Source organism: Pseudorca crassidens, chromosome 2, assembly GCF_039906515.1.
Source record: "Pseudorca crassidens isolate mPseCra1 chromosome 2, mPseCra1.hap1, whole genome shotgun sequence".
Lineage (NCBI taxonomy): Eukaryota > Metazoa > Chordata > Mammalia > Artiodactyla > Delphinidae > Pseudorca > Pseudorca crassidens.
This window is the reverse complement of record NC_090297.1, coordinates 103,491,128-104,067,843: the sequence shown is the minus strand read 5'-3', so window position 1 is coordinate 104,067,843 and position 576,716 is coordinate 103,491,128. Positions and strand designations below refer to the sequence as shown.

The 576,716-nt window shown below is 39.2% G+C and overlaps 3 protein-coding genes across 7 annotated transcripts; 2 read left to right on the top strand and 1 right to left on the bottom strand.

Moving 5' to 3' along the window:
• Positions 1-171,041: 171,041 nt before the first annotated feature.
• On the top strand, positions 171,042-389,514 carry SPAG17 (sperm associated antigen 17). Its single transcript, XM_067710299.1, has 48 exons — positions 171,042-171,122; positions 197,396-197,536; positions 198,142-198,225; positions 226,844-226,975; positions 240,111-240,297; positions 241,801-241,995; positions 243,733-243,914; positions 248,002-248,163; positions 249,360-249,462; positions 249,657-249,769; positions 254,728-254,865; positions 254,954-255,067; positions 255,658-255,808; positions 259,231-259,458; positions 259,554-259,769; positions 266,940-267,001; positions 267,560-267,673; positions 275,264-275,418; positions 287,445-287,626; positions 289,200-289,291; positions 297,652-297,888; positions 299,402-299,513; positions 301,642-301,797; positions 303,139-303,252; positions 310,533-310,708; positions 312,661-312,778; positions 316,268-316,446; positions 317,033-317,192; positions 322,021-322,238; positions 326,196-326,340; positions 327,999-328,153; positions 343,385-343,573; positions 345,451-345,596; positions 345,701-345,831; positions 347,605-347,732; positions 353,040-353,222; positions 354,186-354,299; positions 354,837-354,882; positions 357,049-357,148; positions 357,367-357,414; positions 360,013-360,112; positions 360,838-360,940; positions 366,075-366,206; positions 374,064-374,200; positions 381,578-381,762; positions 383,741-383,801; positions 386,405-386,549; positions 389,233-389,514. Exons 1-48 carry the CDS (start codon positions 171,042-171,044, stop codon positions 389,367-389,369), a joined length of 6,687 nt encoding a protein of 2,228 aa, XP_067566400.1. The 3' UTR covers positions 389,370-389,514.
• A 708-nt stretch (positions 389,515-390,222) lies between these two features.
• Positions 390,223-430,844, bottom strand: WDR3 (WD repeat domain 3). Of its 2 annotated transcripts, none has more exons than XM_067727425.1 (27): positions 430,710-430,844; positions 427,024-427,231; positions 425,804-426,013; positions 423,390-423,508; positions 421,681-421,759; positions 420,401-420,496; positions 419,036-419,149; positions 418,779-418,880; positions 417,780-417,877; positions 416,738-416,845; positions 415,986-416,216; positions 413,125-413,218; positions 410,604-410,705; positions 409,264-409,349; positions 408,965-409,100; positions 408,186-408,242; positions 407,069-407,169; positions 406,733-406,844; positions 406,452-406,586; positions 406,115-406,165; positions 405,523-405,588; positions 398,526-398,618; positions 397,997-398,044; positions 397,286-397,329; positions 395,522-395,650; positions 394,038-394,131; positions 390,223-393,744 (listed from the first exon to the last, which is right to left on the bottom strand). In XM_067727425.1, the coding sequence occupies exons 2-27, from the start codon at positions 427,192-427,194 to the stop codon at positions 393,589-393,591; spliced, it is 2,832 nt and encodes a 943-aa protein (XP_067583526.1). In that variant the 5' UTR covers positions 427,195-427,231; positions 430,710-430,844; the 3' UTR covers positions 390,223-393,588. The 2 variants fall into 2 exon arrangements, with proteins under 2 accessions (XP_067583526.1, XP_067583527.1); XM_067727426.1 differs by lacking the exon at positions 430,710-430,844 and adding an exon at positions 430,375-430,663.
• Positions 430,845-430,869: 25 nt separating this feature from the next.
• GDAP2 (ganglioside induced differentiation associated protein 2) lies at positions 430,870-501,993 on the top strand. Of its 4 annotated transcripts, none has more exons than XR_010941027.1 (15): positions 430,870-431,042; positions 439,776-440,018; positions 440,958-441,097; positions 458,961-459,114; positions 459,525-459,613; positions 465,428-465,504; positions 471,819-471,978; positions 473,960-474,116; positions 481,863-481,939; positions 482,702-482,778; positions 485,596-485,735; positions 486,134-486,188; positions 493,635-493,663; positions 496,980-497,123; positions 501,529-501,571. XR_010941027.1 is itself a non-coding variant. In XM_067727429.1 (15 exons), the coding sequence occupies exons 2-14, from the start codon at positions 439,843-439,845 to the stop codon at positions 497,108-497,110; spliced, it is 1,425 nt and encodes a 474-aa protein (XP_067583530.1). In that variant the 5' UTR covers positions 430,870-431,042; positions 439,776-439,842; the 3' UTR covers positions 497,111-497,123; positions 501,529-501,993. The 4 variants fall into 4 exon arrangements, 3 of the variants coding, with proteins under 3 accessions (XP_067583530.1, XP_067583531.1, XP_067583528.1); XM_067727429.1 differs by having other exon boundaries at positions 497,017-497,123; positions 501,529-501,993; XM_067727427.1 differs by lacking the exon at positions 493,635-493,663 and having other exon boundaries at positions 430,872-431,042; positions 501,529-501,993.
• The last annotated feature ends 74,723 nt before the right edge of the window (positions 501,994-576,716 follow it).

Below are 576,716 nucleotides of genomic sequence, written 5' to 3'. Positions count from 1 at the left end.
TCTTCTATTATCATATCATTCTTATTCTTCAGACAGCATACCTGTGCTAGATGAGGATAGTTCTATAAATGGAACCAGGTACATCAATGAACACATTCCCATTTGCATCAACCAGATGGTTTGAGGAAGACACCTGCCTCCATCTTTCCACATTATGTGGGGGTGTGGGAAGGATGACTCTGAAAAGGTCAAGGGAAGGTTGCAGCAAAGATGGTTTCTTTTGAACTGATGTCTAGTCTTTGTTCTCACCCTAATTGTTCAGGCTAAAAATACCAGAGCTTAAATTGAGAGTATAAAAATATGAAATGTGAATTATTATTCCCATTTGTTTATAAACTAACGGAGGGAGCGATCACATCCCTGTCTTCCTTTCAGCTTTACTGCTGTGGTAGGTTGTTGTTATTATAAATACTGTTTTCCCATGTGTAAGGATGATATATCCTTTCCCTGTTGGTGTTAGGCTTAGTTATGTTGCTTGCTCTGGCCACTTAAATATGAGCAGAAGTGATGTGTGCCATTTCTGAGAAAAAAAGTGTAAGAGCTATAACACAATATTCTCTTTTCTTTCTACCACGACTAGGAATGTCCCTGAAAAATATCATTCCTTCAGCCTGTGTCCTAGGCAGAAGATGGGTGGAGCATAGCTATAGATGGTCTACAATGGATATAGTTTGAGCAAAAACAAATGGTTGCTATAAGTCAGTGAGATTTGGGGGTTGTTTGTCATCACAACATAATTCAGTCTATATTACCTGACCAAACTGACCTCTCTGAGCTTGTTCTAAACTTAGGTATAATTATATCAACCTCCAAGGGAATGCATAACACTCATAGACATTGAAGCCCCATTTCAAAAGCTACTGAGAATGGTCCTGCTACTCATGTGAATGGCAATATCTGTAGCATTTAAGAGTACTTAAAAAGTTTTCTGCTTTGGGGCTGAACAGCATGTGACTGGTATGATTTCTAGATACACCACAAGTTCCTGTGCCAATAAATTTTCTTCTTTCATGTATTCTAAATTGATTTGTCCAATCTAGGTTCCCAGGGAGTAGTCCTACCCCCACAGTTTATCAATGTCTGGCAGCAAAGGGAGAAAGTTGAGGTATCAAAAATCGGAACCAGAATGTGAGTAGGGACACCATGGAGTTAGCCTGGGTTGGAATAAGTTACAAAATTTTCCAGAAATATTGTACCTTGTGGATAAAGGATAATTACAGAATCAGATACAGGCCAGATACCAAGAAGTGGGAATGGAATACTTGAAATGTAGAGCAGGAATAGCAAATAAGTAAAGCAAACACGTTTCTGTTATGTTTCCATCACTGGCCTAAATCCGAAGGAGATTCAATGAAATAAAAACATAGTTCTGAAAACTGGAGAAGTTCACTATCTGCTTAGGGAGATGAGTAAACCAAACTGTTAAAAACGTGTTATTAAATATATACACATACAGAGAAATACTTACGTCAAGGCTACAGGATGAAGATTTTTCACAAACTCAGTACACTCTGGGTGACACTGAGCATCATATCAAGAAAGAGAAATTTTCCATCCTCCAGGTGGAAAATTCTTCTTCGTGATTCTTTCCAGTTTCCTCCCAAGGGTAACAATTATCCTGGCTTCTAATAGCATTTGTTTTGCTTGGTTTTAATCTATGAATGGAATCCTACAATATGTATTATTTCATGTTTGGTTTCTTTGGTTCAGTGTTATGTTAGTAAGCATCATTTATATTGTCCAAAATAGTTGTAGAGTGTTCATTCTCATTGCTGTATAGTAACCCATTTTGTAAAGATACCACACTGATGTATTAAATCTACTGTTGGTGAGTATTTGGTAGTTTTCTCTGTGGGGCTATTACAAATAATGTTGATGTGATAATTCTAGTATATGTCTTTGGTTAACATATATATGTATTTATATTGTATAAATGCCTAGGATTACAATCACTGCGCCATAGGTGTTGGTAGTGGTTATGTGGAATCTCCCTGTGTTGAGAACTGTAAGGCCACATCTGAGTTTAGAAAAAATGATAAGATTATCAGTATCTTCCATGGGCAAGGGACAGAGGTGGTATGCATGCCAGGTATTTGGCATTCCCAGTGTTGGACAACAGCTGAATCAGTTTATCAAACAAGTGGTGTCAGGTATAAAGTTAAGGAACAAGACACAGGAAGCAATTCTGAAAGTCATGGAACAAAAGCCACCAAAAAAAGTGGTGAGTCTGTCTTCCCCAATTCTCCCTTAGTTCTTTCTTTTCTTTTGTTTAGTGCAGATGGGCTGTGTGGATGTTTTGAGAGACTGACAGTAATGGGACATGTCTATTAGTGTAACCCACATTTCTTCAAGTGACATCAGCCTGGGTGACGTGGAGTACAGGATATCAATGAAGAGGACAGCTGGGATAGGAGTTGAAAGTGGCTAGGTGTGAGTGTATGTTTTAAACTAAAGGGTACTAATATTAAAAGTAGAGCATAATACATAATATAAAAACAATAGAGAAAATCAACAAAACAAAAGGGTTTTCTTTAAAAAGATCAACAAAATTGGCAGATACTTAGCTAAATTGACCCAGAAAAAAAAAGAAACAAATTACTAAAATCAGGAATGAAAGAAGGGACATCGCGACCAGCCTTAAAGATTGAAAAGGATTATAATGGTGTACTATGAATAAATGTATGCCAATGAACTAGATAACTTAGAAGAAATGGAAAATTCTTAGAAGAACACACATTACCAAAACTGACTCAAGAAGAAATAGAAAATGTGAACAGATCTATAAAAAATGAAGATATTTAATTAGTAATTTTAAAACTTCCCAGAAGGAAGAGCCCAGGCCCATATTCATTTTGCTGGTGAATTCTATCAGACATTCAAAGAAGAATTAATACAACTGTTCATAAATTCTTAGAAAAACAGAAGAGGAGGGAATACTTCCTAACTCATTTTATGAGGTCAGTATTGCCCTGATACTAAAAATATGCAAAGATATAATGAGAACATAAAATTGTAGACAGATATCCCTTATGAATATGGGTTCAATTATCTCCAACAAAATACTAGCAAACCAAATCTAGCATCATTCAAAAAGGACTATACACCACGATTTATTCCAGGAATACAAAAATCAGTGACATACATCATATTGATGGAAAAAAAGATGAAAACCACATGGTCACCTCAATAGATGCAGACAAAGCCTTTGACAAAAGACAGCACCCTCCTTGTAAAATCACTCAGAAAAGTAGGGGTAGAAGGGAACTTCTTCACCCATAAAGGGCCTCTATGAAAGATACACAACAAAGATCAGGAACAAGAGAAGTCTGCTCTTACCACTTCTATTCAACATTGTACTGGAGATTCTAGTCAGGGTAATCAGGTAAGAAAAAGAAATGAAAGGTGTCTATACTGGAAAGGAAAAAATAAAACCATCTCTGTAGATGATGTGATCATAAATGGAAAAAATCCTAAGGAATTCACTAAAAAAACTTTTATAACTAAGAAACATGTCCAGCAAGATTGCAAGATACTGGATCATTATACAAAAGTCTATTGTATTTCCATACAGAAGGAATAAACAATTCAAAAATGAAATTAATGAGACAATTCCATTTATAATAGCATCAAAAGGAAGAAAATACTTAGTAAATTTAAGGAAAGAAGTTCAAGACTTGTACTAAAAACTACAAAACATCATTGAAGAAAGTTCAAAGATCTAAATAAATTGAAAGACATCCTGTGTCCATGGATTAGAAGATCTAATAATGTTAAAATGGCAGTGCTCCTAAAATTGACCTGCATAATTCAGTATGATGTCTGTAAAAAATCTCAGCTTTCCTATCTGAAGAAATTGGTAAACTCATCCCAGAATTCACATGGAAATTCAAGGCACCCAGAATAGCCAAAATGGAAAAAGGAGAACAAAGTTGGAGGATGCACACTTTATGATTTCAAAACTTGTGTATAGCTACAGGACTCAGGACAGTGTGGTACTGGCATAAAGATAGATGATATGTAGATCAATGGAATGGATCGAAAGTACAGAAATAAACCCTTCTGTTTATAAGTGATTAATTTTCAACAAGGGTACCAAAACAATCCAGTGAGGAAAGAATAATCTTTTCAACAAATATTGGTGAGACAACTAGATTTCTACATGCAAAAGAATGAAGTTGGACCCCTTCTTGGCAAATATAGAATTAACTCAAAATGGATCATAGACATAAATGTTAGCATTAAAACTATAAAACTCTTGGAGGAAAATATAAGAATAAATCTCTATGACCTTGAATGTTAAATGACACCAAAAGCATAAGTGACAAAAGAAAAAATAGGTAAATTCAACCTGTCAAAATTGAAAACTTATGCAAATCATACCATCAAGAACATGAAAAGACAACTCACAGAATGGGAGAAAATATTTGGAACTTACATATCTGATAAAGGACTGATATCTAGAATGTGTAAAGAATTCTTATAATTCAGTAATAAAAAGACAAGTAACCCAATTAAAAAGTGGGCAATGGATTTGAATAAGCATCTAAGCAAAGAAGACATGAAAGAATGCTCATTAGCTATTAAGGAAAGACAAATTAAAGTGACAGTGATACTACCTCACACACATTAAGATAACTGTCATCACAAAGATAATAGTAATGTCTTGTCTTGAGGAGATATAGAGAAATTAGAACCCTCACACCTTGATGGTGTGAATGTAAAGTGAGAGAAGCTGTTCCTTAAAATGTTAAACAGAGTTACCAAATGATTCAGCAATTTGACTACATCCAAAATTGAAAACATATGTCCACACAGAAACTTGAGTGTTCACAACAGCATTATTTGTAATAGCCAAAAAGTAGAAAAAAACTTAAATATCCATCACCTGATGAATGGATAAATAAAATGTGGTTATATCCATACAATGAAATATTATTTGACTATGAAAAAGGAATGAAGTACTGATATATGCTACAGCATGGGTGACCCTTGAAAACATTATGCTAATTTAAAGAAGCCTGTGACAAAAAGCCATATATTATATGGTTCAATTTATATGAAATGTCCAGAATAAGCAAATCTATTGAGATGGGAGATTAGTAGTTGCCTAGGGTTGGGATTGCAGGGTGGGTGGGAAATGGGGAGTGACTGCTAATGGATTGAGGGGTGTTTTTTAGGATGAAGACAGTGTTCTAAACTTAGATTATGGTGGTGTTTGCACAACTTTCCAAATATCCTAAAACTATTAATTTACATGGGTAAATTTTACAGTAGGTGAATTATATCTCAATAATTCAGTTTTTTAAAAATGAAGCATAATTATGACGATGATTTTAAAAGCTGTTTACGCAGAGGAGAAACAAAAGTGCAATCACAGATTAAAGTGGAAGCAAGTGCATTTTGTGTTAGAAACAGTTCATCTGATTTAATCGGGTCACGTTTCCAACTCACAGTACATCACGGGTTTTTGGTAAGGAGAGGCGAGACATATATAGAACAAGGTACATAGTTTTTTGCTGAGTGCAAATCTAATCTTTGTACTCAGGATTTCTGAAAGTCTTAAAGAGCTATCAAAGTTATTTAAAAAAAAAAAAAAAAACCTTTTCATAAATAAGCTGTTTGCTGCCCAATCTGCCAAGGCTGCCTCTCTCCAGATGGCAGGCAGCAGGCTGGGCTGGGCTGATTCTACAGCCTTTATGAAGGCCCTTCTCTCTGCCCTTCACCACCTACACATCTTCCAAGAGCTTCCTGCTGCTATGGCCCCAGAGCAAAGTCTCTATTTACGTCAGCCAGGCCCCAACCAGCTTCCCAGTTTGGGCAGTCTGGGTTACACTTGGATCTTAATTGGAGAGAGGTTGCAGGAAACCAGGAAAAAGTCTTCATTGTGGGCCTGTATTTCGAGAAGATGCTGAAGTTGAAAGCAGCTGGATGAAAATATCAATGTTTCCACACTACCCTAAGCAGAAACCTTTCCATTCCCTAAGCTCCTCTCATTTTTTTCCCTTTTCTCTTTCATATTTTGGCCTGAGATACCTTGTTAATTTTTAAAGATTAACAGGCCATTTAGCACAAGAAGAGTGTGGAGCAGGTCACAGATGAATAAATTAATACCAAAACTTCACACTAAGATGAAAATCAAAGCTCTCTGTTTTATTGCTTAAAGTATCTGAGTGCTGGGCAGGAGGAAATTGGTATCTCATTAAAAAAATGAGAAAGTGAGGTACAGAGGAAACTGAAAGCTCGTTAAAAGTGGTGGAAAAGCTGTCTTAATTATACCTTTCCATTTGCTAACAAGAGGACATTTGTTATGAGTTCAGGAGACTTTATCCCAAGCAAAATAAACAGAGTTAACAACATTATTTTTGTCTTTTTAGCCAGTGGTGGCTCTGGAATCCTGTTTCAAAATAAAGGTTTCACTGCGGGAAGTCAATTAGATCAGAGAATGCTGGCAAAGGGTCAACTGCTTTCGCTTTCAAAGATTGATTTGAGAGCTGCTACCCAACCTTTCACCTTGCCCCCATGTAAGGGGGAAGGTGGGCAAGGTTTCCTTATTAGTGCAAGAATCTGTGTCTGGAGAGGCATTTGAAGGCCATGCTGAGAGTCCTTCAGTCAGAAACAGTTACTGAAAGTGTACTGCCCCTGTAAAGCATCAGTTTTCTCTTTTGGAAAATGGAGATACTAACGACTTTGTGGTTGTGGTGATTAAATAAGATGTTACATGAGAAAACACCTCCAAGGAACTTTAATAATAATGGCTACAACTTATTGATGATTACTGTGAGTCTAGTACATCATCTTACTTAATTTTTACAATAAACATATGTAGTGCTATGGTCTCTGCTCTATGAGTGGAAAAAAGTTGGAAAGGTTATATGATTTATTTATTTATTTATTTATTTTTTCGGTACGTGGGCCTCTCACCGCTGTGGCTCTCCCGTTGCGGAGCACAGGCTCCGGACGCGCAGGCCCAGTGGCCATGGCTTATGGGCCCAGCCGCTCCGCGGCATGTGGGATCCTCGCGGACCGGGGCATGAACCGTGTCCCCTGCATCGTCAGGTGGACTCCCAACCACTGCGCCACCAGGGAAGCGCAGGTTATATGATTTTATACAAGGTCATCCAGTAGTGATAGAGTGGGATTTGAATCCAAGTCTCTTTTACAATTTCTCGTGGAAGGTCATGAATCAGATATGGCTTCTGACTTCAAGGCCCATAGAGGAATAGAAACACACTTCAATAATGAAGCAGAGTATGATTAATGGCCAAAAGGATTTAATGTGCTGAGGGAATTTAAAGAAAAGAGAGATCACTTTTGGTTGGAGAGTTATGCCAAGAGGCAGTAGCATAATGTCCAAGAGTATATACAGAATACTTGGTTCAAATCCCAGATTCCTTAATTTCTAAGATGTGTAACATTGTACATATATTTTCTCTAAACTGACTTCACCTATAACATGAGCATTGAAATACTATTTCCCTTTTAGGTTGCAGTGAGGGTTGAAAAAAAATTATGTCTATTAAACACTTAGTGCCTGGTGAATAGTTTTTTAAAATTTGGGGAGTATTTCATACAAGAGGTAGTAGATGAAAAGTTCTGAAGGACAACAGTTTCAAATCTGTTGAGTTTCAACAGAGACATGTAAGTTTGGAAGAATGTCTGAAGTATCCCCATTATTAAATATGCTGGAGTAGAATTGTTATTTTACATATTGAATTTATTTAAGAATCCATTGGAAGTATACCATTTTCTAAGTATGTTGAGCATAAGAACTGATTACAGGTTGGAGTAGTGGTGTAGTAGTTTGCATCAGATTAACCTTCCTGCCAATAACAATGATAAACTCTGCACAAAATATAAAAATCAACTGTTATAAAGCACTGGAGAGTGACCAGAGGTAATCAAAAACTGAAAGGACTTTGACACTTGACTGAAGGGGACTACACTGGGTGAGATTCATATTTATAAGGCTTTTCTTCTAAGGGTAACTCCAAATCTATGTGATGCTAAGGAGAAAGAGCTCAAACAGGAGGCTGCGTCTTAAGTGACCTGAGGAGACAGAGAACAGAAAAGAAATCTGAAAACTAATATGCCACAGCGGGAGGATCCCCCAAATCTACAAATCAACTCTCCTCAAACCCTGACTGACTCCTGAATTGTGCTTGCTTAAGGAAAGAGTACAAGGGAAAAAACAACAGCTTTAAGGCTGATGGTGCTGAGCAGAGATTTCAGCCTTTCCAGTGCAGGGGAGACCAAGGTTTAGAGTTTAAGTCCAGCTAGAGAGGCTTGGACTTTCCATTGAAACCACAGAATGACCATTCTTTAGGCATAACGATTATGTCTCATGACTAAAATACTGACCTTAAGGCTAAGGGAAAAACCTTATAAAGACCAATCTTTGTGAAGTCTAAAATCAAGCCATCACAAAATAAAAGTGATCCACCGGTAGTTTAACTGACTTGTAGAACAAAGTAAACTGAATTAGGAAAAATAACTGAACCCAATCTGGACAATGTGGAGGTCTTTCTTTAGGGCTTCTTTGCTTTATGTTCTTTATTAACTCTTCCTGTATTAATACATTTGGTTTTATTCTATCATTCCTTCTTGACTTCTTAAGTTGTATGTTAGCCCATTACTTTTCAGTGTTTTTTATTTTTGAATATAAGCATTAACATTAAAGCTATAAATTTCTCTCTAAATACTGCTTTAGCTGTATTCCAGAATTTTTCATATGTAGTATTGTAATTTACCTTTACTTCTACTTATTTTCTAAATTCTATTATATCTTTGCCAACCTAGCTGTTATTTAGAAGTGGGTTATTACATTTTTTTTCTTTTTGTCACTGATTTTTAACTTATTTGAATTAGTGGTTACAGTGTGAGGTCTATATTATACTCATTCTTGGAAATTATTGAGACTTGCTTTATGGACTAAAATAATGGTCAGTTTTTAAAAAACAGTCTATGTGTGCTTTAAAAAGTGGAAAATCTCCTTAGATTTATATAGAAAATCCAACAGTATTTCACCTATTATTCTAGGGTGGGTGGATAACAAACTGAGGGCCCATGATTTTAAAACTCAACAGTTTATAATTTTACAAAATTACATAGTATTGAGTTTTAAATCATAGTTGCTGTTACATTATACCAACCAATGTGATCCTTAGTTAGCAAGTTAGACAGGCAGAAAAGTGGTAAAGAGGCAGACACCCTGGCCTGGTGGTCCCTTAAGACAGGATAATGAAAGAGCCAGAAATTTGTGATATGGATGACAGGGATAAAGGTGCAGTGGACACTTGTCTGTAGCACTACCCTGAGGTCTGACCTTCATGTACCTTTTATAATCAGTGCTTAGCTCCTCTTCTTAAGAGGGTTTTCCTCATAATTCTACATGTCAGGACTTCCAGCAACTCTCCAGTGCATCTAAAATCCTGATGACAGCAATTAATGTATTCCATTACATCCATGTTTTGCATATAGTTGTTTTTTGTCTGAAATCCACCAAGTTCAAGAGTCAGAAAACTATTGCCTTCTCACAGGCCCCCTGCCTCATCTTTCCTCTCAATCCCCTTCCTCCTTTGTCTGGAGTAACTTTCACTTAATGATTAGTAACTTTACTCAATTCATCAGCACTGATCAGAATTACATCAGTCTCTTGGGTATTCAACAAAAATCTGACCTGGTAGAAAACAGCCTGCTAAAGGAAATTCACAATCTGAAGAGTGGATAAAGAGACAAAAAGGATAGGAAAAAGGACAAATTGAAGGTTGAGGCTGAGGCATAGGAAAACCTTTGGAAGAAGAAACTTCAGATCAGTTCCAGTTTATTGTCACAGTATGAAATGAAACTTTTAACACCAAAGGATGTGATTCAGAGCTAGTTGTCAAAGAAAAAAATGTGCTTATTCATTACACAGAGGTCATATTCTTGTTGTTGTTTTTAACCTATCCTTTGCCCTTAGTTGTTGCTGAAAAGGTTTTTCTTCTATGAGCCAATGACTCATTTATACATTTTTTTCTATAGCATTTTTTTTAACCATGGATTAAATTACACCTCCAGAGACATAGACAGCCTAAGAGTGGAGAGAAATCTCATTGCTTTATGGGAATAACTATTACCTGTGGAACTAAGGGCTGGAAAAACAGTAAGATGTGATATCTTTCCCAGGTTGGGAACCTTGAGATATCAGGAAAGTTGAGGAGAATGAAAGTTCAGCATCATCAAACAGATTCCATTCAGCTGGCATTCAGCTTTTCAAGTAGCCTGCAATATAGGGAACCATATAGGATGTAGGGAAGCAGAAACTTTTCCATTTCCTTGGGGCTCCAAGTCCACAGAGTATACTTAATCTATGTCTTTGACCACTATTTCTAATGGGTCTTTTACCCAATGGGATTGAACTGTGTTCGTGTTCATCTCTGTTCTTTCGACACTAAAGTGTCCATTGTCATGGTTACTGACTTGACTAGAGATGTTGTCTCCCCTGTGTTCAGAATGCCAGTGTGTGTTCTGGGTACAAGGTGGTAATGAAAAGGCCCTGGCTATCAATTTATCAAGTTATATCCTGTCACCCAGCAAAAAACAGAACCCCAAGGGAATGAGAAGCTGGGCTGTTAAGCAATGGTGAGGACCAGAAGAGGTGTGTGGTATGGGTGCCAGAACAAAGAACAGGATGGAGAGGTGCTGTAGGTGTGGGAGCAGGTGGTAGCTCTGAGAAAGATGTAGCAGCCTGTTATGGCTTGGGCTTAGGAGAGGTTTAAGTTAGGTTTAGGAGGGCAGCATGGGAGGCACACTTTGATGCTTTCTTAAAAGGTCACTTAAAATGTGGTCAGTGGAAAGAGCTTTATAGAATTTTGTTTCAGTCCCAATTTCCTCATTTAGTGGGCTTGTGATGTTAAGGATTTCTGTAGAACTCTCAATTTTCACATGTGTAAATAGGGAGAATAAAATCTACTCAGCCTACCTCACAGGGTTGTCTTGAGAGTTCACTAAGATTGTGTAAAGGGGCTTTGGACACTGAAAATTCATGTACAAGAGGACCATACTTTTGGACAGTTTATTGCCTCAGCCTTTGTTCCTTTTTAAAAAGGTCTCTTTGAGAGGGAAATGGTTGTATCTCTGGAGCATTATGGAGTAGGAAATAATTGACAGAGAATGGTGAGACAATAAAAAGATGCAAGCAAGAAATGAAAAGAAAAAGCACTCAGCGCTAGTTCTATGTCCTTCTATGTTAATAACTGAAACAGTCATTTTCTGTTGCCTTCCTTTTAGTAGGCAGTATGTCTAAATGAAGCACAGTCAGTGGGGAGAAATAGATCCTGTGATTTATTTATTTATTTATTTATTTTTGGCTGCATTGGGTCTTTGTTCCTGTACGTGGGCTTTCTCTAGTTGCAGTGAGCAGGAGCTACTTTTCGTTGCGGTGCATGGGCTTCTCATTGCAGTAGCTTCTCTTGTTGCGGAGCACAGGCTCTAGGCACGCAGGCTTCAGTAGTTGTGGCACCTGGGCTCAGTAGTTGTGGCTCACGGGCTCTAGAGTTCAGGCTCAGTAGTTGTGGCTCATGCACTTAGTTGCCCCGTGGCAATGTGAGATCTTCCCAGACCAGGGCTCGAACCCGTGTCCCCTGCATTTGCAGGCGGCATCTTAACCACTGCACCACCAGCGAAGCCCAATCGTGTAATTTAAATATTTATTCCTCACTGAAGAAAAGAGACAACTATTCTTGGAAAGTATGTGAGGTTTGAAATAATTCTTTGTAAGAGAGAAACTCCCCAATCATTTCAGTTTTATGTAAACTGTATCACAACAATAAATACTTAAAAAGAGAATTAATACAGGAGACTTCAACTGTATGTATACCTTTAAAATTCAAAACAAAGATTTAAATCAAATATAGCAAAATGTTAAGATTTTAGAAAGTTTATAGGTGAGTTTACCTACCAACTGTATGCTTGAAATGTCTCAACCCAAAAATTATAATTAAAAGACAAAGAAAATAGAACAATTATAAAATTTTACAGTTTCATAGAGGGGAAAATTAAAAAATAAGAATTATTAATCCAAAAAATAAGAAAGGAGGGAAAAGGGAACACAATTTATGAAGCTAGTAGAAAACAAATTGTAAGGTATAGACTGAAACCCAAATATATCAGTAATTACATCAAGTGCAAAGAGTCCAAATATTTCCTAATAAAATATGATTATGAGGCTGAACTTAAAATAAAAACTATATGTTCTGTATAAAACATACCTTTAAAATGACAATACAGAAGGGTTAAAAGTAAAAGAATGGAAAATACAAACACATAAACACTAACCAAAGGAATGATTGCAATAAACAGACAAATAGATTTTATTTTTTATTTTAGGGTAAGAAGATAGAAATAAAGCACATTTCATGATGATTAAACAGTTAATTCATCGGTAACACACATACACATGTGTGTGTGTGTGTGTGTGTGTGTATATATATATATATATATATATATATATAGCCTAACTGTCATAGCCTCGAAAAAAATAGAAAGCAAATGTTGAAAAAACAAAAAAGAAGAAATAGTAAACCTGCAATCATGTAGGAGATTTGTTTACATTGTTTTTACGAAGTTATGATTAGCATCTGGTAAAATGTACAATCTTAAATTGTGAGTTTAAGTATTTACACGTGCATATACCCATGTAACCCACTCCCCTATCAAAGGTGGAATATTTCAGTCACTTCAGAAAGTTCACCCCTGTCACACTCTGTCAAGTCTGACTTGCCAGGGGCAATCACTGTTCAGATTTCTTTTACCGTGTGTTAATTTTTTCTTCTAGTTTCCTGTAAATGGAATCACACCAGTACATATCAGTATGTACTCTTTGTCTTCTTCAGCACATAATTTTGAGATTCAGCCATTTTGGTCTACGTGCCAGTCCTTTGTTTTTTATTGCTGAGTAGTATTACATTAAATGAATATACCACAGTTTGCTTATATAGTCTCTCCATAATGGACATTTGGGCTGTTTTCAGTTGGCTATTATGAATAAAGCTGCTATGACATTTTCATACAAGACTTTTTGTGGTTATGTGTTTTCATTTCACTTGGATAAATATTTAGAAGTGTAATTGCTGAGTCATAGGGTAGGTATATGCTTTGCTATATAAGAAACCGCCCAATCTTTTTTCAAAGTGATAGTACCATTGTCCCATTGCCTTCAGTAATGTGTAAGAGTTCTTTTTCTACAGACTCTCCAATATTTGGTGTTGTAAATATTTTCTCATTTTAGCCCTACTAGGAGCCTATGGTAATATTTCATTTAGGATTTAATTTTCATTTCTCTATTGACTAATGATGAGCATATTTTTTACATGTTTGTTGGCTATTTCTATCTCTTTTTGTGAAGTGCCTGTTGAAATATTTTACCCATTTTAATGGGTTGTCTTATATTATTGAAAAAAGGCCTTTATAATATATGTATTGAAACATTTTTTCCTGGTTTGTGGCTTGCCTGTTATTTTTCTTAATGGTGAATTTTGATGAGCAAAAGTTTTGAATTTTGAAGAGGTCCTGTTTATTAATTTTGTTTCTTCTACAGTTAGTACTAAGACCAATCTAAGAAAGTTTTGCCAAGACAAAAGTCTTTTGAAGATATTTTCCAATATTTTTTCTATATGCTTTATAGTTGTGGTTTTTATCTTTAGGGCAATGATATATCTTGAATAAATTTTTTGTGTGGTATAAAAAAAAGGGGTTGAGTTGTTTTTTTTTATGGATATCCTATTTCAGTGACAGTTGTTGAAATGTCTTTCCTTTCCCCACTGCATTGCTTTGTTGACTATGACAAAATCATAGGCCATATAATTGTAGGTCTTTATCTAGACTCTCCATTGTGTTTCACTAACCAATTTGTCTATCTTTGTATTAATAAAATTATTGTCATTTTATTGAAAACTTAAAGACAGGTAGTGTAGGCCCTCCAGTTTTGTTCTTGTTTTGTATTACTTTGGCTAGTCTAGATCATTTGTATAAATGTTGGAATTAGCTTGGACATTTTTACAGAAAAGATAGCTGGGATTTTTATTGGTATTGGATTGAAGCTATAGATCATTTGGAGAAATAGAAATCTGAATAATATTTAACCTTTTGATACATGAACATGACATATTTGTTCACTAATATAGATCCTCTTTAATTTTTCTCAATACATTTTTATGAATAGATTTTGCATATATTTTGTTAATTTATCATAAACATTTTATGACTTTTAACATACTGTAAATGATACTGTTTTTTACTACATATTCCAAGTTTTTATTAATATTATAGGAAAAAAACTATTTGTTATTGACCTTATATCTTGTGATCCTGTTAAATTCACTCATTAGTTCCAGTAGCTTTTTTCATAGATTCCTGAGAATTTTCTATGTACCTGATTATCTCATCTGTAAATATAGTTTTACTTCTTTCTTTCCATTTTGTTTGCCTTTTATTTATTTATTTTTTCATCTAGTTGTACTGGCTAGGAACTCTAATTAAGTTTTGCATAGAGGTAGAGAGCAGACCTTCTTGCCTTTTTCCCAATATTAGAGGGAAAATGCTCAGTCTTTCATCATTAAATGTAACATTGGCTATAGATTTTTTTATAGATGCTATCTACCATTGTTGAGCGATATTTCATCTATTACAAGTCTGGGTGTTGAATCCTTTCAGATGTTTTTCCCCACATCTATTAGGAAGATCATATGGTTTTTCTCTTTTATTCTGATAAATCTTACTTCGTCATGTTACATTGTTTTTTATATTTTGCTGGATTTGGTTTGCTAATGTTCTGTTAAGATTTTTGAGTGTATATTAATGAATCATATTAGTTTTAATATTTTTGTTTGGTTGTGGAAAGAGAGTAATGCTGAACTGAATGAGTAATGAATTATTAGGAAGTGTCCCCTCCTCTCCTACTTTATGAAAGTAATGGTAGAATTAGGTTATTTCTTAAATAAATGTTGAGAGAATTCACCAGTTAAGCTTGTGTGTGTGTGTGTGTGTGTGTGTTTAATTATGAAGGTGTTTCATTATGAATTCAATTTTTAGTAGTTACAAGGCTATTAAGGTTTTCTGTTTCTTCTCTTTTAGTATTGATTATTTACATTTTAAGGAATTTGTCATTCTCTTTAAGTTGTCAACTGTATTGGCATATAATTATTTATATAATATTCCTTTATTGTATTTTTCAACCCTTTCTAATATTGGTAGTTTGTATCTTCTTTCTCTTTCTCTTTTTGTGAACAGCCTAGCTAATTTATCAATTTTATTGACCTTTACAAGGTGGGTTTTTTCCATTAATTTTCTCTGTTGTTTGTCCATCTTTAATGCCATGAATGTCCACTGATATCTTTTTATTTCCTTCCATTTATAATGAGTTTAATTTGCTTTTATTTTTCCTTCTTTAGAGAGAAGTTTATTTTAAAATATTTTCTCTTTTCTTTATACAAGTATTTAAAATTGTAAAATTTCCCTCAATGCAACTTGCATTGCACAAGTTTTGATATGTTGTATTTTAATTATCCTTCAGATTGAAACATTTTCTAATTTCCCTCATTAGTTTTTATTTTAGCTCTTCAGTTATCTTGAAATGTGTTGCTTAATGTTTGGCCATTTTCCAGATAATTTTACTGTTATTGATTTGTGATTTCATATCATTGTTGTCAGAAAACATACTCTACATAGTTTCACTTGTTTTGAATTTATTGAGATTTGACCTAGAATACAATCTAACCTTGGTTCATGTTCCACTGGCACTTTAAAATAATGTTTTTTCTGCATTTTGTGGTCTAAAGTTTTATAACTATCAAATGTGGTTGGTAGTAATGTTTAAATCTTCTACATCCTTATTAAATTTTGTCTTTTTGTCTATCAATTACTTAGGAAATAGAGCTAAAATCATCAAATGTAATTGTGGATTTGTCTATTTCTACCTTTGGTTTCATCAGTTTTTGCTGCACGCATTTTGAAGCTCTGTAATTAGTTGTACATACATGTAGGTTTATTACATATTTTTGATGAATTGACTCTTCTCATTATGAAAATTTCCTCTTTCCTTCTGATAATTCTCCTTTGCCTGAAATCTACTTTGTCTCATATTACTATAGCCACTCCAGCTTTCTGGTGATTAGCATTTGCATAGTGTATATTTTCTCTTTCTTTTACTTTTAAAGCATGTGTGTCTTTTTTACTTAAAGTGCAGCTTTTATAAATAGCAGGTAGGTGGGTCTTGTTTGTTTATTCAGTCTAACGATTTCTGCCCTTTTGTTGGAGTGTTTAGTTCACATACATTGGATATCATTATTTATATTGTTTAGTTTAGGTTTACTAGTTTTACTGTATGTCTTTTATTTCTCTTATTTTTTCTTTATTCCTTTCCTCTATTTTCTTGCCTTTTTTTCATTAATGGAGCAGTCATTACTCTGTACCATTTTATATCTTATATTGGCTTTTTCATTATACCTCTTTTTTATTTGTAATGTTTGATCTAAGATTTACTATCTGTACCTTTATTTAATAGCAGTTTATTTTGAATTAATATTATATCATTTCACATAGAAAGTAAGAACTTATAATAGTATATATTTTGCTCCCTTCCCACCTTTGTGTACAATTGCTGTCATGCATCTTCTATATTTATATAAACTCTAGAATATATTATTATTATTGCTTTAATGCGTCAGTTATCTTTGAAAGCAGTTCAAGGAGAAACATAAAGTTATTCTAGACTTACTTACATGTTTACCTTCTGGGAAATTTTCATGTTGTGTGTAAATTCGAGTTACCATTTACTACCATTGGCTTCTCCCTAAAGAACTTCCTGTAATATTTATTACAGTGTAGGCCTGCTGACCACAAACTCTTTTAGAATTTACTTGTCTGAGTATGTCTTTGTTCCACCTTAATTTTTGAAGAATTTTTTCACTGCTTATGGAATTCTGGGGTTTTAACTGTTTTAAAGATGTCTTCTCACTCCCTTTTGGCTTTCATTGTTTCTTTTGAGAATGTAGCAGTAGTTCCTATTATTGTTCTCCTGTTTTTAAAGTGTTTTTTTTGAAGGGAATGGATGCTTTTAGTATTTTCCTGTTGTTTTTTAGCAACTTAATTATGATGGGCCTACATGTGATATTCCTTGCATTTCTGCTGCTTGGGAAATACCAGATTTCTTAGACTTGTGAGCTTATAGTTCTCATGAAATTTGAAAAACATTCAGCCATTATTTACTTCAATATTTTTTGCCCCAAACTCTCCTCTTCTGTTCTCACCAGAATGACTAAAATTTTCAGTTGTAGAATAACTGAATATCTCTTTTATTAATGGTAAGAATGTAAATTGGTACAACCATGTTGGAAAACTGGTTTTCATTATCTACTAAAGTTGATACACATACCTAATTATACAAAAATTACATTCCTAGATATATACCCAAGACTGTGTCCATATATATACACCAAAAGACATATGAAGAGTGTAAAATCACAAATTTGGAAATAAATAAGTGTAATATAATCAATTATTATATACAATCGTTACCATTACATCTAGCACTGAAAATAAACTATCTGCTACATGCAATAACATAGACAAAGATCACAAACATGATGTCGAGCCAAAGATACCAAAGAGAAAAGAATTCATACAGTATGAGTTTATTTATATAAAATATTAAAATAGGCAAAACCAACCTATGATGTTAGAAATCAGGATAGCGGTTTTCCTTTGGCGAGGAGGACAGTGAATGAAGCAGGCATGAGACAACTTTCTGGGTGTGTTCACTTCGTGAAAATTCTTTGAGCTATACCTGTTTCTGTATATTCCTATATGTTTCTGTATGTATATTGCAATGCAATTTTCTATATGTATGTTACAGATCAATAGGAAGGTTAATAAAAAAAATCTAAAAATTAAAACTAACAAGTTAAAAAAATGATTAATTTTTGCTAGTAAGCTTTGGAAATAAAAATCATACAATTTAAAACAGGTATTAAATTATTATAATGCATAGTTTGGGCTTTTCTTCACAAGTTTTTTTCATTTAGTCTGTTTTTCTTTTGTAATGTGGAAAAGAAACAAAGACAAATATTTGTTTCATTTAGGTACCAGATTCTAGAGTGATGAGACTCAATAAAACGTGCTCAACTTTACACTTTGTTTCCTCTCTGCATGTTCTGTAGTAAGCTTCTCCAATTCTCCAACTCCAGAACATTTTCTCTTTTTTTTTTGCGGTACGTGGGCCTCTCACTGTTGTGGCCTCTCCTGTTGCGGAGCACAGGCTCCAGACATGCAGGCTCAGCAGCCATGGCTCACGGGCCTAGTCGCTCCGCAGCATGTGGGATCTTCCCAGACCAGGGCACGAACCCATGTCCCCTGCATTGGCAGGTGGACTCTCAACCACTGCGCCACCAGGGAAGCCCAATTTTCTATTTTTTGAACACAGATGTAAGTAGAATTTTTTTATGCTGGGGAAAGATCCAGGCAGAAGCTCTTCAGATGGTTGGAATGCAGAAGCAAAGCTCTTTCTCTCCCTCCTCCTCACCCTCCCCCACCATATGTTTCAGAAGAGCCAAGGAGGAATTTGCTGTTGACTATGGAGAGAGGATCTGAAGGAAAGGGAGAGAAGTTTTACATTTGGTGAATCAAGTGTATGGATAATGAAGATCTTTGGGGGAGGATAAACTAATGAATTTTGGACTTTTTAAGTATCCACTTTAAATCTGTGCTCAAAATTAATTCTTAAGTGTATTCAAACTATTTCATTCTGGATGATGTATGAATCACTTTAGAGAAAGCATAATAGAGAAAGTTTCTACATAAATTGGAAATTGAGGGCAGACATTTTTGTTCAAGAGAAAATAAAATTGAGAATGAGAGTGAAAGACTATTGCTTCTGGCCTTCTGAGCAGAAAAGAGAACTAGAAAAGAACATGCTCACACTTTCTCTCACTGGGAGTTTCTCCTGGTTAGCTGAGAAAGAGGGAAAATGGACAGAGAAAGAAAACAAGAACACTAAGGAATCCCAGGGCTAAGCATGAAACAGTGCAGATGAGACACCTGTCACTAGTGATCCAAAAGCTAACTGCTCTTGAATAATTAAAAGGAATTTTGATCCAAACCCATCCAAGCTAATCTAAAGTTCCTAAGCTATAACACACCACAGAAGAGCTGAGACAAGTATTTTACTCGTCTGTTGTTAGAGCTTTGGAATACCAGTTAATTTATTCCCTCAGCCCTTAAATCAGTTGATAATAAACATAAAACACATGATGATCAAAGTATCAGCTCTAAAACTGGAAGTAAGTGCCCAATAACTCCTACAGGACAAGGTTCCCAGGTAACCCTCACTTGGAAAACAAAGGTGGGTCCTCAGGGCCAAGTAGCTTCCTTCTACTTCCCCAGTTTAGACCTTGGGACTTATCTTGGCACGTGTGAGTCCATTTCTCCAGGAAGATTGTAGACCTGTGTTACAAACTCAGTCACAAGAAGAATTCAGATTGAGAGAGAGCTCAGGCCTCCAGGCAAATGTCTAATGGGTGCTTAAGCAAGGAGACCGAAGAGAGGCCACCTCCCTTCTTGTCTGCTGAGTTCTCTGGGAAGCAGCCAGTGAGCTGAGCTAGGAGTAAAAAAGGTTTATGAGGAAGTAACACTTACGAAAGTAAAAGAAGGAGGCAGCATTGGGTGAGGAAATTGTCAGACCTCAATACAAACCTGACAAAAGTCTCTGCCAGCCCAACAGAGGGACCTAGAGCAAAGACTGACCATTAGAGAAGTGCCACTTCGGACAGAAAAGGCTAAGCCCTTGTACTACGAGCTTGTTCGGTCATTGTCTGGGTGACTGTTTTGTCCTTCGCTCAAGACTTAGGCAGATCCTAAAGAAGTTAAGAGCTGGAAGCTATCAGCTACCATACTCCTGGAAGCTGGTGGTACTTTCTCCAAGGAGGATCTGGGCAGCTTATCTCCATGTCTGCTACAATCCACACCCTGTGCTATCCAGATCCACTTCTCTATACATACATAGGGAGCAGCAGCTCCTTCAGGGCTCTGAGAGGAAACTCAGAAGAGAGAGGTCAGCAGAACAAACTAAAGCCCCCATTGCTGCAGTTAGTCTTGGGGCTGCAACTAGCACTTGTTTCCCTCTTCCACTCTCCATTCAAATTCCCCTTACTCTCAACTGCCACCTCTGCTTTCTTGGTGGCATGACCAAATCCTTCATTCTGAGGGCTCTGAGCCTCTGGTAACCATATCTTCCTCAGACTGCATTACTGCACTCATCTAATCACAGTTGCAGTTGAGCATAGGAGTACCAGAAGGCACCCAACTGGGTCACCTGAGCTTCACACATATTTCATTCCTCCCTGTCCCCATTGTGTAACAACAACCCTACTTTCTGTTGCTGATTGGGACCAGTTATCCTTAAGAAGATGGTGATTCCTCTTGCTTCCTGGTCTCTGAACACAAGGATCCCAAAGCATATACATAGCAGCTGTAGTTTGAACCTCCTTTGGAGACCAAAACATTTGGTCCTGCAGAGCCCAGGGTTACAGGGGTAGGAAGCACAAGGTGGCTTATTAGGTGATGGTAAGTGATTCATAGACCCATGTGTACTTCCTACTGGAGGAAAAGCACCATACAAAAGACTCTGATTTAATGCGTATTCTGCATCGTGAAGAATGGTACCCCATCTCTCAGGGTATTAGGTCTGACCTGGCCATCAGCAACGTCTTTAGTAGGCCATTCCACTGCTCTATCAGGCTGGCAGTTTCTAGGTGGTGCAGTATGTGAAAAGACCGGTAGAACTGCGGTCGCAGGCCCATATCAACCCCTCCTTCAGTGGAAGGTGTATTCCTTGATCAGATGAGATATTGTGTGGGATTCCATGCCTGAAGACCAGGCATTGTATAAGTCCCACATAGTGGTATTGGTTGAGCCAACCAAACTCAGACCTAGAATAGACATCTATTCTTGCTGGCCCTTTTAGGACAGAAGGAGCCTGATTTTTCTCTGCTGAATTTGATGGTCTTTTTCCTGGCCTACTACTTGAAACTATTATTTTAGTGCCAGCCTGTCTTGAAGTGGCTGGTTGGTCTCTTCAAGATATAGGGACATTTTGAGGTCTCAGTATTGGTCTATGTTGCTGGCAAGGTGGGAGTTTAGAGGCAGATATAACTAAATGGGCCTTGTAAGTGGGTGTTCACATTGACTCAAGTGTTGCCTTCATCTTTGCTACCATGGACACTTGGTTTGTGTGCTCATCATGCCAGCACTAGGGAGGCAGCTAGCAAAATCTGTCTAATATTAGCTGGCCAAATAGTTTTGTCTACTTCATTATTTAGAGGCTCTTCCATTATGGAAGCTCTCTGGTGGGTGTTAACACAGGATAAAATGATCTTCGCACTCGTGTTCACTCTCATATTTCCATCCATATGCTTCTACCTCAAGCCTCCTTGTTTTGATGTTCCAGTCTTTCTCCCTTCAGGTCCCAGAGCAGCTAGCTGATCAGGCCATTCACCACTGCTGGTTAGTCCATACATATTCTAACTTAGGAACACTTTTCCTTCCACCAACTGCATCATCTATAGCTCAGTCTCTTGAGCAGATTTCCTTGCCACTATCTCTCAAACCACCCCCAGGTGAAGCTGTAGTGCAGCTGTCATTGAGTTTTGTCTTTTACCCCTGTTTCAAGTCATCCATCCATTAACCAAGCTCAGGCTTTTTCCTCCTCCTCCTTCAGCCATAGGTGAGAGCTGAGAGGGGCAATGGTATACCTGTGGTAAGTAAAAAAGTGAAGGTCTGGGATTCTTGCTCATGTAGGTTGCTTGTGTTCTCTAGTCATTCTCAAGCTCAGTCTAGGACGCACCATCTCTATCTTAGGATCTATTGCTGCTGGGCTTGCCCAGTTTCTCTTTACTGAATTTGACAACCTTGATTCTGACCTCTGATTTGAAAAAGGCTATTATCTTGGTGTATACTTTTCTGGTTCTTCTTTGGTTTTTTTGGCTTTTTTTCCTCTTGACTCCTTCATTGCCACCTATTCCTGTTCCCACACCTTAAATGCTGGTACTTCACAGGTATTTACCCTTGTCCCACCAGTCCCCTCATTCCTCACATCTGCTCTTAGTGGTTTCTCAGGGCTGGAGGTATTACATAAAACATGAGCTTGGAATAAAAGTGGACTTTAAGCTTAAGCTATACTATTTAATAGCTGTTTGACTTTATGTAGGAGATTGGACCCCTCTGAACCTGAATGTAACTATTTTGTTGGTAATAATCATCTGGGTCAACATTTGCAAAGCGCTTCACATGAGGTTTGCCACAAAATAAGTACTCTTTGATGGCAACTATTCATTACAGCTATTTAACTACTATCATGCCTATAATCATAGCCTAGACCTTTGCTTTAAATCTTAATATCCATTTGGATGTCTGGATGTCCCATAGACAGTCAATCTCAATGTGTCCGTGTTTGAACTCATCATCGTCCTACCTAAATATGCTACTTCTTCTATATTCTCTCTTTTGGTCCTTCCACCATCCAGCCAATCATGAAGCTAGTTAGAAATCTTAACCTCTATCTTCTCCATCATCCCAATCTAATCAATTATTTTTACTTTCTAAATATTTATCAAATCTCTCTGTTTCTCCAGAGAAGAAAAATACTGGTGGAGGTACAGTTTTAAACTTTCCCACTAAAGGAAATTTAGGATCTTCTTAAAAAATATTTTTCTGGTTAGCTCAGGTTGTCAAGGAGAAAGTAGTGTTTTCTCTCCAGTCCCCACTCTGCTGGTCATGATATATACGTATCATGAAAACATACACACACATACACACACACACATAAGAAGACTTATATGATCTCACAGAGATTGAGAGATGGGCTCATATCATTATGTTCTCCTCTGTGTCCTTCACTGGTCTCTGATGTTAGCTGGTTGATCATGTCTTGAATCTGGGCCTCTTGTGCTGGCATTTTCTGAGGTGCAACTGGTTGACTCTAACTTTTAGAGCATGATGCTAGGCTCTGCAGTTCTGACCACAGCCTTGGATATAATAAGGTTCCTCTCATGGTGGCCCACTCACTCATTCCACCCTCAGCCTCTTCTAATTTGGGGGATACCTCTAAAGGCCTAGGAATTGCAGCAGACTTCCCTACACTATGCTTAATTGTACAGGGCCCTTTGAAGCTGTCCTCTGGTTTACCCACTTGGACACCTTTCTCACACATTTCTGAGCCACTCTCTGGGCGCCATCATTTTTCTCTGTACTGTTATGCTAAATACAGCTCTTTGCCACAGGGCTTACAAAATACTCTCTGCCTGTACCCTGGGAAGTGTAAAAACTAAGCCATCCTCCCTCTGTCAAATTCTGAGATGTCCCCCCAAATTTATTTGAATGTTTTCCCCACAGTGTCCTCCATTATGGTTCAGCTGTGCAGGGAGTGGTTTAACAAGTGAGAATTCTGACTCTTGCTTCTTCCTGTCTCTTCTCTTGCCAGCCTCTACTGGAAAAAAATTTCCTTCCTCTCTATATTATTGATAATGGAAAAAATCAGCATTCCAGCTTCTCAGATTCATTTTTTAACTATACAGGTAACTTTTGAAATTGAGAACTTCTTTGTTCTCAAAACCTGACTCTCAAGATTATACATTCCCCATGGCTAAGAATCAGCCTTGAGACTGAGAGCAGAAGGATGGCCTATTTCTATTTGCTTCTCTGCTTTAACAGTCTGCTTCTGTCTGGAAAAGGAATTAACCACATTCAATAAAGTGAAAAGATAAAAATCACATTAATAATTGCAATATTGTGATTATAAGAATATTGTGATTTATAAGAATTTATGAGAAATACCAGATGACCAAAATATATTTCCCCTGTGTATTTGGTCTTCCTCCACAGTTTCAGGTTTCCAGCTCCCCAAATTCTTGGAATTTGCTAAACTTTGAAAGTGATAAAGATGTTTTGTTATGCTAATGAGGTGACTTTTGGAAAGCATCCAGGGACCGGGGCTGCTTGCCAGTGGAGCAAACCACTTGTCTAGAGAGTTAAAACTTTCAGTCCAATCAGCTGACCTCCAAGGAGAAAAGAGGGGCTACAGGTTGAATCAGTCACAAGTGGCCAATGATTTAATCAATCATGCCTATGTAATGAAGCCTCCATAAAAACTCAAAATGATAAGATCCAGAGAACTTCCAGGTTAGTGCACACGTGGAGATTTGAGAAGAGTGGCTCACCTGGAGAGGGCATGGAAGCTCTGCCCCCCTTTCCCCATACCTTGCCCTGTGCATCTCTTCCGTCTGGCTGTTTCTGAGTTATATCCCTTTATCATAAGTCATTAATCTAGTAAGTAAAATATTTTCTGAGTTCTGTGAGCCACTGTACCAAATTAATTGAACCCAAGGAGGAGGTCATGGGAACTTCTGATTTATAGCCAGTTGGTCGGAAGTATAGATCACAACTTGGACTTGCAATTGGCATCCTAAGTTGGAGGGGGTTGTTGGCACCTCCACTCTGTAGCCAGTTGATCAGAAGCACAGGTCACCACATGGGCTTGTGACTGGTATCTGAAGTTGGATGGTGGAGGGGATGGGGGGGTGAAGGGGGCCCACAGAGGACAGTCTTGTGTGACTGGACCTGTGGAATCTGGGTTATTATCTCTGGGTAGAGAGTGTCAGAATTGAGTTGAATTCTCAGACACTGTGCTGGTTTCTGAGAATTGCTTTTGGGTGTGAGGGGAACCCCCTCCCCAACATTGGAAATTGAGTCTCAGAACACCATTTGCTAGATATTTACTATTGCTAGATATTTACTAGCAATTGCTAGATATTTACTATTTTCCTCATATGATATATTCTTCATTCTTCTCTGCCCTGTATTATGCCCCAGAAGAGTAACTTTATATTCTGCCGTGAGCTCCCTTGCCTTTTGTCTTCAGGTTGGGAGTCAGTCAGTGGGAGGCATAAGTAAGAAATCAGAGGTTGGAGGTGAATTAAGGCAAGGTTTTTTTTTCCCATCTCCCCAACTACCTCTACCAAAGGCCACAGCTCCTGTCCAGCAGCCCTATTGCACAATCACAGCTTATTCTTACCATTCTAGTAACTTCTCCCTCCTTTTGTGTCTTCAGACCTAGGGATGGTGACATTCTGATCTCCTGCTACCTCTCCAGTGATAACACCATCCCTTGTTTGTTTCCCTTAACTTCTTAAAAAATAATCCTTAATTAAAGTTTCTTCAATTGTCCCATCAAGTATGCCATTTACTTTTCTTAGGACCATTACTGATAAACCCATTATATCTGTATGATTTTGTATCTGCATGACATACTTTTTTCAATTAGATTAGAACTCCTTAAAGTCAGGGATTCTAATTCTTAAAATTATCTTTTATCCTTTTCCTCTACTACAAAACACAATACTCTGTATACAGGGATGAGCATGAAATGCTTTCTGAAATTCTTCATTTAACCATTGAGCTGTTATGTGCTGGATGTTTTTGTATGTACTGTGGATACCATGATGAACAAGATGGAATGGTTCTTGTCCTTATGTAGTCTATACTCTCCTGACTCTAACAATTTCCCCATTGTAGGTTGCAATTTTTTTTTTTTTGGCGGTACGTGGGCCTCTCACTGTTGTGGCCTCTCCCGTTGCGGAGCACAGGCTCCAGAAGCGCAGGCTCAGCGGCCATGGCTCACGGGCCCAGCCACTCTGCGGCATGTGGGATCCTCCCGGACCGGGGCATGAACCCGTGTCTCCTGCATCGGCAGGCGGACTCTCAACCACTGAGCCACCAGGGAAGCCCAGGTTGCAATTTTTAATGAACAAAGCGAGTAGTAGTTATTGACTACCCTGGTCACATCCCTTTCAAGCGCATCTGTCCTACCCACATCCCAGGTGGCTAGGATAAGACAGAGCCACGTTTAAGCTGAAATTTGAGGACCCAAAAGCTGTGAATAAGCAGTGCAAGTATAATGAGAGATCAGAGTATAGAAATAAATAGGCATAGAAAGAAATATGGATGTCATGATGAATTGCGAGACCGTTTTGTCTTAGTACTGATTAGATCGCCTATAAAGCCTTACTCTACTGCAGTTCCTCTTCTTAGCTTCTCAGGAGTTCTTTGTTGAAGTCTTACAAGAAAACCTTTGCTTGGAACAGTTTGAACAGCTCCCAGTTCTTTAAAGCCAAATGAGGCTGAAGACGCATACTCCCATGGAAAGGAGGGAAAGGGAAGTAAAAGTGCTCTTAGGCTTGAGTTTGGTAGTGCTGCTGCTAATGGCATCACTAAAGCACATGGGGGAGCAAGCTGGACCAATGAACGGACTGCTTTGCTTTCCTTACTGTGTCCAGAATACTGCACTGCTTCTCAAGCGGGGCTTTTAGGCAATCCTGCTTCATGGACCATAGCCCTACAGCTTGTTTTTCTTTCCCTGACCCTCATACTCCACACCCCCTCTCATCAGTAATTTTGTTTTTCTAGATGATGAGAAACTGCCAGATGGATCACTTGCTTTGCTTGATCCCTGGATCATTCGTACACCTGCTGCTCCTGCTGGTCCTTGCCACTGGGATTCCACTGTCTAAGAGGACTGCCAAGGTACATTTGTCATAGCATGGCTCATTATCATACAAACTAAAGGCAGGTCTATGTCCTAAAACATAAGTATTGAAATTGCCTATAAGAGTCCTGTTAAGCTAAAAAACATCATTGGAAACTGTCTGCAACATCTCATTATTTAAAAAGAAAATTTATAAAGTTTATAATAATCTACTGGTTGCCTTTTTTCCACAATTCTCCAGTCTCATTGCTGAGCAATCATTTTTGCAGTCTCAGTCTGGGTCCCTTTTCTGGAGCCAGCCTTGTCAAGGGTAGGGAGAGAGTAAGTGAGCTCAAGAAATTCAGCCCTACATAAACCTTGCATTTCCTGCTCTGACCTTACAGTTTAGTTCTAGCAACTAGACTCCTGCTTTGCTCTGAGAACCAGTACCCACCACATCCTACTGATCCAGGGGCAGGTAGTTACGCACAGGACTCACTTCTGGCTTTGCTGCCATGTGCCCTTGGGGATGTTTGAGAGACTGCTTATAATCCCTTTATATATATTTTTTAAAAATCTTTTGTCTCTGCACCCTTTGTCTCACTTGAGTCTAAGAATAGTCTCATTGAAATCAACTGTTTTACATTCAAAATCCATTTTCAATGGACCTAGGACTTGAACAAAGCTCTCATTAACTCCAGAGTCAATGCTTTTAATTTTTAAGCAACATGTGTTTTCTGTTTTAACTTAAACCTATTCTGGAATGTGTGGAAATAAAGATTAATATAAAGAAGATCTAAATCACCCAATGATAAGCTTTTCTGATATTTCAGAATTTTTGATCTACATAGTTTTTTACATTGTTGATGTCATTCTATAACAGAACTTTGTAACCTGAAAATTTGCATTCAATGAATTTGGAAGATTTTTTGGTTCTGTTTTGTTTTTTTTACATTGTCACATGTTGATTTTGATCCTTATATTAAATTGGTCCCAAGACTGTGCAATAAAGAAAGGAAGGAAGGAAGAAAGGAAGGGAAAGAGGAAGGGAGGGAAGGAGGCAGGCAGGCAGTAGAATCCCCCACGTATAATAGAAAGGAAATATCAGGGCAGGATATTCCTGAGCCGGGTTTCTTGAGCCAGGCATTATAGACCAAAGTGAAATTTGTAGGTAGGCCCACAGAAAACAAAACATTACAGTGGTTCCCTAGGCCCGCGTGGTTTAGAAACTGTCTAATTCCCTCCTTAAGCTATGTAAAATTCTAATACCTCTTTCACAGTAGTCAGTGCAGGGAAAGATCTGTAGTACAACCCCAGTGGCTACTCTGAGACAGTATGTAGTATGGTGCATGAAACAACTAAATAAAGCAAAGCACTTCTCCTGAGCAAGCATGCTCACGATAGGGAAGCCTACACCCAAGAACAGTAGCACTGTTCTTTTTCATCAGCCTCACCTATGTGCAGCGCCAACCTAAAAGTTAGGTGAGAGGAGGAGCCACCTTTGTGGTTTGATTGGAAGGGTCCTCAAACTGCCGCCAATCCCAAGGCTAAAAGTCCCCACATCCTTTGTCCCAGAATTCCCATTCTTTTGGATTAAATAACTTTGTCATGATACAAATATATCATTTGAGTAAACCGTTACTCATTTTGAGCTACCAGTTTGGATTAATGCCTAATGCATGATGAAGATCTAATTCATCACAACAGGGCAGGTCTCTTAGCTCTAAGACCAGGGTCTGGGCATCAGAAGTGGAAGAAGAGATGGAAGCGACCAGAGTGTGGGTACTGCTGGGAGGTTCTGCTGGGAAGCCTGGGCGCCACGTACACACTGGGTACCCGGGAGAGCTGGAAGAGCATGGGGAGCACTGACACTGAGAACAGCCTTCACCATTGTGAATCGTGAGAAATAAAGACATAGCTCGCGGACCTGTGAAGAGCTAAGCTGTTCCGTGCTTAGAAAAACTAATTTAGTAAATATGCATCCTCCACATCATAACAGTTCCACCTGCGGGTGAAACGGAGCGCTTTCACTGGGAGCAGCAGAAGGTGCAGCAATGCCCCAGGGCCCAGACTACTGGGCAGAGGCCCTTTCTGTTGGGAGAAAGAGTCACATTCCCCTGTTATTTGTGACAGCTTCAGGACCCACAGGCTGCTTGCAGTGTGCAAACTGCATAATTCAGCATGAAGGTTGCCAACAATTTTTGGCCTGCGCTTTTTAACTGGTTTTCATTTAGCAACGATTTCCACTTTTCTAGGATACTTCGTGTTTTGATAATGAAAAATTAGGTGACCTTTAGTCAACTTGGCAAAAGAGAGGGTGGGTGACAGCAGTCCAGAATAGTAATTACAGGGCTTACTATTCCCATTAAAAATCCCAGAGCAGCCATCAGCAGTTCATTCTCACGTAGTTTGAAAGAGAGAACGTTTTGTTCTTGAGAAATGACAGTCCATACTCATCAAGTCATTAAGCTATGCAACCATTTGTGAATTTGGAAACAAGGCTTCTGATGTTGACAAAGGGAGCAGCATTGCCCACTGAGTGAATTGAGGACAAAAACTGGGGTTTAATCCCCACACGTGTGCTACACAGCTTCCACCACAATTTTTCACAGGATATATGAATATCAGGTACAACTGCCATGTAATCAAGTATATGAATAAACAGTAAATTGACTCACCGTAGCTCATTACATCTATGACAAAACCGTAACCTTCTTAGGACAGACAGTGGTACCCAAGCCTCCTACCCATCACACTTCTAACAGAAAATGTGTACCAGCCTTTTGGGGAAGTGGCCTCCCGGGATTTATAAGGATTTATTCATTGACCTAGCAGAAGTTTCCACCAGACAACAGAATTTTCACAGGCTGAAAATGTGGCTGCTCTACCCTTGCAATGGACCTTCCAGCCCAAAGCAATGACCAAGACAGGGTACCCCCCACTCTATGGTATGGGCCTGATCTGGATCCAGGAGGAAATGTTCAGCCATTTTTCAGCATTTGTTCCTCCAGACTCCAATGAGGACTCCAATGGTCCTCACCCTTTGCATTTGGTGCAGCAGATGTACAACGGCTGTAAAGGCCGGTTCTCAGCTCAAGTGAGAATGTGGGGGCCACCAGAAAGGACAGCACAGCTTTTGCTCCCTTACACACATCTGCCAGAAATGGACTTTTTGGCACTTGGCATTTTCTGTTCTCTACATTCAATATGTGTAATTCCGACTCAGACCTCTTTGTCCTATACTTTGGTCCATTCTCGTGGCAGTTTCACTTTAAAGAAAAACACAAAGCAGAGGCTTTTAAGTTCATTTTACAACTTTTATTTATAATCTAGTATTCTCAACTGCTTTGAAAAGATGTATGAAGTTTTTTGATCACGTGATGAAGCAAGTATTACTAAAAGACTGTGCATCTATCAAGTCCCATATTCTTAGCAGATAGCGTAGACTTGAACCATATAGTAGCATTCAGAAAATTATTTTAATGAATGCATCATTAACATGACCTAGATATAAGGTGGTGAACTAAAATTAGCTTGAGTGTGTAGGAGGCTATGCTACTGTGACAGTTACTGGCAGAAAACAAATACTTCTGGTTCTCCCTTTGAGCACATAGAAGATTTTAACTAGTAAAATACGAGTAGAATAATGTTACTTCTGGGGAGGGTTTTTAAGAGCTCGGTGCAGTATTCCATCTCCCATGGGTGAAAGCAATACTCCAGAGAGAAGTTGTTCCATCCTTCTTGAACTGATGCAAAGAGCTCTAGCCAACACGTGACAGATGTGTTGTCAGAAAGAGAAATAAACCTTTGTCATTTTAAGTCATTGGGATTTTGGAGTTGTCACTGAAGTATAATCTATCTTGTCCCGACTGATATAGCTACTTAAATTCTATTTTGCGGGTATGAGTATAGAACAGATGAGAGAAAGAGGTAGAGCTTCTGGGTTTGGATTTTTGTTGGAATCTTAAAGACAGTGTACTTTCAATAAAGGACACATGGTGGTCTACCCACCCCCTTGTTGGCTCAGCAGCCAACTGAGAGAATCTTTTAAGCTAAGCTGGCTGTGGCAGTGACAGAGGAGAAGTGATTTAGCAGGACTTATTATTTCCTTGTGTCATTGTTTTGGTCTGATACCAAGTCGCTACATATGTGGCAGAGAAAGGACAATGTGTTGGATTGTACTAAATGTTGGATCACCCTAAATATATTTTATTATGAGAAAAGCACTATCATTTATAGCATCAAAAATACTTACTGAGAATTTTGTAAAAGAGAATGAAATGATTTTAATTGTTTTGTGGAAAGTGGTTAGTGCTAATTTTAAAGGTTCATATACCACAGAATCGTATAAAAAAGAAAATAGTAATTACTTAAAACTGGAGATAGCCTTGCTCATATTTTAGTGAGCATCTCTTCTAAGCATCTCTCTATGCATATATACAAATAGGCACACATGTTTTATATAAATGGGAATATACTATTAAAGTCACATCCATTTAATTGGATCTAATATGCACAGTTCTAAGAACTGAGATGCAGGTATAAGCAACCCCTGTCCTAAAGCTTACTAAGTGTGAAGATAGATATTCAACAAGACTTTCCAAGAGAAGTTAGTGTTGTCGTATGGAAAGTCCAGGGTGCTATGCATATTGCAAGGAATTTAACTTAGCCTGAGGAGGAAGGAATGACTTCCTGAGGAAGTGATTTTTATAAAATGATTTTTATTTTACTGTACAGCATGTCAAATAACTCTACATTATCATTTTCAGTGGTGGCATAATATTTCATTGTATGAAATTATGTATGTATTATAAATTATTTGCAAAACTTTATCAGTAGACATTCAGTTTGTCTCCTCTTTTTACTCTCTTATATACAGTGCTACAATGGAAGTTCTTTTGTATGCATTTTTTTGCCCTTACTTACATTTCTTTAGGATAAAGAAAGAGAAATGAGGTCATTGGATCAGAAGTTATAAAGGTTTTATAGTTATGTTTTATATGTATGTACAACATTATATATGTATTATTATTAAGTTATATAAATATATACATTACATATGCATATAATTGTGTATACATATCATAGACATCAAATATAGATATTGCTATACTGCCTATAGAAGTGTACCAGTTTATATTCTCATTATCAATGCTTAGGAGTTACAAGTCCCCAAATCCTGGGAAACTCAAGAAATGTAAATCATTAAATCATTTTGTAAACTTTGCCAATATTATAGGTGGGAAAACTTTTGTTTTGTTTGCATTTCCTTAATCACCATGAGGCTAACATTGGATGTAGTGAACAGGATATAGATTCCATAATTAGACACCTGTAAGCCAGAGGGTTGGAGATAACCTCACATAAATTCAGGAGCCTTCAGCATTAATAGAAGTTAATTAATGAAGTTTTTAGGGGTGCAATGGTAAGGGACATGCTGAGATATCCTCGTTACGGTAGAGTACAAATTACTGCATCTTGAACCCTCCATCACTAAGAAAGAGGCACAGTGTTTGGTAGTCCTCTTTCAAATTGGAATGTAGCATATATCATACTTGGGAATAATGTTTTAATCCATTTATCAGGTGACTCAGAAGGGTGTTAGTCTTGAGTACACCCCAGAACACGAAAGGCTCCACAACAGGTTTGCTTGCAGGTTGGGCCATATGACCCAGCAGAGACAACAGTGCTAGAGGTATTTAAGGTGGTTAGGGTACTGGGTTAAGGATGCTGTGTGGAGCCTCCAGCAATTTGCACTAGGAGATATTCAGGGCAGACTCCTAGAATTCTAAAACAAATCATGTCCCTGCGACAGACATTATCCACCATTTGATAAACAGCTATGGGCCCTAGTAGAGACTGAGAGCCTGACCACAGGATAGCAAGTGGCTATGTGACCTGAACTTTTTGCCATGGCCTACGTATTTTCAGATCCACCAAGTTAGTGAAGAGAAAGCAGCAGCAATCCATTGAACAAAGGAAACAGAACATCCAACACTGGGCCTGAGAGGGTCGAGCAGGTGCAAGTAAAGTGTATGAACAAATGGTTCAACACTCCCAGGGGCCCATGGACTCTTCTCCCTCAACTGCTGGGCTTGCATGGTGATGCAGATCTCTACAACCAATTGAAAAAGGAGGGAAAATCTCAGGCTCACAGATGACTTAGCATAATAGCAAAAATGAACTACTTTCACACTACAGCTGCACTCTGGGAAGTCTCTCAAAAATAGTGGTGAAGAGAAATCCCCCAATGTGCAAAACTTCAAGGTCGATTTTGGTGGTTTAATTTGTGTGGAAGGAAAAGTGGCCTGAGATAGAGAGCCTTTATGGATTCTTGAGGTGTGACAAGGTGTTTCAGTGGTTGGTCCAGAGTCTGGAAGGAGCAAAATATTTAAAATGTATGACAAAGAACTCTGGGGAAGAGGCATGTGATTGGGCTTTTGGGAGTAGACATAGGAGGCAGTAGTTCTCCTAGGATAAGTCCTAAAGGTTTGTGGAGCTAAAGAAGAGAATATCTGCTCTCAGCAGCCTTTCTCAACAATGAGGCTTTTGGCACTGACCTGAATTTTCCTGTTGACTCAGGACTGACTGATTGAGAAGGGATGCGGCAGGCATTCTCTCAAAGCAGCACTGCAGAGAGGAAAGAAGGGATTTGAAGTATTCCCCAGTGCTCATTTTGCCTCTTCCCAGGGCTTCTGCCACCAGGGCAATCTCCCCAGGGATTTCTTTCTAACCATTTTAAGTTAGTTCCTAAAATCCACCTCTCTCATGGTTTCTGTGATTTCTATAGGATCGATTTAGAAATGAAGAACAGAGATTTTTCTAGTTCACTATCTACCTGAATCACTGCTTTCAGCTTCCTCAACAATGGGATTGGGGTGAAACAAAGTGCATAGAAAAAAAGAAATGTTGGAGCAAACAGAGAAAACAAAGGAAGCTAGGAGGGCTATGGGGAAAAGAAAAGGATGCTGAAAGAAGAGAGAAACTACGTATATAGTTCCAGGACTTTTCATATATTTGTGGTTCAAGTTCAAGTCATTGCCTGACTTCATTGGAACAAATTAGTTCCGTTTTCCCAAACCCAGTCTCCATGGTCATATGAATGACAAGTAATCACCGGATCATTTCTTCCACAACCACTGGGGCATTCATCTTGAAATCCTAGGCTAGACTCAGAAATGTGTGAAATAGTGGGGGAGGGGAGGTTCTCTGCACAATTTCAAGGTCTGAGATTTCCCAGAAGGTACAGTAAATATATTCTTTCTATTATTCCCATGACTTGAAACTGATATTTTTAGGTTTTTTTTTTTTTGATAAAGTAGAGCCCTGGTTGTTGTCATAACATTAGATATTTCAAATATTTTGCTTTTCTCTTTTTCCTTCCCTATATGTAGTCATGGGAGGCTCACACCAGGCAAGTATTTTGATTTCACTGTCAGTGTGTAGGATTTCACTGTTGTCATTACTGTATTTATCACATTCCTCCCGGTTATGGGCCATTAGCATTCCACCAAAAAATATAAATTCTGAAATGCAAGGTAATTCAGTGGGCTAGATATCCTACAAGGCCCTATCCCCATCCCAGCACACATGGGAGGCCTTTCCCATCTGGCCATATCTAGCAGCTGAAATTCACCCCTGGGGCTTCCCACTCCTGTCAATCACTGCATCCTGCTGTGAACACCATGCAGCCATTCCTCTCACACTGGCTGTTAGACTGGCAGAACAAGTAACTACATGGGCTCATGTCCACACTGCTAAGGCCCATGACATTCCTGGAGATAGCAATGAATCAATGCACGTCACCACTACAGCATCTCTGTTCTGCCCAGAGTCCTTCGTCCCAGAGGGTTCCCAAATATTTTGCAAGCTGATACTTTGTCCAAACTGTGCATAAGCCTCTTGCTTCATCCACCACTGGAACCCATGCACAGCACCATGGTGGTGGAATGCAGCAGCTGTTCTGCAGCCGCACCACAATCCCATGGACCTCAGTTTGGGACAGGAAGCCAAGAGGAATACCATATCCAATTGAAAGGACAGGAGGGAATTTCAGGAGGTAAAATTCACTAAGCCAAACTTGGAAGCTGGCCAGGACACCTGGCTAACACCCTTCCTCTCCCCAGAAAGCTTGGGTCCTTGTGACCACCAACAGCCTGACACTAAGCTCCACTGGCACCCAGACACCAAGAAATGTCCTCCTGAGACTAACACTAAACTCTAAATAACATGAGGGAGTAACAGTAAAATATTGCAAAAACTAAGGGCCACTCATCTCACACCTGCTGAGTTTAGCTAATGTCACCATAGAAGGAACAGAAACATCACTGAGGTACAGTGGAAGTATGAAAAATGACCCGAGTGTCTAGTCTTACTGCCTTCATGACATTAGAGAGACACCCCCAAATAAGGAGGTATCCAGTGTTTGGAGCTGAGGATGTGGGTCATAGCCAGAAAAGTGGTTTGGGGCCGTAATGTCAACTTTGAAGACTCTGTTTAAGTGAGGTATAAGTAATTCACCAAGCCAGTGATTTTACCCCAGAGCAGTGAGATAAGTCTTTACAGGTTATCTGTTTTAAGAAGCATTTACGGACTTCCCTGGTGGCGCACTGGTTAAGAATCCGCCTGCCAATGCAGGGGACACGGGTTCGAGCCCTAGTCCAGGAAGATCCCACATGCTGTGGAGCCACTAAGCCCGTGCACCGCCACTGCTGAGCCTGCGCTCTAGAGCCTGTAAGCCACAACTACTGAGCCCACATGCTGCAACTACTGAAGCCCATGCACCTAGAGCCAGCGTTCTGGAACAAGAGAAGCCACCGCAATGAGAAGCACGTGCACTGCAACGAAGAGTAGCCCCTGCTTGCTGCAACTATAGAAAGCCCGCATGCAGCAACAAAGACCCAATGCAGCCAAAACTAAATAATTTTTTAAAAAGAAGCATTTAATTAAACAACAGTAAAATCACTAAACAACAACTGTTCCTCCTCACCACCACCACCACCACTACCACCACCACTACTACTATAATAATAATGATGATGATGATAATGGTGATAATACTTAACAATATTACCATGTGTGAGGTTCTTTATCAAACACTTCACATGAATTCTCATGTAGTTCTCCCATTAATTCTGTAAGATAAGTACTGTCATTATCCCCATTTTACACATGAGTAAACTGAAGAACAAAGAAGTTAAGTAATTTGTCCCGGATCACACAGACAGTAAGTGGTGGCATCAGGATATGACCTCAGACAGTCCAACCACTATGCATGCTGTCACTATACCCTGTACTGTTCTCCCCTCACCAACCTATATTGATTTTTAAAAAAAGAGCCAGGAGACATCACAAGAGTCATACCCTCTGTGGCCCCAGAGAGGCATCATATACAGAATGCAAAAGATAAAACCAATTTTAATTGAGAACTTATAGGGTCACTTATTCCTGCCACAGGCATTTGTTGAATGTCCACAAAGTACCTGATGCTGTGCTAGAGATAATAGGGAATAAGATAGACAAGGCTTTGGGTTTGTTAGCACTTAGAGGTTAGAGGACATCCATAATAGTCCCCACATCCTTCAGCAACTTTCTTCTGAGGTGCTTTTGATGCAAACTTACCGTAATACCTAAAAAGCAACTTCTAGAATGGAGTTTACAACTCTGTTTTGAATTGTCTACTCAGTTATTTACTTGGGAACCATAGTTACTTTTATCAAAATCAAATCTCTTTTTAATGTACCTATATGTAATGCCTAAAATAACTTTTCTTTGAGGGAAATAAAAAGTAACATGAGAAAGTACTTGAAGAGCATTTACTGACTTAAATGGGAACACTATAATTTATATAGAAGTGTACATAATTTGCATGATGGGTTTATTACCTCTTCCAAATGACATTTACCTTTTGTGATGATTAATTTTATATGTCAGCTTGGCTATGCCATGGTACCCAGATATTTGGTCAAACATTATTCTAGATGTCTGTGAAAGTATTTTTAGATTATATTAACATTTAAGTCAGTAGCCTTTGCATAAAGTGATTGCCCTCTATAATATGGGAAGGCCTCATTCAATTGGTTGGAAGCCTTCATAGAAAAAGACTGAACTCCCCCAAGGAAGAAGGAAGTTTGCCAGCACACTGCCTGTGGACTTGAACTACAATATTAACTTTTCCCTGCGTCTTCAGTCTGCTGGCCTACCTTGTGTGTTTTAGACTTGCCAGCCTCTACAATGATGTAAGCCAGTTTCTTAAAATAAATCTCTTTGTCTTTCTCTATATATATCTCTGTCTCTGCCTTTCTGTCTCCAGCTATTATCTCTGTCTCTCTCCCTGTCTCTCTCTCTCTACACACACACACACACACACACACACACACACACACACACACACACACACACACACAACTACCGGTTATGTTTCTCTGGAGAGGCCTAACTCAGACACATTTTAGCAGCTACTAACTGTCCTCCTCCCTTCCATCTCTCCCCCAAAAAGACTTTGTGTGAGAATTTCAGGCAACAGAGCAAGCTAAACAAGGACACATCTTCAGCATCTTCAATTAAGAGGCCTTACTGAATGACTATTAAATGATTTAATTTAGGCTACTGCATAATTTTGTCAAATCAGCCTTGAAGTACTCTGAGGCTAGGTAGAAGGCAGAAGGCAGTGTGGGAAACAACTGATAGACCACTAGTTTAAGCAAGTCCCAAGGTGAATGGAAATATTAAGTCCTATTTCCAGGCTGCAAGAGTGTATGAGGCAGGTCCAAATATCAGTGAGCAGCTGGACTGTAGAATTGGGAGATGGGGAATGGGTTGGATATCAGGCTATAATGTGAACTTTGAAGGTACCATGAGGTGAAGCAGGCTGGAAGAAGTCTCAAGTCTAGGCCAAGAGCTGGCTTTGCCAGGTGAACTGGGAAGGCCTCGGTCTCTGGGTACATGAAGATAAGACCTTCTTCTACTGGCTTCTTTTATTTCTAGCCAGTGGTTCTTAAACCACTGAACTCCTGGGTTCAGGTTCTGAGTAGGTAAATGATGCTATTTATTGAGATGGGGAGCACCGGGGGAGAAACGGTTTGAAGGAAAACACGAAAATGCTGTTTTGAACATGTCATTTTGAAATACCCATTAGAAGTGAAAATATCAAACAGCAAATGTATACTTGTTTGAGCTCAGGAAAGAGGTCAAGGCTGGAGGTATATGAAATTAGAAATCCTTAGTTTACAGTTGTCAATCAAATTAGTGGGATTGGACATTATCACCTAAGGTTCTCAACATGAGCTGCACATTAAAATGCTCTGAAGATGCTTGAAGAACTGTTGTTGCCCTGGGGCCCATCCAGAGTCAAGAAATCAGAATCTCAGATCTAAAGCACTATTTCCATTATGTGTTATTTAAGTTCTCTCTGTGATTCTAATTAGCAACCATGGTTAAGGACCACCGAATAAGCATGGAAAAGGAAGGCAGTAGGTCCAAATATGTTTGAAACAAGGGGGACAGCCTTGTAAGAATTAGGGTAGAGATTCTCAAAGTGAAAATTTGAAATTTTGTTTATGATTATTCAAAGACACTAACAAACTCAGATAATATTTAAGAAATGGAAAGTACTTTCTTCCCAGACTTTTCTGTGCACTCTTTTACCTCACCATTCTCCAACGCCTGTTTCTCCCATGGCTCTGCCCTCTACCCTCTTCTGTTCACACTCTACAGACAACCCCTGGCACGGGCATCCACCTTGTTTTAGCCTGGTTTCTCACCGCCTTCTCCAGATACACATTTTCAGCCTCAGACATAGCGAGTTACTTGTAGTCCTCCAGCGATGCCCTGCCTCTGGCACATCTCTTAAGCCTTGTCAAGTAGTTTCCTCTGCCAGAATGGCCTCCTACCTTTCTACCTCTAGCCAAGCTCTGTTCAGGCTTCGTGATCGGCTCCTGTATGGAGCATTCTGGACTCTTCCAAGGGCCTCCTTCTCCTAACTTGCCATCATACATTTTAAGGCTCTCCATCAAATAATTACCCTTTATCATGTATATTATTACTTTATCTATTATTTTTCTCTTAAAGAGGGCCTCCAAATTAAATAAGCTTCAGTCCCCACAAAACCTGACAGGGGCCATATCTTTTTCATCTTCATGCCTAAATAAGCTAGCATGGTGTCTTGTACATATTAGATGCTTAATACATATTTGTTGAGTGTTAAATGAATTTCATTTTATTGGAAGAGAGAACTCAGTATGGCCTAGTAAAAACATGGGCTTTGGAACTAGAGAAATATGATTTTGGGTCAGGGCTCTGCCACTCCCTAACTATGTGATTTTGAGAACTAATGTTAGCCTTACTTATAAAATGAGGCTAACAATAGTACTTAACTCATAGGCATACTCTTGGCAATACTCTTAGCATTCTGAGCTACATATTTAAGACTCCAAAAATATTAGAATTTCTTTATATTGTAAAAGGATCAACCAAATAACTAAATATTTTATATCAAATGTCTAGATTTGTAAGGTGGCTTTAATTATCATAATGCAATATTTCTAATTAAAAGTGAGAGTGCTTTGTTTTTTCACCTTTGTACACGTTGTTTAGAAAGTACTCACATAGTAGGGCTGTGGATTTCTCAGTGTTTTATGACAATTAATCCCGAAGATAGAACTTTGCCTTTTCTTTAACATGAAAATTTAATAAATACTAACTGGTGATAGTGGTATACTTAGAAATTAATAGAAAATTATGGGTAAAAACTCAATCCATAGGGGCTTTTCCTGTATCAATCAAGCCATGCTCTGTGTCTCAAATGGGTAACTGTATTTAGTAGCAATTAGAATTTGTTCTGTCATTAACTGAGTTTGTTCCATTTCTACCACAAATAATATTTCAGTGAAATACATGCTCAAAGAAATTACTTTCCCTACACCTAGCAGCTTTACTTGACTAACACGTACAGAACTGATAATCGGCTACCTAAGACTCCAAAGACAGACTTCATAGAGGAACTGAGTAGAACAGAGCTTCCAACCATTTCTAGTTATGAGTTACAGGTGTGCTGACACTTAATTACCATTTTCTATGTGTGTCTTGATATGAAGAGCAGTGAGAAGTGCTTGTGTAGATAGAGACCTAATCTACCATGAGTTAGTGGCTAGTTTTCACAGTTCTATCCAGTCTGTTTTGGCCCCTTGGAGTACCTGCTGCCAAGCTGTGTGTGAATGGTTGACCTCAATGGGAATCTGGCTTTTTTAGCTTCTGAACTAGTCCTATTTATCTCTATGTGGCCAGCTCTGTCTCTTGCATTCCTGCTTTCATCTTCTAGATCCATTCATTGCTATCAAACCAGTTTTTCTTGAATGCTGCATCTTTAAATATTGAGCTCTTGGTACCCCATCCCTGGCTGAATTACACAGTTTAGACATCCTGTATTTGTCCTGCAAGAAATAACTTGGGTCATAGTTAGTCTTCAAGGAAGAATCCAAGAAACTTTCCTTCTCACATCATTCATCCATTTTTTTTGTCGTACCAGAAATCAGAACAATGAAGAATCTTATTTTAGGATTCACTCCATGTATATGATTTCCTTACATTCCCCATATGTCCAGTAATTTATTCCACAAGTATATTTTGAATCATCATGTGTCAAGGTCAGGCACTGTGTAAGACTCTTAGTACAAAAATGAATAACATCATGTTTCTGCCCTGAGAAATGTTTAAATTACTGAAGATATAGACATGTACACACACACACATATATATACATATATATATACACACACACACATTATATATATTTTATATATATATATATACACACACATATTAAAAACACTATGTTGCAATGGAAAAATAGACACTTGAGTAACTGATGCTAATTATTTCCCTCAAGGTCTTCATAAGCTAAGGGTGTCTTTTTTTTTTTTATAAATTTATTTATTTGGCTGTGCTGGGTCTTCATTGCTGCACGCAATGAAGTGTGAGAAAGCCCACACTTTCTCTAGTTGCGGCGAGCGAGGGCTACTCTTTGTTGCAGTGCTCAGGCTTCTCATTGCGGTGGTTTCTCTTGTTGTGGAGCACAGACCCTAGGTGCACGGGCTTCAGTTGTGGCACATGGGCCCAGTAGTTGTGGCCTGCAGGCTCTAGAGCGCAGACTCAGTAGTTGTGGCGCACGGACTTAGTTGCTCTGTTGCATGTAGGATCTTCCCAGACCAGGGATCAAACCTGTGTCCCCTGCATTGGCAGGTGGATTCTTAACCACTGCACCACCAGGGAAGTCCCTCTTCTATTACCTTCTTAAACCAATTTCCTAAATTACAGCCTCTGTTAGATACTGCTGGAGTGGTGTCTGCTTTTCTGACTGGACAATAGGAGAATTAACACGAGAGAGAATCAGTACAAAGGAGAATGTACAAGAATTAATGACCATGGATTTGGAGGTAAAGGAGATGGTGGTAATGAGGACAGCTCTGACACTTTGAAGTTGTGAGACTAAGAAAAATAATACCAGCATATACTCACTCACTGAGAGTTAAAATGTGCCAGGAACCATTCTAAATGCTTTACATATAGTAACTCATTTAATCCTTACAACAACTCTATGAGGTAGAAACTTAATGTTAGATAAGTTACAGATCAGAAGAACCAAGGCCTAGAGAGTTTAAGTAATTTATCCACAGTCACAAATTTATAGATGACAGAGAGCTTAGCAGCCAATAACCTAGAGAGTGGAGGAGAAGGATGAGACAATGAGCTCTTATCTGGGCATGTGGTGTACAAGGTACTTGCCAAACATACAAGTCTAGGTGTTCTGTAGTTGTAAATATAGTCTGTATTTTAAGAGACAGATTAAAGCTGGAGGTGTACGTCATTGTTGTATAACTATATGTTGAAGCTATAGAATGTCAGGTGGAAAGAAATGGAAAAAAAAGAAAAGGTTTAAAACTTTAGAAGTGAATGTTATTGTATAAATGAGGTAGATGAATTGGCCCATTCTCTCGAATACAGAGTCTACGGACAAAATGAGTGCCGGTAATGTGCTTCCCAAATTACCATGCTACGCTGCTATGATATAATCCCCAAATTTCCCTGTTGCACCACTAACTTGTCACCACTTAATAAATTAGAATGGGAGTTTCTTGGCAGCACTGACTGTATATATTTCAAATAGTCAGTCAAACAACAAGTATTTACTAAGCTCTTGGTAAATGGCTAGCTATATATTAGGTCCTGTATGGGGATTTAAGAGAAACCCAAGATACTCTCTCTTCCCTGAAGTACTTCACACAAACAGATTTGTCAAATATTCTGTATGTCTATCCTATGACTTCATTGGAAGCACTACACACACTGAGAAGCTTGGTCAATATTCAGAGAACAAGTTTTTAATGACAAGGGGGTGACTGGAAATTTTTTCACATTTAAAAGCATCTCAGTTTGATAATTTAGGGCACTTTAAAGATGTCTAAAATTTCCCATACAGTTCTTATGTATGGAACTTCTTTGTTGCAAAAGGATGTAAGTCATAAGATGAGGTCATACATTTAATTTCTTTTGAGGATTCCCCACATTAAGCCTATGGGATAAATCCTAAGAATACAAAAAGGGGTAAATCTTAGTCCCCTGAAAATGACACAGAATAAAAGTAATGATTATAAAACAGTGTATTAAGGGCTACAGTGGGGCTGTTCATTGGCTGCTGCCAGAGGAGCTCAAAAAAGCACCTAACTCAGCCTGGGAGGGGATATCAGGATTTGCCTACAAGAGAAGATGAAGCTGGAGTTCCTACAAGAGAAGATGGAGCTGGAGCTAAGTCTTAGGAGACAAGTCAGAATTAACTAGAAAAGGGGTAAGGCATCCTGGACAAAAGTAAACATACTCGACAGCATGGAGGTGTCAGAGTGCTTGGGACATTCAGGGGTTATAAGTCAGAAGAGCCAGAAAGAAAGGAGAGTGAGCAGATGCCATACATGGTAAGTCTGGAAAGTTACAGAGAGATCAGAGCTGAAGGGCCGTGTTAGTCATACGCAGGGGCTTATCCTTAATTACCCCACAGCAGTGAGAGGAGCCCCTGAGGACTTTAATTAGGGAAATGAAATGATTACAGTTACTTCTAAATAAAATCAAATCAGTGGTATATGGAGAATGTATTTGCTGGTGGTTGTGAGGGGTGAGGCAGAGTGGACTGTGGGGCTGAGGCAGCGCTTAGAAGGCTGTTGCAGAAACCCATGCAGGAAATTATGAGGGTAACTAATGTCTTTCTCAAGTCGGCCAAGAAGCCTATTCACAATGACCTTTGGTTGGGATCTGTAAACAGAAGGAATTTATTTTCCCTGTCTTTCTTTTTTAATGATTATTATTTAATGTAGGTTCTAACCCTTCCTGGAACAGTTCGCTAAGACCCCCGGAAAGAGGCAGACATTAAAATTACGCTGAGTAAGATGGAAATTGGGGCTGTAAAAACTCCACCGCAGCCACCTGGAAACAGAAAATGTTAGGTTTGTGAGTCCTGGCAGGTTTCATGGGAAGGAACCCTGTACTTTCAGTAAAAAAGAAGGACCATGAGCTGGATTCTTTTGATTTGGAGTTTTCAATTTTGAACTTAAAGTGAGATGAGTTAGGAGAGTATGGAAAGGGTCAACACGTGTCTTTTCTAATTCTAGGAATATAAACTTTAAACCTCCTTTGTACTCAGTAAAAGCAATGAATGGTAATGGAGTTGGGGAGAAATTTTCAAAGCCAATGGTGTTGAGATGTAATTTTTGAAAAGGTAAACTCATGACTTTCAGGCTAATATAAAATGAACATATGTCAAAGATTTTATTTAACTCATTAGTTAATGAGGGAACCAGTAAGATCCTAAAATTGGTCTTAAGCTTGTTTGAGAATCTGAGTATATATAGGCAGTTTAATAGATTGATGGGTTAGATGCAAAACTAGTTAATGTCCAACCGGTCTATAAACCTTTTAGTTGTGTGTTCTGCCAGTCAGTAATTATTTGTATCTCTACTGGGCAAACATTTTCGTGGGTAACACTTGCTCCTAAAGAGTTGTAAAATAGACAATCAATAGAAAGTCACACCCAGCACTTTCCTGAAAGAATATCCTGTAATTAGAGGCCTGTCTCCAATTGTTAAGATAATTTTTCTGACAATAGTGCTTTTGGTGAGAATTCAACTTTATGTCCAGTATGCAGGAAACTACCAAGGATAACAAACTCAGATTTGGACATAAAAATAACATGATAACACCAGAAGAAAAATGGGTTAAGCATATGAACTGACAAGTCAAAAAAGAAGAAATAAAAATGACAAATAAACATACTAAAAATGTTCACTCTCACAAGGATTTTTAAGAAATGCTAGTTAAAAGAATAAGGTATCAGGCTTCCCTGGTGGCACAGTGGTTGAGAGTCCGCCTGCTGATGCAGGGGACACGGGTTCATGCCCGGGTCCGGGAAGATGCCACATGCCGCGAAGCGGCTGGGCCCGTGAGCCATGGCCCCTGAGCCTGTGCATCTGGAGCCTGTGCTCCGCAACGGGAGAGGCCACGACAGTGAGAGGCCCGCGTACCGCAAAAAAAAAAAAAAAAAAAAAGAATAAGGTATCAGCTTCCCATAACAAGTTAATAAAAGCAAGCTCAGATGATGATATCCAGTGTTAGCAATGCTATAGGGAAATAAACACTTCCATAATTAGCATATGGGAGTATAAACTGAGAGCAGCTCTCTGCCTCATATTCCAGTCCTTAGGGCCCTTGTCCATTGTATTGTACTTCATGTCCCTGCTTAAGAGCAGAAAAATGGCAAGGACAAAACCCAGGGAAACTCACTTCTGCCCTAGAACCATTGTACTACTCCCAAGTCTGGTAAGGTAGAATGGTCCCCAGAGCATCCACAGTTGGCTTCCAATAAAGAAAAATCTTCCAGCTGTACCACTCCCGGTAGGGACCCACTGTTGAAAATGACCACAGAAGGGAGAAGATGTGCCATGCCTTGGAATCAGGAGGCTAGTACTGTTGACTACTCCCCTCCCATCACATCTCTCTCTCTCCCCCTCTATCTCTTTCTCATTCACACACACACACACACACACACACACACACACACACACACACACACGAGTCACACTCCCCTAACAAGTCTTGTCTAGCTAAAAAACAGATCTGGTAAACTCAGTCACATGATGTTTCCTGACTCTTGGTGTTACTACTTGCAAAGGTGTTTGCATTTCCAAAGAAAATTTCTACTTAATCTGTATTTGGGCAATATGTACCCCAAATCTGTGCAGATAGAATTCCAAACTTTCTTTGGATGGGGAAGAAAAAAATCAGACTGACAGAGGACATAAACGCTTTGAAGGGGCGAAGCACATAAGTGATGTATTTTCAGAAAATATGGGGTACGGTTGAGGAGTGCAAAATACTGAAATCTTGTCTTTGCAGTGCTTTACTCCTTAGTTCTGGCAGATAATAATCTTTACCTGGCCAAATTGTGACAGAAATTGATATCACAGGCAAACACAATGCGTTAAGCATAGCACTAGGGAGGAACATACTATCTCCCATTATCATGTTTAGTAATGAGAATACCCAGTTGAATAAGACATGGTCCTTTGAACTCAGAATGCTGTGAAATCTAAAAGTATCAGTGAATCTAAATAATAATAGTAAGAAACATAACAAAGATAACATTTGTTAAGCACTTACTATGTTCTGGATACTGTTGTAAATAATTTACAAATATGAACCCATTCCTAGCTTGAACCAAAGACAAACAATACTGTAAAACATAAACTATTACTATTCGTATTTTACAGTAGAGAAAACTGAAATGAAGAAATCTTAAGTAACTTGCCCAAGGTCATCACACAACTGGTAAATGGCAACACATTCTATCATTAATAGAAATCTATTTTTAATTCTATATATCTGTCTTACTATCTGAGTATCTATACCTAGTCCAATAGGTGAAGGGAGGTATTCCAGACTGGGTGATGCAAGGAAATTTGCAGATGACAGTGCTACAGTAACGGTGATAGACTTGTTAATTCAGACAGAAGCATTTCTGCTTCATTCTGTCTTCTCACCCAGATGCTTGGTGCAGATGTGTTGCATTGCTGTGTTTATTTTTATCTTGCCCTTTGCCAAAAACTGTAGTCTGGGGGTGAGTACTTCTGGCTGGAGTGACACTGCCCAGGGTTACCCTTTGCAAGAAGACTCCTGACATCACCTCTGAGCTGCCTCTGTACTTCTGCCACTCCAGGCATAGCTGAAGAGTACAGACACCACCAGTCTTGCGACCAGCCTCTCGGGAGGCAGCATCTGAAAAGTGTGATCCAGTGGTTGGCAAACCTCCCAGGAACATCCCAGCAGATTCTCCACCAATAAATTGTGGCCCTCTGACAAGTCAGATGATTGCCAGACTGGCTAGGAGTGGGGAGAGACAGATATTGTTTATTGTTTCAGACTGGAAAAGGGGAAACTCTGATTCATGGGCCATCAGGCTTTGGGAAGAGAGGACCAGTTGTGGCGGTTGATGTTTCCTGGCGTTCTGTAGTTGTAAATTGTTCTATTACTAGAATTGGGAATCTCTTTAAACAACACACACACACAACTAGTCATGTGGATTTCTACTGACTCCAAAATCCAGAACCTGGAAGAACAATTTGCACAAGGTGGGCATTGAGCATTGAAGCTTGTTTCTCTTCTAGCAAAAAAAAATAATAATAAGTTTTTTAGAGGTAGCTTGCTGCAGGTTCTTCAAGAGAATAGCCAGCTTAGCCTGTGAATGTTTTCATTCTTAAAAGTGTTGACAGTGAAGATACAAGTGAAAGGAAGAGACAGAGAGAGAAATGTGTTTTCATGGTGATCAGTATAAAAGTGATTACATTACTTTCATAGTATTTAAACAAATTCAAGGTTAATTTTTCTATGATGATAATGTTCTTTAGTTGGCCTTATCCACCAGGCACTGAAGGAGGTGAGAGATAATTAAGACACCAGAGATTCTTGTGGAACAGGAAAAAAGAAATTCCAACCTGGATACTGGAGTAGCGTAAAGAAAGATTTTAAACTCTTTATAAATCATCAAGGAGAAAAGAGAAGATCATCCATCTTGATGATTTAGACATTCATTAGCATCAGATTTTCTCTCCAGATATACCCCAAGGTTTATATTTTGCAATTCCAAGTCTCCTATTGCCTGTTTGCTTGTCTGTTTCTTACCTTCTAGGCTTTTTTTCTCATTTCCCTATCGAAACTGTTACTCTACAAAGTTGAAGAATCTCATACTTTACTTCTACCAAAGTATTTCTCCCTTTATTTATGATTAAATAATTACCTCCCTGAAGTTTCTTTTCTCTGCATTTTCTGTGAACTTGCCAGGAAGAAGAAGCATTGGCTTTCCCTAAGCTTAGTATCTGATGAATTCACCTCAATTTAAAACAAAGTGACCATGATGACTCATTTTTTTTCATTCTTTGTATTCATACCTCCACTGAAAGAATAGACATTGTGTTACCATGTAATATAAAGCTTTAAGCTACTTTGTATATGCAAGAAATGCAACTGATGATGATGGTGAAGATTCTTAAATAGCTTATCAAAATCAATAAAATCTAAGACCAACATCTCTTATCTATCAACATTAGCACTTAGCATCACTTCCAAAAACCAAAAATTTTACATTGAATGTCCTATTTTCTGGAGTTAGAGAGCAAAGTTCTGATTAATCAGATGTACTGGTTAAAGCAAATTGCATTATACAACATGTGAATCACTGATTTTCAGGAAATTGCAATACAGCCAAATATTCTTAATACCAAAACTATATTGAAATTTTTATTTTTTATTTGTTATGGCAGAGGTAATTGGGGATCTTGTGGTATCTCAAAGTCATTATTATGAATTTTAGTTACCATCCTGCTGAGTAGTAGATAGAGCACCATCATGTCAGTCAGAAGACCAGAGTTCTAGACCTAAGTTGGCCAACTAACAATTCTCCTCTGGGCTTTCAGTTCCTGAGCTGTAAAATTATATGATCAGACTAGATGATCCCTTAGGTCCACTCTAGCTCTAACAGTCTATGTGCATGTTATCACATACTGGGAAAAGTAATTGTTAACCTATTTCCAACTAATGGAATGCGTATTACCTAGATAACCCCAAAGATCATAACATATGTAATCTCTTAAAATATAAATCATTAACAATAATAGTTTTTAAAAAATCTAGGTACTTGAAGCCGAAATGCTTTGAAAATTGCTTTGAATCAAAGACTGTGTTTGAATGATATCCAGACTTCTATTTGAAGAAAAAGTAAATTCTGTTCAACATCTAGTATTTACATACACAGTTGAAAATTAGATTTACTAGAATCCAAGGAAAACTGGATTGTTGAAGCATATTAATGAGAGATGCTGTTATGATGATCCCTGGAAAAGTAGGTCAGTCTAGACATCCATTCATATCAGTTATGATGTTGAGCAAAAGACTGAAACACTTCAAACCTGAAAAGAACCTTAGGGATCACCAAGCCCAGCCCTGACTTTAACAGATTTTGGTGGCTGAAGTCTAGAAATATGTAGCTTTAATTCATTTTATTTAATAAACACATACATAGAAAGCTTCATTCTAGTGCTTTACAAATTCTAAACATTCTTATAGCAACCCTATGCACAGATACTACTATTACCTCCATTGTACAGATGAGAAAACTAAGGCACAGAAAGGTTAAGCGACTTGCCCAAGATCACACGGCTAGTAAGTTGGCAAAGCCAGAATTTGAATATAATACTAGAGTTTTGCTTATGATCATGAGTAATGCATTTTGACAGAGAGAAAATAAAGTGTCTGCAGTAGCTTTCCAATATACTTTAAAGTTAAGAGGTTGTGAAAATATCTTAAGGTCTCTGGTGGCCATGACCTTTTTTTTGCCATTGAGGTATAGTTGATTTACAATATTATATTAATTTCAGTTGTACAACATAATGATTCAAATTTTTTATAGATTGTACTCCATTTAAAGAGATTATAAAATATTGACTATATTCCCTGTGATGTACAATATATCCTTGTAGCTTATGTATTTTATACATAGTAATTTGCACCTCCACCCCTACCCCTATCTTGCCCTTCCTCCCTTCCCTCTCTCCATTGGTAACCGCTAGTTCTCTATATCAGTGAGTCTGCTTCTGTTGTGTTATATTCATTCTTTTGTTTTATTTTTTAAGCTTCACATATAAGTGATAACACACAGTATTTGTCTTTCTCTGTCTTACTTATTTCACTAAGCATAATACCTTTCAGGTTCATCCATGTGCTTGCAAATGACAACATTTCATTCTATTTTATGGCTGAGTAGTATTCCATTGTATATATAAACCACATCTTTATCCATTCATCTGTTTATGGACACTTAGGTTGCTTTTATATCTTGGCTAATGTAAATAATGCTGCTAGGAACATTGGGGTGCATGCATCTTTTCAAATTAATGTTTTTGTTTTCTTTAGATATCTACCCAGGAGTGGAATTGCCAGATCATATGTAGTTTTATTTTCAGCTTTTTGAGGAACCTACGTAATGTCTTCCATCATGGCTGCACCAATTTACATTCCCACAAATTGTATACAAGAGTTCCCTTTTCTTCCCATCCTTGCCAACATTTGTTATTTGTGGTCTTTTTGATGATAGCACAGGTGTGAGGTGACATCTCCTTGTGGTTTTGATTTGCATTTCTCTGATTAAAGATGTTAAGCATCTTTTATATACAGATATAGCTATCTGTATATCTTCTTTGGAAAAAAGTCTATTCAGGTTTTCTGCCCATTTTTTAATCGGGTTGTCCGTTCGTTTTTTTGTTTTGATGTTGAGTTGTATGAGCTGTTTATATTTTGGATATTAACCCCTTATTGGTCATATTATTTGCAAATATTTTCTCCCATTCAGTAGGTTGTCTTTTTGTTTTTCCAGTGGTCTCCTTTGCTGTGCAAAAGCTTTTAAGTTTAATTAGGTCCCATTTATTGTTTTTGCTTTTGTTTCCTTTGCCTTACGAGACAGATCCAAAAATATATTGCTATGAGTTATGTCAAAACAGTGTTGTGCCTATGTTTTCTTCTAGGAATTTTATGGTTTCTGGTCTTACATTTAGGTTTTTAATCCATTTTAAGTTTATTTTTGTATATGGTGTGAGAAAATGTTTTAAGACCTTTGCTGGGGAGTAAACAACAGACATTGGCTGATTGAGTGTATGCATTTACTGTTAACCAAAAGACAGAGTGGGTAGGTAAAATGAGTACTTCCATTTTCAACATTGTGTATTGAAAAAGAGAGACTAATTGCAATGACACAAAAGATAATTTAAAACAATAGGAAAAACAATAAGAAAGAATGGTTCTAGCAGGGTCAGAAACAGAAGTATAGACGTTAATGTAATTCTTTCCTAGAAAGTGATTTTTAAATCCCAGACTTGGTCTGTATAAGAAACAGCACAGAAAATAAGGGCAAAAGTGATATAAATTTACATTGGAAAGGGAGCTGGGTGATAAAAGAGTCACAGAGTACCTTGCAGCTCTGCCCTTTCTTATAAGGGTGGGCGCTTATACAAGCCACCTGAGCTGTCTGGACCTCTGTTTTCACAGCTATGTACTCTGAGGACAATGGTATTTAACTTACTCCTATCAGACATAGTATAAAGCTTTAACTCTCATCTGTAAATGGCATCAGAAGTAATTTATAAAGTGTCCAGCTCATTGACATTTACTTGATCAATAAAAGTTGTACACAAATATGAGATGATAATTACAATAACAGAATTATTGAACTTTTTCTCAAATAAGATTAACAAAGACTCTTTTTCTATTTTGGATGCCACTTATGGTAATAATCCTAATCATGTCAACATTTTGTGAAAGGATGCTGTCCAATCTCTCACCCTCAAACACACCTTCACCAAGCCATTCTTTTCTTTCCCCAACACTGATAAAGTCATTTGAATGCTAAACTGCTAAGTTCAGGACAAATAATCATATACTTTTGTGACTGTGCTATTGAAAGTTATTGTCCAAAGAGCCTGAATTTTCTGGCATACTAATTTATTCTCTTAGCATATTTGTATGATGCTTTATAATGTAAAAAAGAGAATTTTTGAATATATGATTCCATTTTAGTAACACAAGAAAATAGATATAATAGATACAATATAATAAAATAGATATAATAGATATAATCCACTCTGTTTTACCTTTGAAGAATGTAATGTCCATAGAGATTAACTGAATTGTCCAGACTTCTCATCAGTCAGGCAGACTCCCACATCAAACTCATCGAATTCCTCCCTCCCCAAATACAGCAAGGACAACTAAATACAGTCAAGAAATGAAAATCCCCAGTTGCCAGAAAGGATGAGAACATTTCTTGATTTTCTTAAATCAAAAAGGTGGTACAAATGCTGAGGGGCTCAGGGGAAATTCACAAAGAAATGCAAGGAGGAGGAGAGTTCAGGAGTCTGGCCCAGGGAGGGAATGAGCAGCAGGGAAGTTTAGAATCCAGTTAGAACCATAAGTAGAAAATATATGAGAACTGGAAACCCAGGCTTATATAGTATGGTGAGCATGAGGTTCATGGAACCACATGGCTAAATTTATCCAAAAATGAGAAGTTAACTTGAAACTGGAGTGAGTCCAGGGATATCATAGGGCTCCTGCAGAATAGTTTATAGAAGCATTCCCACATCCCCAGACACACCAAACTCCAATAGAAAGCATTTTGTGCCAAAAGATGATGTTATTGTAAATCTTGTGGTTAAACAAACTAGCATTCAGGAGAGACAACAGACACTTACTACAAGAGGGGAAGTCTGTACACCAAAAACTAGAGATAGGGACTTCCCTGGTGGCACAGTGGTTAAGAATCCACCTGCCAATGTAGGGGACATGGGTTCAGTCCCTGGTCCAGGAAGATCCCACATTCCGTGGAGCATCTAAGCCCGTGTGCCACAACTACTGAGCCCACATGCAACAGTTACTGAAGCCTGCACACCTAGAGCTTGTGCTCTGCAACAAGGAGAAGCCACCACAATGAGAAGCCCACACACTGCCACGAAGGGTAGGCCCCACTCGCTGCAACTAGAGAAAGACCGCACGCAGCAACAAAGACCCAACGCGGCCAAAACTAAATAAAATAAAATAAATAAATTTATTAAAAAAAAAACTAGAGATAATACAACAATCTGAAGGGAGCTATAAGTACATCTAAAATGGTCACAGATATAAAGGAATGAATGCAACAAAGTAGAAACAGTATTTTAAAAAGAAAGAAAGAAAAACTTAATTTGAGAAATAAGTAAATAGATTTCTATAAATAGGAAATATAGTCATTGATATGAAAAGCTGAATGTGTGGCTGAAATAACAATTTGATGCAGCTAAAGATAAAATTGGTGCTTTAAAAAGCAAATCTAGGGCTTCCCTCATGGCGCAGTGGCTAAGAATCCGCCCGCCAATGTAGGGGACACAGGTTCGAGCCCTGGTCTGGGAAGATCCCACATGCCGCGGAGCAACTAAGCCCCTGCGCCACAACTACTGAGCCTGTGCTCTAGAGCCCACGAGCCACAACTACTGAGCCTGTGTGTTGCAACTACTGAAGCCCACGTGCCTAGAGCCCATGCTCTGCAACAAGAGAAGCCACTGCAATGAGAAGCCTGCGCACCGCATCGCAGAGTAGCCCCCACTTGCCGCAACTAGAGAAAGCCTGTGCACAGCAACGAGGACCCAGTGCAGCCAAAAATAAATAAATTAATTAATTTAAAAAAAAAAGCAAATCTAAGGGCATCACACAGAAAATCAGCAGGGAAAGAATAATGGGATAGAAAATATAAAGGAGAAATTAAGAGAAAAAGAAGAAAGAGAAGAATTAAAATTTTGTTTCGTTTATTCAAGTTCCACAAGGAAACAAGAGAAAGAATAAAGAGCAAACTTGGAAAAGACAATGAATATGATTTTCCAGAATTAAAGAAAGATGTGATTCCATAGATTGAAGAAGCACACTGAGTTTTCTTTTTTTTTGTAATTTATTTTTTTCTCAGTTTCTCCTTTTTTTTTCACAAACACACTGTAGTTTATTTTTACAAGAGATAAATACACTGACACCAAGCATTGTAAATGGATGACCACAACAAAAGCAACAATGATTGCAATTACCAAACACGAAACACACTAATACTATGTCATAATATTGACATTCAGTCCAGTAATCCTCTGCTATTAACAGCTCCTTTACTTTGCACTGAAAATTGACTTGTATTTTTTTGGCTCTGAGTCCTTGTGAGATTTTTTTTTTTTAATTCAAACAGAAAGTCACAAAAATTATAATCATCCTCATCAGTTCACTCAGTCCCATGTAATTAATTTTTTTTCATCTTGATCTTTTGTTAGCACTTTTATGAATTCATCAGTTTTCCATTAGAGTTCTGAAAATACTTATTCATTCAGTTCAGCAGTAAAGTAAGTTACGAGAAACCTGTACTTGTCAGAGTCTTTTGCATGAATTCCTTGAAGATGAAACCCTTTTATAGGAACATTTTTGCAAAAGCATCAGAGTACACACAGAACTGTCTGTAAATGACAAAAGACTCAAAAATGACCATGGTTAATGATTTGATGAAAGTTCATAATAATACAATTGACAAGGAAATTTAGTTATTTCTGAGATATACATTTTAAAGTAATAACTAGAATTATGACTTATAACATTAAACCAGAACATATAAGATTTTTAGACATTTCATGTAGTGTCTGAAACATTTATATTAACATATTTCCATACAAATAACCCAAAGAAAGTTTAGTATTAGTTGCTCTTTTGGTTTGTTTGTTTTTTTATACTGCAGGTTCTTATTAGTCATCAGGTTTATACACATCAGTGTGTACATATCAATCCCGATCGCCCAATTCAGCACACCACCATCCCCACCCCACCGCAGTTTTCCCCCTTGGTGTCCATATGTTTGTTCTCTACATCTGTGTCTCAACTTCTGCCCTGCAAACCGGTTCATCTGTACCATTTTTCTAGGTTCCTCATACATGCGTTAATATACAATATTTGTTTTTCTCTTTCTGACTTACTTCACTCTGAATGACAGTCTCTAGATCCATCCGTGTCTCAACAAATGACTCAATTTCATTCCTTTTTATGGCTGAGTAATATTCCATTTTATATATGTACCACAACTTCCTTATCCATTCGTCTGTCGATGGGCATTTAGGTTGCTTCCATGACCTGGCTATTGTAAATAGTGCTGTAACGAGCATTGGGGTGCATGTGTCTTTTTGAATTATGGCTTTCTCTGGGTATATGACCAGTAGTGGGATTGCTGGGTCATATGGTAATTCTATTTTTAGTTTTTTAAGGAAGCTTCATACTGTTCTCCATAGTGGCTGTATCAATTTACATTCCCACCAACAGTGCAAGAGGGTTCCCTTTTCTCCACACCCTCTCCAGCATTTGTTGTTTGTAGATTTTCTGATGATGCCCATTCTAACTGGTGTGAGGTGATACCTCATTGTAGTTTTGATTTGCATTTCTCTAATAATTAGTGATGTTGAGCAGCTTTTCATGGGCTTCTTGGCCATCTGTATGTCTAATTTGGAGAAATGTCTATTTAGGTCTTCTGCCCATTATTGGATTGGGTTGTTTGTTTCTTTAATATTGAGCTGCATGAGCTGTTTATATATTTTGGAGATTAATCCTTTGTCCGTTGATTCGTTTGCAAATATTTTCTCCCATTCTGAGGGTTGTTTATGGTTTCCTTTGCTGTGCAAAAGCTTTGAAGTTACATTAGGTCCCATTTGTTTATTTTTGTTTTTATTTCCATTACTCTAGGAGGTGGATCAAAAAAGATCTTGCTGTGATTTATGTCAAAGAGTGTTCTTCCTATGTTTTCCTCTAAGAATTTTATAGTGTCTGGTCTTACATTTAGGTCTCGAATCCATTTTGAGTTTATTTTTGTGTATGATGTTAGGGAGTGTTCTAATTTCATTCTTTTACATATAGCTGTCCAGTTTTCCCAGCACCACTTATTGAGGAGACTGTCTTTTCTCCATTGTATATCTTTGCCTCCTTTGTCATAGATTAGTTGACCATAGGTGCGTGGGTTTATCTCTGGGCTTTCTATCTTGTTCCATTGATCTGTGTTTCTGTTTTTGTGCCAGTACCATATTGTCTTGATTACTGTAGCTTGTAGTATAGTCTGAAGTCAGGGATTCTGATTCCTCCAGCTCCGTTTTTTTCCCTCAAGACTGCTTTGGCTATTCGGGGTCTTTTGTGTCTCCATACAAATTTTAAGATGATTTGTTCGAGTTCCGTAAAAAATGCCATTGGTAATTTGATAGGGGTTGCATTGAATCTGTAGATTGCTTTGGGTAGTGTAGTCATTTTCACAATATTGATTCTTCCAATCCAAGAACATGGTATATCTCTACATCTGTTGGTATCATCTTTAATTTCTTTCATCAGTGTCTTATAGTTTTTCTGCATACAGGTCTTTTGTCTCCCTAGGTAGGTTTATACCTAGGTATTTTATTCTTATTGTTGCAATGGTAAATGAGAGTGTTTCCATAATTTCTCTTTCAGATTTTTCATCATTAGTGTATAGGAATGCAAGAGATTTCTGTTCATTAATTTAGTATCCTGCAACTTTACCAAATTAATTGATTAGCTTTAGTAGTTTTCTGGTGGCATTTTTAGGATTCTCTATGTATAGTATCATGTCATCTGCAAACAGTGACAGTTTTACTTCTTCTTTTCCAATTTGTATTCCTTTTATTTCTTTCTCTTCTCTGATTGCTGTGGGTAGGACTTCCAAAACTATGTTGAATAATAGTGGTGAGAGTGGACATCCTTGTCTTGTTCCTGATCTTAGAGGGAATGCTTTCAGTTTTTCACCATTGAGAACGATGTTTGCTGTGGGTTTGTCATATATGGCCTTTATTATGTTGAGGTAGGTTCCCTCTATGCCCACTTTCTGGAGAGTTTTGATCATAAATGGGTGTTGAATTTTGTCAAAAGCTTTTTCTGAATCTATTGAGATGATCATATGGTTTTTATTCTTCAATTTGTTAATATGGTGTATCACATTGATTCATTTGCATATATTGAAGAATCCTTGTGTCCCTGGATAAATCCCACTTGATCGCGGAGTATGATCCTTTTAATGTGTTGTTGGATTCTGTTTGCTAGTATTTTGTTGAGGATTTTTGCATCTATATTCATCAGTGATATTGGTCTGTAATTTTCTTTTTTTGTAGTATCTTTGTCTGGTTTTGATATCAGGGTGATGGTGGCCTCATAGAATGAGTTAGAATAGAATGAGGAAGGGAGTATTGAGGAAGCCCATTATTGGATTGGGTTGAGGAAGAATGAGGAATGGGAAGAATGAGGAGAATGAGGAAGGGAGTATTCCTTCCTCTGCAATTTTTTGGAAGACTTTGAGAGGGATGGGTGTTAGCTCTTCTCTGAATGTTTGATAGAATTCACCTGTGAAGCCATCTGGTCCTGGACTTTTGTTTGTTGGAAGAGTTTTAATCACAGTTTCAATTTCATTACTTGTGATTGGTCTGTTCATATTTTCTGTTTCTTCCTGGTTCAGTCTTGGAAGCTTATAGCTTTCTAAGAATTTGTCCATTTCTTCCAGGTTGTCCATTTTATTGGCATAGAGTTGCTTGTAGTAGTCTCTTAGGATGCTTTGTGTTTCTGCGGTGTCTCTTGTAACTTCTCCTTTTTCATTTCTAATTTTATTGATTTGAGTCCTCTCCCTCTTTTTCTTGATGAGTGTGGCTAATGGTTTATCAATTTTGTTTATCTTCTCAAGGAACCAGCTTTTAGTTTTATTGATCTTTGCTATTGTTTTCTTTGTTTCTATTTCATTTATTTCTGCTCTGAGTTTTATGATTTCTTTCCTTCTGCTAACTTTGGATTTTGTTTGTTCTTCTTTCTCTAGTTCCTTTAGGTATAAAGTTAGATTGTTTACGTGGGATTTTTCTTGTTCCTTGAGGTAGGCTTGTATAGCTATAAACTTCCCTCTTAGAACTGCTTTTGCCACATCCCATAGGTTTTGGATCGTCGTGTTTTCATTGTCATTTGTCTCTAGGTAGTCTTTAATTTCCTCTTTGATTTCTTCAGTGATCTCTTGGTTATTTAGTAACGTATTGTTTAGCCTCCTTATGTTTGTGTTTTTTACATTTTTTTTCCCTGTAATTCATTTCTAATCTCATAGCTTTGTGGTCAGAAAAGATGCTTGATATGATTTCAATTTTCTTAAATTTATGGAGGCTTGATTTGTGACCCAAGATGTGATCTATTCTGGAGAATGTTCCGTGCGCACTTGAGAAGAAAATGTTATCTGCTGTTTTTGGATGGAATGTCCTATAAATATCAATTAAATCTATCTGGTCTATTGTGCCATTTAAAGCTTTTGTTTCCTTATTTATTTTCATTTTGCATGATCTGTCCATTGGTGTAAGTGAGGTGTTAACGTCCCCCACTATTATTGTGTTACTGTCAATTTCCTCTTTTATAGCTGTTAGCAGTTGCCTTATGTATTGAGATGCTCCTATGTTGGGTGCATATATATTTATAATTGTTATATCTTCTTGGATTGATCCATTGATCATTATATGGTGTCCTTCCTTGTCTCTTGTAACATTCTTTATTTTAAACTCTGTTTTATCTGGTATGAGTATAGCTACTCCAGCTTTCTTTTGGTTTCCATTGGCATGGAATATCTTTTTCCATCCCCTCACTCTCAGTCTGTATGTGTCCCTAGGTCTGAAGTGGGTCTCTTGTAGACAGCATATAGATGGGTTTTGTTTTTGTATCCATTCAGCAAGCCTGCACACTGAGTTTCGAGCAGGATAAATAACGATAAATCCACATCAAAACCCTCAAAAATCTATCAGAGATAAACAACAGGTTACTTACAAAGGAATGGCATCAGAGGGACAGCAGAATTCTCATCAACGGCAGCACATGTAAGTTTAAAGTGGAATAAGTATCTCAAAGGGGCTGAGAAAGAGTAAATTCACCAAGAATTCTATAAGCAGCTGAAACATCCTTAAAGAATGAGCAGAATAATGACATTTTCAGACATAAAAAGACTGCAGTTATTATTCCCAGATCTGTGCTAAGAGAATTATAAAAGGATATACTTTAACAAAATGAAAATTTAATGTGGAAAGAAAGAATAGAAAAAATGTACAAGTAAGCAAGAAATAGCTAACCATGCTGTTAAGTCTAAATATTTGGTATCTGTTCTCAAAATTATAATGACCAATGGTGATTAGGTCCAAATCAATTTGGCATTAAAATTCTAGGCAGTAATAATATGAGTTAAACTGTCCTAAAGTTCTTCTGTTGTTTAAAAACACACATAAAGATATTGGTTAACTTTAATTATGCATGTTTAAAAATGTAAAGGCATGAATATACTATGTATATATATCCAGTATATTGTTGCTAGACATTTAGGTTGTTTCCAGTTTGGGGATGTTATGAATGATATTACTATGAATATTCTTGTGCATCTATTTGGATGCACATGGGATACTATATGGCAGTGGAAATGAATGAAATACATTTCACATCGTAGATTAATCCCACAAGAAAGAATATATACTCTATTATCTCATTTTTTAAAAAGTGCTAAAACTATCAAAACTAACTCACTGGTTTTTTGGAAGTTACAGGTGGTTACCTTTGAGCAGGAAGGAAGGGGTAGTGCCTTGGAGGGGCACCCAGGACTTCTGGGGCATAAGGAATATTCTATTTCTTGATGATAGTTACTTGACTATTACATGGCTGTATTCATTTTATGATACTTCATTTCATTGTATAATTATGACATGCATTTTTCTGTATGTGTACTCTAGTTCAATAAAAAGTAGTTTATTTTTTAATATAAGTTTACCACCAAAATAATATAAATAAATTGTATAATTTTTCAACCCAGTAAAAGAGGAAAAGGAATAAAAAATGACTAAACAACAGAAAGCAGAGAGGAAGAAACAGGATATAAAAAAAATAGGATGGAAAAAAAGACAAAATACTATGGCAGAAATAGTTCAAATAGATCAAGAATCACAAAAATGTGAATGGAATTACACAGCCACTAAAAGACAAAAATTATGAAATTGACTTTAAGAAACTAAATATTATTTACAAGAAACATAGTTAAGATGCATAGAATGGTTCAAAATGAAAGCTGTTCATAAGATATATATTTGTTCTCTGTTGCTGCTGATGACAAATTACCACAAATTTAGTGGCTGAAAGGAAAACGACTTTATTATCTAACAGTTCTGTAGATTAAAAGTTCAACATGGGTCTTAGCTAAAATCAAGGCATAGACAGGGCTACATTCCTTTCTGGAGGCTCCTTGCATTTTCCAACTTCTAGAGGCTACCCACATTCCTTGGGTTATGACCCTCCCTCCCCATCGTCAAAGACAAGAACACTGGTTGAGTCCTTCTCTCATCCTATCATTCTGACTTGACTTCTGTCATTACATCTCTTTCTCTGACTCTCTTCCTTGGCCTCCCACTTCTACATTTAAGGATCATTGTGATTACATTACCCAGTATACTCTCACTATTTTAAGGTCATTTAATTAGCAGTCTTAATTCCATCTGCTACCTTAATTTCTCTTTGACTTGTAGTATGACATATTCACAGGTTTCAGGGATTAGGACAGGGACATCTCTGGGAGATTGTTTTTCCTACCACAGATATATTTGGCTGATAGTCACCAAAGAAAGCAGGTATAGTGATAGTTATTACTATCTGGCATAATAGTATGTAAGTCAAAATATATTTTTAGGGAAAAGGGAGAAACTGCATTATGATAAAATCTACCAAAAAGGTATACAATGTGATTGGTCCAATAAGAATTAAACCCAGGACTTGGACTCAAGTTCTGTGTCTGCTGGTCCAGTGTTCCTACTAACAAAAATCTCTAAAGAACACAGACCAAGACAAGGTTGTACTTGAAGCCCACTTGAGGCAAGTACTGGTAAATTTCTTGCCCCAAATGCAAATAATAATTACGACCTAGACCACGGGGCTGTTGTAAGAAATACCTTAGGATTGAGGCACACACACTGCAGCTATCATATAAATGTTAAATAAAAATAATATTTCCTGTATCCTCACTAGGGTTGGGCAAATCCAGATGTATATTGTACTTTTCACATATTTCAAAATATTTTCAAATCTTTTGGTTTGGGTTCAATAAAAACCTCAAGTACATTTTGCCAAGTGCTTTTTCCATTAATTATTCAATCCATTTGTATTTCAAGGGAAATTCAGTCCACATGTTTCTAATTCATTTAGCACTAACTCATCAAAATATTGTTTCTCTCAGTGCCGTTTTCTGTCCAAAAGGCTTTTCAAGCCCTCTCCTCCTTTTCTTTATTTCTGAGAAACAAAAAGATATAGTTTTCCAAGGGCAAATCGTAGTAAACTACCAAAAGATTTACTAAACATTGCAGCTAGAATTCTTTGAATTTCAGAGTCCTCTGTCAATCTACCCTGGTCTGTGTCACCTCTCTCAGCTATTCCCTGGTTTCCATGCCTTTTTCTCTCCTTTGATCAGGTTCTTCTTTGTTCATATTGACCCACCACAGATTTCAGGTTATCTATCACTGAAGTCCATAGGCCTCCAGACACCTTAATCCTCTTGGTGAACCCCTCCCTTTTAATGAAAACCTTCCAAGGCTGGGGCCAGTGAAATAATGGGTTCATACTGCCTTCCAAAATATCCTCATGGGATCTGTGGCAAACCTTAAAAAGATACATTTTAAAAATCTGATCTTTTTGAGTGCATACTTTGTGTGTATGTCTGTGTGATATCTTATGTGCATACTTTGTGTGTGTGTATGTCTCTGTGATATCTTATGTGCGATTAATGTTGTCTTAACTCAACAGTGCCTAAAGGGTGAGGAACTTGATACTATGTTCATTGTGAGTGCTCCAAAAACATCAAGAGCTCTGCTTAAGAGTGAGTTCCCACATTGCTTGTGGAGCCTTCTTACCAAAGAGGTTTAACCTGGATCTAATCATAAGGAGATTGTGGAGCATTCTACAAGACAACTTCTCTGGACTCTTCAAATATGTGAATGTTATGAAAGACAAATAAAAGCTATCAGGAAATTCTTCTAGATTAAAGGAAATTAAAGAGACAGTACAACTAAATGCAGTATGTTACAGTTGACTGAATTCTAGAATTGAGAAAGATATCTATAGGGACATTCTGAGACAGTTACAGAAATTTCATTATGTTACATTTCTTGGGTGTGACGTGGTTATAAAGAAGTGTTCATATTCATATGTTTATACACACATTTGTGTATATATGGAGAGAGTAGTTATAGCAAAATGTTTTCCTTGGTAGATCCATATACACGTACCCACACATATATACACCCACAACTATACATAAACACACCCAGATAACCCCACGCAGAGGAAATGTGAAGGAGACTCCTCTCTACAAAGTTGTCCATCTCAAACCAAAAGTTCTTTTTTAAAAAAATGCTCCTTTTTAAAAAAATGAAGTAGAGTTGATTTATAATATTGTGTTAGTTACAGGTATACAACAGAGTGATTCAGTTATATATATATTTTCAGATCCTTCTCCATTATAGGTTATTACAAGATATTTAATATAGTTCCTTGTGCTATACAGTAAATCTTCGTTGTTTATCTGTCTTCTATATAGTAGTGTGTATCTGTTAATCCCATATTCCTAACCATAAGTTTGTTTTCTATGTCTATGAGTCTGTTTCTGTTTTGTAAATAAATTCATTTGTATTATATGAGTCCACATATAAGTGATATCATATAGTATTTCTCTTTTTTCCATCTGACCTACTTCACTTAGTATGATATTCTCTAGGTTCATCCATGTTGCTGCAGATGGCATTATTTCATTCTTTTTATGGCTGAGTAATATTCCATGGTGCCCGTATGTGTGTGTATGTGTGTGTATGTATGTGTATATATATATGTATATATATATACACATACACACACACATATATATACACACACTACATCTTTATCCATTCATCTGTCGGTGGACATATTTAGGTTGCTTCCATGTCTTGGCTATTGTAAATAGTGCTGCTATGAACATTGGGGTGCATGTACCTTTTCTAATTAGAGCTTTCATCTTTTCCAGATATATGCCCAGGAGTAGGATTGCTGGATCATATGGTAACTATTTTTAGTTTTTTAAGGAACCTCTATACTGTTTTCCATAGTGGCTGTACCAGTTTACATTCCCACCAACAGTGTAGGAGGGTTCCCTTTTCTCCACGCCCTCTCCAGCATTTATTATTTGTAGACTTTTTGATGATGGCTATTCTGACTGGTATGAGGTGATACCTCGTTGTGGTTTTAATTGGCATTACTCCAATAAATAGCAATGTTGAACATCTTTTTTCATGTGCCTATTGGCCATCTATTTGTCTTCTTTGGAGAAATGCCTATTTAGGTCATCTGCCCATTTTTTGATTGGGTTGTTTGTTTTTTTGATATTGAGTTGTATGAGCTGTTTGTATATTTTGGAAATTAACCCTTTGTCAGTCGCATCAGTTGTAAATATTTCCTTCCAGTCCATTGGTGTCTTTTCATTTTGTTTATGGTTTCCTTTGCTGTGCAAAAGCTTTTAAGTTTGAGTAGGTCCCATTAGTTTATTTTTGTTTGACCTTTTTTTTAAATATAAACATTTAGATCTTTGAGGTTGACTGTTTCACCACATTATGCCAAGTTTAATATGCATAAATGTTATTGATAATTTTACAAATGCGTATTCTTGCTGTGTGTACAGCAGGAATTCTCAGTGGTTAATGGAGTGATGGGCTTTCAAAAGACTAAGGATCACCTGAAAACATGTGTACATACATTTTTCCTGGTAGAGGATACATAATTTTGATCAGATGTACAAAGGAAACTTTAAGAGACTTTTAACTGCTTTAAGAAGTATCTAATTGAGTATTTTGTTTATTAAGAGAAAGCTCAGACAAACCTCTAATTTGTCATTGCTGATAATGCCTGTGGCATTTTATACCATGAAATTCACAGTAGCTAGTAGAAGTTCGTCAGTAAAATTAAAGTCTCTTCACCAGCTACACACATTAAGTGTCAACATGCATAGAGACTGCTCTTTGAGAAGCTCAACACATTGGTAAGATATTGATATTTAAATAATCACTTTACAAGCTAGAAAAAGGAAAGAATGATAGTGGAAAGTTGAGTGGCCAAGCAGTGGCTGGGCTTGTACATTTTAAAGATTGCAGCACGCAGCCCCCCAGAGTATGAAAGGAGAACTGACTGTGCCTTCCAATTAGAACAGAATTAACCTCAGCAGTGTGACTTTTGTTTTGGAAGGGGATTTGGGACATCCCTGGTTTACGGGACAAAATTGTATGCCAGGTGGTCCTAGTTAGGTGAGAGACTTTATGTAAAAATAACCCTTCTTTGGCTTTATTCAACACAGTAAAACCACTAAGACATTTTCCCATATGAAGTATTTCTGTAGGCACATTCAAAATGTTAATCCCCATTTTTATATGCACTTTTCATGACTCCTAAGAAGTTTACCAGGTTGCGAAATTTGCAAAAACTGGTCCCTCGACAAACTCATGGGATGCTTTTTACCATAACAGGTTTGTTTTGTTTTCATGTGAGTCCAAAGTACTTTCATAACATCTCTCACTATGGCATCACGAATAGGATCAAATATTGTTATCCTAACCTTACAAATGAAGGCAAGGGTCTCACAGTGACTTTTAAAGGCTCTCAAATTCTGAGTTATTACTATACCTTCGTTTGCCTGGGGTGAACAATCTAGAATTTTATCCACGCTGAAAATTCTTTGTAATACAAATTTCTATTAATGAAAGTAAATAATAAGTTTTATGCTACGAATACAAAATCATACAATACATATTATACATATAGATGTATATGTGAATATATCTGTGATACAATACTCGACCTTCAGTGCAGTCATCTGAGGTCCTGAGCATTTCTGAAGTGTCTGCAGAATCTTCACTGAAAGATAAAAGCCATGATCAGAAGAGCTTAACTTTCACAGAGCTTAGTGGAGTGAAAAAATTCAGACTGGATTTGAATTCTGACGTCATCTTTATTATTTCTGTGACCTCGAGAAAAGTTATTTAGTCTCTCTGAGCTTTATCTGTTTCCTTACTGTGTTTTTATGAGGACTAAGGGAGACATCTTTTGATTGCTCTTACTCAATTAGATTATTCAATTAATCCTTTTCCCAGCATGCCTCAGAGTAGCATTCACTTACATCCTGGCCATTTAAACTAGAAATATATATTGATACTTTCTTTTCTATTTCAAATGCCAATATCTATACGAGTATATATGGGTATTTTAGGCACAGCAGAAAGAATGAAACTACAGCTTTTGTCCATGTCCTATACCACATTGGTAAAAGTGTCAGGAAACAGTACATATGATTAATGCTGCTGAAATAGGCAGGAAATTATTCAGGTGGATTCAATCAACTCAGCCAAACATCTAGGTAGCTTATTAAAATTTAGACGAAAGTCTGCAGGCACTTAATACATAACGATGACTCTAGGCCTAAATTAAGAGTGCTGCCCACCCCCATGCACACCAGCCCCTACAACTTACTGCCTAGAAGCAGCCACTCTTCTTACAGCTGAGTTATTGACGTGTTTTTCAGCATTTTTTCCCTCTCTGAAAGTAAGACACATGACCTTTCTAAGCCCTAACCCAAAGCCCTTACTGAGATGCTGTGCCCTTGAGTTTGTCCTTGAGGTTGTCTCTTACCAAAGAAAAGCAATGTGAAATTGACATGTTGTGCTGCTGCACTCAGCTAGACCCTCAGACCTGTGAGCTCTTCCACACTGACCAGGATGCTGAAGATAAAGAGTCACAACATGGAATTAATGCGGCTGGAAAATGATAGTTTTCCAGACAAAGGATCCCGCATCTGGCTCACTGCAGTGAAACTACACCTTGGATATTTAAAGCAGTCATTTGAGATAACACAAGTTAAAGTGCTTTTTCAAAGTTAAACTTACTGTGGTTACCATTATTGCAGCAATAGGTATGGTCTCTTCCTTTCCCACTCTATAGGATCACTTCACCTAGGTTTAGGAGAGGCAGGTCTCCTCTCCTGCCCAACCCCAGCCTGAAATTCCCTTAGTTACCACAAAGGGGTTCACTGCTTTTAAAATGAGTTCAGAAAGAAGGCTTAAAGTGGCAGTAAAACCTCTGTCTCAAGTCCCATTTCTGTGATTTACCTGCCATAGGGCCTTAATAATAATAATAAAACAACCTGTCTGTAGAAAGCACCTGCCATTCAAAGAGGAACAAATAAGTCTGTGGCAGAGAGGGCTTTTGAGAATTCCAGAGGACTGAAGGTGTTAACTAGAAAATTAAATACAAGAATAATAGTAACAACAATAATGGACACGCCCAGAGCAGATCTAATGACACAGCTACTGTGGATTCTGTGTAGCAACAGAGTCTGTGTGAGAAGGTGATCACAGCCTGGTGCTCTGGGAAAATGCAATAGAGTTCTAGCCCCAGTTCTTGCATTTTTTATCAGCTAGGTGCTCTTAGGCAAGTTATTAGAACACCCTAGGACTCTATTCACACTAGTTCAGGGTTTCCCAGAGTGTGTTTCTTGGAGCATATTCTATAAGTTCTGCTCCCCTACCCCCACTTGCTCCCCTACCCCCACTTTGCTCCCCTACTCCCACTTACTTTGCTCCCCCACCCCCACTTACTTTGCTCTCCTAGACCCCTACTCCCACTTACTTTGCTTCCCAACCCCCACTTATTTTGATCTCCTAGCCCCCTACCCACACTTACTTAGCTCTCCTACCCCGTACCCCCACTTACTTTGCTCCCCCACCCCCACTTACTTTGCTCCCCCACCCCCACTTTGGTTCCCCACCCCCACTTACTTTGCTCCCCAACACCCACTTACATTGCTCTCCTAGCCCCCTACCTCCACTTACTTTGCTCTCGTAGCCCCTTACCCCCATTTATTTGCTCGCCCACCCCCACATGTTTTGCTCCCCTACCCTCACTTACTTTGCTCTCCTAGCCCCCTACTCCCACTGACTTTGCTCCCAGACCCCCACTTACTTTGCTCCCCCACGCCCACTTACTTTCCTCCCCCACCCAAACTTACTTTGCTCTCCTGGCCACCTACTCCCACTTAACTTTGCTCCCCCACCAACACTTACATTGCTCCCCCACCCCCACTTAATTTGATATCAGAGCCCCCTACCCACACTTACTTTGCTCTCCTAGCCCAGTACCCCCACGTACTTTGCACCCCCACCCCACTTACTTGCTCACCCACCCCCACTTACTTTGCTCCTCCAACCCCACTTACTTTACTCCCCCACCCCCACTTACTTTGCTACCCCACCCCCACTTACTTTGCTCCCCCACACCCACTTACTTTACTCCCCCACACCCACTTACTTTGCTTTCCTAGCCCCCTATTCCGACTTACTTTGCTCCCCCATCCCCACTTATTTCGCTCCCCTACCCTCACTTACTTTGCTTCTCTAGCCCCCTATTCCCACTTTTGTTGCGCCCCCACCCCCACTTACTTTGCTCTCCTAGCACCCTACTCTCACTAACTTTGCTCCCCTACCCCCACTTACATTGCTCTCCTAGCCCCCTAAAGCCACTTACTTTGTTCTCTTAGCCATCTACCCCTACTTACTTTGCTCTGTCAACACCACTTATTTTTCTCCCCTACCCTCACTTACTTTGATCTCCTAGCCCCCTACTCCCATGTATTTTGCTCCCCCACCCCCACTTACTTTGCTCATCCACCTCCACTTACTTTGCCCCCCCACCCCCACTTACTTTGCTCTCCTAGCCCCCTACCCCCACTTACTTTGCTCCCCCACCCCCACTTTCTTTGCTCCCCTAACCCCAATTACTTTGCTCTCCTAGCCCCCTACTGCCACTTACTTGGCTCTCCTATCCCCCTATTCCTACTTTCTTTCCTCCCCCACCCCCACTTACTTTCCTCCCCAACCCCACTTACTTTGCTACCCCACCCCCACTTACTTTGATCCCCCACTCCACTTATTTTGCTCCCCCACCCCCACTTACTTTGCTTTCCTAGCCCCCTACTCCCACTTACTTTGCTTCCCTACTCCCACTTACTTTGCTCTCCTAACCGCCTACCCTCACTTAATTTGCTCTCCCACCCCCACTTACTTTGCTCCCCTACCCTCACTTACTTTGCTCTCCTAGTCCCTACTCCCACTTACTTTACTCCCCTACCCCCACTTACTGTGCTCTCCTAGCCCCCTACCCCCACTTTGCTCTTTTAGCCCCCTACTCCCAATTACTTTGCTCTCCTACCTCAACTTACTTTGCTCTCCTATCCCCCTACTCCCACTTACTTTGCTCCCCCAACACCACTTATTTTTCTCCCCTACCCTCACTTACTTTGCTACTCCACCCTACTTACTTTGCTCTCCTAGCCCCCTACTCCCACATACTTTACTCCACCACCCCCATTTACTTTGCTCCCCCACCCCTACTAAATTTGGTTCACTACTCTCACTTACTTTGCTCTCCTAGCCCCCTACTCCTACTTAATTTTCTCCCCTAACCCGACTTACTTTTCTCTCCTATCACCCTACCCCCACTTACTTTGCTTCTCCACCCCCACTTACTTTGCTGTCCTAACCCCTTCTCCCACTTACTTTGCTCCCCTAGCCCCACTTACTTTGCTCACCTAGCCCCCTACCTCCACTTACTTTCCTCTCCTAGCCCCCTACTCCCATTTACTTTGCTCCCCCACCACCACTAACTTTGCTTCCCTACCCTCACTTAATTTGCTCTTCTAGGCCCCTACTCCCACTTACTTTGCTCCCCCACACCCACTTTCTTTGCTCTCTCACCCCCACTTACTTTGCTCACCTACCCCCACTTACTTTGGGCTCCCACCACACTTACTATGCTCTCCTAGCCCCCTACCTCCACTTACTTTGCTCTCCTATCCCCCTATTCCCACTTACTTTGCTCCCCCACCCCCACTTACTTTACTCCCCCACCCCCACTTACTTTGATCCCCCAACCCCACTTGCTTTGCTCTCCTAGCCCCCTACTCCCACTTACTTTGCTCTCCTAACCACCTACCCTCACTTAATTGCTCTCCTAGCCCCTACTCGCACTTACTTTTCTCCCCTACCCCCACTTACTGTGCACTCCTAGCCCCGACCCCACTGACTTTGCGCCCCCACACCACTTATTTTGCTCCCTTACCCTCACTTACTTTGCTCCCCTACCCCCACTTACTTTGCTCTTTTAGCCCCCTACTCCCATTTACTTTGCTCTACTACCTCCACTTACTTTACTCTCCTATCCTCCTACTCCCACTTACTTTTTTCCCCTACCTCCACTTAGTTTGCTCTCCTAGCCCCCTACTGCCACTTACTTTGATCCCCCACCCCCACTTTCTTTGCTTCGGCACCCCCACTTACTTTGCTCCCCCACCCCCACTTACTTTGCTACCACACCCCACTTACTTTGATTCCCCACCCCCACTTACTTTGCTCCCCTACCCCCAATTACTTTGCTCTCCTAGCCCCCACCTCCACTTAATTTGCTCTCCCATCCCCCTATTCCCACTTACTTAGCTCCCCCACCCTCACTTACTTTGCTCCCCCAGCCCCACTTACTTTGCTCCCCCACCCCCACTTACTTTGCTCTCCTAACCACCTACCCTCACTTACTTTCTCTCCCACCCCTGCTTACTTTGCTCCCCTACCCTCACTTACTTTGCTCTCCTAGGCCCTACTCCCACTTACTTTGCTCCCCAACCCCCACTTACTGTGCTCCTAGCTCCCTACCGCCACTTACTTTGCTCCCCCAGCCCCACTTATTTTGCTCCACTACCCTCACTTACTTTGCTCCCCTAGTCCCCTACTTCAGCTTACTTTGCTCCCCTACCCCCACTTAGTTTACTCTTTTAGCCCACTACTCCCAATTACTTTGCTCTCATACCTCCACTTACTTTGTTCTCCTATCCCCCTATTCCCACTTACTTTGCTCCCCCACTGCCACTTACTTTGCTCCCCCACCCCAACTTAATTTGCTCCCCAACCCCCACTTACTTTGCTCCCCCACCCCCACTTACTTTGCTCCACCACCCCCTTTCTTTGCTCCCCCCACCCCAACTTAATTTGCTCCCCAACCCCCACTTACTTTGCTCCCCCACCACTTATTTTCTCCCCCACCCCCACTTACTTTGCCCTCCTTGCCCCCTACTCCCACGTACTTTGCTCCCCCACCACTTATTTTGCTCCGCTACCCTCACTTACTTTGCTCTCCTAGCCCCTACTCCCACTTACTTTTCTCCCCAACCCCCAACTTACTGTGCTCTCCTAGCCCCCTACCCCCACTTACTTTGCTCCCCCACACCCACTTACTTTGCTCCCCCACTCCCACTTAATTTGCTCCCCCACCCCCACTTACTTTGCACCCCCACCCCCACTTACTTTGCTCTCCTAGCCCCCTACTCCCACTTACATTTCTCCCCCACCCCCACTTACTTTGCTCCCCCACCCCCTTACTTTGCTCCCTGTCACCCACTTATTTTTCTCCCCCATCCCCACTTAATTTGCTCCCCCACCCCAACTTTGCTCCCTCACACCCACTTACTTTGCTCCCCCACCCCAAGTTAATTTGCTCCCTAGCCCAACTTTCTTTGCACCCCACCCCCTCTTACTTTGCTCTCCTAGGCCCTACTCCCACATACTTTGCTCCCCCACCCCCACTTACTTTGCTCCCACACCCCCCTAACTTTGCTCCCCTACCCTCACTTACTTTGCACTCCTCGCCCCTGACTCACACTTACTTTTCTCCCCTACCCCGACTTACTTTGCTCTCCTAGCCCCCACCCCCACTTACTTTGCTCCCCTACCTCCACTTTGCTCTAGTACACTCACTTACTTTGCTCTCCTAGCTCCCTACTCCCATTTACTTTTCTCCCCTACCCCCACTTTGCTCTCCTAGCCCCCTACTCTCACTTACTTTGCTCCCCCAGCCCCACTTTCTTTGCTTCCGCACCCCCACTTACTTTGCCCCCTATCCCCACTTACTTTGCTCCCCCACCCCCACTTACTTTGCTCCCACACCCCCACTTACTTTGCTCTCTTAGCCCTCTACTCCCACTTACTTTGCTCCCCTACGCCCACTTACTTTGCTCTCCTAGCCCCCTACCCCCACTTACTTTGCTCACCCACCTCCACTTATTTTGCTCACCTACCCTCACTTACGTTGCTCTCCTAGCCCCCTACTCCCACTTACTTTGCTCTCCCACCCCTACTTACTTTGCTCTGCCACCCCTACTTAACTTTGCTCCCCCAGCGCACTTACTTTGCTCCCCCACCCCCCACTTGCTTTGCTCTTTTACTCCCCCTTACTTTTCCCCTAACCCCCTAGTCCCACTTACTTTGCTCCCCTACCCCCTGTACCCCCACTTACTTTGGTCTCCTACCCCCACTTACTTTGCTCTCCTCCCGCTACTTACTTTGCTCTCCTCCCGCCACTTACTTTGCTCTCCTACCGCCACTTACTTTGCTCCCCCACACCCACTTACTTTGCTCCCCTACCCCCACTTACTTTGCTCCTCCACCCCCACTTACTTGGCTCCCCCACACCCACTTACTCTGCTCTCCTACCTGGGCTTACTTTGCTCTCCTACTGCCCCTTACTTTGCTCCTCTACTCCCAGTTACTTTGCTCTCCTACCCCCACTTACTTTGCTCCCCTACCCCCACTTACTCTGCTCTCCTACCTGGGCTTACTTTGCTCTCCTACTGCCCCTTACTTTGCTCCCCTACTCCCAGTTACTTTGCTCTCCTACCCCCACTTACTTTGCTCCCCCACCCCCACTTACTTTGCTCCCCCACCCCCACTTACTTTTCTCCCCTACCCCCACTTACTTTGCTCCCCCACCCCCACTTACTTTGCCCTGCCACTCCCACTTACTTTGCTCCCCTACCCCCACTTACTTTGCTCCCCTAACCCCACTTACTCCCACCTTCACAAAATGAGCAATCTGCAGCGAAATCCATTCAAAGACAGACACTATTGAAGAAATTTGCCTTGTAAACATCCAAGAGGGATATTTATTGTTCAACATTTTCTAAAATTATTTTCCCACCCTAGTATTTTCTGAACAGGAAAGTAAAAAGTAGTTAACCAGCAGCATACCAATATCTGAAGTGACGCTTTTTAAACTGGGTTTATTGTAGCATTATTGGGTTGCCAGATATACTGAAAGCAGAAAATGCGCAGTTTCAGCTGACTACATTAGTTATTTTCTCCTTGGTTAATAGCAAGTTCTATTTCTCCAAGCTGCCTTTTGGCTTCAGAGGGCTTCCTGAGTCATTCACCAATTGTCTGGGTTAAAAATAGGACCGTGTCATGTGGGCGGGATCACCAACAGCAACATGACCTTATTTAACATTACAGGCTTGCCTCAGAAGCTTCTTTCTCCTAGATTTCTTTGAATAGTCCACCAAGATCTAGATATTAATCTGGGTGGTACATATATGTCATTTTCAAGTAAGGCAGGAAAAGACCTTCCAAAAGAGAAAACAAGCAAACAAAAACAAAAAAACAAAAAATGTGTGAAAAACCTCTCCTGATACAAGTCCTATAGAAAATGGTGAAGGGAAGAAATAGGGTTGTCTGGGGAATTTTTTCATGTTAATTCATTTTTTTGTTTTGTTTTGTTTTTAAACTCGAAGGAGTTTGTATAACAAAAACCAAGTGCCATTGTTTCAAAAAATAGTGTGGTGGTCCCTGAGGGATGGAGGAAGGCGGCTTGTACTCGGCTGGCTTATCTAGATTCCTGCCTCAATTTTCCTACTGGCTCATTGGGTGACTGTGATCCAATCACCTACTTTAGTGTGTGTTTGTTAATATGTATATATTTTAATTTTAAAGTATGAAAGTACCACAAATAACCTGTAAATTTTAGGAAAGAGAAGAAAGAATAACTCATAATATCACCATATAAACACTGGCGGTACTTTTGTGCACAGGCCTCCAGTCTGTTATAAATATGCTTCTTATTTATGTAGTTGTAATTCTAAAGTATATAAAAAATGTTCATTTAACTTATTTCATTTATATTATAAGTTTTTCCCATGATGGGACCAAACTTCACATCAATTTTTAATGGCCATGTAAAATTTTATCAATTTATTTACTTTTCCTTTATTGCAGGACTTTCAGTTACTTCAAATTTATCAATTACTCTGCAATAAACATCTTTGTGCAGTTATCTTTTATTTTCAAATTTCAGATAATTTTTAAGATACATTCACAGGCATGAAATCACTGAGTCAAATGAAATGAACTATTTAGGGGTCTTGATATAAAATACTGAACTGCTCTTCAGAATGGTTGGGTCATTGTGATCTCATCACAGTGTTAATAGCCTTAGATCTTAACATTAAAAAAATGTTTTTACTATCTTAAAAGTATCTTTATTTTCATTTGCATTTCTTTAATTACCAATAAGGACATACTGACTTTAGAAATCAGACTGTAATCCTCTTACTGAAAAAAAATGCAGTTCTCTGATAATACCTGCTTTCTCCTTAACACTATTTTAATAATTTGCAAGTTGTTAGACTCATTGCTCTAACCCTCAGGTCAAAGTCAGGCCTCAAGTTACAGGGCAATCAATCAAGGAAAGTGCCACTCTAGGCTTCCAGCCCTGCCCCCTGCCAGAACAGAAGCAGAAATTGCTCTTTTCAGAGATTGCCCTGAGATCCCAGCTAGGCATTATGCAGCTAATGTTGAGTGTCTCTCTCTACCCTTGTTACAACACTTAAGTTCTACGTGCTAAATATTCATGGGACACCTAATTGGGGCTAGATAATGTGATAGGTCCTATAGATTCAAAAATGAATGAGAAACAGGCTTGCTGAGCAAGTTTAAACCTAGCACAGTGGTTCTGGAACCTGGCTGATCATAGAATCATCTGGGCAACTTTCAGAAAAAGAAGATTCCTGGATTCACCTCAGACCTACCAGATCAGAGGTTTCAGGCTTCTGTATTTCCAGTAAGCCACCTGAAGTAAGCCAGGCTCAGTTACCGTGGCCTAGAGTCTGCTTCTTGGTAATATTCTCAGGATGACAAAGTTATAAAGCAATAATATAAATAAGCAGTTGTCTGTGGGGAGATATGTGAAGTGAAGAAGGGGAATCCTAACCCTGGGGGAATGAGTGACCCCATCAGAACAAAGAGCAAACTGCACAGAGCCTATCAACTCTTACCTTCAAAAACAGTCCTTTCAAGCCAAAGGTGATATTTATTTTGCTGTAGTAAAAGGAGCCCTTTTGGCTGGATTATTAGAATTGCCTGCCTTTAATTTCTTCCCTCCCCCTACAATCCAGCCTCCATGTCACTAGAGTAATCCCTTAAAACACAGACATGCTCCCCATTGTCAACCAAATAACGCCCCCCACCTTCTTAACATGACAATCTAGGTCCTTTATCAGCTCTCCCAGACTACCTTTCTGTCTCACAGTGATGAAATCAGTTGGAATATTATTGGGTAAGTTTTCATTTCCAAACTGTGCACCCTACATTCCAGCCCCTCAGTTCAACTCTCAGTTTCTAAAGGTGCCCAGTGTGCCCTCATCACCTTGCACACCGCTGATAATGCGTCCTTGCTACCTGGAATGCCCCCTCCCCATATCTAGTCCAGCTCAAATCTTATCTCTCTCCGAAGTCAAGTACCTCTATACAATACCCCCTTTAATTTGACCTGCCACTGTTAGCTATCATTTATTGAGTATTTGCTCTGTGCTATGTACTCTACTAGAAGTTTACACATACAGTTTCACAAATATACCATAAGTTAGGTACGCCCATTTGTCAGATAAGGCAAATAAAGCTCAGAAAAATTAAATACAGTATGTAAGTTAGGTAATAAGGGACAGAGCATGGAACCAAAACCAAATCTAATAACAAAGCCTAAAGTATAATATTTCCTCTTTGACACCTCAACCCCCTCAGACCTCCCATTGCTTGTTATTTCTTTGAGAATCATCACTTTTTGCCTGTGTTACAGCTAATTCTAAATGACTTGGGCTCTGTCTCTGGGGAGCAGTTTCTCAAGGGTAGGGATCCTAACAGGTGATTAGTGCTTAGTATTCCCTAGAATGCTTAAGCTGTGTATTTCAGTAAATTCTTAGTGAATGTGTATAAAAACCAAATGAAAATAGTTGTAGTCTCACTGATGAATTTTTGCTATGAAATAGACTAATTTTCTGTAGAATCTCATTATTGTATATCTAGTTGTTAGACTGACTCAGACATTCTAGATATATTTGCCCTTAAAATATACGAAGCCAGAGGGCAAAGTTTGACACCAGGCAGCTCGCAAGCGGTTGTTAGTCTTATCCCTTAACATTATAAACTCACAGGATTAGCACTTAAAATGTCATGCATTTAAAGCACTTTAATACTTTTTAAAAAGAGGCCTTGGCTATGATACCACATATGTTATGGTTAATAAATAGGAAAATAACTATGTAAATATTCACACGTGAATATTATCTGCTATGAACACTGGAATGAAACTTAATAAAATAAATCATGTTCTCTCTCCTAAATTAAGGACCCATATGTCATCCTCTGTACGTCAAATGTGCCTTGAAGGTGCAAGAAGATAGAATCCCGGGGCATTTCAGAGTCATCTCATTCTCAAAGTGGCCCCTTATTCTGTATTCTCCATAGTGTAATGCTTTCCAATGCTTTAAAATTTTGTGTCGTGTGTCTCTGAACCATAAACATTACTTTGCTTTTGTAAGAAAGTGACTAAGAGGGTCTGTTTTTTAAAAATCCAGTTCTCAGAGTCAAAGAAAATTCCATCATTTCTTATGAAGGGAATACTGTTGGGGCCAAGAAGGGGTTAACCCTGAGTCATTCTCCTCCAACCTCTTCTCTCAGCCTTACAGATACCATACAGCTGTTGAAAAGTGTCTGTCAACAAAACTATTACTGTCTTTCCTGGGATCAACACTATATCCTGGACCCTCAAGGTCAGCAGAGCTGCCTTCAGAGCGAGGAGAGGCGACAAGCAGAAAGCTTGCAAAACCAGTGAAATCCCAGGCGACACTGGCAGGTGGAGGACTTTCCCCAACTGCTGCGAATTCTAGAGGGAAAGGTAGGGCTCAAAGTGTAGAGGCTGTCCAACAAGGTAAAGACATATTTCCACCCTGAAACCTTTTCTGGAACAGCCTTAAGTCCTTCATCTCCCTTTCTCCCTTCTCACCCCACCTCATGCTTCCATTCACCGTCAGGAAAAAGTTGTTGCAAGGAGCAAATGACTAGGCATAATATAATAAAAATATTGGCTAATGCTTAAAAAGCAGCTACTATATATCTGCTGCTATGTTAGGCCCTTTCTGTATATCACCTTCATGAAAAAGACAAAAATACCCGGCAAGGTAGAATCTGTCATTTTACAGGTGAGGAATCAAGTTAGGAGAGGTTAAGTAACTCACTTAAAGTTGTTGAACTAGTAGATGGTGGAGTCAGAGTTTGAACCAAATTTGAACTTTAAGTCTGTGCATTTAATGAACGAGTGTGCTTCCTGCCTTCCTTTAATTCTCTTCCACTGAAGGAGGAGAGACTGTCCTAGAGAGGATCTAACACAGGCAACCCCAGTCTCCCGGGACTTCTCATGTGACAGATTTATATTGCCAGAAAGTCATCATCAAGAGTCATGGTATGACTGCTGGTGGAGTATAAATTATACAATCTTTCTGAAAGGCAGTCTCTCGATAGTCACCGAAATCCTGAAAAATGTGACACACTCTGACTTCACAGTTTAAATTAAATAAATAAGCATATTCACAAAAATGTAGGCAGAGGTATTCATTGATGCTATCTATAATATCAGAAATTAGGGGAAAAAACCCTTCTGGTAAAAATCAGAATCTTGGTTAAATTATGAAATACATTGGAATACTATAGATCCATGAAAAACAAAATTATGGAATAAATAGATTGACATGGAAATACATTCATGATTAAAATATTTACAAATAGCATTTAAATATGATTCTATTTAAATGCATATATGTATATTACATATTTATATTAAAATTAGATACCAAGCTAATAGCAAAAACTGGCTGGGTGTAGAATTTATGACTATAGAATCATAAAATCTTGTGGTTGGAAGGACTCTTAGAAGTGTTTTATTCCAGAAGTGCCTATCCCAACATGCCTGACAGATAATACCCAGCATCTGATCCTGGGCTTCTACTGTCAGGGAGCTCATTAACACCTCCTTTACCCAATTTCAGTGAATCTTTGTACAGCATGTGTAGTTTAAAAACTCTTCTGTCTGCACAGCACAGACCTATGTCAAATTGCTTTAGTAGAAACAGGAGGGGGCAAATTTGATCGTTAGAAGTGATTCATTGCTATGAAGCTATTTTCTTCCATAAATTTCTCTTCAGGGGAAATATGTTATGTAAATCCAACTAAGTAAAGCTTATAAAATAATTTGAGCTTTTGCCAATCACCAGCAATAACAGCTCCAACATCTGTAAGCAGCATCAGAATCTGTAACTAGTTCTGATAAGTGCCTCCAAAAGGTTTTATTTGTATATGTTAGTGGTACTTCTGGAAAATTCTGCCAGTGAAAGCCAGGCTCCACAGGAAAAACAGAATGCAAAAATGAGAAACTTACTGTATTGTATGTAAAACCAAGAGCTAAGCTAGGTCCTCAGGGTATGCTTGAATGTTCTTGAATTTCCTAACTTTTCGCGGCTTGCATTCTGTGCATCAGCAAACTCTGTAGCAGAGTGTTAGCCGAAGTCAAGAGGTTTTTCTGAAACTGGACATCCATGTGATGAGACAGAGAATTATTTAATTTGGAATACCAAGTTAGCCATAGAAAGAGTGAGAGTGTATGTGTGCGTGTGTGTGTGTGTGTTGGAGAGCGTTGGTACATGTAATTCATTCACTTATCCATTTACTCATCCATCCATCTCTGTGCCAGGCATTTAAATAGATGCTAAGCAATAGGGCACAAGACCAACAGTTCCTTACTGCATGGAGGTTCCAATATAGCCCAATAACTGCTATGATAGCAAAGACCCAAAGGATGGAATGATACATCAGGGAGAAAAAAGGAGGATATGAGTATTCCAGGAAGAGGGAAGAGTATATGTAAAGAATCAGCAACCTGAAGTAACAGTTGAATAGCTAGAAGTTTAGTCTTGCTGCAGAGAGAAACTAGCCAGCTAAGCAAAGATCAGATCATGAAATTTCTTTTAGGGCGAGCTTGATGTCTGGATTTTATGTTCAAGCAAGGAGAATTACCTGGCAAAACAGTGCTTATAGCATAGTGGTTAAGAGCCTCAATTTTATTTTATTTTATTTTATTTTATTTTTTTAATATGTAACCATTGCTTTAAATTACTCAATGTTGTACCCCGGTAATGCACAGTTGAAGAGCTTCAATTTTAAAATTGATTCCTGGGTTTGAAAACTATCTCCAGCTTTACTCTTACCTTGAACCACGTGAAACTGCCAATATTCAAGTACTCTTGACTTCAAAGTGGCAGTTTCATAGGGTTCAACGTAATAAAAAATAGAAGAATCAGTTCTTATCTCTGAAGTATTCAGCTGAAGCCTGCTGAGGTCTCATTCATTACCACAGGGAGTGAGACAGCCCATCAGGGGTCTTGCCAGAGGCCCCTCAGGTCTGCTGACTCCTGTGAGAAATGACACCTGCCTTAGCTGGCAGCACAGGGCAGGCCATGCCCAAGGGAAGCACCAGTCTTCAGCTTGCACTCAGTGTCCTCAAGCCCAGCTCCCCTACAGGGCCTGGCCCTGCTTCTCCTTTCCCTGGTTTTGGTCAGAAAATGTATCATCTGAGGGCCGGCTGCTTGCATCATCCCTCAGCTATCTGAGGATGCGGGAGGGATTCCTGGCAAACCAGGCGCTGTGCACATGCAGTCGTCTCTTTCTCTTTCTCCTGCTCATTTGCTCCCTTTCTTTGGCTCAGGAATCTGCCTCCTCTGGTAAGGCAGGGATGAGCTTTCTGAATTGTGTTTATTTGTTGGCACTCGGGTGTGAAAGCGCTCCCCGTCAACTGCATATTAATCTTGTCAGCAGTTTGTATCTGTTTTCCTCTGCCTCTCTCCCCTGGCCTAATTTATGGCTTTCCTTTGCCTTTCTTCCTATTGTCACAGTGACAGGGAGTGCTCTGTTACGGGTGCTCAGGCCTCGGACAGGAGGAAGGCCTGTCCTTATAAGATGAGCTACAGAGTGACACAAAATCCTGCAATTTGTGTGGCAGGGATAAATTTAGACCAGGCCTTCCCTCATTTAATGATGTCCTACCACATGCTCCATGCTGTGCTTAGTGTAGTCGGCAAAGAGAAGAACTAGGAAAACTGGTCCCTGGCCTCTAGTGGAGAAGGCACATGGGGTGGCAGGCAGGCAGTGCGGCCAGCATGTATATTTTCATTGCTCAGATAGTGATAGCAGACTTGAGAATTCAGACAAAAATGTGTTTAAATCCCAGTTCAGACACTTTCCTTTTGTGTGACTATCTGTGTGTCCATTTGTAATGAACATGTTAATTATCCTTCTTTAAACCTCAGTTTCCTCATCTCTAAAATCAGTGAAATAATATCTACTCCGTAGAGCAGTTATGTGATTTACATGATAGAGTGAGCCTTAGCTCCCATTATAATGGCAATACTAAGCGTTCAACTTATGACATATATTTTTATGTATTATTACTTAAAAGGAGAAGGGAGGAAGAGGAAGAAGAAATTCATGAAATGGTGAACTTACACGATTAGGTTAGAGTTCTAATAACATTGTTTTTGAAGCCCTGCCAGTTAACCTTGAGCCTTATGTTAGTATTGAGTTTCTTATATAATTAGATCCTTAGTAACAAACTGTGTGTTTGAAATCTCCATAAACCTAAAGCCGGTCCATCTCGTCCTGGCACTGCCCCTGGAATAAGGCCAGGGCTCAAATATTTAGTGTGTCTAAATCCTCAGGTGCTGTCTTTGAAGACTGTATATCCTGAACTGTAGTTTCTTTATACTGTTAAGTGGCTAAAACAAGCTGTCATGTGCTAAATCTCATTCCATGCATGAATCATTGCTGCTCTTATCATCAAGATCAACCCACGGCCATTTTTCTAGTCCTCTTCTATGGCAGAGTTCATAGTCACAGCCCTGAATTAGACTCAGCCTGACACGCTGAGTGCTTTGGTTTTATTGCGGAAAGTGTCACCCAATGTGGTACAGAATAAAACCTCACCACACAGCCTTTCCCTCAATGGGACCCAAGATCCTTCCAGAAAACTGGTGTTGCATTTTCCCCCCCACCCCCAGGTAGCAATTCCAAGCTGAGGTTTATGATTCCTCTGTGGAATTTTCCCTTACCTCAGTGTTTTTGTGAAATTCTTAGAGACCGTAGAAATTCTGATACTCCTTGAATTCTGACACTTCTTAATTTAAAAAGTTAAAAAAAAAAAGTTAAAAGCAAACGCAATAGATCCTCTTCCACATTTGTGTACAGTGGTGGACAGACAGAATGAGACAGACAGCTAAGCTGGGCATAGCATGCCTCCCTCTCTGGCAGGTCTCAGTTCAGATGTATTTTGGTCAAGGAAGGCTTCGCTGACCAAATTTGTCCCCCTGAGCACCCTCTGGTTTCCTGATCATATCAGTTACCACACTATATCTTAATTCCTCGTTTGTCTCTTTCTCACAATGGCAGCAGGGACCATGCTTGTTGTGTTCATTATTTCCTGCTGTTCCCTAGCATGGTGCCTCGCTTTAGGTGTATATTTTTTGAAGAAAGGAAGAGGGAGAAAAGGATGCAGTATTGCTGGATCCACAGTGATCTGGCCTAGATAAACACAAAGCCAACTTCTTCAAATTCTGGACTGGAATGCTAACACCAAGTGATGGTTCCTTGTGTGTCAGAGAAGCAGTGGCATCAAAGGGTCTGAGCGTGGGCTCTGCTGGACATGAAGTGAAGGACTTTTGAAGTTTGTTTGTTGTACCTTTAGCGTTAATCTTAGGTTGCTCCTAACTTACATATGAGCTTTTCTGTTGTCCTGAGACTAGAAGTCTCATTTTACCTTCTAGCCAAAATTTTAGTCTCAAAAATTACTATTATTTTTTGATCCAGTTTCCACTTGTGGCTAGGACTCAGTTATGACAGAGACAAGTAAGAACTAAGATAGATCATTTTTTGGATGTGTTGGATAGAAACATTTGAGAAATAAAACAGTGCCCGGGAAATAGGTGCAATTTAGAAACACTCAGACTCAAAAGTACATCTATATCTCTCTCTCACTCATATGCACGCGCACACACACACACACACACACACACACACACACACACAAAGTGGCAAATTAGAAGCTGAAAGGCATCACAGGAAGGAGAGAGCCAGACATCTAGTTTCAAATTTACTAATTTTGTGCCTCTGGCAAGTTACTTGATCATACTGTGTCTCAATTCATCATCTATAAAATTGGGGTAATAATGCCTATCCAATAGGATTGTGGAGAAGATTAAAAATAATATCTGTAAAGCACCTCACACATAGTAGGCACTCAATAAAAGACAATGATGATGAAGTCTCTGGCACTTACAGGGGAAGAGTGGAGGGGACACCAGCTTCCCTGGGAAACCCAAACCCCTGCAGCTTACAGGAAAATCCTAGGCTGGATTCCTGGGATGGTATCATGCAAACACCATGGAGACAGCTGATTGCATGACTTAGCACTGATTTATGGAACTTGCAGGCTGTCCAGGACCTGAGGGCTATCTCCAGTCCAGGGCATACCTGGCTGAGAGTGTTGGTGGAAGCTTCTCTGTACGGTGACATTTCAGAAAGTAGATCAGCTCTGAATGCTCCTTATTAAGTGGTAATTCAAACATCCCCAGGGAGTTCTCAGCTCCAACTGGATACTTTGATCTACTCCATTTTGTCAACCTGTATATTAAAAACTGGTGGCTTTTATCATCATACCTAGCCTAGGATGCAGTAACACTTTCTCCTTCAGATCCTTGACTCCAGGGATTGTTGGCCTGCCAAGTCTCTGAGCCATTAAGAGAGACAGTCTCTGTCCTTTTCCTCCTCTCAGCTGAGGTCTGTAGAGTCCTCAGGTAGTTGCATCCTATTCCTGAGATCCTCTCTCTCAACTTCATATGCCCTCCAGGAGCAATCTGTCAGGCTCCGTTGATTTTAATCTATCCCGCCAAATGTCTATCTGTATAAACATTTGGAAAGTTGAAATCAGAATGTATGTACCTATTTGAATCCTACTGTTTTCATGTAATATAGTAAACATCTCTATCTTTAAAAAATTTTTTTGGTAGATTTTATTTTATTTTATTTTTTTTTTTGTGGTACGTGGGCCTCTCACTGTTGTGGCCTCTCCCGTTGGGGAGCACAGGCTCCGGACGCACAGGCTCAGCGGCCATGGCTCACGGGCCCAGCCGTTCCACGGCATGTGGGATCTTCCCGGACCGGGGCACGAACCCGTGTCCCCTGCATCGGCAGGCGGACTCTCAACCACTGCGCCACCAGGGAAGCCCCTTGGTAGATTTTATTTTTATGGCAGCATAATATTTCATCCCATGAAGGATCAAAATCTACTCAATGTTTCTCTACTACTGTATATCTAGGTTGTCTCTCCCCCCCTTTTTTTCCTCTAATGTGCTTAACAAAATGGTAACTTCACCTAGAAGGAGTAAAGGGGGAAAACTCATGAGGGTATCTGTGCAGTCAAGGGGCCTATCTCTGGCCAAGGCTTCGAGTCTCACTTGATCCCAGCTTTGCCAGATGACTCCCTAAAAGAATGTGCCCCCTAGATGTCTGATCAGAGGAAACAACTACTTGGACTAGAAAGAAGACTGTGTTGTGCAGCATTTCTTTCTGCCTGGAGAGTCTGATGAGAAAAGCAAAGGAGGCATCTCTCATTCAGGTGTCCAAGTGATGAAAGCACTAAGACCTTTCACCAGTGACTGCAGGACTCACCCCTAGTTCTAACCAGCTCCATCTCTTTATACACATTGAACATACCATTCCTATTCTTTCTCTCTGTGCCTTAGTTCATGCTATTCTTCTCTGTCAGGAGTACCTTTCCTCTACTCTCTACCTATCCATACTTCAGGTTCCAACCTGCTTTCCATTTAACTCCTTGAGTCTGTTTTCTACTGTGTTAGTCATCACCAAGATCTTGCTTCTCTGAACTCTTACTAAAAGCAGAAAATCAAAATTTGTACTCAATTGTCCTAGGCAGTCGTCATGTAGAACTATCTTCCCTCTCTACCTAGATCACAAGCACCTTAAGATAAAGAAGCTCACCTTAATTTTTAAAAACCCCACAGCTACTGTAGTCTGATATCATAACTGGGCACTTGACAGGTTGCAAAGACCAAGTGTACTGGTGTGTCTGAAGATGTGTGAGACCAAGCATGTATTAATCCAGGGACATAAAAATGGGAAGCCAATTCCCGGGAGAGAAGGAAATCAGAAGGAAGAGGAGAGGTGGAGGCTCTGCAAGGCTTCGCATGCAGGGGAGACATAGGTGAGCAGGGGTCAACAGGTGAACAGACAGGTGCTATTAGAGAGGTTTGGTAACAGGTGGCAGGGAACTGAGGAAATAAGTACACTAATCATTTCTGTGGTCACGGCCAGTAGGAGGGATCAGGATGTCAGACCCTGGAGACCTGTTGAATAAGGGCAGCATGTGGCCAGGTTGAGATTGAGTCCAGAAACTACCTAAGAAATACCCTGGCTTACTTGGGGGCAGTCACTCAGCAGAAGCTTTTAAAGATCTCTTTTTCTTATTTAATGCTAAAAGAGAGACCTACTAAAGCAAGTTCTAGTATGCGCTTTCATCCCAAGCCAGATTTGTCTCAAGTATGGAGCAAAGTCTCATCTACAGATAAATCCTAAGTAGGAAAAGTTACCTTTAGAGAATTGTCATGGAGGGGAGGCAGACAAAACCATTGTTGCTATTCATATACTAGGTACTCAGTAAATAATTATTGCCTGATTAGCAAAAAAAAGATTTTGGTGGTTTTTTTTTAATTAATTAATTTATTTTTGTCTGTGTTGGGTCTTCGTTGCTGTGCGCGGGCTTTCCCTAGTTGCGGCGAGCGGGGGCTACTCTTCATTGTGGTGCGCGGGTTTCTCATCGTGGTGGCTTCTCTTGTTGCGGAGCACAGGCTCTAGGCACAGGGATTTCAGTAGTTGTGGCGTGTGGGCTCAGTAGTTGTGGCTCGTGGGCTCTAAAGCACAGGCTCAGTAGCTGTGGTGCACGGGCTTAGCTGCTCTGCAGCCTGTGGGACCTTCCCGGACCAGGGCACGAACCTGTGTCCCCTGCATTGGCAGGCTGATTCTTAACCACTGCACCATCAGGGAAGTCCAGTTTTGGTGTTTTTTCTTTGTAGTTGTGGTTGTTATTTACATGATGATGATGACTATTTTTCTAGAGCCTTGAAATCATGACGGAGGGGACAGTTAAGGAAGGAGGCAGCGGAAAGGATGGTAAAAGAATAAAAATCCTTAAGTAGAGCTAAAACCGCTGGCTCCAATTGCCTTCCTGCTGGCAAGCCTAGACAACCACAGCAAGTAAGGAATTACAGAGACAGGAGAATGGCAGGTTGACTTTTGAGATCTCCCAAGAGATTCTAGCTATCTGAATAAGGATCCTAAAATAATGTTGGCATAACTTGCAAGATCTGAGACAGTCGTGTCAGGCTTCTGTCCCCCAGCCCAGTATTTCTAGGCTGACCACAAAGTCTCTGCAGAGAACAAAAAGGTCATGAAATAAACACTGATGTGTAAGTACCAAGCAGGGAAGGATTTCTCCAGGAAGACAACTGATTTTACAAAAACTCTTTGAATGCACTAAGTTTACCTCCCTGTTATATAAAAATCAAGGGTGATTTGATGAAGTGAAGAGACCCCCAAAATTAAAATTATTAAATAAATAAGTCAAGCAAGCTCGAGTCAGCTGGTGTGATTTGCTACCACTGGGGAAGTCCAAGTCAGACACTGTACTAGAACTTGAAAACAACGGGGTCATTTAAAGACCATTCCTTGCATTCATCTCAGGTCAAAAGAGGATAAAGATCAGAGTAATCAGGGCTGAAGTTTCAGGACATGATGTGATTACGATGGTGTTCACTCTGTCATGTACAGCCTTCCCAGCTGGCATGGAGCATTTTGAAATTCCCTCCCCCGGGCATGTGGAACCTTTGCCACATGAGAGATTGGTGGGGACATCCCCACTGCATGACCTGTTACTCTGTGTTCTCATAAAATCAGGATGGATTTCAACAGGCCCCTTCCCCTCAGCGGAAGGAAAGCCTCGCCCAGCCACTACAGGGGCTGCAAGGTACTGAAGGGTGCAAAATGGAGGTCTGATGTGTAGTTTAGAATAGTCTCCTACCAAATTCCTTAAACAAATTAGGACTGGTTCTGGCCCGGATCTCTCTCTGCCAGGAGCAGTAGAAAGAGACAATAAAAAAAACCTAGCCTGCTAATCCTCCCCAGAACTGCCCAAGACTACTTTGGGCTGGGGACACACACGCTCAGCCTTCAGAGATGCATATGGGTGCACTTTGTTAATCCCCATCACTGTGTGTCAGGGATAACTGATCTATGACTAAAAATAGTGTGAGGACAGCAATACCAGCCATTTGGGGCTGAACTGAGGACACAGTGGAAAACTTGACGGCAGCACAGTAGAACCTTCCTGGCCCAAGGCCACAGGCTCAAGGGCAAGAGCTCTGGGCTCATCTGCTGGGGAAGCTTGATTGACAGGCTCAGCCCCCAAGAGTGAGTTTCAGTGGTTGTAATCTTCTCACATTATTGGGCACCTTCTGAGTGCAGGACAAAGTGCTAAGAATGGGGGATGTAATGGTAGAAGACATGGTTCTTCTCTGGAAAATGCTTACAACTGAGTGATATTTAAGAAGGGAGGGTAGAATAAAACAAAAACAATTCTGCTTCACTTCAGTGACTTCAGTCTGAAACTGTCTCCAGCACCACACTAACCAAGGAAGAAATTGAGACTGTAAGAGCAGAGGTTCAAGCCCATTCTTGGTCCGGGTATGATTCGTTGGGTGGAGCGAGAAGGAGAGAGGTAGAGAGAGGCCTTAAGGTCACATTTACCAATTTGTTCCAAGTAGTTGCATGTAGTTAGTATCAAGTGTTAATGGTAATGCTTTCTGTATCCTAAGGAAATATATGCCTCCAAACATTAACTTTTTAAATTATAGAATCACTGAATCTCAGGATTTTTCCCCCACATAATTAATGCATGCTTACTATAAGCCAGACACCATGCAAAGAACCTTTTTTTTTTTGTTGTTCTGGTACACAGGCCTCTCACTGTTGTGGCCTCTCCCGTTGCGGAGCACAGGCTCCGGACGTGCAAGCTCAGCGGCCATGGCTCATGGGTCCAGCTGCTCCGTGGCATGTGGGATCCTCCCGGACCGGGGCACGAACCCGTGTCCCCTGCATCGCCAGGCGGCCTCTCAACCACTGCGCCACCAGGGAAGCCCGCAAAGAACCTTTTTAAAGATTACCATAAACACTTGTTATAGTCATCTTGTCTAAAGTGTATTTAATAGAAGAGTAGTTCTGAGGAAAATTGCTAGGTATTCTCAAGAAAGCCACATGCTATATGCCATTTAGGGTGGCAGTTGTCAACCATAACACAAGGTCTCATCAGGACAGTCTTTGTCTCCTTCAGAGTGCCAGACATTATTGATAGTGACCAAGGCATTCATTTCACTTCTTAGCAGACACGATGCTGCATTCTTGAAGGAAGCATTCAGTGGAACTTTCATCATCTCTTTTACTGACTTCAAGCCACAGGCTTCGTAGAGTAGGCTAATAGCTTACTTAAAGAAGTTCAAATTCAATTAACTGAAAAACGGCACTTTTCGGTCACCAAATATCAGGGGTGAATTGTAATAAAGAGTGTGACTCCATTTTGTAATGTTGGACTGCTGACAGTGTTTAAGCCTCACTCACACCTCTCCGCCTGTATCCGACTCCTGGACAAGTGGATAAGAAAGCCAGGTGCTTCCTCCTTTGGCACCAGTGGGAGATTCAAGCCAGGCTAGCCCCTGCCTGAACGCAGGAACCCTTATCTGGGGTCCCACCCTACAACCATCCACTGTACTTACGAGAGTTTACCCATGGAAAGCACTTAACACAGCTCCTGGCACATATTAAGCGCTCTGTATTTATTAGTCATCACTCCTATTGTGATTGCTGTCATCCTTGTTGATGGTATCATCACCAGAGAAAAGGACTGGAAATCCCCCCTGCCTGTGGCTTGCACTTCAGCCCTGTCCTGGAAAGAACCCAGAGTGATTTACATTCCCAACCTCCAGTTTCCCTAAAGATGAATCCCTTATATTAATTAGTTGTGGTTGGTTAGTCATTCTTCTTGGGGACAAATTCCTAAACTTCTTGGAAACAAGGTCCTAACTCCATGTCAGGCCCCCTGTGAAACTTTTCCTAATTTGCTCATGTACAGTTCATCACCAGCACCGCTTCCAATTTGTCCTATGTCCCCACTTGATTTGTGGCCAATCAGGGGCGTTTGCCACACTGTACTGGAGTCTTACTGTACTTGTCTGTTGTTCCTACCAACCTGTGAGCTTCTTATGGGCAGGAACTGTGCTGGCTCATCTTTGTAAGCCCTTTCTTTCACTGTAAAAGAAAGCAAAGAAACAAAAAATTTTATTTTTATGCATGTTGAAACTGAAAGTTTTAAAACATGTGAATATATATATATATTCATCAGAAGTTGTTAACTCAGTTGGAGTTCGGAGAAGGTCAGGGCTAGAGATACACATTTAAGGGTCATTTGTACATACTGATATTTGAAATGGTGAGAGTGGATAAGGTGAGATTTTACGGAGAGAAGAGGAGGAGGGCAATGAAACAAACTTGGGGAATTTGTACTTTTAAAATTCTTGCCCTTTATCTCCACCGTAGAGCCAGTTGCTCTTTCCTCCTATTTCCAACAGGTTCAATCCTCCTCTAAGCTCTGGGACCAATTTTGGCCTTAGGGAAATTTAAGGAGCTCTGGATCTTTTCTAAGCTTTCATTCACCTCTGCAGTTATTCCAGGATATAAACCAGGCCTGAGAAGTGGGTCTCTGCCTTGTTCATCATGGCTTCATCCTATGATAATCTTCCCAGAATCTCAGTTCTAGTCTATCATGGCCATGAGGTACACATCAGTCACGATAAGTGTGTGGGGTTGAGATAAGAGTGACTAAATGAGACGAAGGATAGATTGGTGATCCAAAAAATAAAGAAAATCTTAGCATGATATCAAACCTTTATACATGAATCAAAAGCAAGGTCATGGATATAGAAAACAATGGCTGATATCAGTTCCTGAGTTATCACAACAGAAGGAACAATGTGCAAGTGTAAGGGCACATGGGAGCTCGCAAAGTCAAGAGCCAACAGAATTTACCAGTATTAATAAAAACCTGAGAAACCAAGCATTCTTATCCCCTACTAGAGGAAGTACATCTTGGTATCAACCATCTTGGAGGACAATTGGGAAATATATTTCAAAAGCTTTAAAGAAAAGATACATATGGATTCCTTGATCCTGTTGTTCTACATCCAACCATTTAATCCACAGAAATAAAGAAACTTCAGCATGTATACTGAATTTATAGAAATGATGACAAGATAAGATGGAGAGGAAAGTGCAGCCTCCCCATTAATAAGCTTCCAGAATTATATGCACATGTAAATTATGACTCTGAGGCTAAAGTTTTGTTAAAATCTTGGTAAACAACTGTTGGAGTTATGTAGAAGAAACTCCCATCAATCTGTGTAGAGAAATAATCCCCAAGTAGGGAAAGCCTAGTTGGTTGACCATTCAGCCTTTTCTTTTATGCTTCCTATTTCATGTGGAGGCATGAAGAGCTTTGAGGTGGGTGTTGACAGCTTTGATAGAAGCAGAGGTCTTTAGGGTCCAGTTGCTTTTGAATGTCCAGAAACTAATGGATTGACCTTCTAAAAAGATCAAATCAAGCCCTGGCTGACCCACCCAATTCAAGCATCAGGTGACTGAAATAGCCAGACCTTAAACTATATCTTAGCCATCTCACCAGTAAACTTAGATCATCCAGCCGTTCATTGCTCTGCAGTTGCCCATCACAGAGGCTTTGTAAAACGATGCAATTTACTCATCTGGGGTCAATTAAATCATGGCACACCATATGTGTAGTGGTAGGTTGTTTCCCAGTAATCAATGATACATACTAAAAATCCAGTTTACCTGCTGTGCTTCTAAAATATTAAGAGGCACAAAAGAGCCTAGATGATCAGTTTGACATACATGTTTCCTGGAGAAAGGCAGAATTTTAAAGATCTGAATAATGTCAAATTGTACTTGCCTGTCATCAAAATTGGTCCCAGAGAAAGACACATCAGAATGTGTCAGCACTCCATGTAAGAAGACTGCCAGCTGCCCAGAATGAAGAGAGAGGATGAAAATTTCTCTAAGAATAGTGCTTTACACCTTCTTTGGTGTTTCCATCTGGAAAATCTCAAGATATTTGACTAATTTGATTATATATCTGTAATTATGTTTTGCTAGTTTCCTTAGAAAGAAGGAAATGAACATTTATTCAGTGCTTGTCTATGCCAGACACGGTGGTAGCTATTTGATAAACGTAACAGGATGGTAGAATGGAGCTTGGTGCTGAGACACCAAGAAACAATTAATTCCAGTTTGCACCATTGGCAAAGGAGATGTCAAAAACTCTTATAGGACTCAATCACTCACCCACATCAAGGATATAGAAGGTCAAGAGGTACATATTTGAAGAGATTTTCTTTGGAGGGAGCAGTACTGTGTGTCTCCTACCATGCCCCTCCAAGGGAGAGAGGGATGAGAGTACCACCTCCTAAACCCAAATCCAGAGAGAGGAATTTTGAAGAGACCAATTCAAGATCTTAATAAATTCCTATGAACTTTGGGGGACATAATGGTTTGATGTTTGAGCCACATCTGAAAACTATAAACAAGCAGAGGCTGGCTGAAACAGAGTAGGGGACTGAGGTATGGGAACTGAATATACTCCCAGAGTCAGGGCAAAGGCTTTGTGTATTTCCTGTGAACCAGCTGTTTGGAGAGAACTTCTTGGAGGGACAAGAGGACCTGAGCAGCAGGGAAGCTGGAGGTAGACTCCTGGATGCCTAGAGGTTATGCAAGAAGTCAAGTATTGGCGCATGGGAGAAGTTTAGGTGAGAGAACCCCGGTGACAGCTGAGGGTGCGGTCACCAGAGCCCAGAAGCATCCAGGAAAGGAAGAATCATTTAAATATCTACCAGGTCCAGAGACTGCTGATTCTAGACCACCCCAGACTTCCTATTTTCCTTACCTCTGCCTTCTCCCCCGCTGCTCTAACCCTGCGGAAATCAGAAGCACTGATTAGAAAAGAAGAAGACTCCATGAGGAAAGAGAAAAGTAGCCAATTGTACCTTCTTTCCAGGACTGACTGCACACTTCCTGCTCAAAGAGGCACTAGATGCAGAAGAGCAGAAGCATCAAGTTTAAAATTTAGCTTTATTACATGAAACTACATTTTTTAATACCTGAATTGAAATTATATTTGTGACATGAAACGATGTAGCACATATATTACCTGAGAGCAACTGGAGAAGTAATGGGATATGACAGGGTGAACGGCCTCCCAAAGATGTTCGCATCCTAATCCCTAGAAGCTGTGAATCCATTTCCTTAAGTGGCAGGAGGGACTTTGGAGATTCGATTAAGTTAAAAATCTTGATATGGGGAGATTATCCTGGAGTTTCCAGGTTGGCCCAGTGTCATCCCAAGGGTCCTTATAAGAGAGAGGTAGGAGGGTCACAGACACAGGAGGCAATGTGATTGCGGAAGCAGAGGGACAGAGAGAGAGAGATCAGAAGATGCCACACTGCTGGCTTTGAAGACAGAGCATGGGACCAGGAGCCAAGGAATTAGGCAGCCTCTGGAAGCTAGAAAAAGTGGGGAAACAGATTTTCCTGCAGGGCTTCCAGAAGGAGCACAGGCCTGCTGACCCGCGAGGACATCTAACCTCCAGAACTATAGGATAATAAATGTGTGTTGTTTTAAACCACCAAGTCTGAGGTAATTTATTACAGCAGCAATAACAGACTAATACATGGGATATGTTCAAGTTTTCATAGATGGGCAGGGGGAGAACTTGCCTCACTGATTAAAATTAAAGGGACAGGAGGAAACAAGGGGCAAAGGGGTTGCTTTATGACTTTGTATACTTTGTTATCTTGATTAATATGCACAATAACTTTATGCTTAGCAATTATAATCCCCATTTTAAATGAAGAAACTGAACATCAGAGGTTAAGAAACTTGCCGAAGGTGAAACGGTAGGCAAGTGAGGCCCAAATAGGGAAAGAGTCTGGGCTACAGGTGACAGGCCAGTTGGTACAAGGCTTCTCGTCTACCCGACTGCAAAGCCTGTGCCTTCTTCATTGCACTACACCATCTTTTGTGTTTATTATTCTCATTTTGAGATGGGTCATAAACTGGAACACCTTTCATACGTTTTGTGTCCCCTACATGTATGAGCTCCCCCCACCCCGGGGATTCAATGCCAGGTTCATCCTAATTAGCCTCCCTAACACTCTTGAGCTGATGGTGTTCCAAGTCTAACTCTAGTTCTGACCTCTTATGACTAGACTGCATTTGCCAAGATGCTTCCCTGATTCAATCTCCTTGAAAAGAATCTTGTCATTTAGGAGTCAGGTCATCATCTGGACCTGCTTCTCTCTTGACTTCTAATTTCTCTTAACATTACTACCATTTTCCCAATCTTCCAGACTGAAAAGTTAGGACTTACCTTAGGCTTGTCTGTTTATCTCATTCTTTAACCCCATGGCTGTCACAGGTGATATATTCTATCCAGAATGAAACTCAGAGAGAAAAAGATTGAAAAAATGAACAGAATATCAGTGATCTGTAGGATGACTTCAGATGGCTATATATATATATATATATATATATATATATATATATGATTTGAAACCATGGGAATGATGGCTATGTTCATGATCTTGACTGCAGTGATGGTTTCATGGATATACACATATACCAAAACTTTTAAAATTAACCATTTTAAATATGCGCAGTATATTACGTCAAGTATACCTCAGTAAAGCTTAAAAATGAAGAAAAGAATATATTCAAGGGTATTCAGTCCCTCTATCTTCTTTCCCTGCCCTATAGTCCCACCCTCAGGCACCTCCTGCTCTAGGATTGACAGCCCACTCTGAGTTGTTGCTCTTTTCTCAGACTTTTTCATTGCAGAGGATCCCTTTAATATGTCCTAGCTCCCTCCAGCTACATCCAGGGACTTGGGCAGGAGCAAATTAAACATTCTTCAGCACGCGGCTACGAGTACAGAATAAAAATCGATCAAAATATCTTCCCAGAAGTTTCCAAAAGCTGTTATGAATTACTATAAACACTGTAAATAGTTTTTAAAAGTCAAATCTAGAATTAGCAATTCTGTGAATTAGCCATTTGGCAAATTGGTTTTCAGGGAATTGTCCTTTGGTAAATTGACATTGAGCTGCCTGACATCAACATCTTTCCTTTATCGAGGGAACCAGATGGACCAAAAAGAGTATTATTCTTACATAAAGTACAATAAGAATCAGTGTGTCCTTTCTAGAGGACAAACTGTACATTTACAAAGGAGAAAATATATAATTGTTTGCAACATTCACTTGCTTAGAAATTATGCTTCTTGATTTTTAGGGTTTCTGTCTTTAAAGTTTTGACTGGAGAGCCAAAGTACAGAAACTCACAATTCAGTGGAATGATATTAGAGTTCTGGCCAGAGCTAAACGAAAGACATTAAAATATATTTATCATTATGACCAGAACTGGTCAAGAAGATGAAAAGAATGAAGAATTCAAATACACATCAAATAAATTAATTGAAAACAGTCTGGGTGAGATTTTTGGAATTCTGTCTACCTAAATCAGGTGATAAACTTAAATATGGTTACAGAACTAGAGAGAAGGCTAATTTGAACCTAGGGACACAAGATATGAAACTGAGCCCATCTAAGGATATAGACTTGAAGTCTTGTTGAGTTAGGGGACATAAAGGAGGCCCAGTAGCCCATCAGTGCCTGTGGTAGTATCATTTTTTTTTTTCAAATGGGTACTGAAAAGCTAATGGAAAAATCACTCTTTGATAATTAAATATCAATGCTTGTGGTAGTGTCATCTTACACATCATAGTACAGAGGTCCTATGTCCTCACCTCATTTTTCTGCTTAAAAAATAACTGTAACTTGGTATTTTCATCCAATCATGACTAATCTCCCAAGATGGCAAAATGATGTCCTGTAGTTTGTTCATGGTCACCTGTGGCACCAGTAGACTTGTCCTAGATATTTACAACCCCAAGTCCCATATGCTTCTCTTGAATCTGACCCAATATTGAAACTTCAGGTTGTTTAAGATAGAAAAACTGTTCCTCATCATAGTGAAAGTGCCTTTTCAATCCTGGGAATTATTAGAATTTAATGTAGAAATGATGAAGTAAATCAACACATACTATTAATATTTTGTTATGTTTATGAATACTATGATATGTGTTTATTATTTAAAGTCTTAATGTTCAAGAAAATCTGACACATTAGTCAAACAAAAATCTAATTACATGACAAAGTAGTAGCACTTTTAATAATAACTCTTCATACTGCTTAGACAGTTTGCAAATGCAAACACAAGCTTTGTTTAACTTTTCACAGAATGGGAGATTAAAGATGAATTAAACCACACTACTGCTTTATTCTTCTGCCAGGAGATTTTTGGGTCTTATACAGCTAGCAACATAGTAAATCTAATTGAAGAAGTAATTACAGACTGAGAAAATGTCATACAATTGTCATTGACAATGGAACAATCAGGTGAAGCAATTTAGGAGTCACAAACATAAGACGTTTTATTCACACCCTTCAACAGGGTGTTCAGACAGAAATGACAGCACGGCATAATGTAACAGAATCCCAGACTGACCAAGAAAGACAGTGGGTCACTGTTATCAGCTAATTGATTTGATAAGTATCTTATAATATTAAAAATGTTGAAATAAAATTAAAGCACAAGTTTAGAAGTCTGTTCTTCAACACCGCCACAAGCCTGAACTTCATAATTTGTAAATGACAGTACTTACGTAGCAGAACTTAGCAAAAACAAAGATTGCTTAAAGAAAGTAGTTTGTGGGAGCCTGCTGCAAAGTCATTGACTGATGTGCCTTGAGTGTTCAGTATTTCTTCTTTCATGAATCCTGTGGTAAAGAGCCCCCTATCACTCAACTCAGCTATGATTTTAACACTTATATGCATGCCAAGAAAGCAGGTATAGATGAAAAGGCAGAGCCATGAGGTTATCTTGAAATCTAGTTATTCAGCTCCATTGCTACAATAATAGATCAAAAGAAAAAAATCTTAAGTAATCGGGGAAAGCAGTGATTACAGAAGTATTAGAAAGAAAATGAAAAACAAGAACAATTTAAGTCTACTTCTGAAAATATTCAGGAAGTATCTTCAAGCAGTGCACAAAGCTTCAGTTGGGAATTGCTTCAGCAAGTCTGTGTTCTAATCATGGGCCAAATCTTCAAGTTCAGGAGTTAAAGAAAAGGTAAATTTTCATTTTAGTTACTATTAGAAAGATAGAAAATATTTCTAACGTGAGCTTGCCAAACAATATTTTGCTTTTCCAACTGACCTTAGTTAATAGTGGGTACCTATATAATGTCACAAGTGAGCAGTATTACCTCGGGAGTAATCTAACAGCAAAAGTCTCCAAAAATAGGTTGTTCTTACATTATGTCAAACTTTTTATGTTTTTAAACATCTTTATTGGAGTATAATTGCTTCACAGTAGTGTGTTAGTTTCTGCTTTAGAACAAGTGAATCAGCTATACATATACATATATCCCCATATCTCCTCCTTCTTGTGTCTCCCTCCCACCCTCCCTATCCCACCCCTGTATGTAGTCACAAAGCACCGAGCTGATCTCCCTGTGCTATACGGATGCTTCTCACTAGCTATCTATTTTACATTTGGTAGTGTATATATGTCCATGCCACTCTCTCATGTCATCCCAGCTTACCCTTCCCCCAACCCCGTGTCCTCAAGTCCATTCTCTACATATGTGTCTTTATTCCTGTCCTGTCCCTAGGTTCTTCAGAACCTTTTTTTTTTTTTTTAGATTCCATATATATGTGTTAGCATACAGTATTTGTTTTTCTCTTTCTGACTTACTTCACTCTGTATGACAGACTCCAGGTCCATCCACCTCACTACAAATAACTCAATTTCTTTTCTTTTCATGGCTGAGTAATATTCCATTGTATATATGTGCCACATCTTCTTTATCCTTTCATCTGTTGATGGACACTTAGGTTGCTTCCATGTCCTGGCTATTGTAAATAGAGCTGCAATGAACATTGTGGTACATGACTCTTTTTGAATTATGGTTTTCTCAGGGTATATAATATATATATATATATATATATATATATATATATATATAGTCTAGGTTGAAGTCTTTCTCCCTCTCTCATGCTGCTAATAAGACTTAGGGGAAGAAGTCTCCCCTTTTAGTTTCAAGGATGGGTCTGATGGGTCTTAGAGAAATCCCAAGCCCTTGCCAGTAATTGATTCAGAAATGAATATATTACCTAATTCTAGCCAATGAGGTGTGAGGCGGGATTTGCTGAAAGTTTGGGGAAATATTTTTCTTCTGTCTTAAAAGAAAGCCAATGAGGCCTTTCTTTCTCTTCCACTAGATGTGAAAAGGAAAGTAGACTCAGTTGCTACCAGCAGCCATTCCATTGCCATGAAAGAAACTAGACTTAAGGTGAAACTGACATGACCAGTAGTTCAGCAGAAGAGAATGCTCAGAATTCTTGATGGCCTCATTGAGCCATTGGACAAACCAACTGAGAAATCTGCACTGTATTTGCTCTTCCATTTATGTGAGCTAATGTATTTCCTTAATAATATACAGATATTAATGTACTTGTGGTTGAACACATTCTAATTGATATAAATCCATTATTGTTGGTTGATCAGAATGAAACTTTGGACTAAGTCCCTTCATTGACTCCTATACACTAAAAAAAAGTGAAGTTATCAGCAAGACATCCTAATCAAAAGTTTATCTGATGTCTTCTCTAGTTTTAGCAGGATGAGATCTAGCAGACAACTGGATTAATGACATCTGCCATCAGTATTTTATCTTGGCTTTGCCAATTAGATGATCTTATTCAATACAGCAAATTAGTCCCTCGGTCAGGGTGATAGGCTTGGCCTAAACATGCTTTGAATTTGAGAAGTTTACTTTATCTTCACCTGGTGAAACCATTGTTTGCACTACAAGTTGTTGTGCAAGTTGTTGTGGCTCTGACTGCAAGTTGTTGTGGCTCTGACTCCAGAGATGTCTGTGTGTAGCTTCAGTAGTTATATGAAGTGATACTGACTTATCAACTTTCAGATCCAAAAACATTATGTCTTTTCTTATAATACATGCAAAATCAGCTTTTACTTTCTGATTAGCTTTGAAGCAAAAATAGCTCTATGATTGAAAGAATTTTTCATTCTTTTGTCTCTTTTCCTCTGCTTTTCTTTTTTCTCCCTCTAGTTGTTTCACAAAGCCAATAGTTACTGATATTGTACTGTGCATCAGACATTCACTGGCTGAAGTAAATTCAACCATGAATGAGACCCATAACCTACCCTCAGAGTTCTCATGCCTAGAGGAGTGTCAGGCATGCCAGGAGAAAAGCACAGTGAGAGGGTGTAAGCCATGTGCTGCAGAGGAGAAGGGAGCAAGTCATTCTTCTGGATCCCATGGGAAGACTTTCCATAAGTCCCTAAACTCCTGCTTTAAGGTAGGCTTTTTTTTTTTTTTAACATCTTTATTGGGGTATAATTGCTTTACAATGGTGTGTTAGTTTCTGCTTTATAACAAAGTGAATCAGTTATACATATACATATGTTCCCATATCTCTTCCCTCTTGCGTCTCCCTCCCTCCCACCCTCCCTATCCCACCCCTCCAGGCGGTCACAAAGCACCGAGCCAATATCCCTGTGCCATGCGGCTCCTTCCCACTAGCTATCTACCTTACGTTTGTTAGTGTGTATATGTCCATGACTCTCTTTCGCCCTGTCACAGCTTACCCTTCCCCCTCCCCATATCCTCAAGTCCATTCTCTAGTAGGTCTGTGTCTTTATTCCTGTCTTACCCCTATGTTCTTCATGACATTTTTTTTTCTTAAATTCCATATATATGTGTTAGCATACGGTATTTGTCTTTTTCTTTCTGACTTACTTCACTCTGTATGACAGACTCTAGGTCTATCCACCTCATTAGGTAGGCTTTTTTTTTCTTTTCGACTGAGGGTTTACTTAAATATTGTCCATCTTCCCACACCAATTCATTTTGCAATTAGACAGGCTCAAAAATGACTCCTGCAAAAATGACATGAACACATAATAAGGATTGTGATTCTGTCTTGAGAAAGAACTTCCTTCCTCTCTTGGCCTTCTTCCAGGGACTGGGTGTGTGGGGTTCGGTAAGAAAGTAGAAAGTGGTCTGAGAACTCTGAAACTATGAATCCTTAGTGTTCCTGAGCCAGTCTCATAGAAGTGTACCTCTCTGCTTTATGGACATGACCATGTCCTTTTTTCTTTTTTTCTTTTTTTTTTTGCGGTACACGGGCCTCTCACTGTTGTGGCCTCTCCTGTTGCGGAGCACAGGCTCCAGACGCGCAGGCTCAGCAGCCATGGCTCACAGGCCTAGCCGCTCCATGGCACGAGGGATCTTCCCGGACCAGGGTACGAACCCGCGTCCCCTGCATCGGCAGGCAGACTGTCAACCACTGCACCACCAGGGAAGCCCCTCTTTTTTTCTTTTTTTATATATCTATTTATTATTTTTGGCTGTGTTGGGTCTTCATTGCTGTGCGCAGGCTTTCTCTAGTTGTGGCGAGCTACTCTTCGTTGTGGTGTGTGGGCTTCTCATTGCAGTGGCTTCTTTTGTTGCAGAGTGTGGGCTCTAGGCGTGTGGGCTTCAGTAATTGTGGAGCACAGGGTCTAGAGCGCAGGCTCAGTAGTTGTGGCGCACAGGCTTAGTTGCTCTGCAGCATGTGGGATCTTCCCGGACCAGGGCTCGAACCCGTGTCCTCTTCATTGGCAGGTGGATTCTTAACCACTGTGCCACCAGGCAAGCCGCCTTTTTTCTTTTTTCATCTTGAAGATGAAAACTATGAGAGACCAGTTCATCCTCTCAATACAGGCAAAGCCAGTGTCTGATTTTCTTCTGCCCTATTCTCAAAGTTGCATCCACTGAAATAAAGACACAGAGTCTTGATTTCTGCTTTATACAAAAGTGCATGAACATTAATTACTCCTCCTGGCAGAATCTTATTCTGACAGTCATAATGGAGAGATGATTCTTGTTGTAATAGGGACCATATATCTTGTGCTAGTAAATGGCCTGGCCTCCAAAATTCTTTGAGCTTTAACATTAACTAATTCTTACTTGCTCCTTTAAAATGAGTCCTATGCTTTGGAACACTGCTTTACTCTCTATTACATGTGCCTGTCCTTAACTGCAGGAACATTTCTCTAGTTGCCTTACCCAGGAGTGAGTAGTGTCCCCAACACATGTGCTTTGCTAGCCAGCAATGTTGGTGCCCACTTCACATAACAGGATACATTGCTCACTCTGGGAAGATGAGAAAATCTGGTGATCAAGCAAAAGCAGGTGTTATAGTAAGCAGGAAGGGGTGATCATGGGGTGCAAATTGCCCTGATGAGTACAGAAGACCAGATTGATAAGGGGCTGTGGATGCTGGAGAGGGTATCATTATAGTTTCTGACCTCCTGGGACTAAGATAGCCTTCTGAACTGATAAGAAAAGCAGGAATTTCCCTAAGTGCATAGAGCAGGAGAGAAGAAAAAAGAACGCAGCTAACATTAATGAGTCCCGCACTATGTGACAAGCCTAGTGTTAGACATTTTATATATTTATTCATCTTCAAGGGCTCCAAGGGCTTCAAAATGCCTCCTAGCTAGTGACTGGCAGAACTAGGAATCGGCCCAGAATCATCTGACACCAAACTTACCTCTAAATTGGTCTTCCTAAAGTGCACCTCTCTGCGTGTTTATCCTTTTCCTGAACCTCAGGCAGCCATGTTTATCCAGACCCCGCAAGTGTAAAATTGATGACATAATCATGCGATGGTGTCTATGGGACTGTTACAGGAGGATTAGGCTATTATCAACAAATCGGGGACTAGTATTGTTTTATCAGCATGGGAGTGTTTTCAATTAATTTGTAATTAAATAAAGGAAGCAATTTACTGACTCTTGGAGGAGTCAGGGCTGGGGAAGGCTTATCTCATCAGTCTCAGCTGTGCATTCCTCTTGCACCGGCTCATTGTTTAGATCACAGCAGTGATACATGATCTGACCTATAGGAGTAATTCAATAAAACATCAATATTTTCCTTCCTTTAACCCATGGTGCTGTGACTGGAGAAACCTGCCTGGAATGGCCTCCACCGTAAGCTCATCAGGAGCTATACCTTTGGCTTTACTGTTCGCTCAGCTATTCCTGCCAAAGAGCCTGCCCATGTCAGAAATGACCAGGTTAGTTTTGTCTAGGTGGAAAACAGGTGGACTTCATGGATTCAAACATGTTTTAAAGGTCTTTGCATCTAGATTTTCTAGGCACTATGTTGGCCTCTTTACAACTATGGTCTGATATAATCCCTTTTGAACCATCTTGCAAAGTAGGCACTGTTAATCGCAGTTTATTGGATGAGCAAATTGAGGTTAGCTGGTGGCTGAGTCAGGAACAGTACCTAGTTCCACGTATTCTCAGGGCCCAGAACTTTTCCACCTACACTGCTCAGGCCAGGCTTATGCAGAACATGAAAAGTGAAAAAGTGGCTGGTCCTCCCACACAGCCAGAGGATATTTCTTCATAGGCTTTTCTTTTATTCCTAGTTTCTTACTCATCATCCAGGTATCTGCAGGACTTGGCACAGATGTTTCAGTAAATATATGCTAAAAAATAATTATTATAATAACAATAGCAACAAGAACAATAAATACAGACTTTATTGCTTAGTAGGTGTTAGGGACTCTTCTAAATGCTTAACTCATTACAGCCTCATATGAGCTAGATGCTATGAGCTAGATGCCTATTATCATGCATGTGTCACAGGTGAAGAGACATACTGACAAAGGAGTTAATTTACCTAAGGTTACACTCTTACTTGTGATGGAATAGGATCTCAAAACCAGGAAGAGGGGCTTCCCTGGTGGCGCAGTGGTTGAGAGTCCGCCTGCCGATGCAGGGGACGCGGGTTCGTGCCCCGGTCCGGGAGGATCCCACATGCCGCGGAGCGGCTGGGCCCGTGAGCCATGGCCGCTGAGCCTGTGCGTCCGGAGCCTGTGCTCCGCAGCGGGAGAGGCCACAGCGGTGAGAGGCCCGCATACCGCAAAAAAAAAAAAGAAAAAAACCCAGGAAGATCTCAATTGTCTATAGTAAAGTAGGATATTAGTAGAAAGTATTAAAATGTATCATTACATTTATTATTTATCTAAAAGGTATTATATTTATTACTTTTATTATTTTTGACATTGGCATCTACAATTCCAACATGTAAAGGTTTTTCCCCACACCAAACAATTTTCCGATACCAGCTGGGTGTCCCAGACAATTTTCCAATACCAGCGGGGTGTCCCGCAGTTAATCTCACATTTAACACTATCTACCTGGAGATAGTGTAAGATCCCACAGGTTAAGGGCTCAGTCCTACGAGACCGCTGCTTGCCCCCCACTTCAGGTGCCAATCATAATCCAGGTTATGAGCTGTGCTTCTGACCTACCTGCTCTAGTTTGGAGGTTCCAACAGCCCCCTCCTGGGGTTCGAGTAATGTGCTAAAGTGGCTCACAGAACTCAGAGAAACATTGTATTTACTAGATTATCAGTTTATTATAAAAGAATATAGCTCAGGAACAGCCAGATGGAAGAGATGCACAGAGCAAGGTGTAGGGAAAGAGCACCAGGCTTCCATGCCCTCTCCTAGAGCGCTGCCTCAGTCCCCAGATCTCCACGTGTTCACCAACCTGGAGGATCTCAGAACACTGTCTTTGTGGGGCTTTATGGCGACTCTGTTGCATAGGCATGATTGATCAAATCACTGGCCATGGGTGATTTAACTCCATCTTCAGCCCCTTTCCCTGGGGCAGAATCTGAGAATAAAGAGTCCAGGTCTACCAAATCCATCCCAACTTACTTTAATAAAATAATAACGTCATTGAAATAAAGAAAAATCTAGAATAAATGCTAACCCAGATAGATGCTAAAGAACAGGTGTCACCTGGGACTGTCCCAGGCAAACCAGGATGCATAATCACATTCCCTTTAAGGCCCCTTCCAAGCCCCAGTGACTCCAATCTGATGATAACTCAGCGTCAAACAACTGCTCACCTCACTGTAATTTTAAGAACTGACGTCTACAGTTGCTGAGTCTTCCTTACTAGTAGCCAACTTCCATTTGTTCTTTCAATATTTATTAAGCACTTGATAAGTAAGAGAGACAGAGCTATTTTCTTGCCTTCAAGAAACTCATAGCAGAGCAGGAAAATCAGGAAAGAAAGCCAACAGTTAGAGTATAATTCACTGGGTCTCATCACCATTTTTTAATAGGTCTCTTCCATATATATATATATACATACCTATGATGTTTGTAAGACCTAGCATAGTACCTGGTATCTGGTAGTCATTCAGTAATATTAACTTAAGAAATGAATGAACAAAGTGCTATGATAGAGGTAAACCTGGGTGACATAGATTACATGGACAGGCATCTAACTGAGATAAGAGATGAGAGAAAACTTCTCAAGGAAGGAAAAGGTGAGCTGAACTTGAATGTCAAGGAGGACCCAGCATGCTGGGTAGGACAAAAAAGGGCCTTCTTCGCATGGGAGAAAATGTATGTAAATGAGTAGACATGGGAAACAGCAGATGCTTGGGGAACTTCAAGTTGTTCTGAAGGATCGGGGGTCAGGGTGGAGGCATGGCAAGAAATGAGGCTGTGGGAAGGGCCAGCTAAAGTTTAGGAATATGGATCACTCTTAGTCGTGAAAAAATCAGGGTTGCTTTAGGACAGTACTCAGAGGTTGAAACTGCCTTTCTGAGGATCTAAAGCTTCAGTTACACCTAAGATTCCCTGGTCCTGCAGAACAGTGATGCAATCGAGAGAAGAATCCAGAATCAACCTGGCTATTAACTCTTGGAAAGAAAAGGATCAGTCCCTTCCCAAGTGCAGTGGTAGTAAACCTTTTATAGGAGCTCAAGGCCACATTCATCTCAGCACTGCTATTGCATTTGGATCAGGGATAATGGAGGGCCTGCTTCACAGTTCTCAGCCTCTATCTGTGAAAAAAGAAAGAGTTGAAGTAATTAAGTGATTTATTAAATTTAAAAGTAATAAAAATTTATCTGAGTTCTTTAGATTTTCCCCCAACATATTCCCTGCATAAATGCCTTGATTTTCCAGTTTACTTTGGGAAAATCCATCCCTTCCAAGGAAGAAAGTTTGGCGGCTGGCGAGCAACTAGCTTCATTGGTGATTACAAGCAATGGGAATTATTTGCAAGTTTGTGTGAAAGTGTACATGGGGGTGGAAGAGATGCGGAGGAGGTAGCATAAGGCAGAGACTGACAACATCTGTCTTTTTGACAATACCTTTGTTCACACTTTTTCACATTTCTCTGAAATATCACTAGCATGTTCTCCTAGTGTTATCTCTTGCTTAGACTATTATGGCAGTTCCCTTATTAGAATTTCCATCTCTAGTGTCTAACCATCATTATGGGGTTAATTCCCATAAAGCCCAATCCCATTACCAGTCCCACTTTCAGCCTCATCCCCTATCATCTTTTATCTTCACCCAACTTCCACCCAGCCAGACTGACCTGAATTACTGTTCTCCAAACATACCCTGCACTTAAACACTTCCATAGCTTTGCTCTTACGGTTCTGCCTCTACGGTCCAAATTTTGCCCACTACAGGATGCAGTTAAAACTCTTTGAAAGTTTCTCTGATCTCTTAGCTAAAAGTTACCCTTCCCTCTTCTCAACTCCTGTAAGCAGTTTACTTATGCTTTTTTGGCTCTTAACACTTTCACCTTATTTAGAGCTATTTATGTATCGGGCTTATTTTGCTTACCTTGAAGTCTGTATATCACCCACGTTTGTATTTCTTTGACTTCCTATCACGATGCCAGACTCATGGTGGGAAGCCAGTTAGTGATGAGCCCAAGGTGTCTGGAGACTTCCCTATGCCAAAGAGGTGTTTAAAGCTGATGGCATTTCTCAGCAGAGGTAGTCAAGCTACGGTGCCTCTTTCTCCTCAGCTCGTGGCTTATGTGGTACTCAAGTTCCCAGCTGGGGACACCTGTGCCAGTTGGGACCAGCTGAGCATCTAGCTACATCCATGGAATGAAAACACCCAGGTGGGGGTGTAGCTAGATGCTCAGCTGGTATTTCTTCTTAGCTCAAAATCCTCCAGTGGTTTCCAACCTCACTCAGAGTAAAAGTCCTTACAGTTACCTCCAAGGCCCCTGTCGTCTGGCCCTGCATCTCTCTGGCCTCATTTCTCACCACTCTGCCTCCCTCACTCTCTCCCAGTCACAGAGGCCAGGCCAGGCACACTGTGCTTCCTGTTCCCTCTTTCTGCTTGAATAGAGGAAGTGGGCTTTGCTAATAAGAATGAGATTCTTAGATGTGGAACATCATGTGAGTGTCTGAGAAAGCCATGAGAAGGTATCAAGTCAAAGCCTTACCCCAGACACAGCTGTATGGCCACGGGGGCATTAACTGAGTTTCTCAACTGCCCCTGCTGGACTGTGAGCTTTCTAACACTGATACTCTGGTCCAGTGCTTTTGTCCACCATTACCCTCCTCTTCTCAGTTTATGTACAACACAAGAGCTCACAAATGTTTGTTAGGGAAGTAATGATGTTATTACTACATAGAGACTGCCCTGTTCTGTCATAGTGTAACTACCTTTTAATAAAAGCATTTCCTAATTTTATTCTGGATTCAGTCATTTGGAGACTACTGAATGTGGTTCAGAGTATAACAGCCCCTGTCAATTTATTTGCACTACACCAAGATGGTACCCTTTTCCTCTATGTGATGAGAATGTACCTCTGTCTGGAGCAAAGGCCACCCACAGTGTATTGTTGAAGCTGTAGTTCTGGGTACCCAGATAAATTTAAGGGACTCAGCACTAACCAGAATGATGGCTACATTGACTAGAGGTGTTTAAGAAACAGCTGTTATAAGACTTCCCTCCTTACCTGTCAAGTTTGAATTGCATTGACTTTCTGGTTCCACTGATGAGAGCTAAGATTTTGACTGAGACACCTTCATTTTTTGATATCAGATGCACAAAGACCACAGCTTTGCTAGATTTCAGTATATTGTGCTGGCCCCTTGAAACATTTACTCCTGGCTGACATCATTGAGTATTAGCTCTAGCAAGCTTTGCTGGGCTAAAGTTGTAAGGTGCAGGAGAAAACCACTGGTCTGTTCAGCAGTTCCTTATCACATGCATATGCTGCCGATCACCAGATTTGTATCAAGCCCAGACTCTGCTGTTGTGTTTCAGCATTCTTAAGGACATTGTTGTCTGTATTATGCAGGATACTTCTCTATAGAAGGCACAGAGTAAAATTTCTTAGGGCACAGGGAGAGAGGTGCTCCTCTTGAGCACTGATTTGTTCTTAGTAGACCCTGTGACTCCTGTAATTGATTATCTTTCCCTCTTTTATTTTTTCTGACTTCTAGGAAGCTCAGAGTCAGATTTGCAGCAAATATACAGGATCTTATGGCCTTCATGTTCTCTATTAATCACTTTCTATGTTAATCATTAGCCATCTGCTTGTTCTACATCGCTTTTTCTTTTTAATTAATTTTCTCACTTTAAAAACTACCTTTTTATAATCTTCCTAAATTTCTTCTAGAATAGGGCAGAGTTTAAAAAGTAATGATCCTTTACTGTAACAGGTGTTCCCACTGTGCTTATCACAACACCAGACGCTATCTGCAGAGAATCCAGAAAATCCAAGGGCCTAGAGATGTAGGGTGTCTCTTACTGAGGGAACAAAGAAACAAGACCAAAGCACTTCTGCAGACTATAGCTAATAAGTGGTACAAATGCCCAGAAGCCCACCCAGAAGCCTGAGAAATGTGGGTAGACTTCCCAGGATTACAACTACTTAAGGCAAAGTTAGTAGTAAGACAAGCACCTCCTCTATTCAAGGAGAAAGAGGGAACAGGAAGCACAGTGTGCCTGGCCTGGCCTCTGTGACTGGGAGAGAGTGAGGGAGGCAGAGTGGTGAGAAATGAGGCCAGAGAGATGCAGGGCCAGATGACAGGAGCCTTGGAGGTAACTGTAAGGACTTTTACTCTGAGTGAGGTTGGAAACCACCAGAGGGTTTTCAGCTAAGGAGAAATACCTGAATTTACTGAATTTACATCCTTACTAAAGGATGCATCTGTGGCATCTGAGGCTACTGTTTTGAGGATTCACTGTAGTGAGGTAAGGGCAGGATCAAGGTGGTTGGGAATGATTTGGGATAATTCTGGTGAGACTTGGGAGAGGTCAGGGTGGCCGTGGTAAGGTACAGTGAGAAGGAAGAGTGCACAGGATTGGGGCACAGAAATGATCAGAATTGAGCTTCAAGAAAATTGATCTGGTAGTAGAGATGGATGAAGGAATGTATTGATAGTAGGAAGACATTGGAAGTCCTGAGACAGTATTTCTCAAAGGTGGGCCACAAACCGCCTACATTTGAATCACCTGCAGAGCTTGTTAAAATACAGATTCTTGAGTCCCTGACCAGATCTACAGAATTAAAATCTTGCAGGAACCTTTGTGAGGTCTTCACTAGGTTATTCTTTTGAACACCAGAGTTTGGGAACTACAAAGAATCGAAGTCCTTAAAATTGAAAATCAACAGAATTTCAAGTCCAAAGAGAATAGATGAATGAGAATCAGAGGATCTTTTTTCCTTTAAAATAATATTACTTATTACCAATGCTAGAATCTACCATTTTGGTACATGTACTACGAGTTAGATGCAGTCCTAAATAATTTAACCACATGTCAGGGAAAAACTGTTTCTAGGAAAGTGTTTTGCAAGCAGCATTACCACGCCCACTTCCATCCCTCCCATGGAAGATGAGTGGACCCTAAGAAGAGTCCTTAGCTTGCAGCATACCATGGGTATGGAGCTGCCTATTAGAAACTGAGATGGTATGGCAGTACTCTGTATAAGAAAAGGATGGAGAGGAAACCTGGAACAGTCCAGGGTAAGGCTGGAGCCTTGGCTGAGAGTGGGAGCCAGGGAGAAGGGAAGAGGTAGATGCTGGCCCCGAGGAGGAATGGAGAGAGAGGAAAGAGGAAGTGACAGAGGCCCAGAGGGGACTCTTGGGAACTGACTGAGATGTTTAAACAGGATTTTATGAAGCTTTGTCAGACAGTCTCTTTCCCACCACCTCCCCTATCAAGTCTTTACGGATATTATCTATTGGATCTGTTTTGGGGCAGTGCTGTGATGTGCCCGGTTCTGCTGTGAGGGGGCAGAGACTAAGAACAGAGGCTACCCAGTCACCTCCAGCTTTTTTTTTGTTTTGTTTTGTTTTGTTTTTGTGGTACGCGGGCCTCTCACTATTGTGGCCTCTCCCATTGCGGAGCACAGGCTCTGGACGCGCAGGCTCAGCGGCCATGGCTCACGGGCCCAGCCGCTCTGCGGCATGTGGGATCTTCCCAGACCGGGGCATGAACCCGTGTCCCCTGCATCGGCGGGCAGACTCTCAACCACTGCACCACCAGGGAAGCCCTCCAGTTTGCAACCTCATCAACTCATTCAAGCTAACAGCAATGTCACAGAGGTTGTCTACTTTGCCACCCAAGACTGTCCTGCTCGCCTCAGTCTCCCACGTGAACCCCTTCTGGCTTTTACAGAATCTGTGTGGTAATTTATCGTCTCGGTGTTTTCCAGGCAGAGAATCTGGAATTAGATTCACCCACAGCAGCTGCTGATTTATCACAGGATCTATTAGAGTCTCGTCCAAATGTTGATGTTCCTGACATGAAGCCTTTTAATTCAAAATTGGCTCAGCTGGAAAATTAGGTTAAGGGTTTTTACAGCCACAGTACAAGGCAGAAATTTTACTCTTTTTTATAAACCCAAGGCGATAGTGGTACAAACCACAATTCAAAGAAGTTTCAACTCTGGGCCAGACAGTGTTACATTGTACCTGGAGAAAGGCTAAAAGGTGGGAGGCAAGTTCAGTATTTTTACCCGGAGAGTCACCACTGGGGCCTCAAGAATGGCTGCTGGGAGCTATAAAGAAACTACAGATGTGTGGGAGCCTCAGCAAAGCTCAGGTGAGAAAAGGGGGCAACCCCCCCACTACCACCGCAAAGAGGGAGCATGGGCATTTGCTTCTCCACTCTGCCCTCAGAGCCGGGATCATTGCTGCTGATTAACTGCCTGCCAGATCAAACTTTCCGTCATTAGGTGGTCTGGGTACCTGTCAGAGCCCCTGACCTATATACAGTGCTGTGTAAAAGTTTCAGAGCCCTCACCTTGTGCCGGAGCCCTGCCAGGAGGGGCTGAGTGGTAGTGGCTGCTGCTGCGAGGAGCAGTTAACTGTGGTGGAGTGTGGCAGTACTCAAGTTTCTATTTGTCGTCAAAAAGTCAGGCCTCTGATGTGAGGATGAGCTCGGAAGTGAGACAGACGCTAGGGTGGAAGCCGTCTTCACCTGGCCAGTGAGCCCCACCCCCCCACCTTTGTGGCGTGCCGCCAGACTCCGGGCAGTCAGCAGCTCGGGGGAGGGGAGCCTCGGCAAAGCACAGTCTCCCTGTGTTTAGTGCTTGAAGAGAAACACAAACAAACTGGAACACATTCGGGAAGAACATCAGACCTCATGATGGGAGGGGCAGAGGTGGCTGGAGAAGAGAAGTCTTGATTGAAATTTCAGGACAAATAGGTGGTCAGGGGTAAAGGATGAGACAAATTATTTCAGATATCAATGATGTAAAAAAGACAGCGTGACTTGTCCTGGGGCTTCAAGGAGGAAGTCAGCGTTCGGGAAATGGAAGCCACAGAGAGGTAGATTCTTGGGAAAATTAAAAATAATAATAACGCCATTCCCTGTCTCTAGAACTACCTTGATACCCCTCAACACATGTGCCAAATGGGGAGCAGCTTGAAGCATTAGATGGGGATTTTCCTTAAAAGACCTTTAAAGTCCCTCAAATCTATAATCCTAGACTCAGGTCTAGTCTTCAAATGTTTTCTACCTTTTATGTGAAACTGTCTAAGCGTCACTCTAGTCATTTGATCAATTAAGATAGTAAAACTCTTTTCACTGGAATATTGAGAGAATGTAAAATCTTTCAGAATGACAATGTCTAAATGCAAAATATGTGTTTTTCATTTAATTATATTAAGGGACAAGTTAGGCAACTTATGCAAACTAAAAGAATTGGGTAGTATGGACATCTAGAAGTATTTACCACAATTCTACAGCCAAGGAAGATTCAAGTTCCTGATTCTTTCTCCCTTGAATTTTTTTTTGCATCTGGATTTGTTTATGCTGGGATAGATGCCCACTTCCTAACCCACAGTTCTTCATGGTAACAAGCCCATCACATCCACACGGGACAAACGACTTCATCCCAACCTAGACAGACTAATGAGTCAGAGGTTCTTTTCACACACGGTTGAGTCTACCAGAAGCTACCATCCTCTACAGAATACACATAGTCAAGCTGTATCTTTATTTATTGAAGCATTAAGATGAAAATGTTGACTCTAGGGAGAATCACTCATTATCCAGAAGTATCCACACTTGCCAGATATCTGGATTTGGTGGATAAACATCTGAGTGGTTCCACTGAATTTTTCTTTTTCATTTGGATGTTTTAGTACCATATAGACCCAGCTTCAGTCAAAACTTGGAGAAAAAAACTTGGCAGAAAAAAACCAGAATGACTTAATGCTAGCATAACAGTCTAAAAAAATGAGTATTTTTCACTTATGATTGTCATGACGTGAGAAGACACTGGGGAAAAAAAATTTTCTAAGTAAGTCAGTGAGTAATGACCAGACAACAGAAAATAGTGAACTAAATTCTTATACCTCTTGCACAATTCAGGCAAATGATTGATAAGTTAGGAAGCCAAAAAATGGTTCAAAGTAAGATGAATTGTAAATAATTTTGGTGGGTATTTGAAATCCTCAATGCACAAAGATTAGCAGAAAATCATAAACTACAATGTGAGGCATGAAAAAGTGTATGGAAGAAACCACTTATAATATTTTGAAGGCTAATGAAGAATGGAAAAGAATCCCAGGAATTTTTCTAAAAATAAATACTATTAAACCAAGCTAGGAAAGGCGGAAAGGGATTTTGAACATTATTATTCACTAGAACATGGCTCTTCAACTGTTGAGGATGGATAAGCCCCACCCCTCTTCAGGCCCCTTAGAGGCTCCTAGAAAGGGAGAGGGCATAAGTGCATGCACCGTGAATGCATCTTGGGGCGAATGAGAAGATGGGAACCTTAAGTGCTGGTTTCTCTCATATCCTGCCCTGCCAATGGCACATTTAAATTCTCTGGGCCAGTTTCTTCATCCATAAAATGGGGGTATTGGATAATATTATTTTAATAATACCATCCAACTACAAGATGTTAAAATCCATAAGAACTGAGCAACTGTTAGATAAAGAAGCAGCATTTAGAATTTTTAACTGCATTTGCGAAGTGATGTTTCTGACTAAAAGGCAAAGGCAGCCTTGGATCTGAGTGTGAGAACAGGCATTTAGCTGTGAGGTAATAGGTAAAAAACATGGGAGAAAGTATTAGACCCAGTGTTTTTTAAAAAAGATTAATAGAACATGCAAATGGTACCAGACTAGAAGAAGGAGACCCCAGTGTGGGCAGGCACTGAACACATGAATGATATTAAGAGATTATCGAAATACGGGTAGAAAAAAGTAAAATGGGATTCAACTTTGAAAAATGCAAAGTAATGCATTTGGGAGCAAGCAACCAGAAACACATGAGTTTGCAATGTTTTGTGGCGACCAGATTAACTCGAGACAGAATCATCGTGCTAGTGAATAGAAGATGGGTGATCTCTCTACCCCAAGAGGAGGCCACACTTGGAATTCTGAGTTCAGGTCTCTCTCTTTGAAAGTAAAGGATGAGAAAGAAAAATGAAGAGGTCAGGAAAGTGCAAAACTAATAATTAGGCAATTAAAGGCGGTTGATTTAAAATGAAGATTTAAAAATTTCACAGAATGGGCTGGCTGGTATCGGGCTCTGATAGGAAAATAAATCCTGGTGGATCTCAGTTTATAAACTTTCATGGAATCAGGGAATATTAGAGAAGGAGGGGGGTCTTAGAAACCTACTCCATCCCTCCCATGTTTTACAAATGAAGCCAACTCAGATAGTTCAAAAAAGGGTGTAGTTGATTAAAGTGATTGCTCAAGCAATAGAAGTAAATTTGAAAACTCAGGAGCTCATGGTTATTGGGCCCTTAACCTGGCCATTTCTGAATGTGGTGTCACTTTTGATATCTTCTTATCTTTGAGCATAAATTCATTCTTTGTTCTGGTGCCTTTCCCCCAGGTCCCTCTCCCTGGTCTTCCTTTCTGTAATGAGTACCCTCCCCTGGCCCATGTTTCTACCTATAATACGTACTTCTTCTTCCCTCACAGAGGAGATCTGGAGTCACCTCCACCTCCAGATACAGATACAGATACAGATACAGATATGGTATTTCACCATATCTCTCCACTAAAGGAGGGTTCCATGGTGAAATAAATGGGAAATATTTAGTTAAACAAAAGTAACTTGCATTCTCTTACTGTCCTTTGTCTCATGAATCTCAAGGCTGGGGATCGAGCAATTTGATTTCAGAACTCTTTTCTCAGGAGGCATCTTCAGGGAGTCATGTTTTGTGGAAAATTCTTTGAGATATGTTGAGCTTCTAGACCAGGCGATCATGCCACCCCTTCTTGTAGTGATGTAAATAGCCAGTGCTTACTGTGTGTCAGACACTGTTGCAATGTTTTATATGTATTAACTCACTTAATTCTCACAACCCCATAAGGTACAATTATTATTCCCATTTTACAGATGAGAAAAAAATTTGAGATACAGAGGTTAAGAAATTTGCCCACCATCAAACATCTAAGTGGCAGAAGCAGAATTCAATCCCAGACCTGACTCCAGTGTCCTGTACATGCAGCTAAAACCCCACTGCCTGTAATTGTAATCCCATGTTGACTTCTGGGTGCTACAGAATGAGTCCAAGTTCTTACAGCATGCAAACCATTTAACTGTTTGAAAACAACTAACATTCTTTCTGAGGCCTCTCTTCTCTGAATCTTCCAATTCTTCAACCATTCTTCAAATGATGAGGTCTAAAAGTCTTTTACCTTCTTGATGATTGGCCTCTGGACCACCTCTGTGATTCTGTGTCATCATTCAGTTTATGCCTCAGAACAGCCAGCCTGATGTGGTTCCACCACCACCAGGAACAGCAAACTATCGTCTCTCTCTAGAAACACATTTGATTTGGGGAGTTTTATTTGTGTGTTTATTTGGGGTATCCATACTGTGCCAGTGGCCCATGTTTAGCTAAATAATAACTAAACTTCTGCAAAGCATGGTTTGGGGAATATTTCATGAGATCCTTTTATAAGTGGCAGAAACAATTAATAAGGAAAGACTACCCTCAACTAAAACTGTCTCCACTTAGGCAAGTCTGCAAGTATCACATCGGCCTCACACGGGGCTTTTCCTAAACCTCACATTTTCACAGTTAGGACCCTTCATTGACCAACTGGAAGCTGCAGCCAGCTTTTCAGGAGGGAATCATGAGGAGGTTCCAGTGACAGCATAGGAAGTGTGCCTTAGTAAGAGGAACTTCTTTTAGTAATGTTTCCATTGACTTAATATTAAATGCAGTGTGGGAAAGAAGAGGAGAGAAGGGAAGAAGGGATTTTTTAAGTTATGAATTAAATTATACAGATACAGAGAGATTTGTTCACAGCCAAATGGACACTTGGTAATGTAGCTCTCTCATTCCCTTAGAATTGCTTAGTTCAGAAGAGCAGACCATGAGGGGGTCCATCACCTGGATGGAGTGGTCAGGCCTCACTTGAATGGGAATTTCCTCACTTGACAGATGGGGATTGAGTGTCTGTTAGCTAACATTTTTCCTCTAATTACTAATTATACCAGAGAAAGGGGCTTTATGACCAGAGTCCTGGAAATGTGAAATTTGATCAGTAGAGATTTGCAGTAAAGATGGAAGATTGACATGTGACGTCAGACAGCTGGCAAGGAGGCCCATCAGGCCAGGAGGTCAGCAGCTGCTCACAGCGGATTTGATAGGGTTGGGGGAGAACCCAGGAAGGGGGGATCAGAAAAAGATCTGGGAGAGGAGAGATAAGGAGAACCATGTTAACAATTTTGCTTCCCTCTCCTCCTCTTTCTGTCATTTCAGATAAGAACATATTAATCTTCTGAGAGCAAGGCTGTAGCCAACAGGTGGCAAGGCCCATTCCTGCACAGAAGGCAGCTGCTGGGAGCGAGAAAGGATGCCAGGAAAAGAGCTTCAGGTGGGAATCGCACAGAGCAATTAACCCTCACCCTGAAACACGCCCCACTCCACTTGCACCACTCACGAAGGAGACCACAACCCCGAAGGTCATACACTCAGGACATTCCCTAGAGCAGTGATGCTCAAAGGATCATCCAGGAACCAGCTTCATTGGAATCCCCTGACCTTCTGGTTAACAATGCAGATGCCTGCACCCCATTCATATACAGAGAATCTGAATCTCTGTAGGTGGGAGAGTCCACCTCCCCAGTCACTTTCTCTCACATCATCCCATGTATTGTCTTCTTTGCACATAAATGATGATCTGAAGTGGTATCATCCATTTGTTTCCTGTCTTCCCCATGATAGGAGATGTTCCAAAGAAGCAGGGTCTCCCTGCTCAGAGCAGTAACCTAGCACATAGCAGGGGCTTCATAAATGTTTATTGGGTGAGTGAATAGGTGAATTGAAGGGAGATGGGGAGAAAGAAAGGAGGTTTAGAATGCCTGCCCTGGTGAAGAAGCCAAACTGAGCCTAACTCCTATGCTCTGAGATCCTCAGGCAGTATGAGTGAGGGTGGCAGCCAAGGGACAGGGAGGTTGCTCCCCACTGGGGTTAAAACAACAATGGAACAATGACTGAGGCTCTTACACGAGCAATGGGCCCTACTGAGCTTTACACACAACAGCCTCGTGCAGGGAAACACCTCCCCACAGCTAAGCATATGTTCCCCACCAGCCCCAAGACAGAGTGTGGACCGCCCCTTTGCACCTTTATTTCAGAAGAGCCCTCAATGCACACCTGTCATTATTCTTAAATTGTCCCTACGACATCGATAGGAGGATAGCATTGCCACCCTTAATTTGTGAGGCACAGAAATAAATGCCCTAAAAGTAATGACAAGGTGCCGTAGGTCACAAAACAGTCAGAAAGGGGAAAAAGAAAGAAAGAAACTGAAAACCTGATTTCCCTGCCTCATAAACCAACGGTATGTCTCAATCCAGCTGCTTCCTACATTTTCTCTGATGCTTATTCTTGAAGCCACTGTGGTTTTTGCAGTAGGTAGGAAGGGGAGACATTAGCACTACACCATGTTGAGTAATGCACATTGTACTTAATCTACTTGTGACCCTTTTATTCCCACTTTTATACAATAAAGTTAATATTGATAATACTGTCTACGAAGATGACTAGAGTACTCCCCAATATAGCGTATTAAATGTAACACCTTTTTTATATATGCTTTCTTAGAACCATGTTCTATTAAATCAGTCTTTAAAATCCCCACTCCTGTATAATAACCATAGTCTTCTTTTGGTTTGAGAATCTTACATATATTGTGAAGTTAGAGAATCACAGCTCTGAAAAATCATGTAATCTAAGTCCTCTCCTCCTTATCACGTCTTAAATAAGGAAGCAGAAGCCCAGGGATTTCACATGGCATGGGGTGCAATATGGGCAGCATTCCCATTTCTTGCATGCTAGACTTTTCGTGGGAACCCCAGTGCTTAGCATAGCTTTGAGTACCATGGCAGGGTCCAGCTGGCATTACCTGATATTTGCTCTTTTCACTATTGACTGATGAGACACAAAATCCCTATGACACTGAGGCTTTGGATGGCCTTAATAACGTCTGCATGTTCTTTTGCCACTACACCGATGTGCCTTTGATCCTCAGGGAAGCTACACACACACAGAGGCAATGAGTGTCATGGCAGCTGTAAGCTCATGAGGGCTATATGGGGACTTTTACTGGGTAGAGTGTTTAGAGCTAACTGAACAGCTAAGAGTGCTTCTAGAAAGCTGTGTAAGAAAGGCCTCCCACTGTAATGGTGGGAGAAGGAGGTCCCAGCCTCGCTCCTGGGAGGGAGGTGCTCACCCCTTCGGCACTGCACTGGGTCTCCCACAGCAGCTCTGAGAGCCATCATCGCCACAAGCTGTGTCAGTCCCAGCGTCAGTGTGAGCCAGGAGAGGATGAAGAAGCCGGCTGTGAGCAGTCTTCACTCACTTGCCAAGGGAAAAAAGATTAACAAGCATTTCCTGACACGGGGCAGAGAAGCCTTCCGAAGTTCCAGAGACTCACGTGGCATCATTTTTCTGGTGGGGCTGGAGTGCTTTGGCCTTCATGGAGGAGTTGGACTCCCAAGTCTTCTGTGTTTTATGTATATGCTGTCAATATATTTCTGAGAGGCAAGCAGAATCAAAGACTATCATCCCTTTTCAGGGATAGAGCAGGAGTGTGTCTTTCCCCCTTCTCCATGCAGGGAATTCCTCATCCCTCAAAATTCAGCTAACTGGTGATACCTCTTGGACATCTTGTCAGACTTCCCTGCTTAGTCTCCCGGAAGCAGTGAGTCTCCTTCCTTTGTGCTCCTGCAGTACCCTGCATACACCTCGGTGACAGTCCTGGACCGTGGGGCTCTAATTATTGACATTGAAGTCAACTTCCACAGTAGACTGTGCTCTCCTCTCCAGAGCAGGGGGCAGGTTTTCTTTATCTTTGTAGACCCTTCCCCTCCCCACCTACCTACACTCTAACCCACCCCAAGTCCAGTTTTAAAGATTGGCACGTCAAAGATACTAAAAGAACAGAAAAGAGAAAACACAAGGAGGAAAGTTAAGTGGCTTACCCAAAGTCACACAGCAATTCAGCATCAGAGTTATGACATTTAGCGCAGTACTCAATTCTAAACTAGGCTGTCATCATGCTTATTTGATTGTCCACAAAGAGTGATGCATGTTTTTAAGAATAATTTTACTGCTAGAGAAATGAAGAACATGCAACCCAGGCCAGTTAATTCTTAAGTATGATTAGACAGTGGCTTACAGGCTGCATCTATGTCTTATATCAGGATCATTTTCAGGTCTAATGGAAATTACATGGTGGCTTTAGCTTCACAGGGAAGGAACTCCAAGCTAATCAGCCTTGGGAATGCCACCATCTGAGATGCCAAGGCAAAAACAAAAGAATGCAATCGATTAAGAGTCTCCCTTCAGGAACGTTCCAAGGCTACAGGCTGCTGACATGAGATTGGACTGGAATGCTAGCCACAGGCTTAGTTGCTTTGCAAAAGGCCACAGCTGTTGCTGTGGGGAAAAGCAGGGTAAAATCCTGTTTTCTTACTTTCAGCTTTCTGCTGACCTTGTTAGAGATTGTTTCTGAGCTGCCTGGTGCCCATGCCTATCCCAAATGGTCCCTTCTCTAGTGCCCTGTGTCTTGTCTTTGCTTCTCATTATATTCCCAGCCCTTAACAAAGTGCCTGGAATATGGTCATTGCTCAAGAAATACCTGTTTGACTAATTAACTAAAGCACCAAAGCTAGAGCATTAATAGGCAGTGGTAGTTCTCTGGGACACGAGAGAGATGCCCCTTCACTTTTTCAACCAAGCTTTCCTTTGGCCCTTTCGCTAGAATATAGGAACGTGAAGAAAAGAGAAGTAGCGTGAAAAACATTCTAATTTTGTCCAGCCTGTGACTATGTCTACTCAAATTTTCCCATTCATATTCCATGACCAAATCAGCTGTTCGGGGCCTGTTTCCTTGTTGCTGTTTTTTCTTCTATAATGACAACCAATTTCTGAGTAATTGATGACTCGCCATACCTCTGCAACCTCTTCTGGCCTTTGAAATGGCTAAAATGACCTAACGCCTAGCAGAAGAGTGGCACGAATAGGCTTTGCGAGAAGCTGGGCCCGTGGGGTAAGATCTAGAGGGTTATTGGCTTAAGTGGTCTTAGGCAGTGCCTGTGATTGGAAAATGAAAGGAAACAGAATCCCCTCAGAATCAAGAATAGCTAGGCCTGGCCTTAAAATAAATAGACTAAGGAAGCATGGGAGGCAATGGCTTAATGCGCAAACCTGTTCTCCTCTTTTATTTCACTTACGTTTCCAAACATTTGTCTCTGCCTCCCCTCTGTAGCCTTAGACCCTAACATGTTTTTAAGACGTTAAGCAATGTAGATTTGTCCACTTTTTTTTATCTTTAGAGAAGAAATGCGCTTTTTGTATGTATTTCATAAATTTTGGCAATGAAAAAGGCCAGGGAGTTAACCCCCTGACTGACCACCGTCAGTCTTTCTTATTAGTGTCTACAAATTAGACCCACTTACTTTCCAAAGTCAAAGCCTTAGGGTTGCCCATGCTTTTTTGTGAACACTTGAGTGACTACAGCCAAGGGGTTACTTTATTCCTAGGAATATGTTTAGGTTCTTTCCATGTTCTATAGATTGTTTTCTCTTGGTTTGTGAACTTTGGATCATTTGAAACTTATATGCTTCAGACCATTTACACTCAACTCATAGGTCACTCCATAAGGTCCAGTTGATGTCCACCAAGCATTTTAGGGAGAGTGATTTGCCTTTTGCCCAGGGTATGCCCACCAGAATACCGGAAGGTTTGAAACACAAAGCACAAACAAAACTTTTGCAGGAGAGAGCAAAATTTCTCTCCTGCTTTGCCTACTCTCTTCCCCTCCTCCACACTTGCAGCAGTAACTTAGAGTCATGAGTTATTTTGTGCCATCTACTTCCAAGCTAAAATATGGGTGTGAGGGCTTCCCTGGTGGCACAGTGGTTGAGAGTCCGCCTGCCGACGCAAGGGACACGGGTTCGTGCCCTGGTCCGGGAAGATCCCACATGCCGCGGAGCGGCTGGGCCTGTGAGCCATGGCCGCTGAGCCTGCGCGTCCGGAGCCTGTGCTCCGCAACGGGAGAGGCCACAACAGTGAGAGACCCGTGTACCGCGAAAAAAATAATAATAAAATAAAATAAAATATGGGTGTGATATTTTAGCCTTGAAGCCGCCATTCAGAACCCAGAGCGAAGACTCAGCTATAGGTGGTGTGTATCTACCAGGTGTTCTGAGACAGCATCTGCTCCTTGCCTAGGGCCAGTGTCTTTCAGAGTGAGGAGAAAAACAGCCCAGGGGAGTGAAGTTGAAATTGATTGAAGTAAATTACTCCTAAAGCCTTGATTCTCCCCTCCTTTGAAGGCAGTGGTAAATTTGGTTTCCTTAATCCAGGTGGTCCTCATATGTCCTAAATTAAACATAGTGAGAATGGGTTTTTCGCAACAATTCTACCCTGTCTAATCTACCTGGGTTGCAGTCCCTGTGTTGTGTTTCACCCAGTGGAATCGACAGGGGCAAGCAAGCCTGCAATGTTGAAGTACAATTTCTTTCTCCTTGTTGGAAATAGGCCAAGATTGTGAATGTTAATCACCCAATTCTTGTAAAAGGTACCAGGGAGCCTTTACTAAGCACAAATGGCCGGAGCCTCCGTTTTACACTTCATCTGTGAGGCTTTGTCAGAGGGAGGTGGAAGTTCGAAACTAATATTTATACAGTACCCCAAGCTAGAAGTAGAAAGTCAGAGCCCTGCAGTTGTTGATCTCAGAGACTTGAAACTTGATGAAAGACAGGATTTGAGTAATGGTTTTCCATTGCTTTTGAGGTCAAGTCTAAAAATCAAACATTTCAGAGAGCAAATGCCTGCCTTTAAATGTCTTCCCTGCCTAACTCCATCCTCTTTGCTCTCATGCTGCTGCTACCCCAGGATTTGGAGTTCCCATCTGGGCTTCTGTCTTGGGAGTACAGTCTTTCTTGTCCTTCCACCTCCTGCCTACCTTGAACACATTGATGGCAACATGAGCCTAGGACTTCTAACTTCTTAGGTTACTTTATAGTAGGTGGGAAAATTATAGGGGTACAACCTCTACAGACAAACAGAATGAGTATAGATTGTAACTTTGTTCTGCTTAGTTGTGTTTCTCTAACAAGTAGCTTAAGCTTGTGAACTTACATTTCATTGTCTACAAAATGTATCTAAGCCATACATCATATAATTATTATGAGGATCAATTGACAAAAAGTTAATGATGGACTTTGTAAATTATAAAGTATTGTATGAATGTAAGCTATGTATTATTGTAGCAATTTATTACGATTATTTATTATGCAGAGGGATTCTTGGAGGGTATATTTTTAAGGAGTATATCCCTTTTCTCCAAGTTTCTATTGTTATTATGTCCAAGAAAAGATTAGGAACCATTACAGTTCCTGCAGCATTCAGAAGAACCAGGTGAATGTAAAATATTCTTGTATTGTTGGTGAAGTGATGGTGAAAACATTATTTACGCATTATGATAAAAATATTAAATGTTTTTTATTTACAAGGAAAAGATGACCCCAAATTACAAATTTTTAAAGTGGCAGAAATCTTTTAACAACAAAGAATAATCAAAGTCATCAAATATATTCTTTATGCACCAGAGTATTATCCTACTCTATAGAGTTTTAAATAGGAATTCAGAAGATTAGGTACTATTAATGTTTAAAAAAGAAGTGTATTACACCCTAAGGATTTTTTCCTTTTAACTGAAGATTTATTGAGGTATAATTGATGTACAAAAAACCCTGTACATATTTAATATATACAATTTGATGAGTTTGGACATAGGCATACAGCTTTGGAAAGTAAATGGTCACTAGATGAGATTTAAATTTGGTTTTTCAATAAAAAGACAATAACAGTCACTAATGGTGATTAGTCATAAGGTTAGTCCTGGGCTCCTTGTCACTAATATTTATGACATATGTACAGAAGGTTCATTTCTTCTCTAAAGATGAAGTGGACAAGTCCATAGTGATTTTTATCTCCATCAACAGTAGTTTTTGAGAAATCCCTTAGAAAATATCTACTTTCCTCTGTAAGTATTTTGCTCCCTTATTTAGTAATTTCTTCTTTTTTTTATGAATCCCCTAACTTGAAATGTTCTTGCAGGTCACTTTGCAGTGTGTTTTCACCAAGCCTACAAAAATGACATTCGCTAATTTTATTTTGGCCTTGCCTACATTCACCTGTGCCACACCCTTCTGCTGCTGCTACTACTACTACTACTAGGAATTTCTGCTTCTCTGTCCAGTTTTTTATTTTAATTGCAAATCTAATAAAAGTGAGCATCTATTTACAAAACATTCCCTATAATTATAGATTCATAGTAAAGCAAATCCAGGAAGAGCTAGAAAGTAGTGTAGAAAGCTTTGAGCATTGAGATGAAGCATAGGAGACATTACTGTTACATTTCCTCTTCACTATAGACTGAATAAAGGTCTAAAGATTTCAGCTGTTTCCTGAATATCATTAGACTTGGTCTGATTTCTGCATCAACATGAGCCTTTAGATTCCTTGTCATTTAAGTCAGTGTTAAATGTATAGGAGTTTGGCCATAAAGAAGGAGTTTGGCCCTTTATATTTCAAAATAATTTTTCTACCAAAGTTGGGGAGTGCATCAGGGCCTATTTTCCCAAGCACAAAATTCTCAGCAATCATTAACTAAGGGAAATGAGCATTCAGGAAATGTTTCTTCTTTTTATAAAATTATCTGAAATAAAGATACCAAAATTATTTTCATAAATATCTCTTTTTTTTAATTCAGTCAACAAATACGTACATTAAAAGTTAGATGATGATGGGTCCTATGAAGACAGAGCAGAGTAGAGAGGGAGAGATAGAGATAGAGAGAGAGGGAGAGAAGAGAGAGAGAGGAACAATTTTAGACACAGAGTACAGGCAAGGTCTCTCTTCTAAGGAGACAACTGAAAAATAAAGACCTGAAAGACAAGAGAGAAAGAGTTATGAAGATAATCAGCAAAAGAGCATTAAAGGGAGATGAAATGGCTCCTGCAAAGGCCCTTCAGCAAGAGGGTTTGTGGCATGTTGTAGGAACAGAGAGAGCCCATGCGAAGGGAACAGAACAGGCAAGGGCAGCCTGGGAGACAGGGCATCAGAAGAGGTATCAAGGAGCCAGATCGCATCACACCTTTAGGTTGTGGTAGAGATTTTGGATCTTCTCTGAGTGAGATGAGATGCTAGTTAAGGATTTGCCAGGCCATGGGGGGAGATGGACTGACAAGTTTTAAAAGTACCACTTTGGTTATAGACCTGATCATTAGGGACAAGGATGGAAGCAAGGTAAGCTGCAGAAGACAACCTCACTAGTCCAAGGGATAGAAGATGATGGCTTGGACCAGAGGAGATGCTGTGGAGGTGCTGAGGTGTTGTTGGATTCCAGGTATTTTTGAAGGAAGAACCTTCAGGAAATTGCTTTGAATTGGATGTGATATGATTGAGAGAGAGGAGATAAGCATGACTCCACGGTTTTTCCCTGAGAAACAGGAACAACATTTATGAGATGAGGAAGAATATAGAAGGAGCAAGGTTGGAAGGCAGTTTAAGAGTTCTGTTTTGAGCCAGTCAAGTTCAAAACGTGATGGACATCCAAATAGAGAAGTCTATAGTTCAGGGAAGAGTCTGAGTTAAAGTTACAAGTTTGGGAGTCATCAGCATAGAAATGACTTTTGAAGCTAAGACACTTCAAGCTAAGACAGGATGATATTTTACTTAAGAGTTGAGTGTAGTCAGAAAAGACATCGAAGAGAATTCCCTGGCAGTCCAGTGGCTAGGACTTGGTGCTTTCACTTCCTTGGACCCAGGTTTGATCCCTGGTTGGGGAACTAAGATCCCACAAGCCGTGTAGCACAGCCAAAAAAAAAGACAAGACATCTAAGGACTGAGCCCTGGAAACCATAACATAAAAAGAGGTAGCAAAAATCAGGAGAAACAGGCAAAAATACAGAAAAGAAGTACTAGACAGCGAACAGAATAACCAGACCAGAAAAAAATTGTACCAGAAGCCAAGAGAATTCTTTCAAAAGTAATCATGTCAGATTTACTGATAAGCGAGAAAGATGAGGATTGAGAAGAGCCCACTTGTTTTGGCAAGGTGAGGTCATAGCTGAACTTGGAAGAGGCTGTTTTGGTAGAGTGATGGGGTTGAAAGCCCAACTAGAGTTGGTTGAGAGGAGTCCAAGAGGATAATAAATGGACGCAGTGAATAAGGACAACTCTTTTGAGGAGTTTTCCTGTAAAGGAGCAGAGCTGGAAGGCAGTGTGAGGCCAAGGCAGGGTTTTGTTTTGTTTTCGACAATGGAGTACAGTATTTAGCTTGTTTGTGATGTGAATAGTTTAGTAGAAAGGAAAAAGTAGATGATACAGAAACACAAAGGATTTCAGGAGAGGTGCTATATTAGTTTGCCAGGGCTGCCATAACAAAGTATCACAGACTGGGTGGTTGACAACAGAAATTTATTGTCTCAGTTCTGGAGGCTAGAAGTCTGAAATCAAGGTGTTGGTAAGATTTGTTTCTGCTGAAGACCTCTCTTCTTGGCTTGTAGAGGCTGTTTTCTATTGTCTTCACATGATCTTCCCTTTGTTCCTGTCTGTGTCCTAATCTTCTCTTATAAGGACACCAGTCTTATTGGATTGGGTTCCACCCATATGACATCACTTAACCTTAATTACCTCTTTAAAGACCTTATGTCCAAATACAGTCATATTCTGAGGTACTGGGGGTTAGGACTTCAACATCTGAACTTTGGAGGGACACAATTCAGCCCATAACAGATGCCCTTGGGTAGATGAGAGGGGATGGGCTGAAGTGCATATATAGAAGGTTTTAGCATATCCATAAAAAGAGGCTGGAAGGAAGAAAGCATGGGAACAGATATACAGAGTTTCCTTGGTTTAGTGTTTTCTTCATGAAATAAGAAGCCAGGTAATGGCCAAGAGGAAAGTTAGAGGAGATGTTGGAGGTTTAAGAAGAATGGAAAAGAGGTAAAGCAGTCATCTAGGAGAGTGGTGGAGTGACTGGCAAAGGGAAATAGAGTAGACTTGGGGGGCAGCACCAGGACCCACCTGAACTAAGTTGCCATGGCTTAAATGTGAGCTCCATCCATGAGACTGAGAGCTTTTTTCTCCTGTTATGTTCAGCTTCCTGGGAATGATATGGAGTAGAGATTTTAGCTTAATTAATGTTGCGGTTTTGCTAGATGAGTATGGTGATGGGAGAGAGGAATGAAAGGGCTGAGTTTGTGTACAAGGTCGTGATTATGATGATGAGCTATGGAATCAAAGTTGGGAGGAAAAAGAGGAGATAAGGAAGGATGACTGATAGTGTAAACAGAGTAGGATCCATAGGCTTGTAGCTTTCTGTGGAGTTGGGGAACTATTGGAGACAGGAGACTAGATAGAGCGAGTTTAAAGGGTAGGAAATGCTAGTCATGGAGAGGAACGCTTGAAATGAGATCTAGAGTAGCTGCAGTTCTTGGTCATGACTAAACTGGGGTAGAACTCCAGAATGAGAGTAGAACTAAGAATGAGTGGTTTAGTAAGAGTAGGAGGAGCCAAAGAACAGATCCTTCAGGGCGTTCATCACCCCCAGGGATTTGAAAACGTCATGAATATATTACAGGAATTGTTTTACAGAGTGGGGTATCAGCAAGGTGCGGAAATATTCAAGGGATACAGGGGAGAGGCCTAGAGGTCTGTAGCTGACTGCAGCAAGAAAGAGCAGTAGACTGTAGAGCCTGAGAGCATGACAATAATCTGGGCAGGGAAGAGGGTAGAGGGGGGCAGGAGAATAGTCTGGAGGAGACTATGAAGGCCAGTGAATGAAGAGTAAGGGGAACACCTCAAGCACTCCAAGTACAGGAAGGAAACAGGCACTGCCTGAGAGGGCTATAGAGAGAGTACCCTCAGGGAAGAGCCAGGTTTGGATTAAGATTAGAGCAGGAAAGAGTTGAGGATTGGAGGTTTTTGCTGAAGACAGTGAGTTCCGGGTGAATGTGTCAGGGGTTGAAGAAATCTGTGCAAATGGGTCAGTTTAGGGGAAGAGAGTCTGGTGACAAGGAATGACCTGGAAGTCTTGGACACCCCATCTGACTGAGATACTGGGGTATGGGGAGGGAAGACAGAAATCCTGACAGTCTCTAATACCAAGGTCAGGGATGCTGTGTTTGGGGTGGAGTGTGGGTCCAGCTGTTCAGGGCCTAGAGAACCATGGTGGAGGAGGTGGGCGGGGACAGGGAATGTTTATCCGAATCCTTAGGGAATCAAATAAACACACTAACAGTGAGCGTAGGTAACAGCTCCAAAGAGTGTCGGCTAAGTATGCGTATAGGTGTGACCGTATGGTGGTGAGGATAATTTTTAATGCGCCTGTTTGATTAATCATATTTCATGGCCATTCTTTGTCTGAGGTTCATGTAAGCATTATGATAACCTATCAAGAAATTATATCCAGAACAGGCCTATGGGCATTTAGGATGATGCAGGGGAAAGAACATTGGATTTGTAGTGAAAGGTACCTGAGCTCAAGGTCAGGTTTTGCCTCTTTCCACCTGTGGGGCAGAGGACAGGAAATTTAAACACTCTGAGCGCCAGCCTACTCTTCTGGAAAATGGAGTTAATAATATCGTAACAGGGTAGTTGTGAGGGCTAAATTACACAATGGGTTCAAAATGCTGAGCATTAAGTAGTATTACTAAATGATGTTATGAAACAAAATCATAGATGGATGAACTTTCAACTGAGAGATGGATAATACTAGTTGAGAGGTTAAATCTCACTTTGCCCAGCCTAGGAACCCATTGCTAAGCTGTCACTCTGTCCCTCAGCTGGGAGACCTCCAAGACTAGCTGGATCGGCTTCCATCCAGTAGAGGGCAGTCATGAGGGGCACATGTTAGGTACCATGGGATTTATGAAGAGGAGAATTTAAGCTGCTCTTCTGCAGCATCTTCCAAGAGAGGTCCCCTCTAAGAACTGACTTTTCTCTAGACTTCTTGTTATGTGCAGTAATGAACATTCGAATTGGTTTTTTTAAAGACAGCATCAATCAGGTGCTTCCCTGCAGTTGAATTCCTCGAGTGGGACCACCTTAGTAAGCTGTTGTGCACGTGCATGCATGTGTGTGCTTGTACGTGTCCATGTGAAACACACAACTACTACTCAAGTAGCTCTGACAGTCCTTGGAACTCAGAAATCAGCGTGTCCCTCTAGGAAGTATTTCTCAGGGAAATGGGCGTGAGGAATGCTGAAAATTTAACCTTTGCCTCACCTTAAATGATCAGCAACGCATAGAGTGTTACTTCTGTATAGAATTGGTTTGGGAACAATTGTGATCCACCTTTTTGATACTCCGCTTGATGTTTTTCTCCTACAGCTGAGAACCGGGGATTCCAAGCACCGGGGGGAGAGGGGAAACTTCGATTCACCTCCAACATTGTTCTCTAGAACAGGCCTCTCTTAGCGTAGCTACATCCTGCAAACCTCCCCAGAATCCAACACCTCTCCCCCAAAAAGGCAAAAAATGCAGTGATTTAGGTGCTTATTTTGTGTTCTTGGATATCCTGGTAAAATAAATTCATTGAAAGCAGAAGAGACTTATTAGTGTTTTTGAAACCCCTACATGAAATGCTTAACAAGTATTTCTACAATGTGATCCACTGTAAAATGTTGGTCTATCAATAGGGAATCCATTCTGGTCTTATCTCCCTAAAGAAAGCAATGGAAATCTATCGAGCCAAAAATGAACCAAGCCAAGTGTTAATTCCTCACAAACCCTTGGCTCCTGTAGATTCCAGAACCTGCCATTGACCAACTTTGACAATTAAGCTTTCCCAGTGGAGGCTTCAGAAACACTAGTGAGTCTCTTTTGCTTTCAGTGAGTTTATATTTCAGCAGAAAATCCAAGAGCACAAAATAAGCATCTAAATCACTGCATTTTTGTCTTATTTTTTGGTGGGGAGGGCAACGTCAGATGCGGGGGAATTTTGCTGGATGTAGCCTTGATTGGCCTTGAGCCATGGACGGTTAAGAGAACTGCAGGTATGTATTCAAACAGATATTTGATTAATGTTTATTAATTTCCCAAGTTTAATAACACACACTCACACATACAAATATACAATGAATACACATGCTTTTTATGTCCTCAGACCCTGGGAAACAGATTGCTGTAATGTGATCAGTCAGCCGTAGTTGCTTTGTGAACACAAACTACCACACTTCACAAGAACTCACTGAACATATCTAAAAGTGTCAGAACTGAGACTCACAGCTAGGAGACTTGACTGTTTAGCCACCAGTAAAGACAGCTCATCTCTGCCCCACACTCACCCTACCCCATGCCATGTCCCTGGAAGGTGCTGTGAATCTCAGGCAAATGTCCATGTCAGCAGCTCTCTGTGGAGCCTGCTGTCTGTCTGAACAAGGGGTAGAAATTCTAACCTCTTCTTCCCAACAGTCCAACCCTATCCCTCATCACAACCGGTATGGGGCTGCCCCCTGGAGGTTTAAGAAAGCCTGTTCCCTTAAAGGCAGGCCAGAGAGGCATTACAGATATTGAATCTGGAAGAGATCATCTGACCCCTCACATAGAATAGAGCAGCTTCAACATTGGGAATCAAGTGGCACAGATGCAATCATTTTCGGAGATCCCTCCCAGCAATGCAAGACAGTGGGATTCACAGTAAATTTCTCATCAGGGAACTTACTGTAGCTTTTGAAACTGGGAAAAAGGGCTTTAAGTTTATCTATTAGTATCCAGATGGTTCAGGAAGATAATTCATGTCTTGACGGCACTTACTGTATATCTACTGCAGACAAGACAGTGAGCTTGGCATTATCCATTAGTCGTTTGCTTCCTGATCACTATAACTAACCTGTTAATCCCAAGATACCTAAATTCAGGAAATAAATTATCCAGAGTAGCTGCTCAACTTTCTGGTGCTATGAAAATGATTATGTTTAAAAGCAGGAATCCTCTGGCCTCTTTATTATCTGGCAAATGCAAGTAAACAGGCCATGCTTTTTGTATCTCTGCATAATCAGTTTCAGTCAACTGGTTCCCCCAAACTATACACAGTGAAGTCAAACAGCTCATGCTGAATATGGGCACTTGTTGAATATGTAGGAATGAGTGTATGAGGCTGAGAGAGTAACTAGTGATGAGCATGGACCACCCTGAGTTATCTCACTGCATGTGAAAATCTGTGCAATTTGGCGGGGAGCATGTGGAAACTCTCCTCATTACACCTCCCTGCTATTGATAGAAATAGGAATCAATTAAATGTGACACAAAGAGATGATCACACTATGTTATTAATTAGGAGAAAAGCAGGTCACAAAGCCATCTGATAATATTTGAGAAAGTAAAAATACGTGTCTAAGCCTAGAAAAGCTGTTTTGTTGGGATATTAGTGATTGTCTCTAGCTGGAAGGATAACGATAGATTTTTGTTTTCTCTGAGAAAACCAATTAAAGAAAAAGAAAAGGAAAAGAAAGTACAACACTACTGGAATCCTAGGAGGCAGATTCCAGTTCTTCTCAATTGGTGAGTTTGAAATCAAAACAAGCATTAAAGCAAGGGGTAAAAAAGGAAGTGCTGGCCTGTAACTGGTGCATGTAAGATTTTTGCTCCCCTACAGAGAAAAAAAATGATTAAAGAGTTGTTATCATTTCTTTTCTAAGCAGCGAGCATACTCTTGAAGCAGTTTTGAAATAGCTGAAATGCTTTCTTAAGATATAAATTGCTGGACTCTATTTCATATTGACTACGCTGAAAGTTGTCCAGACTCCTTTGAATAAGAGATTTAAGGATGAGGGCCATACCACTTTCAGAGGGAGATTTCCCTTCTCAGTGGAGCTAAGCAGTGTTTCTAAAATATCTGGCTGGATCTTAAAAGTCATTCATGACAGGTGATAATTGATTACATATTGAGTTTTGCCAGAAACTCTAATGTCATTGGCATATAGAGACACAGCATTACCACAGTGTGTATGTGCAGAGAACTGGAACACAAATAGAGGGCTTCATAAATTAAATTTAATGTTTCGTAGCTCCTCTTTAACTAAACAAAGTAGGTGTGGAAATTATTTTAAGTTAAAATTTATTTCTGTGCAAAATAAAAACCAGCCTCTGGGTGTATGTGCGGGACAGGAAAGCAGAATTTAAGATCATATGTAGCCCTAATTGAACATTAAAAAAAAAAAAGATATTTTCATATCATAAGGACAAACTCAGATTTTGAAATTTCAAATAGGTCCTGTTCCTTTGATCACTGCTAATGTGCCTGAAGAGAGAAGAAATTGAAGGTAGATGAGGAAACTCAATGACTAAGAGTGAAATTAAACCCTCACATTTAAGACATTTGTGATTTGTTTAAAATTTCTGAAATTGCATTCTACCCCATAGAGCAAAAAGTGACAAACCAAGTGACCATGGGTCAAATTAGGCCCAGACTAGCTTTATTTGGCTTACACAGTACATTTTGTTTTATTTTGCACTTGTTTTGCTGTAGTTATGGTTGTTACTATTTTTAAGACATTTTAAATGTCCTTACAAGGGTCATACATTATATCAGTTTATCCACAGGCTAGCTTTTGTCATACCAGGCAGGTTAACAAATTTATAGTAACTGGTTTATATGTACATTTTAATTTGTTTTGTTTTATTTTGGTTTTGCTTTGATCTCTATTCCAGAGCAGTTTATTTTTTAAAATGCAAGTCTCCAGTCATTAGAGGCTGTGAAATCTATTCAGTGGGTCTGGGATCAGCATTGTTTTCCACAAACTAGAATAGATAGAAATTAGCAGTGCATCACAATATAAAGGTAAGCATATTTTATAAAACGTCCACCTTGTGTGCATACCTGTGTGTGCACGTGTATATGAGTGTGCATGCATGAACATGCATAGACTATATGTACAAATTTAAAATGCACTTCTTGTGGTGGTAGTCCAAAAAGTGTGGAAAGCACTGCTCTAGAGAGTATCTCAGAAGGATTAAGGTCTTCCTTAAGTTTATATTGAAATTACACATTCCATAAACATATACATATAATTTATTTCACATACTATATCCGTTCCATAAATGCAGATTATATTCGTTTGACAAATATTTATTTTCTGCTACTGTATGTGTCAAGAATTTTTCAAATTCCTCTGCCTTCAAGGAACTTACATGCATAATGTTGAGTATACATGCTTAAAATATTTGATTACCTAAAGAATCCTTTAGGTCTTTTCTCTTTCCCAGTCCAGGCTCAACCCACTTCCTGTTCACCTTGCCCATCAATTCTTTCTTGACCACCCTGGATGAAAATGAAGAATTAAATCTCTTGCTGCCTGCCTAGGCCACCCATTTGGCACTTACTATATAGGATCTTGTGGCATTTCTTCTGTTGTTTTATTAAGTGACATTTTAATGTTGTAGATGAACACAAAAAACCCGCGGTATGGACACTATTTTCCTTCCCTTCCTGGGAAGATCCTTAACTGCATTGCTTGGCTGTTGATCCCTAACTGTGCTGAGCACAGTCACAACGGAACTTAAAAAGCAGAGAGATGCTATGGGTCACGCTACATAAATAAGAAAAACATTATTATACCCTAAGAACAGAAGGAAAGATCCAGAAAGTGGGAAAAAGAGGGTGAGAAAGAGGGGCTGGTGATGAATTAAATAGGAGAGCCAGCTGGTCTAGAGTCTGATAGAGATAAGTAAAGGAGATTTTAGGAAGTTTTCTGAATTTAAAAAACTCTCCTTTGCTACCTGTTCAAGAAATCTTCAGTAGAAGCCTCCTGCTATATTTCAGTGTTTTTTTTTTTATAATAAGAGTAACCACGTCTTTTTTTTTTATAAATTTGTTTATGTTATTTATTTAGTTTTGGCTGCATTGGGTCTTCTTTGCTGCGCGTGGGCTTTCTATAGTTGGAGTGAGTGGGGGCTACTCTTCGTTGCTGTGCACGGGCTTCTCATTGCAGTGGCTTCTCTTGTTGCTGAGCACAGGCTCTAGGCACGTGGGCTTCAGTAGTTGCAGCACGCAGGCTCAGTAGTTGTGGCGCACGGGCTTAGTTGTCCCGCGGCATGTGGGATCTTCGCGGACCAGGGATTGAACTCGTGTCCCCTGCATTGGCAGGCGGATTCTCAACCACTGCGCCACAAGGGAAGCCCTATTTCAGTGTTTTATGGAGTCTTTGTGGCACTTAGGGATATTGCACTGTGCCTCTGGGCACCCAAGTTTATTTGGATTACAACTATATTATCTAATACTTCCTAGGACTGTGCTTAGCCTTCACAGTCAGATTGTGACATTGAAGGAGTTTTAGACTCTACTGCTAACTCCATGACACTGAACTTGCCAGATTCACCTTTGAAGGCCTGGCTTTTATCTTTCCTCTGCAGTGAAGACTCAGTGCATTTGAAGGTAATTTTCCACCTATCCAAAGTTCAGGGTTTGCACCTTTTGTCACCTTTGAAATCATCAGAAGAAAGACATCACACCTTGTACTTGGTGCATAACTTGCTTATGAAGATTTCAGAAAGAATCTATAAAAGTCAATAAGATAGTAGAGAAACTACTCACAACAGTGGGCACACTACCCTTTCCTCTCTGCAGTATGTCAAAGAAAACTAATATATTTGGATTTTCCATCAATAAATCTGAAGTCCTGTTATTATTCTGTCCAATTTTCTGACCTCAGACTTGAAGGTCTTTAACTCTGTCTTACATGACATCAGACAGAATCACTCTGGGCATAAGGCCATTCCACTGCTTCCTGAATTAAAAAGTGGCATGTTGCATGATCATTCTCACTCTGTGATCCCACGGATACATAGTTGTGTGTACACAATAGCATTAAATGTGTCAGTTAATCACCACGTGTAACCTATCAATTCAGGAACAGTAATCTATCCAGCATGTGCAGTGCTGTGTGAGAAAATCTCAGAGAGATGCTCTTATTTCCACATTTAAGGAAACCATTTTCCTGTACACAGAACCAGACATTTGGTATTTCTGTGTCTTAAATGTATTTTCTATTGATGCCCTTTATCAATCTGAGCACTAACTACATACACTGTAATCATTTATTGTTTAAATAAGATTTCTTGCTTTGAGGATATATTTTATATGAGCTGACACCTCTGGACCATTAATTTCCATTTCTGTAAGTTGTTTATATTATGCAGGACTAGTCAGTCACTAAGATAATAACGAGCTTTTCTTTGATGTCCCTCAATCTTCACATCTGCTTCAGTTCCTCTACCAGATGTTCTTATTTATTTATATTCTTTGCTTAAGTTTTTGAGATATTTCTGCTCTGGGGAAAGACATATTAGTACAATAAACTATATTACACAGAATGTTAAAATAGTGTGCTCACCAGAATTGAACATAACAAAAAAAGTGATATGTTCTATAATTTCTTAAAACGTACTTATAACGAGTTCGTAAATCCTTTCTTATTTCATATTCTAAGTCTTAGTAGTCTTGAAGTATCCACTGGCACAATGCAAAGTAACCTTTTTAAAATTGTTTCATTCCTGCAAATTGTCTAATATAATCAAACCAATTGTATCTCTCTGTGATCATTTAGTGCCTGTAACTACAGTCCTCCCTCTGTATCCAGAGAGATTTGTTCCAAGACCCCCCACGGATACCAAAACTCTCAGATGCTCAAGTCAGTGTTATAAAATGTCATGTTTGTATATAACCTACCCACACCCTCCCGTATACTTTAAATCCTCCCTCGATTACTTATGATACCTAATACAGTGTAAATGTTAGGTAAATAGAGCTGATGTGGAGTAAATCCAAGTTTTGTTTTTTGGGAACTTTCTGGACTTTTCCAAATATTTTTGATCCAAAGTTGGTTGAATCCGTGGATATGATACCTTAAGATATGGAGAGCAGACTGTGTATCTGAATTACCTCTAAAATTATTTCCATGGCAAAATTGTTCATATGTATTGAACTCTCACTCTGACAGGTGTCAACTACAAATTGGCATTTTCCATTGGCACTTGCCAGCTACCTCTACAAGGATTAAATCATATGCTGCTGCAGCTGCTGACTTTCAACACCCCCTGAAAGGAGTTCAGGGTGGACGACAGAAATGAGGCATCCTGTGCTCTGAGAAAAACTGGCAGAACAGGTCTGCAGATAGATATTTTCAGGAGCCGATTTTATGAGCCAAATTCTTGTATCTTCTCATATCTAGAAAAGCACTAAAATCCTTCATGGTGAGGTCCTCTCCCCGTGACTAGCAGTTACCTGCACGAGACTAGCAGAAAACTTCTGTAAAAATAAGTGCTGATTGCATATATTCCCCTTCACCAAAATCACATATATACTGACCTTCCCCCCTGCCTCTTTGGAGCAGTTTCTCAGAGCTATCTGGGGTGCTGTCTCCCGGGCTGCAGTCCTCATTTTGCACCGGATAAAACTTAACTCGCAACTCTCACATTGTGCATTCTTTTTAAGTCAACACAGGCATATGCACAATACTTTACAGACCTCCCTTTAAATCCTCACAGCAACCTCGGGAGTTAATTGTCACTATAATGCCCATCTTACAGATGAGGAAACTGAGGCTCCATGAGGTTGTATACTTGGTAAATGACAGAACAAGGGATCAAGGTTAGAACTGCTTAGCTCTCTCCTAACTTCTGTGCTACACCACGTTAATATCAAGCAGAACGATTTCATCTATAAATCAGATATATGTTAATAGACACAATTGATCAGAAAATAAATACCTCGCCACATGTCCATGTAGGAACTTACTTTAGGTTAATTTGTAGAATTTCAAGTAGAGGGAGGCCAGTTGAAGGAGCCCTGGATAGGAGCTGAGACTGGTTCCCCCAGGGCCATGTTTCTTTAGGGACAAAGTAGTGCATCTTCCTGGGGAGCATTATTTTTTCCTCAATGATAAGTAGTTTAAAACAATACTTTTTATTAAAACAAACATGAGTATATTATGGAATGAATCAAAAAAATTCCATTGAAGTTTTAAATTAAAAGTGAGATTTACCCTTTCTGGGAGAATTGCCCCAAGTCCCCTGAGAGTCAGGCATGTCCTCTCTTCTGCATTCAGGGTATATATACTCACAGTGCTAGGAGCAGGGAGCCCTGGCAAAGTCTGGAGCAGGTTCTGGGGGGCATTTCATTCTGGCAACAGTTCGGAAGATGGATGTGAAAGAAGCAAGGTGAGAGGGAGGGGAAAATTTAGAAAGCCCGATAATAAGGGCAAAACACAGGTAAAGGATAAGAAGCAACACACTCAGGCATTTCTCACACACACACACACACACATACACACACACACGCACACACACACAGCCTGCAAAATGAAGATGTATAAGTGATTTAAAGGGCATGGGTCCAAATATCTCCCTCCACTTCCCCTTCCCAACCACTCTGTCTTCAAGTTAAATGTTGGCCACATCTGCATACACTTGGCCTGGTTTGCTCATTCAACCTGCCTTACCCAGCAGAGCCCCTCCAGCCATGACCCTGACTAAACATTTTCACACTCTGGGCAGTTTGCCATGGTCATTTGGTCACAGCCAATTATGTTTCTGGGCAAGTCCTGAAGAAGTCTGAGATGTCTGCATAATGGTGCTCTATATAGTCCGATGGACACATGTTTGGAGAAAGAGAGTTTCATGGTGGGAAGGAATGTTTAATTTTTTTCTCCTTTTCAGCTGAAGAGTGTTGTTTCAGGATGTAGCGACTTCCATTGGTGAGAGAGATTTATTACTTACTTCCTGGAGAGAGCAATTTTCTCTCAAGTGTGAACATTTCGACGGGGACATCCAAAAAAGTCACTAATTTTGTGCTTTTGCAACTTAGATTAGAGGGAAAGAGAAATTTAAATCTTCCCAATTTCCCCCCTCTCCTCAGGAGTGAGCAGTGCTGTGCTCTCCAGAACCACAAGGCAGAGAGGGAACCCGTGTTCCTTCTTTGCAAGGAGACCACAGAATCACCAGCTGCAGCTAACTATCTCTGTATCCACAAACTAACACAAATTTCTTAGTGGCTTTGGAAATCCATTGCAGCAAGGGAAGAGCAACACAACTGCTTATGTATTCTGTCCTTTCTCACATCCCAATGATGGCTCTGAAGATGTGCTTTTATCGATATTTTGTAAATTTACTGAAGGGTGGCAAGGAGGTCTCAATACCCGTGAGGCCTTATTTTCTCACTACCTTCCTCCATGGGCAATTTCATCCATTCCCATTGTTCTCCTTATCACTTATGAGCAAATGACTGACCAATCAATATTCACACCCATGTCTTTCTGCTGAGTGCCAACCCATACAGCAACCACCTAACCTCCTAATCTCCCCTCAGATGTCAAACCCCACGAGTCAAAGTCCGAGCTCATCACCTTCCCTCTCAACCCAGTTCATTCTGGTGTGCTCCATATCTCAGTGGCCAGCACCATTTTCCACTCACTTTCTCAAACCAGGAACTCTGAGCATCCTATTTCTCTCCCTTTCTCGACACACAGCTTGTTCAATCAGTCGTCAGTTCCCGGTGGTTCTTACTTGTAAGCACCTCTAGAAGCTGCTTGGTTTACTTCTCTCCATCCCCACCTCCACCACCGTCCAATTGGTCTGTCTGCCCCCAGTCTTTTTCCCTATCTAATTCTCCATCCTTGTTTCCCACTGCTGCCAAAGAGAATATTCTCAAAAGCATGCCTAGTCATATTAACCCTTTTTTAAAAATTCCCTGATGGATATCTGTTAACCTAAGAAGAAAGTTCAAATGCCTTAACATATTCTATCAATACAAGATACTTCATGGGCTGGCCCTGTTTACCTCTCATCTTTCACGTCTATAACTCTTACATCTATGACTCTACTCCCAAATCCAGACACACTAAGGCATTTGCAGTTTCCTATATTTCTCTCTTGCCCCTAAGCCTTTGCACACGCTGTTCTCTTTGCCTGGAACAGCTTCTAATGGCTAAACTCAAGCACACTGTCACATTTCATACTCAGGGCGTGGGATTAAGAGTACACGTGCATGACCCCAAGAGTGGGCACCTGCTTCAATTTTACACCATAGGTGACTTTCTTGCCTCACCCTAGTTCCAGCCCTACGTACACTTAATGTCACTTTCTTCCTCATCCTATTACCTTCTTTCCTCAAAATGGATTAGGTGCCTCTCCTGTTTTCTCCATTTGCATCCACCATTCCCCCCTACTGTAACATTTATTCTGCTATATTGTAATTGCTTTTTGCTCGTTTTTCTTCCGCATTAAGCTGTGAGTGCTTTGAGAGCAGGGACCTTGTATAACTTTCCTTGTCATAGCGCTTGACAATAGTAGGCAATTAATGTGCTTTACATAAATGAATATACTTTCAGCCCTGTATGTCTTTGATATGACAGCATACCTATAGATTCAAAGAAAATTTCACTTGAGAGGGACCCCATAAATCATCAGGTTGAACCCCTCATTTTACAAATGAAGAAGTTGAGGTCAAGAAACTTAGGGTAAGACTGTTTCTCAGAATGATATAAGCTGGAAAAGTATTCTTCTATTTTATTTTTAGCAGATATGAGTTGTCAGTGAAGTGAAGCATAAGCTATTCACCAATGACATTTAGTATTCAAGCCAAATAATGTAATATGGTGCTCAAAATGATTTTATAACTCCTTATAAAATAAATCAAGTTTTCATGAGATATTTTTCTTAAGTCAGTAAGTTAGCCTCCCTGCTCCAAACCACCCACATTTCACAGTTGAACAACTGGGAAAATGCTAGAAAGAATAAGTAGAAATGCAGCTAGAAAGAAGAGTGTTTACTAATTTGCGATACTATGTAACTTACTAAGCAAGACCTTTCCCTCAACTTCTGAAGAAGAGGGGAAGTATGGCGTTGCCAATCTCTTGAACATCTCCTCTATAAAGTTCTTAGAACCATGAACAGTGTAAGAAGTGGGGATTGTCATGAGTGGGCAGTCAAGGCAAGGAGTTTCTTTAGGTGGTACTTATTTCTGTACCTGAAATTTTAGGTAATATATTAAGGAATTAAATTCTTCATACTTGGAGCGCTCCAGCAGTTATGCTAAATATCATTTAACAAAATGATAATTCATTAGGCTTTGAGATTTAATATCAAACTCCAAACAAATCAAACCTGAATCTGTTTGCTTTATATTCATGAAGAAGGATAGTGGTGAGAAAGCAGAAAGAAATATTCAATACATGGAAAGTGTATTTTTTAAAAAAAGAAAAACAGAATGCTGGAGAAATAATAATGCTAAATTGAGAAGCTTCTCCAGGGTACATGCCAGCACTTAGCAAAGCCATAATAAAAACTTCTTTATCAGCTGCTTCACTTGAAAGTCTGAAAGGCACAGGATCCTGCTGTGTGTTGTCAATGAACGGTAAAAGATGATTTTGGCGTTTCTACCCTGTGCAAAGATAACTGTTGAAATAAAATGAGCTTAGAATTTTATGCTGACATAAACCTTATTTTACCACTTATCATATGATGTGGAGAAAACCATATCTAGCAGGCCGTCTCTCTACCAAATTTTCCCTTTACAGAAAATGTGAAACAATTAAGGACTTGAGGGGGTTCTTATTTACTGAAGATCTCCCTGTCCCATTTCCTACTCCCACCTTGAATCTCTCTGTAGAGACTTGAAACCAGTGGTGTGCTGGTAAATGTTTAACAGCCAGTTTGTCAGGGGAGAAAAATGCCATGATTTGTAGCATTTGCCAATTTCTGGGTTGTAAATACTCCCACCACGGCCCATTACAAGTCACCAAGGTCACAGATTGCACAGTTGGGAAAAGATGTGGGCACAGTCAGCTTTTCAAAGCCGGTGGGAGGCAGCTCCAGTGCACCACTGCTTGAAACCCTGGGGCTGCCCGATCTGAAGAGAAGTCTTCTGTGTCGTTCCTGCCAGAGCAGATCTTCAGGCCCTCCTCGCTTCCAACCCCAATTCCTCTATATTAGCCATGATTAGCGAGGTTATGCTACACAACAAATTAGCCCTGAACCCTCAGTGGCTTAAAACAGCAAAGGTTTATGTTTCATTCATGATGCCTGTCCAGCATGGGTCCACTGCAGGAGGGTACTCTGCTTATCAGAATTCCTCAGGTTCCAGACTGATAGGGCTTCATCTGGACAATGCTGGTGTCAGTGAAGGAGGGTCTGGAGATGTGTACTTGGGCCTTCACCATCTCAGCTCACGTTTCATTAGTCAGAACTAGTCTCACAGCTCCACCTATATGCAAGGGATTTGGCAAGTGTGAGGAAGCGGATGGAATGTTAGTGAGTACCACAGTCTCATCACAACCATGATGGTTTCGGTAGGCATCAGTGTTTCTTGATGGTTCAGGGCATACCAGAGTCAGGGGACCCAGCAGGGTTAAGGAGAAATAAAGGACCCGATCCTTTATTGCCTTGAGGAAATCAGAAGCTCAACAAGAATCTTCAAACAACCTTTTTTTTTTTTTTACTGTTAATAAATACTAATGTGCCAAACCAATAGTTCTGTGACCAGGAAGGAGACTTATAACTCAACAAAATCCCCAGGTAGGTTTTGCTCGGTCCTCTTTGCCACACTTGAGAGATGTGGCAAGTTGTTATGAATTTGCTTGTCTAAACAATAAACTAGCAATTTGAGGTTTTTCTGCAAAGTCTAAAGCCCATATCCAGGAGCACAGAGCATTCCTGGGAGGAGGCGGGTCTTCAGAGTCCAAGTCCCCTGGAGACAGGGAACGTCTAAGACTGTGGGGACTCCCAGGGACTCTTGCCTAAGACCGCAGCATTTCATTCTGCTTCAACAGATGTAGATTTTGTGCCCAGGGAGAACTAGGTGTGGAGGCTTCCCCCAGGGCTTCTGCAGAGGGGAGGGCATCAGGTTCCTCGAATCTCCCACTCCTTCCTGGATCTGTATTAGCTGATTAGACGCAAGATCACTTTAAACACCTCTCTTCTGAAAGCAAATAGCTATGCGTCTAGGGCTGGGAAAATACACTGAAATGGGTACCAGAAGAATGTGATTTCAACCCTAACTCAGCCCCTAGTTAATTACCAGAGCTGAACAAGTTTCTTCATCTCTTGCATCTCCATTTCCTCATCCACACATTGGAGGAGTAGGACTGGAACTACAGTGCTCACACTTGCTTTGTGAAGCCTTCCGGGCTGATCTGCACAGGGGAGAGAAGCTTGTGGGCAAGGCCCCAGGACCCCATTCTACTTCCAACCAGAGCAGATATGAATATATATATATATATATATATATATATATATTTTTTTTTTTTTTTTTTTTTTTTTTTTCGGTACGCGGGCCTCTCATTGTTGCGGCCTCTCCCGCACAGGCTCCGGACCCGCAGGCCCAGCGGCCGTGGGTCACGGGCTCAGCCGCTCCGCGGCACGTGAGATCTTCCCGGACCGGGGCACAAACCCGTGTCCCCTGCATCGGCAGGCGGACTCTAAACCACTGCGCCACCAGGGAAGCTCATGACTATATTTTTAATGTATTAGATTTGTGAGCAGATCTTTGGTTTGTTTGGTTTTCTTCCAGAGAGGTACCATCACTTCATAAGAGTTCTTAAAGACATATCTAATACTTTTTTTTTTTTTTTTTTTAACGTTTCAAAGCCACTGGACTCATCTGACTACCTGAGAGAGCTGGAGAAAGTGACATAGACAGATGACACTTCTGTCCCCAGAGGTAAGGCTGCCTGATGGTCCGCATGGCACTCTGCTAGGACGCTTCCCTCCCTCAGATTGTTGGCCAGACTTCTCTAACTGCCGCCTCTCCCTCTCACTTGCCGGCACGTTTCAAAAAGCTCAGACTAAGTAAGCAATATATGCAGAGTAGTCGGGAGTTAAGACTTCCCTGAAATGAGGTAAAAGATGCAACCTGCTCAGAGAGCATGTGGTTTGGTGTATTTCCAGAGAGTATTAAATTATACAAGAATTTTCACTCATCTTCATCTTGGAGGTCACAACATGACTCTCCTCTAATGAATTCTTTATATTGGCAGCTCTTCCGTTTTTCTCCCTTCCTCCCCTGGTTACTCACTCCCACCTCTACCCTCCTCCCCACCTTGCCATGAGCAGCCCTCTCTCCTTTAGTCTCCGTGCGGGAACATGTGGTAATACTTTTCCTTGATGTAGGCCTTGACTTTGGTCTACACCCGTGTAGGCCTTCAAGGAGTGGCTCAGCGGGCCGCTAGGTGAGATTGCGCTCTGTGCACACACTTGCTTACCTCCCTGGCAGGCCAACCACTGCCTCTCCTCCTTCCCCTGGCTGCAGGAACCTCCAGATGGTGCTCCCAATATGCTGGTTTACGAGTCAAGGTACCGGTGATGTGAGATCCCACCTCAGGGTGTCCTTCCTCATGAAGCAGAGGGTTAATTTACAAAAGCCTGCAGCTTCAGAAGAAAGAACAAAGAGACACAGAGAGTGAGAGAGAGAAAAAAAGAGAGGAGAGAAATCATTTGTACTGGGAACTTTTTAATGGCAAGCACTATCCTACTTTAATATGAGGGTGATTTTGTTTCTAGTTCATAAGTGAGAACACTGAGGCTCAGAGAAGTCAAGTGAGGTACCCAAGGTCACAGAACCAGGAAGTGGCAGAACCAAGATGTAAAGACAGATTCTTATTTCAAGTCCAGCATTCTCTCTGATTTATCAAGCCCTTTTTTTTGTTTTTGAAGCTATCCACCATATTAGAAGTATAAACCCAGGCACTATACTATGTGCCCTATGGACATTCTCTCATTTTTTACAGTCGCCCAACAAGGTAGGTTTTAATATCGTTAGCTTGAAGATATACAAGCCTCATTATAGAAATGAGGCTCATGAAGGTTACAGTGCCCAAGATCACACAGCCAAACACAGAAATGATTCGGATGCTTTCTGCCCAAAATCTATCTGTTACTTTCCATGACTTTCCAGGATAAAGAGCGCCTCAGAACTTCCCATGCTTTCAGAACACAAGCGAATCCTCATCTTAACACACCAGGCCCATCATGGTCTGGCTCCTGCCCACCTTTCTTACTGCTCCTCCGTTGACGCCAATCTCCCATACCATATGGAGCTCTTTTCAGTTCCTCAAGCCAGTGTCTCAGCCCTGTGTGCATCATATGTGCTGTTCACTCTTCCCATCTTCATCTACTTTTACCTTCCTACAACTCAGTTTGCGGCCCCTTTTCTGGGAAGCACCCTGCCCCCACGTGTCCCACCACCAACCCCCTCATCACAAAATCAGGTTTAATTACCAGTCCTCTTGTTCTTGCAATACCTGATGAATATCTAAACCAAAGCACTGAGCACACCATCATGGAATTGTCTGTTGAGGTAAGCATCACCACCATCAGACCCTATATCCCCCTTGAAGATACACAACGTATTTTATATACCTTTGTATTCCCAAAGTTTACCATAATACCTAAAACAAAGCAGAGCTCAGAAAGTTTGTTGAATAAGTGAAAGAATGAGAAAAGTAGAAGGGAAGGGGAGGGGAGGGGAGAGGAGAGAAGGACTGAAGGGAATAAAGGGAGAGGGTAATAAGGACTGAGCTCAGATCTTTCTGATTCCAAAGCAGACAAGACTTCTACCATCCCATACTCAACCCAAGATGCTCCCCACTGTATCAAAGATGTGACTGTGCTCTCATTCTCCCTTTTTTTTAAAAAACTAAATTGAAGTATAGTTGATTTACAATATTATGTGAGTCCTTTCTCTTTTTTACTCAGGCACTGAGAGCCTCATTCTCTGCTATAGCTGCCACCTGGCTCTGCTTATGACACCAAATAGCTCCCTGCTAGGATTCTTCAGAGTTCTCCATAAGACTTCTCTCCTCTGTATATTTGTCTTTCTCAATAGCTAATATCTACTCCATAAATGCTGTGAGTAGGCACTGGTCTAAGCACTTTATGTGGATTAATTTTAACCCTCAGAACAACCTCATGGGATTGGCATAATTATTACCTCTGCTTAACATATGGGGAAACTGAGGCAGGAGAGGCTGACTTGCCCAAGGCCATACGTATATTAAGTGGTAGAGCTGGGATTTGAACCAAAGCAGCGTAACTCTTAAGAATGTGCTTTATTTTAAGATCTACTGCTTCACACACACATAAACTTGAGATCAGATTGTACAAACTATGTCAGTAACTTGCTTTTTCATAGTTAATAATATACCTAGAAAAGTTTTCATGTAATTTAATACTCTTCTGAAACATCATTTTAATAGGTGCATAATATTTCATCATGTTTATGAGCCACTATTAATGAATTAATCAATTTCCTATTGGCAGAAATTTAGATTATTTTCCAACCTACTATAAACACACTGTGATGAACATCATAACTGAATTTTTGTTTACAGCTTAGAATTGAAATCACTTGGCCAAAAGGTAAGAAATTTACACATATCCATCATCCACACCCTCCAGTGTAGCTCAAACATAAATGGACTGTACAGTAGATTCCCCCTCATCCGTGGTTTTGATTTCCATGCTTTCAGTTACCTGCAGTCAACTGAGGTCCGAAAATAGTAAATGGAAATTTCCAGAAATAAATAATCGATAAATTTTAAATTGTGTGCTGTTCTGAGTAGCGTGATGAAATCTCACACACTTCCTGCTGGGGTGTGAACCATCCTTTTGTCTCGTGTATCCCACCCCTTAGTCACCATCTTGGTTATCAGATCGACTATCCTGTATAGCAGTGTTTGTGTTCAAATCACCCTTATTTTATTTAATGAAAACCCCAAAGCACTAGAGTTGTGATGCCAGCAACTTGGATTTGCCAAAGAGAAGCTGTAAAGTGCTTCCTTTAAGTAAAAAGGTAAAAGTTCTTGACTTTAAAAGGGAGAGAAAAAAAAATCATATGATGTGGTTGCTTAAGGTTAGTTAAGCTTGAGGTTAGTTAAGATGGTAAAGGCATTAAATTTGTACAAAAAGGTATTTTGAGAGAGAGAGACCATATGCACATAACTTTTATTTCAATATATTGATATAATTGTTCTATTTTATTATTAGTTACTGTTGTTAATCTCTTACTGTGCCTAATTTATAAATTAAACATCATAGGTGTGGATGTCTAGGGAAAAACATAGTATATATAGGGTTTGGTACTATTCGTGGTTTCAGGCATCCACTTGGGGTCTTTGAACGTATCCCCCCATGGATAACAAAGGACTGCTGTATCTCAGTTGTTGATCATTAGAGATATTAAGTAGAACAGCTTGCCCTCTAGGGCTTTTCTGCCAAGCTCTTCTCTATTCTTAGACCTGATCATAATAAATGGAGGGAAGAAAAAAAACATCCTAAGCCAGGCATGTGCTGTTGTCAAAGATTGTCCAGATACTTCTCCTTGGACCAGTGCCACCGCCTACTGCTCAGGTGCACGCCTCCCTCAGCCTTTCTCCTCTATCAATGCCACATCAGAATGAGTTATCATTTGCAGTTCAGCAGTTGGTCTCATCAACATGGGGCCCCTTCCCATTTGGAATTCCTACCAAAGGAATGACACCTGGGAGTGGGAGGTGCAGAAAGGTCCTGGAGGGAGAGGTATAAGGGGGATCCCTATAAGCTAACCTGTCCATTAACCTACATAGCATCTCCTTGGAGAATTCAGGGGAGGGGATAAGCAAAGCCACTCTTTAGAAGGTGGTGAACCTCACTTAGGATAGGGAGACCATGTAAAATAATCCAAGTGAGAAAAAAATAGAGATAAATGGAAAAGTATGTCTTAAGTGCTTATTAAAATAGTGACAATAGCTGGAGAATCCTCTGTATGCTAATTAAAGTGAAGAAGAAAGAAATTTAGAAAATAACACATTAAGAAGGACCTTGAGAAATAACACAGGAAATACAGATGAGGTGACTGGTATCCTATGAGTTTTCTGTCAAACCATTTTGTCATGAACCTCCTCATCTGGGCACCACACGAGGAATGATGAGTAATTCTCTGACACATTCATTCAAGGATGTTTTATTGAGCCCCTAAAACTAACTAATGTTTACCAAGCACTTTATAGTTTATAAAGCTCTGTTCATACACATTTATCACATCTTATCCTCAAACAATCATGTGGAGCAATTATTACTGTTACTTAATATTTGTGAGTAAACTGAAGCTAACAAACTGAATTAGCTTACCCAGAAGCATACACTGTGGTGGTTAATTTTATGTGTCAATCTGACTGGGTCATGGAATGCCCAGATGTTTGGTTAAACGTTATTTCTAGATCTGTCTGTTCCTGTGTTTCTAGAAGAGACTAGCATTTAAATCAGCGGATGAAATAAAGCAGATTGCCCTCGCCAATGTGGGGTGGGGCGGCATTATCCAACCTGTTGAGGGCTTGAACAGAACAAAGAGACAGAGGAAGGGAGAATTTGTGCTCTTGGCTCCACTGTGTGAGTGGGGACATCAGTCCTCTCCTGCCCTCAGGCTCAAACTTACACCTTACATTTGTTCTACTCGTTCTCAGACCTTCGGGTTAGACTGGAGCTACACGTGGCAGATTGGGGGATTTCTCAGCCTCCAGAATTGTGAGAGCCAATTCCTTAGAATAAATCTCTTTTATATATATATATATATATATATATATATATATATAAAATATATGTATACATATATATTCATCAAATATATATGCTATATATATAAATCTGTATTTGTTGTGCTCTTTTTAAAGTCCTTAATGTGAGATATATATATATATATATATACACATATGTTCTGTTTCTGTGGAGAACCCTGACCAATACACATAGCTAGAGCTGGAATTTGAATACAGGCCTCTTGACTCCAAATCATCTGGTACCTACTCAGTGCAAGACCCTGCCAGCAAGGCAGAGATGAAAGTGCAAAGCTCGTAGAGAGAGTGCATGAAAGTCCAGTGGGGAGGAAACTATCTTTTCTGTGCTTGAGACAAAGGCCTCCAGTAATCAATAACAGACAGTGAGTCCCGAATTCCACTGTGTGTCTAACACTGACCTAGGCACAGTGGAAACTAAAAGAAATAGAATATGTCTGGGGGATCCTTTGCCTATTAAGAGACATAAAACAGTTATTGAAATGAAGTTGTTAGTGTTGGCTGGAAGAATTAATGACACTTTCCTAAAGGAGGCAAGGCTTGATCTAAGAAAAACTTACAGCAGAGAAGGGATCATTTCAGTGGTGGGTCATAATGAGTAAAGACATGGAAATAATAACTAGCCGTGATTTTGTGGGTAGATGAGGAAGAGGGTGGGGAAAACTAGTCAAAGATAAGTTTAATTAGAATATAGTGTTTATATTAAAAAGAAGAAGAAAAAGTGGGTGAGTAGAATGAGACCAGGTTATAGAGGAAGACTTAGAAAGCAAACAAAATCCATCCCTTTAACAAAGATTTACTGAGTGCCTTCTATGTGCTAAGCCCCAGGGATAAATAAAAATGAATAAATCATCGTGTCTTCTCATCAAAAGTTATCTGCTCCCAGTCTTGGGAACTTGGATTCCACACTGTAGGCAAGAGAGAGTTATTAAAGGTCCTTGAGTGGAGAGTAACCAAGATGGTGGAGTAGAAGGATGTGCTGTCACTCCCTCTTGCGAGAACACTAGAATCACAACTAGCTGCTGGACAATCATTGACAGGAAGACACTGGAACTGACCAAAAAAGATACCCCACATCCAAAGACAAAGGAGAAGCCACAATGAGATGGTAGGAGGGGCGCAACCACAGTAAAATCAAATCCCATAACTGGTGGGTGGGTGACTCACAGACTGGCAAACACTTATATCACAGAAGTCCACCCACTGGAGTGAAGGTTCTGAGCACCACATCAGGCTTCCCAACCTGGGGATCTGGCAACGGGTGGAGGAATTCCTAGAGAATCAGACTTTGAAGCCTAGTGGGAATTGATTGCAGGACTTCGACAGGACTGGGGGGAAACAGAGACTCCACTCTTGGAGGGCACACACAAAGTACTGTGGGCATCGGGACCCAGGGGAAAGAGCAGTGACCCTGGGGGAGACTGAACCAGACCTACCTGCTATTGTTGGAGGGTCTCCTGCAGAGGCAGTGGGTGGCTCTCTTTCACCGTGGGGACAAGGACACTGGCAGCAGAAGTTCTGGGAAGTACTCCTTGGCGTAAGCCCTACCAGAGTCTGTCAGTAGTCCCACCAAAGAGCCCACGTAGCCTCCAGTGTTGGGTTGCCTCAGGCCAAACAACCAACAGGGAGGGAACCCAGCCCCACCCATCAACAGTCAAGTGGATTAAAGTTTTATTGAGCTCTGCCCACCAGAGCAACAGTCAGCTTTACCCACCACCAGTCCTTCCCATCAAGCCTCTTAGATAGCCTTATCCACCAGAGGGCAAACAGCAGAAGCAAGAACTACAATCCTGCAGCCTGTGGAACAAAAACCACATTCACAGAAAGATAGACAAGATGAAAAGGCAGAGGGCTATGTACCAGATGAAGGGACAAGATAAAACCCCAGAAACACAACTAAATGAAGTGGAGATAGGCAACCTTCCAGAAAAACAATTCAGACTAATGATAGTGAAGATGATCTGGGACCTCAGAAAAAGAATGGAGGCAAAGATCGAGAAGCTGCAAGAAATTTTAACAAAGACCTAGAAGAATTAAAGAACAAACAAACAGAGATGAACAATACAATAACTGAAATGAAAAATACACTAGAAGGAATCAACAGCAGAATAACTGAGGCAGAAGAACGGATAAGTGACCTGGAAGACAGAATGGTGGAATTCACTCCTGTGGAAAAGACTAAAGAAAAAAGAATGAAAAGAAATGAAGACAGCCTAAGAGACCTCTGGGACAACATTAAACGCAACAACATTTGCATTATAGGGGTCCCAAAAGGAGAAGAGAGAGAGAAAGGACCCAAGAAAATATTTGAAGAGATTATAGTTGAAAACTTCCCTAACATGGGAAAGGAAATAGCCACCCAAGTCCAGGAAGCACAGCGAGTCCCATACAGGATAAACCCAAGGAGAAACACCCTAAGATACATAGTAATCAAATTGGCAAAAATTAAAGACAAAGAAAAATTATTGAAAGCAGCAAGGGAAAAATGACAAATAACATACAAGGGAACTCCCATAAGGTTAACAGCTGATTTCTCAGCAGAAACTCAACAAGCCAGAAGGGAGTGGCATGATATACTTAAAGTGAAGAAAGGGAAGAACCTACAACCAAGATTACTCTAACTGGCAAGGATCTCATTCAGATTCAATGGAGAAATCAAAAGCTTTACAGGCAAGCAAAAGCTAAAAGAATTCAGCACCACCAAACCAGCTCTACAACAAATGCTAAAGGAACTTCTCTAAGTGGGAAACACAAGAGAAGAATAGGATCTACAAAAACAAACCCAAAACAATTAAGAAAATGGTCATAGGAGCATACATATAGATAATTACCTTAAACGTGAATGGATTAAATGCTCCAACCAAAAGACACAGGCTCACTGAATGGATACAAAAACAAGACCCATATATATGCTGTGTAAAAAAGATCCACTTTAGACCTACGGACACATACAGACTGAAAGTGAGGGGATGGAAAAAGATATTCCATGCAAATGGAAATCAAAAGAAATCTGGAGTAGCTATACTCATATCAGGTAAAATAGACTTTAAAATAAAGAATGTTACAAGAGACAAGGAAGGACACTACATAATGATCAAGGGATCAATCCAAGAAGAAGATATAACAATTATAAATATATAATCACCCGACATAGGAGCACCTCAATACATAAGGCAACTGCTAACAGCTATAAAAGAGGAAATCGACAGTAACACAATAATAGTGGGGGACTTTAACACCTCACTTACTCCAATGCACAGATCATGCAAAATGAAAATAAATAAGGAAACAGAAGCCTTAAATGACACAATAGAGGGGCTTCTCTGGTGGCACAGTGGTTGGGAGTCCGCCTGCCGATGCAGGGGACACGGGTTCATGCCCCGGTCTGGGAAGATCCCACATGCTGCGGAGCGGCTGGGCCCGTGAGCCATGGCTGCTGAGCCTGCGCGTCCAGAGCCTGTGCTCCGCAGTGGGAGAGGCCACAACAGCGAGAGGCCCGCGTGCCATGAAAAAAAAAAAAAATGACACAATAGACCATATAGATTTAATTGCTATTTATAGGACATTCTATCCAAAAACAGCAGAGTACACTTTCTTCTCAAGTGCGCACGGAACACTCTCCAGGATAGATCACATCTTGGGTCACAAATCAAGCCTCAGTAAAGTTAAGAAAATTGAAATCATATCAAGCATCTTTTCTGACCACAACACTGTGAGATTAGAAATGAATTACAGGGAAAAAAACGTAAAAAACACAAACACATGGAGGCTAAACAATACGTTACTAAATAACCAAGAGATCACTGAAGAAATCAAAGAGGAAATAAAAAAATACCTAGAGAAAAATGACAATGAAAACACGATGATCCAAAACCTATGGGATGCAGCAAAAGCAGTTCTGAGGGGGAAACTTATAGCTATACAAGCCTACCTCAAGGAACAAGAAAAATCCCAAGTAAACAATCTAACTTTACACCTAAAGGAACTAGAGAAAGAAGAACAAACAAAACCCAAAGTTAGCAGAAGGAAAGAAATCATAAAACTCAGAGCAGAAATAAATGAAATAGAAACAAAGAAAACAATAGCAAAGATCAATAAAACTAAAAGCTGGTTCCTTGAGAAGATAAACAAAATTGATAAACCATTAGCCACACTCATCAAGAAAAAGAGGGAGAGGACTCAAATCAATAAAATTAGAAATGAAAAAGGAGAAGTTACAAGAGACACCGCAGAAACACAAAGCATCCTAAGAGACTACTACAAGCAACTCTATGCCAATAAAATGTACAACCTGGAAGAAATGGACAAATTCTTAGAAAGCTATAAGCCTCCAAGACTGAACCAGGAAGAAACAGAAAATATGAACAGACCAATCACAAGTAATGAAATTGAAACTGTGATTAAAACTCTTCCAACAAACAGAAGTCCAGGACCAAATGGCTTCACAGGTGAATTCTATCAAACATTCAGAGAAGAGCTAACACTCATCCTTCTCAAAGTCTTTCAAAAAATTGCAGAGGAAGGAACACTCCCAAACTCATTCTATGAGGCCATCATCACACTGATACCAAAACCAGACAAAGATACTACAAAAAAAGAAAATTACAGGCCAGTATCACTGATGAATATAGATGCAAAAATCCTCAACAAAATACTAGCAAACAGAATCCAACAACACATTAAAAGGATCATACACCACAATCAAGTGGGATTTAACCCAGGGATGCAAGGATTCTTCAATATACGCAAATCAATCAATGTGATGCAACCATATTAACAAATTGAAGAATAAAAATCATATGATCATCTCAATAGATGCCGAAAAAGCTTTTGACAAAATTCAACACCCATTTATGATCAAAACTCTCCAGAAAGTGGGCATAGAGGGAACCTACCTCAACATAATAAAGGCCATATATGAAAAACCCACAGCAAACATCGTTCTCAATGGTGAAAAACTGAAAGCATTTCCTCTAAGATCAGGAACGAGACAAGAATGTCCACTCTCACCACTATTATTCAACATAGTTTTGGAACTCCTAGCCACGACAATCAGAGAAGAAAAAGAAATAAAAGGAATACAAATTGGAGAAGAAGAAGTAAAACTGTCACTGTTTGCAGATGACATGATACTATACATAGAGAATCCTAAAAATGCCACCAGAAAACTACTAGAGCTAATCAATGAATTTGGTAAAGTAACAGGATACAAAATTAATGCACAGAAATCTCTTGCATTCCTATACACTAATGATGAAAAATCTGAAAGAGAAATTATGGAAACACTCCCATTTACCATTGCAACAAAAAGAATAAAGTACCTAGGAATAAACCTACCTAGGGAGACAAAAGACCTGTATGCAGAAAACTATAAGACACTGATGAAAGAAATTAAAGGTGACACCAACAGATGGAGAGATATACCATGTTTTTTTTTGGAAGAATGGATATTGTGAAAATGCCTATACTACCCAAAGCAATCTACAGATTCAATGAAATTCCTATCAAATTACCAATGGCATTTTTTTACGGAAGTAGAACAAATCATCTTAAAATTTGTATGGAGACACAAAAGACCCCGAATAGCCAATGCAGTCTTGAGGGAAAAAAATGGAGCTGGAGGAATCAGACTCCCTGACTTCAGACTCTACTACAAAGTAACAGTAATCAAGACAATATGGTACTGGCACAAAAACAGAAACATAGATCAATGTAACAAGATAGAAAGCCCAGAGATAAACCCACACACCTATGGTCAACTAATCTATGGCAAAGGAGGCAGAGATATACAATGGAGAAAAGACAGTCTCCTCAATAAGTGGTGCTGGGAAAACTGGACAGCTACATGTAAAAGAATGAAATTAGAACACTCCCTAACACCATACACAAAAATAAACTCAAAATGGATTAAAGACCTAAATGTAAGGCCAGACACTATCAAACTCTTAGAGGAAAACATAGGCAGAACACTCTTTGACATAAATCACAGCAAGATCTTTTTTGACCCACCTCCTAGAGTAATGGAAATAAAAATAAAAATAAACAAATGGGACCTAATGAAACTTCAAAGCTTTTGCACAGCAAAGGAAACCATAAACAAGACGAAAAGACAACCCTCAGAATGGGAGAAAATATTTGCAAACGAATCAACAGACAAAGGATTAATCTCCAAAATATATAAACAGCTCATGCAGCTCAATATTAAAGAAACAAACAACCCAATCCAATAATGGGCAGAAGACCTAAATAGACATTTCTCCAAAGTAGACATACAGATGGCCAAGAAGCCCATGAAAAGCTGCTCAACATCACTAATTATTAGAGAAATGCAAATCAAAACTACAATGAGGTATCACCTCACACCAGTTAGAATGGGCATCATCAGAAAATCTACAAACAACAAATGCTGGAGAGGTTGTTGCACTGTTGGTGGGAATGTAAATTGATACGGCCACTATGGAGAACAGTATGGAGGATCCTTAAAAAACTAAAAATAGAACTACCATATGATCCAGCAATCCCACTACTGGGCATATACCCTTAGAAAACCATAATTCAAAAAGACACATGCACCCCAATATTCATTGCAGCACTATTTACAATAACCAGGTCATGGAAGCAACCTAAATGCCCATCGACAGACGAATGGATAAAGAAGTTGTGGTACATATGTACAATGGATTATTACTCAGCCATAAAAAGGAACGAAATTGAGTCATTTGTAGAGACGTGGATTGGTCTAGAGACTGTCATACAGAGTGAAGTAAGTCAGAAAGAGAAAAACAAATATCGTATATTAACGCATGTATGAGGAACCTAGAAAAGTGGTACAGATGAACCGGTTTTCAGGGCAGAAGTTGAGACACAGATCTAGAGAACAAACGTATGGACACCAAGGGGGGAAAACTGCGGTGGGGTAGGGATGGTGGTGTGCTGAATTGGGCGATTGGGATTGACATGTATACACTGATTTGTATAAGATTGATGACTAATAAGAACCTGCAGTATAAAACAAACAAGCAAAAAACAAGTAATACTAAACTTTCTTTGGGTTATTTGTATGAAAATATGTTAATATAAATGTTTCAGACATTACATGAAATTTCTAAAAATCTTAAAAAAAAAAAAAGGTCCTTGAGTGAAGTAGTGACAAAATAAAAAATTATCTCCACATAGCTATAATCTCTTAAGCAGCAGACAGAGAAGAAATGAGAGGACAAGAGAATTGTTACAGACCCACCCATCGTGGCAGTGTGGTTATTAGGATAGTACATAGGGCAAGTTACAGGTAGTATTTTCAAAGAAATCTGTATAAAAGAGTTCTCGTGTGAGTGACAGGAACTAGCTTTCATGGAAAGAATCCAATGGGTAAGGAGATAAAGAGGGCTAGAATAAGGGGCAGAGATGCCAAAGGGAGAGGAAGGATGCCAATGTGAGAGGAAAGCATCATCACCTGGACAAGGTGAGAACCCAGGAATGGGAAACAGGGTAGAAATCCAAATAACAGGATCAGGGCACAGTGGCAGAGTTCAGGACTAGAAACAAGGCAAAAGCTTGATGATTGAATCAGAGGACACAATCAGTCTGGGCCCAGAAGCATGACTGCCTGTCCCTTGACATGGGTCAGGACTGAGCCTATGGATGGAGATGAGACTGATTTGTTGAAAAACCGAAATAGGTTCAAGACCCAGGAGTCAAACCGATCATGATTCACATCTCTGAAATTTTCTAAGGAGAGCCTCTGTAATCTGGCTTAATACTGGCTACCAACCTTATATCCTGCACATCTTTATTTTAACACACTCTTGATTCCAATCTTGTTGGTCTTGTTGCTGTAGCCCCCCAACCCACCCCACCTGACCAACATAACACATACACACACACACACACAGCACAGACTTTTCCTTTTTGATGTTTTGCCTGTGCCCACTCTCTCACCTATAATGTTCTCTCTCTTCATCCAGGTGCTTTCCAGCTCTTGTCTGAAATTGCGAGGTTTTAGGGTTCCTTGCTGTGAGTCAGTGGACAGCTTCACCTGCTCCTTCCATTGACTAGTTTCTTTATTGTCATAGCATGGAAAACATTTCACAGGCCTGAAAGTCGCTGACTCATTTGGTTACTTCCACTTGGATTTTGTTTCTAAGGGAAGTTCATTCTGAATTTCAACTTGGGAGATTTGGAAAATACCCACCCATTCCTTCTCCTTTCCTGGGCTGAAGAAGGGAGAGGACCCTTTCTGTTTCCTAACATTAAGACAACATCAGCAGCAGAAAAATAAGTTAAAGATTCCAGTGGGTGAGAGGTCAAGAAAGGAGATATAATTAATATGCAAGGTTTCTATCTAATATTACAGATGAAGCAGAGGCATTAGTGGCCAGAATAGAATAATAGGGAAAACAGCCATGGGTGTTTTATATGAGTGAGTTGGTTTTTGTTTATCAGAGACCATCAGCACAAAGATATTATAAGTTACTGGTAACATCTATTTTATAAGGCCAATAATAATAATAATGAAAATGAAATCCATAATGGCTACCATTTATTGATGTTTATATGTGCCAATCATTGTGCTAGCATTGATTTTACAGGGACTTCTTATGCTCTGTTGTTGGAACCATCAAGTACATGACATGAGTCTTTGTGGGAATAATTACAGGAGCAAGAATCGGTAATTTTGTCTCGTTTTCGGTGATTGTATCCCTCTGCCACCACAAAAAGTCTTCTCGTTGTAACTATCAACCATGATCAGAATTATGATTTTAATCAGAATCATGGTGACAATATGTAATGCATGGGGAGGGGATGATTAACTCTTGATTTCAGAGGCACAACATTCTAGATTGGATATTTGAGCTGAATGTAAGTATTTGGAATTTCTGCAAAGTTTCAGCACCTGTATTTATTTCAGCTTGAATTCCAATCAGCAAGGATTAAGTTGTGTAAAGTACATGTCATCTTTTCAGACAAATGCCTATCTTAAGTTTCCAACGAGAATGAAAAAGATAAGTACAATAAAAACAAAATTCTACTTCATGTAAATCTGATAACATTCTGAATTTTAACTTAGGAGGTTTGGAAAATATCTACCCCTTCTCCTTTCCTGGGCTGCTAAATAGAATTTAATTAGTATAAAACTATTCTTATTATACTTGTGATTTTCAAGTTGATTATTTTCAGAACAGATCCTTTTGCATCAGCATTTCCATGGGCATTGGAAATGTAACTCATTGAGAAAAGTCATATTTTTTCTTTAAAGCAGTTTGACAGGAAGTTACATATAAAGTTCTTCCATTATTCCATATTGTCCCTGGATAGAAATGTGAGGGGAGTTACAATTATAAACAATTATAAAGAGGCTCTGAATCTCAGAGCCAAAATTGCTTTCCCTTTAAAGAACCAAAGAAAATCCAAACAAACTCCCCAGACGTCTCTCCATCTGGCTACCACAACTAGTCTTTCTGTTGAAAACCTAAGCCCCGTACCTTCTTCCTCTTGTTCTTTGTGCTTTCCTCTTCTGCCCCGTCCCACTTCAAAATGCTCAAGAAATGCAATTCACAGAGCCGTTATACTGCCAGCAGCCCACTCCATCTGTTTCCATCCATAAAGCCCCTCCTTAATATTTCTTAGTGCATTGTTCATTTCCCAAGGGCAATATAGGGCCTTGTACACCAGGAAAAAGGAGTAAATGTAGGGTGTGGTTCCATTCAAATCTGCATTTTATATCTATGCTGTTCCCCCAGTAAGTGATTTTGTACAGTTTGCTGCCTATTAATGTGTGACCTTTGACTAGAGGATTTCCTATGCTCTGCATATGTGCTCAGTATTCCTCTCATGTGGTAGACAATGCCTTTGATTGCAATGACATTTATTCCATGCTTGGAAGATTTATTCCGTCTCACTCTCAGAAGATCCTTCTGTTGCATTTTTGGCTTACACTAGTTTTCAACGTCTTTGTGGGGGGATTAGGGTAAAGGACATTACCTTTGGCTCTTCCTGAGAACATTTGAATGGTCATATTTTTTAGAGATTTTAGCACCTCACATAGGCTCTCTCCTTTATATTCAAGTGTTTCTATCACTGAACAGGTTTTGTTCATTTTTGGTACGTATAAGCAAAAAATAAATATCAATTTCAGGAAAATAAATTCTTAAAACTTGTTCCCATAAAGAATGTTCTTCCTAAAAGGTACAAATACTACTGAGGCTGCATATGTTGAAGCAGAATTGCCAGACGTCCACCAACTGATCAGACAGGAGTTCTTGACTGCGGGGATAATTTAAGAAGAAAGAGGTTACCTGTTGCGCTTTCATTTTGAAAGCTGCCTTGTCTAGAATAGACATTATTTGAAAATGGGTTATAATACTTCTGACAGTATGATACACTAAGTACAGTGAACAACCTTCTCCTTACAAAAAACTTTAAAATTCTGACTAAAGTTGTACTTTAAAATATATTAAAGTATACTATTGAGCTGATAAGAATGTAAGAGAAATCCTCAGAGGCCAAAAACAAAGTATCTGTAAAAACAGGAAACTGGGAAGGTAAGGAAGCACCAGAGTGACCATGCGCTTCCATTCTGACAATCCCGTGAGGAGTGGAAGGACTAGAGAGAATGCCTAGGGCTTACTCGAGGTGGGCCATTGAATAGTAGGCCCCCACATAAAGCTGAAACTGCAAGGGAGTACAGCTTTGCTGAAATAGTCCAAATGTGTGCATATATAAAGTCCACTCCCGAGAGGGTGACAGCAAAGAAACTTGCTTGTCCTAGCCTTGGCAGAGGGTGAAAACGAAATCTCTCTGAAACTTTAAAACTGCAAGCCCACCCTCAAAGCTTTGTAGTTTTGTAATCTGCAAAATTTTAAATTTAGAAATAGCATACACATGCTTATGAGAGAAAGATATCTCCAATCCAGGCCTCAAATATTTCAGTAATATGTACTCAAAGAAAGTAATAATAATAAAATGCCCAAAGCAGCAATGCTCCACGAGTGACAAAAGATGTATTCAGAGACACTTACTACTTCAAATGGTAGAATTATCAGGTAAGAATATAAAATAAGCATGCTTACTATGTTAAAAGAAATAAAAGAGTATTAAATAGATCAAGGAATAAATAAGACACTCAAATTACCAGGCACATTTAAAAAAAATTCACATAGATTTTTTATGAAAAAAATTGCATATTTTTTTTTATTTTCATAAAAATGAAATATTAAGCAGCAAGTTAGACATGGATGAAGAGAAAATTAGTGTAATACAAGATAAATCTGAATGAATTACAGAAAATTTAGTATAGGCATACCTTGTTTTATTGCACTTTGCTTAATTATGCTTCTCAGATACTATGTATTTTACAAATTGAAGGTTTGTGTCAACCCTGTGTTGAGCAAGTCTGTCGGCACCATTTTTCCAACAGCATTTTTTCACTTCCTGTCTCTGTGTCACATTTTGGTAATTCTCACAATATTTCAAACTTTTTTATTATCATTATAAGTTTTTGGTGATCTGTGATCAATGATCTTTGATGCTACTATTGCAAAAAATTACAAATTGCTGAAGATTCAGATGATGGTTAGCATTTTTAGCAATGAAGTATTTTTTTTTAATTTTTATTGGAGTATAGTTGATTTACAATGTTGTGTTGGTTTCTGGCGTACAGCAAAGTGAACCAGTTATACATATACATATATATCCACTCTTCTTTAGATGCTTTTCCCACATAGGCCATTACAGAGTATTGAGTAGTTCCCTGTGCTATACAGTAGGTCCTTATTAGTTATCTATTTTATATATAGTAGTGTGTATATGTCAATCCCGGTCTCCCAATTTATCCTTTCCCCCCAGTGACCAGAAGTTTGGTTCCTACATCTGTGATTCTATTTCTTCCTTAAATAAGTTTATTTGTACCATTTTTTAAGATTCCACATATAAGTGATACCATATTATATTTGTTTTCCTCTGACTTACTTCACTCAATATGACAATCTCTAGGTCCATCCATATTGCTGCAAATGGCATTATTTCATTCTTTTTATGGCTGAGTAATATTCCATTGTATATGTGTACCACATCTTCTTTATCCATTCCTCTGTCAATGAACATTTAGGTAACTTCCATGTCCTGGCTATTGTGAATAGTGCTGCAATGAACACTGGGGTGCATGTATCCTTTCGAATTATGGTTTTCTCTGGATATATGCCCAGGAGTGGGATTGCTGGATCATATGGTAGCTCTATTTTTAATTAAGGTATGTACATTGTTTTTTAGACATAATGCTACTGCACACTTACTAGATTACAGTATAGTGTGAATACAACTTTGACATCCACTGGGAAGTTTTAAAATTCATATGACTTCCTTATTGCAATATTTGCTTTATTGCAGTAGTATGGAACTGAACCCTCAATATCTCTGAGGTATGCCTGCAAAGAGAAACAGAGATATGGAAAATATAAGACAAGTAATAAATGTAAGGATAGAGTAAGAAGATCAAACATACATCTTGGAATTTCAAATGAAAACAATAGGAAAAATGGATGAGAGGAAATATGTGAAGACATACTTGCTGAGAAAATTTCCATAATTTATTAAAGATATTAATTGACAGATTCAGGAAGCAGAATGAATCCCAAGCAGGATAAATAAAAAGCAGTCATTACTAGATATATCATAATGACACTGTAGAAAATCAAAGATGAGGAGAAGATCCTGATAAAACCAGAGAGGGCATAACAGCAACACAAAGAAACAACAAATAATCTTATTGCTGACTTGTCAGTAACCATGGAAACCAGAAAACTGGAGAATAATTACTTCAACATTCTGAAAGGAAGTTATCATCAGCTTAGAATCATATGCCAAATGCAATTATCTTCTAAGAATTTAGTAACGAATACTTTTTCATACACATAAAATCTATTTTATCTCAAACAGATTATCATTAAAATAAATTATAAGGGGTGAACTGCACAAAGAAGGGAAAATAGAAGAGGAAAGATCTGAATTAAAAGAAGAAATGATGGGCAAAGAATAACCCAAATAGTGGATAAATCTAAGTATCTAAGCAAACAAACATTGACGATCTTGTTAAGGAGGGGACAAAATGGAATGAAATACTACCCAACAGCAGTGTATAAATGACAAAGGGTTGATGAAATTTAAAGTGGTCTAAAGCCCTTGTTTTGTTTGGGAGGAGACTTTGATAATTCAAGTATGCATGTTAAAATTTCTAAGGTGACCTTTAAAAGAATAGAAATGGAGTGTATAACTTGCATACTAGTAGAGGGTGAAAATGAAGCAATCAAGAAAAGCCTCAGCAAATAAACATAATAATAAAATGTCAAGAAAGGAGGAAAAAAACTACAGATAGCTAGAAAAGCAGAACAAAGAGAAGTACAAAATAATATGGTAGAAATAAACCTAAATAAATTGTTGATAATAATCAGTGTATATGCTCTAAAATTAGACAGAGACTTCTGGACTGAATTTCTTAAATGATTATTTGCTATTAATCAAAAAGAATACAAAAAGCTTGAAAAGGATGAAAATAGGTGAACCAGGCAAAAACTATCCAAATGAAAGTTTGATTAGCCTTAGTAACATAAAAAATAATAGACTTTAAGGCAAAAATCATTCTGCAAAAGCAACAGAATCACTACATAATGATAAAAGTTTTATATCACTACTAACTAGTGATATGACAATATCACTAATATGAAAATAATAATAAGGCATAATAATTCTAAACATGTATGAGTCAAATGACATAATGTATATAAAGCAAAATTTGATAAAACTTCAAGGATTAATTTAAGGAGAGAGATTTTACCTTTTAAGGAGAGATTTTACTTTTAAGGAGAGAGATTTTAACACCTTTCTAAATAATTGATATATATATATATTTTACATCTTTATTGGAGTATAATTGCTTTACAATGGTGTGTTAGTTTCTGCTTTATAACAAAGTGAATCAGTTATACATATACATATGTATATCTCTTCCCTCTTGCATCTCCCTCCCTCCCACCCTCCCTATCCCACCCCTCCAGGCGGTCACAAAGCACCTGAGCTGATCTCCCTGTGCTATGTGGCTACTTCCCACTAGCTATCTATTTTACATTTGGTATTGTATAAATGTCCATGTCCCTCTCTCACTTTGTCACAGTTTACCCTTCCCCCTCCCCATATCCTCAAACCAGGCAAAAATATCAGCAGGAATTTTGAAAAAAAATGAAAATACAAGCTCAGTCTTACCTTTACACAGGACATTGCTTCCACCAATTGAGGAATACTCAATTTTAAGTACACATAAAACATTGACAAAAATAAAACACAGATTTGGCCATTAAGTGTATGTCAATAATTTCAAAGATAAATATCATTTAGAACAAATTAATCTTTATACAATTAAGTTAAAAACAAATATTAAAAAGTTCATACATTTGGAAACATAAAATCACATTTCTAATAACTTACAGGTCAAAAAGAAATGACAATTAGAAGATATAACAGTAGTAAAATACTAATCAAAACTTGTGATATAAAGCTAAAATAGCACTTGGATGGAAATATGAGGGCTTAAATTATTAGTAAATAGAAAAGGTTAAATTAATGTACTACACACTCAACTTTATAAATTTGATAACATCAACTACAACATAGAAAATAGAGGAAATAACAAAGAGCAGAAAATAATAAAAAAGAAAATACAATAGAAAGAATAAAAAATCTCAGAGTTGTTCTTCGAAAAGACTAATAAAATTGGCAAACCTCTGGAAAGATTACTCAAGACAAAAGCGAGCAAGCATACATATACAACCTTCAGAATGAAGGAAGAGATATAATTACATTCTTTCAGTGATAAAAATAATGGAGAATATTATAACAACTTTATACCATTAATTTTATTTATATTGAGTTTTGTTTTTTATGTTAGAGGGGAAAATATGATTTTTTTTCATTTTTTAAACATTTTTTTAATGCAAACAACATAATCTTAACTGATAGATAACAACTAGAATGTAAGTTCCTTTAAAGCAGAGGTCTTTTACATTTTGTTTAAAGCCTAAGATATAGGCAGGCCCATAATAGAGGCTAAAGAATATTTTTAAATCTGAACCCCTGAATCTAACTCTTTTCTTTGTATAGTGTTTGAATAACTCTCCTGTCTACCTCTTCTTCTCTTTTCTTCTTTTCCTACATAATTTCCCAAATTATTTACTGTATTGTCTTTTTGTTTATTCTTCCACCAATCTTTGTTCCTAAAATTTACCACTGTAGTTATCTTGTCCCTTCTTATTTAGATGATAGCCTTCCCAAATGAGAAATGATCAAAATATAAATCCAAAGGACATGAAAATTCTTCATTGTTATTTTCTTTCAAATTTGTTTTAAATAGAGACCAGGCTGATGGGCCGCTGTATCATACTTTTTTTTAAATTTTAATTTTATTGGAGTTTAGTTGATTTTGATTTTGTGTTAGTTTCAGATGTACAGCAAAGTGCTTCAGTTATACATATACGTATATTCATTCTTTTTTTAGATTCTTTTCTCATATATAAGTTATCACAGAGTAATGAGTAGAGTTCCCTGTGCTATACAGTAAGCCCTTGTTTGTTATCTATCTTATATATAGTAGTGTGTGTATGTTCATCCCAAACTCCTAATTTGTCTCTCCCCTCCATGTTTCCCCTTTGGTAACCATAAGTTTGTTCTTGATATCTGTAAGTCTGTTTCTGTTTTGTAAATAAGTTCATTTGTATCTTTTTAAATTAGACTCCACATGAGTGATATCATATATTTGTCTTTGTCTGATTTACGTCACTTACTATAATAATCTCTAGGTCCATCCAAGTTGCTGCAAATAGCATTATTTCATTCTTTTTTATGGCTGAGTGATAGTCCATTGTATATATGTACCACATCTTTATCCATTCCTCTGACGATGGACATTTAGGTTGCTTCTATGTCTTGGTTATCAAAAATAGTGCTGCAATGAACACTGGGGTGCATGTATACTTTTGAATTTTGGCTTTCTCTGGATATATACCCAGGAGTGGGATTGCTGGATCACATGGTAGCTCTATATTCATTTTTTGAGGGGACCTCCATAGTGGTTTTACCAATTTATGTTCCCACAGACAATGTAGGAGGGTTCCCTTTTCTCCACATCCTCTCCAGCATTCATTGTTTGTAGACTTCTGATGATGGCTATTCTGACCTGTGTGAGGTGACACCTCATTGTAGTTTTGACTTGCATTTCTCTGATAATCAGTGATGTTGAGCATCTTTTCATGTACTTTTTGGCCGTCTGTATGTTTTCTTTGGAGAAATATCTATTTAGATTTTCTAACCATTTTTTGATTGGGTTGTTTATTTTTTTGACATAGAGCTGCATGAGTTGTACATATATTTTGGAGATTAATCCCTTGTTGGTTGCTTCATTTGCAAATATTTTCTCCCATTCTGTGGGTGGTCTTTTCGTTTTGTTTATGGTTTCCTGTGCTGTGAAGAAGCTTTTAAGTTTAAGTAGGTCCCATTTGTTTATTTTTGTTTTCATTACTCTAGGAGGTGGATCAAAAAAGATCTTGCTGTGATTTATGTCAAAGAGCGTTCTGTCTATGTTTTCCTCTAAGAGTTTTATGGTGTCTGGCCTTACATTTAGGTCTTTGATCTATTTTGAGTTAATTTTTGTATATGGTGTTAGAGAATGTTATAATTTCTTTCTTTTACATTTAGCTATCCTGTTTTCCCAGCACCACTTATTGAAGAGACTGTCTTTTCTCCATTGTATATTCTTGCCTCCTTTGTCGTAGATTAATTGACTGTAGGTGTGTGAGCTTATTCCTGGGCTTTCTATCCTGTTCCATTGATCTATATTTCTGTTTTTGCACCAGTACCATATTATTATTATTATTATTAATTTTTGCAGTACACAGGCCTCTCACTGTTGTGGCCTCTCCCGTTGCGGAGCACAGGCTCCAGACGCGCAGGCTCAGCGACCACGGCTCATGGGCCCAGCCGCTCTGCAGCATGTGGGATCTTCCCGGACCAGGGCATGAACCCGTGTCCCCTGCATCAGCAGGTGGACTCTCAACCACTGTGCCCAGTGGTACTGGGAAGCCCAGTACCATACTATTTTGATTACTGTAGTTTTGTACTATAGTCTGAAGTCAGGGAGCCTGATTCCTCCAGCTCCTGTTTCTTTTTCCTCAGGATTCCTTTGGCTATTCAGGGTCTTTTATGTTTCCATATAAATTGTGAAATTTTTTGTTCTAGTTCTGTGAAAACTGCCATTGGTAATTTGATAGGGATTGCATTGAATCTGTAGACTGCCTTGGGTATTATTGTCACTTTGACAATATTGATTCTTCCAATCCAAGAACATGGTATATCTTTCCATCTGATTTTGCCATCTTTGGTTTCTTCCATCAGTGTTTTATAGTTTTCAGAGTAGAGGTCTTTTGTCTCCTTAGGTAAGTTTATTCCTAGGTATTTTATTCTTTTTGATGCGATGGTGAATGGAATTGTTTCCTTAATTTCTCTTTCTTTTTTTTCATTTAAAAAAAAATTTTATTTGGGTATAATTCATTTATAATGTTGTGTTAGTTTCAGGTGTACAGCAAAGTGAATCTGTTATACAAATACATATATCCACTCTTTTTAGATTCTTTTCCCATACAGGCCTTACAGAGTATTGAGTAGAGTTTCCTGTGCTATACAGTAGATCCTTATTAGTTATCTATTTTATATATAATAGTGTATATGTATCAATACCAATCTTCCAATTTATCCTTTCCCCCATCTTTACTCCCTAGTAAACATAAGTTTATTTTCTACATATGTAACTCTATTTCAGTTTTGTAGATAAGCTCATTTGTAGCCTTTTTTTAGATTCCACATTTAAGTGATATCACATGATATTTGTCTTTTTCTGACTTACCTCACTTGGTATGACAATCTCTAGGTCCATCCATGCTGCTGCAAATGGCATTAGTTCATTCTTTTTTATGGCTGAGTGATAGTCCATTGTATATATATATACCACATTTTCTTTATCCATTCCTCTGATGATGGACATTTAGGTTGCTTCCATGTCCTGGCTATTGTGAATAGTGCTGCAGTGAACATTGGGGTGCATGTATCTTTTTGAATTATGGTTTTCTCCAGATATATGCCCAGGAGTGGGATTGCTGGTTCATATGGTAGCTCTATTTTCATTTTTTGAAGGAACCTGCATACTGTTCTCCATAGTGGTTGTACCAGTTTGTATTCCCAACAACAATGTAGGAGGGTTCCCTTTTCTCCACACCCTCTCCAGCATTTATTGTTTGTAGGTTTTTTGATGATGGCCATTCTGACTGGTATGAGGTGATATCTCATTGTAGTTTTGACTTGCATTTCTCTAATAATTAGTGACGTTGAGTATCTTTTCATGTGCTTTTTGGCCATCTGTATATTTTCTTTGGAAAACTGTCTTTTTAGATTTTCTGCCCATTTTTTGATTGGGTTGTTTGTCTTTTTGACATAGAGCTGCATGAGCTGTTTGTATATTTTGGAGATTAATCCCTTGTCAGTTGATTCATTTGCAAATATTTTCTCCCATTCTGAGGGTTTCCTTTTCATTTTGTTTATGGTTTCCTTTGCTGTGCAAAAGCTTTGAAGTTTAATTAGGTCCCATTTGTTTATTTTTGTTTTTATTTTCATTAATCTAGGAGGTAGATCCAAAAAGATCTTTCTGCGATTTATGTCAGAGAGTGACCTCACTATATTTTCCTGTAAAAGTTTTCTAGTATCTGGCCTTACATTTAGGTCTTTAATCCACTTCTTTTTAAGTTATGGCTTTTTTCTTTCTTTCTTTTTGGCTATGTTGGGTCTTTGTTGCTGCACACGGGCTTTCTCTAATTGTGGTGAGCAGGGGCTACTCTTTGTTGTGGTGTGCAGGCTTCTCATTGTGGTGGCTTCTCTTGTTGTGGAGCCTGGGCTCTAGGCACATGGGCTTCAGTAGTGTGGCTTACAGGCTCTAGAGTGCAGGCTCAGTAGTTGTGGTGCATGGGCTTAGTTGCTCCATGGCATATATAATCTTCCCGGACCAGGGATCGAAACTGTGTCCCCTGCATTGGCAGGTAGATTCTTATCCACTGTGCCACCAGGGAAGCCCTTTAATCCATTTTGAGTTTATTTTTTTGTATGGTGTTAGAGAGTGTTCTAATTTCATTCTTTTACATGTAGCTGTCCAGTTTTCCCAGCACCACTTATTGAAGAGGCTGTCTTTTCTCCATTGTAATTCTTGCCTCCTTTGCCATAGATTAGGTGACCATAAGTGTGTGGGTTTATCTCTGGACTTACTGTCTTATTCCATTGATCTATATTTCTTTTTTTGTGCCAGTACCATACTGTTTTGATTGCTGTAGCTTTGTAGTATAGTCTGAAGTCAGGGAGCCTGATTCCTCCAGCTCCATTTTTCTTTCTCAAGGTTGCTTTGGCTATTCTTGGTCTTTTGTGTTTCCATACAAATTGTAAAATTTTTGTTCTAATTCTGTGAAAAATGCTATTGGTCATTTGATAGAGTTTGCATTGAATCTGTAGATTGCTTTGGGTAGTATATTCATTGTCACAATATTGATTCTTCCAATCCAAGAACATGGTATATCTTTCCAACTGTTTGTGTCATCTTTGATTTTTTTCATCAATAATTTATAGTTTTCTGAGTACAGGTCTTTTGCCTCCTTAGGCAGGTTTATTCCTAGGTATTTTATTCTTTCTGTTACAATGGTAAATGGGACTGTTTCTTTAATCTCTCTTTCTGATCTTTTGTTGTCAGTGTATAGGAATGCAAGAGATTTCTATGTATTAATTTTGTATCCTGCAACTTTACCAGATTCACTGATGAGCTCTCATAGTTTTCTGGTAGCATCTTTGGGATTTTCTATGTATATTATCATGTCATCTGCAAACAGTGACAGTTTTACTTCTTTTCCAATTTGTATTCATTTTATTTCTTTTTCTTCTCTGATTGCTGTGGCTAGGACTTCCAAAACTATGTTGAATAAAAGTGGTGACAATGGACATCCTTATATCATTAATTCTAAAACAAAAGAAATGAAAACATTTTTAGGAAAGTATAACTGGCTAAAACTAGCTCAAGAATAACTAGAAAACCTAAATAATGTTAAAACCATTAAGGAAATCAAATCAGTAGTTGAATAATTTTTAACAACAAAAAATTTAAATCACTGGGCCTATATAATTTTGTAGGTGATCTCTTCTAAATAATCCAGGAATTGTTCATTCCAGTCTTATATAAACTCCATCGGCAGATGGAAAAAAGAATATATGGCATGGTCCATTTTACAAGCTAGTATAAATTTGTTATCCAAACGAAACTATGACAGTATGAGAAAGAAAATTACAAGTGAGTTTCCTTCATGGACAGAGATAATCTTAGTTTCCCTCAAGTGGTGAGAAGGATCGGGTTGAATTTAACATAAAAGAAAATATTTACTAAGTGTAAGAATATATAAAAATGTCATTGAACTTTTTTCAGTAAGCAGCAAAGAAAGGCACTAAAGTCAGTGGCCCTATAGTGTTTTGCATGAATAGAGATCATCTATCTGCCCAGTAGAATAGCTTGTGCCCTGCAATTTCTCACAGAAATACATGACCATTTGGGGCCTCCTCTGTGAAGCATCCCATACAAGTTCATACATGTCAGTAGCAATCATAAGATACCACTATAGACAAAACACCTTAGCAATAACCTTATCTTCTTCAAGGAATTCTGTAGTCAAAAATGAGATGTGAAAGAGCTTTGGAATGGAAGTAGTAATATGCTTATATTATAGTCTCTTTTTTCCTGGAGTGTGTTTTATGAGAGATGAAAAATTGCAGAGGACAAAGAGTTGGAAGAGAAATGAGGGTAGAGAGGGAAATAGGTGAATAGAAAGTAGTACAGTCTTGGAAGTGGGGGAATGAAATATGGTGGGAAAAATAGAGAGATGTGAAAATAGACTATTATGAGTGATGTCAATCCTTGGTAGTACCAAAGAACTAAAGTAAATATTTAAGCTGTCACCTGAATTCTAAGCCACATGAGAGTGGGGATAGTATCCACCATACTTTCTATTCCTCAGTCCTGAGCATAAGGCCTGGCATCTAATAGGCACTCAGCAAAATCTGTTGAATGAATGAATAGCTAATAAAATATTAGCAGGCTAGAAGGAACTGTGTGGTATTGGATTAGAGTGGTAAACATCAGTATGAACTCACGTTTACCTTAATAGAGACACATATGTATATATAGAAATAATTGTGTGTATGTGTATATACATGTGCTATTTCTTAATTCTTTCTACTGAGAGAGCCTAGAAACAAAACACACTCCAGTAGCAAAGAGCATGCCCAGTGCCCAGATCTGGGTTTTTAATGCAATTCTCCAATATAAGGAACTAGGGCTCTTTGGAGAAATGGCTGATTCTAGGGCTGGGGCAGGAATATGCAACATGAGTCTGGAGCATCTTGTAATGCCAGGAAGTAAGGAAGTGCTCAAAGGAAAAAGGAAAACAATGAGGGGGCATATCAAGGAGACCCAGGAGCCAAATGAAAGTACTCCCAACAGCCAAAGCTGGAACAACTGAGTTAAGTGCCAAAATAAATAATGTAGTATTGGATTGTAACCCAAAGGATAAAATAAATATTTATGATTCTTACTGATGTAAATAAATGATTGATTGATTGATTGAATAAAATAAATGAGAGTAGAAATTTTCTGATACAGAAGAATTTCAAACATTTATGTAGATACTGCCCCCCTCAGGGAGGTAGAACATAACTCCCCAGATTTTAAATGTGGGCTGGGACTGCACATAGCGACTTCCTTGCAAAGAATATAGTGTGGAAAGTTGGGGGAGGGGACACTTTATGGTGGAGATCTAGATTAACATCCTCAATGATAAGGCATGTTGAGAGTAGGTACTCTTGATGTGATGTGATTCTCATGAATGGTACCTTATGTCTTCAGTCTTTCTCCCAAATCCCATGACTCCTGCCTAAGTATCAATATAAGAAAAACATCATACAAACCAAAATCCAGGGACATTCTGCAAAACATTTTACAACCCCAAATTGTCAAATCATCAAAAACAAGGAAAGTTTGAGAAATTGTCACAGTTTAGAGGAGCCTAAGGAAACACGATATCTCAATGGACTGCAGCCTCCTGGATGGGATCCTGCAACAGAAAAAGGACATTAGGTTAAAAGTCATTAGTTAATAATAGCATATCAATATTGATTTATTAGTTGTGACAAATTTAACATGCTAATTTAAGATGTAGGGAAAACTGGGTGTGAGGTATATGGGTACAATGTGCACTAGCTTTGCAACTTTTCTGTGAATCTAAAACTATTGTAAAATAAAAAGTTTATTTGAAAAATATTAGCTAGCATATATTGAGGGCACAGTATATGCCATGAACTGTACTAAGCAGTTATATCTACTAACTATTTTAATCTTCACAACAACTCTGTAGTGCAAACATGATTATCCCCATTTCAAAAAGAAACTGAAGCAAAGAAGGGTTAAGTGATTTGGTCAAGGTTGTCACACAGCCAGCAGAGGGTGAACCAGGAGAAAGAATTTTGTCCTGTCAGTACAAGATGATCTCTGGAAGTGCCTCTTGGCACACGATTTGATTCTCTGATTTTTAATAAGCCTTTGTTGTATTGAGGAAGGAGTCTATGGCAAGTCAGAAAGCTAATATGGAGGAGTTTGGGAAACTATGATAATAAATAAATAGGGTTTCAGACTTCTACCAGAGTGAAGTGGGAGGGAGAAGAGAGTATGGGCATACATGTGAGTAACTTAAGCTTTATATAGGGACTTCCCTGGTGGCACAGTGGTTAAGAGTCCGCCTGCCAATGCAGGGGACACGGGTACAAGCCCTGGTCCAGGAAGATCCCACATGCCGTGGAGCAGCTAAGCCCGTGTGTCACAACTACTGGGCTTGCGCTCTAGAGCCCACGAGCCACAACTACTGAGCCCTCGTGCCGCAACGAAGAGTAGCCCCCACTCACCGCAACTAGAGAAAGCCCACGCAGCAACGAAGACCCAACGCAGCCAAAAATAAATAAATTTTTTTTAAAAAAAGCTTTGTATAAACAATTTCAATAAAATGAGGAATTTACTTAGCAGGATAAATTGGCAATGGTTATTACCCAAAAGTATAGTAGGGAAAAATGGCCACACTCTAAAGGATTAAGACAGCTGGCTCGGATGGCGTGCATACTGTTAGGCAAAAATAATCATAAAAGTTTTAAAATGTGGATGATTGACAAATTCTATAACTTGATTGTGAACAAAAATAGAAGCTTAGAGTTTAATAGCCAGCCTAAGCGGGGGGGGGGGGGGGGTTGGGGGGGAGGGAAACTATGGGAGCATAAAGAAGGCACTGCTATGCACAAAAGAAAAAGTGTAACAATCAAAGCATAACAAAGAATGAGGTTTTGTTTAATATAGCAGAGAGTTGAAATATAAGAGTCAATGAAACCATTATTTTGGTAGGTGAAGTTAGAAATGGTTGGCTCCCGTAAAGGAAATAGTGGAAGAACTGAATAGATTCATTTAGAAATGGAGTGAAGCAGAGAAAGCAACTCCTAATATGACCTTTAAAAGCAATATTTGTTCTGCTGATTGACTTGTGCATCGGCTGAAATTATTTTATTTTTGAATGAGTATTTTCTTATAGTCTTCCTTTTCTTCCTAATATCTGACTTCAAATGTTTTCTTTTTCCTCATATTCTTTCCTTATATCCACTTACATCAGCCATAAGATGGAGGTTTCATTGGAAGTTTTCTGAGAATATGTATTTGGAAGGGGACAGAAATTGAGTGTAAGACCTTTTCCTAACATCTGGGAATCCTTCCTCCTTTTTTAGACTGACATTTTCACAAAACATAGTTAAAGTAGATTTCACTAAGATGGTGTTTTTTCTATTAAATTCTTACTAGAAAGAATCTTTAGGTTTCAATGAAATCCCCTCTTAAATTTCTTAAAAACATAAAAGATGTCAGTGTGGTAAATATTTCTTTATACTTCACATAGAAGCCAATACTAATCGATATCAAAAAAGGTCAAAAAAATGCACACAATAAAAACTGTGTATTGATATGATTTTTAAAGAACGCTCTGCATATAAAACCGTAGGAAATGTAACTTTTAAAATAATGCACTCTCAAATATTAATGTATTAGGGTTCTTCAGAGAAACAACCAATAGGAGATCTATATCTATATCTATATCTATAGATAAAGAGGTAGATAGATATTAAAAAATGAGACTTTGGCTCGTGAGATTTTAGAGGCTGAGAAGTCCCTTTATCTGCTCTCTGAAATCTGGAAGCCCAGGCAAGCCAGTGGTGGGCAGTTTCATTCCAAAGCCAAAGGCCTGAGAACCAGGAGCACTGACATTTGAGGGCAGAAGATGGATGTCCCAGCTCAGGCAAAGAGATTTGTCTTTCATCTGCTTTTTGTCCTTTTCAGGCCCTCAGTCAACTGGATGATGCTCACAGAATTGGTGAGGGCAATCTTCTTTACTCAGTCTACCGATTCAAATGCTAATCTCTTCCAGAAATAGTCTGACAGACACAGCCAGAAATAGTATTTTACCAGCTATCTGGGCATCCCTTAGCCCAGTCAAGTTGACATATGAACAACCACCACAATTAGTTTGATCCAAGAACAGTAAGAAAAATTACCTGCATAGGAATCACATTCAAATGAACACTGATACTATTTTCTTTTTTTATATTGAAGTATAGTTGACATACAATTTCAGGTGTACTACATAGTGATTTAACATGTGCATACGTTATAAAATGATCACCATGGTAAGTCTAGTAACCATCTGTCCCCAGACAAAATTATTACAATGTTATTGACCATATTCCTTATGCTGTATATTATATCCCTGTGGCTTATTTTATAACTGGAGGTTTATACCTCTTAATCACTCCTTCACCTGTTTCACCCCCCTCACCTTCCTCCTCTCTGGCAACCACCTATTTATTCTCTGTATCCATGAATGTGTTTTTGTTTTGTTTTTTTAGACTCCGTACATAAGTGATATCATAAGGTATTTGTCTTTCTCTGACTTATTTCACTTAGCATAATACCCTCTAGATCCATCCATGTTGTTGCAGATAGCAAGATCTTACTTTTTATGTCTGAGTAATATTCCATTGTATCTACCACATCTTCTTTATCCATTCGTCTATCAGTGGACTTTTCCAAAGACTTCGAAGTAAAGCAGCCAACCACCACTGACCTCTTTGTTCCTACATCCAGCAGGCATTTTTCAGACTTTCTTACCTGGCTTCTCAGTAGCAGTCAGGACTACTGGGCACTCCCTCATTCTGGAAATACCCCCAGCCTTTGGCTCCAGTGACTCGAGCCCCACTGGGATTCCTTCCTTCCTCTCTGGCCACACCTCCACTCCCAGGCCATCCTCTTCCTCACAGCCACTGACCGTTGGACACCTAAAGCTTAGCCTTAGGCTTTGCTCCCCTGCTCACTGGGTGGTCTCTCCAGGCGGGCTCATCCACTCAGGCTCGATTGCTACAGATAAGTAAATGACTCGCCCATGTCTACCCCTGCTCTGAGTACCAGGCCCACATATCCAGTTACCTGCTTTACATGTTTGGATGTCTCAGGTGTATACAAACTGAATTTCTCTAAAAACCAGAGTCCTAATTTCCTCAGCAGCCCACTCCCAGACCCTTTTCTTCTTCTGGTATTCCCTATCCCTATAAATAAAAACACCAATCAACCAGTGAAATAAAATGATATTTAATCAGAGAAATTCATATTCTTTCATAGAGATGGGTATGTTGTAAAATACCACATTGGGAGGGCAGAAGAAACCTAAGCAAGCACACGAAAAGTCATTGAATAAACAAATGATCTATGAGTTTGAAGTATGAGAGGAAATGAAGCAACTTCATCCCACTGAACAGGACCCCTTTTCTCAGTAAGTGGAGCAGCATGGTGCCTACAGATAGTCTTAATTTGGGTGCGTTTGACAGCAGGATGTTACACAAAAGTTGGAAGCCAGCAAAAGCAAGATTTTAATTCATGGAAACAAGGAGTGGCATGTATAAGATTGAAAAAAGCAACTCTGCATAGTTGCATTTAAGATGTACAAGATCATAGTCAGAGACAAACTTCCTTGGAAATCATTCAGACGTCTCCCTAGTGGTACCCTGCATTTTTTTAGGAAGGCTGAGAGAGAGTGTCAAGCTGGAAAAGAGAAAGATAGAAGCTGAGGAAGGAGGGGCAGCAGATACCACTGTTTGTCTACACCACCATATATAATTCTCCCAGCTCCTCATAACCCCACGACAAATCATCTTTTCTCCCTAAAAGATTGCTCCATGGTCCGGCATGATACACTTTGGTATAGGTTCCCCTCAAACATAGATTTGGAACTTTGTCCACAATTTTAAAAAGTTATTATTTAAAATAGTGCAAATGTATAAGTAACAGACATCTGATAAAACATTAAAAATCAAACATTTAGCTAAGCATTTAGAGAAATGACTTACCATGAGTTATGGATTTTGAAATAGTCCCCAAAGGATTTTTAGCAAATCCCTTCACTGAAGACATTTAAAATTAGATTCAAAGAAAAACTTGAGTGAGAGAATACTCGAGTAAAAACTCCCACACTAACAAATATGAAACAGATGAATTGTAGCTTTTCCTATTTTTTCATATATACAACTGTTATTTATCTGATTCATTAAAACGTAGATTGATATTCTAAATGCTTGGCCACAAATTACATAAAATAACATAAAAATTAAATCAGCAGCACTTCATTATGGTTCCAGAGATGTATAGTTATATGACAAGACATTCAAGGCCAAAACGGTAAACTTTGAATATTGCTTTTATCATTGACAGAAACAGGGTTCCTAGGAAGTTCCTCGTTATAAAGTGATCTACTCCCAGGCTTCCCACAATTCACTGGGGATTATGAACTGCAAGCACTGCAACTGATTTTAATTGCCACAATGATGCATAAGGAGAGATGTGATATCTGGAGTAACTGGCTTCGAAACAATGAGGAGCTTTAAAGATTAAAGTCAACACTTTAAATTGCACTCAGGACGGAATAGGAAGCTAATGCTGACCATTGAAAGGAGGTGTAATATTCTCCATATGTTTTGGACCTTGTAGTTGAACGAGATCAAGCCCTCTGCATCACACACAATAAAAACTCCAGGACAATGCATTATAACATTCTATTTGGAACGTTACAAACACAGTAATCATGATGGTAAATAGCACAACCAGATAGTGAAAGGTGTTCTTAGATGTAGGATGCCAATCTGAGAAACCAGAGGACATCTGTGAGGCCTTCTGAGCTGAGGGCAAGCAGGTTGCTGCAGCTAAATGTACTTTGAATGGCTGCAGTCTTGGCCTAGAAGCGAATTGGTCCATAGCTCCTGATGTTACCTGGTAACAGTGGAAACACTGGACACATCAGTAGCTGCCTACAACCTTTCATGTATGAGAGTCATGCCTCAGACCTTACACCTGAATAAGAGTTCACTGAACTTACTATAAGATCAAAGTGTAACACTTGAAAAGAATAATTCCGTAATCACTGTTTCCTAAAGAAACAGTGCATCCCTAAAAGTAGACGATCCTTGGTGAGCTAAATAATGTTAAACGCAAAATCTTACTGGAAAAACTGAAACAAACCAGGAGTGACTCTGCCAATGTGAAAGAAAATTCTCCAAATAGCTTTGTTTCAGCCACAGACATATGGGAAAATTTATGTAGTAAAGTATATGCTTATAAAGTTTCAACTTATATTTAGTGGGGGAAACAATTTATTATACCAAAAGAGCATAAATGTATGACAGATGGTAATGATTTTTTTTCTATTCTTGCCAGGGTCCCCTTTTAGCTGAACGGCTTTTGCTTCTTAAAACTATGAACATTGTCATTCACACCTATTTTCTGAAATTAAACAGACCAATTCTAAGATGAAACTCCCTATACATTGGGTTACTGTATAATGTCTTCCCCTTTGTGTCATAAATTATCGAGAGTACCACTTTCTCTGGAATAATGAAACAGGCCAAAACTGGCAAAAAGCATTCTGTAATAAAACCTTTATTTTCAATTCTCTAAATCAGTTGTGGAAAACCTATATTTAAATTTATCCTGGTAGGTCTTTACAAAGGGATCCATAAAAGATTGTACTGGAAGTGCATTCTTCCATCCTGAAATCTTCATTTTTTTTAATTTTAAAAGGTTTAATTCTTTAAAATCATTTGAATCCTGGATTCTAAATCTGGTGCCATGAGTGATACACTGTGGGACTTGGAACAAGGCTGTTGTAAGAATTAAATAATATAACTGTGTACAGCATATAACCAGTGCTCAAACAACAAGAGTTGTTATTACCATTATTATGATTACTATCATTATTACTTTGGGAACTCTGTTTGATAAGGATATTTTAGATACTGGTGCTGCAGGTGGGGAAAGGGGAAAAAGACTCTAGTGAGCAGTGGAGGACAGTGTAAAAGAACTGGGGCTACTCAGGCAGAGGAAAAGGTTTATAAAGACAGTAATCCCAACTATAATTATATAAAGGGTCCTGTGGAAGAGTGATTGGACTTGTTTAGTAAGGCCCTGGGAGGCAGAACCGAGACCAAAGCAGAGGATGGAGGTCGGGGGACAAATTTGGCTCACATAGTGAAGCATCTTGGGCAGATTAGAGTGGAAGAGAAAACTGGCATGGGCCATCTTCCGAGGAGAGTCAGTTCTTCATTCTAGGTTACCCAGGGTGAAAGAAATCTTGGTGAAGAAGTCCTGGACGGGATTCCAGGGATTTTGAATTTCAAGACAATGCCTCGGGCCAGAGAAGGCTCTAAGAAGAAGCAGAGGGTAGAAGTGAGTAAAAGAAAGCTTGACCAGCTCGAGGCCAGCTTCGTCCTTTCCCTCTCCACTTGCACATTTCTTCTGATGGGAAATGCTAAGATTTAACCAAGGGGACTGGAGTCCCGCCCTCAAGTTTGCAGCGCGCTCCGGGAAACTCAGTTGCCATGGCGACAGAAGCGGTTTACCTGAGGATTCAGAACAGGTTTGGCAGAGGGGAGACAATTCCTTCAGGAACTGGGCGTGGCTTTGGTTACTATGGCAGCGGAGACGCTTAGTCCAGGCCTAGGCCTGTTTAGAGGCCAATGCTCCTCCCATTCTCTGCATGGCACCCAAAAAAGAGAACGGCGGGACCACAGGTTCTAAGATGTGGGAACCCTCGCTCATCGCCGCACCCTTCAACCAGGTATGCCCAGAACCCCGTAAATCCTCTCTGCCCCCCCGCAATGCTAAAGCCCGACCAGACCCTGCAGGCAACTCTGCCAGGCTAGCCTTCCCTTCCAGACGCCACCGCTGTCCCCTCCGAAAATTGTACTTGGTACTGCTCTCCCAGGCCTGATGGTTTCACACAAAACGACCCAGGGTCCCATCCGCAGGGAACGCTTGACGAAATGAGCGTTAAGGGAAGAAGGAAGGGGAAGCGGATTTCAAAAGGTGGTGAAAGGTGCGTGGTGGTGAAGAGACAAGGTGTCCTTCTGACACCTCAGCATCCTCTTCAGTGAAGTCATCCAGATGGCACTCCACAGTTGTACTGGGGTTGTCCTTATGAACTGCTCGCTTCCTCCTGACTTCTCCTGAAGAGAGAAATCCTGTTGGATCATCTGTAGCCTGGTGCATAGTACAGCTTTAATAAATGCTGTATGAAAACAGACATGGAATACCTAAGGTATCAACATATTTAATACAAGTGAGCCTTCTACAGATAGGAAAGGATGACTTTCTTATGTAATGCCCTGATACCACAATATCAAAAGTTTTGATGTATTTTGAAGGTACTGTAGGAGATCAGAGTACTGAGGGGTTGGCTGCTAGACTCATCTGCAGGATGACACAAAGGCAGTGTATAACCCACCTGCCACATGACGTCGAATTGCCATGCCAGAACTGACTAGCTCCCCACCTCACTCACACCCGCCCACCTCCAGTGAGCTGGTCAGCCCAATAGTTCCTGTCATCTGCTGCCAGAAATTCACTTCAACACTAAGTTATTTCTAAGATGACATTTGGAAGGAGGAAGCTAGATTCTGGGAATTCCAGCCTGCCGTTGCAAAACACTTTAAAAACTAGAATTTTTTTTTTTTTCATTTTCTATGTGTGTGTATGTTCCACTAGAGAGTTAGTACTTAAAGGAAAAATACATCTAAAGTCTTATGATGCCCTCATGAGAAATGTCTACCTATTTGTCCTTATTTTCCACTATAATTGTTTTTTCCCTATGAACAGTAATTCTGTCTGATATGAAATTCTACCAGATGAAGAATTTCATGAAAGTAGTTAAGACACTGCCGATGCTGACATGATGTCATGGAATTTGGGGGTATTTCTATAACCTTAGGAACGAAGGATGTCAACTCAGTAATTCTCAGTTACGTTCTCAAATTCTTAGATGTTTTTTGAAATACTCTATAAAAGACCCTCTCTTTTGCTTTTATAAGTTAGTGCTAGCCAAAATAATTTTTTCTTCATTTTCTTTGAAATTGTGTAGGCCAAGTTTGGGCTTGGAGTGAACATTTCTGCTTGAATTATAAACTGCTGAACAACAGAGTTTGATGGAGCTGCTGACATTGCATTAGCCTTAGTGCTGCAAATATGAAGCTATAATTTTCCTAGTTGAGTGGAAAACCTAAAGGCACTATTTTCCCTTATGGCTTGAAAACCTGAAATAATTTTCAGCTTTCTTGTTCCTGCTTAAACAATATAATTTCAATAAATCTTACATATTAATAGAAAGAATTTGAACTCAAAGCAATATGTAGTTTTAACTACAACAAGTAAACTTCTTCAGTTTGTTGAAATGTGGGTTCTTTACTGCAGGGGGAAGACAACTACCCTCCACCTCCTGTCATATTTTTTTCTCAGCTTGGTTTCATGTCTGATCCAAGAGGAAAATTCCCAGATTAAGCCAATGCCCAGAAGCATGCCCTAACCACCAATGTAACAGACTCTGAATTTTGGTTAAAGATGACAGTAGATGTGTGAATTCCTTATTCATAGGGCTCAGCAAAGTGCTTTGCACTTATTGGGTGCTCAAAAAATGTTACTGCTTTAGTTTCCAGAGTCTCTTTCCATAAAGTTGCTACTTCTGTGCAAACTGTGCTCCAGTGTACGTGGTTGAGTATGTGTGTGCTACTGTGTGTGTGTTGCGTGTGTATTGGGGGTCGCAGAGAGGGAATTTTTCCTCCCAGTCTTCCATAAGCCAGTTTAGTAATCCTAATCAATAGTGATTTTGAACTCATATTCGTACTGAGCTGCACTAGAGTTGACAGAGAATAAGCAAGTTCACAATTTGCTTTTCGTGAATGTACCTTGTATCACTGTTTTGGGCTGTCCTTTCAGGCTAGAATAATCATCAATTTCTCAGTACATTTTAGTTGGTTCTAACACATGAAATGATAGCAAATAATACAAGGCAGTCTATTATTAAGCACTAAATGATTATATAGAGTCTGGACATTAGGAGGATGAAAGTGGGCTCGGATAGCCAGGAAATGCTTTATAAAATACTTTCTTCTGGCTGAGCTCTAAAGAATAGGTAGAATTTGAGGGGGTAGAAGGAAGGAGGACAATTATTTTAGGAAAGGAGACCAGCATGTTCCTTAAATAAATCTGGGACACTTAAATTGAGAGAGAGAAAAATGTAGGTTAGACGGCTCCTGGGGGTACATTGCTCATAAATTAATTCTGTCAATCAAATGGTCATTTACTAACTTTGCTATCCATGTATCACATATTTAGCTTATTATTGTACATGTGAATAAATAGTATTATTTGTGAGTATATTGTATTATTAATATATGCAAAATATCACATCTCAAGTTAGATATACAGGAAATATTTAGGTACAAGGTTATAAAAATGCATCTTAGTGTGGGCTTTATATGACATAGACATATTTATGATATCTAGTAGCATTAAGAAGTTAAAGATACTGTGGTATCATAGAAATTAAAATCTTTTCATGAAACTCTCAAGGCAGCCTCTGCTGGCCACAGTGAGAGGAAGATGTGTTAACCCAGGTGCTCAGTGACAGAAGGTGCTATCTGGAAACATTTTGGTCTAAGATATTTGTATTTTTTACTGTGGTAAAATATACAGAACATGAAATTTACCATTTTAAACATTTTAAAATATACTATTCGGTGGCATTAAGTATCTTCACATTGTTGTGCAACCATCACCACCTTCCATCTTCAAAACTCTTTCATCTTCCCCAGCTGAAAATACATCCATTAACTAGTTTCCCCACCTCCCTCCCCCCAGCACCTGGCAACCCCCATTCTACTTTCTGTGTCTACAAATTTGACTACTCTAGGTGCCTCATGTAAATGTAATCATACAGTATGTCTTCTTATGACTGGCTTATTTCACTTAGCATAATGTCCTCAAGCTTCATTCGGGTTGTAGCATGTATTGGAATTTCCTTGTTTTTAAGGCTGAATAATATTTCATTGTCTGTATAGACCACATTTTATTCATTCATTCGTTGATTGCCATTTGGGTTGCTTCCAACTCTTGGCTATTGTGAATAATGCTGCTATTAATATGAATGTGCAAGAATCTGTTTGAGTCCCTGCTTTCAATTTTTTGAGTGTATATCCACAAGTAGAATTGCCAAATCATATGGTAATTTTATTTTTAATTTTTTGAGAAACAGCCATACCATTTTCCATAGCAGCTATAACATTTTTATATTCCCACCAGTTTCTCCACATCCTCGCCAAATGCTTTTAACAGTCTGTGTTTTTTATTTATATACTTATATATAGCAGCCATCCTAATGGGTGTGAAGTAGTATTTCATTGTGGTTTTGATTTGCATTTCCCTGATTATTTTTGATGTTGAACATCTTTTTATGTACTTTTAGGCCATTTGTGTATCTTCTTTTGCCCATTTTTAGTCAAGTTGCTTGGTTTTTTTATTGTTAAATTGTTGAGGTTTTTTTTTTAAAAAATATATTCCGGGTATTAATCCCTTATCAGATACATGGTTTGCAAATATTTTATCCTATTTCATGGGTTGCCTTTTTACTCTTTTTTTTTTTTTTTTTTTTGGTGGTACGCAGGCCTCTCACTGTTGTGGCCTCTCCCGTTGTGGAGCACAGACTCCGGACGCGTAGGCTTAGCAGCCATGGCTCACGGGCCTAGCCGCTCTGCGGCATGTGGGATCCTCCCTGACCGGGGCACGAACCCACGTCCCCTGCATCGGCAGACAGACTCCCAACCACTGCGCCACCAGGGAAGCCCTGCCTTTTTACTCTTTGTGTACTGTGATGTACAAAGTTTTTAATTTTGATGAAGTTCAGTTTAAGTTTTCTTTTATTGCCTGTGCATTTGGTGTCATATCAAAGAAATCATTGCCAAACCCAGAGTCATGAAGATTTTACCTTATGTTTTCTACTAAGAGTTTTCTGCCTTCCATTTAGGTCTTTGGTCCATTTTTAGTTACTTTTCATTTATGGTATGAGGTAAGAGTCCAACTTCATTCTTTTGCATGTAAATATACAGTTTTCCCAGCACGAATTATTGAAAAGATTGTCCTTTCTCCAGAGAAAGGGTGGGGCAAGGGAGAGTAGAAGTGCCACACAATTTCCTACCATATTGAATGTGGCTTTTTATTGATTTTGGGCATTCATTTGGTTGCTTTAGATCTTTGACTGGTTTCAGAGCTCCTATAAAGTTATTTTAGTCAATCTCTGGTTGTTTTTCTAATGTTTCTGTGAAGGACAGAGGGCCTAGAGCTTTCTAGTTGGCCATCTTGCTGATCTTACTGTGGTCTGAGAGATTTTGTAATCAACTCTGATTTTCTCCATTTCTTGCAAACCTACACAGCAGGTGATGCTGGGGAAGGGGAGATTAGTAGAAGCTTTGCTCATGAAAATTTAGGAAAATTTACCAAAATTGTTCAAACAGCATAGCCATTCCTTTTAGAAGCCTACAGATTGTCACGTGGCTTCAAAATGAGTGAGCTACGTGTTTCAAATGGAATCTTGTGTTATGATCAAGACTTTTGTGTTAACACAGTGGGGAAAATCCTCACAATGTTATCTGTGTTAAGTGACAGCATGATACCAGTATAGTGAATATTGAGAAGCCAGATACAAACCCTTTTCTTTTTCTTTAAGGTATTATAGACTTTTGTCCCAAATATGTTCTTCAGAATTTGAGGGTTCTCCAAAGTTTGTTTGAGTCGATTTGGTTTGGGATTTTGTTAATTTTAATTCTTAAGTACTTCCATATTTTCAAATTATCCAAGATGGTTATTTCTTTTCATTTGTTCCAAGTTTAAGTTCTCCTTTTTAGGTGTAGCAAGAAGGCAGCCATAACTTGTGAGACCAACTATTGGCACAGCAATTATTTCATTCTCTTACTGTGACCCACCATAGAGAATGTTAAAAAAAAAAAAAAAAACAGAAAAAAAATTATGGCAATCTACACATTCCCTAACCCAGCCAGCCTCACTATTCCAATTCACTGATTTCATTTTGTAATGATGATTTCAGGTCCCTAATACCCAGCTTAAGGGAATGGATACTCATTGTCATTTGCCTTATATTTATCATTAAGATTTTGCTTGATTAAGCCTTCAACTCTTCTTTAATACAAATATCCACATATTTTTAAATAATGATTCCTTTTTTTTTTTTTTTTTGGCCATGTTGGGTCTTCGTTGATGCACGGGCTTTCTATAGTTGTGGCGAGCGGGGGCTACTCTTTGCAGTGTGCGGGCTTCTCATTGCGGTGGCTTCTCTTGTTCTGGAGTATGGGCTCTAGGCATGCGGGCTTCAGTAGTTGTGGCACACGGGCTCAGTAGTTGTGGCTCACAGGCTCTAGAGTTCAGGCTCAGTAGTTGTGGCACCTGGGCTTAGTTGCTCTCTGCGGCATGTGGGATCTTCCCGGACCAGGGATCAAACACGTGTCCCCTGCATTGGCAGGCAGATTCTTAACCACTACGCCACCAGGGAAGCCCTAAGCTGGCCCCCATTTAACCATCACATTGAATAGCTAGAGGCAAGACATTCTCTTCGTTGAAGCATAGACACACAAAGAAGGCAATGAGCTGCTGGAGAAAGCCCCAGCTCTGGGGCCAGGTAGACCTAGGTGTCGAATCCTGATTTTGAAAGGCCTAATGGGTGACCTAGAGCAAATGTCTTACCTTCTCTGAGTCTCGTTCTCCTCTTATCATATGGAGATAATAATATCCACCTCAAAGATTTGCTGTGAGGAGTAAATGATATTTATTTCATTTCATAAATATTTTATCACATCTGGCATCTAATAACCCTTCAATAAGAGAGTTCACTCCCTGCATCCTGCTTTTTCACTCATATTAGTCTCTTTGCTTGAAATGAATTTCCACCTTCCCTCCCCTTGTCAGGCCCATTCTTCGAGGCTCTCATAAAGCCATGCCTTGCAGTGAGCTTTCCTAAATAACCTAACCCACATTTATCTTCCCCCACCTTGGATCTAGGCTCTGTCTTTTACAACTCAGTCCTTGGTTGTGAGAATGCCTTAAATTATTTGCTATCATTTTATGTTTTATAGAGCACAAGTATTGATGTAATGTGAGCTGCTTCACAGAAAAATCATATCTTATACTCCTTATATCTACTCTACAATGACCAGCACGTTTATAGGCACACAGAACCACACTCAAACTCTATACGTAATTAATTCACTGATTTACTTTGAAATATGAAAAAACCTTTATTGTAGAAACCAGGACAGTTAGACTGAGGAGATGTTTTCTAAGAGAAGAGGAAGGGACAGAAAACATTTATATAAAAAAACCATCATAGCAGATATATAGGCTGATTGTAACAGTACCCCCAAAAGAACTATGCAATGATTCCATTTCACTTCACAGAGATATTTTATCTGCCAACCAGGAGGCATTTAAGTGAATGCTCTTTAGAACATATAGTTAGCAGTTTCTCCTCCTCATTAGACTTCAGCTGAGGAATAATATGTTTCTCTTATTAAATGTAGCTTAGTGACAATAGCTGAGTTGTGCACACTTGAAAAATAGTAACAGAATTTCCTTGGAGTCTTGAACAAAGCTTCTATCTTATAAAGGTTTGGAAAGTAGATAAGGGTTCCAGATAGGTATTGCTGAAATTATTAATACTCCAGACCTCTTAAAGTTGTAAAGTATATAGATACTAGAATGATAATAAGCAGTCTCAGTAGGTTTGGGAGGAAAAATGTTCAATTGAACTGAAGTGCTTGAAACCATTATAAATCAGTTTATCAAAAGAGAAATACATATTATGGACAGACCCCCTGAATAACGTTTGAGAGGCAGTGAAGAATTTTTCAACTTTTTTGATCTTAAACAGTAAGCTATTTCTCATGTTAATGTGTAAGACTTACTGGAAATCCTCATGAGCTGAAGACTGATGTCTGGCAGCAAGCATATTTCTGAAATTGGCTTGGATTTTATTACTATATTTTCTGAAATATGCTTTCATTGATATTTACCAAACAGATTGCCAGTTCACACAAAGGTTGTTTTAATAAAGGCCAATGAAAACAACTGAGTTGCTAGGAAGAATGTTAAGAGGGAAATGGACTTTTCATAACCTCACATTATAATTTATCTTTTTAGACAAAAATGTATTATTTGAATGAGTTTGGAACCAAAGGGAGTTCTCATGTCAAAACATCTACCTAGATGGTATACGTGATTGTTTTTATAGCAAATGAAAAATATTAAATACAAGTAAAACGTAAGTGTTGCCAGTATGAGTTTGGCAACATACTAGGGAAATGTTAAGAAATGGTGAATGTTGACCATGTTTCAGCTCTAGCCATAGAAACCGTCATTGGCTCCCAGTTACCCACAAGATAAAATGCAAGATGTTCTGCCTGGCTTTCATGCCCTGCCTAATTTGGTCTTTCTCTGCCCATCCGTCTTTATCTTCCTTTACTCCAGTTGAGTGGTCTCTGTAGTATCCCCAGGCACATACTGACTTTTCCCATGTAGTTTCCTGGCCTGAAGATCTCCCTGCCTCCATCCAACTCCTTCTCATTAAAACCCTCCCTTATATCTTCCAGAAGGGAGCTTAATCACATTATTCTGGTCCCTACTGACTTTTCTTCTTCCACTAAATTACTTCAGTGATTGTTATCTTTTATTTTTTAATTAATTAATCTATTAATTTATTTTTGGCTGCATTGGATCTTCACTGCTGCACACGGGCTTTCTCTAGTTGCAGCAAGCGGGGGCTCCCCCTTGTTGCGGTGTGCGGGCTTCTCACTGTGGTGGCTTCTCTTGTTGCGGAGCACGGGCTCTAGGTGTGCAGGCTTCAGTAGTTGTGGCGCGTGGGCTCAGTAGTTGTGGCTGTACTCAGTACTATATTACTGTATAGTAATAGTTTCCCCTCTCTCTCCTAAATTTCTTTCAGTCGGTCCTCCCATTGAAGTCCCTCTTTTCCTATAACCAGTTTATTTGCCATTTTGTGACTCTTTCCAGCTATTCAATCTCTTTTTAGGTTTTATGCCCAAAACTCAACACAACTTTCCAAGTACTTAGACCCTCTGGTTTTGTACAGTTGTAGGGCAATGTTTTCTATTTTGTTCCCACTTTTTTCTACATCTGCTGAGCCAAGGCATTTCAATGGAACTGCAGCACATTAAGCTGTTGGTTATGGGGAAGCATTACATACAGGCACCTTTCCTGTAACTGATCATCAAAGCTTCTAAACTTCTTTTTTTTTAATTGAAGCATAGTTGATTTACAATGTTGTGTTAGTTTCTGGTGTACAGCAAAGTGATTCAGTTATATATCTATATTCTTTTTCATATTCTTTTCCATTATGGTTCACTACAGGATATTGAATATAGTTCCCCATGCTGTGTAGTAGGACCTTGTTGTTTATTTTATATATAGTAGTGTGTATCTGCTAACTCCAAACTCCTAAATTATCCCTCCTCCACCCCTTTTCCCCTTTGGTAACCACAAGTTTGTTTTCTATGTCTGTGAGTCTGTTTCTGTTTTGTAAGTAAGTTCATTTGCATCATATTTTAGATTCTACATACAAGTAATATCATACGGTATTTGTCTTTCTCTGACTTACTTCACTTAATATGATAATCCCTAGGTCCATCCATGTTGCTGCAAATGGCATTATTTCATTCTTTTTATGGCTGAGTAGTATTCTACTAATATAGTAGTATTCTCTCTCTCTCTATATATATGCCACATCTTCTTTATCCATTATTCTGTCAATGGACATTTAGATGGCTTCCATGTCTTGGCTATTGTAAATAGTGCTGCAATGAACATTGGGGTGCACATGTCTTTTCAAATTAGAGTTTTCTCCGGATATATGCCCAGGAGTGGGATTGCTGGGTCATATAAAGCCTCTAAACTTCTGACTGGAGTTTAGATTATGTTTTCTTCAATGCATTTACTTATATTTTCCACACTGAATCTCATCTGACACACATGCTTGCTCAACTCAGAAGGCTTTGTGAAATCTCCCTGCAGTGTTTAATTGTCCCCTTGGCACAATGTCATTGTCACAACATCTGCCGGTGAAGCCAAGGCAGGGTGGCAGAGGAAGGCCCATTGTCTAGGAATCGGGACGTGCTTCTTGCTAGCTGTGTCACCTTGACCAAGTCTCCATGTCATAGATTTTTTACCCCCATCTGCAAAATGAAGGAATTGGACTAAATGGCAATGGAAGAAATCGCCTAACATTAAATTCTGAAAGTTTGTGTTTCACTGTAACTATTTACGTATTTTGTATAAAGGCAGTTGAATAAGACATATACGAGGAAGGTTCCCAGGACTCCCTGCTGTTAACACTTCTCCATCCAGAGAGATGTCTGCTTAACTTCGCCTTTGTTTTTTAGCCAGTTCTCTGTGACAAAACATTTCCTCTACTTCCATGGTAACTCAATGTTTTTGGTATGTAAACTTGTGAAATGCTTTCTAAAATTAAATAAATTGTTTCCTGGCTTCCTCTTGTCCTCACCCCTCACAATCATGATTCTTTGTGTTGTTCTTATTGTGTTTTTGCTAAATATGACTATAGTGTGTTGGCCTTGGGTGGTACAGGCAGCGTAACAGTTACTCAGGCAGGATATATTGAATAGAAATGGAGAGGAAATCCCCCAAATTATATAAGCACCAATGAAAAATCATGGGATCTCTAAAACTGTCTATGACTCCATATATGTATTTAATAGTTGAGTTTTGGTTAAACTAGTTAAAGGTTAGGAATATTGACTTCAACTGCCTCTGTCTTTTTTTTGAATTTTTTATTGAAGTATAGTTGATTTACAATGTTGTGTTAATTACTGCTATACAGCAAAGTGACTCCGTTTTATACACACACACACACACACACACACACACACACACATACTTTCTCATATTCTTTTCCATTATGTCAGCTACCCCTGTCTTCACATCAAGTATTTAGATGGCTGAGCAAGGATAGAAAGCGTTTCATTATTCACAGTTGTTACTGTAATCATAAAGGTGAAGCATTAGAGAATGTTTATTGTTTAACTTGTCATGCATATCTTAGAAATTTAGCACCAACCTAGGAAAATGTTTGTGGAAAAATGATTTATTAGGACCATATTTTCAACCTTTGAGATGGAAATTACTGTGAATGTGTTATTTTATTCTTTGTGATGAAGATGTCACTTTTGCTCAGAAGGGTATACACTTTAAAACATATTTAAAGCAATGATGATCTGTTTTTCTGAAGAAAGGTTTTTGCTTAGTCCCTCTTGTGTTCAGTAATTAAGAGCAATCATGTCTAGAGGCCAAAGATTTTGGTCGTGTGGAGCAGAATTTGGGGTCACGTGAAGTCCATATGGGAACTGGACCTCTGGCTATACCCTCATCAGTACTGTCTTCAAAGCAGCTGAGGAAATTCTCTCATCTTACACAGCGTATATCACACAAAGAGCCTCTTGGTGGCTTCACTGGAAGTTTGTTCTCAGCCTCCTTGGCAGCATTTTTTCTTTAGCTTTGTCTCCATGTTGACCTCATCAGCGTCTCTAATTAGTCTTATTTTATAGAAGCCAGTGTTCCTCCAAAATCGAGGAGGTTGAAAGTTTCCTTTCTACTTTGAATTTTAGCTGCTAGAAAAAGTCTTTAAAATTATCCAACTTAGTTTGGTCAATGAAAATTTTCGGTCAAACGAACAAGCACCTTGAAACAAAAGAACTGTATTTAAATGTTTCAAATGAATTAAGTAGGAAAGATTGTTCATCTTGAATTGTTCAGTTTGGGCTGGAGAAAGTGGGATTAAAATAAAATCAAACTAGGAAAGATGGACGCCTTCCTAGATCTTCCTTATGTAAGTCTATAGTAGACGTACCCCACTGGTCAATTCCAAGCCCTAAACATGGTCAGCTGTGGAGCTGGAGCTTCCTTCTGTAATGTATCTTTAGCCCAGTAGCAGTTGAGTCATGGGTGAGCCAGGGGGAGAATAGCAATTACTAAGTTGCCTACCATTATCTTCCCCAGATTTGGGGACAAAATTACCCTTTTAATGTCTTCTGAAAGTTCTCCCTATTTTTCTTCCTCTGTCCTGTTTTGGTATGGACACCTTCCTTCTAATCCCCCTCACTGCCAGTCCATCTCTAGGCTTCAGAGGAGGCAGAGAGTGGTCCTTGACACAGAAACATACTTTCATAGGGGAATTATTTAAAGCATTCTGAATTTCCAGAATGTAAGATGGGCACATCCCAAAGTATAACTTTAAAAATGCATTCCAAAGGAAAATAGAAATAATTTCCTTTATTAAATTCCTAGAGTCCATATACTTCTCTACTAACGAAGAATTGAAGCTTGAGGCTATATCTATATCTAATGTGGTTTTTATATACCAATAATATGTTCTTTACCTGACATCACTAAGACATTCTCCTTCAGTAGATTTTTAAATATTGGAAATGGTTTAAGACTGAGTACAACCAGCTAGTAAATATGGAGTTTGACCATAGCTTCAGTAAGTGATTAAATTCAGCTGAAAAACATTTGTTCCTTTTGTATTAAACTACTGCCCTGTGTACTACCTGGGATGTATAGAAAGGGGAGGATGGGTCAATGGAAAAAGGAACAATACAGCATTCCTGCCACCTAGAGCTAATCAGAGAAAACACAGACATAGAGCTAATCAGAGAAAACATAGACACCAGTGATTCTAAAAGTGTAATCCCTGGACCAGAAGCAACAGCATCGCCTGGGAACTTATAAGAAATGCAAATTCCCAGGCCCCACCGTAGACTTACTGAATCAGAAACTCAGGGTGGAGCATAGTTTGTACTTCGATTTGTACTTTAACAAACATGATTCTCATGCACACTACAGCTGAAGACCCACACTAATATCATGACCTCAATGTAAGTACTATGTTACTAGTATAGTACTGATAATGAGTTTGCAAGCAGAGGACACAGTGGTCACTGCTGGGCTGAGATGTTTAGGGAAAGAGCCACAGGTGAAGCAGGAATTTCACCTGGAAGCAAGGAATTCTGTATAAAAGGACCATGCTGAGCAAACAGAGAGCTGAGAAAACACATGACATATTTGTGATACATAATTAACCACTCACTAGGCACTGGATTAGGTGCTTTACACACACTGTCATGGTTCATCCTCACAACAGCTCTAAAAATATTATTCCCATTTACATGGCAAAATTAAGGCTCAAGAACTTACATAGGACAATTTGAGAGCTGTGAGAGTTTAGAAATAGTGGGAGATATGGTGTTTAAAATATGTGGGGAAGAGAATGTAAAGGATTTTGAATTCTAGTAAGATAGAGTTTGGACTTATCCCATTAGAGTCTAAGAGTTAGACAATTAAAATACTTTCTGTGAGGGAAGCATGAAATGATTAAACTGATTCTTAGAAAAAATTAATAGGTTAGAGATGGAAGAAGCTGGAGGCTCGAATAGACCCCGTAGAAGGTATTTTCAGTGGTCTAGGTTTGAGGTGGTTATAGGTTGAACTAGCCGAATCACCATGAAAATAAAAAGGAAATGACAGATCCAAGAAATTCTAGAAAGAAAGTAACTGTGATTGCATATACAAAAGGAGAATGAGGGAGGATTTGAAGCATGATGACTGGGAAAAATGGAAAGTCTCAGAAACTGACCAATTCAGTTAAATGAACTTGGATGATTTTTACTGTTTGTGATAGGATTTTGTTTGTTTTGTTTTTAGGGTATACAGAGAGGTAAAGAACTCAGCTTTCAGACATTCTGAGTATGAGATGATGGTAGAACATCAAAGTAGAAATTCATCAGGAAGTCCATAGACTATAACTCACAGTCCATGGTTGGAGGCATCGACTTAGGGATTGTAGTAGAGAAGTGGAGTGGATGCTGTGGGAGGACCTAGAATATCCAATAGAGAGAATGTGCCAGGAGAAGAACAGAAGGTTGAGCATAGAATTCTATGGAATATCTAAAGGTCCTCATTTATGAGGTAGAAAGAAAGGAAAGAGCCTGATGGTCAGAGAAGAAACAGCCACAGGAATAAAGACAGAATGAGAACAGTGTTGTGTCATGGACATCCGTCCAGGGAGAAGGGCACGAAATGGCGTTTGAAGTCCCCACCTATGGAGATCTAGGGAGAACAGAGCAAGGCAACCATATTCGGTGATGAGGACACAATTAGTGATCCTAAAGGATGCAGTTTCAATAGAGTGAATGGTGGTGGAGGTGAGGGAGGGAGGTGGGAGCAATACTGTGGCTTATCAGGATCCAGGGCCTCAAGCGCTAGGTCCCATGTTTGGGGAGTTTGACTATGAAGAAAAGAAGATCCTATGGAAAATGGTTAGCGGGGAGACTGGGATTAGGTGAAGATAGCTATGCTTTTGTGAAATGGGATAGAGAGGAGAGGGCAGGAAGGGATTGAAAACTGGAGGGGGAGAGATAGGATTGACGGAACAATCTGGAAAAGCAGGTCAAAGGAAAGTGGGTCATTTGCTCTAGTACAAAAGAGAAAGGATCAGAATCTTTCCCTCAGCCCGAGAAAAAGGAGCAAGTTCTTCAGACTAGTGAAGGACGTACTGAGAAGAGAATGTGAAAAGGGGAAGAAACCTAAACAAGAGAGCTTTGCTCTTCTGAGGAGGTGGAGGTGTGGCCACTGTGTAGATAGAAGGTTGACAAACAAGAGACATAGGCAAAGAATTCCTTCCACTCTTTCTTCAATCAGCATCTGCCCGTGAGGCAGGGACATAAGACGCAGGGAGAGATGCGGTCAACAGTAAAACCCGTATCATTTTACGTTATGACTGTGCACATATCTGCCTCCCTTACTAGAATGTGGGTTTTTTGAGAGCAAAGACTTCCTTCTTTTTTAATGCAGGAAAGCACAAAGGGTAATATAACAAGGACATTTGTACCATCGGGACAATTGCTAGTTTCTCTTTTTTTTAAAATAAACACTGGGAAAAAAATGGAAGAACACTTTGTCCTTACCCCCAGCCCCTGTTCCATTCCTTTCTCTCCCTTCCTGGGAGCACACACTGTCATGAATGCATATCCTCTGAGCCTATCTATGTATCTATTTATCTATATCCACGAATATTATGTAATATTGTTTATGATTTTTTTAATTTATACAAATGGTTCCATATTGTACTTACCAGTTCTGCAATTTATCTTTTTTTAAAATTCATCATTATGTTTTGAAGTCTAACCATGCTGAGAAATACAGATTTAGTTCATTTCCTTTAATTTCCCTTGTCTTATTAATCTTTGTATCCTTCATTTCCAGTGTAGCATAGGTACCCATATAGCAAAAGTTATTAGTGAATAAATTAGGATAAACAATATAACAAAAGAAATGGATACTTTATACAGCACTTTCTTATGGAATACTTTTAACTATAATCCCTTTTCTCTGTTATTTGTGGATTTTTCTTCCCCAGGCTGATGCTATTTAAGGGTAGTAATTATGCCTTATGCCTATGCATTCTATTCCTAATGCCCATTTCAATGTTTGACACATAGCAACTCCTCAGTAAATATTTATTGAATGAATGAATGACTCCCTACTGTAAGTATTATTTTGTTAAGGTCCAGGTTCTGAGTACGTGAGTGTTTTTCCAAGACCACGTGGTTGGAATCAGGACTAATGATCAGGTTTTCTGATACTAAATCCAGTGGTCTTTTCATTATAACATTGAAAGAGCTATTGTAAGGACTATATTAGGGAATCAATAGGAAAGGAATAATTATAATGAATTACTGCCCTGATGTAACCAATAAATAGACTCCATGTACCTATGTAGTTAGGGAAAATTAGTAACCATAACCAGGTCTAGGGCTTGAAATTTATCATAATCATTAACTTAGAATATATTGTCATGTGATCCTTAAACCATGTGAGGTTCATATTATAAAGGAGATATGTGAATTATGAGGGCATATAGGATTGCAGGAGGGAAGGAATGAGTGGGAAGCAGTTTCACTCAAGTACAACTGCTTTTGCTAAGGTCAGTGGTAACCTTCTAATTGCCTTTGACGACATACACCACTGTTCTTCTGGCTTCAGTGACACCTCCCCTCCTGGCTCTCCTTCACCTCACCTTCTTGTCCACCTCCTAGAAACCCTTCCCTACAACAGGGACAGTTGAGTGGAGATCGGAAGGAAATTACAAGCAGTCTAGGAAAAAGATCTCAGGAGCTGCCTCAGATACCACCCACACTCCAATCTGCCCTCCCACTAGGAATGATTGGTACCGATCAATACCTTTAACCCTTCACTTGATGATTTGGAGGTTTTACCCCAGTTTCCTCACTCAGAGGCAGATCTCCATCACCTCTTCAATCCCTGGAACAACTCTTGGGTCCTGGGCAGCTGGAAAAGTCAGGATTGCTGTGCACAGAACGAGATCTGGGGAGCAACGCACCCTAACTCCTTTGACAGGCCAGTCAAAGCAACTGAGTGGCCAAGTAGCTCGCACAAGGGAAAGACCTTTTAAGGAACTTATTTTCATGTATAAGCACTGTTTGCCCACTTTCAAACTCCTATCTTAGTCATTTTGGGGTATGCTTTACAGTTTGTTACATCTCAGACATTTAACCAGAGTAATTTAATAAATGCTGGTTGAGTTGAACCCCGCCTCTTTTTTTTGTTGAATTGAGGCAGAACACAGATTCTCTACCATGCTTCTTGCTCAAGGTACACTCTCATAGTTTTTCTGACACCCTCAGGGAGTGCTTGGATAGTCTCATTGTTCCCTACTAACGTGACACAAACTCAGGTATCTAGAAGATCTGATACTGCCTGGGATCGTCCCTTCTTTCCCACATCATAATTTGAAGACCACAGCTTTAGACCTAAAAATCAGAGCAGGTGGTCAGACAAAGAATTTTTGTTCTGCTTCCAAGTATTAGAGACCGTATGGGGAATGAAATTTGGTTACCAAAATATTGGCATTTCTTAGACATTTTATTGAATTTTGGGGCAAATAGGATAGAGTGCTTGTAATCAAGACAGTCTTATATTCTTGTGATAGTCAGAAGTATCCTTGGGTGTTCCGCACTCACTCAAGATGAATGTAGAAATTAAACTGTATCGGTGGCTTTGTAGTGAACAAATGACAAGTGAGATGTAACAAACCAAGCAGCAGCTATGGGGCGTGGATGGCTCATTAGAAAGAGCATTGGTTGGTTATTTTGTTTCCTTTGTGTAGCCGTAGTGCCAAAGCCATACAAGTTCATGGACTATGTCACAATGCTTAGGGAAAAAATGACATTTAATTAGACAAAGGAAGGTGGGGAAAAAAAAAGGGCTAAATTAGGATAACTAATGAGCTCATATTGAGTCCTGAAAGTATATCTTAATTTTTAACGTGGAAGATAGTAATTCAACACTGAAGGGACTCGAGGAAGGCACAAAGGGGTCTCATGTCTGAGGAGGGAGTTGATGAAAGGTTGTAGCCTTTAATATCTGATGATGAAAAGAGATCTCCTTTCTTTGGGGTGAGTCCCTGGTTCCAACTTTACATTCGTGGAGCAATTAGCAGGACTCCTCTTGGCTTTGCTTGGTCTCCTCCGTTAGAAGAATGCCTCTGATATGTAATATTTGTTTGAAAACCCAAAGAAGCTTGTTTCCTTTTGAGGTTTGCCTTACTTTTTATGTTCTGAAGTTCATTTTGGACCTCAGATTTTGCTCCAAGCAATAAAATTGGCTGGATTGTACTAACATAATGGAGCTGTAATTTTAGCCAACTCTGGGGGGTGGGGAGATAGTTAAGGTGTGTAGTGGTTTCTGTGGCTTCTCTGTGGAGTAGAATTCCCTGCAAAGCTTTTCCATGTGGTGTTTTAATAGCTGTCTTAAAACTCTCTGATGCATGGAGCAAAACCGAATTAGACTCATGTACGAGATTGCTGGGATGAGCCAAGAACCCTGAAAAACAAAAGACGAACAAACAGCCTAAGCTCAGAGGCTAAACCGTCCAAAGAAGATCCTCAGGACATATGCAAATTCAAAATTACGGAAATAATCGCCTGTTTTAACCCATTTTTTGCAAAATTTTCTAAGGAGAATCGTAATCTTTTCTTTGCATGCCTTAATATTTTACCTTTGCATGTAGCTTTACAATTTACAAAATGCTTCAATATATATATTTTATCATTAGAGACTTCCCACAACCTTTGGAAGTTTCTATTATTAGCCCCATTTTTATAAATGAGAAAACTGAGTCACAAAGATAGATCCAAGGTCATTTAGCAGAGGAACTACAGAGGCAGAATTCGATACCACTTCAGAGCTCTGCATCTTTACACCAGAACTTCAGTAATTTTTTTTTATTATTATTATTTTTTTAACATCTTTATTGGGGTATAATTGCTTTACAATGGTGTGTTAGTTTCTGCTTTATAACAAAGTGAATCAGCTATACATATACATATGTTCCCATATCTCTTCCCTCTTGCGTCTCCCTCCCTCCCACCCTCCCTATCCCACCCCTCCAGGCGGTCACAAAGCACCGAGCCAATATCCCTGTGCCATGCGGCTCCTTCCCACTAGCTATCTACCTTACGTTTGTTAGTGTGTATATGTCCATGCCACTCTCTCACTTTATCACAGCATACCCTTCCCCCTCCCCATAACCTCAAGTCCGTTCTCTAGGAGGTCTGCGTCTTTATTCCTGCCTTACCCCTAGGTTCTTCATGACATTTTTTTTCTTAAATTCCATATATATGTGTTAGCATACGGTATTTGTCTTTTTCTTTCTGACTTACTTCACTCTGTATGACAGACTCTAGGTCTATCCACCTCATTACAAATAACTCAATTTCGTTTCTTTTTATGGCTGAGTAATATTCCATTGTATATATGTGCCACATCTGCTTTATCCATTCATCCGATGATGGGCACTTAGGTTGTTTCCATCTCCGGGCTATTGTAAATAGAGCTAGAACTTCAGTAATTTTAACTAGTGATGACGTTTAATATTCATGAAGACAAGGAACACCAGACAGGTAGTGTGTGCATACACAGTAAAGATGCTTCCAGGCTTCTGAGTTCTCATCAGTGAATATAAGACATTACAGTGTTGTCTGAACGTCCAGAGGATATGCTCTTCCTTTCATTCAAATGCTCAGTGTTTCAGAGACATGGTTCCTTCCAAAGTGCTGAGTGTAGCCCATAAAATGCCACATACTTAGTTGGCATTCTCATACTAAGCATGTGTAAAAATTCTCTGTAGTGTGTGGTTTTGGCTGCTAAGTTCCAGAAACATTTATTGAATGCTACTATATGCCAGGCACATGGGCAAAGTAGGAAGTTATCCAGGTGGTATGATTCTAAGGGAGCCTTTTACACTGGCCCAGCCCACTGCCTAAAATAGTCTCCTTAGCAGGGCATCCCTTTGAGTTAGTCCAGGAGTCACTGGGATTCCTTTTTTGAAAATGAAGATAGTTTGGAAAGAAAAATATACTTTTTAATTTAAAAAATAATTTTTAAAGTATTTTTTTAAATACTAAATTTCACTAAAGCCTTGAGGTATATTTATTCATCCAGTTACCAGAATCAACTGTTAAGGCCCTGAGTTGAATAGGAGGTGATGTGGATAAATTGTATTCTACCCAGGAGAAGGGGATGATGAATTCTAGAAATTCACCTGTAAGGGCCCAGGGAAGCCAGGATATAGCAGCAGGTCAGGGAGCCCATCTTATCTGGAGAGAGGGATGCACTAAGGTTCTCTATCAAGAATAAACTTCAGTCACTTTGCTTTTGTTTTTAAGAACTAGCCCTACCTGATATATTTCAAAGCCAAGTTCTTATTTGTTTAAAACCAAGTAAGCAGGCCCCCATCTCTAATGAAAATCAGCCTGGTAGCTGGTCCTCTGTGTGGCTACCTCAGAACTCATCATCTCCTTAGTCAGCCTCTGTACTCCTTATTTAACTCTAATCAATGTCTTTTCACAGTTGATGATAGGTTGACATCGCTGACAAACCTGCACCAGGTGCAAAAAATCCTGCCTCGCTCTCACATCCTCTCTCACAGCTCTGAGAATTCTATACCTGGAGAATTTTAAATATCCTGTGTTCATGATTTTTGGCCTCTCTTCCAAAGACCTAAAATATTTTAAAAATATATTAGTTAACAAGTTTATTGTTATCAATGAGAAAATTATTTTATAAGTTGACTGTCACTTATGAGGCAGCTGTTGATACTCTGTTTGATTTTTTTTTTCTGCATTCACCCCTAAGCTTTCCACACTTGAAACAGCATGTATGGAACAACCATGTTTGTTCTAATGACTAACCCAAGGAGAAGCCCCCAAAATAATATCCATCATGATGGCTATGATTGTTGCTAAGTGCTGTGCTCAGAAAGATTCTCTATAGATTGTCTCATTCAATCTTCACAACAATCCCAAAAGGTAGGTACTGTAGTTACCCTCATTTATACATGAAGCACAGAGAAGTTAAGTAACTTGCCCAAGGGCACACAGCTAGTTTGCTGAGATTCAAAAACAGGCATTCTGTCTCCTGAGTCCAGGCTCTTAATTACTATGCCACAATGACCTGTGGGCCACCACCCCTTCTCCAAGGGGCCACCAAAATATGAGGGCGCCTCGTCACCTATGGGCAAGGGGTGCTGGGGCCCTCCCATGGCAATGACCCCAGTGCTCAGATCCTGCGTGTGGAAGTAGACCCCTGAGACGGCCAAGAGGCAAGGAGAACATTGGAGTAGCTTGGTCCTGCTCTTCCCACAGTGGCCTCTCTGTCCTTACCTTGTCACCTGTTTTTATAGAGCCCATTTTGAAGGATAGTGCTTAAGGCTGGGCCACACCTGAAACAGCATCAGCAGACACTTAATTATGAATTCACATAGCAGCACACTGCTGCACAATGTGTATTGGGGTTGGGAGGGGCAATAGATGGAGAGAATCTGCTTTGCCCTCAGTATTTTCTCAGAGACAACCTTGGCGTTTTAAATCAAATTCATCTCTAAGTCGGCCTTAGACCAACAGGCCTTCCTGGGATGGGGGCCCTCAATGTGCTGGCAAATGTTTAATCACCTGCTCTCCAGGAGGAAAGCTCTTATTGGTAGCATTTGCCATTGCCTTAGTTTAAATGCTCCCACCACAGCAAGTTTCAGGTTACCAACACAGCCCCACTGAACAGGGTCAGGAAGAGCTGTGGGCAATCAGATCCAGCACACCCTTGGGCGAGGTCAGAAGATTAGGGTAGACAGACCCCGGTGGTAGTGTTGCTGCAGGGGACAAGGGTCAGGTTCAGATTCTGGACCTAGAGGGTTCATTTTATGTGTGGCTCCTTCTCTCCCCACCCTACCCTGATACCTTCCACCATAGAATCAAGCTCTAAGAATATCAAAGGGGTCTTGAAAGAGAAAGGAATCATAGAATTTGCAGCCCAGAGGCAGTAGGTGGAAGGGAAGAGGGAGCAGGACATCATCTCTTGATGGGAGATAGGAGAAAGGAGGAAGAAGGAAAGAGATGGGAGGAATGGTTTTATAATCCACACATGTGTGTATGTGAGTCCTTGGCTTTTCCCTACTGTCAGGAAGAGCTGCCTCATTCCCCTGGTTGCCAGTCTGGTTGCTAGTCTGAGTCACTCCCAGGAAACATGTTTTAGCAGAGGAATGTCTTAGCAGGGTCTAACTCCTCACACCCTTGTTAATGACCCTGATATGAACAATGTTAGATCAGATACAGTCTGTTTTCCTCCCGAAGGACTTCAAGGCTATGTATGCCCTGCTCAGTTTCCTGACATTCTAGTGCTTTATGATTCCCAGGGTCAAAATTGTCATTCTAAGCATCTTCTCTGTTGAACAACAGATATGTACACAGAGAGCCTTGCTCTGTTTTCCATTCACTATTGGACACTATGAGCTGCAAAACACATAAAACAATTTTTCCAACCTAAAGAGCTTATAATCTCGTTGAGAAAATGTGACAGCCATGTGAACTAATTCCTAAGTAAGGAGCACTTATAACAGCATGATGATGATATGTCAAAGAATAGTCTTTATAATGAATTGTGAGGAACCTATAATTAAAGGAGAGTCTATAATGAGAACTTATTTAGTAAAGACAGTCAAACTGCATATCCTGGTCCTTTATATTGTTCTTGTTTGTTACGTAATGTGTACCCATTTTTTAAACATATTTCCGACTCATTTTACAGTTAGAATCCCTTTTTAACAAATAACGATTAGAGCAGCCAGTTCAATGTAATAAAAATATTTCTTCTGCTGGCCAACAGCCCATACTAACACTCCTTTGCTGATGGAGATCCAAGACTCCTTTTGAAGGGAAAACCCGGTATGAGAAAGACATTCACAAATCCCTGTCCATTTGGCAGTAAATCTACTTAACAAAAAGGTTATCCTTTCAGCAGAGTATTGACAAAGCACAGCTTTGCATATCTGCACGGTATTAAATAACTCTTGACAGAACCTGACTTTTTCAATGTTGCATTGATTTTATTTGGGGCTTTTGTGTCATAGAGCTCCATAGGCTCTGATCAGTTCAGGGTGGATGACTGTGGGAATCTCACCTCTGATCATCCAGGGCAACAGACCCCCTGACACGCTAGCAAAGGCAGCAGAAGAGAGCAGACATACGTGTCTGCCCTTGTCTTCCCCTGTATCAGCTGATTATTTGTGCTAATAGAAGGAAGCAATCTCACTCTCATCATCCAAAAGCTCCTTTTCACTTGCTTTTTTGTCAGTTTATTTTACTGAAGTATTTTTGAGTTACAATGTTGCGTTATTATAATTTCTGCTGTACAGCAAAGTGATTCAGTTATACATCTATATACATTCTTTTTCATATTCTTCTCCATTATGGTTTAATCACAGGATATTGAATAAAGTTCCCTGTGCAGTGTTTCACTTATTTTTGAGAGGGTTTTGGTAATTCTCTTAGAATATAGGAACCCTAAGTAAAATTTGGAGAATTTGCAGTATATGAAAGAAAAATAGTTCTGGATCTACCCTGTGTCTCTGGGACAGTGGGCTCGCGTGAGCCAGCCAGATTCTCTGCATTTACGAGAGTACTTTCTTGCCATAGAAGTCTAGGGTCTAAGTGTTTAGGTTAGGACGCCCTCCTGCCAGGCTTCAAATTAGGTGAGGCTGATAAAGTAAATAAAAGGTAATGGATTGTGTCCATACACGACTTCATTCCATCCTTTGAATGAGTTTATCAATAACTGCTAGAGGGCAAGACTCAGCAATAACCATGTACAGTTGATGTCTCCAGGCAATAGAAAGCTGATTTTATTTCCTAAGGTGTTTGAGGTGTGCCAGACTAAAACCCTCTTCCTTCACTGATACATCTAGTGTGTAGTTTTCCTGAAATGATTAATGTTTTCTTTCTCTAGGCTTATGCTACTAATTACACCCAAGCTTCTTGAACTGTCTTAAACAAATTCACACACAGGTAGGAGCCCTGCAGGACTCGCGAGTGTGATGAATCAGGTTCTGTGCCATATGCTTTCATTTCTCCCCTCTGGTCAACATTTGTTTTCTCTGTACTTATTTCTCTTGCTGCCCTGTGAACTGAAATTTAAGGGCTGTGTTTAGCTGCATGTTGGGGTGGAATATGGGTGGAAGGGTGTATTTTAATAGTATTTTGCCAAATTTAAATTGGGTTGAATGTTTTCCAAAATAATTTCCTATTTCTAAAACTGGTGCCAGTTAGGAGAGACTTGGAATCTACCCTTATCCTGAAATACTAAGAAAAAGCTCAAAAGTTATATTTGCAGAGTGTCATTTACTTAACGAGTCTCCCTAGTTAGACACAGAGAAGTGACTTTGCTCTCTGTTATGAGAATATTGTGCATTTCCTGGCATCTCGCTGCCCCCTAGTGCAACATGCCAGTGAGCGCATCCTTCCCTGCAAGCAATCTTTGCTTTATTACTGTCTGATCAGTCCATTTCATGCTTCCCTGGGTTCCGGCAATGTGATTAAACACTAATCCATGGCTCCAACAGAGTCCTCCATGGGTCCTATTTTGCCAAATAGATCTAACTTTTGGAGCAGGAGTTTGGTGGGCTAGAGAGTACAGATGGGAAAGTGGGCTGGACTCTTGAGACCCCTTCCAATGGGGAGACATGGCCCATCTCCCAATGGGCCTTGTAGAGAGCTCTGAACATGAACAAATCTGGACCTGCTCTAATGCAGGCAGACTGTCTCAAGGTGATCTCAGGGAGCCCATAAGCTTCAGTACAGTGCCAAGAATCAGAGGAACTGATCTTATGTTAAGATACACTCCTAGAGTGCAAAGTAGCAAGAGCAACGGGCTTGAAGAGAGAGACCACCTTGGGAAATTCCCTCAAACTCTTTTAGCCTTTGTAAAACGACTATTGATAAAAAGTAATCTTAGGGGCCTCCCTGGTGGCGCAGTGGTTGAGAGTCCGCCTGCCGATGCAGGGGACACGGGTTCGTGCCCCGGTCCAGGAGGATCCCACATGCCGCGGAGCGGCTGGGCCCCTGAGCCATGGCCGCTGGGCCTGCGAGTCCGAATCCAGTGCTCCGCAACGGGAGAGGCCACAGCAGTGAGAGGCCTGCATACCGCGAAAAAAAAAAAAAAAAGTAATCTTAGACGTTGTAAGGTTTTAATACATTCATCTGTTTTTGAAGGTTCTGTACACTTTAACATGTGATCTAAATCTTCTTCTATTAGGTTTACTGTAGCCAAAGTAGCCATTAGGTGCAATTTAAGGATTATGCAAAGGCATTCTGACCCTAAAGGCTTGCTCTCAAAACTATTCTGAAATGATCACCAAATTGTGAGCCATGTATGTGGTCTCCATGAAGTTCTGCCAAAATGACCTTGAACAAGGTGTTTAACTTCATTGGGCCTCTGTTTTTCCATCTATAAAGTATTAGTGCCCCTATTTAAATGGATTACTTAGGGATTCAATGAGATAACATATGCCTGGCACATGGCAGATTTCAATAATTGTTAGTTCCTACCTCCTCCTCCCCCGACCCCTTTTTTCTGGACTGAAATAGTCAACACCCATCTTGGATACCAGATACTAATGGGTGGATGGTGGATTACGATGCCCTCTTTCTGAATTGTCCCCCAAAGAGCTGAGAGGCAGCCATTGCTTGTCACTATTAGTTTTGAATATTGGCAAGGAAATTTGCAAGAGGGAGTGGGATAAGGGGGTAGAGGTGGTCATTAAAATCTTCAGTGCTGAAAACTGTAACTGACAGGGACTTCAAGGTATTGCCTGTTCAGGAACCACGTCTGCTTTATTATGGAATGAAAGATTTCTGTTCTTTAATGATGATTGTAATTGCAGTTTTGACTGAGGGAGCAGACAAGAGAAAAGAAAGGCATCCAGTGTGGGGAAAGGTCATTTTGTGATCATGGAATTCTTTTTCAGAAGACTGTGTTACAAATATCATACTTGCTTTTCAGAATCAGGCTATTTGCAAAACAGATGCTCAATCTTCCTATGGTGAATTAGTAAACAAACAAAAAAAGATTTTAAACTCAGTATAACAGAGGGAAACACAGAGCCACACCTACATGCATGCGTGTACACGTGTACAAACGCAAATACATACTTTGTAGATTAAATAGACATTTTTTATGCTTTTATGTGTGTTTTTTGTTTTGGTGATAGCATTGAAAATTGTGTGGGTTTTGTTACGTAGTTAGGGTTAGTGAGTTTCCATGGAGAGAAGTAAGAGAAGTTTAAGAACAAATTCTTAAGTTTAAGGACAAATTCCTCCTTACCTTTGATGGTAAGGAAGAATTTGTACTAAGGTCTTTCCTCCCATCTATACTCTAGTTCTGTCGCTACCCTGACTATGAATTGGACAGAAACCAGAGAGAACCATGTAAAATTATGCATTTCATTAAATTTGTGTAAAGTCTTTCCAAATCTTCCTAGACATTGTTTTGGAATTGACCAAGGGGGAGTTTTACTGTATTTGTATCAGATCTCTGGAGTGGAACTAGAGGGAAGGTTACATATTGCCCTGTCCAACCCCTTTATTTTATAAATGGAGAAACTAAGGTCTAAAGAGGTCATAGGGCCAGAGTGCCCTCCCTTATTATTATCTCTCTTTCCTGTTGTCTGTATCATGTTTGCTTGGTCCATCTTCCCATAAGGTGGTGAGTGTTCAAAAGCATTAGACCTGATTTGCATGAGTTTGGCCTTCCTCAGCACCACACAATGGGAAAGTCGGTAAATTCCATTCTTAATCTCCTCCAGAGAATTGCCTCTTCCCAACAGAAATTATAATAGAGGGAAAGGGATTACTGAATAAGAATATTGTTTTTTAGTAACTTATTTCTTTACACTATTCGACAAAGAATTTCATGTCCAAGTTTAATATTGCAGTCTATTTCTTGACAGTGGAAAGAACCCATATGTGAATTAGCAATGAGAATTTTGTGTTACATTAGGAGGAAAAGATGTGTTCTAGTTCTGTCCTTTACAAAAACTCTGGGATTGAATTTTACCTCCTATAAAAAAGCCCATTTTGCAACTCGTTCAATATCACCCAACAATCAACAAATATTTATCAAGCCTCTACTATGCTCCTAGCAGTATTTAGAGTCTTAAGATGTATCAGGAAGCAAAACAAAGATTTCTGCCTTGGAGATTGTATCTTCATGTACATTTGTAACATATGAATGAACTATTACTTTCCAACACCAAATTATTCTTGCACAGCATTCTAATGAAAATGTGTCATTTTTATTTTTTTATTTTTTTAAATTGTCTTCCTTAAAATAAAAGGCCTTGTTTCTCAAGAAAAATGCTTTTTGGGCAAGTTGCATGAAATGTGTCACAATACTGCCGCCTTGCGGCTGCTTGAATCAGAAACCCACGTACACTGTAAGGTCAACTCTGTCTTTAAAGGTAAGGTTTATAGGACAATTATCCTGCTCTTCAATGGAAGCCTTTGATACAAAATTACCTAGCCAGGAGTACTTAGAATCTAATTCCTTCTGATTTTGTCACAGAATGACTGGAAGAGCTCCATCGCTTTTGTCGTTGGAAACCGAGTTGAGGATGAGCTTCTCATTCAAGCCCTCACCCTCGCTGTCCAAGTTCCTCAGCGCAGACTCTTCAGTATGATTTCCTGGCAAGACATTCTCCAGCAGGTACCTGTCTCTTCCCACCCCTAAGCCCCTTGGAGACTTTCTTCTTAAAATAATAGAATAAAATAATGAAATAAATAAAACTATCATATTCTTGGGCTGTTTGGCAAGTTTTGGTGCATTACTTTGCACAAACACTTAGCTGGAATAAATTTGAATCATCTAATCTGGAAGGATTATTTTTTTATCGGTGAATGTTGCCCTTTCCACATTCATTCATTCAACAAAAATGTCTGAGGTCATACTAGGCTCCATGCTAGGTTCTGTGAGGAATTATTTAATAAAAGACTCAATAACAATAAAAGAAAAAACTATTTAATATTCCAAGGAAGCCCATAACTAACTGGAAAAATGAAGCCTCCAGAGAATCCTAGCTGTCAGAGGTTAGAGGGGAATGATAACACAGAAAAGTTCTGTCAGATAGCACAGCCTCATATAATTACTAACAGCTTACCGAAGTGACTGTAAATATTTGAATTAATTGATGACTATCTCTTCCTTGCTAGGTTCCCCAACCCCTCAAGTCACCGAGGTATTTGAAAGTTACATATATCTAAGGATTCTTTAAGAAAGCCTTTCTTTTTCATTATAGATGAATTTTCTTACAGATCAATGGAACAAGTGCACTTTTTGGAAGTACATCTAAAAAGGCAAAGAAATCTCTAAGCGGTAGTGCTCCCTTATATTGTGAGGTAGGTGAACGTATTGATTGAAGAGATTTTTGTAACTTTTAGAAAACAAGAATTGAAGTAATAATTTTATAGTCACTTTTAAAAAAATTTAATTCATTCTTTGAAAGCAAATTCCCACTCATTGTTGGAGCTGTTTGTTCCTGATGGTGGGCGTGTAAAAAATCTGCTTCCCTTTTAACAAAATCCCCCTTTAGGACCAAAATTGTCCCAGATTGTCTACACTGTCACTGTATCCAATTGAAGAATATAAATCAGAAATGTGTGTATATGAAAGTGTTGGACCATACTTTTTCATGGTAATTACTGAGTATGTGATGGTATTAAAGGGGGTTGTGTTATTAGTGTATTACAAAGTGTTAGTTTTACCAAAGAAACAATGTAAAAATGCCCCAGAAGGTGCTTCCTGCACATGACAGAGAAACAACTGGAATAATTTTCCATCCATTTGTGAACTTTGTGTCCATTTTACATTCTACTTTAATCATTGTGAAAGTAAGGATAATCTTCAGATTAATGGTCCATTCCGTTTCTAGCAGATGCAAAAGTCTGGCCTGGCTGACCAGTGGGTTTGTGCAAAGGACTTAGAACACAGGCTCAGTACAGGGGCTTTCCGCTTACCCTGTCTTGTTAATATCCAACTTACAGCTTACAAGGAACTATAAAAATCCAGTGATTAATTAGAATATCACTTAAAATTTGTCAGGTACTATTTTATGACTCTGCAGACCGAAAGCATAAAGATTTGGGGATCTTTCAAGACGAACTTGTTTGTACTTTATTTCAGTGGTAACTAATAAAGTTTTTATGTGTCTCGGTTCTTGGGTGATTTCATGATGGACTCTGTAGTGTTGCCTGAGTACTATCTGAACAGGTTCCATTGGACTTATTTACAATTGCCAATACTGTGGATTTTTAGCATTAACTCTTGCTACACTACTCTCGCTATCATGGCAAAAAACTCATTCTGCGCTGATGAAGTCAAATAATGAGCCTTCTAACTTTTGTTATGATGTCCTGCATGTGCATGCCCCAGTTGAAACATTATGTGGTACCTGGATTTAAAATATTGGAAGTTTTCTTCTGAAGTAGCCATAGAAATCCATGTCCAATTCTCAGGCCTGGGATCAATTAGCCCCCACCTCCAAAGGACTCTTTCTTCTTCAAAGATGCTCAGTGAAAATCAGAGATGATAACGGGCCAGTTTTGACGTCTGATGTGGACAGGCATTTTGGCTTGGATGTGGGATAGCCCGATGTTACAAATCCAGAGTTCGGTTAGAAAGCCATTCCTCTCCAATGTGTGCTATGACTCCTCATAGCCTTCACTCAGGGGAGGTCCATTTCACATCTGGCTCCCCTGCATTCTTCCAGTGGAGCATTTGGGCAATAAGCCTCCCACACCCACTCACATACCCTTTTCTGAATGGTTCCAGAAGAAAAGGGAAGGCAGCAGGAGCACCACAGAGATGGACCTGGGGTGCACCAGACGTGCATTAATGTCAATCACTGTAGCAAGAATGTATCAAAAACAGAAAACAAATTTGGGTTCCTGGGCGACATCAGCCATGGCCAGAATGCACATCTGGACAAGAAGGGCACATATCCAACCTCAGTCCCTCCACACTTAGGACCCGTTTTGGTCCCTCTTCCCAAGAGAAGTGAAAAGTTACAGGCAGTGCCTACTGAGAGCTCCAAGGCAGTTAGGAGTGTGGCCGTGAAAGAGACCCACAAGCCAAACTCTCTGGGGACCTCTGGACTTTCCAGGCATGCAGACAGCCGGCTCTTGACTCTATTTCTGCTTAAAATCTTGCACGGTCTGTGGCCACAGGTGAATTCCTCGGGAGCCTGTTTAGGAAGTCTTATGTTTTCCTTCTCAAAGGAAACACTGCAATGGGGAAAGAAAAGAGAATCCAACAAAATTACTTATGTTACATGGGAAATTCATAGAGTTCTGTTTCCTTTTCGATCTCCATTTTGGAGGAAGGAGAACTCAAAATAGATATTTTAAAGGCCACGCACTTACATTGACTACTATTTGTAGGATACTCTCATTGGCCTTAGATCAGAGCCTCGTCGTTCTTACTTTAAACACAGTTCTAACCAATTTGACTTTCTGGTTTCCCAGCCTGCGGTCGATTAGGAGCAGAGAATTCGAGTGAAACTTCATTCTAGCGCAGTTGATCCATGAGTAGTAAAAGAGTGTCAGAACCTCATTACATATTTCCAATAACGACTTGAAATGTCTGGGCTAGCAAAGACCACATTCCACAATGATTTGCTCAAGCTTTCATTTGGATGGCTTGGTCCTGTGTACACACAGCCTCGTTTTGAAATTGTGTAATTTCCCCTGAAACTTTAGAATTTCATCTAGCCATGATATTGTATATATGAGAGAATATTTATTTATAAACCACAGTTCTTTGAGAACCTGCTTAGATTTGTGCTAATGTGATTCCACAGAGACAAAACTACCCATGTGTTCCTTCACCTTCTCTTTTTGGAAACAAGTTTTGCTCTAGCAGGAACTACTCCAAGGACCTATGTGGGAATGGGAAGAGAAGTTTCCCCTTTGCCTATAGTCTTAGGGATGTTAGCTATCACTTTATTTTTCTTATAGTAGTAGTAGTAGTGTAGTAGTAGGTATAGTAGTAGCATTTAATGAGGATGAATATGATTATGATCCCATATACTGGCATTACTTATAAGCATAATTTTCACCATGCAATCCTATTTGAACAAGTGTACGCACATGAGAATGGATATACAGATGTTGCCTGAATTATTAGTGACCAGTTTTATCAAATACCAAACAATTAACCAGTACATTCTTGTTCAAGCACTAGGTGTCAAACACTATCTAGACAATGGAGGGAGGGGAGTATGAATATTATAAAGACTTTAACCTCAAGAAGCTTAAGGACTAGTTAGGAAGAAAAAGAAATATATATATATATATATATATATATATATATATATATATATATATATATATATATATGCCTGACACATAGTAGGTATTCAATAAATGTTTGTTAAATTGAGTAACACAATGCAGAAAATAGTCAGGGAAGTCTATGAGGGACAGTTGGAGTGTTCTGGACATTTAAAGGAAGATGAGGTTACTGTTAGCCTGGGTGGATTGGGGAGGGGTGAGATCTAGAGGAGCTTTGTGGAGAAGGTGGCATTGGAAAGGAAGGGGAGCTGACAAGTCTGATCTTTTAAACATGTTATCCCGATTGACCCATATCACAGTTCTAAAAGGAAATGTATATATCCCCATCTTACATAGGGGAAGATGGAGGCATAGAGAAGGTAGGAAGCTTGCTAATTAGAAAACTGAAGAACTTGGATTTAACCATAGTTAAACACATAGCCTCAGATTTTTCCACTTTACCACAAACCCAGTACTCTTTCACTGGGCTCAAAGCTGTCCACCTTTTGGATGGATAGGTCTTGACTTTCAAATGTGGGAGAGGGCACATTCTCTGAAAAGGGAACAGCTCAAGTAAAGGCATAGGAGTGAGAGAGAAGACTGAAAGCATATGTACTAAATTTGTAGTTACATGGTACAATACATATGAAATAGCAAAGGTAAACCCTGTACATATCTTAATTACAACTTTAAGATCCTAAAGGTGGAAATCTATGAGAAAACATTTCAAACACTGGAAAAAAATCCATGCTTTAAGATTCATCGCTGCACTTAAATTAATTCACTAAATATGCACAAATATTTGTGTGTGTGCTTTATGGTCCACATAGAGAATCTGACCTGTTCGTTTGCAGGTATACTCAGTCCTGACCTAAACCAAAAAGGAAAATATTAATGGTCATCCAGAGTCAACTGAACTGTTACCTATGAGAGGGGTCTAAGTATATCATACATGCAAAGATCATCCCTCTTATGGTTAAATCTGATACATGGTATGTGAGCACTATGAGAGATGTAAAATTTTCAGACTTTGACATTGTAGTTTTGATAAATTAGAAAGAAAAAACTACCAACTGGGCAAGGGGGTTGTTTATCCAACTTATCTGAAATTAGAGTCTACCATCTTAAAAGTTGTAGATTCCACTGCGTAGTTCTCTTTCCATAAGGGTGATCGTCATGCCTCCCTATCGGGAGATGGGCCTCTATCCACACATAGGCTGTGGTTTATGTGCCTGTCTGTGACTTATTCAGAAAAGAGAAATTGGGTCACTATACAAACAAAACCCAATAGTCTGCTGAAACAAAAATCATCTTTGAAGAATAAAGTTTTTTATGTCCTTGTTTATGTCTCACTTCCTTTGAAGAATAGTCAATTCTATACAATAAAGAACTTGGACAATCCTAAAGATTATGTGATACATTGCAATTTTACAAATACAAATAATTATTAATTTTCCTCTTTACTCCTCTCAGTAAAAACTAAAACTTTTAATTTAAATATTAAAATGGGCTTTTCCATTGGGAGATAATTCTGGGAGATTATTAAATGTGGAAAGACTTTTATGGTATTAGATATGAGAGTAATAAACCAAATGCAGTTAAAACAGATATAAGATGCAAATTTTATATCTTCTGATCAAATTAGTTTCACCACATTTTTAAAACGCTTTGCTAGTACTTTAGATTAGAATTCCCAGATATAATAGTTCCATTTCTGGTTCCTGTTCCTGGGTGTGTAGACATATTTCTCAGCTCTTTCCCCAAAATGTGTTTATAATAACTCACAAGTAAGAACACAGACTTAATTATTATCTAGTTGCCTCCCTTTTCCAGATTCCTAATATGAAACATTTCTTAAACAGTGCCTCAAATTAATAATCTATTCAGTAGAATTGTAAACCCTTATTTTTGGGGGTGGCCCTTGTCAAAATGAAAAATGGAAAACTCATGCTTCAGAGATAGGAACAAATAATAAGTGAACACATTTAAGAGGTTTGAAGTTATTAAAATGGCAGATCTACTGGGAACAGAAAGAGCAGTATGTCATGGAAGGAACGAAGGGAAAGCGAGACAGGAAGCATTCTCTGGCCTTTTCAATCCTGCGTTTTAAAACAAAACAAAAAAAGTCAGGAAGAATTGGAAGGTAGCCAACCTAATGCCGTTATTTCATAGAGCTTAGGGACACACCAGGAAATTACAGACCAGTTAGTTTAACTTCACTTGTAGGGAAAGTATTAAAAACTGCTGCAGGAGATCAAGTAAAAGGATGCTTAGAAAAGCACAACTTGATTAAGACAAGCCTGGCCAACGTGGTTTTCGGAAAGGGAAGGTCATGTCTTAGGAACTTGTTGAAATTCTTTGAAGCTATTATGGCCAGTACAGTCTTCAAAGAACACAGCGAGGCCCAGGGTCTGAGTATCTTTTCTGTTCCACATCAGTCCTTCAGGGATGCTTGCAGAACATGGCCCACATCAGGGCCTTGGCGCTCCAGGTTTAGAAACCACTGTCAAAATAGAAGAAAATAACCTCTGATGGAACATTTTTAAAGCTGGAACCAATTAATACAACCTGATATTTATAAATGTAAAATAATGACTTGGAACAAAATTTAGGAATATTGAGCTGTAACAAAGAAGTACTACGTTGGGACTATAAAAACAATCTGGGAGTTGTTGTGTCAAAAGCTGGGCTCTGGAGGCATTTCTCACCCAAAGAAGGGAAAACAAGGAGAAATCACAGTGCTAGAAATGTTTATAAAGGGTTATGAAGAGTTGCAAGCGAATGCATTTTGTCAAAATGGGAAAAAGAGCAGTCAGATGGGTTATCAACCCTGAGCCTCCTCTTTCTGGAGGAGGCCTGAGCAGCCCAGCAGAGAAAGTAAGGCCAAGCTAGTCACTGAGGAGCAGAAGGTCAGGGCTCCTGGGGTGCAGTATGTTTGCTTCTCATGTCAGAAACCTGGAGTTCTGTTTTCAGAGGAAAGCACAACTCAAGCAAAGGCACTCAGAGACATCCAAATGGTGCCCTCAGCTCTTTTCCACCCTGAGGCGCAGGCGGCTGGCCAAGCCCATGTGGCAAATAGTCAACAGTCCAGGGGGAGGCCAGTAGTCACTGGGGAAGAATGGTACCTGAAGCTAAGGACCCTGGGATTCATCAGCACGACATGCACACCGTGCAAGGATTGGGGTGCTGGCTAGGACCTTTGACCAGTGGAAGAACTGCTGGGCAAGGCAGGAATCTAGTCAAGAATTCCAGGACACACAGATATCAGTGGAGGAGCAGCCACAAGAATAAAGCAAGGTTCAGCTAGTGAAGAGTGGCCATCACTGTCTTAACTGGGTGGGGTTTGGAGCGTCTCCAACATGTTACATTACACTTCCACCATGATTGGAAGGATACTGGAGACAGAATCACGAAGACGATCTCATCCTATTCCTGTATCTAAGACTGTGACTAACCCCCCTTTACATACGGTAATAATAGTTACCATTTGTTGAACACTTAGTTTATTCCAAGTTTTGTGTGCTGGGTGCCTCATATATATTAGCTAACCTAATCTTCTCAACAACGTGCCAGGAGATAATTAACAAATGATGAAAGTGAAGCTCAGGAAGTTTAAGTAACTGGTTGATTTGGAAGCCTTTGTTCCTTCTCCTTGTCTTTACACAAAAATTAAGAATAGTTTAGATTCTACAAGTGGTGGTTGTGGTTTCACATTTCTTGAATACAAGCTACTGTTAGTAATTAGAATTAAGCTTGAAATCTCTCCATAGTTCTGTGATATGGTTATTACTTTTCCTACTACTTAGGCGAAAACAGTGAAGGTATATCAGCAGATAATGAAGGTGTCAAACAATTTTAGTTATTTTTGAGCCATGTTCATGAGTGGCTTCTGCTCAAATGTTTGGGTCAACTGGAATTTTTAATTCTTAGAGTTAAGATTTGTAATTTGTTAAGGTGACTGAGTCTTTCAGAGTGCCTTCTGCTAGTTTGATGAGACCTAGACCCAGGAGTTAGATGCACTGATCCAAACCAGACTGCCTGGGCTATATGCTGATTCTACTACTTACTAGCTATGTAATCTTGGACAAGTTACATAACTCTGCTGTACTTCAGTTCTTTGTAAACTCAGCATTGATAATACTATCTACTTCATAAAGCTGTAATGATGATTAAATGAAACAGTAAATATAAAATACTTAGCATAATTCTTGACCTAGAGTAAGTGTCCAATAAGATTTAGCTATTATAATTAATGTTATTTTTAAAATTTCTATTCTCAGTGATTGTTACAGTTTTGTATTTTAAGAAGCAAGAAAGAAAAGAAACATCTATGAGCAGGGTTTTTTATTTTTAATTTTTTATTGTGGTTAAAAAAATACATAAAATTCACAGTCTTGACTATTTCTAAGTGTACAGTTCCATAGTGTTAAATATATTCACATTGTTGTGCAGCAAACCTTCCCAACTTTTTTTATCTTACAAAACTAAAACTCTGTATTCAGTAAACAACTCCTCATTTCCTGCCCCAGCCCTGACAGTCATTCTACCTTCTGTTTCTAACAACTAAACAACTCTAGGTACCTCATATAGGTGGAATCGTACAGTATTTGTCCTCTAGTGACTAGCTTATTTCACTAAGCATAATGTCTTCAAGTTTTATCCACATTGTAGCATATGTCAGAATTTCCTTCTTTTTCAAGGCTGAGTAATATTCCATTGTATGTATCTATGACATTTTGTTTATCTATTCAGTCATCGATGCACAGATACACGGCTTTGGCTAAATGATCAAGTGACAATAACTAAGGTTTAAGAAATGCTTCACTTTCATGCATTGCACAAATATTTGAATGTCTATCATGTGCCAAATCTATGGTTGAGTTTATCTTAGTGTATAAAACAGATATAATTTCCTGCCCTCACAGAGCTTATATTTGAATGGGGAAGGCAGACAGACATTAAGCAAAAAAATATATACACAGTTAAAATTGTGATAATTGCTTTAAATCAGAAGGAATTACATGGAAAATACTTTAAACTGAGTGTTTGGAGATAAACTGAAAGATGAAAAAAAGGCCAAGTGAGAAGAGTGGGGAAAATATTCAGGCAGGGGGAACAGCACGTGCAAAGAGTCTAAGGCAGGAGTGAAAGATGTCACCCTCTCAGAGGAATGAAAAAGGCCAGTGTGCCTAGAATTTAATTAGAGAGAGAGTGTGAGACAGAGGTGGACAGAGGCCAGATCTGCAGGGACTAGTATGTCCTTGATAAGCAAGAGTTTGCATTTTTACTTGCTAGGAAATAGGAAGCCATCAAGCCTTTTAAAGGGGAAAGTGACACAATCTGAGTTCTTTTTCAGAATATTTTCCTACTTCAGAGTGAAATATAAATTGGGATGGGGTCATGAGATAAACATGGAAGTGAGGAGACCAGTTAGGAGGTCATTGGGATACCCAGGTGGAGATGGAGAGAGCAGGCAGATTCAGAGTATATTAAGGAGGAAGAATCAGCATAATGATGCCACTGTGAGATGTGAGGGGTGAGGGAGAAGCAGTGAGTTTCAGGAGTGATTCCAAAGTTCTGACTTGAGAAACTCAGTCAAAATATCTTCCAATAGAAAAAACTGAAGAAGATTAAATTCGGGGGAAATGTGGAAGTACAGTTTGGCCTGGGTTAAATTTGATATGTCTGACAGATATTCTAAGAGGAGAGATGTCAAAAAGCAAGTCAGATTTTTTAGTCTTTTTCATTTTTTGTATCTTTACATGCCTGGTGTGGTGCTGGTACATAATAAGTATTTGAAGAGGTGTTTGCTGTCTGAAAAAACTAATTTATTAATGAAGGACTAGTGAGAGTTACTGGTAAGGACCACAAGCAGGACACATTGGACCATTTCAACAATGGTAGTTCAGTAATATTTCCTGGGTACTAGCAGTTTTGGTCCCTTCTTTTTTCTCTTCTTTGGTTCCATATCCCATATGGTGGTTTTCTAATTATGGGTTACAACCCAGTGGTTTACACAGATATTTAGTTGGTGGCAACTGTGTGTGTATGTGTGTGGTTTGTGATGTAAACAGTTTTTGCTGTAAATATAGGTCCAAAAAAGTTTGAAAAACCAATACCTTAGAGTCCTCTAAACCTATTTTGTGTTATCTTCCTTCTGCATCTCCCTGGAGTAAAGGGTATTGTAGACACTCATCCTTGTTCAGCCCTCACTCAGCAGACATTTACAGAGTTTCTATTACAGGCTGGAGAGCGGGCACAAGATTCAGTTAGACCTGGTCTCTGCCCTCAAGAGCTGGTAGTCCATCATGTTGTAAATACTATGTTTGTTTCCTGCTATTTCATGACGTTTTAATACTTTGTAGCAAGTCTGATGTAAAAGTTATAGATTTAAGCCTTGGTTATAATTGAGTCTGTCCTTCATTGAGCCCTGTGGCTGACCTCATTTATTGTTCACAACTTTCAGCCAGAAGGGTAATGGTCCCCAGACAGGGCATGTTGGAAAGAGGAGAGAGGGAGGGGCAGAGCCGTCACCAAAACAGTCAGAGATGCAACAAAGATATAGATGGCCTTGCTTCCTGAGAGGGAGAGAATGTGTAGCTGGAATTGAAGTATGGTAACAATTTTCATGCTTCTCCTTATTTTTAGTGTGACCTCTATTTCTGAAATTCTAACTCATTCCTCCATCTTTGGTAGCAAGGAAAGGAAGAAGAAATACCAAACTAAAGGTGAGAGAATTGACTATTAGATAGAAATTCATTTATATTTACTGAAATTCATTTATATTTACTGAAATCATTTATATTTACTGAAATTCATTTATATTTATATTTACTGAAAAGCTACTGTGCATACTAATTCACAGAATATTAATTTGAATAAGTGAATTTCAGATAGATATTGTGTTTTGAAGTCCATCCGTTCTTTTATTTCACACACTTGACTGGCCGAAAAACCCCTCAAACCCAATTAAGTAGCCTGATAATGTAAGTTAACTAAAATATGATCTCTATATTGCTTCCAAAATATATCAAAATATATCATTATGAGTTTAGAGGTTTGAAAAATAGAAAACCAGTCCTACAAAAATTCTTACCCAGAAAAAGTGAAATTGTTCAATAAACCCCTTTCCTTTAAAATTGCATCTTTTGGCTTCATACTTATTTGGATTACAGTACTCAGACTCACCCGGGCTCACTCACTCATTGGGAAATATTTAATTAGATTATCCTCTTTATCGGAAGGAACATGTAATTAGTTCAGTTATTCTCAAGTCTTATAATATTATCCTTTATCGCTGGAGCTGCAGAGAAGCAGAGGAGAAGCTAATAACATGTAACATAGTCACAGGCCACCACTGCTGAGTCTTACGAATTTATGAGGAGCTAGTCTTGTAGTACATTCTCAAAGATTCATTTTAGGAATATCATTGAGAGGGGGGAAAAAAAAGGGTAGATCCTATCTGGATTTAATGCAAGGGGCTAATATATTACTTTTTGTAACTAATAAAATTTCAAGGACTGACAGCAAATTTCTGATTTGCTTTTCCCCTAGTAAAATGTCTGCTTTGAATTATGCAGAAAGAATTCTTCTTCCTGCCAACTTGTTTCAATTCCATGTGCAAAACCATCCACAGAACATTGTCAGGGGTTTCTTATAGAGGTTCATTTCAGGATTCCTCAATCATGGGAGGAACACACACACACACACACATACATACTCTTTCTCCTCTTTTGGGAGCAAGCAAAGGAAAATGGATTGGATTGGTAAAGTCTATGTATGGTGCTTTCCCTTTCTGAAAGTAGAGACAAAGATGAGTCATCAGATGGGAGAAAGAGGTTTTAGTGTCCTGTTTTATGTATGCAGGCCCACCCTGTATGTAGGTGGAGAGGGCAGTTGCCGTGAGATATGATATAAGAGGTGCTGGAAGTTCTGCCTGTCCAAAAATAGCCCCCGCAAGGCCTGGGTTCAGGCACAGGGTCGGTAAAACCCTGGTTCAGCTGAAATGAAACTGCATTTTCAGCATGCTAACCCATTATACCGTTATCCTATCAACATGCGTTTATTTATCAGAAGTAAAAGCTGGACCTTTGAGGGAATGTTCATTTGGACAGGGAGAGTAGGGGAAGGACTTAGCAAGATTGAAGGCGCGGGGTAACAATGCGAGTCCCCAGAAACCATTTCTGCATCACCATTGAGTGAGTTTGTTGAAACTAAACCTCTTCCACGTTCATTCACTCAATCAGTCTTTTTTGAATCAGTATTTTATGGCATGTGACATTTTCTCCAACAGGCAATGCTTTTTGCTGGGACTTTATTAACAAGAATAATAACAACTCACATTTGGAAGATGCCTTTTAGAGTATAAAATACTTTTCACACACAATGTAGATTTGATCCCAACAACCTTGTGAAGCTGACTTACATCTTATTATTCTCATGTAGCAAACGAGCAGAGAGTCTCGAAGAGGTTAAGTGATTTGCCTTGCGCCCGCAGCTGATAACGTCAGAGCCGCATGTTGGAACGCAGGCTCCGTATTCAGGCTTCACTCTGTTACTTCAGGCTCTTTGAGACGCAGTCCCTACAGTCAAGGAGCTGACAGTTAAGTTTAACCTGCTTAGTAATTCACCTAAACAAAGGAGCAAGCCCTCTGGGAGTTTTCTCTAGCACTGTTACCGAGGAAGTGTTTCCCCTGGTCTTAAAGTTTCTAAAAGAATTGTGCCAAACACAGGCTTCCGCAGGCACACGTTTGGCCTCAGACTTTGGATTAGACTTTATCAGTCATTCACATCATTCCCAGGGCTAAAGACATTCCCCACTTAGAATACCTGACCCCTCTGCACAAAGTTGTAAAATAAATAAACCAAATTAGATAGGGAAAATACAAATACGAATTGGCAGATATTAACTTAGGATTTTCTCTAGAGCCCTTGGGACCTGGGGTTTTTTTGAGGAGATAAAAGGTTGGGGTAGAACTTGATCAAGAATGATGAAGTGACTGTAAATCTAGAATTTCTGTATCAAATCACGTCTACTTGGCACCGTAAGCAAACACACACATATCTCCATCCCTTTAGGTGATGAAGCCACAGTTTTGGAGCAGCTCTGGCTCATCCCTTTTTAGCCATTTTGCGCTCCATTCACTTTATGCTCCTTCCTCAGTAAGTGCAAAGTGCACCGAGTTAAATAGAATTATGTAAAATGTAGACTTAAATGTTCCCATTTAGCAGCCAAATAACCCTGTTCAAGTGTCATCTCTTTTGTGAAATCTTCTTGGATTCCCGCAGGCAAAGTTCATCTTGCTGTGTTATATCGTGGTTGTTTGTTTGTATCTGCCTCCCGCTACTTTGTAGTGAACGGCATGAGCATTAGAGGACATGTGTTATTCATCACTAAAACCCCAGCGCTCTAGGCTAGCAATCCCAAGTTATTTTGATCACATATCCCATCAGTTCAAAAAAAAAAAATAGAGCGTTTGTTCCGTGTACATTGTGTGTGTGTGTATGAACATATTACAAACATCATAGAACATCCTCAAAATTAAGAATTAAAAAGGACAAAATAAAGGCAAATGTAATCAGGGGTTCTAATATTTCCCCCCCTCTTGGTTGATACTCTTGCTCATGCCCAGGGGTGCATTTGGAGACCAAATCCACTGATTTTCGCACTTTGGCTGGACACGATAAATGTTTGTGCAATGGGTCTGTGGAATGAGTCTCTGGCACATCAGGCACTTCCCCTGACACCAGTCACTTTCTCAATTAGTGAATTAGTGCCAAGCGTTTTCCCAGCCTCTGAGCACACTGGCTTCGCAAGAGGAGGGCTGGCTGGATGTCAGCCACACTGGCCGTCACAGGGTACCCTTTTACAAGGGACAGCCTGCACGATGTTTGTGAAGGGCTTTGTGATTTGTGTGCTGATTCTTTCATTCAGCATGTATTGTACTGGTTGTTTACCACGTGCCCATCATAAAGTTAATTCTAGCCTTCAACCTAAAAGACAGATATGGAAATGAGCAGTTTATTACCATATGATAACAACAAAGTTGTTAAGGGTACATTGAATGCACAGAGCAATGCCTAAATCTTTCTAAAGTTTTGAGGGAAAGGTTTTAGGAAAATGGCTAGAAAGCTGAATGGGGAATTTATGAAGTAAGGAAGGAGGAGGGGGAATTCTAGGCAGAGGAATCAGCCCAGGCAAAATCAGGCAGACATAGACAGCACGGCATAACCAAGAAATTCCAAATAATGGGCATCCCTGAAGGATAGGCGGGATAGTGGAAGGAGCAGCTAGGAACGAGACCAGACAAGTGTGCCAAGACTAGGTCGTAAAGGGCTTGGTGTGCCCTGCTAAGGAGTGAACACTTTATCCTTTCGGTATGGGATCCGTTGAGGAATTCTGAGCTGGAAAGTAATATGAGAGGTGAAGATATTAGAATCAGCGTGCAGGAAAAATTCTGCAGGAGGATGGAAGGGTGGCACTATTAATAACAGTCCATTGCTGTATAGCATTTACATTGTATATTTCATTTATTAGCTGTTTTATTAAAAAAGCAATACAGTACAAGTTAATTGTAGAAAATTTGGGAAATGTAGAAAGAGCATAGCCCATATAGTATTAGGCGCCTAAGTATCTGTAGACTATTCCACCATTCAGAGGTGCATGCTTCTTTTTGAAAAATAGGAACTGTATATACTTTCTATCATATCCTTTTCATATATTATGACATTAGCCTTTTTCTAAATCCATATACAGTGTCTATATAATAGAAAGCATGTCTCTATTCAATAATTCACTTAACCACTCCCCCTTTTGCTAAATTTAGACTGTTTACCAATAGTGAGGACCTTGATTGTTTCCTTATGAAAAATTTCAAGAAGTGTAATTACTGAGTCAAAGTATATAAATCTTTGTAAAGCTCTGGACATACATTGTCAAAATGCATTCGAGATAATTTGTGCCAATTTACATTCCTTCTAACAGTTCCAATTTAACCACACCCTCTTCAACATGCTATTTTTTATCTTAGTCAATTTGATAAGCAAAAATTGTAAGGTTAAACATTTAATCATATTTTTATTGGCTGTGTTTTGTGATTACGGAATTCATGAAAGCGAAATGATTATGTAATTTTGTTTTCGGATTTCTTGTGATAATGGGAGGGGAACCACTGTTGTCTAAATTCAGAATGAGGAATATTTGCTTTGATTTAAAGCAGATTTTAGATGCTATGAGGGTTACGAAAAGGAAGAGCCATCATTGGGGGCCCTGCCAAGCTCCAGGTGCCCTGAAGGAGAAGGACACACATTCAAGGCTGCTAATACAGGCGCACCTGCAGGAGGGGACTGGATGGAAATATGCACAAGGGCCAGGGAGCGGGACCAGGGAGAATTGTCTCAGACAGGGGAATCTGGGAAGGGTTGTTGCAGGAAGGCCTTTGGTGTGAGCCCTTCCGATTGCTAAACCTCTTCTTGCCTCTTTGTGTCAGTGGTCCTCAAAGTGGCAAGCCTCCAAATCACCTGCAGAGCTCATTTAAAAATGCCTGTGCGAGGGCTTCCCTGGTGGCGCAGTGGTTGGGAGTCCACCTGCCGATGCAGGGGACGCGGGTTCGTGCCCCGGTCCGGGAGGATCCCACGTGCCGCGGAGCGGCTGGGCCCGTGAGCCATGGCCGCTGAGCCTGCGCGTCCGGAGCCTGTGCTCCGCAACGGGAGAGGCCACAGCGGTGAGAGGCCCGCGTACCGCAACAAAAAAAAAAAAAAAAAAAAAAATGCCTGTGCGAGATCCCAGCCACAGTGACGGGGATCGGGGGTGTCTTCAGGAAAGTCCAGGAACACACCTTCTCAACAAGCATCCAGGCACTCCCAAGCCTGCACTTGGAGAGACGCAGCCACACCTATGTCCGCATGCTGCTCACGGGGCCCGGGAGAGGGGCCATCCTCCCCAAAGGTGAACTCTCCATCTGCACTCTGGCTCCCCCTCGCCACCACCCAGAACAGGACAATGGCCCCACTTATTCTCCTCCTCCCATTCTCCATGGCCCAGTGTTCATCCATCCATCCCTTCTTTCACTTTTGAGCACTTGCGCCAGGCACTGTTCTCAGAGCTGGAGAAACAGAAGTACCATTGAAGGCCGGTGCCTTTAGGATATTTACATTCTCCAATCTGTTGAGTTCTGCCAAAGTAACAGTGATCAGAGAAGGGCCAGAGAATGTTCATGCTTTGCTCATTCCCCTGCTCTTCAAGGCAGATGGTACTACTGTCTGCCTGCCCACTTCTTCGTCTATAGCCTCTGAGCAAATCAGAATGCCTCTGATCAACATATATGCCTCTAGCGCTAGGAGCAAATGACCGTCAAACAAAGCTGGAGGGGCAGGGTACAGAGTGTAAGCCCTGAAATACACATTCAAGGGTTTTGGTTACCAAGACATCTAAGAAAGCCTGGGGGTTTTGCTGCATAAGAACAGTCACTGAAGATATATGAAATGCCAGGACTCAGAAGGAGACCTCTATACATCTGATCATGTCTCTAACCTGCTTAAAACTCTGTGTCTCCTTATCACTTTCAAGATAAAATCCAAATTCCTTTAGTATGTTATTTGAGCAGCTGGTGGCCTCACCCCTGCTTACTTCTTCAATGTCAAGTTTCCCCTAATTCTCTCCCCTCCCCGTCCCCCCACCTGCCACTCTTGGCCCCACCTACACCCCTCGAGTGCTTTCAGTCACTCTCAGTTTCTGGAATACACCCCTCTTCTATGGGCTAGAAAGACTGGGGAAAGCAAAGCAAGGGATAAAGTCAGACTAACGACACTATCCCCTTAGCTCTGACAGTCTCAAAATGGTTCGCCTTGAGAACTTGCTATCTTAGGGTGACCAACTGTCCTGGAGGCCAGGGACTTTCAGTTTTAGCACTGAAAGTACCAAGCCCTGGGAAAACACTCGGTTAGTCATCCTAGGGTCAATATGTAAATGACCTTTGCCCCAGTTCTTAAACTCAAGGGTATTTAAGAATCTCTAGAATGCTTGTTGAAACTTTATGCTCCTAGAACCTCACCTCCAGAGATTGATTTGGTGGTTCTGGGGGTAGATCCCAGGTAATCTGTGTCTTTAACTAGGGTCCCAGGGATTATGGGGCAGGTGGTCCACAGGGCACACAGAGAAACACTTATGGGAAACTAGGCAGCATCCGTCTGCTCACAAAGGGCTCTCCCAGTAGCCAGCCAGGAGACATCAATACCCTGTATGCTTCCTCCATGAGTCCAAGAGATTAGGAGAGGACACGGGAAACTTAGAAAACAAGCCTCTATATGGGACAGGTTTGGAATAGATTGAAAGTTAGGAGGCAGCAATAGCCTTGAAGAATACTGTCCACAACCAAGCTAGAGAAACACTACAGCTTTTTTTTAATTGTGAAGGAGTAGAGTTTTGAGGGGGAAAGAGGAGAGAGTTGACACGCTGAATACATTCTTTGCCCAGCAGGACATTAGCAGAAATCCCACTCCAGGCTGTCCTCTGAAATGAGCAGCTTGGTAACTCTATCTTTCTATATTTTAGAAAGATAGATACAAAAAATTAAGCAATATAGATGCACATTACTAAGAACAAGGGACTCAGGGGTGCTGATAATATGTGAGTTAAATATGTTAGTGTGAAAGGCCACCAAAGAAACCAGAAAGCAGTGGCTCTCAAACCTGAGTACATCAGGTTAAACATCAGGTTAAACCACAGACTGCTGGGCCCACCCCCAGAGCCTCAGATGCAGCAGGTCTGGGCCGAGCCCAAGAATTCGCATAACTAACAAGGTCCCAGGTGATGCTAGTGCTGCTGACCTGAAAGACACATAATCACTGTTTTTTAAAAAAAAGTCTCTAGTGGTTTGAAGGCATGCATCTCACCGTATCAGTACCAGCTTGGTCACCTTACTTCTAAATTCACAAGAAGAAGATTAAAACTGGCTTAAACAAAAGGGAGTGTACTGGCTTGTATAACTAGAAGTCTAGACAGGTTTTGGGGTCAACTTAGCCCATAGGCTCCAGCCCCACTTCCTGCATCTGTGAGGAACGACCCTTCCTCCATCTGTGTGACGGCTCCAGCTTCCTATGGTGGTGGGATGGCTGCAGCCTCTTCCGAAAGCATCAGGACTGAGGATATGGGATCCAGCAACCCCAGGAGACCACTCCTCACATCCCACTGGCCTGCACTAGGTCACAGGCTCATCCTGAACCAATCCTGGACCAGGGAGGTTAGGATTATTTCTAGTGCAAAGGGATCCACCCCTGGAGCTGCGAGTCCCCAGAGGCACACGAGCCAATTGGGAGAGGGGTGAACGCCTAAAAAATGTCAGATTCTCCCAGAAAGGAAGGAAGGCGTGGGTGGGCACCCAGCAACTTCCAGTCTAGGAAGTGGAACGTGGAATCTAACTAAATGGCAAATGACTCATCTAGTGGTCTGGCATTGGGGTGCAGGAAGTTCAGGGACCAGCCGTACTCAGATATCTAGGCCAGTCAGTGACTAGCAAGTATCAGTCACTGGACTCAGACTGAGGCAGGATTTTAGGGGAATGGTCTAGGATCGAAGGAGAAGACGACTAGGAAAGGAAGGTGGATGCCAGCCTGAGTTTCTAAGACATGATTCAGGCCTGGGGACAAGAGACAGATGAAGTACAGGGGAGGTAACTTTTTACCTTTACCCTTTGAGGCTTCTTCTCGGCTGGGTCCAAGAATTAAACTGACATTGGACAGATGGACAGGAGAAAAGCATGTAAATTTGCATACGTTTTACCTGACACAGGAGCCCTCGTAAGGAAATGAAGCCCCACTCCCAAAGAAATGGCAAGAACTATGGGCCTTTATATTGGGTTGAACAGAGAGAGGCAGTGTGAAAAAGTAGGTAGACTATGTGGGGAGGCTAAAAGAAGTTAAGAATTATTTTGGCAAGGTCTTCGTGTATAGAATTCTCTGTCAACTTCTGGTCCTCGGTGACGATGATGTTAATTTCCTTCTGGTATAGGGAGGGCATCTTTCACATGGAAGCTTTGATCTCCTGTTTTCGTGAAGAAAAAGGGAGATTAGAATGCCCTTCTTGCATCTGCCGTTTTTCAAGTGCCTTTAGTTCAGAATAATCCTTATGCCAAAGTGGCACCTTCTGCCACCTTTCAGAGCTATTTTAGGATCTGAGGGGTCTCAGGAAAAGAAAGCAGCCCAGCTCTCTAGAGTGGAGGCACCAGGTAAAGACAAAACTAGTAAGAGAGTCAAGAGTATTTAAACATTAAAAAAAAAAAAAAAAAAGCTAAAAAGCTCTACATCCCTCCAGCTAAGATAGGGACTGGGTATAGAGACTGGGGAGGGGCTGCGATACTAGATGGGAGCCTGGTAGCTCCATTTCAGGGGTGAAAAGGCTTCTGTGAGGCCACCAAATATGGTGATGCAGAGCAGGACCTTGGAACTAGGTGGCCTGAGTTCAGCTCCCACAGCTACTACTTACTTGTGATCACCAGGCCTCAGTTTCTTTATCTATAAAATGGGGTGATGAGTCTCTACCTCGGAGGGAAGGTGAGAGTTAAATGAGGTAGACTATCTAAAGTGCAATCCTTAGATTATTTTAGTGCCACTGTTGGAACAGTCCTTATCTGGCACATAGTGTGTGCTATGTAGCCGCTTATGTGTTACTTATTTAGCCTGAGAACCTACTGCTACTTGCAGTCTACTCCTAGACCTTGGTGATGGTAGCTATGAATATTGGAAAACACCCAACTTCAAGTCAAACAAGAAATAACTCCAAAAGCTATTTTAAATTTATTGAATGACATATGCATCGATTCTATACGGGGTTGGAGACAGATGAATCACATCAGGATCAGCCTTTCCAAGCTCCTAGAGATTACAAACCCTGCACACAAATAATTCCGAAACAAGAGAGCCAGCTCCCTTAGGGAAGATTCAAAAAAGTCGTAGGGTTGTTCAGTTGTAGCTTTCATGACAAGCTGAAAGAACCAAGAATGACTTCAGAGGGGTGGGGGCATCTTGGGACTGAGGAAAAGACCTTGATCTAAAATAAAAAAAGGATTATGATAATAGAATCATATGCTACTCATATACACCTAAAGCTAATATATATCTGAACTTCCTATATCATCCTTTCCCATATTATCACATTCAGCTTCATGTGCCTTTATTTTGTGGGTATACAAAAACCCAAACGCTACTTAAAAAAGGAAAGCTTTAGGGACTTCTCTGTTGGCGCAGTGGTTAAGAATCCGCCTGCCAGTGCAGGGAACATGGGTTCGATCCCTGGTCCAGGAAGATCCCACATTCCATGGAGCAACTAAGCCTGTGTGCCACAACTACTGAGCCTCTGCTCTTGAGCCCACGAGTCACAACTACTGAGCGTGCCCACCACAAGTCCTGAAGCCCGCGCATCTAGAGCCCGTGCTCTGCAACAAGAGAAGCCGCGGCAATGAGAAGCCCACGCACCGCAACGAAGAGTAGCCCCCGCTCGCACAACTAGAGAAAGCCCGCGCACAGCAACAAAGGCCCAATGCAGCCAAAAACAAATAAATAAAAAATAAATAAATTTAAATTAAAAAAGAAAAAGGAAAGCTTTGCTTTTTCCTTCTTTGGAAGAATAAGTCCGACAAACGTTTCTAAGATAAGTCCTGTGCTTTTTGACACGAGCATACTAGATGTTCAAAATGCACCTCTCCCTTGGGAAATTCATCACATTTCAAATTATACATGTCTGTTAAAGCATAGATCTGTTCTACCTTCTATGTATTTGTTATTGCTGCTTCTGAAACTTCCTTACGGCCCCAAAGAGGTCTTAATCCCTGTCAAATGTTATTATGTTACCGACTTTTATATAGTCTTGAAAGGGGTTGTTTATTTAGTTTCAGTGACTCCTTGTTACTGCCAAATATTATTTCATTTCAGCCCAGATGTAAGGGGTCCAATGACTGGAATTATTTCACAGCCCTGACACTGTCGAGAGATGGATACCAGTTTAATTATGGACAGCTGAAAATGATCCAGGAGTCACCTGCTAGGGGTATTTATCATCATTATGAACTTCTCACCAAGCTGTGGTCTGAGCCCTTTCATAACGTTCCATTTGCGTTAGACAGACAGGATGACCTACATGGAACCCAGATCTTCTGTCACCTTGAAATTTATGTAGGGACAGCTTCATATTGCTTGATTATTTTCTTTTCCTCTGCTCAAAGTGAGAAAATATGTTGCAGTCGTTCCTATTCTTTTTCTTTCCTCTTGTCTCTCTCCATTGCCTTCTCTCGCTGCTACCCTGCTCCTTCCAGCTGTGTTTCCAATTATGCCTCATTGGAAATTATTCATTACTTAAAGAATGTGAACTGGATAGACTAGACACAGAAAGGATCAAGCAACGCAATGACTGCAGTGTAGTTGGCACCCAGTAAATGCAGGAGGAATGAAGGAGGGAAGAGAGTGGAGGGAACAGGAAGGGAGGCTGAGGAGTTGTAGAACACTCAGATCATTACTCTGTCTCATTTTAGAAGAAATTAAGAATAACGGACTTCCTCCTCTCCCCCTCCCAGAATGCACTGCACCATAACAGGATCTGTTTTACACCTTTTCTTTTTATCTCTGCTTTCCCTAAATGCGTCTTGATCTGTCCTTGTCAGAGCAGAGAAAGGGTTAAATGAAAGGAAAAACCAGGTTACCACCAGCTGATAATAAATTAAGGTTCCCCTTCTGCCTGCCCAAATGCACATCTCTCCGTTACTTTTTTCTTTCCCCCAACCTGAGCTGAAAGGTCTTCAAGAATTCCAATCCTGCCCTGGATGTAAGAATTCCAATCCTGCCCTGGATGTAAGAATTCCAGTCCTGCCCTGGATGTAAGCATAGCAACAGTAAGAGCTCACTTTAGTGAGGGTTTACTGTGCATAGATCATTCACCATGCTAAGTCTTTTTATGTGTTTCTTCATGCAGTGCTTGATACAGTCTTGTGAGATCAGCACTATTCATATTCTCTTTCTGTACATCAGTGGTTCTCAGCCAGGGACAGTTTTGTCTCCCAGGGAAATTTGGCAATGTCTGGAGATACCTTTGGTTGTCACAGTGGGGTAGCCAGGGATGTGCTAAAAACATCCTCTAGTGCATGCAAAAACCTCCTGCAATAAAGAATTAGCTGGCTCAAAATGTCAATAGTACCACTGTTGAGAAACCCTGCTGTAGCTTAAAAAGCTGAAGTTTAAAGGAGTTGATAACTTTCCCAAGGCCACCCAGTGGTATTTGAGAAGACTGGAATACAAACGCAGGCTGTGCTTCTGCCTTATGCTGCCCGTGAGTAGGTACGGCTTCAGCAGCTGGGTCATCATCCCTTGTACCAGAGGACCTAGAATTCCCAACAGGAATCTTTTCCTATGAGGGCATCTCCATTTAAGTGGCCCTTTTCAGTCACTTGAAATCACCTGCTCATCCATCCTTTTCATCAAATATGCAGAATCAGTCCCATCTAAAGCAGCCCTTGACTCTAAACATTGAAAACTGTGAAACACACACACACACACACACACACACACACACACACACTTTTGTAAAGTATTGGGGCAATACTTTCTCTGACTTTGTCATTTTATAAGCAAATATAGCATATATAAGACAAAAGCAGAGTGCATAAGCAACAAACTTTGAAGATGGCCTATATAGTTACAGTTTACTTTGATGAATAAATTATACATATTTAATCTGACATGTGTTTAATGATAAACATAAGCACTTGTGTTCTGCAGAATAATTAGCTAAAAATGGTAAACAGCAGTATTACTTTTAAGGTGTCAATCAAAAATATTAGTATTCTCTTTTTATTAATTCTTCAGTAGCTGCAATCTCAGTTTTGCCAATGTTTTGAGAAACTGAGTATCTTTTAATAATCTTAATCATCCCCAAAGGCAGCTACCAAAACACACATACTTTTGTGCAGACATGCACACGCAGGCACATGCATGCACACAGACCCACAAGTCTGTGCACAGTCTCGTGGTCACACACAGTCACACACCACATATCCACACACACTTGGACACAGTCACACACAGACAAGTCTCAGGTCTTACTCCCCAGAGCATCTTCCTTTGCCTTTAGTCCTCCCTCAATACAGAGCTGCTGTCTCACCGGTTTTCTGCCCCACCTACCCACTCACCCTCTCTGATGCTTCTCCTTTGACCGTAATCTGAAGGGTATTTCCATTTTCTCTTCAGAGCCCTTCCTCTGAATGACCTAGCCCTGGTGTATAAGAGCAACTTCAGGCAGTGAAACTTGAGGGTGGATGCATGGGAAACTAGTCATGGCCGCAAGACTGCTGTCACACTGCAGCCTCCCAGTGCCACAAAGGTGAAACCATATTTATCTTCAGAGCCAGCCTTAGGCATTGCAAGCTTTCGGGTTAGAGAGAATAGCTACCTCCCATCCTAAATTCTCAAATGCCACATCTGTTACTTCTTGCTTGAAATTCTATCATCAGTTGCTAGTCCCTTTCATTCTATAAATAAGGGATAAAATTTTATAATACAGCTTAGTCACTGGTATGAGTAAAATTCATTCAAAGTGAGTTACCAAGTTAAATCTTTTCTGTTTTAGCAGCAGGAGGGATTTAGAAAGCAAAAAGGCGCTCTGTGTCTTTCTGAATTTTGCCTTGGACCAGCCTTGTTTATCCTCACCTGTACAAGGGCACATTTCTTAAATGACCAGGAAAAAATGTCTTAGCCTGGAAGTCACAGATTTCCATTACCTTTCACTGTGTAATATCTGAGTGCACCATTACTATTTTATAAGGCATGTAAGCATTTCCTACATTAATAAACTTTGCCAAGGATGGTGCCAAATAGGATATCTTTCCTTTCAGTTTTGGCATAAAATCTAAGGGACAAAGTGATGGGATGATTAAACAAACATTATTTTATTTATTTATTTATTTATTTATTGCTGCGGTGTGCGGGCCTCTCACTGTTGTGGCCTCTCCCGTTGCGGAGCACAGGCTCCCGACGTGCAGGCTCAGCGGCCATGGCTCACGGGCCCAGCCGCTCCGCGGCATGTGGGATCCTCCCGGACCAGGGCACGAACCCACATCCCCTGCATCGGCAGGCGGACTCTCAACCACTGCGCCACCAGGGAAGCCCCATTATTTTATTTTATATATTGAAGTATAGTTGATTTACAGTATTGTGTTAGTTTCAGGTGTACAGCAGAGTGATTCAGTCTTTTATATATATATATATATATATATATATATATATATATATATATATATATATATATATAAAAGACTGAATCACTTTTCACTATCACACAGACATGTTCTGACCAAAACCGGAGCCACTAGTTACATGTGGCTATTTACGTTTTAATTTAATCCATTAAAAAATAAAATTAAAACTTCAATTCCTCAGTCACACTAGCAATATTCAAGTGCTCAATAACCACGAGTGGCTGGTGGCTACTCTTTTGTGCAGTACAGGTAAAGAACACTTCCATGATCACAGGAAGATCTGTCAGCAATGATATAGACAAAGAAAAGTTGGAGAATATCCAGCGTTAATGCAGGCAGTGGGGGACACAGACCCTTTCGTATAGTGGTGGTGGAAATAAAAATGCTGCTAACTTTTCAAATGTCAATTTGGAAGTATCAATAAATATTTAAAATACACATGCACTTAGTAGGAAAAAACCCTGAAATTACCTAAGTGTCCATCAATAAGAAACTGGTTATAAATAAATGACCAAACACCCCTACAATAGGAGGTTATGCTAATAATTTAAAAATACATGTGTAAGCAATACGTGTCTGCACAGAAAGCTGTCCTAGATAACTTTTTTTAAAAAACATATTTATTTGGGCATACTTTAATGCTTAGTTTTAGAATATAATTTCAAGAAACCCAAATATAATGTTATACACTGGTTTTTACCTTGAGATTGGCCTGAATTCTATTAACATTCATAATTACATTTATGCAAAGACTATTTATACATGAAGACACATACACAGCTACTTTTGGGCTATGAGTAATAAATGGTCTCTTCTCTCATACAGAGGTGTCCTCGATAACTTTGGATGTAAAAACACAAACCACTTGACAATATGAAAGTGTGATACTATTTGTATTAAAATATAAAAAGATATAAGTATATGTCTATATATGCATAGGAAATTACATAAGGATACACAAGAATTGGTTAATGGAATGCAGGAGATTGGGGAAGCATTTTCTTTTCACTGTACGTCCTTCTGGTACTGCTTGCACTTTTTACCATGATGAGGAACTATTGCACTTGGTCATATATTAAGGAAATGAGAGAAACAAAAGAATGTGGTACCAAATGAATGAATGAATGAATGAACGAACGAAGAAACAAAGCGAATTAGATCTGCATGTCAAAAACCTGTTTGCTCCGCCCTGGGCTAGTTTGGACTGAGCCAAGTTTACGGATTCTGCTCCTATTTGCTGAGGTCTTTATATATCCAAACCAATCCTAAGTCATTGACCCAAGAATAATGGGTTAAACGTGAAATCATATCTTATGCATTTTTGTGGCTACTATAACAAATACCATGGACCCTCAAGCAGGGCCCTGAAACCAAAAGACTTTTAGGAAAAAATGGTGACTATATTTGGAGTCCCTGGAGGAAAAGCCTTTCCTCATCCCATCCCTCTCCCTTCATCCTTCCCTTCTCTGCCCCACATAACCACACCTTTCCCTCTCCTCCACCACCTCTTTTCCCTGGTTTGTTCCAGGCAAGAGAAATGCAGATCCAAAATCTTTACCCTTCCTCAGAACTCACCTGGATTGAACATGCAGCAAGTTCAGCAACTTAAGTCAAGCTGTCCCTTGTGCCTTGTTGTAAGCACACCAGGGAAGCCTGGCAGCAGACCTGCAGACCTCATGGAAGTCCTATCTATCTATCTATCTATATCTATCTATCTATCATCTATCTATTTATGTATCATGTATACACATACATATATGTATGCATATGTGTTTCTATGTCTGTATGTATACATGCATTTGTGCACACACATACATTTTGTTTTCATGGGAATCTGTGGAGCAGTTCTAAGTGTTTGTCCCAACCGATGCCGTGCTTACTACTAATGTGGGGAGGATCCACAGAGAGGATGGAAGACGGGAAGGGAGGCCACTAGTGTCTGTGGGGGGACCTGATCCCCAGGCAAGGAAAGAATTTGGCTCATTTGGTGTATTTTTGTTGGATCAGATCATTAGGTAGTAAATAAGACATACGTCTTTGAATTAGGTCAGTGATAAAGAGAGAAATGTTTTTATTTCTTAGTGTGCTCAGAATCACAAACTTCCTAACAGACAAAGGGCATCCACCCTCAAAATAAGATCCTTACAATCGTGTCTTCCTGCCTCAGCTGCACTCTTGGACGCTAAATTTCCTCCTACACCAGTCTTTCCCAGAACCAAGCACCTCGGGTAGCTTGGCCTGGATGTCCCCCCAGCCCTGGCAGGCCCCGAGGCCTGGCCTGAATAGGTCCAGGAGACACGTACAGGCCTTGTCTGGGAACAGTTTTTCTCCATTTAATAAGTCTCATTTGCCCATAAGACGCATTTTTTAAGTTTCTGACTCATGCCAGGCTCATTTATTTGGTATTTTGGCTTGTGAGTACCTAGGTTTTAACCCACTTAGGGCTGTTTTTCTGCCTAGTTCTGGAAACTTTGGGGTTTGTCTAATTACTCCTCAACCCTGATCAGCTCACGGCTCCCTTTTTCTCTTGTACCCCTCATCCTCCCAAGACCTACTGCCCTTGTCGGCTTGCCTCCCCAGCACACAGACACACACAGAGACACACAGATGCACAGACACACAGAGACACACAGAAACACACACACATGGACTAGATACTGGACAAGTAACCCTTACAATGCTGGGAGGTTGAAGATTTGATTATTATCTCAGTTAATACGAGTAAGGCAAGGGAAGGGAAGCCTTAAAATCTGTGTCTTCTGCACATGTTTTTTCCTTCCCTCAAAGACTTATCCTTCAAACAGAGGCCCTCTAAGGATTTGTTTTTCATCTGAGACCAAACTACTGGCTGTTGATTGGCTGGAAGTGTGAACTATGGGGTGTGAGAAGACAGACTTTTCGGTAGAAATTCACTTATAAACATTTTTCTTTTTCTGCCTCTCCTGGAGATGACCCACATTCCATAAAAATTTTCAGTCTAAGATGTTTTTCAGCAGAGACTTTCATTTACATTAATTATCCTAAGGATTCACATTACTGTTCCCTTTGGGAGAAGCACAGAAAGAAAATGGCATGCCTGGGAGTCAAACCTCCTCCGAGCAACCTCCTCTGGGAAGGACAAGCATGCCGGTTTCTGCCATTGCCAACAGTGCCACGTGCAGTGCTGTGCCCTTCTCCGGGAGTGTGGGCATCGGCACTGAGTCTGCCTCCGACTGGGTCACCCTGGGCTGCTCAGGGAGGAGGGAGCATCCTCCGGGCTCGCCCCGCCACTGCTCTTCCTGGCTCTGTGTCCATGAGATCATGGGTGCCCAGCTATTCCTAATCTCCCCATTTCACAGTAGGGTATCATTCTTATTTTGAGGCTGTGCCAGATTTTTGTTTTAAACCCAGCTCTCTACAGACAGTTTTCGATTGACCGGAAATAACATTTATGGCCCGCAAAACACCTTTCTCTTGGGACATTTTGTTGTGCTTTGAGTACATTTTAACACAGTGAGGTAACATTCGTAGCCTAATAGGGACATGGGGATAGAAAACAACTCCGGAGACATCCCATCCATCACCGTGACACCAGGCAGGCTTCACCCACACCACCCGAGACATAGGTAAATATCCTGTTTTCACAGGTCTTCAGGAAAAGAGACCCAGTCCAGTGTTGACTTCCCTTCAACATTGTCATTATATTTGTATCACAGGGAAACGCCCCATCCTAGACTGCTATGAGCTTCAAAACTCAAAGCTGTATATTTTGAACCAGATGTCACAGAGAAGCCTGAGAGTCGGCACACTGTTTAGCTGGTATTGAAAAATAACATTTCAAGCCAAATACATCTACCCATTGAGGCTGGACCCAGTCGGACAGCTTTCATTTTATGTGTGACTGTCCGTCCCCTTAGGATTCCCTTCTCTCTTGAGTCTGGTCATCATTAAGTGGTGAGATTCCACAGGTGTATCCTTATCACAGCCATCATGTCCCTTTTCTTAAATCGTGTTAGCAGGAGCAGAACTGCCATAAAAAGCAAAGAGCTCTGTTTCATGGAGGGTGTTTGCTTAGACACATGCAAAGCTTTCTGACATTTGGTTTGTTCCTTTGGTTTTTGGAAACAGCAGCTTTAAAGGAGTCCTTTCCCTGGCTTTCCCCTCCTGCATTGCAATGCAGGAAACCCCAATGTGGTCTCGAGGCGGTCCGATTACATTTTGGCATAGGATAATCCACAGGGCCATCTGCAGTTAGAAGCAAAATAGCCATCTCCCTTTCTTTCAGCTATTTCCCTTGGCAAAGTGAAAAGTCATAAGGAACCGGATTGGTCAGGAAAGCCCTGACCAAGGGCTTGTATGAACCTCAGACAAGACGCAGCCTGATGAGATGCGGTGTGCGCCATCATTATCTGAGACGGAGGCTGTGAAATTGACACCATATGCGCCTGCAGGAGTAATTGCACCAAGGGGGGGAGAAAAGCAACATGTCAGGACATTTTAGTAACACCTAATTCATCCCGAGGTTATAAATAAATCTGATGCTTGCTTGAAAACAAAAGTCAAAAAACACTTTGACTAGATTACTTTTGTGACAGTGCTTCCGGCTGAGGTGAATTTTATTAGGGAGACAACATGAAGAAAGAGAAATACATAACAACTTTTTATGGTATATTTTACATGATTTTATTTTTTATTTTTTTGCAGTAAATAAAGTGGTTATAGGGCTCCAAGGAAAAGGGCCCAGATGTTAGAGAGTTGTGTGAAATTTAGAGGAAACAAGCTGTAAAAAGTGCAGTTATAAAACAGGCTGTCAGTGCCACACATCTGGACAATACAGCTGTATGTTCCTAGTGGCTGTCGTCACCCAAAGAAAACTCAATAACCTTATTTCACCCCAATTAGGCTGCATACCAACAGGATAAACCTTAAATTGCAAGGGGTAGGAGTAGGGGAGCAGCATTCACTCGGCGCCTCTGTGTCAAACAGCTTTTATCTTTCATTTGAATTTGGTCACCAAGAAATGAAAGACTGCTAACATAGCCATTTCCATTTTTATAAAACCCTATTTAATTTATAGCGTCGTAAGAAGTCACGGTTTGACAGTTTGGACTATTGGCTCTGCCAAACAACAGACTTTCTGTAGCATGAAACTGACCTACCGGTCATCCTAACACAGAGCTCCACCTGTCTTTCCTCCACCCACGTTTGGGAGTCTGAGTCTAGCACCATCATGGGAAGCACTTATTGGAAAAAGTTCATTTTCAGACAACCCAGTCTACTTAGAGTAGAGGGTAAATGCCTCTCTTTATGGCATTGGGGCATTTTTCCCTAATTTTTTTGGCCCGCAATGAGGCACCTTTGCGGCAAGACAAATATTACAAAACTCAAAATACCATTTCATCTTTTCATCACTGACAGACATGCCAAAGGTTATAAAATGCCACTTTCCTAATACTTGTGTTTCTTCATAGGTTTTAATGGCAGCAAAAGCAATTATGGACAGCGGAGAGAAATTCACCTTACCACTGATAGGGAAACTCTTGAAATTTCAGCTTCTCCAGGTTAAATTGAAGGACCAACAGCGACGGGAAAAGGAGAAGAAGGTACTGGGAGGGTGATGGTGGGTTTTCTAAAGACGGCAAGGAGTGAGTGAACTGCAGCCAGGTTCTCTGGGGCACTTCCTCTCTCCATAAGCCTGCCACGAAGTGTTACGTAGCACATTTAACTGTTGCCTCAACTTTTTAGGGAAAAGCCTATCCAAAGCGCTGCTGGAGGAATTACATTTTCTCAAAGACAAACCCATTAAAAATAAGTTCTCCTATGCAGAAATGTGACAGTATCCCAGGGCATATGGCTGAGGTTGTTTTTACCGTAGTCTATTTATATGTTAGGAACAAATTAGGGAACCAAAGGAGAGACACAGAGTCCGGAGAAGTAAGTATAAAAAGGTGAGAAAACCCCACAAAGTCAGGGTCTAACTATTTTAAATATTTTACATGATATTCAATAGGAGTACCTATTAAAGTAATGGGCTACATCTGCATCTTCCTAATAATCTAAATATTTCAGCAGCGCTCCATTACTTCTACTCCTATATTATATACCTGCTTATTTCTTCATGTGTAGACTTTTCATTTAATTTGCCTATGGAAATCAATCTGTGAGTTTTCCAAAGATTTGTATTTTTCATCTGAAAAAATATTTTAAAATAGTTTTAGTGATGCCAGTTTCAAATCCATTTGCTATTTAACCTTAGTCAAAATGAGAGATGTTTTTCTTATTTTCCAAATCATGCTGAAATATTTTTGGAAAGCCAAATGCTTCTGTATGTACATGTGTAATGTGTATGTGTGCATGTGTATGCATGAAATGGGTGTATAAGTAAATTGTTTCTTTATGCGTCTAAGTGGGAGAGGCAAAACCAAGTCATGGAAGAAGAAAGAGAAAAGTGAACATGTTCCAATAATACCTACTTCCCCTTTGTTAAGACCCCCCCCCCCAAATCTGGCTTTCCTATTTGAATTGAACTCTTGACAGGGTAACTGTAGATAAACATAATAATGCCACCTTAAATTTGTAATATAGGGCTTTATGTTTTTCAAAGAGATTCTGCATTTAGCATCTTACTAGGGTGGTGTATATTGTCCCCAGAAAAATTCTACTTATTTGAAAACAGTTGATGGTATAGTTTTCCATCTATATGAAGCTCTTTCCAACGTGTACAGGAGATTCGTACCTTAAAAAATACTCAGGGACGTTAAGACTTGGCAGAAGAAAAATTGGAAAATTTGAAACTAGTATAGAAAGATGGTTTCTTGTCTTTTTAAAATTCCAGTATCACATGGGAATCTGAATTACAAAAAGTAGACTGTTAAGTCCTGCAAAAATTCTTGCACCTTCTGTTTGCTTTGTGCTTTCCCACAGCACCTACAAATATACATAACACTTTAAGAGTGTCAGTTTCCTTGTTTGCCACCTGTTTTAAGTCTTGGTAATTGTTTGTAATAGGAGTAGGTTTTAGATTTCAGTTAACAAATTTTAAGTAACAATAAATGGAATATCCTGGCGACCGAGGAAACGTTTTTAAAACTAACAGTATAAAGATATTTCTGCACTGTTATTTTGCTCAACATTTTTTTTGAAATGTGAACAATATAATAAGACAGTTATGAGATTTTGAAGATATGGAAATAATCTTTATTTGTTGAAAATTCAAGAGTCTTAAGGAATTGGGAGTTGAATTTTAGATTTATAAAAATAAAAAAGTAATAGGTGCATAAGAGGACTCTTAGAGCAATTAAGAGCCAGCAATTACATAATCTAATTTGATGCCTTCATTAGATTGGGTTCCTGAAACACCAGCCCCAAATCTCTGAGTTGCAACCACACGAGTCAGTACTAAACAATTGATGAAAACTGATTGGAAGGGAGAACTCTCCAGAAAAATATTCTAGGTAAAGGCAAGACTAAGGGAGTTGTTGGAGGGATGATATAATCTATGTTCATTTCAACAACACTGCCCAGCAGGTCATTTGGAACAACGGAGGTTAATGCTTGTCAGCCAGGGAGTTTAGCAGAAAGCAAAATAAGTATAAAGTATGTAAAACTGACACCACGCTGTGGTTTAGAAAATGGAAAAAAAGGAAAGAGGACTTTACCCAATTTCTTCCTTTTTCTGAACCCCGGGTGAGATTCTGAGATTCCTGCAAGGGGAGTGACTGTCTCTTCGGCTTTTTAACATCAACATGAGGTATATGTGGTTGCTTTCTCTCAAATACTAGTTATATGTTTACATCTGTACAACCCAGAGTGTTTTGTATCTTCTATGTTGAATTTTTGGAATTGAATTTTTAAAAATGAATGGTTGAAAAATATCCATAGCAGTAATTACAGAAAATACTAGGGAGACAGTGAGGACAAAAACTACTAATATGAGTACGTCCCTGTCCTTTTAGCCCAATGGAAAAAAATGTAATGTATACTACATATTTGATTCTGTTTTTTTTTTAACTTGCTTTTTAAATTAATTAATTAATTAATTTATTTTTGGGTGTGTTGGGTCTTCGTTTCTGTGCGAGGGCTTTCTCTAGTTGCGGCAAGCGGGGGCCACTCCTCATTGCGGTGTGCGGGCCTCTCACTATCGCGGCCTCTCTTGTTGCGGAGCACAGGCTCCAGACGCGCAGGCAGTAGTTGTGGATCACGGGCCCAGTTGCTCCACGGCATGTGGGATCTTCCCAGGCTCGAACCCGTGTCCCCTGCATTGGCAGGCAGATTCTCAACCACTGCGCCACCAGGGAAGCCCCTTGATTCTGTTTTAACCATCAAAACTTTTCTTAATAATATAGTTACAATAGCCAGATACAGTGAAAATATCATTATTTTAGATTCCACTAATTTTAATAATTTATAACACTTTAGTCCGGGCTATGCTTAACATTGCATTTGCTTTGTCCATGAAGAAAGTTTACTGGATAATTAATATTATAAAAAATAACACAAGGAAGCTATTTCTTAGAAGTACAGTTTAGAGGCCTTTAGCATATAAATTTCTGAGAGGCAAATCCCTGCCTCTAATTGTAATAAGTTGAATATATTTCAAAACTTTTATATATTCAGAAGCATCTTGTTGATTACTTCCAAATATACATATAATGAAGAAAATACACTTTATTTCTAGAAATGTATTTCAGCATTTCAGAACTTCTGAATATGATTTGTTCATATAATTAATCCCAAATTAGATTTTATTATATCTTAAAATCGGAATAAGAGAGTGTTTTGTTTAGAAATAAGTTTTCCTTGTGCACATCATTATCTCAACATTTATTCTGCATTTTTAGTTATATCATTATCAATTTGTTGTTAATTCATTAACTTAACAAACATTTAGAGAAACAATGTATTGGGCACATATATTTTCATAAGGTTCATTATAATTTTAAAACAAATTGCTGACCATGTTTTAATTTAGTCACTATCTGAATATTACAGTATTTTTCACAGTTTTACTTCTTTTTAACTCCAACTTTTATGTTATATATTAATTATAAACATTTTTTAAAACCAAAACACTTCATTGTGAATCAAAATATTTAAAATATATTGAGAATTCAGCTAAAAGAAAACATTTAATCATCAAAAAATTAAAAATGGCTGTAATACAAGCAAAATTAACCCATTTAAATAATCAGCCAAACTAAATCTAGTCTGTGCCGTTGAGTTCAGAACATTTGGATAGGTTTTTTTAGGAAAAGATCCAAATATATTCTAACTGTGCTTTTAATTTGTGAATTCAAATAACCAGTCCATATTTTCTTGGATATTTTTAGCATATCTTTTATATAAAAGCAGAACAGTTCTTTCTCTTTCTGGCTTATCTACTTAGCACAAGTTGCCTTATTTTTCAATGTCCTAGAATTGAATAGATGGAAGACAGGCAGTAAAGAATATGGACAGATGGTATTGGTAAACTTTTCTTAAAACATCTCAAAATTAAAAGCACCTAAATTTGATCAGATATCATGATGAAGCCCAAACAACCCAGAGCCTGCTCCAAAGGACCGACAAAGAGAAATTAGGGTAAATTTCACAGACGTTTTCCAGCTTACTCCAGTTAAAACCCCGAAACACTGGAAACCAGCCAATGTAATGCCATTTTGTATGTGTGTTTTGTTTTAAAAGAAAAGCCATAGGGACATACCAGGAAATTACAGGCTGGTTAGTTTTGATTCAGTTGTGGTTAAAATCTTCAGAAACTATTCTAAGAAATCAAACAGAGGAAGAGCAGAAACTCAGTTTAGAGGGACCCGTGTGGTTTCAGGAAAGGAATAACTTGCCTCACTAACTGGATGGAATTCTTTGAGGCTGGATTATCGAAATGAGGATACTACCAACAAAACTGTTGGATCTGAAGAGCTACAAAATTCAACAATTCAGGGTAAATTATAAATGATTCCCTGGCTGGCTTATCTGTAAACTAGAGCAGTGCTTTCCTAATTGGGATGCTATTAATCAATGAAACCTTTTTACAGACTTCAGGAAAAATGTAAAGAAACACACACATTTAAAATAGAGCAGTATTTTGAAATACAAATAGTTACAGCAGCTAATAATAGTAATTAGCTACCATTATTGACTGCTTGCCACTATACTAAGCTCTTTACATATGTTTTAACATTTAATGCTTTAAATGACTTTATGAGTTACAGAGTATTATTCTCGATTTGCAGATGGGGAAACTGAGGGTGTGAAAAGTAACTTTCCCAAGGCTAAATAGCTACTCAGGATTTAAATCCAGAACTGTCAGACTCGAAGATTATGTTCTTAACCACCATACATACCCCTTCTGAGTGTGTCTCAATAATTACACAAAACAGCACTCTTGGCTTACGATCAGCAGAGAACTTCGCAGGGATGCTTCAAGGAGCAAATGGCTTTGCTCAGTGGGATCTACCAACTCGCTAATTAGATCATGTAATTCCATGTTGCATAAAACATCCTGAGGTTAAGCGGGGGTGGGGGGGACTGGTCAGAGAAAGGAACAAAGTCCACCAAAGACAAAGGGCACTGAGCTAACTAACCACCAATTCCCGAGGGAATCCTGACTTCTTATCCAGTCCCACCCCCCTGCCCAGAAATGGGCTGGTCTCTGGGGGAATCTCTTAGAAAGAGACTTCCTGGGATTATTTCAAACATCCTTAGCCCTTCTCTCTGCCCCTCTGGATGTTGAAGTTGGATAGCATTGGCTGATCCGGTGCTGAAACCTCTAAATCACATAGGATCGTGCAGGAGACAGACATCAGGTAGACATCAGACCCACCCCCTCACCACCACCACACACAGACAGGGCCGTGTTCTGAGTCTGTGGATGAAGAATTGCACCCTGAAGATGGCAGTGTGGCACCCCAGGACTTGGTGCAATCTTTAGATTGCATCATTTGGTCGAGTGAACCCAGTATATTCGTTTGCTTACGTTTTCTACACCTCAGCCACTCTCTAGAAAAGCAAGCTCCTAACTCAGTCCCATACATTATGTTTTCTATTTGGCAGGTAAGCAGGGAGGGGAAAGAAATAGAAAATATAGAAAAGGAAAAACAAAATGTTCATAATGCCATAACCCTATTATAACTAATGTTAACATTTTGGTACATTTCCTTTGTTTCTGTGGATTTGTTTCTTTACATAGCTGTAATCATTGTAAAATGAAATTTTAATCCAGTTTTTTTCAATTAAAATATACCATAATTTTTTCTCATTATCACAGCATCCACATCTATCATTGTTATTGGCTAGGTGACATTCTATTGACTACCATACTTTTCTTAAAGTTCCTTTATTGTTGAACATTTCCATTATTTCTGTGTTGTTTCATAATAAACAATGTTGTGATGAACAACCTTACCATATACAATTCTTCATATTTTGGATAATTTCCTTAGCATACGTTTATAGAAATGGATTAATTGGGCCCCCAAATGTTCCCACAACCTTTTCTTTCCAAAATAGTTTCTGGAACCATTTAGACCCAGTTCTCCATTAAAAAAGATAACAAATGACCCCCTGTTCAAATTAACTGTATATTAGCTTATTAAAGATGGAGGAGTTTCATGAAAACAAATCTCTTTAATATTGTTTAATCTGTTGTCTCTCAAACTTACTTGACACCATACATTTCTTTCAGTCCATCTATTGTCTTCTCATCATCTGTGACCAATAGATTGTTTGTGAGATAGAGTGATATCTTGAAAGAGAACTGAGTAGCACTCAGAAAATAGACCCTGTTTCTCATAAGTCACATAATAGTGGAGTGACTTAGTCATTTAACTGCCGTGACATCTTTTCTTATCTATATCCTTAATAATATTATTGTGGGAATCTTATGATAGAACACATATGAAACACAAAGTTGTACACAACACACAGTTATACACAAATATGTAGATGTGCTATTATCTATAAAAGTTAAGAGGAAGTATAGGTATTTACCACCGGTTCCACTGACTTTTACCATTTACTTTCCTTTCACTGTGAAGAACAACAGAATGAATACTCATCGAGGTATTTGAATTTTGGTATTAAGAAGTAATTTAGAAATAAAACACAGTCTAAAATATTTTTGAAGCATCAACTAACTAGGTTGCCCAATTCCAGAGAGGGAGAATTTTGTATTTTTCCCTTTAAGAGGTGAGAATAACAAGATTAAGGGCTCTAGGTAGGTGTCACGTAATACTCAAGTGAGTGTGTGAAACCCTAATACATTTTTGTTTGTTGCTAAGACAAGAGCCCCACATCTGCTATGTAGCTTAACTGGTAAGAAACCTCCATGCCTACCCAAAGCCTTCCCACAGGAGGAGGAGGCATCCAGATGCTTTTGGTACACAGTGCATTTTAAAGAAAATGTACTCTGCTATGAACTTGACTCTCCCTTCATATGCTGGGGAGCATGTGTTCCCCAAACACGGTAGAAAGAGGGGCCTGTTAGATACACACCTCCTAAATTTTTATCTTGAATTGGCAAGAGTTTCCTCTGAGTTCTTTCAGTTGTAAGTAGATGACCCTAAATGGGAACATGCATGTTATGCTACCCCAAAGCAAGAAAGGCAAAAGAGGTTGGTGTTGAACAAATTTTAGCTTATGATTTAAGAGGGGGCTCAGCAAACCTGGTTCACTTCTCCCCACTCCCGCCCTCAAATCCCAAGACGTAAACCCATAGAGGGGAGGGACTTATTCAGAATGTGAGAGAAGAGAGGGAAAGGGAAGGAGATAGGAGGTGATTTTCCTGCAATTGGGACTTAGTAGAAAAGGATGGACCTTTTGACCAGAGTATAATTCTAAGGGGCCAAGTAGTCAACGATTGTTCAGAAGCAGAGGAACAAAGGGACTGTCCTGGTTCAGCTCAGGTGTGGAGGTTGGGAGATACAGACTGGATACAGGAGAGGAGTAGAGAGACCACCACTAGAGTCAGGCACAGGGGAGTAGTGGGGACTGGGTAGGGCAAAGAACATGTTCAGAAATTTACCAAGGACTTCTCTGCCTGCCCCTGGCACCCAGGAGGACCCAGGTGCTTCCATTTGCTTCTGTTCTCTACCATTTAGTGTCTTTGCACACCAGGAAATCACATATATAGTCGCTATGAGACATACTTTACATAGCAGTACTTCTTGATGTGCTACCAATTAAACATACATCCACTGTTAAATGGAAAATGCAGAACACTAGGTTATATAGAGACAACAATAATGATTACATTAAAATGACGCCTAAACATAATTTGAGAGAATGCATTGTAATAGCCTCTTCACTCAACTTCTCTGGATGGTGGAATTGTGATTTTTGTAAGTTCTCTATGTTTTTTTTCCAATTTTTCAATAATGATTATTTTTAGAATTTAAAAACATACCTAAAGAAGTAAATCAGGATTTAGAAGTACTTTTTAAATGCTTTTGTGAAAAGAGGGAGATCAATATTGCTAAGTTCCGTGTTACTGGAAATTAGTTTAAAAGATGATTGTCTGGGCTTCCCTGGTGGTGCAGTGGTTGAGAGTCCACCTACCGATGCAGTGGACACGGGTTCGTGACCCAGTCCGGGAGGATCCCACATGCCGCGGAGAGGCTGGGTCCGTTAGCATGGCTGCTGAGCCTTAGCGTCCGGAGCCTGTGCTCCGCGACAGGAGAGGCCACAACAGTGTGAGGCCCACGTACCGCAAGAAAAAAAAAAAAAAAAAAAAAGATGCTCGTCTCCAGGGTACCAAGTTTGGCCTTGCTAAGGGAATGCAAAGGCAAAAAGAAAGAGAGGGAAAGAGGGCACTGAGCAGAAAGAGGAGCTGAGGGAAGTGAAGCACATGGAGGAACAGAAGAGCATTCAGCTAGTATTATTCAGCCCTTGGAAAGATGGAGTAGAGAGAGGGCAGACGAGCATGGAGAAGAAGGTTGCAAGGACATCGAAGGCTGAGGCTACAGGAGAACCATGGAAATAAAATGAGTTTGAGGTTTGGAGTCACACCAACTTGTGTCTCTACCACAGCTGTGTGCTTGTGAGGGAAACTGTGGGTCTTAATTTATACAATGGGAATAATTACCCATTTGGCATGTTGCTTTGTGAGAACAAATTAAAGATGATGACGTCTAGAAAGCACGTATCATACTGTATAGCAGTGTCTCTGCTAAGTTACCACTTACTTTGAAATTTTGGTTGTGATCAGCCTTGCTTTCTCTAGGATCCTAAGAAAACTTACAGGAGAAAGGGCTCAGGAAGTTGCTTACCTTGTAGAACCCAATCTTTGCTAGAGAGACTCCAAAGGAATGAGAGCTATGTGTCTGCACAGGTCCTACACCCCACCTAGGAGAGCCTGCAGGGCCAGAGGGCCCTTTTACTGCCTTACTGGGACACAAATGTCCACTGCAGTCAGGAAGTGTTTTTTGGAATGATGGAATATGAATGCATGTATAAAGTTGAATGAAATGAATGAAGGTGAACTTTAGAATAATTTAATCTAAAACAGTTTCTTCTTTTCAGTTCTAAAGATCACCCTGCGATTTTATTTCAAATGATAGCTGTAGAAGTTTCTGGCAGATTTTTTTTGGCCAAGTTGGGACTTCTCTGTGGTGAGGCTAGCTGTCCACCTCACAGCTGCACCGGTGTTTTTCCCTCTAGTGGACTCACCTTGATCCAAGGTGTGGCTGGGAGAGCGCCTACTTGCACGAGTCTTACCAGTACCTCCGAGTTGATTGGAGTCAGGGGCACTGATTTGGGCTCTGGTTTCATTTTCAATGAACAATCTCAAAATTTCCAATAAGCTCTCCACATTGGCAGAGAGTTCTACCATCTTTCTTCAGTAAGCTTGCTCTCCCACTTTCTGAGATGACTCACATTATCTTCTCTAGTCAAACCTCCTACCTCATACCTGCCCATCTTGAGTTGGTAACCTTGCCTCATCCTTGACTTGAAAACATTGAAACATTCCCCCAACACCATCAAGACCTCTCTCTTTCTTGCACCTACACCCAGCCAGTCATCCCCTCTTTGCTCCTTTCATTAAACTGAGAAATTGCCTTTCTTCCTATCAAAGTCCAGTTATTGACACATTCTCTTCATCTTATCCCATCTTTTCTCCTCAAGGACTTTAGTCTCCCCCATGTTTTCAATGTCCCCCTCTCTGATGGATCATTCCATCAGCCTGAAAACACAATATCTCCTGACTTTACTTACATACGTACATAACGACGTTATACTCCCCTTCTGCCCACTCATCCACTGAACAATCTCAGGTCCCCCAGTTCCCCTTTACAAGCAAACATCTTTTTTTTTTTCTTTAAAGACTGTTCTCTTTTTCTTTTTTTTAATGCATTTACATTAGTTTTGTTTTTTACTTTTTTATTGAAGTATAGTTCATTTACAATGTTGTGTTAATCTCTGCTATACAGCAAAGTGATTCAGTTATACATATATATATGCATTTTTAATATTCTTTTCCAAGATGGTTTATCAAAAGATATTGATTCTAGTTCCCTGTGCTATACAGCAGGACCTTGTTGTTTATCCACTCTCTATATAATAACTCACCTCTGCTAACCCCAAACTCCCACTCCCTCCCTCTCCCACCCCCTCCCCCTTGGCAACAGCAAGTCTGTTCTCTATGTCCATGAGTCTGTTTCTGTTTCATAGATAGGTTCATTTGCGCCATATTTTAGATTCCACATATAAGTGATATCATATGGTATTTGTCTTTCTCTTTCTGACTTACATTACTTAGTATGATAATCTCTAGGTCCATCCATACTGCAAATGGCATTATTTCGTTCTTTCTTATGGCTGAGTAGTATTCCACTGTATATATGCACCACATCTTCTTTATCCATTCATCTGTTGATGGACATTTAGGTTGTTTCCATGTCTTGGCTATTGTGCATAGTGCTCACAAGGAAGCTTCTTGAAACCATTGTCCACACAAGTGGTCACTCAACTGTTCCTGCCTCTGTGTTCACTACCTCCACACTCCACCATAACTGCTCCCATAATGTCGCCTATAACTACCCATACTCTTCAGTCCCTTGGTTCTCTAGCTGCATACTCTGTAATTTTTCCTACCTTCTAAGTCACTTCTCTCTTTTACCCACATCCCCTCCTATACCCAGTTGGTAAGTATTGGAGTTTCCAGCATGATCCCAGGTTCAATTCTCATATTTCTTGAGACCTCTTTCCCCAGGGGGTCTTATCTCTTCCCGTGCAGTTAACTACTATCTCTATGTTACCCACACCTGAATTTGTAACTCCAGCCACATCTCTCTTCTGAGAGAAGAACATGTGTATTCAATTGTCTCCTTGTCATCTCAGGAGCATCTTGGATTTAACAAGATCTTTCTGAATAGTCTGCCCACCTTAAGTAAAAATTATTTCTCACTCCAATGCTTCTGTCTCTGTGAGTGGCACCATTAACCAACTTGTTATTCAAACTAAATCCAGAGCATTATCGTTGTTGCCTCCTCCTTCATTCCTTGTCTCTAATCTTTCAACCCCTGTACTTTCAACATCCACAATATATCTTAAATCCATCTACATTTCTCCACTCTACCAACACTTTAAACTGAGTTACTGTTAGGTCTTATCTGAACTATTGCTAGAGTTTCCTTACTGGTCTTCTGGTTTCCTATCTTGCAAAATCACAGTAGTCCTCCATTTAAACCCTTTATGGTCTTTCCAATGCATTTTTAATAAAATATAAACTTGTGAACCAGCCCCCACCAAAGCGCCGGATGATCTGGCCCATGCCCTACCTTCCCTGCCTCATCCTGGCCACTCTCTCCCTTGCCCACTATTCTCCTGCTGTACTCACCTCCTTTCAGTTCCTTGCGCATACCCGTCTCCTTTATAACTCAGGGCCTCTGGCACACACTTCACCTTTCCCCTGCTTCTCACACGGATGCTTCTCATCCTTCAGGTCTTCACTCAAATGTCACTCCCTCAGAGGCCTTCCATCACCAGCTTACTAGTGAGTGGCGAATTGTGTGTCTATTACTACATTGGGTTTTATCCTTCATAAAATTCATGAAAATCGTCAGTCATGCTTTTGTTTCTCTGTTCATGTGCTTTTTTCTCTTTCTTCCCCTGTAGAGTAGGAGCTCAAGGGAATAGAGTTCAACCCTATTTTTTTTTCACATCTTTATTGGAGTATAATTACTTTACAGTGTTGTGTTAGTTTCTGTTGTGCAACAAAGTGAATCAGCTCTATGTATACATATATCCCCATATCCCCTCCCTCTTGAGCCTCCCTCCCACCCTCCCTACTCCACCCCTCTAGGTGGTCACAAAACATCGAGTTGAACTCCCCGCATTATGCAGCAGCTTCCCACTAGCCCTCCATTTTACATTTGGTAGTGTATATATGTCAATGCTACTGTCTCACTTCGTCCCAGCTTCCCCTTTCCCCCCTGTGTCCTCAAGTCCGTTATCTACATCTGTGTCTTTATTCCTGCCCTGCCACTAGGTTCATCAGTACCATTTTTTTAGATTCCATATATATGCATTAGCACATGCCAACCCTTTTTATGGGCCAATTTGTATCTGGCGCAGAGAGAAACCCTGGGGCTTTTCATACTTCTGTACTTTACCTTGTGCTTTCCTTGCTGCCTCTATCCAAGGCTATTAGTGACATCTGCAGCCTCCACTGATATTTCCCTCTGTTGAGGAGCAGGTGGTGGGGAGGTCGAGTTTCCCCACCACTGGAGCCACAGGTGCCAGGCAGGCACGGAGGGTCCATGGGCACCTCTGATGCTTCCTCCGGGTGCTACAGCTAAACTGGGTTTGGGACTTCCCTGGCGGTCCAGTGGTTAAGACCCCACGCTTCTCCTGCAGGGGGCGTGGGTTCAATCCCTGGTTGGGGAACGGAGATCCCACAGGCCATGAGGAGGGGTGAAAAAGATTAAAAAGAAACCAAAAACTGGGTTCTCTGGAAACATCAACACCCAGAAGCCACGTAGAGGAGGCAGACGCTCCTCTCTCCTCCTGTGCTACCTTCTGTTAGCTTGGTGCCAAAGCAATATATCTTCTACTTTCCTTGTCTCTAACGTCTTAGGACTGAGTTCTTCAAATTTGGTTTCACGACCTCAGGAAAACACAGAACCCCCAATGTTGCTGCAGTAATTTAGTTTAGTTATTTTTGTGCCCAGTTTTGTTGAACATGGGAAAAATAAATAACATAAGCATATTCTGGATCTTCTGTATGGTCCAATACTACCACGTCATTTCAATGAACTCAACCTATATGTATTCATAACACATGAATGGAAAGTGTAATTACATTATGACGTAATGTACAAAGGTTTTGGCAATTGTTTGAAAAGAAAACCTTTGTTAGACCCAGATAGAGACCCCAGGGTTAGGCTACTTGATAAACCTAAGTCCCTGCCATCACAATGTACTCAGAATCCACCACTCTCCCTGCCAGCCACTAACTGAGGTTGTTTATTAGGCCAAGGGGGGGGGGGCTCCTTTAAGATGAATTCCCTTCCAGAAAGATGTGTGTGTGTGTGACAGTCTCCTAGCATCCACCCCTCTGGTCTTTGTGTTTGATGTGCCTTCTCACAGCTTAGGCTCAACCTGGAATCTCCACTATCCTGGCTTGAAGAATGAATCAGGGAGTAAAGGAGTGAGTGAATGAAATAAAGATTTAATTTACCTGACAGTAGAGAAGCCATTGCCTGCTCACTCTATGGTTTAATCAAAAGTATTCTGTCTTTCCAGGCGATAGAAGACAGATTTAAGGTAGAAAAGAATAAAGGGAGAGCAAAATCTCTCAAGGAAAAAAAGTCCCCAATTGCCACGGTTGCCAAAGGAAAGGGAAAGGACCAGCCTGAGGCAAACACAGCAGTAAAAAAGACCACCCAGTTAGTAAGAAGGGGAGAAGAGGATCACACCAAACATTACATTGGTCAGTAAGATGCTCCTTTCACTTCTTGCCTGATGACCTACAAACTTGAAAAATCATTCCAACCACTATGCTTAATCTTCCCCAGCCTTTTCACCTTTTTAAAAGCATAAATCCTATACTCCCCATGACACCCTAATAGAAAAATATTTCTATTTGCAATTCATTTTTGTTTTCAGCCAATATTTCTTTAGCATGTGTCTTGCTATAGGCACATTTTCATAGTGCAGATAAAAGATGAATTAACTAGCTGACTGTGCCACCGAGGAGCTTACTATCTTGTTGGGAACATTTGAGAAAATCAGAAACACTTATAAGGCAAAGTAAAAAGTGATTATTGTCACGAGTGTAATACGGTTGTAATAAAATCAGACCTGTTAATTTGTGACTCAGAGCACGTAGCTTCCTGACCTCAGCTTCTCCCACTATCTGTCCTAGATAGAACAACCAGAATTCTCTTTCATTTAGAGTATTGATATAAAAAACATTATTTGACTTGGGCAGCTATGAGTAATTCATTGCCACCTTCCCATGAACCCAAGTGGAGCTACTGTTTTTTATTTGCATCGTATTTATATGAGGCGGCACCTCTTCACATCCTTTGACAGTTTGACTCCCCTAATATATCTCTGCTCTAAACCCACTAGACACAGAAGCAATTATATTATGGATTCCGTGAGCAGTATCAATACTGATTTGTTTTAGTAGCTGAAGAAAAATCACTACTTGAAGATCAAAAGTTTGTGCATCTGTTTCTCTATTCTTAAATTGATCTTGATGAACCATTGTGAGATGTAATGTTTTCGTGTACCATCTAGTATTGATATTAAAGTACAACAATTATTCTCACCCCCCAGAATCTCACGTTCTAATATAAACTCATGTTTTAACACTTATAGAACAGTATAGCCAGGACAAAATTGAGGAGAAAAATTTTAGGAAAGTGAGCAATATCTATTTTTTAACTTGAATGCAATAACTATATAGTTGCTACATTACCCATACTCAGCATGCACACCTATTGGCATAAACACACAGTATGCTTTGGTAGGGAGTTTGTTCATATTCAATATTTCCCTCTTCTGTAAACACCTCCGCATATCAAATACCACAAAGCGGCAGCTACTTGTAATTCAGGAGTAAAGCCAGATGTTGCTCAAAAGAGATTAGAACCAAGAAAAATTACAGCCTAGACATTTTTTTTTTTAGAAAAACCCAAGCACACATTTTCCATGACGACAGGCCCTCTGTATGTTTGTCCTCATATTACGCCTATGTCTCATTTGCAAAAGTGATTTAATATTTTGTAAAATGGCCACAGCCTTCTTACTGGAAGGGCAATAATGAAAACCAGTCAACATGACTGCATTCCAGCCAACCGGACTGCTTTTGGCGAGCCCGAGGGATGATAAACGCATGCATAATGTATAGAGCCATTGAACTGGCTGAGTGCAACCTGTTCTCTTTTAAAATGACGGCTGCTCTTCTCTACGGTATTTTGAACAGACGATGAGCCAGATGACGGTGCCCAGCATTACATTATAGTTGTGGGCTTCAACAGTCCTCAGTTATTAGCGATCATGACTGAGCTCGGCATTCCCATAAGCAGCGTGATTAAAATATCATCAGAGAATTATGAACCTCTGCAGACACACCTGGCAGCAGTTAGCCAGCAGCAGGAAAGTTTTCTTCGGCCAGAAGGTATGCAGTCTGCTACACAACTTACTGAATCCTTCAGTGTTACCCACTGTCCTTAAAGTACAAATACAATTTTCTGCCCAAAGCATAGTCATACAAGACATACATTATTAAATCCTTTTGAGACTTTGAGTTGCTATTTATGCCACTTGCACTAGCCAGGTGTTGTAAATTTTGCAAATTCAAATCATACCCCGTGTTTCTATCCCTGTGGAGCCACAGAGAGCATAGACTTGGTTATCCAACTACATTTCTCAGGAATTTTCCTCTATAACTTTTACCTAAAGCATGAGTGGGATGGATCATCTGTAGATAATCTATTCTGCCAGAAGCCACAGTCACCAAATGGCCCAAGGGAGGTCATAGCCTTGGGTTCTTGCTCCGATTTGCTACTGGCTTATTCTGATAAGTCAGAGGGGACGCTTATCTCCCAGGCTTTAGACCCGGAAGCTGTGGGATGTAGTCCCACCTACACCACTATTCAGCCACTACACTACTATTCTGCACTACTATTCAGACCTCAGGGTCTTCATCTAAGGGAATTGTACTAGACTGCCTCTGTGGGATGGGAACAAAGTCTACTGTCTACTTCAGATAGTAAAATTAGGATGCAATATAAGCCTGTGTGACCTGGAAGTCCAAGCTCTTTTTGCCACATGCTATTGCAATTTTTTGTTATTTATTAGTAATATCCTTTCACAGGGCTTTGTAACCTATACAGCCACATCCGGATTTCTATAACACCATATTTTTTAAATTGCTGTTCCAGGTTAGAAATGGCTACCCCTGATAATAATAATAGCTACCATTTATTGGGCACAGGCCTTGGGACTGGCCTCAATGCTAAGGGCTTTCAGTGTGTTGATTCGTGTAGTTTCCATGACAACCCTCGGAAGTATGTTTTACTATTTCCATTTTACCAAAAACGATTCTGTCTAGAGGCAGCTATTATGTAAAAGAGTTGAGAGTTAAACCTAGCTATTTCTATCTCAAAGCCTAGTTGTAACATTCAATAACTTATTATTCAAGTCAGTGAGAAAATGCTGCACGAGCTCCATAGTCTTTCTGTTAAAAATATTTAATATATAAAAATCATAGAAAAAGAGACTTTACAGTAGAACAGTGAGATCTTAGTATTAGAACCTATTTAGTTATAGATGGAAAAACCAAACCATGTCAGACAAATTTTCAAGTGTAACTTTATGGAAAACTGTCATTATTTTATATAGTCAGAGCACAAATGCCCAGAGAAGCCAGTAGCTATTTCAATGTGACCAAAAGTTAACTGAAGCAGAAATCATGGATCCAGTCTGTTTTCACCCACATGGGAAGGAGAACTGGATCGACTGCATTTCTAACCAGTTATGCAGCAAACAAATGTTAAAATAGTCAAAAAGGGATCTGGCAGAAAAACTGCTCCTATATAGATACAATCTCAGAGTTATGGAAGTATTGACCATTTTTAGCTCCCCAAGTGTGTGACCTTATAATCTTTCTGGGCCTCAACTATAAAATAAAGGGGTGGAAAAAGCTCATAGTAAATAACAATTTCAGGAGTAAAATCCTCTGATGTTTAATTATATAGTCTAGGTCCAAACACTTCTCAAAATTACATTTCTTTATTTGCATTTTCTGGTACTGTACAGACATCATGCAATGCATATGACTCACCACAAACACTTAACGTGGGAAGAAATTCGACACTCTCATTTTGTAGTATAAACATGTTGCTCTTATTAGATATAGAAGCTGAAAAATTGAAGAAAGAGAACGACATAAAAGAACTTGAAATCTTCTGGAAGTACTTGGAACCAATCCTGAATAATGAGAAACCGGAAACAAATCTCTTTGATGTCGCCCGGCTTGAATACATGGTCAAGGCTGACAAGTTTCCTTGCGACTGGTCGGACAGTGAGATGTTGGTTAGTACACGCATTAATGAGAGTGACTGGTTTGAACACGTGACACTGTGGTTGCATTTGCTCCATTCGTTCATTCCACAGATATTTATTAATCACTGTCTACAGAGAAGGCTTTGTGCTAGGTTCCTTTACCTTCACGACAGCGATCACACTGAACATCCAATAATGGCTATAGCCTGATCCTTCAGCTTATAGTGTATGAATTAATGACAAAGGAATAAGATGAGATGAAGATGAAGGATGGTAATTATTTTATTTGGTGATGTGGCTTTGCTTCATACCTTAACAATGTTCTAGGCAGTAGAGTCTTAATATACATTAATTGTGAAAAGAGTAAATGTTACAGTTTGTCAAATTACATTGTCTTTTTTTTTTATGTATCAGTTCAAAACATTGTTCTTCTAGGCCCTTGCTTTTATTGCCAAAATTGTATTTTTCATGTATTTTCCTAGCAAGGTCTATCTTAATAGAATGACCCCAGACCAACAGTTAGTAGACATTTCCCGAGAGTATTTATTGCCCCCTGCTATGGAGGTGCTTGCAGAGAGGCAAGACCAAAACCGTGAAACAGAGAGGCAGGGTTCAAGGTGCCACGCGCCTATGTGTTATGTGAAACACACTCTAAGTTTCCTGTTAATTCAGAAAAAGAAGACATGGGATGCTTTGAAAAGTAACAAATGCTGAATACATGAGGGTGTTTTTTAAAAAGAACGTTAACTATCATTGTTGGGGAAGTTATCCAGGCATTCTTGTTGTAAAAAAAGAGACCTCTCAGGTCTCTTCCTGGTTGACCCCCTGTCCCAACAAACAGGGGCCCAGGAGTGTTGAATCCCTTGCAGGGTGATATATATCAGCATTAAAGGGAATTGAACTGAAAGCAGAGTCTTGGAGATGGACCACATAAAGTATGCCGTGAAGGGAGCTGGGAAAAGCAGGGTGGAGGAGGGGGATAGGTGTCTGTGGGCAATGACTGTGGGTGGCTGCCAAACAAACAACCAAACCTGGCTGTCTAAGAGGAGGAGAATGACATCAAAGCCTGGAGCAGTTTCCGAGACAAAGGGTAGGCTGCCCACGGCCCTGGATTGGAGCAGTTCTCACTATGAGAGTCCCTGATTCTTTTACCTTGAAATGGATGCGCACTGGGTGAAGTAAATGAAAACACTGAGGAGGGAAGCCTAGATCTGAACCTTGAAGGATGGACAGGATTTGAATAAGTAGCAATGGAGAGATCAGTTTGAGTTACAAAGACTGTCAACATAAGGCGTTAGATGTCACCACGTAGAAACAGAACACTTAAGTCTGATACCTTGGCAATAGTAAGAATAAAGATAAGCCTTGACCTATATGTGGAAACAATGCTGAACATAGAAAAGCTGTGGCTGAAGGCAGAGCTTGTTGTAGGCAAAACTGATTACTGTGGACTCCCTTTGCTTTGTGTCGTCCCACTCCTTCATCTAGATATCTTCCTCTTTCCTGCTTTGTCTTTCACTCCCCTGCCTCTAAGTCTGAGCTCAGAAAAGAGTCCATCTGTCCTCTACTACTCTGTGTTAAGTTGGGCTGTATTTCTCTATCCCAGAGATACTGGCATACCAGGTACCGTCATACTATGACTATTCCATCCTATTTTATTGGAATTCCAGATTATGCCCAGCAAACGTGAGATATGTTTGAGAAAGAGGCCATATCCCTGGGATCCCGAAACACCATCTGAAAGATAGCTTTCTACTCTTGCTCTACAATAGACCAGCTCTTCTCCCGAGAACATATAAATATATGCCTAACTTAAAAACCCACATCCACAAGTTTAAGTTTTGTGGAAACAGTCCTTCTCTCATTTGGGCCAAGTTCTGGCCACATACCTTGTAAAGAACTTATATGCAATTTTGGTTCAATAAGGCATAGGAGATCCCAGCCATACGTATCTTGAATCCTAATTCAGAGGAGGCAATACCAAGAGTCTTCTAAGGCAGCCTCAAACCGAGAACCTTTTGCTCCTGCTCTAACTAGAGCTGCCTTCCATGTGTCTTATTTACTCCCCAGGCATAGGCTGAGAATAGCTGATGTGCATTGAGCCCAAGGTAGAAGACATTCTGTTGCATCATCAGTACATAGATGTGAACAGCAAGGCACACAATTGCAGCTCCAAGAGACCCAGCACCATTCCCAGCATCCTGTTTCTTATTCCAGTGTTAACAACTTAGTGTTCATCAGAAGATTTTAATCCCTCCATTTTTAAAGACAGTAAATGTGACTATATTTTCCTTTTTAAAAATAGAGTGGAAGAGTTTAAATGGCAATTAAAGTTCATAAATTTCATGTTGAAAAAAATAGTATCAGCTTCGTTGAAACACTGACTTCAGAACTAGAGGATTAATGTCTAGGGTCTCTAGTTGGGTCGTGAAGGTAAGTGAGGAATGAGACATTTAGCTCTGCTGCCCAACTGGACACACTGATCTTCTATCGGTCACTTTGCAAATATTTATTGAACATCTCCTTCACACCGGGGCTGCAGTCTGGGTCCAACTGCAGGAGACTTTTAGGCCAAGGCATGCCTCTGTAAGGTATGGTTTGTGAGTGAACAGCCCAGCATGGAGGATGACGGGGAAAGAAAGCCTTGAAAGCAATTCAGTAATAGATTTGGGTTACAGAAGAAAAGGCCATTGGATTTAATACTGAAGATCAAAATTCATTTTAAACTTGGGATTACTTACGAAATATAAAAGCAATAAACCTATTTGTAATACCCGTAGCTTAAATGCATGGTGTAGATACACAGTATCCCACTCTCAGCTATATCTGTAAGTTGATAATGGCCTCATATCCAAGCCAGGAGCCAGCCAAGTAGCCGTCGTCCTTCTTCCTCTCTGGAAGAAGGAAAGCATTAGTACCCTTGGCTGCAAGCAGGCAAGCTGTATTTCTGCTGAACCCAGGTAACGAAAGCTTTATATCAAATAAATGCCCATCAAGAAGCGCTAACTGCCTATGAACGACATCTGCAACATTTCAAGTCAAGCCCTCGGTTGCTGAAATAATTTTCTGGCTTTTAACATGCGAGTTGCTATTTGATTTAAAAAGAAATTAGCTAGTTACCCTAAGGGATAATAGGGCAGAAGTTTTTTACTATATTTCTTACAAATACAAACAAACAAAAATGTGTTTATATGCCAGAATGTGGGCAAAGAATATCAGTTTGAAGCTGATATTAACGGAAGAATTCTCAGTCTTGGCGGGGACGCGTGAAGTCCAGACTGGCAGCTGTGCTGTGAGGATGGGCGAGGTTTGACACTTCACTGGTCTCACGCCAAACTGTGATTCGCTGGCTCCCACCATGTGCTTTCTCTCTCTACCTTACCACTGTGGCTGGGACATAGGAGGAGACTATTTAATCCTCCTTCGCTTTCAAGCAGACACACCTAGTGCTAACAAACAGTGCTTTTCCACTTCTGGAAATGAAAGCCTAGGTAATAGAGGTATCTGATCCATAACCCACTTGCCAGATCATGAAACTTGTGGGTATTATAGTAGTACTAGTCTACTAGGACGTCTTAGGGGTTTTTTTTCCCTAAAGGTAGCACAGGTGAGGGAAGGAAGAAATCCTGATTGCACCCATACTGCAGTGGACTTGTGGGGATGGTGTGCAAAGCCGAGTGGGTGATTGCCATTGTGATTCTTGTGTCTGTCGCCAAGCAAGAGCTCATCCCCAGCTTGTCTTGGGCTGAGGATATGGAAATTACCTATCTAATGAGTTGCTTTAGGAATGGACATACCTAGAAAATAGGCCACATTGCTGACATGAATGAATAGGGCACTTTTCACCTCGTTGAAGCATTAATTAGGCTCTTAACAATAGGCAGCCATAGGCCCTCCAAAGGGAACAGTCTGCATTGTGGTGAACAAGAAGGGCCCGAAGGGTTCAGCAAATGAAGACTTGGTCACCATGACTGGGATTCAGTGGTTTGGGGACCAGCTGGGGAAGGACTTCCCTGTAAAAAGTGATAAGTTTGGCTATAAGGGAGATACAAATCATGCATCTGATTCCAACAACATGAAACTAAGGACTAACTGTCATGAATTCTCTCACCTGTAGCTGGAATTGGGCACCAACATTTTTGAAAATATTGCCTGTTTGATGTACGACAGCCTGGATTGGAAAAGGCAGCACCAGCACTATTTGGAAAACATGCAGCTTATTAACGTCCCACAGGTGGTTAGTGAGAAACCTATCTTAGAAGCTACGTTGACTTCTGAGGTAGGCATATGCGAGAATGTCTTTAGCTGGCCGAATGATTTGCTGAACAACTTAATTTTCACATTTATAAAACATGAAGAAAAAAAATCACATAAATACTGGTAGCAAGGGAACACTGCCTGCTGGGATTTAATGGGTGAGGGTGGGATCCAGGCCCCCAGGCACAGCATTAAAGGGCATCCATGTGATGGGAGCTTTATGAAACCCCCAACTACCTGCCACACACAGAGGGGATGATAGAACCCACTTTTCAGCCGTGGAGCGATAAATAGCATCTGGAACAAGGAGGGCTACTGATAACTTAATCACCATGTTATTTTAGCACCTACCCTGTGCTGGCACTGTACCAGGTGCTGGCGATACTATAATGAACAAGACCCATCCTCTGTCCTCCTCATTGTGGTTAACCTTTAAAGGGGACATGGCAGTCAAGGCAAAGGTGGTTTCAGTTTAGCATAATGAGCACTGTGAGGACAGTTAGCTGAGCTTGCAGGAGAAGCTATAAATAGGGCACCTCTCCTGAGCAGAGCGGGATGGAGAGATGGGAGTCGGGAAGATGTTACCAGGCAGGGTAAGTGATGTGCTGAAGGCTGAGGCTGAATTGCCTGGGCAAAACCTGACTGGGGAGAGGGACAGAGTGGTATTTTCAAGAAGGGGGAAAAGATGTACAAAGACATGGAGGTCACAGTAAAGAAGTATTGCGTCCAGGACCACACCACGGGGTACGGCAGTGCTCCCAGGTGATACATGCAAAGTGGAGAGCAGCAACACGAGCTGGAAAGGCGGGAGCCAGAATGTTCTTTGGTGCTGAGCTCAAGAGTTTGGGTTTTATCCTGAAGGTTGTGGGAGAACCGTTGAAGGATTCTTAGAGGGAGAATGGCATGATTCTGTGTCACCCCGGGGTGACACAGAAGAGAAGAGAAGATGCCCCATCTTCCCATCTCTTTCCTGGAAATTTCTCAGTGGGCTCTGTTAGGAAAAACTGAAAACTTCTTTTCAGTTTTCATTAACTTCTTTCCTTCCTCAGACAAAACCCATTTATTTGATCCTAATATTAGCAAATGATTTTGTGGTGTGAACATAATCATACAATCTCAGAATCCCGGAATCCCGTCAGAGTCCCATCATACCAGCATTGGATGAAAGCATCTCTCAGCTGGATGTTTCAATTGTTTTTTTAATTATTCTTATTTTAGCCCCCACAAACTGTTGCTGTAACCCCTGGAAAGAAGAAAACACAACAATATGAAGAGCTGCAAGGTCCAGCTGCACCACCACCACCAGGCATGTATGAAACCTGTAGCTGGAGGATCAGTGCCAGGAGCTGGTGCTTTGAGGAGTGACTGTCCTTGGTGTCGCTTTCACATCTCTTTCCACCTCAAGATCCTACATTTATCAGTGCATGATCAGAGTTTGAATCTGTGGATGAAATTTTGATGGGAGAAATGGAGAACACATCTTAATTGAACAGTGGTATTTTGTATCTTTTACAGTGGCTTCCGTCATCACAAATGAAGTAGACATGCGATATTACAATGATTTGCTGAATCCAATTCCAGAAGAATTCATTTCTGTGCCCTTGATACTGCATTGTATGCTGGAACAGGTAAGTGGATACATGCTGAAGCTTTCTTCCCAGGTGGGCAACCTTGAGTCAATCACTTCATCTCTCTTTGCTTCTGGTTTTTTTGTTTTTTAACTGTTTTAAAATTACGCTCATAATACCTGAATGCATTCTTCTTTGCAAAGATTAGAACATTTTAGATAAAGCTAAAATCTGCTTTATCAGCTTCAATCCTCTTTTTCTTGCTACATTTTGGAATGATTTTATATAACGTTCGCTGAAGTTTTGGTAGGCATATCTTTAAAACTATCAGGTGTTCTTTTAATGAAAGAGAACAGAGTTGGGCAGGTGGGTGGGGTGGTAAATGGTCCTCAACTGCATTTAACATTTCTTTTACACTTGTAGATTTTTTTTTTTTTTTTTTTTTTTTTTTTTTATGGTACGCGGGCCTCTCACTGTTGTGGCCTCTCCCTTTGTGGAACACAGGCTCCAGACGCGCAGGCTCAGCGGCCATGGCTAACGGGTCCAGCCGCTCTGCGGCATGTGGGATCTTCCCGGACCGGGACACGAAGCCGTGTCCCCTGCATCGGCAGGCGAACTCTCAACCACTGCGCCACCAGGGAAGCCCTACACTTGTAGATTTAATCAGATTTTTCTATTTCTGAGGGCAAGTTTAGTCATTCATATTTTTTTTGGGGGGGGGGGTTGTTTTGTTTTTGTTTTTTGCGGTACGCGGGCCTCTCACTGTTGTGGCCTCTCCCGTTGCGGAGCACAGGCTCCGGACGCGCAGGCTCAGAGGCCATGGCTCACGGGCCCAGCCGCTCCGCGGCATGTGGGATCCTCCCGGACCAGGGCACGAACCCGTGTCCCCTGCATTGGCAGGCGGACTCTCAACCACTGCGCCACCAGGGAAGCCCAGTCATTCATGTTTTTAAATGAACATGTCCATTTTATTTGTTTTCAATGTCATAAAAGTTCTTTATTCACTAATATACATTGAAAAGTTTTTCTCTGTATCTAGTTATGTTCCTTTCCTATGCCTGATGTTATTTATTGGTGCCCTCTTTTTTTGATCATGGATGCAATTGTATATCGATTATTGATGTCTTTTCAAAGAACCAGCATTTTTTTTTAACGTCTTTATTGGAGTATAACTGCTTTACAATGGTGTGTTAGTTTCTGCTTTATAACAAAGTGAATCAGTTATACATATACATATGTTCCCATATCTCTTCCCTCTGGCGTCTCCCTCCCTCCCACCCTCCCTATCCCACCCCTCCAGGCGGTCACAAAGCACGGAGCTGATCTCCCTGTGCTATGCGGCTGCTTCCCACTAGCTATCTACCTTACGTTTGGTAGTGTATATATGTCCATGCCTCTCTCTCGCTTTGTCACAGCTTACCCTTCCCCCTCCCCATATCCTCAAGTCCATTCTCTAGTAGGTCTGTGTCTTTATTCCTGTCTTACCCCTAGGTTCTTCATGACATTTTTTCCCTTAAATTCCATATATATGTGTTAGCATACGGTATTTGTCTTTCTCTTTCTGACTTACTTCACTCTGTAGGACAGACTCTGGGTCTATCCACCTCATTACAAATAGCTCAATTTTGTTTCTTTTTATGGCTGAGTAACATTCCATTGTATATATGTGCCACATCTTCTTTATCCAGAACCAGCATTTTGTTTCACTGATCCACTCCTTTTTACTTTTTATTTTATGAATTTCTTCATTTATCTTTATTATTTCCTTCTTCCTACTTTGTTTGGGTTTATTTCGTTTTTCACTTTTACTGAAAGCTCACTTTGTTTATTTTTAGTCTATTTCACTTTACCTAAGGCTATGCATTTCCTTTTGAGTATTTCTTTGGCTGCATCATGATGCTTTCAATGTATTCAGTTCTAAATCTTTTAATTTCCACTGTTTATTGTCCATTTCTAATTTTATTGCATTATGGTCAATAAGCATGATCTGGATGTTAAAAATATTTTTTAATTTCCTGGGCTTCCTGTGTGACCTGGTGTACATCGTCAGTTCTCGTGAGTACTATATATGCATTTGAAAAGAATTTGCTGTTAATTAACTCATTTAATCCTTAGAACAGCCCTATGGAGCAGGAACTATTTTTATTCCCTATTTCTCAGAAAAGGAAACTGAGGCCTAAAAAGTAAATTATCCAAGTAGTAAGTGACAGAAACCACTTTTGAACCTCATCAGTCTAAGTGGAAATGTATTTTGATAGCATTGCTCTGTTGTGGTCTTCCCTTCTAACACTGCTGATGAGAAGTCTGATGTCAATCTGATACTTTTTCCTTTGTAGGTAATCTATTTTTTCTTTCTGGTAGTTATTAGAGTTTTATCTTTTTCTTTTTTTTTTTTTTAACATCTTTACTGGAGTATAATTGCTTTACAACAGTGTATTAGTGTCTGCTTTATAACAAAGTGAATCAGCTACACCTATACATATATCCCCATATCTCCTCCCTCCAAGGCTATGTATAGTTATGGCTTTGTTTTTTCATTGCCTCTGTGATCTAAAGGATTATAATCTGGTTTCTGATCACATTCTGAGTTAAATCAAAATTCCTTGTGCTGGTCCATAAAGACCCTAAAAATATGGTTCTGGGATGTTTGTCATCTCATCTCCTGCCCCCCATCTCTCTCCCTCTCTCCCACTCTCTCTCTCTCACTACTGGTCATCTACATAGACCTTCTGGTTTTTCCTCACGTTCACTAATTACACCTTACTTTTTTTACACTAACTTCTCTTCCTAGAAAGTTTTGTTCCCACATGTCTGTCTGCCTGGTAGATGGATACTCCTTGTCATTCAGTCCCCAGAGAAAGTGGCATTTCTGAGATAGGCTTTCTCTGACCACCTGATCTAAAGAAGGCCCACAACAACAGAGTGCTCTCTACCATTTCACCTTGTTTTATTTTCTTATCAACAACTGCTCTTTAAAAAAAGAAAAATGTTTATTTCCTTTATGTATTATCTTCTTCTCACTAGAATGTAAGCTCCATGCAAGCAGGGACCTAATCTAGTCTTGTTCATTGCTCTCTGCTCAGCACACAGTAACCACACCTAGCCCATAGTAGACCCTGAATATATATTTGTTCAATTAAATTATATCTTCAAATATTATTTCTTTTGATTTATACTAATTATTATTAGACAGATGTTGGAATTTCTAGTTTTTACCTCCATGTATTTTAAATTTTCTTTCAATTTTACCCCTTTGGGAATTTCAGCTTAACTTCCAACTAATTTATTCTTAGGTGGAGTCTAGTCTGCTACTGAAATTTTGTTTCAACAATAACATTTTTAATTTATAAATTCTCTAATTTCTTTTTATAACTGTCCTTCTTATTTCATGTATGTAAATATTCCTTTATCTCACTGAATATTAAAATAGTTTTAGACTCTAATCATCTCTTACCTCCAGCATACATTTTTATGCTTGTTGACTTGTTTAGTTTTCTAACCAATTAGGTAAGCACACTCATATTTGCCTTTAATTACCCTGTAAGGCTTTTGGAAGATCAGTAGTTTTATTATATCAATAAATTTGTAAAAGTTTAATAGCCCTATATGGCTTACAGTATCATTTTATTTATCTTAATCTTACTTATTTTATTCAACTCAACTCAAAGCAACAAATATTTACTAACCATCCACTGTTTTCTGTGTACCAAAGGGGACAGTTGATGAGCTCAGTGCCTGACACATAGAAGGCTCCAATAAGAGATACATGTTGACTGAATAAGTGTTTGATAATAAAGGGATGAAAAATTGAAATATAGGAGGAATCGGGTGGGATTTTATAGGAGGGGATATTAGAGTTTAACATTTCAGAGATGGAACAGTTCTGCATGGTCTCTTGTGATTGGAGTGGGTCCAAGAGATGGTAGGAAGAGAGAAAGTGGAGACAGGAGTGACTCTTTTAAAAGTAATGTGTTGATAAACAGTAAAGAGTATACAACTATTTTGTTATTGTTCTCAACAGGGGGTTTTGCCTCCCAGGGGACATTTGGCAACGTCTGGAGATACTTTTGGCTGCCACAACTGGAGCGGTACTACTGGCATCAAATGGGGAGAGGCCAGGGATGCTGCTAAACATTCTGTAGTGCACAAGATAGCCCCCATGACAAAAATCTAGTCCAAATGTCTTTAAATTTCAAGGTTGAAAAATCCTGTAGAGCGCTGTGAAATCATAGCGGGTGATATTGGTATTGAAGGTGAAGAGAACAATTATAAATTAGGTGCCTATCTTGATTATATTTCAACTTCTTGTTTACCACGTAAAATTGAACAAGGCATTTAATCTTTCTAGGCTCACTTTCTCCATATTAAGAAGAATATTACCCTTTACTGATCTCACCATGTATAACTTTTCTATCTTAAGGACTTGACCTGAACCCCAGTTCCTCCCAGTAAGCAGCCTTGGGCTTGGGCCGGGCACATAATTTCCCTCACCCTAATTCCATTTCTGTAAATTGGAAAATAATAGCTACTCAGCAATATTGCTGTGAGGCTTATGAGATAATGTATGTGAGGGTGGCCCACACAGTGCTTGGCATGTGGTAGGCACTCAATAAATACTTATTGAATCCAAAGATGTGAGAGCACAGTTTTGAGTCCTTTAAAAGAAAGAGTAAATCATTAAGAGAAATTATATTAATATTGTTAGTTTGATTTCTACCATGGTAAATTTTCCTGTTTACCATTTGCATTTTGTGTTATCTATTCTAGTACATGTATGAAAATTATATATACTTTAATAATTTAATATATATATAATTATATATAAATTAATGTTTTAATGGATTATAAACTTTTTCCCTTTTACTTTGGTAGTCACTGGTAATTACACTGCCACTTTGTATAATCACCAAACTTTTTGGTAGAAACTGCCTTGTTTTTACTAAAAGCAATGGAAATACCTGACTATCAGTAAGGAACTGACTATTAAACTGATTCCTCCCAACTCTTTATGTCAACAGGTTGTGGCAAGTGAAGAAGACCTTGTCCCACCGAGTCTGGCGGAGCCGCCTCCCAGAGCAGATGGGCTGGACCACACAATTGCAGCTCACATCATGTCCATCCTGCCCTCTCTCTGTCTGACAGAGAGGGAGAAAAAGGTCAGATGGTGTGAGAAAACCAAAAAGTGTGTATGCTTTGAAAAGTATGAACTCTCTCTTTACATCAATATTGTTTTAATTTGAGTAGAATCTCCATGAAATATTCTTACCTGAAGAGGAAAATGAAAGCAAACCAGTGCCCAGAGGCCCTCTCCTACTGAACTATCACGATGCCCTCGCCCACAAGAAATATGTGCTAAAGGTAATAAGTAACCAGGTTACCCTGAGGATAATGGATGCAAGAAATCTCATTAGTAATTATTCAGTTGAAGAAATCTTAATGAGATAGCTTTACCAATGCTAATTACCAGTAATGTACGAAGTAGATACCTGCTTGCAAAATAAGATCTCAGAAAATGGAAATGAATAAAGGAGAAATTACATCAGCAAAGAAAACTGGCCTAAATACAGAGGTCCAACGGACCATTAAATTGATTGCGACTACACCAAATTTGCATTAAAGCCTTGCTTTATACATCTGCTAATATGAAAAAACTAGTGGAGGCCAGAAAAGGATCTCAGAAGGGAGGGAGGAATACATTTGAGACTTTGGCAGTTTGTCACTGTGAATGAGGAATCCATCATTTGTGTGCACCAAGAACCTTTGGCAAAGTGAGAACTAGCTTTTTTGACCTTCAGCAAAATACCAACAGTTTGTCTTCCCCAATTACCATTGATTTCCCCTGTTCCCAAATAATGAGAGCAAGGGTATCATGTTTTGCCTTCTCCATATGCATAAGGCACTTGACAGCTTATTTTAATGTCTTCTGTCATGTTGCTCTTTTTCATCAGGACCTAAAGAATTTTGACCTGGTTCAAATTGAGCAGAAGATGCAGTCTAAGTTGCCACTGTGGGAATTCCTTGAATTCCCTCTGCCCCCGCCATGGAACAGCACGAAACGTCTAGCTACAATTCATGAGCTCATGCACTTTTGTACAAGTGGTGAGTACATTGCTTTGTCGTAGCTTAAGTTCGTTCATTTATGGTCACGTGTGCCTCTAACGATTACACCCCCATCTGCAAAAAGTATTTTGATTATTGACCTTTCAGAGGCTGGGGTGGGTATTTTGATTGACTGCACTTTTCTTATCTTGAATAATATCATTAGCAGTAGGATGATAGCTGTGATGCATAACATTCTTCAATTTGATGCCCTGGCTTTTCTTTTCACTGTTTCTACAAGCATAATCCCCTTCTTTATTCCTCCTCCCCGCCTCCCAGTCCCACATCCCCTCATTGACATCATTGGAGATGACATGGTAGCCCCCATCCTGGTTAAGAGGAGAACTTAGAGCGCCCCCTGTGGTGTGGTGCTGAGAGTGTTAATACCAGTTCACCTCCTCTCAAAACATGAAGGGCCATTTTCTGCTCTTTGAGGACAGTGGAAAGAGGGGTCATTAAAAATATCTAAAATCAGCTTCTTATTGCAGAGTTCATGGGAATTTTATGATATAGACAATCATTTCCTAAAACATATACTATTTCCACTTGAGGCAATAAGCAAATGCCTTCCTGCTTATTAGAAGAAATATGAAATTACATAGACATTTTGATTTGACCTAGAAAAGAAAAAAGCATGTGCAGATTCTTCCTTCTCCTTTCATTTCTAACTCTAAGCAAATTATGAAATATTTTAATCTTGATTTTTTTTTCATTTTTTTAGCAGGCTTAGTAATAGAAAAAGCTAAAATTTTTAATACTGCCATGCCTTCACCTCATGGAAATGTGGGGTGTAGCCTAGTGGGCCTGGGTATGTCATGTCTATTGTTTACATAATCACCCTCTTCCTGGTGTTCTGAGAACATCTGGCCTTTACCTCCATCCTGCCACACTCCTATTCTCCTTCTGCCCCGTGATATGATTTTATTCTCTCTCCACCTTAGTTCTACCCTCCGCAGCACAGGATTCTTGGGGTTTTTTTAATATGAACAAGCACATTTATTGAATCATTTTTTTACAGTAGCAAAATACTGGAAACAAATTGAATGTCCATCAGAAGCTCTCATTAAAATATCAGAAACCTATGTGGTACAAAATCGTGCGACTTAACAACAGTGGGGCATATCTATATCGTGATGTGGAACAGTCTCCCAGATAATTAAGTTAAAAAAGGAAAGGAAACGAAAGATAAGAAGAGGATGATTCGTATGCTCACATTTGCTTTTGTCTTTTATGGGAGGATATGTACACATTCTTTTTTATACAATTTTTAAAGGTCACACTCCAGTTACTACAAAATATAAGCTATATTCCCCGTGTTGTACAATACACAAGATTCTTGTTTGTGTTGCCACCACTGAAACTGCCCACATATCTTGCTCCCATATCCCATCCCAAACCCTTGTCCCTCTGCCTCGCCTCCTTTTCTCTTTCCTCATGCTTAACAAGTCGAAAACCAAACTCTTGATTTCCTCAAAACATGTCCCTTCATGGTCCTCCTTATTTCAGTAAATGGTGACTATTTTCTACCAAAACCTTGGCGTCATCCCTGGTTCCTCTTTTTACTCACGCCCCACAACCAATTCCACCACATCCCTCACTACCAGCCCAGTCCAGCACCACCTCTCACTTGGACTATTTCGATAGCTTTCCAGTTGGTCTCCAGGCTTTCCCCGTTTTATCTACAGTCTTTTCTTCACACAATAATGGGAATGACCCTTCTAAAATGTCAGTCAGATCATGTGCCTTCTTAGCCCAAAACCCTCTAGTGATCACCCATTTCCCTCAAAGTATTAATAAAATCTAAGCTGTTCTGCCGCCCACTTTTGGAGCTCATCATCTGTCAAGCTCTCGTTGTTCTACTCCACTCTATCTGGTTGGCCTTACTGTGATTCCTTGGACAAGTCACTTGCACCCTTGCCTCCATCTTTGCATTTGCTCTTTTCCAGATATCGATATGGCTCCCCCACTTCTTTCACATTTTTGCTTTACTTGTTCAGAGGGCTTTTTGCTGGCTACCTTATATAAAATAGAAGCCTCTCCCCAACCATTATCACTTCTTATCCCCTCACCTGGCTTTATTCTTCTTATCATCTCTGATACACTATACACTTATCTGTTTATTCTGTTTCTAACTGCTACAATGGGTAATCCATAAAATCAGGAGTTCATTGATTTGTTTACTGCTGTGGTCCCTTTACTAAAGTCACTGGCAACTAGTAGGTGCTCAAAAAATATTTGTGAAATGAATGAATGAACAAACTTAATTCTGTCACTTTTAACCACTTTCCTGTCCCTCTTCTGAATTTCCTTGTATTTTTTCCAAAAGGAACCTTCCCGCTGCCCTCACCTCTGTTGGAGAGGAAGTGTAGGTGACCTCTGATTCATTGATCTGTCACTATCATTTCGCCTTCCCTCACTGAATTCCATGGTTATTTGTTAACACCTACCTCCCACCTCTATCTTCAACTTCTAAAGCACAAGAACCAAATCTTTTCTTTAAATCTCAGGCAAAGAAAAATACATAGAGTACAAAGCCTAATACATAGAAAACAAAAACAGGTGAGTGAGTGAATGCATGAATAAATGCTATAAAAGAATAAATACACAAGTTAATATAGCCCCTTGAAGGCTGATAACCTTTAAAGTAAAATTATGAAAAGTACTGTACCAGTTCATTGGGTGGAAAGAGGCCTTTTCTTAGCCTGAGTGAACAGAAAAGCCTACTGAACATAACAGCCTATGTTAGACTTGAGTGAGTGATTTCTCTGTTTTAAATTACAACCACAGCAAAAGGTGCTTTTGCTTAAAAATGACGTTTTATTAATTTATTTATTGAAGTATAGTTGATTTACAATTGTGTTAATTTCTGCTGTACAGCAAAGTGGCTCAGTTATACATGTACATTCTTTTTTACATTCTTTTCTGTTATGGTTTATCCAAGGATATTGAATGTAGTTCCCTGTGCTATACAGTAGGACCTTGTTGTTTATCCATTCTATATGTAATAGTTTGCATCTACTAACCTCAGACTCCCAGTCCATCCCTCTCCTACCCCCTCCCCCTTGGCAACCACAAGTCTGCTCTCTATGAAAAATGACAAGTTTTAAATATATTCAACCAATGTGATACCCCGGAAAGTCCACGTGAATTAATCTGGACACCTAATATTCATTCAGCTACGAAGCAGTTTGTGAGCGTTATCTTAATAAATTATATCTTGATTGTGCAGCTTTCTTATTATTAGTTACCTTTGGTATTTGTTGCAGAATTGTGGAGCCCGTGTGTAAAGTCAGGTCAACACCCATCATGGCGTGACTCCTTTGTCATTTTGGTGGACTGACTCCCTGGTTGTCCCTCTTTTAGCCCTGTACCATGTGGTAATAAAGAGCATTCCTAGCAGCACTTGTCCTACTTTCTTACAGAAGTCTTGAGCTGGAATGAAGTAGAACGAGCCTTCAAAGTGTTTACTTTTGAGAGCCTGAAACTCTCTGAGGTTGATGAAGAAGGGAAACTAAAACCTTCTAGAATGATGTATGGGACAGATTCTGAGATGTTCAACATACCATGGGACAACCCTGCCAGATTTGCTAAACAGATAAGGCAAAAGTACATCATGAAAATGAATACCCAAGAGACCAGACAGCGAACAGGTACACTGCCTGGAAGGAACAAAAAGTATTCTCACATTGTATGATTGTCCATTTGTCTAGCATTGTATCTTATGGATCCTCTCTACACTGCCTAGATAGTGGAATCAAAGACAGAATTTTATTTCTGGATCAGAATTGGTCAACATCTATGCAAGATGATGAGATCAACAAAGAACCTTCCGATCCTAGTCAGCCTGATACTAACAATATGAAGTATTCTGACCTGGATAATAGGAAATCCTTAGACTCTGATTACAGAGAACCATCAGAGCAGAAAAGCTTGAAGTCGCAGCTCCAACCTGAGCCTTTGAGTAAGTAAACTTGTGTCTCTGTGTGTGTACATGTGTCTATATGTGTGTGCGTGCGTGTGTATAGACGCTACTAGAGAATGTATAAACCAAAAAAAAAAAAGATTCAAGATGCATTATTTAAATGCCTCCCTATTTCAGTTGAAAAACTGTTTAATATCTAAATTATTTGGTTAATTAAACTTTGTTACTGAGTGTTGTTAGTAAGTCCTCATTATTTTTAAAAAAATTTTTATTGAAGTCGAGTTGACTTACAATGTTTCTGATATATAGCAAAGTGATTCAGTTATATGTGTGTGTGTGTATATATATATATATATATATATATATTCTCTTTCAGATTCTTTTCCTTTATAGGTCGTTACAAGATATTGAGTATAGTTCCCTGTGCTATACAGTTGGTCCTTGTTGTTTATCTATTTTATATATAATAATGTGTATCTGTTGATCCCAAACACCTAATTTATTCCTCCCCTCCCCAAGTTTGTTTTCTATGTCTGTGAGCCTCTTTCTGTTTTGTAAATAAGTTCATTTGTATCATTTTTTAGACTCCACATATAAATTATATCGTATATTTTTCTTTCTCTGTCTGACTTACTTCATTTAATGTGATCTAGGTTCATCCATGTTGTTGCAAATGACATTGTTTTATTCTTTTTTATGGCTGAGTAATATTCCCGTGTGTGTGTGTGTGTGTGTGTGTGTGTGTGTGTGTGTGTGTATACCATATCTTCTTTATCCTTTCATCTTTCAATAGACATTTAGGTTGCTTACACGCCTTGGCTATTGAAAATAGTGCTCCTATGAACATACGAGTGTGGGTATCTCTTTGAATTATAGTTGTGTCTGGATACGGTATATGCCCAGGAGTGGGATTGCTGTATCCTATGATAGCTCTATTTTTCGTTTTTTAAGGAACCTCCATACTGTTCTTCATAGTGGTTGTACCAATTTCCATTCCCACCAACAGTGTAGGAGGGTTCCCTTTTCTCCACACCCTCTCCAGCATTTATTATTTGTAGAGTAAGTCCTCATTATTTCAACCTTTTTTTTCCCAAAATATAAAACCTCTTAGTCCACTCTTACCTTCATAAATGTAGTACAGTGAACATAATTAAAACTTTCATCATTAGTATTTTACAAGGCTATTGTGATTATTTGCAAAAATTATTAAAAATTACCTGCAGTAACATAATGAACTGCCCAGTGCAGAGCTTGGTACAAAATCAGTGCTCAGTGAACATCGGTTCCCTTCCCTCCTCCTCATGGCTTAGGCAGTTACTCTCATTCTAGAATAAAGCATAATAAATATTGTTGTATTAGGAGGTATAGAAGCATAGAAGAATATTAGGCTAAATTTTTATTGAGCTGTCTTACACACAACTGATTAATTTCTTAAAATACACTTCTGTTATGTCCCTGCTTATAACCTTCAGTGGCTCCCTACTACCTGCAATATAGAACCCAACTTCTTGGCCTGCTTTACGTGCTTCTTCAGCAGTACCAGATTACTTTTCCCAAACCCTTTCTACTTTTTCCCTTTTGCTCACTTATCCTATGCTCTAGCCAAACAGAATTAGGCCCTATTTCCTCTAGGCAGCCTGCTCTTTTCAATCTCTGTGACTTTTCCCCACAATACCCTCCAACTAGAGTTCTCTTTTTGATTATTATTAGGTTTGAATGGTACCTCCATGAAGCTTTGTTACATGTGTACACCAGGAAATGCCTCCCTTACCATTCCATATGGTCATAATTAATCTATGCTTCCTTCATGGCATCAGTTATCATTTCCTATTACTTACTACCATTATTCATATGCCTATATTAAGGCCTCCTTAATACTATAGCTTTTTAGAGGTCATAAGTATGTTTATCTTAAAAATATTAATCATATACTACATCAGAAAACAAGTCCTAAAACAATTTTTCACAGATCAAAACTACAGAGTATGCTCTCAAACCACAAAGAAATTATGGAAAATATAGATGCAATAGGTAGAACAAATAAAATGAAAAAGTTTAGTTCTTTGAAAAGATTTTTTAAATTGAGAAATTTTTTTACAAAGGGCTGATCACAAAAAGAAGCATGAATAACCATATTAGAAATAAAGGTGTATCAGGAATAAAAATATTAGGAATAAAGAAATGGACTTCCTTTTAATCCTATAAAAATTTAAAAGACAGTAAAAGGGTATAAACAACTTTATTCCACTAAGTCTAAAAATGAAATGAGCAAATTACTAGAAGAGTATAACTTACTAACATTCACTCAAGAAGAAATAGAGAACCTGAATAGTCTTGTAACTATTTAAATAAATTAAATCAATAATTTAAAATCTTCCCAAATAATGTCATTGGCTAGTGATATTCAATGCTCAAAAAAAGAAATAGTTCTAATCTTAACAAAAATTAATTCCAGGAACTATAGAAGGGGTATTCTCTCCCACTCATTTTATGAAATTAACATCAGCCTTATAATAAAACTGTCAAAGATAGTACAATAAAAGAAAATTATAAATCAAAGTTATTCATGAACATATAGGTCAAAATCCTGAATAAAACATAAGCAAACTGATCTAGCAATATACAAAATGATAATAATCAAGTACAAGTTTTTATAACGAGATTGAAGGAAAAAACATACATTGTAAAATCAACATCATTTATCAATTAACACAGTAAGAAAAATATCTCAATAGATGCAGAAAAAGCACTTAAAATTCTACAACGATTTATGAAGTCAATTTAACAAACTAGCAATAGAAAGAAAATTTCTCTACTTTATAAAGGTTATTTTTAAAATTACTATAATAAACATTATATATCAAGATGAAAAGTTAAAAGATTTCCCTGGATCAGGAGACTATCCACTATAAACACTCATATTTAGGATTACACAGGAGACGCTAGCCAACTCAGTAAGGCAAGAAAAAGATAATATTGTAAAGGTTGAAAAGGAATAAACAAAACTGTTATTATTTGTAAATAGTGTGTATGTAGAAAACCCAAAATAATCCACAAAAGAGAGTCAGGAATAATATGCAAGTTTAATAAAGAAGTGTGATTGTGAAAGAACGTGCATAAGATGTCTGGAGTGCTGGGACTTTTCTTTATCATTATTCATTATACCAAGCATTTATGTTGTTTGTACTTTTCTGTATTATATTTCATAATTTTAAAAAGCATTAAAAAATGGTCAGTGCCACAAAAGAATAGGTGTTAAGTCAGTATTGACTAAATGGTCATCTTACCATGTCATTTACTTAAATGAGGGTAGAAGAGGAAGTCATCAATGGAGTGGAGTTAGGGAAAATCTCCTTGCCTGTTAGCAGAGCAGATAAGTGAGGATGAAGGGGACAAAGGAGGGAGGGAGATAACATTTATTTAATATTGCCTGCTATATTCCAAGCACTGTGCTATTTTACATATATTAACTAATACTTTATATAAACATCAAGCCTATGAGGAAGTTACTATTAGCCTAATTCTGAAGACAAGGAAACAAAGACTCAGAGTGGTTAAGTAACTTTTTCAACCACATACAAGCAGGAAGTCAGGATTCCAAAGAGGGCTATCTAACTCCAAATCAATGCTTCCTCCACTGTGGCTGTCTTGTGGCTTCCTCAGTTCCAGAAATTCCTTGCGATGCATCTGATAGTTTAGCCATATTCATAGTCTCTTCTTCATGGCAACACTTAACCTGATTTTGTTGCCTTCGGGTCTTCCTAGGGCTGGTTCCTTACCATTAGGGCTGGTTCCCTATTTCTCTGTTCTAAATACCCTTACCTATTAGCCCAGCTCACAAAAAATTAAGCCAAATAAGTTAGCCTGAGATGTTATGGTATTAGTGAATCCTATGGGAATGTACATGTATAGCAAAGAAGTCATTTTTTCTTTTAAATACTTTATTTATTTATTTGGCTGCACCTGGTCTTAGTTGTGGCATGCAGGATCTTCCTTGCGGCATCCATGATCTTCCTTGCAGCATGCAGGATCTTTAGTTGGGGCATGCGAACTCATAGTTGCAGCATGTGGGATCTAGTTTCCTGACCAGGGATGGAACCTGGGCCCCCTGCACTGGGAGTGCAGAGCCTTAGCCACCAGACCACCAAGGAAGTTCCAAAGAAGTCATTTTGAGTTAATGTAGAGCCAGGATAAGCCAGGAGAGATATAAGTCCTGAGGGTTTTTTTTTTGTTTGTTTTATTTTGCTTTTTTAATTTTTTTAATTTTTTAATTTTTTTTTTTTTAGAGCAGTTGGTATATAGTTTTTTCTCAGGCAACTTTTGCCACCTGGTGGTCAAACCACATAAGTTGGTGTTCTGGATCCTGGTGCAAAGTAAATGTTTATAGCAACTCCCTAAATCATCAAGGCTGAAAATGCTGTGATGGACAGTGTATCCTAGAGGCCGAGCAATCGTGAGAGCTGAACCCTGTAAGGGTTGGCCTGTAAGGGATTCTACAGGGTGTAGGCTGGTCTACATCAAGAAACTGTTACGTTTGGGTGGGGGAGGGCAGCTGAGCCTTGGTTCCTCACTGCGGCTGTTATATGTAAGGGAATTTTTTGTTGTTGTTGCTAATCTTTTTTTGCTTTTTCCCCTAACCCTGAGTCACATTTCTAAAGCATCGACTTTAGATCTCTTTAAACAAAGCAGAAATTGTTCATGTATTTCCTGCACAACCATCTTAGCATCAGATATATATAAAAGCCTGTTCCTGGACATGAAGAGCTGAGTATTTGTGCTTTTCTCAACCAAACATCCATCTGAGACTGTTTTTGAACTTGACAGGGCCTATTGGATATTTATGAAAAACCTGAGAGTTGATAACTGTGAGGCTATAGGTTTAGATGTGCCCTTTATGCTTGTTGGGTGTTTTTTTAATAAAGTAACTGCTTTGCAGAGGGATCTTGTTATCTCTAAAGTAAAACAGATTAGGAAAGTTGTTTTTCAAAGGAATGAGAATGCATCCATTTCCAGATGTGTCAAAAACTACTGAATCACACTGTCAAGGGATTATGCGGTTGAAGGGAGAAATCAGGAAGAAAGAAAAAATGACTCTTGCTTTACTATTAAATAGAGAGTTCACATTAGTCTTAGAATGTTCTTTCCTTTGACAAAATAACTGGTGCACAAATTTTTAGAACATATTTTTTAAACTGGAGACTTTTTTCTGCTGGATCCTTAGACACAAGAGGGAATATCAGATCTCCCGGAAATCTGGCAGCCCACAGAATAGAATAATTTTTATTCCACAGATTTCATATCAATTGCTTCAAGGACACATGGGACATCATGGTCTATTTAGAGTTATAGTTGGCCTGAGTTTTCTCTTGAGTGGCTGTATTTATATAAATACTGAATTGTCTTTATAGTTTTCTTCTAAATCAAAATGGAACATTCATGCTGTCACCCTCACCAGCCCAAGGCGAGATGGAACTAGTAGTAAAGATATAAGTAGCTATGCTCCTAAAAGCAAGGAAAACATTGACCTATCCTGCTTAGACGTAATTAACTACTCCCTCTAGAAACCCAGATATGGTTCTCTTTGCCACAGAATGAAAACTTAAATCTTATGCTTACCCCCAAATAAGCTTTTGTTGTAGGATTTCTTCCACATTTCTTCTCTCTCTATGTGGCCCTGTATTTATTTCCAGTTTCAGTATATGGTATAGATTTCTCTCATTCAATCAAAAAATATATATATTTACTGAGTTCCTAGCATGTGTTGGTTGCTCAGAATTCAGTTAGGGAAAATAAGATAAAGTTCTTATTCTCCAGGAATTCACATTTGATATGGAGAGACAGACATAAACAAATATTATTAGGCACTGATAAATACCATGATCAAAAATAAAGCAGGATAAGAAGCAGAAGGCTTTTGAGGAGGTGACATTTGAGCAGCAATATGAATGAAGTAAGGGTTTGAAACAGATGACTATCTAAGGCAAAGCATGCCAGACAGAGAAAAGCAAGTTCAAAAACTTCAAGACACAACAAGCAAGCCGTGAGTCTGGTGTGGAATGAGCAAGGGAGAGTGGAAGGAGATGTGATTGGAGAGTTAAGCTGGAGCCATTTCATATATGACTTTGTAGGGATTAATTTGCTATTATTCTAAGGGTGATAAAAAGTCCGGCTGGCTGTTATTCAGCAGCATGACAGGTATGTTACAAGATTCACACCCTTACTCTATTACTTTGGTCAGATTTGGAAAATGCTATGTACTTTATCCATTTCTTTGTTAGGGATTCACAGTCACAAGAGCATGTTACAAACTCTGAGACATTCACAGTAAAGATGTCTATCCACGTGAAATATATATCATAGAACTCTTCTGTGTAACATTTGTTAACTTTAGTAATTACTGAAGCATGGTGATTCAGAAATCAACAGCATGATTCTGTTTCCTCTCTGTCCATTTATATGGCTGTTTGCTCGGTACTCAAGAAGGATATCATAATCCCAATTATCATATAAGTCTACTGTTTGGTCACAGGGAGAACTGATGTGCGTGACTCACATTGGTCCATGGTATGGGGCAGTGGAGTCCAGCTCCCGATTCATTTTATTCATTTAACTAACTTTTTAAAACTCTATAAGTCTGCAGATGCCCATTAAATGGGTTTAAAATTAATAAACAATTAATGAATGGAAAAACTCTACAAGATGGTATATAGTATTATTTTTTCTGGTAGGAGTTGCCTTTATCTGGTAGTTATCCTTTCCATACATCCCCTGCCCCTGTCCTAGTTTGTCACCCATAAGATATGACCAAGAAGTTTGAAAAGCCTTTGTGATAGCTGCCAGCATGACAAGACACAACAGTGTGTAGTGAGCAGTTGACATAGTTTAATCAGTAAATATTTGCAGCTTGTAAGGTAAAGGGACATTGTTAGAAGTGAGCCATACAGTCTGAAGGCAGACTGTCTAACATGATTTAGGAATGTATTGTATAGGAAGCTGGGTTCTTTTCAAAGGACTTAGCATAACTTTTCTAGGTAGACACTGATTGAGAATTATTGACACAGACACCTTTTTGGAGGCATGAAACATGCCTTTTAGGAATTACCTTTTCAGCACAGAAACCTAGATCATATGGCAACAAAAATGCACAGCGTTGACTAAAATGAGAACAAAGCCCAAACACAACTGGATGTTGGTGTCTTTGATTTACAGAGCGGACCATGAACAATGAGATCAAAGATAAAGCGGTCACGAATGCTGATCCTCTTGAAAAGGTAGGAAATTATTATTATAAATGTGTAGATGCGAGTAAGATGATCTGAGAAAACCATGAACTAAAAAAAGGAGAGAGAGAAGCTTAGCAGGAGAATGCTGATGCTAGAGGAGAAGGGATTATTCAGACATCCCCTGACCAGCTCCAACTGGAGAGAAAGGAGTTAATTTCACCAGCCGCTCAAGCAAAACTTCCAGGCTCCATGCTCCTCTCTAGACAGTGTGGCTTGGCAACGTCACGAACACCTGCTGACCATACAGCCATGTAGAACTAATGCTGTCTTGAAGTGAGTTCAGAAAACCTGCCTATAATTGCTAACAGGACTCAGAAGAGTATAACCTAACAATAAAAATATTTAGATTATGTTGCCCATGAAAAAAAAGTCAAAGGCATACTCTTTCTGGCAGCAGTTCTCTTAAAGTGTTGCCATATGGATTTATACATATGCAGATTTCCCCAATTAGATGGAGTGCATGCTGGTTAGTTGATGGAGTCCAAGAGGGCTCCGTTTGGACTTAAACAAATTAAGGCTGAAATTGGATTCCTATGATTTTTTTAGAAACCCAAGAAGATGACTGTGGAAGCAGAGTTAGAGGACATAAAGAAAATGCAGCAACGCAATCTAATGGACTGGAGTTTTACTGAACATTTTAAGCCAGAAGTTCTGCTTCAGGTATTAATGGTCTGTGAGTCTCTGGAAGACGGTCAGATGGGCCTGGAGAGGCATGGTGTGATTTAGAACAATTCACTTCTAGGTCACTCTCAGATCTAGTTCAGATCAATACTCCCATTTACTTCACCTATAAAGTGAGTTTAATCCCAGATTGAGCTTTGCATGCCCAAAATAGTTTAAAATATACTTTCTAAAAGGATGTTTTTTATAAAGTCTTTTAAGGAAAAAAATATAGATATGCATGACTGTTGCACATGTTTTTTTTAAAAAAACATAGTAATAAAAGTAAGACATTGGGAAGCAACCTTATTTTCCCCCATATTGCCTGGCAGTTCTCTTCAGTTTTCGCAACATTTCCAAGTATTTTCTGATACAATTAACGGGTCAATGGAAGTTGTGATAGCTAACATTTACTGAGCACTTACCATATGCTAGTCAATGATTAATATGTATTATTAGCTTATTTAATCTCTTCAATAATCCTGTGAAGTAGAAACTATTTAAATAGTAGAAAACTGAGGCACCTTGACCAACAGTAACTTTTGTCCAAGGTCACATGGCTGATGAGTGAGAGAAGCAAGATACGAGCCCAAGAAATCCAGCCCCAGAACTTGTGCCCTTAACCACTATGCAAAATAATGAGTAACGCTAAAATGAACTTCTTGTTGCTTTTACGTTTTATGCAAAAACCTGTACTCTTTTGTTTTATCTTTTTAATTTCAATTTTACTTTTATCAAAGTTTTACATCCACATTTTTTAAACATCTTTATTGGAGTATAATTGCTTTACAATGGTGTGTTACTTTCTGCTTTAAAACGAAGTGAATTAGCTATACATATACATATATCCCCATATCTCCTCCCTCTTGAGCCTCCCTCCCACCCTCCCTATCCCACCCCTCTATGTGGTCACAAAGCACCGAGCTGATCTCCCTGTGCTATGCGGCTGCTTCCCACTAGCTATCTGTTTTACATTTGGTAGTGTATATATGTCCATGCCACTCTCTCGCGTCGTCCCAGCTTACCCATCCCCCTCCCCATGTCCTCAAATCCATTCTCTACGTCTGTGTCTTTATTCCTGTCCTGCCCCTAGGTTCTTCAGAACCTTTTTTTTTTTTTTTTAGATTCCATATATATGTGTTAGCATATGGTATTTGTTTTTCTCTTTCTGACTTACTTCACTCTGTATGACAGACTCTAGGCCCATCCACCTCACTACAAATAACTCAATTTCATTTCTTTTTATGGCTGAGTAATATTCCATTGTATATCTATGCTACATCTCCTTTATCCATTCATCTGTTGATGGACACTTAGGTTGCTTCCATGTCCTGGCTATTGTAAATAGTGCTGCAGTGAACATTGTGGTACATGACTCTTTTCAAATTATGGTTTTCTCAGGGTATATGCCCAGTAGTGGGGTTGCTGGATTGTATGGTAGTTCTATTTTTAGTTTTTTAAGGAACCTCCATACTGTTCTCCATAATCATCCACATATTTTTAAAGCCAAAAAATTGTATAAAGAGTCTTACGAAAAATAACAGCTCCCACCCACTCCCATGCCAAAATTCCCAGAGGTAAAAATCTTCCAGGTATTTACCTGTTTCTTTTGTTACTTAATTGTCTCTCAGTAACAAGTATATTTAGTCTTAGTTTTAGTTTGGGGCATCATCATCAATTAACTCCTTCTTGAGAAGACAGCTTGCCCACCCTCCATATAACACACACTCAGACACATACACACACACACAAACACACACACGTGCACATACATTCATTCATACACTCCTACCCTCACAGCAGCATTTCTCCTTGCCATTCTCCAACACTGTTAACTATATCATAATTTTTGGTTAGATTTCAAGATTTACCTTATTTCAATTATATAAAAACTATTCACAACTGAACTGTATAGTATTCTATGATTACATTTCCTTTTCATTTGTTTAGTTTGTTATTCATTTATCATTACTACCCCCCAAATTCTCTACCAAAGAGTAAATCTCCTTTCAATCCATTCAGACCTGACAGGTATTCTATCAATTTTGTTGTCTAAGCAATGCCTTTCCTGTGTGCTCTCAACCTCTGGTTGCCCTCTACTTGTCTTCTGGGTTCACAGGGTCACACGTGAATAGGAATTTTGCCCAAGGAGGGACCAGGAACTGAGTCTCACCCATAACTGATTTTGAAGATATTTAGGTAAAATTTGGGCCTTAGAGTTGATGCTGGAAGGGGTTAAAACTTTGAGGGATATTGGGATTGGGTGAATATATTTTACATATCGGGAGGATATGAATTTGAGAGGCCACAGTGTGGATTCTTATGTGTTCAACAGTGTCCCCGAAAAGAATTTTTAGAATCCTTACACCACGACCTAAAAGTGTTACCTTATTTGGAATTAGGGTGTCTAAAAGATGTAATCAAGTTAGGATGAGGGCATTATGGTGAGCTCTAATCAAATATGACTGACATCCTTGTAAGAAGAAGAAAATACCAAGTAAAGACAAAGACACACAGGGAGAATATTTTGTGACCAGAGAGGCAGAGATTAGAATGAGGCAGATGCAAGCCAAAATACACCAAGGATTGATGGCCACTGCCAGAAGCTACAAAGCAGCAAAGAAAATTCTACCAATTTTCAGAGAAAGCCTGCTGCACAGCTGTGGTCCTGCGATCTCCCTTCACTATCATGGCCACGTCCTTTGCCTCTATTTCCAGTTAGATACTCTGTCCTCTGAATCCCATGTTATCCTCTCTCTTGGGTTACTCTTTTTGTAGGGGACTGTCTCTTCAAGTTGCTTCCATAAATTTTTGAGGCATTGGATGTTTGAAAGTATCTTAATTCTATCCTTACATTTGACTGCCAGTTTGGCTTTACATAAAATGCTAAGTTAAAGGGTACTTTCCTGGACTTCCCTGGTGGTGCAGTGGTTGAGAGTCCGCCTGCCGATGCAGCAGACACGGGTTCGTGCCCCGGTCCAGGAAGACCCCACATGCTGCGGAGCGGCTGGGCCCGAGAACCATGGCCGCTGAGCCTGCGCATCCAGAGCCTGTGCTCCGCAACGGGAGAGGCCACAACTGTGAGAGGCCCGCGTACCGCAAAAAAAAAAAAAAGTATTTCCCTTTGACATTTTGAAGGCATTCTTCAATAGTCTTTTAGCTTTCCAGATTGTCCTTGAGAAAAAAGAATGAAATTCTGATTCCTGATCACTTTAGTCTGTTTTTTTTTTTTTTCTTCTCTCTGTAAGGTTTTTAAGATTTTCTCTTTGTTCCAGTGTTCTAGATTTCCTGTTGATGTGCCTTGGTATGTGGTTCTATTCCTCATATTGTACTGGGGAGCCCAGTATAATCCAGAGACTCCTGTCTTTATATTCTGGGAAATGTTATACAATCATCACTCTAAATCATCTCCCCTCTGTTTTTTTTAGTCTTTCTTCCTGAAACTCCTATTATTCTGGTGTTGGACTTCCTGGACTGAACTTCCAGTTTCTTTACCTTTTCCCTCCTAGTTTACAACACCTTTTCTTCTTATTCTGGAAATATGGCTCTGCTTTTTCTATTGGGTCTTCTGTGTCTGTTGTTATAATGTTAATTTCTTTAAGTTCTATTTATAATTAAAAATTACCTTTATAGAGCACACTGTTCACATTCCCTGGTACCATATCTTCTCTTATCTCTATGAGGATATTAAAGTCCTTTGAAGTCATAGTGTCTTCTCCCTGCATTGTCTCTTTTCCTCAAATTTTTTTTTTAACTTTTTGTTTTTTGGGGGAGAGGAGGGGAGATTTTCATTTTTCATATTGGAGAATAATATCTAATGGTATTTGCCTCTTTGTTCATATTAATGAGACACTAAAAATATGATAGGAAGTGCTACCTGAGGTCAGGGTAGAGGGAAGTTGTCAACAACTGGACTTCGTTGTTGGGTAATTTGGCTGGGGGGTTTTCTTGGGAGACCCATCAGTGTTAAAGTATTAGTTCTGTACTCTTGGGCCATTTAGAGTCTCCAGGAAGAAAAGAAAAATCTAATCTCCTGTCTTCAAGATATAACTTACCAGTCAGGGTTTTAGGAGCTGAGTGATAGAGGGAAAGAGTTTAAGGTGTCTTCCCACTCAGCTTCCAGATCTGCGTTGTCCAATGTGGTAATCACTAGTCACATGTAGCTTCTGAGTACTTGAAATGTTGTGAGTTAAAGTGAGATGGGCTGTAAGTAGGCTATACACTACATAAGTATAGCTATATAAATGCTGTGCACACCAGATTTTTAAGGATTTAGTTGAAAAAGAAGGTGATACATTTCATTAGCAATTTTTACATTGATTACATATTGAAATGATAATATATTTTTGACATATTAGGTTAAATAAAACATACAGTTATAATTTTACCTCTTTAAAAATATGGCTACTATAAAATATGGCTACTATAAAATTTTATATTACACACATGGCTCACATTTGTGGCTTACCTTATATTTCTCTTGGACCATGCCAATTTAGACTTTTACAGAATTCTCTTTTTTCTGTGGTATAGGTCTCCTTCAGTGGTGCCTAGGGTCCCTCTTCTTAGAATCCACAGGGTCACCTTGTGTTGGTAATAAATCTCCCTTCTGCTGAGGTGGGAGACGGACAGTCCCCCGGCTGCTCAGGACTGTTGAGGCTTCTTAAAAGACTTCCTATTTTCAATGCCACTTTCACTCCACTTTCGGAGGTACCTCACTCTGCCATTTCTTAAGCCTTTCTGTATTTCTGCACACAGATAAAGTTCCGTCTGGTCTCTCTTAAAACTACTCTTAGGATTTGGCTTTCCATGTTCTGCTAAATCTGTTACCACTTATCCTTCTGCTTTCTACCTTCTAAAATGCTGTTGCCTTTGTCTCCTCTTCTGTGGCCTTCAACTTTGTGATATTAAAACTCAAAATTTTTACAGTTCCTTTACTGAGGGGTTAGGGAGTACATGTGTTTAATCTTCCATTTTTAACTGGAAGTTCACTTCAGACTATTTTGATTTAGCTCTGTCCTTCCCACTCCATGAAGCTTCACTTTTCAAGGTCACACATAATTGTCCTGCCAAACCTAAATGAACACTTATCTCTGTTCATCTTCCTTGACCTTTTCATCAACAAAGCTGATCCATTCCCTGTGATACACTCTTCGCTCTTGGTTTCCAAGACACCATACTGGATTCCTCCTCAGTGCTCCATTTGGAATTTTGTCTAATACTTCTCCTCCACCTAACATCTAAATATTGAAGTGCCTCAAGTCTCAGTCCTGAATTTTCTTCTTTCCTCTGTAAACATTCTTTTAATGATTTCATCTATTATATATGTCTAACCCTAATGACTCATAGAATTTTATCTTCCAAATTATCTCTATCTTGAGCTCCACATTACTGTCCCTACCTCTAAATTCCACTTGAATTTCTGATAGGCCTCTTAAATATTTAGTGTCCCACATGAAGCAGATAATTTTCCCACCTAAGCATGTTTCTCCCCTCATCCATCTCAGAAAATGTCACCATCAAGCCAAAAGGCTAAGAGTCATTCCTTACTTCAGCTTTTCCTTTGTCCTGCATGTCTGATCCATCAAGTTTTGAGGGTATAATGTCAAAATATATCTTCAAGCTCTTCACCATCTCCACTGCTCCTACTTTAATTCAAGTACCATCCTCTCCATCTACTGTAATATCCTCCTAGTCATCAGCCTGCTCCACTCTTGGTCCATGCCAATCCCTTCTGTCCATATCAGATGTTCCATCAATTTCATCTTCTTAGACACACATCTCTGAACTCCAGAATTCTCTAGAAAAATCTTAATCAGATTTTGGAGAAAAATCTTACCTATCTTGTTCATTTTGTTTTTCTAGAACCTACATGGTGCCTGGCACATAGTAGGTCTTCATTTTTAATGAGAAAAGTAGTTAATGAGAACAACAATATTAATGCAGAAAAATAGGTAAAAGCCAAGTGTCTAAAATTTATTTTATTGGAGTATAGTTGATTTACAGTGCTGTGGCCAAGTTTTTAAAAAGGACAGGAAATACATTGTATGAAAGCTTATCAAATATTAAGAACAGCTACAGCTCTGAGAAACTTAGTGCTATTAGCAAACAAAATGCAGTAATTTATAAAAAAAAAAAGAAAACATAATGTACAATTTGAATTTTCACAGGAATGTAAAGTTGAACACTAGAATATCTATTAATAAAATTTAACACTTTAACAGATTAAAGAATAAAAAAGAACACCTAAATTGATGCAGAAAAATCATTTGATATGATTTAATAGTCACTAATGATTAAGAACTCAGAGCAAACTAGTAACAGGAGGAACTTTTCTAACCTAATAAGGAGTATTAGGTTACATAAACCCTACAGCAAACAAAACAAAAAACAAAAACATACTTAATAGATGTCTACCCCAGCAGTCAAAGTAAATGTGGAAACACAAAGATTGTGGAGCTCTCTAATACAAGGAAGAATACAGGTTCATCAGAAATAAAAATATTTGTTTTTTGGACTTAAAATATGAAAGGAATTTGCCAAAAAAAGTAAAGTAATGGATAGCACCCCACATAGCAAAATTTTTTAAATGCAAAAATATTTACCACATGTGTGTTTCTTGTATTGGCTCTCAGGGAACAGATGTAAAAATTTAAATGCCACTTCATAAAGACACTCATAGAGGGGACTAGATTGGGGAAGTACATATATTATTTTAGTTATGCTACCAGTGTAAAATTGAAAGCAAAAGTAAAACAGTCCTTTCCTGACATAATGTGCAATTCCATGCCTTCAGATCATCTGAAAGGTAGAGAACAGAAAGCTGCCACCACCGAATTGATATAGACAAGAAAAACAAAACCCCACAGCTGTCTAATTGCTTTCCCTATGCATATATTTCTTTATGTTGGTTGGCATAAGGAAAAGGCAACAGGACAGTGAGCTGCCTACTCTGCCCCTCTGTTTGTGGCTGCAGTTGCAATGCTGAAGATAGAATGTTTTGGAAAGGGCCAGGGATAGAAGTCATGTAGAAACAATATCAGGAGGACCGCTCACAGCATGTCTCTGTACTACAGCGTGGTGTAGTGGAGAGCACTGTGTGGAGTGTGAAATGTGACATGTAGAGTCGAAAGACTGGTATGAGCCCTGGCACCAGAACTTAGGGACTCCATATTCTTGGACGAGTATCTTATCCCCTCTTGGCCACAACTGATGCTGAAAAATGCAGCTTTTAATATTTTGAAATGGAAAAAATAATCATACCTATTTATCTGGGGCTTTTATGATGACAAAATGAGATGATCTATATGAAGGCATGGAAAACGTTAAATAAAAAACTCCTAGACTTAATTATTATCTCCCAGCGTTAATGAAGAACACTTGAGCAAATGCCTCTATGCCTTTAGCCTAGGATTTGTTTTTCTTTAAAAGTTGCTAAAATGCTCCTGAAAACGTCTGCCATCTATGCTCTCACCTTGACTAACATCATGGAGATAAGTGGAGAAAAAGAAGGGGGCAGAGAAATGCCCTAGCAGGAAACCCTTCTCTTGGGATAAAAAGACACAACAATGGATTTGTTTTGATTTTCAGGTTCTTCAAGAAGCCAATCAGCAATACAAGTGTATTGATTCTTATTACCACACCCAAGATAACGCTTTACTGTTGGTCTTTCATAATCCAATGAATTTGCAACGTCTGCACTGTGAACATTGGAACATTGCTCTTCACTCTAATGTTGGATTCAGGTAACCAACTTAGATAGTTTGGTTAGTTAGTTGTCTTAGCTTAGTTTGCTAGTTACCTAGTTTTTAGTTCTTATAGCCTAAGCTGGGTGGTTAAACTTGATAAAAACATTTGTGTGATACTATAGATTCAATTCAGCTCACCAAGTTGAATGTGTGTGCCAGGCACTGTGATAGGCATTGAAACTATCTCCCCAAGGAAGACAGATGTCATTCCCTATCCCATTGAATCTAGTGGGGATATTACTAAATTACATTTGATTCATTTAGACTCCAATAAAACAGCCTCTGAAAGATTTAAAGTAGGAACTACAAAACATGACATTCTGCATGCTGGTTTGTGGTAACTCCACTTGATCTAGGGAAGACTCAAAAGTAGGGCAGTTGAGTGGCACATGCAGTCAGGTTCCCAGCAAACTGAGGCCTCTAGGAATCAGTAATTTTTTTTTCTTCCCAGATCCTTATTCCATTGCTAACTTAAAATTTTGCTTTCTCTCCTTATTAATAATGAGGACTTTTCATTATTTTTCAATACTGGTTAATGTATGTTCAGTATTTATTATTTGTATAGAATTGTTTTAGTCCTAAGGGATACAGAAAGATAGGACGAACATGGTCCTGTATAATAATTGGGGAAACAGGTTGTGTGCATACATGGGAACACACATTTTAAAGTCATGAGATGATTTTTCAAAATTAAGGCACACAACAGATGTACCACAACATACATGGTTGTGTGCATACATGGGAACACACATTTTAAAGTCATGAGATGATTTTTCAAAATTAAGGCACGCAACAGATGTACCAAGCTAATATCTTAAACTGTGCTTTTCTTTGTTTTGTTTCTCATTCCAGTAATTATATTTTTCATTTCTTTGCCGACTAGGACTTCCAATACAATTTTGAGAACATCCTTGTCTTGCTCTAGGTTTTGAATATTCATCTATTAAGTATGTTTTTGCTTTTGTTTTTCTGCTGTAGGGTTTATGTAAATACTCCTTATTAGGTTAGAAAAGTTCCTCCTGTTACTAGTTTGCTCTGAGTTCTTAATCATAAGTAACTATTAAATCATATCAAATGATTTTTCTACATCAATTTAGGTGTTCTTTTTTATTCGTTAAAGTGCTAAATTTTATTAATCGATATCCTAGTGTTCAACCTTATTCCTGTGAAAATCCAATTTGTCCATTATGATATCTTTTTTTATAAATTACTGCATTAGGTTTGCTAATAGATTATTTACAATATTTGGACCTGTATTCGTGGGTAAGACTCAGCTATAATTTTCCTTTCTTTAAACGTTCTTGTCTGGCTTTCGTATTGGGATTTTATTAGCTTCGTAAATTAATGGGTGGATGTTCTCCTTTTTCATTTCTATTTTTTGATTTTCTGAATGAGTTTGTGCAAGACTAAGATATATGTTCCTTTGGCATATGGTAAAACTTCCAAATAAGAATATCTGGACTTGGGATGATGTTTAATTACTGATACAACTTCTGTCATGGTTATTAGACTCTTCGGGATTTCTATTTATTTATTTATTTACTTATTTATTTATTTTAACATCTTTATTGGAGTATAATTGCTTTACAATGGTGTGTTAGTTTCTGCTTTATAACAAAGTGAATCAGCTATACATATACATATATCCCCTTATCTCCTCCCTTTGGCGTCTCCCTTCCACACTCCCTACCCCACCCCTCTAGGTGGTCACAAAGCACCGAGCTGATCTCCCTGTGCTATGCAGCTGCTTCCCACTAGCTATCTATTTTACATTTGGTAGTGTATATATGTCAATGCCACTCTCTCACTTCGTCTCAGCTTACCCTTCCCCCTCCCTGTGTCCTCAAGTCCATTATCTACATTTGAGTTTTTGTTCCTGTCCTGCCTCTACGTTCTTCAGAACCTCTTTATTTTTTTAGATTCCATATATATGTGTTAGCATACGGTATTTGTTTTTCTCTTTCTGACTTACTTCACTCTGTATGACTGACTCTAGGTCCATCCACCTCACTACAAATAACTCAATTTTGTTTCTTTTTATGGCTGAGTAATATTCCATTGTATATATGTGCCACGTCGTCTTTATCCATTCATCTGTCAATGGACACTTAGGTTGCTTCCATGTCCTGGCTATTGTAAATAGTGCTGCAATGAACATTACGGTGCATTTCTCTTTTTGAATTATGGTTTTCTCAGGGTGTATGCCCAGTAGTGGGATTGCTGGGTTGTATGGTAGTTCTATTTTTAGTTTTTTAAGGAACCTCCATACTGTTCTCCATAGTGGCTGTATCAATTTACATTCCCACCAACAATGCAAGAGGGTTCCCTTTTCTCCATACCCTCTCCAGCATTTACTGCTTGTAGATTTTTTGATGATGGCCATTCTGACTGGTATAAGGTGATACCTCATTATAGTTCTGATTTTCATTTCTCTGATGATTAGTGATGTTGAGCATCCTTTCATGTACTTGTTGGCAATCTGTATATCTTCTATGAAGAAATGTCTATTTAGGTCTTCTGCCCATTTTTGGATTGGGTTGTTTGTTTTTTTCATACTGAGCTGCATGAGCTGCTTGTAAATTTTGGAGATTAATCCTTTTGTCAGTTGCTTCATTTGCACATATTTTCTCCCATTCTGAGGGTTGTCTTTTCATCTTGTTTCTGGTTTCCTTTGCTGTGCAAAAGCTTTTAAGTTTCATAGGTCCCATTTGTTTATTTTTGTTTTTAGTTCCATTTCTCTAGGAGGTGGGTCAAAAAGGATCTTGCTGTGATTTATGTCATAGAGTGTTCTGCCTATGTTTTCCTCTAAGAGTTTGATAGTGTCTGGCCTTACATTTAGGTCTTTAATCCATTTTGAGTTTATTTTTGTGTATGGTGTTAGCGAGTGTTCTAATTTCATTCTTTTACATGTAGCTGTCCAGTTTTCCCAGCACCACTTATTGAATAGGCTGTCTCTTCTCCACTGTATATTCTTGCCTCCTTTATCAAACATAAGGTGACTGTATGTGCATGGGTTTCTCTCTGGGCTTTCTAGCCTGTTCCATTGATCTATATTTGTTTTTGTGCCAGTACCATATTGTCTTGATTACTGCAGCCTTGTAGTACAGCCTGAAGTCTGGGAGCCTGATTCCTCCAGCTCCATTTTACTTTCTCAAGGTTGCTTTGGCTCTTCGGGGTCTTTTGTGTCTCCAAGCAAATTGTGATATTTTTTCTTCTAGTTCTGTGAAAAATGCCATTGATAGTTTGATAGGGATTGCATTGACTCTGTAGATTGCTTTGGGTAGTATAGTCATTTTCACAATGTTGATTCTTCCAATCCAAGAACATGGTATATCTCTCCATCTGTTTGTATCATCTTTACTTTCTTTCATCAGTGTCTTATAGTTTTCTGCTGTAGGTATTTTGTCTCCTTAGGTAGGTTTATTCCTAGGTATTTTGTTCTTTTTGTTGCAGTGGTACATGGGAGCATTTGCTTAATTTCTCTTTCAGATTTTTCATCATTAGTGTATACGAATGCAAGAGATTTCTGTGCATTAATTTTGTACCCTGCTACTTTGCCAAATTCATTGATTAGCTCTAGTAGTTTTCTGGTAGCATCTTTAGGATGCTGTATGTATAGTATCATGTCCTCTGCAAACAGTGACAGCTTTACTTCTTTTCCAATTTGGATTCCTTTTATTTCATTTTCTTCTCTGATTCCTGTGGCTAAAACTTCCAAACTATGAATAATACTGGTGAGAGTGAGCAACCTTGTTCCTAATCTTAAATGGACATGGTTTCAGTTTTTTACCATTGAGAACAATGTTGGCTGTGGGTTTGTCATATATGGGCTTTATTATGTTGATGTAAGTTCCCTCTATGACTACTTTCTGGAGAGTTTTTTTTATCATAAATGGGTGTTGAATTTTGTTGAAAGCTTTTTCTGCATCTATTGAGATTATTATATGGTTTTCATCTTTCAATTTGTTAATATGGTGTATCACATTGATTGATTTGCATATATTAAAGAATTCTTGCATTCCTCGGACAAACCCCACTTGATCATTGTGTATGATCCTTTTAATGTGCTGCTGGATTCTGTTTGCTAGTATTTTGTTGAGGATTTTTGCATCTATGTTCAGCAGTGTTATTGGCCTGTAGTTTTCTTTTTTTGTAACGTCTTTGTCTGGTTTTGGTATCAGGGTGATGGTGGTCTTGTAGAATGAGTTTGGGAGTGTTCCTCCTTCTGCTATATTTTGGAAGAGTTTGAGAAGGATAGGTGTTAGCTCTTCTCTAAATATTTGATAGAATTCACCTGCGAGGCCATCTGGTCCTGAGCTTTTGTTTGTTAGAAGATTTTTAATCACAGTTTCAATTTCAGTGCTTCTGATCAGTCTATTTATATCTTCTATTTCTTCCTGGTTCAGTCTCAGAAGGTTGTGCTTTTCTAAGAATTGGTCCATTTCTTCCAGGTTGTCCATTTTATTGCCATATAGGTGCTTGTAGTAATCTCTCATGATCCTTTGTATTTCTGCAGTGTCAGTTGTTACTTCTCCTTTTTCATTTCTAATTCTGTTGATTCTTCCTCTTTTTCTTTATAAGTCTGGCTAATGGTTTGTCAATTTTGTTTATCTTCTCAAAGAACGAGCTTTTAGTTTTATTGATCTTTGTTATTGTTTTCTTCATCTCTTTTTCATTTATTTCTGATCTGATAGTTATGATTTCTTTCCTTCTGCTAAGTTTAGGGTTTTTTTGTTCTTCTCTCTCTAATTACTTTAGGTGTAAGTTTAGGTTGTTTATTTGAGGTGTTTCTTGTTTCTTGAGGTAGGATTGTATTGCTATAAACTTCCCTTTTAGAACTGCTTTTGCTGCACCCCATAGGTTTTGGGTCATCATGTTTTCATTGTCCTTTGTTCCTAGGTATTTTTTGATTTCATCTTTGATTTCTTCAGTGATCTCCTGCTTATTTTGTTTAGCCTCCATGTGTTTGTATTTTTTACATTTTTTTTCCTGTAATTGATATCTAGTCTCATAGCGTTGTGGTCGGGAAAGATACGTGATATGATTTCAGTTTTCATAAATTTACCAAGGCTTGATTTGTGACCCAAGATATGATCTATCCTGGAGAATGGTCCATGAGCTCTTGAGAAGAAAGTGTGTTTTGTTGTTTTTGGATGTAATGTCCTATAAATATCAATTAAGTCCATCTTGTTTAAGTTGTCATTTAAAGCTTGTGTTTCCTTATTTATATTCATTTTGGTTGATCTGTCCATTGGTGAAAGTGGAGTGTTAAAGTCCCGTACTATGATTGTGCTACTGTCAAATTCCTCTTTTATGGCTGTTAGCATTTGCCTTATGTATTGAGGTGCTGCTATGTTGGGTGCATAAATATTTACAATTGTTATATCTTCTTCTTGGTTTGATCCCTTGATGATTATGTAGTGTCCTTCTTTGTCTCTTGTAATAGTCCTTATGTTAAAGTGTATTTTGTCTGATATGAGAATTGCTAGTCCACCTTTCTTTTGATTTCCATTTGCATGGAATATCTTTTTCCATCCCCTCACTTTCAGTCTATATCTTTCATTAGGTCTGAAGTGGGTCTCTTGTAGACAGCATATATACAGGTCTTGTTTTTGTATCCATTCAGCCAGTCTATGTCTTTTGGTTGGTGCATTTAATCCATTTACATTTAAGGTAATTATCAATATGTATGTTCCTATTACCATTTTCATACTTGTTTTGTTTTGTTTATGTAGGACTTTTCCTTCTCTTGTGATTCCCGCCTAGAGAAGTTCCTTTAGCGTTTGTTGTAAAGCTGGTTTGGTGGTGCTGAATTCTCTTAGGTTTTGCTTGTCTGAAAAGGTTTTAATTTCTCCGTGCAATCTGAATGAGATCCTTGCTGGGTAGAGTCATCTTGGTTGTTGGTTTTTCCCTTTCATCACTTTAAATATGTCCTGCCACTCCCTTCTGACTTGCAGAATTTCTGCTGTAAGATCAGCTCTTAACCTTATGAGGATTCCTTTGTATGTTATTTGTTGTTTTTCCCTTGCTGCTTTTAATATTTTTTCTTTGTATTTAAATTTTGATCATTTGATTAATATATGTCTTGGCATATTTCTCCTTGTATTTATCCTGTATGGGACTCTCTGCACTTCCTGGACTTGATTGACTATTTCCTTTCCCATATTAAGGAAGTTTTTAACTATGGTCTCTTCAAATATTTTCTCAGTCCCTTTCTTTTTCTTCTCTTCTTCTTCTGGGACCCCTATAATTTGAATGTTGGTGCATTTAATGTTGTCCCAGAGGTCTCTGAGACTGTCCTCAATTCTTTTCATTCTTTTTTCTTTATTCTGCTCTGTGGCAGTTATTTCCACTATTCTGTCTTCCAGGTCACTTATCTGTTCTTCTGCCTCAGTTATTCTGCTATTGATTCCTTCTGAGAAATTTTGATTTCATTTATTGTGGTGTTCATCATTGTTTGTTTGCTCTTTAGTTCTTCTAGGTCCTTGTTAAATGGTTCTTGTATTTTCTCCATTCTATTTCCAAGATTTTGTATCATCTTTACTCTCATTACTCTGAATTCTTTTTCAGGTAGACTGCCTATCTCCTGTTCATTTGTTTGATCTGGTGGGTTTTTACCTTGCTCCTTCATCTGCTGTGTATTTCTCTGTCTTCTCATTTTTCTTAACTTACTGTGTTTGGGGCCTCCTTTTTGCAGGCTGCATGTTTGTAGTTCCTGTTGTTTTTGGTGTCTGACCCCAGTGGCTAAGGTTGGTTCAGTGAGTTGTGTAGGCTTCGTTGTGGAGGGGACTAGTGCCTGTGTTCTGGTGGATGAAGTTGAATCTTGTCTTTTTGGTGGGCAGGACCACATCTGGTGGTGTGTTTTGGGGTGTCTGTGAACTCAGTATGATTTTAGGAGGCCTCTCTGCTAATGGGTGGGGTTCCCATCTTGCTAGTTGTTTGGCATGGGATGTCCAACAATGGAGTTTGCTGGTCGTTGATTGGAGCTGGGTCTTAGCATTGCGATGGAGATCTCTGGGAGAGCTCTCGCTGATTGGTATTATGTGGGGCCAGGAGGCCTCTGGTGGACCAATGTCCTGAACTTGGCTCTCACACTTCAGAGGGTCAGGCCTGACACCCAGTCGGAGCACCAAGACCCTGTGAGCCACACGGCTGGAGTGCCTTCAGAGTTGGAGATGCTGGCCTGCAGTGTCTCTCCTTCTGTGCTGCACATTAGAATCACCTGCTTCTTCCTTGCTTTGCCCCAAAGGTAGTGTTCCACAGAGAAAAACAATAGCCTTGAAAACAGTCACAGCTCTGAGATGGCTTTTTTCCTTTGTGCTTAGTCGGGTTTCCCTTGCTCACAGGGAGCCACATGCAGAGGCATTGCATCCGGCTCTTCCGACCAGAGTTCCTAGTGTGGAATGGCTGCCACCAACACTTCAGCTCAGGCGAGCCATGTGCAGAAGTGAGGCAAAGGACGCTGCATCCAAGATGGCAGCCAGGGACCGTGTCTTACCATTAAATTTATAAACACACATTTTTACTTCAGGATTAATCCCTTTCCTTCCTTTTGTTAGATTCAATTTTCTTAGCTCATTCTTAGCATGCGATTTTTAAAAGTCATACATTCTATTTATATTCTTCTAGAAGTTACACTTATCCTTTTAAATCACATATTTAAACCTTTTTATATAATAGCTAGGGTTAAAGAATATTAATATCATTTCACAGAAAATGTTAAAATCTTTAACATATTTTCACTTACTCCCAACAAATCTCCTACCTTTGATTTAGAAATTGCCTAAAAATTTTATTTCCAATTGTAAAGTAATATTTTTTAATCATAAATAAGTGGCATAAATAGTTGCCTACATTTAATTGTAAATTTTATTATTTCTTAACTCTTACTTATATCCCATGTTGTCTTGGATGTTTTTTCTTAATGCAGCTGGAAGACATTTGTGAGTAGTTCTTTCAGAAAGTATCTGTGGGTGGCAAATTTCCTGAATCATTGCATGCTGAAATATTCCTTATTTTGTTATCTCATTTGAAATATATATATCCGTGTTCTCTCATCACAGATCAGTAGTAATGATTCTGGGTTTTGTTTGAAATGCAGACTTATTGAAAGGTCCTGAGCATAAGAGAGACATGATATGACTTAAGGATGAAACAGATCTTCCTACTTGCTCTCTCTAGAATAGACTACAAGGGGTCGAAGGTAGGAACAAGGAGACTTGTTGGGAGTCTATGGAAGCAATCCTAGCAAAAGGTGGTAGTGACAGACCAGGACGGTAGTGGTAAAGGGAGTGAGAAGTGATCAGATTCTGAATGTATTTTAAATATGTTTTAAAAAATCATTTGGATTTCCTGACAGATTGGAAGAAGAACATGAGAAACAAGAGTAGTCAAAGATAACTTCAGGGTATTTGACCTATTCAACTCAACCTGATGACAAGTGCAGACTTGCCATCAGCTAAGAGGCCAAAGGGCTTGATGAGCAGTTTGGAGTGGAAGATCAGGAGTTTGATTTGGGGCATGCTGAGTTTGAGATATCTTCTACCTTCCAAATAAAGATGTTGTGTAACCATAATTCATAGTCTACAATTTTCAGTTTCTTTCTTTCTCTTTTTTTAGGCAAATAAGGTATTTTATTATTAAATTTTTTTATTATTTTTAACTTAATTTTTATTGGAGTATAGTTGCTTTACCATGTTTTGTTAGTTTCTGTTGTACAGCAAAATGAATCAGCTATACCTATACATACATCCCCTCTTTTTTGGATTTCCTTCCCATTTAGGTCACCACAGTGCATTAAGTAGAGTTCCCTGTGCTATATAGTATGTTCTCATTAGTTGTCTATTTTATACCTAGTATCAATAGTGTATATGTGTCAATCCCAATCTCCCAGATCCTCCCACCCCACCCCTTTCTCCCTTGGTATCCATACGTTTGTTCTCTATGTCTGTGTCTCTATTTCTGCTTTGCAAATAAGATCATCTATACCATTTTTCTAAATTCCATATATATGCATCAATATATGATATTTGTTTTTCTCTTTCTGACTTACTTTGGTCTGTATGACACTCTCTAGGTCTATCAACATCTCTATAAGTGACCAGTTTTGTTCCTTTTTATGGCTGAGTAATATTCCATTGTATATATGTACCACATCTTCTTCATCCATTTCTCTGTTGATGGACATTTAGGTTGCTTCCATGTCCTAGCTATTGTAAATAGTGCTGCAGTGAACACTGGGGTACATGTGTCTTTTCAAAGTATGGTTTTCTCTGGATATATGCCCAGGAGTGGGATTGCTGGATCATATGGTTACTCTATTTTTAGTTTTTTAAGGAAACTCCATACTGTTCCCCATAGTGGCTGTACCAATTTACATTCCCACAAACAGTGCCGGAGAGTTCCCTTTTTTCCACACCCTCTCCAGCAGTTATTATTTGTAGACTTTTTTCTTTCTTTTTTTTTTTTTTTTGCGGTACGCGGGCCTCTCACTGTTGTGGCCTCTCCCGTTGTGGAGCACAGGCTCCGGACGCGCAGGCTCAGCGGCCATGGCTCATGGGCCCAGCCGCTCCGCGGCATGTGGGATCCTCCCGAACCGGGGCACGAACCCGCGTCCCCCGCATCAGCAGGCGGACTCTCAACCACTGCACCACCAGGGAAGCCCTAGACTTTTTTTTTTTTTTTTTTGCAGTACGCGGGCCTCTCACTGCTGCAGCCTCTCCCACTGCGGAGCACAGGCCCCGGACGCGCAGGCCCAGCGGCCGTGGCGCGGCATGTGGGATCCTCCCAGACCGGGGCACGAACCCGCGTCCCCCGCATCGGCAGGCGGACTCTCAACCACTGCGCCACCAGGGAGGCCCTGCCCTAGACTTTTTGATGATGGTCATTCTGACTGGTATGAGGTGAAACCTAATTGTAGTTTTGATTTGCATTTCTCTAGTAATTAACAACATTGAGCATTTTTTTCATGTGCCTATTGGCCATCTGTATGTCTTCATTGGAGAATGACTATTTAGATTTTCTGTGCATTTTTTGATTGGGTTGTTTGTTTGTTTTTTTTATTGAGCTGTATGTGTTGTTCGTATATTTTGGAACTCAATCCCTTCTCTATCACATAGTTTGCAAATATTTTCTCCCATTCTGTAGGTTATCTTTTCATTTTGTTTATGGTTTCCTTTGTTGTGCAAAAGCTTTTAAGTTTAATTAGGAGCCATTTGTTTATTTTTGTTTTTATTTCCATTATTCTAGGAGACAGATCCAAAAAAAGTATTGCTGCAGTTTATATCAAAGAGTGTTCTGCCTATGTTTTCCGCTAAGCTTTTTATAGTGTCTGGCCTTACATTTAGGTCTTTAATCCATTTTGAGTTTATTTTTGTGTATGGTGTTAGGGACTGTTCTAATTTCATTCTTTTACATGTAACTGTCCAGTTTTCCCAGCACCACTTATTGAAGAGACTATCTTTTCTCCATTGTTTTGTATATTCTTGCCTCCTTTGCCATAGATTTTAATTGCCCAGAAGTGTGTGGGTTTATTTCTGGGCTTTCTATCCTGTTCCATTGGTCTATGTTTCTGTTTTTTGTGCCAGTACCATACAGTTTTGATTACTGTGGTTTTGTAGTATAGTCTGAGTCTGTAGTATAGATTCCTCCAGCTCCATTCTTCTTTTTCAAGATTGCTTTTGCTATTCAGGGTCTTTTGTATTTCCATACAAATTTTAAAAATTTTGTTCTAGTTCTGTGAAAAATGCCATTGGGCATTTGATAGGGGTTGCATTGGATCTATAGATAGCCTTGGTTAGTATGGTCATTTTAACCATATTGATTCTTCCAATCCAAGAACACAGTATATCTTTCCATCTGTTTGTGTCCTCTTCAGTTTCTTTCATCAGTGTCTTATAGTTTTTGGAGTATAGGTTTTTTGCCTCCTTAGATAGGTTTATTCCTAGGTATTTTATTCCTTTTGATGCAATATTAAGTGGGATTGTTTACTTAATTTCTCTTTCTGCTATTTCATTTTTAGTGTATAGAAGTGCAACAGATTTCTGTGTATTAATTTTGTATCCTACAACTTTACCAAATTAACTGATGAGGTCTAGTAGTTTTCTGGTAGTATATTTAGGATTTTCTATGTATAGTACCATGTCATGTGCAAACCATGACAGTTTTACTACTTCTTTTCCAATTTGCATTTCTTTTCTTTAAAAGAGATCAAGAATTAAAGAAAATAATGAAGCAACTTGAGTATAGAATTCATCTAGCTTTATTTTTTCAAAACTTTTATCCTCACTTTCATACAATTTGACAGTAACTAATCTTTATTGTCAAACCTAAATATTTCAACTTTTTTCCCTAGCAACAACTTTCTTTGGACATTCATATATTGTAAGTGTACATAACATTTAGTTAAAATAATTACAATAATCTGTATAAATAGAATAAATGGATTTGGGAGCAAATATTACTGAATCCTGGTAAGCAATAAGATGCTGATGTATACATAAATGCACAAGCAGCTTAGGGTGTAGTATTTAGGATGTGGGTATTCAAGGGCCAGTAAGTTTTATAGCAAGAGTGCAGTGTTTCAGCTAGTACAGTGAGTCACTTAGCTGGTAGTCAATTAAGATAGTACCTATTGTGCTATAAAATTGCCCTAAAAAGAGATTTTGCCATATTACTCTCCAATTAATAGCATTGAGAATGACTGTTTCTCCAAACCGTCATCAACTCTTGGTATTATCAAGCATTTTAATCTTTGGTTTGGATGGAAATATCTAATTTTTAATTTTATACATCTTTAATCATGAAGGAAGCTGAACAATTTTCAAATGTTTATTGGATATTTATATATGACTACTTTGTACAAAATATATTCTAGGATATATTGCTATTACATTTGTTACATGGGCAATTTAGAATCAGTTCATTTTTTTAAATTTCATTTACACAATCAGTATCTTAAGCACTTGTTGACTTTAACTAATATTAGCTCAATTGTCACCTGCTGTTCTTTGCTTTTTTTTTAGGAATTATTTGGAACTTGTTGCAAAATCCATTCAAGATTGGATCATAAAAGAAGAAACTGTATATCAGGAAGCTAAAATGGCTGAGGAAATCAGTAGGACCAAGAATGAGCTGGAAATAAAATCTTCTGCTGGTACCAAAATTTCTTCTACTAGCAAAATTTATTCTATTAAAAAATCTAAAAATAAGTAACCAGTTGAACTTATACATAAGTCCAAAGACATTCTATTTATTAATTTAATCAAGACAGTGAACATTTCAGGATTAAAAAGAGTTATCCACAAAATTTCTGAGACTCTTCACTTTCCCTAAAAAATAGAATAGCTGCATTCTAAATATGATGAAAATATTTGTTGTATATTGATTGATACTTGTCTTATATTGACCATACTTCCTGCCAGATCTGAAAGATTCAATCTATTCAGATCCAGTGTGATGCTGAGAAATGCCAAATGTCTTTATTTTACTGGGATTGATAGGTTCACCTATCTAAGTTTTGTTGGCAATATGTGAGTTAGATTCAGAGTCAGTATGTCTCCGTAAGAATCATTATGGCTTCCAAAGTGAGATTAAAACAAGACCTTCCTTAGAAGAGTAAACAAAATAGTCCCGAGACTAACTGGGAGTTAGAATTTAAAAATGAAGGAAAAACGGATTACTGGGGGCCTGTGACATGGACTCTACAGGATGTTGGATCAATAGATATTTTCATTTTTGTTGTTGTCAATTTTCTTGGCTTTGATGCTGTCAGTCAGAGAGAAGAGGGTGAGAAAAAGAGGAAGGATACTTGATAAATAAGTGAAATGTTGAGGTAATTCATCTGGAAAGTAAAGATATTTCACTGGGTTCGTACAAAGGAAATGAGCTCTGTGTGAATAATACTCATTGTTTCTGATAACCAAGTTGAGAGTGATTTCCTATAAAGAAGCAAAACTATATAATTTCCAAAGTTTTTGCAACCACTATAAACTACCAAAGCCAATTTGCTTGGCTTGATTCTAAAATAAAACTTGGAAAACCAAGTCAAAGATGAAGCATTCACCTTTCACCAAAGTGGTTACATAATCCATCCATCAACTCAGCCTTCCTCCTGATGGGGTGCAGCAGGACAGCACTAGGTAATTGGAATACTCGATGGGACTATCTAAAAAGACAGGTAGGGCTGCCCTCTCACAATCGTGTCCAGGCCATACTTTACTGTTAGTAGCAAAAATTGTGGGTTGACTGCCTTTTCTTTATTCTGCTTCTGAGCAGAACCAAAAGCTTAATAATTATCTGGGTGTCTATGGACCAAATTCAGAAAATGGTTTATTTGGAATTGGGATTGGAATACACCTGGTAGGTATTGCATTCAGTTTGAGGCCTCTCAAGTCAGGACAGATGTAAATCTTCACAACAGAATAACTATGATGGCAAGAGGAGGGCTTCAGTATAGAAAGAAAAGTTACATTTGTTCTGTGTGGTCTTAAGGGGTTAAATTAGGATTAATTAGGTTAAAACTCTAGTGAGAGAGAGTCCAGTTCACTAAAAGCTTCAAAATCTCAACACTTTGAGAATGGAATGTACTGCCTCCACAGATGGTGAGTTGTTCATCCCTAAAAGAGCTCAGTTCCACTTCAGATGTCTACTCTAGAGATGGCAAAAAAAGAATTCAGAGATGAGTGAATGGGGATCCCCTACAACCCAGACGCTTGGTCCTTCGATGAAACCTTATTTTAGAGAGTTTTACTAAGAAATTTAATTTTCTCTGATTATAGGTAACAAAGAAATGAGCAAAACAGAGATATCAGATCAAGAAAAAGAAAAAGAGAAGGAAAAGATTCCTTTTATTTTAGAAGGCTCTCTCAAGGTAATCCAAGGAAAGACAAATGACACTGACAAATCACAAGGTCAAAGTTATTTTGTGCTAGTTTGTGTGGTATAACAGGAAATGATCTTTCTGCTAAACTTGAAATGACAGTGTCTCCACCAAGCTATTTCCTCCATCAGATGATAAGCCTTTAGGAAACTATGCCAAAATCCAGGGCAGTGCTTTGTTCATAGTTGGTAAACTCTCTGCATCTGCTGCAGGAAGTTGTTTTTGTTTGCATTTTTATTGGAATTTTTAGTTACAAAAGTAATACATGCTTTTATAAGAAATCAAACTTAACCTGGCTGTCCTAAGACCCTAAAGTCAGAAATATTAATGATTTGGCATGTTCTATGCTTATACAAGCATGCATGCACAAATATAAGAGAGTATTCATGTTTGGTTTTGGTTTAGGTTTGGTATGTTTGTTTTTAACTCTGCTACATGCTTTTTTCTCTTGGCAACACATCATGAATATCACTTCCGGACAGTATCTAGAGATCTAACTTATTTTCATAGCATTATATTAGTCTATGATTTGGATGTACCTTAATTTATTAAACAATTTCCTTAGTAATAAATACCACTTTTTTCTATTTATACAGAAATATTTAACTTTTATGTAGTCAAATCAATCATCTTCGGCCAAAATTTAAAAGACACAATGCCAGATTTTGTCAAGGATGTGAAGTAAAGTAAATTCTCATACACTGCTGATTGAAATATAAGTTGGTACTTCCACTTTGGAAAATTGGACATACATACTAAAGTTAAGCATATGATTTCTCTTTAACCAAATAGTTTCACTCCTAAGTATATACCTAATATACTTATGCATGCATGTGTTCACCAAGACACATGGACACAGTTTTCCTTGCAGCATTATTTTTAATTCTCCCAAACTGGAAACAATTCAAAGATTCATCAGTAGAATGCCTAGAATGGTTCATGTAATGAAATACTATGCAGCTCTGGAAATAAATGACATATAGCTACACACAGAAATACGGATGAATCTCACACACATGTTAAGCAAAAGAAGAGAAAGTTAAAAGACTATATACCTTATGTAGGATTTTGTTTACATAAGTTTTTAAATAGGCAAAGTTAAACTAATGTATTAAAAATTAGGATGATATTTGCCTTTGGGGCAGTACAAGTGGGTGGTAATTGAGGAGAAGCGTGAGGAGGGCTTCTGGGGAGCTGGAGGTCGTCTGTTTCTTGACCTGGTGGTAGTTTTACAGGAGCACTTACTTGGTGGTAGTTCATTCAGCTGTTCACTTAGGATTTGTGCTCTTTTTGTATGTACGTTACAGCTTGTCAAAAAAAGCATTTTAAAAATCTGTCATTTTTTTTTTTATGGTTTTAGGGCTTCTGTGTTTTTGGTTCCATCAGGTTGATTCCACCTTGAGTTTGTATGTTAATTTTCCTTCACTCTCTTAGAATATTTTCATAGATATCCTTTTTATATTCAGAGATCTAATCTATCTGAAATACATGTTTTGTAGCATAATGTAAGGGTCTTTTTCTCTGCCAAAAGGACTGTCATTTTACTAGTACTATTTAATTAAATGTAATATTAATCCCCACCCCTTAAACAAATTGGAATATTGATATGTCACATATTAGGTACCCATTTTTTAATCCATTTTTATAGATCCCTATAAAATGATAAGAGATGTCCTGAACTCTTCTGAACACTATAGTGTCTACTGAGTGTTTGTGTCCTTCAAAATTCACATGTTGAAAACCTAATCCCAATGTGATGGTATTTTAAACCATTTTTGAATGCTGTATTCTGTTTCAGTTAATTATTCTTATACAAGTACCATACTATTTTAATTCCAGTAGCTTTGTTGTAAGCTTATAGACTGTGTAGGCAGGAGCTGATTTTCCCACCTCCATCAGTATGTAATAACCCTCAAAAGAGCATTGGTTAAGACTGGTGAGCCTCCCTGGCTTCTTGGTATTAATGATAAAGATAATTACATGGCAAATCTTTAAGTTTATTATTATTTGCTGCTTAATCTTAGTAAATTTTTAAAGTATCTGTTGGTATTGAAACTAATATCTATTGGGGTTTTTTCCCCTTTATTTAGGAGATATATTGAATTATGGAGATTGATTTAACAATATGAATAACCTTTGTATTTCTAAAACAAACTTCTCCTCAGCATTTCCTAAAGTTTAGTCCTTATCCCACAAAACCACATATGCCGTAATTGCCTAGGTATCTCTGGGGGGAGGAGAGACTTAAAATATACGTGTTTTCACTCCATTCTAACTGATCTTTGGGAATAGAACCTAGGAATTTTAATTTTTAGTTAAGTCCCTGGGTCCATCTTTATGTACATTATTGATGAAAAATTATAGCACCATTTTTTTCATGGAATGTTATTATTTTAATATTTTAATTAATATTTTAATATTTAATTATTTTAATAAATAACTTACTCTGTTCTGATAGTATTTTATCTAGAATTTTTGTGTCTATGATGAATGAAATGATAGACTTTTGTGTTGTTCTTAACAAGCATTACTATTAAGGTTACGTTGGCTTCTTTTTTGCGGGGGGAGGTGCTGCACCTCACGGTATGTGGAACTTCCCTGAACAGGGATCGAACCCACGCCTCCTGTAGTGGAAGCATGGGATCTTAACCACCAAACAACCAGGGAAGCACCATGTGTTGGCTCTTTTTTTTAATTTAAGTATAGTTGATGTACAATATTATATAAGTTACACGTGTTCAGTATAGTGATTCACAATTTTATAAAGACAGCAATGGCTATTACAAAGGCAGCACCTAATCAAAAGATTGTGAAGCCTGTGAAGGTTTCTGCACCCCGAGTTGGTGGAAAGCACTAAGTTGGCAGATGAGATTTTCAAATAAAGATATAACTATAACTAAAAAAAAAATCACTACATTTATAGTTGTTACAAAATATTGGCTATATTCCCTGTGTTGTGCAATAGATCCGTGTAGTTTATTTTATACCTAATACTTTGTACCTCTTAATCTCCTTCCCCTATATTGCCCCTCCCCCTCCCTCTCCCCACTGGTAACTACTAATCTGTTCTCTATATCTGTGAGTCTGTTTCTTTTTTTTATATTCACTAGTTTTTTTGTATTTTTTAGATTCTACATGTAAGTGATATCATACAGTATTTGTCTTTCTCTGACTTATTTCACGTAGCATAATACCCTCCAAGTCTATCCATGTTGCTGCAAATGGCAAAATTTAATTCTTTTTACGGCTGAGTAGTATTCTATTGTGTGTGTATATATATATATATATCACATCTACTTTAGCTGTTCATCTGTTGATGGACACTTAAGTTGCTTCCATATCTTGGCTATTGTAAATAATGCTGCTATGAAATTGGGGTGCATGTTGGCTTTTAAAATGAATTAAGGAAGCACAGCAAGGTTACTGTATGCAAGATTAACATAGAAAAAGAAATCACTGGAGTTCCTATTCACCAGCAATAACTGATTAGAAAATGTAACATAAAACCAATATCATTCACAAGAGCAACAAAAACTATAAGGTGGCAAGAAAAATAAATTAATAAAAGATTTTTCTTTATGGAGAAAATTACAACATATTATTGAAGGACAATAAACACCTGAATAAGTGGGAAAATATACCATGGTCTGGATGAGAAGACTCAGTTTAGGATATGAAATATACTCATATACCTTTAAAAGTATATGCTCATACTTTCTTTTGTTTTGTTTGTTTATTTATTTATTTATTTATTTATTTTTGGCTGCGTTGGGTCTTCGTTGCAACCTGCAGGCTTCTCTAGTTGCGGCGAGCAGAGGCTACTCTTCTTTGCGGTGTGCAGGCTTGTTGTTGCAGAGCAGGGCTCTAGGCATGCAGGCTTTAGCAGTTGCGGCACATGGGCTCAGTAGTTGTGGCTCGCTGGCTCTAGAGCACAGGCTTAGTAGTTGTGGCGCACGGGCTTAGTTGCTCCACTGCACGTGGGATCTTCCCAGACCAGGAATCGAACCCGTGTCCCCTGCATTGGTAGGTGGATTCTTAACCACTGCGCCACCAGCAAAGTCCCGTGGGGCTTTTTTTTAATTGGTACGTTTTTCATATCTGTGCCAGGCTGACCTCTTCTAGATCCTGAGTCAGGTCAGCGGGTTTAGGTTTTGTTAGTTACATCGGTTGATTTTGTTTTCTGCTGTGTTCGGTGCACACACTTGACAGCCATCCACTTCTGCTCAGAGGTAAAAGGGTATTCAGCTTTTCTGATATAATCCTGTTGAAGTCCATCAAGACCCATCTTCACTACAAGAGCAATTAAGGCTCCTTCCGTTGGTTTCCCCATTAGAGTGTTGTTTCTAATTACAGCATCATTGCACACACAGCCCGCCTCAACAAGTTTGCTAACAGATGGGTTATAGAATCCATGAACAACATCACCATCAACAATCACTTCCCCAAATGGATTGTAGCCAACTCCAGTAACCTCAGCACACAGGCCATCTGAAGTAAATATGTGGGTAACAGTCATTTCATTCTTCATCAGTGTTCCAGTTTTATCTGAACAAATCATGTTACAGCAGCCCAGAGTTTCAACAATAGGTAGTTTTTTCACAATGGCCCTTTTCTTCACCATTCTCATAACACCAAGGGCTAGAGTCCCTGTGACCACAATGGGAAATAGAAATATATTCCTATCAAAATTTCAGCAGTTTTTTAATGAACCTTAGAAAGCTGATTCTAAAATTAATAAAGAAAAACAAAGGGATAGGAGCTTTCTTTCAGATAGTATTTTACTGACAAATTCTATCTCTTTATTTTTACCTTTCTGTGGCTTGATAATTTAAGTGTGTCTCTTGTAAACAGGAATTATAAACTAGATTTAAAAAAAATTATACTGATGATTTTTCTTTTAGCAGAAGACTTGAATCCATTTATACCTATTCTAATAAACTATATATTAAGATATATAGTTTATTTTCGATTTTCAATCTGTTTTCTATTTTCCTACCTTTTCTGTGATCCTTTTTTCTTGTTTTCTTTTGTATGTTTTTTTCCTTTTTTACTTGCAATCAATTTGATGATAGGGAACACTAATTTTAACTCTAAGTAAAATGTTATCCTCCCTCACCAGAAGAATTCTGTTTTTCATATTTGTAGACTGTATTCTGGGGAAAAATTGTACTCAGTGAGTTGTCAATAAAATATTTGCAGAAATTACTTTTCTTGCTTGTTACATAAATACCTACACAATATCCTTGATATTGTCTTTTGACCCAAAAAGCCTAAGTTATTTACTATCTGGCTCTTAATAGGAAAAGTTTATAATGTATACACTTTATTTCTATTCTTCTAGTGGTTGCTCTAGATTTTCAACTTGTATATATAATTTAATGAAGTCTCAGTAAAATATCTTTCTTCCAGAACAATACAAGGAATTATTAAAATGGCTTACTCTCTCCCAACCTGTGTTTAAGTTTTATCTTGATTTTTTTTGTTCCCACAAATTAGACATTATTATTGTCATTGCTTTATACAGTCAGTGCTATTGAGATTTAGCCCCATGCTTGCCATTTGTTTTGTTGAGCATTTCTTCTCACATCTTCTATTTTGTGAGTATTTCCTTTAGAACTTCCTTTAGTGAGGGTTTGTTGCTATTGAACAGGTCTGAAAAATGGTTTTACTTTACCTTATTTATTAAACATAGTTTTAATTTATAAAATTCTTGGTTGACTTTTTTGTATCCTGTTAGTACTCTCAAGATTTTGTTCCACATTTTTCTACCTGATGCTGTAGTTGTTAATATTGGGTTGGCCAAAATTTTGTTCAGGTTTTTCCATAAGATGTTATGGAACAGACTTTTTGGCCAACCCAATAAATTGATTGTCGATCTAACTTGTCATTCTTTTATAGACAGTTCATCTTTTCTCTCTAGCTGCTTTGAAAACATGCGGTGGTGTGCTGGTAAATGTTTAGCATTAGCTCTCTAGGAAAAAAAATTCTGTATAGATAAATAGATAGTTTATTCTAAATTTTACTGATATATGGTATGTATAGCACACAATTTACAAATAATAAAATAGGTAATACTCTTTATTGTAAATTCCATTTAGCCAGTGGATTCTCACAGAATTGCTTTCATTGATTTTTACTAAGCTCTTACATCTTTAGCCAGCCTATAGTTGCAATTGACAAACAAGGGTAGTGCCACAATGAATGCTGATTGATATTTTCATTTACATAAGCAAGTAAGACAAAAGTGAGCAACAGAGGGATATGTCTCACTTATTCACCAATGATATTAGCAACTTCTTTGCTGAATCAGGTAATAGTTTTTAAATACTCGAAGAATATTTCCTCAATTTTTTTTGTGCTAGTTACAGTGTAACAGCTCAAAACACAGCACACTGCATTATTAACATCTTCTCCATCATTTTTTAAAGTCTATGTAGTCAACGAGTAGTCAATAAATCCCTGATTTGTAGCGTTTGCTGATATCTGTAGTGTAAATACTCCCATCATGGCTGACTTCAAGCTACTGATAAGATGTCACTGTATGTGGAGTTGGAAACAATATGCAGTAGCACACTGTTATAATTCTACCATACAGATACAATTTACATAGATAACCCCAAGAGCATAGATCAGGGGTCCCCAACCCCCAGGCTGCTGACCACTACTGGTCCTCGGCCTGTTAGGAACTGGGCTGCTGTGAGAGCTGTGGGCGGGCGAGGAAGGGAAGCTTCATTTGCTGCTCCCTTTCACTCCCCATCGCTCACATTACTGCCTGAACCATCACTCGCATTACTGCCTGAACCGTCACTCGCATTACCTCCTGAACCACCCCCCACCCAGCCCTGTCCGTGGAAAAATTGTCTTCCACAAAACCGGTCCCTGGTGCCAAAAAGGTTGGGGACCGCTGGCATAAATCATAGTTAAATGTAACAAAGTAGTTAGGAAAGTGGTACGTTTTGAGTGTTTATTGCCTTTGTTTTTAATGGTATTTTATTGTGCATTTGTATCATTTGATTTTAATAATGGATGTGGTTAAAACTGACTCGCAAAATTCCTGAAAGTTTAACAATAAACTCTTCCAAGTCAATATGACCCAGGTCCAGCACATCACTATCGTTTCCTGGGTTTGATTCACTGGTTAGTGTCTTTCATCAGCTCTGGAAATGTCTCATCCATTATCTGTTCAAATACTGCCTTTTCAAAACTCCTATTCCATTTCCAATAGGGCTTTCAAACTCACTGATTTTTGATACCCTCTTGTTTTTACTGATACTTTTGATGCCTCCTTTTCTTTCTTTAAGCATATTAAAATACTTATTTTATATTCTCTGATAATTCCAATATCTGCAGTCTTTGCAAATTAATTTCAGAGTTTGTTTCTTCTTCAGGTTTTTGATTTTGACTTAGTTCCTCAGATTTTGTGATTTTCCTTTGTGAACTCACATTTTGCCCACAATCTTTTCAGAATACTTTTAAGGTGATGTACATTTTGGCCACAAATCTATGTGAGGACAGGCTTGTGGTTAAGTGTTCTCAGGGCCAATTTCCTCCTGCCCTCTCTGCTCCTACTTTAACTCAGGGCCAGGGAAGCTGACTAGCTTTCATGATTTTACTCTATGGGGCAAGATTTTTTCTAGTTCACTCAGTGAAGGTGTCATTTAAAAAAAAATACCCATGCTATTCACAGGTCTCTGATCTCCTGGGTTCTGGCTCTAGTCCCTATAACTCCCAAAACCCAAGTTCTTGGCTTCCAGGGATGGGCAGATAACCCTGGGAAACTGCTGTTTTCAGTGCTTCCTTCCCTCATTGAATTAGTGCTTTCTCATATTTTTTACTTTGCTGCCAACATTGCTATGCATTACAATGCATTGCATTACATTGCTATGCATTACAATGATGATTTGATATTTTAGCCATCATTTCTGAAATATTTTATGCCAGGAATGTTTCTTTGTACATCTTGTCTACCATACTGCTGATTAACCATGTTTAGAACCTAAATTGGGGATTGGATTCTTGTGGAAAAGTATAAGAGCCAGGGAGACCAGCTAAGAGGCTGATGCAGTAGTTCAGGTTAAAGATTAAAAGACCTGAAGTAAAGAAAATTTCAACAGAGGGTGAGAGAAAAAGCTGAAGTGAAGAGAGATCTCTGCAGAGGATTGGCAGGGTTTAGCATACAGAAGTTGGGTGAGAGAAAGAGAATCAAGGATGACACCACAATTTCTAGCTCAGTATTTTGATCCATCAGAGATACAGCTTATAAAAATCATGTTAAATATTCTCCAGAGTGAACCTGAATAGGATCAGATTTGTTTCAAAATCCTATTAATTTTTTAAAAATGTGTTTACAGGCATGGAAAGAACAAGATAGGTTAGCTGAAGAGGAACGCTTAAAGGAAGAAAGAAAAGCAGAAAAGAAGAGTAAGGACTCTGGTAAAAAGAAAGGCAAGGAAAAACTAGAGAAAGAAGATAGTAGGAATTTCAAGAGAGAAAATTTTTTAAAGGAGAAATTGGAAGAAGAGCAAATAAAGATCCTGGAAATAACAGAGGAGCCCCTCCAGGAACCAGAACCTGAGATCGTTTACTCGGTAAAATCAATTTTCTAAAAAGCTCCTTTGGGTCATTCCTAATTGTTTGGGGAAGAACACAGCTTCTGTGGAAACATAAGGTTTTCAGTCTTCACTGCCACCACAGAGGCCTTGGGGTTTCTTCTAGTATAGAAGATCTCAGACCTGCAGTCCATCCTGTGATACCTAGGACCTTCTTTGCAGCTGATCATCAAGACAGGAACACCCTTAGGCCAGTTTTTCTTGAGTGCCATGAAGCTAGGTTTCTAGGGGTGGTAAAGATGGAAATTTGACACAAAAGCATTCACTTAGGAGTATGTAAATAAGCAACTGTGATAGGTCAGCACTGTATCAAACCAAAGTTGGGTCCACTTGCCTGCACACAGTAACGCCAGTCTACTGACACCGGGTTGTGGTGAAGGAAAGTGCAACGTTTATCGCAGGGCACCAAGCAAGGAGTCCTGGGCAGCTAGTGCTCAAAGCAACCAACTTCCCAATGGGTTTCAGGAAAGCATTTTTAAAGGCCAGGTGAGGGAGGGAAGTCGCAGGGTATGTGACCATCTCCTGAAGACTTCTCTGATTGGTTGATGGTGAGGTAACAGGGCAGTGTCACAGGGGTTAACATTATCAATCCTTAGGCACCAGTAGGTCTGGGGGCTATGGTGCTCATGGTCATCAAGTACAATAGTTCATTTCTTCCATTTGGTGCTGGTTTTAGTATCTGTAAGGCAACTCAGGAAATGTGCCTCAAATACTATTATCTAGGTACTTCAGAGGAGCTAAAGCAGAGGATATGGGGGAGGAGTCTGTCCCAGGAAGGCCCATAGAGTCCTGCTCAGTTACAATAGTGGACAAAGAGGTTGGCTTTTTCTGTCTCAGATGATGGGACTTGCTGAGTACATTGGGTTATCTCTCTGTATGCACCCACGTTACTTGCCTGTATGCTTTTGTGAAACCTTCCCTTTGCCAATCTCTCCCTCAAGCTGTTTTATGAGAAAAACCTAATCAGAAAAAAAAAAAAGATGGGAAAAAAAGTAACAGCCCTTGTCCTTTCTAGTTACTACTCTGAGCCAGTTGTTCTCAAGCTTTAGCCTGCATCAGTATCACTTGGAGCTCTATTAGCGACACTTAGTAAAAAAAAAAAAAAAGTCTTTAACACTTGACCTTCTAAAATGTAAAGTACCAATACTCCTCAGTATATTAGCTCTCTTTAAACAGGAAATTAACAGCCAATGAAGGAGAAATTAATAACTTTTCGCACTGCCTTGGCAATAGTCCAGTGATTTGAATTGCACTGGGTTATGAGGATGCTCCAGTGAACAGAGTTTAAAATCATGTACCTTCTTTAATTCTACCTGTCATTATAACACTACAGGAGGTGCCAAAGATAAGATGGACACTGGCCTCTGAGTCTACAAAGTGACAAATCATTTAGCAGAAATTAGGCTTATGGCAGCTTTAACTGGCTCACATGGATGACCTAATTTTTGTCAATTGCCATTCCACACTCAAAGCATGATGTTTTCTTTTCTAGTTTCATGGATACAACATGGGAGAAGTACCAGTCCAAATCTCAGGAACAAATTATTATCTGTATCCTTCCGATGGAGGGCAGATTGAAGTAGAAAAGACAACATTTGAAAAAGGTACATTTTGAAAGCAGCTGGTTAATGGTTTGGAAGATATTAACCCATTTCAGATAATCCTGGGGACTTGTACTCCTGAGTATGATACGTGAGAGTAGTAATGTGCCCCCAGTGATTCATTTATGCACAACCTTCCCCACTTTCAGACTTCACACTCTTCTGTTGTAATAGCCTCTGCAAGGCACAGGCCAGCCGTGAGGTTACCTGGGCACACTAAGACAAACATTCCAGTTGTTAAAATATGAAAATATTTCCATAGGATTGGAAAATAGTATAATAGTAACTGCAGTAAGCAAATCGTTACTTAATAATGTTAATTACAACACATAGTGTTATCTCAGAAACTAAGCACATACTGTGAATTTAGAGCAAATTCCTGATTTGGTTTCTGGAGCACAGAGTTTGGGGGCCTGCTGCCAATATCCAGTTATTTTTGCTATAAAGAAATTGCCTCTGGATTCAGAAGTCATTAAGTAGGAGGGAGGTCTTGGAGATGAGCTGAGGAGGACCTAGTCTGGAAAAAGGAAATGTTTCATTCTCCCCAAGGGAAGAGCAGATCTGGGCTCTAGGGAACTTACTGGGGACATCTTGTAGAGCTTCTCTTTTCACTTTGCTTTAAAGATTTCTTAGGATGGGTTTGAGGACCTGGGTTTTATTTGACAGCTTATTGTCTAGTAGGGAGCTGTGGTCTCTGAGAGCTGGGAAAAGTCAGTGGGGAGGGAGTGTAAGCAAGATCCTGTTTAATGTCCACAAGATTAGGCAACCCAACAAGGGACACCAGGGCTCCTCCCATCCACACTCTGCCTGCGACACCAGCCCGCCCCTTCTCACTCCCTACCCTTCCTCCAGCCCTCTCTTAATTTTCCTTCCTTCCTTCCTCCCTTTCTCCCTTCCTCCCTTCTTCACTTCCTCCCTCCCTTCCTTCCTTCCTATCATCAAATTACCATCAATTTAATGAGGAAATCATTACAAGAGTGAGAACGCTATTCCCTATGTGGAATCATGGCTCAAGCATCATTAGATAGTAACTGCCACATCAAACAAAAGATCCTACCAATGATTTTTAAACTAAAAAGGCCTACAAATTATTCAAATTATTTAAAGAATGGTTTGTGGTACAACTTATATCAAATGCCAGACTGTTTTATTATATAAAGTTTGTTTATTTAAAACATGAAAGGGGGGACTTCCCTGGCGTTCCAGTGGTGAGGACTCCGGCTTCCACTGCAGGGGGCGGGCTTTGATCCCTGGTCGGGAACTGAGATCCCGCAGGCCACTTGGTGCAGCCAAAAAAAATAAATAAAAATAAAGACATTTAAAACATGAAAGGGATTTTTATTAATAGATAGGTGTGCATATTTATTTATATTACAATATTTTTTAGTGTTTAATATTTTGAATATCAACCCTGGGTGTAGGGTACAAATAGTAGTAACTAAAAATGGAACTCAGAATCACAGAACTGAGAAAAGCACTGGACTCAAGTTTTAAAATGCTATGTTCCATTTTCAGTAACCGTTCTTTACTCTTATCAATATTTGCATATGCATGTAATATATATGTTTCAGATGGTTCATAGTAAGTACATTTTTATCTTAATTCTATCAACTTTGAGATATGATCATTCAATGAAAGTTGAAAAGGAAAGGCTGGGTTAAAAAAAAAAAGAAAAAAGCTGGAAGAGGAGACAAAGAATGAGTCAGAACACTAGCAGAAAATGTTTTGTTTGGGAAATTCTTATATGTTCCTACTAACAATAATAACTACTGTAACTAACATTTATGCAATTCTTTATCAATTACAAAATCCTTTCACGTTAACCATCATGTGTGATTGATCATAAAGTTGAGTATAGGTATACCTTAGCCAATTTACTCTCCCTTCTGTAATTGGATTTTAGGTATGAGCAGAAAGTCTGCAAACATCTCCCTGATCCACCTGCTGTTCCTTCCTGGAATTCCACCAACACTTTTTTCTTTTAGGTATCTTTTTATAAAAGTAGTGACATCCCTAGGTATTTCTAGTCCCTGACTTAAATGCTATGCTGCATAATATTTAGAGGTCTTATCACAGAGCTTAATTGGGGCATCACAATCAGCCCATTTTCTATCCCATGATTCTTCTCCAGGCCCAACTTTTATCAAAGTGAAAGTGAAAAAGGACAAGCACAATTTTTTAATTCATTTAAGAGACCCTAAGAAAATTTTGAAAAAGGAGAAAAAAGAGGATTATCCTTCAGAAGATGAGGAAGGAGAAGGAGAAGGAGAGCAACATTTTGAAAAAGGTAAGCAGCTGCATCTTTGTGGCAGTGGGTATCAGTACTTCCACCATAGGTCAAACCTATCCACCTAACAGAAACACATGCATCCCTGGCAGGTAGCATGTGTAATTTTTACAGATGATAACTGAAGTATTTTGCCTTCTTGTTTATATACACTTTCCCTAATGTAAAGGGGATATACATCATATACATAGCCCATCTATAGTGGGCTGCTTACTTGGTTTTGCCTCTTCTGGGAACCCAGCTCTTGATTCCAGCTGACATGCAGAGTCTACCTCGCCTGGCTACCTTTTTGTAGCAACATTGAGTTTGCAATGTCCTTTCTGTTCTGAATTTTGTTTAATGCACTGTACCAAGTGCAATCTCTAGGACTCAGGTCCTTATTAATTGATTCCTACTGAAGGTTTGGCTTCTCTGCGATACTGACTGTGAATGATAGGGTTTCTATCTATGATCTATCACTTGGATCTCCATGTAGTATCAATTTTCTTAAACTGCAAGAACAAGAAAAAAATCCTAAATTTGGCCATGAGCATCTCGACCTGCTTGTAGATGAGAGTTCCAAGTGGATGTCCATTGATCATACACCATGAAACTTCTTGATAACACCATTTAACATGTCCCGGCAACACCAGCTGGAAAAATTAATTGCTTCTTGCCCAGTGTAGGTTATACCTGCAAATGGAGATGAGTTAATTAATAAAATGCTTTTGGACTCAAGTTAGTAATAAGTAATAAGATCAATGACTAAATCTAGCTAATAAATTTAGTTATAGTCACAGTGTTTTATAAATTCAAGGTAAGAATACAATGTTTGACAAGTTTGAATGTACCCAAGAACTTAAAAACAGAAATTTAAAAATTACTCTTCTTTGTTTTATCTGATATAAAAATATATGGTTTAGTATAAAAATTAGGAAATATAGGAATACTTTAAAAAGATGACAGTTGCTCATAATTCTACCATCCCAGCAGTAACCACTATTCACAGTGTATGTCTTTCACTTTATCATGATGAGCAGTTTCCTATTCATTAAATATTTTAAAAAATCATATTATAATAACTGTATGGTACATAATCTATAAAAATATCAAACCACTATGCTGTGTACCTGAAACTAATGTAAGTCAATTATACTTTGATTAAAAAATATATATCTAAAGATTTAAAAAAAAAGACTTTTTAATGATTTCATAATAATTCATTGGTATATGTACATATCATAATTTACTTAATCATATCCATGCTTTTACATATTTGGGTGATTTCTACTTCACACTGAGTTTTGCTTACATTTCTTTTTGATAAAACAAAAATGTTCTTGATTTGATTTTATCTTTTAGAAGAATCAAATGCAGAGAATAAAGCTGTCAGCAAGTTTGGATCTTTTTCTGCCACCTTGGAAAATGGAATCTGCCTCTCAATAAGTTACTATGGATCGAGTGGAATGGCGCCAGGTGAATTAAACACAACAGAAAGGATAAGTGTCCCGTGACCAAGGGCAGCTGCCCATCCTCCATCAGCTTACTTGTTGATAAACATGTTCTGATTTAATGCCCCTCATTTCCTGAGCAGTGGGAATATATGTGTGTGTACATACATATGTGTGTGTACATATGTATGTATATATATAATCTTGCATACGTAGAAAATAACAATAGTTTGACATTTTAAACAGCACTTTTCATACATATAATCTCACATATAACCACATGTACATACATATAAGTTATCTTTGTTAACTAACCCATGAAAATAAGTCTGTTAGTTGGTACCAAAAAAAAACATGATTTGCCAAAGAATCCTCTTGGTTTTCTACAGAATAATATTTCTATGAATCCTGTGTTTATGGAACTCCTCAATGTGCTTCAGAACATTAATCTTAAAGGAGCCATTCATTGGACATCTTGAAGGATTTATTTACCCTACTCTTAATAAACAAATTCTCCAACTGGAAGCTATTTCCTCACAAACCACACAATGACCTGTCACTTTACCAAGAACCAGTTAGGAAATCTTGTGGGTTCTCATGCATTTTACAGGGATCTAACCACAAGAGATTAAAAAAAAAAAAGCTTTATAAAATCAAAAGGTAATCCCTATGTTGTGTGACCTTAAACTACATGTGAATTGTGGTGATCCAATTATCTGCCGTACTATGTAGTTTCATTTCTCTAGAGACAATATTCCCATGGATCATTAATCCATGTTTCTTACCTTGTGCCAAGTATTGTAGTACTTTAGTGGGTTAGAGAGCCCATTAAATTTGTTAGTATTTTTGCTTTATTTGGGGGTTTGACTTTTAATTTTGTAGTTGATTCATTTTTAATCCAACACTTGGAAAAGTCATTTGTTGCCTAACAGATTATGTATTAAAATCCACAATCACACACAGTCACTAACAAACCATACTCCAACTGAACAAGGTTATCATTATTTTACATTAAGATATTTACACTCTATATCAACTATGTTGCTGCTATTTTCTAAGTGATTTACTTATTCTTGATCTAATCCTTAAATTAATATGTAATCTTTCCATTTAATACAGATGTTCCTAATTTCAGTTTATAGGTACTGCGTTTGAAAATGTTTATAGTGTAGATAATAAGTAATGTTTTACTTCCTGTATATTAGAAAAGTTGAAGGCATGAGTCTTTGTAAAAAATATATTATAAATTCCTTAAGGATGCATATAATACTAATATTTAAGAACGTTTATCTGCTAGTGGCTAAACAAATTTCCAATCCACTTCCCCCCCCTCTTAATTCAATATATACAGCTCTCTAGAGCTTATTGATCTTGCTTAACTGAAACTTATGCCCGTTGATTATGATATTACTTTATGCTTCCAATTTCCTTCTCTCCGCGCCCCTGACAACCACCATTCTACTCTTTGATTCTATGAATTCAACTATTTTAGATACCTCACATAAGTGGAATCATGCAGTGTTTGTCTTTCTATGACTGGCTTATTTCACTTAGCATAATGTGCTCAAGGATCATCCACATTGTTACACATTACAGAATTTCTTTCTTAAGACTGAACAACATTCCACTGAATGTATACAGCACATTTTATTTATCCAGTTATCTGTCAGTGGACATTTAGGTTATCTCCAGCTCTTGGCTACCCTAGTCTTTTTTGTGCCTTTCAGTTCCTTGATGAACTGTGCTCTGTCTTATCTCTGACCAATTGCCCATGTTGTGCCCCTTGCTCAGAATTCTTTCTCTTGCTACGTACATCACCACTTTCAACAATGAACTTCCTCCTATACTTCAGGACTCAGATTACAGGTTACTTGCTCTGAGGAATGCTTCACCCATGTGAACTGGGTCTTTGGAGTTGAGTGGAAATTGCTTAGGCAAAGAATCAAAGGAAGGGAATTCTATACCAGGAATAGCATGTGCAAAAGCTCAGTAGTGTAAAAGCATGACACGTTTGTGGAAAAGCAAACTGCGCAGTACAGTCAGTCCTCTGTATCCCATATCCGTGGGTTCTGAATTCACAGATTCGACCAACCTTGAATTGAAAATATTATTTTTAAAAAAATTCCAGAAAGTTGCAAAAAGCAAAACTTTGCCCCCAAATTTGCCCCATGCCGATCACTATGCTGAAGCCACGTGAATGAAGTGATGTGTAGGCACACCCTACTGTGGCCACCTACCACGTCACAGACCTGCACTCTCTCCAGTGCTCATTGTCTGAGCATTGCTGGTCTGTTGTTCCGTTCGTTTGCTACTTGTATTGTGTGTTCATGCTTGGTTTCTGTGAAAAATGGCTCCCAAAAAGCAGTTAAGTGGTCAAAACAATTCCTCAAATGCCAAGAGAGAGCAGAAAGTGCTGTCTCTCGACAAGAAAATACAGATCTTTGATCTTCTGAAAAGTGGCGTGTGGCTTGCCAAAGTGGGATGGAAGGTCACTAAGAACAAATGGAACATTCTCACAGTAAAGCAGAAAGAAGCCGAAGTTCATGGAAGGGTTAGCGCTGCCCCTACAATGGCAGAAATGGTCTCGCAGGTTCATGACAAAGTGCTTACAAAGTGCTTGTATTTTGTATGTGGCTAGGGGACATGTTACAGAAGTATGTCCCTTTGGATGGCAAAATTACGCGTGAAAGAGCACTTAGCCTCTGTGTGCACTGTTGTGAGGGGTGAGGAGAGTGAGAGGAAGGAGTTTAAGGGCACTAATAGATGGCTGGTTAGCTGGTAAAATGCTACACCCTCAAGAACTTAAAGATCACAGGAGAATCGACATCGGCCAGTGCCAAAGCAACATCAGTGTTCCCAGAAGAACTCAAGAAGAGAAAGGCTACCTTCTAGAGCAAGTCTTCAATTGTGATAAAACAGGCTGATGCCCAGTCGTACCTACATCCATCAGAATGCCAAGCAGATCCTGGGGTTCAAGGACTGGAAAGCTTACCTTACTCTCGGGCTATGTGGCAATGCAGCAGGTCACATGATCAAGCCTAGTCTATGAGCAAACAACTCCTGGGCCCAAAAGAACAAAAACAAAAATTGTCTATGCTGTTCTGGCAGCACAACAGGAAAGCTTGGGTGACAGCCGTCTTGTTCTTGGAATGGTTCCACCAGTGCTTCATTCCTAAAATGAAGAAATACCTCAAAGAGAAAGAGCTACCATTCAAGGTGCTCCTCATAATTGACAATGCTCCCAACAAACTCAATTTCTCTGCCTCATTGACAAGGAGGTGGAAGTGATGTTCCTGCCTCCTAACACTGTATCACTGCTGCAGCCACTCAATCAAGGCATCATCGAGGACATTAAGGCAACTTATACCTGCCTCACCTTCAGGAAGATTCATGCTGCCCTTGGTGCTAACCCTGATTGCAACATTGTGGATTTAGGGACTTCCCTCGTGGTGCAGTGGTTAAGAAACCGCCTGCCAATGCAGGGGACACGGGTTCCATCCCTGGTCCAGGAAGATCCCATATGCTGCAGAGCAGCTAAGCCCGTGCACCACAACTACTGAGCCCGTGTGCTGCAACTACTGAAGCCCACGCTCCTAGAGCCCGCACTTGGCAACAAGAGAAGCCACTGCAATGAGAAGCCCGTGCACCGCAATGAAGAGTAGCTCCTGCTCACCACAACTAGAGGAAGCCCACGCACAGCAACAAAGACCCAATGCAGCCAAAAGTAAGTAAAAAAATAAATAAATTTATTTAAAAAATAGTGGATTTATGGAAGAGCGTCACAATTATGGTTGGAACTGTGCTTACTGCAGAGGCTGTAGGTGCCCTAAAGCCTAAGACAGTCAATGCATGTTGGAAGCCATTATGGTGTGAGGTAGTCGATGATCTCAGGGGCTTCCCCACTATTGATGTAGAATCAGGAATATCTTGAATGCTGCAAGGGAAGTTGGGTGGGGGGGAGGCTTCTTTGACATGATCTAGGGTGACATCAAGGAACACATAGAAGAGTATAGAGGAATCCTTACCAACAAGGAGCTCAAAGATCTGCCGAAGTCATCTACAGATGATTTTTTCTACAGAGAAAATTTAGAGGAAGCAGAGCGATCAACTTGGACACGTGAAAATATTGCAGTGCTTTTTCAGTAGGTGCAAGTGTTAAAGGATATGATCCTCAAGTACAATCCTTTGATGGACTGAAGCCTCTGTGGTATCCAAGGTATAGCAGTATGCCAACAATCATTGCAAGACTTGTTTGATGATGCAAAGAAAAGGAAGAAACAGCTTCCTATAACAGTGTTTCTAACTAAAGCATCTGCAGTTGTGAAGCCTAGAACTTCAATGCTTTAAGATCCTCAGCCCTCAACCTCCAGATATCCTGACATTAGTATTATTGAGCCTCCTCCAAAGTGACAGTGTCTGCAATTGGAACCCAATTCTCCTGACTAGATAATCCTTCTGACATCCTGTCAGAAGACTTAACTCAGCCTGATGTCTCATCACTTACCTAGAGTGCCACACATCTCATCGCCTTGCCACATCGGTACCATAGACACGATATAGCAATCATCATCATCATCATCATCATCATCATCATCATCATCATCATCATCATCATCATGCAAGGGTAATCAAGACAGGAGAACTAGGGTTTTGGTGATTGTTAACACTATGTGTGTGTGTGTGAGAGAGAGAGAGAATTAATATTTTTTCTATGATTATATTTTCTATATGTATTTTAAATAGTCTATGTTTTATTCCATGTATTTCTCTTTTGGGTCATTAAACAAAAGCCATCTGTAAGTGTTGAAAGAAAGATAATGTTATGTTGTTGCTGATGTGTACCATGTAGTTAAGCACATGATGGTTGCATGATTCCATCTGTACTGAACATGTACAGACTAATTTTTTGTCATTATTTCCTAAATGATGCAGTATAATAACTATTTTATAGCATTTACATTGTATTAAGTATTATAAGTAATCTAGAAATGATTTAAAGTATATGGGAGAATGTCCATAGGTTATATGCAAATAAATACTACACTATTTTATATAAGGGACTTGAGCATCCACAGATATTGGTATCCATGGGGTTTTCTGAGACCAACCCCCTGTGTATACTGAAGGACAGCTGTATAAAGTACAGCTTGTATGGAAGTGTTTTGTGGCAAATGCCTTTCTTCTGGGTTCCCCTGTCACTCTGTACTTTTCCTATCACGGGCTTAACACATGACATTGAATACCTGAGGTTCTCTTCATCTGAACTTCTCATTACGTTACAAGTTCCTGATGTCTCATTCATCACTGGTTACCCAATGCATGGTACACAGTAGTAGGTACTCAGTAAATATTTACTGATTGAGTAAATGGATGGGGATGAGAGGGAGGAGTTTCCAGCTGCCTCTAACTAGATGCCATTCGCTATTTATATTCTGTACTTGCTATGAGTCAGGAATCTTGCTGGCACTGAGTCACTAAGATGAATAAAACCATGTTACAGCTACTCAAAGAATTCATTGTCTAATGGGAACAGAAACCATAAATAGTGAAATAACTGCATAAGTGCTAGAAATTATATATAAACCAAGTACTGGGGACAGCCAGAAAATACTTGAGAGAGAAAGCATAGCATCTGAGATGAGACTTTATAGGTGAGTAGGAACTATCCTGACAAAGCAGCAAGGAAAGGGAATTCTAGACAGTAAGAACCATTTGTATAAATACACAGTTGGGTAAAAGCATGACATCTTTACAGAAAAATGAGAGGTTGAGTGTGACTGGAGTGGAGGAGGGTGAGCATTGTGTATCCTACAAGATTTGTGAGCGCCAGAGTTTTTTAAGTATGAAAAGGGAAGTGACATGAAAAGATTTCATTTTAGGAACGTAATCATAGTGATAGTTTGGAAAGTACACTGAGGTGGTGGTATTAGGAAACTGCTACAAAAAATCAAGCAAGTGAATAAGAATATGAACTAAGGTGGTAGGAATAGATAGGAGAGGCATGATTTGAGAGAAATTTCTGAGGGCTCCGTGACTGGTTGGATGTATAGGGTGAGTCCAAAAGAGAAAATGCATACAATCTCAATGTCTAACTTGAGAAACAAAGTGCATGATTGGTCATGGCATTGACTGAGGTTGAGAACATAGGAGGGAGGGTTATCTGCTTGGAAGAGGAGAGACTTACTGATTTTGAAATGTCTCCAGTACCACAAGCAGGGGTAGACGTCTAAGAGCAGTTGGAAATACAGATCTGAAGCTGAGAAGAAAGCTTGTGCCCGGAGATGTAAATTTTGCAGTCATTCAAATGTAGATGACAGCTGGAGCCCCAGTAGTGAACAAGATACTCAGATCTAATAGAGATAATAAAGGCTCTCAGCCCTCACTGTGTATCACAATTACATGTGATTGTGTTTCACAACTATAAATGCCTGGGCCTCGTCCCCAGAGAGTCAAGGTGGGGGCCTGAGCATTTCGTTTAATTCCATGAAAAATGATTATGTGCAGCCAGAGTTGATAACATCTGTTGTGTAATGAGAAGGGGGAAAAAAACTGGGACCTACCAACATTTAACAAAGAGGAAGCGTTAGTAAAGGAGACTGCGAAAAAAATAACCAGAGGTAAGAGGAGATCCAGGTGGGAGTGTTACCCTGGAACCCAGAAGAGGATATAACCTAAGACGTAAGGGGATGCTTGGAAGTTTCCAACATAGTTCCTCCATGGATTGGCTCTCCTTTTAGAATTCTAACAATCCATTAAACCCAGAATAAAATCAGTCTTCAATAAGAAAACTTCTTTTATCATCTCAGCCAGAAATAATCATTTCTTTTCTAAATTTCCTTGTTTGTATCCCTTATGTTTCTATTTAATATGTCCTTGTATTGAAGCTATTTGAGTACAGATCTTATTTAGACTATTTTGACTTCATAAGGTCCTTTATTTTTATTTTTCATTATTATCCACTGCTCCACACGTTTTACATATGAGCCTCAATAAATATTTCTCAAAAAAATGAAGAGATGGTTACTGCCCTATCATTAGGAGTTTACAATCTAGATAGGGAGGCAAGAGTGTGTGAAATCATGACTCAATCAAATGTATCAAAGTATTAAGTGCCTCAAATTTCTAAGCTACAGTTTTGATTTCCAAATCAACTACATTACCCCTGAAACCTATCCATCTGATCAATCCTACTCAGCAAGGTAAAAATTGCCAAGTGGTATAAGTGTTTGAGATGTAAATTTTATTTAACAAACATATCAAATATAAATGTCTAATTTACTTGTTTTCTCCTCTTTCTCTTTATAGAGGATAAGGATCCTAACTTGGAAGCAATGTTGAATATCCCATCAGCACATACTCCAACAGTAATTCCTGTTATAGTGAGTATTCCTCAAAGCAAAGGAAAAGGGAAAACAAAAAGCAAAGAAAAATCCAAAGAATCTCTTAAAGAAGAGGAGCTCCCAAAGGAAGAAGAGAAAAAGGTAAGTGGACCTTGCCATGTATTCCCAAACTCTGCTTCTGCCTCAATGTTAACTTTTTTTAAATCATGAGTTATGTCAATAGTGTTATTACAGTGCATATATTTTACTGTGCAGATTCAGTAACACTCCTTGTACTTTCAGTTTTGAATGGACAAGAAGAGGTCTGCGCACAGGAGTTGAATTCCCACACCAGGAGACATACTATCTTAAACAAACTGTCTCAGGTCATTCATTTCAAACTCAGAATAACTAGTTCAACCATTTTTCCACATTGAATCTTGGATGTTCTTTGCTTAGATGGTCAAGTTCCTACCAGTCCTTATTTTCAATACTGAATTTAATTCCATTGAGATAAACAACAATTGGAAGGGGAGGATCTCTAACTAAATAGTGGAAACACTTCTGTTAGGTAGATCTGGACTTAGATATTGATGTACTAAGAATTCAGCAAGTCTAAAGGACAACCCACTTCCAGTTAAAGAGCAGTCCACCCTCTACCTCTAACCCTTCACCATATGCAAACAAGCGCACACACATACACACACACTCACACACTCACACACTTGAGAGCTCTTTCTCTAAACATTTTCCTAATAGAAGTATATAGATCAAAAGAGATTCTAAAAGAATGACAAGAAGGAAACTACTGATCAAATCTTGATTCTTTCAGTTTTACTAGTACAGTTGTACAGTTTGTACAATGTACAAATTCTCAACTTATTAGAAAAAAAGTGTTAAAAAGTGATCAGGGACCTGGATTTCAGAGCCTGACCCTTTGAAAGTTATGGGGTTTGAATGTTACTTGGCCTCTGCACCATATTTACACAGCTTTACTAGATGAGGTTTCTCAAGCTAGGACACTTGACCCTTAAGTAGAAATGTTCAAGTACTGAGTAGAGTATCCCCAGGTAACTCATTAATTTAGCTGAAAGCAATTTGGTGGCAAACCAGTTGGTCCACCCAACATTTTTTAAAATTGATGACAATGAAAGGGTGGGGGATAATTACTGGTTTTGAGTGTAATGATACATTTGTCGTGGCTTGTTTGTGTCTTTGAGCAGTATTTTTCATTTTACAGAATTTCATAAGCTTTTACCTCTTAATTTTGCTTTGTGTTTTTAATTGATTTTCAGCCAGTGATCCAGATTTTATTCTCTATTAATGACAAAGGCAGAACAACCTAAATGATCAACAGTAGAGGACTAGAGAGAATAAATTAAAGATCCAACACTGGGGGATCAGTTGGAATGATTTTAGTGGCGAGCCGCTGAGCAAATCAACTGGAAAAACTGAAAGGATTATTGTTAGGGGTGGGTTGGAAGTAACCGAATAATTTTCATCCTGGAGTACGTATAACCAAACAAGGGATTCAGGCATAGTGAGCATAAAGTTATTTAGAATCTGTTAAGTAGACACACCCAAACCCTCATTAAAACTTATAAATAATCTTTTTTATTGTGTTTTTTTATTTTTACTCACTACAAAAGCAATGTATGCTCGTTATAGAAAAATAAAGACACATATCCTAATAGCATAATGTCTCTAGCATCCAAACTGTAAGACTCACACAAGGAAGGTCGTGGGGATCTTGGTCAGCCCTTACATCTACATGTCCAAACTGAGGCATCTTTCAAGGCCTAGTTCAAGCTTCAGCTCCTCCATGATCCTTTCCTAGTCTCATTAACTTTGATATCTCCCTTTTCTGAGGAAAGATGTGCCAACCATTTGGTACTGTTATTTAGCTGTTTCATATGTCTGTGTGCCATTCTACAGGCAAAATATCAATTGCGCAAAGGTAGAGACTCATGCATCCTTATAGGCTCCACTGCAGGGCTCACTAGTCCTGGGCAAGTCATAGTCTAAGCATTCACCAAGTCTTTGTTTAGCCATAATAAATCGATATCTCATTTAGAAAATGACAGGAAATTATTCACACGTGGAACTATTTACAGGAAGAAGTAGAACCAGAACCTGTTTTACAAGAGACTCTTTATGTTCCCACCTTCCAAAACCTGAACGTGTCTTGCCCCAGTGGGCTCCAAGTGACCTTCATTGGGCAAGAGTCCCCAGGTGAGTGCTGGCCAGGAGGATGAGGAGGCAGGGGGAAAAAAAGTCATATAGAAAACACTTCAGTCACCATTGAAACTGTGTATTTTCCTACCAGTTAAATAAACTTGTTGATAATGAATAATAGGCTAATAACAATAATGACCACCATTTTTGAGCACTTACTGTGGGCCAGGCACTATCTAAATACTTAACATACATGACAAAATACAACTACTATAAACTAAGTCCTAATAATTTCCTTTCACAAAATAAAGAAATCGAGGCATCAGAAGGTTCAGTAACTTACCCCAGGTCACTCAGTTCCTAAGTGGCAGAGATAAAATGCCATTCTTGGTCCAGTGGTGGCAAAGCCAATGCTCTTAATAACTACTGTGTGGTCCTGTGTCCTTCCTCTACAAAGGGCCACAGGAACAGAACTTTGCTGGTCTGATCAAAACAAAGGACGGTGAGCACAGAGCAGGTAAAGATAAGTGCAGGTTAAATGGATGAAGAAAACCAGTCTCATTCCCAGGTATCAATATATACTTTTATAGGGTCTCTTACTTCTGTTGATTCTGTACGTGGCTCCTAACCTATTAAGATGAATAAGTAAGTACAACAGGACTCCTTTAATTAACCTGATGCAGGGGGGCATCCACATTGGTGATTGATTTGAACATTATTTAAATGAAGACCCCCTACTGCAGTAGAAGTAGGAGAGGCAACAAAGCAAGCACAGAGCCGGGACTTGAGTTCTAATTAACTGTATGGCCCTTTCAGTAACTTACTGTCTTTGGACCATGTTTCTTCATCTGACAAATGTTACATTATATCAGTGAATCCTATTTTCATGACCAAATATACTCTATTATAATTTCCTTATGTACCCCATATTTAAAAAGTGTACCAAAGAAAAAGAGTATGCTTATTGAAAAATAATTCAATGTTGTATTCAGTTGCCAGCCAAATGAGAAGAAACTTAATGTTGTAGTCGATCTATTTCATCTCAATTTTTCTTTTCACTGGGCTTTCTGAATTATTAAAAATAGACTATGAACCCTTGTTTCTATTTCCAAGTATTCCTAGTGATCCAAGTTTTCCATGATGGGACCAACTGTGTGTGCTAAGACTGAAGGCCACTGACAGTCTTCCGAAGTCAAAGATGCTATGAGGGAACTGAGAGGGATATTCTTTTTAAGTTTAAGGACATATTTGTTTCCTTGCTTGTTTTCTTGATTGTTAGCAAACCACAGCTTAATACTTGTTTCACCGGTCTTTTCCATTAGTTTCATTTTCTAGTCTGATGTTTTCATCTTTATGTCAGGGTAGACAATGTAGTTAATAATAACTCTGTCTGGGGACTTCCCTGGTGGTGCAGTGGTTAAGAATCCGCCTGCCAATGCAGGGGACACGGGTTCAATCCCTGGTCCGGGAAGATCCCACATGCCGCGGACAAACTAAGCCCATGAGCCACAGCTACTGAGCCTGAGCTCTAGAGCCCATGCTCCGCAACAAGAGAAGCCACCACAGTGAGAAGCCCACGCACTGCAACAGAGTAGCCCCTGCTTGCTGCAACCAGAGAAAGCCCACATGCAGCAACAAAGACACAATGCAGCCAAAAGTAAATAAATAAATTTATTTTTTAAAATGCTGTTGGATCCTTTAAAAAAATAATAATAATAACTGTAACAAATAATCTTTTTAAAACCCTCCATATATTGTGATTATCCTAATTCAAGTCTGAATATAATTACAGCATAAGTATCAAAGTAGCACTATCTTCATAGGGTCAGCCTTGGGCAAGGGAGAGAAGGTCACACGGTGCAAGAAGAAAGAGCCTAGATTTGAGTTCTTGCCAGGGTGACCTTGGACAAGTCATAACCCCTCCCCACCTGAATTTCTTCATTTATAAAATAACGTCATCTACTAAACAGAGTTGCTATAAATATTAAATGAGAAAATACTTTCTAATTTGGAAAGTATTATTCCAATGTTAGGTTTTTGCTTTTGTTTTTGGTCATGGTAGCAGTGGTTGTTTTTACAGCATAAGAAAATAGTTAAGTACAGAGACTTGGTTCAAATCTAAGCTCTGCTCTTACCAGCTGTGTGACCTTGGAGAAGTTAGCCTCCATTTATTCATCGGAAAACTCTGGAAAATGAAAGTGTCTACCTTAAAGGGTTGTTGAGGTGGGCTGAATAAAATACATACACAGAGCATTTAACATATAGAAATATTTCAACAGATGTTTATTATTTTATTATTACTTCTGTGACTTGAAGGGTCAAGCACCTTGAAAGGTGCTTATTCCAAAATATTTTCCCACCAGCCTGATATAGTCCTTGAAATACCATCATTTCATGTTAGTAAACCACTTCTTTTCCTCCTGAACCAATACCATTTTATTTTGACTTTTAATACAGAAAAATATAATATATAATATAACAAGTACTGATGTGCTGGCCAGACAAAATAAAGATCTCTTTTTGTCATACTTTAATCAAAATATATTTTTAAAATTACAGACACAGCTGTAACCCGAAATTTCCCTCTACAGTCTATTCCTTCTCTTTCTCTTATAGTGAACACTAACAAGACTTAGATTTTTGTGCAAATAGGTTTATACAAATGTGCTATATGTATGCCTTCATAATAACAAATAATGTTAAGTTGTAGATAATGCAAAATTTACATAAATTATATTTAATTGTAAATATTTTTCTGCAAATAGCCTTTTTATTCCATCTCTATTTTGGATATTCTAGGTGATACACATTTATCAAATGTATTTCTTTTAAAATCTAGATAACATCTCATCAAATGAATAGACTGTGATTTTTTAATAGACTCCATCACTGACAGACATTGGATTTTATGTTATTAAACCACTTTTTAAATGGAGAAGAGGAAATTATTCAGTTAGCAAAATCTGAGTAGCTGCTGTGTACCAGAAATTCTCAATAATAATACTTTCTTTTGGAGGAATTTATTAGGTGTTTTCTTCTTGATTGCCAGCTAAGAGTAGAACTCTGAGAAAAATCTGGACTTGGTTAGAGATGAGAGGGTTGTGTTAACTTTGAAAGATGATAAATGATTTAAGAAGGGCAAGCCTGAGTGAGTGGCTTCCCCTGGGGCTCCAGGGAACTGGGGGACCTCAGGGGAACATTGTGCATCCAGGGTGAGAGAAAAATACCAATGGGGAGAAAAGGCAACATCTAAGACAGAATAACTCTCTCCCTTCCTAATTTTGCCCTGAAATGTTCTGGACATCATTAGAAACACTGGCTTATACATGGAGAAAGTATGTATTAAGTACTCGTAAATGACCTTATTTACTACATGTGACTATAAGAAAGGCAGCAAAGAACCAGTACTCTGGGCCATCTGTCATGACATGAAAACTGCCCTAGTAACCAGATGTAGACAAAAGAATGAAAACAATTAAGCAGGAAGATAAGATCCCAGCCATACAGCATTGCACAGTTCTCAGTAAGCTCTTTTTTCTTTTTAAGATCAATATGTTATAGACGAGGAACCCACTTGGGACATCATGGTCCGACAGAGCTACCCCCAGAAGGTGAAGCACTATGAATTCTGTAAAACAGTGATGCCACCTCTGGAGCAGGAGGCATCAAGAGTTATTACCAGTCAAGGCACTGTTGTCAAGTACCTGTTGGATGGATCCACACAGGTAAAAGAATATGTTAGATAAATTACTCTTTCCTGCTGCAGAGTAAAATACAAACAAGCTAAAGGTGAGGAACAGTACTATGACAAGGAAAGAGAAACAACTCATTTGAAAATGAATGATGCCTTAAAATGGCAAAGAATAATATAGTTGGAAGAAAAAACACTGCCTTAGATGCTATACATACTAGATAGATATTGATAGAAACTAAACGTTTAAATATGTGATAAAGTTTTAAATGTAGTCATTAGAAAAATTGAAATAGGGTAAATAATTTCCCAATTACATAGGGGAAGGGTGAAGAATGGGAAAACGTAAAGCAAGTCAATCTGATAAAAGATAGGAAATGAAAAGAAAAAAAATAGAAAGTAAATGGGAAACAAAGCAATATTATTGAGCTATTTATTAACCTGTTGTCTCTGAGCTCCAAATATACCCTTCCATAACATGCTTTATACTGCTGAGTCTGGATGTCGGAAAATAGCATTTCTTTGAGTTATTTTTAACCTATTTCAGTTTGACACACAGTATTGTTAACCAGTTTCTTCCTCGTTTCTGAGAATGCTGAAATTTTTTGCTTTTTCTTCAGATTCTCTTCGCAGATGGTACTGTGAGCAGTAGTCCCAATTCAGGGCCTGTTGGTCTTCCTGCTGACGCGCCAGCAAGCCCTCACAGCGGGGACTTGATGAGCATGGGTTCTCAGCAAAAATCAGAAACAGCACCATCAGAGACTGTCATCACAAAGAAAGGTAATAACCGAAGCCTCTCAATTTATAATGGATTTAATAAATCCAAGGGCTTAATAAATGCTCAATATTATTTTTATTACACTTATCTTTTCATTGAATACATGCACATTTCAGTGGGAATCACAGCATTACACATTGTTTCATGAATTGCTTTTATCTCTATGTAATAAATAGCAAACATTTTCCTATGTCATCATGTACTCTGACACGACATTAGTTCTAATGCCTACACTACTGTTTTAGGGTTAGATGAGTGATCAGTGATGTCAAGTCTCTGTGTAGCCTTCTCTGTCCTTCTCTTTTCCCCGAAATCGCAAGAGAGCCACCTCAGCTCCAGACACGAGGGCCTCATGTCGTAAGTTCCAAAGCAGAAAGGAAAGAGGGTGAACACAAGAGCTTTCAAGTGTCTCTCTTTATCAGGGAGGAAAATAGCCCCAGATTACACCAGTCTCCCCCACCCCCAGTGGGTCTCCTCTTATATGTCATTGACTAAACCTGGTTGGGGACTTAGGCTGGGAAAACAGCATCTGAAACTTTTGGCTTTTTTCTCAGGAGATGAGCACTACTAGTAAGGAAAAAGGAAGGTGGAGAAGTGTCTTGTAAGCAATCAACCATGTCTGCCATAATCTAAATTACAGACTTCTCCCCTCCAAGACACTTGCAATTTATGCCCCTACCTCCAGCACAGTATGAAAGTGTCTGCTTCCTCATACCCTTGCCAGTGCCGGGTATTGTCATTCTTTTCATGTTACTCAGTTTGATAGACAATTAATGCATCTTATTATTATATTAATTTGCATTTTATTGATTACTGATGAGATTAAACATTTAAAGATGTTTGTTGCTTTTTTTTTCTTTTTGTTAATTTTCTATTCACATCTTTCCTTGGTTTGTTGTTGGGATGTTCATCATTTTCATCTTAAGAGATCTTCATGTGTAGGAGACATGTGCTTGTATACCAGGCACAATTCTGGATACTTCAAAATATTAAATCAGTGAATACTCACAACAACTCTGTGAGGTGTGTATCTTAATAATCTCAATTTACAGATGAGAAAATTGAGACACAAAGAAGTTAATTAACTTCCTTGAAGTCTCTCAGCTAGTAAGTGGTAAAGCTCGGATTTGAGTCTGGGCAACTAACCCCTAAATTACACTGTCTCTCAGGCATTACAAATTTTTCTCAATTTCTCATATGCCTTTAATGATCTGTGAGACTAAGATTTAGTCTTTTTCTCTCAGATTCACGCATCTCATCATGGTACCCAGTAACATTGTATGGAGGCAAAGTGAATTCTTTTTTTGATAACTCAAAATTTAGTGAAATGATATACTGGGTCATATGGTAGTTCTATTTTTAGTTTTTTGAGAAACCTCCATAACATTTTCCACAGTGACTGCACCCATTTACATTCCCACCAACAGTGTACAAGTGTTCCTTTTTCTCCACATCGTCTCCAACATTTGTTATTTGTGTTCTTTTTGATGATAGCCATTCTGAGAGGTGTGAGGTAGTATATCATTGTGGTTGATTTGCATTTCTCTGATGATGAGGAAGCTTGAGCATCTTTTCATATGTGATATCATATGATATTTGTCTTTGACTTACTTCACTTAGTATGATAATCTCTAGGTCCATCCATGTTGCTGCAAATGGCATTCCATTCTTTTTTATGGCTAAGTAATATTCCATGGTATACATGTATGACATCTTCACACTGTTCAGAATGGCCGTCATCAAAAAGTCTACAAACAATACATGCTGGAGAAGGTGTGGAGAAAAGGGAACCCTCCTACATTGTCAGTGGGAATGTAAATTGGTAAAACCACTGTGGAGAACAGTATGGAGGTTCCTTAAAAAACTAAAAATAGAACTATCATATGAAGTAGCAATCCCACTTCTGGGCATATATCTGGAGAAAACCGTAATTCGAAAAGATACATGTACCCAATGTTCATTACAGCACTATTTACAATAGCCAGGACATGGAAGCAACCTAAATGTCCATTGACAGAGGAATGGATATGGTCAAATTTAAAAAAAAATTCTGTCTGTGTTTGAAAAGTTGAAAACTGCATATATCCTGCAGCTATTGAGTACAGAGTTCTCTTTTTCTAATTTAATTAATTTATTTATATATATATATATATTTATACAGCATGTTACAGAGTTCTCTTTATATCTGTTCAATCAAATTTGTTAGTTGTGTTGTCCAATTTATATCCAGGTTCAGGAAACTTCTCTGTAAAGGGCAAGATAGTAAATGTTTTAGACACTTGGAGCCATATGGTCTCCGTCACAACTACTAACTCTGCTATTGTAGTGTAAAAGTAGCCTTAGAAAATACATAATCAAATGAGCATGCTGTGTTGTGTTCCAATTAAACTTTTATATGGTCACTAAAATTTGAATTTAATATAATTTTCATACATAACAAAATATTCTTTTGATTTTTTAATTATGTAGAAATGTACAAAGAATTATTACTTCACAGACTGTACAAAAACAGACAGTAGGCCATATTTGCCTCACATTCAAACTTTGACATTTCTTATTCTATATCCTTATGGACTTTTTAATGTACAATGTCAACTTATTCAGCAGAAGTATGTTTAAATTTCCTGAAAGGGTAGAATAGCCTCTTCACTCCTTACAGTTTAATCCATATTTCTTTTTTCTGAAATAACTATGTCTTTTTTATAGTTCTCAGATTTGCCTTTATATATTTTGAGGATATGATTTTAGATACTTACAAATTTAGAATTGTTTTATCTTCATGGGGAATTTAACTTTTTATCAGTACACAATGACTTTTTATTCTAGGATTCTTTTTTACTCTAATGTTGATTTTGCTTATATTTTTATAGCTACATCAGCTATTGTTTAACTTTTCCAGTATAACTTTTCCCACACTTTATTTTACTTTCTATGGTTTATGTTTAAAAGTGTGTCTTGTGAGCAGCATATAGGTGTATGTTTTAAAAATTAGACATTTTTGTGTTTTAACTGGAAGTTTTAAGCTATTTATTGCAAAACAGATATTTTCTGAAAATGTCTTTATGTTGTCCTCATTCTTGAAAAATAATTTCACTGGGTGTAGAATTCTAGATTGACAGGTATTTTCTCTCAGCATGTGGACAATAATTCTTCATATTTTTCTTGCTTCCACTATTGCTGTTGAAAAGTTGGCTGTCAGTCTAATTGTTGTTAGACAATCTAACCACCTTTAAAATATTTTCTTTTTTATTATAATATCAATATGATTTAACTAGGGGTGGATTTCTTTTTATTTATCCAAGTGGGAATACATTGGGCTTCTTTTTTCTTTTCTTTTTTTTTTTTTTCCAGTACTTGGGCCTCTCACTGTTGTGGCCTCTTCTGTTGCGGAGCACAGGCTCAGCAGCCATGGCTCACGGGCCCAGCCGCTCCGAGGCATGTGGGATCCTCCCAGACCGGGGCACGAACCAGTGTCCCCTGCATCGGCAGGCGGACTCTCAACCACTGCGCCACCAGGGAAGCCCCACATTGGGCTTCTTGAATCTGTAAATTAGTATCTTTCATTCCTTGTGGAACTTTCTCAATATTATCTTTTCAAATATTGTTTATCATCCATTTCTTTCTCTTCTTCTTCGAGAATTCCAATTAAATGTGTATTAGAGAGCTTTTACCTCTCTTTCATTACTTCTGTCACATTGGCCCTCTGAGCTTCATTCTAAATAATTTCTACAGGTCTATGTTTCAGTTCTCTTTTAATGCTCTGGAAATACAAATAGGTCCAAATTAAATCTTAGGGCAATGGAAAGGCTTAGCTAAATATATCTGTCTTCTTTGGTTCCCCCAATTAGTTGAGTCTGCATCTTACACCAAGATCCACATTTCATGGTCTGAATCTAAAGGATCTTCCTGGAGGCAACAATCCTTTACTATATTTTTTGCAATTTTTTTCTCAGTCTGAGTTTACTTCATCATCGAGGCTTGGCAACATTGGCAAATTTTGCCTGGCAAGTAATAATGAGATTACTCATTATTATTCATACAAATGGAGTAAATCTACCTTTACTCCAGAGGTAGAGGGATTGAGATAATATTTACAGGGTTCCGTGAGGGTTTCTTCAGTTCTATCTTCCTGTTCTAATTGAATGGGGGTGGGGAGGGGTTGAGAGGGGGATGTGTATCAGATGATTATCAATGTAGTAATTAAACTGTACAAATCCTTTCCATATGAGAGGCCAAGGATATGCTTGATTGGTAATGTTCTCCAGATCCAGGGCCGAAGAAAGATGTTTCCTGTGACTGAAAAAAAAAAGACAAAATCAGAGGAATGAAGAGTTAAAATTATACTCTATTATACTAGAATATAATAAGTCAAAAAAAGGATTCTAAAAATTTCAGAGATACATAGGAGAAAATAGAGGCTTTGAAAACCAGGGTACAGGACCCCAAATCTGGAATCTAGGGAGATGTAAGCAAGACCTAAAAGTGTACAGAAATTGACAAGAATGGGTATTGTGCCATGGAGAGTGAGCTGTGTATGCACGTGTATGTTTTGTGGGAGGTGATGGGAATCCAGCCAAGGTTCAAGTACCAAGATTTAGATATTCATAACCTGAAATTTTTGCTTCTTGAGAAATAGTATAATTGATGAATACCACTTAGAATTTCTCTGTGTCTGAGGTAACCTACACTGTATTAAAACTTAATGAATAATTCTATATATGATATAGTTATATTGTTGCGTTTGATTTTTTTTAATTTTTTTTTAAATTTTTAAATTTTTGTTGGAGTGTAGTTGATTTGTTGTATTTGATTTTACTTGAACTTCCACAGGAAAAAGTCAGAAAAATCAGTCATCAATGGCACATAAAAATGAAAGCCATGAACCTCCCCCAGAAACAATTCAAACAGTAACTCCTGTGGAGGTTCACTTAGGCACCTGGTTTACAACTACACCTCAAGGAAATCGGATTGGCACCAAAGGATTAGAAAGAATAGCAGACTTGGCCCCACTTTTATCCTTTAAAGCCACAGATCCTGTCGATGGAACGGTATGGCAAACTATTATATATTACAAATTTTTCTAAATTGTTAGGGTTCTGAAACAACACATGGAGGAATACCTGTCAAATAATAAATTTTCAATAACTGTTTGTTAAGTAATGGATGTATGGATGAATGGATGGATCCATCTTTCCAAATCTAAAAATATTGTGTGGTTCATTTGACCAGTGTAGTGTATCATGAAATATCAATTCTTGAAGTGAGAGACAAATCATGAATTTTCTATTCCACTTTTAAGACATATGATTAATGATATCCTATATTTCTTTCTGTTGGATGTATTTGTTTATATGTCTTATCTTCTAGAAGTGAGGGGCTCTGATTTATTCCTACTTTTTGTGTGTACCTGACATGAATTATAGAAATTTGTTCATGATCCTTGACTTCAAATAATTTATGGTATATTTAATGAGATGCCCACATTAAATAACTCAAACATTCAACACCACCACAAAGCAACTATAAGAAAGATTTTATTTATAACTTAAGAAAAAGTGACAAATGAGTGGTATAGTAAATAACGGTTTTGTTTATCTGTCAAGCAGATGTGAAATTGAAACCACTGGGATGCACAATAGCGTTTTCTATAGGCTTTCTGTTAGGGGTTTTGCATACATTCTCTCATTCAGGCCTCACACCAGTGTATATTATACAGATGAGGAAGCTGGGCCTCAGCAAGTTAAGTAATGTGACCAGGAAGTGCTGGAGCCAGGTTTAGAACCAGTCGTTGGGACTAAAAACTGGGCTCTTTCCATTCCACAGCTATTCCTCTAATATCTTATGTGGAGCTTTGCAGCACCCTCTAAATCTAACAAGACAAAGAATTTCCTGCATGCCTTATTTCTGGTTTCTGGACTTCCAGCACTTGTTTACAACCACATTGTCGAAAGCAAAATGTCTGCTTGCTATTGAGATAAATTCCTTTATCTAACCAAATGCGTTTTCCTTTCTTCTTCAGCCTACTTCAGTAGGCTTCTTCAGCCTACTTCTGAAATAGTTTCATAATCTCTTACATTGTTTGCTAGTTCTCTGTTGTGAGACTCAAGATACATATCATCTCAGGATAGTTTTTTTTTGGTGACTTCAAATGACTCACTTTAATTCAGCCCTGATACAGATTATTTGGCTTAATATGCAAATTTGATTAATATTTCTTAGTTAATGACACTCAATTTCCTTTACTGATACCTAGCACCATTATAGAAGCACAAACCAAGATCCAGGAGCCTGGATTCAAGCATAGACACCCAACAGTCAAATAGCAATCACAACAATAGTAATAATATTTATTGAGCACTCACTGTGTGCCAGTCACTGTTCTTGGTGTTTTCCACATCCTAACTTGTTTAATTCTCACAATAAACTATTGTTTCCATTTTACATATGAGACAACTAAGCTACAGACAGGCTAAATAATTTTTCCAAGATCACACAGCAGGTGGTAGATTCAGAATGTGGACCCCAGGTTGTATTCTAGGTCTCATATGCTTAACTATTATGCAAATAAGGGGCAATGATCATATGAAACAAAATTGAGAATGGATGTGTGTTTTCATGATATCTGACATGAAGTATCACATTTTAGAGGAGTGCCACTGACCTTGCTGTGAGGCAGTCATGGGTTTGAACCCCAAGTCACACTTCTTACTAGATATATGACTTTGGATGTTTCTAATCTAGTATCTTTACTCCTAAAATAGAAATAATAGTCATTACCTAAAATAGTTGGGAAGATTAATACCAGATTTAGCACCATCAGGTGTTCAGTAAATATTCTTTCTATTGTGTTCTTGCCACCTCTAAAAATAATGATTATCTTACCCTATGGTGATCAGAAAATGTCAATGTTATGTGGTGTTATAAAATGTTGGAATAATTCTAAATAATAATTTGTGAATATCTAAACTAGATAGGGAATTCCCTAACGGTCCAGTGGTTAGGACTCTGCACTTTCACTGCCAAGGGCCCAAGTTCAATCCCTGGTTGAGAAGCTAAGATCCCACAAGCTATGTGCCACAGCCAAAATAAATAAATGAGTTAAAGAGCTAGTATTTATCATTGCTAACTTGATGACCAATTAAGTGTGAATTACTTTACCAGCATTATCTCATTTAATCCGTATAACATCTCTGAGGAATACTAGTGTTGGCTCCATTTTGCAGATAAGGAAACTAGGGCCGAGAGAAGGGAAGCAACTTGCCTAAATCACTCAGCCAGCTGTGGAACCAGAATTTGAACTCAGGCAGCTTAACTGCAGAGTCCATGCTCTCAGTCACTGCATTCTACAGCAGTATTTCTTGTTATACACATTCGATAGATAGAGAGATAGATAGATAGATAGACAGACAGATATAGATAGACAGATATACATATCTATATCTACCACTGGCTGAGAGTGCCAAAGATAAGAACTTAAAATAATGATCAGTGTGCACTTCTCTCTTATAGTGATTTCTGCCTACTATAAAAAGATAAAAATGTAATTATGACCTACTCACAAAAGCCCTAGACACTTGAGTCAAAATATAGCTAGCAAACTCACTCTCATATCCATCTGGACACTTCAGTGCAAATTGTGTCCCTTACAGTTAGGACAGTATAAGTTAGAAAACACTCAATGATTTAAATATATGCATTATATAATTTTAATACATTGTTGACAGTTGGGGTCTCCAGAAGCAAACACTGAAATGAAGGTTGTGGTACAAGATATTTATAAGGGACACCATTTGTGAAAGGAATGGGGAGAAAGCAGGATTGGACAGAGGAGAAGCTGAGCTGTGACGCAGACCCCACAAAGCCTTGGTTAACTGGCAGGAGCTCAGAAGCCAGTGTCATCTGTCCCAATGTCCCAAGTCTGGGAGCAGGAACCATATCGGTGTACTCCTGCCTCACTCAGTCACTGGACCAAGGTCACCTGGAGCAATGTGAGTCAGGCAAAGCATTTCTCTGCAGCTGAGGCAGATGCTGGAAGAGCTGACAACTGGAGGCTGTTTGCCAACTTCACTCCACACAGCTGGGGAGCAAATCCTGTCTTGAAGGAAGATCTGGGCTATGCATCTCCATGCCTGCCACATCTTCACACACACATACACACACACACACACACACAAACACACACACACACACACACACACACACAGCTGGGGGTTTAGAGCTTCTCTGGTGAACCATTTAGCTACAGGATACAAAGGTCTGAGTGCTCTTTTAGACTGAAGTACTTGCTAGGGCTAAATGAATATTTTCTGTGTTTCTTACTCTAGTCCACATACTTAAAACCCTTCACTACTGATTTGCCTGCCTTGGGATAAAGACTGTGTCCTTAATATGGCTTAATAATCTTCCCAGTTTGGTCCCTCACTCCTAACCTTGCTCTCACCACTCTGCCCATTGCTCCCTGGGATCCTTTGTGTCTAGCACCCCTTTCACCCATGCTGCCCTCCTGCACCAACACACAAAATCCAAGCTCTGGCATTGCTTCCTCAGGGGAGACCAGACCACATCAGAACCCTCACTACAGACACCAGTGGTCCCTTGCTTATCTTAAACCTGTAGTTTCCAAGGAGGCAGGACCTGGGACCATTTTCCTGGACATACCTGGGTCAGATCAGTCCTGATGTTAACTTTTTACTCACAAATGTGCGACCATGGAAGAAGCACCAGTTCTGAAGTCAGACAGTCTTAGTCCAGCATCAGCTCTGGCACGTGCTGAGTGACATTCAGCAAGTTTCTTAACTTCTCTAAGCCTGAATTTCCTCATCCATAAAATGGGGATATCGTTGCCTGCCTCCCAGGATTGTTATAAAGATTAGATCAAGTAGATGATATAAAACTTTTACTTCTAAATAACCAGGATTTTGATGGTAATCAATGGGGTGTGAAAATAAGCACACTTGGGATTAACCACCTGACCAAATGATGGTGCTCTGCCTTTGTATGTTCAGGTTATGACAACTCGAGAAGACAAAGTGATCATCATTGAAAAGAAAGATGGTACTCGGGTAGTGGATCATGCTGATGGTACCAGAATCACAACCTTTTATCAAGTTTATGAAGATCAAATTATTTCTCCGGATGATCAAGAGACAGGTAAGTTTTTTTTTTCTTTTTTTAAAATTTTTCTTTTATATTGGAGTATAGTTGATTAACAATGTTGTGTTAGTTTCAGGTGTACAGCAGAGCGATTCAGTTATACATATACATGTATCTCTTCTTTTTCAAGTAGATGACAATATTCTATGTCTTTACAATAAGATAGGTAGAAACCTCACTGATTTTTGAAAATACACATAAGAAAATAATTTTTTTGAAGAATTCACGTCAACTAAAGAGTACTCACGTAATCCAAATGAGGCCCTTTATTATGATCTTTATCCTCAGCTGACGTGGAAGTGATAACAGCTCTAGTTGGCTGATGGATAATAATAGTGCCTTTTCCATTTTTACCACTAAAAACTTACAGCCTGGATTGGTAGCAACTAAAAGTTAATAATCATGACTCAACTGTCCTGCACATTAGCTCTCAGACCTGTTTCCTTTGATCCTTAAGGAATCTAATTTGCATACATAGGTGACATCAGGTAGGTCCTCCTTCAATTCTTTCTGACAATTCTCATTATCAGAAAGGTGATATAAGAGAAAAGCCAGCGACAGCTACTAATGAACCAGAGTCTTTCATATTATCTAAAAGCCTACCACCCTTCCTAAGCTAAATTTAAAAACGATTTTTAAATAAAAATTATTCCGACTCACTTTTCTTTAATTCCAGAGTTTAAATGCTTCATTGCCAAATTAAGTGCAACAAATGGGCAAGTGACTGGAAAAAGAGGAACCTTTCCACTCTGCTAGTTAGAGTGAAAATTAAAAGAGCCACTTGGGTGGGCAATTTTTAAATATCTGGTAAATTGAAAATGTGCATATCATACAATACACTAACTCTACTTCTGGGTATATATAGAAAGACACTCTTATACATTTGAACAAGGAAACAGGTATAGGGGTGCTACTTGCAACACCAAGTTTAATATTAAAATATTGGGAAAACAAATGTCCATCAACAGCGGAATAGAAAAATAAAATGTGGTATATGCTTACAAAGGAGTACTATATAGCAATTAAAAGGAATGAAGTGCACACATACATGCACCTATTTACACACACACATATATATCAAGATGGCTAAATGTCTCAAAACATTGTTAAGTTAAAAATTCAGGTGTAGAATGATACATAGAGTAATATATAACTTATGCAAATTTAAAGTACACAAAATACTATATGTTGTTTTTGATACATACATTTATATAAAAGTATAAAAATGAATTGTGAGAAAAAGGAATAAACCCAGAGATAAGGAGAGCAGTAAACTTCAACTTTATCTGTATTTTTCTCTTATGTACATATTAAAAATGAAGCAAATATGGCAAAATATTAACAAGTGTTAATTTTGATTAGTGAGCATGAATAGTTAAATTATATTTTGTGCTTTTCCGGATGTTTTCAATTTCTCAAAATAAAAAGAATGGTGAGAACAAAAGAGCACACTAAATTAAGAGAGATTCTGGAAATATGACTGCATTGACATAGAGAGTAGCCCGTACTCCAGCCCCATGGAGAGAGTTCTCAACACTGGATCTTGACTTCGAGTCCAGGTAGCCAGGAGGCAGGAGCACAGTCAGAGTCAGCTGGCAGGCATGTTCCCTATGTGTGCATCCTATCAGACCTGCTTCCCTTGCATTTGCCCACAGACGAAGGTCCTCAGAGGATCACCAGGCAGGTGAAGTGCATGCAGATTGAAAGTTCACACTACGCCACTGTCATCACCAACTGCGAGGACAGTAGCTGCTGCGCCACCTTTGGGGATGGGACGTCTATCATCGCAAAGCCACAGGGAACATACCAGGTGGGTCTGGGGGAGGATGAGGGGTGCCAAAGGTAAGTGTCAATTTGACTAAGAAAACCCACTCCTCGGGGGGCAGTGAACAGTCCTGCCACATGCACGACTGTTGCTCTCTTGTCTCAGTGGATCTGAGAACACACTTCTCAATCTCTTTTCATTTATTCACCTTCTTTTTACAATTCATTCCAGGAAAACATAGTCCTGCTTGTCTTTAAATTCTTGGGTATTTGGGGATCAAGCTTATAAACCAGAGTGTATTTGCTGGGGATCCTTTATGTGGTAGGTGATGGGCACCGTGGGTGTTAGAAGCATTCAGTGCTGGCCTGTCCCTACCAGATCAGTTTCACCTCCTGCCACCTCTTATTCATTCTCTCTCTCCCATCCTTCCCACCTCCAGTCTGTCCCCACTCTACCTCATGTCCCCACAGGATGGAAGGACAGCTAGCCCAGCTGAAGCACAGCTTTGTCTTTGGAGGGCTGGGGAGGAGCACTGTTAGAAACTCCTCTGCTTCCTTGCATTTCCCCATTAAACACAATCACCCGGGTTCAGCCTGCAGTCCCTTCAGTCTTAGAAGGATTTGCCTTTGCCTTTCCAATTGCTGGAGAAGGAACACAAGTGCCATGGTGTCACATCTAAGGTCATAGGATACTGAGAGCTTGAAGCCAGAAGATGATGGACAAAGACCTCAGTGACAAATGTTTGTTTCTGTGAAAGCTGTTGAAGCCAGTTTATCCCTCCCATCTCTCCCGATAATGTTATCCTACCCCCTCTTTACCCTGTGCAGATCTTTGTGCAGCAAGGAAGGTACTGAAAGTGAGAGATGACTGTGAAATGTTGCAGTTGGAGAAGGGGATGCTTTTTTTCCTATATAGCATTCAGAATATCCAATTTTTTAGGCAGCATCCATTTGCCGGTATCATATGTCCTACCAGATATGATGAGACTCTCCTAAGATGCTGTGATGAGAGCTTATTTTTATCATGTCCCCAGACTCTAATTGTTACAACTATGGGGCAAAGGAATTTTAGCACCAATGACAGTTACCACTGAACGAAGAGATGTAACAGAAAAGAGATCCAACTTGGAGACCTTCAGTGCCTGACACTATTGTATAGCCGCTTGTTTGCCCAATATCCTGAAACACAGACTAAGGAAGGATCAACCTTGATTGCTCCTTATGGAGAAACACACATATCTTAGTTCCCAACTGGAAAAAAAAAAAACCCTAAGTAAGTTTAGCTGCACCTATTTTGTAATTCTGTGGTTTTATAGAATTGAAAGCTGGCATTCAAAAATACCTTCTGCCTGTCCTCTGTTGGACTTGGCACACTTGTCATTTATTTCCTCACTCACCAGCATGAGAACATTGGGCAGTGTGATGAGGGAGGCCAGATTTTAGGCAATGTATGAAAGGGAGAGTAGAGCTTGATATTGGTCACTGTTGTACCTTGGCAGCACTAGAAAGATTATTCAAAACATCAAAAAGGAGGTGGGTGTAACAATTGTTATCTTCTATGATTATAATGTGCCACAAGTGGCGGTGGGAACATCCACCCAGCTGGAGGATTTCAAGAAGACAAGATGACAAATAATGGGTCTGTTATCTCCCATGGGAAATCTTTCTCTATCCCTGGGTTTAGGAACTAAAACCATTTTCCCTAGACCAGAAGACCTACTGTCTTTCTGGGGAACGGTGTGTCTGTGTATGTGTGTGTGTGCTAGACTAAGCTTTTGACTACTCTTCTATACCAGTCTGATCCTGACTCCTTTGGGGGAAGATAGAGATATGTAAGAAGCATTCTTAGGAATACTAGTGAAAAGGACTTTAAAAGTCCTTGTCTTTATCAGTACTACCACAAACAAACATCATAATGAAGGGTGCCTTGTCCTCTACTTAGTGTGTGAAATCAGTTGAAAGAGGCAAATTTATAGTAAATTCTGAGCAGTATAGGTATGTAAAACCATGAGAATTTAATTTGCTAACATACATACATACATACATACATACATATATGAGTCATTGCTATATTTTTCATGTTGAGTCTCTATGCTTCAGCACTGCTGTTTCTCCAGATTAACTTCCTAGAAGGCAGAACATCTCCTTTTTATAGGTTTTCTTTTTGGCTCTTCTATATGGTTCCTTCACCTATGGTATGTCTTAATTGTGGAAGTTATAGGCCATCTTTTTCTGTCCAGAGCAGCTTTCAGTAAATTACAGAGTCAATCTGACAGTTTGGATCCATTTTGATGAGGACCTGTGGAGGCTGGGAAAATTGAAAATTTAACCAGCCACCAGTGCCTACTCTAAAATGTGCCTGAAACCACAGAGAAGCCTCAGAACTCATCAAGTCCAGTGGAGTTCCCTGGGCCTAGGGGATGGTGAAGAGTCAATATGAGAAACTTCCCGAAGGGTGGAGTAAGGACTTCTGAAAATCTACTCTCCCTAAAAACAACTAGAAACTTGGAAGTATTGTCAAAATCAACTTTTTCAGAAGTCTAGAAATTAACCAAAGGACTACAACATTCTGAGGATTGTTTATTTAAAGACAAAAAAAAAAAAAAGACTGAATCTTGGGAAGAACAGCAAGAATTGTGGTGATTTCACTTGCCATATTCCCCTCCCCTCCCCCAGCTCCATGGTAGCCTTGAAAATCAACACTCTCACATGCAAAATAGCAGTGAAAGCCAGCAAGCCAGCAGCCACTGAAAGAAGAAAAGATTTAGAGCTCCACAAAATATTGTCAGTGTTTGAGCTGTCTGGCCGTTCCCTGGAAACACCCACTCACAGGGGTTGTCTTTATTTGATCCGACTCTGAGCTCACTCCCTAAAAACAGCCTTTTCCCCAAACAGAGGTAATTATTTAACATTATAGCCATCGAAGTGGCAATAACAAACAAGAGGCTGAACAAAAGAGTTTAAAGGAAAAGAAGGGGAACGAGAAGTCCACAGAGAGCTTTGAAAAGCTCTGATGTATTCCCTGGAATCTGGAAAGCCATACTCAAGTGCACGGCTGTGTCCATGCCCATAAAAGAAAGCCCTGATCTTTCACTCTTTCTGATCAAGAGGCTCGGCACAAGCAGGGAGTGAAGCTAAGGTGGAATTACAAAGCTAAGGTGGAATTACAAACTTCCTGCTAGAGCATTGAAAAGATACGTCAATATGCAAACGGAGCCCTCGGCAGAAGCTGAAAGATGTATTAGTGTAAAGTACTTAAGAAAATATCTGCCCAGTTATGAGAAGACCTCTAAGCAACCAAACAAACATGTTAGGCCCACTCGACAATAAATACAAACTTTAAAAAAATAGTTCAGGGAAATCACTGAATAAACAGCAACAACAACAAAGCAACAATAACAAGCCCTGGGGAAATGATCTAATTTCCAGAGTTGTACATTATACTACTTGAAATGTCCAGTTTTCAACAAAAAATTATGAGACATGGGGGGGAAAAGGGAAATTATGACCCATAAACAGGGATGGGGAAGGAGGAAGCAATCAATAGAAACTACCCCTGAGTAAACCCAGACTTGGCACTTAAATAGACACAGAAATTTAAGTCAGATGTTGTTTAAAAAACTGAGAGAAACCTTGCGTAAAGACCTAAAGCGAAGTATGAGAATGGTTTTTCGTCAAGTATAGAATATCAATACATAGAAATTATTTTTTGTAAAAAAAGAACCACATAGAAATTCTGGAGTTGGAAAGCATAATAACTGTAATGAAAAATTTACTAATGAGGCTCAACATCAAATTTTAGCTGCCAGAGGAAATAATCAGCAAACTTGAAAATAGGTCAGTTGAGATTAACCAATCTGAGGAAGAGAGAGAAAAAAAAAAATGAAGAAAAATGAACAGAGCCTCAGAGACCTGTGGGACACCATAAGGCATACTAACACATGCATAATGAGAGTCTGAGAAGGAAAAGAGAGAAGGGCGGAAATATTATTTGAAGAAATAATGGCTTAAGACTTCCCAAATTTGATAAAAACTGTCTGTACATGCAAGAATCTCGACAAACTTCAAGTAGGATAAATTCAGAGAGATCCACACCTAAACACATCATAATCAATCTGTCAAAGATGAAGCGAGAATCTTGAAAGTAATGAGAAGAGACTCATCAAATATGAGGGATCTCCAATAAGATTAATAGCTGATTTCTCATCAGAAACTATGGAGTCTAGAAGGCAGTGAGATGACATATTCAAAATGCTTAAAGAAAAAGATCATCAACAAAAACTCATTCAGTAAAATTATCCTTCTAAAATGAAAAAATCAAGATAGTTCCAGAAAAACAAAAACTGAGAGAATTCATTGCTCTTAGACATCCCCTACAAGAAAATCTAAAGGGAATCCTTCAGGCTGAAATGAAAGAACATTGCACAGTAACTCAAGTACACACAAATAAATAAAGAGCAATGTTAAAGGTAACTACATAGGTAAATATAAAAGACAGTATAGATGTATTTTTATGACTCTCTTTTCATTTGGATTTGAAAGGCAAATGCATAAAGCAATAATTGTAAAAGTATATTTATGTGCTTATAATGTGTAAAGATGAAATTTTTGACAATAATAACATAAAGGGCAGAGGAATAGAGCTATATGGAGCAAAGATTTTGTATAATATTGAAATTTTTAGTATCAATTTAATCTAGATAGTTATAAATTGAGATGTTTGTAATACCCAAGAAAAACTAAGAAAACAACTCAAAAATATATATAAAAGAAACAAGGGAATTGAAGTGGCACACTTCAAAATATCTATTTAAAATAAAAGAAAGTAGTAATGGATAAATAGAGGGGAAATCAGAGACAGAAGACATATAGAAAACAAATAGAGACTTCCATTCATGCGATCATCATGTTGCAGCATTCTTCATTAAGCCATGTGGCTGAAAGGATCTTGGTGCTCCGACCGGGCATCAGGCCTGAGCCTCTGAGGTGGGAGAGCTCAGGCCTGACACCGGACAGGCCTGAGCTCTCTGGACAGGATATTGGACCACCAGAGACCTCCCGGCCCCTTGTAATATCAATCAGTGAGAACTCTCCCAGAGATCTCCATCTCAATGCTAAGACACAGCTCCAACGACCAGCAAGCTCCAGTGCTGGACACCCCATGCCAAAAAACTAGCAAAACAGGAACACAACACCACTCATTATCAGAGAGGCTGCTTAAAGTCATAATAAGTTCACCGACACCACAAAACACACCACTGGATGTGGTCCTGCACACCAGAAAGACAAGATCCAGTCTCAACCACCAGAACACAGGCACCAGTCCCTTCTACCAGGAAGCCAAAACAACCCACTGAACGAACCTTACCCACTGGGCGCAGACACCAATAACAACAGGAACTACAAACCTGCAGCCTGCAAAAAGGAGACCCCCAAACACAGTAAGTTAAGCAAAATGAGAAGACAGAGAAATACACAGCACATGAAGGAGAAGGTAAAAACCCACCAGACCAAACAAATGAAGAGGAAATAGGCAGTCTACCTGAAAAAGAATTCAGAGTAATGATAGTAAAGATGATCCAAAATCTTGGAAATAGAATGGAGAAAATACAGGAAATGTTTAACAAGGACTTAGAAGAACTAAAGAGCAAACAAACAATGATTAACAACACAGTAAATGAAATTAAAAATTCTCTAGAAGAAATCAATAGCAGAATAACTGAGGCAGAAGAATGGATAAGTGACTTAGAAGATAAAAGTGGAAATAACTGCCACAGAGCAGAATAAAGAAAAAGAATGAAAAGAATGGAGGACAGTCTCAGACACCTCTGAGACAACATTAAATGCACCAACATTCGAATTATAGGGGTCCCAGAGGAAGAAGAGAAAAAGAAAGGGACTGAGAAAATATCTGAAGAGATTAGTTGAAAACTTTCCTAATATGGGAAAGGAAATAGTCAATCAAGTCCAGGAAGTGCAGAGAGTCCCATACAGGATAAATCCAAGAAGAAACATGCCAAGACACATATTAATCAAACAATCAAAAATTAAATATAAAGAAAAAATGTTAAAAGCAGCAAGGGAAAAGCAATAAATAACTTACAGGGGAATCCCCATAAGGTTAACAGCTTATCTTTCAGCAGAAACCTTGCAAACCAGAAGGGAGTGGCAGGACATATTTGAAGTGATAAAAGAGAAAGACCTACAACCAAGGTTACTCTACCCAGCAAGGATCTCATTCATATTCAATGGAGAAATTAAAACCTTTACAGACAAACAAAAGCTAAGAGAATTCAGCACCAGCAAACCAGCTTTACAACAGACACTAAAGGAACTTCTCTAGGCAGGAAACACAAGAAAAGAGAAGACCTACAAAAACTAACCCCAAACAATTAAGAAAATGGTAATAGGAACATACATATTGATAATTACCTTAAATGTAAATGGATTAAATGCTCCATCCAAAAGACACAGACTGGCTGAATGGATACAAAAACAAGACCCGTATATATGCTGTCTAAAGAGACCCCCTTCAGACCTGAGGAAACACACAGATTGAAAGGGAGAGGATGGAAAAACATATTCCATGCAAATGGAAATCAAAAGAAAGGTGGAGTAGCAATTCTCATATCAGACAAAATAGACTTTAAAATAAAGACTATTACAAGAGACAAAGAAGGACACTACATAATGATCAAGGGATCGATCCAAGAAGAAGATATAACAATTGTAAATATTTATGCACCCAAACATACGAGCACTTCAGTACATGATGCAAATGCTAACAGCCATAAAAGGGGAATTCGACAGTAGCATAATCATAGTAGAAGACTTTAACACCCCACTTTCTCCAATGGACAGATCAACCAAAATGAAAATAAATAAGGAAACACAAGCATTAAATGACACTTTAAACAAGATGGACTTAATTGATATTTATAGGACATTGTATCCAAAAACAGCAGAATACACTTTCTTCTCAAGAGCTCATGGACCATTCTCCAGGATAGATCATATCTTGGGTCACAAATCAAGCCTTGGTAAATTTAGGAAAATTGAATTCGTATCAAGTATCTTTTCCGACAACAATGCTATGAGACTAGATAACAATTACAGGAAAAAAACTGTAAAAGAATATAAACACATGGAGGCTACACAAAATAACCGGGAGATCACTGAAGAAATCAAAGACAAAATCAAAATTACCTAGAAACAAAGGACAATGAAAACATGACAACCCAAAACCTATAGGATGCAGCAAAAGCTGTTCTAAGAGGGAAGTTTATAGCAATACAATCCTACTGCAAGAAACACGAAAAATCTCAAATGAACAACATAATCGCACACCTAAAGCAATTAGAGAAAGAAGAACAGAAAAACCCCAAAGTTAGCAGAAGAAAATAAATCATAAAGATCAGATCAGAAATAAATGAAAAAGAAATGAAGGAAACGATAGCAAAGATCAATAAAACTAAAAGCTGCTTCTTTGAATAGATAAAGAAATTGATAAACCATTAGCCAGACTCATCAAGAAAAAAAGAAGACTCGAATCAACAGAATTAGAAATGAAAAAGAAGTAACAACTGACACTGCAGAAATGCAAAGGATCATGAGAGATTACTACAAGCAACTATATGCCAATAAAATGGACAACCTGGAAGAAATGGACAAATTATTAGAAAAGCACAGCCTTCCGAGACTGAACCTGGAAGAAATAGAAAATATATACAGAACAATCACAAGTGCTGAAATTGAAACTGTGATTTGTGGCACATATATACAATGGAATATTACTCAGCCATAAAAAGAAACGAAATTGACTTATTTGTAGTGAGGTGGATGGACTTAGAGTCTGTCTTACAGAGTGAAGTAAGTCAGAAAGACAAAAACAAATACCGTATGCTAACACATATATATGGAATCTAAAAAATATAATAATAAAAGTAATGGTCATGAAGAACCTAGAGGCCAGGCGGGAATAAAGACATAGACCTACTAGAGAATGGACTTGAGGATATGGGGATGGGGAAGGGTAAGCTGTGACAAAGCGAGAGAGTGGCATGGACATATATACACTGCCAAACGTAAAATAGATAGCTAGTAGGAAGCAACCGCATAGTACAGGGAGATCAGCTCGGTGCTTTGTGACCACCTAGAGGGGTGGGATAGGGAGGATGGGAGGGAGGGAGATGCAAGAGGGAAGAAATATGGGGTCATATGTATATGTATAACTGATTCACTTTGTTATAAAGCGAAACTAACACACCATTGTAAAGCAATTATACTCCAATAAAGATGTTTTAAAAAAAAGATAATATTCCAACAAACAAAAGCCCAGGACCAGATGGCTTCACAGGCGAATGCTATCAAATATTTTGAGAAGAGCTAACACCTATCCTTCTCAAACACTTCCAAAATGTAGCAGAGGGAGGAACACTCCCAAATTCATTATACGAGGCCACCATCACCCTGATACCAAAACCTGACAGAGATGTCACAATAAAAGAAAACTACAGCCAATATCACTGGTGAACATATATGCAAAAATCCTCAAAAAAATACTAGGCAACAGAATCCAACAGCACACTAAAAGGATCACACAACATGATCAAGTGGGGTTTATCCCAGGAATGCAAGGATTCTTCAATATATGCAAATCAATCAATGTGATAAACTATATTAACAAATTGAAGGAGAAAACCCATATGACCATCTCAATAGATACAGAAAAAGCTTTCGACAAAATTCAAAATCCATTTATGATAAAAACTCTCCAGAAACTAGGCATTGAGGGAACTTACCTCAACATAATAAAGGCCATACATGACAAACCCACAGCCAACATTGTTCTCAATGTTGAAAAATTGAAACGCTTTTCATTAAGATCAGAAACAAGACAAGGTTGCCTACTCTCACCACTGTTATTCAACATAGTTCTAGAAGTTTTAGCCACAGCAATCAGAGAAGAAAAAGAAATAAAAAGAATCCAAATTGGAAATGAAGAAGTAAAATTGTCACTGTTTGGAGATGACATGATACTATACATAGAGCATCCTAAAGGTGCTACCAGAAAACTACTAGAGCTAATCAATGAATTTGGTAAAGTAGCAGCATACAAAACTAATGCACAGAAATCTCTTGTGTTCCTATATATTAATGATGAAAAATCTGAAAGAGAAATTAAGGAAACACTCCTATTTACCACTGCAACAAAAAGAATAAAATACCTAGGAATAAACCTACTTGAGACGAAACACCTGTATGCAGAAAACTATAAGACACTGATGAAAGAAATTAAAAATGATACAAACAGATGGAGAGATATACCATGTTCTTGGATTGGAAGAATCAACATTGTGGAAATGACTATACTACCCAAAGCAATCTATAGAGTCAATGCAATCCCTATCAAACTATCAATTGCATTTTTCACAGAACTAGAACAAAAAATTTGACAATCTGTATGGAAACACAAAAGACCTCGAATAGCCAAAGCAATCTTGAGAAAGAAAAACGGAGCTGGAGGAATCAAGCTTCCTGACTTCAGACTATACTACAAAGCTACAGTAGCCAAGACAGTATGGTACTAGCACTAAAACAGAAATATAAATCAATGGACAGGATAGAAAGCCCAGAGATAAACCCATTCACATATGGTCACCTTATCTTTGATAAGAGAGGCATGAATATACAATGGAGAAAAGACAGCCTCTTCAATAAGTGGTGCTGGGAAAACTGGACAGCTACATGTAAAAGAATGAAATTGGAAGACTCCCTAACACCATACACAAAAATAAACTCAAAATGGATTAAAAACCTAAATGTGGGCTTCCCTGGTGGCACAGTGGTTGAGAGTCTTCCTGCCGATGCAGGGGACACAGGTTCATGCCCTGGTCCGGGAAGATCCCACATGCCGCAGAGTGGCTGGGCCCGTGAGCCATGGCCACTGAGCCTGCACGTCTGGAGCCTGTGCTCTGCAACGGGAGAGCCCACAACAGTGAGAGGCCCGCATACCAAAAAAAAAAAAAACAAAAAAAAAAACCTAAGTATAAGGTCAGACACTATAAAACTCTTAGAGGAAAACATAGGCAGAACACTCTATGACATAAATCACAGCAAGATACTTTTTGATCCACCTCCTTGTGTAATGGAAATAAAATAAAAAATAAACAAATGGGACCTGATGAAACTTAAAAGTTTTTGCACAGCAAAGGAATCCATAAACAAGACGAAAAGGCAACCCTCAGAATGGGAGAAAATATTTGCAAACGAAGCAAGTGACAAAGGATTAATCTCCAAAATATTCAAGCAGCTCATGCAGCTCAATATCAAATAAACTAACAACTCTGTCCAAAAGTGGGTGGAAGACCTAAATAGACATTTCTCCAAAGAAGATATACAGATTGCCAACAAACATATGAAAGGATGCTCAACATCACTAATCATTAGAGAAATGCAAATCAAAACCACAATGAGGTATCACCTCACACTGGTCAGAATGGCCATTATCAAAATATCTACAAAGAATAAATGCTGCAGAGGATGTGGAGAAAAGGGAACCCTCTTGCACTGTTGGTGGGAATGTAAATTGATACAGCTACTATGGAGAACAGCATGTAGGTTCCTTTAAAAACTAAAAATAGAACTCCCATATGACCCAGCCTTCCCACTACAAGGCATATACCCTGAGAAAACCATAATTCAAAAAGAGTCATTTACCACAATGTTCATTGCAGCTCTATTTACAATAGCCAGGACTTGGAAGCAAGCTAAGTGTCCATCGACCGATGAATGGATGAAGAAGATGTGGCGTATATATTACAATGGACTATTATTCAGTCATAAAAAGAAATGAAATTGAGTTATTTGTAGTGAAATGGATGGACCTAGAGTCTTTCATACAGAGTGAAGTAAGTCAGAAGGAGAAAACAAATACCATATGCTAACACATATACATGGAATCTAAAAAAAAAAGAATGGTTCTGATGAACCTAGTGGCAGGACAGGAATATAGACACAGACGTAGAGAATGGACTTAAGGATACGGGGTGGGGGAAGGGTAAGCTGGGATGAAGTGATAGAATGGTATTGACATATATACACTACCAAATGTAAAATAGCTAGCGGAAAGCAGCCACATAGCACAGGGAGATCAGCTCAGTGTTTTGTGGCCACCTAGAGGGGTGGGATAGGGAGGGTGGGAGGGAGATGCAAGAGGGAGAGAATATGGGGATATATGTATACGTATAGCTGATTCACTTTGTTATACAGCAGCAACTAACACAACAATGTAAAGCCATCATACCATAATCAAGATGTTAAAAAAAAAAGAAAAAGAAAACAAATAGAAATTTGGAAGATTCAAATCTGACCTAATCAGTAATGACATTAAATATAAATGGATTAAACAACCCAATCAAAATGCAGATATTGGAAGAATGGATTACAAAGCATGACGCAACTGTATGCTGTCAACAAGAGATACACTTTATGGTGAAAGACACAAATAGGTTGAAAGTAAAAGGATAAAATGATAATACCTGCAATAAGTAATTGAAAGGGAACTTGAGTGGCTATACAAATATCAGACAAAATAGACTTTACAACAAAATATTACAAGAAACAAAGAGGGTATGTTATAATAATAAACAGATTACTCCATCAAGAAGATGGCAACTACAAGCATATTATACACTAACAACAGAGCCCAAAACACATGCGTATTTCCAGAGTTGTGCACTATACAAATTAACATGTCCAGTTAAATAGTAAAAATTGGCATATTTAAAAGGAGAAATAGACAATTCAACAATAATATTTGGAGACATTAGTACCTCACTTTGAGTAATGGATAAAAGAATAGATAAGATCAAGAGAATAATAAGACTTAATCAGCAGAATAAACCATGCGGACCTCCTAGACATGTATAGAACACTCCACTCAGTAATAGAATACATTATGCTCAAGTGTAAATGGAACATTGTCCAGGAAAGACCATGTGTTACACCACAAAAAAGTCTCAATAGATTAAAAAGAATTGAAATCATACAGAATATGTTCTCCTACCACAACGGAATGAAATAACACACAATGGAATCAATAACAAAAGGAAGTTTGGGAAATGCACAAATATGTGAAAAATAACACTAAGAATAAATCACAAGGAAATTTAAAAATACTTTGAGATGACTAAAAATGACTAAAAATAAAATTAACATACCAAAACTTAATTGAAGCAGCAAAAGCTATATATATATAGCTTTAAATGTCTATATATATACACATATATATCTTTAAATGTCTCTCTCTATTATATATATATATATATATATATTAGCTTTAAATGTCAAAATGCCCATATTAAAAATGAAGATCTTGAATCAATAACCTAACTTTCCACCCTAAGAAACTAGAAAAAAGAAGGCAAACTAAACCCAAAGCAAGCATATGGAAGTAAATAGTAAAGATTAGAGTAGAAATAAATGAAAAAATAGAGAAAAATCAGCAAAACCAGAAGTTGGTTCTCTGATAAATCTTTAGCTGGACTTACAGGGAGAGATAGACAGACAAACAGAAGGAGAAAAAAGGGGTTGGGAGAGAGAAGACTCAAATTACTAAAATTAAAAATGAAAGAGAAGACATTACTACCAACCTTACAGAAATAAAAAAGATTATAAAGAAATACTGTGAACAATTATACATCAACAAATTAGATAACCTAGATAAAATAGATTTCTGGAAAGGCACAAACTACCTAACCTAACTCGAGAAAAAATAAAATATCAGAATAGACCTAAAACAAGTAAAGAGATTGAATTAATAATCTTAAAACTTGCAGACAGCAAAGCCCAGGCCCAGATGGCTTCATTGGTAAATTATACCAAACATCTATGGAAGAATTAACACTGAACAATCTTTCACAAACTCTTCCAAAATATAGAAGAGACAGATAGTAATAAGCGTTAGTGAGGATGTGAAGAAATGTAAAACCCTCATTAATTGCTAATGAGAATGTATAATGGTGCAGTCACTTTGGAAAACAGTTTGGCAGTTCCGCCAAAAATTAAAAATAGAGTTCTCATACAACCCAGCAGTTCTACTCCTGGGTAGATATCCAAGGGAAATTAAACATATATCCACACAAAACTTATACACAGATGTTGATTGCAGCATTTTTAATAATAACAAGACTGTGAAAACAACTCCAATGTCCATCAACTCATGAATAAACAAAATTTGATATATCCATACAATGGAATGTTATTCATCCATAAAACAGAATGAAGTTTTTTTAGATTTTATTGATTTTAATTCAATTTTTATTTTATATTTTAATTTTCTATTGGAGTATAGTTGATTTAAAATATTGTGTTAGTTTCAGGTGTACAGCAAGGTGAATACATATACATATATTCTTTCTTTCTCAGATTTGTTTCCCATATAGGTTATTACAGAATATTGACTAGAGTTCCCTGTGCTATACAGTAGGTCCTTGTTTATTATCTGTTTTATATATATTAGTGTGTATATATTAATCCCAAACTTCTAATTTATCCCTCCTCCAACCTTTCCCCTTTGATAACCGTAAGTTTGTTTTCAAAGTCTGTGAGTCTGTTTCTGTTTTGTTAGTAAGTTCATTTGTATCTTTTTTTTAGATTCCACATATAAATGATATTTGTCTTTCTCTGTCTGACTTACTTTACTTAGTATAACAATCTCCAAGTCCATGCATGTTGCTGCAAATGGCATTATTTCGTTCTTTTTATGGCTGAGTAATATTCCATTGTATATATGTACCACATCTTCTTTATCCATTCCTCTGTTGGTAGACATTTAGGTTGTTTCCATGTCTTGGCTATTGTAAATAGTGCTGCAGTGAATATTGGGGTGCATGTATCTTTTTGCAGTATAGTTTTCTCCAGATATATGCCTAGGAATGGGATTGCTGGATCATATGGTAGTTCTATTTTTAGCTTTTGAAGGAACCTCCATACTGTTCTTCATAGTGGTTGTACCAATTTCCATTCCCACCAACGGTGTAGGAGGGTCCCCTTTTCTCCACACCATCTCCAGCATTTATTGTTTGTAGACTTCTGGCGATGGCCATTCTGACCTGTGTGAAGTGATACCTCATTGTAGTTTTGATCTGTCTGCCACAAGCCAACCCCTTCCAATGGCCCTCGCTGCACAGGCTGGGACACCTCTCCCTGCTCTGCCCCCACCATGGAAAGTTAAGTTTGAAGAAGGGGGAAGAGAGAAACACGGACATGAAGAGGAACATCCATCTGGAGCTGAGAAACTGAACCCTGGCAGCTGTTTGAGAACTTGTCCTGGACAATTGCAAATCAAATGATGGGAAAATTGAGGGCTTTATGGCTGAATTTGTGAACTTAGAGTTCCTCAGTTTAATAAATGTAGGCTTGATTTCAGTTTCAAATCTCCCCAAACTACCTAAATTGAAAAAGCTTGAGCTCAGTGGCAGAATCTATGGAGGTCTGGATATGTTAGCAGAAAAACTTCCAAATCTCACACATCTAAACTCAGGTGAAAATAAACAGAATGAAGTATTGATACACGCTACAACATAGATGAATCTTGAAAACATTATGCTAAGTAAAAGAAGCCAGACAGAAGAGGCCACATGTCACGTGCTTCCATTTATATGAAATGTCTGAAATAGTCAAATCCATAGAGACAGCAGATCAATGGTTGTCAGTGGCAGGAGTGATGCAGAGTGACTGCTAATGGCATCAGGGTTTCTTTGGGGGGTGATGAAAATGTTCTGGAATTAGTGATAATGTTTGCACAAGTTTTTGAATATACAAAATCCACTGCATATACACTTTAAAATAGTGAATATATGACATGTGAATTACATCTCACAAAAAGAGTCTATCTGAACCAGAAGTCATTACACCAAAGCTATTACTCAAGGACTGTGTCAGCCACCATAGGAATAACGATAAATAAAAGCTTCTAAAAGCATTTGTCCCATAGCTTTTACCCTCTTGGAGATGATAAGGTACAAAGCAATTACTTGGAAGAAATATTAAAGTGAGTAGATAAAATGTGAGACACAGGAGCAATTATATCCTAATCAGTCTGACTCCTTATTAAGTAGTCCTTCCCCAAACTTAAGTCTTCTCTTGTTTTCTTCCTGGAAACGCAGTTTGTGTCTGGGTTCTATGGATAATTTTTTTCCTTAAATGATTTTATAAATCCCTCAAATCAAACAAGAAATTTTTAATAATATCTCTCTTCCTGTTACCCTTCCAGGTGTTACCTCCAAACACAGGCTGTCTTCATATTGATAGGGACTGTTCAGCTATATATTGCCATGAATCAAGCAGTGAGATATACCATCCTTTTCAAAAACGTGAGCAGCTGAGAGCTAGCAGGTACATCATGAAGCACACATCAGAGGTTATCTGTGAGGTCATGGATCCCGAAGGAAACACCTTTCAGGTAAAGTGCATCATTATTATGGAGAGAGAGGCTAGGGCTTTGCTTTTGAGATATTTCACACAAGAGAGCTCCCCGGCTGGGCTTCCCTGGTGGCGCAGTGGTTGAGAGTCCACCTGCCGACACGGGGGGCATGGGTTCGTGCCCCGGTCCGGGAAGATCCCACATGCCGTGGAGTGGCGGGCGCCTGTGAGCCATGGCCGCTGAGCCTGGGCGTCCGGAGCCTGTGCTCCGCAGCGGGAGAGGCCACAACAGTGAGAGGCCCGCGTACCGAGAAAAAAAAAAAAGAGAGAGAGCTCCCGTATAGCATTTTATCTTAGCTGCCTTGGGATTAGTTATCCACTAACTGCCAATACACTTTGGACAGCAGCAATGAATGTCAGTATCTTCAATTCTCAAGTGTACTTCATTAGGAGATAGCAAGTCCAACAATGAGGATGCTTGAAATGCTAAAGCCAAATAAGTAATTAGAACAAAGGGGGAAAAAGTTACTAACCATCTAAAAATAATGCCAACAAAGAAGAGTGATATAAATGCTCTGTATCTGGGTTCAAGTGAGAGAAAATACATGGGGCAGCAGGCAAGTCTGCTTAGCTAGGCAGAGAATCCAAAGTGAGAGCTATCAGTTAGTGTGAGGGTTCCAGCAGGGCTGACGATGGGGCGTTGGGAAGCCTGGAGAGGTGCTTAGCTATTCAGTGGTAGAGCTCCGTCTTCTGTTTCTCTGTCCTTCCTCTTATCTCTAAGCCAGGCATTGGCAAACCATGGCCACTTGCTTGTATGGGCCCATGAGCTAAAAATGCAGAGTGACTGCAGTTTACATTTTTAAATGGTTGGGGGAAATCAAAAGGAGAAGAATATTTCATGACACATAAAAATTAAAAGAAATTCAAATTTCAGTGTCACTATAAAGTTTTACTGCAACATAGCCGCGCTCATTTGTTTACATATTCTCTCTGGCTGCTTTTGCATATAATGGCAGAGTTGAGTAGTTGCAGCAGAAACTCTACAGCCAACAAACCCTAAAATATTTATTATCTGACCCTTGACAAAAAGATGTTTGCCAGCCCCTTCTCTAGGCAAGTTTTTTTTTCACTCCTCACCCAGCGGTGGAATTTCATGTGTTGTCTGGCGGGTGGTGAAGTTACTTTTTAGATTTGGAACCGTACCACAAAGTCCCCAACTTTGAGAGGCAGACAAGCCCTGATCCAACTTAGTTTTTCTGTGCTAAGTCAGTGAAATTTCACAGCATGAGTTCAGGCTGCTAAGAGATTTCAGTGTGCAAGAAACTGAAATTGAAACCTAAAGCCCAAACCCTCTGAGTTGAAACATGCAAGCCGAACATTATCCTAGACATTGATGCTCTTCTTGGGCATTCCCTTCAGTGGCCTTTCAGCCTGACCACACCATGTCTAGACAGTAGTAATGGCTAGAACAATTCTTCTCATAGTGAGACTCAATCTGTCTCCCTGTATATCCATGAGTCCTATTTCTGTGCTTAGAATCCATACTGTCACTCTTAATATTTCAAGACAACTATCACATAAATAGCCTTCCCTCCATGTTTAAATTCCCAGTTCCCTGAACTTATCCTCAGAAGTTAAGTGAGTCCCCTGCCATCCTAGACACCTTCCTCTGAATGTATTCAGGTTTGTCTTCCTGTTTGTTTTCACAGTCTAGGTGTGGTTTGTAAGTGGAGATGTGCTACTAGCTTTTCACTTTTATTAATGCAATCTATACTTAGTGCACAATTCCTTACAAAGAAATATCCCTGATTTTCTGAGTAACCAAAAGATCACCTGCTTTCTCAAATGGGATCAAAAGAAATGTAAGTTTATGGCATTTTTCTTTTCTTTTAGTTGCTTATATACTATGTCCCTTAGGTCATGGCTGATGGTACTGCATCAACTATCCTACCTGAAAACAATTTGGAAGATGATTTAAATGCAAAAGCTGAAGGCTATGACACATTATCATCCACTCACCTTCGTAAGAATCATCTGCAAATCTATGGTGAACATGTCCCCAGGTAATATGATAAAAATAACACCATGACTTTTATTTTCAATTCCAAGTTCAAGGAGCATTTTAGCTGAATATGTCAAGGGATTAGATTTTTATTTCTTCAAATAGGTTTTTTATTATCTATGCTGATGGATCAGGAGTGGAACTTCTTCGGGACAGTGACATAGAAGAATACCTCTCCTTCGCATACGGAGACTCAACTACCGTAGTTCTTCAAGAGCCAGTACAGGAACAGCCAGGTAGAGAATCCGGACTGGAACTCATTGAGTCCCTTTACCAGCTCTCATCCTCCTTATCCAGTCTACCCCCGTGTCGTCTCTACTTTTTTCCCTTTGCTCGCTTTTCAACTCTACTTTTCACCTGGCCATGTCAACCTATTTATACAGTGATTTATGTTTGTACCACGCTTCATCTAAGCATCAACCTATATAAATTGTGTATGATCCCCCTCCTACCTATAAGCAGATTTGTATCTGCGTTTATATCTGTTAGGTATGTTTAGTTATGTACCTAGGTTCCTATTTATGTGTTTGTTTCATCTTGGTAGGGAAAAACAAAAGTGAGTTATCTTTCATAAGTTCATTTTTTATCATTTTGAATGTGTTGCCTTGGTGAATTCAGTACAAGAGGAGAAAGTACATTTCACGTGTCGGTTAGAAAATCAACCTGAAATATAGGATGTTACATATTATATTCATTGGGCATTTACATGTTTTCATCAATTTGAAAGAAATTAGTGTGTGATTAAAGGTTAGAGACATATATTGCACTAAGTAAGAGTCACTGTATATGTAACGTGTATTTAAACACAGGAAAAGAAAGACTTTCATGTTATCTATGTACCAAAGCAACGTGCTCTATCTAGGTTTATGTGTGTGTTTCCTTTTTATCTTTTCTCTGGTTGGTGGGATATATTTTGTGCTCATTTATGAATATGCCTGCATCTATGTACAATTGTATCTTTGAATGTATCAATGTACATTGCGTGATGTTATAAATTTGCTCTTTCTGTGTGAATATGAGGAGTGGGGAGCTCTGACTGGTGCAGTCTGTGTGTGGAACTGTAAGAGAATAGGAATTCATCTCAAATTGCTTTGTTAGTTGTTTAACCAGCATCTACGTGAAAAACCACCATGTGCCAAACACTGGCTGGGTGTTAGGAATACAATGGTGAGCTAAGACCGCAATGGACCCTGCTTTCACAGAGCTTAGACTTTAGTGAGAGAGATAGGCATTAAATGTATAGTCACACAAATAACTGTATCATTATAAATTGGGAAAAGATCTATGAAGTAAAGGAATATGATTCTATGAGAACATCTAACAGAGGAGCTGACATAGTCTAGAAGGCTTCCCTGAAAACACTGGAGCCAAGAGCTACTGGATAAGTAGGCATTAATTAAAATAGGAGGAGGAGCTTTCTTGGAAGACAGAATACAAAGCAGGAAGCTTAAAGCTTTGGAGGATAGGGGAAAAAAGGCTAAAGTAGGCAAAGTACAGAAGGGAAAATAGCGCAAGTTGAGTCAGGGGTGAGGCCTCTGTTTTATCCCATAAGCAGTGGGAAGTCAAAGAAGATTTTACATCATGGGCTAGCATAATCAGTCACCCTGACTGCGGAGGGAGGTTCATTCAGAGTAGAAGTGGGCAGAAAAGTTAGTTGTCATTGTAGTCCAAAACAGGATGGCTCTGAGGGGAATAGTCTAAGGTAGGGTCACTGGAGGAGGAAGAGATAGATGAACTCAAGAAACGTTTAGTGGTAGAACTGACAGGACTTGGATGTGGTTTCCGAAGGACAGTGAAGTGTCCATTACTACTTTCAGGTGATCTAAATCCAGCTGTTTTAGGTGTTACCATGACTGCGTCTCTCCTTTCTTGTTAGACTGTAAGGTCCTTAAGCATAGTCATTGTGTCTGGCTTCTCAAAAGTGTTTGTTCGATTTGGTGAATACCTACTGGATTTCTCAGAATATTTCTGAAAGAGAAATGATCCTCTGATACCTCTCTGTGAACCAGGTGCCCTGAGCATCACTGTCCTTCGCCCTTTCCATGAAGCTTCACCATGGCTAATGAAGAAAGAGTTAGATACAATTGTTCCTCCTAATCTCCAGTCAAGGACATGGGAGACATTTCCCTCGGTTGAGGTACAAATTTTTCTGCTATAAAGTAACTATATTTGCATATCCATCTATCTGTGGGCCAGAGTTCAGCTCTTCTCCTGTATATTCACATATTTTCCTTCTTTTGTAAATTGTTAATGGGCTCAATCAGTTTTATATTTGTAGATTTTAGAGAAATACACCTGACTAGTTTATCTCAGTTTTATTTCTTTTAGCCTACATCGCAGGCTTGAACGTCGTCCTATAATATGAAAATATGCAGTTTGAGTAACCCATTACTGATATTTTGCAATACAGAAACCTTCCCTCTCCCAATATTTATTTGTTAGTTTTAACACACAGTCTTAGGTCTTTCACTTTCCCTTTAGTCTCAATTTATTAATGCACAAACTGAGTATGTAAGAATAATGTGAAATATTAAATACAGGAACTTGCAACTGCAATTTTAAAAAGTAAGCATTGTAATTGTGGCAGCTTAGAGAAAGGCCCACCTAAGGTTTTGTAAAGAGTGAAAGAAAACATCTTGAGCAAGAATCATATAGTCCTGCATCTTGCCAGATTTGCCATTTCATTTTTTTTACACATTTATTGGAGTATAATTGCTTTACAATGGTGTGTTAGTTTCTGCTTTATAACAAAGTGAATCAGCTATACATATACATATATCCCCATATCCCCTCCCACCCTCCCTATCCCACCCCTCTAGGTGGTCACAAAGCACCGAGCTGATCTCCCTATGGTATGCAGCTGCTTCCCACTAGCTATCTATTTTACATTTGGTAGTGTATATATGTCAATGCTACTCTCACTTCGTCCCAGCTTACCCTCCCCCCACCCCGACCTGTGTCCTCAATTCCATTCTCTAGGTCTGCATCTTTAATCCTATCCTGCCACTAGGTTCATCAGAACCATTTTTCTTTTTTTAGATTCCAAATATATGTGTTAGCATACGGTATTTGTTTTTCTCTTTCTGACTTATTTCACTCTGTATGACAGACTCTAAGTCCATCCATCTTGCTACAAATAACTCAATTTCATTTCTTTTTATGACTGAATAATAGTCCATTGTATATATATGCCACATCTTCTTTATCCATTCTTCTGTCAATGGACATTTAGGTTGCTTCCAAGTCCTGGCTATTGTAAATAGAGCTGCTGTGAACATTGTGGTACATGACTCTTTTTGAATTATGGTTTTCTCAGGATATATGCCCAGTAGGGGGATTGCTGGGTCGTATGGGAGTTCTATTTTTAGTTGTTTTTTTTTTTTTTTTTGCGGTACGCGGGCCTCTCACCGTTGCGGCCTCTCCCGTTGCGGAGCACAGGCCCCGGACGCGAAGGCTCAGCAGCCACGGCCCACGGGCCCAGCCGCTCCGCAGCACGTGGGATCCTCCCGGACCGGGGCACGAACCCATGCCCCCTGCATCGACAGGCAGCCTCCCAACCACTGCGCCACCAGGGAAGCCCCAGTCTTTATTTTAAAGTCTATTTTGTCTGATACGAGAATTGCTGCTCCACCTTTCTTTTGATTTCCATGGAATATCTTTTTCCATCCCCTCCCTTTCAGTCTGTGTGTTTCCTCAGGTCTGAAGGGGTCTCTTGTAGGCAGCATATATATGGGTCTTATTTTTGTATCCATTCAGCCAGTCTGTGTCTTTTGGTTGGAGCATTTAATCCATTTGCATTTAGGGTAATTATCGATATGTATGTTCCTATTACCATTTTCTTAATTGTTTGGGGTTTGTTTTTGTAGGTCTTTTCCTTCTCTGTGTTTCCTGCCTAGAGAAGTTCCTTTAGCATTTGTTTTAAAGCTGGTTTGGTGGTGCTGAATTCTCTTAGCTTTTGCTTGTCTGTAAAGGTTTTAATTTCTCCATCGAATCTGAATGAGACCCTTGCTGGGGAGAGTAATCTTGGTTGTAGGTTTTTCCCTTTCATCACTTTAAATATGTCCTGCCACTCCCTTCTGGCTTGCAGAGTTTTTGCTGAAAGGTCAGCTGTTAACCTTATGGGGATTCCCTTGTATGTTATTTGTTGTTTTTCCCTTGCTGCTTTTAATATTTTTTCTTTATATTTAATTTTTGATAGTTTGATTATATGTGTCTTGGCATGTTTCTCCTTGGATTTATCCAGTATGCGAGTCTCTGCACTTCCTGCACTTGATTGACTGTTTCCTTTCCCATATGAGGGAAGTTTTCACCTATAATCTCTTCAGATATTTTCTCAGTCCCTTTCTTTTTCTTCTCTGCTTCTTCTGGGACCCCTATAATTCGAATGTTGGTGCGTTTAATGTTGTCCCAGAGGTCTCTGAGCCTGTCCTCCATTCTTTTCATTCTTTTTTCTTTATTCTGCTCTGTGGCAGTTATTTCCACCATTCTATCTTCCAGGTCACTTATCCGTTCTTCTACCTCACTTATTCTGCTATTGATTCCTTCTAGTGTATTTTTAATTTCGTTTATTGTGTTGTTCATCACTGTTTGTTTGCTCTTTAGCTCCTCTAGGTCATTGTTAAACGTTTCTTGTATTTTCTCCATTGTATTTCTGAGATTTTGGATCATCCTTACTATCATTACTCTGAATTCTTTTTCAGGTAGACTGCCTATTTCCTCTTCATTTGTTTGTTCTGGTGGGTTTTACCTTGTTCCTTTTCTGGTGCATAGTTCTCTGTCTTCTCATTTTGTTTAACTTAGTGTGTTTGGGGCCTCCTTTTCTCAGGCTGCAGGTTCCTAGTTCCTTTATTTCTGATGTCTGCCCCTAGTGGGTGAGGTTGGTTCAGTGGGTTATGTAGGCTTCCTGGTGCGGGGGACCGTTGCCTGTGTTCTGGTGGTTGGGGCTGGAGCTTGCCCCTCTGGTGGACATTGCTGCATCCGGTGGTGTGTTTTGGAGTGTCTGTGAACTTAGTATGACTTTAAGCAGCCTCTCTGCTAATGGGTGGGATTGTGTTCCTGTCTTGTTAGTTGTTTGTCATGGGGCGTTCAGCACTGGAGCTTGCTGGCTGCTGGGTGCAGCTGGGTCTTGGTGTTGAGATGGAGATCTTTGGGAGAGCTCTCACCAATTAATATTATATGGGATCGGGAGGTCTCTGGTGGTCTAACATCCTGGACTCAGCTCTCCCACCTCAGAGGCTCAGGCCCGACACCCAGCTGGAGCACGAAGACCCTGACAGCCACATGGCATGGAAGAAAAGGAAGAGAAAAAAAAAAAAAGAGCAAACAGAATGCCAAAAGAAATGGTAACAGCAAAACTAAGCAGACAAAATCACACAAAGAAACATACACAAACACACTTGCAAAAAGAAAAATAAATACGAACAGACAGAACCCCAAGACAAATGGTAAAAGCAAAACTAAACAGACAAAATCACACAAAGAAACACTCACACACACTCACAAAAAGAGAAACAAAAAAGTAAGAGGTCAACTAAACCAATAAACAAACCCACAAATGAAAACAAATACTAAAAACTAAACTAAGATAAACATAAATCCAAAAACAAATCAAACACAGAAAGCAAACCCAAGTCCACAGTTTCCCCCAAAGTCCACCACCTCAATTTTGGGAGGACTCGTTGTCTATTCAGGTATTCCACAATTGCAGGGTTTACCCAGTTGATTGCAGGGATTTAGTCTGCTGCTCCTGAGGCTGCACAGAGAGCTTTCCCTTTCTCTTCTTTGTTCACACAGCTCCTGGGGTTCAGCTTTGGTTTTGGCCCCACCTCTGCATGTAGGCTGCCCTCAGTTATCTGTTCCCTGGCCAGAGAGTAGGCGGTTAAAGCAGCAGCTGATTAGGGCTCTCTTGCTCACTCAGGCCAGGGAGAGCGAAGGGTACGGTAGTCACAATTGAGATGCCGGGAGTGCTTGCGGCAACAGAGGCTGGCGTGACATTGCAACAGCCTGAGGCGTGCTGTGTGTTCTCCCGGGTTAGTTGGCCCTGGTGTGTTGCACAGGCTCCCAGCAGGGTGTGGGTAGTGACCTGTGCTTGCCCACAGGACCCCATATTTCAGTTTGGTGCCTATAAGCAACATGGTGAACGAAGATGATCTGAATTCTAGTCTTGGCTCTATCAATTATTAATGTGGGATTTGGGAAAAGTCACACTGCATGTCTTAACTCCTTATCTGAAAAATGAAAAGACCACACCAAATGGTTTACTAAAACTATCTCCAAGTTGAAAATACTGCACTGTGAGAAATAATATACCACACCTGAGATTAATGAAGGAAGTTCATTCTCTTCCTCCACAGCTCCTATATCTATGACCTTCTATGCCCAGTGGAGTGGCCACCCAGGCAAGCCTCTGAGTAGCTATCACTGATGAGGCATTTGGCACTGAAGAGCAATTTATTTTATTTTATTTTTTTTTTTTTCATAAATGCTAGAGAGTGAGTGGAGAAAAGGGAACCCAACCCTCCTGCCCTGTTGGTGAGAATGTAAATTGATACAGCCACCATGGAGAACAGTGTGGAGGTTCCTTAAAAAACTAAAAATAGAACTACCATATGACCCAGCAATCCCACTACTGGGCATATACCCTGAGAAAACCATAATTCAAAAAGATACATGTACCACAATGTTCATTGCAGCACTATTTTCAATAGCCAGGACATGGAAGCAACCTAAATGTCCATCAACAGATGAATGGATAAAGAGATGTGGCACATATATACAATGGAATATTACTCAGCTGTAAAAAGGAATGAAATTGAAGAGCAATTTAAAATGAAACACATCAAAGCACACCACTCCTGAAAATCAATTACAAGGAGAAGATAGAGATGTTAATCTACTCAAGGCACATGTTTCTGCCCAAGAGATCCCAGGAAGATTCTAGTGGCATGCTTAATCTAGAATGAGCTCAAAGACCTCCCAGGTCTATGGGATGATTTCTCTCTCAAAGGATCTCTCCAGGTCAAAATGAACATGGAACCAAAAAGTTAAAGATTGTTAATTCCAAGTGTCTTAGGCTCCCTGTGGATTTTAAGGAATAGTTGCATGCATTTGGCATAACCGAGGCTGCTGCTGCCTCACCATGGCAACAGCATGGCTTAGCATTCCCCTAAATGCTATCCAGTGGGACATCAGGCAACAGGATTTTTAAATATCCTTATTCTTGGTAACATATTTAAAGAGGAAAACTTGCCCAGTTCTGTTCCCAATTTCCCTCATATTTGCAAACCTTTTTGAGAACAGAGATACATTTTTTCACTGTGGTATTCCCTAACGAGTGGTTCCTAGCATAGAGTGTCTACATAATAAGTACTCGGTGGAAAAAACAATTCTAACGGTAAAATATTCTCATTTGTTTGGTGGTTGTTTTGCTTTGTTTCGTTAATAGAAAAAAACTCCAGGACCTCCATTTGGCACTCAGATTTGGAAGGGCCTCGACGTTGGGTCCAAACAGTTAATGAGCACCCCAGCCCCTATACGGAAGAGCCCCAGTGTGCTACAGATACGCCAGTTCATCCAGCACGAGGTCATAAAGAATGAGGTGAAATTGAAACTGCAGATTTCCCTGAAGGTAATGGAATTCTGGTAACCTGACCCAAAAGAATCAGGAACAGAGCAATCATTCTTCTTGGTTTCCTGAGGAACCTGAAATTATGTAATTCTGCCAATATTTATCTAATGCAACACATAAATGTCAATCTTCTAGAGGGTAGGAGGTGGAAAAGGCAGAAAATGCTTAATGGTTCCCATAAGGTATAGGAAGTATTGAGGCCCCAAAGACATTGAGAAGATAGGTAACTTTTATATGTGATTGCAATGTCGTCCTCCTCCCCTCTCAGTATATGGAAAACTGATCTAGTAACCTCTGGAAAAAGGTAGAACTGCATATTAACTTGATACTTGTCAGAGGAAGAAAAGGATTATTGGTTTTGGGAAATAGTCTAAGAATTTGTACATATATAGTTAACTGTGTAAGCATATCTATAACATCTCACTGTCAAGTGTGTCAGCTCTCTCAGAACAGGTATCATATGTGTTTTGTTTATGGTTATATACCCAATACCTGGCATACAGCAGGGGACCGTTATCTGTGAAAACAGATCAAATATTTATGCAAAAGGTAAAGTATATTTCTCTTGGAAGCAAAGGCATGAACTGAGTAACTTACATTCATAAATCTCATCATAAAGGCCATACCTGGAAAGGACTCTAGAAATCATCTAACCCAACTCTGTCCATTTTATTGATGAGGACACTGGAGCACTGAATGAGAAGCTGGGCCTCTCTGAGGTCCTCAGACAATTCTAATGTCCTGTGGCTCTTAAAGCTTTGCTTTTGGACTTTTCAGGTCTTTGTTTATTAACGTATTAAGGAAAAACCTTTCCAGATTGCTTGACCAGTAACTGGTTGTTAAGCCTTGTGAACTTACATATTCTTAACCTTTTTGTAATATTTCAAGCTGATGTTGGCTATTCTGTGTCTCTCTCTACCATATTTCTGCATTTTATTGATCTCTTTTATTCTACTGATTTAGGATTATATAAACCATATTCTAAAGAAAGAAGATGAGCTACAGGAAATGAGAGTTAAAGATTCCAGAACTGAGGAGGAGAAAGCCAAGGCTGCAGATCTCCTCAAGCTAGTTATGGTGAGAAAGAAATGTTTTTTACTCTAGTGGTTTTACTATTGTTTCAATATTAAATGCTTTGAGACAAAATATTGTAAATAATAGCTGTTTCTGCCACTTCTATGAAGCATTTTCTCCCTCCTTATAATTTCTTATTTCTGTGGAACTCTGATCCCTTATATATATCGAATTTTCCAAAAGCTTTTTAGGCTCTTCCTTAAATCATAAATAATTCTGAAGGCTCTTAAATAAAAGTTTTTATTGTCTTCAGAGAAACTGACATTCATTGAAATGTCTTATGAATTAATGAATGAAATAGGAAGAAGGAAGAAAAATCAACTTCTACACTTAAAATGATTTCCATTTTTAGAAATTTGCTAAGTGAAAGAAATGACTAAAAAAAATCATGTCACTTTTTGTATTGGCATTAAAAAATTAATTCATTTTATAGTAAGTTCCATAAAAGATCAATTTGATCACATAAGGAATCCTTCTAAGCAAAGTAAATTTTGTATGTAATATAATCATCATCATTAAGGAACTCTATCTTCATTTCAGGCTTTCCCTAAAATGGAGAAAACTACAGAAAGTCATGATACTGAAGGTAATTACATTTAATATTTTTGTGCAAAATAGTTACAGATTGCAAAGGAACAATCTTAAATACACTTCTCAGTTATTCTCTCATCTGATAGCAAAGTACCATGTACATATTTCTGTTGTCATATTGGCCATGTTGTATTGTAATGATTTTTTTTATATATTTTTTTCCTGCCTAAATTGTGAGATCCTTCAAACCATGATTGCCTCTAATTTATCTTTAACTATCACATGTTGAATGATAAAAGTTGACATTTGGCTTTTAAGTTAGCCTCAACTTGCATTTAGAACATAGCAAATATACAGGAAGGAAACAGTCAACCAACCAACACTCTACTCCCAATACACACACACACACACACACACACACACACGCACACACAGAACTTTGGAGCAACTACACAGGTATCACCAAAATCTTGCACTGTTTTGCACTATATGTGGCCCAAGCAGTCTACTCTTGGAAAGCTTATTTATGTGGGGAAATATACAGCCCCAACAAACTTGGTTATATGGTTTCATAGTTCACAGAAGACAAGCAGTGGAGAATTTTTGTGGTTTGGGGTTTTCTTTTCTATTTTGGTCATATGACAAAAGTCAGAAAGTGGCAGCCACGGGCTCCATTCAGCCCACAGATGTGTTTTGTGTGTCCCCCACAGTGTTGTCTTGCACGGTTGCTTTTGTTGTTTCTGTATCTGAATTTTCCTTATCTTGAAATGTCCCATTACCACACAGTGACATGTAGCTGAAGATGATTATCAGCTGCCCCTTTAGAACTGCCATGAACAAAAGAATCCATCACAGCCACAGTGTCTCCTGTCCTTACACTCTGTTGTCACTCTTTTACCTGGGTGGCCTCTTATGTTACGGTTGCCAAATTTAGCAAATAAAAATACAGAAGGCCAAGTTAAATATGAATTTCAGACAAACAACAAATTTTTTTGTTATAAGGATGTCCCAAAATAACATGGAGCATACTTATACTAAAGATTTTTTGTTGTTCCTCTGAAATTCAAATTTAACTAGATGCCCTATACTTTATCTGGTGACCCTACATTGTAGCATTTGAATTTTTAACCTCTGGTGTGAGGGAACAATCACTGTAAGGTAAATGCACAGGCTGCCCAATAGTGAAGGACAAATCAAATGTATTTTGCAAACAGACAAACAGATGCAGGAATCAGAGTCTTGCATGTTTACAGCTGCCCCTGACACATTAATAGTGGTGATCCTAAGTCAATGCTCCCCAAAGTACTTCCTAAAACACTAGTCTACGGGACAGCTCCAGAAAAAAAAAGTGAGTTCTATGCTAACATAAGTTTGCATACTGCTGCATATTGCCTTATTTTCTTAGACAGCCACAAAGTACATGAACTAGTTAAGGGTCCAGAAAAGCTCTACAGTAATGAAACATATTTAACCTTGTAAAAATCAGTGTTTCCCAAACTCATATAACCATGAAACACGGAGCCTTCTTTCTTTTTTAATCTCCTGTTAACATCCCTCCAAGACCATGTTCTCTGGAATAACCTCTGAGAACCACTGCCCAAATTATCAAATAACTGTTGTATTATATTCATATTCTTAGGTTTATATCTTTAGATATTGTTTTAGAAAAACAATTTCAATAAAGTGTTTAATTTTTTTTTTTTTTGCGGTACGCGGGCCTCTCACTGTTGTGGCCTCTCCCGTTGCGGAACATAGGCTCCGGATGCGCAGGCTCAGCGGCCATGGCTCACGGGCCCAGCCGCTCCGCGGCATGTGGGATCTTCCCAGACCGGGGCACGAACCCGTGTCCCCTGCATGGGCAGGCGGACTCTCAACCACTGCGCCACCAGGGAAGCCCAAGTGTTTAATTTTTTTGAGCTTTGGTGCTTCAGATGTGAAGAAATTCAGTTAGGTAGAACACTGACGCCCCCAGTGATGTGGGACAAATGAGGTGTCACTTACATTTTACATTTTGACTATAAGATGTGTGTTCTCTAAAAGGGTATTTCATAGAGATACCTGGTTTCCTGTTATATTATAGCTTGGTCATGGAAATTCTAGTAATCACTTGATAGACTCAATATAGGCTCTTAGAAAACATCTCAAATGAGTAATTGGGTACTGATTGTGTGTTGGGCTGTCAAGAAGTGAGGATAAAAGTTAAATGCATCTGTTTTTAAAGTTGCAGCCCACCTAACTGATGTATTCAAGCAGTCTTTGGCTAATACTACAGAATGTCCACCAGAAACCGTTGAGACAGATTTCTCTGAAAAGAAACGGAGGTAAGCTGATCAATAATGTGTTCCAATCAGTACTAAGGAAATGATGAGGAAATGGAGAGGCGCGGGTGTCATACAGTGGGTGACTACATCAAGGAATTAGCCTTTCATCTTCCATGCTGTTAACAATTTATCATACAAGGGTGGGTTTTCTTTTATTATCTGTAGGCTGAGAACATTGCCCTTTTTCATCATATTTTTTTTCCTTTCGTTTTACACAGGCACACAGAAACAACAAAGCGTTGGAAAGAAAAGTTAGCTCAAAAGAGGTAATTCTACCCTGAACGATACATAAAATAAGCATGTGAAAGACCCAGTTTGGTGGAGTCATAGAATTTTAGAATTGGGGGGGTTGCAAAGTCCTACCATCCAGGCTCCCCGATGTTCTTTAAATTCTGCTACATTTCTGCCCAGCAGTCATCTTTTGGGCAGTGACCTTATTATCTTTTGAGGAAGCCCATTTGACCATTACCGTTTGACCATTAGGTAGATCCTCTCTCTCTCATAAGCAAGGGAACTCTCAGGTATTCTCTGTGCTTTGGTAATTCTAATATACTAATAAATATTCTAGAACTTAATGCAGAGCATAGTTGTAAACATGCAAGGATTCTTATAATGCACACGAGGAATGTGCTCTAAGCATTATGTGCTCTGGTTTCCTTTCAATCCTAGCTGAGGATTCCAACCCCAGCCCTCTTGCCCTAAAGAAAGGAAGCCAGATATATTTATTGAGTGTATAGTAGTACATATGGTACCACTGTACACATTTGCATGGCTCCTCTCCAGAATGACTCCCAGGATGAATACACTTCTTAATAAAAACGTCTGGGCTACCTTGTGGAATGTGTTGGAGAAGTAGTGAGATAAGACCTTAGGTCTCATGGGCCACCCCTCTATACAAGGTCAAACTAGAAGTATATACTGTCCTGTAGAATATCCCTGAAAGGATATCCAAGAGCCTGGTGACAGTGAGTGCTTGTGGAGAAGGAAACTGGGAGGTTAGGGGATAGTGCAAGATGGACTTCCTTTTCATTATGTACTCTTTTCTCCTTTTTGAATTATGTACATTTGCATGTGTTATCCATTCACATTTAAAAAAATTTTTGAAACATTAACAATTTCGAATTTTACCCCATAGGTAGGAATGGCAAGCCAACAAAAGTTTTTGAAGAAGAAAGCGAAACACATAATTAGATATATGTCCTAGAAAGAGAAGGGCTGGCAACATGGAAAATGGACAGGGGAGGAGGGTTAAGGAAGGAGAAAGTTTCAAGGAAATAGAAGGTAGTCAACAAATGTCAGATGCCATGGAAGAATCAGAAAGGAGAATGAAGAGAGGAATTTGTGCTTATCGGTTGGAAGGTTTATTGATTTCTTTTGTGAGAACAATTTTAATAGATTGATAGGCAGTAGCCAGACTGCCATAGATTGATGAACGAATCCAGTGAGGCAGTAGAGATATTTTAATGAGAAATTCAAGCTGTTTAAATAAGACGATTTTCATTCAGCCAGTATTTCCAGAGAGGCCATCTAGTATAAGAGAAAGAGCACTGTTCTTAGAGCCAGCAGACCTAGAATCAGCTCCAATTTGATTATTGGCAGACTGTATGATTCCAGCTGGTTGTTTTACTTCAGTAAAATTTACTTCAGGAATTCAGTTTGCTTATCTATAAAATGAGGATGATTAGACCACCTAGTATCTAAGATCTCTGTCAGTTCACTAACAGCTGACTTGCATAAGCACTTCTCAAGATCATGGGCTTTGGTGCAGGCAACCTGGATTTTAATTCAGACTTTACTTCTTACTACTTACTTCTCTATGCCTTGAATTTTTGATGAATAAAATGGGAATAATAATAGTAACTCATAGAGTTATTGTAAGATTAAATGCAAAGTACTTTGCAAAGTTTTCCTGGCATGCAATAAGCACTTAAAAATGAAAATTTTTTCAGATAGGGTTAGGTTTGGCTGCATTTAACGGACAACCCCCAAATCAGTGTTTTACAAGAAAGAAGTTTGTTTTTCCTAATGTAAAAGAAGTCCGAAGTGGGCAGTCCATGGCAGGCAGTGCCACATCATCATCAGGAACTAAGATTCCTTCCTTTCTTCTGTTCCATCCTTCTTAGCACATGATTTCCATCCTCAAGTTTGCTTCATAGTTGCAAAATGACTGCTGCAGCTACAGCCATTTCATTCATATTTTAGGAAGTAGGAAAAGAGACGAAGCAAGGACAAAGGGAAAGCCTTCCAGCTGAGTTAGCCCTCTTTAAAAGCTTTCTGAAGTCTTACCCAGTGACTTCAGTTTACATCTTACTGGCTATCCGTATATAGAGGGAAGGCTGGGAAGTGTAGTTTTTAGCTGGACTATTGCCTCCCCAGTACATTTTCTAATATGGAAAGTCAGCTAGCAAGATTATGATTGTTTTTATTTTACTGTGTGATCATTAATTGCATTATTCATAAGCCATTCATTCCCCAGGTTTCAGTGTTACCACTGCTACTGAAATTTCGGAAATCAGTAGAATCTAGCTGTCAATTAAACCTCAGAGAAACGGAAAGACATGCAAAAAGGTCATCCATGTGGTTTGTAGCCTTTTGAGATCAAGTGTAAAACCAGACTACCAGCTGGTATCATTATTTCCTGTCTCACATGAAAGTCTAATTTCTGAGGTCAGAAATGTGACCGATTCTAGAAGAAGCAGAAGATGAACTGAAACAAGTTGACAAAAAAATGCCCGAGTTAATTCTTACCAGTTTTGTTAGTGATCCCCATTTTCTGTGGGATTTAGAGCTGAAACAAAAGCAAATAACACTTTTTCGTTAATGTTCTGTGTCTTCTTTTGCATCGTTATGGAAATATCCACCAGGAAGGAAATTGAAAAAACACAAAACTATCTAAAGGAAATTAGGAACAAAGCAATATCTCCGTACTACAAATCTGAACTAAGCAAGTTATATCAGTCTCAGGTAATTGAATGTAATTAACAAAAATTGAATGAGTCTTCATAGAAGGTGATACAATGCCTGTGCTTTTAATGTAACCTACCTATCCTGATGTTTCTTTCCTGCTTCAAGCATCAACCCAATTGACTAACCCATGCTCTTCAAATCATGTCCTCACCAGCATGTGAGAGGGAAATTCTTTGCCAGTGTATTCCTACAGCTCTACCTCCCTGCCTTGCATTATCACTATTAATTATGTTCTCCCATCTATTATAAGCTCTTTTTGGGTTGAATTCTCCCTATTGATGATTATCCTCCGATAAATCCCATTTTGAAGTTTTTATTCTGTTGAAATGTCCTCACCCATCAGCTGCTGAGGCAACACTGAGAGATTGTGAGTTCTTGGAAGCCCATGGAAGGAGAACATGGCTCTCCTTTCCTATGAAACCTTGAAACTCTCAAGCAAAGGGAGGATTTTCATGTGTTCAGAACTCCCTGTGCTTCAATGAAAATTCCAGATGTTATTATTAACCAGAGGCTGCCTGACAAGAAATTATGGGAAATTATGACTAATTAACAAAATCCAGAATTGAGTTAATCAGTTTCTTGAACAACTTGTAATTTGCAAACTTCCTTTTCAGGGCCTTAAAAAATATGCTTTTATCACTGCTTACCAACTTATCATGCTTGTAGCACTTGCCTTTCAGCTGTGTGTAAGTCTAAAATAAATCTTTGATTTTTCCTTTAAGTTTAATTATCTGGACACCCTTTCCAAAAACTTGCCTTCTTTTACCAAGAAAGACAAGGATGCAAGCAAAACAGCTGTTCAAAATACATCCAATCTTCCTCCAGGTAATATGTTCATGTAGCTCTTATTCCTGTTAATGTAGAACATAACTAGTTCCTACCACTTTTTGTCTCAGTAACAGCTAATGACATAACACAGTGTGACCTATATATTATAGATTTGGCTGAGTTATATGAGGAAACTAAAATGTAAATAAAATTTAGTTTTCATCCTGTATGCTTAAAATTTACCTAAAAGCATTAAGAAGACCTGACTAATTTAAAAATCAAGGGAGTAATGAAAGGTTGTTGGAGAACAGTACGTTTACATGGTCTCCAAGTATCACCTCACGTATTACCTGCTAATTATGAGGAGGAGAATATGCCTTTACAATGGAGGGAGATGGCATTTTCCACCTTAACCAAGTGATCAAACTTCTACCATATGTGAGACAACCTAGCATTAGATGTTTTCTCATTTAATGCAATATGAATATTGTTCCTAGAACCTGTGTAGAATTCTCACCAAAAATCCTTAACCTGAATTTAATCAAAAGGAAACAATCAGACAAACCAGAATGTAGACATTTAATAAGACAACTGACCCGGGCTCTTCCAAAAAGTCAATGTCATTGGCCCCATGGCTCCATCCCCGTTTCTCTCGCTTCAGTGAGGCCCACGCTTTTCACGCATCACCTCAGGGAGCGCTTACCGCATGAAGAACCTCAGGGTAAAGGCACGGCCACCAAAGCAGGAGTGAGAGCAACTTGACGCCGGGAAGGAGACACTAAAGAGGCTGCAGCCGCAGGAGGCCGGAGTCCTGGCCCCCGTTGGCCTTTCCCAAGGGCTTCGACAGGGCGCCTCAGGCCTCGCCATCTGCTGAGTGCCGCCCACCTCACGGACACCATCCTGCCTCGCTGACCCAGTCGCCCTGTTGCCAGAATGAGCTGATGTCTGAAAAGTGCTCAGCAGAACCAGGCACAGCACGGGCCTCTCCTCTTGTGGTTTCACTTGCCAGTGACCACTATCTTGATAATTCCGTATGGCTGACAGGCTCTTGGTGCTCTGGCCGGGTGTCAGGCCTGAGCCTCTGAGGTGGGAGAGCCGAGTTCAGGACACTGGACCACCAGAGACCTCCTGGCCCCACATAATATCAATTGGCGAGAGCTCTCAGAGATCTCCGTCTCAACGCTAAGACCCAGCTCCACTCAAACACCAGCAAGCTCCAGTGCTGGACACCCCATGCCAAACAACTAGCAAGACAGGAACACAACCCCACCCATTATCAGAGAGGCTGTCTAAAATCATAATAAGGTCACAGACACCCCACAACACACCACAGGACTCGGTCCCGCCCACCAGAAAGAAAAGATCCAGCCTCACCCACCAGAACACAGGCACCAGTCCCCTCCACCAGTAAGCCTACACAACCACTGAACCAACCTTACCCACTGGGGGCAGACACCAAAAACAACAGGAACTACAAACCTGCAGCCTGTTAAAAGGAGACCCCAAACACAGTAAGTAAAGCAAAATGAGAAGGCACAGAAATGTGCAGCAGATGAGGGAGAAAGGTAAAAACCCACCAGACCAAACAAATGAAGAGGAAATAGGCAGTCTACCTGAAAAAGAATTCAGAGTAATGATAGTAAAGATGATCCAAAATCTTGGAAATAGAATGGAGAAAATACAAGAAATGTTTAACAAGGACCTAGAAGAACTAAAGAGCAAACAAACAATGATTAACAACACAATAAATGAAATTGAAAATACTCTAGAAGGAAGCAATAGCAGAATAACTGAGGCAGAAGAACGGATAAGTGACCTGGAAGATAAAATAGTGGAAATAACTGCTGCAGAGCAGAATAAAGAAAAAAGAATGAAAAGAATTGAGGACAGTCTCAGAGACCTCTGGGGCAACATTAAACGCACCAACATTCGAATTATAGGGGTCCCAGAAGAAGAAGAGAAGAAAAAGAAAGGGACTGAGAAAATATCTGAAGAGATTACAGTTGAATACTTCCCTCATATGGGAAAGGAAATAGTCAAGTCCAGGAAGTGCAGAGAGACCCATACAGGATAAGTCCAAGGAGAAACACGCCAAGACCCATGTTAATCAAACTATCAAAAATTAAATATAAAGGAAAATATTAAAAGCAGCAAGGCAAAAGCAACAAATAACATACAAGTGAATCCCCATAAGGGTAACAGCTGACCTTTCAGCAAAAACTCTGCAAGCCAGAAAGGAGTGGCAGGACTTATTTAAAGTGATGAAAGGGAAAAACCTACAACCAAGATTACTCTACCCAGCAAGGATCTCATTCAGATTCAATGGAGAAATTAAAACCTTTACAGACCAGCAAACGCTAAGAGAATTCAGCACCACCAAACCAGCTTTACAACAGACACTAAAGGAACTTCTCTAGGCAGGAAACACAAGAGAAGGAAAAGACTTACAATAACAAACCCCAAACAATTAAGAAAATGGTAATCGGAACATACATATCGATAATTTCCTCAAATGCAAATGGATAAAATGCTCTAACCAAAAGACACAGAATGGCTGAATGGATACAAAAACAAGACCCATATATATATGCTGTCTACAAGAGACCCACTTCAGACCTAGGGACACATACAGACTGAAAGTGAGGGGTTGGAAAAAGATATTCCTTGCAAATGGAAATCAAAAGAAAGCTGGAGTAGCATTTCTCATATCAGACAAAACAGATTTTAAAATAAAGACCATTACAAGAGACAAAGAAGGAAACTACACAATGATCAAGGGATCAATCCAAGGAGAAGATATAGAAATTGTAAATATTTATGCATCCAACATAGGAGCACCTTAATTCATAAGACAAATGCTAACAGCCATAAAAGGGGAAATTGAGAGTAACACAATAATAGTAGGGGACTTTTAACACCCCACTTTCACCACTGGACAGATCATCCAAAATGAAAATAAATAAGGAAACACAAGTTTTATATGAGACATTAGACCAGATGGGCTTAATTGATATTTATAGGACATTCCATCCAAAACCAACAGGATACACTTTCTTCTAAGATCAGGAACAAGACAAGTGTTGCCCACTCTCACCACCATTATTCAACATAGTTTTGGAAGTTTTAGCCACAGCAATCAGAGATAAAAAAGAAATAAAAGGAATCCAAATCAGAAAAGAAGAAGTAAAACTGTCACTGTTTGCAGATGACAGAATCCTAAAGATGCTACCAGAAAACTACTAGAGCTAATCAATGAATTTGGTAAAGTAGCAGGATACAAAATCAATGCACAGAAATCTCTGGCATTCCTATACACTAATGATGGAAAATCTGAAAGAGAAATTAAGGAAAGACTCCCATTTACCATTGCAACAAAAAGAATAAAATACCTAGGAATAAACCTACCTAAAGAGACAAAAGACCTGTATGCAGAAAACTATAAGACACTGATGAAAGAAATTAAAGATGATACAAACAGATGGAGAGATATACCATGTTCTTGGATTGGAAGAATCAACATTGTGAAAATGACTCTACTACCCAAAGCAATCTACAGATTCAATTCAATCCCTATCAAACTACCACTGGCATTTTTCACAGAACTAGAACAAAAAATTTCACAATTTGTATGGAAACACAAAAGACCCTGAATAGCCAATGCAATCTTGAGAAAGAAAAATGGAGATGGAGGAATCAGACTCCCTGACTTCAGACTATACTACAAAGCTACAGTAATCAAGACAGTATGGTACTGGCACAAAAACAAAAATATAGATCAATGGAACAGGATAGAAAGCCCAGAGATGTACCCACGGGGAGAGGGAAGTATAAGCTGGGACAAAGTAAGAGAGTACCATTGGCATATATACACTCCCAAATGTAAAATAGATAGCTAGTGGGAAGCAGCTGCATACCACAGGGGTATCAGCTCAGTGCTTTGTGACCATCTAGAGGGGTGGGATAGGGAGGGTGGGAGGGAGACACAAGAGGGAGGGGTTATGGGGATATATGTATACGTATAGCTGATTCACTTTGTTATACAGCAGAAACTAACACAACAACGTAAAGCAATTATACTCCAATCAAGATGTTAAAAAAAAAAGTAAATGTCATTAAAAAATTTTTTTAAACATGAGGTGATTGTTCTATAATAAAAAAGACAAAAGAGGCATAAAAACTACTTGTGATACATACATTTTGGTTGCTGGATTGAGGAAAAAACAGCTATCAAAAATATTTGGATGAATTACATGAGTTTGATTTAGGGACTCTATATGAGAGGGCATTGTTGGATTACTGTAACTTTTTTCGGGTTTGGTGATGCTGTTGTGGATGTGTAGGGGAATGTCTTCATTTCAGGAGATGCATGTTGAAGAATTTAGGGATGACATAAAATTTAGTGCTTCTCTTTAATAAACTGGGTGGTTAAAATGCCCAGATAGAGGGATTTTCTACTGTACAATACCACAAATTCAGCTGCCTGGAATGAGCACAGCCAATTACCACAGAGTTTGCAAAGCAAAGATTAAGGCTGGAACAATGACTTGTAGATGTGATGGGGCTAAATCAGGGATGAAGTCTGATGGTGCTTGTGCTGCCACCTGCACTCTGGGCAGAAGACACTAACCAATCAAACCTACTCTCCCCTTGAAAGGGGGCGAGGCCACAGTTTCTTCAACACAGTCCTCCGGGCAGCCACCACCATTTAACCAGGGTTGGTGTACACACAAGTTGAAATGTGTTTGCATCCCCAGTGCTTGATATATTTATTTAAAATTTGTTTCATTTTGCACTGATTTCTTAGAGTGCATTTTAATAAAGAGCTATTTAAGAGTGGAAACTTTTTTAAAAATATCACCTTTTAGTTACTCTTGCCAAGTAAAAGTAGGCCAAATTACCTGGTCCCTGTTTCATAAGCCAACAAGGTAACAACTACTATGTGGTCATAAGGCCCGGAAAGAACCAGCTAGCTCCTTGGGAGTTTGAGTTTTACAGATACTGTCCTGTTTGTTAATGGCAAACATTTGTCATATAATGATAATCCCAGCCTCTTAATGGCTTTCTTCCATTTAGTCTTTCTAAAGACGGTGGGGGGAAAGGCCCCTCGTTCATTGTAATACAAACATTAGTAGTCATTGTATCATTGTCCAGAATATCATTTTAAAATATTTGTTCTGGTTTTCTTTTTAAGATTCCCAGAAAAATAAAGTTGCAGAACAGGAATCCTCAGATACGCTTAGTCTTCCAAAATCGGAGAACTTTGTGAATACCAAGGAGTCTGCTAGCCAGAAACAAACTGAAAATTTAACAGCATCTATCAAAGGTATGGCAGTCATTTGCTTTATCTCATTGTTTCTCAACACTGAACATCATTTCTTTTTGGAGTATGGGAGATGGCCCTGGGGACTGAGGGCATGGTTGGCGGTTACAGAAAAAATTCTAGAGGGTCATGGATCCTGAACCTATGGGACTTTGTAAGGCTTCTTAGCACAGCAAAGTATCTCAAAAAATATTTTGAGAATGACTACAAGTCCCACATTGAAGGAAAGAGATGACAAAATTTTTTTTAAGATTTGTTATTTTATTTCTTCATTTTATTTTATTTTGATTCATTTATTATTCTATTTTATCCCTCATGGTTCTAAGAGCTTGTGTGGTTTACTGAAACTCAGGAACCTGGTAGCTTTGTTTGAGCAGCCAGTGATTTGGTAGTTGGACTTAGATTTACCTATTACTTCCTTGTTCTGCAGGTGCTAGAAGAGAAACGTAAGATGTAGTCTCTGTCTTGCACAGCACATCGACTTATTGGGGTAGCAGAAACTGAAGTGTGGAATACTACAGAATAATATCTAGTTCCCGTGGAGTCACATTACACTGATTTCACAGCAGTTAATTCAACCAAATATGGGTGGTAAAAAAAGAAAGAAAGAAAGAAAAACAGTAATTTAAATTGTGTAGATACATTTGCACCCCTTGATTCCTGTGGGCATGTTCCATATTGAAAGTGAGCTGGGAATCTGCTGATTCCTGTGGGCATGTTCCATATTGAAAGTGAGCTGGGAATCTGCTGGGAATCTGGGAATCTTAGTTACCTCTTATAGAGGGAGCATCTTGCCACATTTACGGGTGAATTAGGGATTTACCTTGTACAGGCCTTTTGCCTTCCTGATTTAATCTTATCTCTCTTATAAGGTTTATTCATTTAGGGTGTGATTTACTCACTGCCAGGCATTGTTCTAGGCATGGAAATACAGCAATTAAGAAGCCAAAGACATATGCAGCTGAACATGCTATGGGCAAACCTAGACAATAAATAAGTAAACACATCAAATTCAGATTATAATAAATGGTGTCACATAATGTAACAATATAATGTATGGAGAGTGTCTCGGGGAGAGAGACAGCACTCCACTAGGGGGTTTGAAGGCCCCTCTGTGAAGGGACATTTGAACTGAGACAAGAAGGACAAGAAGGAGGCAGCCATTCAAAGACTGGGGGGGAGGAATATTCCAGGTAGTGGGAACAGCAAATATGAAGGCCCTGAGGAGAGAAGAAACAGAAAATAAGGCATGGAACTGGAAGAAAATGGGCATCAGAACAAGTAGAAGGTGAGGTCAGAGAGAGGGACAGCAGTGAGATCCCGTGATGCTGCATAGGGAACTTTGAGTTTTATTCTAAGTGGAGTTGTAGTCAAACACCACTGGAAGGTTTTGAGCAGCGGGGTCGTTACCTGACTAATTTATATTTGAAAAAGATCCCTCTGGTAGATGTGTGGCCAATAGCTCATGGCGAGGGAAAGGAGAAGTGGGGAAGGTGGAAGCAGGGAGGAAGCAACAGAAGATACGTGTGAGTATGGACAGAGACCTGGACTAAGGAGCTCGAGGTGGAGATGGTGAGAAGCAAATTAATTGGAAATATATCCTGGAGGTAGAGACAACAGGGCTTGCTGGTCGATTGGACATGAGGGTGAGAACTAAGAGGCATCAAGGGTGATTCCTAAGTTAACTAATGTGACCAGTTGTGAGGCTGAGAATTGGTAGCTGTAACAGGTTTCCAGATGGTGCTGATGGTGCTGATACAGGGCCATGCTTTGAGAACCAACCTAAGGCAAACTCTAGAATGTAAAAATCAGGCAGAGGAGGAGCCAGTTAAGGCAGCTAAGAAGAAAAAGCCAGCAAGGTAGATGAAAAATAGGAGTGTGAAAATGACTGAGTGTTTCGAGTATATTAAGTGCTCCTCAAAAGTCGAGTAAGATAAAGAATAACCATGGAATTGGGCAATAGTGATCACTGGTGATCTAGACAAGAGCAGTTCCAGGGCACAGGGGAGACCAAAGCCAACTGAAACTGCTTATGTGTAGAATGGCTAAAGCGGAATCAGCAGCAGCAGCAGCGGGAATACATAGATGTAACCAAGAGTCTTGTGGAAAAGAATAAAGTAGTGGGACGGCAGCTGGAGGGAGATGTGTGACCAAGTGAGAGGTTTTTAAAAAATTAGACGTACTAGAGCATGTTGATTTGCAAATGATGATAATTCTGTAGGAAGAGAGAACTTATGATGCAGGAGAAGGGAGCCTGATTGCAGGATAGCAAAGTGTTAAAGAAGGTGAGAGAACATGACATTTGGGGCAGACCCTGAGTGGCAGATTTGACCTCGGTTGTGAGTAGGTCACCTCATCCACAGTGACAGGAGAAAGGAGAAAGAATACAGATACATGGTATTGGGGAGATGAGTGAGTGTGATGGCAAAGGAGTGGATATAATGATAAGAATATAAAATCCATTCCAGAGAAACAGGAAAGCAAAACAAGAAAGGGTGACTGATAGTTTAAAGTGACAGTGTCCACTGATTAGAGGTCTCAAGAAGGTCAAATAATTGCTTGACAGATATGATAGAGTAATAAGCTAGAAGAATAGGAAGTAGTGATCTAGAGAGGGTAGCTTGAAACAGAGATTTGGAAAGTGGTAAAATTACTGGTGTTGCCAAGGGCAAATATATGACCGTGGGAGTTTCTGAGATGGAGAAGAGGAAAAGATGAAGAAACAGGGCGATGGAAAAATCAGAGCAGACAGGGTGTTGGATGGGTCATCCAAGGGATGCCACCAAAAGCCATGAAGTGGAAGACCATCCAAGGTGTCAAGATCTGCAATGAATCAAGGGAATGATTGAGAAGGTCAGTAACTGACAACTACTTGGAGATGTCGTAGGTAAAACAGTACGATAGCATGAGAGTCAAAGGAATGGGAGTGTTTGAAGGAGCAAAAAAATTGTTTTGAAACGAGAGGGACACCTACAGCACCCCTACACGCTGAAATACTTGAGCTAATAAGAGACAATAATGTGATTCCACTATAAGTGGTAAATTAAATTTTGATATAAACAATAAAGTTTAAAGAAGTTCAGAGTAGGAAGAGATTAACACAAGCAGTGAGGAAAACTTTATGGGAGAGGTGGTCTTAAAGAATAAATACAATTGCGTAGATTTTAAAGTTTAAGATTGGATCACCTGAGATAACCCTCATTTCGCTTGAGGAAACTGAAACCTAGAGAAAGTCAAGCAGCATCTAAAATCATACAGCAAATTTGGGACTGCGCCAGGGCCAGAAAATGAGTTTTTGACTCTGAATTCTCTATAGTTTACTACACTACCCTCCAGATGTAGGGAAGAGAAAGAATATTTTATACAAAAAAAAAAAAAAAAAAAAGAATGTGTTCAAAAGCCTGAGTAGAAATGAACTGGAAGCCATTGTAAGTAGATCAGAGTATTCTTATTTGGTACTAGTACAAGAAATGTTTGGGAAGTAAAAGAGAATCAGAGGAGATTTGGATTTGGTGAAATAAAACTGAACTTGTCAGCATTCGCTATGATAACACTGCATAAATCCTATAGTGGCTAAGCAACCAGTTTTGGGGGCTGTGAGCTGACTGTGCAGCCTACAGGCAGCACGTGCTGGAGTCGGCACCAGGCCCCTGAGATCTGTCTCTTCCCAGCCCCACATTCAACAACACCACGTTGAGAGCATGAGTCAGCCACCGTGAGAAATCAGCAAATGCCACACACTTGCAAAGTGTACCAACCAGGTCGGTTTTTCTCCAGGGAGGCAGTTGTTAAGCTTTTTTTTTAGCACACCCGCGGCCGCAGGCAGAGCTCAGGTGTATTCTGCTCCCGTGATGAAGGAGCCCCACCCTCTGTGGCTGGCTGTCCTCAGGACACAGGGTCGGAGCTCAGGAGAAGTGGATCAGGACCATCAAGAGAGGTGGATTGCGGGCTGCCGCTCTCAGCCTCTGCTCAGAACTGGCGCAGCCGCTTCCACGTACATTTATGGGTCAGAGCAAGTCCTAAGGCTGAGCTCAGAGTCAACAGGGCAGAGAAATACGCTCCATCTACAGGGAAGCCGTGCTCAGAGATGAAGTACATAAAGCTATGCTCTGAGAGGAGGCAAAAAACCAAAACCAAAACATTATTGTACATAAATACCACAGTCGACCTCAGCATAGAAACAGGGAACCATTACTTGCTCTTCAGTTGTGTCAGATTCAGCCGTAATTTCAGATGATTCCACTAGTTGGACTATCCCAGTTGTTTAAAGATTATTTATTTATTTAATTTACTTTTAGCTGCATTGGGTCTTAGTTGCAGCACGCACGATCTTTCCTTGTAGCACATGAGCTCTTCGTTGTGGTGCCTGGGTTTCTCTCTAGTTGTGGCATGCAGCTTTTCTCTCTCTGGTTGTGGTGTGGAGGCTCCAGGGCGCGTGGGCTCTGTAGTTGCGGCACGCAGGTTCCTGAGCGCGTGGGCTCTCTAGTTGAGGCTCGCGAGCTCAGTAGTTGAGGCGGGCGGGCTTCGTTGCCCCATGGCATGTGGGATCTTAGTTCCTTGACCAGGTATTGAACCCGCTTCCCCTGCATTGTAAGGTGGATTCTTTATCACTGGACCACCAGGGAAGTCCCCCAGTTGTTAAGTATTAAAATACTTCTGTATCAGCTCGTGACCAGCTGCTGTTCCAAGCCCCTCAAGTACTCCCTCCTCCTCCCCCCATCCCTAGGGAAGCCCTGGGTAGGCTTCAGTGGATAATAATCCATCTATTATGGGAGGCAGTATGGTATACAGCAGAGCTAAGGCTCTACCTGACTCCTTATATAATAGCTTATGACTTATATAATTATATAATGACATATATATAATATGACTTATATTATAACTTATGTAAGGCTCTACCTGACTCCTCATATAATAACTATGTTACAGTGGGCATGCTCTTTAACCCCTCTATATATTCCTGTTTCCTCTTCTGTAAAGGGGGTATAATGGTATATACATTATAGGGTTGTGAGGATTAAATTAGTTAGTATATGTAAAATGCTTACAGCAGTGCCTGGCACATGAGAAACTCCATATCAGTATTTACTATTAATAATAATAGTATGAGAGATTATTTGATACCCATTAGACTGGTAAAATGCATTCATATAAGACAGTAATATGCATATGCTAAGAATACAAGCAAAAAGACACATCAAGCCATTAGAATGGTTGCCTATGTAGGCAGCAGTGACCAAAGAGAATAAATACATTAGAACACTGATCACTGAGCTCCATCCCCAGAGATTCTGATTCTGTTCTGGTCTGAAATACAGCTTATCTGGTATGTGGCTAGGGAATCTCTATTTTACCAGAGTCAGCCCAGGGGATTATGAAGCACAGGTGAATTTGGGACACACTGGGTAGTTGTCTAGGAAAAACTCACTACTCATACACACCAAGCAATTCTGCAACACCAGCTGAGTGTCCTACAATTCAATTCTGACACTAACCAGAGTTAGCACAGATGCTACAGGTTAAGGGCTCAGTCTCACAAGGCTGCCCACCACCCACTTCAGATGCCAGCCACAGGTACAGGTTGTCACTTGTGCTTCTGACCAATCAGCTATAAATTGTGGTTCCGATGACCTCCTTTTATGGTTCCATAATTTACTAGAACAGTTCACAGAACTCATATATTATTATATAATAGGCGACATGATAAATGGCAGAGATGAGTAGCCAGAGGAAGAGGCACACAGGGCAAGGTCTGGAAGGGTTTAGCATGGTAGCTTCTGTCCCTGTGGTGGTGTGGTGCACCACCCTCCCGACCTGTGGATGTGCTTACCAACTCGGAAGCTCTCCGAACTCTGTGCTGTAGGGACTTTTGTGGAGACTTCATCATGTAGGCATGATTAACTCCATCTCCATGTCCCCTCTCCTTCCCAGAAGATGGGGGGGTGGGGCTGAAAGTTCCAAGCTTCTAATCATGGCTTGGTTTTCCTGATGACCAGCCCCCATCCTGAAGCTATCCAGGAGCCCACCAAGAGTCACTTCATTCAGGTCAAAAGACACACCTATCACCCAGGAATTTCCAAGGGATTTAGGAGCTCTGTGTCAGGAATCAGGGTCAAAGACCAAATATTTAAAGATACTCCTAACACTCTTATCACTTAGGAAATCACAAGGGATTTAGGAGTGCCGTGCCCTTGCCGGGAACCAGGGGCAGAGATGAATATACATTTTCTATTATCTTACACTACCAGGAGTGTGATCCTTGTGGAATCTGACACACCTGGGTATACATCCCACCTTGCCACTTTTTAGTTTCCAGGACAAGTTTTTTTAACTTCAGTTTCCTCATCTGTAGAAAAGAGATACTACTGTTATATTAGTCAGGACTCTTCAATTTGAGAACTGAAACTCAAACCCATTGAACAACAACAAAAAAGCCAGTGGGTGGGGTGGTGTTTATTGATGCTCAAAAGCAAACCACAGAAAAGTGGCTATGGTGCTAGCCCAGGGATGACAGGATGCAGGCACTCAAGCTTTTCAGGGGAGTGTTTGCGTCTGATTGTCTGTCTCTCTGGGCATCTCCCTGCCTCTGTGTTGTCACATCCTTACTTGTCCCTGTTTCAGGGGTCCCCAACCCTCTGTTAGGAACCGGGCCGCACAGCAGGAGGTGAGCGGCGGGCAAGCGAGTGAAGCTTCATCTGCCGCTCCCCATCGCTCGCATTACCGCCTGACCATCTCCCCAACCCCCCACCACCACCGTCCATGGAAAAATTGTCTTTCACAAAACCAGTCCCTGGTGCCAAAAAATTTGGGACTGCTGCCCTGTTTGGTTTTATCCTCTCCTACAAAGGACAGGCTATGTCCATGTGTCAGGGACATGATCAGAGAGGTCCAAGGTTCTGATTCTTCCAGACCCATAACCCAATGGACAAGATGGGATCATCCCGGTCAGCTTCAGGAAATATCCAGGTGAAGGGCCTGTGTTGGCTTTGCATGGGTCGTGCACCATCCTGATGCCTGGGGCCAGGGGTGTTGTGGCACTAGAAGTATGTGTGCTGGGAGTGGGTGTGGAGGTGGGCAATGGGGAGAATGCTCAGCATACAAAGATTACAATTACCATTACCTTCAGCTCAGAGGACTTTATGAGAACTAAGTGAGATGCTGTATGTAAAAACACGCATGTGGTGCTTGCCTGCAGACAGTGGACACTCAGATATTGGTTCCCTTCCCTTTCCTCTCTTGATGACTTAAACTCAAGAAAGGATGTTTAAATATGCTGATCTAAAACACAATTCTTATTAAACCCCCTGGATATTTGGAAAAATACATAAAATTGCCAGCTGTGTAGATTATCTACTTTTGCTCCCTCCTTCACCAAATTTAGTGATCTGGGGATTTGATTCCCTGGCTTAATTTATCTATGATTACTACAAGAGTTTTTCGAACTATAAATTTACTAGTTGAAACAAAGAAATTCTTAAGATTTTTTTCCTCATTAGTTTTAAGAAATCTTTGAGAGTCAACATTTTCTCGAACTGTGCCTTGTTTATTTACAGGCAAGTCACTCGATTTCTTAGCATCTGATTTTTCTCATTTATTGAAAAGAAGGTGATGCTAATAGCATCTGCCCTGCCCATCTCATAGGATTGTTGTGAAGACTAATTTTAGGTAAAATCTCTTTGTAAAATGCAAAGATAGAACACTAGAATGAATAAAAGCCTTTATTCCTGTAAATAAGCTCTTTAAGAAGGAAAGAAGAAAATTTTCCCAAGTCGGTTCTGTGTTCTTCTATGCTCTGGTATGATCTTGAATGTCTTTGGAAGCAACGTCCACGTGGTGTCATTTCAGTGTTCTCTCTAACAGAACCAGAATCGTGTGTGCCTCTGAAAATTCCAACCCAGTCACTGCTGCAGGATGTGGCAGGACAAGCAAGAAAAGAGAAAGTGAGGCTACCTCACTATTTGCTGAGTTCCAAGCCCAAGTCTCAACCTCTCAAAAAGGTAAAACAGACAGGGGAAGAAATTTCCCAGAGCCAGTGAGCATTTTATATATTCCTGGTTGATTGAGGCCATTGATTTCCAGCCACTGTGTACTACTATTTAATATAAGAACCATCTCAACATGGATCCCTTCAGGTCACACAGAGATAAACCAGGGCCGTGCTTTGCTGGAGCCAGCTTATATACACTCATGAGAGAGACTTTATGAGCCAGCTGTTAAATCGTCATTAGCTTGCAGTCAGCCACGCTGGGAGCTCTTATGCCATAGAAATCGGCAAATGCTACTGATAAAGGCTCTTTTCTGAGAGCCAGTTTACCAGCACACTGTTGGCTGAGGGGGTCATTGGGCACCCTTCTCATGACTCTTAGGATAAAATCCAGATGACCTGGCATGGCTCCATTTGCTTCTCTACCCTCACCTTGTCTCAAACTCACTACACTTCACCCATTGTGGACTTCTCTTAGTTCTTTAAAAGCACCAAGCTCCTCCCTCAGAGCCTCTAAGATTAAGATTCCATCTCAGTACTGTTGTAAAGGTTTCCTTGAGCCCACCAATCAAGCTTTGGTAGTTATCCTTTAGAAATTTCATGGCACACTGTGTTCATTACCATCAGAGAAGGTATTGCAATGTATATAAGTGACATATGATAGAAGTGCTTCTCAAACTTTAATGTGCATGTGAGTTATTTGGGGACTTCGTTAAAATATAGATTCCGACTTATTGGCTCTGGTGTGGGGCCCGAAATTCTGCAGTTTTAACAGACTCCCAGGTGAGGTCAGGAAATAACAGCATAGGGCAATAGCTCTCAAAGCATGATTACCTGACTGGCAGCATTGGCAACACCTGAGACCTTTTTATAAATGCAGATTCATGGGCCCCATCCCAGATGTACCGATGGAGAAACTCTAGGGTTGGAGTCAGCAGTTTGTGTCTTAAGGAGTCCTCAGAAGACTGTGCTCCTCTCCAGAGCAGGTTTTCTTTATCTTTGTAGACACTTCCCCTCCCCACCTACCTACTCTCTACTCCACCCCATCCCAGACTTACTAATGGAGAAACTCTGGGAGTGGAGTCAGCAGTTGGTGTCTTAACCAGTCCTCCAGGTTATTCTGGTGGGAGCTAAAGTTTGATCATCACTGGCACAGAAGAAAGAGTACAAACTTTAGAATCAGACAAACTTGAGTTTGAAACTTCGGCACGTAACACTTGAGCAAGTTATCTGTCTTTCAGTTCTCTGAACTTGAGCTTCTTTATCCTTAAAACAAAGCCTAAAATACTTCCTTACAGTGCTGTGGTAAGGATTACATAGACCTTAAATGTTCATTTCCTCTCCCAACCAAGCAGTTATTTTTTTCTGGTGACGGAGTCTTTTCTTTTTTCTTTCTTTCTTTCTTTTTTTTTTGCGGTACGTGGGCCTCTTATTGTTGTGGCCTCTCCCGTTGCGGAGCACATGCTCCGGACGCACAGGCTCAGCGGCCATGGCTCACGGGCCCAGCCGCTCCGCGGCATGTGGGATCATCCCAGACGAGGGCACGAATCCGTGACCCCTGCATCGGCAGGCAGACTCTCAACCACTGCGCCACCAGGGAAGCCCCCTAAATGAATTTTTTAAGGCTTCTAGTGATTCCCACCATTTCTCTTTGGGAACTCTCCAGATTTTGCTCCTTATATCCTTATATTCTTTTTTTTTTTTTTTTTTTTTTTTTGCGGTACGCAGGCCTCTCACTGTTGTGGCCTCCCCCGTTGCGGAGCACAGGCTCCAGACGCACAGGCTCAGCGACCATTGCCCACTGGGCCAGCCGCTCCGCGGCATGTGGGATCCTCCCGGACCGGGGCACGAACCCGTGTCCCCTGCATCGGCAGGCGGACTCTCAACCACTGTGCCACCAGGGAAGCCCCTCACTGTGGTTTTGATTGGCATTTACCTGCTGATTAGTTACTGCTGAGCATCTTTTCATGTGTCTGTTGGCCATCTGTATGTCTTCTTTGAAAAAAATCTATTGAGGTCCTCTGGCCAGTTTTTAATTGGGTCGTTTGGCTTTTTGATGTTGCGTTGTTTGAGTTTTTTGTATGTTTTTATGCTAAGCATCTGTTCATGTTGTCTGTTGGCCATCTTTATGTCTTTGATAAAAATCTTACTCAGGTCCTCTGACCATTTTTTAATTGGGTTGTTTGGTTTTTTGATGTTAAGCTGTTTGAGTTTTTTGTATATTTTGGTTATTAACCCCTTATCAGATATATTGTTTGCAAATATCTTTTCCCATTCAGTAGTCTGCCTTTTCATTTTGTTGATAGTTTCCTTCATGGTGCAACAAGTGTTTTAGCTTGATGTAGTCTCATTTGTTTATTTTTGCTTTTGTTTCCCTTGTGTAAGGAAACAGATCCAGAAAATTTACTAAGATTGATGGCAAAGAGCATACTGCTTATGTTTTATTCTAGTTTTATGGTTTCAGGTCTTACATTTAAGTATTGAATCCATTTTGAGTATTTTTGTATATGGTGTGAGAAAGTAGTCCAGTTTGATTATTTTGCATGGAGCTGTCCTGTTTTCCCAACACCATTTATTGAAAAGGCTATCTTTTCCCCATTGTAATTCTTGCCTCCTTTGTCATAGATTGACTAACCATAAAAGCATGAGTTTATTTCTGAGCTCTCTATTCTGTTCCATTGATCTATGTGTCTCTTTTTATGCCAGTACCATACTGTTTTGATTACCATAGCTCTGTAGTGTAGTTTGAAATTAGAGAGCATGATACCTCCAGCTCTGTTCTTTCTCAAAATTGCTTTTGTGTTTCCATACAAATTTTAGAATTAAATCATCTAGTTATATTTGATCTGGTTCTGTGAAAATTGCCTTTGGTATTTTGATTGGGATTGCATCAAATCTGTAGATTGCCTTGGATAGTATGGTCATTTTAACAATATTCTTTCAATCCATGAATACAGTATATCTTTCCATTTATTTGTGTCATCTTCAATTTCTTTCATCAGTGTCTTATAGTTTTCAGAGTACAAGTCTTTTACCTCTTTGTTTACATTTATTCCTAGGTATTTTATTCTTTTTGATGCAATTGTAAATGGGATTGTTTACTTGATTTCTCTTTCTGATAGTTCATTATTAGTGTATAAAAATGCAACAGATGCAGATATCTGTATATTAATTTTATAACATTCAACTTCACTGAATTAAGTTATCAGTCCTAATAGTGTGTGATTTTTTTCTAGATTCTACCAGTAACATTTTATTATACTTGCATTATCACATATCTATCCTTATATCTATCCATTAATCCATCTTGTTTTGGGTGCACTTCAAAGTAAATTGCAGAGATTACTACATTTATCCCTAAATGTTCTAACATACATATCACTAAGTAGAGTTCAATATTTGTTTATATTTTTCCTTTGATCTATAATATACATACATACAATAAAATGCACAAATTTTAAGCATGTATTTGCTGAGTTTTGATAAATGCATATACTCATGTAACTCAAATTCTTATTAAGATATGGATCATTACCAAGTTCTAATAGTTTTTTGGTAACATCTTTAGGATTCTTTATATATAGTATCATGTCGTCTGCAAATAGTGACAGTTTAACTGCTTCCATTTCAATTTGGAGTCCTTTTATTTTGTTTTCTTGTCTGATTGCTGTGGCTAAAACTTCCAGTACTATGTTGAATCAAAGTGGCAAGAGTGGGCATCCTTTTCTTGTTCCTGATCTTAGAGGAAATGCTTTCAGCTTTTTATCATTGAGTATGATGTTAACTGTGGGCTTGTTATATATGGCCTTTATTATGTTGAGGCATGCTCCCTCTATACTCACTCTGTTAAGATTTTTTATCATAAATGTAGATGTTGAATTTTGCCAAAAGCTTTTTTGCATCTTTTGAGATGATCATAAAATTTGATATACCACTTGATCATGATGTTTGAGTGTTTTAATGTATTTCTGAATATAGTTTCCCAATACTTTATTGAAGATGTTTGTATCTATGTTTATCAATGATATTGATATATAATTTTCTTTTTATGGTATCTTTGTCTTGTTTTGGCATCAGATTTATGACAGCCTCATAGAATGAGTTCAGAAGCATTCCTTCCTCTTCAATTTTTTAAAATAGTTTGAGAATGGTAGGTGCTACCTCTTCTTTAAATGTGTGATAGAATTCACCTGTGAAGCCATCTGGTCCTGGACTTTTGTTGGAATTTTTTAAATTACTGATTAAGTTTCATTACTGGTAATCAATCTGTTCATATTTTTTATTTCTTCTTAATTCAGTTTTAGGAGATTATGTTTTTAGAAATTTATCCATTTCTTCTAGGTTGTACATTTTATTGGCATATCATTGTTTGTAGTAATCTCTCATGGTCCTTTTTATTTCTGTGGTGTTGATTGTAACTTCTCTTTCATTTCTGATTTTATTTATTTGGGCGCTCTCTCTCTTTTCTTGATGAGTCTGGCCAAAGGCTTGTTTTGTTTATCTTTTCAAAGAACTAGCTCTTAGTTTCATTGGTCTTTGTATTGGTTTTTTGGTCTATATTTCACTTATTTCCATTCTCATCTTTATTATTTCTTTCCTTCTCCTAACTTTGGGTTTTGTTTATTCTTCTCTTTCTAGTTCCTTTAGGTGTAAGGTTAGGTTGTTTATTTGAGATTTTTCTTATATCCTGAGTTAAGCTTGTATCGCTATAAACTTCCCTCTTAGAATGGCTTTTGCTGTGTCCCATAGGTTTGGATCATTGTGTGGTTGTTATCTGTCTTCAGGTATTTTTTCCTGTTTGATTTCTGCAGTGATCCATTGGTTGTTTAGTAACATGTTGTTTAGCCTCTACATGTTTGTGTTTTCTGCAGTTTTTTCCTGGTAGTTGATTTCTAATCTCATAGTGTTGTGGTTGGAAAAGATGCTTGATATGATTTCAGTCTTCTCCAGTTCATTAAGACTTGTTTTGTGGCCTATTATATGATCTATCCTGGAGAATGTTCCATGTACACTTGAAAAGAATGTGTATTCTACTGTTCAGGGATAAAATGTTCTGTATGTATCTATTAAGTCCATCCACTATAACTTGTCATATAGGCCAGTATTTCCTTATCGATTTTCTGTCTGGATGATCTGTCCGTTGATGTAAGTGGTATTAAAGTTGCCTACTATTATTATATATTATTATGTAACTGTGAATTTCTCCCTTTATGTCTGTTAATATTTGTTTATATATTTAGGTGCTCCTATGTTGTGTTCATATGTATTTACAATTGTTATATCTTCTTGTTGGATTGATCCCTTCATTATTATATAATGTCCTTCTGTGTCTCTTGTTACAGTCTTTGTTTTAATATCTACTTTTTCTGATATAAGTATTGCTACCTGGGCTTTCTTTTTGTTTTCAGTTACATGGAATGCCTTTTCCCATCCCTTCACTTTCAGTCTGTGTGTGTCTTTAGATATGAAGTGAGTCTCTTGTAAGCATCATATATATGGGTCTTGATTTTTATCCATTAAGCCACTCTCTGTCTTTTGATTGGAGCATTTAGACCATTTACACTAAAGTAATTATTGATAGGTATGTACTTATAGACCTTTTGTTAATTGTTTTCATGTTGTTTTTGTAGTTCTTTTTTGTTCCTTCTTCTTTTAGACTCTTCCCTTGTGATTTGATTACTATCTTTAGTGTTATGTTTGGATTCCTTTCTCTTTTTTGTGTGTGTATCCATTACAGGTTTTTGGTTTGTGGCTATCGTGAGGTTCATATATAACAACATATAATCATATATATGATTATTTTAAGTTGATAATGTCCTAAGTTTGAATAAATTCTAACAACTCTTCATCTTCCCCCCACACACATTTAATGTTTTTGATGTCATATTTTACATCTTTTTGTTTTGAATATCCCTTAACTACTCATTGTGGATATATATAATCTTATGCATTTGTCTGTTGACCTTCTGTCCTGCTGGCTTTATAAGTGGTTGATCTACTACCTTTACTGTATGTTTGCCTTTACTAGTGAAATTTTTCCTTGCATAATTTTTGTATGTCTAGTTGTGGCCTTTTCTTTTCTGCTTAGAGAAGTCCCTTTAGCATTTCTTGTAAAGCCAGTTTAGTGGCGTTGAACTCTTAGCTTTTGCTTGTCTGTAAAACTGTTTATCTCTCTTTCAAACATGAATGGTAACCTTAACAGGTAGAATATTCTTGGTTGTATGTTTTTCCCTTTCCTCACTTTGAATATATCGTGCCACTCCCTTCTAGTCTGCACAATTTCTGCTGAAAAGTCAGCTGATGGTCTTATGGTATTCCCTTGTACATAACTAGTTGCTATTCTCTTGCTTCTTTAAGATTCTCTCTTTATCTTTAATTTTTCCATTTTAATTGCCATTTTAATTTCATTTAATGTGTCATGGTGTGGACCTTTTTGAGTTAATCCTGTTTGGGACTCTCTGTGATTCCTGGACCTGAATATCTGTTTTCTTTCCCAGGTTAGGGAAGTTTTCAGCTATTATTTCTTCAAGTAAGTTCTCTGCCCCTTTCTCTCTCCATCTGGGTCCCCTATTTGCAAATGTTAGCATGCTTGATATTGTCCCAGAGGTCTCTTAAACTGTCTTCATTTTTTTTAATTGTTTTTTCTTTTTTCTGTTCAGCTTAGGTGATTTTTTACTACTGTCTCATCCATTCCTCTGATCCATTGCTGATCAATTCCTCTGTATCACCTAATCTGCTGTTGATTCCTTCTAGTGCAGTTTTTATTTCAGTTATTGTATTCTTCAGCTCTGTTTGGTTTTTCATTTTTCTAACTTTTTGTTGAAACTTTCACCATATTCATTCATTTTTCTCCTGAGTTTAGTGAGCATCTTTATGATAATTATCTTGACTCTTTACTGGCCGGATTGCTTACCTCTACTTTGTTTAGTTCTTTTTCTGAGGTTATGTGTTGTTCCTTTGTTTGGAACATATTCTTCTGTCTCCTCATTTTTCCCAATTCTCTGTGTTTATTTCTAATGTTGGTTACATTGCCCAATCTTGGAGAAGTAGCCTCGTGTAGAAGATGTCCCATGGGCCCAGCAGCATGCTCCCCTCTGGTCACCAGAGCTGTGTAGTCAAGGGATGCCCTTATGTGGGCTGCAGGTGCCTTTCTGTTGTGGTAGGGCCTACTACTGTGGGCATGCTGGGGGCAAAGCTGGCTTTGACTTGGTTGGCTGCAAGGCCTTGCCTTGTGCAATGGCTGTAGGCTGGCTGGAGGGCAGGGTAAGCTTCTTGCATGCTTTGCTGCATGGTCTAGTTGGGATGTGTGGGGTCAGAGTCTTTTTATTATCTTGAGAATGCAAAATAGAACCATTTTATTATGCTTTATTGCTTTTTTTCTCAATGCAAGGTGCAAGATTCTGTTGCAGGAAGAGTGAAAACATCCTCTATTGCATCTGCTGCCATTAATAATGTAAATTCATCCCCCTTTGGATTCCATCTTCTCCCGCCCTCAGTGTCGTTTGGAGTGCTCGAAGAAGGACACACCTATGCAACCACTGTAAAGCTCAAGAATGTTGGAGTGGACTTCTGCAGGTGAGGCCAAGGCTCCAAGTGTATGCTCAGATCACCTTCCCCTACTCTGTGACTTTTCTTTGGTTGCCTACATCAGTGAATGTTTATTGAACTGAATTGTAATTACACCCGAACTCTTGAATCTTAACATCATTCATTCAATCATTTACTCACTAATTCATCCATTCATTCATTATTCAACAAATTAGTACTTCCCAAGCCTCAACTATAGAGTAGGTATTTCTTTGCCTTTCCATTAATTTTTATCCATACTTTGGTTAGAAGCACCTCAAGACCTGATCTGTACTAGCAAAAAATGAAAGGGAAGTTGTACAAGTGTTACAATAACTAATACACAAAACAATAACTAATGCACAAAACTTGAAAGTCTATTTCTCAAATCTACCACCAACTATAATACCAGCTAACATTGGTTGGCACTTTGTGATCTAAACATGATTTTAATTACATTAATTCTGCATAATTGAGGCAAAAAGGAAAAAAAATTAACCCTTAATCATCAGGGTCATTTTGACTCTGATGATGTGACTTGGAATTATAAACAAGTACCTTAACTCACAGCCTGTACTCCGAATAGAAAATATACTGTATCTGGCATTAAGTGACAAGAAAGTCACCTTAGCCCTTCATTTTCAGATCAAAACCAATAGAATTTTAGAGTGTGTAGAACCTTAGAGACTATTACATAAAGGAACAAACTGAGTAACTTGTTTTAAGGTCTTGTAGGCTGCAGCAAGGGTAGATCTCAGATCTCCTGAGTACCAGCTCATTGGAGCACCTTGCTTTATCAACACAGCTGTGGTCACTGCTTCTTGTGGGAGATCAGTCCTTCCCACTGGGTCAATATACCATGTATCTATGCCAAGACAACTCCCAATCACAAAATCTCCTCTATACTATTTTGAATTAAGCTTCAGGATTATGTCGAGTTTTTTGCCCCATAAAAATGGGATACATGTTTATTTCAAGTGCAGAGTTATTCTCAGGGTCAGTAGCAAGTTTGAGAATGTTTGTGATTCTAAATTCAGGATTGGAAGTCAGATGGAGCAAAGCTACAGGAGCATCTGATTGAAAAGATCACCGTCCCATTTTAATTGAGGTGAATTCTCAACTTCAGGAATCACATTTACTTCCTCACAAACAACCTGATGAGGGACCCAAGCCGCCAGATCAGACATCATTGTTTATTTAGGTTGTTGCCACAAAGTGGGTAGGGAGAAATGGAGAGTCAACCTCAAACGAATTAAAACCACCCATGCAGACCCTGTGTGTCCAGTATAGAATTTTAGTTTTATAGATTTCAGTCCTCAGCTTGTTCAACTCAGCCACCACAGGGAAGACAGCAAAGTGGCTGGTAGAGGGAGTGGAGTAGATGGAGGTAGGCTTCCCTTGGCATTTTAATTTACTCCAGGTCTTTAACCTTCGGGCAGAACCCACAAACCACAGGAAGAGGAAGAGCTCAATAGGCACCACGTGTGAGCACCAGGCTTTTCAAGTTCACCAACATTTTCTGAGCCTTTTCTGTTTCTCTTCTCCCCAAACTTGCAAACCCCATACCATGGCAGAGAAAGACTGGCTTCCATGCTCTGCTGCTTTCCAAAGGAGCCTTTATTCTTCAGCTTAATGGCCTGGCAGTCAGTATGTGTGTTCACGCTGGCAGCTACACTGCAGTGCACGCGCCAGCCAAACCTTCGCCACCTTCTGCCCAGACCCGAGCTGCTCGTCAGCATCCGAAAACAAAGGGTTGAAACTCAGGTTGGAGTCAGTTTGACGCCGATGAAAACTGTTGGAAAGGCAGTTGTGAAACAGGCCCCAGATTCTTTTTCCAACTGGATATTGGGTTGTTTTTCTACTAGTCTGGACCCCTTGCTCCTGTGTAGGGAATATTAACACCTTTCTGGTTTTATTACTTCCCAGTTCATTCGTGCTCATGTTTTTCATTATGGCATCAATTTATTCCCATCTTTTTTCCTGGTAGGTTTAGGGTGAAGCAGCCCCCACCCAGCACAGGACTGAAAGTGACTTACAAACCTGGGCCTGTAAGTCCTATGTGCTATCTGTTGTGTGTGTCCACGTGTGTGCGTACAGATATGTATATGTTTCCAGTCAAGTGATTTTTAAGTCGTTCTACCTGTTTCAGTTTAAACCATGTTTAAGTCTACTTTTTCTAGTATCATAAACAAAAGATTCCTGGTATTGGTTCAACATCTGGCTTGATGTCACTTACTTCATGTAACAACCATGAGCAGATCTGTGTGTAAATAGAGTTAAACTTCCAGCTATGGAACCATTTCTGAAGTTCACTTCACTTGTCCCAATACTGCAGTTCTATACTGTTGTCTGAAAATACCTTTTAAAACATTAAATACGATTTAACATGCACTTGGTAAACTGATTACCTAAAGATATCCTGTGACAAATCCTTCTGCAAAGTGAAAAATCACTTGAAAAACAAATATTTCATTGTTTACATTTTATGTAAATCTGGTTTGTTCTCTTGGTATTTGTCAGAGAATATTAGTTAATAACATATTAAGAAATAGTAGTATATTTAAAGTCACCATCTGTCTCATTTCTCCAAAAATCTCTGAAAATACAAATTTTAATATGTCAATCTGTTCTGATTTTATTTGATACATTCCCCCAAATAAGGTGTTTAGTATAAAATGTGTATACTGCCACTTACTTCACATTAGAATTTCAGAAGTGTAGTATGTTATAAACAAAAGGTTGTCTCAAAAGATAACAAAAATCACACTTTCAATCTTAACTTTTATTTCTTGGTCAGTATATCATCTTGCTGCTTTAACACGCCTTTCATTTCAGTCAACAAGCTCTGAGTTCCTCCCATATGCCAGTGATAGTGCCAGGGTACAGGGGATGTTAAAGATGAGTGAGACACATAAGGAGCTTACAGAGCAGGACACATGGTGGGCACTCGAGAGATATGTGATTGAGTGACAGATGATGTGGGGAAGCCACAGTTGTTATACGTTGACACAGAAGCATCGGTTGGCTATAGTGCAAAGAAAGTTGGCTTCTTGTCCTGGCTATGCTACCAAGCAGCTCAGTGATGTTTTTGGTTAATTAATCCTCTGCACCTTGCTTTCCTCGTCTATAAAAGAAGGAGCTTAGACTGATCACTTCTTAGCCCTCTTCCAGCTCCAGTATCTTATGATCTATATAAAATTGTAGTACGCAGCCTGCAATTTCCAAACAGAAATACATTTTGGGATTAGATCCACTAATTCATGAGCACCTCTCCAAGACAATGCATCATTGTACTGTGTCAAAGTTTCAGAATCTTCACAACATAAAGCAAAAACACAGTTAAAGCAAGCTTTTCTCCCACTGTTCTGGGAAGTTAGCAAATCTTTTTCATTTAAAGTAGGGATTAGCCAAAAGCCAAACAAACGACTGCTGGACGAACCTTTATACGTACTAAAAAACCAGCTTGTATTCTTTGAAGCTCACGCTATACTGTTTGTTGTTGTTTTTTTTTTTTTTTCTTTTTGATAGTAGGTTTTGGCTCTGGCAAAGAATGTAACCTCTAGACTTCTCCATATCTAAATCTCACCACTGTTCATCTTGGTTCGTTGCCAACAGTGAATGAATGTACTCCAAGCCTGGGTAAACCTGTGTGATAACAGTTCTCCAGCTGCCCTTGTGCAGAATGTCATCATTCCCCGGCCCTGCTCTGGTTGTTGGGCTTGGAGGGCTAAGGGCTTGGGTCTCAAAACAGAGCTGTTGGATACTCTCCAGTGTGCAGATAGATGCTCACAAGCACACTGCTGAAAAAACTGAAACATTTTTCAATTCTATTATTTATAAAACTCTATTGAAGAAAAAAATTCCATTCGTACCTAACTGCTTTCCATGTGGTAGTTTCTTCTGATTTATTTTTTCCAGATAACTGTTCTCAAGTCTGCTTTTTAACCCACCTCCTAGAGAGGCAGCTTAGAAACATAAACAGCTCTTTCTTTCCTGGCTAGTGTTCTTTTCAAGGAGCAAGGCAAGAAGCCTATTCCTTGCTGTGTTTCTTCTTCTTTATGTATCAGGTTTCTTTTTTGTTGGTACAGACCTCGTCCATGTAGCTTTCGGATCTAAGCAGTTTGGTATTTAAACTAATTCTGTCTCCCTCTACTGGCTTTGCCACATTGCAGGTCCTACATTAGGAATACTCTAAACCAAGGGGCAGGGCAGGGGAATTGTGGGATTCACCCAGTCTCTTAGATTAAATTTAAGATGAAACGTATTTTTCTTAGATTAAATTTATCTTTATCTACAAGGATGACAATAAATAGAAACTTGCTACTGATATTCAAGAAATAGCACAGTTACAGACATCATGAAAGTTTGCCCTCCAGCATCCTGGCATTTAGTTTCCTTATGCTTTTTCCTAAATAGCACTTGATGTTCTCCTTCAGCAATTTTTCCTGGGTCCCGCTTACTCAATGGAATTCAACCTAACTAATCCATGAAGTAATTCTTCTAAATGCTAGAACAGCAATCATTCATTTGTGCCAAATTTATAGATGAGGAAACAAGATTAGAGAGTTTGAGTAACTTGCCCAAAGTCATGTTAAAAATCAAGATTTGAACTCATACATGTCTGATTCTAAAGCTACATTGTGTCTTATAGGTGGCTGCTGGTTTGCAGGCAGAACTGAAAGTGGAGTTATTTGCCATGGCTTTTGGAGAGGATGGTGCCAAGGGATCAGCACACATCTTTCACAATATAGAGATTATGACTGAGCATGATGTCCTGTTCTTACCTGTGGAAGCAAATATCCTTTAAAGTTCAATTTGAGTAGTCATATATAGTGCAAAAATTACATTTGAGCAAGGAGAATTCAAAATGCTATTTTCTAATCCCCTCACATCTGCACTCTGTAGCTTCATTTATTCTATTTTTAAAATCAGAGTTAAATTTCTTAGGACAAAGACTTGTATCTTCTTTCATCTTTGAAAGCATCTAGCAAAGTGCCTAACATAGTACATGTGACTGTAAGTTGGATAAATCTCAATATTATTGGCCATCTATGGGGTATCAGACAATCAGAATTTTTTAAAAAAGCACGTCTTTGTCATTAAAAGAACACAACAACTTGTAATCTTGTTGGGGGATAGGAGATACCTTATTGTAGAAGTTGAATGGACATACACTGAATTACAATACATTCCTTCATACTGGTGTCTCTTGCAGATAGAATATACAGATATCGAGAACCTATTATATGCAAGGTACTGTATGAAATATTTTATCAAATATAAAAATGAAAATTGGACTCTATCCTAAAAGACTTACATAGTCTGGTAGCAGAAATAAAGTTTTCACACTTGATTCCTATATTGTACTCCAACAGCATGAATCATATGCTACTTTGCGTTACAGTTATATCTATTTGATATTTGAGCTGGGTCTTATAGAATGCAAAAACTTTTGATGAAAGGAGACTTAAACTAGGAAGAATGAACAAAAGTGTAGCAATAGGAAATCTCCAGGTGTTCAGAAGGGGAAGCAGGGAGTTCAATTTGTTGAGAGATTAGAGTATTAGTAATATAGTGGGAAAGTTGGTTGGAATCAAGTTATGGGAGATTTTGAATCCTTGGCTTGACTTTATTATATAAGCAACAGTGAATCATTGAAATTCTGATCCAATGGGTGATATAAACAGCATATCTTTATAAAAATGAATCCAGTGTTATTGTACAGGATATGCTGAAGGAGAAGAGTTACTGGATATGCAAAGAACCATTGGAAGGCTACATCAACAGGCCACGTGTAAGGACAAGAACTATAGTGTGGCAACTATAGTTGGGAAAGAGGGACGTGGATGAAAGACATTTGGCAGGGGGCACTGTAAAATCTAAGGTGTGACCCACTGAGAAAAGGAAGTAAGAGGACATAAGAGTTCACCTGCAAGGTTTGGGGCTCAGGTAATGAAACATGGAGACTCAGGAGTGGATCTCAATTGAACAGTCAGGGCTGGAGATATAATAATTTTAAGTGTCAGCTACAGAGGTGATGATAGAAGGTATGCGGAAGGAGAAGAAATGTGGAGTCTGTTTAGGGAGCAGGAGAAAAAAGAGGCACCAGTGGAGACAGAACAAGCAATTAGCAAAATATGAAATATCTCAAAGAATTTCAAGGGAACTATGGACACAGTTGACACATGCTATGGAGATATCAAGGAGACTGCGGATTTAAATAGGACCACTAGATTTGGTTGGGACAAAACCCAAACTGCAGAACGTGAAGAATGCCTGGGTGTTAAGAAAGCAGAAATATTGAGTATGGATACATTTTCAATTTAGTATTAAAGGAAACAGCAAGAGTATATGGTACCTGAGAGAGTACCTCAGGGAGGCAACAGGGAAAAGGAGAGATTTTCAGTTTAGTGTGTTTGTGGGCTGGAAAGAGTGGATCAGAAGAGAAACATTAGAAATATGAATGAGAGGACTGAACCAGCAGTATCCAAAAGAAGGCAAGAGAATAATCAAGAACAGAGCTGAAGTGTTAGTCTTGGCAAGGGAGAGAACAAAGATGGCTAAGGATCCAGACATTCTGAGGTGAAAGAAATTTAGGGGAACTTGTGTCAGATGACCTTGATTTCAATAGAAATGGAGTTGGATTCATTTGTTCATTCTTTCAAAGATCATAAGTTTTTCTAATGTGCTAGGCATTGGGGACACAGCAATGAACAAGAGACATACATTTCTGCCTTTATGTAAGCTTACATTCCAGTGGGAGGACAGACAATAGACAAAATAAGTGAAACATGGACAATGGTGATAAGTACAAGGGAGAAAATGTAAAGTAGGAAAGGAAGTATAGGGAGTGTGAAGGATTGCAGTTTACAGCAGGGTGGTCACGAAAGACCTCACTGGGAACAATTTTCCCCCACTCTGGGAACTAAATCAAGTCCTCTTACATCCTCTTCACACAAGTTATTAGATGCTGATCCAGACTAACTGAATCCCTGTGGCTGATCACAGCAATTAAATAATTTTGCATTTATGTTAATAAAGTTTCTATTTCCTTGCTTATAGAGACCATCTGTCAGGCACAGAGAGATGGGGAAAAGAGTTTTATTAAATCCTTACTCTACTTCCAGTGACAACAATGATAGTTCATAGTCCATTTCCCAAGGCCTGTCCCCCTGCCCCTCCCCACCAAAAAACCATGAAATCTGGATGCTGATGTGGTCTGGGACCTGGTTATGGTGACTGATGGCACCTACAGAAAGGCCAGTCACCCTTAGCAGAAAACATACTCTAGGGTGAACAGAAGAAATTACCGGAGATCAATAGCCATCCTTCATCCCCTAAACCTGGCGTGCAGAATTTGCATTAGACAGAAAATACCTAAAATTGAGCTAAATGTGCTAGAGATTCTACAATGTTATCTGAGTTTGCATGTACAAATCATTTGTTCATGAAAGTAATAGTCCTTAATGGGTATTTTACCAGTTTTAACAAGCAGCAATTATGATAAGAGACCAAAAGATTTTCCCCAGGGAAAAGAAAATCCTATGGTCCAGAAGATTTCTACAGCTGCTTCCCCTGCACTTGGAGTCTTCATGTCCCGTAAAGTTTCTCATTAGGTGTCAGGTAAGTAACAAATTTGTAATTTGATTGTCATCCATTCAAACTTGAAGCCTTAGACCTTGCATTTGTTCCCATCTTCATACAGCCAGCAACCAATGAGCCACTTAGTCTGGTGGAATGAAAATATTTGTTTTTAATAATTGTAACTACCCCTTCATAGTCATAAACTATCTAATCCTCATACTATCTACAAGATAGATATTTTTCCCACTTTATAAATAAGGAAACTGAGGCTCAGAGAATCCTGAAGAAGTAAAAATCTAACCTACTTCAATGTGATTCTAAAGTTCATTCTTTCAAGTGCTATTTTTGATGTTGATCGGACTCTCCAAAAAGCAAGGGTACAAACACAAACAGCAGGATGCCCTTTTGGACTTGAGAATTTACAGTTAGGCTAGTGGTTCTTAAATTTTTTGGACTCAAGACTCCTCATGTATTCTTAAAAATTATTGAGGATCCCAAAAACCTTTTGTTTATGTGGGTCATATTATCAATATTTACCAAGTTAGAATTAAAACTTGGAAAAACTTATAATTTATTTAAAAAATAAACCCAGTATATTACCATAAATAAATTAATGAAAAATAACTTTTCCAAACAAAAATTAGTAAGAGTATTACATTTTTGCAAATCTTTTCAATGTCTGGCTTAATAGGACATAGCTGGATTCTCACATCTGCTCTGTATTCAATCTGTCACCATATCACACATCACATAGTCTCTGGAAAACTCCACTGTACGCTCATGAGAGAAAAAGGCAAATAGCATCTTGCATTAGTTTCCTAGGGCTGCTGTGATAAATCTGTATTTGTGTCTCGAGGCTGCCATAACAAAGTACCGCAGACCAGGTGGCTTAAAACGATATTTATTCTCTGACAGTTTGGGGGGCCAGACATTTGAAATCAAGGTGGCAGCACGGCTGGTTCTGGAGGCTCTGAGGGAGAATTTGTTCTATGCCTTTTTCCTAACTTCTGGTGGTTGCCAGCAGTCCTTGGTGTGCCTTAGCTTATAACTCACTCTGATTTCTGCCTCTGTCCCCAATGGCATCCTTCCCTGTATATTTCTATATGTCTCTCCTTATAAGAACAATAGTCATTGGTTTTAGGGGCTACTCTAATCTTGAATGACCTCATCTTGATTGCATCTGTAAAGACCCTATTTACAAATAAGATCACATTCATAAGTCCTGGTAGACATGAGTTCTGTGGGGATAAACTCAGTACAGTCCACCCTCTGGTTCCCCAAAATTTATACCCATCTCACATGCAAAATGCACTCACTCCGTCCCAATATTTCCCAAAGTCTTCACCTATCATGGTGTCCTCTCCATCTACGGACTTGTGAAACTAGAAACAAGTTGTCAGCTTGCAAAATAGCATGAGACATTCCCATTCTAAAAGGAGAGAATGGAAAGAATAAAGGAGTCACTGATTTAAGTGTTTGCAGTGCACAGCGGGGCAGATTTCCTAAGGTTTCAAAGCCTGAGCATAATTATCTGTGTCTTGATCTGCCCTCTGGGCCAGAGGCTTCACCAGCACCCCCCTCTAGACCCACAGATGCCTTGTGGGCCCCACCCTCTCAATTGTTAGCCTGGGACAGTCTTATCCTCTGGGCACCCCATATCCTGCTTATAGAAGCCCAGAAGTCTGGCAGCCTTCCTTCATTTCTTGTCTCTGTCCGCCAGGCCAAGCAGGCAGTGTTTCTGCTGATAGAACATTCTCAAAAACCATCAGTCTTCATGGATATCAAGGAGATCCACGCCATTAGACGTGAGGGTTCTCCACAGGTCCTTCCTGGATAGTCTCACCTCTGTTCCTAGCTTCTGCTGAGATGGTTGATTATACTCATGGTCACAAATCTAATTTCTCCAGTGGGTTTTCCAGCTGCACCCTTGATGAACGCTCCAGAGCATGCCTTAGCATTTCCTGCAATATGGACTGGCTGTGAATTTTCCAAATCATGTTCAGGTTCCTTTTTGCTGACCATTTCCTTCCTCAGTTTACCCCTTTCCTCTTGTTTACTATAAGCAGCAAGAAACCAGGACACATCTTCCATGTTTTGCTTGGAAACGTCAGCTGGAAATCCAATTTCATTGTTTATAAGTTCTACTTTTTACCCAAAAGCAGAACACAATTCAGCCAAGTTTTCTGCCACTTCGTAACAAGGATCACTTTTCCTCCACTGTCCAATAACATATTCTTCATTTCCATCTGAGGTCTTAGCAAAATCACCTTTAATGTTCATATTTATACCAACATTCTATTCATGATGTAGGAATTCTCTAAGATGCTTAAAGTGTTCTTTACTTTCCCCATCACTTCCTTCTGAACCCTCACCAAAAGTGCTTTTACTGTCCATTATTTCTACCAACAACAGTCTCTTCAAGGTAATCTAGACTTTCTTCTATCATGTAGCTCAAAATTCTTCCCGGTTTCACCCATTACTTGATTCCAAAGCCACTTCCATATTTTTAGGTATTTGCTATAGCAGTACCTCACTTCCTGGTACCAAAATTTGTTATCAGTTTCCTGAGGCTGCCATGACAAATGACCATACTGGGTGGCTTAAAACAATGGATATTTATTCTCTTGCAGTTTAGGAGGTCTGAAACCAAGGTATTAGAGTTTGTTCCTTCTGGAAGCACTGAGGGAATTTGTTCCATGCCTCTCTCCTAGTTTCTGGTGGTAGACAGGATCCTTGGTGTTCCTAGGGTTGTAGCTGCTGTCACTCCAATCCCAATCTCTGCCTCTGCTGTCATGTGGCCTCCCTCCCTGTGTGTCCTCACATGGCATTCTTTTTTTTTTTAATTTTAATTTTACTGGAGTATAGATGTACAATGTTGTGCTAGTTTCAGGTGTACAGAAAAGTGATTAAGTTATACATATACATATATTATTCTATTTTAGATTCTTTTCTCATATAGGTCATCACACAACATTGAATAGAGTTCCCTGTGCTATACAGCAGGTCCTTGTTGGCCATCTACCTTATATATAGTAGTGTATGTTTATCCCAAGCTCCTGATTTATCCCTCCCCGCCACATTTCCCCTTTGGAAACCATAAGTTTGTTTTGATATCTGTAAGTCTGTTTCTGTTTTGTAAATAAGTTCATTTGTATCATTTTTTAATTAATTCCACATATGAGTGATATCATATGATATTTGTCTTTCTCTGTCTGACTTACTTCATTTAGGATGATAATCTCTCGGTTCATCCATGTTGCTGCAAATGGCATTATTTCATTATTTTTTAAGGCTGAGTAATATTCCATTGTATATATGTACCACATCTTCTTTATCCATTCATCTGTCAATGGACATTTACGTTGCTTCCATGTCTTGGCTATTCTAAATAGTGCTGCAGTGAACACTGGGGTGCATGTATCTTTTTGAATTATGGTTTTCTCCAGATATATGCCCGGGAGTGGGACTACTGGATCATATGGTAGTTCTATTTTTAGTTTTTTAAGGAACCTCCATACTGTTCTCCATAGTGGTGGTACCAACAGTGTAGGAGGGTTCCCTTTTCTCCACACCCTCTCCATCATTTGTTGTGTGTAAACTTTTTGATGATGGACATTCTGACCGATGTGAGGTAGTACCTCATTGTAGTTTTGATTTGCATTGCTCTGATAATTAGTGATGTTGAGCATCTTTTCATGTGCCTTGTTTTTTTTTTTAAGTAGAGCTGTTTGTATAGTTTAGAGATTAATCCCTTGTTGGTTGCTTTGTTTGCAGATATTTTCTCCCATTCTGGGGGCTGTCTCTTCATTTTGTTTATGGTTTCCTTTGTTGTGCAAAAGCTTTAAGTTTAATTAGGTCCCATTTGTTTATTTTTGTTTTTATTTTCCTTACTCTATGAGGTGTATCCAAAAAGATATTGCTGAGGTTTACGTCAAAGGGTGTTCTTTATTTTCCCCGAAGAGTTTTATAGTGTCTGGCCTTACATTTAGGTCTTTGATCCATTTTGAGTTTATTTTGGGGTATGGTGTTTGCTAGAGAATGTTCTAATTTCATTCTTTTACATGTAGCTGTCCATCACATGGCATTCTTATAAAAGCAAATCATTGGATTTAATCTTATCTAGAATGACCAATCTTAACTAATTATATTTGTAAAGACCCAAATTCCAAATAAGATCACATTCATAGGTTCTGCTGCTTAGTTTGGAAGTCCTTTTCAAGACAAAGTTGAAAAAGGCACCACATTTCAGTTCTAAGTCAATGTTAAAATCAGCTTCTCCCTCTTTTTCTTTTTCCTCTTCTTTTCTTCCAAGTGGCTGGTAGCATCAGCAAAAAACATAACTTCACTTTTTGCCTCACATTCCCTCTTGAGAAAATCAAGACCTGCCATGTTGAAGCCGATAACATCCTGAGAAAGAATACAAGAGAGATTAAATAAACTTCCTCTCAATTCAGTTCGATATCGCAGCATATGTGAGTCAGGGGAACCAAAGCTTCATGTGTTGTTACTCATCCTTCCCTAAGGGTTTTCCTTGTTTGTTTGTTTTTTTGTCTACTAGCTCTAACAAAAACCTCATCTTAAATATACATGCATGTCAGGTCAATATCACCAAAGATAGGGCACAGCACACTATGCTACTTGTAAGTAACGTACACACTAGAATTTTCCCCTCCTTGTTCTGTCTCTACAAAGATACTTACCCGGACTTGGCTGACTTTTGAAATAGTTGTTTCCTTTAATTTTTCAATCACTGGCACAAGCATTTGGTTGCCAGTGATCTGGCCAAAGTGAATCCTAACAAAAATAAAACCAGGCATGTCACAAAGAAGGATAGTGGTTCTAGCTCTACCTGTCCCTTCTAGAACTAGCAAACAGACAAAATGTCCAAAAAAAAAATCATTTTGCCAATCATGGGAATACAGAAATGCTTCTATGAAAAAAAACTAAAGAAGTTTCTTCCTACTATTCAATTCTATCCAATAACAATTTTTAAAATACTATCCTAACATTCAACTCATTTGCAAAGCTGACTCTTTGCAATCTACCCAGTGGCCACAGATTTTGACAACGGCATTCTATGTAAAGACCAGAGGAAAATGAGCCTTCTAAGAATTGCTAACTCAAAGATTTATTAATATTTCAGCCAAAAAAAGAGATGATCAAACTCTGACCTAGAGTACCAAGATGCCCTTGATGATTCATGCTCCTTTAACCTCCACATTCACCCTCACCCTCAGTTGTGACCTGCCATATCTACCTGCGAGGTAGCACCCATCTACCACCCCAATATGCTAGAAATATTCACTGTGTTTCTTAGAATCAGTAACCCCATATGCCATAGCAATTAAAAAATAAACTGTAAATATGACAACAGAATAATATAAACATATCATTGTTCTTCATTTGCTACTATCCTGAAAGAAATAAAGGAATGAAGGGTTAATGATCATGAAAAAAGGCCAATTCACCAAATACACCTGTTTTCTTTTTAACTATTTGGTATTGGCTGAGCAGTTTCTGATTTCCTAATAGCATTTTAAGGAATGTTCAAATTTGCCTCTATTCCTGTCCTCTGATATAACAGCTTGAGACTGGGGGACACAGTGGAAGATAAGAATATATTACGCCTTTGTAAATATATTTTCCCTCTGTTACATATTAATAAGAATTCTTCCTATTTAAGAATATAATCTAATGAACGTTTTCTTTATGTTTCTTAGTTCCCTCCAAATATGCCCCTATCCTTCCATTTGTACTTGTAGAGACCTGGGAAATAAACTGACTACTCCTTAAAATGCTATTATGAAAATAAAACCATTTGGTTTAACCTCAATAGTCAAAAAGAAACACTGAGGCAGACTGGCCATTCAGAGATGGGCTTTCAGCAAACTGACTAGAACCAGAACTGCTACCTTAGACTGTAACCTGGAGACCTCCGCCTGCCTGAGCATCCTTAGCAACATAGTACCTCATGCTACTTAGAGTTGGGTCATCACTAACTGCATTTTACGAGCAAGACTGACTCCAAAGGATAAGAATTATGTCAGGCAGCACTGAAATTCCCAACAGTCTCTGAAACGGAAACATCACATTTCTTAATCCCAAAGCATGGACAGCTTCAGGTGAGGCACTACTGGAGCAGTTATGTGGATAAGACATGATATTCTTTTGGAAAGGACGTTACCTGAGGAGAAAGAAGAGGCACCTACATAGAAGTTCAATATCAGAGCCCTGCTGGATGAATTCATTAAAGAGCTTAAGAATGTCTGGGACGTAAGAGAAAGGCAGCACAAGCAGAGATTCTTCCAGCTCACTGAAGAGGAAAAAATAAACATTAAAAATGCCACGTTTCTTAACATAGTCAATTTAAAAATCTTTTCCTCTCCTATTTTTTTCTTCTACTTTTATACTTGAGTAGATCTTACCCATCCAGAGTTAAACATACATCTGTATTATGAATGGTTCTCTCTTTTCAACGTTTTGGTTCTCTATATTTAGTATTTTAACCTACTTGATGCATTCTGGTCCATGGCAGGGTAGGAGAATCTAACTGTTTTTCTTTCAGATAGCCAATTTCTTTAAAGCCTTTTGTTGTATATCCCATCTTTATATGATACTTCTTTTACCATTTATTGAGTCCCTCTATGTCATAGAGTGTTCTAGGGCTTTAGAGTCTGTTTTCATAACTGATTCTGACAACAATCCGTACAGGTGCATTTTTACAGCTTTTTAATCTAGGAGAACAGCTCCCTCTTGTTCTTTTTCTGGTTTGTTTTACTTTTCTTGAGCTAGTTCTATTATCATTTCATCAATTCCAACTAGAACTCTCAAGAGAATTTCAATTGGGATCACAAACCTATAGACTAGTTTAAGAAAAACCAAATCTTTAAAACACAGAATCTTCCCATCTAGGAATGCATCGTACCTCCATTACTCTAAATTTTCTTTTACATTTCTCTAGCAAAGTTTCATTATCTTAGATAGGTCCTGTTTGTTTCTTGTATGGGATATACTCAGATATTGTGATTTGTTATTAAAAAAATGATAACTCTCAGTAGATCAAACTCAAATATTATTTCAAAAATGAATGACAAAAGATATTAAAAAATTCTTAAAAAACCAGTAAGAGAAACAACTATAAAGCACAAGAAAGGGAAAGTAAAAATTCACAGGAAAAAATACAAATGGCCAACAAATATAATAAAATTTTAACTTTGTTAATTAAAAAGGAAAATAATGCAGTACCACCTTTTGCCTCTCAAACCAGCAAAGAATTTTTTAAAAGCTGGTAAAAGTCATTACAAGCACTCTGACAGTAATTAAGCAACATAAACCTTTAAAAAGCTCATGTCCATTTATTAGTTAATAAACTGCTAGGACCCTTAAGAAAAATAATCAATGATGATGACAAAGATTTATATATAAAGGTGTTTACTAAGGCAGTATTGATAACAGCCAAACACATATGCACCACCCAATAGTAACTATATATACAATGGAATATTTTGAACTAATTCAATGATGTGTTTTTGAAGAATATTACTAAAGTGAGCAAGTGCTCAGGAGATATTCTGTGAAAAAGGACAGGATATAAAAATGTATACATATGATTCCAACTGTGTATGTATACAGAAAATAAGCCAAAGGAAATATACAACAAAAAATGTTAGCAGTTGGTACCTGTGACTGAATTATAGATGATTTCATTACCTATGATATAAAGTAGTACTGCCCTTCATTTGTGCTTTTTAAAAGTGTTCAATATCTCCCTTCATATTTTAGGAGGAACCTTCTAGTTCTAATTCAAAAAGAACATTATAATGAATTATTTTCCATCAAAATTTTGACATAGTTAAACCTCTAAAGAAGATAACCATCAATTATAATGTCTGTTTATCTCATGTTTGGTAAATGGTATTAGCTGTAATAACTGTGCACCGGCACTCACCTTGACTTGATTCCTTTAAAAATCTCCAACACATAAGCTGAAGGCTATAAAGGAAGTGTGACAGCATTAGTGATACTCTTGATTTCTTAACTGAAGCTCTCTAATTTCCATCTCCTAAAAACCAGGGATATCTCTCCTTCTTATGAGAAACTGTTCTAAAAAGGGCACTATGTGCACGGGCTTAGACTGAGTCAGATCTGGGTTCACAATCCAGCTCTGCCACTTATCAACTATGTTCCCTTCGATCTGTAAGTCAGAACAGTCTCCTATCCATAAAATGAAGACACACTGACTCACATTGCTGTTGTGATGAATGAAACATGCAAGTATTGAGTAATTAAAGATCACTAAAAGCATACATTGTCCCAGTATTCTCCCTCTCTCCTTTTATCTGACTAATTTATATCAACTTTTCCTCCAAAAACTTCAGTTTCAATGAACAGAATCTTCAGAGGGCTGTGGATACTACACATAAATAAGCACTAAAAAAACAATGCCCGTCCAGTCCAACCAGAAAGGATGACTTGCAGTTACACTAAAATGGTCCTTTTGAAATACAAAATGTCTTAGAGGATTCCAGCATTCAAGAGATTTTTAATGACAAAGTATTTCCCAATATGTCTATTCTAAAATCATAATGCCTCTTCACTTCCTCTCTTGTGCCTGAAAGTAACCTTAGAATAACCAAGGGGAAACCATTAGTCTACTCACAGAGATACTGCCATAAGCCATCAGGATGGGGTTGATGGGAAGAGGAACCTATGAAGAAATTATTAAATCAAGTCATTAAAAAACAAGCCTTTGATAGTGCTTATCACAGGCAGGGTCATAACAATATTTTACACTTTTGAAAAGAGAGACCCTAAAAACTGACCCTGAAGAATTATTAAATTATTTAATAATAACTTTTAGTTTCAATACTGCTTATTTATGAAAGAGTCTGGGCAATACATTTCATCTAGAAATCCGAAATGTTTACCCTGCCTCCCAAACAAAAGGAGGAATCTGAGTTTTTAACTCAATACAATAATCACCATGATCTCAAATTAACTATCCTTGGCTTTTTATTAAGACAAAGCTTCTCAATTCCTTCTTTCTAATGTTTGAATTAGAAAAGATTCTACTACATTTATCTCATTTCCTGATCTGAGTTAATAAATCCCCAAATGATGTTTTTTTCCTCAGGAATTGTCTCCATTTATAAATGTTTCTCAGACCGTAACTTAATGGACTGTCTTACCTCTTTCCCTGCAGCTTTACAAATGGCTTTGTGTTCTCTCATTTTTGCAGTTTCTTCTCTGTATAGCTCAATAGCCTCCATGATCCTCTCAGCCTACACGGATGATGGCAAAGGACAGAAGTCATCACAACAAACTCACCATCCCACAACACTGCAAATGGAAGGCCTGACGAAAAGTTACCAAATGAAATTGCTTGAATCAGTTTAATAAAGATGTGCCAATAGTGTGCCAAACAGCATTCAAAGATGTCTTCGGGGTTTTTTTTGTTTTTTTTTAAATTTTACTTATTTTTGGCTGCATTAGGTCTTCGCTGCTGCGCACAGGCTTTCTCTAGTTGCGGTGAGCGGGGACTACTCTTCGTTGCGGTACGCGGGCTTCTCAGTGCGGTGCCTTCTCTTGTTGCGGAGCACAGGCTCTAGGTATGTGGGCTCAGTAGTCGCAGCACGTGGGCTTAGTTGCAGCATGCAGGCCCTACAGCATGCAGGCTTCAGTAGTTGCAGCACGTGGGTTCAGTAGTTGTGGTTCGTGGGCTCTAGAGTGCAGGCTCAGTAGTCGTGGTGCATGGGCTTAGTTGCTCCATAGCATGTGGGATCTTCCCAGACCAGGGATTGAACCCGTGTCCCCTACTATGACAAGTGGATTCTTAACCACTGCGCCAGAGGGAAGTCCCTGATTTTTCTTTTTTAATTTACAAGGAGACTGGGTCATGGATTCAGATGAGACTACAAGTGGACACACTGAGTAGGGCAACTCCCAGGAACACCTGAGAGGTGCCACTTTCAGGAGATCAAACTTTCCTTTCTAGAAACCAGGCACTGATCCAACAGATTCAGCACTACTTCTGTCCTTGGTTACAAGGGAGGAAAACAGAGGTTATGAACTTCATCTGTAAATTTCATCAACTTTTTGCCACAAAAGGACTATCTGGTTGGGATCCTATTTAAAAATGAGATACAGGGGCTTCCCTGGTGGCGCAGTGGTTGAGAATCTGCCTGCTAATGCAGGGGACACGGGTTCGAGCTCTGGTCTGGGAGGATCCCACATGCTGTGGAGCAGCTAGGCCCGTGAGCCACAACTACTGAACCTGCGCGTCTGGAACCTGTGCTCCGCAATGGGAGAGGCCGCGATAGTGAGAGGCCCACGCACCGCGATGAAGAGTGGCCCCCGCCTGCCGCAACTGTAGAAGGCCCTCGCACGGAAGCGAAGACCCAACAGAGCCCAAAATAAATAAATAAATTTTAAAAAATAAAAATGAGATACAGGAGAGCGATCAAGATGGCAGAGTAGAAGGATGTGAAGCTCACCTCCTCCCACAACTACATCAAAAACATATCTACATGTCGAACAGTTCTCACAGAATGTCTACTGAATGCTGGCAGGAGACCTCAGACCCTGAAAGGGCAAAGAAAATCTCCATGTAACCAGGTAGGACAAAAGTAAAAAAAAAAAAAAAAAAAAAAGCAAGGAAGTAATCGGGTCGGGACCTGCGCCCCAGGCAGGGAGCTGTGAAACAAGAAAGGTTCCTGCACCCTGGGAAGTGCCCTCACCGGCAGGGAGATCAGCCAGGACAGAGGGAGAGCTTCAGAGCCTTGGAGGAGAAAACAGCAACCGATCTGCAGCAGCTAGAATAGAGACCTGCACAGGGGGTCAGTGCACCCGCTCTACACTCCCCAGCCTGAGATGCACGTCTGCCAGTACGGGCAAGGGCTGGGTGTGGAAACTTGGGCTTTGGAGAGGTGCTGTTGTGTGGGCAGTGTGTGAGGGGAGGCGCGGGAGCCACCCTGCAGCCGTTTTCCCTGAGCGAGCTCTCAGGCGGCAGGACACTGCCCACATGAGCTCCAAGAGTGATCATGAGCTGCCTCTGCTCCCATCATGTGCTCCGGGGGCACACATGAGCCACCACTGCTGCTGAGAACCCCACAACCAGGCACCAGCCACTGCATCTGCACACCCTCTATTAAGGGGATAATGGCCAGCACACGCTGAGAAAAGAGGCAACAGGCATCCATACGAAAATCAGCCCTTGCACCAAAAATATTAAACCCACACAGGCTACACAGGGATGCTCCCACATAAAAACAGCCCTCCAAGACCACAGTACATAGACCTCTTCAGTCTAATAGACGCTGATTTCAAAAAGGAGATAATGAAACTACTGAAGGAATTAAGAAAGGTTATCAACAGAAATGCAGAGTACTATAAAAAGGAACTAGAAACAGTAAAGAGGAACCAAGAAAAATTAGAAAACTCATTTGTCGAGACAAAAACTGAACTACAGGCAATGAACAGCAGAATAAATAATGTAGAACGAATAAGTGACCTGGAAGATAGAATGATGGAAATCACCCATCAGGACAGCAGACAGAAAGCCAAATGAGAAAAAAATGAAAGCAATATAAGAGACCTATGGGATAATATAAAGTGTACCAATCTACACATAATCGGGATTCCAGAAGGGGAAGAGAAAAGGGGACTGAAAATGTATTTGAAAGATTATGGCTGAAAACTTCCCAAACCTAAAGAAGGAAACAGATAAAGCAGGTATAGGAAGCACAGAGGGTCCCAAACAAGGTAAATCCAAACCTACACCAAGACATATTATAATAAAAAAGGCACAAGTTAAAGATGAAGAGGATTCTCAAGGCAGCAAGAAAAAAACAGTTAATTATAAGGGAACCCCCATAAGGCTATCAGCAGATTTCTCTACAGAAACACTGCAGGCCAGAAGGGAGTGGCAAGATATATGCGAAGTCCTGAAAGGGAAGAATGTGCATCCGAGGATACTCTAGCCAGCAAGAGTATCATTTAGAATAGAAGGAGGGATAAAGAATTTCTCAGACAAGCAAAAACTAAAAGAATATAGCAATACTAAACCTATCCTGAAGGAAATATTGAAAGGTCCTCTCTAAGCAGAAAAGTAGGAAGAATATATAGGGAAGAGAAAATTCACAATTGGAAAGCAACTCACATAAATAAGCCAGTACACAGATTAAAAAATAAAATAAAATTTTTGTGAATGTGATGATACCACAGTGAATAGCAAAAGCATGAACGTGAAGATGTAAACAGGACATCAAAATCATAAAATGTGGGTGAGGAGAGTAAGAAAAGGTAGATTTTTCTTTTTTTCATTTCCTAGAATGTGTTTGAGCCTATATGACTACCAGTCTGAGGCAAGTAGATATAGGACGGGGTTAACATACTTGAAAAACAGGATAACTACAAATGAAAAACATACAATAGAGTCACAAAAACCAAAAAGAAAAGAACATAATATGAAAGAAAATCATCAAACCACAAAAGGAAAAACAAAGAAAAAGGGACAAAGATGAAATATTGAAAGGGAGGGAATGTAAAAAGATATTTCATGCAAACAGAAATGACAAGAAAGCTGGGGTTGCAATACTCATATTGGACAAAACAGACTTTAAAACAAAGCCCATAAAGAAGGACACTATATAATAATAAAAGGATCAATACAAGAAGAGGAGTTTACACTCATCAACATGTATGCACCCAATACAGGAGCACCCAAATACATAAAACAAGTACTAATATACAGGGACTTCCCTGGTAACACAGTGGTTAAGAGTCCGCTTGCCAATGCAGGGGACACGAGTTTGAGCCCTGGTCTGGGAAGATCCCACATGTCACGGAGCAACTAAGACCATGTGCCACTACTGAGCCTGCGCTCTAGAGCCCACAAACCACAACTACTGAGCCTACGTGCCACAACTACTGAAGCCTGTGCACCACAACAAAGAGAAGCTACCGCAATGAGAAGCCCACGCACCGCAACAAAGAGTAGCCCCCACTCGCTGCCACTAGAGAAAGCCCACATGCAGCAACGAAGACCCAACGCAGCCAAAAATAAAAATAAATTTAAATAAAAAGAAAATACTAGGGCTTCCCTGGTGGCGCAGTGGTTGAGAGTCCGCCTGCCGATGCAGGGGACATGGGTTCGTGCCCTGGTCCGGGAGGATCCCACATGCCACAGAGCGGCTGGGCCCGTGAGCCATGGCCGCTGAGCCTGCGCATCCGGAGCCTGTTCTCCACAATGGGAGAGGCCACAACAGTGAGAGGCCCGCGTTACCACAAAAAAAAAAAAAGAAAAGAAAATACTAATATACATAAAGGGAAAAACTGACAATAGTAGGAGACTTTAAAACCCTACTCACATCAATGGACTGATCTTCTAGACAGAAAATCAAGGCAACAGAGATCTTAAATGACACAATAGAACAGTTAGACTTAATTGATATTTTCAGGACATTACATCCAAAAAAACCAAAATACCTTTCAAAATTGCAACCCAAAACTAAAATACTTAGCAATAGACCTGACCAAGAAAGTGAAAGACTTATACACTGAGAACTATAAAACCTTAATAAAGAAAGTTGAAGATGATTCAACGAAATGGAAAGATAGGGACTTCCCTGGTGGCACAGTGGTTAGGAATCTGTCTGCCAACACAGGGCACACAGGTTCGAGCCCTGGTCCAGGAAGATCCCACATGCCATGGAGCAACTAAGCCCATGTGCCACAACTACTGAGCCCACGCTCTAGAGCCTGCAAGCCACAACTACTGAGCCCACGTGCCACAACTACAGCAGCCTGCGCGCCTAGAGCCCGTGTACTGCAACAAAGAGTAGCCCCCACTCGCCACGACTAGAGAAAGCCCGCATGCAGCAATGAAGACCCAATGCAGGCAGAAGTAAATAAATAAATTTATTTATTTTTTAAGAAAAGAAATGGAAAGATATCCCATGTTCTTGGACTGGAAGAATACTGTTAAAATGGGCATACTACCCAAGGCAATTTACAGATTTAATGTGATCCCTATCAAATTACCCATGACATTTTTCACAGAACTAGAACAAATAATCCTAAAATTTATATGGAACCATAAAAGACCCAGAATTGCCAAAGCAATCCTGAAGAAAACGAACAAAGCAGGAGGCATAACCCTCCCAGACTTCAGACAATACTACAAAGCTACAGTAATCAAAACAACATGGTATTGGCACAAAAAGAGACATATGGATCAATGGAACAGAATAGAGAGCTCAGAAATAAACCCACACACCTACTGTCAAGTAACCTTCAACAAAGGAGGCAAGAACATACAATGGGAAAAAGACAGTCTCTTCAGCAAGTGGTGTTGGGAAAGCTAGACAGCTGCATGTAAATTGATGAAGTTAGAACACACCCTCTCACCATACACAGAAATAAACTCAAAATGGCTTAAAGACTTAAACATAAGGCATGACACCATAAAACTCCCAGAAGAGATTATAGACAAAACATTCTCTGACATAGATAGTACCAATATTTTCTTAGGTCAGTCTCCCAAGGCAATAGAAATAAAAACAAAAATAATTAAATGGGACATAATCAAACTTACAAGCTTCTGCACAGCAAAGGAAACCATAAAAAAAATGAAAAAACAACCTACAGAATGGGAGAAAATATTTGTGAATGATGTGACTGACAAGGACTTAATTTCCAAAACATACAAACAGCTCATACAGCTCTATAACAAAAAAACAAACAACCCAATTGAAAAATGGGCAGAAGACCTAAACAGACATTTCTCCAAAGAAATACAGATGGCCAATAGGCATATGAAAAGATGCTCAACATTGCTAATTATTAGAGAAATACAAATCAAAACTACAATGAGGTACTACCTCACAGTGGTCAGAATGGCCACATTAAAAACTCTACAAATAACAAACGTTGGAGAGGATGTGAAGAAAAGGGAACCCTCTTACACTGTTGGTGGAAATGTAAGTTGGTACAGCCACTATGGAAAACAGTATGGAGGTTCCTCAAGAAACTAAAAATAGAATTACCATATGATCCATCAATCCCACTCCTGGGCATATATCCAGACAAAACTCTAATCCAAAAAGATACGTGCACCCTTATGTTCATAGCAGCACTATTCACAACAGCCAAGACATGGAAAAAACCTAAATGTCCATCAACAGATGAATGGATAAAGAAGATGTGGTACACTAGAGGGGTGGGATAGGGAGGGTGGGAGGGAGACGCAAGAGGGAGGGGATATATGTATACATATAGCTGATTCACTTTGTTATACAGCAGAAACTAACACAACATTGTAAAGCAATTATACTCCAATAAAGATGTTTAAGAAAAAAAAAGACGTGGTACAAATGTACAATGGAATACTACAGAACCATAAAAAAGAACAAAATATGCCATTTGCAGCAACATGGATGCAACTAGAGATTATCATACTAAATGAACTAAGTCAGAAAGAGACACAAATACCATATGATATCACTTAAATGTAGAATCTAAAACATGACACAAATGAACCCATCTACAAAACAGAGACAGACTCACGGACACAGAGAACAGACTTGTGGCTGCTTTGGGGGAGGGATGGAGTAGGAGGTTGGGGTTAGCAGATGTAAGCTATTATATATGGAATGGATAAACATCAAGGTCCTACTGTATAGCACAGGGAACTATACTCAGTATCCTATGATAAACCATAATGGAAAAGAATTTATAAGAATGTATATATAACTGAATTAGTTTGCTGTACAGCAAAAATTAACACAACATTGTAAATCAACTACACTTCAATTTTTAAAAAGTCTATAATCAAAAAAGCAAACAAAAAACCCCCACTTATTGCTCACCCCACCCCTGTGATCCACATTCAGTAGGTTTGGGCTAGGGCCTGGGAATTTCCTTTTCTAACAAGTTCTCAGGGGATGCTGATGCTTCTGGTCTGGGTGCTCCACTTTGAGAACTACTGCCATAAAGTAAAGGAATTAGAATAGGAGCTCTTAACACTTATTTGGTGATTTTAGGGTCAAATCTAGAAAAAGGGCAATTTCATGCTGTTTTTATTTCTTATAAGTGTTTCCTTTGTGTTTTTCTTTAGATTTTAATAAAATACTTTTTGGAAATAAAAAAAAATTAAAAATGAGATACTGCATTCTAGTATCAACTTACTGCTTTGACTGTTTCAATAGTTTTCTTTCCAGTAAAGTAATTGTCACCTTGGGTCTCTCCCGGAACCTGCCAGGAACAAAGAGATCCTTTAACAATTTCATTGACAGGTGTTAAAGAGCCAATAAATTAATCTTATATCCAGAAAAGAACAGACATTACTATGTTACGATGACTGTTACATGGTGTTATCAGCTACCATTAACTGAGTACTTAGTAAGTGCCAGACACTATGTTAAATGTGTTATATGCATTATCAGAAGAATACCCTGCTCTACAACACGTTTAAAGAGAATGCCCAATTTCTCAATTTTTTTCTGATTTTTGATTTACAGTGAAACAACTGCCTGAAGCCTCCTTAAAAAAAAGCCAGAACGAAAATCATTCAATACCAAATCTGGTCAATCATTTGTCCCATAAAATCAGGATATACAGCTGGATTAAGAAGGACTACACAGATTCCTTCCCGTATCAGCTGTGGATGACTTTGACATCTAGTCCCAATTCGAATCCCATTAGAAATTCTTGAAATTACAGTAAATTCCAATAAGATAATTACAGGACACAGTCTGAGGGTCCCGAAAGATTTACTTACTACTGGTTGGTCTTCTTTGGCCACACTCTCCTCATATTCTGCTTCCCTTTGCTGACAAGAGATAGATATGAATTAATTTCAAAGAAAAAACATGACCCCTATGTGAAGTGAAATGAGACAGTGAGAAGCTGCTTCTTTCACAATCCAACCCCCTTATGGCATCTCTGTCTCCGCTTGGCTGCCGAAGTGGTGTCAGCAGTCTTGGAAACATCTTTTGGAGCTCAATGGACTTGCACTGACTGAGGTGTGACAGCACTAGACAGGAAACTCGAGCTGAGACAGCGTGTCAGATACTGACACCCACCAGCACATTTGTAACCAAGGCTGAACACCTTACCATCTCCCTTTCTTCCTCAAGAATAAGAGGCTCCCTTGTTCTCTCCCAAAGTCTCAGAGATTTGTCATGGGACGATGATACAATATAGTCCCCACTGGGGCTTACAGCCAAGCACCATATTTCCTGGTGATGCCCCTGCAGAGAGAAAGGACAAAAAACAAAAATCCTGAGTAAGAATACCTTATTCATAGACTGCTAACTGCTTACAATAGTGGGAAATCAACACTTGATCTTAAAAGAAGTTCTTAAGTACTGAGCAAGCAAAGCAGGCAAGAGGTTACCTCCAGAGTTTGTATGTGTTCAAATTTGTCTGCATCCCACTGCTTAATCTTATGGTCTTTCCCAGCAGTGAAGAAGAGGTGAGACTTGGGTACAAACTTTAGGTACATCACACTGAAAAGTGAGAGCAGTACTCAAATGTCATCAAATTCCTCATCATTAAAAAGAGTCTTATACACATAAATAGCTTTTGAATAGCTAGTTCTAGAGTGTCTGACTATATTTTAGAATTTTTAATTTCTGACTATCTGAGAACACTAAATAATAGACACAGATGCTCCCGGGAAATGATACCTACAGGTGATTCAATGGGAGGTCTTTGAAAAGATGACACCTACCTGTCATCATGTGCAAACAGAGACTTGTGGCAGTCCCCAAAGTCCAGACCCCAGATCTTCACATTCCTGTCAGCAGAGCCAGTTGCTATCAGTGCTCCATCCTAGGAGGAAGAGAAGTAAAACATTACTTGATTATCTGAAACTCTAATTGGAGAAAAGCTAACCAGAACATGTATCCCATTTCTTTCAAAAACATTAATGCCAAAAAATTAATTTCATCTCTTTACCAAGAGCACCTACATCCTCTCTTTTACCTACAGATCTACTTATAAAGCTTGTAAGTAAGCAAGAACTCTGTGGCTTAGATGTTTTGGTCCTGCTACAGGACAGTGTTATGCCTTGATGGAGGTTATGTTTACTTTGTCCAACAGATAGAATAAAGAATCTCTAATCTCTGTCATAGAGTTTGGGGGGAGAGAAGAGGGAAAGAGAAGAATAAGGCTGGGAAAGAATCTACTATATAGAATGTTTACGACCTAGCCCTTTTTATGCCATGTCTCCTATCACTGATTTTCTTACCTTTCCTGTTTTAGCACCTAGTTCAAATTGCTGTCAACATAACAAGAAAACTGAAAATATTTTCTGACACCAATTTATTCTGTTAATGCACTGAGTGCAGACAAGCTAGAGCAGGGGCCAATTCCTTTTACACAGACTAGACATTGTTTTTAAATATATATTGCCACTCCTAATCATAACTAGACATTACAAAAAATATGACTTTGGTCAAGAGACTAGAAGTATACATAACGCAAAATACCGTAGATATTGCAAAGTTCCATTTTCCTTACAAACATTATACTTCAGAACAAAGGGGGCTGCCTTTTTGAAAGTTCTTCATATTCTAGGGTGTTCTACCAATTATATTATTTTTATACAAGAAAATACTATTTGGGGAATCCAAAACAGGGAGTTGGTTATGAGGATTAATTCAGGTATCCGTGAAAATATTCTAAAAGCATTAAAGAAATATATATATCTAAAGTATGATTTTTTTTAGGATAGTCAGTTATACAACAAACTGAAAAATACTAAAATGAAGCTATCAAGCCAAGAACTAAGATAGCATTTTAGAAAAGACAACTTGTTACTGAGACAATATTTAAATTTTACTTACATAAGAGATGTCCATGCATATGACAGGCAGTTTGTGTCCATACAGTGAGAGAAAAAACTAAACATTTAAAAATAAAAAAAGAATATAAATAACTCATGTCTATAAAACACAGGTATAATTTATTACCTGTAGACCTAAAATATAACTTTAAGTACAATGCTAAGACTGTTCTGGATTGCTTTATGTCTGTAGTTTTAAAGAAGACAGTCAAACCACTGAAGGTGACTTGTACCCATATCCGGCATACAACCCCTGCGTGCACTTGCCAAGAATGCTGCAATACAGTGGAGCCAGGGCTGCTGCAGAAGCCTATTCCCTCAGTCAGAATATGGAACAGAGACGTTCTCTGGATCTCTTAGCTGAAAAGTCTCTGGAGCACTTGTTTCACAACAATATTTCCAGGCCCAATCCAGTCCCACTGAGACTCTGGGCATAGAGCCCAGTAATCTATATTTTTATAAGAAACTCAAATGATCCTGACTTACAGCCAAGTGTGGAATCACTGCCTAAGACCTAGCATCGCTCTTAAAACTACTGGCTACGACAGGATTTTCTGTCCACAGATTTTCTGAACATATGAAATACAACTTGCTTTAAACAAAATTTATGAACCAAAGGATTCTTTTAAAACCCTAGCCTTCCTAGTGTACTTGCAATGTTTTGATTCACAAATTTTTAGAAACATACTACTGCTGGGAACACTCAAGGACACTTCTTTATAGTCTCAACCCCAGGTCAGTCAGAAAGAAAGCAAATATCCATAGGCATAACCATTGTACCTTTAAAGTATCAACATAGAAAACTTTCACAGTACAGTCCAGCAAAGACACAGCCAACAGCTTTTGATTGGGAGAGTAACTGACACACAGAACTTCTTCATCTAGTTGCAAGGTTCGGGTTTGCTTCACAGAAAGCCTAGCATTACAGAAAGCATCAAGAAAAATGAGTACGAAGGCACAAAAAAATTCCAAAAGCCCTCTGGAGCTCAACAGAAATGTCAATACATGTCAAAAACCCATTCAATGGTTCCCGATTTTCGCTCCCCAAAAATGGACACAAATAAAAAATGTCCACTCACCTCTTCTGGGTACTGTTTTCATCTTTCACCAACTCAAAATCCCAGAACTTGACAGATTTATCTGCACCACCTGTCACAAAGCCACGCTGAAAATCAAATGACATTTCCGTTAAAAAAATATCTTAGTATAGAAACTTTAATAAGACACCTCAAAATAGTATAAAAGACCATTTTTATTTAATGGCATGGGGTAAGAATTAGGATATGTGGTTTTTCCTTAACTCCCTTCATTGCTCTTTATGGGATGCCACCACAGATCCTACTGGAGAACTCCTAGCAGAGACTAATGTAGTCAGATGATAACTAGTGTAAAGTTCTAGTTATACTTTCATTCAGCATCAGGAAGAAAGACTCAATGAACACTGCAGGGTAAGGCAACAGTCAAAAGAATTTGCTATGAAGTATTCAATTGGTTTTATCACATTTTAGTGTTAGTGTAAGCTATAAGGACTATAGAGTCAGAAAACTACATCTCAAATGTCTATTCTGCTATTTCAGAGATTTGTAACATGGGAAAATAACCTTATAATGACCCTCAGTGTTGGTGCAGTTGTAAAGACTACCTAGTTTATAAAATCATTGTGAAAATAACAATAATGACATGATGGACGTGAAAACACTTTGGAAAAGAGAACACTCCACAAATGCTAGATGTTGCTACTATTTAAATTTTAAATGCTGTTTCATTTCTGACCCCAAATGGCATTACCCAGTCTAAATTCCAGGTTCCTTTTTTTCCAAAAATATCTACTTTCAATGAATGAAGGTTTGCCACCATTGGGAGTATTCAAATAAATGGGCCACAATCCCTTAAGGTGTTGTCAAAAACTATCTCAAAATGTTCTGAGCAACAGCACCATTACTGGAATAAGTACACAGTTCTCCAGGGTGACTCCTTTGAAGGGAAACACACCATTATTGACTTGAAAAGGTTCACATATTTACTAAAAAATCACTAGATTTATATAGTCATAGATGTGTGGACTAAAAGGGAAGCACAAAAGTCTACTCTATCCTCCACATTGTGTTGCCCCAGGAAGTATTTCCTCTTAAGAAGTATCACAAACCACTGGTACAAAGTCAGGAGGGTAAGCAATTTGATGTCATGGAGCTGATGATGAACAGCAGCTGAACAAGATTTCAAATCATAATGACAGCTATTCATATTATCAGGCACAAGATATGGCATCATATATAAAAGCTAGACATTAGACAGAAGTGGGCTTTCTTTAAAGAAACCCTGAGACAAATCCCTGTTAGGCAGCAGTAGAACTTGATATAAGAAATGGGAAGTACAGCCAGAGTACTGAAGCCCAGATCTTAACATCTGGTTTAGTTACCTGATCTGGAGAGAGAGACAAGGACCATAAAGCTCCATCATGTGCATCTATTGTCTCCAGCAGATTTCCTGAGGCCAAGTCATAAAGCTGCAGCTTTCCTGTCTTTGGAAGACACAAAATGAACACACAACCTACACAGTTTCATAACCAAGCAGCAACAATGTAGCTAACTGCTTAGGAAACGGGCTTCCACGGTCCATGCTCTGTACTTCCTCTGTGAATAAATGTTGTTAAATCCCCTACGGACATGTTGGGTTAATCCTGGCAGGGTTGCTATACTGTACAACTGAGGAACAGTACAACCTTGTAGTACAGGATTACTGTCACTTCCACTGGTTTCCTCAACTTCAAAAGGTAAATATCATGGCCACAGGCATATCAGAATAAACATAAGAGCAAATGGGGAACTTAAAAACCTTTAAAAAACTTAATCAGTCCTTTAAGTGGACTATCCTCTATGGTAGTTGGCTTAACCAACTCTTGATTTCCCCCTCTAGAATACACTGATAATGAGAAATACTACCTACAATGCTAGGGAGGGCAATGAACTTGAAAAAAACAAAATCACAGTAGCTTAGAAAGCTATCAGCCACGCTTCCTGTTTAGACCATGTATATGCTGTGGTCATGGTGCCAGCACGGAACACACACAGTGGCAAAGCCTGCTCTATGACAAGCCTGTGCACACGTGGTGGAAAGAACGTAAGGGGAAGACTTGAATCCCAGGGCTGCTTCTCTCTAACTCTGACTGTGGGTAAATTCATCTCCGTGAGCCCGTTTTTCCATCTGAAAAATGGAGTTTATATCACCAACCCCTCTAAGCTGTTGTGGGGATGAAATGAGATCATGTATGTTAGCAGCACGGCACAGAGACTAGGCTAGGGATTCTGTCTGAGTCATACAAATAGTCTTTGAAGCAATGTGCAAAATGTTTTCCCAATAGCAGATAGTGAATGGACATTTGTTAAAAGAATGAATGAAAACTGAGGAAAACTTTTAACTGAAATTTAATGTTCTTTCACTGACACTGACCCTAAAATCTCTCCAGCTTATTTTACACTTTTTGCTGGACCAAAAATATCCATTATGATAACATAGGTTTTTCTAATAAAATAATCATGCGCACATGGCATTAGTTTAGGGGGATAATAATGACAAATACTTGCAAAGCACTTTTCAAAATATTCCATAGACCTTATTCCACTTTATTTCCACTACCACCCCTACTACTACCATTCGTGCTACTTCTGCTACTAGTTCTTATTTATTAGTTATTTGCTGGGAGCCAGTCTCTGTGCTAAGTGCTTTGCAGACTGTGAGGCAGGTTATTTACATCATTTTACATGAAAAAACTAAGGCTCACAGGGTTGAGTAACTTGCCCAAAAGGTCTTATAGCCAGTAAGTGGAAGAGCTGGGATTCTAACCTAGGCCCATCTGGCAGAAAAGGCTCTGCGAAAAAGCAAGTGTCACCATTCCATTGTGTAGATAATGAAACACACTAAGAGAAGTTATATGACTTTCTCCAAATTACCCATTTCGTAAGGGGAAGAACCTGAATCCAAATCCATGTCTGCTTATGCCCTCATGGTTATCTCCCAATCTGATTAGCAGCTGAGGACTTCATCAGTCAGACTGTCTTTACCAAATGCTTCTATCTGCCACGCATGATGCTGGTACTTAATGTCTTTTATCATCAGTCTTCTCAAAACACAATTACACGTGTGCTCATAAAAAGATGCATGAAAGGCTGATCTCCAAAATGTTAGTGACGGTTATCTCAAGGTCATGATTTTAATTTTCTTTGTAATGTGACATAAGATTTGGTTTAAAAAAAAAAACACAAAGAAAACAAAACTTAAAAATAAAAACCTCGTGCTTCCCTGGTGGTGCAGTGGTTAAGAATCCACCTGCTGATGCAGGGGACAAGGGTTCGATCCCTGGTCTGGGAAGATCCCACATGCCACGGAGCAACTAAGCCCACGCGCCACAACTACTGAGCCTGCCCTCTAGAGCCCGCAAACCACAACTACTTAGCCTGCGCTCAGGAGCCCGTGAGCCACAACTACTAAGCCTGTGCTCAGGAGCCCGTGAACCACAACTACTAAGCCTGTGCTCAGGAGCCCGTGAGCCACAACTACTGAGCCTGCGCTCAGGAGCCCGTGAGCCACAACTACTGAGCCTGCACTCAGGAGCCCGTGAGCCACAACTACTGAAGCCCATGTATCTAGAGCCCGAGAGAAGCCACTGCAATGAGAAGCCCATGCACCGTGACGAAGATTGGCCCGTTTGCGCCGCAACTAGAGAAAGCCTGTGTGCAGCAACGAAAACCCAATGCAGCCCAAAATAAATTAATTAAATAAAAATAAAAACCTCAAAAAAAGGGGCAATGAACTAACACCCTCTCATACTATCTGGCCCTAATACATTTCCCATATGTTAAAATAGAAAGCATATTTCTCAAACAACTTTAAGAATAACTGAGTAGAAAAAGTCCCCCAAATCCATGGAAAAGCCTGTTTACCTTTGTTCCTATGACCACCTGCCGATCACCAGGTACAAAGGATGAGCAAAGTGCATATTCGCAGGTCATCGTGCGAATACACTGCAGTGTAGACCTGTGAGAAAGAAGGAATAAAGAACTTGTATGTTAAGAGAACCTGCTTCTCCATCTGAGAGGTCAGCATGTACATTTCATACAAACTTAGCCACACAGAATGATCAATATGAGAAAGGATAAAGTCTGAATAACCCCGGCTTATTACAGTGAAGGGAGAAATTAGTAAGCGGCACCTAACTTTGTTTTCTTTCATGGCGGCTCCCAATCCTAAGGAACAGATTCTACGAAAGAGCTGAGAAAAGCATCTGCTGGGCTCAACAGACTGCCACTACAAAGAAGTGAGGCCAGAGGACTGCAAGTCGAATTAGCATACTGTATCCTTACAAGTAAAGTTCATTTTACTGGACCATAAACATTCATCCATGCAACAAACAGATATCAAATGCCCACTTCCTTCAACATTTACTGAATGCCAGGTACCGTTCTAGGTGCTAGAGATATAACAATGAATTAAACAGAAGAGGCCCCAAATCTCATAAAGCTTAACATCCTCTGGAAATGAGACAAATATTGGTGTAGCAGGTGCTAGCAGGTGCTATGGAGAAACACAGCACCTGGGGGAAGGGGACAAAGAGTACAAGGGTGGAAAGGGGATAGCAGGATGGCCATGTGATGAGAAGAGAGGGAGAAAGCCTTAGCCAAAAGGGGAATATGGTTCCACGCAGAAAGGGAGCACAACAGCCATGACACAGGCACGCTCCTGTCGCCTGTAAGGGATAACGAGAAGGCCAGGGTGGCTCCACTGGAGAAGGGGAGAGTGGTAAGAGACAATGTCTGTAAGGACTGTGGCTTGTAGTTAGTCTTTGTGAGATGGAGCTCCTGGAAGTGATATAACTTCCATTATAAAAAGATTACACTGGCCGCTGTGTTGAGTATAGACCACAGAGGGGCAAGTAAGGAAGCATGGAAGACTGGTCAAAAAGCTATTACAATCCAGATAAGAGATGTTGGTGGTTTGAACCAGGTCATGGCAGCGCAGGTGATGAGATGTGGTTGAATTCCAGGTGAGTTTTTTTTTTTTAAACACTCATTTTTTTTTTTTTAATTTATTTTTGGCTGCACTGGGTCTTCATTGCTGCGTCTTGGCTTTCTCTAGTTGTGGTGAGCATGGGCTACTCTTCATTGCGGTGTGCGGGCTTCTCATTGCGGTGGCTCCTCGTTGCAGAGCACGGGCTCTAGGCAGGTTGGCTTCAGTAGTTGCAGCGTGTGGGCTCAGGAGTTGCAGCGCACAGGCTCTAGAGTGCGCGGGCTTCAGTAGTTGTGGCACGCAAGCTCAGTAGTTGCGGCTCGCAGGCTCTAGAGCGCAGGCTCAGTAGTTGTGGTACACGGACTTAGTTGCCCCATGGCATGTGGAATCTTCCCAGACCAGGGATCGAACCCATGTCCTCTGCATTGGCAGGTGTATTCTTAACCACTGGACCACCAGGGAAGTTTTGAAGGTAGAGCTGATAGTATTTGCTAATGCACTGGACATGAGAGAATCAAGACTGGCTACAAGGATTTGGGCTAGAAAAACCACAGGAAGTAATTATTTACTAATATGGGGAAGTCTGTAGGAACAGAGGGTGGGGAGACTATTGAAGAAATGAAGATCACAAGTATGGTTTGGACATATAAAAATCTGAGATGCCTAATTAGACATCCAAGGGTGATACAAACAAAAGCTTTGGACATATGAGTCTGAAGTTCAGGGAGAGGCTATGGCTAGAGATAGAAATTTAAGTGTCATCAGCTTATAGAAAGCCACCTGACTAGAGATCACAGAAAGTGAGTGTAGACAGAGAAAACTTTCAAAGACTCCGCCCTGAAGTATTCCAACAGTTAGAAGTCAGCAAAATAAAAAGGGTCTAGCCAAGACTGAGGAAAAAAAACAGCCAGCAGAGAAAGAGGAAGTAATGAAATTCAAACTGTTTCAAAGAGGAGAAAAGTTATCAATTCAAAGACAGTGTCAAACGAAGCTTATTGGTCACTGGATTTTGAAACATGAACACCACTGATGAGATGACAAGAGCTGTTTTGGTGAAATGGTGGGGATAAAGGTCTGATGGAGAAAAGGAGTCAGAGGATGGGGGGAGATAATTGGACAGAGAGATAAGGATGAAACAGGATTATTTCCTTCAAGGTGGGAGATATTACAGTGTATCTGTATGCTGATGCGAACAACCCAACAGAGAGGGAAGATTAATGATGCAAGAGAGGGAGGAAAATTGCTAGAAGGAGAAATATAGCTTGTGATTACCTTTTGGTTAGGAGCACCAACAGTCATAGGAAGAAAGATTATGTGGCTACAGATGCAGCTAAGGTGGGAGCATATGAACATTTTCTAGATGATTCCATTTCTTCAGTGAACTAGGAGGCAAGGTCATCAGCTTAAAGGGGCTACAGGTGTGAGGTGTGAGGAGAGGTAAGAACATGTGAAATAGTCATCTAGGAAAGTGAGGAATGAGAAATCATGGTAAAATTACTGTAAAGCACTAAGAGCCTATTTGAATTTAGAGTAGGAAGTATGCTTGTGTTTTTCTCTAGCCAAGTACAGCAATAAGCTTCAGACATGGAATAAACTTACATTTTTTATACCAAATCTAAAAAGGCAGTTTTTCCTACTCTAAACTCCACAGGCCTACAGTCAAAATGCACTGAAGATACATTTTGAGAGAACTGTATTTAGGGCCCTAAGAATAACTAACCATCAAGAGTATTAAAAACTAACTCAAAGGGAAGAAAACACGATTGGATAAAGCTATAGAAAGCATCATTTCACAAACCTGTTCCATATCTTAACGGAATCAGCTGCTGCTGAAAGGACAGCGATATTGTCTGAGCTGAATGACAAAGTCCGCACATCACTGCGATGACCCCCGATGGTAATTCTGTTTGTTCTGACAGTCTCAGGAGCTGACATGGATGGATTCAGTGAATATAATTCCACCAAGTTGTTTTGCAGAAGGAAGACAGCCTTTAACTCTCCTTGAGGACTATGAATCAAGTCAAAGGATCTGCATGAGAAAATATTCATAAATGTTCCAGCAACCATCTTAGCTCATAAGGTTAATCTTTTTCTAGGAGAAAAGCTTTGCAATGCCCTCCATCTATACAAAGTTTGAACAAGTATAAAGGATTTTACAAATAAGAGTGCTCTGAGTATTGGACAATCGTCCAGAATAGGCTTTTAAGTCCAAGAAACCTGAGCTCAGATACTGGCTCTGACTTGTTTCTGTGCATGTATTCTTTTTTGTAAGTGACCGCAAATCCTTTTGGAATGTGGGGTATACATTTTTCTTTTTAACTGGCAGCAAAGAACTGTAAGTAAAAAGCTAAAAAGCTATCATAAGAAAACAAATATGAGATGATGAGTAAGTGGGCCCATGGTGAGAGGCAGGAGTTGAGGCCACGATCACCATCTCCAGATACGTAATTTGCAGAGACTGCTTACAAATAGTGGGAAAAGCCAATACAATTTTGTAGCAACACTTCAGATACTTCTCTCAGATACCTCAGCTACTACATTTTCACTCACTTGATTTTGGCAGAAGTTTTGATATTAGTCACCCGTTGGATTTCATCTTGCAGAGTCATTTCAACATTGACTTCAAGGTCTTCCTCCTCCTCTTTGCAAGAATTTAATCTAGAGGAGAAAAAAAAAAGACTATCATGCTATCACTTTTCTAGAAGAAGCTTTGCTATTACTTGAGTCAAGCTCTGGTCTGAGACCAACAACCTTTATTGAACCCGGAAGAGTCACTTAACCACACGGATTACCATGAGAATTAAACAATGTAGTGTACGTAAAAATGCTTTGTGAACCACAACGCAATTAATATGAAGTGTTATTCCATCCTATGGGTACCCTCAATAAACGGATTCTGAATGCAAACGCCCATAAAATTTCTGAGGACAAGTCTTTATAGTTCAAACTATCCCACTGAAGTGTTTCTAGTAAACTTCTCTAACTTCAGGACTTTTTAGAAAACCCATTACTCTGCACTTATAACCCAACCATGCCAAAAAAAAAACCCAGAGGTCTCAAAAGATTTGCTTTGGCAAATAAAAAATTTTTAAAACTGGTGACTTTTTATTTCTTTGAGACTTGATAAATTTCAACCACTGAGAAACTGATTTCTATGGCTATAATGACCTATCTATTGTAAGGTTATACTACCCCCAAACTCCAATTATGTAACTGTCCAACCAGTCTTCCTTCTCATAGTCCCAAAGGTCAGCACTATGCAACCTGGATTCCTTCTGTATAGGCTGTTGTCACCGAAGACACACTGCTAGCCTCTCAGAATTAAATCATTTAGAAGCCATGTTTGAATATCTGTACTGCCTTTCTCGTTCTGTGTGGCTCTGAGTGCAAGACCCAGGAATATGATAGTTATGAAGCTGTATTTAGAAATTAAAAACTTGGACTACCAGCATGCCATAAAATCTTCCCTAGCATTTAATGGTAATTGAAAACAGAGTAAATACTCCTTTAAAGAAGCCATAGTTTTTCCTTCAGTACTATGTGGCCCACCCACGATACTTGTTGACTAGTAGTAAATATTAAGAAAACACACTTTGCTTTCTTTTTAGCTTTCTTCATCTTCTTGTCTATTTTCTTCTGAATTTCCTCCTTGGAAAGGATACAAAACACTTCTAGCACAGAATCAGTCCCCTAGAAAGGCAAAAGGTTGATGTGAGTCCAGGAGAGGCAATTTGTAATTTAGCTTTTTCTCTGTAAGAACATTTCTCTTTCTTCCCTTACTAGTTGTATTACCAGGGACAACTTAATCTCGTTCGGATTGCTGTCTCATCTGTAAAGTGGGAATTCACCACTTTCTACAATGTTACTCTGAGACTAAATAAGAAGTTAATGCTTTTTACAGGGTGAAGTAAGTCAGAAAGAGAAAAACAAATACCATATGCTAACACATATATATGGAATCTTAAAAAAAAAAAATTGGTTCTGAAAAACCTAAGGGCAGGACAGGAATAAAGATGCAGACATAGAGAACGGACTTTAGGACATGGGGAGGGGAAAGGGTAAGCTGGGACAAAGTGCGAGAGTGGCATGGACATATATACACTACCAAATGTAAAACAGATAGCTAGTGGGAAGCAGCCGCATAGCACAGGGAGATCAGCTCGGTGGTTTGTTTCCACCTAGAGGGATGGGATAGGGAGGGTGGGAGGGAGACGCAAGAGGGAGGAGATGTGGGGATATATGTATACGCATAGCTGATTCACTTTGTTATACAGCAGCAACTAACAGAACAATGTAAAGCAATTATACTCCAATAAAGATGTTTAAAAAAAAAACAGAAAAAAGAAGTTAATGCTTTTAAATTGTTTAGAAAGGCAGGGATTTAATAAATGTTTGCTAATAATAAGAAGAATAAGAGCAATTACTGTTGTTGGGCTAACAGAAGTTAGGGAATACAGGTCCACACAATACCATATAAGGATATCTTAACAGGACCAAAGAAAAATTCACCTCCACACTGAATACGAAAGAAGAACAAGTCTCTAAAGGAAGAGCCAAGTCCTTGTTATTTTCTCCTAAGCCTGGTACTCACGTGGCAAGCAAGAATCCTGCCTGTCCGGTCGACTGCAAGGTTCACAACTCTGTCCCTTCCTTCCCGCATTATGGAACCAGCTTTTCTACATGTAAGGATGCGCTGCAGAGGAAGCAAGAGAAAAGATGAAGGTTAATAGTTCTGTTGACCCCTGAAAAGACATGATCCCAAGAAATGCAGGTGACAAAGATCTTCCCTAAAATGAATACTTTCCCACCATTCAACTCAACTGAAGGTAAGAAACAAAAATGAATTACATCCTCAGGAGCTTCATCCATCTCAAGGGTACCATCCTCTGCTTCATGTGTGTCCTGTATTCCAGGGGAAGACCCTTTGACTTTCTTGGGCTCTGGTTCTTCTGGGTCTTCAATCTGTTTTATAAAAATGGGAAAATAAAAGCTGAAATAGGGCTTGCCAGGTGGCTCAGTGGTTAAGAATCCGCCTGCTAATGCAGGGGACATGGGTTCGAGCCCTGGTCCAGAGAGATCCCACATGCCGCAGAGCAACTAAGCCCATGCGCCACAATTACTGAGCCTGCGCTCTAGAGCCCGCAAGCCACAACTACTGAAGCCCGCGTGCCTAGAGCCCGTGCTCCTCAACAAGAGAAGCCACCACAATGAGAAGCTTGAGCACCGCAATGAAGAGTAGCCCCTGCTGGCCACAACTAGAGAAAGCCCATGTGCAGCAATGAAGACCCAACACAGCCAAAAATAAATAAATACATTTATTTAAAAAAAAAAAAAAAGCTGAAATAATTTGTTCCAGGAGGTGATTTTCCCCCCTAATGACTTAGAAACCTGTCCTTATAGCCACTGGTAACTTCCATTTAGTGATCTCTCTGATCAAACCTCTTCAACGACAGCACATTCATCAGAATGTGTTAAAAACTGACCCCATCAAGAACACAAACAAAACATTATTCATTATACCAGCTCCAATAACTTTCCACAGTCTAAGGACTATTGTTTCATAACAAGGTGAAAAAATGATGACCTCATTAATTTTAAAACCTTCTTAGGTGAAAGATCTACCATATTCTAGAGGGAAAGATTCATATTGGCATTACGAATTGAAAGACATTGCAAGAGAGGTTACATTTTCCCCTTAAATAAAAAAAAAGATAAACCCTAGCCTCCTAATAAAGAACCCATCAAAATGGCTACTGGACACAACACCACACACCTAACTCCAGCCAAACCCTAAGGTCTATAACACCTTTCATTCACGCAAAATCTTTGATGATCTGAGAAAATGTGACAGATCTTCTCAGAATATACATATTTACATAAACATACACAAATTTCACATAGATTTTTGTTTGAGGGAAGAGGGTCACAGATATTCTGAAGTCCATCCGTGGACACCCAAAGGTCAAGGAATATCAAGCTAAGAGCCCTACACACTAAAACATTAACATTACCAAGAGCTGTCAGCCTAAAGCTATCCTTCTTCCAAGTGCAAATGAACCACAGAATGAAGAAAAAAAATTGTTTAGAAATCACAGTAAGAGAGAATTCCATTAGTATGTGAAGTACTCAAAAATTATATCTGATTCTAAATTCAGCAAGCCTATGAAATTGCTAAAACATGACACTGCCCATGACCAGAAAAAAAGCAATTACCTCTTGCAGGTAAGCTATGTCCCAAGCCCTCAGCTCACTGTCAGAAGCCCCAGTGATGAGTCGCTTTTCTTCTGACACCAGAACCAACCCCCACACCTACAGGGTATAAAAAGATTCAAATAATATGGTTATTAAGGGACTCCAGGATGCATGACATGACATTCCAAAAGTCTAAGTACACTGTAGTGAAATCTCTTTGGCATTGCAAAGTCTAATATTAAGACAACCCTTTCAAAATACACTACAAGGAAGCTCACTTTGAGAAAGAAAATGATCTGTGGTGGAAGTGTTGTTTATGGGGTAACTAGCAGTTTCTCTGTAATTTCCTATCCTTAAATTTAGATAATGGCTGTTCGGAATAAATCCTAACTAGAAGCCACTCAAAATAATGATTTCAAGCGTGGCACTTCTTTGATTTCAGCAGTGCCTTGCAAATGAAAGGTGCCCCATTAATGTCTATCAGAGCATAATTTTTAGCCTCAAACATCCATGAACTAACTAAACAATGAAAACAACAGTACTGTTGCAAATCAAGAAAGAATCTGCTTTTCCTCCTCATTAATTCTAGGGTGTGTATATTCCTCATATATTCTAGAGCACATATATACAAAAATATATATAATTGAGTTATAATTAACAATGTTAAATTAGTTTAAGGCATACAACACAGTGATTCAATATTTTTATACATCATGAAATGATCACCAAAATAAGACCAGTTACCATCCATCACCATACAAAGTTGTTAAAATATTATTGACTATATACCCTATGTGTAGATTCCATCCCATGGCTTACATACTCTATAGCTGGAAGTTTGTACCCCTTAATCACCTTCACCTATGCCTGGTATGAACAAAGCACAAAGGAGGATGCCAAGATGTAAAGTATTCCCTGATCTCTATTGAACAGATCTATGTTCAGGTAATTATTATAATGTCTACAATTTGCTATTTACACGTCACCGGGCCAGGCACTGTATACACAGTATCATTAAACTTCCCTATGATCATAAAGGTGGATACTTATAATTTAGAAGTGATGAAACCCATATTCATGGGTTAAAAACTTATGCGAGGCCAATTTCTACCAAATGCCAGAGCAGCTGCATCTGCTCTGACGGTTGGCACTTTGTCCACCACTCCAACTTCTCTCTCTAAAGACAGTACATGTTGATTACTGTTAGCAGTAAAAACAAAGTCATGAAAGGGCCAGGGAAGAAACCATCTTTTCCTCTCTGCCTTGCTATTCTTTCCCTGTGCCCATGACCCTACATATACCTCAGTTCGGTGGCCGACCATTGTTTTGAAGCAGTGCTGGGTATCAAGGTCCCACCATTTCACCATGGTATCTTTCCCACTAGAAGAAGAAATAGGAAAAAAATCTTATTAGGAAGAATCACTGAACTAACAGGAAAATCAAGGACTTATTTGTTGCCTTAAAAAGACAATACACAGCAATGATGTCTAATGCTACTATTTACCTGACCTTTCTTTTAAAAAGTAAAGAATCCTAACTCTTTATATGTCTATTCTCAGGTAGAAAAATAAAATGTTCCATCTGTAAGCACAAAAATAACCTTGAATTCAGAGTGCTACAGAACGCAGAACTTGACCAGTTGACCACCATTTCCATCACCACAGCATCAACATTCCTTCATTCTAACACACAAACATCTTAGACCTCTCCTGCTCCCTTGTCTCCTATGTCCAGCTAGTCTCTAGGTCCTGAAAACGCCTCCTCTGGGAAGTCTCCAAGCCTTGATTCCTTCCAATCCATTTCTGTACACAAACCTGAAGTTAGGTCCTACTGCCCGAATTATTTTAATAACTTATCTGGTCTCTGTCTATTCTGTTCCCTCACATCCAATACATTACTGTCAGATAATCTTAATCTTCTAAATTTGCACTAACTCAAGGTTCTCTATGGATTCAAAATCAAGCTCTTCAGCACCATTCCCAAAACCTCCCATTAACTGGCACTTAATCTCCCTGCCAATGGGCTCTACTATTCCTGCCTCAAATGCCTGTTCCCTGCTTCTTCACCAATGTGAATCTAATATAATCCTGCTTCAAGACAAAACTGGAAAAAACCAAAAACCCAATTTACAAAGTCTTTGCTATATAATCCCACCTCACGGTGTTATTTCCTTTCCCTTACATTCCCTAAGCTATAAGGTGTATGTATATTCTAGTAGAGCAGTAGAGTCATTGCCTCACAGAATGTGTTACCTGAACAAGACACACTAATGTCCCTGCATCCTACCCCACAGGAACAAATCCACCACTGGTACAGCATTTCGTGCTGCTCCTCTACACTGCCTTCTGGTTCTTCTATGGTTCTAATTACTATGGTTCTTCTAATTACTGCCTGGCAAAACTTAAGATCCCAAACTTTCCTGGGTGGTCATTCCTTAGGAATGATAACTATTATATTAGGTTGAGCTATATGAAATTGCTGATATATGAAATTGCTGATATCTGACCTATCATTTTTAACCCACACAAATGGAAATTTCAAATGGTTCAACCTATGAGATGTTCAGAAGGCCTAAGTATGGGGTATGTCTCTTCTCAAGAGGCAGGCTAAGACAAACATTTGGTATTCGCATCTGCCCACTGCTCCGTGTTCGGCTTTTCTGACTTTCTAGGGATCCAGAAAGTAGACAGCTCATCCTATACAAGGTCTGTTGAAGAGTTAAGGAATTATGGAAAAGCTGGTATCAGGGGAAAATAATGACAAATCAGAAAAGGGAATTAAAAAATGCTATAAATAACTCTGAACAGCATCTATGACACTGTTTGGGAAGGGAGGGGAGGGGAAGGGAGGGGAAGAGAGAGGAAAAGCAGCGAGAAGAGGAAACTAGCACATGAGCTTGAGTACTCTAGTGCAGAGATACGAGTAAGGAATGAAACAAATTCCCTCTTTGAAAACCTCTCCAATGAATTCACCTAGAGAAAAATGGAAACGAAACTTATTATTTCTTTACCTAGTAACTAGCAGATTCTTGTCTCGTAGAAACAATGCTTGTGTAACAGCGTCCTTGTGCCCCTTTAGACGGTAGAGGCCACTTTCATTGATCACATCCCACACGATAGTATCTGTGTCCTAAAGGAATCAAATACAGAAGAATTTTCTTTACCACATAAGGCCTAACTTGACAAACAATATTTTTATTACAAAGTTGATATGTAGTCCTTATAGAAAATTTGGAAAACATACAGAAAAGCACAGAGGAACCAAACACCAGTTGATTTCACCATCCAGATATAACCACCACAGATATTTTGTTGTATACTATTCTAGTCTTTATGTATACATACATGTTAACTGAGATCATGCTATTCCTATCACTGTATAACTCTCCTCCTTTTTCTCATTTAATATACTTCCATGTCTTTCCACACTGTTCTCATTTTTACTGGTCACATAATAACCAACCTTAAGGATATACCATAATTTACTTTAAATTTTTTCTATTTCAGCCATTTAGGCAGTTTCCAATTTTCTGCTATCATAGATATGTGGAAATGAACATTCTTGTACCTCTATCTTTGTACATATCTCTGATCAGAATAAAAACTAAAAAGGGAAATTCTTGGGTTGAAAGGTATTTCTATCTTAAGTCTGCAATTCAGGGTGATCTCCAGAAAGGCTACACCAATCTAAAGGTCCACCAAGGATATGTATGACAATGCCAGTTTTCCCATCCCTTCATCTCTGGATATTATCAGTTGCTCAAAAAACAGTGCCAGTTTCAAAAGTTGAAAGGCTGTCTCAATGTTTATTTGATTTGCATTTCTGAATACCAATGAGAAATTCTGTACATGCTCTATGGTGATTACTGGCCATTCTGCACCTCCTTTGAACTGCCAAGTCATGTCTTTCATCTTCCTTTGGGTCTTATTTTTCACTTGTTTCTTGGTTATTAAGACACATTAATCCTTCCCTTTCATAGTGGAACTATTAAATACTTTCCCTTTTTCATTGTCCTTTAACTTTATTTTTTCCAGTTTTATTGAAAAAATAATTGATGTACATCATTGTATAAGTTTAAGGCATACGGCATGACAGTTCAATTTACATATATTGTGAAATGATTACCATAATAGGTTCAGCTAACACCCATCTCCTCATATAGGTATAATAAAAAGAAAAAAAGGAAAAATAATTTCTCCTTGGGATGAGAACTCTTAGGATTTACTCTTGACAACTTCTTTATAGTGTTTAAATGCACAAATGTTTTAAATATTCAAATATCAAGCGTTCAAATTTATCAGTCTTTTCCTTTATAATTTCTTTGCTTGCTGATATGCTTGAAGTCTTTTTCTACCTTGATATGAAATAAATATTTATTTATATATCTTCTAGTTTACTTAAAATATCATGGTTTAATATTTAAGTCTTTAATCTGTGACTCTTTGGTACACAGCATGAGGTAAAGTTTTAACTTTAAATTTCCCCCCAAACAGTTAGCCAACTGTTTAAGTCCTGTTTCATAAGTAATCCATCATTTATCTACTCATCAAAAATGTCATCTTTAAAATATATCAAGTGGATTTGTTTCTTGGATTCCCATTTGGTTACAGTAATCTGACTATTTTGTATTAATGTCAGGTTAATATAACACATTATAAGTTATAACTTCATAATGCATTTTAATATCTGAAACTTCTTAAATCTAACCCTGAAAAAAGAAATCTGAAACCCTTTTATTTTTTCCCAAAATTCTGCTATTTATTATTCATTTGTTTTTTCAATATGTTCTTTTAAATCATTTGGTCATATTCTAAAAAAATAACAAAAAGACCTTTGGGATATTTAAATTGCTTTATCTGTATAAACTAATTAGAACATACGAGCGTCTTTTCAATACTTTGTCTTGCCATTCAAGAACATGGTTTGTGTCTCTATTCACTCAAGTCTTCTGTTACATTCCTTAGTAAAGTTTCACAGTATTTTTGTGTCCATTACTTAACATACTTTTGTAAATGGAATCATTTACATTCTATTTTCTGATGACTGAGATATAGGAAAGCTACCGATTTTACCAAAACGAATGGCCAAGAATCATCATTTTGACTCTCCTTTTCCAATTTGTTTTGTTCCCCCCAACTTGTGTACTGTTTTGGGTAGCATATCCACAATGATGTTACATAGTAACTATCATGGGCATCCTCATCTTGTTCCCGTATTTAATAGTCTTTTATCAGTGAATCTGACAGGAAACAAAATGAACCACCCAATTCATATCCATCCTTCTCACTCTATTCTACCATCTATACTATTTTGTACACCGAGTGCCCACTGTTTCACGCAACAATGTTTGTGAATAACCTGCTTCAGCAGTAGCCTTACACTCCTTTCTAGATTAAAGTCCGGGCACCTAATTCAAGGTCTCACCTTGGACCCAGATGCCAGCCTGCCTCCTAGCTGATCATACTTCAAGGAAGTGATTGCTGCTTTGTGTCCATTGAAGGTCACATTTCCTTCCCCACTCAGGAGACTGAAGATTCGGATAGACCCATCCTCATAACCAACAGCTAAGTGCAGCCCATCTGGGGAGGGGCACAAGAAAGTGACTTCGTGTTTAAGCCCCTGAAGGATGAGAATCTGAAATAATAAGAATTAAAAACAATGTAGAGGAGTTAAGCATGTCATCAAGGAAAAAGTGTGGGAATAATCAGGCACAGTAAAATTAAGAGCATCAATAACTCCAAATCGCTCTTATGAATAATAATGAGTCTCCGGACTCTATCTCAAGTTCTTTAATATAGAAATTATTATTTGTACAGGGTAATGAAACATTCAAGAAAAGGTAAAGCTATACTATACTACTTCTCCAAAGCTCTACATTAGCATAATACATGCCAAAATTTCCCAGGCAATGGAATAAATTACTAAGTCCTTATTCTATGTCAACACCAAATGATTTTCCATAAAGAGTTATAAACACATCCTTGATTTAACTGAGCCCCATCCCAGAAACCAACCTGCATGGCACTGGAGTGCTACAGTGATGTATCCCCAAGGGACTCTGGGGGACACTAAGTATCAAAGTATTAACCTCTTGGAGGTCACAAAGTGAGTGGACAAGATCAAAATGCCTGTATTTTGTTTGGCAGAAGTGGTAGGCTTGGGAATTCAGAGTCATACAAGATATCAAAGGCTAGTTTAACAACCGTTGGGCCTCATCTGCATAAGTAAGAAAAAGATTCAGTCAACATAGCAATATTCCTTTTAAATGCTTAATATTCTGTAACTAGTTGTGAGGGCAAGTAGAAGAACTTGAAAAATGGAGAACTGGTAAAGCAGAGAAAAACAAACATGTTGGGAATAATGATTACAAATAATTACCTGTAAATATCACTACAAATAAATACCCAAGAGGTAAGCTCTTTTGGTTGTGGTTTATCAGAATATAGTATAGAAGAGCACAATAGAATGTGATACTTGGCTATCTAGACCCAAAGGAAAAAAAAAATTTCTAGAGGCACACACATAAAAAAAAAAAAAATCTGTGCATGACAAAGTCTGTGCATGACAAAGCAGAGCTCTCCCACTTCTGCCTCCACCCTCAAATACCCATAAATCAATATCAATCTAGGTGATTTCTCGCATACCTTCTCTCCTTTCCTTAAGTCCCAGATGAAAACATGTTCACAGGCTGGTACTGCCACATAGCGTCCTTTTTCACCACGAAGTGTCACAAAGACAATATTACCCTTCTGGCTGCCAATAAGGCCAAAGACTGCACTGGCAACATAGCGTAGGTACTGCCTGGTGAGCCCCATGTTCTAACATCTGATACCACAAGTGAGGCAGCTGCACCTGCAAACAAAGAAAACTGAGTTCTTGGGTTCTGCTAGGCTGGCAAACACCGACTGCATATCCTGTAGTTAAAAGTACATGACCTGTGGTTGCTTAACCTTCATTTACTTTGAATATATTACTGACATAAAATACCCAGACACCTCCATTTTTTATTCACTGCTGACTCAATGTGTAATCTCTCACTTAAGTTTCGGATTGGTCACACTGTCATGGCCACCTCACAAATTCTGACATGTAGCCCCAATGCAGCTTAACAATTTGCTTCTGCCCATTCAACTATCATCAAAGTTTTTACATGGAGACGGACAGCCTGAGACTGAAAATATTTATTGGTGAGCATTTATTGTAAACCTACTAATAATGACACAGGCACTGATCTAGACGCTAGAGATACGGTGTTGAATAAAACAAAATCCCTGATCTTGTGGCACTTACCTTCGAGCACAGTGGCTCTCAAACTCCAGAATGTATCTAAATCACCCAAGGGATTATGAAAACAAATTGCTGGGAACCATCTACACCGCACATCCCCAGAGCCTATTTCTGATTCAGTAGGTCTGGGGTGGGACCCAAGATTTTTCGTTTCTAACAAGTTCTCAAGTGATGCTGCTGCTGCGGTTCCCCGCTTTGAGAACTACTGTAACTAATACGTGCAGGTATGCCCTGGATTTCCAAAGCAGGGCAGTCACCTGCCCTTGGCACACTGTTTTTCAAAGTTGCCATAGTTCTTGTGTAACCGAGCAGGACACTACAGGGGCTTCCCAGGTCAGGCACCACCGCCACCCCCCACCCCTCGCCCCCCACCCCCGCCACACCATGTCCTCCACCTGCCTCCCGTTAATAGAAAACCTTTAGCCTCCTAAGCCTTCCCTGAGTTCCAAAGAGCAAATGTAATCAGAGAAGTGAGAAAATGCAGAAACAAAGGAATCAAGCAAGACAAAATAAAAATAGTTTTAGCCATTACACAAAATCAAGGATCTTTAGGTTCCTCGTCAAGGGCTATGGAGATAATATTTTGAACCATATCATTGAGCTGTTTTGCAGATACTGAAACCCCAACCAGGTGGAAGACGTTAACTGAATGCTGACCACCAGCAGGTAGACTCCAGGCCAGTTGGAACTAGAAGGTTGATGGTGTTGACTCCCAATTACCTCACCACCAACCAATCAGAAGAATGCCCACCAGCTGATCACATGCCCCACCCCCTCTCCCTCACCTTGACTTTAAAAACCTTTCCCTGAAAGCCAGTGTGGGGGAGGGGTGTCTTCTCAGCATTAGCTGCACTTAGCATTAGTGCACTTTCCTTCACCACAACCCGGTGTCAGTAGACTGGCTTGACTGCCCACAGCGGGGCGGGCCCAGCTTTGGTTTTAACAACTGCACTAAATCAAATTCACTGAAAACACTTGGTTACCATAAGAGACAACTGGTGAAGGAGATAAATTAAGCTTGTCTGCTCTTAATATGGAAATGTGAAAGGTATTCCCCCAAACACCGGTGCAACTTAAAAAACACAAGAATACTAAACAGAAGTTACAGCCTTCTTCTGGAGCTGTTTTTGTTTGTTGTTGTTGTTGGTTCAGTTTGTTTGGTTTAACGCTACAGGGTCTCTTTCTATTACAACCTGATGTTTTAGTCTACTTTAACAGGAAAATATTCAATGCCTGTACTAATACTTTCTTTTAATGACCACTTACAGGCCTCATTTTTCTTCTCCTAGGAACCAACATAAAGCCAGTTAAAAATGAAGGGAAGATAATATTAACATGGCAAAAACGCTCTTCACCTGGGCCACTTGATCAATTCTTTACCAATTCATCTTACTCCTCTGGCCCCAGCCCCTTAACTGTAATTGTTGTTCATGGTAGTCTTCCGCCGTCTACCACAGTATTTTCCCTGGAGACTTCATACAGCATGCCTAGGCCCAGGGACCCACCACATCCCTACTTCCAGTCTGGCCTACATACCTGAATACTAACTATACAGCTCCAAGAGCTTATTAGACATCCCCATCCGAACACCTTGCAGTATCACATTTAACGTGTATAAAACCAAACCTACCTTGCTTCCTGAACCCTACTCATTTTTTTCTGAGTCTAAAACACACAGCTCTCCAAGCCATTCAGGCTCAAAACCTTGTAGTAACCTTTGGCTCATTAGTATTATTTAAACAGCCAATACTGAAAGAGTGCTTACTATATGGTAACTGATACATTAAAATATATATATAACTGAGTAAACATATGCAGTTAATTTCATATTTATTAATTGGATTGATCATAATTAATTGAATTAAGTGGGTTAATACATGTAAAGTGCTTAAAAGGATCCTTCACAGTTACCTTGCAAGATTGGTACTATTCTTATCCCTATTTTACAGACAAGGAAACTAGACACAGAGACAGGAAATAGCTAGCTGAAAGTCATTCAGCGGGTTTTAAGTGCCAAAGCCAGATTACAAACCAAACTCCAAAATTTCCTCTTTTAACCACTAAACTATTTCTCTTTGCCTCCGTCTTCTCTTTTGTCAGAAACTTCTACCTGTTTCTCTGAAGGAGGATCCTTTTCTCTTTCCACTACTTTCTGTTCCAGCTCTTTATCACTGGGTTCCTGCACTATGTAGCACCTCCACCTCCATGTTTTTCATTCATTTCTTTTAAAAGTCATTCATACTACCTGACTAATCTTTTCAAACGCACTAATCCTACCCCAAAACCCTTTAAGAGCTAAACAGTGTGCAGTTCGCAAGCACTCAACCTATCTATTCCTCTTTAGTTCTCGCATAAACTTTTCTGTCAGGCTAGCTGGTTTCCCTCTTTGTCCTGTCACCTGCCTTCTTCAAATTGTTCCTCCCACTTAGAATAACATGCATTCGCCCGTCTACCTAAGTGTTACCCTCTGAGGCCCACTTCCTTTGGGGCTAGTCCAATGCTCGAAGCCTTTTCCATTGCCTCAGAACTTCAACGATCTTCCATACATCTTGGTACTGGTCACTTGTGTCTCACATGCATGTTGTGTATATGACGCTTTTCGGAGAGAGCTCACGCCCTAACCTTCCTCTATGCCCCTGCTTCTTAACCCACAGCCCCCGAAAACATGCTTCTATGATGCGCTGAAAGGCTGGACCGCCGGAACAGACCTGTCAGATGTCCCTAAACCAATTCTTCACTCAGGAGAGGGTGAAGTGGGGGGTCCGCACACCCACCACGCTGCCAGACCATCCTCAGGCGAGCCCTGCAGGCGCCGGGTGAACTAGCTCAACACGGCACGCGCCAGCTTCGGGTGTCCGCGGCCGGCTTCCCAGGGACGGCGGTGGGGCTCCCGCAGTGGCCCAGGTGCCCCTCCACCCTCGAGACCGGCCCCAAATCCCCCTGCCTCGCCCGCTGCTGGCACCAGGAAGGCCTCAGCCAGGACCAAACAAACCCGAGGAGCGAAGCAAAAAGCGTTCGGCCGCCGCGCGCCTACGGTACCTACCTGGGCCTCCACGAGGCTCCGGGCTGATTGGACCCGCCCGTCGAACCCACCCCTTCCGGGTCCGCTCGAGGATCCTCTTCCGCCCGACGTTCCCTTTGCCTTCTGGGGGAAATGACGTAAGAGCTGGGCTCTGATTGGTGAGCTCCGGCCGGGAGCGGAAGGCGGTGTTTCGCCTGCCCGGGCTCCTGCGGCTGGTCTTTCCAGCCTCCTGCGACTTTGGCTGCTTTACCCGCCGAGCTCCTGGCAAGGCTTGTCCGGGGATGCCGCTCGGCCGCTTTCCACGAGGAACTTAACCCGCCGTGCCTGCCTCCTGGATGGGCCCGCCGGAATGCTGTGAGAGGCGGGACAGAGGCCGGGAAGGAAGGCGGGGCGGAGCGGGCCGGGGGCGCGGCGGGGGGCGCACGGGACTCGGCCAGGGCTGGGGGTGCGGGCATAGAGGGCTGGTTTTGTCAGTTCTCCGCAAAAATGAGCCTGGCACTCCCCCCTCCGCTGTTGGTCTGATTCCTCTCGCCCGAGGCGCTGTCGGGGAGAAGTTACCCACCAGAAGATAGAGGATAGGCAGACCCAGGCACAAGGGACAGTGGTGCTCTAGCCCCTGGGGAGGCGCGCGTCCTGGGGTGCAGGAGTCGAGTTTGTGTGGTCGCTCGTGTGGATTGGGTGTTTCACGGACCGAGAGCTGCTCGAATCAGGGCTGGGTAGGCGCTGAGCCCAGGATGCTGAGTTGTCTGGATCTCCGCAGTCCCTGGAGTGACATTGGTCTGGCTTTTGGTTTCCGCTCCTTGGTCGCCGGAGGGGGAAGTGACCAGGGCTGACTCCTCCTTGCTTGGTAATTGAGGCTTTAGGTGCTCTGTCACCAAGTGGGAATTAGCTTTTCTTTCTTGCAGTTTTGTCCGATTTTATTCTTGGGCTGCATAAAAGTGTTTAGAAAGGAGTTCTGATGTCTGTAGCTGTGGAAGATTAAAGCTAACATATAGGTATATAAAAGAAATAAGTCTGTGCCTTCAAGATAGCTGCAGCCAGCTTAGAAAATAGAGTTTTATCTATATTACCTGATTTTCTTCAGGCGTTTCTTGAGTTTTTAAGACATGTTCACCTAGTCTGCCATATGATAAGAGTAGAGAATGGATATGATCAGGCTGTAAATAGATGTAACAGTGTAGGTGTTTGAAACAAGCCTCCGGTGGGTTGGATGAATGAGAAAGGAGGAAATTGTGGCAACAGACTTACTTCAGATAAGTTTGATGGGGAAAGGAGCGTTTAGGTGAACGTGTATGGCTAATATACGAAAAAATGTGTATATATATGAGGAAAAAACGTGCTTTAGTACATAGTCTTGATTCCATCTCGGTGACACCCCTTGTATTACCTGATTCTAAGAAAGTTATTTTACAGCTGTATAAACTGTAGATAACTACTGTCAATACTAAATCATTTTATTTGTAGACATGAAAATTCTACATGTCTTTTAGAGGTTGAGTGGAAGTTTTGCCTCACGTACATTCATTTCAGTATTCCTGATCTATTAATGAGCCCAATTTTGGGACTCCCTTTATCAACCATCTGGCTGGTTCCTTTGTGAGTTAAATAAAATCTTGAACCATGTTCACTTCTGTATTAGAATGAGTCATGATTTTATCTTTAAAAAATTAATTTAACATTATTAAATATTATGGGAAAGGACAATCACAAATGGAAAAAATAATTTTGTTTTATTTATTATTATTATGTTTTGGCCGCATCGCGCGGATTACCGGATCTTAGTTCCCTGACTGGGGATCGAACCTGCGCCCTCTCCAGTCCTAACCACTGGACTGCCAGGGAATTCCCAGAAAAAATAATTTTAATGAAAGTTGTTGTAAGCATCTTCGATTGAGTGCTAAGATAATGCATCTTATAACTTCCCAATGCACTACTTCAGGAGCATAACCTTAGTTTCTTAAGTTTCGGAATTGCTAAATGTATTAATTTTATAATTGAAACATAGTAAAGTTCTTTTTACTTTTTGGATTCAAAACTTTAACAATAAGTTGTGCCAGTAAAAGCGTTTCAAAGGTGATGATATATCAATAAATAATAGTTAAATTGAGTTCCTGAGAAAGAACCTACCACGTGACAGTCTGTCAGAGCGTAAATAACAACACGGCGTTACTGCAAAACTAGAGAAACACTGACAGTCACGACACAGCACAGCAGACCCAGAACCTGCCACTCACACACATGTAAACCAGTACACAGGAATCATCTTCTTCAGTTTAGACATTGATAGATGAAACATAGTAAAGTTCTTTTAATATGAAGGTGGTACTACTAACTCACCATTAGAGAGAGCATGTGTTTGGCTGGTTTTGAATAATGGTGTTAAATTTGACCTGGGCTATTAACACAACTTAGAAATCTTTTTGTTATACTGTATTTATTGTTGACATATTTGACTGCTTCCATTTGTTTTTCCATCTAAGTAACTTTCTAAAAAGAAAAAGTCATTCTTTCTATTTGCATAGAATGATTCTTAAATATAATAGATTTGGTGTTGGGATAGAGGTATTGTGCGGAAATATCTAAGTACCTTGAAGTTTAAAATATTGAAATACAAAGACATAAAGAATGGTAAACCTATAATTTATACAAAAACAATGAAATAGAGCTGGTAATGAGTGGAGGTCAAAAGCATGGACCAGCTCTCTTTGTACTTTTATCCAGGCCTATCTAATCAATGTAAGCATTTTGAAGAATAAGAAAACAGATTTAAAGTTCTTTTGTCTTTTAAGTGATATCATTTTCTCTTTATTCAGACAAAAAATCAGAATTTTTTGAGACAGTGATCCAAGACGTTCTGCCTGATTCTGCCCTGTCTTGAACAATAAAAGTCTAATCCCTCTAACCAATCCAATTAATCATATAAAGCACTATTTGGAGGACTTCTTAAACTAAAAGATGACAAGATTTTGAGAAAAAAAAGATGAGCTACAGTGTAATAAGAACTGTTATATACTCATTACTAATTTGAATTGTAAAAGATACATAGTGGGTTCTCTTTATCCTCATCTAGGGAGGTACTGAAGATAGCCCTTAAGATAGTATGGCTAAGGAAATAGATCTGATTCTGCAATCATCTGTTTGTTACATGTAAACTTTGAGATCCTGGGACGTAAATGTCTTGCTTCAAGAGCATTTTTACTAAGGTTTTGTGTTTGCTTATGAACCTGTTCAAAATACAGGACTGATCAATTGATTTTCAGTGGAAAGTCCCGCTCCTCTTTAATGTTATCCAAAATTCTGGCTAAAGCTGTAGATTATTATAGCTTTCCCCTCCTCCTTTCCTTACCCGAGCACTCTGTATTCTATCACTGGGATTCCTAATTTGAGTCTGGGAAACCCCTCAGATTTTTTTCCAGACCTGTGCTTGTATGAGCTCATGTAGTCACAATTTGGGTGATGAAAAGGTCTTTATATTTCATGTAAATTCTCCAAGGGGTCTGTGACTCCAAGAATGTTAAGAACCACTGTTCCTTAAGGATCAGGGATCAGATTTTCCTGCCTAGCTTGGCTTTGCTGCTCCATTTGCTTTATTGCCAAGGTGTGTGTGTTGGGGGAGGGGGAGATTTAAATCTCTTTTTGATGAGAAAAATACATTTCTGTTTAGAGATGGAGCTGAAAAAGAATTCATTGTTAAATGCCATGACACTTTCATATAATGCCATTAAATTTGCTCTACAGTAAGAGCTCTGAACATTACCTATTACTCATTTAACACTCAGTATCTTGTGTGTCACAATGACTTTTAAGATCTTGGAAGAAGATCCAACAAACTATACTGACAAGATGTGGTTGGACATATAGGAGAACCACCAGAGTGTACTGTCAAAGAAGATAATAGAGTTTCAGGGAGGGAATAATCAATAGTGGATGCAGCTAAAATTTGATTAGCTCTTAGACTTGACATTTGGAGAATTATTGTTGACCTTGAAAAAGCAGTTTTAGTATTGTTATAGAGATGGAAGCAGAACTGCAGTGGGTTGAATAAATGGAGGAAAAGGAAGTAGAGCTGCGAAACAGATTACTCTTAAAGTTAAATGGTGAAAAGAGGAGTTTGTTGGTATTCTGAAGAAATGGGGTAGGGAAAAAATTTGAGAGTAAGAGACTCAGGGGAAGGAGAGATCAGGTGTAGTGAAGGGATACTTGATGTTATTACATTCTCTTAGAGGAAAGCTAGTCAGGTGCAGTAAAATGCTTAAATGAAGGTGATTTGGCAGGCTTAAAAGTGTGGAATATACCCAAAAATCACTTGGAAGTTGGAAAGAGTGAGTGAAGATAGAGACATTTTGAGTTGGAGAGAAGTTAAGATAATTTCAACAATGACTTCTCTTTTCTCAGAGCATCAGGAAAAGAAGGAAGGCAATGTGATATGATGTAATGGAAATGGCATGGGTTTTAGTGCCAGCTGGTCTTTGATTTGGATCTCAAGGTACCACTTACTAGTTCTGTTACCTTGAGCTGATAATTGAACCTCTGGGTCTTGGTGCCCTCACTGTAAAATAAGTGTTCTGATACCTACTTTGCAGGATTATTGTAAGGATTAGAAAGCATATTTGTAACATATCTAATGCCCTGTGGTTCACTGTAACTTCCACAGTTGGCCTTCTTTTGTTCCTTTAGTGTCTTAGGCTCTTTCCTGCCTTAAGGCGCCCAGATGTACCTTTCCGCAGCCTGTAAAACTCTTCTACTTTTGGTCTCAACCCTCACTATCTGGAAGAGACATTCTCTGCCTCTTCAATTTAAATAGCTCCCCCACTTCTTTGTTGTAGGACACTTATCACAGATTTTAACTATGTATGTATTTCTACGATTATATCTTTGTGTGATTTTTGTGGAGCTATCTCTTCCATTAGACAGAGACTCAGCACTTAACAGTGCTTGAATGAATGAATGCCTGGGACATAATAGGGAAATAAGCATTTATTACCTCACAGTTTTTATGGGTCAGGAATTCAAAAGTTGCTTAGTCTTGTGATTCTGGCTCAGGGTTTCTCATGAGGTTGTGGTCAAGATGTCAGCTGGGGCTGGAGGATCCAAGGTGATTCATTCCCATGTCTGTCAGTTCATGCTGGTTGTTGGCAGGAACTTTCAGTCTCTCCCCACAGGGGCTTTTCCATGAGCTTCATGAGTGTCCCCATGTCACGAGAGCTCACTTCTCCAGAACAAGCAGTCCAAGAGAGCATGGCAGAAGCCACAATATCTTTTATGATCCATCCGTGGAAGTCACACACTGTCATTTCTGCAATATCCAGTTGGGTACACTGGCCAGCCTTATTCATTATGGGAGGCATCTACACAATGGCATTAATATCAGGAGGCAGGTATCATTGAAGGACATCTTGGAGGCTGTCTATCACAGATGCTGTGTGGAATAGCATAGAGTCATCCAAGAATTACTCAAAACAGTTTTCAGTTAGTGTTGATGGAGGGCCAAGCTAACATAGGAAACCATGTATTTGTTTTGACAGCAGAGAGAATAACTTCTGATTTTTTTTTTCCCTACTGGCGCAGCAGCAGATCAGAGAAAACAGATGTAGGCTTGATCTAGGTGTTAGGGATTAACAAGTCATTACAAGAGCAGACATTGAGATAAGTAAGAGTGTATCTTAATTCACCAATTTGTTTTTGGTTTATCTGATGCTCGTTAGAGAGTCTTTGACAGTGAGTGTCTTGGTCTTTCCCACACATGAAAACATCTCTTTATCTCAACAGTGGTGCAGGTGACTTTCACATTGGCTCTGAGAAAGTTATAACTTTTATTGTGCCTTGCTTGATGCCAGGTGCTCTGCTATGCAGTTTTTTTTTAAAGATTCTTTTGATATGGACCATTTTTTTAAAGTCTTTATTGAATTTGTTACAATATTGCTTCTGTTTTATGGGGTTTTTTTGGTTTTTTGGCTGAGAGGCATGTGGGATCTTAACTCCCCAACCAGGGATCAAACCTGCACCCCCTGCATTGGAAGGCAGAGTCTTAACCACTGGATCACCAGGGAAGTCCCTGCTGTGCAATTTTAATACAGATTATATCATTTAATTCTCACAATAACCATAGTAGTACATTACTCCTATTTTAAAAATAAGAAAACTCTGGTTTAGAGTCAAGGATAATATGACTGTTAGGTGGTAGGTCCTCAACCCAAACTAAGGCCTTCTGATAACGGAGCCCAAGCTTTTACCATTCTGCTTCTGCCTCAAAGTGTAATTGCATATGGAAATATTTACCTTAAAATACTAAAGAAACCGGATTCAAAATTGTACGTACCTTATGATTTTACCTATCACAGAAAAAGGTAGGAACTACTTTTTGGTATCTTTCAAATGTTCTGTAAGTGAGTATTACTTAGAATTGGAAAGAAAAGTTATTTTAAAGAAGTGATTTAGCCCTGTAATTTGACATTCAAGTTTACAAAATGAAAACTAAGTTTGTTTTTAATGGACTTTTTAATATCATGGTTAAGAAATTTCAGCATGAGTTGTCACCAAAAACCTGTGGATAATTTTTTGAAATTATGAATTTCTGCAGGGTGTCGTTCCGTTGAGCTCAAGGCAGTTCAGCCATAGACAGTGAATGTAGCCTTCACTTGTACTCTGTTCAGCTTGTCCAGTTCCAGGCTGAATACTTGTGAACTGATCAACAGGACTTGTGGTTGCCTCTAGTTTCAAAGGCCAATTGGATGGACTAAACACCAACTTCTAGATAAAATTAGTTTATATATTTCAAAATAATATCAAAGGAGTACTTAGTAACAAATAAGAATAATTCTCCGATACAATTTTATCCTGATATGATCTACAAGGCCTTTCTGAAATTGTTATATAAATGAGCACATTTCCTACCACACAGTGTTGGTGCAGGAATTAGAATATTGTTTCAAATCCATCGTTCATTCCAATTAGTATCCCATGTCTCTCAGCAAGAAACAGCAAGATATTAGATATAGAAGGGCATGCTTTTTCTCCTTGACTCTTAACAAACATAAGGATCGTACAGAAAAGCTTCTCAGGAAGTTCACATACCAGCTGTCATTCCCTAATCATCTCTTTGCTCTTATGTATGTTCAGTGTTACCAGCTATCTCCAATTTACCAAACCGACTAATTAGTTCTTAGTCCTTACTCAACCTTTCAGTAGCATTTAACCCTAGATGATCCCTCTTGAGCATTCTGTCTAAAGTTACTTTCTTCACTTGGCTTTTAGGGTACCACACTTTCCAGATCTTCCATTCTTATCAATGCTTTTCTATCTCTTTTTTAAACTTTTCCTCTTTCCAGCCTCTAAATTTGGCCTTAGGACTGAGTCCTTGGATCTGTTCTCCATTTGCATTTTCTCTCTTGGTGGTCTTAAATACCATCCATAGGCTGAGACTTCCAAATTTATATCTTTAGCCTGACCTCTCCTCTGGGCTCTAGCCTCATGTAGCCAGCCAATTGCATGTTTGATATACATACTTGGGCATATAATGGGCATCTCAAACTAACAAAAGGAAAACATAAGGAAAAAAATACCTTGATTATTACTCCACCTGCAACCTACTCCAGTCTTTTCCTTCTCTATAAGTAGCATTACCGTCTATTTAATTGCTCAAGCAGGAAATCTAGGAGTAACCTTTGATTCTGTTCTTTTCCCTCACCCCCTCAGGTGCATTTAGAAAGTCTTGTTGACCCTACCTTCAAAATTCATTCCAATTCTAACCATTCCTCACCACCTTCATCACCATCACCTAGATTACTCCAGTCGTTTTCTACTGGTCTCTGCGTTTACTCTTGCCCCCACTCAGTTTCACTGTAGCTAGAGTAATCTTTTCAAATATTTATATTAAGTCATTATCCTTATAGGGACCCTCTAATAGCTTACCCTCATTTACATTAAGATCTAAACTTCTTATCATGGCTTACAAACTAGATCATCTGGCCTTTCCTTGGCTCACCAACCTCATCACCTGCTACTCATTACCTAGCTCACTGTACTGTAGCCAAACCAACCTCTATGCTCTTCTGGAATAGACCAAGCTCCTCCCTGCCCTTTTGGCCTTTGTACTTGCCATTCCCTCTGCCTGACGCACCCTCCAGAGCTTCACATGGCTTGCTCTCTCACTTTGTTTAGCTCTCTGCTCAGATAGAACCTTTTTCTTATAATACTCACTGCCTCCAGTCGTTCTGTTAGATACCTGCTTGCTTGTTTGTTTATCGTTTTTCATCTGCTTTCAAGGAAGCATCAGTTTTCTAAGGGTAGGGACTTGCTCTGTCTTATTCACTGTGTGTCCCCAGTAACTAGAACAATACCTGACACATAATAGCTGCTTATAAAGATTTATTGAATGAACGAATCTACCATTTTACTGAAATAGCTATCTGACTTACTGCCAAATGAAGTATCATGTTAAATTTCCCATGAGTTTCTGTGACTTAACACTACGTGTCTTCCTATCACCCTTCTCTTCTAATTTCTACATTTCTGTACAACCAAACTTATACCACATCGGTGTCTCATATACTATATTCTATAAATTTTCAAATCCTGTTAATTTTTCCTTTGTTGCCTCACAGATCTATGCCTTCCTCTCCATCTGTTTCTCTACATAGTTCAGACCTTTATCTCTTATTACCTGATTGCAGTAACCTCCCTGCTTCTCATCTTCCGTATTAGACTGAACTTTTTAAGTTGTTCATATTATCTTTGTATCTCTTGCAGTACCTGACACTCCCCCTACCCCGCCAATAGCAGACACTCAATGAATGTTGAATGAATAGTCCTGTGTTTCTGGAAAGTAGAACTGATGGGCTGTGTGATTATTTAAATGACTGTAATTCTTTGAAAATAATTTGTGTTTAAATAATCCCTCTTTTTTCCTGTTTAAAAAAGCCGTAGTAATTCATTGTACGTTTTGATTTTTTAATAGACTGTTTAAGTGACTATAATCACACAATGTACTATTGGAGCATTTCACAGCAGAGTTTTGTTTTTTACTCTAATAGAAGTAAAGTAATACCTGTGCTTCTCTATTAAAATGATTCTTTCTTTTCTCTTAAGCTAAAGTCTACAGTGAATATTGAATTGCTGAGGAATTTGGGAAAAGACAAGCTGAAGTTCCCATTCCATGGATCCCTTGGGTGCACCTTCCCAGTTTGTGGATGTGGATACACTACCAAGCTGGGGCAATTCTTGTGAAGAACAATTAACTACTTCTGATACTGCAGCTGAAACATATCAGGAAGAGACTATTAGATCACCTTTTCTTTACAATAAGGATATCAATGGAAAAGTGGTTCTCTGGTAATTCCTTGGTTAAATCATATCATGATGTAATAATACTTTCTCATAATTCCTTCTAATTTCTTTTTTTCATGTTTTTTTCTGAACTCTTTTTTGTGAACTCTTGTATTATTGAAATATTACTTTGCATACACATTTACAGCTTTATTGAGACTTAATTAACTTACAATAAACTGCATATATTTAAAGTGTACAGTTTGGTAAATTTTGACATGTATACACCCATGAACCCATCACCAGAATCAAGATAGTGAATATATTTATCACCCCGGAAGTTTTTTTGTGTCCCTTGGTAATCCCTCTCTCTTGCCCCTCCCTGCCTCAACATCCCCAAGCAATCATTCATCTTTCTGTCACTATAGATTAGTATGCATTTTCTAGAGCGTTACATAAATGGAATCGTGTACTCTTTTTTCAGTCTGGCCTCTTTCATTCAACACAGTTATTTGAAAGTTCGTCTATGTTGTTGCATGTAGCAGTAGTAGTACATTTCTGTTTTTAAAAAAAGCTTTAGAGATGTAATTCATATACCATACAAATGCACTAGTTTACATTGTACAAGTCAGTGATTTTTAGTATATTCACAAAATTGTGCAGCCATCACCAGAGTCAATTTTAGAACATTTTCATCACCCCAAAGTCCTGTTCCCATTAGCTGTCACTCCCCATCTCACACACATCTCTTATGTAAGAAGCAAAGGAATGACATGATGGTTTTGTGGGTTTCAGGGTTACAGCAATTGCGTTCAAGATCTATCTGCGATGCCATATTAGCCTTTCTGAATCAGGAACAACTTTTTACTGTTGCTTAAGCTTGTGAACTGGTAAAACCAATGTTGTGAAGGGAGTGAAGATAGAATGTTTTGAAATGATTAGAAACTAGCTTTCTTATCTGCCTCCTCTTCCCCACACTTGCTCTTATTTATTTATTTTCCTTAGGAAAGGAGATGTGGCATTACTGAACTGTACAGCTATTGTGAATACCAGCAATGAAAGTCTTACTGATAAGAATCCTGTGTCAGAAAGTATCTTCATGCTTGCAGGGCCTGATTTGAAGGAGGACCTCCAGAAACTTAGAGGTGAGTGAATTTTCTTAGGTATGTTAGTGCTTAGGAAACATTTATTTTGATGTTTGAAGAAGTATATTTTGCGTGTAAGTGAGAAACTAAGTAGATGTAGCTCTTTTGTTGTTGTTAAAACTAAATAAATACAGCCTTTGAAAAACCTATAATGTGTTAGAAGCTGAGTGCTGAGACTTTACTTGGTAAAACCCCTCTGTCGTGTACCTGAATTTTAAAATGACAGTCATCATAGCCAGTTAGATTTTTGGTAACATTTTCTTGGCTGTATAATGTCTTGCACCGATGAGCCTTATAAAACAACTATTCTTTATCTAAACTGAAAATTTTTTATTGAGTTTTGATATTGACAGAATTTTTTTATATACCTCCTGGACATAGAGTGTCACACTTCTGAAATGAAATTGACTTACTGGTAAAAACCAAGTGTGTTCTGGGTTAATTCTGTACTTTCTTTTTTTTTTTTTTAAACCAGTACATTCTTCTTCTGGGAATATTTCTTTGGAATTGGAGACAGGAGGAGTCCTGTTTGTTCAGAATCTTGTTTACCTTATTTGCATTTATTTTCTTAACTTACCAATCTCACAACTTTTTGTTATTATTATTTGTGTGTAAAGGGAATATTGTGAAATTCAATTATCCCATTTTATAAAAAATATTTTTGAAATACAGCAATTTTTCTTAAAATGTAAACAGCAAATCCCACCTATATAAAAAAAATCTTCGTTTCTTAGACGTCTACAAACAATTGGTTTTTAACCTAATAAAGATATTAGAATTTGAACAGGATCATTTATAATGCTGACCATGAAAGAAGAGATAAAGAGAGAAGAATTGTTTATCTGATCAAGAAACTGAACTTTGTGAGGGTAGATGTGGGAAAAAGCCCTCAGTTTAACTAAAAACATGATGCCATGAAGAATATGTAGAAATTATAATATGTATTAGAGATAATACTGAGAAGTTCTTTGATATAAGTAACAGAGAAACTGGTCTGGAAAAATTCCTAATGAGCGCACACGCTCACTTACACCTTAGAGCTGGACTTATGAATTAAAAAAATATAAAATTTAAGTATACAAAATAAAAACTCAATTTTTAGCAGCATATGTTTGGAGGGTCTCCAAGCTGGGGTTCATATTATAACTCTGTCCTTTACTAACTGTGTTACTTAGGACCAGTTACTTCCCCTCTGAGCCTGAGTTTCCTTATCTCTAAAATGGGGATGATGATAGTCCCTATCTTAGTTCCTGACACATAACGAGAGCTCAATGAGTATTTGAGGATGGAAAAAATTAATTTCATGAAGAATAAATTAAATAATGGACATTAAGTGCTAGGCACATCCTCAGTGTTCAGTGTTATTGCTGGTGCTGGTTACACTCCTCAGTTGTATTGCTTAATGAACCAGTGCCACCCTGAAGAGAGATTATTAAGGATGCACTGAAGGGCTGAGTACTTAATTCTGTCCTCTTTTTACATGCTTAACAACAACTTAGTAAATGATTACAAAGTATGACTTACCAAATTTGTAGATGATAAAAAGCTGGGAGGATTTATAGGAGACATTGGATGATAGACTAAAGATTTTGAAATATCCGAACCGACTGGAAGTATGAGCCAAAGAAATGAAAAAATCAACAAGGATGAATATAAAGGTCTTGCAGTAAGTTGAAAACATTAATTACCCAAGTTCAGGATGGGGAAGCCCAGTCTGACAATACTTTTTATATAAGAATTTGCTTTCTCAGTAAAATGGCATTATCATCTCCTCCATTTTTCATGCAAAAAAACTTTAGCATTAACACTTTCCTCTTCCTTATTCCCCACATAAAGTCTGTCATCAAGCCCTAAATAGATCTTGAATCTCTCTGTATTACCACCACCTCCAGCCTAGCCTGTGCTGCGTCATCCCCTGCCTGGACTACAGCCATTGCCTCCCTCCCAATTGGTCTCCTACAACCATTCTTTACTTGAATCTGTTTTCCACACGTAGTAAGTATTTGCTTTTTAAACTGTAAATCCCTTCTCATTACTCCCCTGCTTCAAACCATTTAGTGGCCTCTCATTACACTTTAAGTCCTAACTCCTTAAACTGTTCTCCAAGTTCTTGCAAGATCTCACTCACTTACTTCCAGGTCCCCTTTTACCTTCCTCAATGTACTTGAACCAGACTGATCTCTCATTGCCTTGTCATCCAGCTCCTTTTCAATTTTGCATGTGCTGTTGTTCTTTCTCTCAATTCTTAACTCTTAATCTTAAGTCTTTGCTTATATCTCTTCCTCAAAGCGCTTCTTCCTTTCACTTCAGAATCGCTCATGGTATATGCTCCCAACCTGTGGTACTTCTCTTTGGTGCTCTTAGCACAATTGTAATTTTGTAAATTGTTTATATAATTATTATGTCCCCGTTAAACTTTGAACTCCTTGAGGACAGGAACCATATGTCTTATTGGCCTCCATGTTCCCAGTACCAAGTATAGTAAAGGCATCCTTTCAGTAGCTGATAAATGAATGAATAGAAGTTCCCTGGGATTTTAACTGACTAGACTCCGAGATGATAATGCATCATTTCTACTGAAAACACTAACAGTATCAGATGCATCATTGCACAGCATCACAAGTGAAGGTTTGTAATCAGCTTAAAATAAACTGTTATATTTATAAGATGTTTAATGTAAACCTCATGGTAACCACAAAGAATAAAACCTATGATAGATACAAAAAAGATAAAGAGAAAGGAGTTAAAGCATATCAGTTTAAAAAAAAAATTAAAGTAAGACAGCAAGAGAGGAACAAAGGATAGGAGACTTAAAAAAATACTCAGAAAACAATTAACAAAATGACAGTAATTACCTATTAATAATTATTTTAAATGCTAAAGGACTAAATTCTCCAACCAAAAGACACAGAGGGGATGAAGGATAAAAAAAAAAAAAGAAAAAGAATCCAACAATATGCTGCCTACAAGAGACTCACTTTAGCTTTAATGACACATACAGGCTGGAAGTGAATGGATAAAAAAAGATATTCCATGCAAATGGAAACCAAAAGAGAGTAAGAGTGGCTATACTTACATCAGATAAAATAGACTTTCAGTCAGAATTGGTCACAAGAGACAGAGGTCACTATATGGTCCAGGGGTCAATTCATCAAGAGAATATAACAATTGTAAATATATGTGCACCCAACATTGAAGCACCTAAGTATTTAAGGCAAATATTAATAGAACTGAATGGAGAAATAGATGGAAATACAGTAATAATTAGGGACCTCAATACCCCACTATAAATATTGGATAGATCATCCAGACAGAAAATTAGTAAGGAAACAGAAGGCCTGAATAACACTATGGTCCAAATGAACCTAAGACATATACAGAATATTCCATCCAACAGCGCCAGAATATACATTCTCCTCAAGCATACATGGGACATTCTCCATGATAAATCATATTGGGCCAGAAAGCAAATCTTATCAAATTTAAGAAGACTGAGGTCATGTCAGGAATCTTTTCTAACCACAGTTGTGTGAAACTAGAAATCAATAACAAAAAGAAAATGAAAAAAATCACAAATATGTGGAAATTTAACAGTATGCTCCTGAAAAACCATTGGATCAAAGAAGAAATCAGAAGGGAAATCAGAAATTATCTTGAGACAATGAAAAGGAAAATACAACATGCAAAACTTATGGGATGTAAAAAAAAAAAATGTTTTAAACCAGTTCTAAGAGAAATTTATATCACTAAGTGCCTACATTAGAAGAAAAGAACAGTTCAAACAACCTAATTTTAAACCTCAAGGAGTTAGAAAAAAAAGGTCAATCTAAGCCTATAGTTAGCAGAGGGAAGGAAATAGTAAATATTAGAGCAGAAATAAAAGAAATAGAAACTAGAAAGACAATAGGAAAAAAGCAACAAAAAGAGTTGGCTTTTAAAGAAGAGAGACAAATGTTTAGCTAGACTAACCATGGGGAAATAAAGGACTCAAAATTCTAAATGAAAGTGGAGATATTACAGCTAACACCATAGAAAGACAAAAGATTATAAGAGACTACTATGAACAATTATTTGCCAACATATTGGATAACCTAAAAGAAACAGATAACTTCCTAGCAAACATGCAACCTAACAAGACTGAACCATGATGGAACAGAAAATCTGAACAGACGAAAGGAGTAAGGAGACTTGAATCAACAATCAAAAACTTTCCAACAAAAATAAGCCCACAACCTGATGGCTTCCCCGGTGAATTCTACCATACATATACATATAGAGAAGAATTAATACCAATTCTTCTCAATTTCTTCTGTGAAAAAGTTTAAGAGGAGTGAACGCTTCCAAATTCATTTGACAGGGACAGCACTACCCCGATATCAAAGCCAGATAAGGATGCTACAAGAAGAGAGATTCAAGATGGCAGAGGAGTAAGTGGACATGGAGTTCATCTCTCTCTACAGATGCATCAGAAATACATCTGTAGATGCAACAGTTCTCACATAACACTGGCTGAAAACAGTTCTCACAGAACACTGGCTGAAAACTAGCAGAAGACATTGGACACTGGAAAGGACTATTAAAGATCCCTGCATAACTGTGTAGGACAGAAAAAAGAAGGGAGAAAGAGAAGGAGAGGAAGTAGGACAGGACCTGCACTCTGGGTCGGGGGAGCTGAAGCAGAGGAGAGATGCCCGAATTTGGGGAAACCCCATCTCCGACGGGGAAATCGATTGGGACAGAGGACAGCATTTGAGGCTGTCAGAAGAAGGTGAAGCGGCCAATCTGTGGCAGACGGGACAGAGTGAGAAGTACACAGATGGTCCATACCTCAGCCCTATGTGCCCCGGACTGGGATGTGTATTCACAGGTGTGCAAGGGGGCTGGGAGCTGGTGCATGGGGATTGGAGAACAGGCCCAGAGTGAGAACTGCTGTGGGCTGTGGGGAGATGGACTGAGGGGACAGGAGGGAGGAAATCTGCAGCAGGGAATGCCTGTGGAGGAAGACTGGACTGCCATGGAAGCAGGGCGCTATTGCTGAGTCACAAGAGGGGGGAGGAGCCACCATTGTAACCTCTCTCTCCCTACATGCCAGTGCCTGCTGACGACAGTAAAAGAAGCCCACTCAAGGCTGGCTCTGTGCGCTGGCTGCCGAGCAATAAACAAAGCCCCATGAGGGCTGGCCCTCACGTGCTGGCTGCAGGGCAGAAAAACCCTCTCAGGGCTGGCCCTTGCACACCTGCTGCCAGGTGCCAGAAAAACCCTGGCCAGGGCTGGCCCTCATGTGCCTTATGCCGGGCGCCAGAAAAGGCCCTCACTACGACCATATCTCTTGTGCCTGTGGCTGGCAGCTTCCCTGTGCATTTGGGGCTGTAAGGGCTCCCATGATCCAAGCAGTCTTACCACCTCTGCACCTGGTCCTCACGGGGGCAGACCCTAGAGCTCCAAGGCAGCCTCAGGACCAGACTCCTGTGGGTGGACCACGCGCAGAGGTGGGAATGAAACCAGAGCTGAACCCCCGGGACGGGGTGACTAAGGAAGATCAAAAATCCTTCCATCAGCTGTACAAGCTGCAGACTAAATCCCTGCAATCAGCTAGGTAGATCCTGCATCTAAGGAATATCTGAGTAGACAATGAGTGTTCCCACAAATGAAAATGGTCTAGCTCTGGCAGCTGTGGACGTTGGGGGCAGCACATGCAGGAATTGGGCCAGATCATAGTCTGAGTGGTGCCCACAGGGCCCACAGAAGGTCTAGAGACCAGCCCAGAGGCAGAGGAGAGCCTCTTGGGGAGGCGGAGGTGGGCTCTAGCTCACGGCATATGCAAGGACACTTACAGCAGAGATGCCAGGGACACATAATTATTGCTATTAATTTCATTATGTTTTGATTCATTCTGTTCTTGGTTCTAGCTTTTTTTTGTTGTTTTTTTTTTGGTTTTAGGGTTTTTTTTGGTTTTTTTGTTTTTTACTCTTTTGGGATCTCCATGTTTTATAACATATTTTTACTTTCTATTTTTTTTATACATTTCTGTTTTTACTTTTCTGTGTTCTTTTCCCTAATTTTTTTCCTTTTTCTTTAATAAATTTTTCTTTTTTTAATGTATATATTTCTGTTTCTACTTTGCTTTTCTGTTGTCTGTGTTTTTTCCCTTTTTATTTTATTGTTATTTTTTAATCATTTTTATAAGTTCTGTTTCCTTGCTTTATTCTTTAGTGGTCACACTGCTTTGGTTTTGTTTTTAGGTTATGTGTTTTTGTTCATTTTAATCCTAATTGTTTGATTTCATTTTTGAGTTCTTCCGTTTGTCTGGTTGTTCTGTTTTTGTTTCTTTTATGTGTGTTTGTGTTCCTTGTTTCTCTTTTTGTTTGATTTTGTTTTTACCATTTCTCCAGGGTTTTGTTTGTCTTTTTTTTCTAAAATATACTTTCTATTTTTTTTATATTTGTTTCTACATTGCTTTTCTGTTGTTCTGTCATCTTTCCCCTTTCTCTTTTTCTTTTTTTATATCATTTTTGTCAGTTCTGTTTCTTTGCTTCATTCTTCAGTTGGCACTCTGCTTTGGTTTTGTTTCTTGGTTTTTGTCACCTTTCTTCTTAATTGTTTGATTTCATTCTTGGGTTCTTTTGTTTGTCTGGTTGTTCTCTTGCTATTTGATTTATTTGGTTCTATTTTTCTTTCTTTTGTGTGTGTGTGTGCTTCCTTGTTTCTGTTTCTGATTGTTTGATTTTAATTTATAGCATTTGTCTGGGGTTTTGTTAGTTTTTTTTTTTTTAATCCCCTTTATTGCCGGGATGAGCGACTTGTGGGGTCTTGGTCCCTCGACCAGAAGTTGGGCCAGAGGCTCTGGAGTGGGAGCACTGAGTCCAGGGTGCTGGAACACTACAGAATTCCCGGCTCCAAGGAAGATTAATCACTGAGAGATGTCACGGAAGCCTCCATCTGAATCCAAGACCCATCTCCACCCAACTGCCAGCCGCTCCCAGCTGCTCCCAGCAAACAACAAACAAGACAGGAACACAAACCCACCCATCAGCACACAGACTACCTAAACTCATACTAAGCTCACAGACACCCCAAAACACACCACCTGACCTGGCCTTGCTCATCAGTGGAAAAAAGACTCAGCTCCACCCACCAGAGTGCAGGCATCAGTCCCTTCTATCAGGAAGCCTACACAAGACACTGGACCAACCTTAACCACTGGGGGCAGAGAACAGAAGCAAGAGGAACTATGATCCTGCAGCCTAGGGAAAGGAGACCTCAAACACTGTAAATGAGGTAAAATGAGAACACAGGGAAATATCTTACAGGTAAAGAAGCAAGGTAAAAGCCCACAAGACCAAATAAATAAAGAGGAAATAGGCAAACTACCTGAAAAAGAATTCAGAGTAATGATAGTAAAGATGATCCACAATCTAGAAAATAGAATAGAGAAAATACAAGAAACATTTAACAAGGACCTAGAAGAACCAAAGAGCAAACAAACAGTAATGAACAACACAATAACTGAAATTAAAAATAGTCTAGAAGGAATCAATAGCAGAATAACTGAGGCAGAAGAACAGATAAGTGAGCTGGAAGATAGAATGGTGGAGATAACTGCCACAGAGCAGATTAAGAAAAAAGAATGAAAATGGAGGACAGTCTCAGAGACCTCTGGGACAACATTAAGCACACCAACATTCGAATTATAGGTGTCCCAGTAGAAAAAGAAAAAAAGAAAGAGTCTGAGAAAATATTTGAAGCGATTAGAGTTGCAAACTTCCCCAACACAGGAAAAGAAGTAGTCAGTCAAGTCCAGGAAGCACAGAGAGTCCCATACAGGATAAACCCAAGGAGAAACATGTCAAGACATGTATTAATCAAACTAATAAAGAGGAAACCCAAAGAAAAAATATTAAAAGCATCAAGGGAAAAGCAGCAAATAACATACACGGGAATCCCCATAAGGTTAACAGCTGATCTTTCAGCAGAAACTCTACAGACCAGAAGGGAGTGGCAAGATATATTTATAGTAATGAAAGGGAAAAACCTACAACCAAAATTACCCAGCAAGGATCTCATTCAGATTGAACAGATAAGTTAAAACCTTTACAGACAAGGAAAAGTTAAAAGAATTCAGCATCACCAAACCAGCTTTACAACAAATGCTAAAGGAACTTCTCTAGGCAGGAAATACAAGAGAAGGAAAAGTCTTAACACAAACAAACCCAAAACAATTAAGAAAATGGAAATAGGAACATACATATCGATAATTACCTTAAATGTAAATGGATTAAATGCCCCAGACAAAAGACACAGACTGGCTGAATGGATACAAAAACAAGATCCATATATATGCTGTCTACAAGAGACCCACTTCACACCTAGGGACACATAAAGACTGAAAGTGAAGTTATGGAAAAAGATATTCCGTGCAAATGGAAGTCGAAAGAGAGCTGGGATAATAATACTCATATTAGAAAAAATAGACTTTAAAATAAAGACTACTACAAGAGACCAGGAAGGACAATGATCAAGGGATCAATCCAAGAAGATGTTACAATTGTAAATATCTATGCACCCAGCATAGGAGCACCTCAATCCATAAGGCAAATGCTAACAGCCATAAAAGGGGAAATCAACAGTAACACAATAATAGTAGGTGACTTTAACACCCCACTTACACCCATGGACTCATCATCCAAACAGAAAATAAATAAGGAAATGCAAGCTCTAAATGACACATTAGACCAGATGGACTTAATTTGATATTTATAGGACATTCCATCCAAAACCAATATAATATGCTTTCTTCTCAAGTAGACACAGAACATTCTCCAGGATAGATAACATCTTTGGTCACAAATCAAGCCTTGGTAAATTTAAGAATATTGAAATATCAGGCATCTTTTCCAACCACAATGCTGTGAGACTAGATATCAATTACAGGAAAAAAACTGTAAAAAATACAAACACATGGAGGCTAGACAATAAGCTACTAGACAACCAAGAGATCACTGAAGAAGTCAAAGAGGAAATTAAAAAATACCTAGAAACAAATGACAATGAAAACATGACGACTCAAAACCTATGGGATGCAGCAAAAGCAGTTCTAAGAGGGAAGTTTACAGCAATACAATCCTACCTCAAAAAACAAGAAAAATCTCAAATAACCTAAAGCAGTTAGAGAAAGAAGAACAAAAAAACCCCAAATTTAGCAGAAGGAGAGAAATCATACAGATCAGATCAGAAATAAATGAAAAAGAAATGAAGGAAACAGTAGCAAAGATCAATGAAACTAAAAGCTGGTTCTTTGAGAAGGTAAACAAAATTGATAAACCATTAGCCAGACTCATCAGGAGAAAAAAGGGAGAAGACTCAAATCAACAGAATTAGAAATGAAAAAGGAGAAGTAATAGTGACACTGCAGAAATACAAAGGATCATGAGAGACTACTACAATCAACTATATGCCAATAAAATGGGCAACCTGGAGGAAATGGACAAATTCTTAGAAAAGTATAACCTTCCAAGACTGATCCAGGAAGAAATAGAAACCATGAACAGACCAATCACAAGCACTAAAATTGAAACTGTGATTAAAAATCTTCCAATAAACAAAAGCCCAGGACCAGATGGTTTCACAGGTAAATTCTATCAAACATTTTGAGGAGAGCTAACATCTGTCCTTCTCAAACTCTTCCAAAATATAGCAGGGGGAGGAACACTCCCAAACTCATTCTATGAGGCTACCGTCACCCTGATACCAAAACCAGACAAAGATGTCACAAAAAGAACTACAGGCCAATATCATTGATGAACATAGATGCAAAAATCTTCAACAAAATAATAGCAAACAGAATCCCGCAGCACACTAAAAGGATCATACACCATGATCAAGTGGGGTTTATCCCATGAATGGAAGGATTCTTCAGTATATGCAAATCAATCAATGTGATACACTATATTAACAAACTGAAGGATAAAAACCATAGGAAAATCTCATTAGATGCAGAAAAAGCTTTCAACAAAATTCAACACCCATTTATGATAAAACTCTCCAGAAAGTAGGCATAGAGGGAACCTACCTCAACATAATAAAGGCCATATATGACAAACCCACTGCCAACATCATTCTCAATGGTGAAAAACTTAAAGCATTTCCTCTAGATCAGGAACAAGACAAGGTTGCCCACTCTCACCACTATTATTCAACATAGTTTTGGAAGTTTTAGAGCAATCAGAGAAGAAAAAGAAATAAAAGGAATACAAATTGGAAAAGAAGAAGTAAAACTGTCACTCTTTCCAGCTGGCATGATACTATACATAGAAAATCCTAAAGATGCTACCAGGTAACTACTAGAGCTAATCAATGAATTTGGTAAAGTAGCAGGATACAAAATGAATGCACAGAAATCTCTTGCATTCCGAAGACTATAGAGACTGAGGTTCATGATATTAGAGATGAGAAGGAGGAAGACAATATATTAATGGTGTAAAGCAATATGGTTATTATCCTAAGGATGGCAGTTGGCTGTTTGCCATTTAACTGAATACAAAGTAGGAAAATTGGGGCCTACGATACAGAATGGTGAGTAGAGGACAAGTAAGTTGTTCCCATGATATTTGCACACACTAGACTCTTGCTGCATTAGTTGAATGAAAACATACATGAATTAATGAGCAAATGTGGAATAATTTCCTAGTATTTATGTTTCTTGAACATTGGGTTATTACTGAGAGGGGTTGCAAAACTCTTTTATCTGGTGAAATGAAAAGAACAGAGATGTAATTAAAGAGGGGCCTTAAACTGTCAAAAAAAAATTCTTTCTCCACAAAAAAAAAAAAAAAGAAATCTCTTGCATTCCTATACACTAACAACAAAAATATCAGAAAGAGAAATCAAAGAAACACTCCCATTTACTATTGCAGCAAAAAGAATAAAATACCTAGGAATAAACCTACCTAAGGAGGCAGAAGATGTGTATGCAGAAAACTATAAGACACTGATGAAAGAAATCAAAGACAATACAAACAGGTGGAAAGGTATACCATGTTCTCGGACTGGAAGAATCAACATTGTGGAAATGACTATACTACCCAAAGCAACCAACAGATTCAATGCAATCCCTATAAAATTACCAATGGCATTTTTCACAGAACTAGAACAAAAAGTTTTACAATTTGTATAGAAACACGAAAGACCCCGAATAGGCAAAGCAATCTTGAGGAAGAAAAATGGAGCTGGAGGAATCAGGCTCCCTGTTTTCAGACTATACTACAAAGGTACTCTAATCAAGACAGTAGGGTACTGGTACAAAAACAGAAATATAGATCAATGGAACAGGATGGAAAGCCCAAAGAGAAACCCACGCACATCTGGCTACCTTATCGTTGACAAAGGAGGCAAGAATATACGATGGAGAAAAGACGGCCTCTTCAATAAGTAGAGCTGAGAAAACTGGACAGCTACATGTAAAAGAATGAAATTAGAACACTTCCTAACACCATACACAAAAATAAACTCAAAGTGGATTGAAGACCTAAGTGTAAGGCCAGGCACTGTAAAACTCTTCGAGGAAAACATAGGCACAACACCCTTTGATATAAATCACAGCAAGGTGTTTTTTTGACCTCCCCCAGAGTAATGGAAATAAAATAACAAATAAATGGGACCTAAGGAAACTTAAAAGCTTTAGCACAGCAAAGGAAACCATAAACAAGACAAAAAGACAGGCCTCAGAATGGAAGAAAATATTTGCAAATGAATCAACTGACAGAGGGTTAATCTCCAAAATACAGAAGTGGCTCATGCAGCTCAATATCAAAAAAACAAACAACCCAGTCCAAAAATGGGCAGAAGACCTAAATGGACATTTCTCCAAAGAAGACATACAGATTACCAACAAACACATGAAAAGATGCTCAGCATTACTAATCATTAGAGAAATGCAAATCAAAACCACAATGAGGTATCACCTCACACCCGTCACAATGGCCATCATCAAAAAATCTACAAACAATAAATGCTGGAGAGGGTGTGGAGAAAGGAAACCCTCTTGCACTGTTGACGGGAATGTAAATTGATACAGCCACTATGGAGAACAGTATGGAGTATAGTTTTCCTTAAAAAACTAAAATAAGTACTACCATATGACCCAGCAATCCCACTACTGGGCATATACCCTGAGAAAACCATAATTCAAAAAGAGACATCTATCCCAATGTTCACTGCAGCTCTGTTTACAATAGCTAGGATATTGAAGCAACCTTTGTGTCCATCGACAGATGAATGGATAAAGAAGATGTGTCACATGTATACAATGGAATATTACTCAGCCATAAAAAGGAATGAATTGAATTATTTGTAGTGAGGTGGAAGTGAAGTAACTCCACGGAGTGAAGTAACTCAGAAAAAGAAAAACAAATAGTGTATGCTAACACACATATATGGAATCTAAAAAACGGTACTGATGAACCTAGTGGCAGGACAGGAATAAAGGACCAGACGCAGAGAATGGACTTGAGAACACGGGGGGAAGGGGAAACTGGGATGAAGTGAGAGAGTTGCATTGACATATATACACTACCAAATGTAAAATGGATGGCTGTTGGGAAGCAGCTGCATAGCACAGGGAGATCAGTTCGATGCTTTGTGACGACGTAGAGGAGTGGGATAAGGAGGGTGGGAGGGAGGCTGAGGAGGGAGGGGATATGGGGATATATGTATACTTATAGCTGATTCACTTTGTTGTGCAACAGAAACTAACACAACATTGTAAAGCAACTATACTCCAATAAAGATATTAAAAAAATAAAAATTAATTCTAAAATAACGTTCCTATGAAAGGAATCATTAGTAGTTATACTTTTACAGAGGATTTTTATTGGTTCATTAAATACAAAAAAATTGATGTATGATTGCATAATAAAGTTTTTCTAATTCTAAGAAAAAAAAGGACACTGCAAGAAAAGAAAACTACAGGCCTATATCTCTGATGAATATAGATGCAAAAATTCTCAACGAAATAGTAGCAAACAGTACAGCAGCACTTTAAAAGAATCACACACCGTGATCAAGTGGAATTTATCCTTGGGATGAAAGGATGGTTCAACATACACAAATCAATAAATGTGATACACCACATTAACGGAATGAAGAGTGAAAATTATATAATCCCCTCAATAGATGAAGAAAAAACGTTTGACAAAATTCATCACCTTTTTCTTGATAAAAATTCTAAACATGTTCAATGTAGAGGGAACATACTTCAACATATCCAGAGCAATTAGGCAAGAAAATGAAACAAAAGGCATCCAAATCAGAAAAGAAGTAAAATTATTACTGTTTGAAGGTAACATGATCTTATTTAGAGAAAATTGTAAAGACTCCACCAAAAAACTGTTAGAAGGGGCTTCCCTGGTGGCGCAGTGGTTGAGAGTCCACCTGCCGATGCAGGGGACATGGGTTCATGCCCCGGTCCGGGAGGATCCCACATGCCGAGGAGCGGCTAGGCCCGTGAGCCATGGCCGCTGAGCCTGTGCATCCGGAGCCTGTGCTCCACAATGGGAGAGGCCACCGCAGCGAGAGGCCCGCGTACTGCAAAAAAAAAAAAAACAACTGTTAGAACTAGTAAATCCAGTAAAGTTGCAGGATACAAAATCAACATGCAAAAATCAGTTGCATTTCTATACAGTAACAATGAACCACCTGAAAATGAAATTCTGAAAACAATCCCATTTTACAGTAGCATCAAAAAGAATAAAATTCTTACTAATAAATTTAGTGAATAGGTAAGAGATCGGTACCCTGAGAACTATAAAACATTGATGAAAGAAATTGAAGAAGACATAAGACATAAATGGAAAGATAGCCTGTGTTCATTGATTGAAAGAATATTGTTAAAATATCTGTACTACTCAAAACCATCTATAGATTCAGTGCAATCCCTATCAAAACTCCAATGGTATTTTTCACAGAAATAGATAAAAGAATCCTAAAATTTGTATGGGACTACAGAAGACCCCAAATAGGCAAAACAATCTTGAGAAAGAGGAGCAAAGCCAGAAGCAACACACTTCCTGATTTCCAACTATACTACAAGGCTATAATAATCAGAACAGTAACAAATGGGACTACATCAAACTAAAAAGCTTCTGTACAGCACAAGAAGAGGCATTTTCCCAAATAAGACACAGATGGCCAATAGGTGCATACAAAGGTGCTCAATTAAAACCACAGTGAAGGGCTTCCCTGGCAGCACAGCGGTTGAGAGTCCACCTGCTGATGCAGGGGACACAGGTTCGTGCCCCAGTCCGGGAAGATCCCACATGCCGCAGAGCGGCTGGGCCCGTGAGCCATGGCTGCTGAGCCTGCACGTCCGGAGCCTGTGCTCCGCAACGGGAGAGGCCACAACAGTGAGAGGCCCACGTACTGCAAAAAAAAAAAAAAAAAAAACCACAGTGAAATATCACCACACACCTGTTAGAATGGCTATTATTTTAAAAATGAGATAACATGCTGTTAAGGATGTGGAGAAAAGGGAACTGTTGTGCACTCATGGTAAGTATGTGAATTGGGATAGCTGTTATGGAAAACAGTATGGAGGTTCCTCAAAAGAATTTAAATGGAATTACTGTATTGTCCAGAAATTCCACTTCTGGGTGTAAATCCAGAGAAAATGAAATCATTATCTCAAAGAGGTATCTGCACCCCAGTGTTCATTGCAGCATTATTTATGATAGCCAAGACATGGAAACAACCTAAGTGTCCATTGATGGATGAGTGAATAAAGAAAATGTAGTGGTGGTGGTGTGTGTATGTATAAACTATGTGTGTGTACATATTATATAATATATAATATACACAGTGGAATATTTTTCAGCCATAAAAAAGGAAATCCTGCCATTTGCAACAATATGCATGACTTTGATGGTATTATGCCAAGTGAAATAAAGTCAAAGGCATATTGAATGATCTCATTTATATATGGAATCTGAAAAAAGCTGAAGTCATAGAAACAGAGAATAGAATTGTGGTTGACAGGGGTGGGGGAAATGAGATGTTGGTCAAAGGAACAAACTTCAGGCTATAATATAAATACTAAAGTTGTACAGCTTGGTGATTATAATTAATAACACTATTACATACTTGAAGGTTGTTAAGAGAGTAGATCTGAAGTGTTCTGTCTATAAAGAAGAGTAGTTATTTGAGGTGATAGATGCGTTAACTGACCTTATTGTGGTAATCATTTCACAATACATACATATATCAAATGACCATGTTGTACACCTTAAACATGGTCATTTGATATATGTATATATTGTGAAATGGTTACCACAATAATTACACAATGTTATATGTCAGTTATGCCTCAGTAAAGCTGAGGGGAAAAGTACAGCATCAAAGTCAAGAGAGGCTGTTATTTATTCTGTCCTGTTAGGACCCCATGCTGCATAGTTTTCATCTTATTTTTGTTATTACTTTTTAAGAGTGATAAACTGGGATATACCTAAAAGAAAATGATTAGCATAGTAGACATTGTGGAAACCATATTATTTGAAGGAATAGTTTAAAGAGCTAGGATTAGCATAGAGAAAAGAAGATTTGAGGGAAATATGACTTGTTTGAGTGAATTAGGCCAAGATGTGTTTCAAGATATCCCACCTTCTGGATATATCTGATTCACCTGAGGTACCATTTAGTTTATTGCTTTATCCCTTGTATTTCCTCTAAACTGGAAGTTATATCTAATGGAATCAAGTTTGGCTAAAATATTTCATAGGTGATGTTGTGTTGTGTACTTAATATTGTCTCATATTAGAAGATACATGAAATCTGATTGACCTGTTAGTGGACCGTTATTAAGAGGCTCTCCAGATTAGAGTGATGACAGTTTGATCCTTCCATTTGTACAGTTATATTTTATCCTTTGGGGCTGAAAGGTAATCAATAAGATGGTGTTTAGGCTCTATGAGTATCTAGTTCCTCATTGTACATTCACATAATGGTTTTAGCAACAATTTATAGTCCTAAATTATAGTTTGGGTGGAAATAAAATTCTACGTTAGAAATTATTTTCCAGATTTTTGAAGGCATTGCTCCATTGTTTTCTATTTTCATTATTGCTCTTGAAAAATCTCATGTTATTACTCCTGATTCTTCATATGTTACTGGTTTCTTTTCTGGAAACTTTATGATCTCATCTTTATTTCTGATGTTTTTTAATTGAAATTTAAGTGATTTAAGTAATTTAAGTGATGTGGCTTGGTCTGGTTTGGTTATTCCATGGGCTCTTTGAGTCTAGAAACTCATATCTTTCCATTATGGGAAATTTCTTGTTTTATTTTTTTAATAATTTCCTTCCCTCTGTATTCTCTGTTCTGTCTTTGAAGAAACTTAATTGGATGCTGTACCTCCCATTTCATCCTCCAGGTTTTATATCTGTTACCTCTTATTTTCCATCTGTTTATTTTCTGGAAGGTTTCCTCAACTTTAGCTTTAACCCATCTATGGAACTTTTTATTTCTGCTGTCATATTTTTCACTTGGCTATAACAATTAGATAAGTGCTTTTTCCTCTTCTCTGAATATTCTGTTTTTCATAACATTCTGGTTATGTTTCAGACATACTATGTCTTCTCTCACCTCTCTGAGAGTATTAATTATAGTGTTGGGAGTTTTTTGGCTTGTTTTTTAAGTTTCCTTCCCTAAATTGCCTATTTTTTTTTAGCATTTGTGCCCCCCACACACACCCCATTTCTGAGAGGCTTTCCTCACTTCCTGGTGATCCTCGAGTGTTAGCATATTCAAGAGAGAGGAATTGAGAAGGTACTGGGAAGCTTTGTGTGCATGGGCTTGGTGGATCTTGAAGCAGATGATGAGCAGGAGCCCTGCTGTTTCATTGGGAGAACATCCCTCATTTATCAGAATCTGTAGGTCCTTTGGTTTGAGCCTCTTAGTCTCCTGGAAGGGAATCTTTCAGGGGTATAATCATGGATGTCTGTTTTGGAAGCCAGTTAGGAGCAGAGATCTAGAGCCATTACTGTTGAGTATAACAGTTTAATCAAATCCCCTCTTTTCAGCTGTGCCTGGGGTTCTTAGAGTCCAGAAGCTCTAGTGCAGCATCTCCCAAGAATAAGCCTTCCTGTTGCTGTGGTGGTAAAGGAATCATCGCCTTGCTGTGCTGGCTGGGGGAGGGGTTGTTGCAGATTTGAATGTTTTTATGCAAACTTTTAACTCAGCCTCCTCTTTTTAGTCCCACTTCACATCATAGCCTTCAGAAGTTCTTAGGACCTCCAATTTCTGAGCCTTTTTAGTGTTCTGTAGTAATAACAACAACAATAATAGCTAATGCATGAATGCACTTTGCATATATTAACTCATTTAATCCTGTGAAGTAAGTACTACTAGTATCCCCCTTATATAGGAAATTGAGGCATGGAGAGGCCAAGCGCTTGTCCAAAGGGTCACAGCAGGAACATGGTGGATTCAGGATTTGAATCAAAGCAGTCTGTCTTCAATCCAACACTGCCTTTCAGAACAGACCAGCTTGCTTCATGTTGGTCACCCCATTTCTGCAAGCAGTTATGTTTCTCTGCTTTGCTAAATCAGTTGCTTGTAGTCCAGTGACTGTATTCCTTCCAAAATTTTAATGATGCTTTTCTGCTTCATGTTCTCTCCCATCCTCTTTGTCTCTCTTTTTATACCTGTTGTATTGCTTTTTTGGGATCAGAAACAAATGTTTGTATTCAAGCCATATTTTTAACTGGAATTTCTCAAAGTTCGTAATACTTTCTCTGTTTCATGCATTGTTCTGTTAGTTTGCTGGGGTTTTTTTTTCCTAACAGCTCCATGACTTATATATTCTCCCTTGTTCCCAGGTTGCCGGACAGGTGAAGCAAAATTGACAAAAGGATTTAATCTAGCTGCCCGGTTCATCATTCACACAGTGGGACCTAAGTACAAGAGCCGCTATCGCACAGCCGCTGAGAGTTCCCTATACAGCTGCTACAGAAACGTACTTCAGCTGGCAAAGTATGGCTAACTCAGTTCCTAGACATAGCATGCCATACATTGGTAAAGGCCCTGGTTTTAAAATGAAACCTAGCTATGAAAGTCAAATTTTGAGGGACTTAAATAATTTAAGAGGACCCTGAAGATAGAATTAATAATCTTCTCAAACGTGGCAGAGTAAGAGGAATACATTTGGGTGACTTGAGAATTTAACCCATTCCCGTTTTACTTAGTTCCCGTTTTACTCGGAATGTATTTCCCCCAAATGGTGCAGTTAAATTATTTATTAATATAATTTTTACATAGTGCAGTTGGGTTAAATATTACAGTAGATTCATTGAAGGTACAGGGAAGGAGAAGTTAAGCTGCCTTTTTTATTATTTATTATGAATGCTTAGAGTATAGTTTTTGTGTTTTCTGTTTGATTGCAGAGAGCAGTCCATGTCTTCTGTTGGATTCTGTGTCATCAATTCTGCAAAACGAGGTTACCCTTTAGAGGATGCGACACACATAGCACTTCGTAAGTAAGGTTGGGGGTACTGTACATAAATTAAATTTAAAAAAAGTTTTTTATCACTAGTTAAATAGTTGCAGCCAAAGAAGATTTGTTGATTAACTGATTGTGGCACTCTGGTGGGAAGTTTGTGTTGACAAGTTGCAGAGCTCTCAGTTTACTTTCTAGGTTTGACATTTTTATCCATTTGAATAAAGGCTTAGAAAATTTGCCTATTAAGTTTGAAAATTATACCACTGAGAAGTATGGCCAGTGCATTGGGTATTTGAATCATAATTCAGAATAATCTTAGCAGGCAGCAACAACGAAGTCAAAACAGATTTTGTAATATCAGATTGATACAGCACTATCAGTTTAAGCAGTAGCTTTCACGTGTGCTATTTGAATATAAAACCCTGCATTTAGATTTTAAAAAGACTGGGCTCAATCATTATGAGCCAGAATGTTGTATATGTAATAAAAAAATATGATGCTTAGCTCGAGGGAGTCCCTGATCTCATTGTATTGTATACAGCTTCAGACCACACCTAGAATTTTGCATCTAGTTCTGGCTGTCATATCTCATGAGACTGACAAACTGCAGGGCAAACAGTTTGAAACATTAGTGGTGTTTCTCCTAAAGAAGAACACGCTTTTAGCATATATGGTGCCCAAATATATGGAGTCGTCTCATGTGGACTTATTCCATGCTGTATTTTTAGAGCAATAGTTCTATTAGTTAACTATTATGACTTCTTTGGAATTCATCATAAACTACACTGAGCATCTGATGAAACAAAGCTGTGGACCCTTTTCCCAGAGGAATGCACATACAGAGGGAATTTACATGCTATTTCAGGAAGTTCACAGATCCTTGTAAAGATTGTAAATAAGATCTCCAACTGTAGAAGACAGGTCTAAGACCAAGTGACAAGGAAGATTTGTTCCCCTTTGAGATAGGACTATCTGAAATAGAAAGGTGGTTTTTTTAAAATTTATTTATTTTATTATTTATTTTTGGCTGCGTTGGGTCCTTGTTGCTGCGCGCAAACTTTCTGTAGTTGCAGCAAGCAAGGGCCACTCCTCGTTGTGGTGCATAGGCTTCTTATTATGGTGGCTTCTCTTGCTGCAGAGCATGGGTTTCAGGTGCGCAGGCTTCAGTAGTTGTGGCACGCAGGCTCAGTTGTTGTGACTCGCAGGCTCTAGAGCGCAGGCTCAGCAGTTGTGGCACATGGGCTTAGTTGCTCCGCGGCATGTGGGATCTTCCTGGACCAGGGCTCGAACCCGTGTCCCCTGCATTGGCAGGTGGATTCTTAACCACTGCGCCACCAGGGATGTCCCAGAGATCTTTTCATCTCTGTATTTCTAACACTTTCATATGTCAGGAATGCTTTACATATGGTCCTTGCTGAAGAAATATGTATTAAAAAAGGGATAAAAGAAATTCCATTTCACTTCTTCAACAGCCTTGTGTTTTAGGTAGTGTAGTGTTTTAGGTATTTGTTTTACAAATAAAGAGGCTCAGAAATTTATCATTTTCTTAGGGTTATGCAGACTTGGAACATATATACAGGCCTTCTGACTCCCAAGTCTAGTAACCTATGTGTTGTACTAGATAATTCATTATGCTTGAGTTAGGACTGCTTTGGTGGGAAACTACTGTTACAGCTAGCCTGCATGTATTCTGAATGGTGCCTTACCAAAGCAAAGTTCCTACCTTTATATAATTCTCCTTGGCAAGGCTCTTGGCAGGTCTTAACTTTCTCTGTTTTTGTTTAGCCTGTGCCCCATATCTCATAGCTTGAGATAGGCCTTTTATGTCTCCATTTTTTATTAAAGTAATTATATGGATTAGAATTTAAAGAGACACCATCATTTTGTAGCAAAGGCTCTGAAAAGGTAGTCAAGAAGACTGGTTTTTGTTCCCAGTTCTACCAGTCTAACTCTGGCTCTGTGGCCCTCAGATAAGTCACTTGATACAGTACCACAGAGGAGTCAGCTTTGAGCAGTAATTGTAGTAACAGCAGATAAAGATCAAAAGTAGGTATAAGGCCATAGTTCCTATGAGTCAGGAGTCTGGCTCGGCTGACGCTTCTGCTCGGGGTCTCCCATGGCAACAACTTAGGTGTGGGCCGGACAGTTCATCTCTGGAGCTTGGGGGGTACTTCTAAGTTCATGTTGTTATTGGCAGAATTCAGTTTCTTGCAGTTGTGGGACTGGAGGTCCCTGCTTTCTTGCTGCCTGTCAGCCGAGGGCCACTCACAGCGCTTAGAGGCCACCTGAAGTTCCCTGTTACGTGACCCTTTCCCAACAGGGCAGCCCACTTCCTCTAGGGCAGCAGGAGAACCTCTTCTTCCATCAGCCAGCCAGTGCCTCACACCATGTAACTCAACCACAGGAGTGACATTTTTCACTTCTGCTGGGTCCTGCCACATTCAAGGGCAGGAGATTCAACCAGGTTGTGACTCTTTGGATGTCATCTTAGAATTCTGCCTGTCACAGGGTAGAAAGCCAGCCCACTCTTCCTACCTTGAAATTGTCAACCAGAAACCCAGCATGTGCTTTTGTAAATGGTCCCTCAATTAAATTCTCCTCAAATTACAAAGAAAAAAAGTAGGTATAAGGGACTTTGATGAAGCAATTTCTAGAAATTTAATTAGCACAAAGGAAATGTAAAGCTTTAAGATAAGCAGGTTAACTTGTATGTTATAAGACCTGCTTGACTTATTACACCTTAAATCTAATAGCAGAACTATAACATCTCGTTAAAAAATACACACACACACAAACAGTTGTGCCCTTTGCTCACATACTTTCTAAGCATCTGGGAAATAAATGGCTTTTAGGCTTTTGTAGCATATATGGGCCAAGAACAAATCTGAGGCTGTAACTCTTAAGTCCTTAGTTCCAAAAGCTTTCTTACTTATTAAACTATTATTGAAATTTATTTCATTTGAAATCCAAGTAATATCTTCATGATAGATATACTAAGTTATTTATCTTTTTTTTCTTAGTTCATGTGCAGTTTAGTTCTTCTCCAGAAGAAACTTAAAGAAACATCTACATTTAGATAAATTTATCATGTTATTTATTCATTCAACAGAACTCTGAGTGACTACTATATGCTAGGTCCTATGCTGTATAGAAGAGGATACAGTGGTGAGAAAAAAGGCAATGGTGGTGTTCTTACTGTGTTTTCAGTTTGGAAATTTTAATGTCACACATGTCATTCTCACCACTTACAGAGTTTTTACTACAAGTTAGGCACATGGCATCCTAGTTGGTTGCAAAGAATAGTGCACAGTACCAAAACCTTATAGCCATGATATCACTTTTTTTTTTCTCCTTTTTGCAGAATTACTTTTCTGAGTGAACTGTGCTGCTGAGGGAATTCAGCTTGGTTACTAGTTGGCATCGTACATTGTCTTCCAAAGGAAATGCCCCAGTTATACGCTGGGAAACTATTTTGTGTAAACATTAAAACTTGGTGTCAAAGTAAATAAGATGGAAGAAAATCGGGGTTTTTTTATTTCATTTTTTAAAAATTATTAAAGCAGAATAGAGGGAGAAATGAAAAAATTTGTCACCTGACAGAAAGAGAATTAGGAAGATTTGTTCAGTCCTTCAACAAATGGGTCTCCTCTGTTTAGGCTCTCAAGACACAGTAGTGAACAAGGCAAGCAATAGGTTGATAATCAGAGTCATAAAATGTTCATTCAGTTACTACTTTTGAATGATTGCTTGCCATATTCCTAAGGTGTACTAGGCCCTAGTAATATATATATTTTATTTTAAAGATTTTTTTTTTTTAATGTGGACCATTTTTAAAGTCCTCATCGAATTTGTTACAGTATTGCTTCTGTTTTATGTTTTGGTTTTTTGGCCCTGAGGCATGTGGGATCCTAGCTCCCCGACCAGAGATCAAACCTGCACTGCGTTGGAAGGCAACATTCTAACCACTGGACCACGAGGGCAGTCCCAAGGCCCTAGCAGTATTAATGTTAAGTTTACTTGGCCTTCAGAAAGCTCACAGTCTAGATATAAAATGCTATGCAAAGTTCACAAATAGAGGGCTGTTTAAAAGATTACAGGAGGAGCACACAGAAGGATGGAGTTCTATACAAAGGAGATGGCTTTTGACTGGGCCATGAAAAATGAGTAGGAGTTCACTAAGAGAGGGTCATGGTGGATGAAAGGTATTCTAGTCAAAGGCAACCATGCAGGCAGAGGTAGGGTAAGTGGCATATTCGAAGTACAGCAAAGAAGCCAATGGCTAAAGCATAAGATAGGTGGGAAAAATAGCTGGAAATAGGACTAAAGGGCAGGGGTGGAGGGGTGGTTAATTGTCAGGGTGTGGAGAGCCATGCCATGGGGACTTTGGATCTTAACATATAAGCAGTGCACAGCCATCAGAAATAGTAAGGAAGGTAACATAAGATAACTCAGGCAACAGTGAATATGTAGGCTTGGAAAGAGAAACAAGAGAACAGTTGAAAACTTACTGCCAACGTCTTTGTTATCATTGAGAGCCTGAGAGCAGCTGGAAGAGAAAAGGAATGGCTGTTAAAAATATTAGCAATAGAATTTAAAACACATGATAACACATTGAAAATGCAGGATGAAGGAAGAAGTGTCAGAAGAATTCAGGATTCTAGCTTAGGTGAGTGGTTGGTTGTTGCTGTGTAACTGAAATAAGGAGTACAGGTAAAGGAGCAGGTGTTGAGGAGAGATGGAAGTCAGGTTTGGACCTGTTGGGATCAGGTTTGGACATGCTGAGTTTGAGGTCTCAGTTATCTGGGCAGATATGCCCAGCAGGCTGTAGGAAATTTCAGGTCTTTTGTTCAGAAAACAGAGTATAAAGATTTGGGAGCCATCAGCATGTGGAGTATTATCTAGCAATCAAATTAGTGAGCTCAAGAAGATATATATACCAAGAAAATTAAAAATAATGGAGGACAGAACTTGGAGAGGACAATATTTTTAAAAGGTGGGGTGTGGGCATCTAGAGAGAGATTGCAGGTAAATTAGGGACTGAGAAAAGGCCACTAGGTCTCATTATTAAGAAGTTTATAGGGCTTCCCTGGTGACGCAGTGGTTGAGAGTCCACCTGCCGATGCAGGGGACACAGGTTCGTGCCCTGGTCCGGGAAGATCCCACATGCCGCGGAGCGGCTGGGCCCGTGAGCCATGGCCGCTGAGCCTGCGCGTCCGGAGCCTGTGCTCCGCAACGGGAGAGGCCACAACAGCGAGAGGCCCGCGTACCGCAAAAAAAAAAAAAAAAAAGAAGTTTATAGAGAAAGGATAAGATAGAAATTAAGAAAAAATAATTCAGTTTTGGTTCAATAGGATATTGACAGGGATAAAGAGCTGAGGAGGACTTCTCATACTGTAACTGATTAATGGAAAGGCACTTGTGCTAGACCATTCTGGTCAGAGAGAGAGGCCCCAGAGAATAAAAGGAATATACTGGATAAGGGAGAATTGTCTGGAGTCAGCATCTTCTATCGCCAGGCACTATTTACTGGCAATAAAGCAGTAAATAAAATAAAGCTCTTGCTGTTGTGGCGCTTTCGTCTAATGGATGGGGCAGGGAGGGTGGGGAGGATATACAATAAACAGGAAACCACGAAATGTCCAGAATAGTTGCTCTGTAGGAAAGCAAATCAGGGAAGAGTTTTTAAATAAGGTGATCTGGGGAGGCTTTACTGATAAGGTGTCACTGAGCACAGACCTGAATGACACGAGGAGTGATCCCTTACAGAAATAAAACTTTGAAGGGTTTGATTTTTCTTCACAATTAATTTCTTATTTATTGAATTAATCTTTCTATTCTTTTCCTTAGGCACGGTAAGGAGATTCCTCGAAATTCACGGAGAGACTATTGAAAAAGTAGTATTTGCTGTCTCTGAACTTGAAGAGGTATTTTGCTAATTATCTTGCATTGTTTAAATCTTATTTTCACTTGTAAGTGTTTGCCGCTGTCTCTTCATTATCTGTTAACTGAATTGCCAGCAGGGAAATCCTAATTATCTGTGCACATGTTCGGTAGTGGGGCTTACCATCATTTGTTGAAAAAGACTATACTGGAGACTAAAAGCAAGTCAGGAGGAGCATCTTATCCATGTTTTTCACTGGTAAACTGTTATCACGCAGTAAAATCTTATAAGGTGGAGTTGTTCTGATTTACTCACTATATTAGCTCTCAAGACAGCTCAAGGCATCGCCTTACGACCTAAGCACTGGGTGCCTGGGCAGCATAACTGGAAAACCACCACTGCTGGAAAAGCCGTGTTATCTCTGTGACCTGGAAACAGGTGACAGCCTAGCCTAGTGGCTAGTATTGAGTAAGTTGTGAGGTTTATGGTTTGTTATGTGTGGTTAGGTTTAGTATGTTACAATTTAATTTAGAGCCATTTTAGGAAATAAGTTCTTTTTTAAATCTTATTAAGCTTTATTTAGCTTTAGTGTGCTCTGTCCCATTCAGCTTGTATTACTTCTGAGTTTTGTGTCCTTGGGCAAGTTTTGTGTCCTCTCTGTGCTTTGATAAAAAATGAATACTAACAGTACTTATGTCAGGAGTTTTGTGATAAATGAATTAATACATGTGAAATAGCCATTCAAAGTATATGTAGGTACATATATGAGATATAAACCATTTTGAATTTGCTGAAGTAAGACACATTTACCATGTTTGCTATCTCTTCTTGTTTCACCTGGTTTACCTATTCATTCATTCTCTCAGTGACCTATTATTGAATTCTAGGATATATCAGGTTTACTCCACTGGGTTCTGGGAATACACCAGTGGATGAGTCATGGTCATTGTCCTCAAGGAACCCGCTGTCTGTTGGTGGGGACAGACAAGTCAGATAAGTTATGGTCATTGTGGTAAGGGCATTAATGGAGGTATGGGAAGGACAGGAGCACACAGCTCCAGCCTGGCATGGGGTTAGGAAATGCTTTCCATAGATGGTGATATGTAAGTTGAAATCATTGTAAAAGGTAACTAAAATTTTCCAAAGGAAGGGCAAATAACAGTAGTCATACAAGCATAAGCACAGGCATATAAGTAAGAAATAGCAGAAAGGGTGTAGTGTATTGCGTAAAATGTGAGGCTAGGAGTGGCAAAAATGAAAGTTAGGCAGGTGCAAGATCACTCAAGGCCTGGTATCTCATACTTTATCAGTCATACAATGGGAGAACATAGAAGAGCTCCAAGCAGACGAATGATGTGGTCTAACTTCTGTATTAGCTATGTGGAGGATGATTTTGAAGGAGAAAGACAAGTGACAAGAAGAGATAATAAGCAGTTGTAATATTCCAAGTGAGAAATGATCAGGCCTGAACAAGGGCACTGGAGGTGTTGAAATTTAAAAAAATATTAAACAAATTCAACTGGAGTTGGAGGTCACACATATGTAGGGGAAAAGAGAGAGGGAAGTTAAGGATGACTCCTAGGTTTCTGGCTTGGATGACTGGATAATGATGCCACCAGTGAGATAGCAGGTAGAAAGGGGGGAAAGTTTTAGAGAGGAGAAGGGATTGAAGACACGTTCTATTTTGAACATGTTGAATCCTAGGGGGTCAGTGTATTCAACTGATGATCAGCAGGCCATTGTGCTTGTCAGTCTAAAGCTGAGAAGTGAAGTCTGGGCTAGAGATTTGACCATGTCATAGAATAGGATACCAAGTAAGGTACCAAGATAAGATACCCTGTTCTCAGGGGGTTTGTAGACTAATAGTTAGATAGCCAGATAACCAAAGACCACCCTGAAGTGTGGCAAGTGCTGTGCTGGGAGTGTACATCACAGTGCTGTGACAGTCTATCAGGGCACCTAAGCCAGACCCAGGGGAACAGAGAAAAATTCTTCACCTGCAGTATACCTGAAAAAAATAGTCATTAATGTTTATCATCTAGGTCCAAAGGACTTTTTTTTAAAAAGTTGTTTTAAGAATAATTTATTGAATAATAAAGGGATAATAAAAAACAATTTGATAAGGTATTTCAGTAAGAATTGAAATGTAACCAACCTTTTATATCAAGTAAATTTTGTTGCACAAACATCGTAAAAGATGAAAGAATACTGTCACATCTTTCTAGTAAAATGTTCTTATCACAAAAATCCTGTATGATCAAGTTCTTCCTATAGTGACTCACTGAATGAGAATGCCATATTTCTACTTTGCCCATAGAAATATGTTGTTGACTCATAGGTTCTTGAATTTGAGAAGATTAATCTAGGATATTGTCATCTGAAGACTCAGTGTCTGAGATTCACTTCATATGATCAATCTTAACCTCATCTTTAAATGAAGTGCTGCTGTCTGTGTCTTTACATTCACCTTTGATTCCTTTAATAATTCTGAAACGTCATCTTTGTTCAGTTGTCTTCTCTTTGCTATTTTGGACTGAAAATGAAAAAGTCTGAATTCTCAAATCTTTCCAATGAAAGTTAAAAACAGATTACAGACTACACGTAAGAATAGAGATGAAAAAATTCTTAACAAAATATTAGCCAACTGAATCCAGCAACATATAAAAGGATTATGTAATATAACATCACCAAGTGGAATTTATCCCAGGAATGTTAGCTATGTTTTTGTATGTAAAAAAATCCTGAGACATCCACAAAAAAGCTATTAGAAGTAATGGAGCTCAGCAGGGTTACAGGACATAAGATCAATATAAAAAATAGTGTTTCTACACACTAGCAAAGAATAATCCAAAAATGAAATTAAGAAAACAGTTGCATTTGCAGTAGCATTAAGAAGAATCAAATATTTAAGACTAAACTTAACAAAAGAAGTGTAAGGCTTGTACATTGAAAACTGCAAAATATATTTGAAGAAACATTTAAAAGACCTTAATAAATAGAAAGATATCCTGTTTATGGATTGGAAGACAATATTGTTAAGATGGCAGTATTCCCCAAATTGTTCTACAGATTCAGCAAAATCCCTATCAAAATCCCAACTGAGTTTTTTGTAGAAATTGACAAGTTGATTCTGAATTTCACATGGATATGCAAGGGACCCAGGATAGTCAAAACAACCTTGGAAAAAAAGAACAAAGTTGAAGGATTCACACTTAACTTATTTTGAAACTTACTCCAAGCACAGTAAGTAAGACTATGTTGTACTGACATAAGAATAAACATGTAGATCAGTGTAATAGAATTTTGACATGGCTGCCAAGACAATTCAATGAAGAAAGAATAAATAGTCTTATAAACAAATGGTATTGGAGCAACTGGTTATCCACATGCAAAAGAATGAAGTTGAACCCCTACTTCACCCATATAAAGGAAATTAGCTCAAAATGTATCTAGGGACTAAGTATGAGACCTAAAACTATAAAACTGTTAGAAGAAAACATAGGTATAAATCTTCATGACCTTGGCTTAGGCAGTGGTTTCTTAGATATGATGTGATGTCAAAGACACAAGCATCCAAAATAAAAATAGGTAAATTGGTCACTCTTATAATTCAGCAGTAAAAAGACAAATCACCCAATTTTAAAATGGACAAAAGTTGATATTTACCCAAAGGAGTTGAAAATTTATGTCCTCACAAAAAACTACAAAGGATATTTATAGCAACTTTATTAATATTTGCCAAAACTTGTAAGCACCAATATGTTGGTAGGTGAATGGGTAAATAAACTGTAATACATCCAGACAATGGAATATTATTCAACACTAAGAAGAAATGAACTATCAAGCTATAAAAAGATATGGAGGGACCTTAAGTGCATATTACTAAGTGAAAGAAGCCTATCTGGGACTTCCCTGGTGGCGCAGTGGTTAAGAATCCACCTGCCAATGAAGGGGACACGGGTTCGAGCCCTGGTCTGGGAAGATCCCACATGCCACGGAGCAGCTAAGCCCATGTTCCACAACTACTGAAGCCCGCGCACCTAGAGCCCACATGCCACAATTACTGAAGCCTGCGTGCCAAGAAGCCCGTGCTCCACAACAAGAGAAACCACTGCAATGAGAAGCCCACACACTGCAACAAAGAGTAGTCCCCGCTCGCCACAACTAGAGGAAGCCCGCATGTAGCAACAAAGACCCAATGCAGCCAAAAATAAATAAATAAATAAATTTATTAAAAAAAAAAAAAAAAGATGCCTATCTGAAAAGGCTGCATACTGTATGATTCCAACCATCTGATGTTCCAGAAAAGGCAAAACTACCAAGACAGTAAAAAGGTCAGTGGTTGCCGGAGGATGGGGGAGGGATGAATAGAGCACAGAGGATTTTTAGGGCAGTGAAAATACTCTTTATGGTACTATAATGATGGATACAAGTCATTATACATTTGTGCAGACCTGTAGAATGTACAACACCAAGAGTGAACCCTAATATAAACTATGGGTGATTAGACGTGTCAGTGTAGGTTCATCAGTTATAACAAACGTACCACTCTGGTGGGGGTTGGTGATAATGAGGGAGACTGTATGTGTGAGGGCTGAAGGGATATGGGAAATCTCTCTACCTTCTTCCCAATTTTGTTGTGAGCCTTAAACTGCTATGAAAAAATAAAATCTTAAAAAATGGGCAAAAGTTTTGAATACACAAGCACATGGGAAGATGTTCTATAACATTAACCAATAAGGGAATATAAATCAAAATCACAGTGAGGTACCACTTCACACTCACTAGTGTGACTTTAATTACAAAGACAGACAATAACAAGAGTTAGGATGTGGAGAAATTGGAGCCCTCATACATAGCTAGTGAGAATGTAAAATTGTGCAGCTACTTTGGAAAACAGCCTGGCAGTTCCTAAAAAAGTTAAAAAGAAATTCCAGTCTTAGGTATATGCAGAATAGAATTGAAAACATATGTCCACACAAAAACTTGTACACAAATATTCATATCAGCATTATTCATAACAGCCAAAATGTGGAAACAGCCTAAATGTCTGACTTACTGATAGATGGACAAACAAAATATGGTATATACATACAATGGAATATTAACCTATAAAAAGAATGAAGTGCTGATATATCCTGTAGCATGGGTGAACCTTAGAAACATTATGCTAGGTGAAGAAAGCCAGACACAAGAACCATATACTGTATTCCATTTTAATGAAATGTCTGGAATAGGTAAATCTATACAGACAGAAATGTTAGTGGCTGTCAGGGGTTTGGGGAGGGAGGGATGGAGAATGACCTAGCTAATGAGCTTAGATTTTCTATTTGAGATGATGAAATGTTCTGGAATTAGATAGTGGTGATGATTACACAACTTCGTGAATATACTAAAAACCAGTGAATCGTATACTTTAAAACGTGAATTTTATGGTACATGAATTATATCTGTTTTTTAAAAAGGCTGCAAAGATGTTGTGTCTAGTCTTTTTTTTTAATTGAGTACAATTGACTTACAATCCAGTCTTCTTATGTACCTCATATAATATACTTATTTACATGAAAGATGATGAAGTATTGCAGGTGACATAATGGGAAAACTGATAGATAATGATTTCTCTGCCCTTCTAGGCAATTCCATCGTTCTTTTGGTTTCTTATTATTCTATTGTAGTCTTTTCTGGTATAGTTGGGGATAATTGATGAATAATGATAAAATAATTCTAGGATGATGAAAAAGCAAAATGCTTCAAGATATAGGAAAAATAAGAGCACTAAGTATCTATAATGTATCATGGATATTGGAATGAGTCCAATGGACCAACGCATATGGAAATTATAAGATAGAATGAGTTTTATTCTCTTTTTTTAAGTGAGATATATCTTTATTCTTTGAGAAATCTCTAAGAAAGAATGGAAGTCATGAAATAGCAATCGTTCACAAAGAGTTAGAACTGTTAAAAAAAAAATCTCAAAAACTAAACCTGGGTCCAGTGGACCCTGATGGCACACTGAGGATTAGGGATGTGGTGTCTGAGCTGAATCTTGAAAGACAAATATCACTAGTGAGGTGAAGGAGGGACTGGGGACAGGGGTCACAGAACTTTTCATTCCAGGTTCAGTGACCTGGAACTGCCAGGATGGGTATCATGCTCAACTTGAGTGACTGACAAACCCTGATCCTTAACACAAGAACTGATTGAGGGTCCCAGGCAGCGTACAGTCTGAGCTTAGAAGTGGTGTGGCCTTTCTCCGTGATGAAGGCTGTCTTCACGGTGTAAGGAACACTAAGCACTGCTGGTGCCTGCTTCGTTACTTCATTAGTTTTCACACAATGTTTGGCTTTTCTCACACAGGCTACTTACCAAAAGCTGCTACCTCTGTACTTCCCAAGGTCATTAAAGGAGGAGAGTTGCTCATTGCCATACCTACCTGCAGATATTGGAAATGCAGAAGGGGAGCCTGTGGTACCCGAACGGCAGATAAGAATAAGTGAAAAACCTGGTGCCCCGGAGGGTGAGTTCTCCTTTTCTTACTTTCCCTCTTAAGGAAGCAAAGGCTCTGGTAACATCAGCCACCGAAGAAGTAGGAAGTTCAGCCTGACCCTTGGGAGGCTATTAGTGTGACACTAAGATCAAGACCAACTTAGGCGTTTTTAGAGTCTTATTCTTGTTAAGGTTTACTCTTTAAATGTAAAATATATATATATGTATTTTATATATATATATATATATATATATATATATAATGTCAAGTCTGTGTTAAGCAGTAGAGATTCAGAGGTGGATATGACAACATTTTTACCCTCACGAAGTTTATAGTTTCATGCAGGACACTGTTGAGGAAGCAGTCAAGTATATTATCATCTAAAATTTTCAACTGTGTCCTCTGAAAGCCATACCTAACATTAAATACTGAAACAAGAATGCCGTTTTGTTTCGTTTCTTTAGGTTACATACCCCTGTAGATTGAAATGATAGTAGAGCAGGGTAGGATGGGAGCTCCTCTGAAGCTGTTCTGTATGACAGCTTGTACTGATCTTCTTGGATACGTGTTATTGGAGATATGCCTTACAAGCTTCATTGCTGGAACTTGATGTCAAAATTCAGCAGTTGAAGAATTACTGTGAGATTCCTGCTGTGAACACTTTTAAATGAGCATCAAGTTAAAATCTATAGAAGACTACTCATCTCTTTTTTATCACCAGTATATTTATCAGAAAATGTCTGTGAACCAAGCTTTCCTGGAGGGGTACTCATGTACTTTTAGGGAGCCACCAATAGAGTACAGCCTTGAAATGTGCCCAGCATCATTTGGAAATCCTCATAATTGTGACTACCACAATAGAATATAATTTTTCTTAAATGCGTAAAATGTGTTTTATATGACAAGGGGTAATAAAAAGCAAAATCGGGCAGTCATTAGCCAAAAGGTTCCCTTCTGTCCCCCATCCTCAAAGACTGCTTGATTTGCATCCATATCTCAAAATATTGTTACCTCATAGGCTCTAGTGTTCATAACTATTTTCAGTTAGAATATAGAATCTGTTAAAATAGATGTAAAATCAGCCTTACCTGAGGGATTGAGAGAAGATTCATTTATGGGTATTTTTTTTAATAAAGGCACACTCGGCCCTTGCCTGTCACAGTTTGAGGAGCAGAGGTATAGATGTGAGGAGGTCCCAGCTGAACGGCCTCTGGTGGTGGCATTGCCTTGGGAAGCTCCCCTGCCATGGTCCAAGGATTTTGTTTGTTTGCTTTTCTTTCTTTAAAAAAGAATTTTTTTAAAACAGATCTAGTGAGGCAGTGGGGAACACATTAAGAGATGATCCATTCCCAAGGGACTGGCTGCTAGCCAAACATAAAATGATCATATGGATAAATCAGAAAGGTAACATTAATTTGTAGTGAGAACTGTAACTCGTATGTACCAGAATGATTATGTAGGCATGACCAGTGTAGAAAATCAGACCGCTAGTCAAAACATATCTTAGTGAATACGGATCACACCCTGAAATCCTGGTCCATCCATCTTCCTTCAGGGGTTCCCTGACAAAAGGACTGAAGATTATGTACCAGCCAGTCAAGTGCTCCCTTCTTAAACAATTCTGGATAAATGACCCCAAACACTTTTTCTTTCTATTTCTCTTTGGTTAGGTGTTGTGCTACAGTTCATCTTTAAACCCACATACAGTATAATTGCTTCTATCTTTTTGTTTATTATTACGTTCTACTCTTCTCTTCCTAAGGTTACACCTAGGTCCCCTTGATTTGATTTCATGTGTTCCTAAAACTTCCATCCCACATGGACAGGTGGTTTCTTTCATTATTTCAGTTCTTCAAACGCCTGAATCTGATTTCAGTTTCATTCTCAAAAAATAACCTTAACCCTGTTTTTTTGAGTTTCTGTGCACTCATCCCTATAGCAGCATTCACAATCTGTTTGTAGCATTTACTGTCAAGTTTTGCCATCTCTATTGATAGTATTTTTGTTGCAGACAACCAAGAAGAGGAGGATGAAGGCTTGGGAGTTGATCTCTCTTTCATTGGCTCTCATGCTTTTGCTCGAATGGAAGGAGATATTGATAAGCAAAGAAGACTGATCCTTCAAGGACAGTTATCAGAGGCAGCCCTGCAGAAGCAGCATCAAAGAAAGTAAGGCAAACCCCTTTGGACTGACAGACACATAAGGACATGAGAAACAAGAAAGGGCCTACCTCTGCTAAATGATCTACACGTAACATGGTCTCATCATTTATTCTTCATGACAATCCACTAAGAAAGATATGTCCCCACTTTGTAGATGCAGAAATTCAAAGTTAATATCAGTGGACACTGTTAGTATGTGATGAAGTCAGTGTTCAGATGCATCTCTGATTTCAGAGCTCCTACTCTTTCTACTGCGATTGTAGTGTCTTTGGGTGAGATTATATTCTAAAAGCAGAAAATAGGGGAAGGGAAAAATCAAGTCACAAAGTTTTTACTTAACATTACTATATTTATAATTAAAGCATAATCTATGGTTGTATTAACGTTAAAAGAGCTTTATTTCCCCCTGATTTATCCCAGGGACCTTATAAAGCCATTCCATTTCTTTCAGGTGTTTTCTAAAGCAATTCTGAATAACTCCTTTTTGAAACATAAAGAAAAGCAGCTTTTGTACTTCTGGGTAAGCTTGTCCAAGGATTAACAAACAGTCCTTGGAAAGCTAGCTGCTTTTCAAAAAATGTTAAAGGAAAGGAAAAATCGTACACCATAATTGATTAATATTCATTATCTTATAGGGTTAGTTGAGGGGATAACATCTCATAGGGTTGTTGTGAGTGTTAAATAAGATAATGTAATGAGCTTAGCACAGTACCTGGTACTTAGCAAGCTCTTAAAATTGGTCACTGCTGTTCTCTTCAATACTGAGCAAATTATGGTCTATTTTACCTTTGAGCTTTGGTACTTGCCATCCCTTTTGACTGGAATACTCTCATTCTTCAATTCCTGCTCATTCTCCAGGTTTCAGCTCAGAAGTGATTGCCTCTAGAAACTTATCTCCCTGGAGATAAGTTGGAATAGACAGAATAGAAGTCTGGAATCAATGCCTCCTCTGTATGCTTTTTTTTTTTCCTTTTTTTTTACATCCTATACTTAACCAAAGGATAGCCTAGCACTTATCACACAATACTGTAATGACGTGTGGTTGTTGTTAGTCTCCATGTATAAAGTGGGAGTCAGACTAGACGATCTCCGGAGTCCCTTATAGAATTAGAATTTTGTTTTTCCTGAGTTCCTGGTCTTCATTTTATTCTCCCTTTTTTTAAAAAAATTAATTTATTTATTAATTTTTGGCTGCATTGGGTCTTTGTTGCTGCACACGGGCGTTTCTCTAGTTGCAGCAAGCGGGGGCTACTCTTCGTTGCAATGCACAGGCTTCTCATTGCAGTGGTTTCTCTTGCTGCAGAGCACAGGCTCTAGGCATGTAGGCTTCAGTAGTTGTGTCACACGGGCTCAGTAGTTGTGGCTCACGGGCTCTAGAAGGCAGGCTCAGTAGTTGTGGTGCACGGGCTTAATTGCTCTGTGGCACGTGGGAATCTTCCCAGACCAGGGCTCGAACCCATGTCCCCTGCATTGGCAGGTGGGTTTTTAACCACTGCACCACCAGGGAAGTCCAGATCTCCTTTTATTTTCATGAACAAAAGCTAATTAGTCACTAGGGGGCACCAACGAATAGCTTTTCTAAAGGCAAGCACAATCGAACGACAGTTTCAGTGGTTTCTAAACTTGGCCATGTGTACGAATCATCTGGCAAACATTTTTCTTTAAATACAGTGACTGGGCTTTCCCTCACATGACTGGGATTTGGCCTCTATGTATATTTTAAAACTTTTTCACATCATGATTCATGTACAACTAGATTTGGGTACCTGTTTTTTGGACTAGGGCAGTGGTTCTCAAACTGTTTGGTCTCAGGTCCCCTTTGCATGCTTAAAAATTATTGAGGACCCCAAAGAGCTTTTGTTTTTACCTGGCTTATACCCACTAATATTTATCATATGATAAATTATTTGTTAATTCATTTAAAAATAACCCATTATGTTTTTATGAAAAATAACTATTTTTTAAGTTAGTGAGAAATGCAGTGTTTTACGTTTTTGCAGATATTTTAATGTTTGACTTAATAGAAGACAGCTGGATTCTCATATCAGCATTCAAACTGTTGCAATACTTTGTTTTGGGTGAAGTATATGAAGAAAATTTGACCTCATTAAAATACGTAGTTGGAAAAAGGTGTATTTTAATAGCCTTTTCAAATAGTTGGGGATATGCTTTGATAGTACACCATAACTCAATAAATGGTAGTTTCATAATGTTGTAATATGGAATCTCAAACCATATTTATGAATTTTTGTATTGTTATATTAAAATGTGTTGTTTTATCCTGCACTTTGAGTAGATTTTATAATAGGAATTTAGAGCATGAATTTACAACATGATGTGTTGGTCTTTTGGAAAATACTGACTCACGTAATTATTCAGTTGTTCCAAATATTGACACATTACATTACACAATATCAAAAACTTATATTTGATAATATCACCACTGATCTCATCAGAAAAGTCCTTAAGTATTAGAAACTGTTAGCTTCTGGTGGTGGATACAAATTTTCTAACATTATATCTGTATTTTAAAGCTTGAATTTTATCAGTGGTAACAAATACTGTTGGTTTTTTTTCTTGAAATGGCAGGGTCACTTTATTCATTTTTGACAAAACGTCTGCCAAATACTCATGTTAAATAACCACAGTTTGTCTGCCAGTCATTAGTTGAAGACAAATGGTGTTCCATGAAATAAAGCAACTGGTTCAGCTTGCAAGTCAAACAACTAGATCTTTTCTTCAGGACAGCCTCATGCTTTGGTCTGCAGAAATGCTTTGTGTGTTCTTCCCATTTTGTGACACATTAATATTAAAAAGATGTATTTCCAAGGGTTAATGAATAAAATTAATAATTTTTTCTTCCTCATCAAAGACATTCTTAAATGAAACTGACTTTTTTTTTCCTGTGAGTATTTTGGCAATTAAGAACACAACGACTACTAGTACAATCTGGTGCTTCCACCTGAATTCATGCTAAAGCAGCAGTAGTTTTATCCAACAGTTGCTTTTGCACCATCAGTGCAGATGTCAACGCAGTGAAAAAACAAATGTTTTGGTGTTATTATGAAAATAGTTTTGACCTTGTAAAACCCCTTGAAAAAGTATTGGGACTATGCACCACACTTTGAGAACCACTGGTCTGTGGTCTCTCAGCAGTACATTATAGTTGAAAGGAGTTTTGGTAATTATCTGATACAGTTTTCTGAAATGTAGTGTAAAGTGTATAAGCATTAGAATTACCAGGGGTGCTTGCTAAAAATTCATAGGCCCCACACCAAACTTCCTAAATCAGAACCTCTGTGGGAAGGCCTCAGGAATCATCCTTCTAAGGTTTCTTAGATGATTTCTTAGATGATTTTGTACCTGATCTGGTCTGATCCCTGTAATTTACAGAAGGATGAATTGATCACCAAGAGTGATTTGACCAGAGTTACAGCTAATTGAAGATGAGCCTTCAAGATGGCTACTGCAGCTCATCTCCCTTCTCTACCACCATCTCCAGGCACCTACACAGACCAGCTTCAGAGAAGCTGGGAAAGGACCAGACACATTTTGTTTTCATATACAGAGAACTGCTTTGTTACCACCTTTCTCAAATCAGTTACCCTATTCTCTTCTCTCTCTTTTCCCTCTCTCTGTCTCTGTCTGTCTGTCTGTCTGTCTGTCTCTCTCTCTCTCTCTGTCTCACACACACACACACACACACACACACACACACCTTTTTAATTTTTGCATGAGTGATACAGATAAAGTGGCATTTGTTTTTGTCTGGACTGGATATTTGCCTGTCTGTATTGCTCTCTTTAATGAGATTTGTTTCACTTAATAATGACTAGTTCAAACCAGTTTAAAATGAATCTGTATTTACTGAGTCCATGCTTTCTGGAAAGGGGTCATCAGCAAAGGGGTAGGTTCTAGGAAGGAATATGAATACAGCATGTAAAGCATTGTCCTTCTTTTTGGTAGAAGGCCATGATCTTGAGATTCAAGTTAGTCACATAGTTCACAGTTTCCAGTCAGTTCAGGAAACATTGGATATTTACTCTGTACAAGATAATATTCTAGAACTGAAATATACAGATAAAGTAGTCTCTCTAGTCTAGAAATTCATGAGTGAGCCACACTACCCTCACATGTCATGGTGTGTTCTGTGTGGCGCTGAGTTTGTTGTGCACATCCAATTAACACATAGCTACAGGCTTGGGGAAGAGCACAGCCTATGGTTCCCAGAGCTTGAACCAAGAAACAAAGGCGTGGTACCCCTGCCACTCACTTCCCTTGAGTGATAAGTTACATCTGAATCAAAAGATTTTCAGATTTCCTATTCATGTGCCCCATGTCTGTGATAATTAAAGATGAGGTCTTGTCAGCAGCTCAGAAGTGTAACCCAGGAAACCTAGACCCTTTCAGGGAGCCCATGAGGGCAAAACTCTTCTTACAATCTTACTAAGACTTATTTGCTCTTTTCATTCTCATTCTTGTAGTGTTCAATAGAGTTTTCCAGAGAGTGCTTAATGTGTGATATTGCAGTAGGTTAAATACAGAAGCAGATGTAAGAATCTAGCATAAATTAAAGAGATTTGCAAAAATGTAAGAGTGTAACTCTTCTCCCTAGATATAGCTTATTTAAAAATAAAAAGTTATTTGTGTTCACGTAATAGGTTTTTATTATTTTTGAATTAATAAATATTTTTTATAAATCTCTCTTTTTATTTCTAAAATGGTAAATATTGGTAGGTGTAACTAACATAAATATGAAAGGGTCCTGAGACTCAAAAGTTTGAGAATTGATGACTAATCGTTTAGGAATTTACTATATAACTGAGCTGTAGGTCATCTGTTTACATACTCTGCCATGGCTACATGTTTAAGACTGTAGTTTAAAATTTTTATTTCTCTTACTCTTTCTAAATCAGGATTTTATTTACACAGGTTGAGTTTGGTTTCTGTTATGTTTGTTGATCAAGTTGAACAAATGATAAATTTTTTAAAATCTCTTAGGAAGTAAGTAGATCTTTAGTTAGAATTATCTTTTTGAAAGCCTTCAATTCTTCCTTCAGTAACAAAACCAACGGTCACATGGATCGGCTGTAGGGTTAGATCATTCCTTTCATAACATTGCCTTGTCTCTGTGTAATAATTCGCTTGAACATCTAAAATAATTAGACAAGTTGTCTAGGTCTTGATTAATATTTCCAGGTCTTCCATCCAGTTGTGACACAGTTTGGGCATATCACTCTTAAAATTATTTCACAAGAACTTTCTTCTTTTTCATTAGTGTTCCTTGGTTGGCTTAAGATCCAGTTGCCTATAACTCTTATGTCATTTCTCACAGTAAAAACTTTATCTCATTCATTATTAAATATTTATTGAGCGCTTACTAACGTGCCAAGCTAGAAACATAATAAAGTGTCACGCAAGGCACATACAGCCCCAGGCCTCATTGAGCCTAGGGTCTTGCAAAGGAGAGAAACGTTAAACTAATTATTGTATGAAAAATGTATTTAAATTACAGGGTGCAATAAGAGTGTATAACAAGGATTTTAACTAAGTCCAGTGTGGGATAGTTGCATCAAGTCAGGAAAAGCTTCTGTTAATTAATTCTATTTTGGACATCTGAGTTCCAGTTTAAAATTTTTTTTTCTTCACAGTTCATTGAATACATAGTTACTGAGTGTCAGGAACTACCCTAGAAATTTGCTAGAAATATAGAGACAACTAAGACATAGTCCCTATCTTGAGGTCCAACAGAGTAGAAGCAAATATTGCAGTGAGTGGGTAAAGCCTTGTGCTGATCTTTGTGATATAAAGAAGGGAGAAGTTAGTTCTATAACAGGCCTGGACCTTGCCTCCACTTCTGCTCACTCCACCCCCAGCCCCCACTCCTACCCATGCCAGTCCCCACCTTAGCATACATACTTGATTGATACAGTATTCAGATGTCTGCTGTATTGCTTATCTCACTGGGTCTTATTACAATGTTAGTTGTCTTTGTAATACGTCTGTCTCATATATTCAACCTCAAACTCTGAAGCCAAGGGCCTTTTATTATTCTTCTCAGGCCTCCAAAATACCTTGAATAATACTCATGTTTATTATTTTATTCAACAAAGATTTGAGTCCTTGCTATGGTGCAGGCATTGCATTTATGCAATAAATCTTTGAAAATGAGCTAATGAATACACAGAGAGTATAGAAAATAACAGGTATTTACTGAATTCCTGTTACATGTTCTGTGCCATGACCTGTGGTGCTCATAAGACTTTTAAGACATATTTTTCTGTTTAGTCTTGATGTGTGGAGATGGCTTAATCATAAAACAATTAGAAAGCAGGACAATAGGGGAGTTAGTGTAAATAACCTCGGAAATAGCTCTGTATGAAAATATGGAATAGTACATATGAATAGGGAGAACTACAATAAACACAGATCCTTTCTTGACTTGCAAATTATATCTTAAACTAAAATTAAAAGTTATTGTCTTTGAATTCAATTTGCACAGGTGGGCACGTTTCTAAATTTAAAAACATAGACTATAGAACTATGCAATACTAAGTATTGTTTTCACAAACAATAACAATTTCTGTGAAACTAGCAGGCATATCACTTGTTGATTACAATCCGTATGTAATAGACGTCCTATTAAATATCCTTAGTTGTGTGATTGTACTTCATAGCTGAAAGGTATCCTACATAAACACCGTTTTGCAAATGAGGAAACTGAGGTCCGTAGGGGTGAAACTACTTTCCTGAGATTGCATAGAAAGTGATAGCGTGAGGACCCAAGTATCCTCTCTTCTGGTTTAGTTTAGTTTGTTTGTTTGTTTGTTTTCATGTTGTGGGATGTTGCCATATGTGACCTAGATGCTTCAAAGTTGCTTTTCATGCATTTAGGTACCTTGAAAGCTTTTTTCACAATTAAGTAAGTGGCACTTTGAATTTTAAGAAAGTAAGTATGAAATAGTAGAAAAAGTACTGACCTTTCCAGCAAACTGGAGACTTGAGTGAACTTCAAATTCAACTCTACCATTAACTGGTAACTCTAAGATTAATTTGACCTTTTTCAGATCACTTCCACTCTTTGAGATCTTTACGTTTCTTCCAGTTTCAGTATCCTCTTAGCCAAAGCCAAACTGCCATCTTTATGATCTGGTATATAGAGTATCAGCACAGCTACTTTGATTAGCCAGTCATTAAATAAGCCTGGACTTCCCAGAAAAAATTACCTACTTTCTTTGTGGTCCAACATAACATGTACAACACTTACCTGGTTTTCTTCTGAAAAGTAAACTTCTTGAGGGTCTGACCACGTCTGTTCACTAGAGTATTCTCAATACCTCTTGTGTAGTAAGCACTCAATAAGTCTTTGTTGGATTAGTGAACATCTGTTGTGGAGAACTGCTATTGCTTTAGGCCTTCTTTGCTTTTTTTTTTTTTTTAGTAGGGGAAGATAATAGTATTTAAAAACAATGTTAGAATACTTGGTATCTTAGCCAATTATATGAGTAGTCTTCATTTGCTCGTAAAGGATTTTTAAAAATCATCTAGTGTGAATACCTTCCTTTCTCAGTAACTCATTTTTTTTTTTTTAATCAATAACAGAGTAGAGATTCTGCATGGTGTAACAGCCTCTTTAACTCCTTTCTCATTATAATAAAACATTATTCTTTAAGAACACAGACAGATAAAAACAGGTCTCATTTATAAATTTACAACTGTTTATTACAATAATTATATCCTTTATTTCTCTAGTTATAATCGCTGGTTGTGTCAAGCAAGATCTGAGGATCTATCTGATATTGCTTCTCTAAAAGCCTTATACCAAACAGGTGAGCTTAAGGATATGGTAACTTATTCTTTTACTGATTAAGAACCTTACTTAGCATGTTATTAGAGACTTCACTTTTCTCTGATTTTGTCCATTTTATCTCTGAATAGATTTTTTTTGTACAGTGGAAGATAGTTTTTGCTCATCATCAAGATCTTCAAAATAGCATCTCAACCTATAAGATTTTCAGCTAGTAATTCTACATTGGCCAACTTCATTTCTTCTCAGTGTCCTTTTTCCTATCTTTTAATTTTTTTTTCTACTTTTAAAAGTACCATAATCCTGCTGTACAAAATTCAAACCTTACATAAATAAATAACGGAGACAGTAAAAGTTATCAGATTCCCCCTTTATATTTCTTTTCCAGGCAGTACTCGTTAATTTTCAGATTTGAGTTCCATTTAGTTTTTCCTGGATCACTGATGTTATTAAAAGTTGTAGTATGCTTAAACAAAAAGCTATTTATAAAAAAAATCTTTACCCTCAACCTTACCTTTGGCTGTCCCTGATTTAAAACCTGTAAGAGGGCTTATCTTAAAAGTAAGGGCAGTCATCAAAACTTCATGAAGCTGGGAAAAAAAAGAAAAGAAAGGTGATGTTTTCCACATACTAAAAGAAATCTGAAGATGAAATCTGAAAAACTTATGTTCCTGGTTTTCAGTCTTTCACATTTGTGTAGAATATTTTTATAAGGTCAGAGCCCAGGACAGATAATATTCTTGGAATAAAGTTTCTGGGTGCTGATTACATTTCCTGTTTGTAGGTGTTGATAACTGTGGTCGCACAGTAATGGTGGTAGTTGGAAGAAACATTCCTGTAACATTAATAGATATGGACAAGGTAAGCCATTAAACAGCTTTGTTTTATAAATATGTTGATTTAAAAAATAAGTAGGACATGAATTTGGAATCAAGGCTTAGAATATGAGACAGAATTGTGTATCTGTGATAGAGTAGCAGCCCTGATTCTGCAAGTTGGCACATAGCATTTCAGTAAGGGGTTTGGTTTTGCGCTCTGGGAGAAACGGAAATACTGAATTGCCATACTGTGATCTCCAAAAATTCAGCTGCTTTGTTTTGGATATGATGTAACTGGCAAGTTTTTGGTTGGACTCATTCTGTATTATAACTGTACTAATAATCAAATTCTGCTTTTCTTGAAACAAGAAACATTAACTCTTTTATCTCTCTGAAGAGAAGAAGTAGTTAACCCAAGATGTCATAATTTCGTAATCCCTTCTTTTGGAGGTAAAGGACAGAAATAGATGATTCATAGCAGAAGAAATGGTATTACTGGTAAACAAAGTGTTCAACCTGATTAGTAGTAAAAAAAAAAAAAAAAAAGTGAATTAAAATGAGATCTCTTTTTTCACCTTCAAAACTAGCCATTACTTTTACTTTTTTTGTTTTTTTTTTTGATAGATAAGAAGTGATTTATTAGAATAGGACACTTGTGAGGCTTACAGGCGGGTGGGCGAGAAGGTGCTGCACCCCGAGACCTTAGTGGGCTACAGTTTTATAATCAAAGGAAAAGTGGTGAGGGGGAGAAGACCACCTTCTTCCTCATTCTGAGTAGACATCACGCTTCTGTTGTCATTTCCTCCTCCATGTCAGGCGGGGGAGTTTTCTTGTCCCTTCATGGTCCAGCTGGGACTGTCATCAAAATTAGCCATTACTTTTAAATAATAATCATTGTTACCAAAGATGAATTGAAACTGTCAAAGTGGTCACACCCACTGACCCGTTAATCCCATTTCTGAGAATTTGTACTAAGGAAATAATCCTAGGTTTGAAAGTAGCTATAGGCCCAGAAATTGCCCAAATTGGAATACTTGGGCAAGGGACAACTGAATCCATGGGATAAATATGTAGATCTTCCTAGAACAATTGTAATAGACACAGACTGCAAAGGAGGAGAATCACTTTAATAAATAATTCTTAACCATAGTAAAAAAAAAAAAAATGTACTCAAAAGTGTAAAAATTAAATACAATTTTAAGATAAAACACAGTTGTGCAAAAGGGGATAATTTTATCTGGCTAAGCCCTTAAACTCCTGGTCACTGGTGTTTGGGTAAAAAAAACTGTGGAAGCCCTGGATTGGGCATGTTATTCACAGGCTCATTTGTGGCCCAAAATTATAACTTAAATTCCTAACAGGTAATTATTATGCATCCACAAATGGAATGTTTTGTGACCCTGAAAAATTATGGTTATAGAGGCAAGTACTATAGAGAAATGTTTATGGTATAATATCAGTAGGAGAAGAAACAACAGCTTGTATGTACATTGACCTTTTTGTGGGGGAGGGGGGCATGGTGCGAGTTTATGCATATCAGTATCTCAAAATGGATTTCATAGTTTTAGGGAGAATTTGTTTTCTACATTTTTCTGTCATATGGCTGTACTTCTTTATAATGAAAAAGATTCAAGCTAAAGATGGGGAATTTGAAGCTGAAAATGGATATCTTGATTGCCTTGCCTTGAGGTGGTGAGTGGATAGAAAGAGGACCAGAAGCAGTCTGGCAAGAGCAGAAATAATAATAAAAATACACACATACACACAGGGGAAAAAACAACTGATAATCAGTATGACATTCATTCTCAGCATTAATAATGTGATTGATACCAATAAAAGCGTAAACCCCTGCCTTTGATTCTGGTGTGTACTTACATGGTGTTCTGGATGTTCGTGGTATATCATTTCGTATATATTGTGAAGTCCAAACCAGGTAGCAACTGGAAAGGTACTGTGTTTCCTTAGTGCCCTCCTCTGTCTGCTCTGGTAGCAGTTGGACCCATGCTACCTAATCCATGTTAGTCCATTCAAGTTAATGCCAAGGACTCCCCTGAGGAGGAATGGAGAAATAACCTGTTTGATAATAATCTTCAGTTGTTACCTCTTAGCTTCCTCTTTGTCATGGTTTATAGCTACACCACTGGGTCATGCTGGCCCTGCCCATATCGTGTCTCTGCTTTGTGTTTAATGTTTCTCTTAAATTTCATCCTTCTTGTAATGGCATATTCCTCTAACTGATCCAGGTCACATTAAGTTTGAGGCAGAGCAGGGAAGTGCTGCCCAGCCCACTGCCGTCTGCTCACTAAACCTGTTCTCATTTTCCTCATTCAGTTCAACGTCAAAGATGCTAACAAAATTAGCCCTCAAAGTGAGCCATGTGCGGCATCACTTCTAATGTCCTTTTATAGTAATTCTTGGTTACGTGAGAGCCATTAGTCCGTTTCTCAGTGGAGACTGCAAATACTTTCACTGAATGCAGGTAGAACCTTCAAGAATGATTAAAAGTCTAGAAATTCTCCCTCTAATGGTTTTGACACCGTTATTCCAGAGAGAGAAAACCTGGTAGTTGACTGAAGAGCTCTTTTGAGTATGTGAAGAGTTGTTTGAAAGGACGGAGACTGGTGATTCTCCTCCACCACTTAGAACAAGACAGAAGGGGACCATACTGTAGCATTACGTGCACTACTAAACACTGGCATGAGACACTTCCCCTGAAGATCTTTTTAAAGAGGTACTCGTTAGTCTGAGATGTTTCTCTGCAGCGCCTGGGGTGCAGATTAATCTTCTAGGTTTTTTCTCTCTTGGCATCTGTGAAATAGACTACTGTACAAAATGTTTGTTATCTTTATTTTTCTTCTAGGCTCTCTTATATTTTATCCATGTAATGGATCACATTGCTGTGAAGGAATACGTATTAGTATATTTTCACACACTGACCAGCGAATACAATCACCTGGACTCTGACTTCCTGAAGAAACTCTACGATGTTGTTGATGTCAAGTTAGTTATCTTCTCAAATTATGAAGGGGGAAAGCAGCCTTTTTCTTTCCGAGTATTAAGCAATAGCAAACATCGTTGTGTATTTTGTGAAAGGATAGTTCATGTAACTAAGATTTTTATTTTACTTAGATTGGATATTTTAATAATAGGCCCTCCTTAACTCCAGTTTATTTTGTATCAAAGTAAATTCATATGTAAACTTTTTCCTGCTTTTAAACACCTGGAAAAAGAGTTAATTGTTCATAATGGTGACTGGTTTTAGACATGGCTTATACTGACTTTCTTTTTTTTTTTTTTTTTTAAACATCTTTATTGGAGCATAATTGCTTTACAATGGTATGTTAGTTTCAGCTTCACAACAAAATGAATCAGTGACTCTCTTTTTGATTTTGAATCAGGTACAAGAGGAATTTGAAGGCTGTTTATTTTGTTCATCCAACATTTCGTTCAAAGGTACGGTATTTTTCTTTTTAGCTAAATCTTGAATTTAAGTGTACTACATGCATATTAAGATATATTTCATCATCTTCTTGCTATCCCCGTTATGACTGCTAATTTCTTTGTTTACCCTTCCTTTTTAAGTGATCTTGAGTTGTGGTCCTATTTTGGTCCCATGTAACTCCAGTATCTTTGTAGGCGACCTTTACAGGCCTTTAGTCCCTCAGTCCTTGCCTCTTCATGCTCTTCGTTAATCTGGGCTTTTTTCTGCCCTTGCTCCTGGCTAACTCCTATTTATCCTTCAGAGCTCAGGTCAACAATTACTTTCTGTAAAAAAACCTCTCTGATCAATCCTGCCACTAGTAGGTACTCCTGCATTGTACTTCCTTAAGATTTTCTAGTCTTCCTTCATTGTTGTTTTTAATTCTAAGTACTAGTTTAATTTTCTACCTTATGTGTTAGCCTGCCAGATCTCTGAGCGTTATTATATAGCTATCTTGCTCATAATTACATCCCTAATATCTAATCCTGCATCTTGATTTCATCAAGATATCTAGTCCTTTGGTCCTTTTACTTTTTCTGAAAATATCTTCTTTTTTTTTTTTAATCTTTATTTTTCTTCCCTATCCAGCCTAAAACTCATGTTCCATCACTTCAGCCACTCTTGTCAATAAATAACCTATGTCTAAAATAACCTATGACCTCTTAGCCTTCCATCACACTTGCCCATCCAAACCTGATCTTGAGCTATTCCATCATTCTGCTTTCTTCACTCCTGTATCTGGGTTGCTGAGCAGTGGTGGAGAAATCATAGAGCCATGTGAATTTGGGCTTCTCAGCAGACTCGTGGGGCATTCACTGCTAGTGGTCCTTTGATGCTTCACTGAACAGTGTCCCAGCATGGCTGTGTGCTCCCCTCAAGCTCTGTCCTACCAGCAGCTCCTCACTGCAACAGATGGCCCTGCCTCATTCTTAACTGAGAACATAGAAAACATCACTGAGGAGCTCCCTGTCTTCTCCCTCCCACCCCAAACTTATGTGCCATCTCTTCCTATCATTGCCACTGTTTATTCTGTCACAGAAGTGTGTTCCTTCTTAATGAAGGGCAGTCCCTCTACCTGTGCTCTGGATCCTATACTGATAATAGCTAACGTTTACTAAGCACTTACTGTGTGCCAGTTCTTCCCATGAGTTATCTTGTTTAAGCCTTATATCTATGAAGTAGATAGTAGTATTATTCCCATTGGATAGGAAAATGATGGATGCTTAGAGAGATTAAGTAACTTTTGCAAACTAAGCAACTGTAAAGTAGCAAAGGCTGGATTTGAATCTAGGCATTTGAATTCCAGAGCCTACACTCTTCTCTACACATATATTGAATATTTTCCCTGTCCTCAGGAACCTCCCTTCAGCAATTATCCTCTTTCTTATCTCCCATTTTTATGGATCTAACTCATCAATTTTTAAACATTCTAAAGCCTCCACTTATCTCTCTTCCCCTTTACAACCAAAATTTTTTAGTGTAATCTGTGCCCTCTGCTCACCATCTCCATTTGTCATACACCTGAAATTACTCCAGTCTGGTTCAGATCCCACTATGGCAACTAAAGCTGCTCACACTAAAAACACCAGTAATTTCTCTTTTCCCTATACCCTTAAGCACAGTTGTCACTTCTCCCTTGAAACACTTTGTCTTGGCTTCTTTGAAACTTACCCTGCCTAGTTTTTCTTCTACTTCTAGCCACTCCTTCTCAGTCTCCTTTGCAGTTCCCTCTTTCTCTGCTCATCGTTTGAGTGTTAGTGTCCCCAAATCCTCTGACTTCTTTCATTCTGTACTTCTTTTTTTTCATTCTTGTGTTTTCAACAACCCTCCAAAATATATGCAATTCCCAAGTATATGTCTGGAGAGGCAGTAAAGTCTAATGTTTGTGAAAGCATGGATTTGAGATTCAGGTAATGTAGGTTCTAATCCCAGCTCTACCAGTTACCAGCTTGTTTTCTCAGGCAAGTTATGTAACCTCTGTGTGCTTTAATTTCATCTTCTGTAAAGTGGGGATAATAGTAGTACCTACCTTGTGTAGTTGTCAGAAGGATGAAATTAGTTAATACATGTAAAACGCTTAAAACATTATCTGGCATACAATAAACACTCAGTAAATGTTAGCCATCATCATCATTCCTGTGCTTAGACCTGCTTGTTGAACTTCTGATCAAATATCTTCACTTAGATGTTTTACAGGCCCCTGAAGTTCAACATTTTGAAAACAGAACTACTCATGTCGTCATCTCCCACTCCCTCCCAAACTGCTTTTTGTATTCCCTATCTTTGTGAATGAGACCACTGTCTACCCAGATGCCTAAGTCAGAAACAAGGGAGGCATCCTTGGGTACTTGCCTTACCTCATTCTCATCATATTGCATCACTTCTGTGTGCTTACTATTGTCCAATTCTATGCCTGTGTCTTTAGTCCCACTGCCTCTACTTTAGTTCATCCCACCATCATCTCTTACCTCAAAGGATGCAGCAACAACCTAATCAGTATTCACGTTGTCCTGCCTCCAGTATAGCACTGTTCCAGGTGCCTTCAGGCCTGCCTAGTGAAATTTTCTTATAATATTAATATAAGAAGCCAAAAATATTTCCTGTTTACTATAGGGGCTTTTGCAAAAGTTTGCCAACCCCTGGTCTAGGCAAAGAAAAAAATAAGAATCTGAATATATCAGTGTGGTTTGGAGAAAAGATGACTTATTATTTGGGTGTAAAATCCCAGGATTTAGTGATTTATTAAATGAGTACGGGTGAGAGAAAGGACTGTGTCATCCATGACTCCCAGGGGTCATCAGATGTAGGGACCATGGATTGGGATGTAAATTTGAGAACATCATCAAGTAAATAGAGCTTTAACTCTTTAAAAGTGTTAATGAATAAAATCATAGACGTAGACAGCTAAAGAAAGAGCCCTGGGATCAGGGAAGGAGATCAAGAAGAAATAATCAAAAAGCAGCAGGAGAACTGAGATTGGCTAATGCTGTGGAAGCCAGTGGACGGGAAGAGCATCAGAGATGGTAGAAATAGTTATTTTAAAGCACTATGGAGAAATTAAGTAAGATAAGTAGTGAAAAGTCCTTATTAAATTTCATAACTAAGATGAGTGAAGGCTTCAGTGAGAATGTTTTCCACTTTGGGATTTGTCACTGTTTACAAAATTGTTGTCTGTCATTGAAATACCATCTTTAAGTTTTGCATGAAGTATTTTATTAATTCTTTTAAAAATTGCAAATTTCTTTTTGGTCCCTCAGTGTTAGAACAGCACAGTAGAAAGTTCTATGCTTATGGGAACACTGCTTGGCAAGGCTTAAAAAAAAAAAGTAAAATGTGTGAACAGTCAATTAAATCACTTTGTCTTTCCTACTCTTCTTTCAGTTGAGTTCTGATTACATGGTCTTATCAGATAATATATTATTAACCTTCCTAACCTTTCTCCTTATTGGAAAAGTTAACTTTGTTATGCTCAGCAGGTGGCTAATTTTTTCTTTCTATAGCACATAAGAAGTGCTTGACTATTTCCCAAAATCTCATCATCCATTTATTTTTGTATTCATCCAGTAGCTACCGAAATTTTTTCTTTAATGGAGACAAACAGAAGAGTATGTCGGTTTTTAGTATGTCTTTGCAAGAATGTCTGCTATCCCCACTTGTATTCAGTATCGTACTGGAGGTTTTAGCTAGTGCAATATGGCAAGAAAAAGCAACAAAATGCATATAGATTTAGAAAGGAGTAAATAATGCTGTCTTGATTGTCATTAATAGATGACATGATTATCTATATAGAAAACCCTATGGTATCCTCAGAAATACTACTAGAACTGATGAGTAACTTTTAGCACGGTTTCAGGGTTTAAGATCAATATTCAAAAATCTATTATATATATTAGCAAGAAACAAATTGAGATTTAAAAAGCAATATAATTTTAACTAGCATCAAAAATACCAAGTACTTAGGGATAAATATGACAAAAGATATGAAAAACTTGTGTAATACACTGCACAAGTTATGTATACTGCAAAACATTAATGAGAGAAATTAAAGGAGACCTAAATAAATGAAGACATATACTGTATTTATGGATTAGAAAACTGAATACTGTTAAATTGTCAATTCTTTCTAAAGCTATAGATTCAATTCAGTCCCAGTCAAAATTTCAACAAGGTTTTTTCTGTAGAAATTCAATTAAAATGCACAGAATCTAAAATAGCCAAAACAACTTTGGAAAAGAAGAACAAAGTTAGGGGACCAACACTGCCTGCTTTCAATGCTTATTCTAAAGCTACAGTACTCAAGACAGTGAGGTATTGGCATGAAGATAGACAAAGACATCAATGGAGCACAATTAAGAATCCAGAAATAGATTTACGTATTTATGGATAACTGATTTTTTGACAAAAGTGCAAAGTCAGATCAGTGGAAAAAGGTTAGTCTGTTCAACAAACAATATTGGACCAATTAGATATCCATATGCCAAAAAAAAAATGAACTTTGATCTATATCTTGTATCACACAAATGTAAAACAAAACTTTTTAAACTTCTAGAAGGAAGTATAGGTGAAAAAGCTTTGTGTGACCTTGAGTGTAAAGCGAATATTTCTTAGATACAACACGAAAAGCACAATCCATAAAAGAAATTGAACTTTATTAGAATTTAAAACTTCTGCTGTTTTAAAGATAGCTAAGAGAATGAAAAGATCAACCACACAACCACAGCCTGAGAGAAAATCTTTGTAAATAAAACATTTATCTGATAAAGGACTTATCTTTAGAATATATAAAGAAATCTCAAAACTTAATAATAAGGAAACAATTTAGAAATGGAAAAAATGATTTGTGCAAAACACTTCACCAAAGAAAATATACGATGATAAATAAGCAAATGAAAAGATGTTCACAATTACTTATTAGGAAAGTACAAATGAAACCAAAACGAGATATTACGTTCCTATTAGAATGGCTAAAATTTAAAAGACTGTGTATCAAATGTTGGTGAGAATGTGGAAGAACTGGAACTCCCAAATAGTGCTGATCAGAACGTTAAATGGTATAGAAAGTTTGGAACACAATTTAGCAGCTCATTTAAAGAGTTAAACATACACCTACTGTGTGATCCAGCCATTCCACTCATAGATACTTACCCAAAACAAATGAAAGCATATCCATTGCCTGTATACAAATGCTCATAGCACTTTTGTTATAGCCCCAAATTAGAAACAACCCATATGCTCATCACTGAGAGGACTGATAACCAAACTGTGGTATATCCATACAATAGAATACTACTCAGCAATAAAAAAAAGAATGAACTGTTGATATATGCAGCAACACAAATGAATCTCAACATAGAGGATTGATAACCAAACTGTGGTATATCCATACAATAGAATACTACTCAGCAATAAAAAAAAGAATGAACTGTTGATATATGCAACAAAACAAATGAATCTCAACATATTTACGCTGAATAAAAGAAGCATGTACATACCAGACAAGTGTCCATACTATGTAATTCCCTTCATATAAAATTCTAGGGAATATGAACTAATGTATAATTTTTCTACAGAAAGTAGAGCAGTGGTAACAGAGGAGGGGCGGGAGGGAGGAGTTACAGAGGACCCTGAGAACCTGTAGGAGTGATGGGTATGTTCATTTTCTTTCTTTTTTTTTGTCGTTGCTGTTGTCGTTGGCTGCGCCGTGTGGCTTGCGGGATCTCAGTTCCCTGAGCAGGGGTTGAATCCGGGCCACAGCAGTGAAAGCCCGGAAGCTGAACCACTGGGCCACCGGGGAGCTCCCAGTGTTCATCTTCTTGATTGTGATGATGGTATAATGGGTGTATACGTAATGTCACAACTTAACAAATTTTATCCTTTAAATACGTGCAGTTTATTGTAAGTTGGGTATATCTTAATAAAACTTTTTTTTAAAACTGCATGAGATGTCACTGCACTGCCACCAGAATGGCTAAAGTTTAAAAAACTGACGATACCAGATACTACCAATGATGTGGAGTAACTGGAATTCTTCTACAGTATAAGTCAGAATGTGAATTTCTGCGACCACTTTGAAAAAAGTTATGACAGTTTCTTATAAACTCAATATATACCTAGTCTGTGACCGAGCAATTCCAATACTAGGTATTTACCCAAGTGAAATGAAATATATGTGCATAGAAAGACTTCTACAGGAATGTTCACTGCAGCATTAATCATAGCAGCCAGTGACTGCCAGCCAAGGTGTCCATCAATAGGATTATGAATAATTAAACTCTGCTGTATACTTGTAATGGAATATTTCTTAGCAATAAAAGACAACATCGATACTACTGATATACACAACAGCATGAAGGAATCTTAAAAACGTTAATGCTGAGTGAAGGAAGCCTTACATAAAAGAGTCATACTGTATAATTCCACTTATATGAGATTCTAGAGCAGGCAAAACTAATGCATGGTAGAAAAAGAATCAAAACAGTGTTTGCCTCTGGGAAGAGGGGCGTGAGGGAACTTTCTGGGGTGATGAAAATGTTTTGTATCTCAATAGGAGTTTTACTAATACAAGTGTGTACATCTGTCTAACCAGCAAAAGTACACTTAAAATCTGTGTATTTCATCGAATGTAAATTTTATAGCAAACTGCACGAACACTGAACTCTAGTTAAAGATATGAATGCTGTATTTGGGGAAGTTTACTGACGTCTGCAGTTTACTTTGAGGTGCAGCAAAAAAGTAAGATGGGTTAATAGATGCATAGAGGAACAGATAGATGTGTGATGAAGAAAACTTAAGGAAAATGTTAATGATCGTCTGAATTATTTCTGTACCAGTGTTCCCTGTAAAATTCTTTCAACTTTAGTGAATGTTGGAATTTTCATCCAAATTATGAATCTTCATAATTTTTTAATGGAAAAAAAACTTCTTTAACTTTTGTCACAAATTCAGACTTATCCAAAGAGTGTTACTCTGTACCAGACTTACGAGAATACATAGCCACTGTTAGCTAAGATCTGACTTTAACCCCTCCTTCCCCACACAAGAGAGTCAGTGAATAGCTATCTTTCCCCCACTTGGACACCAATGGATAGACATTACCAGAAATTTCAGTGTTAGAGCCACTAGCGTTGGTTGCCACACCATTGGAATTGCTTCAGGTAGAAGTCAGTGCAAATGACGGGTAGGCAGAGACTGAAGAGCAGATGTATGAAGTGAAAGCCATTATGTTACCTTTCATAATATTTTGGGATGGAGAAAATGATGAAGGATTGAGAAAATAAAACCCATGTGTAATGAAATCCACCATTATTTTATACTAAATCGAAAACTGTAAATGGAGGGGTTGTAATTATAAAATAATGAGATGAAATCAAGGGATAATAAAACAATAGAATCACTGTCCTGATTTCCATACTTCTCAGATCTTTTCCAGGACACTCCACCCAACGTGGTAAGTTGACTGCTCATATAAATCACTACTCTTTTTCTTTCTTGAAGTTCACTAATAGAACGTGAACTAATAGTATTTAAACCCACTGTTGATTCTGGCTGTAGTAGATGACTTAAGTGCATACATGTGTGAACAATCTTTTCCTAGTTTATGTTGTCTTGTGATCCCTTGTTCTGGGCTGTGCATTTGTGAATAATTGGATGAAAGAGTTTCTAGCATTCACAGAATATCATAGCAGCCTTTTTTTCAAATTTTTAATTCAGTTTTTTAAAATAGTAGATACTGCGTAAAGCAAGTTTACCTAAATAAATGTATATCTATGACTTATGTTGTAAATAATTGAAAATTAAAAGCTGAGCTACATAAAAATAAAATGAAAAAAACTGAAGACAATGCTGTTGGGTCTCCCTGAATGGAAAACTTGTAACTGGGTTTCCACTTCTGTCTACTTTGAGTAATTTTCTCTTGCTAATACCTAAAGAATGTAAAGGAGGTAATGGGAGAAAATGCAACAGAGAAATGTGTTTGTCTTTCAAAGAGTGTGTGCCTAAGATCACTGCCCATTCTTCCCCAACCCAGCCTTCTCTTTGAATTTACCACCACCAGCTCACCGTGTCAGTACATGCAGCATAGTCAAGAGTCCTTTCATAGAACTGTATAACTAAGAGGGACTTTAAAAATCATTGAAGTCCAACTTGCTCGTTTTGTAGATGAAGAGACTGAGGCCCAGATTGAAGTACAACTTGTTTTTGTAGAATGAAGGAACATTCGACCATCCCTAAGTAGTACTAAATTAGTAAGTCCAGAAAGTATTTGTTAATTCTCTCAACACATATTGAATTGCTTACTTTTCATGTTGAGCATTACTTAGACCCTATAAATCCCTATAAATATGGTATTGAAGAGAATCCCCAGACGGGGGAATTTAGTCTATTGAGAGAATCAGCTACTACCACAAAGAGTGTCAGTTATGTAGTAATATGAGTAAGCACGGTGTTGTTGGAACACTTAGAGGGAAGCTGCTTCTCCAGCTTTGGCTGGAGTGTAGGTACTCAGTGAAAGCTTCCTCACAGAGGTGAGTTCTGACCTGAACTCTGAAGGACAGTTCTTAGCCAGGCAAAGAATTGAGGAAAAGGGTTTCAGGACTAAACGAGCAGCATGTACAAAGGTCCTGAGGTAAGAGACAGTGGAACACAGATACCCTGTGTAGTCCCTTCTAGTTCCGTAATTTTATACCTTTTTCCACGTAGCACAGCTCCTTGCCTGTGATAGGTATTCATGTGTTTCTTTGGGCCATTCATTGATTTAGTACTTTTTGCCTTAGGAAGTTGTTATGCTTATAAGCTGGCTCCTTTTCTAGAGTCTAAGCCCCCATTAGAGGAATGGCCAGGTCACTGTTACCCTGTATCACCTACAGCCGTGTCCAATGCTTAGCACATAGTAGATTCCCAGTCAATGTGTAACTCCTTGCACAGTATCTCCTGACACATCCGCAAGGTTCTTCTCCGTTCTGACTCTACAATCTATTTTCTTAACCTCTTCCTAGAATCTCTAAAATCTCCATGGTCTCTCCGTAGCTCTTACTAGTTTATCAGCTAACTGGTTGTAGAGCCCCTAATCTAGTTTGCAGAAGTTTGTATCAATTAGGTATATAACAGCATGTGCTTTGAAAACAAAACAAAAAAAACTGATGTAAAAAACTGGGGATTGGAGTGTAACTAAGTGACAATCTAATCTGATTTAAATTAACTCACTTGGTTCTAGAAAGGCCGAGTACCTCCCGCCCCCTCCACCACCCTCCAAATAAGCTTGGTAAGATGAGAGGATACAGAGGGTAGTGTTAATATCTGAGGCCTTATAACAGTCATTGGTAGTATAGCCGAAATAGATTAGTGAGCCAGGCCATGAAACTCAGTATGAAATAGGCCTTATCTTCATTCATTCATTCTTTTTCAAATACTTGAGAATGCATGGTCTGTCTGTACCTTCTAAAACTTTAGACCATTCTATGATTGTCTGCCAAGTACTAGGGAAATTATAGAAGTGAATATAAGAAACTACTTGTATTCCTATGAAGTAAGATAAGTGCTATAAATGAGATTTAAACATAAGGTTATGTGAATTCAGTAGAGGGGATAATCTGTTTGGAGCTGTAAGGGAGAAATAATGGTAGAGATGAGTCTCTACCGAGTCTTGGAAATTTGGATAAGATTCTGATAGAGATAAGTGTAGTGTTGTCTCTGTTATTCCATGCCTTTTCTCATAAGTAGGTATGAAGACAGTATGTTGTATTAGGGACCAGGAATATGTGAAAGGTTTGGAGCAACCACTGGAAAACATGATAGGGTGTCAAAGAGAAATTTTAAAAACGATTGGCAAGTGCCCAAAGTGGCATGTACTGTATTTATAATGTACCCAGTTATATACTGGAATGTACTGTGCCAGTGCACTGAGAATTCATATGCATATGTTACCTTCTTCTGTAAATAAAATGAGGATAGCAGTAACATTGTACCTACCTCATAGAACTGTTGTATAAGCCGTTGGTAAACATGACTAATTATGATTGCCAGTTTGGATAGATGAACAAGAATTTGTAAATTCTAGCTATTGTTTAGCTAGAATGCCAGTATAGTTTGCCAGTATAGTTTGCTATCAAGAATTCTCTCTGTTTTTGGAACCAACAAATTTTGCAGACTAGCTTTTATAGAAAGATTGCAGTGTCATGAAGTGGAATGAGCAAAGGTGGCTCCACGTCTACAGAAGATTCACTTTGACTGAGAAAGAGACTGCATGCCAAGTGTCAACAGAAAAATAAATGTCTCAAAACTTGGCAAAAATTTTCAGTCTCATTTGAAGTAATGAAAAGAGTTGATGAGATTTGGAGATGTTAACCATTTTCAGAGTACCAGTGAATCAGTTCTTCCATCAGATAATGCAGTGGTTTTGACCACAGCCCACAGTAAGAAGCATATTATGTTACATCCCAACACATGACATGCACTGGAGCACATAGACATGTAAGAGAAACTGAAGCTTCATGAGACAAAGCTCATCTTGCTACATTCCCTAGTCATTGTTGCTCTAGCATGTTTCTGTTTGTTGTTTTTAATACTGTTCACAATCCACTAAACTGATTGCATAATCCACTGATGCACTACAACCTGCACCTTAAAAAACACTGCTTATTACAAGATTTTTTTGATATCAATTTCAATTTCAAAATAGTTTTTATCTAGCATAAATTTTCAAAATCATGTGTATATTTCCAATTCAGGCCACTGGCTTAAATTTTTTTTTTTCTTCTATTAATCAGGTATCAACATGGTTTTTTACCACCTTTTCTGTCTCAGGACTGAAGGACAAAATCCACCATGTGGACAGCCTCCACCAGCTGTTTTCTGCCATCTCCCCAGAACAGATCGACTTTCCTCCTTTTGTCCTTGAATATGATGCCAGGGTAAGAAGTACCAGGAATTCTCCCTTACCTGGTGTATTATCTTAACTATTTTATAGTGCAAGTGCGTCTGAGCACATCATCTTTTCATTGTAAGATGACAATGCAATTAATGTGTTTTAATAAACTTGATAGTATCGTTTGACATTCTTTTCCTATGGTAACTTTAGGAAAATGCTTGGTTCTAAGGGGGGCGCCTTTCCCCCAGTAAACTTTTCAATGGGAAATATTTCTGCTGTAGGTTTATAGCCAATCCTTGCTTGTACTGTCAGTTTTCCATCACCTTTGAGACACACCTCTCCCTAATTTTGTTAAGACTGAATGGCTTTTCATCTACATAAATAGAGCCAGAAGAATCTGTTGGTGTCCAACATTTTCAGCGTTAATTGTAAGCCGGGTCGCCTATCCTAGTCTTTACCCTATGAGAAGTTTCATTTTGCTAAAAGTTTTTATAAGTGACAACCAATACATTATTTCTTACAGATACATTTATGAATCTATTAAACACTAAGAAAGAACTACTCTAGAATTTCATCAAAGCTCTATTCCATTGTACTTATTCACGCTATCACTTTAGTAGTTAAAAACAGAGAAGTAAGTAACACGCTTGGCCAAAAGATTATCAGTTGCCTTATTTAATGATTGCTGATTGCATATTTTTATGCATGAATCAGAGAATATATTTGCAGGTTATATTAAGCTTAAAATGAATTATTCTTAATTATTGTACAACGTATGTACAGTAAATATCCTACAAGACATTTTCTCTCTAACGTTTCTACGACTTCAGTTATGATTTCTGCTACAGTTATGATTTCTTATGTGAAGAGCAAAGTATTTAATGTGTTCTAATGGCTAACAAAATGTCATGTTTTGCTTTTGCACAAAGAGGATTTGTAATTGGAGTCGCTGGATCATAAATACAAAGATTGTTGAATATATGGGAGGCAGAAAAAAGAGCATCCGGTTTTATTTCTTGCAGATTGCTAGAGCAGAAAATTGCCTTATTATTTTTTTGAACTATATATCACTCTTCTTAATATTTAAAGAAAAATGGATAGCTGGAAATGTGAAAGGCACTGAAAGACATTTTGATACCAAAAATTTGGAATGATGATTCAAAGCTAATGTCCAGATTTACCATTTATTTTCTGGTGTAGAAATGTGTAAGTTAGGATGTATTGGTTAGACAACCCAAAAGAGCAGGGGTTTTTTGTGTTTTGTTTTGTTTTGTTTTGTTTTTGCGGTACGCGGGCCTCTCACTGTTGTGGCCTTTCCCGTTGCGGAGCACAGGCTCCCGTTGGCGGAGCACAGGGTGCACAGGCTCAGCGGCCATGGCTCACGGGCCCAGCCGCTCCGCGGCATGTGGGATCTTTCCAGACCGGGGCACGAACCCGTATCCCCTGCATCGGCAGGCAGACTCTCAACCACTGCGCCACCAGGGAAGCCCCAAAAGAGCAGTTTTTAAGCCAACACGTTTTCTATATACTTAAGGGCCTACAAAGCAGGCTTTCATTAAATATCAACACCGCACTCAAGCTTGGTTTTGTTTTTTTGTTCTGTGTGTGTGTTTTTAGTGTTTTTTTAAAATATTTTATATATTAAATACAGGCCTAATTAATAATGTGATTAATCAAAATGAAATAAAATAACCTACAATCTAACACTTAGGCCACTGGATCATCTTTCTGTACCTGTCTTGGAGCTTTCTAAAACTGAGATATCAGGCCATCTATATATAAAGACCAAAGAGAGGAATAAAAAGAGGAAAGAAACAGAAGAAGGAGTCAGGAGATGATGTGGAAGGGGCAGGCAGAGGGCAGATCCCTAAATACACTGCAGCTTTGCACATTATGCTGCGGTACTTTGGCTCCTTCGTAGTTGGTGGGGAGTGTTGAGCAAGGGAGAACTGCCATTGTGTTCCTGTTTAGAAAGATGGCTAAAGACACAGTGTAGAGAGGGACCAGACAGGGGTAAAACTGGAGGCAAGGAGACAAATAAGAGGCTGTCAGAGGAAGCCAGAGGAGAAATGAGAGACTAGAGCCAGGCAGTGGCAGTGGTAATGGCAAGGGTTTGAAGATCTTAGAGATAGTTAGAAGTAGACGTTTTAGGGAATAGAATCCACAGCATTATGGTGACTGAGCAGCCAGCCATTGGGAGGAATGAAGGAGGAAAGAAGCCTGAGGTGACTAACAAAGTTTCTGCTTTGGGAGACTTGGAGAATGGTGTCGCCACCATCCCAGAGAGGCAATTTGGAGGAAGAGCACTGGGGGGGCTTGGAGAAAACAGGTGGTCTGTTCAGTTTGTGACACACTAGGTTTGAGGTGCCCCACAGGACACTGAGGTGAAAGGCTAGAAGGTGGTTGGATAGTACCTTGTAAAGAAAAGTTTTCCTTTGCTAGAAAGAATTAAAAATATGATTAGAGAAAAGGAAACGAGTGTAGAGTCGGTCAGTTTTATTATCGTATTCAAGTGTGCTTTGCCCATAGTCCTTTACTTGGTGAAGGTATGACGTGGTTGGTTGTTGGCAGTGAGCTTCTGTTTTTCTGGGTCTTTTGTGACTTAGTGACATAAATTTTATAGGATTAAAAGGAACCTTTGGCGGTAATTAGAAGGTAATTTTTGTCTATCTGGATCAAAATGGTACTGAGACCATTTCAGAAAGGGAGCTAGTCAGCACTCTTATAGTCAAAGAAGAGAGTGTAGAGATTTACCTGGTAACAGTTCTTCAAAATTCTGTGATTGTTTCCAGAAATAGAGAAAGTATTCGATTGCTCGGCAGTCTCTTCCACAGTGTGAGACTAATATAAAAGCTTTATTTCATAGCATTAAGAATTAGATTTTCCCTTCTTACTTTATCACAATTTAATGTAGATACAGGAAGCCTAGAAAAATACCGTAGTGGAATGGAATGGAGAAATCTTAAAGATGGATCGTGAACCATTTCTTTTCAGTTGAACTTCAGGATAGATTTCTCTCTTCAGGCACGTTTCTTAAGCATAGCTTCTATGCCTGTTGAGGATACTGGAGTGATTAGTTTAACAGATCCTGGTAGGAAATTCTAAAATACAAAACAAAATTTTTCATTAATTTTAGTGAAGTATCCTAAAATGTAGCCAATCTTTAGATTTGTTTCTACTGAATTTTTTTTAACCTGGTCAGATGTATAATCAGAAAGTTAAAAAAAAAAAAAGAAAGAAAAGAAAAATAGAAGAAAGTAAGTTTTCCTAGATATTCTCTTGTTTTCCTGGTTATGGTCCCAGGATCAATTTCTCCTCCAGAGCATCTGCTCTGAAGAATGGCAGAGCTTTTGATTCACTTAGTCACTCAAATAACATTTAACTGCCTATTATGTTCAAGACTGGATGGATTTAATGCTCCATAACTATAATGTAAATATGCCATAAAGCAATGCTGTTTTCTTCCCACCTTTCATTCTCCATATCTAACTATTATCTTACATTAATGTTAAGCATTTTTTGTTTATGGTTTACTGGAAAATAAGTTACTTGTCAAAGAAATACTTTCCTAAATAATAAGAAATGAATCTTAAGTCTCATAAATGTAATTTTGGTCTATCTACCATAAAGCTAACTGTCTTGATTTTTATAAGATAAAGTTAGCCAAAATAAGGTCAAAAAATTTCCTTACACTGATTTATTGCTTTCTACGTTTGACATTAAAGTTCTAGCATTCAATTCTCCACCGTGATCTTGAACGCCCTAAAAACTGTCATTGTTAAAAGCCTCGCCACTCAGGCATGTCATGGAGAGACTCATTTCTGCCAACACAGTTGTAGTTATTAAATTCCTTGATGATGATTTTTGTTTCATAACTCAAAGATTCGGCACACAGCAAGACAACACAGCCTAACAAAAAATTCACTTTGTTATAAAGCAGAAACTAACGCACCATTGTAAAGCAATTATACTCCAATAAAGATGTTTAAAAAAAAAAAAAAGAATCTGGGCTTTAGATTTGGATAGACATGGATTTAAAATTCAGGCTCTCCTGGTTGCCGGCTTGGTGACCTAAGGTGAGTGATGCCATCTGTGTGATCCTTAGTTTCCTGTTCTGTAAAATGAGGATGTTACCTACTTTATGGCATTATGTTGTGAGGTTATAAAAGGATAATGAAAGAAAAGTGCTGGTTAAGTGTCTGGCATATAGAATGTTCAATAAATGGTAATATTTTTAAATCTCATCATCCTGATTACCTCTGCCTACATTATACCAACTCTGACTGACTCCAGTGGAATGGCTCTGTTGGCTTGAGGGCCTGCTCAGGGCCAGGCATGTGCTAGACATTTTCCATACGTTAGATCATTGGCTCTAAATCCCTTTCTTTTACATTCCCAATTACATTGATCTTATTATTTAATGTTCTTGTCTTTTTCTCTTTCTGCAGGAAAATGGGCCTTATTATACGTCTTATCCCCCATCACCAGATTTGTGACCTGCTATCTTTCAGTGCTACTGGTTTCTAAGGACACCACTTTCTCCAGAGATCACTACCTACTGAAGTGATATTCATTTTTGCTGTACAGCTCCAGAGAGCCTTTTGTCCCCACCTCTCTGGTATTTTTTTATCGACTGTATATTTTCTGACACATAAGCAATCTGAAAATGGTAGGCCATTCTGAACTGTGCACTTATTTTAAATTTGTATATTTGTATCAAATGAAAATGTTCACTTTTCGAGGGTTGTTAATAGAAATTGGGGAGCTACTTTTGAGTATCTTCAGTTTCCTGAAAGGACACTGGATTCTCCATTAGACAAGCCACAATATTGTTCACATCATCTCTTTAACATTGCACGCTTTCTTTGTGTACTCAAGTGTTTCTCAAAATATATAGAACCAATGTATGCTGACTGGATGTATTGTTTGCTTCAGACCCTGGCATTACGTTTTATACAGATAATTCAGTTATGCTAAAAGAGAATTGTCTGGGATCAAGGATGTAGAAATGTATCTGATCAACAACATCAAAATCGTCAGCAAAATATAAGTCTTAGAATTTTACCACACCAGTGAAGACCGAGACTTAAGGACTAAAGTTCCTTAGATGGTATGTTTTAAGATTGTCACTGTTCTGGTCTCAACAGTGGGGGAAAACAAGAAGACTGTTTCTTCAGCCTTTTTCCTATCATCATAGATGGTTTGGTCTCCATATTCAACAGGACTGCACATGTTAGTACTCTTAAGCGGAGGGCATCTCCTAAGACACCATCAGTGAGTGTTAGAGTGCCGCTTTCCCAGAGTCATGAATGATTTTGTTTGGCTCTTAGGTCTACTTTCTCTAAGGACATTTGCTAGCAGTGTGTCTTGAGTTGCCTACATCAAAATGAAGGAAGTGTGTTGCAGTGAACAGAATTCCAGACCACTTCTGCAACTCAGGCTCTATTTGTGCCTTAGCTTGAATAAAAATTAGAATTATGCTGCCTACCTCACAGAGGTATCATGAGGTGACATTTAGAAAGGGCTTTTGACGTCTTTGGATGAAAAATGCTAGGAGAGTTTGTGTGGTGGGGTGTCTTTAGTTAGTTTTTAAATGATAACAGATATCCTTGAGGGAGTGCAACAAGGCACTCCTCTTGTCTTTGGCACCTTTTGAGTGATTTCCCTTTTCTTGGGACAACAGCTGTTAGTGCAAAATGCCAACCCTGAGGACCTCCTTCCTACTTTGTCCAGAATGTCTTCTGTCCTACTCCTCTTCCAGTGCTACACTTTAACAAGAGACATATGTTAGCCATTTTAAATATTACTTCTTGGGCTTCCCTGGTGGCGCAGTGGTTGGGAGTCCGCCTGCCGATGCAGGGGACACGGGTTCGTGCCCGGTCCGGGAAGATCCCACATGCCGCGGAGCGGCTGGGCCCGTGAGCCATGGCCGCTGAGCCTGCACATCCGGAGCCTGAAAACATTACTTCTTGAATTAAGGTCAAACCATTATCATTTCCATCAGGGTTTCTTCATATTCCTTTTGATTCCTACATTCACTCCCCATCTCCCTCACCCCATCATGTACACTGGCAGTTCGGAGAAGAAAAAGTAGAACTCTTCTGTTCTAATGTGCTCAGGATTGGTGCTTCCAAGGGTCCCACTCCCCTATGTCCAGATTAATTCTTCAGTGGAGATAAAAGAAACATATTTCTTCATTTATGCCAGAGAACCCCCCCCATAGTTGTGTTAACCCCATCCTCTATCTTCCCATATAAACAAGAGGGGCTTTACATTTCTCAGATAAGCAGTCTTATCTTTTGCATGTAATGGGCACATTTGCTTTGTGCCAGAAATCAGAACCACTTGTTCCTTACATACACTTACTTGTTAAGGACTTCCTGTTATGTTCCCTAGGTCATCAGGTCTAGACAGCCAGTCAAATGTCTGGTATTAAGCTTCATCTCAAACAGTACTCCTTTCATCCCTTGAGCCTTGGCCTTTAGAAATCTGAAAAATTAGCTTCATCTTCTCCAGTCCATTGTTAGATCATATATGAGGTGTCATTTCACTAGGAGCAGTTGTAGAAATATGCCATCTTTTCTCTGTTAAAGCTGGACTTGGCTACCTCACGTTGGCATCTGGCCTGAATCATTTCCTCTATAGATAATAGAGGGTGCAAGCTACTTTACTATTTGAAAGGGAGCAAATTTTACAATTTCTTATAGGCAGTAATTTTGAAAGGATGTCCCTTTGGTATATTCACAGCAGTATATTAATGATTAGTAACACAAGCAAGAATGTTCAATTGCTGTCCTAGGGTGTAAAGGTAGTATGGGACTATGTACGTATCAACTGCATTTTATAATTTAATGGTGACTAAAGATAAGGTTGCTCTGCTCAGTGAAACTGAATTTGGTATGGTACCAAGTTCATGCTTTTATAGCTGTCTGAAGTGTTATGTAATGAAGGTCTTTCAACGTACTAAATCCTAGGAGGGGAACATAGTGACCTTGATATTGAAATGATAAAGTAATGTTCACTATATATATGCCTTTGTCAGAAGGTTGGATAGCCTGGGTAACACATGCCACCGTCAAGGACACATTAGAGGGAGGATAAAGGGGTGGAGATGACCACTAGCATCTGATGTTAATTCAAAGCACCCTCAAGTCCTTAATTTAGTTAAACTTTGGTCATGCCAAATGCTAGTTGAATTGAGGAAGAAACTACTTACAAAATATTAATTTAATTCATTAATTAGTTCTTGCAAGACATAATATGAATTATAAAACAAGTATGTTTCTTGCTTCAGCATATATTTGGATTCTTAATTAATCTATATTTATTTCATTATTTCTTGATAGCAAAAATGACCTCTTGAAAAAAACTCAGTATTTATTAGACTCTTAAACCTTAGAGACCAAGAGGTTCATATTTTAAAGATTTTCTTTTCTTTAATATATATCTTATTTCATCGGCTGGTGCTCTATTATATTTATTTTTTGCAAAGTAATCCATCTGCAGTAGTTTGAGACTGATTAACAGGATTTTTAAAGTATTTTTGGTAGCATAAATAGATGTAGATTTTTGATCAAATATCTGAAATTTAAAATGATTAAAATATCTCCCATTTCTAGAGAGAGATGAGCGTAATCACTGTATTAGAAAAACGTGGCTTGCCTATTTCTGCCTGTTTTCTGTTTGCCTAGATATTGTTTAATAAATTCAAACTGTAGGTAATGGTTTAACCTTTTCTTTGCAGCAGTTCATAGGAAAGCAAGAAAGTGTAGTTAGGAGCTAAAAATCACTCTGTGTTTCGCCTGGTACATTGTGTATGTATGTATATAGAGTTTAAATTGCTTAATATATGAACAGAAATGATTGGTATTTGAAGTACTGGAAAGAGAAGAATTGTATGGATCTAGGAACAGGGATTGACTATAATAAGGACCGAAAGGACTGCAAGATAGCATGTAGACCTCTAAAATTGGAGTTAGCCAGTGAGTTTCAGATTGTGGTTCTCTTAAGTTATGGTCACCATAATCAACATGCACTAGAGTGTTTCACCGGTACTGGCGCTAATATACTTCATGCTATGGGATGGACTCTTGGTTTGCTATTTCCTGAGACCGTGAAGGGTAGAGGAGAGTTCTACCTGTAATCTAAATCGTATGATAAACCCAGAGATTATAAGGATTGCGTAGTAGGTCTAACCATATATACGTATATGTGTACATATTTACATACATATTTATATTTATACACGATAATCTGCTTTGCTTTACATTCTTTGAATGTGGTTTAAATGGCCCGTAAATAGAGAACATAAAACAATAAATAGCCTAGTTTAAGCTTTGATTCTACCAAAATCACCCTTGAACAGATGATATCAAGGTCATTTTAAATATTAGTGGCTCTCTTGGATATTAGTTGTTAACTTTGTTTTCTGTGCTTCCAAGAACAGTATCTTTAAACCTTTGTAAGTAAATACAACATGACTTAAACGTTTAGGGCCTCTGAGTTCAAGAAGAAAAGCAGAGATATTCTCTAGGTGAATTACACTGACAAAATCATGAGTGGTGAATGTGATCTACTATTTTTGTTGAACAGTTAACATTAATACATTTTGTATACACAGTCATACTTTTTTTTTGGTAATGTGTTTTGTTAGTGTAAGCACACAATCGTCATAAACTGAGCCAAGACTTTGGCAAACCAGATGTTGTGGGCCAAAATATTTAAATAAGAGCTTAACATATGTAAATTATTTTAATTGCTATTGGGCAAAGGAGACCTAACAGAGTTTTGATTGATGTGATCTTAAAACTTGTTTATTCAAAATTCAGAAAGTTTTTATGAATATTTTGCACTTAAAAATATACTTTGTTCTTTCTGAATTAGAAGTTAGATCCCTTTTAAAGGGAGTCCCACCCTATTACACATACGGCCATTAAGAACCGGTTAAAGGGCTTCCCTGGTGGCGTAGTGGTTGAGAGTCCGCCTGCCGATGCAGGAGACACGGGTTTGTGCGCAGGTCCGGGTAGATCCCACATGCCGCGGAGCGGCTGGGCCCGTGAGTCATGGCCGCTGAGCCTGTGCGTCCGGAGCCTGTGCTCCGCAACGGGAGAGGCCACAACAGTGAGAGGCCCGCATATCGAAAAAAAAAAAAACAAAAAACCGGTTAGTAAAATGGTAATGTTTATACTGAACCCCAGGATAGGACAGTCTTTTTTGGCTATTTATACCCGGCATTTCTCTAATCACCAAAATTAGCCTACAGAGCAGTTCAAAATGCAGTGAATTTTATTGTCAACCATCTATCTCTATGGAGACCTAGACTAGTGCTTCTTAAACTTTAATGTGCATATATTAAATCAGCTGGGAATATGTTAAAATGCAGATTCTGATACAGTAGGTTGGGGTGGAGCCTGGGACTCTGTTTCTTTCTTTTTTGTGGGGGGGAGGCATGCTGCAAGGCATGTGGGACCTTAGTTCCCTGACCAGGGATCGAACCCACTCCCCCTGCATTGGAAGCGTGGAGTCTTAACCACTGGACTTCCAGGGAAGTCCCCAATTCTCCGTTTCTAACAAGCTCTTAGGTAGTATCAATACTCTTGGTTCCAAGACCACACTTAGAGTAAAAGAGCCTAGACCATATTTAGCTTCCATATTTTCCTTGTTTCCAGTAAAGCAGACACAACTATCAGTGTAATTCCTTCTGTGGGCCAAGCACTCACACATACCTCATCTCATTTAATCCTCTTAGAAATCCTGTGAGATAGGTGGTGATAGAGGTTAAGTGCTGCTGAAGCCCAAACATGCAAGCGGTGCAGTATAGACCAGTGTTTCTCAAACTTGAATAATGCACATCCCCTTTTAATATGGAAAAATTCTCTTAGCTCCTCAGGTTTTGTTCATTCTAATGTTACCTAACTATATATGAACATAAAGCTACATGTAAATGCCTTATGCTTATAGCTCTCGCACAACTATAAAACCGAAAGAAGTTTACAGATCAGACACAAGCAAAACTATAAAACTAATACAGTTTAGAATAACAGTAACTAAGTATGATGGATGATGATGTTTTGCCAAAACGAAGCAGCAACATGATTATGGTACTGAGTACTGTAATACAGGTTCTTCTGTGTTTAGCACGCAACTTACTACCATGTGCTATGTGGTAACTCAGTTCTCCCACTCTTTTTCTCTGTTCAAACTATTACTTACATTCATTTAGCACATAGTGATGTTATTTGGTCTTCATCTAGCTTGAATGCATGGTTTCCCTCATATTAAGTTATCCTCTGTTCTCCACAAGCTTTCCACAACTAAAGCAGAACCCAGCTTTAACTTTCAAGTAAAGACAAATGGAAACCTAGTCACTGAAACATTCTGGCAATATTTGGTTTTAAGGTAGTTATCCAGATAATTCAGAACGTGAATATTAATTTTTTAGAATTTTCATCAACATGGAAAATGTCTAATTCTCATAGTAAACTCATGGATCTCCCAGCCCGCAAACACATACACAGGCTCTTAATTCCCCTTTCTCCTTCTCTCTCTCTCTCTCCCTCCCAACAAGGATTTTTCATGGTGTTTAATAGCATTGGTCCTTTGGCTTCTGACACACCTGGGTTCAGGCATGTTTCTCAACATTTTCTGAACCTCACTGTTTTCAGGTATTATTCAAGGATAATAATACTCATTGAATAGTTAAGAGAAATAAAGGCAGTCATGTTAGTAAAGCATGCATAGTAAGTGTTTATAAATGGTAGCTACCATAGCTTTGATTAGAAATAATAATAACTACCATTTGAGGACTTACTATGTGCCTTCAACTTTGCTAAACTCTATATATGTTATCTTATATATTGAGTTATAGGATTGGGGTTCAAATCCAAGTCTGACTCCAAAGCTCATGCCCTTAAAAAAATAATCTAATACAGAACATCAACTTAAGTTGCTTATTTTAAAAGTTATTTAATGTTAAATTGTATTTTCTCAAACTTTTTGTTATAAAATTAATGATGTTTCCCTGGAGGGGAAATGACTAAGGTTCCTTTTAACGATTGTGTGATGTGCTGATAATCAAATTGACACAGAATAAATGTAGATTTCTTTTAAAGGCTGTCATGCTAGGTTGTGGTCCAGTGAAGAGATACTAGGACCATTAGGCTCCACTTGTGCATTATTGTTCTCTTGCACATTTAAGATCTATAACTAATGGTAGCATGAGATTCTCACTGAATCTCAGTATAGCTTTTTTGCAGAAGAATAATTTTCCCCCCACCAGTATTATCCTGGTATTCCTTGATAGTCTGAGAAATAATATGCAACTTAATTTTCACAAGTGAAACATATTTTAAAAAATTGTTCTAACTGTCCTTTAAGATAGTTTCTAGTAAGTCTATCATTTCCTAGTTTCCTGTTAAAAAAAAAAATCTGGACTTTTGAAAAATGAACATACATTCCTGTTGGCTGGGTTTTTTAAATTTTTATTTTATTGTTTAGCTTTTCTCTAATTAGGTGTTGGGAGAAAATACCAGGAGGGAGTTGTAAGAGGAACTCATTTATTAACAAAGATAGTATGTAGCAAATTAAAATTCTTTCCCTACTTACTAAAATATTTGCAGAAATTGTTAGAGTAGTGGAGACACATGAAATGTGAGGCTGTCATTGAATTTTATTAAAATCTGTTGTAAAAATACTTCCCTTTATGCCATCTTATATAGAAGCATGATGATAATCTATGTTGTGGAAATTATTGATTCTTTTTCCACTCCAGCCTCTTTCTGCCATCAGCAATAAATTTATTTATTGTATATATTTATTTTTGGCTGCGTTGGGTCTTTGTTGCAGCACATGGGCTTTCGACCAGTTGCGGTGAGCGGGGGCTACTCTTCGTTTTGGTCCACGGGCTTCTCATTGCAGTGGCTCCTCTTGTTGCAGAGCATGAGCTCTAAACGTGCAGGCTTCAGTAGTTGTGGCTCGCAGCCTCCAGAGTGCAAGCTCAGTAGTTGTGGCGCTCAGGCTTAGTTGCTCTGTGGCATGTGGGATCTTCCCGGACAAGGGCTCGAACCCATGTCCCCTGCATTGGCAAGCTGATTCTTAACTACTGTGCCACCAGGGAAGCCCCAGCAAGATCTTTAAAGTTCAATGAATGCATGGCTCTCCATACATGTGAGTTATCAAGATAAAAGATATGTTTTCTGTGTTACCTCACTGCCCATCCCATATCACAGCGTAAGAAAATTTTTCTGGCTTCACAGAATAGATACGGCCCAGTTCTACCTGATTTTCTCCATTGTAGCAGTCTATTATTTGATTTGGGTTGAGAGCCCTACTTCAGTTCAAGTTATTTTCCTCTTTCTCTTATTCATTTTAAGACTGGTTAACTTTTCTTTTATTATTTGGATATAATGCCCTCTGGTTTTTTGCTTCTTTAAAATCCAAATTTATTCTTTATAAGTAGGTATATAAAGAATTTGTTTAATTATGTCTTCTAGTTCAGATGTGTCTGGCATTTTCATTTTGAAATGCTAATTATTAATTATAACATCATTGTTTTTTTTAAATAAGGTGGGTTATGTTTTCTATGAATTTTATTTCTTATAGTAAAGTAGATGTTAAAATTTATTGTGAAAGGGGGCATTGGTTCTCCAACAGTGGAGAACCACTGAACCCTGTCATTTTACTGATGAAGAAATGGAGGCCCAGGCAGGTTAAGGCAGCTTGGACTCATAGCCAGATCATGGGGATTGTAGGTACTTTGAGGATGACCTTGCCATCTGTAGCTAGAGCCCTTTGGTTTAATTATGTTTGCACAGTTGCTTGACTTTCACATTCCCTCTTATGTCTTCCAAAGTAGGGTTTAGTTTTTTCATCATTTATTTTTTATTTATGTTGCACTTGGCTTAGCCAAGTTCCAGGGGAGGACCAAGTTCAGGAATTAACAGCAGAGGTTACCAGTCATCATCAGGGACTGTGAAAATATTTGGGGGTGGGAGGTAAATGTTCATTTGAAGTTACAGGTGTGAGGTTTTAGTTTTTACCCAACCATCCATTCACTCCCATTCACTATCCACCTCTTGAATAAAAATTCCTCCTTCCAGCAAAGTTGAACAAGAAAGCAGCATTTAAAACCACCTCTTTGGAAATCAAATCACACTGAGAAAATGCTGATCCGAATATGATGATCTTACACCACCTGGAAAACAGCACAGACTTTGGCATTGCTACCGTATCAAGTGCCAAAAGCATGCCAAGATAAGCTCTACATTAAAATTACGGAGGCTCTTGCGGGAGAAAGTCTTATCTATGAACCCATTTTCTGACATTTAGTTTTATAGCATAGAAATCCTCTCCTTTATTTGTTCCTGAATCAATGAGCAAGACCACAATACAGAGAAATACTATACTTCTTCCACTCACTTAGTAAACAGTTACTAAGGATCTGTACGTTAAAGCAGTGCTAGCTGCTGTAACAAATACACTGAACATGCATAATGGCTTAAACACAATAGAAATTTAATTCTCACCTGAAGCCTGAACAGATATTACTGGTGAGCGAGCACTCTTCTCCAAGTCCTGGTTCAGAGACGGCTCCATCATCTTCAACGTGTGAAGGATACACGCTTTTCCACTTCAAGCTGGCAGATGGGAAAGAACCCAGAGGACTCGCCCACAAGATTTTTTTATGCCAGACCTAGAGGTGACACATATCACTTCCATTCATATTCCACTATTTAGAACTCAGTCATCGGCTACACCTGACTGCAAGGTCAGGAGGTAGGGAATGTAGACTAACTGTGCGCCCAGGAAGAGAAGGATAGGAATTTGGTGCCCAGCTTTTGGCAATAATCCAGGCAGTCTACTACATGCTAGATGGGTGGGAATGGGCGGGGGGGAGGAGGGAGGCTCATGAGGGAGGGGATATATGTATACATGTATATACATGTATGATATATGTATACATATAGCTGATTAGCTTCGTTGTACAGCAGAAACTAACACAACATTGTAAAGCAACTATACTCCAATTTAAAAATATATATATATGTATATTCCAGCCAAATAGAAGTCAATTACTCTGTGATGAAAGAAATGCTCCACTAGAGATATGTCAAATGTTAGAGAAGGGCATTGGCACGTGATCACGACTTTGCCTGGAACAAAATCCCATGGCATAGCTTAGAACATATCCGTAAACTGAAGCTCCTACTATCCAGAACCTCTATCACCAAATGTGCATATGCTCTAGAGCAGACAGAATGGGGGGATCCAGATGCCCTTTACTGAATCTTGTACTAATATCTTACTACTTCAAATCTGTGGATCAAGAGTATCGACCTGTTAGAAATGCAGACTCTCAGGCCTCACCCCAGAACTGTGGAATCAGACTGTACATTTTATCAAGGTTCCCCCAGGTGATTGGCATCTATGTTAATTTTGAGAGACACTGTTGTAATCCTGGCTCCGGCACTTACTAGTATGACCTAGCCAGATTGCTCAATCTCTCTGTCCCTTCACTTCTTGGATATCGGGGTACTCTCTAGAGATAATGTACACAAATGTTAAGTAACACCTGACAGCAAGCATTGGCTATTTTCTTACGCTAAGTATTTTTTAAAATAAAGGGGAGACAGCTCTTTAAACTGGAACTATTTGAACTCATCCTCTTTCAACCCTTATTGATGTCACACTAAGGACTTAAGCCCTTTGAAATAGTTTCTTATTCATATGGTTTAGTGTTCCTTAGAAATGAGTAAGCACAGAAAAAAAAAAAAATTTCCAGAGTCAGCAAATGGTGTTTGGCCTAGTAAGTCCCAACATAGCCAGCAGCCATGATTTCAATCAATGAATTATCAAGGTATAAACTTTAAAGTATACACAGAAATGATCTACTAATATGCCAAACCTTGAGAGATACTAAATTCCTAAGGGACTTCAGTCATAACATTTATAGTAACCTTAGATTAATTGAAATAGGAAACACAAGTATTTGTATATCAAATAATTTTGTTCAACCAGAAAATAACTTGGTTTTCAACCTTTCGGAAATGTGTTTTGGTAGTATAATCTTTGTGCCTCATTTAGTAAGTATAATATATGCACATTAAAGTTAATTTTTGCTTTATGTAATGATTTAGAAAGCATATCTAGATCTTTCATGCCTTGGGTTTATCTTTTTAATACTGTTTCTCTTAATCATACATGGTTAGCATAGAAAGTTATCAGAGATAGGGCTGAATATATACCGCCATAAGAATACAATCTGGGACTTAAAAGCATCTTTTAAAGTCAGTTCCTAATATCAGCTTATTTGACTTTTTCCTCTTTCTCTTAAAGTAAATTACAATTTTAAAATTCCAGTTTAATTAGGGTATGTTTACTGATGTTATGGGTGGCTTACTTTAGCTCATCAAATTCTTCAGAATTGGAAACTAAATTGAAAGACTTTAGTTATTATGGCTTTCACTCAAGGAAAGAAGCAACCCAAGAACCACTCACATTTTTTCAAATAGAAATATCTAAGTCTAAATTTGTATATGCCTCTCGACATTTAGACCTGGGTTTCCAATTCATAGAGAAATCAACCTTAACATTTGACAAGTGAAGTCCAAAATGCTGCATGTTGTTTTCTTTGTACAGCACTTAGTACAGGCCAGAACTAAGAGCTGCTAACACTTTCTTGTTAAATCCATCTTGTTGGTGTGCTGTCTTAGCAAATCCAGTTTTGAACCTTACCTAACCCCCACTGGAGTTGCACAAGAAGCAGGGAAAAGGCAAAAATCCCATTTTTTAGTCACAGTAGTGAAGTGACACAGTGTAAGACCACTCTGCATCTAGGGTTTTTTAATTTTATTTTTATGTTTATGATTTATTGTAACGTACCAAAATCAAATTATAATATAATCCTACATTATATTCTTTTTGAATATATAAAGACTTCTATTTCTATTCTAATCTTATGGAGTATATCCTTTTTTGGTATGTTTATTTTCTCTTCCCTTCTTTTAGTAGCTTTAATGATATAATTCACGTATCATAAAATTCAGCTATTTAAAGTGTACAGTTAGTGGTTTTTAGTACATTCAGAGTTGCACAACCATCACCATTACCTACTTTTTAGAACATCTTCAACATCCTAACAGGAAACCCTATACCCATTCACTGTCATTCCCCCTTCCCAGTCTCCTCCAGCCTCCCTCCTGTGTCTGGGTCTTACTGCAGTGTGTTCTCCAAGACTCTTCATGTTGCACTCAGTGGTAGAACAGTGTCTCAACAGATATTCATTGAATAAATTAGTACCCACAGAAGCCACCAGCCAGGAGTGGCAACTAAGGAGTAATTGAGAGGGCAGTGGAATCGGTGTCAAAAGGCTGGATTCAAATCCTGACTGATGCTCACGAGCAGTGCGGTTCTGGGTTTAGAGCCACTTAGCTCTTCTAACCCTCAGTTTTCACATCCATAAACCACTTTACATCTTGTTCAGTCAGGATTTGGGAATGATTTGATGAGTCATAGGAGAAGGAAGGACATGAGTCAAGTTGATCCCTATATAAAACTTTTTTGTGAACAGCCAAATGATCTTTCCTTCGGTGAGCAGCCTTGCTTCACAACATTAACTCTTTTAATAATTTGCTTTTTTCCAGGAAAGGTGAATATAAGTGAGAATTGGGTTTCAGGTCCCAAGTTGCCTCATTAGTGACCAAATACTAGACCTGAAGGTAGCAGCTAAGCCAACAAGGCAAGGAAGCCTGAGAGAAGGTTCTGAGGTGATGAGGCAGTCTTGCCGAGGAGTTTGGTGAGTCTTCTGTGATGGGGGGAGACTGAGTCACCTAGAATAACTAAAATGAGCCATGAAGCCTACATGGCCAGAGCTGGTCCTGCCCTTCCTGACAGATGGGCCTCTACACACACACAAAGAGAGAGTGAGCACTGATGGCTGCTCACTGTCTCCCCAAGAAGCTACTCTCAGGTCAAACACCTGCACAAACCTGGGCACCACATCAGCATGTGTCTCTTGTCAGGCTAGGAATCAGAGAAGAAAGGTGCATTTCACATCACTTTAGCAGAATCGAAAATATTCAGTGTGTTTCATCAGTGAGTTCTCTACCAGTTCCTGCCTGTCATTAAAAGCCACCTCTGAACGTCCCTGAACAACTTGTGAAGCTAGTTCCAGCCTATGCTGTCTCTTACTTTTTATTTTTGGTCTGTGATAGAAAATCATCTACTTTTTCCCTAAATATGCCCTTTTTAAGGTTCAAGGAGTACCTGCTAAACATAGCATTTTACAGTTTGGTTTACATTGTAAGCCAAATTCTTCCATACACATTTTCCTAATGTCTCCTGTCTTATGTAACCATCCCCAGATGAAAATAGCTCTTGATCAGGCCCTATGTTCTTGGGATACTTCTGGGCACCCAGGTAACCACAAACTACCTTTTGGGTCCATGACTCTTCTTAATCACACCAAAGAGGTTCTGTGTTTTCCTCCTCAGGACAGCAAAAAATTGAGGTGGAACAAGGTGCTACTTCCGCCTTCGCATTTCAGGCCTCATACTATAAGCACATTTCCTTTCTGTGTTCTACTTCGTGCCATGTATTTTGCTTTTTTTTTTTTTTTTACATATTTATTGGAGTATAATTGTTTTACAGTGTTGTGTAAGTTTCTGTTATATTAACAAAGTGAATCAGCTGTATGTATACATATATCCCCATATCCCCTCCCTCTTGTGTCTCCCTCCCACCCTCCCTATCCCACCCCTCTGGATGGTCACAAAGCACCGAACTGATCTCCCTGTGCTATGCGGCTGCTTCCCAATAGCCATCCATTTTACATTTGGTAGTGTATATATGTCAATGCTACGCTATCACTTCATCTCAGCTTCCCCTTCCCCCTCCCGGTGTACTCAAGTCCATTCTCTACATCTGCATCTTTATTCCTGTCCTGCCCCTAGGTTCATCAGAACCATTTTTTTAAAATTCCATATATATGTGTTAGCATATGGTATTTGTTTTTCTCTTTCTGAATTACTTCGCTCTGTATGACAGACTGTAGGTCCATCCACCTCACTACAAATAACTCAATTTTGTTTCTTTTTATGGCTGAGTAATATTCCATTGTATATATGTGCCACATCTTCTTTATCCATTCATCTGTGGACGGACATTTAGGTTGCTTCCATGCCCAAGCTATTGTAAATAGTCCTGCAATGGACATTGTGGTACATATCTCTTTTTCAATTATGGTTTCCTCAGGGTATATGCCCAGTAGTGGGATGGCTGGGTCATATGGTAGTTCTATTTTTAGTTTTTTAAGGAACCTCCATACTGTTCTCATAGTGGCTGTATCAGTTTACACTCCCACCAACAGTGCAAGGGTTCCCTTTTCTCCACACCCTCTCCAGCATTTACTGTTTGTAGATTTTTTGATGCTGGCCATTCTGACAGGTGTGAAGTGATACCTCATTGGAGTTTTGATTTGCATTTCTCTAATGATTAGTGGTGTTGAGCATTCTTTCATATGTTTGTTGGCAATCTGTATATCTTCTTTGGAGATATGTGTTTAGGTCTTCCGCCTATTTTTGGATTGGGTTGTTTGTTTATTTGATATTGAGCTACATGAGCTGCTTGTATATTTTGGAGATGAATCCTTTGTCAGTTTCTTCGTTTGCAAATATTTTCTCCCATTCTGAGGGTTGTCTTTTTGTCTTGTTTATGGTTTCCTTTGCTGTGCAAAAGCTTTTAAGGTTCCTTAGGACCCATTTGTTTACTTTTGGTTTTATTCCCATTACTCTAGGAGGTGGGTCAAAAAGGATCTTGCTGTGATTAATGTAATAGAGTGTTCTGCCTATGTTTTTCTCTGAGTTTTATAGTGTCCGGCCTTACATTTAGGTCTTTAATCCATTTGGAGTTTATTTTTGTCTATAGTGTTCAGAAATGTTCTAATTTCATTCTTTTACATGTAGCTGTCCAGTTTTCCCAGCACCATTTATTGAAGAGGCTGTCTTTTCTCCATTGTATATTCTTGCCTACTTTATCAAAGATAAGGTGACCATCTGTGCGTGGGTATATCTCTGGGCTTTCTATTCTGTTCCATTGATCTATATTTCTGTTTTTCTGCCAGTATGATACTGTCCTGATTGCTGTAGCTTTGTAGTATAATCTGAAGTATGGGAGTCTGATTCCTCCAGCTCCATTTTTCTTTCTCAAGATTGCTTTGGCTACTCAGGGTCTTTTATGTTTCCATACAAATTGTAAAATTGTTAGTTCTAGTTCTGTGAAAAATGCCCTTGGTAGTTTGATAGACATTGCACTGAATCTGTAGAATGCTTTCAGTCATATAGTCATTTTCACAATAGTGACTCTTCCAATCCAAGAACATGTTATATCTCTCCATCTGTTGGTATCATCTTTAATTTCTTTCATCAGTTTCTTATAGTTTCCTGCATCAAGGTCTGTTTTCTCCCTAGGTAGGTTTATTCCTAGGTATTTTATTCTTTTTGTTGCAATGGTAAATGGGAGTATTTCTTTGAATCTCTTTCAGATTTTTCATTGTTAGTGTATAGGAATGAAAGAGATTTCTGTACATTAATTTTGTATCCTGCTACTTTACCAAATTCATTGATTAGCTTTAGTAGTTTACTGGTAGCATCTTTAAGATTCTCTATGTATAGTATCATGTCAGCTGCAAAGAGTGACAGTTTTACTTCTTCTTTTCCAATTTGTATTCCTTTTATTTCTTTTTCTTCTCTGATTGCCGTGGCTACAACTTCCAAAACTATGTTGAATAATAGTGGTGAGAGTAGGCACCCTTGTCTTGTTCCTGATCTTAGAAGAAATGCTTTCAGTTTTCCACCATTGAGAATGATTTTGGCTGTGGGTTTCTCATATATGGCCTTTATTATGTTGAGGTAGGTTCCCTTTCTGGAAAGTTTTTATCATAAGTGGGTGTTGAATTTTGTCAAAAGCTTTTTCTGCATCTGTTGAGGTTATCATATGGTTTTTATCCTTCAGTTTGTTAATATGGTGTATCACATTGATTGATTTGTGTATACTGAAGAATCCTTGCATTCCTGAGATAAACCCCACTTGATTGTGTTGTATGATCCTTTTAATGTGCTGTTGGATTCTGTTTGCTGGTATTTTGTTGAGGATTTTTGCATCTATGTTCATCAGTGATATTGGCCTGTGGTTTTCTTTCTCTGTGACTTGTTTGTCTGGTTTTGGTATCAGGGTGATGGTGGCCTCATAGAATGAGTTTGGGAAGAGTTTGAGAAGGATAGGTGTTAGCACTTCTCTAAATTTTGCTAGAATTCACATGTGAAGCCACCTGGTCCTGGGCTTTTGTTTGTTGCAAGATTTTTAATCATAATTTCAGTTTCAGTACTTGTGATTTGTCTCTTCATATTTTCTGTTTCTTCCTGGTTCAGTCTTGGAAAGTTGTACTTTTCTAACAATTTGCCCATTTTTCCAGGTTGTCCATTTTATTGGCATAAAGTTGCTTGTAGTAGTCTCTCATGATCCTTTGTATTTCTGCAGTGTCAGTTGTTACTTCTTTTTCATTTCTAATTCTGTTGATCTGAGTATTCTCCCTTTTTTTCTTTATAAGTCTGGTTAATGGTTTATCATTTTTGTTTATCTTCTCAAAGAACCAGCTTTTAGTTTTATTGATCTTTGCTATTGTTTCCTTCATTTCTTTTTCATTTATTTCTGATCTGATCTTTATGATTTCTTTCCTTCTGCTAACTTTGGAGTTTTTTTGTTTCTCTTTTTTTAATTGCTTTAGGTGTAAGGTTAAGTTGTTTATTTGAGATTTTTCTTGTTTCTTGAAGTAGGATTGTATTGCTATAAACTTTCCTCTTAGAATTGCTTTTGCTGCATCCCATAGGTTTGGGTCATCATGTTTTCATTGTCATTTGTTTCTAGGTATTTTTTGATTTCCTCTTTGATTTCTTCAGTGATCTCTTGGTTATTTAGCAGTGTATTGTTTAGCCTCCTTGTGTTTGTATTTTTTACAGTCTTTTTCCTGTAATTGATATCTAGTCTCATACAGTTGTCGTCTGAAAAGTTACTTGATATGAGTTCAGTTTTCTTAAATTTACCAAGGTTTGATTTGTGACCCAAGATATGATCTCTCTGGGGAATGTTCCCTGTGCACTTGAGAAGAAAGTGTACTGTTGGTTTTGGATGGAATGTCCTATAAATATCAATTAAGTCCACCTGGTGTATTGTGTCATTTAAAGCTTGTGTTTCCGTATTTATTTTCATTTTGGATGATCTGTCCATTGGTGAAAGTGGGGTGTCAAAGTCCCCTACTATTATTGTGTTACTGTTGATTTCCCTTTTATGGCTGTTAGCATTTGCCTTATGTATTGAAGTGCTCCTATGTTGGGTGCATAAATATTTACAATTGTTGTATCTTCTCCTTGGATTGATCCCTTGATCATTATGTAGTGTCCTTTGTCTCTTGTAGTAGTCTTTACTTTAAAGTCTGTTTTATCTGATATGAGTATTTCTACTCCAGCTTTCTTTTGGTTTCCATTTGCCTGGAATATCATTTTCCATCCCCTCACTTTGTATGTGTCCCCAGGTCTGAAGTGGGTCTCTTGTACACAGCGTATATACTGGTCTTGTTTTTGTATCCATTCAGCCAGTCTATGTCTTTTGGTTGGAGCATTTAATCCATTTACATTTAAGGTAAGTATGGATATGTATGTTCCTATTACCATTGGCTTAATTGTTTTGGTTTTGTTTTTGTAGGTCTTTTCCTTCTCTTGTGTTTCCCACATAGAGAAGTTCCTTTAGCATTTGTTGTAAAACTGGTTTGGTGGTACTGAATTCTCTTAAATTTTGCTTGTCTGTAAAAGTTTTAATTTCTCTGTCAAATCTGAATGAAAGCCTTGCTGGGTAGAGTAATCTTTGTTTTAGGTTTTTCTCTTTCATCACTTTGAATAAGTCCTGCCACTCCCTTCTGGCTTGCAGAGTTTCTGCTGAAAGATCAGCTGTTAACCTTATGGGGATTCCCTTGTATATTATTTGTTGCTTTTCCCTTGCTGCTTTTAATATTTTTTCTTTGTATTTAATTTTCGATAGTGTGATTAATATGTGTCTTGGCATGTTTCTCCTTGGGTTTATCCTGTATGGGGCTCTCTGCGCATCCTGGACTTGACTATTTCCTTTCCCATGTTAGGGAAATTTTCACCTATAAGTCCTCAAATATTTTCTCAAACCCTTTCTTTTTCTCTTCTTCTGGTACCCCTACAGTTCGAATGTTGGTGCGTTTAATGCTGTCCCAGAGGTCTCTGAGTCTGTTCCCAATTCTTTTCATTCTTTTTTCTTTATTCTGCTCTGTGGCAGTTATTTCCACCATTCTATCTTCCAGGTCACTTATCCATTCTTCTGCCTCAGTTATTCTGCTATTGCTTCCTTCTAGAGTATTTTCAATTTCATTTATTGTGTTGTTCATTATTGTTTGTTTGCTCTTTAGTTCTTCTAGGTCCTTGTTAAACGTTTCTTGTATTTTCTTCATTCTACTTCTGAGATTCTGGATCATCTTTACTATCATTACTCTGAATTCTTTTTCAGGTAGACTGCCTGTTTCCTCTTCATTTGTTTGGTCTGGTGGGTTTTTACCTTGCTCCTTCATATGCTGCATATGTCCCTGTCTTCTCATTTTGTTTAACTTACTGTGTTTGGGGTCTCCTTTTCACAGGCTGCAGGTTCGTAGTTCCTCTTATTTCTGGTGATTGTCCCCAGTAGTGAGCTTTGTTCAGTGGCTTGTGTAGACTTCCTGGTGGGGGGACTGGTGCCTGTGTTCTGGTGGTTGGGGCTGGATCTTGTCCCTCTGGTGGGCAGGGCCACGTCTGGTGGTATGTTTTGGGATGTCTGTGAAGTTAGTATGACTTTAGGCAGCCTCTCTGTTAATGGGTGGGTTTGTGTTCCTGCCTTGCTGGTTGTTTGTCATGGGGTGTCTAGCACTGGAGCTTACTGGCCGTTGCGTGGAGCTGGTTCTTAGTGTTGGACAGAGATATCTGGGAGACCTCTCACCGATTAATATTACATGTGGCCAGGAAGTCTCTGGTGGTCCAACATCCTGAACTCAGCTCTCCCACCTCGGAGGCTCAGTTCCGACACCTGGCCAGAGCACCAAGACCCTGCCAGATGCACGGCTTGGAAGAAAAGGAAGAAAAAAAGAAAAGAAAAAGAAAAAAAAAAATGAACACAGAGAATTCCAAAACAAATGGTAAAAGCAAAACTAAACACTCAAAATCACACAAAGAAACAAACACACACACTCAGAAAAATAAAAAACAAAACAAAAAAATACCGAACAGACAGAACCCCAAGACAAATGGTAAAAGCAAAACTAAACAGACAAAATCACACAAAGAAGCATACACACTCACAAAAAGAGAAAAGAAAAAAAAGGAAGAGAGCAACCAAACCAATAAACAAACCCACAGATGAAAGCAATCACTAAAGAGTAAACTAAGAGAAATATAAAACCAAAAACAAATCAAATGCAGAAAGCAAACCCCAAGTCCACACTTGCCTCCAAAGTTGACTGCCTCAATTTTGGGAGCACTCTTTGTCTATTCAAGTATTCCTCACATGTAGGGTTTACCAAGCTGATTGCAGGGATTTAGTCCGCTGCTCCTGAAGCTGCAGGGAGAGATTTCCCTTTCTCTTCTTTGTTCGCACATCTCCTGGGGTTCAGCTTTGGTTTTGGCCCTGCCTCTGTGTGTAGACCACCCTCAGGTCTCTGTTCCCTGCCCAGACAAGAGGGGGTTAAAGCTGCGGCTGATTACTGCTCTCTTGCTGTCTCAGGCTGGGGAGAGGGAGGGGTACAGTAGTCACAATTGGAATGTACGGGGCATGTCTGCAGCAGAGGCCAGCATAACGTTGCAACAGCCTGAGGTATGCTGTGTGTTCTCCCAGGGAAGTTGGCCCTGGATCATGGAACCCTGGCAGTGACGTGCTGCACAGGCTCCCAGGAGGGTGTGGGTAGTGACCTGTGCTTGCACACAGAATCCTTGGTGGCAGTGGGGTCAGCAATCCGTGCCTGCCTCTGGGTCTGAGATGATAACTACGGCTCATGCCCGTCTCTGGAGCTTGCTTAGGCAGTGCTCTGTCATCTGTGGACACATGGAGCAGGAAGCGCCTCTCCTCACGCACCCAAGACAATGGTCTCTTGCCTCTCCAACAGGTCCAGACTTTTTCCCATACTCCCTCCCAGCTAGCTGTGGCACACTAGCCACCTTCAGGCTGTGTTCACACAGCCAACCCCAGTCCTCTCCCTGGGATCTGACCTCCAAAGCCCGAACCTCCGCTCCCAGCCCCCACCCACCCAGGCAGGTGAGCAGACAGGCTTCTCAGGCTGGTGAGTGCTGGTCAGCACCAATCCTCTGCGTGGGAATCTCTCCACTTTGCCCTCTGCAACCCTGTTGCTGCGCTCTCCTCTGTGGTTCCAAAGCTCCCCCTCACCGTGCTGTTCCCACCAGCAAGGGGGCTTCCCAGTGTGTGGGAACTTTTCCTCCTTCACAGCTCCCTCCCAGGTCCCTCCCAGGGATGGGCGCAGGTCCCACCCCATTCTTTTGTCTCTTTTTTTTTTTCTTCCCTACCCAGGTATGTGGGGATTTCCTTGCCTTTTTGGAAGTCTGAGGTCTTCTGTCAGCATTCAGTAGGTGTTCTATAGGAGCTGTTCCACATGTAGATGTATTTTTGATGTACTTGTGGAGAGGAAGGTGATCTCCACTTCTTACTCCTCTGCCATCTTGAAGGTCTCTCTGTATTTTGCATTTTTGCTCTTTGTTGATTTCTCTGTTTAAAATGGCTCCCAGGATGGTGCTGAAGTGCTGTCTCATGTTCCTAAGTGCAAGAAGGCTGTGATGTACTTTATGGAGAAACATGTTAGATAAGCTTTATTCAGGCATCAGTTATAGTGCTGTTGGCCATGAGTTCAATGTTAATGAATCAACTATATCTCATTACAAGGGATCTTTAAGCAGAAACACACATAAAACAAAGTTATGGATTGATTGATTGATGAAAAGTTTGTGACCAGAGGCTCAAAGGAACCTCACCTTGTATTTTTCCTAGGAGCAATGTTTCAGGATTCACTAATTTAGCATTTGCAACAACTTTATAGAACATAACTACCACAAGTAATATGAGTCAACTGTAGTTGTGAGCAGCTGAACCCATGCTACTGTGTCCTACTAGAGAGTTAATAGACACAAGTTTACTACCTACTCAAAAAAATAACTCGTCAAGCAGCAACTATGCCCTGAGCTCCAAGAATATAGTCTTGTACAAGAGGGTCATAGTTCTTAACTTTATGCATTTTATAACCTGGTAGGGATATTACATTTTTAAAATTTCTTGTAAACATGCGGGACAAGTATGAATCTGATATTAATGACCAGTTCTCTTACAACACGGGATGGACAAAATCATTAGCCAGAGGGACTAAGGAAATGTCTATACTGTCCACCTATTCTGACAGACCTTCTCCTTTCTGCACTAAAATGTGATCAGCTACCTGAAAGCTCCCCTTCACAGTCCTGCATCTGACAAGAATCAAAAGTTTGTAGGTCCTTTCCCACTCATAAGAGATGTCTAGAAAAAGTCTAGTCCAAGTGTTGCAAGAAGGTTATGTTTTTGATACTAACTCTGACCACAGCTGCTTGCATCACTGCAGTGAAAATGACCGTGACATCCTCCTGGGCTGAGCAGGAGAAAGTGCTGAAGTCTAATAGTAAAAGCTGGTGTGCCATGTATTTGCCCAATTTTTCACAACTGCCATAAACCTGAAATTTGAATGTTTGGAATCACATGGAATCATTGATCCACTTACTGCATGGTGATACATAAAGACTTTGTATTTAATCGGGGCTAGACCATGATTCTAGACTCTCTTGCTATGCATTTCACTACTTTCCATATCATTCTGAAAATCTTCCTTGTCTAGAACTTTGTGTGTCACCTCTGATATCTTTCTTCAAATACCAACATCTATCCTTTGAATGTGTTTTGGGACCACATGTCCATCCTCAGAAGGGGAGCCACCAACTCCCCACTGGTATTTATGATGATTCGGTCCCTGACGACCCCTTTGTCTCCCAGCAGAATATCATCACCAGGAGGCTAATACCTGATCCATGAGAGCGCTGGTTTTATCTAGATTCCGTCTCACTGTGGTGGTCTGCCTCATGCATCTACTTGTGGGTCTGTTAAGAGACTGGTGACCTTCCTGTCACATAGCAACAAATTTCAGAGAGTTACTTGTCACTGCGAGCAATTGCTCTAAGTTCAACCTTGAAAGTGTGGCATCTTTAGCAGCCATATTTCTATTGCTGCAGCCATCTCTCTACCTATTGGCTACTTGGGAAATCCTTTCAGTAATCAGATTTGCCAAGCTTCATCAATTCTGCAAATAGGCCTTTGGGTGCTTCCGGCTACAAAATATTTTCTTCTCATTGCTGCAGTAACAAAAGGAGTTTTATTAACCTTCCACGTCGGTTTTGGTGAAAGACAAGAGCTTCCCACCTAGACAGTACCCTCCAGCAGGGCAAACCATGTTTTGCACACCCCAGTGTACATAGTGCTAAGCACAACACCTGCACTATGTATTTTTTTCACTAACTGATTGGGCTAAGTGCTACCTTGGATTCTCACATTAATCAGAAGCCCTGCCCTTTATAGTTACTTCTGGACATGACAGTATAAATATGCACTCCTTGACTACACTACATTTTAAGAAGAGCCTACTTGTTGCCAGGGATATGGGCAATAGTTAACTGTTTCATACCCATTTTTATGTTTTTCTTGACTTTATACTGTAATATGATCATGAAAAACAAGTAGGCATTTATCTACAAAGCCATGCATTATATCTGGGGTGTGGAGAAAGGAGGAAGAAGACGAGGCAGGAAAACCAATGTCTTGCTCTGTTTAAATATCTAAATGACTTTTGGTATTGTGTGAGTTATTTGTACAGACATAAAGGATGTATGTATTTTCTCCAACAGTGCATTCTTTGGTAAGTGAGAGAGGGCCTGTCCCTGTTTAGAAAGGCTTAATTGTATCATATGTTTTAAGAGTTGAAGATTCTTTTTCTTCTTCTTGGCTTCCTTGTTTACTGCACTTAACTTGATAGAATGTTGCAGAAAACCCATGGGCTCTGAAATTAGAAGATCTGGGTTCAAACCCAGCCTCTCTGTTTTTCTTATCTATCTGGCCTTTATCTCTGGACCTTATTCTCTTCTTATAATTATACTTTATCACCTCAAAATGTAGCTGAAGATAAACTGTAAACTGTAAAGCACAATATCCAACTAGTAAAGCACCATCGTCACATCCTTTATAAATTCAAGACCAGCCCTTTGACTCTGGATTGTAAGGATTTACTAGAATTATATCTTTTAGCAGTGGCCTCTGCCCGCCCATGTCTAATGTAATAAACGCAAGGACTTTGCCAAGCAAATTCCTGAAAGGAACACAGTGCAACAGAAGCAGTTCACAAAGTTCTGTGAGTTTTGATCAGTGATTACACCCTGCTGCAGTCTTAGCAAGGGCTGGCAACCAACCTGAAGACAGAGAAAAGAAGTGATGAAAATGTCAAGATTCCTCAAGCAGATATGTCATGGAATGAGTTGGAGCAGACAAGAACGTTGCTTTCAGTGATAAAGGCCAGGAGATCTGGCCATCTCTGTACCAAATTATTGCTCTCTTTTTTGAAGAATCCCACTTTGCTGTGAAGCCTTGAAAACAAACATGTTCCAGCAGAGAATTGTCAGTCCTGACCTTTGTTCTGGGTGACCTAAGGACAGGAAGAATATATTGTACTTTCATGTCTTATAGTTTTAATACTTTTTTTCAAATAAATATTTGGGAATATGTGGTATGACAGTTGCAAGTGAGCATTTGTGGAGACTAGATTCATTTATTTGAATTTGAGGTTGTTCCAGAGAGACTGCATGGTAATCATGCTACAGAGGATGTCCTTGTTTGGTCACGGTACTAGAGAGGTGTGACCTTGCAGAGATTTTCCAGAGAGAGTCAGATCTGGGAGTATGTTGAACTCGACTGAATTTTTAAGATGTCTTAAGAGCATTCCTATGGGCACTGCTGAGTTGAAATTTTAACTCTCTTAGCTCCAAGTGTGAAGAAAGCACACAGGAATAGAAAATGCATGTTCTCCATAGGAAATATTGTTGATGAAAATATCCTACGTGGTTCCCAAAGCACTTTCTTTCACTGGGTAAACCAAGACACTATGCACTCTTTTCTCAGCCTCTTATGAGAGAAACTGATATTCTGACCCAAGTTATCAGGCTTTGACCTCTGGCACATTTGCTCTGTTGTCCTTATATATTCATAAGCACACTTGAAAAATGGGCTATGCAGGAAAGAATAGAGACACTGGTATCAGTGAACCAAGCAAAGGAAAAAGGGGAAAGGAACTAACAAGACATTGAAGAAGGCAAATGGAAATAGATTACATTGTGGGTGGGGGAAGAGTTTTCCTGAAGAGCATGCTATATTGGAGGATGTCTATGGCCACCTCAAAGGAAAAATTCTTATAGAACTTCTTTCTTTCTTCCCAGGAGTCTCTGATCATAGGATACACACCAGTGAGTCTGGGAGAAGAAGTGGAGGTATAAAGTCACATTTCTGAGCATCCTGAATTCTGTTTCACAGTCATTTGAGTTTACTGAAACTATGCTCCTGCCTTTTGACTTAAAATCTTCAGTAAGCAGTGATAGCCTCAGAGAGAGGCTGAAATAGCATGGTGAAGTGAATAATAACAGTCAGTACGTATAATCCCTTACCACGTGCCAGGCATTATTCTATATATGAACACATTTGATTCTCCCAAGAATCCTGTGAGGCTAGAACTTTTATTACCCCACTCTACAGATGAGGAAATTGAGGCACAATGAGAATTAAGGCTCTGAGTCACATTACCAGAAGGGCCAGGATTTGAACCTAGTATTGAAGTCTCTAGGTTTCCAATTTTCCAACTAACTGTGAGAGGCAGTTCCTTCCCTAAGGACACCCTGTGAATTGGTGGTGAGGTCAATGGGAATTCAGGCTCTCAGGCTCCCCACATGGCTTTATGGACCTCACAACTGGCACCAATGTTAAAGGCTGTTAGGCACTGAAGTGTTTAATATTGAGCTTTATACAAAGCAAACAAGAATATGCTAGCAACTATATGGAAATGTATATTTGGTCTTAGAATTGAGTATTTTGTCCTATCATTAAACATTTCCTCTTCCTGTGACAAGACTTGTCTTGGACACCATCCAAATAACTGCATGTCATGAACCAAGAAGTAGGTATTCTCCTGTGGTAACTTGGAAAAGAATGTTTTTCATATGGTCAGACCAGTTTCCAGAGTTCAGCATGTAGTTACCAGTACAATCAGAAATATATATATTTTTTGTATAATAATACTTAAAGGTTACTTACTTATTCTCTTTTGATAATTTCCAACTGTGTTTTACCCAAATTAATCAGAAAGATGATTTTCTATTTGTTCCAGCCCCATTCACTCCGTTAAAGACTGGAACCTTAGTTACACAATTTTACGTTGAATGTAGGACTGTAGGACTCAAGCTGAATTTCAACACATATTTGTTTCCATCATCTTTAGTTTTCCCAGCATTAGTTTCCACGAAGCAAGTAAAAAATACAAGCTTTTCATCCAGACCTCAAGATCCCAACAACATGAATTCAGCCTATTTTTGCAGCCTCATCTTCTTTCCTTTCCTTAACCTTCAAACGTTTGGGCTGAATCTCACCCAGAGCCTCTCCATCTCTGTTATTACGGAGTCAGAATTATTTGTGTTCTTATCTCAGGGCCCCACATTTTCTCATGTGGAAAAATGTCTTACCCATCCCTGCACTCCCTGTGGTGTTTCTTTAGCCTGACACCTTTCTTAAACAGCCTGGCTTTGCTCTGTGCCTTGCCAGATATATACACTGTGAGGTGATATATCATAGATGTCAAATGTTAACCAGGGAAGGAACCTTAGAGACTAACTAGTATCACCTTTTCATTTTATAGATGGGAAAACTGAGATGTGCAGAGGTCAGCCACCCAAGGTCATTGATGAGATGGTGGCAGAGCCAGGACACCTCACTCCCTGCAAATTACCACCTTCTAAAATGTAGAGGGGAACATGATGTCAGGGGAAAATATTTGGGGGTTATGCAGTTATATGGAATATTTATATTCTGATGAGAATAGTAGAGCAGAGAGAGGAAAATTGATGATACAATGGTTGCAAGAGGAAAGTTGTTGAGTGAGAGAGGATGGAATCCAGTATGCAAAGAGAGGACTTAGAAAATGGCCTGGACAGTTTACCCACAATGTCCCGTAAGGGACACTGAATACGTGGGTATATATGTAGATATACTGGTAGATATCAAGAGCGTGTGGAAGTTTTTTCCTGAGCTCTTCTGTTTTGTTTTAATATTTATTTATTTATTCATTTATTTGGCTGTGCCGGGTCTTAGTTGCAGCATGCGGGATCTTTCATTGCGGCATGCGGGTCTTAGTTGCAGCATGAGGGATCTTTCATTGCGGCATGCGGGACTAGGGATCGAACCCGGGGCCCCTGCTTTGGGAGTGTGGAGTCTTAGCCACTGGACCACCAGGGAAGTCCCCCTGAACTCTTCTGTTTTTTCTATTGAATAAGAAATATGGTTTTCAGCTGAAAATGAGGAGGAGGGAAAATATATTGGAAGTTTGAAGTGAGAAGAGATAAAAGTTGCCCAGGGGAGTGGGAAAAGGAAATGATGAGAGAATCATAGTATGATAATGAAAGCACTTACACTTTAGGTTTGTGGTCAAGCAGTGTTTTTCAGTGGAAACGCTCTTGGCCTCTTGGGCAGGCATGTTGCTCGGCATTTGGCATCCCTTGCCCTTAGTGATGCCCCTCATTAATTGTGATCATCAAAAATGCCCCCCACCGCATTTCCAAATACCCCTAGGGAGCTGAACCATTCCCAGTTGAGAAGCACTAGGAACCAGTCACAAGGGGGCATGCTTTTCTTCAGTCACATTCAGCTGTTCAGGTGCTGGCAGGAAACAGGCAGAAATCTGGATTGATGAGTGCTGGGTTTGACAGATAAGAACAGTGACAGGAGGGAGGGGCAGGCAAACCGACGGTGTATGTCATGGGCTGATTATGATAGTCAGACTTATTGAACAACAAAGTACCCCTTCTGGCCCAAGGCAACTCAGGAACACAGCAGTGGTGGAGGACCTCTGGCTACTATTCATAGATGTTAAGACATATGACCGATTTCTGGGTATTGTGAACAAAGTACTATGAATATTCTTATACATATTTTGGGGCAGGTATGTGCTTTCATTTCTCTTGGGAATACACCCAAGGTAGATTTGATGGGTCCCAGGGAATGCGTATATTCAGTTCAATTAAAAACTTCCGCTCATTTCTTTAAAAGTTGCACATCCATCAACCTATGACTTAGCCATTCCGTTCCAAATATTTACCCAAGAGAAAACAGTCATCTGTCCACACAAAGACTTGTACATTAATGTTCATACCAGCTTTATTTGTAATAGCAAAAAATTGGAAACAACCCAAAATATTCATCAACAGATGAATGCATCAACAAATTGAGGCATAGCTGTGCAGTGGAATACTACTCAGTGATTAAAAAAAAAAAAAAAAACTACTGAGATGCAACAATATTGATGAACCTCAAAATAATGGTTTGAGTAAAAGAGGTTAGATACAAAATACTATATGATTCCAGGTATAACATTCTAGAAAAGGCAAACTAATTCATAGTGATAGAAAATATACCAGTGGTTGCCTGAGGATGGGGTGGTGGGGACTAAAGAGGAAGGGATGGATTCCACAGGGCATGAGGAAACTTCTAGGGGTGGTGGATATGTTCATATTCTTGACTGTGGTAATTGTTTCATGGTTGCATACATATGTCAAAACTCATCCATCAAATTATATACAATAAAAATATTCAATTTGGGAGCTTCCTGGTGGTCCAGTGGTTAGGACTTCATGCTTTCACTGCTGGGGCCTAGGTTCAATCCCTGGTCAGGGAACTAAGATCACACAGTGTGGCCAAAAAAAAAAAAAAGTGCAATTTATTTTACATGAATCACACCTCAGAGCTATTAAAAAAAGCCTACTGAACAATTTTCCAAAGTGGTTAAACTAACATATACGCCATCAGAAATGTGTAAGAATTCTAGTTGCCTGACACATCTTTGCCAATATTTGGCCTTTTTTTTTTTTTTTAACATCTTTATTGGAGTATAATTGCTTTACGATGATGTGTAAGTTTCTGCTTTATAACAAATTGAATCAGCTATACACATACATATATCCCCATATCTCCTCCCTCTTGCATCTCCCTCCCTCCCACCCTCCCTATCTCACCCCTCTAGGTGGTCACAAAGCACGGAGCTGATCTCCCTGTGCTATGCAACTGCTTCCCGCTAGCTATCTATTTTACATTTGGTAGTGTATATATGCCATGCCTCTCTCTCGCTTCATCCCAACTTACCCTTCCCCCTCCCTGTGTCCTCAAGTCCATTCTCTACGTCTGCGTCTTTATTCCTGTCCTGCCCCTAGGTTCTTCAGAACCCTTTTTTTTTTTTTTAAGATTCCATATATATGTGTTAACATACGGTATTTATTTTTCTCTTTCTGACTTATTTCACTCTGTATGACAGACTCTAGTTCATTCCACCTCACTACAAATTATTTAATTTCGTTTCTTTTTATGGCTGAGTAATATTCCATTGTATGTGTGTGCCACATCTTCTTTATCCATTCATCTGTTGATGGACACTTAGGCTGCTTCCAAGTCCTGGCTATTGTAAATAGAGCTGCAATGAACATTGTGGTACATGACTCTTTTTGAATTATGGCTTTCTCAGGGTATATGCCCAGTAGTGGGATTGCTGGGTCATAATTGCTGGGTCGTAAAAAACTCCAACATTTTTTGTTTGTAGATTTTTTGATGATGGCCATTCTGTCAGGTGTGAGGTGATACCTCATTGTAGTTTTGATTTGCATTTCTCTAATGATTAGTGATGTTGAGCATCCTTTCATGTGTTTGTTGGCAATCTGTATATCTTCTTTGGAGAAATGTCTATTTAGGTCTTCTGCCCATTTTTGGATTAGGTTGTTTATTTTTTTGATATTGAGCTACATGAGCTGCTTGTAAATTTTGGAGATTAATCCTTTGTCAGTTCCTTCATTTGCAAATATTTTCCCCATTCTGACGGTTGTCTTTTCATCTTGTTTATGGTTTCCTTTGCTGTGCAAAAGCTTTTAAGTTTCCTTAGGTCCCATTTGTTTATTTTTATTTTTAGTTCCATTTCTCTAGGAGGTGGGTCAAAAAGGATCTTGCTGTGATTTATGTCATAGAGTGTTCTGCCTATGTTTTCCTCTAAGAGTTTTATAGTGTCTGGCCTTACATTTAGGTCTTTAATCCATTTTGAGTTTATTTTTGTGTATGGTGTTAGGGAGTGTTCTAATTTCATTCTTTTACATGTAGCTGTCCAGTTTTCCCAGCACCACTTATTGAAGGGGCTGTCTTTTCTCCAATGTATATTCTTGCCTCCTTTATCAAAAATAAGGTGACTATATGTCTGTGGGTTTATCTCTGGGCTTTCTATCCTGTTCCATTGATCTATATTTCTGTTTTTGTGCCAGTACTATACTGTCTTGGTTACTATAGCTTTGTAGTATAGTCTGAAGTCCAGGAGCCTGATTCGTCCAGCTCCGTTTTTCTTTCTCAAGAGTGATTTTGCTATTCGGGGTCTTTTGTGTTTCCATACAAATTGTGAAATTTTTTGTTCTAGTTCTGTGAAAAATGCCATTGGTAGTTTAATAGGGATTGCGCAGCCTCTCTGCCAATGGGTGACATTGTGTTCCTGTCTTGCTAGTTGTTTGGCATAAGGTGTCCAGCACTGTAGCTTGCTGGTCGTTGAGTGGAGTTGGGTTTTAGCGTTGATATGGAGATCTCTGGGAGAGCTTTTGCCGTTTGATATTACGTGGAGCCAGGAGGTCTCTTGTGGACCAGTGTCCTGAACTCGGCTCTCCCACCTCAGAGGCACAGACCTGACACGTGGCTGGAGCACCAAAACCCTGTTAGCCCCACGGCTCAGAAGAAAAGGGAGAAAAAAAGAAAGAAAAAATAATAAAATAGTTATTAAAATTAAAACATTATTAAAATAAAAATAATTTAAAAATAATAAAAAAAAGAAAGAAAGAAGAGAGCAACCAAACCACAAAACAAATCCACCAATGATAGCAAGTGCTGAAAACTATACTCAAACAAACAAACAAACAAAAACGGACAGACAGAACCCTAGGACAAATGGTAAAAGCAAAGCTATACAGACAAAATCACACAAGGAAGCATATATTTATATATACACACTCACAAAAAGAGAAAAAGGAAAAATATATTTATATCTATGTTTTAAAAAAAAGGAAGAGAGCAACCAAATCAATAAACAAATCTACCAAGGATAATAAATTCTAAATACTAAACTAAGATAAACATAAGACCAGAAACAAATTAGATGCACAAAGCAAACCCCAAGTCTATAGTTGCTCCCAAAGTCCACCGCCTGAATTTTGGGATGATTCATTGTCTATTCAGGTTTTCCACAGATGCAGGGTACATCAAGTTGATTGTGGAGATTTAATCCGCTGCTCCTGAGGCTGCTGGGAGAAATTTCCCTTTCTCTTCTTTGTTCACACAGCTCCTGGGGTTCGGCTTTGGATTTGACACTGCCTCTGCGTGTAGGTCACCTGAGGGCATCTGTTCCCCACCCAGACAGCACAGGGTTAAAGGAGCAGCTGATTCGGGGGCTCTGGCTCACTCAGGCTGGGGGGAGGGAGGGGTTCAGATGCGGGGCAAGCCTGCAGCGGCAGAGGCTGGCGTGACGTTGCAGCAGCCTGAGGTGTGCCGTGTTTTCTCCCGGGGAAGTTGTTCCTGGATCACAGCACCCTGGCAGCGGCGGGCTGCACAGGCTTCCCGGAAGGGGGGTGTGGATAGTGACCTGTGCTCGCACACAGGCTTCTTGGTGGCGGCAGCAGCAGCCTTAGCGTCTTATACCCGTTTCTGGGGTCCGCGCTGTTAGCCGCGGCTCGCGCCCGTCTCTGGAGCTCCTTTAAGCAGCGCTCTTAATCCCCTCTCCTTGCGCACCAGGAAACAAAGAGGCAAGAAAAAGTCTCTTGTCTCTTCGTCAGCTCCAGACTTTTCCCGGACTCCCTCCTGGCTAGCCGTGGTGCACTAACCCCCTGCAGGCTGTGTTCACGCCGCCAACCCCAGTCCTCTCCCGGCGCTCCGACCCGAAGCCTGAGCCTCAGCTCCCAGCCCCGCCTGCTCCGGCCGGGGAGCAGACAAGCCTCTCGGGCTGGTGAGTTCCGGTTGGCACCGATCCTCTGTGCGGGAATCTCTCCGCTTTGTTCTTCGCACTCCTGTGGCTGCGCTCTCCTCCGCGGCTCTGAAGCTCCCCTACTCCACCACCCGCAGTCTCCGCCCGCGAAGGGGCTTCCTAGTGTGTGGAAACCTTTTCTCCTTCACAGCTCCCCCCCACTGGTGCAGGTCCCGTCCCTATTCTTTTGTCTCCGTTTATTCTTTTTTCTTTTGCCCTACCCAGGTATGTGGGGAGTTTCTTGCCTTTTGGGAGGTCTGAGGTCTTCGGCCAGCATTCAGTAGGTGTTCTGTAGGAGTTGTTCCACGTGTAGATGTATTTCTGATGTATCTGTGGGGGGGAAGGTGATCTCCGCGTCTTACTCCTCCGCCATTCTTAAGGTCTCCACCCCAACATTTGGTCTTAACCAGTCCTTTTGATTTTGGCATTACTGTGGTGGTATCAAATTACGGTTTTAATTTGCATTTTTCTGATCAGATGACATTGAGCACATTTTCATGTGCTTATTGGTCATTTGAATATCCTTTTTTGTTAAGTGCCTACTTCAGGTGTTTTCCCATTTTTCTATAGGATTCTAAGTCTTTTTCCTTAGATTTGTAGTTCTTTATATATTCTGGATGAGTTCCTTGTCATGGGGTGGAGGGGGTCACAGAGAGAGAGAGAGAGAGAGAGAGACATAGAGAGAAGTTATCTTCTCCCAGTCTGTCACTTGCCTTTTCAGTCTCTTAATGTTGTCTTTTGATAAATAGTTCTTAATTTTAATGAAATCCAATGTATTAAGCTTTCCTCTTGTTTAGTGGTTTTTACATCTTGTTTTAAAATTTTTTGTCTACCTTAAATCATGGAGATAATCCCCTGTAGTTTTATTAAGAAACTTGTTGCCTTAGGATTTATATATAGGCCTATGGGTCGTCACAATTTTTTTTTTTTTTTTTTTGGTATGGTGTGAACCAGAGGATCAAGGCTTCTTTTTTATTTTAATGGATTCTAATTGACCCAACACCATTTATTGAAAAGACGATCCTTTCCTGCACTGAAATGCAATGGCATCTTTGTCACAAATCAGGTGGCCATATGAAAACCATTTCTTATGACTTGTTTATAGTTTTAGTCTGCCATCTTTACAGGTTTTGTAACAAGACTGTGCTAATAAATAGAGCAGACCAGAGGATCTCTTTTCTATGCTCTGAAAAATAAGTATTGATACTTTGGAAATTATTTGTCCCAAGGTACATATGTTTGAAATACTTAATCAGTAAAGCCATGTGTATTAGTCAGTGTCCAATCAGGAAAACAGAAACCACTCAGAGTATTTAAAAAGAGGGGAATTAATTACACAGGTGATGGGAGGAGTCAAAAAACCAAAAAAGTGAAATTAGCAATAGTAGGAAACAACTGTTACCCCTAATCCAGAGGGAACAAAGGGAAGAGGAGGTGTTACTGGAGTCCAAGGGCCCAAGTCAGGAGGTGGAAGCGGGAATCATGTTGGTATAACCAGCAGGAGCTTGGGCTGCAGAAAAGAGGTATCCAGTGTGGGAGCCTCCATGAGGCACACGGTGGAATAGATAAAACCTTGGCTTCTCTCCTCTTCCTAACTTCAGCCCCCTGCATACCTCCCACTGCCTGAATGTACCAGAAGCCAGCTGACACAGGAGCCAGGGAGCACAACCCGTAGGGGTGAGCCTTCCCAGGATGGTGTGTTCCTCTGATCCCTGTGTATCCTTTAACTGCTGTATAGATCTAGAAGCTGACCCAATTCAGGATCAATTATTTTGCCATGGATCCTTCACAGGCAGTGGTGTGTACTTCCATCAGGGGGCATCCAAATGTAAATATCCTTTTGGTGTTAATAGCTATTGATCCACAGACACAATAGGGGTTGCAAATGCTGATAAAATAATTTTATCCTTCTTTCTTTGTCTATCAGCTGGAAGATTTCTATAAAGAGAAACTATCCTTCGTCACTATTTGGTCACTCTTGGCTACCTTTTGGCTTTCATTTTTACCCTTTCACCCTTTCAGATATCTGACTTCCTTCACTGGAATAGTGATCTTTACTCAGAAGGTACAGACCTCAGATATCATATATGCAGAGATGCTCATATAACTTTAAATTTATTTTTTTGCATATAATACTAAATTCAAAAGGTTCAAGAATGCAGAGAGTAAAAAGTAAGATGTCTTCCCCTGCCTCTAGTCAATCACTTCCCTCCTTGGAGGCAGCCATTGTTACAAGTTTCTTATGATTGTTTCCAGAAACATTAAAACTATATATATAGTTTCAGATCTATATATATATTCAAACAACAAAGCAAAAGGGGTAAAATGTTAACAATAGGTGAATCTGGTTAAAGGGTATATGGGTGTCATTTATACTCTCTTTACTTTTACAACTTTTGTAAGTTTTAAAGTATTTCTAAGTAAAAAGGAATATCCATATTATATAATAAATATATTTTCTGCTTAATAACTCAAATGGCACTATACTGTACACACTGTCTTGCCCCTATCTTTTTTTAATTAAACAGTTTATCTTGAAGATCTGCTCATGCTAGTACATATAGAGATGCCTCATTCTTTTAAAGATTGCTATAACTTCATTGTATGGAAACACAGTATAACATAATTTATTTAAATAACAATACATAGGTGGACATTTAAGTTGTTTTAAATCCATTCATACTACAAAAATGCTGCAGTGAATGCCGTTTTACACTGACTGTTTCTTAAATGTGTGAGTATATCTGTAGCATAAATACCTAGGAGCCGAATAGCCACATTAAAGGGTACTTTTAATTTTAATAGTAATTACCAAGTTGTCCTCCCTAGAGGATATTCCAGTATACACTCCCACTACTTTTTGAGAGTATTGGCTTACACTCAGCAACACAATGTGTTGAGGAACCCTGATTATTTCCAATCTGATAGTTGAAAACATTGAATTTCTTTGTAGTTTTAACTTGCATTGCTCTTTTTGTTTAAAAGTGGCCTATATTTTCTTCTCTGTGAACTGTCTGCTTATACCCTTCACCCTCTTTGTTAGGTTACTGGCTTTTAAATTTCCATTTTTTAGGAGGTCTTCGTATGTTAAGAAAGTCAGCCTCTTGTCTGTGATTTCATAACATTTTTGAAGTAGAAATAATAACCTGACAGTAATCTAGTTCAGCCTATCATGTTACAAATTTTTAAACTGACTTAGAGATATCAAATGACCCGCAAGTCTGCAGCCCAGGATTTTGACTCCTAGTTTAGTAATTTTTACACTTCACCAGGCCACCCCTAAAACAGAAAGAACCAATATCCATCCTCTCAAAATGTATCAGCATTGGGATTTGGGGATTTTGCCCCTCTCCATGACCCTATTATTTCTCACTTACCCATTTAGGGACATATCTCCCCAACTTAATTTGCGCTTTCTGGATTCGCCAGACTTGTCTTCATCAAATGTCTTACTCTCCATAAGCAAATGACTTCTTGACTTTCTCCACAAATTCTTTCTTGAGTCAGTCTTTCACCCTGAACTTATTGAGCTCCTGGTAAATGAAGATCCCTGCATTGGGCAAGCTAAGAGGATAAAACAGAAATAGAAAATGCAATCTCTGCCTTGATCAACAGTCCATTTGAAGAGCCAAATCAAACACCCAATTTATTTGAAAATGAACTCATAATTAGTTGCTAATTCTCAAGGAGTATAAATCAAGTGATTAAATGGGTTTGTGTCAATCGGAAAAGGATTCCTGCAAGTTAAGTTTTTCCTTCAGATCTAGAAAGAAAGCTATGTATTTAGATTATAACAGTCCCAACTAACGTATACAGCACTTTCTAGTCCTCAGAGAGCATCACAGACATCACCTCTTTTCATCTGAACAGTGGTACTTTTTTCTTCATTTTATACATGAATAAACTGTAGAATAATTGAGAGACCAAATGACTTGTTCAGACAGCCTGGAAGGGCCCAGAGCTTCTCTCTCCAGGACTTATGATCTGTCCACTGCACCAGACTGCTTCAGTTTGGCAGAGGAAGAGAAGGGGTAGGGAGGGGGTTCAGGGGGAATGAGTCACAGATTTGATTTCTTTTAAGAGGCCCTGTGGTATAGTGAGATGACTGTGATTTTGGAGTCAGACAAGATTTGAATCTTTCTTACTATTTACAAGCTGTGACCTTGGCAATTTACTTATCCTCCAAACCTCCATTTTCTCAACTGGAAAATGGGAGTTAATAGTAGCTACTCTTTAAGGATTCCTGACATATAGTAGGCATCTGGTGAATGGTAGCTACTTTAACTAGTAGTGGGCTAGAGTGGGAATGTGGATTGGTTTTTCCCTTGCATGTATTGTTGATTGACTTGGTTGAAGCAAAGAGGGTGAAGGGCAAAGACCCAACAAACAGAAGTGCATTGAATCCTAGGGAAAAGCATCACACTTGTTCCTTAGACTCCTCTTCTTTCCCACTTTCCTAATGGGATGATTTTTGTAAATGCAAGGAACAACTTCCAGAGAGAAGGGTTGAGAGGATTCTTACCTCTCTGGATGCAATCCTACCATGCATAGCACATGAGACAATGTGAATACAGAGTGCACTGAAACTTGTTAAAGCAAGCTCTAGACTTGGTGGTGAAGAGTGGGCTTGACTTGCCTTTGCCCCTTTCCAGCTCTATGTTCTTAAATAAATCAGTTAACCTCCTTGCTCCATGGACACCTATGAAGTGGGGCTAGTAATCCCTACATCACAGAATTTCCAAGGATCAAATTAGATAATTTAATTAACAAACACCTATAAAACACTCACTGTGATGCTTAGTTTGTGTCAACTGGAGAATGTTTGGGGACGAGATTACCATTTAAATTGGTGAACTCTGAGTAAGCAGATTGCCCACCATAATGTGGGTGGGTCTCATTCAATCAGTCGAAGACCTGAATAGAACAAAAAGATCAGCCTCCCTCAGCAAGACGGAATCCTCCAGAAGATTGCCTTCAGACTTCACCTGCACCAGTGGCTCTCCTGGGTCTTCAGCCTGCCGGCCCACACTGCAGATTTTTGGACTTGCCAGCCTCCATAATCATGTGAGCCAATCCTTTATAATAAGTCACCTACTATGAGTCAAGCTCTGTTCTAGGCCCTGGGGATACAGTGTTGAAGGAGACAGACAATAAACAGGCAATATCATGTGAATAAAATACAAAACAGAGAGCTGATAGTGAGTGGTGAACCTCCTTTGGATTGAGTGTATCTGGATGAAGTGTTATTATAGACAGGGGAATGCAAAAGTTCTTAGGAATGACCTCAGTGTGCTTGGGCAAAGGGGAAGTTGGTGTGCCTGGGAATAGAGCAGGTGTGATAAAGAGTGGCAGGAGATGAAGTAGGTAAGATTGCAAGGCCCATCACGGAGGCCTAGCATTCTCATGGTAAAGAATTTGAATTTTTATTCTAAGTGCGGTGGCAAACCATCGAAGGGTTTTCTGCCAGCACATAACATATTCTGATTTACACACACACACACACACACACACACACACACACACACACACGTTTTTAATTGAGGTGAAAGTCACATAACATAAAATTAATCATTCTAAAGTGAACATTTCAGAGGCATTCACAATGTTGTACAGTCACCACCAATTTATATTTTAAAAGATCATTCTGGTTGCTGTGTGGGAATTGGATGGTAGAGGAGCAAGAGTGGAAAAGGAGAAATATGTTTGGAGGCTGATGCTGAAGAGATACTGTGGCTAGGGTGGTAGCAGAAAAGATGGAAAGAGCAGACAGATCAATGGGACATAATTTTGAGGAAGAGTCAACAGGGCTTTCTAACAGATTCAATGTAGCATGTGAGGAAAGACGTAATATATACGGAAGCACTTTGTAAACTTTGCCAACTGTAAAATGTCATCATCATTATTATGAATAGGACTTTATGATTATTAAGAGAGCTGGACCAGATGGTCTCTGAAGGTCCCTCAGAGTCCTGAGATCCTCTGATACTTTAAAGATGGGTAAACTGTCTTTGGGGAGAAAGGACAGATTTAGTCCAAGATTTTCCTGATCCCATGCAGTGCCCCAGTACTTCCAGAGGACAGTTCCAGGGCATTGTCCAACCAAATCCTCAGTGAGAACAGCAAAGCCTGCCTTCCTCCAGCCAGCAGGGCTATGTCATGGCCTGGAAGCATGCATGGGAACTGGCAGGCCCAGGTTCAGCATCCCAGATACTACACTCTTAAGGAAGTGCCCTGACGTCTGGGCTCTCAGACCTCCAAGATGTCCAGTGAAAACAGACTGGGTGGTGAGGCCCCAGGCCAGAAAAGGGAGAGTTCTTCCAGCAGTGCAGCCCTAGACGGATGACTCTTGCTGGCACTGAGCACACCCTAGAAGGTTATATAGCACTTGCCCCAGAATCCCAGGAGACTGGAGTCTGAGACCTTGCTTATAAGCAAGCCTCAGCATCTGACGCCGTCAGCATCCCAGACAGTGTTCAGTTGGCAAGGGTCTTCAGGAAAGACCCTCTCCAAAAGACAATTCCTTCTCTTCCTCCCTTCTCCTGCTTAGAGGAACTTGCCATAAATCCACATCTATTTGGTTTATGATCTTTGTAGTCTCCTCTGGAAAAAGTGATCTCTTTTTCACATAAGATTTAACTTTAGATAGTTAGGCCTCTACTGGGCTGGGAACATTTTTTTCTTGCACAGAGAGTTTCTCACCAGCAAATATAGAAGCTGAGTTAACTCTTTTAAGGTCACTTGAGTAATAATGCCACTACGTTGCAATGTGTGAAATGGTCCTTCTTCCATCTGAGAGAACAGACAACCCTTACCATGCCATGAGAGCTGTAGTTCTCAAAGTGTGGACCCCAGACCTCCAGCATTAACTTCTGCACCACCAGGGATTTGTGAGAAATGCAGATTCTCAGGCCTCGCCCTTGACCTACTGAGTGAGAAACTATGGAGGTGGAACCCAGCAATCTGTGTTTTAACAAGTCTTTCAAGAGGTTTTGATGCATGTTCAAGCGTGAGAACTACTGTTTTAGAAAAACAGAGAAATGTAGAAGCATAGAAAGTGTGAGCAGAGCAATCAGGTGGTTACCTGACCATGTGATGAATGAAAGAAGTGAGGGCCAGAGAGAGAAGGTGACTTGTCCTGGAAGATGTAAAAGACAGATAACCTTTTTGTCCCTCTGGGTCCTCCCTCCCTTCCCACAGGGAAACTCAATTTTTCCTTCTGAATTATAGTCCTTTCCCAGACATTCTAGCTGCTCACCAATCCTCACATTATCAGGTAACTTTTTTAACAATTTAATCTGTCTGTCAATATAAATCTGTTCATTTTATATAGTAAAAGGTATATGACATTATGTGCATAAAATGCTAAAGAGAGTGTAGCTTAGATTGGGTTCCCTGGAAGCAGATTTGGTGACAGAAAATGGCATGCAAACGTTTTATTGAGTGTGTTTCCATATAAAAATTTGTCAAAGGAAGAAACTGACCCCTAATATGGTTGTAACTGGGGCCTTAGACAATGCTGTGGGGAGCTCTGGAGCTGGGATGAGCTTTCAGAATTATTAATATTTCCAATTGAAGTAAAGGGGTCCGACCTTTACATTGCTACATTAGCCAGTCATTGGCTGGGAGCTGCCTCTGGGAGGGGCCTTCATTTTGCACCAGGCAGTTATCTGCCAAGGACATTGTCTAGTGAGGGACACAGTTGGGAGGCATCAGCAGCTGGGAGCTGGGTGGATCAACCTTGAATAAGGGATCTGGAGAGAATATAAAAGTATTCTCCAATCTGAAGGCATTCCAGATTTGGGGGATGGGTGACAGGGTCAGAAAAATTCATCAGCTGAAAATAAAACCAAAACACCTCAAGACACAGCATTAAAAGAATCCTAAAAGAAGGTGTGCTGCTGATGAGACTAGAGTACTTACCGTCTCTACTAATTACTCCCAAATCTAGTGAAGAAGATCATGGTATGTACCAGAGTTTTCCAACGGATGTGCTAAGGCCCACTGATGGGCAACAATGAGTCAGAGATGTGCGGGGGCTTTTAGTTCCTTTGAACCTTAGGGTGGCAGAACAGGACTTGGGATGACTGGAGTCCCTTTATCAGTTCAGCCCAGTATGCCATACAGGCATTGCTGTTGTGTATGGGTGCGATGATGCTCAAAAAGTTGGAAAGCACTCACTTATAAAGAAAGTTATCTACTCAACTGTACCGTATTATGTTGAGGCACTGCTGGCATCACAGGTGGAGGTGGCTCTGTGTGCCAGAGTAGGAGCCCTCTAATTCTGGGAAGCAGCGCTGTTTACCCAGAAACACCTCCAAAGTGCAGAAGCACAGTTTATCCAAGTACTCTAGAATGATGAAATAGTCCATAAAAACAAGAGCACTCTTGAAGCTTTGCTCTACTTTTGTCCTCTTGGAAAATACCTGCTTCATGTTTCAGCATCCCCAGTGGGATTATTCTTAGGAGGGTTCTAAAGAAAGCCTGGGTACCAGTGATCCTACCTGATACCCCTCATTAATAAGTCTGTATCTCACTTGTCATTCAGGCTCTTATTGAGGGAACCAGCTCTCCACAGCCTGCTTCTCTTTGAGAAACTGATGGAATTAAGTTCCCAGACTGGCAAAGGTAACCTCTGGATGGTGGTGACCAGGTATGGAAACCCTGGGCAAGTCTCCCTCCCAGAGGCATCATTTAATGAGTACACTAAGAAAACGGCTCACACAGAGGGGACTGACCATTGGAGAAGCAGTATTTTGCCACAGGACATGTGAGAATTCTGGGGCTACACGGTCTGTCTAGAACTGGGCAGGATGGAAAGGAGTTTGAGAAGCCTTGATGGCTGGCATCTGATCAGTGAGCCTTCGGTTGGCTCCCTGTGGGAATATCTGATTCCTGGAGCACAGATATTTAGGTGGCATGCTCTGTAACCTCTGGTCCCAGGGGCAGAAGGAGAGACACTAGAACCATGCTCATCTTCCCATTCCATCTCTCACCTTTTTGTAAGGAGGAAACACTAGGTGTTTTCCCTCTGAGCTTCAACCCAAATCCTTGGGTGACTTGATCCCAGAGCTGCCCCAAGATTAGATCTCAGGTGGATTTCAAACTGGTTTTGCCTACCCACTGGGCCATCGGAAATATGACCCTCTTGACTCCCTTCCTGGGGAGAAAGGGAAGAGGTAGCAGTGGCCTGAAATCCTGGCACCTGTCCAGAGGAGTCCTGCTCACGGGCGGGGGTCTCCCCACTGCCCCCCAAATACACACACACATCAGGTTCATCTTCTAACACTAGAGAAAGGCATGCTGGCTTCCTTCCAGGTGATACACCATGGAGGTTTCTCTGACAGGACATGTCTGGCCGATGTTTCACCCGTACTGTTGGTTTAGGGGCCAGTGAGCTGAGGACTGAAGAAGTGGAAAGGGGAGAGCACCTGACCACTGAATTCAGCCTGAATGCTGGTCTCCAGGGAAGGTTTTCTGCCCTTCTCTGGGACTCTTCCGGCCAACTTCGGGGAGACGGGTGTCATCTCTCTTTGGAGTCAGCCAGAGCCCACTCCTGAGTGCTTCGGAGCAGCCAGCTGAACTCTGGCATCTCCTCGTTATTGTGCTTTAGCACCACGCCAACGGGCTCCGCCCTAGCCCTGCTGTACGATGGAGCGGTCACTGCCAAAGGCTTCATCTTTCTTGACTACAGGCCCTAGAACATCAGAGGCCTCCAGCTCTCTCGGTCCCACCACATCCCCAGGCCTCCCTGCTACACTGCCAGAGGGCTGCTGCCACTGCTTTGACAGAGAATTACAAGCTGCTGCTCTCCTTTTTCTTCGTGTTCTCCTTTTTAAGGACAGGGATGATGACCTCTTCATTTCTCCATGCCCCACGGCACCTTCACATCATACTGTTTGCAAAGTCAGGTTTCAGGAAATGTCTGGTAGGCAAACAAGTAAGTGCATAAATGAATAGATGCATTTATGAAGATTTCTGAAAGCCCTGATATCACAGACCCATTTAATTGGAGCTCCCAATGAGTTGGGAGTTGAGCTGGAGCATCTCATCCTAGAGTAGAGGTGGAAGATGGGCTATTGACATCCTCAACTCTTGTCAGATCCTCTGCCCACTCACACACCATGTTCTTTTCCACTAACACTAATATGAAATAAGGACACAGGGATGAAAGGTAGCCTTGGAGGATAAAAAAGACATAGTAAAAGGGATCCTATAGGGAGTGGGGTATGTAAGGAAAAAGGTGGGCCCCATGCCCACCCTGCTGCTATGACCACTGGGAATGTGGACTTGGGCAGGATTTTCATGGATGGCCTTTGAGGCTCTGAGCTTTCAGAGCCTCACCTGCAGGCCCCCATTTCTTTGCCACGCATCCACAACCTCCCTGAGCCACCACCCAAGTCACCATCCAACCCTCAGAATGAGGTCTTCCCAAGCCTGAGGCCGATAGTGCTACTAATTTGCAGGCCACCCTTCCTGTATTCAGCAGCGGGTTCTACTCCTCGGGTCAGTGTGAAGGCCTCTCTGCCTGTCTCCTGTCTTCTTCTCTGCCTGAGATCTTGGGTCTCCTTGGAAAGTACCTGCCGGCCAACTGCTTCTGCCTCCCAGATCCATGGGCCCAGCCGGTGGAGGGCTCTCACCAGCAGCCCCAGAAACACTCACCCGGGGAAGCAACTCAATATCTCTCTTTGTCAGTGAAGATGTCTTAATATTATTCCTGCAAGTCCCAGTCTTAAATGGAATGGGGTGTGTAATAAGAGTAATAGAAATGTAACAGAAAAATCTATATAAAGCATAATGTTTACAACCATTCTCCCTCTGGGGGCTTCTGAGATTTAAAGAGCTTTTGTTTCCTTTGGGCTGACCAGGTATACTAGTTAAGGCAAAACTAGCTTCTGTAATAAGCAAATCCTCCAACTGTCAGTAGCATAACGAGAATAGCTGTATTCTTTGCTCCCATCAGTCCCAATCAGGTATTTGATAACAGTCTCCCACGTGGTGATTCATGGACCCGTGTTCCTTGCTTGAGGCTTAGCTATCCCCTTGGGCCTTGGAGTCCTTTGCCCTTATCTGGCAGACAAGGAAAGGGAAGGTAGAGGAGAGATACCCACTTGTTAATCACTTTGATCTGGAAGTGACACACATGATTTCTGCTCAGCTCCCAGTGATGAAGACCAGTCTGCCTCAACCACAGGGCTCCACCCAGACGCAAGGACGGTTGAGAGATATAGCTCCAGACTGAGAGCCCTCTGCCAGACCTCCTCCTTATGAGAGGGGAGCACAGGTCTCAGAAAAACAGCTAGCCGACCCCGACACGGCGAAATTACGATCAGCAGTGGCAAACTAAAGAAGCTGAAGGAATGGGATACATCACTCAACAGGAAAAAGCGCATAGAAGTTATGGGGAAGGATTACAAAAGCTCTAAGAGAAGGGGAAGGGGTGAAGAGGAGAGCTGGCCAAGATGGAGTTCTGGAGGACAGAGACTAGATTGGAGCAGCTGCTGTCCAGTGTGAGGCTTTGGAAAGAGACCATTAAGAAAGTGTACTGAGTGTTGGTACCGAGTGTTGTATGGCGCGATTTGTCCCTTGTCAAGCTTCATTTAGTAAAGCCTTCAGCAGAGTGTGAGAGGGCAGAGGCCGACTTCAGGGTTCTTAAGTCAAATGAGTTAAAAAATCATAGCTATGATGAAATTAGATAGTGATGATGGTTGCACAGCATTGTGAATATACTAAAACGTTACCGAATTGTACACTTTGAAAGGTGAGTTTTATGATCTGTGAATATAGCTCAGTAAAAAATTATATGAGAAAAATAATAATTCCCACTTTTTGAGTACTTTTTTGTGCCAGCACTTTACATATTTTTATAACCCCTAAATCCTTAGTGTACCCTAAAAGGTGAGTATTAATGTCTCTGTTTTACAGATAAAGAAACTCAGGTCCACAGAGGTTTAAATGGCCTAATGTCACACAGGTGGTGGAGTCAGAATTCGAACTCAAGTCTGCCTGACTGCGCAGGCCTGGCCCTCTCAGTAACAATCACTGTCATCTATTGGGTGCTGGGTACTGAGGTAGGAACTTTGTGTGTGTGATTCGAATTCCCTCACCAATCCTGGGAAGTTGGTGAAATCCTTGCCTTCATAGACAAAGTCACTGAGTGTAGTCAATGATGGCCCCAACTCAGCTAAAAAGTGACAATGCCAGGTTTCAAATCCTGTCTGATTTCAAAGCCCCTCAATGTGCTTTCACTTAGGGGTCCTTCAGCACTACTCTGTTTACAGTGGCAAAAACACTTCTCTCTGTTTAACAAATGAAGCTTGCTTTTCCCTGCCTGATTCAAATCCAGCTCACTTTACTAAATGTTTTTTAAGTGGCAAGAATTATGCTAAGATGCCTTGTCTTTCCTTATTCACCTATCAAGGCCCACTGCTTTTTTCAAAGTTGGACTCAAAGGTTCTTTCGCTACAAAGTTTACACCGATTAATTTATCTGATCTGTTCCTTTATCCATTAAATAGAAAAAACATTGTGATTTTATCAGTACAACTCAAGGTATAGTCTGGATGGATCTAGTCTTGAGATGTTTGTTGCCAGTTCATGCAAGGCAAGTAAAGAAATTGATTTTAAGTACTCAGAAACTTTGATAGCAATTTGACAGTTATGACGACCAGTTTTATAACCAGTGGGCTTACATTTTGTACTTTTTATTTCATTTTTGTTACAATTCACCTTCATTGTATTTTACAAAAAATTGGTCTATCACAGACCGGAAATTTTTATAAAATAATGATCCTCTACCACAGGTGGTTTGAGAAGTATTGCTGCAGACCAGAGGCCAGCACACTATGGCCCATGAGCCAGGCCCAGCCTACTATCGAATTTGTAAATAAAGTTTTATTGAAACACAGGCACACCCATTCATTTACGTATTGTCCAAGGCAGTTTTCATGCTACAATGGTAGCACTGAGTACTTGTGACAGAGACCACCTGGCCCACAAAGCAAAACATATTTACTACATGGACCTTACAGAAAAAGCTTACTGATCCCTGATCTAGACCACTGGTTCTCAGGCATGACTGTACATTGGGAACACCTGGGAGAGACGTTTAAACACCCATGGTTAGGTTCTATCCCCAGAGATCCTGGTGTCATTGGTCTGGGGTGCAGCCTGTGCAGGTCATTTTAATGTACAGCCAAGTTTTAGAACTGCTGATTTAGATCAGAAACTTTCAACTCTAGTGCGAGAATCAGAATCCTGTGGAGGCCAGAGATCCACCCTGAACCTACTGAAACAGAGTTCTGGAGTATAGGGTTGAGGCCTGCTTGAGTGTATTTTGTTAAGTAAACCCCACAGGTAATCTAGATGTTTAGCTGGGGTTGAGAACCACTGGTGTAGACTCTGGAGCAATGATTTTTCAAAGCTGTAACACATATCAGAATTACATAAGGAATGTGTTAGGAATACAGATTCCCAGACCCCACCTCTCATGAGTCTAATTAAGTAGGTCTCAGGTGGATGTAAGCCAGGAATGTGCATTTTTAGCTAAGCCTCCAAAATACTTCTGGACCAGGGAGCCTCCTTGGACCACACTCTGAGAAACACTCTTCTAGTGCAATAAGCACTTGGTTTCTATCCAGGCTCCTGCAGAACGACTTAGATTCTGTGACTTATTTTCCCCTTGGTAAAATGAGGAGAACGATCCCTCCCTAGCCTTACTTTTCCAAGACTGTATGAGCACTGAGCACGGTAATATATGTGAAAGTGTTTCATTAAAGTGAAGAAAAAATGCATAGAGGAACATATCATCTCTCCCTGAGATATGAATGGCTAGTAATGATATACCTTGTTCTATCTCTAGAGAGATTTACCTTTAATCCAAAGCAATCTCCAGTGGAGAATTCATGTAGCTAGAATAGGCTCAGAGCAGGAGGTTTGGAGGTTTTATGGGAATATCTCTACATCCTTTGATTCATGTCCGTGCAAAAATAACAAGAAGGTGAAGAAGACAAAGAAGCATTTATTATCCTAAACAATTCACACAGATTATTTCAATTAATCCTCACATCAGTCCTTTAATTTAGATATTATTAGTATGTTCATTTTAAAGATGAGGGAAATACAGCTCAGAGGGGTTAAATGATTTGCCTAAAGTCACTGACAGCTAGAAGGTGTCAAGGTAGGATTTAGGGTCCAGATCGTCAGACTCTAGAGCCCACCTTCTTAAGCACTCTGCTATTCTCCCCTATGTCTGTGTGAAAACAACCGTGATCGGGAGAGGGAAGAAAACGCCACTCAGCCTCCTGCATGCTTCCTTCCAGGGCAATATTTGTTCAAAGTTTCTAACTGTGGAGCTACAGGTCCCATGCGTCCCTCCACCAAGTCCTCACGCAGGCATCCTTGGAAGGACCTGCTCTTTGTCATTGAACTGATTGCCATTTCTGAAGTCATCCCATGACCCTACCATCCATTATTTGGGAGCTGTCAACAGCAAACAGAACAGAATCCTCAGCATTCTAAGAAGTAGAAGCGCAAGAAAGAAAACAATACTGAATATTTCCTCCCACCCAAAAGGGAGTCCATAACAATCCTGGGGACTCAATACTTCTAAAGATTAGCTCTGCAATGGTGGAGAGCAGGAGCAGGCCTGTGAAGGAGGATCTGCCGTGGGACACCTCTAAGCACACCTCTTTCATTACGTCCAGTTGAAAGTAAATATGTGTTAGTGAGTTTGGGGGGAGAGGGATGCAAGAACTGAGATGGCAGAAAGAATGGACCAGGTATTTACCCCTCAAAACCATGGACCAGATGACGGTCGACTCAGCTCCAGCTGTTGGAAGTTTTGTCCAGGACCTGCTGGGAGAAGTCAGCTGTGTCCCAAAGCAATGGTGTTTTCCAGCCCCAGAGAAAGGGTATTGGCTAAAGCAGAGGTCCCCATCCACCCACTTCTCCCCAATCCCTTCTCTGTCCCACTCTTTCAGATCCAGGGGACAGAGTTCCCTTTCTCACCGTCCATTCTAATTTTCCCTCTCTCTCCTCCCCTCATGCCCTGACAAGTCTCTCCTCCTCTTCCTTCCTTCAGCAGGTTGGCCTTGAGAACAATAGTCCTGGACTATTAACCTGCAGTTGACCTCCTGCCCTCCAGTCAACCATTCTCAGCCTTGTTCCCCAGAGGAACCCAGAACACTCTCATAACCTGCTGTAATGTGGAAGTACCATTTCAGTAATGACAGCCTTCTGTTGATCTAACTCGGGTCAGCACACTGTGGCCCATGGGTCAAATCTGGCCCACCATTTTGTAGGTAAAACTTTATTGAAACATAGCCACACCATTCATTTACGTAGTGTCTATGGCTATATTCATGCTTCAAGGACAGAGTAGAGCAGTCAGGACAGAGACTGCATGGTCTGCATAAAGCCTAAAATACTTACTCTCTGGCTTTTTACAGAAAAAATGTGCCAGCTTCTGACCTAGAATATCCCCTGCCTAGTCTGAGACTTGTTTGAATAAGGTCCCCGGATTGTTTCTGCTGTGTTCAAGTGGTTAGTGGGTGTTTTCTTCAGAAGTTGCTTGAGCCTTTGAAAGACATTAGTGAATGCCATACAACAGAAAGCTGGTGACAAAAGGAGACACAATTGCCTTGTTGATCCCACAAAACAGCACAACACCCCAGAGTGATGAGGATATTCCTGCTCTGGGAGAGAGCTAGCAAGGAGCCCTTATCTGCCGGTTGAAGCAGGGCAAGAATTCCCCAGGAAAAAGCCCTTCAGTTTTCTCACCACTCCTCTCAGTGAGAGCTTCTTGCTGCCACAGGGACAGAAACCAAAGAGGTGTAATGGAAGCTAAACGGTCATCCATTAGCATAAGCCTATGTGATATTTGTCTAAAGGGACGCATATCAAATGGTAAAACTCGAGATTCCCACAGCCCTTTGATGACCAAGCCTAGTAGGTAGAGTTCATGGCTTCCACTTAATTCCTATTCCTTTCATCTCACAGTGAAACCACTTGAGCCATAAAAAGTCAACCCCTCCACCCACAGATGATTGGCCATTTATTGTTTGAGTTATTTTAATTTTGGGCTTGATAATAATAATGACATAATTGCTACTATCATTCTCCCATATATGGGGCTTACTCTGCCAGGAATTATGTGCTCTATGTCATGCATGGCAACTTGACTGACTCAAAATAGTGCCAGATCCCACACATTGCTTTTTCACGTCAAGGCCCCACACCATAGTGACTGTCCCCATGGTTTTCTGGATGCTGTCCTGTATCTGGTAACAGAACACAGGTCAGCTGGAGCTCCTATTCGTCCCGCTCTGGAAGCATCTCTGGGGCAATGTCATGTTCAGATGTCTCAGGGGGCCCCTCCCAATGCTGTTTTGAGGCACTTCATAACTGAAAACAGGCCTTCATCATCATTGCTCTGGAAGTTGCCTCTGAACTGCTACACCACTCTGCTTATTCAATTCTAATAATGTCATGGTCACCAAGCCATTCTTGGGGCTCCACTCTCTTTCCCATCCTTGACCCTGATGGGGTCAAGGATGCCATTGATGATGAATCCCAGGATGCCATTCCTTTATTTGTTTATTGAAATAACAGTGCTGAGTATCTCCTATATGGACAGAGTGGACAAACAAGTCCTGACTTCAGAGGGGCCTGCAGGCTAGGTGGGAGAGAGACAAAAACACATAACACAATCATGGAGCTACGGAAACTTGGACTTGGAAGTGATGTCTCAGGAAGACTTCTCAGAGGGATGACATAGAGAAGCACTTTAAAGGATGAGTAGAAGCCAGACAAAGGTATCTAGGATAGGGCTGGAGTTCTAGGCAGGAGGAACAACATACACGTTGACCCAGAGGCATAGGGACAAGTTAGAGACTTGAAAAAAGTATATCTTTGTCTTAACTTATGGGGTCTAAAGATGTACCCACGGCTCCAGACCCTATCAGAAACCTATCATTACAGATGACATCTTCCCCCATGGGAACCCAGACCAGACCCTACCTGGGAAAACAGATTCCTGGTGTTGTGCCACTGTGGAACTGTCTTTCCTCCTCTAAAGCCTCTGACGTGGGCTGTGCGTTCATCCAACCCTGACATGGGTTGGTCCTTGCATTAACTGAGGGATATTTTTCTGCACCACTCTGATGAATTTCATTATCTTTAGTTAAGGAAACAAGTCTCAAAATGTCTTTTTGTCACTTTTCTAGAAGCTCCATGGCCTCTAGCCCAATTAGACCACAGCCCCACTGTGCTGAACAGGAATGAGCCGGATCCCTCAGCATCATATCTGGAACCCTTGGTAACATTCACTAGACTCTCCCAGACCCTACGCTCTTCTTACACAATCATGGTTAACAACTGGTTGAAAATTGTGACTTTTACTTGTCCCCTACATAGCTTTCACTTGAGAGAGGCATAAAGAAGATTGAGACCTCTGTCCCAGTTCTCAGAAAGAAAAAACATCTAAAATAGTTCATCTGGGGTTTGTGCTTGGCTTTATGGTTTTCATGAGGTTTGTTCAACTGATGCCAGCAACATCTGGAACTGGGAGTGTATCTGGTCACATTGCAATAAAAGGAGGCTCACTTGGCTGGGTTTCCCTGCAGGAAGAGGCCCCGGAGGCAGAGCAGTAGAGAGGATGCGAGGGTATTAGAGGCAGTGGGAGTGGGCAGGGCATGTGGGTTTTGCCTAAGGAGGGAGCAGCCATTCCTCTTGGTAGAGGCAGGACCCAGCAAGTAGAGAATCACCACCTGAAAGCAGTTACTTTGCACTGTTCTGGGTCTTAACCGGCCAGTTCCTTTCCTCCTTCATCCTCCCCAGCCCTTTCCTTCTAGGCTCTTGGAGCTCTTCTGCCCTGAATCAGGCTGCTAACTTTTAACTCTAAATCTATTCCCCCAACCTTCGCTCATCAAAATATGTCTACCACTATGTACCCCCCCCAGAAAAAGGAAAATAGGAAGGAAGGAAAGAAGGAAGGAAGGAAGGAAGGAAGGAAGGAAGGAAGGAAGAGAAAGAAAGAAAGAAAGAAGGAAAGAAAGAAAGAAAGAAAGAAAGAAAGAAAGAAAGAAAGAAAGAAAGAAAGAAAGAAAGGGAAAGAAAGAAAGAAAGAAAGAAAGGAAGGAAGGAAGGAAGGAAGAAAGAAAGAAAGAAAGAAAGAAAAGGAAGGAAGGAAGGTAGGTAGAAAGAAAGAAAGAAAGAAAGGAAGGAAAGGAGGGAGGGAGGAAAGAAAGACCCCAGTGTGCCAAGCAACACAGGCAGGAAATGTCAAAGTGAAATCAGTTTTAAGACAATAGGGCAAGGGTGACTTCTTTTCCTGCCATAAAAATTCCTTTACAGTTATTGTGATCATATTTTGTTAATAAAAGTAATATTTTTTTATTTCTTGCTCTTTCTCTCCAAATTTTTAAGACCACTATATTGCCAATCTCTGACAAATTAGGTTAGGGTTATGTGCTAATTGCTTAAAGCTTGCTACTCCTAGAAGCAATTGTACCTTTAGTCAACTGATAGTCAAATAATGTTTTCTAGTATCATTTCAGTAGCATGGTTGAGGGGTTTTGGTAGGTATAGAATCCCTGAACCTTAACAGCTGGTAAAGATCTTGATGGCCATGTACTAAAACCTTCCTTCCAGTGGTTGAATTCTCCCTAAAACATCCAGAACTGCTTGATCACTTCCAGTTATGGGAACGCACTTCTGTGAGAGGAAGCTATTCAGCCTTTGGATGGTTTTGTTAGAAAGTTCTCTCTCTTTCTTGCTCTCTCCCCCCCGCCCCCCGCCTTTGAAAGAAAATCTGCCTTCCTGAAGATTCCTTTTACCAAACCAAGTTAGATTTTTCTGGAGCCTAAATAAGTCTAATCCCTTTCCTTAACATGATAGTAGGTTAAATATTTAAAGGTAGTCATCACTGCCCAAGGCTTTTCCTTTAGAAAGGAAAAAATCCTAACATCCTAAAATCCCTTCAACCCTTTCCGGTGTGAGTCATACGCAGTCAACCTGCCCTCCATGGTATTCTTTCTAGTTGGTCAATGTCCCTCTTAAAATATGATGCCCAAAATTGGGCCCAAACTCCAGATGCATTCTAACCATTAGCAAAATAGAATGTGAGTCTTACAGCTCTTTTGGCAGCCCTAGCAGACCATTTCCTCATGTTGAACTTGGAGTAACTACCTCTTGTCTCTGCCTCTCCCCGTCTTTTTTCAGACAATGGCTGCTAATTCAGCTCTTCCTCAAAACCATGTTTTTCCAAGTACATTTTCAACGTAACTTGAGAGCTTTGTTTTGAATCTACATTCATTCTATCTTGTCCGGGTCTTTCTCAGTCTTGGTTCTGGCACTCAGTGCATTAGCTCTCCCTCCACATTTCAGGGTTGCATAAAAAGACAAGTGGGCCTGAGACAGAGCTCACTTGTACTTCCACTCAGACTGATACTGACCAATATCCTTTGGATTGTTCAATCAGCAACATATCCCCAACATTCTACTGCTTTTAACCCATACCTCTCTATCTTGTCTGCAAGAACAGACAAGATATCAAAAGCCTTACTAAGGTCATGTTACACTATGTTCATGCCTACCCTAATCATGCTGCAAGTTTGATTGGCCAATAACAACAGGAAATTACATTTGTCAGTAATCCATGAAGCTCCTGGTGAGCACATGATTCTTTTCTAAATGCCGACGTATCATCTTTTGGAAATTTGTGACAGAAATCAATAATAAGTTGGTTGCAATTATTTTTTAAAATCTACCTTTCCTAGCTTCTAGAAATTCAGGATGTTTATTTGTTTTGTTTTGTTTGCGGTACGCGGACCTCTCACTGTTGTGGCCTCTCCCGTTGTGGAGCACAGCCTCCGGAAGCACAGGCTCAGCGGCCATGGCTCACGGGCCCAGCCGCTCCGCGGCATGTGGGATCTTCCCAGACCGGGGCACGAACCCGTGTCCCCTGCATCGTCAGGCTCTCAACCACTGCGCCACCAGGGAAGCCCCAGGATGTTTATTTAACTATAAATAAATAATTTACTCTCATGTCTCCCATACATGATTTTCCTAAAGATTTTTAACAACCACGTCTACAAAATTCTTTTAACATTCTAGGACAGAAATTTAGCTCATTTAAATTGACTAGATACTTTCTCTTTAGTTCCTAACCCGTCTCAGCCTTTCATTTCCTTATTCATTTTTTAAATGTTCCCCTCTATTATGTTTAATAAAATACTTGGTACATTCAATAGAATTTTTATCAAAAATGTGCAAACTATAAACAAATATATACATACATAATAATGTATAGTAATATAATGAAAGCCCACCAACCAGTATAAAATCCAGAACTCTTTAATAACATATAGTGCCTGTTTGCTCTTCCCATTTCATCCTTCTACCTTCTCCTTCTCCCCACTTAGATAAAGGACTACTCTGAATTTTATATTATTCTCTTTTTAAAAATAATAGTTTTGTCATTAATATAAATATGCTTAAACTATATATTATCTATTTTTATTTGACTTTGGGTTTTCTGAACATAGTATTATACTTAACGTAATCTTCTGGGACTGCTTTTTTTTTAATTCAAATTATATTTCAAAAATTCATCCATATTGTGACAGATAGCTACAGTTCACTTATATTCACTGTTATATATAATATTTAATTGTTAAAATATTTTATCTATGCTTCTGTTACAGGACAAGTGGTGGTTTATAAAACATATCTGCAAATTCTTTGATACTCCTCCTCTCAAAAGGTAATTCTCCTTCTCTTGCATAGGGGCTGACTTTAGTAACTTGTCTTTGATGAATATATTTAATGAACGTGGCAAACATGATACTGTATGATTTCTGCAGCTAGGTGAAATGTTGCTTATTATATAATTTTCTCTCTTCCTTTCCTTCGTCTCTCCTCCTACCCCTCTCTCCCTCCCCCTTCTCTCTCTCCCTTTCTCCCTCTATTTTTCTCTCTCTTTCTCTCCTTCACTTCCTCCCCCCTACTTAGAACCAAGCTACAATGTTATGAGGAAGCCAAACTATCACTGGAAAATGGAGTGAAAATAGGTGAAATGGAGCAGCACTAAATGAGGTCCCAGCAAACAGCCAGCATCAACCTCCAGACGTGTAAGTGTGCCTTCAAATGATTCCAGCTCCTAGTCTTCCAGCTGCCCTAGCTGACTCTTGGTGAGAGAGACTAAGCCCTCCTAAAATTTCAGGCTCATGTTGTTGTCATTTTAAGTGACTAACCTTTGAGGCTGTTTGTTACACAGCAAAGGATAAGTGCAACAAGACACTTGAATGGTTGTCAGGTTTTTGCTCTTACACATTGTGTCCCTATGAATGTTCTTATACTTGTTTCCTAGTGCACAAAAGCAAGAATGCAATTGCTAAACCACAGGATAAATAGATGTTCAGCTAATAAGAAGAGTCAAATTATTTTTCAAAGTAGTTGTATCATTCTCCACTATCACAGTGTGTGTTTTGTGTTTTCACTTTGTTTTACATTTTTTACTATCTTTTGATGAAAAGAAAATTTTAATCTTAATGTAATCTTTTCTTTTATGGTTATTGCATTTTGTCTTGCTTAAGACTTTCTTTCTTACCCCAAGTTCAGAAAGACATTCACCATATTTTATTTGCATTTTTAAAGCCTTTCAGATTTCATTTTGTTATACATCTAGAATTGACTTTAAATATGGAGTGGGTTGAGGATCCAATATAACTTTTTCTTTTATATGAATAATCTACTTTCCCAGTACATTTGTTGAATGGTCCTTCCTTCCCCCACTGCTTTGAGATGCTGCCTATATCATGTATCAAAGTTCCATGTATGTGTAAGCTTATTCTATTTTTATCTAGTAATCAATTTATCCGTTTGCCTATTCCTATAACTTTATAATAAGTCTTGGTAACTTGTAGGGCAAAGATCCCAACATATTCTTTTACTTTCTCATTCCTTTGCTCTTAAGTATACATTTTTAGAATAAGTTTGTTGCATTCCAAACCACTTGGAAGTGTGATTGAAACTGCATGGAATCAGTCAATTAACTTGGAGATATTGATACTTGACATATTTATGATACTGAATTCTTTTCATAGAGAAAGATAATTTCTCCATTTATTTGTCTCCTTTCTTCTAATAAAAACTTTTAAATTTCTACAGATGTCTTGCACATTTTTTATTAAATTTATTCTTAAATACTTCACTTTTTATTGCTATTACAAATGATTTCCTTTTTAAATTGGTTTTGATTCTTGCTGGCATAAAAATACAAGTTTATCTTTTTTCTTGCTCATTTAGCCAGTCACCGTGCCAAATTCTATTATTATTACTAATTCTATTGTTTGAGACCTTCAGTATAGACAAACATATATCTGGAAATATCAGTTTTGTTTCTTTTTTCCTCCTATTCCTATGCCTCTAGTTGCTTTTGTTGTCTTACCATGTTGGCTAGAATTTCCAGTACTATGTTGAATAGAAGTCTTAATGGTGGGCATCTTTGTATTCTTTTGAATTTTAAAGATAGTGCTTTTAGGGCTTCCCTGGTGGCGCAGTGGTTGAGGGTCCCCCTGCCAATGCAGGGGACACGGATTTGTGCCCCCGTCCGGGAGGATCCCACATGCCACCGGGCGGCTGGGCCCGTGAGCCGTGGCCGCTGAGCCTGCGTGTCCGGAGCCTGTGCTCTGCAACAGGAGAGGCCACAGCAGTGAGAGGCCTGCGTACCACAAAAAAAAAAAAAAAAAAGATAGTGCTTTTAAATTTTCTTATTAAGAATGATGCTTGATGTAAACCTTTGGTAGGGAGTCTATATCAGAGGGAGAATGTTGTCTTTTATCCATGTAATTTACAAAAATTTTGTGATGAAATAGTGTGGAATTCTATAAAATCTCTTTTAAAAAGAGGCTATTGAGGCATAATTTACATAAAACAAAAGTCACCTTTTAGGGTGTATAGTCAATGAACTTGAACAAATATATGGAATCGTTAACCTTTACTACCATCAGCATGTAGATCTTTTCTGTCACCATAAAATTCTCTCACGTCCTTTGTGGTCAACCGCCTGTATTCTCTTTTTAAAATGCAGATGAATTTAACTTTATTTAATATTTTTGTGGGTAAATTCATGAGTGGTTTTCTCCTATTATTTTACTGTCGTTGTCTGGTTTTGGTGTTAAGATTATTCTTGCCTCTTAGGATTTATTGGGGGAATGTTCCCTTGTCTTCTTTGTAGAAAGGCTTCTATAAGATTGGAATGATCTATCCCTTGAAGATTTGGTAGAATTCACTTGTACAGCTAGTCTTTATTATTGAAAGAGTTTTAAATATTGCTTCAATTTATTCTATAAGGATAGGACCATTAAGACTTTCTATTTCTTCCAGAGTCAGTTTTCAGTTCTAGAAATGTGTCCATTTTGTCTATGTTTTCAAATTTATTGGCATAAAGTTCATAGTATCTTTTCCTTTTAGTCATTACCACATGTAATATTGTTTAATTGTGCATTTCATTTTTCTTCCTTATCAGTATTAATAGAGGTTTAAGAATTTTATTAGCCTTTTCAAAGATTTAATTTTTGACTTTCTTGATGTGCTCTATTGTATCCTTGTTTCCTATTTCATTGATTTATACTCTTCATTATCTCTTTTTTTTCTTTGTGTTTATTCCCTTGTTCTTTTCCATTTTCTTAAGCTTATTATATTTCAGGCCTGCCTCTCCTGATCTCCGTGGCCTCAGGGGCACTGATCCTGTCTGGCTTCCACTTCTCCTCCCTCCTCAGTCCCCCCATGTCCTACCGGTTCACTACGGGTTCCTCCCATTTCCTTGGGCTTCAGAGTCCCCCACCAGCGGCTGGCAGACACCCTACTTGTGGGGAGATGCTAACTCAGCATCTTCCCACACTGCCATCTTCAATAAGATGTTTTTTGTAAGACTCATGGTAACTACAAAGCAAAAGCCTATAGTAGATATACAAAAGATAATTAGTAAGGAGTCATAGTATACCACTACAGAATATCATTGAATTACAAAGAATGACATCAAGAGAGGAAGAAATGATCTCCAAAACACCCAGAAAATAATTAAATGGCAACAGTAAGTGCTTATGCACCAATAATTACTTTAATATAAATGGGTTAAATTCTCTAATCAAAAGACTTAGAGTAGCTGAATAGATTAAAACATGACCCAACTATAGGTTACTTACTAGAAATTCACTTCATCCTTAAGAATACATATACTGAATGCGAAGAAATAGGAAAAGATTTCATGCAAATAGAAACCAAAGGTGAGCAAGGGTAGCTATACTTATATCAGACAAAATAGACTTTAACTCAAAAGCTATAACAAGAGACAAAGTCATTATGTGATGATAAAGGGATCAATACATCAAGAGAATATAACAATTGTAAATATTTATGTATCCAATATCAGAACACCTAAATATATTCAATAATTACTAACAGATTTGAAGGGGAAAACAGGCAACTGTACAATAATTGTAGGGGACCAATACCCTACTTTCAACAATGAATAAATCATCCAGACAGAGTCAATTAAGAAACATTGGACTTAAACTATTACATTTTAAATCAAAGGGACCTAACAGTATATATTTAGAACATCCCATCCAACAGCACTAGAATACATATTTTCCAGTGCACTGAATATTCTTCAGGATAGATCAGATGTTGGGTCACAATGCAAGTCAACAAATTTAAGAAGATTGAAAGCACATGAAGCATCTTTTCTGACCACAATGGAATGAAACTAGAAATCAATAACAAGAGGAAAACTGGAATATTCACAAATACATGGAATTAAACAACATGCTCCAGCACAACCAATGACTTAAAGAAATTAAAAGGGAAATCAAAAATATCATGAGAAAAATGAAAATTTAAACACAATATACCAAAACTTATAGGACACAGCAAAAGCAGTTCTAAGAGGCAAGTTTATTTATAACAATAAATGGTTTCATTGCTTGGGCAAATTAACACATCCCCTGTTACCTGATATGCAGCTTAGATCTAGCAAATGCCTTTTTCTCCATACCTGTCCATAAGGCCCACCAGAAGCAGGTTACTTTCAGCTGGCAAGGCCAGCAATACACCTTCACAGTGCCACCTTGAGGTATATCAACTCTTCAGCCCTATGTCGTAGTTTAATTCACAGGGATCTTGATTACCTTTCCCTTCTACAAGATATCACACTGGTCCAATATATAGATGACATTTTACTATTGGACCTAAAGAGCAAGGAGTAGCAACTACTCTAGATTTATTGGTAAGAGATTTGCGTGTCAGAGTGTGGGAAATAAATCTGACTAAAATTTAGGGGTGTTCTACTTCAGTGAAACTTCTAGGCATTTGGTGGTGTGGGGCATTTTGAGATATACCTTCTAAAGTAAAGGATAAGTTGTTGCAGCCAGTCCCATCTACAACCCAGAAAGAGGGATGATGCTTAGTGGGCCTCTTTTGGGGGCAACATATTCCTCACTTGGGTGTGTTGCTTTGGTCCATTTACCACATGACTTGAAAAGCTGCTAGTTTTGAGCAGGGCTCAGAAGCACAGAAGGCGCAGCTGGCTTGATAGAACAATGAAATGGCCTTCTGAAGACTCAGTTATAGTGCCAGATAGATGGCAATACCTGGCAAGGCTGGGGCACAGTTCTCCAGTAGGCTGAATAGGCTGTGAATCTGTCCAATATCTGGTGCTCTTTTTCAGCCAGAGCTCATAGGTCCATGAATCGAGGGGATAAATGGGAATGCAACCCTTTTTATTACTCCTAGTGACTCAATAACCAAATTTTTGCTTCCTGTTCCTGCAGTTTTATGCTCTGCTGGCCTAAAGGTCTTAGTTCCAGGGGAAGGAATGTTTGCGTCAGGAGACACAACAATGATTCCATTGAAGTGAAAGTTGACTACCACTGGGTACTTTGGGTTCTTCTTGACACTGAGTCAACAAAGGGAGATATGGTGTTGGCTGGGATGATTGATCCTGAATACAAAGGGGAAATTGAACTACTATTCTACAAGGGAGGTAAGGAATAGTATAACTAGAATATAGAAAATTCCATAGGACATCTCTTAGTATTACCATACCCTGTGATTAAAGTCAATGGATAACTACATCCCAATCCAAGCAGGACTACTAATGGCCCAGACCCTTCAGGAATGAAAGTTTGGGTCACCTCACCAGGTAAAGAACCAGCTGAAGTGCTTACTGAAGGCACAGGGAATACAGAATGGGTAGTGGAAGGAGGTAGTAATAAATGCCAGTGACAACCATGGGACCAGTAACAGAAATGAGGATTAAAATTGTCATAAGTGTTTCCTCCTTATTTTGTTATGAATATATTTGTGCATGTTGTTTGTGTATGTATGTGTGTGTGTGTGTGTGTGTGTGTATGTATAATATAGATGTATCAACCTGCCACCAGGTAGTTGGCTGATCATAATTCTAGAAGCAAATATCTCTTAGACGACTTTTTTACTGTTTCAAGTTCATTATTTACTGCATTTTCTTAAGGAATGGATGAAATCAATGAAGGAGTTGATCTGTCATGTTTGCTCTGTGACAATGCTGACTGAATATGTTGCAGATTTGGGTTATGCAGGCATTTGTGTGTCCCACAGCACAATGTACTAATTATTTTTCCATCCCCAATTGAGGTTCTTTCAAGTCACCACAACAGCTGTTGTGTCAGCTCTTCTGTGGTCCCTGTAGCACCCCAGGCTCTTTCCTCCCAGCTGATACCGTCAGCATCTACTTTAGATTCAAAGGACAATGTTCCCTTCATTTCTCTCCCAATCTGCTCTCCTGTCTGCTAGGAAGATGTGTTCTTTCTTGTCTCCAGTGCTAACTCCCCTTGTGCTCTCAATCTCAGCCATTCCTGTTTTCTCCTGCTCGCTTAGTTTTCCCTTTTTCAACCTCTCTAACGCTTTCTTCCCTTCATTTCACAAACATTGTTATATGGTCTTAATCCTGTAACCATCCAATTTTCACCCAGTCTGTTACTTCCCTTGACCCTTCACATGTAGAAATAGAAATGACTTTTCATTTTTATTAGACTTTGGGTGATGACACTTCTTGATTTCCTTAACCTGGCCCACACACCCTTGGAAGTGGTCCATTCATTACAATATCTTTCATTTGAACATCTGAGTGAAATTCTCCCTTCGGCTAGGACCCTGTCTGGCACAATAGCTAAGGATTTTGGATGAATTGCTCAGCCACTCTGAACACCAGACTCTTAATCTGTAAAATGTATATAATTTTACAGGATTCTTGTTAGGGTTAAATAAAAAGAGACAACTAAGAATATAGCCCAATAAATTTTAGTGATGATTATTATGACATAATCTATATTCTACCTTTTCTACTGAAATTGCACTTTCGAAGGTCACTATTCACCAGATCCACTGACATGCCTACTTAGGTGAGGAGGCAATTTAGGGAGTTACTGAAAAAATATAGATAAGAGAAACTGAGGATGTGAACCACAAAATCATTAGAAGTGGATTCAAGGACAGAAAGATGTTATACAGAGAGTAGCACAACATTGTAAATCAACTATACTCCAATAAAAAATAATTTTAAAAAAAGATGTTATATATAACAGAATGCTACTGTTGACTGCTTTATAGAGTTTACTTCATGAGTCCGGTCACACCCATCTAGTACAGGTATTCCATGTAGATCTGCACTGCAGCCTTTTCTGACCATGCAGGACAATGGCCTCATCCCTGCTGACCCCACCTGGAGTAGTTGCTTTTCGTTTTTTCTTTTTTCCGTAAGGCAGTTTTATTGAGGTATGACTGATATACAATAAATTGCACCAATATAAAATATGCAGTTTCATGTGTTTAAAACTTTTGTTTAAATTGAGGTAAAATACACATAACATAAAATTTACCATTTTAACCATTTTAAAGTATACAGTTAAGTAGTGTTATGTATATTCACATTATTGTGCAACCAATCTCCAGAACTCTTTTCATCTTACAAAATTGAAACTCGATACCCAACAAACAACAACTCCCATGTCTTAGTCTATTCAGGCTGCTATAACAAAAACACCATAGCCTGGGCGGGGTGGCTGAAATAAAAAACATTTATTTCTCACAGTTCTGGAGGCTGGGAAGTCCAAGATCAAGGTACCAGCAGACTCCATGTCTGGTGAGAGCCCATTTCCTGGTTTATAGATAGCTGTCTTCTCACTGTGCCCTCACATGGTGGAAGGGGAGAGTATGTGTTGTAGCATGTCAGAATTTCCTTCCTTTTTAAGGCTGAATAATATTCCATTTTATGCACATACCACATTTTGTGTATCCATTCACGCATCAGTGAATACTTGAGTTGATTTCACCTTCTGGAGAGGGTTTGAGTTAGCACCTATTTGCCTTGGTCCTTAATCTAGACTGACCTTTGTCAACAAAATGTAGCATATGTCATCCAACAGAACTTTGATAAGAATTGACCAAAATATTGTGTTCATTTCCTACCGCCTACTTACTGTGGCCATTTGTTAAGTCTTATGGCTGTGTCAGTCCTCACTAATCTTGAATTCTTTTGTCAAGATGAGTCTACTGACTTCAGCATGATAGAGCTGGCCTCAGGAAACCTGTCCAGGAGCATTCCTACCTTAACTCTTGCTCTTCCACACCAATTTCTTTATAAGTCTGACAACAGCCCAGAACTGGTAGATACTTCTCTGATTAAGTCTTTCTGGGTCAAATTAATCCCCCTTCCCATTGAGAGTTGGCAGGCTCTGTTATATTTCAGAATTGGAATGCTATTTCTTTCTAGCCAAAGTGATATATGTCATAGTACATTTCCTTTTAATTAATAGGGACTTGGGATTTTTTTTCTCTTTGGAGGAATCCTTCCCATCAAGAGTTGTTACAATTCACTTGGGAAAGCAAACTGAAATTTTATGTTGCTCATAAATGTTTGAAAAGAAGCCACCTCATACTCCAGGATAGGAAGTCACAGGCTTGCCATGTGGATGATCTATTTGAAGGCTCTTGGTTTTGATATAAATATATATCCAGTTTAGCACCAGTGTGAGCAGCATTTGCATGCATGCCACTAGGTGAGAACATATGTGAGCTCAGCTCTACAGAGCCCTGCTGGCCACTCCTCGCTGGACCGATGGAGTGTCACATGGTCAGCTTAAACAGGCCAAGTTGGTTTTGATTTTTAGTTCTCCACTTCTTTGTGGCTTATGCCATACCACAAGAATCTAAATTCTAAATTCTATGATAATAGAAGTTTATATAATGCCAAACAAAAGAGCACATTGTGTATTTCCCTGGTCTAAGTTTAGTTTGGGCACCTAGCAATTTTGAATTGCATGACTAAACCAGTTGTCCTGCTGTGACCCTCTCCCTTACAGCCCTGAGAGTGGGTGGAGGGCAAGAGTTTCCTCCTCGAGTAGGGAGGAGACACAGATGTCCTGGAGGAAGCAAGGACTTTTTACAAATAGAAACAAAAGGAAGAATAGTACAAGTCTCCTCTAGATGATTCAGCTGAACAGAAAGGTCTGGAAATGCCTAAAGCTACCATCACTGAGAGGCAAGAGCAAGAACAAAATTTTACTGCAAGTTTCTGAAGGACTTGATTTAGAAACCTTTGAAAAGCTCAGAAGTGATTTAACTGGGGCCAAGACCTCAACCTGAGAGGGGTCTGACATAGAAAGAATGTAGTGAGGCTGCTTTTCCCATCACTGCAGCTGGCTTTGGTGTCACTAGAAAAGCAGTCCCCTTCCTAAACACTTTTAAAAGTTCCCTACACATACCATCTTTATAAAATTGTCCAATATTTGTAGAGTACACCATGGTCTTCCCATTGTTTAATTATTTGTTTTCCACCCTCTGTCTTTAAGTGAGAGTCATTTCCTTTTTCCTCTTACAAAGGATCTGTTGATACACTGGATCCAGGCTTGACTACTTCATTCTTGAGCAAGTGTGTCTTAATCTCTCAGTTCCTGATTTGACAAAAATGTTAGGGATCCAAAGAAAAAACAAACCATAAGCTCTACCTGGATGTGCAGACTCCTAAAAGAGAACAAGGTACAGTGCTCCCTTTCTATGACCCATGAACTGATCAAATTTAAATCTCATTATAAACTTATTGCCTCCAGAAAACCTGGGTGTAATAAATACCTGCAAGAGGTCACAGATATGGTTTTGTAACCATAAATGAGAATATATTTAGGGTCATGGTTCACAGCACAGCTTCTTGTTGAAAGAGGCCCTGGAAATACAAGTCTATGCCCTGGAGGCCTGTTTCTCTCAACTCTAAAGTTCTAGGGTTGGTGCCTTGACTCACAAACATTTCTTTATATAGGTTACTTGCTTAAAATATTAAATAATCAGAACAAATTTTTCCTCTAGAACTACTCAAAATTTGTATTAACTGGGCTCTGATTCTTTCCATTAAGCTTAAATCCACAGGTTTGAATCTAACTCTGTGAAACAAAAGCATCATCCATTATACTTTTTAAAAATGGACAATCTTCCGTAGATTACTAGATTGTCTGATATTTCAAACAAGTTTCATGCAAGTTTACTCTTTAACAAATTGTAAGTGTTGATTTATCAATCTTATATTTTATTGTACAAGAGGAGCAGAATCTGTTAACAGTATAATACTGTTTTCAGGCCACTATCAACTATTGCCTTGAGCACTATAATAATTCTAGTCTCCACACAGCAAGAGTTTTCTAGAACTCTAGAACTAGAGTTTTCTAGAACTCACATCTGATTATGTCATTCTTCTTCCTAAAATCATTCAAGTGTTTCCCAGTGCCCTCAGGGTGAAGTCCAAACTCCTTAACATGGAATTGCTGAAGAAAAATTGGACCAGCTTAGCTAAATACCCCATGGCCTACTCATAAGTTTCAAATATATTAAACATTCTTTAGGCCACACATTAAAAAAGGAGGAGGGGATTCACTTATTCATTGGGTGGAACTAATCCAAGAGAAGGAAGTGGCACACTCACCCTCATTCCCTTTCCCACAATTCCAGGGCAAGACGCTTTCAAGGTTTGGGCATTCTTTCCCTCCAGATGAATTTGGCTGACTGAAGATGCTATGCTAATGGCTCTTCCCAGACAATGGATCAACTGCAAAGTCCCCAAATGTCCATCTCAGGAGAATTAGGGAAGTAGGCTTGAGTCATGGTGTAATCCAAATAGAATATGTTACACCAAAGAGCAAGAGCCTGGTCTGTTTCCAGGCCTCAGACTTGCATTATGTTTCTTCTCCCTATTTCTACTGTCCTCCAGCAGGGCTCGGTCTTTCTGGACATTCTCCTATAAGGCTGTACCCTCACAAATTGGCTTTATCTCTCATTGGATTATTTCCTTCTATGATCCAGTTAAGTCATCAGGGGTCTAATTAGGATTGATTCAATCATTAGGAAGTCAAAATCAGTAATTAGATTCTTCTGACTAGGTATTGGGTTGACCAAAATGTTTGTTTGGGTTTTTCCGTAAGATGTTATGGAAAAACCCGAATGAACTTTTTGGCCAACCCAATATTATTGACCCACATAAAATTATCTCTGGTTTATTGTATATTTTATACCAAAACATATTCATATTCTGAACCTAAATGTGATCAGAGTGACTTTTTAATGTTTTCCCTGTTTTGCTTAAGCTAGTTTGAGTTGGGTTTCTGTCAGTTACAGCCAGAGTCTTGATAAACTCTAATTTTGTAAAGGAAATTTTGGATGACCTCAATGCAGGCACACTGCCACAGAAAGTTATGTGGATATGTGTTCTCCTTTATACTGGCCTCTGCACAATTGGACCTTTTATCTAACTGTTCCCAGAAAATAAATATTACTTTAAAATTAAAATCATAGTTTTCATCAGAGGGTCTCCAAATGTTAATTGGTTCATCCTGTAGGAAGCACGTTCTTTATAGGACAACAAATAAAAGTGTAATTAATTAATTGCCTAAGCACACAATTTGGTACTATTTCATCCTGATGGCTTCACTAGAAAGCTATGTTGTCCCCAACTAGTCCTTCCACTGAAGTGTTTTTGAGATGTTTCTACATCCTTCCCTTGGCCAACTCTGTAGGAGCTGGCATGGCTATCCCTCACCACTGATGTCTTAGCTTCTGTATTTTGCATAAAAGAACATGACTTTCTAAGGCTGTGATTCTCGAATTTTAGCCTACATCAGAATCACTAGAAGTGCTTAGTAAATCACAGATTGCTGGGCTTTCTACACCTGAGATTCTGATTCAGTAGATATGCCATGGAACCCCCAAATTTGCATTTCTAACGAGTTTCAGGTGATCTGATGCTGCTCATCTGGGGACCACACTACAGTATCACAGACTACACATGCTAGAGTAGACCCGTTTATTTATTTATTTATTTGGCTACATTGGGTCTTAGTTGCGGCACACATGATCTTCATTGAGGTGTGCGGGATCTTGCGTTGTGAAGCGCAGACTTCTCTCTAGTTGTGGCTCAAGGGCTTCTCTCTAGTTGTGGCACACGGGCTCCAGAGCACATGGGCTCTGCAGTTGTGGTGTGCGGACTTAGTTGCCCCGCAGCTTGTGGGATCTTACTTCCCCGACCAGGAATCGAACCTGCATCCCTTGCATTGGAAGGTGAATTCTTTACCCCTGGACCACCAAGGAAGTCCCTAGAGTAGACCCTTGATTGACACAATTTGTCTTCTGCTTGGCTCTTCATAAAGATCTTGTTAGGAGAGGTGTTCTACATTGTAGACTGTCAATCAGCTATATATGCTGTGTATCCATTCTGCTAGATTAGGGTCTCAAATTCAAATGCAAGCTGGCCAGGAAGATAATCTGAAGGAGTGCAGGGTGAGAGGTGGAGAGACAGAAGAAGAGGAATATGTATACAATATGTAAATGGCAAGTACTGTGGTGAACAAAAGCGTGTGCCCCACTTAAAAGAACATCACTCTATAGCATGACAGTTGAGGTCATGGACCCCAGAGCAGGTTCCACCACTTACTAGTTATATGACAAGGTTAAGCAACTTACCTAACCTCTCTGTGCTTCAGTTTCCTCATCCCTAAAATCTAGATCATAATAGAACCTACGTCATAGCGTTTTTAGGAGGATTGGGTAAGTTAGCATATGTAAATCATTTAGAAACAAAAGTAATAAGTACTTATAAGTATTATAATAACAGCAAGTGCTTATATAATACTGACTATTTACCTGGCACTACTTGAAGCACAGTACACTTATTAATTTGTTTGGTCTTTATGAAAACCTATGAGATAAGCGTAATTACTAGCCTCATCTAATCAACAAGTAAACTGAGGCACAAAGTTAAGAAATAGCCCCAAGTTCATGCAACTAGTAAGTGATAGCATTGGAATGCAAACCTAAGCAGGCTGGCTCTAGACTCCCACTTTCCTCACTACGCACTATAGCACAAAGCATTGCTTTTGCTCTCCAAAGGAGCAGCAGCCACTGAACTCGGGCCAGTTGGTACCAAGAAGAACATGAGTTCAGCCTTAGCTGCTCACTCTTTTTTCATTTCCTTTAAGAGAAACTAGAAATCTAAATTTGTGTGTGTGTTGTTTTAGCGTGTTCAATTTTTAAAAATCAAAATCACTTAGTGTGTCAAAGAGAACACATCTCCGGGCCACTTTTGGCCTGCAGGTCACATACCTACAAGCTCTGCATCCACCCTGAAGGTGAGGAGAGGGTAGTGTGGTGGCTAGTTATCCTGGTGGACAGAGGGCAGAACTGGCCCTTCTGCATGCTGGATGTTGTGCCTGGCTCATGGCAGGGCGACTTACTTCAAGGCACTTTATAGCACACTGCCCCTTCAGCTGCTCCTCTTTGTGCTGGTAGCTTTCCAGATCTTCTCTTTCTTTTCTCTCATGTTTTCTCAGACCAAAACCAATACCTCACTTGCTTAGGTTACCAAGTGCTTCTCTACTGAAAGGCTTGCCCTCCCTCCTTAGGATGGAGCATTATTTCTAAAGGTACAAGGGATGTTACTGCCATTAAACCCATCATTTGTCACTTAAAAATTACTTCTGATTCTTATCTCTTTTTATGTCAGATAAGCAGCCTCCCTAAACTTCCAGTACTTGAAATTGGAAATTCTTGATAATGCAGTTGCTTAATGGTAGGCACACCTGAAGAGTAAGACCATGAAAACAGATAAATCCATCTTCCAACAGAAAAGCTGTGTCTAGCTGGAGTTACTGCTCACATATCTGGCCTGTTCAATCAGAAACACAAGAGTTAGATATGTGTCATGATGACATAACATTATTTTCCCAAAATAAATAGAGGTTATTTGTTCTAGCTGGATCTTATTTGTGGTTTTTCTATTTTGCTCTTGGTCAGCCCCCAGGCCAACCTCCCAGGCTGAGCTTCTTGTAAGGCCAAGAAAGGCTTTTCCACACACTGAGCCTTCTGGGACAGTTGATCATCACCACAGAGCACCAGTCAGCCACGTGGTGGAGGGTGAATGGGTCCTTTCACAGACCAGGTGTGAACAAGCAACGCTGACCTGGCATCTGATCCTGAAGCAAAGTTCTCAGCATATGCTGAATTAAACAACTCTCTCTCTCTCTCTCTCTCTCTCTCTCTTTTTTTAAGTTTCTATGGTTAAACATGTGCAGTTTCATTTATAAATTTCAGTCTTACTCCTACATGTGGAATTATTGCCACATTCAAGAGTTGCATTTCAGTCTACTCAATATCTTCATTGCCTTCCTGAGCGTTTAAGGACACCAGCTAAAGCCCTCCTTGTGGAGGAACAATTCCACATGCTCATGACAGGAAATGTATGACTTTCACTTCAGTTTAACCCCTCAGAGCCAAATCTAATCATTTGTATCAAAGAGTTTTAAAGACATTTATTGTTGTGGGAGTGTTCACTGTAGTTGAGAGAGGACGACTGAAAGGGAAGTAAGAAGACTAGGGAAAGAGAGAGGGAAGGTGCTTTTATCGTCTTAGAAAAGTCTAGAAATATAGAAGTAATGGCTTTGAAAATCCCAACTGTTGCTGGCTTTTATTTCATTTGTATATATAATAATTACTTGGTTCTAGGTACCCTACCATAGAAAGTATAGTTACAGGTTATTAATTTTCACAAGTTACCATAGTGTAGTCAAATTTAACACAAAGGCACAGGCACAGCTACATTAATTATTTAATCTCTTCCTAGGCTAGGGTACACATGGGTGTTGAATTTAGAGTGAAGACCAAAATGTAGTCAAAGAGACTTGCTATGTCTTGCTGTGGTCATCATAATCCAGGTCTGTTTCTCAGCTTTGCAAGGTTCAAAACTGAAGTTTTTTGGTTCACACAAAGGTGATTAGACTTAGAGAGACTGATGTCAAACAACCAACAAAAAAGCAGATGTCTATGTACATATTCCCAGTTACAAATAAAACCCAAATATCCATCTTAGCAGAATCTCTCCTCTGTTGGAAAGTCTACATGGAAAGCCAAATTATTATCAGAAAGTGACTTGATGAGTATGCAGTCCGAGCCAGGGAGTGAGCCTGAGAACCCTAATGCCTGCTGCATCCATCTCCCCAGGAGGCTGAGTGCTGGGAATGCAGTGGCAGAAGTGGCTTTTCTGCCCTCTTTCTCTAGACTTTGTGCTTTCTCTAGACTCTGTTTAAAAAAGAAAAATTTCAGCTGAGTAAATTTAAAAGAACTGATTGGCTTTATTGAGCAATTCATATCAGGCAGCATCCCATCTAGTCAGGAGAGACGAGCTCCATCAAGATGCAGAAAGAGGGCTTCCCTCGTGGCACAGTGGTTAAGAGTCTGCCTGCCAATGCAGGGGACATGAGTTCGAGCCCCAGTCCGGGAAGATCCCTACATGCCACGGAACAACTAAGCCCGTGTGCCACAGCTGCTGAGCCTGTGCTCTAGAGCCCGCAAGGCGTGACTGCTGACCCCATGTGCTGCAACTGCTGAAGCCCCCATGCCAAGAGCCTGTGCTCCGCAACAAGAGAAGCCACCACAGTGAGAGGCCCACTCACCTCAACAAAGAGTTGCTAGCCACAACTAGAAAAAGCCTGCGTGCAGCAATGAAGACCCAATGCAGCCAAAAATAAATAAATAAATTTATTTTTAAAAAACCCTTGTTTAAAAAAAGATGCAGAAAGAAAAGTTTTTTAAAGGCAGAGAAGGAACTGAAAAAAGGAAGTTATTAGCAATGAATGCATTGTTTTAGACAAGGCTGCCCTCCTAAGGAGAATGAAAAGAGTCTATCAACAGATTTCCTAAGTCTAACCAGGATATTCCAGGTTGTCTGATTAAAGGTCACATTCCTGGGGAAGGTTAAAACTATAATTAACTTAGGTATTAAGTATTCGTTTGCTGACATGGGACCTACCAAAAGTGGCTCCACTTTGGACCTGTTGTCTCTTTTTTAATAATTTCCTCCTTTTGATCAGATTCTCAGCTTAACTGAGAGATGTGATCAAAATTGAAGAGACTTCAGGCTCACAATTTTTAAGTCAGCTATTAACTCTGTTCCTTTTCTCACATTACAGTCTTAGGGAGATCATTTACTTGGCAGTTGATGGCTATGAACGTGCACTTAAAGCTTTTGAGAAAATACAATGCATGAGGGAGATTATTATGATTGTAATAAGCAGGATAATTTCCAATGTTTGGAGTGTACTTTGGAGCCATGCTTACTAAAACCCAAACCAATCAAAATCAAATAAGTCAAAGAAAGACTCTGAAGAAGGAGTCACCTTTTAAAGTCAAGTGGCTTGCTCAGTGATCTTATATGATTGAGTTCCAACTTCCCCAGAAGCATTAATCCAGGTGCAGCAGGTAGTGTTGGTCATAGCACAAACACCTTATTGTTCAGCTAAAAGATAACCAAGGGCTCTCCTATTATCAAGAACAACTTTGGCCAGAGAGTCTAAGGATTTCTGTTGGACACATTGCTTTTGCAGCAGATTCTGTAGTACTTTCAAGAGCTAAGGAGAGGTTTCTGATCATAGCCTCATTTTTACTCCTAACCAGAGAAGTAGGGTTCTGCCAAAGGAAGTAATCCTGAATCACGAATGCCTCCTGGTAATTTCTTTTTAACTTGACATTGTAAATTCAGGGAAGTCAACAGTGAGTTGGCTCAGTCTGTTTGTGGGCAGTTAGGGGAACAGTTAGATAACCTAAGAGGTATTGCCCAACTGTGTGCCAGCTACCTGGACACTGATTGGCCTAAGAAGAATGATAACCAGCACAAAGACAAGCTCTGTCAGGGCACAAGTCATTCACATTAAAGTGGCACTGTTAATAGATCAGAGTTGATGACAAATCTAGCAGTCTGAAAGGTCTCCAGCATTTGTACAGGACCAGATGTCAGGTGGAGTCTTCTTAAACTGTGAATGTATTCCCAAGGCTTGAATCCCTGAAGTTTTGCTGCCACTGGGTAATGAGGACGTGGTACAGTCCCTTCCAAGGAGATTTAAGGGCAGTCATTGTTCTTACTGATTCCAAATTAGAAGGGTGGGGAAAAATTGGAAGCATTAGTTTTGAGAATCATAGCCAGATATTTGAGAAAACTTAGAAGATTTCAGGATCCAGTCCAGTTTACAGGTATATAACAAAACCTCAAAGATAATTAATAGGACTAGAAACTAACATCTACAAAAGTGCAAACATACTTTTTCTCCCTCATTACCCCAATTTTTTTTTCTAAGGATAATCACAATAAAACTAATTTGTTTGCATTAAGCTTGGCCTTATTATTTACATAAATGCAGCAAAAATAGTGATTGACCATGTAAGTTCCTTTTAAGACTACTTTGCTGGAACTTTTTTGTAAGGAAACTCTGATTGAACTTCTTAAGTTCAGGAAGGCCAGGAAGCCAAACCAAAGTTCAAGCATTTCCTTAAAACTGTCTGGTTCTGTCTGAGTCTATGCATATCTCTCGCAAATCATTCCAGTCAAAGCCTTGGTAATATAGCCAGTGTTTCCAATTGTGTCCTTTTACAAGGAGAACAGATTCTCACTGAACTTATGCAAATAACTAACTATACTGCCATGGAAAGAATACTTAAATCTCCAAATTCTGGAGGGATCAGGTAGGGAGAAAAAGTAAATGTTTCATTCTTGTTTGCAAAGGTATATTTTTATCAAAATTGTATGTCATAAATAGCTTGAGAGAAAAGGTTTCCTTAAAACAAAGAATCAGCAATGTTTCAAACAAAAATAATCATCCACCTCAATTTATTTAGTCCCATGTTATTAATTCTTGTTGATCTTGATCTTTTGTTAGTAATTTTATGAAGCCATCAGTTTTTCCATTAGAGTTCTGTGATTTCTTACCCAGTTCAGTTTTATGATCTAAAGTAATCAGAAACCTGTATCTGTCAAAAATCCTTTCTATGAATCTCCTTGAAGATGAAGTACTTTTACAGGTACATTTTTGTAAAAGCATCTGAGTAAAACAATAACTGTCTACAGATTGCAAAAGACTTAAAACATGCCCGTTATTAAAGAGCTGATGAGGGTTCATTATGATGGAATCGACAAGGAAATGTAGTTATTTCTGTGACACATAATATTTTAAGATAAAAACTGGAATTATGACTAATAATATTATACCAGGACATATCAGATTTCCAGTAATTCCACATAATTTCTGAAACACTTGTAACATATACCTATATAAACACAACATAAAGAAAGCTTTTTATTAGTTCTTATTTGACAATGCTTCCCATGTAATTTAACATTTCAAATTAGCCTAATTAGTTTACTATCTCCCTTTTTATAAGGAGAAAGAACAAATCTTTTGAAATATTCTAGGGACCCCCTGGAAAATTTCAGAGTTAGTTTGAGGTGAAAAAAAAACTTCATTTAGAATTTGATTTTGAGGAAGTTTGTTTAAAAATATCAGAAAGGTTTTAAAACCCTTGGTCAAGTAGGATCATAGATAACTGTGAAATAATATTATACTTAGTTATCTATTTAATCAAAGTGACAATAGAAGATGTTAAAGGCAAATACAGACAGATAAACTGTTGTAAAAAAAAAAGCTTAGCTTTTATTTATTTATTTATTTTAGCTTTCTGAACACAGGAAATTATTTTGACAAAACACAGAACCCTTGCTTTCTGGGCAGATTATTTTAAAAGGAAAACAAAAACAAAAACAAAAATACCTTTTACAATTTCTTATCAAGAGAAGACCAATATTCTAATAAAACTTGTTCTTTTAACAGAGGGAAAACCAAATTTTAATTTTGCACAAGCTTACTGTTGATATTAGTGGTCACTGACCCAATTAAATTTATTCTGATTTTATCCAGTCCTGACCATGCATAAAATTTCTTTCCAAGATTCCTTTTTCTATAAACCTTAGTATTTTCCTTTTTTTTTTTTTAACATTCAGATTTTGTCCTATGTTTTCTCTTCTTTCTCAGCTGCTCTTTAGGACAAATTTACTTTCTTTTCCCTCAGCAAAGAATACATCTTTATTCCTCATACCTTCTTTTTTATTTGTTTGTTTTTTGGCTGCACTGCACGGCATGCAGGATCCTAGTTCCCTGACCAGAGGTCACACCTGTGTCCCCTGCAATGGAAGCTCGGAGTCCTAACCACTGGTCTGCCAGAGAATTTCCTCTTCATACCTTCTTTTACTAAAAACATACATCCTACTTTCCTTGCATACAGAGAGATTTTCCTTTTTATTTCTAGTAGCTTTAATCACATAGATTTTTTTTTAAGTGAAGGGCCTTAGAAGCCCTTAATTACTAGTGAAAGTGAGGAAGTAAGCATGTGTGAACTGTCCTTTATAATAGCATTCTGTGCTTTGGAAAATTTATAAATACTTTTAAATAATTTTTAGAAACATACACCTTTTTATAGAAAATTGCATAAAACGTGTTTATTAATATACCCAAATATCTTTAATTCCTCTGTAAAAGGAAGCCAAAACTAGATAAACCTATGTTCAATTATTAATGTTTCAGCATTTTATCTTATTTAGAAATGATCTAGATATTCAACGAAGTTCTATCATTTGATTTAACTTAGCAAAACTCTTAACAGTGGAAGTCATCAAAGAGATTTCTGTGACTATTTTTAAGTTGGCATACCATAAAACAGTCATTGTTAAAAAATATTCACCTAAAAACCTTTATCTCACTTGCATCTATTTATTTGTTTTCAACAATTAGGTTTAGATTACTTATGAAAATTTTATCATACCCATGTACTTTTCTTGTTGACAGATTTTGTAACATGAACTTATTTGATTAGTAAACCCAAGTAGTATAAAAGTTGTATGTTTGCATTCTATTCAATGTTGATAACTCTTAAAAAAAATGCCTGTTTTGATTAAACCAACAACTTTAACTTTAATTTACTAACGACTAATCCTAGATTACATGAACTTGGAAAGCATTTGGGTTAGTTTCTAATATATTTTAACCCATATAAGCACTTATTCATTTTTAATCCAATTTAATAGAGCTCTTGAATATTTACAGCTTAAAGGCATAAGGGAAGGAATGCAAGTTCCTGAAAAAAGGACTTTGGTTTCCCAAGACCAACATTTGCAAGACTTTTGAAATGAAAAGGAAAGGTTTGGGGGTTGGTGAAAGGAATAGGTAAAGCTGCATTTCTGGTTTTGCAAAGATTTGTAAGATAATGACAGTTGCTTTTAATGCCTCAAAGAATTGGGTTGCAACTTAAATGACATCATAGGTTGATCCACCCATAAATCCTTTTATAAGAGCTTTAGAAAGTTTTTCTTTCCCTCTGAGTACATTTAGTTTAGGAGAGGAGGTTTAATTTTTTTCTATCAAGCTCTGAATATCAGCTTCCAATTTGGCCAAATTTCTGTTCATAGAATTATTAAATCCTTTAAAATATCTTGTCAGGTTTCAGCTGGGACAGATAGCAAATATTTCTGGCAATGCTGAACAACCACTTGGATTCAAGAGGTGTCCCCAAGGAGGGTGCAAAGTTTACTACCTTCCCAAGATACAGAGTCACTTCTAAAGATAACCAAAAGAAAGAACTGACAGTCTACATGTCCCAAGCAGGCAGAAAGCCAAGCCAAGCTCTTAGGACACAAAATGAGACAAGCAAGAAGGCAATAGCTATCCCTGGGAGAGAAAAGATCAATAACTGATGAGTCTGGACTTGCAAAGAAAGGGACAACATGAAATTTTATTTTCCTCTATTGACTAGGTATTCGAGACAGAGATTCTGGAGAGTTAACTCTGGTAAGAATTCTCACCCTTCACTGGCTTCTGCTAGCTCTCTCAGGATCCCATCTGCAGGCTCTGAGTGAAAGTGGAGAACACAGCTCTGATATTTACCAGAATTTGGCAAGGGTTTTTAAAAAATTAATTTTAATTTTAGTTTCCCCTTGGCTATGCAAAGGAATAACATAGCTGTTAGCTTACCAGAAAATTCCTCAGAATCCCATCAACTCTGGGAGGGGTCCACATGGGGGTCCTCCCTTGAAGGTAGACATGGGGTTGTCTGTAAGGCCATTAACTTGGTGGGCTTTTGTTTATAATCTGTGTCTTAAATTTTTCATTAACCTTTTGCAACGAATTTTTAATGACGCTGTTTTGGAATTTTGAAGCCTCTTAGAAGCTTCTGTATACCAATAAAATATGTATCTCATTCTGCTTGTTTAATTTTGGAATTCTTACTTTTAAATTAACTTCTTAAATGATCTTACCTAACTGGAATGTTCCTTCTAATGGCCATTGTAATTCTAGGTTGTTTTTAGTAAGATTTTTGCAATTTTTGTAGGTATTTATAGCTTCCAGGACTCACAGTTCTTAGACATAAAATAAGCAGGTGTGCTGGAAGGTGTGGTGCACTTATAACTCTTTAGAATTTAGTGATTTCATTAGCTAAGGCTTTGGGTTTCTAGGAGCTGAATTGATACCTAAAAGGGTTGTGCCACTGGGTTGGGGATTGTGTGACATTTAACAACGTAACTCATTGCACAGGAATTTTCTTGAGGTTGGTAGGTGACCTAGTTTCAATCCAACGCATTCCATGACCACCTTATCCCAACATTGGAGTCTTTGGGGGTTAGATGGCAAGCAGTCTATCAGCACTTAAATGCTTGATTCATGCTCACCAATTTTTGTGGCTTTTCTTCTCGTTTTTTTTTTTTGTTTGTTTTTACTTTTGATATTCCCATTAGCAATTAGCCTTTATCTACACAAAACAAGACAAAACAAACATGTGCGCCTTAATATATTGTCAGTAACAAAGAGATATTCCTGCATCCTGGCCAAGAAAATTCCTTGTGTGCACCAACAATTGCTATAGAACCTTGGGCTGGGGAAAGGGTTGAACCAGCAGATCTCAGCAAATGGGGACTGTGGACTGGGGGCTCCACATGGATGGGGAATGGCACACTGCCTCTAGAAGTTCCCATGTAGATCTTTAAACAGAATCAGAGGCTTGGGATTTCCACTCAAAAAACTCGGAATTGTAGTCTAAAAGGCTAGGGGATTAGCTCCAGGTAGAACCATCTTCCAACTCAAGCTGACATTTCCTATATTGGAAAGCCAATTGGATAGGGATCTTGTTGCAAAGAAGGTAAAGCTCAGAAATGAGAGGAACTTATCCACAGCCCTCAAAAACAGTGAGAATGACAGTGAACTCAGAAAAGGGATTTGCAGTCACCTCACCAATGTTTCTCATTGTCCCTGAATGTTGTCAAAAGTTCACTTCGGATCCCACTGCTGCCACCAAATCTGTTAAAGAATGAAATTCAACTGAGTAAATTTAAAAGAGTTGATTGGCTTTACTGAGCAATTCATGAATCAGGCAGTATCCCACCTAGAAAGTGAGCTCCATCAAGATGCAGGAATAAAAGGTTTTTAAAGGCAGAGACGGAGGTGAAAAAAAGGAAACTATCAACAAATAATGTGTTGTTTTAGTCAAGGTCACCCTCCTAAGGAGAATGAAAGGAGTCTATCAGTAGATTTCCTAGTGCTAACCAGTATATTCCAGGTTGGCCAATTAAAGGTCACATTCGTGGGGAAGATTGAAACTGTAATTAAGTTAGGTATTAAGTCTTGGTTTGCTGATGTGAGGCCTAACAAAAGTGATACTATTATGGTGCATTGTCCCTTTTTTAACTCCTTCTGGTAACCTTTCTTATCTCAGATTGGTAAATACCATTAATAGGGTAACAATTTTCTTCCACACTCTTATGTGTTCATTAGATTTCCAAGTCTGCTTCTGCCTGTTTAAATTGCAAAATAACTAATAATAATTTCTGAAATTATTATTCCTTACAACGCATTTATTTTACTAGTTTAATCTGGTTAGGAGGAAACACTACTTCCCCACTCCTCAAGTTTTCCTGCAGAAGAATTTCAATTAGGATAATGTTCCTGACCTCCCCTCAGGGAAGAGAAGTGACTTATCTTATAGATGAGTTTGAGAAATGGTGCTGCATATGGGTAATTCTGCCTCTTCTAAGATGACTCTCTAGATCTGTAGACTGGCAAAAAAGAGTATATTCTAGGACTTCCCTGGTGGCACAGTGGTTAAGAATCCACCTGCCCATGCAGGGGACACGGATTTGATCCCTAGTCCAGGAAGATCCCACATGCCACAGAGCAACAAAGCCCATGCGCCACAACTACTGAGCCTGCGTTCTAGAGCCTGCGAGCCACAACTACTGATCCCACATGCCACAACTACTGAAGCCCATGCACCTAGAGCCTGTGCTCTGCAACAAGAGAAGCTACCACGGTGAGAAGCACACGCACTGCAACAAAGAGTAGCCCCTGGTCATCACAACTAGAGAAAGCCCACATACAGCAACAAAGACCCAATGCAGCCAAAAATAAATAAATAAATTTATGTTTTTTTAAAAAAGAGTATATTCTAATGCTTTCTCCTGCCATGCAGCAAAGAACCTGTCCCTAAGAGACAAGGCCCTTTGTGTCAGTGACCGGGTACATAAATCTGTTTAATTCAGAGGAAGAAAGGGATGTACCTAAAGAAAGATGGGCAACTGTATATAGCCCCTTATACTAGCTGCAAGGGATGTGCAGCAAGCACACATTGCCAGATGGATAGATGTTGAAGATCTTCAATTGCTTTCTCAACTCCTGAAGAACCAGAGTCACTCCTTAGCATTCAAGTTGCACTAAGAACTCTATTATTGTTTCCACATCAT

Excerpts from the sequence above, each read along its gene's own strand:
- SPAG17 (XM_067710299.1), top strand. The coding sequence starts at position 171,042 with ATGGCACCCAAAAAAGAGAACGGCGGGACCACAGGTTCTAAGATGTGG. Across the intron at positions 171,123-197,395 it reads TCGCCGCACCCTTCAACCAG|AATGACTGGAAGAGCTCCAT; the intron begins GTATGCCCAGAA and ends ATTTTGTCACAG. Across the intron at positions 303,253-310,532 it reads ATCGAGTGGAATGGCGCCAG|AGGATAAGGATCCTAACTTG; the intron begins GTGAATTAAACA and ends TTCTCTTTATAG.
- WDR3 (XM_067727425.1), bottom strand. The coding sequence starts at position 427,194 with ATGGGGCTCACCAGGCAGTACCTACGCTATGTTGCCAGTGCAGTCTTT. Across the intron at positions 416,846-417,779 it reads AAAGCTAAAAAGAAAGCAAA|ATTAAATTCTTGCAAAGAGG; the intron begins GTGTGTTTTCTT and ends TTTCTCCTCTAG. Across the intron at positions 394,132-395,521 it reads TGCCTCTTCTTTCTCCTCAG|GATTCACTTTGGCCAGATCA; the intron begins GTAACGTCCTTT and ends TATTTTTGTTAG.
- GDAP2 (XM_067727427.1), top strand. The coding sequence starts at position 439,843 with ATGGATCCCTTGGGTGCACCTTCCCAGTTTGTGGATGTGGATACACTA. Across the intron at positions 482,779-485,595 it reads CATTAATAGATATGGACAAG|GCTCTCTTATATTTTATCCA; the intron begins GTAAGCCATTAA and ends TTTTTCTTCTAG. Across the intron at positions 497,124-501,528 it reads TCCTTGAATATGATGCCAGG|GAAAATGGGCCTTATTATAC; the intron begins GTAAGAAGTACC and ends CTCTTTCTGCAG.